Source organism: Nomia melanderi, chromosome 2, assembly GCF_051020985.1.
Source record: "Nomia melanderi isolate GNS246 chromosome 2, iyNomMela1, whole genome shotgun sequence".
Lineage (NCBI taxonomy): Eukaryota > Metazoa > Arthropoda > Insecta > Hymenoptera > Halictidae > Nomia > Nomia melanderi.
The window spans coordinates 19,933,275-20,420,274 of record NC_135000.1 but is presented as its reverse complement, the minus strand read 5'-3'; the positions used below and the strand labels follow the sequence as shown (position 1 = coordinate 20,420,274).

The 487,000-nt window shown below is 40.7% G+C and overlaps 1 protein-coding gene and 1 long non-coding RNA gene across 3 annotated transcripts; one reads left to right on the top strand and one right to left on the bottom strand.

Annotated features, from left to right (window-relative positions):
- The first annotated feature begins 15,560 nt into the window (after positions 1-15,560).
- On the top strand, positions 15,561-16,641 carry LOC143174247 (uncharacterized). Its single transcript, XR_012998045.1, has 3 exons — positions 15,561-15,795; positions 16,020-16,133; positions 16,207-16,641. It is a non-coding gene; the product is annotated as an uncharacterized LOC143174247 (long non-coding RNA).
- A 916-nt stretch (positions 16,642-17,557) lies between these two features.
- Positions 17,558-480,850, bottom strand: tei (irregular chiasm C-roughest protein teiresias). Of its 2 annotated transcripts, XM_076364369.1 has the most exons (12): positions 480,613-480,850; positions 477,540-478,107; positions 419,657-419,683; positions 348,515-348,556; positions 235,269-235,605; positions 234,327-234,562; positions 195,811-196,152; positions 131,055-131,177; positions 115,904-116,047; positions 111,362-111,634; positions 28,046-28,224; positions 17,558-20,284 (listed from the first exon to the last, which is right to left on the bottom strand). In XM_076364369.1, exons 2-12 carry the CDS (start codon positions 477,631-477,633, stop codon positions 20,051-20,053), a joined length of 2,031 nt encoding a protein of 676 aa, XP_076220484.1. In that variant the 5' UTR covers positions 477,634-478,107; positions 480,613-480,850; the 3' UTR covers positions 17,558-20,050. The 2 variants fall into 2 exon arrangements, with proteins under 2 accessions (XP_076220484.1, XP_031837431.1); XM_031981571.2 differs by lacking the exon at positions 419,657-419,683.
- Between the last annotated feature and the right edge of the window lie 6,150 nt (positions 480,851-487,000).

Below are 487,000 nucleotides of genomic sequence, written 5' to 3'. Positions count from 1 at the left end.
CATGGAACGCGCCGCGTCCTTTCCACCTCTCAGCCGGGGACTCACCTTCGCCGCGAGCAGCCGGTCTGAGTTAACCTGCGCCTGACAGGTAGGTACAACACGAAATATTCCTGCAGCTGCTTATCCGGGTCAAGTTCGTTTCTAGACGCCTGCCTGGAGGATCGAAACGCCGTGTTCCCCACGGACGCGGAACTGATAACGGGTTCTTTTCGGTCGATTCACCGTGTCGCCGCTCTTCTCATCTGCACCCGTATTTTCCCCTCTTTTCCTTTTTTATGGTTCAGCCTCCAAGCAGGTTCGTGTCTTGACGTCCCCGGCGATGAAAGTGAATATTGATTTCCTTTGGCCGAAGTGCGAGCTGGCTGCGAAGGACGTGGAAATCGAAAGCGATGCTCGATTTTTGTATTGTTTGTTTCGCTTTGCGTGGTTCGGTGTGTTCGTACGCGTTAGATGTAGGAAACTGGAGCACGTGTATCGATGTGTTGTCGCTGTATATAATGGGCATTTGAAATTTCAAATTTGTAGGTTTGCTGTTCTAAGAATTTCGTTCATTCAAGTATTTTAAATGATTTTTTGGTTCTTGTAGTTGATAGAAAATAATCTGCTGCTTATATACGAAATTTCTTCCGTTACACGGCAATTTAAAAAAAGTTCCAATTACTTTCAGAATCGTAGAAAGAAGAACGTTATTTCTGTCACACTTTCAATCTCGTATCTCGAGTAACGAGCTGAGACCGAAGTCCGAAGTTTGCGCAAGGTTTTCCCGTCGTTCGGTGTTAAATAATGGAGGGACGGTTAAATATTTGAACGGCTATAATTTTAGCTTGACATTGGTCGCTCACCCATACATGTTGTGAGGTCGAAGGCCCTGTCTCCGCACTAGGTGTCACTGACACCGCGAGGTCGACCAACCGAAATTTCAGACGGTGCACTTGAGATAGGCGGCCTTGGCGGCCCACGGATAACCGGCACCTCTAATCATTGACCTACCCACGGAAATTTCTGTTCGAAATTCTTTTTAAACCGTGACTAATTCATTGCTTCTGTAATCACAGATGTCTTTCGAATATCTTTCAACTGGAAGAGACAATCGAACAGGAAACTATTTCTTTCTATTAACGCGGAAGGAAAATTAATTTTTAGTAAATTTCTTGCAGCGTTCGGATAATTTTGTATTGAATAAATTTTTTCTTCTTCAATTGTAATCTATATTTGGTCATGTATTTTTAATCGTTACAAGTTTTATCAATTCTAAGATTCATGTGAATAAATAATTTTTCTTTTGATTCAAACGTTTATTATATGATTGAACTGTTTCTGTAGAGGAAAGGAAGATTTAAAATAGCGATAAAAGAAAGCGTTCAAGTTCGACGAAAAATTGCTCGAAAGCTTTACGTTTCATTTGACACGAGCGCGAAATGAAATTTTCATCGGACAGGTAACACGACCGAAAGTAATTAAGAATTTCTCGTCCGGAAATTCCGATGATTTCTCTTGAATTTATCGACACAAAGCATCAAAATCGAGCCGAGGCTGCGGTTCCACGAAATTTCCACCTTATCACTGACATTTCACGTGTGGGCAGGTCGCCGGAAATTTCTCTTTCCGATAGGTTGTTTGATTCTATTACGGAACAGAGGGAATCTTGGCCGAAGAGGCCGCCTCTAACCGAAACCACGGAAAAACGGCGGACTTGTGGCGAGAATTGAATCGGGAAAGTCGGAAAAGTTCGGCTGTTCAATAGAAAGTATCGATGACGGGTATAGAGTGTCGTGAATCGGGTTACATCGGTGAACCGAGCGACGAGTAAAACTTGTGCGACTCGCGACAAGGTGGCCGTTCCAATCACAGGCCGATTCATGCCGAAGAAAATCGAGTTTCATCATTGACGCCTGCTGAGTCGTTCAGTAATGTTAGATTTCGTTTATCGTTTATATAAATTCAACAACCAAGAAACTGGTAAATAAAATTATAACTTTGCTCATATACAAACATAATTCCGGGTCTGGGTTAGGCGAGAATAATTTCATTTAAATTGCCAAATGTCTACATTTTCAATCATTCTACTAACAATTCTTCTTATACATACTTTTTTCCATAAAAATATTTCTTTTTGTTAGGTATCAACGATATTTATAACAGTCCTTATAAAAGAAACTAGGCCATCTTTCCGCTTACATTATAACACATATTTCTCGACTATTCAACTTGCATACAAATCTGCAGTACGTCCATTACATACCATTTATATTTCTACAAATATGAATACGCACGCTTCGATTTATCACGAAACGAGGCCTCCGCGAAAAAAGTCGGCGCTCTACATTTTTGACTTACTTTTTCACGTAGACCCGACCGTTCCTCGTTTGTGCCGGTGGTTCGGCTATCTCGCGCAAAAGAAACAAACGAACGACGCGGCTTCGATTCCCTGGCAGCAACGAAAGAAGCGGAGAGTAATTTTAGCTGGAAAAGGGCTCGTATCGGCGCCCGGCTAATCGACACTCGGAAACTATGGATCCTCTATAATCGCGTTACTACGCGTATCCATTTCATTCCGTTGCCGTGGCCCCCGTACGTAAACGTAAAACGTATTATCGTCTAATTATAAGTTTCCATTAACTTCGGAGGAAGGCGGCGACGTTAACGGAGTTCGGCGGTAGCGGCAGCGGCGCACCGCGGCTCGTGTTCTGACGAAATAACAAGGCACGACGCAGCGATACCATTATCAATAGAATCCATTTAATGTGTAATTTCATTGTCGCCGGTTGCTGGCTTCTCCGCCAGTCAGCCGCGTTCTATTTCATACGGGCGCGGGAATACGATTCCATTAAGTTCTGTTTCATATCAAAGCGTTCGCTCCGCTCGCCCCTCTCGGCGAATTGATCCAAGCCGTAAACGAATGATACGTCGAGTTCCCGGACAGATTATCGATACCGCGACTCGATCCCGAACGCGGAGGAACGGCGAACAACAGCCGCTTTATCATGTAAACGTGGCGTTTAATATTGACGAAAGTTTCATTCGATAATGATAAGGATAATTTATAGGGAAATGTTACGGAGGATTCGACGTAACGTCTTGGTCTTGTGAATCCTCGTTTCCGCTCGTTTATCTCGAATCGATCTCGAAATGTGTCGATTTTTTGTGGTTTTATATCGCGGGGAATGAGAGGAAAAAGTTTGAAGTTAAAATGACTTTTATAGTTGCAGTTCTGGGAAATAAGTGTTTCAATAACTTTTACGAGGACAAATGGTTCTGGTATGGAAAGAAAGTAATTGTGCTTTCTTTAGTGCGTAAATAGAATTGCGTTAATGGAATAGTGCAGGAAACTGCACGACATTACTCGTAAAATATACTGTGTAAAGTTGTGTAGATACAATATTCTACAAATGCAGAACTATTTTATTTTGTCTTAACTTATTATGATATATTTCTTAGCCATGATCGATTCAACTACTTCATCGTGAATAATCTATTAAGAAAAGAATAAATTGTGATGCTTATTCTATGTCTACTCCAAATGATAACGGTCGATGATAAGAAATTAATATTTGATTTAGATTTAAAAACAATAGATAACATTTTGATTTTTCGAATTTGGTTTAAAATTGTTCGTGGCGAGTCTGACAGGATATGTAGGTCAAGCGGTTAATAAACCTGTTCCCTATCTCCAACAGAAAAATGACACATTAGATTTAAATGAAGTCGCAACGGATTCAAAAATTTTCCGACAGATTGGAAAATAAATCAGTCACCGCAAGTTTCATTATAACGAATGACGAAAATGCAGTCGATAATGCTTTAAAAATTTACACCGTTCCGACAGCCATTTACGCGTCTCTCGCGACACTAGAGCATGTATCCGTTTCTCATCAGTGAGAAAAATGACAAACGATTCGAACGTTACTGTACAACGTAAGCCCTGTGTGTACGCTCGTCGAGAGATCGAGTTTCACGCGTTGTTGGTTACAATTTATTCATTGATTTCGGGCGACTGGCTCGCGGAAAACGCGGCGCAAGAATTTTTTAACGAGAGAACAGAGGGAACAGAGACCGAGTGCTTTTCGATAGTCCGCGCGCGGATACGAGCTTCCGCCTGTGACCCGGACTACGGCAATCACGTGCTCGTGATTAACCAGATATGCACGTATATTTCGCTTGGACGCCAGTTTATCTTGCCAACAATGTGGCGGCCAATAAAAAATCGGATTTACCGGGAACAGCACTTATCAGCTTGTAAATTAAAATCGCCGCCATCTTCCCTTCCCCTGATCCCGTTAGATAATTCCGGGAGAACGCATCGTAACGCCTTTATCAAGATGTGCAAACGATTTAATCGAGCCCTCAAATAAAATAATTTCACTTTTATTAATTATTAGTTAAATTTATAGTTTCGTTAACAATTATTTAGCACATTTGTGTATAAGAAGCTAATTTAAGAAGCTGGACTCCATTTTATTAATCTCTTCATTGAACAATTTTTATGTATTCCTTTCGTAATGCCTTTTGTATAACGATCTCATTGTATCACTAAAAGAGGACCAGGTAAAAGTTAACACGAATATATAGTTGTTCAGATTATTTATCAGGACAAGTACTAGTTCCATTCTCGTCTAGGATTGCACCTCTATCGTTCTTTGGGTTCGAGGTAAACGCTTTTTCCTCGGTTCCAAGGCTGCGGTTCACCGTGAATGAAGAGGGGAAAAAAAAGAAGATTTTCCTCCAGGCCTGGGAAACTCGTGTAACGGCTAATTTAATTTACCCTTCTGACGACTCGACTTTTATCCGAGTAATTATTCGCTGTAACTCGCCCGGTGAAAGCTCTCCCAAGGATCCTCCGGTGCATCGGACGATCGGAACTTTTTCGCGAATCTATCTTTCCCCAAGAAACCGAAGTTACGAATAATTTGTTTGCTTGAAACCGGACAATGTACAAATCCTGAAAGTCCTCGCGGTGAGTGTCGCGGGATGCAGTTTATTTCCCTGAGGGGGAAGAGAGAAAGTTTGGCACCGCGATGAAATTCGTTCGGAAAAATGTTCTGTCATGTAACAACATCTCTGAAAAGTTAAATCGTTATGTCATATTGAAACGGTGGACACGGATTTTTGTGCTGTGCGTATGCGTGTGTTTGTGTGTCACACAAATATTTACACTTATTCGCGGTTTTTAATAGTTTTATTAATGAAAAATTGATTTTTTCTGTGGAGCGTTTTATTCTTGATGATAAAGTCAGTTTTGTAAATATACGAGGTTATCGTTTGTTTGTCATCTGATTTATTGATCAATATTTCTTAGTAAACGCGGTAGTTGAACTTCAACGTTTGATCATTAGACTGTGGAATTTTATATGTTTATAATAGCGAAAAATGTTGAAATATTGATAAAATACTAACTTTAATTAAATTCAATAAAATTTTATTTTATTTTTCATCGATTGAAATTATTTACCAAGAAAATAATACTTTATTTTATATTGGTTTTTCATTTTTGAAACGTGTTTTTTCATGAATAATTTAGTGTATAAAATTTATTGTACGATAATAAATGTTAAATTTATAGCTGAAGCGTGTAAATACGGTTTCATTTAGAATTCGTTTCAACAAACGAATTTGTCTTGTAAATTTCTGAAACTCCTCTAACTACCAGGATCGTAAATACATTATGTAATGCGTTCTCAAAACTATGCAAATTTTATACAAGTTGGGTCAGGTTGGTTGGTGCAACCGGATAGGAGGTTATTTTACATGCAACAATAAGTTGGAGATATAAAATATTATTATCTTGTACGACGCTCCATTCCCGAGGTAATTCTATTCAAAAATTCCTTTTGATTACGTATATTATTACTATAATTTTAATCGTCCACTATAGCTGTTTACGATTTAAAGTTTCTCTCCTTTTACCATGAATTTTTGTTATAACTTTCAATGAAACTGTAATTTAGGAAAATATAAAACATTTTTAGTTCATTTAATGTACATGAATATTTCAATATTTGAAATGAATATTTTATAAATTACGTTGTTCCATTTATACTTTTTCATACGTACACGTTTTAAAAACGAAATTATTATCACTGTTATATTTCATCAGTAGAGATTGAAACATAGAATATCCAGCTCGATAAAAAAGACATCTCGAATTAGTAAAATTACAAATACATGTAACAGTGTCGCCTCACTGGTCAGGTCTGTGGAACGTATAACGAATTTGGAAGTAGCTAGTGGCTGATTTCAATCTCCATTTAGGAACCTTAAATTTATTCATTACAATTAAAATAAAAGATTAGTGGGCGGTATTCTTCGCAATTTAAATGGAAATGAGATAAAATTTCTTTTTAACTTAAATAAAAGCGAACGAAATTTATACGTCGTGACTGGAATGACGGTTAAGTAAATTGCGTCCCTTGGTACTGAGCGCTGTTCCAATAGTCCGCAAAATTGAATTATAAATAAGGAGAACTTGTACAAGAACGAATTTAAATATAATTTGATACATTTTATCGAAGAGCGCAATACATTATCGAGTAGCAAAAACACGTTAATGAATGAATACAGTAGATTTACAAAAAAAAAAATGTATTATACCTGGAAAAGATTCTATGTCACATAATGTTTTTAATCCAAGCTTATAATGAAACATATTGTCTCGCAAAAATCACAAAAAATATTATGGAAGAGTCACAGAACGAATGACAAAGACACGTTAATACATTAAAAAAAAGTTAATTTCAAAGATTAAAATTATTTGATATTCAACAAAAGTAATCAGTTAAAAGAAACAAAAGGTCGACGAATAAAATTCGAATAAAAACAAGTTCGCTGGCATTAAAGTAAACAAATCTCCCGTTGAACAACAACAGTCCATGATAACTTGTTTCACGGGAAGAATCACCGGGAACATCCAGCCCCCATTATTTGTTGTTAATCCGTGATTGAAACTGACCGTGCACGACGCGGTAGCATCACCGTGAACAACAAATAAAATTTCATCGGGACGATAATCTACACGTTGCTGCGGGCTTCAATTTCGACTTTTCCCGGCTGTCAATGTCGCGAAACGTCCAATCGACGAAACTATAACTTAATTCCGCCATATTTACGTTTCCCACGGAATAATAAATACAATGTTTTACCTGGTTCGCTATCATATTTTTTTCCCTTTCGCTGCTTATCCGACACGATATCGCCGGTTTCGAAATTGTAACGGGCTAGTGTGCAATCGCGTGAGCACGTGACGGATCAAGTGCACATTTTCACGGTCCCGGTTTCATCATTGGTTCGCGTGGCGTCGATAATGATAATGCCGATCGCCTTTTCCAGGGCAGGAGGACTAGGTCGTCGCAGAACCGGGTTGCCATACCCGTGATCCGCTAGCGACGCTGCACCAATGTCACGTTATCATTCGTATGCAATGATTTGATGCAATGAGTCAGAACGAGCCGCGGGTGTCGCGTGAAACGTTTTATGCACGTGTGTGAGCGGCTCGTTTGATGAGCGACGCGACGCAGATAACGTCGACGTTACGGAACGATCGGGCTTTGTTGTTATTTTATGAATATGGATTAGTTGGGAATAAAAATTTAAATTATCGTGGATATTGTACAGTTTTATAAATACCAATGTTTTTGAGTTAACTCCGATATATCGTTTGCGCATAAAAATTCAAATTATCGGGGGAATTGTGTAATCTTGAAAATACCAATGTTCTTGAATTAATTCGCACGTGACTAGTAACTGTTTGCTTTATTAGGAGTTAGAAGTTTGATTTTTATTGGGGAGAATATAATAATTCGTAATAATGGACTATACGTATACCTGCATTCAGTATTTAAAGTTATTGTATTTTCTCGCATTACGCGTCGAATGCATATTAAATCGTAACTTATATAGCTATTCATTCGTTAGAAACGAATTCTTATTATTCGTGATGTTAGTAATTCGATGGAATAAACTGATGCACAAAAATACTGTGTATTACTCGAACTATCCGAATATTAACTTCGGTTCCGTTAAATTCGCCTTTATACGCGCGCATTAATGTAAACTGCCGGCAGTCGATCGGTCACCGGTCCAGAAATCAGGGAAATTATTTTACAACCGACCGTTGTCAGTCCCAATCGACCTAAATGCAGCGTTCACTGAATCACTCGCACCGCGAAATAGTCTCACAATTCAGCTGAGTCGCAACGCGTCAGCTCCAGGTCACCGTGTATATTGACTAGCAAGGTCCGCAGCCACTATTATCCGTAAATACACGAGCAGCCGGACAAAATTGGTGGAAACGATCGTAATGGAAGGTGCGCGCGTCAACCGAGCGAATGGACCGACCGGAAAGGGAGTGAGACGGCGAGAATGGAAATGGAGGAACAGAGGGGTGACGAGCGAGAGAGGGAAGGAGATGAGTAGAAGAACAGAGGGTGCAGAAGGAAAACGCAAAAGATTGAAATAGGATGTAGAGGAAGAGAGAAAGGAAGAGAGAAAGAGAGAGGAGCAGAGAGAAACAGAGAGAAATAGAGAGAAATAGAGAAAAATGGAGAAAAATGGAGAGTAATAGTGAGAAAGAGAGAAAAAGAGAGGAAAGGAAAGAAAAAGAGAGAAGTAGAAATAGAGAGCGTCGCCGGTCCATCCTCGCTGCATTTAGCTATCGCACTGTTCGTTTAATTTCGATTCGATTTGCCGGCGTGGAGAAAGTAAACGTAACGACGGAAGAAGAAAAAAAAGAGTCCCGACGCGGGGACACGTCCACATAGGTGAATGACGCCCCGTTCCCGTTTCGGTGCTTTATTCGCTCGCGATAAATGTTATAGGGCCTCCGATGACGGTAACTGAACCATGAATGTATTGCTGCACTCACACGGAGCCGGCGATCGTTTATCGCGCGATCGATTGACGCGGTTTGAAAAGGTTTGACGTGAGATCACAATTTACCGAACTCGATACTCGATGGTTTTCGGGACTGGTGTATAATGGACACGGGAGAAATTGGAAATCGCGCGTCTTGGAAAGCATTTAAATTCGAAAATCGAGCTTGAGGGTTCTGAGTGGTCTGAGTAGTTCGAGGGTGGTAAGTGAAATTTTAATGAACGAATACAGAAGATAGGAAGAAACGAAGTGGATTACTTTAAGGTTTTGAACTTTCAAACAGTAATTTAATGCAAAATGAGATTAGAGTCGACAATGCTTAAACACTGTCATACAGTGCTTTCCATCGTTCGATTCTATTTTCACACAATCAAACGTATTCATATTTCTCTACGCTTCACTTTCCACATCAACCCCTTTTTCCCTATGACTTCTCTTAACTCTGATCGACACAAGTACATTGTCATCAATGACTTATTAAAAAAAGAACTACTCTAGGCACACTCCACATCTATGAACTCCGAACTATAATCATTGATAACAGAAGAATAATATTTAACTCGAACGCAAAAGAACTTACTAATAACTATCCTCGTTAAACTCTATTTAAAACCTTCGCTACGAGTCCGGCGCGTTATCATAAGCCAAGAGGTTAATGATAATACCAATTAATATTAAAAATCTCGAATATTCCAATTCTAATTTCAACCGTAGTTCTTCAACTATCGAGATATTCCGATAGGAAGTCCCATGCGCAAGCGAACTCGCTCTGGAGGCGTTCGAAGGCGGACGCCTTATAACAGGAAACTTCTGCTTGGCTTCTCTTCTCCGAGCCGGCATCGATAACGTTCCTCCGGATCTGAGAAGAATCAATCGCCCCGCGGAAGATCCAATCCGACCTTCCCGAAGGTATCGCCCCGATCGATTCCGAGAGCCGCCTATAATTCCGCTCTATAAGCCTTCATATATGTCGGAAGATAAGGGGCGAAGCTTTTCCGTTCGATCGACTTGACGCTCACGAATTTATGAGAGGGACAACTATCGCTATGCGTCTTCTCTCTGCATGTGTATGTGTGCGTGCGTGTGTGTATAGTATGTGTGTGCACGCGCATCACGGGAAGAATAAAATGTCGGACGGGGAGGGAAGAGGTCAACGGTGATACTCGAAACCGTATTTCAGATAAAGGAAACGTACACCATCGAAGGGATCTAGACGAATGCCGTGCGGAACGTTTACCGACGTCCCTTGGTTTATTTATTTATTTGTCTCTTCGTTAAAGATGTCTACGAAGCGTTTGCCCCATTTTATATAACTTTTCGGCGTCACGTGGCACCGGTCCGAGGCGACGACGGCGTCAGCGGCGTCGGCAGCGTCGGCTCCGACACTTGGACGCTTCGACGGCCGAACAATGAACCCCCGCACAAAGAGACTTCTCGTTCTCGAATTGACGGAATAGCACGATTCGATGGAGAGACCAGCTAGCGTGAATGAATTCCTTTCGTGTTCCGTGCCAGCGAGAGTGTTCCCCGCGACCACCTCTCCCCGCCTCGATATCCGTTTCTTCGACCGTCGCGAACCTTACACCCGGCGTCGTTACGCGACGGGATTCTTCTTCGCCTTATGGAATTCGACGAGGGTATCCGGCGGACTTTCGATTATTGTTTCTTGTCCTTTGCCTCTCGGTTTCGCTGTCGTGCAGCGTTTCAGTGTAGGGGATGATTCGTAAGCGGTTAGAGCCATGTTGCTTGTGAATGATTTATTTGAAGTGTTTATTTATTTTCGTTTTCGCGACAATCTATTTGTGTTCGTTTAGAATTTAAATCTCTGAGGAGAGCAGATACAGGATTTAGAATAATAAAAAGTTCGAAACTCAATCAATATCAGCAAATTCTGAAAAAATATTAGTTACTACTTGGAGGAATAAAACGATTGATGTTAAGATAAGAATCTGTAATATGCAATAAAATTCGAGGAAGTTCCGTAAGTTCCCTATTCTACTTGCAAAACTATGAACCGTTTAATGGATTTAGGGTTTAATTAACTTCCTCGCAGAATTGGTTCATGGAAACTTCTCCCAGTATAAACATTCTCGTTCTGTTCCACGATAACAGTCCCATAATCCCTTCAGTTGCATAGAAAATATCGAGGTGCAAGATACGAGCTGCATTCACGCCAGATCTAATATACAGGGTACTCAAATGAACATTTACATCCAAGCTTTCTGAAGTCGCCGCGTCGTTCCCGGAATTCTATAAGTGTCCAAGCCGAGTGTTCATGTAGCGCGAACTGCCCGTTTCGTGCCAGTTACGATTACAAACGTTTCATTAGTTTCCTCGCAGGGAACGTTGGGTATCAGCTCCTCTAATCAAGGGAAATCTCTATTCTTCGCGTACCGGCGACCATCGAGGGCAGTTTCCGGTCTACGCGTTGCCACCGGTCTCCTTCTGCGGCGAAGGAAAGAACGACGCCGTGAAAATGGCGTCGGTTTAAGAGAGACGGGAGAAAAAGAGAGAAAAAGGGAGGAGAAAGGGGGACGCGGCGGAGTAAAATCGCGCTTTAAATGTTAATTCGTCCATTTTCCTGGCTCGCGTCGGCGAAATCCGCGGAGGACCGCCGCGCGCTAAGATTGTCCCTTGAAAATAGACTCCGTTCCGACGACGGAGGGCACGGGGTCGGGCTATGTCGCTCCCCGGGTATCAAATTATACCTGGCGACGTTGGTACGGTAAGTTGCGAGCGTTAAAACGTGGAAACTTTACCAATTTACTCGGACGGTACAAGGGAAATGATTTCTCTCCGGGACAACGTGGAACACCGGTGCCGCCACGTTTATGTGGGCTGCTCCGAGAAGTATTGATGCGATCGCCATGATTGTTCTGCGAGATTCTTCAGCTAGTGTATGGGTCTGTAATGGTTTATGTATAATTCTTCTTTCTATTCTAGTTTTTTTTTTTATGTTAGGCGATTGTGATAATTGGATTTCTCGTTTTGTAGAATTGACTGCAGTTGTGATAATGTATTAAGGAAAATCGTTATTTGCGACATATTCATCAAACTTCGATGTTTTAATCAATTGGAATTTTATAATTACACTATATTCTAGAAAATTTTCAAAATTTTCATCTCTAAAGTTATGTTTTCATGATTGATCGAATAGAACATTTATGAGTTTTCATTATTCAGTTTGCAACTCTCTCAGCACGCTGTTTCCTCCCCCATTCCTTGCAGACTTAATTCGGCGACATTACGTCGATGCTTGATTCGTTGGATGGTATCAAATGTATGTTCACGTGGGATTAAAATCTTCCGTGGAAAATTATACTCGGGATTTTCGGTGTTGAGTCAGCGCATTTTCTTGCTTGGTCCAGCTTTAATCTCCCCGACTACACAGCAAGTCGATCCTCCTAATACATAATGGATCCCTAAGGCCTAAGGGCGAAGGTTCGTCCAATCGGATTAATGGTGTCGGCAGCACTTTTCCCAGCTAAATAATGCTGCCGGGACTCGATACATGGCCTTTCCTTTTTTCTCGTAACCCTGGGTTTTCCTTCGAATGCATTCCTCCTTCTTTACACATACGTATACAGGGTGGACCAAAAGAAACCGTTACATCTCTCCAAATGGATGTTTATTTCATTTATTTCCTAATTAAATGAGGGAAAGAAGCACAGGGCATTGGTGTGTGATGAATTGTTCTATCATTCATCTTCATATAGCAGAATTACAAAATATATCAGAAAATCATTTACACAAATTTCAGGCCTTACAGTTTTTAAAATTACATTACTAGAAGATAGCAAACAATAATGAAAAAAGATGCTTCAAGCAAAAATTATTCATTTCGAAACAAAATATTGATAAGACATTTCATTTTAGGGAGAAGCTTTTTCTCAGAAGTCGTACAAAAAAAATTACTGCACGTTATATCATTAGAGATGTTACCATTTATTATAATGGAAGAAAAAGGAAAATAAAATCGTCATCTGCTGTCATTTCTACTAATACTTCATCTGAATAGCTACCAACACGTTATTCAGACCACCCTGTAGGTACACGCAGAGGTGTACATGGAGAAGGCGAACGATCCTTGGACACGTACACCAAGCTCCAATATCTTGGATTGCGCGTGATCGGCTATCTCGCGACGACAGCTTTCAAGATACACGTATTCGGTGGATCTTCTATTTGTACATTGAGTTATCGCGCTCTCTCCGTGTCGCTATCATATTTCCCGTTGCCCGCGCGCTGCTGCTCTTCTTTTCGCTACTTCTTCGACTCACCCCGCTCTCAGAGATAGAATCTTATAATTTATTTCCTATTTCCTGGCATAACTCTCCGAGTCGTCAACAGGAAAGTTTGTTCCGCGGGTCTAGCGGCATGCATCATTGTGAGTCGTTGAATTGTAAACGATTCCGAGTAGCTCGATACTATCGACGAAAACTCGCCTCGACTCTTAGGGAACACTTATACTTGCGACGAGAGAATCTGATTTGGCGTGCGAGAGGCAACTTGTTTGTAGTTCCCTTGGCTCGTGTCGTGATGGTTTTCAACGGCGGTTAACTGGTTTTTAATGGTAATTACACGTACATAAATGGAACGCTTATTTTTCGGGTTCCACCGGATGCTTAGATAGCGACACAATCGCAGAATTATTATTCCTTTAAAAAGAAATTCTATACTTTCGCACGATATTCTTTTATTCGAAGAATGGAAATCTTAAAAATGAAATTTTCTGCTTAAATAATTTATATTGTACCATGCAACTTATTTCGACCAATAATTAGATAAGCCTAGTATCCACGAAGCTGCTTAAAAGTAATACCAGCAAGAACGTTAATTAAGCATCCAAAGGATTAAGACGAAGAACAGAAATTGCAACGTAACGTTACCTTATCTCAAGTTGATCCACGCATCACGAACAAATAGATGTAAAGGTCCGAGACACAGAATAAGATTCAAATCAATCTTTAGGACAAAGGAGCATCTCGTGTCTCGTTGTTCCTTATCTCGTTCGCGACTTCAGTTACCCGCTTTCAGCATCGTCGATCTATTATTACCGCAGGAAAGATGGTGGAGGGCATAGTTGGCAACGAATGAAGGAGGACCCCGGGGACGTCACATCGTGTCCGAGAACAAGTAACTACCTCTTTTCGTAACAATATTACTAACATTTATCTTGAGCCACCCTCCGGTTTGCGCTTTCGCTGAAAATCAAGTTCATCTTACGGCAGACAATTAACAACGGGACCGGGGGATCTTGAGCGTACCCTATTTCACGGGGATAGCGAGGATTGAAGGGTGGGGGCGAGATGGCGGAAGCCGAATAACGCCTACGCGGAGCCAGTAAATTACTCTTAACTTCTCCGAGGGTAAAAATTACGGAGTTGTACGGCCAGAAACCGAGGAGGGCTTAAAATGGTCCCGTTTTCCCCTTCCAGCCCCCACGAGGAACCATAATTCTCGCGCTATCTACGGAGGAACCGGTTTGCCCGGCTGGGCTTGGGGCTCGCGGGAATCGCTCGTCATTTATTTATTTTTCTGGCGGCACTCGAGCGTTGGTATCCGCGGATGATGAATTCGATGATGCTCCTACTTCTCGCCTTTTGAAATCCACTAGCTTTCGTGAGAAATTTTTGTTGGTGATTTTGAAGCTGCCACTTTTGGAGAGGTCGGTATAGACCACGAGAGTAATTTCAGCTAGATGACGATGGAGGATTTGTCTGAATGTCAGGGTACGATTGTGTGGTTCGTGGAATGGTTTCTGCAAGGATCTTTTGGCCTGAAAAGTAAATTTTAGGGTAATCTTATTTTGTTTTCTATTTAGTGGAACTACGTGTTTTAATACAATTTTATAAACTTAAAATATTTCGAAAATGCATTGTTAGTCGTATATCATTCATCGTTGTCTCTCGCAACAGAAAGGAAGATTATTCGCGTGCAAACAATTTGAAATCTTGCGAATGAAATAAAACCGCTTCGAAAGCACGCTCTCAACTATACAAAAATTAAAATAGCGAGAATGAAATATAAATCTCTGTGATCCTCTAAACCAAAAGACTTCATTAAAACCTCTATCTACCTTTAGCGCCAAACAAATTCGATGCGATAGCTGGTCGAGTATCCGGTTTTCATAAAATGTTTATACAGCGAGCGAATAATTCTTTGAAAGCCGAGATCGCGGGACACGGGGCTGTTCGGGGTATTTCGAGTGGCCTGGCCACGTCGGACTGTTATTATTAAAGAGGAAATATCCGCCACTCGTCTCGCCCAAAGATCGACGAATTAATTTCACCCGGAAGAAGAGGAGCTCCGCGCTTCGTGAATAAATAAACCCGAGCCACCCTGGTTCGACATCTGCCGAGTTTATTACTCGAGGGAGGGTTTACGCGGAAGTGGATCGGTGCTCGCCAGTTTCCTTTTTCGCTACGCCAAGTTCAAGTGTTTCTTTCCACTGGGTCCTCAACCTTCTGCCTCCCCTTTCCCTCTGAATTCTCGCGAGTATGAAAATGGCGAAAGACTGTTTCGTGGCCGTTTTATGAGACAAAAGCCGCCACCCTCTTCTCCGTGAAGGAAGTAGGCGGTCGCGAACTTCCGGCGCAGCGGCCGACTTCTCCCATCCACCTCCCGGGAAACCTTGTTGCGTTTAAGCAAAGAAATACACAGGTTGCGTAACGGCCAGGTTTTCACAGCCACTTCGCGTGACTCTATTAGCATGTCTGCCACAGTCTAGCGGGTCTCTTTATTTATATTATTCGCGTCGCGGTGCGTTTCTGCTCTTTCACTCTCTCCCTCTCGTTACGGTGAAAGTTCCTTTTCGCATGGCAATCGTCGTTGCCTTTTATATTCGGGGTGCCTGGTAAACTGCTGCCTGTTTCTCATTTCATTGGATTGATCTATGGATTTGTATGGATTCTTACGTAAATAACAAAGGTGCGTTCGCTGTTTGATCAGTTTTATATAATTGTTACTATTTGTGACTATTGCGTCAGTTATATTATTTCTGGAAATTTTTTTGTGAGAAAGAGGTTATATAAAAATGATTATTTCATTGCACATGTTTTATGATTAAATTTTATCGATTTAGTGCATCCAATGATTTTGCCGTCTGAGAGTAAGCGAATAGAAAACTTTCTAATGTTTCATTATCATTGCAGTTGACTTCATCAGGGACTAAAGACGCACTGATACAGATAATTTGTTCTTATTGATGTGTCTCACCGAAGGGACTTTAAGAAGATTTAAAAAGTTTCTGGAAGATATTAGACTCGGTAAGAAATGTTTACAAGCCACTTCAACATTTTGTCAACATTCGATGTCTTTCTTATCGTCCCCGTGGCGTAGGGATCGTTAAGCCAACAACGTTCTCCAAGATGTCGCCGGTATGACAAATTCCGTGGGACACGAAACTGCGAGATGAGTGGGCTGCAGTGTTCCCAGTCTGTGATTCGATGGAGCTCTATAAGAAAGACGTTAGGGTACGGAAGTAATGGGAAACAACGTGGTTCCCTAGAGTTCGAGTTCGAGGCATCGGCAAGAACGATTAGGGAGGAAATGACTGTGAAACCGAGCACGTTGGCGGAAAGGAACCGCGTGATTTCTTTGTGAGAGCAATTTGTCTGGTTTTCGTTCCCTTTTCGCCTGGTCACGGCGAAGCAAGGGCAGTAAGATTGATTTTCCTCTCATTTCGAGGACTCAATCCACGTGACTTGAAAAAGTGTACCCTTCCTGCTCTGTATTTAAGAATCTTAAGTGGTTTCCATTGCGAACAGAATTTTTCGTTGCGTTTCTTCAATCGAAGTCTAATTACATTATCAATTCAGTAATCATAAACAGTAATTACAAATTTAACTATTTTGTAATTGGCGGTTAAACGAATTATACGAATTAATTCCTTCGTTTAACATTTTTTATTACCTCATGTTTCCTGATTACTGGGATTTAATAGCTCCACTATGACCGTTTCAAAACAGGAGAATTAAATATGTTTTAAAAAGTGATTTACGTGAAAGTTCTTAAAGCATTCTTGCCTCAAACTTTCCATCTAAAACTTCGTTGCAAAAAGGAAGTTGCAGGTTACACGGAAACTGTCGAGGATCTGGATAACAGGAAACGGAATGCACTAAATACACACACGAGTATTGTAAATATCATTTATTGGACTTTTAGGCGTCATGGGGTACAACGATTACATCACGTTGCTTATTTGTTAACACCTAAGCAATTCGACAGTAAAATCAAACAGAAACGAAAACCGACGGAAACTAACGGTACATTTGATCGATCGTATACACTAAAGGAAACCTCGAAAGGATCACCAGGTAATCATTCCTCTCGCGTCTAGAAATTGAACGGCGATTACAATTTTCGTTGCGAATTACAGGCGAACCATACGAACGAAGCCTACGCATCGTAGCCGGCACGCTTCATCACTCCACTTTTAGTTTTTCTTCCGCTTATACGAAAAAATTAGGAACCACTGCGTTTCGCAAACCCATTTACGCAACGATATCACTCGAAGGAACTGGAACGATCGAAACGAGATTCTATACGATTACTCAATGAATCACGGAGGACAACGATCTTATTCTTTTTTCACATCGTTTCTTCTCTCTCTCTCTCTCTCGCTCTCTCTCTCTCTCTCTCGCTCTCTCTCTCTCTCTCTCTCTCTCTCTCTCTCTCTCTCTCTCTCTTCTCTCTCTCTCTCTCTCTCTCTCTCTCTCTCTCTCTCTCTCTCTCTCTCTCTCTCTCTCTCTCTCTCTCTCTCTCTCGCTCTCTCACACACACTGTCCCTCTTTCTCACTCGTTTCTATTCTCTCAATCACTCACTCATTCTCCCTCTCTCCCTTTCTCTCCTTCTCTCTTCCTTTTTTCTCATCATTTCTCCCTATTACAAGTACAACGACCGTAACGTTAATTCTTCATCGCTTCTTGTTCTGTTAGGACGTTCGTAAAAGGAGGATGGGGATGATGATGATGGTTACAGAGCACAATCTCGTCAGTGAAATCTCGTCACGTGACATGACGACAGTGAAACTAACACGATGATTAATACACGACATTCAGATTGGTAGTGGGTTGGGGCTGGGGAGGAGGAAGGGGTGGGAAAGGCAAACGAGAACTTATGGCTAAATAAAACTTTATAAAAATATATCAACGAATAATAAATATATCTCTAACAGCGTCACTGTATAATTCGTCATACATAGCCGTCGGTGTGTTCGATAGCCTATGCATTTACAATCACTATATACACGCTATTTAGTTTACTACTTACCTAAAATAATATACAACAATGTACTTTTTTTTATTTTTTTTTAATCTTCCTATTTCATTCCCGCAATACTTAGGTTTCTCTCTTCCTTCCTTCGCTCGCTCGCTCGCTCGTTTCGTTTCGTTCACTTCGGTGTCCTCGACCGCGCGCACGTTTCGTTCTTTCCTCGTTCGATTGTATCGCGCGCATATCTCTACTGAGCGTTTCGAAATTCATGGTCCGGAATTTAGATTTTACTGGCACCGATGGAAAGATGGTTTCGGAAAGCTTTCGGTCAACGTTGCTTTTTCCTTTGCATTTCATCGATAAACCATCTTAAAGGTCCAAAAAGATTTAAGAATTTTGATATTGTTGCTGGTTCGTATGTAGATGTAAATCTTTACAAAAGACTACTTTCTCTACTTTACTTATGAGCTCCATATTATGAGAAGATAAAAATTTCATTGAAGCTAATCAATCACTTTATTCCGTTGAATTTCAGAATATCAAAAATTCTAAGAAAATAAAACGTTCCCAATATTCATTCGAACACCCTTTAATTCTTTCCAGAATATAATCTTAAAAACTAATAGCTTACAAAATTATCCAAAAATCGTTGAAACCAATTTCAAACCTCAATTCTCAACTTCTTTAAGAATTCATCGATCAACCAGCTTCGAACCGATACCCACAAATTTCAAAATACCCGGTACGCATTCGCGTTACGCGTCCACCGCGACCAAAAGCGATTCATGTTCGATCGAACATTCTTCGTTCAGCCTGGCCGACGTTACCGACTGAGAAAATTGGTCTCCTGTTCAATCACCGTCTCGACAAACATTTTTCCCTTCGTTTCCCGTTTTATTCTCGATGTACGTGTCCTCTGTGCACGCGTGTGCGCCTGTACGCGTGTATTCCCCTCACCGTCGTCTTACAAATAAACTATACAAATATTTACACGCGCCCTCCCCACGCGTGATGCGTAACCTCGTGATTTCCGGCGCGATCGGGACGAGAGCCCCGGAAATGGCTGGTGTCGAAGGGCCACGAACTTAGTTTACAAACTTTCCCTACGCACCGATGCATCTTCCGTGAACATAATGGCCGCGGCGTTTCCCAAAGCCAGGGGAAATACGTCCGCTATTCAAACCGCTCGAACAATAAACGCGTTTCGTTTCCTTCTTCCTCACGTGTTTCTCGCCCGTCTCTCTTCCTTCTACCCTATTCTCCATTTTTCTTCGGTCTTCGTCGCAGGAACAAAGGCATCGCGATAAAAGTAACACGAAAAAAGTAACTCGAAAAGAAAGGGAAAGAAACCCATTACACGTTACCGATTCGTTACGATCGCTCTGCGCATATCTTAATCTATTTTCTAGAAAATTCTAATAGTATCAAAAAAAAGGAAGGATCCCGGGGACAGGATCCGCGATTAAGGAACGACGAGGCCGGATTATCTTTGTCGTCGGAAGTTTCAATCGTCGACCGCAACGTTGGTAGAAGGAATTCCTTTTTCTTGGAACGCTTTCAACCATTATCTTTCTTCGTGATTTTACGAAAAGGAACAGTGAAACGAGTAAAATACAGAATCGTATGCAAACGAGGATTCATTGTTTTCGTCGATTTTATGTTCGAAAGTATGAGAATAATATTCGATTCCTCCGTTCGATTCGTTTTCTTCGATCTCGTGTATTCTCTACGTCTCTCGCTTGATTTTTATATATTATTTACAATCATCGAAGTCACGGGAAATACTGACGGAAACATTCTCCTTCCTCCCCGTGGCGACTCGCGGGGAAGTAAGGATCGTTCGATTCTGTTTCGGTTCGTTTCTAAGAAATATCTTTTTTTTTTCTCTCGTCGTTTTCTTCTCCTCCTTCTCCTCCTCCTCCTCCTGTTTCGGCTGCTTTTTCTGTTTCGTTTAGAATCGGGGACTCCTCAGCGACGGTGCTCCTGCAGAACGGCCAGCGCCAGACAAAGCGACAGGCAGGCGAGGCTTGCTGACCGGAAGTGAGCGTGACTGTACCCGGAGGCCCGTGTCACGTTCAACAAAACGGAAGCGTCCGCGATCCCTTCCGACGAGCGGACCAGCAGCAACCATTCGCCGGCGTGCGACCATTGGATCGTGTCGAAGCTGAGCACTGTCCGGTAACAAGACTCCGTGCCGCCGTCCTGAAAGGTAAACAGGCACGTGTGAGCGCGATTAATGAGGACGTCTCCTAGTGTACAATGTCAATGAGCAATTTCTTTGTCGTAATTTCCTGATCTTTGTATCGTCGGAGATGTACAATATTTTGGAAAGGACTTTATGTAATTCGTGGAATTGTTAAGGTTATATGGATTTAGACTGTTTGGAATTGAGGGAAATTGGGACATTGATTAATGTTATTGGTAATATTATTAATTCAATGTATTATTTCTAATAATACTGAAATATTGAGATATTACTAATATTGACAAGGGAAGTTATTGGAATTAAAGTATGTTGTATTGAAATACAATTTGGTGGAGTAGATTAGTTTCTAGAGTTATGGGAAAGATTTTCTATTGTTGTACCTATTGTATTTTGTGAACTGGTATGTACAGTATTCCTATAATTTAGGTCGGTCTGTTGTGTTTATCAATAATTACCTTCTTATTATTTTATTTTAGTGGACTCTAGGATGTATATTTGTAATTTGGAAACTTTCTTGAAGGAAATTTACTGTAAATGTTAATTGTTGGTTTTAAGGGGTGAGTGCTATTTAAGAGATAAGTATCATTTAAATGCAAGAGTAGCGGAAAAGCAACATCAAGTTCTTCTGGTTCATTCGAGCATAGTTTTAGTTAGAGTTGAAATTTAATGCTTCGGAAACTCGAATTCCGATCCCGATTCAGCTCGAATTCCCAGCGGAATGTTTTTATCGTGTAATGCTCATTAACCCTCTACTCGATAACGTCGATTCAAACCGTCTTTCTTATCTACTCCGATTCCGCTTTCGTTCCTGCGTTTAAACTTTCGCGTGAAACTTCTGCGGGGAAACTGAAAACTTCCTGCGTCACCTTATGTCCTCGCTTCAATTGTCCGTATCATATCTGATTTCCATTGCTTTTTCCGACCGGACTTTTACTACTTTTTCTTTCGGTGAAGTTTATTCCTTATCGTATTTTTCTCTTAGAACTGTACTCAAGAATGAAAACTGTTCCACTTATTATCACCTGTGTTTAAAATATTAAATGAAGACTATAGACGTTTATACATTTACAGGGGAAATAAATTTTTTCTTTTATTTTGATTTTTATAAAGTAATCAATGAAAGAGGCATTTTGTACAAAGATTGTATAAGATCTTACTAAAAGATAGGCAAACAGCGTAGATCAGCCGTTGATCAGACCAAAAATATAAATCAGTTACTAGTTTTACAAGTAGTATGGATCAGTCATTACAGGCCAATAAAATATTTAGTGAACAATATAAAAGTAGTTCAGTAGAACAACTCCATGTTGGATTAGATAAATGAACAAAACAATATACTTATAAATTAGCTAACGACTAAAATATCCTACTAGATCACCATATTCTTAACTACATCAAAACTATTCCTTAACCCTTAATTCCTCTAACACTGGGTCTCTTTGTTTCGTAATTATTGGTACCTTAAAAGCATTGAATACCTGAAATGATTTCGAAAATAAATAGTTTCACTTGAATACTATAATTAATGTATGAAGAAATTGAAAATAATCTTTTGTTACATTTTTTATATGAATTACATATCAATGACATTAAATGCTTGGTAGTTCTAATGATAATACAATCGAAAATATAATTTCATTTCCATGTGTTAGGACAACAAGGGGACAATTTTACGATACGGGAAAATATTCATAGATACGTTCATAACCGTTAGCTTTCCGTCCGGTACTTTAGCAGGCCGGCCTGCAGCCAATATGCGGCACACGAGGGTTCACCTTAGAGATGAACTATTGTCTATTTTTTCACTTTTAGCCCAGGTATCGTAAAGTCGTGTTACAGATGGTCCATTAAAATTTCAGAAAAAAGTGTCCTCAAGGATCTTGACCTAATGGAATTTCCCCAACGTTGCCAAACATTCACCCAGCGTAGCGACCAACTCCTTTACCTCCGCTCCAGGGAAATACCGCGCTATGGGCGTACTGGAAGGGGATGATACAGGAGTGGTTATCATACTTAGGAAGGGATAGAAAAACCGCCCCTGGGCCCACCTTCGTACATTGAGAGGGAGGGAGTGGACCCAGGAGGATTATAAAAACCCTTCAGAGAATTAGTCAGGGTTTCAGAATCAGAACAGAAACAGCATCAGTACAGTTAGAACACAGTTTAGAAAAACCAGAATCAGAATCAGTTGAGAATTAGAAACAAAAACACGATCAATCAAGAACACGTTCAGTTAGCAACCACGTTCATTCAGGAACAAATTAGAAACACTTCAGAAAACCTCCATGCAGGGAGGTACATCATTCAGTCAATCAGTCATTAGAACTCTTAGTCCCAACATTGGGTGGTCCTTCGAGAAAAATTCAGCCTCCACATATCTCAAACGCGACTATTCAAACAAATCTACCTGAACCCGAGTTTAAAATTCAAATATTCCAAGACGTACTCAAACAAGAAGTCTAATAATTCGCATGTCCCGTCAAAGCGGCACCGAAGACAATTATCAAGACTAAAAACCTTTCGACAAAGAAACTCTGTATTCCATTTCCGGAGCTGTTCACCTAGATTCCGGCCAGCAAATAGCGCATTCTTTTCGTATTATTGAGGACCGGTCGCGTGACGCCGGTGTCTCTGGTTCAAAGAGCCTCAAACATTCATTTCAGCCATGCTATACTGTCTGCGCGGCCGCTCGCGAATCGGTACACCGTTCAGCAACGGTTAAACTTCGGGGAACGTCAGCTCGAAACGCAATAACGCGGTCCCACGTGACTCGGCCGTTTCAAGAGGGTCTAAGGATGCACGCCGAAGGTCCTCTTAATTCTGAGAAAACGCGGGAATCGTCGTAACGACGACGACGTCCGGGAATGAGGCTGAGTCGGAAGAAATCGGGTCAGGGAAGAAGTAGAATCGTCGCTGGCACCCGCTGGAAGCGCAATTTAACTTGGAGAGAGGGAACATCGGAGTACGGCACACCAATGTCTACTTTGTTCCTCGACGAATCCGCGATTCCCGGCGACTACGATTTCTGGTGCTCGACACGGGAATCATACATCCAACGAGATGATTGTGATCGCTGATCGAGAGAGGAGATTGGCTGACTTGCTCATTATGAATTCTTGATTTTTGGGGATAAGATTTTGGAACTATTTTTGTAGAGATGTTTGGCACTTGCTGTGGGAGCTGTATTGTGTGTTGATCAAAAGGTGGTAAGTTTAGAATTATTACAATTGTGATGAGGATTTTTGGAAATGTGTCTTTATATATCTGAATCACAAATTTCTAAGCTTAGTTGCTGTTTGCGCTGAATTGTTTAGACTGAGAACATTTCTTTGCGAATTGACAATAGTGAAACAAATCAAATATATTCGCGAAGAATGTTTTCGGACAAATAATTAACTCTTTGCAATCGAAAGTTTTTTACTAGAGTTATTCAATATCTTCCGATGAGGCATAAATGACATTTTTTGAAACTAATGAGACAACATACATAGATTAAAAAACAAAGCTATTTTATTTCAATATTCCACATATTAGTGCATTGTACAAAGTTTAATAATATATATAATTATACATAATTTTGCTATGTCAAATCAAATGGTGATTGCCAGTCACCTCTCGAATTTAAAAGGTTAAAGTGTCAATGAAAATCAAATTAGACTTGCGTTTGTCTATCCAACTTGTCATCAATGCACAGTTACATCAATCACTTCAATCGTCGATGCTCGCCATTAGAGTACCCCGGAAAAGTGCAACGAAGGTCCATCGCGCAGAACAAAAGTTAATTACCATTAGTAGCGAGCGCCGCAAGAAGACAGTGTAATACGCGGAAATCGGATTCATGCGTACGGATACCCTCCAGCTTATTTAATTTCTGCTTCGAAGCGTCCCCCTGTGCGGCAGTACTTTTCGACGGCAGTCCGAGAGATGGCCGCACAAAAGACGGATTAACAGATTCTGTCTCTACTTTTCCTCCCTCTCCCTTCTTTTTTCATCTCGTCCCTCGTTTTGTTGCTGTGTCGAGGAATCAGGAACAACGACGAAGCACGCGCGCGCGTACAAGCGGGCGAATCCCGGGAACTCGAGGACAGGAAAGAGTCCGACGCAGCTTTAGAGGGATTTGCTAATGCATCTGTGCCGCCGCGCGTTTGTTTTTATTAACTTTTAATCCCTTTTGTCCGCGCGCGGGAACGTTCTTAATTCGTTCAACCGTCGCCCGGCCGATTGTCCTGGCTCGCGCGATTTTTTCTCGAGGAAATTACGGATCTCCGACGGACCGGTCGGGAAGCGTTGAATTATTCTCGGCGGGCGCAGCGGCTTGTTGTTCCGCGGCGATACGCGAGGACCAGCTCGCGTTATTCCCGATTTTATGGTCGTGGGAGTCGCAATCTGGGTCAGACGCGTACGGCCGGTTTTGTGGAGAATCGATGGGGGGTATCTTGTTTAATGAAGATGAGTTATGGTTGTTTTGATTCCGTCGATATCGCGGTGTTCAGCCAAATAAACGTAGAACTGGTTTCAAATGTGAAAGGTTATTGTGTTTTTTATTGTGGCGGAGCATGTGGAATTTTGAACTCCGTGCACTCGAGAGGTGACAGTCGCTATTTGATCTGATACCACAGAACTGTGAAGTTTGATTTTTCTATAAATAAATACTTTCGTTCCGTGATTTATGTGTGAATTATTCGTAAGCTAGTTTTGATAGACATCGTTTATATTTTATTAGAAAATGTTGAGTGTTGATAATGAAAATCTTTCCAGTAGAGGGTTAAATTTTAGAATCTAATGTTTCGGAAATGTGCGAAGCCAGCAGGTTATCGAAAATCATATGTTTGTCATTTGTGAATTAAATGAATCCTTCGGTAACTAAAACCGAAGCTAGATTTTTCAGTAATTTGAAACTGCATGCAAAAGCTGCAGTGGAAAGTAGACCAGAAACTTTCAGTGGTAGCATGGTTCGTTAAGCTAGTGGTATTGAAATGTGCTTGGTCAGGCAAGAAGAGCATTACTGTGTTTAATCAAACAAAAAAGAAGGAGCAGTGCAGCAGTGTAGTCACTGCACTTGCTCAAATAAGATAAAAGGGGCTGTGTTTAATCAGACAAGTGAAACAAGTCTGTAGTTGGTCAGACAGGTAATATAATAGGAACATTTTCATCGTTTCCCGTCTCACGTCGGCGAAGGCTCACTGTGAACAGTCAGCGCTCTTAAATTGCAACGCATATATTCGCAGATTAACACAAAATTCATTCGCGACACCAACGTGACGGAAAAAGGTTCTAACGCAATCCAAACTCTCGCTTCAACTCAATTACTTCAAAGCACAATACACATAAATCCAAACCCGTTACGAATACAAATCCTCAAACCCGCTGTTCAAAAGCAACACCGAATTCAATCGCAGTTCCCCATTTAATCACTCCTACCTCTGAATTCAATACAAACAAGGGAACAAACGGTGTAATCATAATTAAGAACCGGCGTCGGAAGTTCATTAATTTTTCGCCGGGAAGTTCGACGGAAATAGTTAGCGCAGCCAGTATCGACAGTATGGCATTCAAAACAGAATCTGGGTCAAAATAACTACGCTCGCCGCAACACGTGCACCGATCTGCGGCGTGCACCGCCCCCCATCCCCGGGCTCCCCGCCGAGCCACGCCGAGGAGCTGCAATTCCACGAATTAATTACCCGCTACTGCAGTCCCGGATAACAAGGGATATAGAGAACGAGCGGGATAAATCACGTACTAACTACTATCAGTCGTGGTACCGACGAACGCCTCGGAAATTTCAGTCCGGATAGCGGAGAGGAACTTTCCGATGAAATTTCCCGCGGATCGACGCGTGCGCGCGCGCTCACGCCGGCGAGAGAACAAAAGTGCCGCGCCGTGCCGCGTCGCGCCAGGACGATGTCTTGATGTATTTGCACACGGCCAACAATGAGGTCGTTTGGGAGGAGAGCAAGCACAACTCCGTGACGCGGGGCTTTTCCAACGGAAGATTGTTTGTCCGCGAAGTGCACCGTCGCGAAAGAACTTGCCGACGTTCGACGATGAAGGGACAAAAGAGGCGCCGCTTCGGTACCGTCTAGCTACCGCTCCGGATTGTTTGGCCGCTGCTGCCTGCGTCCGCAGCCCGGCGATTGCTGGTTCGTCGACAAGTTATCCGTCGCTTGGCGAAGTAATTACGCGGGTGGTGTAGGGCTAAATGTGGATACGTCGGTTCTTGATGGTAAGAGTGGTAAGAATGGAAGGTTCGAGTAGATTTTCATGGAATTTCTGGGGTGAGAAATATGTCTCTTCGGGGGTTTTAGACATTTTCGAGGCTGGGTGAACGGTTTGGCTTCAACTGAGTTTGGTTGTACAATTATTTTCATTGTTTACTATTGTTTTAATTTGATTACTATGTTTATATGATATTATTTTATTTTCATTTGAAGTAAAATTCTGCGAATGTATTAGAAGAAAGTGTATTCGTTTAAAAGGTACAGTAAAAAATAATTCTTTGTCGTTGGTTTTTCTGATTTAATATTAATTGATATTATAATAGTAATTAGACTGCGAATGTTGATCTAAATTCGTATTTTTAGGGATTAATAGAAGCTAGACTAAGGGAAAAATTGACTGTGGCAGATTAATATGAGAATATTAATAATTGTTGGTGAAATGAATATGTTCTTGTGCTTTAGAAATTTATAATACGAGTTATGAAGCGAACGTCAAATGAAAGTCAAATTCTGTAGCCACGCAAGTGCAACAGCACTCCTCTAAACTGTCAAGCAGTAAACCATGCTGTTTAGTCAGAGGAATAAGGAGCACGTGTTACGTATGGTAGGGCATATAATGTAGGTAGTTATCTGGCCAGACAAGCCCAGGAATTGGACTCTTGTCTCTGTGTGCAAGTAGAACAAGGTTGTTGCTTGCCGAAGCAAGTAGAATGTGCGCTTCTGTTTGATTTCGTAAGTAGAATAAAGCTAGTATTTGGTTAGACCACCGAAATATCTCTCTTATTTGGTTGGAAAGCAGAAAATTGAGGTTTGCCTGTACAGACAAAATGGAATTAGTTCTCGCTTCATCGCACACGTGAAAACGGGGTACTGGTCTGGATTAGACGAGCGAAATAAACGTTTTTCACTGGTACCACAAGTGAAATGGATTTCGAAGAAATTACATGGTATAATGTCACACGAAAGAGTAATGAAACGTTATCTCAATTCCTAGAAAAATTTAGAACAACGGAAAGTAAAAACCAGCTCATCGTTTCTTTTTCCTGATTGAGCTACGACTTTTGAATAATAAATACATCTGTCCAGTAGAAATATTATTAAAACAATTGAGATAGATAAAAATATAATTAGGAAGAGAATAAACATCCTTAAAGATAAAAATAAATAGAATTTACTATTCATACTATGATATAATTTAATGCAATAATTTCGAAATAATTACCAAAACAAAAAGTCATTTGAAGATGAAGGTTAATATTAACAAATTATCCATAGGGGATATCCCTCTCGTAACAACACCTTTCCTTCTGGTTCCATTACTTTCTTTTTTTCCATCTTGTATTCATTATACCCAATTATAAAAAAATTATAAGAAATAAAGAATCATCGCTACTAAATTTCTACTGTTATTGTTTCAAACGTCTTTTATGTTTTACAAGAGTTTTAACTTGAAAATATTATTACGCGCTTGTGAGAACTGGACAGCTGGCAGTGTGTTACATTTGTCATTCTAGATTAACAGAATAATTGACTCACCTCGACAGCGAGTGCTTGGACTCCATCTTTGGTTGGCGCTCCGGGTACGTACATGTTTTCCTCGGATATCCACAAAACTTTGGTGAATCTCGGCTCCGCGCAAAACTCGACGGCGATGCTCAAAGGTTCACCCTCTTTCGCTGTCACAGTTTGGTTCTGTGGATTAACTATAGGCCGGCCTAAAACAAAAATTCACAAATAACCTGGTTAACCCTTGTCTGGCCAGTGTGCAGAGCTTTCTTTGTTGTTCAGGGGACCGTCGTTGTTGGTTCCGTCGCTGGTAATCCAGCTTTCTGGGTTCTCTGGAGCTTGCACAGAGCTTTACGTCTTGCGAACGCGTAAATATATCACTGTGTACCTACACGACACACTCTGTCGTAATTCCCATTAAATCGCGGTGTAATTGAATCGTCTAGCGCTGCTTGTAAATATTTGAACGATTTAGGACGCTCGAAATATAAAGTTTCGCAGTTGGAGTGTAACAGCGTTTCACGGAGTGAAATTAGAAATTGTTCGATGCAGTCATGAAATGTAGTAATATGATCTAAATAGTTTGGAAACTATGAATATTCCTTGGTTTGCATTCATTTTGCAATGAACGTACTGTAATAAATGTATCATATGTCTCTTTGCTGAGAAATGTTGATGACAAGTTTATTTACTTGACAAACTTACTTTGTAATTGTACTGCTACATAATTCTTTGCATGTGTGGAATTAACTTTATTAAAGTTCTTGTTAGTACTTCTTTGCTTGTGCGTTTTGCAGTTTGTTCACATGTCCCCTTTTCTTATAACATGCGTAGCTCCGTTTTCACCATTTAATTTATTTCATAAAAATTCAACGGTGGAAGCTGAGATCGTAGAGTAAGAGAGTGTTATCAGTTCAGCGAGGAGAGGAAAAAAAGAGTAAAATCTCTGTCGTTCGAATAATTATCAGCGGTACTGTAGTTTTCAAGTGATTATTGAGTTTGCGCCGGGAACGAAACTTAGTTAAGCTGAATAAATGAAAGTGAAATTAACTGAAACGTTAATTTGATATTTAACACCTCGCTCCTCGCGACGTAATTACTGTATGAGCAACAGTGTTATTCTACGATAAATGGATGGCCCTTTACGCCAGCGGCACGTGATTTTCAGAATGTGCTACATAAAGTAGGGAAGATGAAAATAAAGTAGTTGCGTTGAATGAAAAAAAAGTGGTTGCAATAAAACCGGGGAAAGAGTGTGCGGGTTATTTAAAAAGTTCCTTTAACAAATTAAAGATAAGCTGTTAAGCTTTCCCACTTTCTCCGCTTTTCCTAATTTCCATGCTATTAAAAATGTACCGCTGAAGCGACTCTACTTATCCTCCAATTTCTGAAGTTACAACGAGTAGAAGAGAATATATTTTACATCAAGCAGTACGAACTTTTATATATAAATATATAACCGTCTTTAAGCTAAAAATACTATAGGTTACAATTTATTCATAATCATGTCCACTTAATCCAATAAAAACATTTCACAATTATTGATTACACAAAACACCAAATGAAAATCCATTCCCATAATCACCTACAATTTCTCAAGAAATACCCCACTATTAGCTATTCCAGTGAACCCTACAACAAATACTTTCACATCAACATTAAAGTACCTCAATACATCTCCAGATAATCCGGTACACGTTAACACGTCCATTCGTTAACCACTATTCGACCAATACCCGCGGGACATCGCACAACTGCGGAAATTTATTTATTCCCCGATCCGATACATTTTTCTCCTTCGTTTTACCTCCCGAAAGAACCAACAACGAAACAAAAGTAAAAGCCAAAAGAAGTATTTATGGTTTACTTTTTCCGCGATCGTATGAAAACACATCGACGCGCCGGCTTTTTCGCGTGTCGTGCCGCGGTAAACGCGACGCTTTTGATTTACTCGTTCCAAGGGACGAGGGACGGCACGGGGGCGGAAGGGGCGGGGATGAATTCCGCAATCCCTCGGCAAACACGGCCGACACTCGATGATCGAAACAAGTCTCGACCGGTTGACAATGCGGCCGACTGGTTGCAGCCTACGGGCGACGTCCCGTCGACCCGCATACCTGTGTAAATTGCAGTCACGGGGCTCCTCGATTTCAAAGCCTCAAGGCGATCGTGATTTCCGGAACAGCTTCCAACCTGTCTCGTCAAAATATCCTCTCGACGCGGCGATGGCGACAGCACCGTCGTAACGTTCCGCGGGATAGAAAATAGACGCGCTGCGAGTCTACCGATCGATGGGGCATAGTTCTGAAACGATAACGGCCTAGACCGGTCGACTCCGTGTTTCAACGTTATCGCTGCGCTGACACATTCCCAGAAACGATTCCCTTGTTCCTATCATTTGATTCGCTAATACTGGTTTCGTGGATCGATGCTCGCTTTCGATTTTGCACTGATTAACGTTGGGACCACCGAGCAGTCGAATCCTTCGATTCTTCTGTAGGGATTAGGACAGTGTGTTTATTGAGATTCTTATTGGGGTGTATTTTAATTTTTATATCACCGGATTAAGGTGTTCGGTAATTTCTCTCGGAAGTGGAGGAGGAATATGTTTAATAGCGATGAGTATTTGAGAGGATTGTGGAAGTTTGAGAAATTGTTTGAGTATGTTTGCTTTGATTTGTTGAGTTGTTTTTGTTGTGTTTGGCGTGGAGAATAGTTGGGTGTTTTTAAAATGAATTTGCAGTCGTTCTGTGACATAATGGTATATTCTTTAGTGTTAGAAATGTTTGAGGTTAATTCGATGACTTCGTTTCATCTTGGATGCAAATGTCGAAAGCGGAAATCGCAGGAAAATATTTAGAATGACTTATTAATCAATGGAGTTGATTACACGAGAAGAGTTTAAAGAGTTAACTTTTGAAATCATTCTCGGCATGAATGTTTTCACGGCAATTGTAGATTAAGAACGTTGAATCTGGTTGCCTTGAGAAGTGTGATAGTTATAGTGTCAATTGTGCTGTTCTTTGTGACAGGGGAATTACTTTCCGAAGAGCATGCATAATTAAGGGGAAATTTATTTTATCATTTGGAAATATTTGTGTATGGGAAAATTGCATTACATATTTATGAGAAATTATACTGTAATTTTTGAGTGAAGATGAGCCTTGAGATATTGTATGTTAATTGCTGAATATCTTCCGCGTACAAGATGTAAATCGCGCTGATCGTTTTATCGGAGCTTCATCACTTTACGGGCTAGGCGAGAGTAATATTCAGTTAGGAGCCTTTTGATAGATTGAATAATGGTTCGGTTGAGTTATGAGAGTTAATGGATTGTGGCGCTTCCTTCAGGATAATCGGTAATAAAATTTCATTCTGACGTCGAATTCATCTGCGATGGAATCTTAAATTACCCACGATTGATCTTCGGCTACGGGAAATGCCGAGAAAAAGAATATGCTTCGCTAATACCCTGTGAAGTGCAGATAATTTTTACAGTTGACACTTTTTTAATAAAATATTTGCTTACATTTCCAATACAATTGTTAGTTATTGATAATCTTGTAAATTGGATATTCAAGCATAAGACTATTCGGTGGGTAATTAAAGGTTTAAGATTAATAATTTTTTAATTAATCATATGACATCAGTCATTGGATAAATATATGTAGCATCGTAGGTTTAAGACGGTGGGACAGCGAGTGTTCTAAGGGTCATAAAAGAGAAAGGGACTCATGGAGACCAGGTCCAAGGGTTGGTGGGTTTTTTCCGAAGGATGCGTAAGCGAGGATGATGAGTGCGTGGTGGTGAGAGTGGGGTGTGTTTGAGAATTTGTTGGAAGTGTGTGTAAGAAGAATGCTTGTGGGGGAGAGAATGGTTTTTAAGTGCGAATGGTGAGAGATTTTGAGAGAGTTGCGTTGACCTGAGAAGAGAAAAGACCTGTACACTGCGAGCTATATCGTTTCTATTTATTTGTATTTTATTCAATTATCTATTCCTGTGTTTTTTCAAAATAAAACATATTTAAAATACCATTAATACCATATATATAACATAGGTTAACATTGTACAGATAAATGGTCCAGTTTAACCATAGAGTGTATGGTGGTATATGCCAATCACTCGACAGACAAGTAATATAGGACAGCAATTGTAGTTCAATTAGTAACATTGATCAGTTATGGGTCAAACAATAGTAGTATTAAACCTCAAGTAGTAAGAGATTATTCGATATATGGGTACGTAGTACAAGTCAATCATTGTACAGGAAAGTAGTATACATTGGCAATTAGGGGAACAAGTGATACAGGTCAATAATTAGATTTAGTGTAGTAGCATAGATTAAACATCACCACAGAACATAAACATCATTATTGAAGAATTTCAGTATAGCTCAACAATTTCTCCTACAAATAGTATAAGGTTAATTCTGCAAAAAAATCAAGTGGCACGTCATCAGTTGCCGATAACTGCTCAGAAATCAACAACCCACAGAAGACGTAGAAAGCATGAAACCGTTCCACAGAAGATTGATCAAATTCCAGCCTTCTAGCCTCTTGAATTCAAAAACTTCACAAATATTCTACAAATATTACTTAAATACACTAATTCCTTAAAACTCTACCCAATAAGTCGAACCTCTATAACATTATCCCCAGACTAAACAAAGCTTTACTAAAAAAAAAATTGTAATAACTCCAAATACCTTATGGAATTGTATCTTAACTCTTTGCGCTCGTGTATCAAGAGTGACTCGACATCAATTTTCTTCACAGGTGTGCTTCTTTCTTAAGATATTTTTAAAATAGATTATATTATTATGCTATTCTCAATATTATTAATAAGAAGAATCGTTTACACTTCTCTCTGCAAACCGTCTACTTTTTAAATGTATTTCAAATCAAATTTCGCAATAATACACAGTTACCGAGGAAAGAATGCAAAAGAAATTCTAAGTGTAAAGGGTTAACACGTTCACGGCAGCAAAAGGCTCGATCAAACCCGCACCGTCCCAACGCGCACGAGGGAACATGCCACTTTTCCGTCGCACAACCTTCTCCAGTCCGCGAAGTCTCGCGATTATCAAGATTCTTATCGGTGCCACGATTGGACGAGTCATCGCCGTGACGAACTGCTCGATGTCGCATCGGTATCGTTGCTCCTGCACTTTAGCTAATTGAAGCGTGGATGCCGGCCGGTTAGCCGCGACGATTCCCATCTCTTTTTCGCTAGCTTGCCCCGCTCGCCCTTCTTCCGCCCCCCCCCCGACCGACGCTCGAGGCCGCTCCTTTTAGCCGTTCTCATCTGCATGGATTTCCTGCTTCGTAAAGCAAGCTTTCTGACCCTGGTTGGCCCATCTGCAACGGTGAATAGAAGCGGAACAGTACACTCGGCCGTGGCTGCTCATGAATATTCCTACGACTGAAATTACTGGAATACCTTCGCCGTGCCTCTTGTTTCTGCGGCAAGGGGTGAAAGCACAGACTGTCTCCCCGTCCCCTCCCCCGCCGCCCCTTTCCTCGCCCGTCAAACCCGTGTCCCACCTGTGCCGTTCTCCGACCCGCCGTGCGTTTCGATACAGGGGGAAAAAAGCCTCGATGCTACACGACCGACCACGTGATGCGGAATTTTTTCCTCTGCCTCCCTCCGTCACTCGCGCTCCTATGTTTTTTTTTTCGCGGAGTTCATTGGACTCCGCGAACGTTCATTCAACGTTGGAAATGCTCCTCGTTTTGGGGAGATTTATTAAGGACGCTGTCGAAGGGTTCGTTTTTTAGGGAATTCCTGGGGATTGGAAAGATTGTAATGGTTTTACGTTGAACCTCGGTGCTCTGGATTTCGTTTGTAGTTTATTGTTTTTCATTTTCTTATTTTATTTCGAAGGGAATATTTGAAATTTCGCTCGGGGGACAATTTGTTGATAGGACGAAATGTGATTTTGTTTACTGATTGCATCGGAAGTAGAAAAAATGTGATTCTGGAAATGTTGAACGTGACTGGGTATAGTGGTGTTCGCGGATAGAATTTTGTATACGAAATGTTGTTGACAATGCGGGGAAATGTACGCTTGCATCGATTTACCTGCATTTTTATGAAATTCAGAAGTATTCAGGAAGAAGCATAACGGCAAATTATAAAAGATTAAATAACGGTTTTACGAAATGAAGAAAATGGACAGAACACAGCGGAGTTTAAATTGTACGGGGATTGAAAAATAAATTATGAATTTCTTGCGTTGCGGAACGGGCATTGGAGTTGATGCTGGTATTATATTACTGGGAAGTTTCAACAGATCGCGTCTATTGGCGTTCCGTAGCAAGCGAGCGATGTTAAGAATGCACTCTTTTCGAGTGCTTAATGTGTTATCTGAGAGCTGCATTTTGATCAAGACACAGGAAGTCCAATTACATTCGCTCCTTTGATGTTGACGAGGCGAGGGAAGTGTGGGCGTTTGAAAATTTGGAGTGCGCTTGATACTTCGCTGGTGCTTGCACTGTCATCGCTGTTTATACTTAATAAAAATTTCAAGAAACACAGAAACTGTATTACATATTCTTTTCTGCCCATTTCTCTTCATACAATTACTATAGAATCAGTGTTAATGAAAGTCATAATTTATTTAATAAACCAGAACCTGCAAAACTGAGATTTTTGTAATTCTTCTTTTACGTTTCTCCAAATTTAGACAAAAAACATTGTCAATATATTGAATGAAGATATTACACAATGTACTACAACTACCAGAACAAAAAAGTTAATATTCCGTATTTTTAGCGGACACGTGAATAAATATATCATTCATTATTCTGAAACAAAGATCCTCGACATTACGCTAAAAGAAATTAAGTACTAACGAAAGGATGAAGAAAATTTCGCGAAATACTTTTCCCGACTATTCAGAATTTGAAATTCAACCAACGCGTTCAAGCCAGACATCAATCGTATTTTTAAATACAATTTTTATGCAAAGCCAATTCTTCTCCGCCGGCTATGCAAAACAGCTCCCCCTCGAAGCCTGTTGACAAAGTCGCGCGGACCAGGATTAATCTCGAAATCTCGGGTAAATTATTTGTCCTCCCTTTGAGACGTCCCACGGTCGGGTCGCCGGGACATAGATGAGGGTATAAAAGGAACCCGAAGTAACCATCGCTCGTTCCCTTGAATTTTTTAGTCCGACACACTGCATGCGACGCACACGTCGGTTTGCATTATGCAGATCACCGTTAAGCATGTGAAGAAATTCCAGATCTTCCCCGTCTGCATTACAATTTAAAATTCTGGCCGGCCATGAATAAATGAACCGGAACATGTAAACCGCGATCAGGCGTGAAAACTGTTGATCCAGAGACTCACCGACTCGCTCGGTCCCCGGTGAATCAGTATTTTAATTTTTCCGCGGGATTTGCTGAATCGCATTTTCTTCCGTACGTGTTTGATTTTATACGAAGTATTTCGTTGATTTTACTTGGACAAGAAAAACGTGCATGTGGGAAGAAATTTCTTCGCAGTCCGAATAAAGGTTTCACCGGAACGTTTCGATTCGATATGAACGATAATCTCGGTGCTCGTTTATTATTTAGTATTTCCACCGATGAGTGAAAATACAACTGCGTCGATTTCCGAGAGGCAAGCTGGTAAGTTTGTTAAAATAAGTAAATAGCTTGCCCGAATAATAACAAATTTCCAAGTTACAACAATCTTTCAATCACAAAACCGGAATTCCATTAAAAACCAACAATCCCAAATCCTTCAACTCTCCAAACACCCAAGAATATCCTCTCAACAAACTCCCAACTCCTCAAAAAACAAAAACGTCGCAAAAAGAAAATTCCATTAACAAGAAAACCCCGCGAGCCATAAAATCCTGATACCAACGAAATCTCATAAAATCGCGGAGTTCATTGAACAATTCAAGAAACAATTTCCTCCGCAAAAATCCACTTCGGAGAAGGTTTAAACCGACGCCGTCCCATAACGTACCCACCACTTTCTGTTCGTCCGATGGATTCTAATCCACATGCAAAACTACATGAAATACGAGAGAAAAAAAGGAGAAGCACCGGGGAGTGCGATTAGGCGACATCGTTTTTGTCCGTGAAAATTGCAATTTTCCCTCGCGGTTGCGTGGCTCGCTAATTATCTGCTTATTAACGCGCGTTGCGGGGACGTGAGTGTTCAACCGGCGGGCAGGAAAAATTCCTCGGTGGCGGCCGAGGGGCGGGAGTACATTGTCAGAATTTGCCCGAAGAAAAACGGATACGTCCGGTCGAATTTCTGCGTCCGGGACGACGTCGGCGCGCGGAACGAGGGCCGCGTTCCTGAAAAGTGCCTCTTAGCAAGTTAAATGAGCCGTGGGCAATGGCTGCGACGGCTACAGTGATTCATTCCCGGTGCCGGCGCGGAAAAAGTTTCGACAAGAACGACCGTCACGGTTACGGATCTCCGACCGTAATCCGTGCCCGACGACCGCTGGGGACGACTCGACCCGCGCCTCTCTCTCTCGAAGTTCGAGAGGTCGATCCGCGGCGTCTTCCCGCGGAAACATCGACGAGACGATTTTTACGGGTCGCCGATCGCGGTCGGTACGATGCACACACGCACGGTGATCTCTTGCGCTGGAAAGACGTGCACGTCGAGATGTTTTCGTTCCAAAATTGCCAGTGACATCTTCTGCACCGTGATAGTCTTATGGGATTACATGTACTGGACTGTTTTGAAATATATCACTGGATACGAAATTATCAATGAATGAAATTAGTGTAGATATTTTAGTGAAGTGGGTGAAGAAATTCTACGCGCCCAGACTTTGACAAATTTTTTAACTATTTAATAGCGTAAGACATTAAGCTTGTTTCTGAGAGGCTGGATACTAAATGTGTTTTGATATATGGATGATTGTAATAGTGAATAATGAATGTATTTATTTATGTGGCAGATTGAGGGGACTATTAGGGGAAATTGTAAAATTGTTCCCTTTTTATTGGACACAATGATGTGATTTTATGAGTTCGTGTATTGTAGAATGTTTTGAAGTTTGAACGATAGTTTGGACTCTTTCCTTTTGGACTTGAATGGATCATTGCGACGCATCGGAATTCGGGGGCAAAAGGAGTTCCTGTAATATATAATTATAGATTTGAAAGAAAACGTTGATAGTAAATATTCGATAAATTTGTATCGCAGAAAACGTTTAACTTTTACGAGTTCGTTAGGCATAACTGATTCTTTGTGACTGAAAATTCCCTGATTGGTATAAAAAATGCGTGAATAGAACACGAAGTAATCTGTGAAATTCTCAATAATAGTAACGCGAACAAAGCGAACGTGAATATTTAAACGTCATTTACATGGAGGCCACAGTTCTTTTATTTCTTTAGATAGGACGCAAATTGGTCTGGTTCCAATGCAGAGCTATAAATGGCTACTGGGGTAGGTATTCATTCGACGTTGAAAAAGCAGGCATTAATGTGCTTTAATAGATGCAAATAAATTCAAAGCTTTCAGAAAGTACCTAGGTTTTAACAGGTATTTACTTTATCAAACGCATGTCCCGATAAAAATACTCTGTTTTCGAAAATGGGTATCCAATTGTCGGAAACAATTTGAATGTCGCGAACACGAGGCAACTAAAAATATTCGACAAAATTTGTTAGGAATGTCTCATGCTTCAGGGAATATAATCGTAAATTTTCTTTATTGACATATCCCTGTAGACATTGTAGTACCTAAAAATATTACATTAATAAATATTCACTATGCTTCTGCAGCGAATAGAATATTCGAGATATAAACATTTTGTGAAACATTTTCCTGCCACATAGACGGTACTTAAATTGTTATTTCGATTTCATGTTGTACACGTAACATCCGTCGTATTCCCAAGGTATAGATCAATATTGACCCATATTTCTAAACTCAGTGCTAATGTTATCGAGAGAAATAAAAATGTTCAACTTTCCGTAAAATAAATATCGAAATTAAAAAAATTCTTTGCGTTATCCATTAATATCGCAAATATGAGTTTAATATCAATATTTTCCGCAGGCAACGCGTTTAATATTTTGCGAAACTAATATTCATCGAATTGTCGTAGTTTCAGAGCAGAAATTCGATAAAAGCGTTCGCCGGCCGGAGTGCAAAAGATATTTTTATCGATGTGCACACGACACCGGCTTTTCGAGGTTAATTTAACGGCCCGTTTTTCGTTGTCCCCCGTCGCGGTGTTACGCGGCGCAGTATCGATCGAAGAATCGCCCGTTTAATTACGCGGTATTAATTGCACAACCGATTCCGCCGAATCACGATTAAGTCCCTTGTTCCCTTTTCATACGATTACCAGTAATTTTGCAAATTGCATTGCATTTTTACCGTCGCGCCCACCGCCAGCGCTGGCGTTAAATATTCGTTTGATTAATCGCGACCGCTGCTGTAACGCAATTTTTAAATTACCTCTGTACCACCTACCGAAAGCATTACCGCTAATTAAACTGTTTTTGCGCTCAGTTCGCGCATAGCACGCTTATCTCATTTCCGTTGGTGCCGGGACAAAAGGGAAGAAAGAAGTGGAACAAGTTTACCAAAACATCTAAATTGATCTATTGTGCACTTACACTGCTTGTCTGCACAACGACTGATTCATACTACCTTTGGGTATAACGATTGATCTACACTTGGCTCATTAAAGGCTAACATACTATTTATAATTGGATTGGCTAATTAAATGATTAACATTATTATATATCAGCCACTTAGCTGGAGATCTATATGTAGGTATCTTAGATTTAATTAACAAAAGAACATTATAGGAACTTTTCAAAACACTTGATTTATTTTTTTTGTCTAGTCAGTGGCTAGGTTGTACTGCTTATTAGTGCACTCTTGTAAAAACTGTGTTATCTACGATTGACGTACACTCTACAAATATTACGACTGAAAATATTTCTTACAGCTTTAGTAAGATTAGAATTACAATCCTTACAATATATTTCAATTGCATTCTCTACTGCAGATTTAAGCTGAAACGCACGTTTACGTTTATTTCGCTACAGCAAATGACATTTTAACGTGATTAAGTTATTCCAAGAAGGAAAGGAAAAGAAAAATAGGGCGGGTTTACCATATTCAGATTGATCGATGATTTCAAGTACGAAACGCGTCGTATTTACTTGTCCCAGTTGACCAATCGAAAAAGAAGTTTCGGTATCCGACGTGGACATCGGCGCGTTCCACTTTCGGAAACGCTGGAGCCCGATTCAAAAGCAATCTGTGCGTGAAATTGCCGGCGAGAGAGCAACCGACGCGGATTGATGCTAGAACGAACCGACAGACGATGAAACGAATTACTTCTACGCCGGGCCGAGCACGCGTAACAGCTTGCTAATTAATCGATTAATTTCGAATCTCTGAGAACCGAGTAGTACCGAGCGTCTGGTTCGTGTCCGGTCATCTGGTATCATGATAAATGGTGTCTTCATCTTTGATGAGGACCTCCGAAATTTCCTTCGAATCAATGGAACACTTGACCTGATTCTGAGATGTACAGGGCATTCCGTGATACGTGGCAGATATTGGTACCGTACACTCCGAAATTCGATAACTTAGAGATGTAGAATGAAGTGCTTTATACAGTGTACCGAATTAAATAAATCATAACTTTGAAATGGATAAAGGACGGCTGAAGTACAACGGGATTTAAAAAGGCTAAAGAGTTTTAGAATTTTAAAATTTTCCAAAATTCTGCAGTACGGAAAGTCAAGTGGTTCCGACTTTCTCGGCTTATAAAGTTAAGAAGCGTAAAGAGTCGAAAAAAAACTGATGCTCTAGAAAATCAAGAAGTTCGATGAATTAAAAATGAGGAGGTCAAGAAGCCAAAAAGTACAATAAGTTAACGAATGAAGAGAGCAATGAACCAAGAGCTTAGAAAATGAAAAGACCAAGACACAAAGAAGTTCAAAGAGTTCAACAGACGAACGGTTCAAAAAGCCAAGAAGTCTACGGAGTTGAACAAAGAATCCATAAAGTCTGAACAGTTCAATAAGTTACGAATACAGAAGTCGAAAAGAAAAATCGAAAAGAAAGACAAAACCAAGCAAAGGGAAGTCCAAGCAGCGCAAGGACTACAGAGCCGAAAGTTATTGAAGTATCAAGAAGTCGCAGAACTTAGATAATCTGTTAGGGAATACGTAATGTTGCTAGCGGGACCGTATCGACATCGGGTTCCATTGCATCGAAAGAAAAGTATAAAACGGAGGCCGGGTGTTCCGTATTGCATCGGAATCTGCAAGTAAAGCCGCAAGGGCGAAGCAAGTTTGGGATTGTTCCGCAGGGAAGAACGATATATCCGGGAAAGTTCTGACATTATCCGCGCGAGGATTCACTTGGTTACATGTACTTCAACGCGATAAGAATCAACGCCCATTCAAACGGCACGATAATGTTCGCGGGACGACGCGCCATTGTTTCAAGGCGCGAGAGTCTAGACCGCGGTTATCTGTGCATTGTTCTCGATATTCATTAAAATACAGGGAGCACACACCTTGCGCACCGAAATTCAACCGGCGCGCGGCGCGCGAAACGATTCTGTGTCTGTCAGGTTATATGCTCGCGTGGACCACTCAGCCGACCCCTTTTTTCGCCCTTTGCTAGGGGCAATCTAATTATACACCTTTTCGCGGAATAAATGTTCGCGTCAAAACGAAATATTACAATTCACGGGGAGCGCGGCCTCTTTGAAACGGGCTTCATCGCGGGAAATGAACTTTCGCGGGAAGTGGAGCAACTAGATCAAATCTCGACACACTTTCCCGGGAATCCGATAATTTTGACTCTATTTCAGGGGACATTGAATCGCGTTACTCTGTCGTATTTTCAACAAAAATGTTATTAGACCTTAACCGTTGTATCCCTTTGATAAATTTAAGTAAGATTAACGGTAAATATAAATTTCGTTTGAATCGAATGATCTTCGTTGACGCTGAATAAATGAATAATTGCGTACGCGGCTCTTTGGTGTTCATAGAAAAATTAATAATTCTATTGCGGCGGCGGTGTGGTATCGTAATTTCCGTCTACTGAATTTCATGATGCACCAGGAGTGTCCGGTTTGCGGTGAAGCGAGCGACCGCTGATGCTTTGGCCGCCCTCTCGGGTAAACACAAGGGCACAGAAACGAGCAAGAAGACAAATTGGGGACTAGGTGGCCCCTCGAGCTTTCAATTTGTCCTAAGTTAACACGGACGCTAGCGGTCGCCTGTATCGTTGACCCGGTCCTCCGAATTTTCGTTTTCTTTCTACCACCGAACTAGAACAATATGAACGAGCCGGGGGCATAACGGACTTTCGTCCGCGGAATACAATTTACTGCGGAGAGGAGACTTAATCTGTGGCTTTGCTGGAGATACGAGTTCGTTTGTGTTTACTGTTCCTTCATTTATAATCTCATTTATTTTATTCCTCGTGTCAGTTGGTGAATCCCACTACGATTAATAGTCGATTATTGTTTTCTACTTTAATAATGATTGATTAATACCACTTACTTTTTTAGTAACTAATGTATACTACTCATTCAATCAATGATTGACATATACTACTTTTTTGCCAGCAGGTGACTTGTATTACATTCCCTTTTAACAAGTGATTTAAATTCTTTAGTTCAGTGAATAATTTATAGTAACTGACAACTAATTTGTGGTACTTGTCTGATCAACAACTAGACTGTACTACCAGTGTAATTAATAATTAAATACTACATGTTGCACTTGCAAATAAAATACATTATTAATATAAATGTGATGGATATAATGCTTATGTTTCTAATAATTATACTACATGTTAGTCGAATGTTTGTCTCATTCTTTCAGGTTTCTCAATGGTCGACCTATACTACATGTACCAATTATAGGTCCTGTAAATCTTGCGATTAATCGATTGTGCAAATATTCCACCCGAAAACATACGTTCCACACCAAACAGAATTCTTCTGTAATACCTTCAAACAGGACCCACCTCCGGCCAGACCTGTTACACGAAAAACCTCTCCGACTCCGTATTCAAGCTCAGACAGATGTTTCAGTTTATAGCGGCGCCGCACAGTCATTTCACGAAGTTCACGGTGAACTTCAGAACCATAGAAGTTCAGCGAGCTGGATATCTTACAGTAATTAAATTTGCAGCCCGCGTCGCGGCAGTTGAATTCTTTTCCTAAAAATGGCAGTCCTTTGTCGTTATTAATTACTCGTGCTCGCCGAGTTCAAGAGAAAATTTCTTTCCCCTGTATTTTATTCCCGGCCATCATTTCCTTCTTCTTTCGTCCGGCTTTTGATTGCGACCTCCTCGCTCCGCCGTCATCGTAGTTCCGTCTCGAACAATTTTTTCCCCGCTTCACTCGTCCCGCGACAAGAGAGAATCATAGTTAACGAAGTTTCCGCGTTGTTCCCCGGTGTTTTTCTTTTTATCCCTTCTCTTCATTTTTTTTTTTTACGCGAACCTCGTCACGAATCATGTTTCCAGCGGGAGAGCGAGAAGTGCGTGGGCGGCATCCGCGAGCGGCGCGGAATGTTTTTTTCCTCTCCGTTGCACCGCTATCAATTCCACTTCCGGCCGCTTCTTGAGAGTTGTTACCTCGTACATTTACAAAAGGTCGCCGTTCCTCTCTTCCGTGTCGTTGGTTACTTTCCGACTTCCCTTTCGTTCGCCTCTTTTTTCTCATCGAGCGCTCGCGCGCTGGCGAGCGGTGATTAATCGAAGCCTCGCAATTTAGACGAGCTCCCTGCGATGGCGTTTCACCTGGTGCGACGAGGAAAGTATACTCGGCGATCTCGTTTTTCGTGGGCATTCGTCGATTTGCATCGAACAGGTCACTTTTTTGCTGCGCGAGGGTGTGTATTGTTTTGGTATAGATTTAGCTATTAATTTTCTTAATGGGGTAATGAGTAAATTGATTTTTGTTAAGCCTGTGAGATGTAAGAAGGTTTAGCGAGCGATCGTTGTGAAAAATCTTGATTTGTCTATCCTTGCTTTATTAAGAATATTGCTCTGATTGTATGAGTACTTTGATGGGATCTGGCAACGTGTTAAAATGCACATTCTTCAAAGTGGTTGTATGATCATTTTATAAATATCATCATAAATATAAACAGTACTCGAATGGTTAATTTTCGTGTGACTATATTGACGAGTAGTGTATTACTCCTAAAAATGTATATGGGAAGAGGCGTGCAATCAGTATTACCATTATATATTATTATTATTTTCTACATTAATATTATTATTTAATATTATGATCTCCGTAATTGTTTCTCCATATTAATTACTCAAATAGAAAGATCAAAAAATAAGATCTGACGATAATGGAATTTTCATTCTGTCATATGATGCAAACGTGTTAGACTTGCAATCCTCTCAGGTACCCTTGTTCCATGAACATATCTTTCGTCCCAGGAGTTCTGAATTTTACCTGGAATTGTTCGGTGCTCGAAACTCGGGAGCGACGTTCTAATAATTTCATTCACCGGTAAGAAGGTTGCATAGATGTCTATCTGCGCGGCGCGGGATTTATTGCGCGCGCGCCGGCGCAACGGTCGGGCCGGGCTAGATACTAGACGTAATTTCCATGCACGGCTGGTACCGCGTTATGAATGAGATTCTAATTTTAGCGCACATTTAATACATATATATATACCAGGCGTGTCTCGCATTCGGATCGCGTCGCCGGGGACGCGACGTCGTCTCTGATTTTATTTTCGATCGGGCTGGTTCTTACGTGTCCCACACAATCGGGGCCGCCTGTCCTCTAATTAACGCCGCCGTTAAACCGTGCTCCTCATGCATACGGAAGCGTGTGAAATGAAAGGTGGGAATCGAGGAGATATGAAAATATTTTTCTCATACTTGTCGCTGTGTTCGTTAAATTGGCTGTTCTAAATAAGATGATGGGATTGAACGTGTGAAATATAATTCTGTTTATCCAGTACGATCACATTTTATTCGTATGCAAATGCATCGGCAGAGGTAGATGTAATTTAGCGGAAAACATTTTAAATTTCTTGGGAAATTGGATGCTAAAGCAGCTCAGGTTAAACAATATTAATATTAAATAAAACGTTGACAAACAGAATATTTCTATTTCACTCACCTAACGAGTTAAACAAGACACTTTAATCTTCAATTTCAAATGTATAATCAACGCTCCCTCTGGTGTCAAAACAAAATGAAATCACAGTGTAATAAATATTATGCGAATTTCATCCAGTACGAAGCGAACGACAAAAATTCTGCCGTGCATATCGCTCAAAAACGGCGCGCGCGGTCCACACTCTCCGATTCATGACGAAACAGTCAACCGACAATGCCGGCCGATGATTAAAAAGGAAAGGAGGGAGGGAAAGGGAAAGGAAGGCGGAAAAATGGGGGAGCGGTTGGAAGGAATTCTGGCCGCTTTGTGGAGCGGCCGATTAATTCGGGAATCGCGTTGCTGTCTGCATACCTATCAGGACCAGCAGCGCCGGTCCCTTTGCTCATCCGGCTCTCACAATGCGAAGAAAGATGAAAGGATAGGCGTCGCAGAGAAGACACGGAATGCCCGCAGTGCCTCTGGAAGAAGCCTTAACCGCATTTCCTGTCCCATTTTCGGTAGTGGCCCACATCGTCGAAAGCTACAAAAGCCGATTCCACGGAAATAAACCGCCAGAAGGCTGACTAAGCCGGCAGAAAGAAAGGTGAGGGAGACACGGACTGGCGAAAAAGGGAGAGAACGAGGGACCGAAAGAGAGAGAGAGGGAGACAGTAGGAGGAGGGAACTTTTTAACTTTACCACCGCCACGAAAATCTGACCTCCTTTTTCTCTGCCGCCTCCCTTCTGTTCCAACGCGCGGGAACCCTACCAGAAATCAATCGATGAGGGAAGCCGAGCACTTCGCGATCCCACGGACGCATTAATCGCAACGGAGACCGAACAAAGAGGAAGGGTATCGGAGGGAGGGGTTTTTATTACGAACAAAGGATTAAGATTGCTGGATACACGAAGCGATTAATATCAAGGAATTTTCTTCGCGGATTGCAGAAAATTGAAAGATTACAGGTTCGTTTAAGCTTTTCATACGAGAAGAGCGGACTTTTGGTTTTATTTGGACTTTTGGTGTTGTCTTATTGGTTTATCGTGGATGGCTGCGCGAAGAGAATTTTCTGCACCGAAGAGGGTTTCTTTTTTAGAAGTAGAGGTTGGAAGGGTTTTCTTCTGTCATATTTAAATGGTGTGTAATTGGAGGGTGATATTTATGCAAATGGAGGATTTTAATGATTAATGAATGCAAATGAAAGTTAAGAAGAATTTTATTCGTTGCTGTGGGTGTTTTGTCGTGTTTCCGATAATTGAACTGCGGGATTTTGTGCATTTATGGAAAACAGGAATGTGGGAAGTAAAATTAAGTATAAAGTGTAATCGAATTCGATGTTTTTCGATGATAACATTCAAATTACCTTGTTTCATCGCTGATACAGTTTCTGTATGATTAATTGCTTGCTCATTTAAAACTGTATTTTTCAAGGCAAATATAAAATGAAATTTTTCATTTGAGAAACACATTTAAAAATTTCTACAGAATACCCGCGTTTATCTGACAACGGCTAAACGAATATGAGTGGTGCAACCGACAGAAAGTCATTTTGCATGAAAAAATAATTAAAAAAATGCACGGTAAACTATTTTAGTTAAAATCTTGTTTCCGAAAAAATCCCGCTTGAAAATTCCCTGAGCGTACCAAGCTTTGGTTAATTTCATACACAACCCGGTTGAACTTGATTCTTTACAAAAATGGTTTACAAATAACCAAATTTTATTTCGTACTTTTTTCATATTTTGAATTAAACTCCATTTACCTTGGACACGGGACAAAAAGGATAAGCAGTACGAAGAGAATAAATCTCGCATCGAATATACACAACAATTACACGGGAACATATTTTCTGGATTCTGCTTGGCCGCGGTGCTTCGTTCAAGAACATAAATAATCTACCGTGAATTCCGGAGGCTCGCGAGTGGGCGGGGCGATTTTTGAAATATACACGTCCGCGTGGATGCCTATTCTTACTGGTCTCCACTGGGTACCACCCTTTTCCCCTTCCCACGAACCAATTCGGGTTAGAATATAAGGTGACAAAAAAACTATCCATAACTTTTACAGTAGACATTACTCATCGAATGTAGTAAAACCGTTCTAATGAGTATAGGTTGAAACATTAATATTTCCAATGTTATAAACTATATTACATTGTATTATATTATGCTATAATATACTGTACTACATTATATTATATTTTATTACATTGTATTACATTATTTTTAAGTATATCATACTTATAAAAGCTACCAAATTACAAGAAACCTTTCGTTCCAGTTGCAATTAATTTTCTCACCTAGAGCTATCACATTCTACGTAAATACCTTATCATTTCTCCTCTTCTGGTTCTAATACACTAATTATAGTAGTCATATTGTGACAATCGCAAGAAAAACATAATCCATCGTTCCTATACAATTTTTAAAACAAGTAAATCGGCCTCTTCGATAGAATGAAATATTTGCTCGTAGCTTGAAAAATATGATTTTTTCGATCCATGTTTATTAGAGTCCCTTCCTAGTAGTATATTAATACTTTCTACCACACAGGTCATGAATACATTTTTTATTACCCCGTATATCGGTCCGAGAAAGCTGGCGAACTGCGTCATAGATCTCGCGGCTACCTAGAAACCTGTGTGCCGCATATGTATGTATCTCTCTCATTGGCCGGCCGAGCTGACCGAGCACATCGATGATATAAAAGTCCGATTGAACGATACCGGGCAACGAACCGTGGTCCGGTGCTGACTTATTTGATCTAAACTGCGCGATAAATCCCGGGGCGCTCGTTAATTCATCGGTAATTCACGCGGCATAAAAATTCCATGGGACTGCGGCTCCCCTTTCTTTCCTTTCTACCCTCTTGTCCTCTTGACCCTTCTCCTACGACCGCCGTCATTCGCCTTTCTTCTCGCAGCGATATCCCGGCCGGAAATTCCCGCGTCCTCCTCGCCTCGGTTTTCCCTGCGACGCTCGGATTTATATCGGTTCATTAATTCGCCGGTGTGACGGTAACGGAGTAACGGGGAATTAGCTCTGAACGCTTTGCTCGGACGTCAGAAGTCAATTTTCTGTTCGACTTTTGCCGGGAGCTAGACGCTGTTGAAGATATTTCTATGTTTCCATGTAGTTTTGGACTCTAATGAGTTCGCTTTGGTGGTAGTTGAATTAGTGGATGTGAAATAGGGATGAATGGATCTGGACATTATTTTGCGAATAATGAATTTTGTGTAGTATATTAATATCACGTAACTTGTTCTCTTCGTTAGATTGATCGTCCATATTATATAGAAAAATATAAGTTTTGGTGTATGTCACACTGAATTTTATATTAGAAATACAAAGGAAAGTCAGAACTATTTTTTAAACTTCATCGAACAGGAATTATTTTGTATATTAAGTATAAGAAAAGTAGATTCCGCGTTTCAAATCAGCATTAAAATGTTGTATTACGAAGTACAATTAGTAGAGTTACTTCATATTTCCATTTACTGAGACAATAATGTTAGGTTACAACCAATTTTACAAGTAGATTCAAACATCAGCAGACAGTCACGAGAAACAAACAGTACCGAAGCGCATTCCCGTTTCGATTCAGATTAAACTTTCATAAAACTTCCTATTCTCGGGAACAAAGCTCCATGCAGCTTTAACAACTTCCATTCATAGTTCCCGATGCATTTTCCCATGCATAATCGTCATGTTTCCGCCTCTATTTCCACTTATGCTCCGTAACATTCAACAGGAAACGTTGCACGACTCTCGCTTTCATTAAAAACGAAAGGAAGCCAATGGAACGGTTGAATTATTCCTAAAACGGATCAGATATCCAATCGGTCATCATCGGCGATCATTGATTTATCCGCGCTCAAATATCGGCGTTATAATAGCGGGCATTAATTATCGAGCAGGGCGAATTCCAAATAATTAAGTGACCGTGTGTAAACGAGACGCGACTATTTATGCGCGATTGGGTTCATAATTAAATTTTTGCAACGTTAAACGCATTAATTAGCCGCCGGTGTCCGACACGAATCCGCTCGCCCGGATAAACTTTTCGATTCAAATATGCTCGCGGAATTTTCGATTATGTTCGTGCCGAGTGTTATTGATCGTTCCGATGTGATCGTTTTGCGAAGATTTCGAGGACGGACAAAGGGAAAAGAAAGAGGCCCTGCGGGGCGATATGTTTTTCTGAGTGGTGGCGGCGCGTTCAACTTTCCCCGCGAACTTTTCGGCGAAATGGAAGGGATACAGGTGGGACAAGCTGAGACGAATTATTCGAACACCGCAAATATTACTTCTGGGACTCGTTTTGCCTCCGGGCTGCCACGTTTATCACGGGGACTTTAATTTGATGTTGTACGCGTGGAGGGACGGGGAGACAAACAGACTGTTTGTAGCATTGTTTGTCTGACTAAGAATCATCGTTATTATTTACGTACTTATTTCAGCAGATACATATATTCGATTTTAAAACTAGATTTAATGTATTCTTGTCCTTCCGATAAGAAGCAATTATTGTTTTACGTAACTAGCTTCGGGAAGTAATTATTCTGCTTCTGTGATTTAGAGTAATTAATCTATAGAATGAACTATATCTACGAGATGTTACAAGTAAATAGAACAACCTACAGGCTTGAAACAGTAAAATGTTGAGAACAGTTATAGAATAGTTTATAGATATATATTTTGACATTTGTTCCGCTGAATTTTATAGAATAAATACAGTTACGGATTGCACACAATATCGGTAATATAACTATAATGAACGGATTTTTCACATTTCCGTGATAACATGATTCCGACGCACCTTGTGCATACTACTCGGTTGTCATTCTCTGAATCACAATAAACCCGGAATTGATCTAGCCGGTCCGTCGTGTGGCATCAATTCTACCAGCGAGAGGGTAGCAAACACGGGGATGAGGGTTGCCCGACGAATGCAGATCGGGCCGACGTTAAAATCCAGTTCCAATCGAAACCGGGTATGCCGAGGACGCGACGCACCGCGGGATTTCTCATAAAAATTCGCGTAACATCGTTGCTCGCTGCCTCCCGCGGGGCTGTAATCGTATTTCGATGATGATAATTCAACGGTCGCAACAGCCATATAAAACGTGAAATAATTTTCAATGCGAGCTGGTCGTTCGACGCCGCCAATTGTTCTAAAAAGCGAGGAGATCGTGCGTTTGCGCGATATCGAATGTTTTTCGTTGATTAATTCTTTGAACTTCACCGAAATTACGTAAAAACTGCGCGTTCGTCTATATAAATCGAGAAAATTGTAGCTTCAAAACTAGAGCATTGCAATGCGTATTCGCGTAATTGCCCGAATTAAAATTGACTCAAACTATTACTAAATAATATTTAAAAAGTTCAATATCCGTCAAATCGACGGGTTCCGTAAATCTAGTGTTAAAATATGGAATTGTGTTTATATCAATTTATATTGCAGAAAGTACTTTAAGAAGTTAAGATTTCTTACATGCTCATTTTACTGAAAGCTAAATTGATATTCTTAATTCATGATGTTGAAACATATGAATGTTTAACTGAATTTTGTATTACAGTGTTATGATATGAGTCGTCTAAAATTGTCTACTCGTTATATTAGACAAGTAACGTTGAGAAATTTCATCAGTCTGCTTAAAGGTTAATTGCGCTCATATAGGCGTTGATAGTCGAAAAATGACTCGGTTAGCGGGTTAGTGTTTCAAGGGCTAATGTTTCGCTCGGATCTCTTTGACAGCTCGTATTCTCCCGCGTGAAGCGGTAGCTTCCGGCGTGTAAAAACCGGCAACTTGTCGACGAAGTTTCCGGTTGATCTGATGGCACGGATGTTAATTAAACAGCTGCCGTTGAGTGAATTAAACCGGGCCAAGTTTAGCACCGTGCCATCTGTTATCGTCTGATAATTAATATGATCCTTCGTGATCGTTCGCATAATTTTCCTTCCAATTTTAATTTGACTAATAAATGAACTCCGTTTCATTAATCAAAGGCTTGCTTGACACGATTCCCTGCTTAATTGTTCGAGACATAATAGATCGCTGAATGCAATAACGGTTTTTAATATTTTAAGCTTGAATGGAAATGTACAACGAGACAGGAACGATCTTCTCATTGGAAGTTAGTATTTCTAGTAACTCTTAACTTTAATTATTCGAATTTGCTTTCCTTACATAATAACAAAATGTTCTGTTTCTCTAAATCTATAGTGTGTATTTTGGGAAGCAACATTCAAGTAACATTTTTCTATGTTAATCATTAGTCATCCACGTTTGGATCAGAGATACGGTTCTACTGACCTATACTGTAAGAATTTCGGTTATGTAATCATGCTTGCCGAAACAATGATGGTTTTCATTCTAATAGTGTATTTCACAATGGTTAGCATTTTACACATCCGTCGAGGGACGATTAGCGTTCTACTATCTTATCCTAATTGTTCTATCACAGCTCCCCCAATCTACTTGTCACTGGCATGGCAGCCCCTTATTCTACTAATACGGCGACTGACACCCCCTCCTTATTCTATTAGTCTAACAAGTGACAGCTCTTTGGCGTACTGATTTGATCACCGACAGTCCCCTACTCTAGAGAACTGACCAGTGGCAATACTTCTTATTCTACCATGATATTTTCATTAGTATCTCTTCACAATTTTTCTATTCTATAAACAACAAATAAGCATCAACAGAAAAACTTTTATTCATAGAATATCAACGCAATAATTCGATTTACATAGAACTTATAAAATTATCCATTGGACTCAAGAATAGAACGGTTTACAAAAATACGTGGAAAATATTATGTGTATCCTACAGATTTAATTTCAAATCAAATGCACAACCTTTTAATAATGTCCAAACATGACGAATACAACAAGCCCAAACAATCCATTCATTCTCAATCTTTTCCCAATAAGAACCATTTCAATAGAAATTCCCATCCACTCAGCAAAGAGTGAACAGTTACGCGTGAGGTGAGCGACACGACAGGGACTCTTCACGCAACTCGATTCATTACCGATGATCCTTAGTCGGACGGGCTTTCTTGCGGCTCGCAGTTAAACACACGGCCATGGTCAAAGGCGTGATCTGTAATTGGAGCGTTTTCCGTCCCGTCGACCATGGTGCCACCGGCCAACGGCTAGTTTGAGGTTGCTCCCTGTGATCCTCCATCCCCTTTCCTCCCCATACAAATATCGATCGTCGCGTGCCCCGCGCTCGGACGTTGCTTACGATGCCCTCGGACCCTTCGGCGTACTTGACATTACGAGTTCAATAGTCCGTGATCCGGGTTACTCTCTCGGATAATGCGCGCAGCGGCCGGGACGAGTCGCCGGCGTTAACGTTCGGTTTAACCAGTGTTTCCCAACCTTTTCGGACCCCCACCTCGACGCCCCAGAAATTTCGATGACCCTTCCCTGACACAATAATAAACCGAAATCAGATTTCTCTTAACCCTTTGTCATACGATTTTCTTTTCGACTAAGCGCGGGTAATTTCACTATCAATGAAAATGGAGAAATATTCAATATTTCATTTAGTGTAAGTAATATGAATTTCGAAGGTGAAATATTGAAAATAATAGAACAGTTTTCCTCCTCGATTTATGTGGAATGAGGAATATTAACCTTTTGAACTCTGTAGGTTCCAATATTGCACCAGGAATAATATTAGATATTTTAAGGAATCTTAAAGAAACTACCCTACAATTATTAAATTTTTCACACATCGAAATTTTGCGCTAAGAAGGAAACTTTTTCATTTTCGCTAGGGATATTATAAAAATTAGTTGCAGTTGCTGATAGATTACAAAACCATCTGGAGTGCTAAGGATTAAGTTTTGTTGAATCAATTTGGAAATCTTTACCAGTTTTACTCAACATTGCAGGATAAGGGGTTAATTGTTGTTTAATAGTTTGAAGTATTCTTGGTTTCCACTTTGAAATTTGAATCAGTAATTCAATTCAATTATATTTTAACGTGGCACTTGAGCAATTATTTAAGAACATTTGGGATGCATGAAAATTGTAATTATATATGTTAACATTATGATATTATGAATAGTTATAGTATAAACTGAAAAATATTTGACTATTGGAATAAAATCGGAAGTCGATTATATCTTGATATCAGATACGTTATATCAATAATTTATTGCTAATGACGCGGATTTCTAATAAAAGCAACGGATGTCAATGTTTCCTCGAGTGCCTTAAAAATATTCGGACTACCCTATCGTGCGTCCCACTTTGAGAAACACTGGGTCAAACAGATCCAACGGTCGGGCCCGATATTCGAAACCGGATATCGCCGGCGGGGAGACGTGGATAATGAGAAACTTCCGAGGCTGAAGAACAACGGAATAATTAGCGAACAAGAGCGGTGTAATTGTCAGAGGGAAAAAGTGGAGGGCCGCCCTCGTCGACGTCCGTTTGATTATTTGTTTCGGGTGTTCCGCCCTACGCCACTTTGTTACGGATAATCGGATTAATTTGTTGCCTCGACCCTCCGGTCACCATCCCCTCTGGAAAAAACATTCTCGCCTGATTTTCAGCTTGACTATGATCGATAATGTTTCATCGACTTTGTCGTCGGCGTGGATATTCGTTTCAGGAAGATTCGAGGGGATAGTGTTTCACAGTTTATGGTTCAAGGTATTCTCCACTTGTTACTTATTACACAATTATCGAATCCTGTTGCATTCCTAAAATGTTATTATAGTAGAAATGCAATAATATTGTTCTGTATAAACGTAGATACTAGTGGAACTAGAATTCTATACTGATCTAGAAATCACAAGGTCAGACATTAATTTCAACGAATCTTACAAGAAGCTCAACCTATTCCAGAATTTTCAGAACAAAACCATCCAACTAATTTCCAACAAACACTTCCATCAAATGGCAAGAACACTTTCATTTCCACTTAAATGATACAAAAGCTAAAGATATTACGCGTTGGAAGAACTTCGTGCTTAAATCAAAATTTAAACACAAAGAACATTTTTGCCAAATAATTTTGTCTTGACACTAACGCCGTAACATAACTCGTCGCCAATACAAGTTTCATTCATTGAACTAGTGAAATATTGAATGAAATCAAACCTTCATTGCTACCAAGAAAACCGCACGACCGTTTTCCAGTAGCTAATACATTCCGACATTAAAAGTAGTTCCTATTACTCGGCCATTCAGACTTTATGGGTCACAGTGCGCGGACAAAATCACTATTCCCGAGCGATACGATCCCGTGGAATAACTTGAGTCGATAGTTGCGCATGGAATCGAATAGATTTCCCGATGGCCGCGTGTTCAGTATCGAAATAATGCCCCCCCTCGGCGAACCGAACCGTCCTCGGATTACCTAAATAACCGGAGTTACTGCTTAATAATCCGCGCGCTGATTGCTTAACGCGCGCATTCAAGTAGTCTGTACACGCTGTTCGAATGCCTGGTTCCGCTTAATCTCCGACCGGTAGGATGATGGCGGAGCGGAGATGAGCGTGTTCGGGGTGTCAAACGCACGACGCCGTTCACCCTCCTCTCTTCACCCTCCCCGCCACCGTTTTGCACCTCCCCCGTCGCCCCTCGCGCACCAGCCGAAACACTTATGTCACGAGTTCGCGACCTGCATTTGACCATTTGCGAAATTACACGAGTCGACGGTGACGGCCGGTCGCGCTGGCACGCGCGCGCAATCGATACCGCGACAATACGCGGCTCGGGTCTCGTTTGTTTCCGCGTTAACTTCCGTAGTGGAGGATGCTGCTCTGTGCGTTGACTTGCGTGCGGAATGCTTCAGTTGGAATGCTCTCCCGAGGATGCACAGCGCAGCTGTGGTACTATATGAAAGCGATGAGAACGGAGCGAGGAGATGTTAGGTGTATTGGAAAGTATTGTCTTGTTTTGTTGGTTTCGAATAGAAAGAGAATAATGTATTGATGATAGATTTATATTTACTGGACAATGTAATTTCCGTTATCGGTAATGATCTTTCCTTAATTGGTTTGCCGAGAGAATTATAAACTAAGGATTTAGAATGATGAGATTCGTACGTAATTTGGAGAATTTATCTGTGTTATTAAAGTGTATGCATTTAATTTATACAGTAGTATCAAACATGTCAAAGCTAGATCCGTGATGTGCGTTTATCAACAAACCGTGGTTATCGCGAGTAACGCAGAATCATGCATGCACACACCAATTGAACAGAATAATCAAAAATACATTTGTAGATTGATAACGTCAATGTTGTCAAAGTCGCGACAGCGCAGTTCCGTCGACGAACCGCAACGGCGAAACAAGCGCGATTGCGCCGCTCTGCCGGCGGACGGCAAAGTGTTAATAAATATGCTTGCAAATTGAGGGTGACCGATTAAGCGTAGACCATATCTGTTTGCTTGCATCGCGATGCACTTCTGAAATTGCTCACCCCGAATAATGTGAAAATAGGTATGTCAGTTATACACTAACATATCTCTATTAACATGTTGAATAGAATATATAGAGTATTTCGAATATTTTTTGCAGAATGTTGTTATATATTCCATGAATAAAAATTAAAAGAACGCGTGTCTTTTAATGGAAAATCTCTATCGATGAACAAATAACATAGTCCGCTATACATATATTTCATGCTGTAATAACTAATGCATACATCCCAATGCATCGAATGCGAATCTGCGAAACGTTTCCCTCCGTTACAGCTTTAAGAGATTTAAACTAGAGGAAAACACAAATTCTTAACTCTAAAAATCATTCAGGGTGTAGTCCCAAAAACTCTGCAAACTTTTCTTACAGAAGATAATTCTACGGACTATTTCACATAAAATAATACACGTATCGATCAAATTCTAAACATTTAAATTATTCGACATTTTTCAGTCCATTTCAAGAAGCAAAGACCTAAGGACAAGATTTGATTACACTTCGAGATAGCACAAACCCTATTCCCTTCGAAAACTATCAAGGAAAGTTACAACGCTGATCCAAATCAGAATCGATGGGTTTTGTTTGCCTAGTTCAGAAGGGTCCTCGCCACCCTTGCTTCAGAAGGGTCGGTGAAATCCTGTTTGTTTAGCAGGGATTTAATCCCAACCCATATGTCTAACGGACTGGCGATCCTCGCTGTACTCGACCGGTCTGTACACGTGTGTATTCCTACTGTGTGTCCAGATACTGTGGCTATTCTACTTGTCTGACCGAGTACTGTTGCAATATCACGTGTCTGATTAGTTGCCCGTATAGGGTTGGTGTTCGCTACAATTGCAGGGTCAGTAACAGTATCACACTACTCATCCACTTCGATGCAATCCGAGAGCTTAGGTAGCCGGACCCGCTAACAGACATATTCTACCTCCAGGGCATCACGTGATTCTACTTGCAGGTTCGGTGACGACTGGTACTTCGTTCAAACACACTCGTTGCTGACTTTACGGGCTGCTTGCGAACCTGGTGCTGAAGGTTTTTTAGCTACCACGTTCAGTGGTACACACTTTGCACGTGTTGCTAGCCTATATACTTCACAGAATAATAACTTAACTATAAATAATAATGACTTATGGCAAATGCACATCGTTGCGATGAACAAGAAGCAATTTCTAGTCAACTTAACACTTTTGAATAGTAATATTTATTTTTTAGTAACGAAGGCAAATGATATTGAAAATAATTATTAACGATTTAGCATTACAGTAGTTATATTATGCTACGATCAGGCTACTTATGTTAATAAATATTTTTAAGGGACACATGGTCACGGATGCTGGTATGCGTTACAAAGCAGCGAGAATTTAAAGGGACAATATCAAAATATATAAAAATTGCCAAAAACTTGAATGTAACTTAATATTTTATTTAAAAAATGAATACAGTTCGTAAGTAAAATATAACCGAAATTTCTGTGGCACGGAACGTGTTAAATCCAGCAGTGTTATTTTATTGTTTCTAAAAATAATAACTTAAAAATATATTGAATATATCTCAAAGTTATGTTATGAAATAATAATGTTATTTTGTATATTTTATGTATTACTTGTTTTATTAGTCTAAATGTTTCTATTTTATTAATGGTATTTTGAATGTACTGATAAATTGAGGAATGAAGTGTGGTTAAATAAAAATTGTCTGCGACCAATCGGTTCACTCGGCACTTTACTATTAAACCTTATGTGATCAGTCACATTGTCAGTGAATGAGTTAATAAATATCACTTCTACTCTACTCGTTGAGCGAGAAACGGTAGGAATTTTGATGGTCCGTTCGGCAACAATCCTTGCGCGCTTACTTGCATAGGGACGCTGGTAACTTTAATTGTCTAATCTGTTCTGGTACCATTCTACTTCGACTCACCACGGAAGTTCGTAAGTTCATTTGTCTCTACTTGTGGCAATTCAGGAAGTTGCGGCTACGCTCGTCCGACCAATAACAAACCTATTCTACTAATTCCTCACAGACTGCCTGTAATTCTTACTATTTATGGAACACAATTCCCATTCGTGCTATAGGGATACCAGTCTCATTCGAGAGATTCACGAAATCGACAGAATTAACAGAAATTTCATATAAATTACTGATTTACATTTAATCCTACAATATTGTGTCGTATACGTCATACAATACTTGAAAATGAAGTTTCTAATACACTGTCCTACAAGAATGATAAACTATTGCAAACCAAGTAACAGCTGGAAAACTGCAATAAAACATTAAAAAGAAACGAACACAGGGAAGTTTATTTTCGACACAAAAACTTACGAGCCAATCAAACGATTTACCGAGAAAATTGTCAAAAATTCAAAAAACGGAATTAACGCTCTCAATAATCAACAATGAAACAATGGGTTGACATCGATACGTATACAAAGGTAACAAGAAAAATCTGCAAAAGTATAATTAAAAAATATAACTACTAATAAATCGTCTTTTTAATGAACACTAAAAAAGCCACTACACATTATATATTTCATATAAACGTTCAACTTGTATACGTTCCGTTCAATTTCGCACATTCAAATTTTCCTTGAACGCAGAAAAATCCACAGTCCGCCGACTATCGTTCCGATTAATGTCACCGTCAGCGCAACAGATTATCAGTGCCGTCGCATTATCCTCGACCGCTTGTCTCGTTATTTTCTCGGCTACGTTGCAACATTAATGTGCCGTGCGTCGTGCAGCTGGCGTTGATTAGAAAGGTTGCCGACGCCTCCGCAACGCTGCCGTCGGTGCAGTTATTGGCCCCCAGGCAGCAGTTAGACACCCCATTGATTTCACGGGGACGCGGCGCTGCACCGCTGGTCGCTATATTACACTCCGGTCATTGAGATTACTAGGAGGTTCGGGAGCCAATGAAAAATTGGCGAGCATCAATTATTCCCGGCGATTCGGCGCTCGGAACCGGCCCGATTCCGTTAGTTTCCCTGTGATGTGACCCCATTGAAAACTGGATCCGATACAGCCTCTTGCATGCGTGCGCGCGCCGTGATTTACGGACCATTGGGATTATTGCTGAGCGTGGCTTACGCGTTTGGTCTGGTCGCGAGGAAAGCGCGAAGTTTATATAGACCGGAACAATGTGAATGGTAAAATGGGATTCGAGATTAGCTGGGATTGTAGAAAGTGAGACGAAGAAATCCTTTCTGCGTCATGTAGGTCATGTCTGTTCAGTTAGATTTTGATAAAAGTAGGTTTTCGTGTTTCTCGTCTGATTATTGTTAGCTGCCTTTATTTATAAGATTAGGATCTAAGGAATGATAACTGGTACGCATGATCATCGTTTAGTAGTTCTACCTGTGTGACTCTGAATATGTTAAATTATGTTTTCGCAATGTTTGATGGTCTTCTCTATTTCTGTTTGTAATATTCTATATTAGTACATAGAATTGATATGTTTTCAAAGTAGTGTTGCAATAATCTAAAAACTATCCCACAATCTTGACAGACTCGAAACTATTATTCAAATAATAGAAAACCACTCTTCTCGATGATACTTTTGACAATAATATTTATTTGAAAATATATGGATGAACATGGGCAAGTGAACAGAAAAACACGGGTGTACTATTGTTATAGAGATGCGCCTATACAGATTTAGATGTAGATGTGGATATGCATATATACATGTATATGTACACACATATGAATGTACAAAATATCATTATTCTGCCTTATCAGCCTTGACTGGCCACACGGTGTCAATCTCGTTTGACAGAAGATGTCGAGCATTCCAACAAGTAGAAATAACGTTTAAATAAAGTAATGTTCAGATTTGATTTTCGTCAAAGGGAAAGTTTATAAGAAAAAACGCAATTTTTTCGAATAAATAATAAGGGGACGCGGCGCATTTTAAAATATCCCCGACTGGTCCGTATAAAATATTAATAAAACATTAATCAGGATCTCAAATACTCTTTCCCTCTTCTCGAGACGCGTTTGCAGTAACTCCTCCGCTTATGAGTATTTAACTTCCGTGTTCTTTGAAGCTTCCATCGATTGAAGTTACGTCGTTTCCAGGAGCGGGCAAGTTTTTAAGCAGGAATTCTTGAAACTTGGATTACAAAGGGTTACGCTCACGGCCGGAGCGAAGAGTGCTCTCCCCTGCCTCTAAAGAACATTCCATGGCCGAAGTTCATCATCGTGGAAAGTGTATCGCAATGACAGACTTCAGACGCGAAGTCGAGGCCCGGCCGAGCTACTTGGCCATGCGACAGGTTTACGTAAACTGACGCCGGCGACTTCGCCTCCGGCGAAAGTTTGCTAGGCTTTCGCGACGTTAGCGTAACCCTTCTGTTACTGACACTTTGATAGGACCTTATTCGTCGATTACGTCCTCGATCGTGTCACTTACCTGAGACGTTTCGTAACGTTGCTCAAGTATGTCTCATTTCGTTCGAGTTGAACAGTTTTCTATTTCAGCTTACAGGAATTTTAGTAAACTATTAAGTAAGTAATGTATTATACACTTTGTTCATTACATATTTCGTTCAACTAGAATCACTTTTCTTCCAGCGTTTACTTATAATTTTTATTTACCCCCATTTTCCTACTACTTTTCTACTCAATCATATTTTTATCTTGATAACATTATGCGTCAATTTAATATTCCTATTCCACTTACATTTCCATTTTCTCAAGATCCGAAATTCCACATTCAACAAGTATATATGGTCAATATAAACAATTATATATATATATTGTTACCAACATATTCCCCTTTCCCAACACCGTGTCAAAACATCTCAATATCTCAACAAACCAAGCATCCCTCGAGTTCTCACATCTTCGAAACCAAGCAGCAAACGGGTCCGTGAATTTCCAAAATCATTCACCCGAAAATCGACGAGACTGAAATTTGTCCCGTCAAAACGATACTAAACCTCCGAATGCACCCGTGGAATGTGGTAACGCTCAAATGCACCTGCCCGTCGTCGAGCCGAGAAATCCCGCGAATAAACAAGGATTAGCATAATCTAGAGCGCTGAAGGAATTCGATAGCAGCCTGGCCTAGCCTACCGTGGCGCTGCGTCTTGAATGGAGGAGCTCGGAGCGCCGCTGTCGCATTTGATGAATACACAATGCGGCCTCGCGATAAAAAAGGGGTATAGATTCGAGTCATTGTTAACGGTGACTCGGAGCCGTTCCAGCCTCACCGGCGTTCATCGAAACGTTACTGTACCTGGAGAGTCCTTATATTGAAATATCCTCGCGGGCAGCGAGGCACAGATTTATCGTTCCCTCGCCTTTTCTACCTCCTCCCGGGCTGAATTCGCGACGCGGCCAGACGAACGGAGATTTTCATTCGACGATACCCGAGCCGCTAATAACTGCAAGGCTCGCGTTGCCTCATTGTCGCGTCATTGTGCGCGACGAATTGTCCGAGCTTGCCGCGGCCCGTCCTCCGCGTTCCCCTCGCCAGACCGGCTCAACCGCCCGCGGAAAATTTGATCAACGACCGGACAAACCAGCGACCGCTTTTTGTTTTAGTTTTCCAGCCGGCCCATGGTCCGTTGCGCGCACACGGGAATTTGAAATTCGATGAACCTCGCGCTGCGCGCGTCGATGCGCCCGAAATTTTCGATGCTTGTTGGGGTTTATGATGGGAAATGAACTTGGGGGATATTGACGGGGACAACGGTCGTTGGGGGCTTTGGGTTAACGCCCACCGCTGAGTACGCGCTCGAATCACTATAAGACCCCGTTTAACGCTGTTTCAGTGTAACCTGCTCTATATTTTTCGTTGATTTAGCGCGGATTTTTAAACTGTTGCACTCGCGCGACACGTGTTACGAAATATACTTTTTTATTCGCTGCCTTGTTTTGTGGATGCTAGTTCAATTGGTATTCTTTGTAGTTGTATTTGTGGGAGTTATTTATTTAGTCTTTAGTGTTCCATGATCTTTTACAGTGATCGCTAAGTCTGTATAAAAACTTATGTCACACAAATTCGGTGACTTTCGAAGACATGTATTCCAGTAAAAATCCTTGCACTAAAACTCAGTCTCATATTTTTAAATCATGTGTTGGGTAATGTAAAACACTCAATAATTTTTAATATATTTAAATTAATATACGCTCGTATTATGCAACCATGAATAATGGATGTATTTAAATATTCCCGTTAACATCGTTCATCCTATACACGTTACGAGACATGTCAATAAAATAGTCAATAAATGCAGCAAGGAAGAATGCTCTTGCATCTTCTCTCAATCATCGACTATCGACGACTGTATAACAACGAAAAGAAGTCTTTACGAACGTGGACGGCGCACTCCTTGAAGCATAGTCTGTTGACAACATCGAAGTAACCGTAGGAAGTATATCAGGAAATGGAAGGCGTTTGACAAAAATGAATCGTTTCCCGTGAAAAAGTGAAAAAGGAACGATACGTTTAGCCGGTGTAAATGTCTTGTTTGATAGATAGTCGTTCCCCGGGCGGAAACTAAAGTAAGTTCTTTTGATACTGTTCGACGCGGACATTATTCAACAAGTTCGCCAAGGGGGCCGTGGTACGCGGAGGCGACAATAAATCTCGACGCATTGCGTTAATTCTGATTCATGGAATGAATAACGGTGAAGCGAACGTCATTTGCGTCGGAACACTTTAATCATCGGTAAATAGCATTAACGCGTCAACTGCCACGAGAATTTTGAGCGTTTTGTATAATATTACTCGTTCCTCCGTAACGAACTATTATTTAGTTACTAGTATTATCGAATATTTGCATTCGTCATCAGTTGCCTTTATGTAACCACCTTCAATCATTTTAGAAGTTCTGGTCATCGGTGACCACCGTGACGGTCAACGCGTTAAATGTGTTAAATCCTCGAATCGTATGACGCGTACTCGCGTCGTCTCGCTGAATTTTAATTCTTAACGATACCAGACTATCCGTCGTTGTTGTTTTAATAATATTCGTATTTACCTACGACGATCGACTGCTATTTTTCAATTATTAGATTACGCGTTCTTGCTGTATTTTTAACCAGCAGAGAATAATACTGTAATGTTTTCTCGGGAGCATGAAGCAGGGCTGTAACATTTTGTAACGGTCGTATGGTAAACCCAGCATGAGAAATGTGCGCGTATATAGTCTGAACGGTGTTGAGCATGAAACAGTACCAGCAGGCGTATATGTAACGCTGCATAGTAGAATAACGAAACTCAAAAATCCCGTGGAAAGTATGTAAATATTTTCCATTTTCTCAATCCTTAATTGTGCTTTTGATTCGCATTGATTTTAAACGAAGTTTTCTATCGCGGAAGAGAACGTTTCTAACGCATTAACAATGGTTTTGCTTTCGCGAAACAAGTACAAATCGCAACGATTAACCTAAATAATAAATAAAATTGCATCGAATTTGATTAATGACCCAACATCAGTAATGAATATTCATTAACGCCGCATTGTTTTCCGATTAAGATTCCCGCGAAGATTCGTGTTTCAAGCGTTAAATCGCATTTTACTGGGGCGCAAGGAACATTTTCCGCTGCATGTAATAAATTAAAATGAACAGGGGAAAAAACTCAGCGTAACGAGTCTTGAATTTGTCTGATGAAATACGAGTGCGGTCCCGCGAACGGTGGAATTAAGTAAGTTGGACGAAACACGGTGTGCGCGGCCCTCGAATACAAATGGCGGCCGTGGGAGCGCGATGCCGGCTCAGAAAATGAAACGTCACAGTCTTCCAGGGACAATTTCTCCACGTCCAAACCGGTCGACATGTTCGACAGTAATCTCGGCGAGCTTTGCGCGGTTGTTCCTCTCTTCCCCACCACGCCCGTAGCTTCTGCGGGTACACGTTATGATGTAACCAATCACGAGCAAATCCTATTTCTCGCCTGGAAAACTTGTCTCGGTCGGGTCACGTTCATTCCGCCTCGATCAATTCCAAATCGACACATCGAGGGAGGATAAAACACATTCGTGTCCCTCCCCTTCGAAAGTAATTAATCGCTAGACGACGTATATTGCGGTTTTTACATAAGTCAATGAAGGTTAGATTTTTCTAAGGATACTGAGGAAAAGAGGATTAGAAAGTAGGAAATTTTGGTGCTGGGAGAAAGAAGAAAGTAAAGGTCCTGTGACATAAATTACGGAAATAAAATGTTTATAGTTAAGATACAGTGAAACTTAGGATGTTCAATTTAAAGTATTAATATATTAACAATGTTATATATAATTACTGTAGTATCTAGAATTTTTAGCGTAGGTTAAGGTATTTTTAAGAAGAGTGAATGTAAGAATGAGTGTGAGTGAAAGACAGGCTGTAAAACGGTCGAGGGAAAGTGGCCTGCCAACGTCACGGACCCAGGACTGCTGGGCCAGCTTTCCAGGGGTGCATCCGAGTGTTTATGATGAGTTGCGAGTGAGCAGAAAGCTTGTTGGGCAGAGAATGATTTTTGGGAGAGAATGGCTGTAAGAGAGTTGCAGGAGCAGAGTCGTGTGTTGGCCTCCGTGGCATTGAGTCGTACTTTTTACGTGTTGTCCGTGTTGTTTTCATATTTTATTAAATACATGTATTTATTCCTAGTTCTCGATTACTCAAGATCCACCTTTTCATTGTCTATAATATAGTAACACTATATTACTGGTATTTATATTGTTAATTTTATATTAATACCGTCATAACAGAAAGTATAATAATAAAGGGGAAATTAATTTTGGTTCAACTTTAGTTTTGCCAAATATATCTTAAATTTGTAATTAGCACGAATGTTTGCGGTTTACTAATTACGTCGCATTTACGTGTTGCGAAACGCCGTATTAATATATTTTGTAATAATGTGCTTGTAGCATACGTATGTTTTCAAAGTATTACAAAATAATATTTCACTAGAATTTAATGCATTTCATTTTGGATTTAGCGGAATCGTTAAGAGAGGGAATAAACTGTTAATTCGTTTCCGGGTTTACCTCGTTTCCACCGAATTTTATGCGATTCTCCATAATGAAATCCATAACACGAAAGCCTGGTTTCGTCTCGGAATCCATTCGGCGCGGCCGACATTTTTCTTCCCCATTTCGACGGCCGTTTCGCCGCGTTGTAAATTGATCTTGCGACACGCTCGTTCGTTTCGGTGGATTTGTGCCCGGTTAGCGGGCAGTGGCTCTCCGTGCCTCCATCTGGTTTCCGTTTCCTGTCGGGAGCCCAGTTCCGTTCCACGACGCCCGGCCGCGCATACGGGTAAACAATGCTTCGTCCAACGTCGCGAATAATATCGACAGCCACGTACGAACGTGGTGTTAATAGAACGAGGAGATCGATCGGTAACCAAGTTTCCCTGTTTGAATACCAGAGGAACGATCGTGTGCTTAAAGTAGAAATCCTTTGAAAAAGAATGCTCACATTCCACGTTTGACACTAGGTCCAGGGAACGCGTCGCTTTGACGCATATTGAATTTTATAGATGTCATTTGGTAAAAGTGTAAGTCAATTCTGCTTGATCCATATTTTTGACCCCCTAATTTCCAAGATCTAAACGAACATCGATCCTTCTAGGAACAATGAAACAAACTGTACCATAGTTAGCTGTAAATCTAGCATTAAGTATAGTCAGCAGATTCTAATTTTTTCATTACTTGAAATTGTATTATATTACTGAATTCTTTTATTGATAAAAGAAATATAGATAAGTATTTCAATTGTATGATATAAAACAAATTGCTAGATTTGTGAGGTTCGTAAACTTTGAAAATATTCTAAAACAGATTCTAGAACAGAAACTTGTCTGACAGATAAAGTCAATTTTAATTCAATCCTAGTCTATAAACTCAAACACCAGAACACCCTCATTAAACTTCAAACAATCCTCCATCGTTCTGAATTGCAGCTGATCTCGTTTCCCACGAACACACAGAATCCATCAGCCACGCGCAGCTAATAAATTCTCAAAGATTCCGAATCCAAACCTCCGGAAATTTCCCGCGCACCTTACCCAATTTCCACGAAACAAACAACAATCACTTCCAAATTCAAACAGGCCTAACCGTCCTCTTAAAATAACACCGGATTACCCTCTCGCAGCGCTCGAACGCTCGACGTCCCCGCGCGAGCGTCCGCAAACAACCACGCCCCCGCCCCCGGAGAACTGATAAAACTCGAACGAATCTCTCGAATCCCTCCATCACCATTTTCTTTTCGAACGAGAAAGGCAAGAAAAAAGGAAGAACAGGAGAAAAAAGGAATCACTTTTCATTACCGAAAACTTCGGAGCGTATAAAAGGGATCGGCCAACTCAACAGAAATAGATGGATATCGGAGCGCGGACCGACATTGGTGATCGCGCTTATCCGCGCCGCCACCGCCGAAAATGAAATTCAACCGGGCCCGGCAATCTTCGGTTATTACCGTGTTACCCTCTCAAACAAAGTAACAACTCACCCATCGTTTCCTCCGCTTTCCTCGCGGCGCGGCGGCCCGGCTGGCTCCCGCACGAATCAGAAGTTGCCGCGCTCGTAAATTCATCGTTCTGCGATCGAGTTATCGTGGCCCGAGTCGAGAGGATGCCGTCCGAAACCCGTCGATCCGTACCAATCACCGTTCTCCGCCCCCGTCTTAAACCTAGCCATCATTCCTTCCTTTCTTCCTTTCTTCCTTCCTTCCTTCCTTCCTTCCTTCCTTCCTTCCTTTCTTGCTTCCTTCCTTCCACAATTTTCATAGCTCGCGTTCGGCCCGCTCGACCCGTCGAATATACGACGCCATATTTTAGCACTGCCGGGACTCGTTTTGCATTTCGTATGCATGCGCTGCGTGATGGCAGGAGAAGGGGATGGATGCAACGGGGTAAGGAGAGACGGTTGACGGAAGACGAGCCCGACGGGGCCACGGAGATCGTGGAAACGCGAGGAGGATGCAAGGAAGCCCAGTGTACCGGCCACCGTCGTTTTCGCGCTGCATTCAAATTGTATTTCAACCCGGCGAAATAAGTTTCTTCCCGATATTCGGGTTTCCCGGTGTTCGCTTCGCTACTTCGTGTGAGATCCGAGACCGCCCGGAAATCTTCTATATGGTTTTGTTACCGGGTGGGGAGGGATACGTCGTTACTGGGAAATTGATTGGGGCGTTAGGATGCGCCGCGTATTCGTTTTTCGATGAAACGCTGCATGGACTTTTGGGGATCGAAATGCTGGCCTGATCCTCGAGGTTTCGTTTGTTGGGATTCGGTGGCTTATTTGAGAACGAGGTTTTGTGAAGTATTGATCTTCTTATTGATAGAACGATTCCTTTTTAACTCTTTGCTGTATGATTTATTTTTCAAAGGTGATCGGTACAACACCTTTGTCAGTAATAATTTATTGAAAACAGAGGAAAATTCTTAGTATATTCTATATTTATGTTTGCTCTACAATATAATAATTAATAACAGACGAATAATATTTCATCTGAATTCAAAGGACTTGAGTAATATCCTTGTTGAATTCTATTTAAAATATTCACCACGAGTGTTACACGTGATTGTAAGGCAAGGGGCTAATTTTAGTTCTTGTAATTTGTTCTGGCGAATTGTATACTTTGTACAAAGATCCATAGTTTAGTAATATACGTGAGCGTTTTATAATAAGAAATCGTTTTTACCGAAGGAATATCAATAATTTCCAGTTATATCTACAATGAATCTATTAATTTTAGTTGTTCATATTTCTGATGGTATCAAGTAGGTATTTAATAAAACTTGTAACATTTTACGTAAACGTCATTAAGAAAACCTAATTATCTAAAAAATCGGCTTCCAGTTAATCAACTTGATCACGCGGTTCCTTAAATCGTTGATTTGCTACGCGAGATCTTTCTGTTTCGCGACTGGTTGCTGGCAAAGAAGATGCTAGTCATCGGTCACGATTATTGTTCATCGGCCGTGAACGCTCGATAGTGGGTGGATCGGGGACGTAAAAAGCGTCGCGTCGCGCGACACGACGTCGATGTGACAAAGGAACAGCCGCGCAAGAAACGGCCCACGTGAATCCGAGAAACGATCGTTCCCGTTTTTGCCGGGGCTGGTTTCTTTCGCTGTTGGTGATTCGCGAGCAGCAACTCCTCGGATCACGATAATCGCGAAACCCCGGCAAGAAACTAATGACTGCGACGGCTCGTCGCGGGAGCTTGAATAATAGTGGCTGTAACGCTTCGCTTCGGTTCGTCCTGTTTCTTCGACGGGGTTCTTCGCGAGTGGATTTTCTTCTGGCAGACATCAGGGGTGTCGTTGCGAAGGGAGTCACTTTACGCATTCGTGTGTTAAAGCGTCCTTTTTTATTGGGACAATCGTTTGGAGATCGGAATTATCGTTTTAATGCAGATGTTATTTTTAATACAACTTACAGTAAATTTTAATTCTATTTGAGGTTTAACTGTATGTCAGTCTTTTCTTTAAATTCGTAGACGATTGGAATTACTTTGAATTTCTGCTTAAATTGTATAGAGGTTGAGTGCATAAGTACGAACCTGTAATGAATTTGTAATACCTTATGCGAGGAGTAATATTTTCCTCATGTTTAATATAAATTTGATTGTCATAGATTATGGCGATAAATTAAAGATTTAAGGAAAATTTATACTGTTCTCGACGGATAGATACTACTGACACAGACATTATATTCAGCTTAAGTTTCAATTAATTCGTTCACGAAGCTGCAAATACAAATTCATAAAATTAGTAGATACTTCAATATTTATATCTATCAGTAATAAATTAATCGCGACACGATAACAGTATTACTTCTCCGTTGACATTCATCGAAACAATAAAACTGAGAAGCAAAAGCATTAATCACTGTCGGAAGATTCAATTCCGTGTCACGTTAAGCCGGACAAAAGGAAATACCTTGGGAACGAAGAATATTAACGACGACGGCTAGCATTCGCTACAATCGATAATTACCTCCGATAATTAACTATCCCATTAAATCTTCGAGGCTGTCTTGAAGGATCCCCAAACCAATCTCACGGTTCGCGGGTCAGGAGGGCGTGTTAAGCGACGCGGAAGGCATCCGGTGGCACGATTTATGCATTAAAGCTGGCGAAATCGCGAATCGACGTCGATTATTTTCGAATATATTACAAGAACGCAACGGCGTGAATATTTAACCGTAATTTCGTCGCCGGTAGACGGGTCGGCCGCATTTTCTGTGAGATATGTGAATTATCCGCGGGATATTGAATCGATCGAATATCTCCAAAGGTACCGTATCTCATTTTCTCGGCGGCCGCACGTTTAAATTCGATCCGGTCGCCGAGAAAATGTCGATATCTTTCCCTCTTTATCGCTACCCCCTTCTCTCTTTCTTTCTCTCTTATCCCTTTCATCGCCATTTTCAGTGAAAATTATAGTATTGCTCGTAATTATTCGGATGACAGACATTTTACAGTTTTTCTCGCTTCTGTAAGGGCTGGGATGAATATTTCCAAGTATCATTAACATAAACGGTTCTTGATTAAAAGAGTTAATAATGTTATTTTACTGTACGAGGACTGCACATATTAAATGGTTAAATACGCATAAAAACGGTGTAATTTCAGTTGAGAATTTTAATTCTAGTAAATTTTTATTCAGGTAACAAAGGAGTTAAATTGACTTAGGTGTATCGTTGTATTTTTTACCGAAGTTCAACAACAAATTTTGATTTGAAACTTCGGTGATTTCAATTATTATTAATTTGATTTCAATAAATCTAAGTAAATTGAATTGTATGTTGATTATTTTGCTTGACAACTCGCTGTTGTCTATCATTTTGGTTACTCATCACATTTATTCGTGTATCTCCGGAGTATTCTATTTTCGATGCTTTCAAATTCGTTCGAGTAATTACGCACGGTATTATACGTTCGACGGATAGATCGGTTGAGTAGTTTCGTCGTGGAGGCAGTGAATTACGGCGGCGCGTTTCTTAGTTGCCGCCCGTTGATGGAAGAGAAAATTAATAAGCCCGAGACATCGTGTGAAAATTACCGTGCGGCTTAGCGTCGAGACGCGACGTTCTAATGAAGAACTTCGCTGTACATGCATACGTGAATAAAAACTGTCCCGAAGGCGGCGCCAATGTCGGAAGGACGTAATTGTGCGTGAAGAATGTGATATCCATAGATATTGGATAAAGTTACGTGGATCTTCGATGCTTGCTAAATTTCTTGTAAAAATATCAGGATTTTTTAATTAAAATATCGCTTCTCAATTTACGGATATTTAGAACTATCATTTGAAGTTATTTTATGTCGAAGTAATGCGTTAATGTTATAATATATTATATATATATTATTGTAATCTATTAAAGAATACTATATGAAATAATATAATTTCATTGTAACATTATTATAAACAGACTAATATGTTACAAAACACAATATAAATATTTCACGCAACATATCACAACCTAATTCTACTCCCAAACGAACAATAGTCACCAAAAACGTCAGCAATAATTTCACTTTCAAATAAAGAATAATTATCATCGATATCACCAATAACCCTACTTTTAAACAACAATTACCACCGATATCGTCAATACGTTTACTTCCAAAATTGAAAATCTAACAGACATTTGCTTCACATTGATACATCTAAGCAGTAAGGTTACGTTACAACCGAATAAAATAACACAAAGAGAAAGTTGAAATCGAAAAGAGCGAGGAGAACATTAACCCAGTCGGGATGACGTATCTCACGGCGGTACAGATGGGCATCTGTCTCAGCCGCGGAACTAGAAGGTACGACAGGGGCAGGGGGGCAGAGTGATATCTCGCGCGCGGCACTCACGCAATCAGACTTTCTGATTTAAAGTTCGCCAGCGTGGACTCTGTTTCGCGTGTCCCGGCGGCGATAACGCTGTCGTTCCGAAGTTCCGCGTCTGGGTATCGCCCGTTGTATTTCGATGCCGGCTGTAAGCCATGCCAGGTATTATTAAAACTTACTGACCCCGCGCCGGTGGCAGTTTTCTGCCGCGGAAACACGGGGAATCCAGTTTGCGGGCGGCTCGAAGCAGAACCACGTGACGGGGCGTCAAGGGATGGACTCCAAGAGGATTCACTGTTAGATCGAATTTGTTCGGCGCGCTGGGAGAGGAAATTAACATCAACATTCGTTGGCCGCTGAAGTTATATTAGCTCGTTTGCCGCGCGGTTGTTTGGTCCACTGACGACGCTTCTTTTGAATGTGAAGAGAACTTTCGACAATTTCGACAGGGGGATGCGTTAGAATGTTGGGAAGGTTTAGGTAATACGTGAAACGTTGTTTAGAATTGTATGTACAACCTGATAGCTGTAGGAGAGTATTTTATTGCAAATTGGGAACAAAATATCTTTGTATTTGAAGATGATCCTTTGTTCTAAGGTTTATCGGAGAATTTTTAGGTGAAAATAATGGATTTAGAATAATGCTTATTTGTTGGATATCTGCATTTGAAATGTAAACTACGAATGAATAAACGTTATCTTAAAATTTCACTCTTGAGGGGAATATTTTACCTTCTAATATTTTTGATTAGTGTTTGAAGAATTCTTTTTTTTTAATTTGTTGGGTGCGAATAAGGGAATTTTATTTTAGACGCAAAGACCACAAGCTACCCATGTTTACGACCACCGATAAAGGTATTTTATTCAACTGATCGATGGGAGATCTCTTTCACTTGTTTGCCGAGAATTAGACTTGTGCCCCTGTCTAACCAAAGACAAACTTATTTCACTTACGCGGTCAATTGCAGGTAATTCTACTTGTAGACTAAAACCGATATCCATTTGAGCTGTCTCGCAGCAGATACCTCGAGTTTTCTCGTCCGACCCTGGACACTCCAATTCTACTTACAAGAATTCCACTTGTACAATTCGCTCAACCAAAAATAACATTCTACTAACTGAACTCGAAATAACACTTGATAAAGATAATCATTTCCCAAGATATTTAATTACACAAAACAAAACTCTAGATAAAATGCAAAAATCAAATATCAAAAGTGCTGCTCGTCCTCTACTATATCACACAATTTTCAACATCACATTTACACTCAAATCATTATTTTTTATTTTCATATTTCTACACCACTTTATGCTGAATGTACATAAAAAACTTTTACCTTTATATCGTCATATTTCTCTCACTTAACACTAAAAATACTAGACACTTCAAAATAACCCATTCCAAATTTCTTCATTTTGCAATTATTAAAGAGATAACGGATATTTCTCTGAGAAATTACAGAAAAAATTGATTTATCAATACGTGAACTGAATTGTAAATCGATTGAAGTTCCAACAGATGTACTCTTCGAGTTTCTAAAAAGAAATTTCGGAAAGTCAATTTAACTGCTCTGTAGTTTCAGTGTTAATGTACTCAAAAATCATTCCTCCTTATGTTTCACATTTCCACATTACCTTGAATTCACTGAAATCCTCGCGAAGATGTTAAAACATCCTAGCAATGCGACGTACTCGCTTTTATCCAATTAGAAAATTCATTCCGCGATCGAGTCATCGAAAAACCGCGGTCTTCGTTCTAACAATGCCTCCTCTACGGAAACAACGATGGACCTAGTGCGACGCGTTCCCCGGTACGAAAGTAGAAAACCGCAACGGTGACATTTATATCTATTTCCGTTGAACAGTTTTCATCGGCCGTGCGGCCCGTAGTAATTAAATGGTCTGAAAAAGCCGTTACTTCTGCCCCGACAGGATATGATTACTTAACAAACGCCCGCTAACGAGAATCAACCAACCCGGCCGCAGCGCGGTGGGGGTTTATTTTTCCGCGGCGCGGGCATCGCTCATTTCCCACCCACAATGAAATTATACACGCGGCGTTAAAAACGTAACGCCGTATTAAAGCAGCATTTTCTATACGCCGCCGCACCGCGCTGCGCTGCGCGTGTGCCAAGCCCGAAAGAACCGGAGGAATGTTCGCGCTCTTTTTGCATTATTCAAACGGCCCTGTATAATTCAAGACCAGCGCGGCCTCGCTACGCGCAGTGAAAATTTTAAAACTTCGATCTCCTCCGTCGACACATCACGCGATGGAAAGTCGGGACTCGTCGTTTGGTATGACGATTTTTTGATATCCAATTGGTCGACGACGGATTTTATGCGTTTGCAGTGGATAAACGCGTGGTACATGAAGTAGAGCAGTGAGTGAGATTGTTAAAATTTACAGTTTTCACTTTATTTTCAATTGATTAAAATTCTCTGGAGAAGGAATTAGATTTTAGTTATGAACAACAGCTGCTGTATGTGAAATTTTATCTCAGTGGCAGTTTAATGTTACTAAAAGAAATGATGGGTGGTGATAACAATGTTTCTGCCGTTCATTTACACGAATCGTTGAAGATAATATTGCAAACTAAATAAATTCTATCGCGAACTTCGCAAATCTAACAAAGATAACATTAACGTTTTCTTCATTAATGATATCCTTCAAAGATCGTCCGTTGTTCCTCAAATTACTTCCGGAAATTCTGATTTCGAATAGAGATCCATCATTCAGCGATCGAACTCCGAAAAAAGTCCTCAATTCTCCAACGAACCGTTCACGGCAACCTCGGGAGCAGTGAACGGGGAAGTCTATTCAGACGGAGTCGATCGAAAGTGTGCCGAAAGCTGGAAAAAAGAAGCTCTTGGAAATCGGGACGAATTATTTCCGTGCGCGAGCACGGCAAAAACGCGGGTAACTTCGGGCTGTTCCGTCGAAAAACGTCGGTTCGCGTGGCCCCGATGCATCCCGGGCGCCGAAAGAAACGGCGGCGGTTGCCGGAAGATTGCTAGCAGCCGCCTCTGTCCCTCCTCGCCTCGTGCATCGAGAGAAATTCAAAGAAACTTCGTTTCCACGACGAAGAAACAAGGCGGCGCGCGAAAAACAGACGGGTAGCCCCGTGGCCCGTCGTATCCCGGCGGGACCACTTCTGTATCCTCCTTGCCGGATAAGCAAACGTCCGCCCGCCGGCGAAATAAATAGGTTGCGAACGTGTGGTACCTTACATATGAAAAAGGGCGAGCGAGCGAGCGAGCGAGCCAGCCGTGTATTCCCATTTGGATGGGAAGTCTGCGCACGGTGCGCGCGGCCGCGTGCCGACACGCGAGTGAGGATGGTTCATAATTAAACGGGATCTTCTTTTGCCTCTCCTCGGGGTTACGGTTCCCCGTGACTTAATATACAAGAAAATTCTCGTGGACAATGTTGGGAGAAGCTTGGCTACGTGACTGGGACGCGACAGCGTGGCGCATCGCCAATGCGCTTGGCGCTTTTGATTAAACGCGGTTGTAATGAGTATGATAGTGTGGGCCGTTTATACTGTAATTGTAATGTCGTTGTATTTATTGAGCAGCATGACTATATGGAATGTAAGATAGTGTTCGGATTTAAGAATATTCTATTTTTGATTCATTAACATTTTTATGAAGAAATTAGTTTGCAGTTAATGGTTGTTATTTTTCATTCAATGATATTTTGAGTGTTTCAGTATGTTGTTTAGTGACATTTTTCAAGGATATTATTTAATTTATGAATTATTCGTAATAACATATGTGTTTCCACTTTTTAGGTAATATTCTAAGTGTATAGATAAGCCGGAGACTGCAGGAGGGTTAATGGAAACTGCTGGAAAGGTTGGAAAGTGAAGCAAGAAGGAGTAACAAGAAGAAGGAAAATGATGTTTCGATTTTCTGGTTATAGGGGAGATTATTCTACTCCTTGGTATGAGGAGGAGGTTATTCATCTTATCGTGTAATGCATTCTCATATTATATGTGCTGTGAACGTAGCATCATTATTCAACGTGTCTGATTAGATACGGATCTGTTCTACTTGTCTGATGATAGCAGATCTTATTTTACCACCTGTGTAATAGCGAAACTTAGATTAGAATCAGAATTGACGGAAAAGTTGGTGTTTCATGGAGCAAGTAAGAGGTGGAGTACTATTGTTTCATACAATGTAATGTCTCTGCCGCAAGTTCATGTGGGAGTGATCTTGTCTTAAAAATACGACACAGGAATAACAAAAATGTTTATTTCTGCTCGATTCGGTAGAACAACATATTTTCCACTATTTCTTTGTTTAATGGTTACTTACTTCACTTACTAATTCTTTAAGATAATCATTATTTTAAATACAACAATGTCGATGACACATTGTTTCTAAAGTCTTATTCATTCCACTTGATTCACCAACGCCTCTGCTATACTACTTCCTTAATTACAAAGAATCCAGCTCTATTTATCCCACCACTCCTATTTGTTTCTAAAAACTTTATGTCTCATTATCCGATACAAACAATCCAAATCCAGTTTTCTCGCCAGAAACAATTGCTAACTCTCAATTAACTTTCGCAAAGTCCTAGTCGACTGAAATACTTCACACACTGTCAAGCAACGCAACCGTCTACATCAGTGAGCAACAGTATCAAAACCGTAGTAATTAATTAACAGTCACGAGGTTAGCAAACTACCTGTAACTGCACAATATGAAGATCTCTCGATTCACTTTTCAGCTGTCTTCGAATGTAACCATAGCGCTGCGGCGTGTTATTCCGCCCGTTAGAATTCGTCTTAACGGCAGTTCGGTAAGTTTCGCTCCGTTGACGTCCCCTCACCGGTTCGCGCGGACTGCGCAGCTCGTTTGGCAGGGGACGAAAAGGAAAGAGGTTGCAAGAAACCGGGGCTGCGATGGAATTTAGGAAGAGCCCCTGTTTAATTAGTCCTCGCCGTTCTTGCGAACGCATCTTTTTCAATGCGGGTCTTCACAGGAAGCCGCCAGCCAGAAGAAACGCGCCGACCAGACTCAGACGCGCGACTTTCGGCGAACAATACGCGTTACTTTTGTTCGAATGACTGCGAACCGGGGCCGATGGACACTGGCCACGTTTTCCGATGTTATTATTGTTCTTACTCGCGGGCGCGATTTCTTCGAGTGCTCTTCTAGGAGACAATGCGCGGTTTTAGTTTATTACGGGTACCAATAAAGACTTTCGTTCTTAAAAGGTCGTATCGGTTTGAAATGTGTAAGGTCGTAGCATGTAACTGGATGCAGATAATATTAATTTTATAATATTTAATAATATTTAAGATACTCTTTATTATAACAGCCAAAAATCACTGTCCTATTATTTAACTTCGAGAAACATGTTTCTTGATGTGTATATTTATAATTGTAATCATTCAAACACAGTTGTAGAAACAATTATCAAGTATATATAACTGTGGAATACTCTGGATGAATATTTTCTCATTTCCTTCAATGATCACGTAATTCAACTCAGTTCATTGAACCAAGAATTATTTCAATTTTTCACGTGGAAAAGTTCGCAAAGCCATTTCAGACTGAAGAAGTCATCCAGTGGCATTCGCATCGAGAATCATAGCTACACGCGGACAGACACGAGGAAGTTAGTACAGACTTAATGAAGTCACGACTCGACTCGACTCGACTCGGGAATGTGAATCGGCCGAGCCACGCAAAAAACTTCAATATCGTAACAATGGCATGCGCCGATCGATAAGTGTACATCGATGGCGGAGAGAGGACTAGGAAGTCGCGAGTCTCGTCGGATTTCCCTGTACCGGTGGTAACGGTTGTTTGTCGCTCACACTGAAAAACTACCTCCGGAAGCAGAAAGTCACGAATTTCGCTTCCGCTACCGCCGACATTTGTCCGTCCATGAATCGTCCCGGCTTTTGTTCCATTGACAATGAAAAGCAGAACTGATTGGACGCTGGCAATCGCTTCGTGATCAATACACGTCACTCTTTTGACTATAATGGATACCAAATATCAGTGAATGGGTTCTCCGTCTCTGCCAATAATTCCTTCCCGCGACTATCATATTTCCTGCGCAACGTTCGAATCTTGTAACACTTGCAGTTTTACGGAGTTATTGTGCTTTGCGATAGTGTTATTGCAATTCATTAATAACTGATAGCATTTTATAATACCGTAAAGTTATACTTTCGTAGAACGTTCCAATTCGTTCACGGTTGAAATCTTACGCTTTCGAAAGTTATTATAATTTCTACTAGCCCATTGCAATTTGGGAATGTAGACGTTTCAGGATCATAAGTGTTACAATAAATTAATGCGTGATAGCATCTCACACTATCGCAGGGTAACACTTTGCTGAAACGATTTCTTCGATCAAGAAACTTCTTTTCTACTTATCTGGTCACGTACGGTTCCTACTTTGTTCGTCTGACCACGTACGAGTTCTATTCTACATGGTATGTATGTATGTGTGATCTGTAATCTGCTTGCTTAATCAGCCACGATACTGGGTTTTCTATTAAAATTGTTTAATTGAGGATTGTTATATACTTGTAGCAAATGGTATTGAATCGAGTTGAATGAAATAAAAATTTAAACGATAGTGGACGAAGATTTAACATTTTAGTTTATGTAACAGGAATATATAATATTCAGTATAATAGATATCTTTGTATATATTCGTCATTTAATAGTTACCTATAATACATTTCGTATTCTAATTATATAAAAATTATATTGAGCTCTATGGATAAGAATTCATATTTATTTTCCTTATCTGAACCAACAAAGTAGAGTAACTCCATATGCAGTCAGACAACAAGAATATTAATAGGTTTTGGTCAGGCAAGGGTAGCGAGGGTAAAACTTGGCTAGGCATATGAAACTAAAACGATATCTGTTCCCATAAATTAGACAAAAGTGATTGTTCCTGCGTCAGATAAGTGAAGCAGGATTCGTTTATGCTTAACGGAGAACTATGTACATGAAACATATATGATCCAACTAGGAAGCCAAGATCCATTACAATCATAATACTGAAATAATATTATTTCAGCACAAAAACTAGATTTCATTCTCTTCACTTTTCCGAACTTCTGTACCTGTCTGATCAGTGGCGTCATTTTTCCACTTGCCTCTCTATATAGGGTGTCTCATACAAATCCAATAATAAGTTACAGAACCAAACGAAAATATATAAAAAGAATTTCTCCTCAGTGCATCAAACTTTCAAAAATGTTAATGTCATATTTCTTCAAATGAATCCATGTAAATTTCAAATTATAAATTAAAACTCATCCTTTACTTGTCACCTCATGAAAAAATACTGTATTATGCATATCCAAAAATTATTAGATTCACACATATTCAAATATTGAAACGTTGCGAAAGGTCCCCAAGGCAAACGTTCACTTAACTTTTAAATATCGCTGTCAAATAAATTCTACAAGAACAGGTTCCCAAACAAAAAACAAAATTCCTTGCAGTAAACCTACGAAATTAGTTCATAACTCTCCCCGTTGTTCGGGCGCTAGACTTTCTAATCTTAAATCTGAGCAACACGGTGGCCCGTTAGACGCGGACAAGGGGCAATTAACTTCAACAATCTCGTGGCGGACGGGTAGGGTCGGAAGAAGGTGGTGCGAGCAACCGCGAAGGTGTATTTAGAGGAAACGGACAATTGGGAGCGGTTGAGGGTGTGACGGAGCCGCGTCACGTTCCCTCGTTTTGAAACAATGACGTTTCAGGCGGCCGCGGGAAAAGTATCAAGTATCGTTACTATGTGACGTCCGCGGATGTATTTATCTGGCGAGCTTGCGGAAAGCCCTTAAGGGTTGCCTTTATTGCCGGCCGTTCTACCGCTTTATTCGTTGTACGTGCCGCTAACCTTTGGTCCTCATAGGACCTCCGAGCATTTCTTTAAGTCTCCTTCAACGCCGCTCGAACAGCCAATAAAAGAATAGTGGATACTCTGTCCCACGATCAACGTGTTCGTGGTGGAATTATCTTGGAACGTGGCGCAATTATTACACTCTTCCGGTTACAAACTTTTAATTCTTTGTCTTATAATGACGAGTGTTGACGATTTTTAACTCAATTCAACAGTGGCGCTATCGTACCCGTTACTAAACCTACAACACGGGTCAAAATGACCTATTCCTGATTTCGTCTTTTTGTAATTATTAAAAAGATAACGGATGTTTCTCTGAGAAATTATAGAAAAAATTGATTTATCAATACGCGAACTGAATTGTAAATCAATTGAAGTTCCAATAGATGCACTCTTTGAGTTTGTACAAAGAAATTTTGAAAAGTCAATTTAACTGCTCTGTAGTTTCAGTGTTAATGTACTCAAGAATCATTCTTCCTTATATTTCACATTTCCACATTACCTTGAATTCACTGAAATCCTCGCGAAGATGTTAAAACATCCTAGCAATGCGACGTACTCGCTTTTATCCAATTAGAAAATTCATTCCGCGATCGAGTCTTCGAAAAACCGCGGTCTTCGTTCTAACAATGCCTCCTCTACGGAAACGATGGACCTAGTGCGACGCGTTCCCCGGTACGAAAGTAGAAAACCGCAACGGTGACATTTATATTTATTTTCGTTGAACCGTTAAAAAGATAAAGGATGCTTCTCTGAGAAATTATTAAAGAAATGGATCTAGCAATACGGAAACTGAATTATAGATGAAATAAAGTCTCGATAGATGCGCTCTTAAAGTTGCTATAGAGGAATCTCGAAAAGTCAATTTAATTGTTCGTTGGGTTTAGTATTAAAATGAATTCGAGTTTTCTTGCTTCGCAATTGTATCGGTATCTTGAAAGTGTTGAATATTCGAAATGAATTAAAATAATTAATTTGACTTGAATACTGTAATGAACACATGTTATTCGTTGCATATCAGTTGGAATGAAAGATAGTTTCGCTATTATCGAAGGTTAATTTTCAAAATAAATGTGCAGTTATAATAGACGGAAATATGTTTTTGTATTTTTGTAAACTATTAATAGCAAAGTGAAGCTGGTAGGCATTAAATATTTTAATTGGTCGAAATAATATTTATCCTGAATGCAGAGGGTATTTTATAATGCTATTAAGAATGCCTTTTTATGAGGGCATTGTATGATTTTAAAATGTCGCGATGAAAGCTTCATCGTTCAATTTCAGGAACAATGAGCGATTCAGGAATTATTGCCGGGGTGGATATTTTGTATGATAAAACTTCCGTAATCACGCTTCGGGTGTATTGTTTGGAATATTGGTAATGTATGCGTGATATATTCAATGCAACGATTATAAAATTAATTTGCAATTAGTCGGGTATTTTATATCCGAAAAATATCCGTGAAATAATCCATAATTTAAATGCGATAGCTTCGAGTTTACATCGGCCGAGGGGAAAAAGTTCATTTTCAAATTGCCGTGGTTGTTTTCCCACCGCAAAATGAAAAGAATTTCGCTTTATCATACACGGCGGACGGAAATTCGATATGGGTTGACCAATCACGGTGATCCACTTTTTTACGCGCGTAAACCAACGGTATCAAAGCCATGGAGTCCATTAAATCGGATAACAGCATCCGAATCGGAGTGGTGTAAGGTGTAGTACACGATTTCGAGTAACTGGAGCACGATATAATTTTCGAGAGACCAAATTCTGTATATTTTCATCATAAATAATAATACAAGACTGCGAAGGTAAATATACATTTGCTGGGAAATATAGTAAAATCAGTAGAATAATATATGTTCGTGCACGCTGTGCAGGCAGTAATAGTGGACGTGGCGTAACACTTTCACACACCGAATTAACCTTTTGTAAAATAGATGTGATGAAAAAAGGCTTCTTTTCTCGTTCGAAAGTGGACTGTATTTTGTTTAACATTGAGTGAAAGGAATGTGTATATGTTTACAAAGTTAAAGTGTGTGTGTTGTCCAGTGAGTACAGCGTGATTGTTATGAACTTGTGATGTATGTCTGTCATGTCTCTCAATGTCTCTCTATATATATATATAAAAATACTGAGATAGGGCGGTGTCCTTAGTGACAAATCAGAAGGCTAAAACGCTCGGGGTGTTGCTAGTTATAGTTTTTTAACCTACGCCCACATTACTAGCAGTGGAGGTAGGGGGTACGTTGTCCTTCTGACCTGCAAAGGTACCGGTGGCTGATATGTTCTTTTTATGATATGTGTCTTAACCAAATAAACCGTGCCGGAACAATATACAAATAGTGTAATCATACGCTATTAAAAACAATATTATCCTATTTATCACATATAATCTTTAAATACATTAATTATATTTAACTGCGCTTTCTGAGAACGTTTCAGTTTCTTCTCTTTACAAGAAACACCAAAATTTTTGTTAAACGACCGTCTTCACCCGAGGAAAAACTGAAAAGAACGTTTCTCGTGTTCGGAAGTTATAAAATACTAAAAACATGTTACATCTATCACTCAGAATATTTTAAAAAAGTTTTTTCCCAGTACCATAAAAAATATTATTTCCTAGACACGCTATCACAAATAGATAATCATATTCCCAAATATGTAGCTTATCCATCCTAATATTTTATACTATATTAAACTCCGATTCGCACTTTAAAAATATCATATACATACCCCATTGTATAAAATTAACCAAAAAGTCATGTTTCCTTCAATGTACTTATACAACAACAACTAAAAGATAAATGAAAATTCTCGAACAACATGGACAACGTACAGTTCAACAAAGTTCAATTAACCCCTTGAAAGTTGATTTTATAGTGATATTATTTTACAAATCTGCCATATCGTAAACAAATTGCTTTTCTTATTTTCCCAAGTAAATTCAATAGAACTTGCAACACTACAATTTCTATTACAATAACCGTGTCTATAAAATTGCAAAAAAACTAAGTATCGTAAACAGAAACACCTGAGTCGAAATAAATCATGAGGCAAAGAGTTAAGTGTCTCAAAAATTCCTGAAAAGGCGATACTTTTCGGCCAACCTAATACAACTCCATAACTGCCCATCCAGAAAAAAGGACCCCACAGCGAGCATGAACACAATCAAACGCAGAAACGAGCACATACAGAGCCGGCAATCGAGAAACGAACATTTCCGCCGGGTCCTCGAGTATCTCCGTTTCCCATGGAGGTCTTTCAATTTCGCCGACACCATAGTTGGGTCCCGAGGCCTCCGAGATTACCGTTATCTGAACGACGCCGTTGAAACTCAACACCCGCGCAATATATCTAACTGGCCAGCAGCTCACCTTTGACCCTGTAACCGTATATAACCAGTAAGACCCCGCACACACAAACGTCCCCCCAGACGCGGCACACTGTCGAACGACCTCACACGCGCGTGTACGTGCACGCACACGGGGAGGGCTCTTTTATACTAGATTCAGGGGTTAACCGTCTCGCCCCCGGCCCTCTTACCTGCCTCGCATGGAAAATAGCTGGTTCTTTGTCCCTGCGTTCTCGCGTCAGTTATGTATGCGTACAGGATGCTTCATAAAGTACCATATATTTTGGGGAGCGACGGATGGGGGCGATGTGTGCGTGTAATCACTGGACGATGGACTTGTAAGCGGAATCAAAATTTGTTGATGTTATAAATGAATAACTAAGTGGAAACTAATTTGCTGCGTTAGGAATTTTAGCAAGTTGAAAATGGAGTACCGTTTCTAAATTTTTACTTGAATTGTATTATTCTAAGTTCTATACCATCAGGTTTGTAAACTCATATAATGTTCAGTTTAATTGTCAATATACTGGAATAATATCATTTCGTTCATCGGTATAAGAATTAGTGATTGTCTGATCAGTGGCGATACCTTTCTACTTACTGGGATGTACATGGTATACCACGTGAAACACCTTGAATGTTTCGTTTGCTTGGAGAAGTAAATATATGTGAAAAAATATTCGTTCTTTTAATTTCAATTTTATCGATATATATTTCAGACTAAAATCCTATTACTTCGAATGCATTATTTATCTGTTACTTCCGAACAAAATATGGTGTTATTTATATTTAAAAATATTTATTACTTTTTGATGTTAAACTCGAACATATTTTAATGTTAATGTGCCAGAATGGTGGGCTGTGGGGTGCATGCACAACGGGGTTCTTTTATCCTAGACTCAGGGGTTAACCGTCCCGTCCCGGCCCTCTTACCTGCCTCGCATGGAAAATAGTTGGTTCTTTGTCCTTACGTTCTCGCGTCAGTTATATGTGTATGAGTACAGGATGTTTCATAAAATGCCACGTATTTTGGGGAGCTAAAGGTGGGGATGGTGGGTCGGACCGAGGGTTGGACGGAGGAGGGAGAGAAGGGTCGAGGAATTCCTTGGAAAAATAAAGCGCTATCGTCGAGACGCGTGGAACTTGGCTCAGCCTGGAGCTGGTTTCCCCTTGGATAGGATTAGACGGGTAAAATGAGGAATTTTGCATGCTGCTGAAATTGTGTTCCTTTGTCTCGTAATATACGGGAAGATCGTGGCGATTTACGGTTCCACTGATATATCGTGCCCGTTGTATGTTTTGACAATTTAGGGGCGCATTTAAATAAAAATCGTGTAAAATGATTCATTCTATAGTCTGTGAATTGCGTGGAGATTGATTTTGTAATTTGACGTATGAAGTTGGAAGAGTATTGGAGAGTTTGAATAGCGTGAATTAATCGTTGGCATGATAGATAACTATTGAGGATTATTGAATTATTGAGTGGGGATTTGAAATAAATTGCTGATGGATATGTTTGGGAGATAACGAATTCCATTATGCGGGTTTGCAAGAACAATCTGTTTGAGTTTGAATAATGCGAGAATGGAAAATTTTCGGTATTTCCAAAGAATTAGAAGACATTGGATTATTTTATGATTTGTGGATTTTTCACTTTTTTCAGTTGAAATTTATAGTTTTCTTCTTGGAATGGGACATTCGATTGATGTTGATTATATACATGTTATGATAACATTTTAAGGGATTAAAGTCGTTTCCAAGAATCCAGTATTATTCAGTTATTTTTGTTTATGCATTGTTATTCTTTTGTTTTACTCTATATATCTGTTTCCACAGATAGCTTCGTCTAATAAATATTAACCGCAACTAATTTATAATAGTAAAGGAATTTCGAAACTCTACCGGTCATTTTTTTCCACAATTTTTCCCATAAACTCGGTTTCATATGAACGTTTATTAGAGTTGTGGGGTCTCATGATCAGTTACAGTTCCGAAAGTTCGGGATACTCTGGAAGCGGCAATAAAATAATTGAAGCCGCGAGTTTGCCCGGAAAATTTCATATCTGCGCTACCCGCCATCAACATTGGAATTTCGATTGAACGGAACTTATTACGCTTTGTCTATTTTTCGGTACGAATGTGCTGAAGCGATAATCATTCGTTTTGTGTCGGACGCCTGAGCTCTTCGATAACATATTACGAACACAAATGTAGTTGTTGTTTCTACGGTGTGTCGATAACAGTCCACGCCTATTCTTTTAAAACTAACAAAACGCAATTTATTCACAACAGACTTTCAGAATACTTTTATTTTGTGCATGAAAGACTAATTTACAAATGTTACTGATTTCAAGGAACTTAACTTTGTAGACAGAAAGATTGATTAACGTATAAATCTATCTGACCTCTTGTCTTCTAGCATCCTGTGTAACTTGCGATAGAAATATCAAACATAACATAACAAATTTATGTATTTATTATAAGTAACCACACTCACTTAAATACAAGTACCATTCTTCCATTACTAATCGTTAATCTGCAGACTAAACGCAAATACAACACAAGCACAGGAACATTTTCAACAAAACTATCAACAAAATGATGGCGAACATGAGTCGCGTAAAAAATCGCAGTGCAACGAGTTGATCCTGTGACTTATAATACCATATCATACTCACGGCGAATATTTCAAGCAGAATATAACGAACATAATTCAATACTTCAGAGCCCAAACTAAACATTACTTTCCTAACATTAATTATTACGCTTGCCAGCAAACACAGCTACAAAACAACCCGAGAGTTCTTCTCCTTTCACTAAATTACTAACAGCAAAGTAAGTGTATCGGCCATATTAGAGAAATAAATCATAAGGGCAACGGGTTAATCAATCGTGCAGCATCGTGTGTTTCCCAAGTCAGCGACGACGACGATAATTTCAGAGTGGTTCGACGCGAGAATGAATTGTCGCCGGTCGCCGGATAATTCCGCAAATCGCGGTAACGAGCAGCAACACCCGTGGACGGCGAAGTGGCGCTCGGAACTGCGGGAAATTCGAGCGGAAGAGCATAAACTCGCAATCAACGGGACCGGAGAACCCGAAGACGTTCTCGTATGCAGGTCGAAGTTCGGACGGTTAAACCGGGCGGTGCGCCGTTCACGACGACAGACTCGATGAGACCCGTGCCCACCCCGTGTTCGACTTGCCGAGTAAGCAAACATTTGCATCGCGACATACACGGATCAACCCCCTTGCACGAGCGTGCGCGCGCGCGAGTTTACTTTCCAGATTCGCGTGTATATGCGCGCAGACAGCTTACCCCGGGGAAATCGGATTATAAGCGGATGCACGGTCCGGCGAGCCGATTGCCGCACCCTCGCGCTCGCGCGCGCGCCACCGTGTTTCCAACCCTCCTCCCGAACTCCTCTTCGTTTTCGACCTCCCCAGGAGCAGACGGAAGTTCCGTGTCTATCAATTAAGACCGATCCGCCGATTGGTCGGACACCCGGCCCCGCGGCTTGGTCAATTTTCCGCAATTATTTCTCGACGCTCGCCCCCCTCATCCATATTTATCTGCTTATTTGTTTGACGCCGGATACCGGTGGACGAGGCAAATGTAATTTCTACGGCGACATCGATCCCGATGACGTGTGCGCCCACCTCTTCGATGTCTGATTCGATTATTCGGCGTTTGAACTTTTCTCCTTGGTTTCTTTTCGTTTTGCTCTGTTCGGTTTGCAGAGGGAGTTATTATGCGTTAGAAGAGTTTGAATTGTATTTATTTGTCGGATTATTTGGTTGACTGAGGTATTTTCGTTTTACGTGGTTTTCGTGAATGACATTTCGATGAGCTGCACAGTACTTTTCCTGTATCGATGTTTCATTCGATTACTTGCCTTTTGAGTGTTTTTTCGGAAGTTTTAGTGGTTGTTGTTTTGTTGAAATTGACTCTTTTTTGCGGTGGAAGTTGTTCTGTATTGGAATAGTTGGGAGAATCACTTTCTTGATCGGGGTACTTTGATTTGATGCATTTGTTGAGAGATTCCGGGAGCTCTTGTATGTTTTATCCTATTTTTGAGCAGTGGATGAAATAATTTTTCGCGGTGCTGCGTTCACGGAAGAATTATTTTTCCGGTAATTGCTAAAATCCATTTATGTCTACAGAATATGTTGGTATTTATGAGATTTATGGCGAACGTATTTTCCAAAAGAAATATTTGATTCGTTTTACAATATAATATTGCACGTCGATACAATTTTATTTTAAAAGACTCACCTTGCATGAATAATCAACGACAGCATTGGTTACGTAGTTGAAAAAAAATGTGGACAACTGAAGAAATATGCGACAAAGTACTGTAATTTACCTTTGTAATAAATATAACGCACGGCAATGTTTCAGCTCTTCTTTTAAATTTTATGACGAATAATGTTTTATGTTTAGATTACGCATTGCGTTGGCTTTGCGTTGACACAGCATTTTTATTCTTTGAAATATTGGAGTATAAAATTTTAGTCCGTCATCGGAATGTATTACTGGGACACTAAATAAACAAAATGAATAAATTACTTTAATTTAACGAACAGATTAAAAAGTCAGAATTTCTTGCTCTCCTCTTAAAAAATGAGTAATTTCAAAACTGCCTAATAAAAGTTTTTACTAAATAATTATCTTTTTAAAATTAAAATTATCGAAGGAGTCTAAGAAGTACAAAATACAGAAAGTCAGTAAAAGAGAACATTAAAAAGCGTGTAACTCATTTAGCTGTTATATCTGTCCACGGATGATATACACTGATTATTTTCAACAAAAAAAAAAGAGAACAGAATATTTTGCATTGTATTATACATAGAAAGGAAGCGTCTCGATTTTAATCGTCCGATCAATTACAAACAGACGGTACGTGCTAAAAGCGGTTGTTAAACAGAAAATGAAAGCCGTCGAGCAGAAATGTTAAAGCGTCTATCAATATCTGGTTTAATCAGCGCGTCGAAACTCATCCGTAAACGAGACCAATGCGCACACACGTCGGTCAGAACATAATGTAAACATTTAAATCGCTAATATTTCGCGTTCGTTCTCCACAAAATATTCCGGGACACGCGCCAACGTCGATTTGTACCGCATAATACAACAAACGATGGTTGCAATACCGATGGCAAACGAAAAACTCAATCCTAGCTACGTAAAAGGATTTACGCCACCCTAAATTGTTTAACAAGCACGCATTTCGCCAGATGAAAATTCGCACACGTCCAATTTAATATTCATAATCATTTAGTCACGAATCCGAATCAATTTGTGTATTAACACCATTGCTCAGCTTCGACTGTATATAATTCTCAAAATTATAAATAACGCGAGAACGTTTAAAATTCTGAAGATTCTAACAAACTAAGAAGATCTCCGTAAAGTGCTTAATAAAATTCCAAACTTACCTGGTCGAGTCTCAATTATACTCGAAAGTACCGTACAAATTTCTCAAAGCAGCCACGAACTCCTCGCGCCAAACTTCCACGCATTAATCGTCCATTTTAAAATAATTCCAAACTTTTCTTTCAAATTTTCTTCTTCCCGGCGCTATTCAAATATTCGAACTCTCCGATGAGTTTCTAGCCGACTCAAAATTACACATCGTACCCATTTCCGCGGGTAATCCCTCCAGAAACGTTGATCGCGAACGAGCAGCGTGATCCGTGCACGCGTCGCGACCGGTTAAAACGTTCGAAAAGTGGAAAGTAGGCGGGCACGACCGCGCCGCGTCGGTTCTTCATTTCGCTGGAGACTAAACGGGAATCAGAACGAAATTAATTAACCCGCCGAAATTCAATTAACGGCAGTCGCCGGCGGTAAACCTCGGCCAGCTGAATCCGCTGGAAACGATCGCGGCAGGGAAGAAAAGTAGCCGGCCGGCCAACGGAAGAACGTTGCGGGAAAAATGGTGGGGGAATGTTCAGGGGAAATGGAGGAGAGAACGGAACGGGTCTCGATTTCAATTATATTTTTCGCCGATTAAATTAGACCGGCGATCGGAGATAACGCGGCGCCGCGCCGCGTTCAACGACGATCTATTAGCGCTTTCGTTAACTGAAAATCGACGGAGAACCACCGCGGCCCAATGGGATTGTTTGTTCCCCGGGAAAATGAAGAAACAGTAAACCGGCGGTCGAACGCGGGCAACCGGAAACGCGATTACGGTGCCGGAGATCAGAGGAATTGATCCGTTCAGTTTCGATTCTCTGTTGGTCCCGGTATGAGCGTAAAGATCAATCGCCGCGGAATGAAATCGTGAATCGCTTCCGGTGAGCGGGTTGCGACGGAATTGGATGAAAGTGTTAACACTGCGGTGCTCGGTGTTTAATGCCTCGTCGGGGTATCAGGTTTGGCCGGCCCGAATAAACTTCAATACGTGTTCCGTGGTAGAACAGGGGAAGTGTGGAAGTCACTTGTTTTGAGAGGTAATAGGAATTTTCGATGTAATGTAACTGTTTTTAAGTAAATCCGTGAACCTAATAAGTTTGTGTTTTATTATTACATTATACGTGTAGATAGTTAGTGATCGATGAAAGAAGTTTTCAAGATTTCTAATCTTTCTGTGGTATATCTGCTTGAAAAAGATTCCTTCAAAATTTCTTCGATTATTCCTTGTCTTTGGAAGAGGTATTATTATGAAAGTGAGGTATTAGCAATTGAAAGCTGCTGAAACTTGTCATAATTACTTCTCTGAATTAGTGAACTATATATTCATTTTCGTAGCGCTTTGCGTATTCATGTTAACCAAAGCTAATAATTAGAATCTTCATCAAGCGCTGTCGCCATACCAAGTCCTAAGGGATTAAATAAAACAACCGAAAGGCCATAATCATTTTGTCCAGTGTCAACAAATCTCTCGACGCGAGTGCGCACGCGACGATAAATAAACGTCGCGGCCACACGATGCAACGTTTCGCGAGTGGACGGACGCGACGGGGGCTCGCAGTATTGGCCATTAGTAACCTGTCCACCGTGACCAATCTACGATCGCCGGTCACGTGTACGCGCGAACAGGTCCGTGTGCGAAGCAGTGCAACCGTAAGCGGCGGTGTACAGCGTGTTATCGATCAATTTCGAGTTAACACATTCAGCGCCACGTCTTGCAGCGGTGACCGGCATTGAGTTTTCCAGTTACATCACATCTTCCGGTTACGAGTGTAACTACTGTACTAGCGTAAGAGGAAAATCTTGGAAAATATCCTTGGCGATGGAAACGTAGACTGTATTCAGGCTTGTGTTACAAATATACAGAATATTCCCATTTTTAAACCATCGCTGATTTTTACAGATTACTTAATAACAACTCGAACATATTTACTTACAAAATATATAACACTTCATTTTATATGATACGATATATTTCTGAAAATAATTTCCTTTCAATGAAAACTGATTCTATTACTCATTACAATACACTAAACTTCGTCAAGTTTCAAGAACTTTAACTTCTTAAAGTAACAAGTGCCAGTACAAATCTGTATAAACAAAAATCTGTACATCAGCATAAACAACAGCTGATTATAATAATACAAGATACAATAACAAATCTAAACGTATCTTTAACACACAAGTTATCTACAACCACATTTTACCTGCAAACTTAAATTTCCTCAAGTCAACAGCATTCGAAAATGACCGAATTCTTTCACACGCGCGATAACTGGAATTGAACTACACGTTCTAAACACTGAAAATACCATTTGCAAGGTGTTAACAACGCGTTGTCCATGAAAATTGGTCTTAGAGGCGAAAGACGCCGCGCGTCACCCCTCAAAACGGAAGCCGAAGAATCCCAGCGGCATTGTTGCGCCGGAGGAAAAAGATTTCTGTCGTTCGCCTGGTGAGCACCGATCAAATATTGACTGCCGTAATGACGTTCCTCCTCCCGTCGACCATTTCTTCCCATCCGCCCCTCGTGCCGGGATCGTTCCGTTTCATTAATCCTGACGCGACGCGCGCCGGAAAAATTCTTCTTGGCGCGCACACACGTCGGAGAACCGGCAGCCTCGGTTTAGCTGCTGCAACGCACGCGTATCTAAGTATCTATCGGTCGTTCGAACTTTGCTCCAGAAGACCGAGTGTATACAGCAATTACAGTTCCCCCTTCCCGACCACGATCGGCTTGAACGAGCTCGCGATGTTTAACCAGCCAACGGCGGTCGTATATCGTTACCGGGTAGAGGGTGGTTCCAAGATGAAGAAGAATAAACGTCGGGGCGGAACGGTCGATACCGATGTTTGCGATCTATTCCCGACGATGCGCATTCGATCCCGTAAAATACGGGCGACGGTATTTTTTCGAGGAATGATACGGAATAAGATGGAATCGGAGGTTTTACTGTGAGAGATGCGAACGACGAGAGGAAGCTTTAGGGGATGCATCTGTCGCGCTACTGTCGACGGGATTTGATGTTTTTAAATGTTTGCGGGCATTCGTTGTTGGATACTTTTTTGCGAGGACGAGACGAGGAGAAGTTAAGATTTTTAACAGTGGAACTACCGAGGAATTAATAACGTTGGTATGTAATCTTCGTAGATTGTAATAATATATTTTGTTCGACTTTTTTGGACATTTATTATAGTACGCGAGTAACACTTTTTTAAAAAATCATTTCGGATGTTTAATACTTTCGAAATATGAATAATTGTAAAATAAGGAATCTAATCATTTTTATGGGTATGGTAGTTTTAGTGTTAAAGATTGTTGGAAAATTTGGAAATGAAATATTTGTAGTTGATTGGTAACGATGTTTTGTCTTTGGATAATTAAATTTAAAATGTAGTTATGTAATGTGTTCGTTTATGAGTTAATGTTTCTACTTATCGTAGATAGTTTAATACATTCATGGCGGAAGAGTGTTTAAATTGGATTTGTAAAAGATAGAGATTTCGTGTAAAAATGTTTGATCTTATCTTTTTGGTTTCTTTCGATTTCTTTTTTATTCCTCTGTAATACGAAATGATATTTTCTGTTGGCTGTATTTATAAAAAACTACTTATGAAATAAATATCTTCCATTTTATAAAATCAGATAGAAGAATACTGTTTGTCTAGATTCTCATCTAAACCTCTTGATACAGACACTGCTTAAACGCCGAGAGCCATCGTAAAATAAAAACTCGTATCTTCTCTGAAACGCTTCGTTATGACGGGCGTAGAGCGGGAATATTCATAAACTTCAATGTAAGTATTTATTACATTGTCAATCCATGTAGTCTGCAGTGTAACGATGATTTACCACCTGTTACGTCCTATTCATCGCAGTACGATGTTTAAAATCCTACTCATTCAGAATACGAAATTTCACGAGATGTTTTACTACCATGTACCTCATCACGTACATTCGGTTGAAACAGATGAATACTTTTTATACAATGTGGATTTTACAGAAAGGATCTACGTAAATTTTAAAACTTAACAAATTGATGCAACAATACCACGTACATGGTTTTCGTATTCGCGTTCGAATTTGTGAATATTGTTCGAGTATCTGTACAGTACTGTATTGTTTGAATTTTCGTGTTTTCATGAGTTTCAAACTTTTTTACGGGCTTGCTGAACTGTATTTCCTACAATTTTGGTTGTGTTAAATCTATTTTATATGCTGTTTGCTTAATATTCATTTCATGCCTTATATTCCTATAAAAGGAATTAAAACACTCGCTAATTACAAATCCAAATGACATCTAATCGATTTGATGTAACATTTGCTAGATTTTTTTTATAACGCAAGAAAATATTTTCGATAATAGGATTGCAATTTTTCGGAGAATAATTTTCATAAGAAATCTAATATAAGAAACAATAGGAAAATAACGCACTGATTTTGTTAGACTTTGAACTGAGTGAGCTAGCGAACTAACCACAAGGTACCGAGAGATTCTGGTTCTCTAGAATCACTTTCTAATAGCATGTATTCTAAGATTCCCAGTGCGACTTAAGTTCTGATCCTCAGGAGGAAGAGTGAAACTTCCTCCGAACTGTGAATTGATTAAACGCATAGATACGCCTGCTACATCCCTAATCCATTAATGGTCCCTAGAATCATCCCATAGAGCAACTTATATTGCCATAAATTGACGGAAACTGTGTAATGCACTAACTAATAGGCATTTAAAATGGAAACCAGTAAAACGACAAAAATGTCATTAATAAATAATATCAATGTAAACAACAAAAAATATTCGATTCGAAGACCATAGATACTTTATTCTTAAAACTTCCGTATCACTAAAACCAATAAACAGGCAAATTCATATACCATAATTGACCTTTCAATGACCTCCAACAGAATTATTACATTATAATTTAACACACATACGCAATACTGTGTTTGATTATTCATTTCTATACCACTAATAAGTGTACCAACATATCAATATTATTGACATTACAATTACCGAGTAAAGCGTCATTAATAAAATATAGCTCCACAGATTTACCATACAATGATTTTACTTAAAGTCAATTAATACTGAAGAAATTTCATCAATTCTACATTACAATGTTCCAAATAAATGTTCAACCCTTAAAATCTCAGAAAACGTAACCTTAAAAAAATCTGTTCCACCGCAATAATTCTTTTGTTCGAAACAAATGTTCTCTCCATAGAAATATACTTATTTATTGCAAACAGTGTAAATATTTCAGAGTCTATTTCTACGAGGCTCACCCGGTACACAGTGAGACCGCACAACCGGAGTGATTAACCGCCATTGGTCGTGGCGTCGGCGAGCCGCGTATTGTCATTGCGACACGAGGATAGATCCAGACTGGTCTTCAGCTTTTTTCCGTCGTCTATCGCGACACTGACAGAGACTCGTAGTCGTTCATCATCGAATCGCGCGGCCCGGTGATACGCGGCCGCGTATACGTGTCAGCCCCGCAGAGAAAGAAAACTTCGATCGGCGACCACTCAATCTTGTTTTTTTCCGCGGTTCCGTTGGCTGGCATCGAGTGCTGTTTTTCGTCGGCTAATCGAAACTTCCAAGGAGTAAGAATGATCGGTCATATTCGACAGACCGAACGACAACAGATGTCTCTATATTCGCGAAAAACACGTTCGACGATTGCTCGCCCGCCTTCTTTTATGCTTGCCTCCGAAAAATCGCTTACCAAGATAGACTTGAAAAAAGGGGATCGAACAACGCGCCCTGGAAAGGTAAAAAGATGGGGAGACGGCGGGAAGGTTGGAGACAAAGAAATAAAACAATAGGGGGCGTTGTTTGTGAGCGACCATGAATGTTATGTATTTCTTGCGGTGGATATAACTTCTTCTTGGATGTCTACGTGAATGTCTTTTTCGCAGGAATGAATCGACTCGTTGATAACGTTGTTTCAACGGTGGGGTTGGTAGCAGTTATTCTGCATGGAAAAAGGGAAATTTAGAATAATAGTATGATTAGCTTCTTTTTCAAAGAGATGAATAATCAAAATTCAACATTACGATATCCCTAATAGATTTTTCTTTCATTGAAAATTAAAACAAAGATTATACTTGGAACTAGAATATATAAAGAATGAACTACAAATAGAAACTAGAAACAATTAGAGCAATGAGAGACAAGTATTGTATTCTTCGCTTCTAAAGCTTCGAAAACCTCTCAACATGTTTAATGCAACGATATGATTGAAGTTTGCGATTAGGGTAACCAAGATTTGAAGTGAGTGAGTTGAAACGAAGTCCAATTAAACAGAAAAGTAACATATAATTCGTAACTGGCATCGAATAATCCATTTACCTTCAATTTACCGTCACTTTTTGTTTCGTAATAACAGGTCACGAATGTTTCACGAAGAAAAATAAAATTTCCTAGTTCGAGGCTCGCGTTGAACGTTAGTCCACGGTTTTCTCGGTCGGCGGGTTTGGTAACTTTCAGAAACGTGTACCCGGTGTCCGGGGCAAGTCATCGTTCCGTGTCGATCGCACGGTAAATTGCGTTTCGGACGAAAGCGCCATTAATCTCGACGCGCGACACCGATTCCCGTGGGCAGGAGCGGCGCGCTGCGTTTCCCGTGTTTCACCCGCGCGGGCTTTCCGCAGCGACGCCTTTGTTTTCGCCCGGCCCCCGCTCGTTTCCGTAATTTGAAGAAACGTGACGCTTCCACCGTGTCGTCGCTCCAGGCGAAACGCTCCCCGCACCGACCATCCCTTTCCCGCGTCCCGCCGAGCGGAAGGTGCGATAGGTGTCGCGGAAATTATCGCAATTCTTCATTTGCGCGGGTCACGCCCGCGTGAATCACTTTTTCAGCGTTATTTCGCTTTGTAGGTCGTAGCCTTTCGCGCTGTGAGCCATGTAAACTCTGCCTCTATCTTCGTTAATAGAATATTCGCTGATGAAGCCTAGATTTAGAATAACTTTGAACGAAATTTTGGGTCTGATGTCTTGGGACAGTTTGGTGGTGAAGATTTGGAGCAGAATCTAATGAACATAAATATTACTCAATTCTTGTGAATTCGAATATTTTTCCGTTATCAATTATTACATTTTAGAGCAAAGGTGGATATAGAATATGCATAGAATTTCTCTCTTTTTTCAATAAATGATTAATAACAAAGTTGTTGTATCGATCACAGTTGAGAAATCATAGGGCAAGTTAAATAAATTCAATCTCAATTTAGATCTAAGTTTGTAACTTCGAATTTACTTTAACTTCCGTTCTTTAGCCGAAGCGTCGTGAATTATCATTTTCAATAACAACAATTTTCCTGTACCTTCAATTAAAATATTCCATCTTCGACGAAATATTCTATCATTACTATATTTTCGCATACAACTCAAATCACTGCATACGATCAACGCGCGAAATCTCCAAAGCGCAACGCTCTATCGATCTCCAAGGCGACACTAATTAATCCGACCAGAAGGAACAAGGGAAAACATTCCGCGGAACGTTCCAACGGGCGCTGTGAAATCGCACGAAAGAACAAACCGGGCCGTTTTTAACAAGCGTTGTAATAATAAATTGCGATCACTCGAGCGGGAGGGAAAACACAGGCGGAAAATTGAAGACAAATATATTTTTAACGTGGCTGGCAACATCCGTTACAGCATCGCCGCGGAACGAGCCCGTACACGAGCGAAAATCGCCCGTCCCAATACCACTTTTTTTTTCACCCTCCGAGAATCGTACCCTGGTGAGCAATAAAGGACTTCGCCGTCATCACCCCCCTCCGACCGGTGGCAGGAGGGAGTGGAAAAAACGCGTTACAATGATCGAGCCGCAAAATATCGGTAGCCGTTACCGACGAGCCCGATATTGGGCAGAGGTTGCGCGCCAGCGCGGCGCAACGACAGGTTCAACGGCGCTACTTATCGAATCCTTCGAAAATACGCATCGGAGGGCGGGTCTAATCATCGAGGAGCGAGGGTTCCTAGCGTCGAGGCTTTCGGAGTCAATGACTCTCCCTCCGCCGCATTCGCCGCCCCTGACACTGGATACCTGTCAGCCAGGATTACCTTTTTTGTCATTCCCGTCACGCGTGCACCCGTCTCTCTTTCAAGCCACCCCTTCCGTGCCTCTATCTCTTCACCCCGCCAGCAGACCTTCCTCCACGGAGAGATATTCACCGAAAGAAAGGGAAAGACTCCTCGCGGAACTCCTGACGTTCGATTGATTGTCTGTCAGCGAGTTCGCGGCACCTCCGAACAGCGGGGACTTTGGAAATTGAGTTTTGAAGGGAATTGCCGGGTGAGCGCCGGAGCGTTAAGCTGTTTCGCTTCTTCGAGGCGGGGCTTCGGGTTTTTTGAAAGTGGGTTTTAAAGGGAATTGTGTATCGATGCGTTGAATTGTTTGGTGGTTTTCAGTTGGAAGTTTGGAGATCGTTGAAGTTGAGCTTTGAGGAAAGTAACAATTGTGCAATGAAAGGTAACGGTGATTCATATTTTGCAATAGAAGGTTTATATCTTTTAACAATTGAATGATCAATTGGAAACTTGTATTATTCGTCGAAATTGAGTATTAAATCGATTGTTTCTAAAACTACACGCGGAAGATAAAAAATATATCGTAGCATACGCGTTTCATCCGAAACAGTGAGATTTTGTTCGATCAGCAACGCGTTAAAGATAAAAACCATTACAGACAAAAACGACAGCGGTACCGTTAACATCTCATTAGCATGTTCGCAACATTCTCGAAAACATGGGCGCAACACCCGGCTCTGCCACTTTGTACAAGTTTAACGGGGGATCTCCGGCCGGAAGCAGATTTCAATTTCGCATTAGCCCCACGGGAACTACGTTTGCACGATATCGTATCGCGTGACGTCTACGGGAACGCGATACGCTCGACGGTTGACAGATGTAGTGGGCATTAACTGTCTTTTGCTCCTGTTGCAACCCCCGACCCCCTTCCCCTCGCCCAACCCTTTCCACTTAGCTCCTTTTCGTTCCGCTAGTTGGCCGGGAACGGAAAGTTTCTTTTCAGGCCCGCTTCACGTGGACGGATGGCTGATCAATTTCCCTCCGATCGCGTCCCCGTTAAAGCTGTTCCGGCTGCGACCAAGTTTCGATTTCTGTCATAATGGCTGCGAGAAAAAGGGACCGGGGTGGGGATCGCGAGCCGAAAGCCGTCGACGAGATAAGATATCCGTTTCCTTGTACGGTTCCGGAGAAGTTTCAGAATGTTTGCTGCATTACTGGCACTGTTGCTTTTACGCAAAGCCACCTTTTGTGTTGGATTTACTGTCGCCGGGGTCTCGGACGATTCCCATGATTTTGTTCGTGAAATTGTTTTCCATGATAGAATTTTATAGTTGCCTGCGAAATCGTATACGCTGGAATTATTTAATTGTTGGTTGTACAGTGGAAAATATTCTTTGCACTTGAAGGATTCCCGGTGAGATTCAGTAATTTTAAATTACTTTTAAGTATTGATTAGTTATTGTTTTGCTCTTCTCAGCAGTTTTTGTGAACAATACTTTTTAGATCGTTTTATTTTAATAGACATGCGTATAGCTGTATAAATTAATAGTTTCGTTGCGTCGAATTCTATGTAGACTAATTTAATTATTATATCATTAGTAAAGATGTGTCTTAAAGATGTAGAAGTGCAGAAAAAATGTATGAATAAATAATCAGATACCTATACGTCTACCATGAAATCTATACGAACTTGGATGAAAATCACAAAATTTCGATCTTTCTGAATTTCCACGAGAAAATATATAATCGTGTAAAACTGCCGCTGGCCGATGGAAATATAATAAACAAATTTGACAGGTAAACAGAACGTAATTTAAATTTTGCCAAGTTCGACGATAATTCCGATTTTTGCAGAAAATCAACGTATCCGGAAAGATTTGCGAGACGCGCAGGCGTGAAGAACATGTTTGGGCCCGGCGCGTTCCCAGCGGAAAACTGCGTTTCGAGTTCGTCACGCGAGAAACGAATTAATTTTTTTTTTTCTCGTCGATGGAGCATGCAACGACACCCATTAACGGGGCGTACCGCGCAGAAACGGCTGTATTGGCAGCCGTTTCAGTTCGGTAATGATCACGCCGGCAATTTAATAGCCGTGTAATTAACATGCGGAGCGCATCCGGAATGCGTTCCCCCATTAATGAACGGAATCGAGGAAGATTAAACAAAATTCGGTCGAATTATCGCGTATTTCGGTGCATCGCACGAAAATCCTTTTCCATGGATCCCGGGGTTTGGCCGGGATTGGCCGAGTTCCATGGAAGTTCCCGAAGAATTTCTTTATTCCCTAAAATAATGAAAATTACGCCGTCGCTCGGAAGTATGGGACCGCGTGGCGTGAATTACGAGGGCGGGTAATATTAGCTTGCGACGATAAAATTGCGAGCGTAGATCGAAAAAATGATTCGCACCGATAAATTTCGAAATTTTCACGAGAAACGTGTGAATTATTATAAAATGTAAAATTTGAGTTGATAGTAACCCTAACAATCATTATCATAATGTATTCTTTAAAACCGAATATTCTCTTAATTTGCGTATAGAGTACGTTGCAGTTTCAGTTATCCTCTAATTACAATAATAATTATATTTGAAAATGCACCATTTTTATCTAACAATTGTATATTAATATCTAATTTAAAATTCAATTCTGATTATACAAATTAATGACGACAAATTATACTATCAATAATATGGTAATTTTCGAGCGAATATGTTGCAGCGCATTGGTGATTGACAAAGCAAACGAATACTATAAAATGTCACAATAATTTGGGTAATTCTAAACTTTCGATTATTATAATCACAACAATAACATTACTTTTTACGTTTTTATTAAAAAATAGAAAAATAGATTATTCCTTATTTTATTTAAAAAAAATAAAATAAGTAATTGTCGGAAATAGGTGCAGGTATCGATTTTCACACTATCGACGACCGTTCGCAAATTTGTTTGGTTTCGATGGCGTCCACCTTTTTTGCAAAGACGACGAAGACAGTAAAGCTCACGACGGAATATCATAAAAGCGCTATTAGCGAATCTGACGCGATCTGCTATGCAGATTAATCGTATTCTCTGGCCCGCCTTGCATCGTGGCTGAAGAATATCGCCAAGGGATATTAGGTATGCATGCCGCGACCCGGCGACCATAAATCAATTTGTATCCCGGCCGTAATGTGTTCATAATTCATGCTTAGCCTAACGCTGCTATACGTAAGCGGTGAAAAATTAATGCGTCGAAAATAGCCACCGCAATTCCGCCTTATTATCGCGGAAGCCCTTCAATGGGCTGCTCCCCTCGAGTTCGAGTGCCTTTGCTTCCGTTGTATGTGACACACCCTATTCCATTTCATACACCAAGTGTCCTTTAACGCTAGGATCGGAAGAATGATGATTTTGTATAATAAATATCATCAAAAACGAGAGATATTATTTTTTCGTATAAAGTTATTTTATTTGGTTACGTTTCTTGTACGCGACACGTCCAATGTTTTTTCTTATACAGGGTGTCTCTTAGCATTACAGTTAGAAGGAGAGTAATTTTGTATAAAAAATATAATCGGATGAAAGAGATAATATTTTTCTATGTATTAGAAAGTTATATTTTCGAGATAATATATTTTGATTCTTTATGTATGAAGTATGCTTGGTCTAGAATATCCGGAAAGTAGAAACGATATGTTATGAGTAGACATATTAATAGATTTGTGGCTTTGTTCGTGGAAGAAATGTTAAATGAAGAAATTTTATTTCGTTCTGTCTGCTTATTTCTTTGTGTAGAATAAATGTTTCATTGATACCTCCTGTTATAGAACTCTACAAAGTTATTGGAAGAAACGTCCGATTGTAGGAATTATTAAAGAAGTTTTCGTTATTGTAGATAGTCACTTTTGATCACGGCATTGTCCTCGCGTAATTGTTGCTTTCGTGTTCTTTCCGGGAAACTGTGGCATAATTAAAAACACATCAAGGAAACCAGTTATTCCGTATCTACGTTGCAGCGCACAATGCTGGCGGAAGTGTATAAAAATAATTGTATAGAACTCATCTGAAAGGTTTTATAACACAAGGAATTACTGAAAGAAACATGTTCCTCTCGGATTAAGTTGGGCGGAACACAGTTTGAGTATCCCTTGCAAGTGGTGCAATGGTTCCATTCAAATGGTGCAATGCATTTTTCCTTAATACTTCAGAATATTCGAGTGAATAATAGCATTATAATTCTGACCGTAAATCATGAATAAATAATACAAGGTTGGAAGATCCTCTTCAGGAAAATTACTTTCAAACAAAGCATCAAATAGTAACTAAGTATCAAGATTAATTAAAATACTATTGCAGTAAGACAGAAAGTTTAATCGAGTTTAAATCAGCCTTTGAGATTAAATCAAACTTCGCAAAGACGAAAGATAATAATGATCTACGCTTTAAACATTTAGACCCACTTCCCTTCTCAAGAGAAATTTAAATACTTCAACAAAATCGTTTCTGACCGAATAATTCCATACATTTACCACAACTAATCAATTCCTCCTAAACTCGCATAAAAATTGTCCACCAAAATAGACGACGCATCGTTTCATAGAAATTAATTTAACTAATTCTAACCGAAATCTCCAAGAACCCTTTAAGAAGCGCGATCAAACTTTCCAGACAACCCGCTAAAACTCAATTCCATGAAAAGAATTCTCCAACCGTCAAACTGTCTAACTATTCAAAACAGGGGTTCTAGGCCAGAGGACACTTTATCCGACGGTCCAGCAGTATAGCGTTAACAGTCGAAATTCCGGAGTACCGCAGAGTCTCATTTGATTTTCATCCGGCAAACCGGTTCACATGGATCACCGTCATCCGGATGTTAATCTTCTCCCAGCATGCGATTGGTTTTATCACCAGTCGCTGACCAACTCGAGCAAGCTGTTCGTCGCGATAGCGGTACGTAAGATGGCCCCGCGGAGCTTCCGTGTTATGAGAGCACACAGCGGAAAGAGCTGTAATGCCGGCTTGCGCGCGCGCGAGTTTACTCTGTTGTTCCGATTCCTGCGGAACTTGGCACCGTCGAAATTAACAGCGAATCGTGACGGACATCTGTTCGTTCGTCCGTCTCTTGGTAACGTATAATCCAGCGGACGTCGACGTGACCGTGCGCCACGGCCCGGCTATGAATAAAATGTACAATTCCGGGCTGTTTGCCTTCGACTAATTTGAACACCCCTTCTCGCTGTTTGACCAATGGTCCGGTTTCCTTGCTATTGCGTTCCGGCCCGAAACGACACGCAATTTCCTTATTTTGATAACCCAGTTTCGCGTGTCGAACAATCGAGCGCGGTCGCGCACGCGTTCACCGTGATACGTATTTTATATCTCTGACGAGGAATGATTTGACGTGAAAAAATTTCGTTGGGAACGCGGCACCTATTTTTCGCGTCGCGCGTTGAACGTTTATTGGGCACGAATGCACTCTTTTTAGAGTGTTTCATTGTGAGAGGCTATCGTAATTAGGTTAACGTTTTGTTCGTATGGTTTAGTATTCTACGATAGTTTGATAAAGATTGATTTCGTTATCATTGGCACGAAAGTTTAGTTACACTCTCTTTTGATATTCTTCTGTTCGATTATTATTCTCTTTTATTTGCGAACAACAAAGCTACCATTTTTCATTTCGGAAACCTTTCACTTACGAATGAAAACTAACAAGAACAATACTAATGGTAGCGATGATATAAGTATCGTTCAAACAGCGTCACAATAAACAGCGCTCCCAAAAAACAAAAGAAATTAACCAACAATGAATCGCGACACCGAAGCAGAACAATAGAAACACTAGTAACAGGCCGCTCATCGACAACATTCCTCCAAAGACCAGTCCGATCGAGAAATTCTAGTGCACAATGCGTCCAGCGTTTCGCCCTATTTAGGGCCGGCAACCGATGTTCACCGGCATCCGGCGAATAATGCGACGGTAAATATGAGAACGGTTCGTTAGAGCAGTTATTTAGCGTGGATTAACCGGAAAGCGCGGCGAACAGAACGCGGAAGGAGGAAAAACAACCGGGAAAAGGGACGCCGGTATTTGTAGTAGGGACAAACAATAAAATACATATATCGACAGTCTTCGGTTGCATGGAACAGTGGGTCGCGGCGCGGGGGAGGTGGTGGCGGAGCGAAACGAACGAAAAAAAACAACAGACGCGCACACGCGCCCGCCTATACGATGAAACGCAACAACAAGCGATTCCCCAGGCAGCGGAGCGTTCGCTCGTGTTTTTCGGAGTCAGTCTCGTTAGAAGGCCATTTTTATCGACAACGGGGGATTTTTACAGTCGCGGTCGCGCGAGCCAACATTTCGAGCGTGGCGCTGCTCTCGTTTTAACGTAGCGGCTCCCAAAGGGCTGGGTAGCCCGAGCGCCGCCGCGTCATTGCCGGAATTACATTTTGTTACGTGCTCCGCCCGCCCCTCAGCACCATTTTTCCCGCCTCCATCCCGTAAACGTAATACGTGTCGCTATCTACTTTCACGCACCGATGTTATCTTCCCTGCAACTTTCATCCCCCTGTACCCTCCCCCCTTGCCGGCTGTGCTACGAGACGTGCACCATCGCGCGAGAAGGGAACCCTGTCTGAATAGAGTACGTTCTTTGTTTAGTGAATATTTCGCGAATTTTTCGCGATGCGATCGCGTTTGCATGCTGGAATGTTAAGGGTGGAGACGAAGTTCGGAGAATTTATCGGAGGTTGTAGCTTCGTGAAGATTTGGTGGTTCCGTGTTACTTTGAGGTAATTTGTTTATTACTGAGAATTTTGTGAGATGTTTTGGATATTCGGGAGGATTTTTGTGTTTAACGATGTTTTTTGGGTGACTGAATTTGATAAAAGGTTGTTGATTGTTTGAATATTCAGTGAAATGGTTTTGGGACTTATATACATGTTCAGGATGGTTTGTTTTGAAAGATTTTCGACAGATATATTAGATTGCTGATAGTTTCGTGGTTTGATTGATGAAGTGAGAGTCCGGTGGTTCGGGAATTCGAAGTTCGAGAAACGGAAGTTTGTTTGACTTCGAAAGCACCTCCACGGAAGTGTAATGAAACTTTAAATGATACACAGACTCCGGATTTTTAACTACTTAAAGACTTCGAACATCCTGTAAGGATTGGAAAATAAACTTTAACGAAATTCTAGTTTTTTGATTATTTCCTTTATTTTATCAGTATCACGATTCTCGTCTCGTTCAGCCAGAAATAACGGAGGTATTTGAAAATATTTATTGAAGTGCCTCATATTGTAGAATAAAATAAGAATACCAAAATTCTCAAGAATAAATAGAAAGTTATCGAAATGCCGAATATTCGTCTGAAATTCTGCCTAGAAAAATTCACATCATCAGTGATTGACGACGCGGAAAAGTGTTAATATAGAATTGTTGGCGTTTCGTGGTTTCGCGTAGTGCCTCCGCGTCGATCAGAGGAAATTTTCTTGATCCGCCGTGTGCATTCGACATTGCTGTGAACGCAATCGTTCACACGAGTACGTCGACGGAAACTTGGCGCAACAATCGATGAGGAGCTCGAGATTGCTGCAAGGGAAAATTGTTGAGAGGCTTCGCGACGGTTTCCACGAGGTATGTGGCGCGCGTGTACCTGAAAGCGGAATTCCGTTGGCAACCGCCGGAATCGCGACACTTCGAGGCCGTCACCTTTGCGCGTTCAATTATAACGCCCGTAAGATACGTCTTTGCCGTCGACTGTGCGCCACTGCGGTCATTATTGCGGTTCAAAAGCAATGGAACACGCAATACTTGCTTTAAATATTCATCACAACATATGTAATTCAATTCGATATAATCTGAATTTCTTACATTAAAATTAATAGAAAAAAAAAGAAAAATTGAAACTTACAGTTTACTGGAAGCTCATTTAAACAAACTTAAATATTCAAAAATTAAAATGTATTTGAAAAATGTAACCCTTCGTAATATCAAGATTATGGTTATTACACTATAATAATAGTTCAAAATTATTTACCAAAACTTCACATAACCAAGCTACAAAAACCAAACAAAAATACTTCAAAATACACCCAAAAGTTACCTTCACTATTAAGCAAGCAACGATACTCAGACCCTCTTCCAAAAACCTCATAGCTCTGCTTTCGATACGAAATCTCCAAAACAAATCAAAGTCTTCTCGGTTCACTATTCCGAATATTCGCAACACTGTCTGGGGACATCACCGAAACGCTCCGGAATGCCCGATCTACGCACCTGCACGAACGACATCGTTAAACAGTTCATTTAATGACACAAAATCCTTCTACTCTTTGACGTACAAATGGGTGGCGTGGTAGCTAACAGGCAAACGTGGAAGAGAAACTTTCTCCGAAATTCGAGAGCAAACCCCAACCCTGTCCTCGAATTTCCATCGGTACGTATCGGTGCGCGGCGGGGTCGGCAAATAAAACAAGGGGACGGGCGGCGCGGCTTGGAGCGAGCAGAACACGATTCATCTTCCCTTAATCGCATCGCGGTAACGAATCGGGCCACAAAGGGAGAGGCGGGTTAATTTCCGCGCGCGTTTCGTCTGGAGGGGCCGGAAACCTTCAGCAACGTTGCACGCCCAGCCCCCGGCCCGCGACTGAAACTTCGAACTCGTTGAAAAATTTACAACACGCCGTGAGCTATTGGCGTCGGCTGACGAAGGAGAGGGCCCCTGCCTTTTCGGTGTCCTATCCTCTTTTCTTCCTGCGCTTTGATCCCGTAATCAGCCCTTTATTCGCGTCTGGATACGTCTCCCTTGTAAATGAGATGGATGATTCCGAGCGGGCGCAAGCGCCGCCTCTTATTAAGCATGCAAATATGAAATCGCGGGTATTGTTCTTCTCGCGATCCCGAGACACAGCCTTACCGGGGCGGCGAGGGCATCCACGCCAGAGTTAACCCTCTTGCGGTTATCCGCGCCACCTCGAGCCACCACTGTGAACGAAAATTCGAGCCGGGAAGTTGTTGTTCCCATGACACCCTACCGATACTCGAAATTCACGGCGGACTTTTACGGAAATAAGCGACAGAAGTTTCCGCATCGATGCACGGTGGTTTAAGTTGTTGGTTAGGAGAGAGATCGTGGGATCATTTTCTTTGTTTTTAATGATTATGATAGCGTTTTCTAGTTGGGTTTTCGATTGAATGTAACTGAAGTTGAATGGGTAGTATTATTATTAAGATTATTATCAGTATTATTATTTTAGTGGTTTTACGATAGGATTGTATTTAGGAAGTTGCGTCATAGTAATATCGTCGTGTTTGTGGATTAGTATCACTTCCCTTATTGTTGATTAATGTAGTACTACATGCATTGATTACATTTTTTCATTTTTAATTTGTGGACCTTTTTCTTACTCATTACATGCTCTTGACCACTGTGCACCCGTGCAAGCAAGCCCGAGCTTCCAAAGATTATCGGAGAGAGGAATGATGTTAAAGAGTAACGGTTTTAGATTGGAGTCTGAGTGGCTTGCGTTCGGGTAACTTGAGTTTAGATCTGCAGAGATAACGACCCGATGTGTTCAGTGATGATACCGGGGGAGAAATTAATCCTCTTCGGCCCTGTGTCGAGTCACAGTTGACGTTCCATCTTATTGCAATTAGTTTCAATGATTTATGGTTTACTTAGTTGTAATCTTGAGAGTAGATTATATAGAATTATAATTTTGTGACCTTTAAAGTTACAAATAAACTCGTGGAATTAAATCATGATAACGAATGGAAGATTATTAGAAAAATCAGATTTAAAGGGATCAGATGGTTAATATTAAAATTACTTATAATATTAGGTTGTCCCAAAAGTTTCTTTCGTTTCATCAATATCAATGCAGAATATTTTATGTTCCATGTTTAATTTTACCTTATTGAATGATGCACAACCCATTCTGATCCATTAATTTTCATTCATTTGTCCGGAATATAATTTCATCTTCCCAACATTTTTTTCAAAATAACAATAGATAAATATTACTAACAAAACGCAAAAGAAACTTATCGAACGATCTAATCGAACGACGCGTCGTTAGTCGATCAAGCACAATAGCTGCTGGTCGAACAAGGCTTGAAGAAGGAGATTATTGACGGACATCGTGTGAAAATCGAAGCACGACCTCGATACAACCGTGTTTGCGTTTCGGCGGGACCACGGGGCCCGAGGATCCAGGTGAAGCAAGATAATCCCCGGTGAAAGCCACTTACGGAGTAGTGTATGGTACTTTAACTTGTTATTATACAAGTTCCCGTGCCGGCGCTTAAATAAGCCAGCGGTCCGTTGAAAAGGGGACGAAAAACGGGGCACGCCTTAGCTCGGCGCAGCGTGAAGATTTAACGAACGCTTAACGAGCTGTTGGTAACTAAAGAAATAACCTCGGCTGTCGAGCTAAGCAATCTAGTTATCATCTCTTCCTACCCCTGTAGGGAATAATAATTACAATGGGAAGCCCGTGGCAGGGAGAACTTCGCCACCGTACCATCCTGCACTCCTGCTTTGTTTTTTCAAAGTTGGCTTGTTTGTATTGTTTAACGGGTGGAAGTCGATTTCGTCTTAAACATCGGCGGGGAAAAACGAGGGAGACTGTCGCTCGGGGTTGACTCTTCGAATCGAGACGAAAAGTTTGTTGTTCCGTAAAAGTGTTGAATATCATGGTCCCTCGAAATTTTAACGGTTGCATGTAGAATTTAGCGTGATTGAATAAGCATTGAAGTGTTATTGAAATATTGTTGCTACAGCTAGTATTTAGAATATATTCTGTAAGATTCTGTTCCTGTGTATTCGTCAACAAATAAATAATTATTATTTGAAACCAAAATATATAAAGAGATGTTTCCAAAACAGTTTGTTGCAGGACTAAGTAGATAAAGGATGTTAAAATACTTTTTCAACAATGTAACAGTTGTTTGAGAAGAAAGAGATAGTTTTCAATGCGTTAACAGGTTAAAGCTTATTGTCGTTGTCTTAATAAGTTCAATATAGATTTTCCGTGAAATTCAAGTAACAACAAGTCGACTATTTCTAATTACTCGTTGCGGAAACGTTCAACCACAATTTTTCTTGCGTTCTTATACTTTTTTCTGTTCCAGACAAGGAAAAAGCTTTAATTCTGGAACTTCTACCGGGGCAGGTAATGATAAACGACCGCAACTGCGTGAAACCGTAAAGTGTATTTCATGCGTCGAGCAGTTCTGTTGCGGAAATTATCGCGAATGTGTCGCGAACACTGCGACCCTCCCTATCCTAAGAACCGCAAGTATAATGTAGTTTTATTACAGTTACAATTTCGGTTGTTACAACATCCCCAAGTGTTCCACGTTTGCCTAAATTCTCTCTCCGTTTACTGCAAACTTCGTAGCAATATACAATATATTTTATACTAAGTATTAAATAGTACTGTGTTCTATAACAGTATTATATTTCATTGCACAACAAATATACTTTATATATCTACTTCAACGGTAAATGAATAATACAAAGTAAAACGTTTAAATATACTATACTATTCAACAATGTATCATGATTACTGATAACACAGAAAATATACCTCAGCAAGTATAATAAATAAAAATGAAAGAAGTATAGGAACCAGGAAAACATAGAGAATATAGAAAATAAAAAGGAAACATAATTTTTTTATATTTTCGTATTTGGAGCTTTTCGACGGTTAGGGGGTAGCAGTTTCCCGCGCGACGAGTTCATTGTTAAAGTGGATTTCGTGCATCACGGAACACCGTGTACGAACGTGTCTCGCTCAGTTAAGAAAACGGTCTTGCACCGTTCCGTATTGTTCGATGACGAAGCGGCGGTACGCGAACGTTCGAAATTTCCGTGCGTCGCCAATGATTTCGAAAAAGAAGCACGTTTGCCACATTCGTGACGGCGAGCGCGGGAGGAAAAGGTTGCTTGCGTTTTCCACCGAACGAATAACCCGGAAAAAGTCGAGGACCGTGAGGTTTCGCGAAATATGTCAAACAGGGACGAGAAATATTGACTTCAATATTTATAGAGGCGAATCTTGGGATCCAAGTGCACGCTATCGGAGGCATATTCCTTCCCTCGATCTGCACACCGGGAAAGGGAAATCTTGTTACCTCCTGTCGCATGCCGGCTCCGTACCGTGAGCGAATTTTTTTTCTTCATCCAGATTCACATATTCTCACGTATTTCGTGACGTTAATTAACGCATTAAAAAAACATTCTCACGTATTTCGTGACATTAATTAATTGCACATAAAACCGTTTCGCAATCGAGAGCAGTTAACAGACACAAAAGGCATTTCGATTTTATTTTGCAACGTTACGTTGTAATAAATTTAATTAAACAGTTTTGACAGGGACAGTGTAAATTAACACAGGTTATTTGACGTTTTCAGGTTTTAATTAAATACCTTTTACCGCTGTGTCGGAATCATTTATTTTTGTGTTTGCAACAATAATTTGGAGCGTTATAATTAAATCCAGTACAGTATTTGTTGGAAGTGTTTCAAATGATTGGGTAATCACTGGATTTTCGATATTAAACGAATTTATGTAGAAGCTTTAAAGTTTCCTTTTCGCTATTCAAAATAAAATAAATATTCAAGACTAATCAAACTAAGGGAACAGAATCAAGTATGCAGAAGTACAGAAGCGTAACAAAATAAAATTAAAGTAATCATACATTGCACAATGAAATTGTAGGAGAGAAACAGAACAGAAATCCTTCAATAAACCAAAATCCAGAAGTGTCGACATAAAATCAAAGGTACACAATAAAAATTGCGTATAAAAAGAAAATCAGAACGGCTTCAATAATTTCCCCCGCACATACCCCGGCGTCTATAGTGTGCAATCTGTATAAAGTAATCCACTAGATCCAGACAGCCAATAAACATTTAATAGCAACACGGTGTCGGCGGAAAGGACTGCCTCGCGAAGAAAATTCTTTTACGACGTGTTCCAGTCGTCGAGTGCATCGATGCAGCTTGACCTCTTCGCTACAAAAACATCTTTCGGAAAATTTCTCGTTTCCGAAAGTGGTTGGCAATTTATTTTCTGGATGCACAGCCCGAACGATGGCGGAACTTGTCGAATGAAAACGACGAGCGCTGGATTACCGCGTCGAGTGAATATCCTGCGAGAGGAGACAAGAAAGTTCCCGGCGAGCGTTTAACTTCTGCGCTCTTCTTCCGTGTCGCTCGTAAAGTAGCAGCCGAGGAGTCGATCGTTCGCCGCCCTGACAGATTACGAGGGTCTCTGCCAACTGCGAACCTCGACAGTCCGTCCGATATTAGAATCTGATTCGAAACCGAAACGACCGCTAATGGAATTGACTATTATAAGTTTGTGTGCCGAGGCTCACGCTTCGAGCTGCGAGCTCAGGAGGCTAAGCGAGAGGGCTGGAATCGCCTCAACGCAGCGGCGCAAACCGGGAACTCCGGGTAATGGATATCTTCCTTTGTTCAAACATCCAGCCGACGATGTTTCTCATTGTTTGCCCTTGCGCCGGTTAATTGGGGCAATCTTTTGGATGGCGTGTTACAGTTTCGGTAATGGGGAAATCTCGTTCTGCAACCGGCCCGATAGAGGATCGCTCTCGCTAATAATTAGGCTGCCGATAGAGCAGAGCTTGGAGCGGAAACTTTTCGCTTGAATGGGCATTTAATGTTCGCCTTTATCTGCGGAGAACGTTTGGTAAAATAGAATAGCATTCATCGAACAGTTCTTGAGAATTGTTTTTAAACAATAGCTTTTGGTTTGAGAAGAATATAATGAATTAGGAGATTACTTAACGTTCTTGGTTGAAATTTAATTATGAATGGATTGATGATGTTCGTGGAAGTTTATGGTTTTATGAATCGTTATGTGGAAATCAAGACAGGAGAGAAATTTAGTTTATGAATTAAAAGATTGTTTAAGGTACAAATGGAGTGTATCATTAATGTTTTTGTTAAAACTTTGTAGACGATTACTATTAGCGTCGTATCCTTGAATTTTATTTCTTTGGAATGCGAATCAATGTTGAAAACAATCGATTTCCATGAGCTTATTCGATAAGGGTGGAAATCGGGTTTCACATTTTCTATAGTTGTTAGTGCCGTCTTTATACGAGCTATATTTCCCCCTTGGTCCCCCCGCATTGCTTACACGCCGATGATAAATGCAGATTCTTCTTCTTGCCACAATCGCTGGCCTCTTCTCGTCCATGGGCCTCGAATCCCAGCTATCCGAGCCGGAGGCAATCGCTGAAGCAATCTCGGCTTCTTATTGATTGCAGCTCAAGCAACTCGTGCGTGTAAGGGGCTGAAGCCAGTCGAACGCTATCCTCGGGATTTTAAAATGGTTCCCTCGAATTGAACAAGGGGACGCCACGGAAATTATTCCGTCGGGGATTGTTTTGATTCTTGCGAATTTTTGCTTCTCCACGTTCGTGTTGTCTGTCCCATATGAATCACGCGTGGTACGAGATCATTTCCTGTCAGCAATGTCGCTATTCCCACAAACCTTCAATTTGAGAAGGTAATATGGTTGATGCTGCTAATAATTACTCACGCAAGCTAGACACTTCGGAAAATATATAATTTCAAGTGTCAGGTTTCAAAATTCAAATTTCAAATTTCAAACTTCGAGGTTTCGAATTTCAGAGGCCAAACATCAAAGTTTTAAATTTCAGGTTTTAAACTACGAGGTTTAAAATTTCCAAGTAAACATTTCAAATTTCAAATCCAATTTGTCTAGACTCGATTACAAATCTAACGAAAGCAGAATACAGCAATGAAAACGATGACCCTTAGATCAGTTTGATGGTAAGGGCCGGGGGTGATTCGAAGATGATAGGCCAAAGACGAAAATGCCTAGGATTCACGGTCCTAATGGTACACAATAAATTCAACCGAACCTTCAACTTTTCAAATATTTCGGGATATTGGCAGAGATAGTTGGGGGAGGATGGAGGACACACGAGGGTTCTCGTCACAGTGGGACGATTTCGTTTGATCTTGGAAAAACACGCAGCCGAATGTGTGTGTGTGTGGAACACACAGGCGCGCGCGGGGAAATGTCTCCACCGGCGTAAAGGGTGGCGGAAAACAAGTTCATGACGCGGAATGGGAATTGATGTCTCGTAAAGCTAGCTAAGCATATAGCGTTCTCCATATGATACAGCTTGTTAATGCGTTTAGATGCTTCGCTGTGTGGGTAAATCTCTGCGCAGATAAATTCGACCTGGCTGTGTATATAGACTGTCTCAGTATCGCATATCATTACCGCCTCTTAATGGTTCTGGCAACAACTATAATTAGGGGTAATAACTTGGACGTAACTGAGGCACCATGCAAGCCAGTAGACGTCGAGTGTATTTACGCCTTGAACGTCGCTCTTGTGTTACCCTGAATAGAAAGACTCGGAGGCACCGTGTAATCGGAAAAGTTTGATGGAATCTGGCTTGATGAATCTACTATGCGTATCACGGCGGGTTTGTTTTTCAGTAATTCAGCTGAAGAAAATTGAGTGTTCGTTGAATTCAAGTTTAGCGGGGCTAGAATTGTGAATTAGTTAGAAATATGTTACCGTCGATCTATGTTTCTGAGTAACTGAGAGGTAGAAAACGGAGCGTTTGATAAATGAAGTCCTCGTGGAGTTGAAAGTTTGAATTAATCGAATGTACACTCTCGTAGACTATGTTTTCGAGTAATTCAGATTTAGAACATTAAGTGTTTCAGTAATTCAAACCTCGAAGAGCTAGAGCGTTGAAGCAGTTAGGAATGTACAATCATGGAACTATGTTCTTGAGTAACTCAGCTTCGGGGCGTTGAATGTTCGAGTAATCCGATCCGCGAAGATCTAAAATTATAAATTACTCGGGAATATATTATGATGGAACTAGGTTTTTGGGCGACCCGAGTAAATTGATTTTTTGAGCAACACGAGCATCCCGGAGGTAAATCTTCGAGCCAGACGGGAACGTATTACCGCGGAGCTAAGTTTTTCATTAACTCAGGTGAGGGAAATTATGTTCTTGATTAATTCAGGCGTTGCGAGGTAGCTAGATCTTTGAATTGGGTCATCTCCGAGGAATTTATCTTGCGAATAATCCAAAGTAAGACGATTTACTTAGGCGCTGAATAAATCAGCGAAAGTGAAGAATCAGGTCTTTGTATCGGCTTTAAGAGTCTTAAGAATAATTTAAAGACGTTCCATCTGCGTCGCGAAGCATTCAACTGGGGCATCGGCGTCGAATAGACAATTCGAAGGTGAAAAGAAATCGCGGGAGTCAAGAGTGGCACTGCATCAGTCAAAGCGCTCAAAGGATCCAATGGAACTTTGTTATTGACCGGGCTTTATCTGTCAGGAAATTATTCCCGAGCTACCTCGGTTATCAAAGAACCAATGACCTGCCGCCGCGGTAAAGGAGAAACAATGCAGGAGAGAAAATTCGATCGCTCATCTTGCGGGGAGCCAGGAAGGAAGACGCTTAACTTCAAAGATCAAAGTGGATTCCACGTGACAGTGAACTGTGATTCTTTTCACCGTAAGTTGACTACGGAAGTTAATACATTGACGGCGTCCCGTGAACCGAAATTCGGCAAAACGAAGATTCCAATAAAGTTCAACGTCTGACAGTCTGACATCAAGATGTCTGGTACAAGAAATAAATTCCGATATCATCTTATCTACCGCAAATCACTGCTCGAAGTTCTATAAACGTTCAACGAGTATTCGTAATATAATCACAAACATAATTACCGAGGTGTTGCGTTGAATAAGTAATATCCCCAGCAATAACTAACATTATAATTAATCGATTTCCTTCCCATTCTCATCGTTAATGCTTCCCACCGCTTCAACGAATTTTTAAACAACTCTTCGCCGTAAAATGAACCCGTGACTCCATTTGCGCGAAACACGAAAACACGTTTCATTATTCAACGCAGCTTCTGCGATTTCCTTCAAACATGCAACGCGACAAGGCAACACGCGCATCGCGCGGCCGCAAACGTTTTCGGTGCGGATATGCGTATACGTAGCCAGATATTGGTCCGACGATTAATTGACCACGGGTCGCGAATAATGTAATAAACATTAAACACGCGTCGATTTCGCGCTGATAAATATTGAATCGGACGAGCGGACGAAAACCGATGTAATCGAGGTTAATGGACGTGTGTCGCCGCGGCGAATTAGGCTCCACCGGGCGAGCCGATATTGAGGAATCACGGGGACGTGCAGCGCGTTTGGATAAAATCGGCGCGAGTTTCGAGGTACTTACCGGTGACCTTGATTTGATAGGGCAACTGCGCCCGCCACGTGTCCTGCATTTTCCGATCAGGTGCGACGCATCGATACTCCCCTGAGTCTTGATAAACGACCCGACTCAGAGCCAGTGGCCCGGGACCACCAACTGGATCCATTCCAGGCCCGTGTCCCCAGCAACCGCCGTCGCACTCCAAAGTCACCGCGCCGCCGATCTGTACTTCCATCTTCCGGGAATCGGTCGCCTCGCCGTTCAATGCTTCCGCTTCCGTTTCCATGTCCGGGTCGTCTGCGTATTATTAATTCAAATGTAGTATGTCCAACTTAACAGTAAACCGTGGGCGGAGGCGTCAAGATGACGGCACTTCGTCACGGGGAGAAAAACTATCATACTTTAGTCACTAGATAATAAGTTATATTTAAGTATATTCATTTATCTCTTTTTGGTTTATTTATCCTTAATTTTTATAATTATTTCCTGTTATACTTTATTGCCTTATTTACTTTTTTCTTTTTTATTATTATTACTGTTGTTGCAATCAATTCATGTTAAGAATTAGCCACTCTCGCCGCGAAGGTGTATCAGTGTATCCACCCCCGGCAGAACTTTAGGTCGGGGGAAGATTTATTAAAAAATAAAAGCCTTTTTATCGGTCCTACTTAACAATAAACCTACCGGGACCGGTCAGATGTCCGATTAAAAAATTTTCATTTAAAATTTTGTATTTTCTTTCGTTCATTTAATACGTTAAGTGTTATGAATCTTTTACGAGTTGAACGTAATACTTATTCTTTTGTAGCTAAGGTAAATAGAAACTATTATTCATTATTTGGAATTACAATCCATAAAATAACAACAGACACATGCATGAACATTGCAATATTTTGAAGGCGTTAAGAAGGGGTGGTTTGCTATATGTGTCAACGAAAACATTAATAAAATGATGTTTTCAAAAGGAATTGTCATTGTGGTATCTACGGCTGTAAATTACTAACGATTACCCAATGCATATTAAACCAAAGTGTACACTTCACCATTCACGAAATAATTCTTTATCTTTATGAATTGGGCACGTAAATTGTATTTTCCTTAAATTCAAAAGCATCCCCAAAAGAAATAACAGAGTAACTAAACAGAAAAAGAATAAACAAACGCCATAGTACTAAAAAAACTAAAAGCACGCAACCTAAAGAACCTATTAGCATTAATAAAATACTCATCCCAAATATCTCAATTCTTCTTCTTCGCACAAATTCCCCAAAATACCTTCCCGCTATCACCGATTCCAACTCGCCAGACAAGCGATAAACCACCAGCGACAGTAAAGAGAATTAAAAATTTCAATTCCTCTGCACCCGGGAATACCAGCGATCACGGTTTTCAAGCACGCAGCGTACATCCTTATCCGTGGGTATCTTAAAGCGATCCTCGTACCCGACAGCGTTGTCATCGATATCAACGAGTGGGCTGGGGCGGGCGTTCCCGCATCAGGAATCAGACGCACGTACGGGGGATAAAGTTAAGGGCGTAAGGTGGCGTCGGCGCCGCATGTGCCGACTAGGGTCTCCCGGAAAATCTTTCCCCGCGCGCGTGTCCCCGTCCGTTCGTTCCCGCTCCAATTCCACCTACGGAATTATACGTCCGCGATCGTTTGCTCTCCCACTAACGCTATGTCCACAATTACAAAGGGAAAGGGTGGGGATCAGGGGACCTCGGTCGATGTCGAGCGGAGGGTATCTCTTCGCCGGAGAATTAGAGTCGGATAGGAACGGTGGAATTTGTTTCGCAGGACAGAAGAGGACAGAACGAGGAGAAGAAAGGGGGTGGTTTTCAGAGGAGCGCGGAGGAGGTTGAAAAAGTAGGAAACGCGGTAGGGGAAGAGGGTCGGAGAAAGAGCAGTCCTTTGAGTTAGCAAGCTGATCCTCCGGCTCATCCTATAACAAAACAAAGGGATCAAAGTGGTGGATGCGACGATAGGAGGCTTTTACACCCCCTACCACGGACCACCACCCCCGCCCCTCAGTCCGGTCCGCCGGCAGAGCCCGACTATACCTCGTTTGTCTTGTAGTTTGTTCGGAATTTTAACGGCAAACACAGTCCCGTCGCTATAACAAACACGAGCGGGTTCGGCGCGAGGGAACTTCTACTTTTTTCTTTGTTACACCTCCGCGTGCATGGCTCCTCCGCGTTTTAATGGCGATTCTCGTTACGAACGAATTTGATCTATCGATCGGATTTAACGGTGATTCACGCTTTTGTCCTTCGACACGTTGCGGTGCGTTTTGTTGGTTATGGTATTGGCTGTTGCAGTGGTTTCCTGTTTGTTTGCGGAGGTTCGGAGAAAGGGGACTTTTTGTATATCGTGGTAAATACACGTTTGTTGGAAGTAGACGGTTTCTGATATCAATATGAGTATTAATATTCTGTATGAATGTGAATATTTTTCAAGAAACGGCTTCCAGTAGCTTTGAAAGATTTGACACTAGAATTATAATAATTTTCAATATGAACTACTACTGAAATCACAATGTTAATTACTTCCGAATCGGTTTTCACAACCGATATTTTCATTTGTTCAGTACAATGAATAACATACAAAATTGAAAGCAAACTCCTCCAACTTCTATAAGCAACATCACATTAATCAATTCAAATATTATTAGTCTTAACCCTCTGTAGGCTCGTGTGACTTTGCAGTCACATACCAATATATCGGCATCTTGTTGATTCATCTCATTTTGCAAAGTTAAACTTTTATACGCTCAGGCGTGAAAGTTGTACATCGCTGTAATTTTAAAGTTACAAAGTATATTCGTTTTAATATAATTATTAAAACTATTGAATACATTGTCAGTTTGTATTTACAGATTAACATTTCTTAATTTTATACTACATCCATTTTCATATAGTCACGAAAGCAAATTCGGCCTATAGAGGGTTAACATCAAAGCTACATTTTAGTCCCACAGAACAAACACACTCTCACCGACAGCATCAAAGGAAACCCAAACGACTCCGTATCAGCCGATACACCCCTCTAGACCCCCCAACTCAATAAAAATCGAATTCACCGGTTAAGACTGAAATCGTTAAAAATCAATTTCCGACTGGTCCCCCCCGCGAAGAGTCTCCATTCTCGTGCGGGTGTTCTATCTGAACGCGCGGGGTCCAACTTCTCGGCTCCCTCTGGACAATGACCCGAAATTGCCGCGCCGTTTAAAACCCGACTCGACGTTATCCGTGGATAAGTAATCCCAGACGCCGCGGGGAGATTCGAACAGGACGCGGTAGCGTTGTAATCGATAATTCCTACGGAGGATGGTTGGTTTATAGGTGCTCTCGAGCCATCTAAATTGCGTAGAGATTAGGTGCTCGGAAACCCGTATCCCGGGATCGGGTCGGTCGAGGGCGCAAACGGAAACCGGGACGAGCAGGAGCGAGGACGAAGAGAGGAATGGGGTCGAGAGGCCGAGCAGTGGATGGGGGGTTCTCGGTGGAGAGATGGGGGACCGACCGTTCTACCCGTTGGTTATAATGGCAAGATGGAAGGGCCGAGCGGGGAACGGGGGGCGACCGTAGGAAATTTGCAAATTTTCACGACAGGGCACGGATAATTTCCGGCTGGCTCGGTGGCTTCCGCTCTTGACAAATGACTGTGGTTTCCGGTTATCGGCTGCGACGACGACCCCCTTCGCATTCCGAATTAGCAGGAATGTCTGGCCCGCTATCTGCTCGGTACTCTTTCGAATGGGGGTAGGCGATCGGATGCTGTTTTTGAGACGATACTGGGGCGAATCAAGGTTTGATCTGGGTTTCATGATTTTCCGGGTGATACGCTGTTGGAGTCGGAGTTGTACTTTTGATTTGAGTGATTGAAGTTGGAGCTATAATTTTGAGGGATGAGGCAAGGTTTATGGAAAGTAGAATCGTGGATGGTATTGTAAGAGAATCATGCGATATGAAGGTGAATTATTATAAGTGACATTAAGTAAAGTGTACACTTTGGAAAATACATGGTGACATAAGGATATAACATCTGATCAAAGTAAACAGTATAATGAGGATTGTGATGAAGTAGTTGATGTAATATACACTAGAAACATGCTTCTTTATTTTCAACCACTTTGTTGCTACGTAATTCTGAATTTAATGATTCTCAATCTCATTAAGAAGCGCTACTATTCTTAGGAATATTAATAAAAACACTGCCGCTAAATACAAATTCCGGCTTTCGAAATGCATAAAGCGAAGTTCAGACCCTATAAAATACCCAATCGCAGTCAACTGCCAATTAACATCCGCATGAAAAAGAAATATGAATATCGAACGACGAGTGGGCGCATTGCTCCGAACGACGATACGAAACAGTTGTTCGCCAATTTGACAAGGTAACGAGCCGCGCACTGCTACAATTCCGCGCGCATTAACCCGCCTGTATTGGTAATCTTATGCAAGCCTCTCGAACAATGCGTCCCGGCAGTATTGCGCGGCTGGCAGCGATGAAAGGGTTAAAACGAGGCCGCGGCAGCGACGATCGGTCTATCGATCTATACTCACAGCGCACGTTGAGAAAATAACCGACGCTGGTGAATAAGCCGAGTACGTGCTTGGTGTAACATTTGTACCAGCCGCTCTCGGCCCGGCTGATTTTTGTGAAGTTCAGCCATTCGTCGTCGCTCTGCTCGACGGGTGGTCCATTGTCTGAAACACAAACGGCGCAAGCCGGTTCAATATACACGGTGTTATAAAACAAGATGCCGATATTCGAAGGGCTTATGGCACTCGCCGGGACAATAGCGCATCGGAATGGAAAGACGCATTAAACATTTACTACGAAGACCTATGCTACACTTATAGTATATATAATCAACCCTTTCCACTCGAGACGCGACTCTCAGTCGTCAGTTGGTTTGATGCAACAAAACCTTATACTTTGATATTTAGTATTAAACTTCGTGACGTATCGATACATGAAATATCGTGAAGAATAGATTCGATTCCCTGATTCATGTATAACTTTCTTTTACGTCAGTTTAAAACGATAGTAAATATTTATAGCAATTATTGTTCACTTTATTTTATTGTCTCTAGAACAACTGATTCATTCACATGAATCTTGAAAAAAGATGCGCACATGTCTTCCTATAATTGCATCAATTAAAATTGACATAAGACTATACCAAATGACGTTTACGAAAGTGAATATCGGTCGAATTGACAGGTTTTGTAAACCTACCGTCAATGCAATGTAAAGAGGAATATTGCTGACATTAGATACACAATAAAAATTCATTTTAGTAACTTCGTTAAGTACATATTTCGTACTTTTATCAGTGAAAGGGAATTATGAACGCTTCAAGTATCAAACTCTGTTTCCGAATCACCCTGTACATGCGCGAATTAACTCGGTGGAAACATCGTACACTGGAAACCGTCGTCCGGTCGAGCTACGCGCCGTTTCACGGTCTTGCAGCGCGCGGGGGTTCCCGCGGGTTCGCGCTGCTACCGATTAAGCGGCTGGAATTACGCGGTCGACACTGGCGGGACGCCAGAACGCCGCGGAGCACCGAGATCGCGGGCCCCGTTATTGTCCTTTAAAAAATTCCCCGCCGCCCCGTGCGTTGCTCGCACAAATTACGCGCCGTCGACTCGGAATACCAAGCAGACATCAGCTTGTTGTAATAATGTATCGTTACAGGGTGTCACGGTATCTTGCGGAATTTTCGGTTGTGGTATCGTTAACCCATCCGCTGTCAGGGCCAAATTATAAAATTTCATTCGTATTGGCAAATTCATAACGATTTATATCAGAACACATTTTGGCATTGGCAATGCACAGTACATTGAAAAGAGTTAAATTATGTACTTAATGTACACAGTACATTAAAAGGGTTAAAGAGTTTTTGGTATACTGTAGACGAAGTGGGATCTTGTTTTCCCTTGGGGAAGAAAGTTTTCAAGTTCATAAAAATTGGACTTGTTTTTATTTACTTACTTTTTTTATGCCTTGAGAATAGGTGCTAATGATCGTCGTTGGAGTTGTTTGGAATAAATGTGTAAGAGGTCTGAATAAATTCTTTCTTTATTGTTTTTACATTTGTTTGAATGTTTCATCTGTATTTACTTGAATAATTTGATCGAATATATTCTCTTTGCATATACAGATAATTAACGTCCGTTTGCTCGAATAATTTAACTAATTTTACTGAATATTCGACTCCCATTCAATGGGAGTTTCTTCAATGCGGAGTAAACACCACTAAATGATTTAATGTACAAAACGGAATCATAGTCGTGGCAAAAGCAAGGCAGTAAATTCCTTGGTTAACGGTATTCCGGTAATCCTAGCCTGAGATTCTATTCGGCTTAATCAAATTAGCGCACGCGATCCACCCATCTGCTCTGCGAAAGGTTCACCCCCGCTCCTCTCCTTGTTTCTCTTTCTTTTTCTTTCGAACAGTGGAGAAATCAAAGAAATAAGCAAAAGTAAAAGAAAAAACGAGTCGGCGAGAAAAGGGATACCCAGTTGAGTTAGTCGAACAGGAGGAAGGGAGAAGGAAGCTTTCGCGAAAGGGGTGGCTAGGGGAGAGCAGGAAAGATCGCGTTCCACCGAAGTCGCCCGCGAAACTTTTATCTGGCTATAGACTTTTTCTCGCTGTTTGTTTTTCGCTCGCCTTCCAATACGATTTGACGAGAAGTAGGATTCGGTACAGCTGTCAGATTTACTGGTTTGAAGCTGCTTGGTGTTATTGAATATGAAAAGGGGATCGTAAAGTATACGAACTTCAATCCAGCGAGGATTAAAGCAGTAAACAGTAGCGGTAACTTGATGTGAAATATTGCCACGTCTTCGTTAATAAGTGCACATATTATTATATTGCTTTGTTTAATCTTCATAGTCTCTTTAACTGTATTTTCTTACATTCACTTTAAATTACTCCAAATGTATGAAAAATGTATAAAAATGTAGCTACTGTAGGATTTCAGTATAGCAAAACTTGGGAAACATTTATTTTATAGATGAAAAATATGTTATTACTATTTCCACATTTTCATTACACTAAAACGAGATATAATAACTCATTCTTGAAGACTACTTTCAGTTGATTCGACAGTTATTACTGCAACCAGTAATATCATCAATAAATTAAAACCTAAAACATCAATTACACAATTATATCGATTAATACTATTCGCACAGGCAGAACTGACACCATCATCAACTCAATTTCATCAATTACCGTCACACCTCTCAAATATACAACGAGAAACTACACTCCCCACGCATTATTTTAATAAATCCGGTTTCAAGATGATCCAGGCCTTCCTCCCGATGCGATTTGACAACAAGCAGGATTCAGCTGTCGGATTTACTAACGCGAAGCCGCTGCCGCGCTCCTGAATGTGGAGTAACGTCGACAAGGCCGGCGGGAAGAAAGCGAGACGAAGAGGAAGATGAGACTGAACAAGGCGGATGAAACGTCCGCCGCCGTGTGTATCCCTCATCCTCCACCCTGTCGGAGTTTTGCGGCGAAACTTTTATGCGTCCCCGGTAATACAGTCCCTGGAGTGCAAGGGCGAAGGGTGGCCCGTGGGGATATTCTGCTGAAGAGAAAACTCGCCGTTAGGCAGCGAGACGCTGCCAAAGCACGGCCGCCTGTGTTAACGATATCTATACGAACGACGTACCAGCGAGATAACCCGGCATTTTGCGTGAAATAGAAGCGGCCTGTGACTTGTTCTCGGTACCACAGCATTTCCGGTAAGGTCATGCTGGATTCCGCCAATTTGGCAGGGAAACAAACGAACCCGGATAAAGCCGCACTTGCAGGGTGGAGAGAAAAAGTAGAAGCCAAAGGTGAGTGAAAATACGAAAATATTGCGACTGGAATTTCTGTTTAGATCAGGAAATGATTCCGAAATTTCTGAATTGCTGAAAATATGCGACGGATCAATCGGAGCTTCCATCATCTTCGATGCTTAAACTCGAGTTTGAATGGCGCGGTTCTTTTGTAACTGGGCTACTTGCACGTAGACTGCAGGTTTTGGATTTTATTTTATGCACCGGAAGTTGGAGAAAATTCGAGTTATTTCAAAAATTCATCAGTTTCCTTCCGTCCTAGTTTGGCACCGGTTATTCTTGATATTCTGATGGGATTTTCTATGAGTTCTCGTGATATTATGGATCCGAGCTACTTGCATGTTGAAGTACGGACTTCGAGCTTTAACTTTCTATACCGGATGTTGGAAATGGTGTTGATAGAATATGTTTAGATAGAAGTATGCGAGAACCAAGAAATACTGTGTCGATTTTGGACGAGTTTTTCTTGAGATCGTGTGACGTCTCCAAAAATATCAGTATTCTCGGGTAAGTCGAAATTCTCGAGAATTTCAGGATTCTCGAGAATATCGGGTTGCTGGAAATTTCGAAGATCCCACTTGCCATTTGAAGGTTCATTTAACGAATGCAACTTTGGCTTGAAATTTTCAACTTGAAATTCGGGCGCTCCGATATTTTGAAAATCGCAATTATCTCGAAATATTCGAGAGCCAGGGTGCATTTGGGAATCTCGAAACTTTTGGGTAACCGAGTTGAATCAACTCGATTATTGGATTTTCAGTATTTTCTGGTTGTCGCACACCTTTAATAGAGAGGTGTACTAACACGCTCGAGGCAACGATGAGCCTGCGTGAGCTGTTCTCGGATGAAACAGCGTAGAACAATTGCGCGAAACCCCGCGGTTTCTAATTTTCGATGCAACCGGTTAGGTTAGGTAACGTTACACGGCGAGGCGTTTTACATGTAATATGCGATTCGTCGGCGTTGGTGCGATTACGTGTCGGATTTAGGTCGTCTTCAGTTTCCTTTCCTTCTATCACCGAGGTGAAGGTTTCGAACTCAATTCCTGACTGACGTGGATATTATTCATTCCTCTCTAGTCGAGGTGCAGTACTATCTTCACGTTGTCAATATTCAATGGTTGGGATGAACGTAAGCTAGCAATGAAAATAGTGATAGATGAAAATAGTTTGAACTTCGATCATCGTTTGCAAGTATTTACAAAATATTATAACTGATCTTTTCATTTCCAGAATCGACTGTTTCTATAAATATCTACGTTTTTCAAAAATTAAAAACAGGTCAGATTTGCTAAACAATATTAGTTGCATATATATAATATTATATAATCTATAGAAATACTAGACTTCAATGTGTCACTGTCTGTCACTAAAATTAACCCCTTGCACTATGATTTCTTTTTCAACTACAATCGATACGATTACTTTGTCATCAATAATTTATTGGAAAAAGTTCAAAGTTTAGGCATATTCTATGCCTATGTTTCCTCTTAAGTATAATAATTGATTATAGAAGAATAATATTTATTTTGAATTCGCATGAAACGAGTATTATTTATGTTTGTTAAATCATATTGAAAGTATTCACCACAAGCCTGACACGTTGTTATAGGGTAAGGGATTAACATCTTAACAATCACTAATTTCTGATCGCATACACTTTAACAGCTCCCGACTCTCTGTCCAATAATCTTTGGTGCCGTAAGTCAAAGAATTAGGTAACTAGTAGAATTAGACAATTCACCCCGCGTATCTGGAATCTCGTCGTATCAAAAGCCACCCTAATCCCCTGCAATCCCATCCCCGTTCCAATGATCAACCGATGATAACAGGAGGAATGAATTTATCCAGCCAATTTCTTCCTCGTCGCATTACGAGCATCGAGATTGTCCAGGAAATTGTCCAGCGAATCTCGTTCGCGGTAAAAAAAGCGACGGTGCCTCGTTAATGACGAACGGCAACATCCGATAAATCGAGTCCCGGAGACAGCGGGGTCGCGTTCTGCCAGTTATCCTATTAAATATTCAATTATTTCTGTCTTCCACTCCTGACGTCTGGGATTCCGCGACGCGAGCGTCGTAGCACGAACGATGAGGGTAGCTTAATCCCTATTCATAGACTCAATCGAGTGATTTCGAATAAATTCTTCCGGCGTTCCGCGAAATCTGCTGCAATTAAAATACTTTAATATCCTTTGGAGCACGTACCCGCCCCGGGCGACGCTTCCTTTCCGACCACACCCCACCCTCTTCTCTCCAAAGCTCGGATCGCCGCGTTTTTGGTGCCGCGTTTCAACTTCCTCGAATCTTAAACTCGATCCAATCCCTACCGGAGGTCGAATGAAACCGCTAACTTTTATAAATAACAGTTCTTTATCGAACTGTTAATTTTTAGATTATTTCTTTTGTGTGCTAAGTTATTTTAGTTATTATTTTATATTGGATTAATTAAAATTCTACAGGATTATATACCTTTGAATGGGTACAAACGGAATATTCTGATTTTAATGTAATAAACCTTTAGACAATGGTTCAAGGTTTCAACTTTAGATTTATCTATACTATAATATTTTTAGAAAATTTATTTATTAGGAATCTAATTTTTTCAGAGCTGAATATATGTTCTTGCTGAACTAGAATTTCTTTCTATTTCTAAAGAAGTAATAGTTTTTTATTTATAATGACAAAGGATGAGATAGAAGTTTCAATTTATACATTGTAATTTATAATTTCTTGAAATGGAAAAAATAATGAATATAAAATTACAGATATTTTATAATTAATAAAACATTTTCACAATTTGATTCAGTCTCTGATCCTAATTCTTCTGCCGATACCAATATCTTTCTTTAGAACCGAGTACTCTTATTAAACGTCGCAATCCGGATGCCTCGAGGTATCTGCCGAGCACGTTCGCTTTCCTTCAAAGAGCCCTTTATCACCGGGCCAACTCGGAGATATTTTGACCATTCGTCTTCGAGCGATATATCATACGTCCCCGAGTAAATGCAGTTTTCCCTCCCACTTCTGCGAGTGTGTAATATTACTAGAAGTTTGGGAATCTTTTCGATAGTTCGCGACTGGTCATGGTTTCTTTTTGTTTTTCGTTTCTCCTTACTGCATTATTGATATAAATAAGGATACATTTCTGGAAGTGGATAAACGTGATAAGTTGAGAATAATTCAGATGTCTCTATGGAGTACGTGTAACGCATAAAATCGTTAACCAATAAACAACTACAATACCAAATTACACATACTTATAATACAAATAAACAAACACAAAAACAATTGAGATCATTAAATCTATTGAATTACCAAAAAATTCACATGTCACTTCGCATCGAACACCATGAATTTTACATTATTCCACGCAATATACAAATCACAAAGTTTTTCTGTCGACGCTGCAACTTTTCACCCTTGTTCCCCATCAATTTTTTCGATATTCGATCAACGTAAAATTCCAGTGATATGATACGGAAAGTAGCAACGCCGACAAAAAGTCGTTCACCTACATCGTACGTTAGTTTGAAGGGTTTCACAGGCAGGAGTTCATCAAACGAAAGAAAAATCGTCTGTAACCCGCTGTCGTTCATCGGCGATACGATCAATATGTAATGATCGCTATAAAGTGCGTCGGCCGAGGGGCAAGGGGATATTTTAAATGAAAGGAAGGGATAAATTTATCACGGGCCCGTCGAACGATTTATCACGACGATACATTTGAGCTACGGACGTTCCGGAGAACGTACGAGGGCGTCAGCTGCGGGAAACCGCTCTAGGGGAAGTAGACCCCCATCCGATCATTGTTCATACGAAGCTAGCATATAATGCGACGCCACCCGGAGTCAAATATATATCTATTATATGCAGAGTGCGATCCCATTTCAGTTTTTCTCGCGCCCCAACGACGAATTCCGTCCGCGGACTTTGTATATCTGCGTCCCCCCCGGTGGGGGGGGTGGAAAATGTGACAACGACGTCTGTTCCTCGTACCGTTCGGCAAATAAGATGATCTTATCAGTCATGATTTTACTGTATTGCAGAAAAAAGTCAAGTGAAATATTTTATTGAATTATAAGTATGGTAAATAGAAATTTTAATAACTGAACTAAATGGAGTGTATAATAAAAATTCTAAATTTTCGTTATTTTAGAAATCTAGATGAGTGGATAAATAAAGATTGTTCATTTTTTATTAAAAAAATTGTTTGTTTTTGGTTAATTTCTTTAAATGACTTCGAAATGTTAAGTGAAATAGTCGATTGAATGATAAAGAAAATTTATTTAATAAATAGAAATTTAGATAATTGAACTAAATGGAATACAAAGCAAAAGCATTGTAAATTATTAGTGAAATATATATTCCCTTCTGTTTCACAAATATGGAAATATAAATACATAGGAGAAGGTAGTGTACTGATTATCAAAAAATTATTTGCAGTTAGCTTGTCAGTTCCGTTAGATAAATTGCCCGACAAGTGTATATTGACGATCGTGGAAGGATCAACGAACGATGTCTTCCACGAATGATTTTTTCCCAGTATCAAGTATTTTTCTGTTCAGTGTTTCCATTTGGCAATAATCCCCCGCGTCGGATGCACGGTAATAACAGGTCGTTCATCATATTTCTTATCACTCTCACCTAGCTGATCGCGGCGGAAAGTGACGGGTGCAGCTGCTCTCAGCATTTCGTGTAACTCAATAACGAGACTAACGAGGCTTGTACGATTAACTGGGAGCCCGATAAATTTCATCGCTTTCACTTCGGGAAATGGAATTCTTCCGGCAGGAATTCGCGGTACTTTCAATTTTGATTATCGAGCACGACGTGAACTTTCTGCTCCCATTACGAATACTTCCGACACCGTTCCCGCGAAGAAAGATCGGATTATACTCGGATCATCTTCGCTTTCGTCTAGCTAGGCAGTAAATAATACGATCATTCAACAGTTCTATTACCGCGTCATATAATACGGGTAATATAATTTTTTATCGGAGCTTGAAAAAGAATTTTTGTGATAAATATGTTGAGTGGAGTGCATTTTCTTTTAGAATATGTAAGATTCGAGAGTGTTAAGAAATTAACTGCCATAAGAAACTCTGATGTTCAATCTTAATATTTAGATATTTAATCTTAGAATAAAGTTATAATGAAATTATCTTATACATTGTAAATAACAAATATCTCAGAATTGTATTGTATTTTGTACTGAATAATTACGAAAATTTTATTGCAATAAATAGTCACTATGAATTAGTTATTGATTAAGTTTTTGTTAATATTTGAGAACAAAGTTTATTTATGAAAGATAAAACGGATTTAATATTGTTATCGTATTCTATTTTCGACGCGAAACAACTTTATATTACATTTATGAGCTCAAGAAATAACTGAGCTCATACAGTTCAACTAACCACACTTTGTATCCGCAGGCTTTAATTTCAACTTTATTAACTTCGAAAGAGCGCGGTTTGAAATATCTAACATCGGAGAAATGCAGCACAGCTATTGTTCTAGACTACGGATAAGAAAACTATTAAATATTAAGAAATAATTTGGAACATCGGTTGACCACTTTCGTTATTAATAAGATAAAACATTATTTTACTCGCATAATGAAACGATACTCTACTGATCTTTACAAAATGCAATTAAAAGACATACTCTCACATTTGACAGCACAATTTGTTTCTCCGTTCTACCATTAACAAGGAATTACTAACTTTTCGTAAAGTTTAATGAAATCTTCTCAAGCAGTTTATCAAAACACCCATAAACTATACACGCCGGAATACACTTGGAAATTTCCTTATAAATTACGTCTGTTAGTAATAATAAAACACCAACCTAGTTTTAATGAAACCACAAATATTTTACTTTAAGGTTGCTTATGTAAGACAACAATAAAAAAGACTCTTAAATTATTAAATAACAAAACGTTTTTCTTCGAAAACTCTCCCAAAAGTGTTCTCAAACCCTCTTCCAAAAAAAGGCAGATCTACGCCAACTACTTGTCGTTCGAACATAAGATACCGAACACCTTCCTCGCGAAGCGAACTTCGAAAGTTCGAGCTACTTCTTTCCCAAACACCCTGTACATCACTTTTATTATGTCCGCTGTATGGAAGCTTGCAGCGGGATCAAGAACCGGCTCTATCGTAACTTTAATGGATACTTTCAGCTGGTAAGAGACACGGTCGAACACCGACGGATTCGAAAAAACCGTGGCCCCGTAAAAAGTTCGCCAGGGCAGCCGATGCGTTTAACGAATGTAATGGCCTCGCTCCGCTTAAACCGCGCCCGGTCTAATCAAGAAAGTGGTCCCCGAGGGTTTCCGCGAGCCTGAAAATCCTCGCCTCGTTCCCCCCCTCCTTTTCCCACCCACCCACACGCCATCTTTCTCCACCGAAAAGCACGAATTACTCTGATTGACGAAGAATAAAGGAAATTATACCACCTCGAACTTTTATTAGCCACTGTGTACCTGCCGCTGCAACAGAACTGATAAATCCTTGCTCGTTGATTGTAGATCGCGGCGGAAGGTGTAGCAGTACTTCGATCCCGAGGTAAGAGTTCGGTAACTGTTACTGCCAGTTCGGTTCGAGAAGCGGAACGGTATCGAGTTTTCTGGCCGGTAGAAGAATTCAACTATCCGAACGCTGCGCACCGACCGGTTCGGCGTCTGGTAAGTGCTGGAAAATTGTTGGGAAACAACTTCGAGGATGAACGTCGAATGGGTTTTTGGGAAATGAACGGATATTAGCTTTCGAGGTTGGTTATCGATGTTTGCAGTTAATTTGGGAATGATTCTGTGGGATTCGGGGAATGTTGGAAGTGGATGTATCTTGAATATAGATTTTTTTTAGTTCTGTAGGTGTTTTTGTATTTTTTAATTTTTCACGAGAGATACTGCGTTTGTTTTGAATGTGAAAAAGTTGTTTCATTTATCGTGATTGAAATTGCGATAGATTTCCTTGGTACCATTGAATGTATGTATTAATATTTTTGTAGCATAAAAGGATTTTTTTGAAGTTTAATCTACTTTCGGTTGTGTCAAGCTTCACGAGAACACCTGTTTTTTCCTGAAATAATACTATGTGGTTCCAGAATGAATGACTTGATTTTTGAAGAAAATGTTTTGTTTAAAGCAGAAAAGTTTTCTAAAGTGAAACTCTTCGTCTGTATTATCTTCTTGGTTATTTCCTTTAGAATATAGAAATATTGAAATCATATATTATTTGAAATTGATAATACTCCAAATAAAACGAACCTTGCCGCATTTCTAAATTCCTTCGCCGAAAACATAGAATCGAAATGTTATTTCAAATAGCTCACTTCTCAGTTCACTAGAGTACTTACAATTATAAATAACAGTCTTTTGTATCTTACATGAAGTTTTCACAAGTAGTAGAAATGATACATCGCGAACAGGCATGTTAAAATCGTATCCATTTTAATAATTGATTGCAACCAACAAAATATCAAATTTAATTATCTCAGCAATAAAACATCACACTAAAATATTTCATACTTCTAATTTATTTTTACGTACACACTCACCAAATTAATTAAAATAACTTAACAAACATCCTGTACAAGATTACACCACAAAAGTATATCTAGTAAATATTTCTCTATAATATTTTTGTATCATTTCATCGATTCACAATGCAACGTTCCAACTTTCTCTCTAATTTCCTCTTTCCCTGTCTTCCTTCGTGTATGCATGTTTCCCTGCCTCTCTTTTCGACTATTTTTCGCGTTTCCCGGCAACTCGTTACATCGGAAAGGAAATCGAAAACCCGTCAGCGGCGTTCGTATCGAGCGTCTCGTTCGCTATCGAGGCCCGGGCGTTTCAGAATCGAGCAATCAAGTTGCAAATCACGCGGTCCGGCCGAATCGTTATCGTCGGCGCCGTTCGTAGCGCGAATCAAGCCCTAACACGTTACACGGGACGCGCGCATCACACTCAGGAGAGAATGAATCTGCCGTGGCCGGGACCTCGAGCACCGTTACACGCCGACTTGGCCGCCGAAAAGTACGTCCATTAAAACAAACGTTAATTCCCCGGACAGGACGCGTAACAGCTCGCCGTGCGGCCATTACGTGAAGCTACATGTACACTCCGCGCTATAAATGCTGGCGCTATTATCGAGAGAACAGAAACGCTCAGGAATTGTCTAGAAATTATTTAAGGTTTTTAGACGAAGTTTAAATAACGTTCAAGCTGAATGTCTGCTTTATGAGGAGTTGAAAGTGAGCTGTCATATGGAAGTGGAAACTTTTGTGTTGGTTTGACGATGAGATGTATAAGAATGTATAAGAATCAGTTACGTATCAGGTAGCTGGAAGGAATAATTGGAGTTAGATTGGATTAATTGAATTGAAGTTTTCACGTTACTTAGAAAAAGAGTTATAAAAATTGTTGTTCCTTATTGAGGATTTTCTGGTGGTATGAGAGAAGTATGAATTTTGTGAAGATATTAGTTGCGTTTGGAATTCTTGGAAATTGGTTTTTATGTATTGGAAGAGTAATGCTGTTAAAAGAGCTGTAACTCTTAACAATATAGAAGCTCTTATACTGACTAAATGAAATATATAATTCGAGATATATTAATAATTATTTTGAATGTTATATATGAAGATTTATTGGAAAAATGTTTAAAATTTCCTTCTACAAAAACACAGAAAAAAGCTTTACAGTGAATTTCGTTTTATCTTTCCTCCTTTTCAAGAAATATTGAATTACAAGGTTCACTAAGGAACATGTAATTCATTTTTAGTACTTGTTTGCACCTGCTGTCGTGGGCGTTCTAATACTTATGGTGGACAATGTACTCGCATGAACATTTCGTACGGTCTGCACAGACATAGGGGTCGCGGGACACATAACGCTGAATCTGGGTTAATGTCGCTCCCCGGACAAGGTTACACCAACGCGAACCGGAAATCCTCTGGATGGTCGATTACGTTTTATCGACTATTGAGCCTTTGTTGAATCCGGAACTGTCTTGTATCTAGAGCAATATGTATTGTCTGCATGACAGTTTAGAATAGCCGCGAGAGTAATCATGTTGAAATAGCAGCCTAATTTCGATTTACGATCATCTAATCAGATCGTAAAGTGAATCGAAACTACTATTTGGAATTGCACATTTCACAGCTAATTATCAATTTTAATACTTACTAATAACAATCCCTTAACTAATATGAATCAAAGAATATCTGTTTACACATATTAAATAAAATTCAAAGTTTTCACCATGCATTCATTTCATTCGTTTCAGATGTTTCTACACGTTTATCACGAAAAAATCATTTAATTGGCACGTAATTAAATTCTAAACTTTCAATTATTATTTTTTCAGAGATTATCAAACAACTTCCACTAAGTGAAGTGCTGGAAAATTATAATACCCTTCGACAGAGTTTATCGAACGTAGGGCAGTGTTTGATAATTTAAAACATGAATTCTCTCAAGTTATAGATCATTCCACAAAGTACAATCACAAGATCCTAGGTACAGTAATAACAAGATGTTGCAGTTAATTCCGCGAGTGGCAATATTTTGGTGTTCGTTAGAGATGTGCCTCGAGCGAGGAACCCGTTGCTCAGGATTGCATTCGAATTCAAGGATCCACGAGGAGACTCAAAGGCGCGGAAAGATGGAAAAAGGGAGGGAGTAAAATTATAGGGAAGCTTTAAATATTTATCAAGCCGCCGGCCAGACTACTGTCGCCGAGTTTGACAAAGAACAAGAGACCGCTAATGAATCCAGTCGGCCAGCAATAATTTCTTTGTTCCTGTCCTCTCCTTCGAATGGCATTTAAGAGACGGTCACTCGAACTTTACCATTTACAGTATTCATTAAATCCTTCACCAGAAATTTCCCGAATCAATCTGCTTTGTGCCCGATCGTCGTACAAGTTATTCGTTCAATCCTTTGCAGAGCGAAACGTTCGCGATATTAGAACTCGATTTATCACCAATTAATTCCACTAATATCATGATTCATCCTATTACTAATATATTCACAAAATTTAAGAAATGATTAATCAATATTTTAACATTGCATTTTTATTATCCTCCTGACTGTCCTCGTCAATAATACACTAGATAAGAAATACTAATATTATCAGATAAATATTACATAAGTCACGTTATAAGTATATAACACACAGAAAATATATTTTATTATTTACCTAACATCTTTTCAGTGATAAATAACAATTTTCAATATTTTTTAGTTCAAAATTATAAAGAAAACCTCTAGCAATTAAGAGGCAAAAATTTGAGAAATATTCAGACTCCACTATAAAATAACATAATCATGAATTTATTAACAAATACACCGTAGAACAGTGAAATAAAATGTCAAGACTGTTTCGTAGCGCTAAAAGGATTTAATCTGTGATTCAAGGGCGTGGATATAAAGAGGAAATAAAATATTTTTAAATCCCTGGAACCCTGTTTTCCATTATTTTCTTTTATCGCAAAGTTAATTCTTTAACGAGGAAACGCATCGTTGCACAGACCACTTCAACGTCGCGATATCGATTACACCGTGGCGTGTGGGCGGAGAGGGGGAAAAACGTGAATTCGAGGCAACGACGTTTGTGTGCAAGGAGATTTTCAATTATCGGGGGATAAGTCGGCGAAACGCAACGAAAGCAAAATCTCGACGAAGTTTCATTGATTCCGATAGGGGGAAAAAATGTTGGCGGAGGGAAGAAGGGCGCAGAATTTTAATCTTGACGAAGCATTTGGAACCCCGGATTAGCGAGAAGGGTACTCTCCGTCTGTTCGACAGCGTAAGATAATATCTGCCGCGCGTTCTTATCTTCGACGTGGGGCAGAGTCGATTATTTATTGTTCCGAGCGGGCCAGTGGCGTTGGCGCTCCTCTATCTATTACCGGCGCGAAGTAATATGATTACGCGGATTTATCGTTTTGTTTGCTGACGACTGGAAGTTATGGGGGGAGTAATAGACCGGAAATTAATATTAAGATAGCCGGAATCAAAGGGAGGAAGAAAATTAAGAAGGAAGGTCTGGCTCGAGTGTAAACGCCCTCGAGTTTCTTATTTTTTTATTTTTGCGTTGGAAATTGGAATGTAGTTTTCATCGGGTGTTCGGTGTTATTTGGAAGACGATAAACGTTATTAGATCTTAGAGGAAAGTGGAAATTGAGTGACGGTGATTTTTTTTTATCTTAATAGAAATGAACTTTAATTCGTAGGGTTAAATAAATTTTATGTTTGCCTTTTAATATTTATAAGGTATTTAGAAGCGAATAAAATTAGTAATATATCTATTTCCTTTGGAATACGTCACGTGACATCTACGTTTCTAATATACTGAATATTAAACATAATATTGAAAAATGATCGTTCTCGTTTCATTATTACCAAAAAAATGTACGGTATTTATGATATGAAATGTTATAATATTTGTTTCTCTGTGTAATACACAACGATACGCGTTGCCAAGCGCAGCGACGATCGCCATCAAATTTCCTTCATAAATGACAAACAAAACTATAGATTAAATATTGTCAAAAATTTTAGAGTGTCTTCCGCAGCGTGGAAAATCGTCAAATGTATCTGAACGCAGAATTTCCGATGGCATTTTAAGAACGTATTTGGTACGAGCGGTATCGAGTGAAATATCGGTTGCGTATGAAATATTTTACGATTTTCTGTGTTTCAAATGGGACCACGGGCTCTTTTTTTCCCTCTCGCGTTCCGTGCGGAGCGACGCGCCACGCCGCGCCGCGCCGCGAAATATTTTTCACGATTCAGATGGGAACGAAACATCGAATCAGGCGTCATTGTTGTCACTTACCACGCTGCCAGATCGGCGTGCTGGCCGGATTGCTGTCTATCTCGCATTTCAGGCTGACGGACATCCCCTCGACGATCGGAATTCCAAAACCAGGTAAACGCGTTATCACGAACGACGGAGTATCTGAAACAGGTATTAAGCAATTACTGTCAACGCCAACGGTATCGATGACTGTGTCGATTGCATCGGGGCCGGCCGATGATAAGAACATTAGCTATGTATTCCATTTCCGGAAAAATGGAAAACCGAACAGCTCTCGGTGCGTCAAAAATATACTTTCCTTGCTGCAAATCCATCGTACCAGACTGACGCGAATAAAATAGATTCAAACAATAATATTTGAATTATTCCTTCCTGTGAATTAATTGGTACCTTGCACCTTTCGTTGAAAATTTTATTTAGTCACAAGTAGAATGGAAGATTAATCAAATTTCTATAAGAGATTGCATTTTCTAAGTATTTATGAGATACGAGCGATATTGACATTTTAAAGTTACACCATCTTCATACAGTTAGTACACATTCCAATCGTTTCACATTAATGTCTTCGAAATATCACTATAACCTTTAATCGCTATTAAAAGGTCCATAATAATTACATTCAACGATCTAGAAACTTTGGCATTTACCTTCATATTTCCTTCAATAAAAAAATCTACAAAAATCTCTTCAACAAACGATCTCGCATAGAATAATAACCCTGTCGCAATTATATTTCCTCGCAAAACCCAATAGAAAAACTAATACCGACTGCAATGCGCACGATAAATATTCTTTTCAAAAGAAGACAATAAAAAAGATTAGTCTATTCATGCGTTACAATAATAAAGAATTCCCCTGGTTCCCGTAATGGCATGGAATCATGTGTCACAGTAAAGTCACTTCGAAGTGGTGGAGCCGTTTACTTGCGGACACGAATGGCGGAAGAGTCGTTCTCGCCTGAAAGGTTTCAGTCACTATCCAGTCACGCTGCGAGGAAACGCGCGAGTACGTTCGAAAAATTGCACGGGCGGGGCTCTTGCCTTTCCTCGCGCAAATCCGTACACGTTGCGGACTGTGATAACACGGCGGCGGGGGGAGGAACAAAACGGGAAACTCGGTAGCATGAGCGACGAGTTCCGAGAGAGTTGCGAATTCGCTGACAGAGGAACGAGGTGCGTAATTGGATAGATAACAAGACGTTTCGGTAGCCGCGCGCGGGATCGGTTAATATTATTTTATATGGGAACTTGATAACGGAACAAGATACCCGCGGAATAGACGGGCTCTCTGCTGCAACGAGGGGAAAAGAGGAGGGGGGCAAAAAAAAGACGGGACAGATCGCGTTATAAGAAATATTCTTTGTAATAATCTCGAAATTCAATCAAACAACGCGAACGCGATAATTGGAGACGTGTAAAGCGCGCAGGGGAAAAAAGGAACATCGACAAGATTTAATTAAAATTCGATGTTATTTTTACTTCGATAAATCGTGTAATAGATGGGATATATTTTTCTTTGATTCCGATGAAATAATTCCTATGAGAATTGTACCTCGTATTTTATTTCACTATATTTGATCACACGGATATTATGCGCTACGGGATGTTGTTCTTTTTTCTATCGAACCGGTACGATATCCGTGTGTGAGAAAGGGTATTTATCGAATTTATTATGGAATCGGTACGCTTTGCACCGCGGAACTAAATGAAAGAAGTCCGCATAAATTTCCTTTTTTCCGTTTGTTTTCTTTTCGCGTGGACTTTATGCGTATTTCATCGACGGCGCGCGCGAGGCGCCAAAAAATACGGATTACCCGGAATTTCAATATTCATACACCGTTGTCATATTGTTTGTCAAAGTGTGTATAGTAGTTCTGGGCCGCGTTGTAAGGCCGAGGCTTACAGCCTTAACGCAAATTGCATAATAATGTAGCATCGCGGAATTCTGTTGTTAGGCAGCCCCGAACATAAGCCGGGGGAAGAGGATTTGAAATGTGTTCCCTATAGAAACAAGTTTTAGTACAAACCGAAGTGTCCGAAGCACTCGAGCCGGGCTTTGGAATAACCTTTACATCCGCGTCGATTCGCCGTTTCGGACACGGCGGTGTCAGTCGTTCTAACTTACGAATGACATGTGAAGAAATTCAATCAGCTTCGTGGCTGTTAGATTGAAAAATAAAGTTTAAGAATTACATCTGACCCTCGATTTACGCGGACTTTTTCCGCGCGAGCCTCTTTTTTACGTGGTAAATTGGAACACTATTTACGCGATAGTTTTTACGCGCGATCCGAATTTAATAACAGCGAATAAAATATATTTTTGTTTTATAAAATGTCATTACTATTATTTCTTTCGTATGTGAAATAAATATGTATTTCTAAAACTTACACCGGCTTTTCTCTTCAATATTTTGTTTTCTCTTGTACCGTCAGGCTGCATTTACGCGATTTTCGTATAAAACGAACCCACGTGGAACGGATTTTCGCATAAATCGAGAGTCAGGTGTATCCGTGACAACACCAGTACTGATAGTCGTTGGGTATAGAATCTTACTATGTAACTAATTATAAAATAAATCAAAGAAAACAATGTCACATGAATAAAAGCATTAATAATATTTCTTTTTTCATTCCTTTTGCAATGCAGTTTCAGTTCCAGTGTCACAAAATATTCTAGATTTTTCTCTGGAATTAACGATATACACAATGGTTGTACTCTGTTTCCTTTTATTTCGAAAACATTCTGAATAAATAACATTTTCAGTCGTTAGAGAAAATAATGATTATTGCAGGAATTGTACCAAAATTGTATTATCGCACATGTCAGCGAAATGGAAAAGAGAGAAAAGCTGTGAAGTTCTCTTTCATCCTCGATACACCAAAACAATTGTGCCGCACGATATCTTTTATTTACAAAACCCACAGTAATGCCGAAACCAGAAAGCAGAAAACGAACAAAACGTGATACGAATAATCGGCCCGACGAGTACGGCCAAGTTAAAAATTTCTCCGTTTACATACCGGGCGGAGTTGGCGTAACCGTTTCCAGACGCGTAATCGTCATCCGCATTGTTAACCGTTACTTCTCAGCCAAACTCGTTTACCCAACCCCCAATTACCCATTCGCCGGAACAACAATGGTGTTCAACGGTTTTAAACTGCTTCGTGTTAGAAGAAATAAAAAAACGAAACAAAGAACACGGTATTTATTCAATTTAAACGTAGAAGATAAAAGATATGCGTTCTTTTATTTCATTTTAATACTTCACCTACTGGCGGTTATTGAATGGTCTTCAAAATTAATAATTAACAGTCTTCTACTTCTTAATAGAACTTTTAACAGCGACGTTAATTGTAACGATGAATTAACAAGTATTCTTTAGGTAACACGATGCAACGATTTTCAAAGTTATTATAACTAAAGAAAAATTCTTAGGTAAATTAAAGATAGGAGGGAAAGAAGGTGGAAACAATGAGTAATTCAAAGAAAACCAAAAACAGAAAAGGAAAGGTAAAAACAAGTAAAAATTCAAACCAACCAAAATAAAGAACAATTAAAAAGTGAGCAACAGGAAAGGTTAAAAATAAATAATTCAACGAAGATGAGAGCTAAACAAGAAGAAAGAAAGGAACGTGAAAATGAGGAATGACCCCAAGAAAACAATGGAAAGGCCGATAGAAAGATGAAAACAACGATCAATTCGCTATGATTCTGTAATAATCGAGAGACGGGGTGTTAGTGTGCTGGAAACGGGGACGGCGAGAGCCACGGACATCAAACCTACTAATCGGGCAAACGGAACTACGGCTCTGACGGACGACGAGCCATCCCTTCCTCGTCGTGTACCCAACGCAACGGCGCGCTCCTTCCGCGTCATTAACGACCGACCTCGACAGAATCCGCCTCGTATCCAGAGATCGGTTCGAGTTGTACACGTGTACCCGCGTAACAGGGATTCCGACGGCGAGATACGCGCGCGACGGGTAGCACCGATAGCTGCTGGAACCGGAGCAAACGAGCTTCGGCCGCACAGTCCCGAGGCCGCGAGTAATTAACGAACGCTCGAGGACAGTGAAGATTTTACGATCGTCGGGCACTCGTTAAAAACTCCCTCCCTCTGTCCCTCTTCCTCCGCAGCCCCTGTTCCGGTGACGACGCACGCAACGGGACACAGGGGTTGGCGCCTTCCTGCGTGAAATCAAAGCTGCTGGCGCCGGACGAACGTTTCGTTGACTAGCACGCCGCCGTTCGATTTGTTAACCCTTTCGACGCGACTTTTCACGAGCGAATTTTATTTTTCGGGAAATGGAAGGCGATTCGAAAGAGAGCTCGGAAGTTTGAAGATGGATATTGCTCGTGAAATGGAGGACGGATTTAATAAATCCTACGATATTAATACTTTCAAAGGTATTCCGGATTTTTTGGGTTTCACGGGATGAAAGCATTGATTGGTGGGTTACTGTGGCTTGTGGAAATCTCAGTTTTAATGGTTACTGTCGATATTTGTTTAATATTATAAATGCTGATACATATCTTTAATTTTAATTATCTTTGAAAATGTCGATCTTCGATATATATTATAGTCATTATTATTATTATTATTGTTATTATTATTATTATTATTGTTATTAGTAGTAGTAATAGTAACAGTAGCAGTAACAGCATTATTATGCTTTCCCAGTTTTCACAGCCTTCGCCGACAAATATTCTTTTACACGGCACTTTGTGGGTCAAAGTACGCAAAGACAATAGCACAGTAACACCTCAACCTTTGCCACGAGCTCATAAAGAAGTCTAATAAACACTGACAAATCTCTCTCTCATAACCACCACGGGTTTTATCTCAAGAATGTCGAACCTCGCTGTGTATTACACTCCGCGGATCAAGATGGCGGGAAGACGAGTCGCCACGGGGTGCCGGGGTCACGGAATAAATTGGAGGTTGGAAAAAGAGAGACCGAAATCAAGGAAGAGAAATGGCAACGAATCGGGCCAAGAGAGAGGACGAGTCACTGGTCGAGGGGAAAGAAAGAGGACGAGATGCAGAATAAGAAAAAGAAGGAAAGAAGCGTATAGGTGGAGGGAAGAGAGCGAAGAAGAAGGGGGAAAAAAAGGAGCGAGAGGCTTTTCCTCGCTTCGACTACCGGATGGCTCCAAGTTATTCACTCGGCTATAATAGTGCGGCGCTGAGACAATGCGAGCTTAATGAAAGCCACCCTCCGTCCTGTTCTCGTCCTTTCCTTCCCTTGGCCGCCCGTGTCCCCCCTCTCCCACCGTCCTGACGTGTCTCTCCGCACGTCTCCATGGCTGTTACTCGATGCCAACGCTAACGCCGCCGCTACCAACGTGGCTGCAGCCCCGGCGCACCGGCGCACCGGCGTAAACACCAAACAAAGCAAACAATGAGACACAGAAGTGTCCCACAGACCTCGATCGCTTAATGAGAACTTTAAAGCGCCTCCACAAACTACCATTCTGTCTGTTTCAGACGGGACCGACGCGCATGGACATCCACAAAGATGGCCGGGCATGTGTGCACCAGCGTATCCCTGTGCAGATGAGTGGAACACGTATACGAGGCGGCGAAAGGTTCATCTGATTGCTCCGGGGTAGTTTGGAACTTTTTTTTTTGGATGAACGATGGGATAAACGTTGATGATGGATGGATTGTTTGAATAAATGTGATTGATTGTTGGGTGAATAAAGAGGAAGTGATGATAGAGTCGCAATGCGCGGTGTATGTACGCGTTGAGAAATGCGGAAGGTGAAGCAGTGTATATTCATGATTGGAATTTATCTTTTTTTCTGTTCTTTTTTGTGATTAATAGGGTGGATCGTTATTTTTTGTCACGTGGTGAGTGTTGGTAGTCTTTAGAGAATGCTTTTTGTTTTTGAGATTGTGGTTAATGTGAGGATTTGGGAATGGGAGTAAATGAAACTTAATGTATAACGTGAATGATTACGTTGAAAGAGTTTTGGTATTGTTCAGTGGAGGTTTTATTTTATTTGTAACTTAAAGCAAGCATCAAGAGAGAAAACGAATATTTTGTGATTTCTCGTGTATATAAATTAATTTTTTACAGTCAGAGTTGACAAGAACATTCATAATTTAGCGCTTTCATCGTCGCTGAAATGATCGCTGAAGAAGAAAATCAAGAAAATTGTGCAATGCGCTTTAAACGGGTGGATTTTTCCAGTGAAAGAATCAAACTATGACGATTAACGACCTAAAACAAAGTGATCTCTGTTTTATAAAGAGTTATAACAATATTCAACGTCAACAACGTCTTTCATATATAAAGCGATATCATGTGAAAGTAATGCAAAGTGAACGAGATTAAAAACATCGAAAAGAGAATGGACTACGCGCATATAAGTGGAGGTAAAAGGAAAAGAATTAATTGGAATACAAGCGAAATGGATAAAACAAGGCAAAGTAAATTAAATAAACTGAAACGAACATGGAAACATTGCAGCTTGAAAAGTTCTGTTAAGCTTAACGTTTAATTTAATATTTCAGAGAGCCGGTACCTATAAGATGAGAATCAATTTAGAATTTTAACAAAGACAATTATGAAGGGAACTTCCGTGCAAACTTTCAGTTCTACAAACTATTTTACAAAACAAGTATTAAGGGGATTGTTAATTATAAAATAAAGTAGAATCTTAATTTATCCTCATTAAAACTTGCATCCCAAAATATCTATAAGAGCCTCAGCCTAATTACAATATTTCAAACAAAAACGAATACCGTTCAACCGTACCTTTCCATCGAGTAGTCTGATAATTAATGAAGCACAGAGAATTACATATAACTGACTCGACGAAAATTGAACGTTGAAAATTAAATATAATATATAATTTCGCAAAATATGAAAATACGATCCCAACAAATAATAATTAGTTCAGACAAAGCTGGCAGAAAATGTACAAAGACGTGTAATATCCACTTAGAGATTCATCTGCCCTTACGGTTCTGAATATATTTTTATTTCCAAATTATATTTATATAAATAGAAGTCCCATACAATTAAAATAAAACAAAATAATTTTATGTGAATGTAAAATGATCATAACGTGTGTTAATTAAAGCAAAGAAAAATAATTTTGAAATGATTGAAGATGCATTAATGTTGCAGTTAACTATCGATGAATGACATGGCATTTAAAAAAAGGTGTTGCGTAGATTACGGATTTCAGACTTACCGCACGACTGAGCAAGATTAATAGGAGCTTTATGAAGCTTACTTGACACTTGGTAATTAGGTAGAAACAAGAGAATGCTTAGCTGTGTAGGGAGGCTATCGTGTCGTGCCATGGGTAATACCTTGGAGGATAACTATGAAGTTAGTCCAAGAAACTGCATGAACTTTCGATTACAATTTACTACTTGCTCGAAGTCACTCGTGTTTCCAGGACGTATCCTAGTTCGAGGACTTCTAGTTTTATCGGTTTTCCGTTGCGTTCATGCATCATGTATTTCCAATACTTTCTACGGGAACCCGAACATCGCCAGACAATCCTTTAAATTAAATGAATCCTTCAAATTACGATAGGTTCTACCTAATTAAACAATATCATATATAAAGTATCAGCATATAATAAAACATATATTTATGTCTCCACATTGAAGAATTTCGACAGTCGACCATCATCTAAAAATAATACTACAATTTCGAAGTCAACGATAAAGTATGAACTTTAAATTTTTATAATATTTTCAGGAAATAAAACGCAGCCTTCAGATTTGCCTCTCTCACTTTTTCGTATCGACAGGTTAAATTTATAGCAAACATAGAAAACCAGAGCGTATCGACTGAAAGATAACGTAGCGTACGCTTTCAGGCATTAGATCGTAGAATAAATGTAAATTAAAAATTTATACTAAAAACATATATACTGCGAGTAACTGTGAATAGTAAACTGCCATAAATCAAGTGAACACTCCCGCAATTTAACATAAGTGTCTACAATAATCGATACCGATAATTCCCTAACGTCATCAAACCGACCGTTCCCATTCATCAGTCGATTCCGGGCTCCAGCCGCTGAAGAATAGTTCAAACATTTCAACCGGAATGTACCCAATCGAACGAACACAATATTTGCTCGGTGTCATTACTGTTTTAATCAGCCATAAACTCAGCGAAGCCTGGTCGTATCTAGATATCCCGGTGCACCTTCTCATAAACGTACCAGCCGCGCTGATACCGCGGCCATAAACTTCCTTCGAAACAGGTTGACCCCGACGCATGCTCCGTTGATCCGCATAAATCCTTACATTTTCATACGAGCGCCGCGCCCGGGACGTGACGCCAGACGGAATGAGTCGTTCATGATAAATGTCGTCGACTGCTGCGTTTCGCGCGAACAAACCGGGTCCGAGTAACAATCGCGCGATGCTTTGTCCGTCGTACCTACACGGCTTAGGCTTGATTCACACCGACGGACAACTATACGGTTAGATCACGATTTGTCACGAAGCATTTTACTGGGCAATTTATATTTGATGTTTAAAAGCAATCAGATTTTGTCAATATACTTTTTTAGTATACCAGTTTAGTATATCAGAGAGGAACAGCGTTTTAATAATATTATTCTCGGTGAATATTTTATGATAATTTTGTAATAATAATTTTACAATAATTGCTGTTTTGGTAATTTATAAAACTTATTTTAGAATATATCGATGATTTTGGTTACAAAAAATATAGTAATTTATCGCGTAAAGGGAAATATGGATGGAAATTTGGGTATAAAATTAAAAATTGGCTTTCTTTGATGTATTCGTTCCTTTGATCATACTATAAACTATTTCTCATCCAAAATTAACGCGATTTTTATTAAATTATATTTAGAAAATATCATTCCTTCCTCGAGTAAAAAAAAAGGATAGAAATGAAAAATATATTGACAGAATTTGTATGTTTTTAATCGTTGAATGTGAATTTTTCGATAAAATGCTTGATAGTGATCAGTCGCGTGTTCTGACCGTACTGTTCACCGTCAGTGTGAATCAAGCTTCATCCTCCCGCGGTCAACTACTGATCCAATAAACTGAAGCTTAAAGTTGGTTATGGGTAACCGTCGCGTGCCGTAAACGTAATCCGTGTCCTCGTGAAAACACCACGGCGTTTCGGGTGCCCCGATTCAATAAAAACTTTCGCCTTTTGTTGCGTTTTACAGGCACAATTACTTGATTCTGTTATGCGCACTAATTTCGCTGTTTTCTCGGGTTAATAAGGTCGTGGTTGGAACACAATATGTCTCCCAGACTGTTTTTAGTCGGTTAGTATCGCGCGGGGTGCTGCGTTGAGAGAGAAAATATTTCTTGACCCTAGCACCTAAATATCTTGCGTTTATTTTATACTCAAATATATAGAAGTTTCATTTCCTTCGTTTATAACAATTAAATTTCCGAATTTATTTATTTTTCTTTTTATTGCACTCGTCCTTTAATTATTTTAATAATTTGATAAATTATGCTAGTGAATTGAAGGGTGATGAGGATTAATTATTTGTTCTTAATTTCTTAGAAGTCTGATACAAATTCGAAACATTCTTAAATTATATACGATTGAATGAAGTAAAGAGTCTAAATTTAGGAGTTTGATTCTTTAATTGCATGTCAAAACTCTGGATCTTCAACGAGATAATTATTAAGGCAGATGAATGTTTAATGGGCGGAAAATGTAATGAAAATTATTTCAAGCATGAATACTTGAGAGTTAAGAATTAATCTGTGGTCGAACAAAGTGCATCACTGGAATCTTGCTAATGTTAGTAAGACTGAGCTCGAATTGAAGCAATTATCGAATTAGGTTAGCACTCTCGAATGTGATAGTATCAAAGCAATCACTGTTAAAAGTTATATTTAGAGTATTCGCAGGTCTTATCTGAAAGCAGAGAAGAAACTTACGGAAATCTTGATAATCTTCCGAAAAGGATTCAAGAAAACGATAATTGTGGTGGCAGATATGTAGATTCCCAGCTTTATTTCTGTTAACCATGTTAGTAATCAATTTAAAGGTAATGTTATTCGTTTATAATCTTTAATTAAAAAGTTTTATTGTTCCTGGCTGTAATTAATATATACAAGTAATGAAAAAATGATAAATGTATTATTTCATATTTTGAATTAATTTCGTTGAACATTTATGCAATAGGAAAACATTGAAACGTGTGTAATAATAATTATAAATCCTTAAACGATAATCGTTTCGCAATGGCACTGCTGCACTATCAACGAAGCAATAGCCGCTGACAAATGTTGGGTTTTGTAACACCATTACAGCAGAGGAACGCGAAAACGGGAAACGTGTGTCCCTGGAAAACTCTCCCGAGCACATGTTCCTTCTGAGAATAACACCAGTCACGTATATTCCATACGACTCTTTGATGATCCAATGGCTCGATAATTTGTTCCACTTTAATGCTATAGTTTCTCAATCGAAGTAAAACTTTCTTTCACTGATGTTGGTACAATTGAGTAAAATATTAGTTACATCGAAGTCCTCATAATTAAGCAAGGTAAATAAAAAAAGTATTTTAATTAATATAAATAAAAAATTATCTATGCAGGCATTATGATAATACAACTTCCTCAAGAATAATTTTCATTAAAATATTACAGCATTTTTCTCAAAACAGTAAGAACAACAATTTACGTTTGCATTCACAACACAACATATGTTGCTTTAAATTTCACAATGAACAATTCCCTACATTAAAAAATTCACATTAAAATCTAACTACCCCTAAACCCTCTTCCTTTCAACGTATCAATTCTCCTAAAAAAAGCTCCAAAATTTCAATTGCATCAACTACATATTCACAAGTACATCAGATACGAGGCTCAAACGTTGAGCATCGTTGCGGACAGTTTACTGTTTCCAATCGCACAGTGAACCTACATTTCTCGATGTCAAAAGTCCTTGTTTCTCGGCTCCAAAACCTCGTGAACCGTCGCGCGCGTGATTCGTTTCGACCCTGGCTTTGCCTACTCTTTTTCGTCTGTCTGCAAAAAAAGTCACCGAAAAAGGAGAAAAAGAACACACGCACACAGAGAGAGACACAGAAAGAGAGAGAGGGAGAGAGAGAGAAGGGAAAAAATATTTCAAGCCATAGGAATTCCCTTTGACCGCGAAACGGTCGACGGGAATAGCTATCTCGGGATACAAATTACAGGCGTCTGCAAAGCCGCGCGGTCGAATTCGTAGGTTCGTTTCTGGTGCGCGTTCTGTCTCTCGCGGAGTTTGCCAGTCTCTTTTTATTTCTACCATCGCCGGTATGTATAGGTTTGCTTAACGGCCCGTACAAGGTTTACGGCCGGTCTCAGCTTGATCGGGAGGAAGAATTTCCTTTGAGGAGACTCGGCTTCTACTCCGCCTCGGACCGCCCTCTTTGCTTCGCGCGGCCGCGCAAAAATCTGCGCCCTCTGCACGGCTTCCGTCTTACGTTAATTCATGACGGTCGCGAGGGGAATTACACGCGGAGAAATAGACCGGGAATTTCCGCGTCGAACGAGTCCCAGACGTACGATTTATCGGGCACCGAGCAAACGAGGGACCGACGCGACCGAATACCTGAGCTAACGACGAGCTAGCGTGGCTGTATGTGCGTGTTTGCGTCTGACCGTATGAGGGTGTTTGTGTTTGATTGGGTCGTGGTTCTTTTAGATTGAAGAAGAGTTAGTACTATTTTTTTAATCTTTCCGCGTGACGGCTATTTCAGATTTTATGAAAAACTGGAAAATTTTGCATATTTACTTTAACAGGTGGTCCCAGGATTTCTTGGATGACCGTGTTCGATGGAATTATTTGATTGATTATAATTTATTAGGAAAAGAACGACACGTTTATTCTAAAGCGTTTCGTTTGATGATAGGAAAATCAGTTTTACTTTGAATTTATAAGGATCATATGACGTTTATATTTGATAAGTTCTATTTAAAATTTTCGCTCTTTCGATGGAATACTGTGAAGGTTGAACTTATTGTAGATGGACGCGAAGCTTCTTACTCATCTATATACAACGCAAAATGTAATTTTACAGATGGGTAGTCGGATATAGAGTATTATAAATTTATATGTTATTGTGGAACGGTATTCACGTGGGTTATTATTATTGCAAGCGACTCATTACAAAGAGTATTATAGAATCTGTAATACCATTCGGACAGAATATTCCATCCTGATTGACGTTCGAAGCCTCGATAAAGGGGAATACGCCCTATATCGCAAGGGATGAGAGCTTTCATAGGAAATCAATTGTTAGGAGTACAAGTCAACGACTTACGAGGCATCTAATTGTAAGTGCCGTTGTTCGACTATGTATAGTCCCGTACTACTAATTTTAGTGCACATTAAACGGGAGCTATAAGCGTCTGTCTGAGTCGCCTGTTCTAACTGCAATTGATATTATCGAGTAATTTGAACGTTCATGTCAGACCGTATACGGTGCTCAACTACTTAGTACCCGCGTCATCAGTGAATGATCCTTCACATTTGATATTCAATACGTTATGTTGTCTGCGATACGTGCGCGAAATCGTATGTCAGTTATTATGTTGTAGAGACAAAGACGATGGAACTACTGAAACATGGCTCATGTCTGACTCCATATCGTCTAGTTATATTCAGAGTTTTGTCAGTATCAAGATTATTCCATTGTCATTAGACTCCGTTTTTTTTAAAAATCTAAAAATAAAAACTAACGTCTCATATTTGACAATGACATATTCCGTACTGATAGTACTTATCCATATTTTCTAAGAATCATTCTTCATAGCGAAATGATATATTCACACTTCCACAAAAAAGTACACAACAACAGTGATGGAATATAAATCGTCGAGTCTGATCACGTACAGTCTAATACCACTTCTACCATATTGCAACAGAGGCGCTCCTTTATCACACATTTCCAAAATGCCAAATTAATTCAATTATATTCACCTAGCCTATAAACCTAATAATTAACGAGTAACAATTCCATCCGTCAATGAGTAAAATCACTGTCACCGCAAATAACTTCTCTAGCAACACTCACGGAATCTGCACACCTAGGAGACACGGTGCGCCGACGACAAAGGTAAGAAATCACAACGCAACAAACTAAACATCCCTGCCGGTGCAAACAAGGAACAGGTGTAATGAACAATTCAATTAACACGTCCGCGAAACGAGAAAGATACACCGGAAGATTCTCGGGGATGCAGCGAGCTATCCTCAGCCGCGGAGATCAGGCAGCCTCCGCCATAATAAGCGTGTATACATTCCCGTAGGCGAAGCGCATCTGCATTCGCCGCGGAGATTTTGTGGGGGCCGTAACAATTTTCATTAAACGACCTCAACAGCCAAGTTATACAGCTGAATGTGGCGTTCATCAGTCTGCAACCGTGTTATCGGGGGCCCGGGCTGCAACTGGGCTAAACGGGGAGCCGCGATATTATGGCGGCTTCGACTAGAATGGAGGAAGCGGCGTGCTATTTCATAAATTTCCAAGTTACTTTCGGTTTCGGGGGTTACGGCGCAGTCGGCTCCCAGCGCCGGCTGTTGCGAGCTCAACCCCCCTTCGGCCACCCGACTCGTAACTTGCCGCGGAGTTGCGCTTGTAACTATGTTATTCAAACGCGGCGCGGGAGGCGCGTTCCGATTAAAATGATTTTGCTCTGGCGCGCTGTTTTGTAACGTCAAGTTCCGCGCACTATCGCGAGGAAAGGTACGGTTTCATTAGGGGATATTGTTCGTCCTGTGTTGGATACGTGGAACAGAGGATTTTTATTCGTTTTCGAGTGTGCGATGTTTGTTTTTTTTTATTTTTATAGGGTATTTGGGCTGAACAGAGGAATTTGGGCTTTGACGAGGGTAATTCTGGGCTGACCTCGATGTTGTGTTGTTTAACACGTTGAAGCTTTTAAATGAAAAAATCGCTTCTGAGTATTAGATATAATAGGAAAGATTTTGTTTGTTTAATACGATCTGATGAAATTCATTACGAAGGATATGGAGAAATTTCGGAATGTTTTGTGATGTGTATAGTAATGTGTTAAAATTTATATTGTTGTTCGGTTTTATATTTCGTGTATTACAACGTCACAGGTTTAGCCAATTTTGATGTAATATAAGCAGCTACTCATGCTGAAAGAATAAAGATTTAGTATATGTAAGGAATTGATGCAACACGTGTGTGTTTACAATACCAAGGTAGAATAATTATGTAAATGCACGCACATGTAGCTAAACGCATGTTCTCGCAACGTAGTATTAAAGAATGGATGGTTATGTTATATTAATGAAATACATAAACGTTTTCGTAAAACCAAGATATGGTAGTGTTCATTAGAATCGAAGAATGTACAGCTTTTGTGAAAAAAACAGTAGTTACGTAACTAGTTATAGTTTAGTAATATAGTTTCGATTTTATGCGCCCACTGCGCATGTACACACAAGTCATTAACACGAATACATTCGGAATGTTCGGAGGAAATTTATCCCATACTTTTAACTTAATGAAAATATCAACGAAGAAAATGTATTATAATTACCAAATCGAACGTAAAACAGAAAATTGACCAAATTATTCGGTATTTACAACCGAAAAAAGTCACTTTCATGAATTATTTTATAAAAATCAGAATAAGGCAGAAATTCAGATAAACAACTGAAAAATTCTTCACGATAAAAACAGCATGGAAACATCATTAATCCTATTTAATATAAATATTTCCTAACATTCTATAAATTCAAAAAAGCATCACAATAATATAACTCATCGATATAGCCACAGTAATAATCTCGAGCCACGTTGGCACCATTTCGTGAATCCGTTTTAGAAAGATAAAAGTAATTAACCGACGCGACGCGGCCGAGAATAAACAAAAGGTGGTATTCTGAAAGAGGCCGGCAAAAAGTACAATCCTCCGCGATCCGAGGGCCGAGTCGCCCTATATAATTCATCGGGATGAGCAGGAGGAAAGGAAAAAGTAGCGGCGTTAGACAAAAAGCTCGGCAGCCGAGCCCGAGGATATAAGACTATCGAGAAACGATTAATCCCAGAAGTGGGACCGAATGAAAAGCGATATCACCCCCGCGGGACCCCTAATTCAGCCTAATTGCACGCTTATGCGAATCCTTGAAATATTTATGAAGCTTTATGAGAATTTTTCATGCCGGCGCACCGCTCCCTTTGAAGAGTAACCGGAAGTTTCCGAGCGACGCGATCGATTACGGCGGTATCAAAGGTATCCACGGCGCCGGTGGAAGCGGAAAGGATCGCCGAAGTCGTTACGGAAACAGCACCGTGGCTCATCCAGGGTAGGAATTAAAGAACCGAAAGAGAATTGAATGAGATACGGGATGCCCGGGCCTCGCGAAATCGAAACAAAATGTTCTGAACCGCCAGACAGGCCGCTATTCTTTTGTGCTTCGACATGATACTGATGTTGCGTCAACGGTGCGAGCGCTGTGAAGGGAGCAAGCTGGAATGTAGCGCGACAAAGTAATATGGGGAACTAGCAGCTATATAGAACGGAATGAAATATTGGAGTGAAAAATCTGGGAAAAGGTACGTAGTGGCCATTCGATATTATTTTCGAATGAAACATTTAGTAGACGGTAGAGTGGCATTTAATATGAATTACAATGAAATATCTGAGCAAGGATAAAGTGACGTTTAATATTATTTTCGACTGAAACAGCTAGTAAAAGATACACAATTTACATACTTAACCTTTTGAATATCAAGGAGTAATATATCACTGCTTCGTGCACTTGCGAAAAGTTTCCCTTTGATTTTATTATTAATAAAGGAAGTTTAACATGTTGTTAGTATTATGTAAAACTTTAATGAACTTCAGATCAAAATTGACCGAAATATAAATTGTTGTTCATAATCTGTGTTTAAAATTGTCTGGCATTTCTCCAATATGTATTCAAATTTCCCTTGGCACTCACAGTATTAACATCACCTGTTCCTACGAAATCAGCACTCTAATATCTACAAGCAACAGTATACAATGATATCATACAATTCACATTCACACTCCTTCTCCAATTAAGAAAATTAACACAACCGGAGATCCACAGAACTTCAAACTCTCCCAGTCAATATAACGAAAACAGAAATCCCTGAATCGTACTCCTTCTTCCTCGCGAGACTAATTATCGCAGACACTCGCCCCCGGCGTCCAACCTTTATCCCCCCAGCAGACACGAGCCAATGCCAATCAGTGCCGGCAGAAGTGAAAACGAAGGAACATTTTTCCGTGCCATTGAAACCTCACTCCCCCGTCCGCGGAGTGGAATGATTTAAAAAAGTGGACGGTCAAAGCGTCACAGGTCTTTCATGCCTCCCATAACGAAACAAGACGAGCTCGCCCGGAGCGAGGACACGTCGTTTCAATTTCCGAATGGACCAGAAGAAAGAGGGACGAGGGGGCAGCGTCGAAGTGGACGGTACAGAAAGAAAGTCGTCAGCGCGTTGCTTTAACGAAGTGTCGTCCGCGTCGGGGACGGACGTTCATTTCGCGCGCGCGTGCCCGCGCTCATGTGCTGGCTCTTCAGTCGGAAGGTTGCTCCGAGAGCGCGGAAAAACGAGGAATCGGACGACGGTTCGACACTGGTCGACTGAAAACAGGAAAGCGCGGATATTAACGGAGAGATACGGTGAAACGCGCGGCCGAAGGAAACGATCCGCGGCATTATACATACATCAAACCTTCGCCCGCGGCCATACTAGACGGAAGAAACTCTCCACGGCTGGCCTGGATAAATAACCGATCGCTACCTGGGAAAAAATTAATCGAAACTCCGGGCAGAAACACACTCTTCCCGCCTGCAATCAACTGCGACCTTTTTCCACCCTCTTTTCAAACGACGACGCTTCCGAGGATTGTACGCGGCGTTGCGGCATCGAGACACGCCGGGAGCAGCCAGCTGCATATGAAAATGCGACCGAACGCTCGAGTCGAAGTTTGATTTCTATCTTTCGAAAAGGAATTTATGATGTAGGAAATTATGTGCTTGTTCTGATTTTGGCAGTTCCTTTGGGGATTTTCGAGGTGGGAGTGTTTGGTTTCGATGGAGCTTGCGGGGAGTTTTGTAGGGTTAACCTTTTATGGCTCACGTTTTCTTAATTTACAACTCCGACTTGCTAAGGTTGTTGTGCGTATGTGAATTGTTTAGTTGACAATGAAAATGATGAGCGAAAGTTCATAGACAGTATCGGTTAAATGTTGAATTATTGTTTATCATATGAATTTGTAGGTTATTTGGAACTGTTCAGTGTATTGTAGTAAATATTTCATTTGCCTGGAGTATTTGGAGTGGAAATGGTTAAGTGTGCGATTAGTGGATCAACGCAGGTTAATCGTTTAAATGGTCTTGTTATAGGAAGACGTTTTTAATAATATCGAGCTTCAATGTTTTTTAAGAGAAAGAGGTTTGAGGTTCTTTGGAAAGTATTTTCGGAAATTGTGGAAAGTAAATTGATTTGTTCTAATTGAATATTTGGGCTTTCAGGCATCAATGGGATATGTGTACATCAGTGATAACATTTTATTTATAAGCAAATGCATTTTTGATGCCCAGTCCGCCGCTATCCGAATATTAATAAATGCTCTCTGAATATACGGCGGGATGTATACGTCAAAACCGTAATGAAACTTTTAGACAGATAAAGAGGGGAAATTATAACCATTAAAAAAGATTTATTTTTCAACGTAATCCCTGTTTACTTCAGAACATTTTTTTCCATCGTTGCGCCGATGCGTTAATACCGCAAGAATAAAAGGATTTACGCTGACGTCCACGCCACGGTGACGTACGCGTTTGAGCTCATCTTTTAAATTTGAAGACAGTAAATCGAGAAGTTTAGTTTCCACTCAAAAAAGCAACAAAATAAATGGACCAACAATCATAACAAGCTATTGTTGCTGTGGTATTTGGGATTTTCAGTAAGCGAAACAATTTCAAAATTTATTATATCCACTGTCACGGGATTATTCACAATATTTCAAACGAACGTTTAAATACAAATTTATAAAGTCTGATAAATCTATATTGATAAAAAAAGGCCATAAGATATATGTCAACCCTTTATCAACTGAACTGAACTGTGCATTCAAGATAATGGTTACATGCGAAAAAAATCAAATTGCGTCCAGATATGTAACAATATCAATTAAAATTGATACGCATCGCTGCATCAATGTAAAAAATGTCACGGTACACAAGTAGGTAACATAAAAAATTCGTTTTTTATTCATTCCTAGTATCTTCAACTGTCTAAACATTTAATCCCGATGTCGACGCAGCGATTTCCCGCAAACGAAGAGACGTTAAATCCGCGCGTTTGAAACCGTTTCAACGTGAAACAGATTTAAGCGATCGCGTATAAAGCGAGGGAAAAGTATTCGCGCGACAGGAGACAAGTCGCAGCGGCGAGTCTAAAGCGCATAATGTTGCTGACGGAGACCGCGGAGCGAATGTTTCAGTTCCGAGCAGCGGTTTCAAATTGTTAAAAAATTTTTAGCTGTCGTTCAATGCGCGCGTGTGCTCTACATATCATTGTTGGGCAGGAGTTATTCGAAATAACGAACAATGAATGACGAACAAATTGAATCTGATTGTTATTTGCGGTTAACGAATCATTGATATATTCGTCAATCATAGGTAGGAGAAAAATTAAATCGTTTAGCCATTTCAAATAATTTTTGTCCGACGCCGCAAATAATGACATAAGAATTGCAAATGGCATTGCCTTGTTATCAAGCGAATTTGTAAATGCGGATAAAAATTAACGAATAGTGAATAACGAATAAAGGTTCATTACACTATTGACGGGTAAGAGAAATAACGAATAAATTAACGAGCAAATAACCGAGCGACGAATAATTTGAATAGCAAACAACCAAATGACGAATAATTAAAACAACAAATAACTAAATAACAAATAACTAAATAACCTAGATAACAAATCACCGAATAAAGAATAACTCGAATAACCGGATTCATTATTTATCCGTTATCTCTACCCAAATAAAGTTTTATTGGAGCAATACCCTACATTGCTAGATACTCGGCATCGTTTACGCTGACATTGTAGGAACCGTGGTATGCGCAGTGTTTCCGGTGTTTACCTCTGTTCGTCCGGTCAAATAAACTAAGCCACGATCAAGGAAACGCTCGTCCGTCTTCAACTGACCGATCGTGGTGGACCGGTAAACAACATGCAGATTAAACTTGTTTCACATTTGCTTGGAGAATATTGCTAGTTGAACGCGCGTTACTTGAATTATTCATACGCGGGCTGTATATAAATGTTCCGTTTGCCAGAATCTCTACCTGCATTATGTATTTCTGAAAATGTAACGACGCCGTAATAGGTATTGGCCGGCGCCGCGTGTTTACAACATCGAAATCTTTTTACTTCGTAATTCTCGCGTTCAAGCGGATCCATAATTCGTCTCTGCGATATTAAATGTTACGCGACTGATCCGTTTGCTTGAAATTTTCAGATCTCGTGGGGCGCACGAGGAATTAAGCGGGTTTCGTTAAATCGCAGAACCGCCTTCATTAATCCTTATTGATTCGTGTCAATGATAGATTCTGTACCGTTACTTCCAATTATCCCGTAAATTTCGAGGTAATTAGTGTAATGATAATATAATGACAGGGATAAGATAAAAGACTAAATTGTCCTTTATTGAATTATTTTCCGTAAATTTAATTTTGAATAATTGAACAGGCTTCAATCCCTTTGGTAGAATTTAACTGTTAAGTTACCACGTGTCAGCAAAATTACAAATTTTAGTGTAACTAATTCCGATAATAATATGTGGTAATAGTAATAACAAATACATTAAAAATAATAAAACAATAAGAATAAATCCTTTCGATTATATTTTAAGTCCGTGCCACATCGTTTCACAGAGATCGTAAATTTTAATGCAACTGTTTTGCAATAATAATATTTTCCTTCGTTTAAAAAGTTTTCATAACATTTTATGCAATTCTCGTTTCTCGTAAACAGTTCTTCCGATAATCCACCACGTACAAGTCCTTTCGATAGTATTTAAACTCGAAACTACGTTGTTCCGAAGAAATCGCAAATTTTAATGAAACCACGTTGCGGCGGAGGTTCCTCTCGCCCACTAACAGTGGATAAAGTCGGTATACGCGTGTACACGTTTACTTCTATTTGCGCAATACTTCGCCCCGCGGGAGAGCCTATAAACGGGCAGACGTAAAGTCGTCTACGTGGGTTCAGCCGCGGGAAAATAGTCGTTGCCGGTTAAATCGGTCCGCAGCTCGTCGGTAGACCGCGTTCTTGTAAACAAGCGACGTTCTGAAACGGCAGTTGGAGGCACGAAACGGTCACTGGGAAAGTAACCGCGCGTCGTAACTCCTGCCCGCAATTTCGATCCCCGGCTGAATGACGATTTATATCGAGCGTAACTACGACGAAGACTCCCGGGAAATTGGATGTTACTCGGACGTCTCGGCTGACGTTTTGTTTATCACGGTGCAACTCGCCCTTTAAGTCTCGGGATCTTGCCCTGAGTCTTTGTACACTTCGGAAAGGAAAGTTTATACGTGCAGTAGGTCAAGGGGAAAGGATCATTTCGACAGTTGCACATTGAAATTGTCAGAGAATGGTTATTAGATTGTAGATGTTTATGGAACTTCAAATTTCTGTTAAATGTACTTGGAAAAATTGAACTGTATGGTAGAAACCAGTTTCTCCAAAGAAATATTATAAGAAGCACTGCGCACATTAAAGTATTAAATATTTTATATATTCCTTTGTATTGCGTGCATTACGCGAAACTTTGCACGTTTAAATTTCCCATAAACGCATAAAGATCCTTCTTTTGGTTGGAATTCTATTTTTTAGGTACTGTTAGTAAATGAAGACGGTCGTTGTTGGTACGTAGAATGTGCTTGAATGCATTCATGCAAGTAACATGGCCAGACACATGGTCAAATGTGTATTTAGTCGGATGAATAATAAGCAACTAGATATAGTCATGCAAGTAGAACTGGTTTAACTGTAGTCAGACAGGTAATACAGATTCAAACGTAGTCGGGCGAGCAGAATGAATGCAAACGTGGTACAAAAGCTAATAACATTCAAACTACTATCCGACAAATAATACGAATCACTAATAGAAAAATAATCCGAGCTACTGACATAGATAACAGTCAGTTGACGCTAAATAAATTCAGCCGACTATCTACTCCAAACAAGTCAAACAAGTAGTTTGATTTCTCGGTCTCGAAAGTAAAATTAATTCCACAAAATATTACCCGAACGCCACATACCGCACAATACATATTTACCACGAAAACCGAAACGAGAACATCGATCACTGTCGAATAAAACAGAAAAAAGTCCGATGGCAACAAAGGAAAAAAAAAAAATGATGCCCCGGTATTCGGAGAAATCGACGGAAGACATGTCTCTCGGAGGCATCCATCCTCGATCGAGAATAATGCTCGGGGCAACGAATTTATTGTGGAAACGCCGGGTGAACGATCGCGTCGCTCGTATCAACGTGCCTTCATTGAAATCCACGTACTCGCTACGGCTGCCGAGTTTCTCCAACCAGCCGTACGGCAGGTAAACACCGCGACGGAATCATACGCGTGCGAAGTAGACGGGGCCCGTCTTCGTGGAGTGTACATCCGGATGCGTGGGCGGCTGGTGAGCGAGGGGGCGCATGTATATGGTAATGCGTCGGGATGTAGACCATTGCAGTGTTAACGATTCCGCATTCGGTATTAATCTGAATTTCAAATTTCTGCGCTACGGCACCTCCGCGCGCGGAATCGCTGACGAGGGAGAGAACCGTGGGCGGCCGGGGTGTTTTTTTGTCACCGGAACCGGCGAAAATGTTCGAATCTTTCCGCGCACAATCGGGACCGTGCGGGCGCCTTTAATTCCCTTCGTTGTTGGCATTAATAGAGACCGTGTTTCTTATCATTGCTGGTTGCATATTTGTGACAACAGAGGACTGGGCAAAGTGTAATAAACGGGTGCTCTTTGTTAACCCTTTGTAAGCCCGTGTAACTTTGAAGTCACACATCAGTATATTGTCATCTTATTGATTTATTTCATTTTGCACTCGAAGCGGTGAATAAAGTTAAGTAATCAGTTAATTTAAACTTTTACACGCTCAGGCGTGAATGTTTAACGTCATTGTAACTTGAAAGTTACAAAATATATTCGTTCGATGAAATTACTGAAACTATTGAATACATTGTTAATTCGATTATATAATATCATTCGATTTTGTTATAATCATGAGCAAAAATTCGGCCCATAGAGGGTTAACCTGTTAACTGTGGAATTCAGTTTGAAAAATCTCTCGTTTTGCACGCGGTGGAACGTAAGAATGACGTGTGCACTCGTCAAACGCAGGACGAATGCGCGTAGGATATATTTTGATGAAAAACGGATGTGGAATGGAGAAGAATTACAGGTTTACCTGAACAAGTTTAAATTCAACGTTGGAAGAAATAGTATTATTTCAAGGTTTAAGACGACGTGTATACTCGTCAAACGCAGTTAACTGGTTAAAGTGTTTCGGTTTGCGTGGCATGTGTTGTTGTGAGCATGTAAATGATTTAAATTGCTTTCCAGTGAAAGGGAGATTGTGTTCACGTGGAAAGATGTGGATAAGGTATTATTTGATGTGATATTTGGGGATTAGGTATTATTCGATGTAATATTCGTCCGACACGTGGCTGAGCTGTGCTACTTGTTTCAGGAGTGATCTAGTTCTTGTCTGGGGAGTAAGCTTATACCACTTAATACTTAAGTTATACTAGTGTAAGAAGTTGTAAGCTCATACTACTTATCACAGAAGTTAGTTATTTACATTACTTGCTTTAACAGTTGGAATATATTGCTGGACTAATTGGTGACTGAACTATGCTACTGATGACATCAGTGACGAGTTTGCATTGCTTATGTGATAGTCAATTTTGTGTAATTATTCTTTAGTGTTTTTATGACTTCAATTCTGTTTATATAATTCAATTAAAACGAATTTCATTAATTGTACGAATAAACTTGCTTCGTGAATCAGATAAGGGGTATTGGATAAATAAACAGATGAAGTCCAATAACCGATATTGTGCAAAAGAGTTGAATACCTCCCGAAGAATAATATTTTCACTTCTATGAATATATCACTTGTAAGCTTTAGTTGTAAATAATAGAAATTCGTAATACGCTTGTTAATTTCGCGAATCACTGGAGCTCTGATGCAGTAATTATTTGAAAACGGGATCATACGAGGTAAATATTTATATTACAACAATCCCTCCGGCTACAGACTTCGCATCAGTATCATACGGTGCGTCGAAACATTGAAATTTCAATTAAAACCATATGTCTGTATCCCTTCAAATCTTTTAACGGTCGATGTTAATAATATCAATTTGCACGCGAAATCCACAGGAATTATACACAATAACAATCTAACAAGAGTATTTCAATAAAACGCGTGTTTATATTCGAAGTCAATTAATGAATTCACCGTTAATAAAAGCCTTAATATATTCTTTTCAACGTTCGATACATTCACAGAGCAACGCCAATAGAATCTCTATACATACCTGCCAAAACCGAACAAATTAATATAATAGTATCTGATGTAAATTTCTAATATTTCATCGAATACACCGCACGCAAGAAAGCAACAAAAGTGCACGCGGGAATCTGAATGTTATCCTTGCGGAATTTCATAAGAAATAAATGAAATTCTCCTGTTGTTAACCAGAAATGTAACGGTGCATCGAAATCGAATCAACGTTCATATGAAAATAATCGAAATTGCTCGGATTCTCGCCGGCTTATCGACGCGAATTCGAACGGTCCAAACATTTCTCCGTTCCCGTTCGAAAGCGATCGGCACGGTTCGGTTGGCGGAATAAACTCTCGCATAAGTATAAATAATTCGCTCGGTTTACTAGTCGGATACGGCGTCCCTAGAATTCCATCGGACCTTATTCGGACCGAATGGAGGCTCCTAATGGTTTTCTAGACGTCCCGTGGAATTATGCGGCTCTAATCTTCCCGGGCGACCGTGGAAATCCTCTAAGCAGGATTCATGAGCCTTTGTAGCGGGGATCTGGGCGTCGGGACCCTTCCGAAAATAAACCCATCAACGAAAATCGACCTACAGGATCGCCGTAACTTACGGACAATCGAACTGATTTCACTTTTTGCACCTTTTGGATTGCACGCTGCTGCACGAATGTAAAATTTATGACAGATTTCTGTATGACATCGGAAAATAAGCTTGATTATTTTGATGATCTTGATTTTCGTATGGTATCAGTAGGTATTTAATCATTTATGAACAAAGACTGTTTAAAGTATTGAATGATAGGAACCTTATCATTGGAAGCTTTGAAATAAAAGGATTTAATTTATATAAATTAATTTATTAATATGGATTTATAAAGAATTCTTGAAATATTGGAAAAGAAGAAAAGTCTTTAGTGATCGTTTGTTGTTTAAGAAATTAGGTACGAGTGAGAAGTGTCGTTAGAGTTACTAGCATGATTATATTGAAATCTACATACGACTTTGAAAATTAGAGTAATGGTTTAGAAACTACAATATCACTTTGAAAATTATATTACCTTAGGGGTTGCAATACAAAATACCAGCTAACTGTAGTACAACATTGAAATTCACCTAGCTGTAGTACTAGTTTCTAGCATTACTTGTTTTTATGGAAGTCTAGTGATGAGTATAGTGTGACATTTGTCCTCAAAGGGTTAATCAATGAACTTAATCGTCAACGTCACGGTGAATAAAATACGAAAACCCACGTCTTCAGTAGTTAAAGTATACAAAACAAAAGGCGAAGATTCACGTAGTCTTGGCCCAGAAAGTGTTAAGAGATCGGAAGTGGATAATCCTATCGCGGGATCCACTCGATTCTCGAACTAGACTTCAAGAAAGAGAATATACTTTGCGATACGAGAATGTCCCGCGTAGGGAATGCGCGAGTTCCTTTCCGAAGATCACAGAGATCCTCCTTCAGGCGTACGAGCTTAGAATACTGATACTAAACTTCGTCCGTTAGCCGTCAAATGACTTTTTGCATATCTGAAGCAACGTACGTGAGAAAAATAAAAATTGCCGACTCTACGGAGTTGCGTACTGTACGACGTCGTTCGGCGAATCGGAAACGGTCTTCAATAAGTTGGGACTGAATGGATGTGGAAGTGGCAGTGAATAATTAATGGTGTTGTTGTAGATAGTACTTATCGAATAAAAAACAATTCTAATGAACATATGTCGGGTAGTATTTAAAAAAGGTAGGAGTAACTTTTTATTTTAGATACAAAGAAATCATTTTATTAACAATATTGCTTCAAATGAAACAGTAAATTTCACTGTTTCTGATACTCCATCGAATCAATTCATTCTTACTCAATAATTACTGATCTAAATCTCGTACTTATTCACATTGCAAGTATATTATTAAGACGTTGAATGCCGACCCCAAACCGAATCGGATTACTATAGTTTACTCAGTTAAACTATGATTATTTGAAGAGATTTTTATATTATAAATAATGTTGCCTAACGCGGTGACATTCGGCTAAATGAACATGTAATAATAATAATGCAATTCAATCAAATGATTTGATATTACATCTTTTCGATTTGGCTATTTTGTTCTATGAAATCGTGTCGCATTCAACGTGTTAAACATCACGAAATCCTTATTCTGAACCTCACAAAACAAAGATACAATTACATAAACATACCTAGTCTACTCGAAACCCTTAAAACACTAATTTCTCCAGTGTTAACACCTTTTATCTGAATTGAACAAAACTTGTCAACCGTTAAAATTACGAATCCTTTCTCTCATAGCCACGTGGAAAATACAGGACGCACGGTCAGATAAGTGGTACATGAACCTTTCAGCCGGACGAGTAGAATTGGTCCGTCTGTGATCGGCCAGGCGGAACAGATACTACTGCCGACATCATACATGCTATTCCTCGTATCCCTCGATCAATCGCTTTCGCGTTACTTCCATGCCTCGATGAAAGTTTGCAGCCGGTAAATGGGCGGGCGGAGGGGAAGAGGTGGAGGGGGCGGAGGTTGGCGGGGCGGGCAGAGGGTCGAGCGTCTTGAACTTCGAATCAAAATGAAATTCCGAGGGAGAGTATACAAGGAATACGGAACGAGCCGGAAAGATACGCCGCCTCCTAAAAGTCGGCTAACGCGCGAGCACAAGGTAGGTCTGAGGAAAATATCACAAAGAAGGGGCGGAGGGTAGGGGGGCAGCGATGGAAAATCGCATAGCGTCGGCAATCGAGCGAAAAATTGGGTTGTATAAACATCTTGGGTCGTGGTATTCTACTTTCCTTCGATCCCCCTTCGTTGTTTCTCTCTGCTCGATGCTTTCGCCGTTTTATCTGTCACTTTCACTGGGAGATTTGGAGGCTTGATTTAGTTACGACTCTTCGCATATATTTCTTTCATACTGATATTAGTAAACCTTCCGTAATTGCTTGTTTCATCTAATGAGACTTGTGAAGATTTTAAAAGTAATTTAATTTTTAGTATTATGATATTTTTCTTGCTCCTGTATAAATTTCTGTATTTTCGGTCTATGTTGTCTGAAATATGAGTAAACAATTTTTGGTATAATAATTTAGTGTTTAGGTGGACAAATTTTAATCTGTATCAATATGCAACATGTAGGAGAAATATAAGTTTACAGCGAAAGAATTTGTTTCACTGCTAGTAAGTTATTGACGATAAAATAATTTCGGTGAATGCAATTGCCAGACAATTGTGAGGCAAAATCACTCGTCTCACATGTATGATTGGTATATCAGGTTAATGGCAGTGAAGCGTTGCAAAATGAAGCAGACGCGCGCCAATTTAAATGGTTAAATTATTGTTTTAACGAGAATAATTTCCGAAAATTGTGCACACGATTTATTGCGCTAACTTTCGTGCAATATCCGGCTACTTGACGGATCGATCGTATCGATGGAGGTAATATCGAATGCAAAACGCTTCGGGATGTAACTAGTTAGTGGAGCGAGGAAACCGTGCGTGCCTCGAGACCCTTTGATGAATATAGGGTGACCTTCGAGTAGGAAAGTTCAGCTGATAATATAAACTGTTATTGTCATTTTTCAGTACAAACTTCATGTTCAATAATTTTTTTAAATAAGTATGTGAATCAATTTGTTATATTTTTATAAAATATAACAGAAACTCAAAAAAAGCAATGTACACAAGAGCCAAATTGAGGATTTCAATAATATAAATACGATAATTTAATTGATATGAAAATTAAATCAGATAAATGAGATTAGGTGCTATATTCAGTTAAACAAATGAAATATAAATCCCTCTGGTACAGGTAAGAGGAATATGACTAGCTGCACCCCAAACAAATGTAATAGACACACGCCATAGTTGCACCGTGGTGTGCGCCAGTTGCTAATCAGACGGACAATATAGGTTAATCGGTGGCCAGTAGTATAGGTCAATCGCTGATCAGACGAATAGTATAAACCGGTCATTGATCAACCAAGTAATATAGGCACGTCACTGAGCGGACGCTATAGCGTACGTCTGTGAATCATCAGAAATGTAAATGCATGATCATTGATTAGGTAGTTAGTTCATAGTTAGCAATTGACAATTCGAAGCGAATATTACTGATTTGATCATTTTCGAGGTATAAATTATTGTATTGTTTTAAGTTTCACAATAGCTTCAAATTTTCTAGACAAGTCGAAATCATCCAGTTCGATCTTCATCTACAATTATTGAAAAAATAAATTATCCTCCTCAAAAACTTTCTAAAAATATCCACATTCCACGTAAGAAACATACCAAACATACCAAAAATAAATCAATAAAAATCTCGACCAATGTACTCTTACAATTTATAAAAGAAAACACACAATCCATTCAATTCAACTGTTACGTAATTGTACCATTAATAACATAATCACATTAAAATACATTTTTCATTTACGACACAAACTTATGGAAACCAAACACTTCATTACAGATCTTATAACCTTTCTCTCTACGCCATCTTATTGTCAGTGTACACCTCAAACTTTTCTCCCCATAATAACCACCTTCCTCAGACTCAATGCACGCATCCTGACGAGGGAGCATACCTAGGGTGCGAAAAGAAACCTACCGACGGAACTCTCGTTTCTCGAACAGTGTAGCTGGAAGTCAACCAGCGAGGTTCGATGGGAATCATTATTATCCCGTCTACCTTACCGTCGACTGTACGCGTGCTTTCAATTTCACCCCGGCGAATAACAATTTCCTGGCTTATTTACACCGAACCCGTCATCTTTGACGCGTTATTATCGGAATTCGATAACTAATATCTTCTCTCCGTGAATGGTAGAAAGCGACTGCGTCTCGTTGAGGTAATGATTAAAAAAAAGAGAGAGGCAGCGGGGTGGGGGGAGAGAGAGAGAGAGTGAGACAAGAAAGGTGGAGGGAACAGAGGTGGTCTAACGAAGTGGTTGCATAAAAGCCTGGCGAGAGGGTTGGAGATCTGAGCTAAAGCATATGAAACATTCCCGGTTGCGTTTTATCGGCGCACCCAAGCTGCCCCCGGGCATCGTCTTTTAATAATCATTCGTATGCTCCCATCTAGCGTAACGCGGCACGGTATATACTCATTATATGTTAAATTTTCTCTTTCCCTCTATCCTCTATCTTATTTAAATATTATCGCCGTCTTTGTGATTTCCAATGTGTACCATTTAAAATGTTAAAGGGGACGGACGCAACGGTTCACTTTCGATAATTTGGTACGATTTCAGTTTATCTGTAAAGTATCCGATTTCAGGGGGTTTAGTAATTTTGATGTTATTCGAGCTTGATTATAATTGTGTTTTAGAAAAGAGATTTGTGTGGTTAATTATTGCAGTTGGTGAGTTGTTAATTTGTTTCTAGATACGAGGATTTTAATTATTTGTACAGGTAAGTTGACTGCATAGATTGCGTTTTTGAAGCAATATTGAATCCCGATGGAACGTTAATCTCTAAAATTCAAGAACTAATTATGAAATTAATAATCAATTATTAAAGTGAAAAGAAACTTTCTATAGACGTCTATTAAATTTAATACAAAACTTTGTGCAAATAAATTTCGGAACGCAGACTGTTCATAGTAATAATAATTTATAATCATATTTCGTCTTCAATGTATTCAATTAAACTAATTTTCATTCCATTACATCAGTACTACACAATTACGAAATAATTGCTCCGACGGTAATTAGAGTACGCAAAGCGTACAACGTCTGGCAGTATTCGAAACAGGTATAAAGTATCACATTTCAAATTAAAAATCCTATGCCACTAGTTCGGTCAACTTCAAATAACTTCGTCATTTAAACTTCGAACGCAGGGGACAGGTTGTTCAAATTTGAAATTTCCCCTCTAACGGGAACGAACTTTTTATCGGAGAAGTGCGAACACTGTTAAGGATCCTTGGAAGTCGAGCCGCCGGTTATCCTTTTTCTTTGGCAATCAGACAGAAGATCCCGACGGTCGGCGGGGTAAACAAGCGCGTCCAAAGTTTCTAGCCGGAGCCCCTGCAGGACGTGAGTCGTTCGATAGTGATCCTTAGTCATCGCGTCGGTATGCCGTCGCTCAAGAATTCTTTGAGCCGAGGATAAGAGGGGGTCGAAGGTGAAAGAGAACGACGGCTGAAGGTTAAGAGGGATGATGCAATTAACTAAATGAAAGTTAAACGGCGGAGGGAAAAATGGGGACACGAGTATCTCATCAACACTTAATCCCTCGTATATAGCTCGACTGAGTGGCGCACGTTAATTCAGAGAGAACTACCCCCTAAAATTTGATGCCTCGCCTTCGACCCTTGTCCGACCGCCGCATACGAAATTCGAGATTGCCGGTTCCATCGGCTTTTCCAACCAAGTAATTCCGTTTTGTTTGTGTAAGGCTGGCTCACGTGGAGGGATGTGGTTGCACGGAAGATAAATTTTGTTACGGGGATGATTTAAACAGCGGCGTGCTGCAAGAATTATTTGAAATGCGTGCCTGAATGATGATCGATGGAAATTATCCGCGTAATTAAGCTCTTTGTTGGATTAAACGTGTATGCGACCATTGTTACTGGAATGAATTCCTTCGCTATTTTATCACTCTCATATTGTTCGAATTTTATCTTTTCCGTTGAAGGTTCTTTCGAGATTATGATATAACATACAATATTAAATATTCTAAATATAATTAGAACCTACAACCATAAAAACTGGATACGAAATAATTGAATTAGTAATAATATTCGAACTATATATAAACATAAAAACAACTTTGATGACTTTCAAACGATTTAAATGACATTCGAAGCATCATCAGTAGCTTCTGGAACCTTATCTCAGTAATTCCTTTTGCTCTTTTTTCTCGTACTTACTTTAACTTCGCTAATTTTTTCTCTCGTGCAGTAGCTTAACTGGAAGCTCGCAAAAAATTGAAGTGTTCAGGTTAAGCGAGTCCAATCGGTAACAAACTCCCACCGCTAATGTAATTAAATATCGTTCTCCAATCGCTGGCTCGACCTGAGTAGCCTTGGTCCCCTTAATTCATTGCGAATGATCCACTCGTCTGACCAAGGATTAAATTTTCCATTATCCCGGATATCGACCCAGAATCGTGTACTCTTTCCGCTGTGTCTAGTCCGGCACAATTTCTATTGCGCTTATTTGTCTCCGAATAGATACCTGCCTGGTGTTTGCCCGGCCACGGCCGGACTCCATTGTGCCCGGTATAAGCAACTTACGTTTCGCAGACTATTTGCCGGACGGTTTATTGTTGCCTTGTATATTTTCAGCCGTTTGCATATTCCGTGAACGTGTTCAGGTAGCGGCAACCGGAATCTCATTTCGCCGGACGAAAGTAAGGATCTCCGTTTCCGCGCGATAGCGTCTGGTCACGGCAACGGGAATAACGTTTAACCGTTTCACCTTCGCAAGACGCGAGTCTATCGGTTTATTCAGTTGAATTGTGTTTGTCATTTTTTGTTCATTTATTTTTATCATTCGTTTCGTTCTAATTAGAAGTAGAGAAATTAACACGATCGCGCTTGTTATATTTAATGTCCGAAGTGACAGCCAATCTATTCATAGAATCGAATTAAGTTAACTGATTTTTTTAGTTTTACTTATTTGTCGTTATTTTTGCTATCCCTTGCTTTGAAATGGAAAAATTGAGCGATCGCGCTGGTTCCGTTTAGTATCTAAAAGTGACAGCCAATTGCCCTGTAGAATCGAATTAGCTGATTCATATTTCTTATCTATTTATTCTGACTTCTTTTATTCATTGCGTTGAAATAGAAACATTACGTGACTTTTCTGTTTTGTAATTAAGAGTACTAGCCTACTGTTCCTACAGTTGGATGCAATTCATTTAGTTCTATTTGTTTTATTAATTTCTATGCTTCTTTATATCTTGTTTATAAATGGGAAACAGTGTGGTCGAACCACTAAGTATTTCTTGATTCAGAATTAGCAAAACGTATTAAGATTTCCAGCAATTGTATTAGTAGAAACGAAAGAATAGGTACAGCTCGGTCGAGCTTTCGCAAATATCCGCGGCACTCAAACGTTTAAGGAATCGAGCGTGCGCGTATGCGGCGGAATTGAAAAAACAGCGAGTAACACGTGTGAGGTCAGTCGAAAGGGAAAATAGAGGAGTTCGAGGGGAAAAAAGAGAGCGGGAAGCGTGTAATTCCGTGTGAGAAGGCGCGGGAGGGAGAAGCTTGCGGCGTTGTTTGTTGCCTTATTGCCCACGCTTAACAGCCGGCAACAAAAACATTGTACGTCGACTAACGTTGCGTCGTATTACCACAGTTTGTCCTACGGTTTTCTTCCCTGCTTTCAGGTTTGTCGCGCGTTACGGTTTGTCCCTTTCAACCATTGGCGTAGTACTTGTTTATAAAGTCTACAAAGAAACACATTCTACGCGTATCTCTAAAGAAAGTGTTTAATTAGATCGTGGAACGTGGAGTATATAGTTATGTATACCTTTCTAGGATATGAAAACAGTTGCTTCTTGTTTATTAGCTGGTTCTTTGCCAAGAACAGAAATGTTGAATGATGAGCGTACATTCAAAATCGTAGGAGGGTCACTTTATTTAACCCATTAAGTCCCAGTGATCTATTAATAGATCACTCACTCTAAATTGTTATAGACAATTTATTCGTTAATAAATAATGTATCTAATGATTAGGATAAATATGAGTTAGTATTTAGAATGAATAAATTGAATCAGACCTTATTTCCAGATAAAATTTATACTTCATTTAAAGCTTTGAAAACTTACAAAATGGTTTATGATTGTACTGCCGCGAGAAATTATTTATAAAATTTGAAATAACAAAGTTAAAAGTTTTGCAACTTGGAATTACAAAATAAATGTTTTCAGAATACATATTTCACTATTTTTCCAAGACAGTATGGACACTCATTACTCGAAATTAAGAATTTCATCTAAAAATTAAAAAAAAAATTTCATGGGACTGAATGGGTTAAGAATAGATTTTTATACTGTCGCATAAGAAGGTGTGCGAATGAAATTATTGAAATTAATCATTATAGGAAATTGGTAAAGGAAGTTGATATGGTTGAGACAACTGGTTCTTACACGTTTTCCAACAATATAATTGATAAATAATGTGATTATAATACATGATTACGAATAATACAGTATTATTTAATTATGCACACATAAGTCATCAGTTGTCCACACCCAACAGCAACCTATCCAACTTATCCAACAGTTAGAATGTTTCAACCGCTACTCGATACCCGGAGGAACGAAGCCTTTCATCTTTTATTCAAAACGTCTGATCAAAGTACAAAGTTGGCTATCTGTATTATGAAATGTGAGACGAGTCTTGTTTGCTATCAAGCACCGGGCACGGTTCGAGCCTTTTGTGCCGGGGCCGAGTGATTTCCTTGGAAACTCGCTGTAGCCGTGGAGTAGCTACTTAAAGCATTATACACTTAATTAAATCAAAAAGGAAGCTGAAAACTGTTTTCCAAAGCCAAGCTTCCGCGATCCGCGAACTTCCCTCTCAATTTCAAGATATCGAAGCCCGCAGCGATGCTCGCTGAGATAATCGCGAGACCGTACTCGATCGATCCTGCGGAAGAAATTCACTTCCAAAAGCCGCGAAATTTTCGGTGATTACTTAGAACCTGCGTCACCCTCGCGTCTTCGTCTTCAATCACTTGGCGTGAACGATGACCTTGAAATGAATTCTCAAGGTTATCATTATGAGCAATTTTTACATCACTACTATATGAGTATATTGTTAGTTTCAGAGATATAAATAAAAATATCTTCGAGGTCATATACTGTACTTTTTAGGTTATATTGGATTAGATTTAGGATAATTGGCTTAGTTACATTTTCAATAAATCTGACACATTAACTTTAATAATATATACAAACTTAAACCTAATGTCAGTTTATCTGAAATACAACCCCTACTGTAAGAAGTGTATCATTGAACACACAGCGTGAAAACTTTTGTTACAGCAATGTAATGCCACACTGCGATAATACGTAACATGTTCATCGATATAATAAATTATATTGAGAATGAATAAATATCTATTTATATCCTATAATCAAAAGTCATACAAAAACATATTCGCGATAACATATGTCAAGATCATCGAAGTATAATGGAACGATAAAGCCGTTTGTAAAAAATAATTCCTAAATTTCCAAATCGGTCTCAATATTTCACGTGCGATGATCGCGGAACACGGCGCGGCTTGTTTGTAATTTTTAATACGTTTTGCGGTAGGAAAAAGCTCGCGTTTCACGCTCGAATTCCCGGTGAAACTCGATCCGCCGGTTCTGGGAACACAGTCAGCGCAAAAATTATCGCGCGTTTCCGGGTCGGTTGGGAGTGATGTTTTTCACGGACAGCGGCGGTCGCGGTTTAACGCATTCCCAGCTTGGCAGCGGTTCGCGGTCGACTTGTCTTTCGACGCGCCATAAAAATCTTGGTGAATCGGAAGGACGAAGGGCGAAGGGGGACGGGAAGACGGTGGAATGAAAGGGGGAAGAGGCATGAGAGGAGGGAGACGTCGGCGAAGCCCGACAGAAATGAGTTCCTTTGAGTCTTGATTAGAGATCTGTGGTTACGCCATAAATAGAACGATTCCTCTGACTACTCGCTTTGGGGGAGCCTCTTCGTATTAGTTTGAATAGGGCGATATACGGAGCAAATGTGAATGGAGAAGATTTATTTGAAGAATTTTTGAAATGTAACGAAGAGATTGTAGGAATGGGAAGGGCGAACCAGAAATGAAGGGAAGTCGTTATAGGGAGAGAGCGTAGAATTTTTATTCCATGGAAATTGATGGGATGATTGCGAACATTCCTGTATTTGTTGAAACTTTATGAAAAGCAGCGATACGAAGATTTGGATAACCTGTGATACGATTCACGTATACGTCCATGTACTACGAACTCAGGAAATAAAACTGCATGTAAATTCTTTTTGTATGTATTAATGATGCAATCATTGCTTTTTTGAGTTATTAGAGATATAAACGAGAAATTTATATTTTCTGCATTTTTCCGTATAATTTGGTGAGCTTTGTATTGCTGTTTTATCTTTTGTATTCTTCTCTGAGATGATACCTTACGATGAATTATTTTCTATGAAATTTATGTTCACATTTCCTCGTAATAAAAATCGTATTCGAAATTCACGATGGAATAGAATATTGAAATTTGTTTACGATTACGCGAAAAAAATGCATACGCTATTTGTTGATACCGGAAAAGTGTGTTTAAACTTTATAAATCTTCTTATTTATATACTGTGATCACTTACAGGGTACATTAGATCAATTGAGAAAAATATGATTTCTTAAACGGAGTGGAATTATTTATAGAAAACGGCGACGCTTCATTGAATCGTAAACGTATCCCGAGACGAATATCGGCACGCTTAGCCGGGTTAATGCAGCCAGCTGCCACTTTGGATTCTCCTTTCCCGAACAAGTTAACTTCCGACTTGAAACGTCTTCGTGATCCTCACTTTGACAATCAGCAAAGAGGATATCGCAGGCGGCATCTACGGATTAAATGAAAGGGAAGATTGGCCATGGGATCCGACGGATGAAATGAATTTTCAATGGAAGCCGAGATCGAAGATCCTAAGCGAGAATAAGAATGAGAAACAGAGAGGGAAAAGGGGACTGAGCGAGAGAAAGAGGTGTGGGGAAGAGGATACCCGGCCAGTCGAAGGAAAGGGATATGCTAAAGTAATCTTGTTCCATCTAGTTCTTTTTTCTTCCGTTCAGTCTGCTCGCGCGTACCAACGAAGCCATCTTCCTCGATGGAATTAACAGAATTAACAGAGTTCCGTGTCGCGTCAACTTCGTGATTGTCGTGTGACGCTCACCGTCTCGTGGCCAGACGATCGACGTATTCTGAATTCAGTAACTGGTCTATGCAACGTCTACAGTGTGTCTATGATTGGTATTCATGAACTGTTTTTAAGTATTCTATATTCAAATGAATATTTAATTATTTAATTATTCAATTTACTTAAGATTAAATTGTACGCGGTGTATATATCTCAATTTAAGCAAATGTTTCGTTATATTAATCATTTCAGAGATGTGAAGAACAAGCTGTATCTTTTAAATAGAGTTATGCGCCTTTTGTTAGTTCATTTAGTGGTTTCTGCGCTTGGATTTTAATAATTCATTCAATTTCTATAATATGCTCTACTTTTGATAGCAAATAATTTCTTTAATTTGATAGATTTCTTAATGATCATTTCGAAATGAAACGAATACTTGATTCGAAGCAGAAACCTTCCTACAATAAAATGCCTACATGTTAAACTATGCTTAACTTCTTCATTATCACTTCACTTTCCATCGACATAGAACTCACACGTAAAACATCGCATCGAACTCTATATTACACTAAAATCCCGTCAAACTCCACTTACGTCCAACCCTCGCAAATAGCAATTCCATCAATTCACAGAATTCACGATTCATCCCCCAACCAATCATCCAGCTACACGCTCCCATCGAGCCACGCAGGTTCAAGAAACCCCGAGCTCAATCACCGTAATGTCCGTCCGTTTATGAATGGTCGTCCCCGTAAGAGCTGCTTATGAATGCAAACCCCGGACGTCCCGGTTCGCGTTCCCTGCTATTTTCCCGTATTACTTACACTTTTCTATGAAGCACGACGGAAAAAGGAAGCAAGCTGGAGAGTCGGAGTAAGCGAGAGTCTCGTTGAATCGGCAATCGCTGGCATCCGCCGTTGCGAACGCGCGTCGTGCCGGCCGGAGACGGCGGGGACAAAAGAGACGCGGAGAATAAAAGCGTCCGGGCAAGGATAAAAAGGCAAAGGGGGTAAAGGGTAAAGGGCGGGGTAGGAGAGATCGGCCCGACTGACGACGTAACGGGTATTGGCCTCTTTTGGCGCGGAGACAACTCCCGCTAATCTCCCTTTATCCGAGGGTAACGTAACTTCGCGTTCCATTCGGGAATATCTTACGAGTGCGGAGCGTCGCGGCAACAGTCCAAGACTTCTTGTTTTTCCGCCCCCTCTCCTCGGCTCGCCGACGACGGCCGAGGGAAAAGGGGGACGCGACTTTTAAGCGGGAAGGGACCGTCGGCCAAGTTGAAAATCGAGCCGTGATTCCGTGCAGAAGGACCGATATTGAGAACAAATAGGTCGTCGCGTTTCTTTCAGATTTAACCCTTTCGATACCAGTGTTGCCGTCGGATCGTTTTCAACTGATTGGTATGATGGAATTTATGTGGAACCAGTTCGTGGCGTACAGGTTTGTTACGCTTTAGGGATTTGAATTGAGATTTCGGCCGTTGTTCCTGTTGTACGTTGGAAATTAATTTCTGTGGCGAAGCTTTTGTGCGAGGACGTTTTTGTTAGGATCTATGGAACGAAGGAAAGTTGAAAGAGTAATATTTCTGTGCGTTATTGCCGAACCTGTTAACTGTGGAGTTTAGTTCGAAAATTCTCTCGTTTTGCAATGAAATCAAAAAATGAAGTGTGTACTCGTCAGACGCAGTACTAATGTGGCTACGATATACTTTAATGAAAACCCAAAGAAGAACAAGGAAGATTGTTTACCTGGATAGATATAGAATCTATCGCTGAAAAAATTGGTATCATTTCAAGGTTGAAGACGACACGTGTACTCGTTGAACGCAGTGAAGTGGTTAAAACATGATTGTTTTATTAAATAAAGAGCATGGATCTTGTGGAATTTCTATATGTGACTGATCGAAGTATTAATAACGCTTTGTTTAATATTTAAAACAACAAATCTTCACTTTGCTAATTAATTTAACTGATTGTTAATTGAACTAATTTAACATTACATTTGGCGAGCAACTTAGTCGCAGTAATGAAAGGATTGAAGATTGATGATACGTGAAAAGAGCTCGCCATCGATTCGACCAACTTTTTACGTTTCCCTTCTCGAATAGGGGCGTACGAGCAAAGAGAAAGGGACGGAAGGTTCGAAAATTCCCGTGGACCCTGACCGTATCGCGGCGGATCGTAAAATCGCTGGATACCGAGACCAGCGGCGGCGAAACTCTTGTCCCCGCATTGAGCCCGGCGTACGCGAGTCCGGGACACCTTGAAATATAGGTCGTATCGGGAATCTCTCGTCGACTTTGTAACGAGTGTAACGAAGGCCAACGGGAAATGGGGCATGCATACCGTGGTTCTCTTTCCAATTTTACGAGACGGGAGCAGGGGTCGGGCTCCACTATTTCCGTGCCGACCGACCACCGCCGCGGATCCTCAGTAAATACCGCCATTCGTAAGGTGTCTGCCTACAGTTGACGGGAAACTTTCAATCGCGACAGCGGCGTCTTTATGTTATTCGGATGAAATATTGAAATTCGGGCGTTCTTGTAGAATATTTGATTAGAAAAGACTGACGTTGAATGCCACTGTTTCGTGTGAAACGAACTGTGATTGATATTTATTTTTCTTACAATTAGAAGGCAATATAAAAAGATTCTACAAGGTGATCCGCTGACTTAAATAACCTGTATGATACAAGCAAAAATAAGTTTGCGCATGGGTAGTAATATGTAGTTTCCAGAGCAGAATTTATATTTTTGTCCTTTATTCTTACATCTTTCTTTTAGAAAAGATAAGGGTCTAATTTTTGTGGTTGGTTAGAAATTGCTTATCTTTGTGATTACATGGTTAGACGATAGGGTCTCCGTTTCATGCAATAAGTGGATGGAGTTATCGAAGCTTGTCTGATCTATAATTTACCGGCTTCACCCGATGGTGTGTAATAACTGTGCAATTTTACAACGGTCCTATTATGCACGGCGTTTATGCACTCCTCTTTTATCTGGGTTGTGGTTGCCTCATTTTCTATAATAACAGAGGATGCATTTTCTACCTGATCAATGGTTAGTTATGTTCGTTGAAAGTGTCGAATTAGAGATGTTAGTTATGCTACGTTGAATGTTAAGTTTTAAATAACACTTCGTGCTCCGGGAAGCGTGCATGTTTTGTTCGATGAATATTTTAATGTAAGAATCTTGTATGTCTGGCTGTAGATAATGCTTATGCTACTTCGAGAGGAAATTGAGAATTGTTGCTTGAGCGAATAACTTTAGCAAAGGATTGCTTATATAGGTGCTTAGTGTCATAGGTAATTCTATATAAATTAGAACAGTGAAAATATTTCGTTTTTCAATTGGACAATCCTTCGCGATGAAAATAAAATAACAATACCATTAATTTCTAGGAATATAATTGATTATTCGTATTTTAGGAATTTTTGCCAGTTACAAATGAACTGACTATAAATAGTGCTTGATCCACTGTCCATCCTGGACATGGTTCTCTTATCTGTTCGTCTGACTAAACATCGTCTTGAATCGTGGAATCTGTATTCTTCGACTACAAGACAGACCCCATTCTGCATTACTGTAGAGTAATTGTGCGCTTTCTATCCATCCGTCTGCAGACAGTATTGTACTTTGCTCGATAATACGTGCCTTCTACTTCGCTACACCTGGTTTCGACGTAGCTCAATTATAGAGGTGTGATGTTCTAACTACGAACTTCTTGCAAGTATAATATTCATCTTCAGATTACATATATAGACATTTATCGCCTTGGGAAATATTTTGAGTAGCTACCAACGTATCTGAACTTTCACTATTCTATAGTAATTGTAAATATTTAAGTATGAAATAATTTGCATAGCGATTGAAGACAGTATTTTCTTGCTTAAAGAATCCGGACTTATCCTTATTTACTCATATATGTATATGTATATAAAATGCATTGCGAGGTAAGCGTCGAAAAGAGCTGTAGATTTAATAATTGTAATTATAAAATTTTTCGTTTCTTTTTGCCAGTAGTAAACAATTTGAATTCCGTAGAATTCGCACCGCAAATTAGCTAAAACTAATGTCCTCGGTGGAATGAATACATTGACGTTGAAGAGTTCCCGACCAAATCGTTTTTAGATTTTTTCTTCTACAATAAGGACTTTAAGAACTTTTTATTATTATGACATATAAAGGACATATTGCACGAGGGAATACTGTAAACAAATCAACACTATTTATTCTTTATACATATTTCTTAGAAATAAATAACTCAGCAAGTTCAAAGTTCAAGTTCTTTGTCGACCAAAGTGTTTAAAAAAGAAAGTAACGCCTGTTTTCTGTTATAATAATAATTTAATGTATATAGTATTTAACATATTACACTTAGTATTTTATAGCTATACACTTTGCATTAATGACAGCGGAAAATCGGCGTGGCATGGACTCAGTTCCAAAAACGATATGGTCGGGAACTTTTGAACACCACTTTACGTTTTAATATTACATTTTTCAAATGTATTGGAAACGAACTCTCTAATTTACCTAGTAGCTCCAAGTACCACTTTCAGCGACGTGACAAATTCGCAGCTAACATCTGGAGCAATAGGCTAAAGCCAGGAGTTCAACGTTGATCGGTTTGCTAGGCTTCGATTGGTCATTCACGGAAGATACTAATTATTAGACCTAATCCCCTCGGGGGCTGCAGCTGCGGCTACAGAACAGAACGAGCGATCCCGTGGCGCCCGAATTCGCAGATCCAGGCAAAGTTCTATAGGTGTCTGAATGAGTAACGGTTGATATCGGAAAAATGTAACTGGCCTGAACTTGATAGTGGTATCTGTAAGTATTTCCGATGACGTATCTTGAATGTATTGTCTATCGAAATTGATATAGACCAATAATCTTCTGAATACGTAAAATTTCTTTTATTTAAATTCTTCAAAATAATCTATTATTTATAATTTAATAATTATTTAAACATAATTAATATATAGTTACTGTAATACGTAAACAGCAATTGTCATTTTTGCATATCCACTAACTCCCTAATTTCCACATTTACTCATTATATTAACAGATATAAGTAATCATAAAATAGGCAAATAAAACTAAGCATAAAATGGAACCTACAATTCCTTCAAACCTGTTTAAGATATTTTATAACAACTCAAATCCAAATCGTCTACTACCCGAAGATTGAATAAACCCTCGAAAAATCGGGATCCAATCAAACTCACACAATCCAAGAGCCAGGAACTAATTCCAAGCCGCGCGTCACGTATCAATCACCCAGGAGACGCAATCTGAACGCGATAAACAGTCTGAAGGAACCCTCCGCGCGTCGAATTGCGATATTCGAGGATTTCGTTTGCTGGAAGTCGTCGCGTTGCCATCAATAGCTGCCGTGAAGGGTGTCGAACGGGGGGTTGCCTAAATGGAGCGTAGAAGGAAGGTTGTCTCCTTAGTTTGTTCACGTCAGAGCACCGTGGATGGATATTCGGGGCCGGTTCTCGATGCGAAGCCTGTAAATCAATTACAAGTAGCGCCCGGCTTGCGGCCGGGCGTACTTCGAGGGACGGCACGTACCAAGACCCGTACAGTCAAGTTTCGTGGGGACGATGACGTGATCGGGAAACTCATGCACGAGGCCCAGTGCTCCGTTTGCGATTGCGGGACGTCAGTGTTAACTGCAAAACGGAGGGACAAGCAGAGGATAGAGCTAGAGGAGAGAGAGACAGATGTTAAACGCAAGAGATACGGAAGAAAGAAGGAAACAGAGAAGGGACGGAGATGTTAACACTAAAACTACCGAACAATTATAATGGCATATTTCTAATTATTTATCAAACTTAGAACAATACGTTTCTTGAGATTCGAAGGATCTCCTAGTCTCCTGCCTGTTGAAATACGAAAATTTGATTTGAATTCTTTCGCAAAAACCTCTTCATGATTTGAATACTTGCAAAATGAAAATTCTAAAGTAGATCTGTTTGACCCGTCCGGTAGTTTTAGTGTTAATCAAGAGAAAAGGGGAAGTAAGAGATAAATATAAAGAGAAAGGAGGGAACCAAGTAAGAAGAATAGAGTAGAGGAGGGAAATTGGAGTAGAGAGAAGAAAGAGAAGAGGAAGAAAAGGAAGAAGTAACAATCGACAGAAATATAGAGAAAAGGAAAAGAAACGCCAAACAAGAGGAAGGTAAAAGTACGGTAAATAGACATCGAGCAAGAGAAACAGACAAGGAAGAAGCGGAAAAAGAGAGGATAGTAAAATAGGTTAAATAAGAAAGAGAAGGAAGAGAGGAGAAATAAAGATGTTAAATGAGAGAGAATTGAAGGAAGAAAGGAAAGAATCAGAAAGATGTCAAACAATAGAGAGAGAGAGGGGGGGAGAGAAACTAGTATTTCTTTAGGGTGAGAGGGGGTTGGTACGAGTTGGCGTCGTCGATAATAGAAAGCTCGCCGCAGCGGAGAGCTTCCGGTGTTCCTGATCGATGCTGCACGCCTCCGCCGCGGCTGAGTTCCTTCCGGTGGGTCACGTTTATGGGGACTCGTCACGCGGACGGATGAAAGCGGATCGTTAACGACAGTAACGAGGCTCGTTTCGTAATCCAAGGACGAGCGTCTGCGGCTTCGACAGTTCGTAACCGAAATCCGCCGTCCCCGGAGACAATTAGTTAAATTACTGGCTGGTGAAAATCATTGACGTCCTTGCGGCCGATTAGCCTCGTTAGATCCTTCGTGCCGGCGAGGCGCAAACTCGTCGCCGCACACCGCGGAGACTTGATTTCGAGGGTCGAAGTCGCCGCGGCAAGATTGGGGAAGGGGCTGCGAGATTCGCCTTCACTTGGAGTCGTATGCGTCCCCGAGAAATTTCTTTGTCATGCGTCCCTTCGTCGAAGAATCGCCGTTTTCTCGATGAAGGGGGCTAGAACTTGATAGAGTACTTACGTATTGTACCTTTGTTTTCTGAAAGTTGCACTGGTCAGTCATCTGGGGTAGGTATCCATTAGTATTTATTTCATATTGCGACACAGTATTAATTTTCTATTTTCATTATTATCTTTATTGTTGTTATTATTATTAATATTTTATTTATTAAAAACAAGGGTTGTTCGTATAATACGTAAGCACTCTTAATGCTGAATGGTCAGGCACCTTGTATATACCCATTCCTGTCAGTCAAGTAACTGGCTCCAAAATGAAGGAACATAAGTTGAATGATCAAGTTTTCTTAGTGGAAAAAGACACAAAAGGGAAGGCTAAAATTGAAAAAGTGATTAATTCGAGAATATTGGAACTGATGTGAAGTAAGTGAAAGAGAAAAACGCAGAGCTTTATATCGGATTTTAAAATTGGTTATTTAATAGATTCGTACGCTTATTGTTAAATAAAAGGATTGCTCGGATATTAAGTTTGTCAGTTTTTTGGTATGGAATTTTTAGAGTTAATTCGTTGGAGGTTTGTCTGTTGCCACTAATTTAACGACGGTTGTGTTTTTGTATGAAATTTCGTTCTTTTTTTATATTCTCAGGTAATTAATTTAGTTCTGTGGTTTATAATAATGAATGAACATATTTTCAAGATTTGATGTAAGAATCTGTACATAACGTTTCAAAATTATTGTGATTTATGAAGTCAACAGAATACATAGGATTTAATTAATTTCATTTTACTTATTTCTGAAATTGAAGTAATTTTTCTCTAAGATCTAATTACAAGGAAACTTCTATCATGGATGGAAATATCCGTTCGTTATATGATGGTTACAAATGAAACAGTTTCAATAAACACACCAGTGATTTAATTCAGAATGCCACGGGTTAAATGGGTCCGTAAGAGAATCGCAGAAACGGATACGGTTCCGTGATTAATGGTGAAGCAAAAAGTTATTTTAAGCGGATTTAATAGAAGTTATGGAAACGGAGTATATGTGAAGTACTTGCGTTTAAATCAGTTTAACCTTTATGGAATAATATTTCTCATTTTCTTTGACACGTTCTGTACCGAAATTTATTTTAAATATGCATCCCTGATTATTATGTTTTGTTCGGAGTCTGTGTTCCCGTCGGAGTTGGGTCAGATGATCAGAATTAATTTTATTCCTTTGAAGACTAATTAAAATTAATGGTTTTCGGAAATGAATCGCTTAATACGTTTTACATAAAAAACCATAAATTTTATTCGCCAGTATATTAAACATAACACGATTCCATTTGAAAAAAATTGTCCACTTTGAAGTCTTTAAGTAAAGTACTTGATGACTAATTTCTCTACCGTCATAAGTATTTTATAGTATAATACAATTCCGTTTTGGGAAATTTATTTCGGATGTTAATAAAAAAGTACGTGAAAAATACGTCAGAATTTCTAAAAATATTGAAGGTATAATTAATGCTGCCCTTGAGACCTAATGCGCTGCTTAACACTTCGTCAGACCGAATCAGATCAGTAGAATGTAACAACGTTTAATGGGGCAGTAGAATGGACCAGCGTGGGATCAAACTCAGAGGATAAATGTGTCTAAAATGAGGCTAGTAGAACAGCCTCGTCTAAAGATTGCTACGATGATGCAGAATGAGGACTTGATTAAAATGGATTGTCTAGTCACAGAACTGAAATGAATGGTTCTGTCAAACGAGTCGATAGATTTCCTCTCATGAACGAATAAAGTGAATCGATCTGAAATCAACCATCTCACGAAGAAGGTACGTAAGTTCTTTGATAAGGAAGTAAAATGAGGAAACATGAAGTTGAACCACTTTATGAAGATGGTTTTGTTACATGTTTCTTTTGTAAGTTTCTTTTTCATCGTACTGTGAACGGTGAAACAGGAAATAATATATAGTAAACTGAAAGCACAAGTAAACGAAGAATCACTCGAAAGGAACTTTTTCCGCAATTTATATTTATTTCGATTTTGTCCACAAGTAGTACAGTACTTCACTTCTATAATACAGTAAACATTCAATTCCTTTAAGTAGAATGGTCTTTTTATAGACAGACACGACACAGAAGCAAATCTATCACAATAGATCATGTTTAAACGAAATGTCGACCAAATAAAGTTTACGTATAAACTTTATTTAATCAAGCAAATGTATAAACAACCATCAATTAGACGTTCCTGCAGAAAAATTGCACTAGCACACTAACTCAGTACACAACAAGACGTACATAATACCACACGGTTTTGTCTAAAAATAATATTCCTCGGAAATTATCAACTTCTATTATCTCGAGAAACCTATATTTGCGCTCTCTCATTCTCTTATATTTACCATCTTTCCCTTTATTCTGTCTACACAAAGAACCATGCTCAATTAACTATCTCATTTTCTGTGGAACAATCTTTTCCAAGTATCCCTTGTACCCCTTTTATACCAGAAACCATAGTTAACAGTCTCATTTCCCCCGAAATTATTTTACTCAAGTTGATCCAAGACATTGCTCAACCGGTTTATATTTCGAACAGCGAGTAGTTAAACACATGTGAACACCTCATCATATGGATTACACAGCAGCACGGAGTCCACTCAAACACACAATAAAACCTAACTGAACCTCGACCCAAATGTCTCCATCCAAAACGTCAACTCGCAACAACTTAAAAAACCTAGAGTTTCCTCACTCTCTCACTCACGTACCCCCTCTATAGCAGAAACCATAGTCAACAGTCTCATTTCCCTCGAATCCATTTTGCTCAAGTTGAGCCAGGACATTATTCAACCTGCTTATATTCCGAACAGTGGCCAACTATATAACCGATCATATTAATACGTATAAACGCGTACGAACGCAGGCGGCCGAACGAAAACAGTCGTTCGAGGCGAATGTGTGCGCGCTAGCCTCGGATCGCGAGAGCACCTGTTATTCCCGCTCTATTATTCCCAAGCTCATTGTTAACCGGTGCCCGGGTCAGATCTCGAAGGAAAATAGCGTTTCGCGTACCGAGTTATAATCCGGACTCCGCGTCTCCTCGTGAACGGTCTATACCGTCGATCAAACGGCTCGCAAAGAGTATTATGCAGGAACTTCCGCGTGGCAGGGCCAGTGCTGCGGCGAAGCAACGCTTCCGAACGCTTCACAGGTGGCATTGCTGACGGAATTAATTGCCAACCTACCGAAAGACGCGGTCCGATAATCGTATTGAAAGTACGGCTCCCCGATGGAATCGTAAATTCGACGGAATGCACGTTGTTACTGTAATTAGCGACGAGATACCGCTGTGAAACGAAGACACCGGGGACGGTACTGTGCAACAATTAAAGCTTTTTAGCGGACCGGCGAAACGGAAATCGATAGACGGCATTCCCGATGAAGTTTGGTAATCCTTGCAAGTATTCGAGTAAGCTGAACTGTTTGCGGTGATCGTTAGATCTTGGACGGTGTTTGGACGTTCGTGTCCTGTAAAAGTGTTCGAAAGGTAATTCATGATGTGGAGGATTTAATGGTGTTGCGGTAATATTCAATTCAGGCTTGGGTTATAATGATTAGTGCTGTAAGTGAAAGTCTGTGTAATTGTATTAATTTTAAGGCTGTGCAAAGTAGGAATTTGCATATATGTTTGTAGTCTAGTCACCGTTATTTCTATGTTGAATGTATCGAATATTTTCATTATAGTAACTAATATCATTTTAGTAGGTAGTGTCTAACATGAAATGTTAAAAATGGTATAAATAAATATCAATTTGTTATTCTTGAACACTTAAACTTTTCACTATGCTGAGTTTGAATTACGCATTTGATACGATCATACGATTAATAATCAATATTTAAATACTATCTATACCATAAAGTTCTTTGAAAAGAGAAAGAGATGTAATATTCCCACACTTCATTGGGGAACTAATTTTCAAGAATATCCCCGATGAAAAGTTTCCAGTACTTATCCTTGTATTTCAGGAGGGACTCTTCGATGGCGCTCGTCACTGTCACGTTTCATCTCCTTAAGCTTCGCTCTTTCTCCCGTGCACCCGTGTGCTTCACTCACCCTCACCTTATCGGCAGTTCCTTCCCGGCGTGGTTTCCCTGCCGCGCGAACCGACCCATTCACGTTCTACTTAGGAGTGCTCTCAATCAATCATACTCAAATCTAACGTTCCCTAGTACGCGATTAACACCCACACTACTTGTCTTCGTACATGTGGATTTGTATTACTTGTCTTTTCAAAAATGAATTTGTACTACTCGTTTGCTTAGCTGGAAGCCTGACCTTTCAATCCACTTAAATATCGAGCTATACTACTTGGATAAAGGTTAAACTATACCACTTGTATATATTGACGTTCAGCCTTACTACTTAAATCATTTTTTCGGTTGAATATATGCATATTATTACTGATTGATCATCTACTGTTTTTACTGTTTAATGAAGCGTTGAGTTACACTACTTACCTTCTAATGTGTACATAGTAGATCACAGTAGTTTTAATATTTGACACTTCAGCAGGTCTACCAACTTCGTAGAGTATCCACTTAGTAGGGAGATTTTCTTGTTTGCCATTATGTTTTATAGTCTCCATTTTGTTAATCTCCTAGCACCTCAATTCAATGTTTATAACCTGACAATCTATTAGAAATATTAATTCATAGTTTTAGAATAAAAGACGTGTTACATATATTCAAATAACAGATTAATTAATGTGGTGAAAGGTTCATGTTCGAACGAATGAGTTATAATATGATCTACTTAGAAATACATTCAATTGATAATGACAAAAGTTTAATATTACATTATTTGAGGAAAAATTTCCACCTGACATCGGCAAGTCTTTCCATGCATCGCAGGTTCACTCGCTCGCATAGAACACGATATACGGGCTCGAATTGTTCCAATCGAGTTCGAATTACCAAGTACAGTTATCCTTTCATCTGACGGAAAACTGTGCGTTTTGCAAAATTATTGAATCCGACGGCTTGATGGCCATTGTTGTTATTAATTGAGTATTATAATGATAAATTTTACAATCCATTAATCCATCAACAAATTTCAGTTTTCGTGACTAAAACGTGGAAAAGGATAAGAAAAAATTGATAATTTCACATTGTTTTATCTTAACACATCGTCGACTGCGTAATTTTCATAAAACTGTAGTAACCTTTTTAACTTAAACCTCTCATAACAGATAAGAGACGTTCTGAACAATGAATAATGATGCAACAACCATAATTATTCATTTTTTGTTCCTTAATTGTAATGAAAGTAAGAGAAAACTGCAAAGAAAATAAAACAGTCGAAAGACAACACATTGTCAAAGTAAATGGGAGTAAATCCCTTCTCTCTAAAATTATGGAGACAGCCACTGCTACGTTAAATGGAAATATAGAGCAGACGAAACGATAATGGAAAAATATGTCGGATTATTTACAATGATATATTATTTAAAGTGCAGATAGATGCGTCTAGAAAGGCGCACAATGTGCGCGTGATCCATTCCGAGTCTCTGCAATAGTACGTCTTCCTGTTTGACCACAACTCTATCCATTCTGTCTGTCTAACTAGGTACAGTATCATTCTACTTGATCGAGTGGATGTCGCTCTGTACCTGCCTAGTAACGCGGGACTATAATAAATCCAATTTGTCATTCGGAATCCTACATTATACACTGTATTCATAGAAAACAGTGTCATAATATCAAGAATACAAAAAAAAACGAGGCATTGATGCAATTATCAACAATTCTGTTGAAATTTTCTTTTCGACTCTTATAAGAATTATTAACAATTAGTTACAAAAACATTTGAAACATCAACATAATGTATCTACATTATAATTAATTAAAAATTCAATCATTTGCATTTCATATAAATAATTATTTTTCATAAAATTTAAGAATTTTTTAAATTACGTTTCACTAACGAACTCAAGTAAGTTAAAAATGGAACAGTTCAAAATTTGTTCAATAAGAATACTTCTTAAAAATTGAATTTCAAATGGACGAAACGTTAAAAATAATTCATTCGTTCGATAATCGTGTTTATGAGAAAGAATGTGTTCAACTTTGTTTAACGAACAGGTAGATTTCCGCGAACGAGACTGGCAATATAGTACATAGCGAAACGAAATTGCTATTCTTATAGAGGTCCCCGTATTTCGGTGAGCGTCGAAACGAGGAAATTAATAATCGAGCGACGGCAGCTCGGCCCGGGAAAAACGGGTTCGAATTTTCACGTAAGTAACGAGTCGCGGACTCGTTCCCGTGCTGCAGCCGAGTTTCTCGTCGGCCGCATACTTCGCGATCCGCCGGAGGAAAAAGAGCCCAGCGAAGTTCCGAATTGCCTCCGAAACTAAATTTACCGCGGCGCGAAACGGAAGGGGGCTACCTGTGTTCCCTAAGACCGAAGAAACCTATCATGAATTTCCGCGTTTCCCGGTTCTTTAGGCGGAGGAACGCGAAAGAAAGGGGAAAAAAGTAAGCTGAAGTCTAATTCAGCCGGTCTGCCATAATTTCACGGAATCGTGATATATACGGGACACCGGAATGCTTTTTCTTCTCGTAAATATTGTCGATGATAGAGGACCGCGGTTTTTTTAGAGAAAAGAAGGCGCATAGAGAGGTTCAAAGTAAAATGGTAGCTGCGTACTTTGAAATTTTTATAGTAACATATTCTGTTAATTCTAAATTAATGTAACTATGAAGATTGTAGTTCATTGAACTCAATATACTACTAAACTTAAAAGCTATATTATAAACTTCAACCTATATTCTCAAGTCTACTTTATCACCCTTGTCTCCACGTTTCTTCATTTTTAAGACCTACACTAATTTTCTTCATTCATGCTAAACATGAACCTGTACTATTGATTTAGTACTGCTTCATAACGACATCTCAATTGACGAACAAACACATACCACTGATCTCCTTACGGTAAACTTACAATGCTTACTTATGTAAATTACAACACTCCAAATTACTTCCATCATACAAAGGAATAATCAACTTACATATCTCAACTATACACCCTTCAACTCCAACTCATCCCGCAATGCACCCGCATTTCATTTGGTCTTCCTTAACTTCCGAATAATCAAGACTTTCTCGCGTAAACACTCTGAATTCGCTATTTTATTACTCATCAGTGGTACCACGCCAGGCTCCATTCATCAAATCCAACGAAAAGCATCGACTTTCAACGAGTCGCCTGAAACTTTCCAACCCGCAGCTTATTTACGCGGAGTCCAAGGTACCGGATCTGAATGGCGATATAAAGTCTAAGGGACGCAGGCGGATGAAAGACACAGACGGCGGCTACAGTGTCGATTAGTTTCTCATCGTTGTCTCGCTTATGAAGCGACCTGTACAAGGCCGCGGGTTCGTGTGCGTGGGGCGTCGGGAGTGGCTGAAAAGCCGTTTCAAAAGAAGAGACGCGGTAGGCGTGCGCGGCGCGCGGGGGAGCAGGGAGCGGGGAGAAAAAGCGTGTGCAACGGGGTTCAATTTCGACCCTTTGGAAGAAGAGATATCGACGTCATTCATAGCCAGGCTTTTCGCGCCCTCTCACCGTAAGGGGAACGTAATTATAGGTATCCCTTTCATCCAGGCCCCGGAGTAGATAGATCCAAGCCGGCCAACTAATCCAGCTAATCCTTCTTCCAGGCGTTCGGCTCCGCGCGCATCGGCCGCGGATTCGATCCCATCATCATCGGTTGACGCTCGTCATTCCGCGGTTGGTTTTATTAACACTTTGCTCTGACCGGTCACGAGTTCAACCTTTGTGACGAACTGATTGCACCTTAACCCCTTGGCGTACTATTTACTTTGAATATAATATTAAGCTCGTGTAACATTTTACTAGCGACAATTTGAAAGAGATGCAACGGAATTTTCTATTCTACTTCAAGCGGAGATTTCATTTGAAGATAATACATTGACAATAGCAAAACAGTTATTTGATCCGTGGGCAATGAACAACATTGATTCTTGTTAAGTTGGTTTAGGAATCTTCATCGCGAGTCTCACTCGTCATTGTACGACAAGGGGTTAATGTTAAATTCTGTTTAACAGTAAAACTACCAAGCAGTTCAATTGACTTTTCGAAATTTTTCTATAGAAGCTCCACGAGTGCATCGATTGAGACTTTAATTACTCTAGAGAAATTTCTAAGACTGATTTTACTAAAATTTGTAATTTCTGAGAGAGACAACTGTTTTCCTTTTAATAATTTAAAAGGAAGAGATCAGGAATGGGTGATTTTGATCCGTCTGATAGTTTTAGTGTTAAAATCTTCGTTACAGATTTGACACGTTATTATAACGAGGGGGTAGGATGTTGATTCGATCATATTTTAGATTGTATATCGCTTAGTCAATTTGTTATTAATGATTCAATTTTTAATCATTCTTAATGTTTGATTTCTTAGTTCTTTAATAATTCTATCGATTAATTGTTGGTATCAAACTATTTTCAGTTTAACTAGTTTGTCTTTCCTCGATCCTAGCTCATGACGAATTAAGTTACGTTCGCACTTTATTAATTTCTAACTGAAAACAATATACAGGCTGTTCGACTGAAAGATTTGTATTTTAATGTTATAATCTGCATGTGCACGTTTTTATATTGACAAGTGAAGTGCAGGTATATTAGCAGTGAACCCAGCTCGAAGTATTAAAATTCGATGGAATGCATAATTCGAAATCATGATAGCGTCGGTTATATTCGTGTTTCGGTAGTTTGATGGACGTTGAAAACATTTTTGATCGATTATTGCAGTGATCAGATATCGCTGCCTTCACGGATGAATTAATCTGTCCTGCGACCACGGTGTTTAACATTTTCCACTACTTTGACCTTTTGTTGTCCGGTGCTGTTATGGCCGGCATAAAGTTGTATAATTGATTGACGGCGTATCAGTGACGTACATAATGGCGTCATTAAATTTTTAGAGACGCTTTGGCGATACGGGAGCGATTCGATGCGATGGAAATTGCTACGCAGAAAGGTTGCCTGTGATGTGCTGAATGAAAGATTAGTCGGTTGCTTTGTGGTTTTTATTGCGAGATTTTGAAGCAGAATCGTTGAGAGTCTATTGTATTATCCTGACACAGTATTTTAATAGATCAATTAAATATCTACATCGAATTATTCGAGTTTCTCTATGACAAAAATAAAGTATAAATTCCATAAACTATAATTATCAATCAAAGGAGTATTTTATACTTTATAATACAACTTATAAAAGCACATTTACTGAGTCCTCAAGTTATTAATATTTCCTCGTATGTATATTTTCCGTATTTATAAAATGAACAATAAAAGGATCTCTCGTTTTATAGCATTTAATAAATCCAGCATCAAAGGTTCATTAATGCAAATCATTTCTCATACCTCGGAAACACTCGGAATGCTATGAGCGGATGAATTAAATTTATTCAACATTAGACAGCGAAACGTATTCAAGCAGCGATCTAATGAATCAATACCGTTGTGAAATGGACCCGCAATGTTAATCGAAAACAATACACTGATAGTCTTTAATTAACAATTTATTATCAGGAATTCCCGAATCGGCTGCAATTGGTCTCGTTAACAGCAATTGAACGAAAGTATTCTATATTTGCCGCGGAAGAAGAATCGGGCCGTATTATCGACAATTTGGAAAAACAATGCGAACAACGGTAAACAACAGGTCGTGGCTCGCGGGGACAGTAATCAGAATTTCTAATTATCAAACACGATCCTTTGTCGTGGCAGGGCCACGGGGGCCGTTGTGTTTGAAATCAATCATGCAGCCAGGCACGAGCGCACCTGCGGGCACGCACACACGCGGCACTTACCTGTTCGGAGGGGACGCCGGCTAAATAACCACGAAACAGGGTCACCGAAATCAACAACCTGTTGATATTTGGCGTATTTAAGAAGAGCGGGCTGCTCGCGCTCCGATAGGCCCCGTTATTTTTCTCGTTGAATTATCAAGCGCGTCGAATCGTCGGCCCCCACCACGTGCCCGCTAGAATGCCTCCGACACAAATCCTTCTCGTCGGATCTGATAACGTCGAGTGCTCGCGTCCTGGGAAAGCCCTCGCAAGCGGAATATTCAATTAAACGCCGTCATATGGGAATTAATTGGCTGGATAATATTCACGCGCGTTTGGCTCGCTTCCTTGGTGTTTAAATGTGTTAGTTGAAAATTTGTGGAATTATGGAATTGTTGTTAGGGAATCATTCGTGCACCCTGGTTTGTAGGTAACGTCGTGGAGATTGATTTTATAAGATGGTTGATGATGGCGTTAATTGTATGTTTATAAATTTGGTACATGTGTAATTAAATTTATTGTGAATTCGGATTGGATATTATTGTTCTTTACATTGATTTTAACGAACTTTGTATTGGGTAGAGAAAGTGTAACATTTCGAATATTACAATAATCGATGGAAATATTTTAGAAGTGATTGAAGAGAAATTTGGTTTTACTTAAAGTTTGCCGGGGTCGGGATATTTATGATTGTTGTAATACAATGTTCTGTGTATGGAGTTCTAAGTTTAATTTCTGGCTTCACTTGCGTGGATACACACGCAATATGATCATGCTCAATTACAATTCCTCTGTTTTGGAACTAGGATGATTGTGCCAGTTCATGGGTGGCTTCGTATAAACGACGTTGTATCCCATTCTCAAATGTGAGTTATAGTATTAATTTTCAAGATAATCTAATCTAGGATATCATGATCACCATTAATATCCGGCCAGGAATGAATAACCCGCAACATCGATGCTATATAGATTGCCTCAATTGTTATGACTATCGAGTGCAATAGAATACTCCTATAACATCATCTGGCATCCTGAATGCATCGATAGTATCGCGTCTGGACAAATTATAAATGCATGGTTTAAAAGTCATGCTTATAGCACTATTCTATTAATCGATCACCCGGAAACAGGAAAACGTGAGCAACAAGAGAGAGAAATGAGGTACCATTATAGAGGCAGAATATTATACTTTAAGTACAAACATGAAAAGAGGAATAAATTAGTCGAGAAAATTACCAATATTTCCTAATATTCTTTCATAATCTTTTAAATAGCGTCAATCCTACTAATCTTTAATATCAGAACGTTTCAACTTCAATATTCATAAAATACTGTTTTGTCGTTTGCAATATATGCATAAATAATCCTCCGTGCTCTCGTTCAAAATTTAAATCTCGAATGTTTGTCAAAGCTACCATTTCTGCGAATTAAAAGGTAACTTTCGTGTTATCCTCGAAACGCTTTCACCGCAAGAACCATTCATACTTTGCTCATCTCAGCACGAAGAAAAAAATTATAATATCCCCGTAATAGACGGTCAAGATTAAAAAAATCTCCCGTAACAAATGGGTACGCGTGTAGTCACGGTGTGTCTGTTCTTCGTTTCCCTAATGAGAACGAAGTTCACCCCCCTGTTCACGAAATAAAGTATCGCCTCGCGAGTCTCCAGAATGGAATAGTCTAGTGGCCGGGCCGGGAGTCATTACTTTGCCATGATAATGTCGGTACTAATTTCATGGCGGCGGAACGGAGTCGTCCGTCTCGCGGAAGATCTTTTAGCGGGAATGAAACGCACGCGTGTGGCCGGGATCAGGCGTCCTGATGAGAAAACCATGCCGCGCATTTGACGTTTTATAAGAGCACATTTTTAACGGAGCTGCGACATTTGATAAAAGTGGTAATAAAAGCGAAGGGAGGAAACGCATACGTTTGTTTTAAATGCAAGCGTTTAAGTAGTGTTGTACAAACGAGTCCTAATGCTGAAGAAAGTTGTAGCCGCTATTCAAGTATTAAATGCTCCACCTCTCAAAGTTCAAGTCTTGAGCTACAAGGCTGAATTTTTCAATGCTCGAGTCTTTACGATCGAAGACTCGAGGCTCGATTCTATGAGGATGAAGACCTGAAGGTTAAGGTTTTTTAAGGATCAGATCGGGCTTAAGTCCTCTTCGAAGAGTTAGCCGAAATGTTAAGTCTTCAAGTTTTAAGATTAAAATCTAAGTTTTCAAGTTCTATGAAGCTTGAATCTTCGAATCTTCAAAGCTTAACCTTAAAGACTGAGTCTTCGAAGCTTTGAAGACTCAAGTTTGAAGCTTTGGAAGGTTAAGTCTTTGAAGCTTCAACGTTCAACCTTAAAGACTGCATCTTCAAAAGCTAAGGACTCAACTTTGAAGCTTTTCAAGGTTGAGTCTTTTATTCAGCATCTTAAACGTTGAGTCATAAAAGCTTTGAAGACTACAGCTTTACAAAACTTTATGCCTTCAACACTCAGCTTTCAAATTTAATCCTCAAAGACCCGCGAACTCGAGGTTTGTACAACTTCACGTCTATGCTAAAGCACAGAGCTATGTTCACTTAATGAATGATACAAGCGTTGCGAATCTATGCTTTCTTCCCTTCTATCGCAGCTCCGCTATATAGCCTAACCCGGAAGTTGCGACGAGCCCTGTGTATCGCAATTTGCATTTCATATTATGCCGGGCGGCCGGATTTTCGAAACTCGGCCGATGCTATCGATGGAAACGCCGCGATAATATCGCTAAAGTTTTCCGAACTCCGGGTAAATACCAGCCGTTTACGCTCTTTAATATATATATACCGTCCGGAGACCGTCCGACGGCGGTTTCCCCGACGCGCAAACACGATTCCCCTGAACGCTTGCCTTCGTTTCTTCGCGGAAGAAACAACGGTCACCCCGATAAATTCAATTCCGGAAGACCAATGAATCGCGCGGGTCGTATTAATAAAATATATCCGACTTTTCGCTGCGGTTCCATCGTCGTGCGGGTTTCCTTACGCTGGCCCGACTTGGTCTCATGTTGTGCTCTATTTCCTACGGTAGATATTTCTTGAAAGCGGCCAATCGGTTCTGTGCCACTTGCGCCGACAAACAGACGAATATAACTGTGCCGCTCTGAATAAATAGAGTATAGGGCTAATGGTGAATCAACTGGTCCTCCATGTACTTTGTCTAATTCGAGATGGTACTGCTTGTTTGATTAGTAATAACCTCCCACTGTTTGTTCCCTAAGTTACGTTTCTCTATTACTTGTACGAATTACGTTGGTGTCGTATTATTTGCCCGATTAGTGCCTGCCTTGTACTACTTGTCTGATTAATGTCGACTTCGTATTACTTGTGTGATTGAGTTCGAAGCTATTCTACTTACGAAACAGTTCACTGTCTCCAGTTTATTGTAACATGAACCATGCTACTGTTTCGACTGCGGAAATTTGTATTTCGGTGATCTAATCTTTGACCTATTTCACTATTCCCTTATCTATATCCGCTCAATTCGATTTGAATTTCATTTCATTTAACATTACAATTACGACTTCGAATAACTTTCAATGAACTTATTCCACAATTCTTATTTATATTCTATCCATATCTCTATCCTAACGATGTTTCCATTTATTTCCATATACATCGGTATCCTCAATTTCTCGATCACAGCTTCAAACGATCTAAAAGCCAGTGACAAAGGGGGTTCGGTAATAAAATCGATCATAAATCAGGTGACGCAGCTTCCAGTTTACCCAGACCACGAACTTCACCTACATTCCCGCTCACGCGATCCCATTACGCGTTTAAAACGAAAGAATCCGCGGGATAAACCAGCTTTCTCTGATCCTCGTTACCGTCGAACCCGTTCCACTGTTTTAATAACCGGCGAGGATAACCCTCGGCCATTGGAATTTACTCGAACGGAGCCACCGAGCGTCCCCGCGACGCACAAAGGGTGTTCTTAGAGTGGCAATTAGTATGCCGACGTTACAGCCGACATAGATAACTAAGAACGTTATTATCTGCCGTCCAAAAGGAATAACTCGATATCAATTTTCACAAAGCCACGAAGGGGCCCGTGGCGGCAGGCGCTCACCGTTACAATACTTCCATTCATTCCTTTGAGAAATCACTCCTAAACGAGCCGGGAAACAAAAGCGGAACAATAAAACACCGAGCTCTCCTTTCCTTTGCGGCTGTCCCTTTGTTATAAATCGCGCCGGTTTCACTTAACACGAAATTTCACTTAGGTATAATCTTCCCTTAGAGAAACACTCTTTTTCCCTTTCCTTTCGGACTTTTTTTTTGCCCTTCCTCTTTCCTGCTTTCTTTCTTTTTTTTTCGTTTAATTCAATCGTAATGTTCTTTTTAATTCAATCAACGGAAGGGGGGAGGGGGAGGGACAACGGAACGGAGGAAATTTAGTCCTTTTATTCGAACCGGCTGATATCCTAATTGGATGGGATGGTATCCGGTTGGAATAGAAAAGAGTAAGTAGCCGCGGATTAGCATTTTAAGTAGCTTCCCTACTTTCCCTTTGATACCGAGGGGAATTATTTTCTACCACCCGCGCGAACACGGTTTTCCCTCGACAGAGCTATTGGATAATTGAAATTGATTTTCTAGCGGGTTTTTGAGAAATTTGGTATTGAGGTAGGTTTTTCGGTAAATCGTGGGATTCGACGTTTTCCGAGTTACATTCGCTGCGCACTTGGCTCGAGGCGGTCGATTCGAGGGGAAAAATGTTCCTAACTTCGAGTGTCTCGTTTAATTAAAATAATTACCACCGGCTCGGCGCGTGTTCCTCGGCAAGTTTTTAGGTCACTTACAGCTCTCGACTTCGGGACCATTGATTCCGCGAACTTTCTCGATGAGTTAATCGAAGTTCGGAATTTTAGGAAAATGTGTTTGGGAATGATTTGACGGAAGCCAGAGTGAAACTTGATTGTTTGGTTATACAAATGTTTACTGTGTTCTTGATATGATTAGCTGTGATGATTAGTTCCATTTCGTGCAAGAGATTTCATGTAATTCTTTTGATTTATTTATTGATTATTTTCAGTAATTGAGAATTTCTCTGAGCACATTTATTAAAGTAGCCCGCAGATAAATCCCACGAAATAAGAGTATACAATGTATTCTACGAAATAAAGATTTGAAATTCAAGATTTACTGTAGCCATTGGCTGGGAATACTTAAACATTTATGGCACACAAGGATTCCTGCAATTCAGTGTAGTAAAACTTTAACCTATTCCGGTGGTGTATCTCGTTTCGTTTAAATACTAACCTGGTAATATAAAATTAGTACTCTAATAAACTCAATTATAAATAAAATAACAAGAAGAAAATGTTTATAATTGAAGAAATATTTTTGATAAAATAAATAAAAACGTAGTTACTACTGGGTTTATAAAACGCATCAATTTGATGTATATCGAATTTGATAAATATTATTTTATATAACTTTCTCTAATTTTCAAGATCTAAATGAATGAACATAAATCTTTCTAGAAGCAATAGAATAATCTACACAATAAATGCCTGCAAACCTGTTAACACGTTGAATTCCGTATGACTTTAAGGTGCAGAATATGCGAAATGAAAAAAGAACAATATTAAATTATTTAATTGAATTACATTGTTATTAGCGGAGATTTATTTCACTGAATATCACCGCATTAGGTAGCGTTATTTACAACATAATAATGTTTTCAAATATTCATCGTTTAATTGAGGGAATGACACTATTGCATTTGGGCGGGGGTCACCAGAGACCTCTACGGTCTCCAACATGTTACACCTTTGCACTTCGAGAGTTTTCTACCAAAAATACCCAACACACTTTCTAATGAAATATCGTCAACATTTCTTGAAATTAGTTTCACGAGAAATCGTACATAAGGCAAAGGAAGAGGTAGTTTTATTTTAATATTTCACATATCAATGCATCGCACGAAACTTAACATTAAATATTATACTCCATAATTTTTCTGCACTAAACCGAGTGGCGACTGAGAGGCGCGTATGGAGCGCAAAGGGTTAATATCGAAAACAGCAATTTTCAAAAATCTATGATCCTTATCTTACATCTATCCACAGCGAAAGAGGAAACATAAACAGTACGACCAGAGAGCCAGCCAAACAAATTCCATGAAATTCGTTTTCTTAACAAATATCAAGATTCCCGGTCGATGCCCGACCGTGTTTCCTTCGACAAATTGTTTCCGAGCAATTGGGGGCGAAAAATTCGGTATCGAGGAGGTATTTTTCGCCGGGATACTCGCGCCGGCAAGGATGATGCGGGTGCGGCGCGCAGCGAAGCCGAAGCCCTGGAAGATGCATATTTTCTAGACGAACGGCTCGCACACCTTCGGTGATTCCAGAAAGAGATGCGGGTGTTTCTCGGCCGATTTCCCCCGATAGCAAAAATTCTACGGGTGGGCCGATCCTCGTGTCCCATCCCTTCTCCCTTCAACTCGCCCTCAGATCGGTCTCACTCGTCGTGAATTTATTCGGGTAGTATCTACCTGTGTTCCCGGATGTCGCGAGAAACGGAAACGCGGGAAACGCTCACCGATCCCGGGACAGGTAGGGAAATTTTCCAGCGGTACGGATGCCAAAAACATTTTAGAAGACATTTGACGCCTTTACGACGCGGCTCGGACGCGTCAGCGGACCCACTTTCTAGATTGCGCACCTCGCAACCCATGTCCCATCACGTGATGTATTCGTGCCTTTTAATATTGCTTCCCTTTTCTATTCTCCGATCCCTTTTTTCTTTGTATGCTCGCCCCTGTTGGTCCTTTTGGAAACTTTGTGTTGGAGCTTTGATATTTCATTTGGTGCAATGAATCTGGTTTTTCTTCTTTAAAGTGTTGAAAGTGGGGTGGGGGTAGCGGAACATGAAATGTGTGTGTAGAATTGATGCTTTGTTCTGTTTTGATGATCATATACATGGATACCTCTTCTTTAAGAGTTTTGTGGGTATTTTCGTATTGTTCTGTTTTTAATTTGCGTGCGCTTAAATTTTGCCAGTGCAATTGAAAACTTGGGATTTACTAAACCTTCGGTAACTAGAAGATTTTCAATAGTAATGATAAAATGCAAGTAACATAGATTTGTATGAATTCACATTTATGAAAATTAGAAAGCTAATCGTCATATTGTATATCGTTATTGAAGAAATTCTGTGTCTATCGCATTCTAATTCACGTGCAACGCGATTTTTCCAATTACCAGTGGAACGCGAATGCACGAATGCACTTCGATAAACAGACGCAACAAATCGTTTCACTGTAGGTCAATTATCTTCGAGTTGTTCGAGTCCTCATTATTCCTCCACTTCAATTTGCTTCTTTCCGTACTGTCACGACTTCTAGGGACTGACAGTATTGATAAGCGTCATTGTTTTCTGCCGCTGCCTTCCTGTAATGCAGCCCTTGTAATGATTCGATGGAAAAATGCTCCCGAGACGGGAGCACGTTCTTATTTCCCTGGCGAGACGAGGACCCGAGCAATTCAAGAAGTCTCCATTGCCCGTATTTGAAAAGTTCTCAGATGTTTCTTAAAGATCGGCGAACTGTAGAACGGTCTGATTGAAGTTTCCCAACCGATCCTTCAGCGGATACAAGGGAATCCTGTTCGACTGTCGTTCGTAACAGATCCCCGTGAAAACTTTCGGTCGGTTCATTTCGCCGGCTGTAACTCTCGGCTAGGAACTTTTGGATTCGCTGATAATTGTCATCCCGTAGTACGTTCGGTGTCTCTCCATGGATTTATGCAAGTCACGCGAACAGACAGGTTCTTGCTAAACATTGCAGATTTAGTAGATCATTATGAACGAATTGGAAAACGTTTTCTGTGTCTCGATTCACTGTTTATTAAGAAATTTTCTATGTGCTTGAAACACTTTTAATAAAGAAATAATGAAACTTGTTTACCTGCTAAAAAGTATTTGTTGAATTTTTGTGGCACTATAAATACATAATGATTTGGAATATGGTTATAATAAAGATTTCGAATTACGTGTTTACCTTGTCATATTTTATAGTTCAAAGAACGGTGTCGAATGTCAGAGCAAAATTAATGTGTTAAAATTATATAACTATTCTAAAATTCAGTATCATTCACACTTAGTCAAATATACTCGAATGTATAATTCTCCAAAAATTTCGATCGTAGTAAATCAAATTTCCAAATATACACAAGGAAAACCTTTCACAAACAAAAACGTAATCACTTCCCATTATTTTCTCTCAAATTCGTCTCCCAACGAAAAATTCCCAGTGACATACAAAAATAACAACTCTCTTTTCCAATTTCACAGAAACAAAAATAATCCTAATTACAGAACTAACATTTCCTTCCAAAAAATTAATCAAGTATCCAAACGACATCCAAAAAGAAAGAAACGTACACTTTTCATCTCCACCTTGTAAATGGAACCGCAATTCCGTTCATCCCCACGGTAACCCATGTGCGCAGTATCCAACGTGCGACCAATAAAAAAAATACTCCTCGGAGGAACTCCGTCGACCCCGAAATAACACTTTCCAAGAGGACATTATTTTTTTGCTCGCACAAGAGTTTCGGAAACGCTCGGGGAACACGTTCCGCGGCAAATAGCGTACGCGGCCGCGTGAAATTTCTCGCAGTTGGTCTCGATACAGCTCTTTTTCGTGTTGGTTGCCGCGCCGTGCGAGCTTCCGGTAACTGACCGTAGTTTCCGGACTGCGAGCGAATCAAGAAACGGTCGAGGCAACGTTTCGCGGTACAATGGACGATTCCTGGCGTGGAAAGACTTCGCGTGGATTTGGCGAAACTGGCGAGCCGATTATCCGCAATCATACGCTTTGTCGGGAAAGGGATGGCGTTGCGGGTTTTCGGTGCCGCGGACGCAGAAGAATGGCCGGAAATGAAGGAGCTTCGATCCTCGAAGACACCGCCGGTCGCCGGCTTATGGAGCCGTAAAGCGATGAAAGGTCGTAAGAAATTTGAAACGTCGTAAAACTTTATCGCGGACACCTGCCAGTGAATTAAATTCTCGCATTCAATACGTTCGTTGAACGTCCGGCTCCGTACTCTGTATTAAATCGCTTCGGTTCTCGACTTCGATGAACCATCCCTTGGTTTTTAATTCAGAACGGTGGGACATATAGAGGGATTTGATTCTATAAGGATATATTTTCTAATGACGTTATGTTCGTATGAATACTGTGTGCTTGGAATTTTATTAACGCCAACTTTACTGGACGCGTCAGTCTGACGTATATTGAGCTTTGTAAACATTATTTGAAAAATGTTTACATCGATTTTGATTGATGCACTAACAGAAATGTGTATTTTAATTATCTATCTTTAAATTACTGATTTCCAGAATCTAAATGAATAAATACACATTTCTCTAACACCAATATAATAAATTGTACAGTAAATGTCCGTAAATCTAGTGTTAATGAGATATATGGAATAGAAATATTATTATAATTTAGATATTTGTGTATAGTTTATTTAGGAATGTTATAGCATTTAGTAACGAAATCTGTATTCATAGGTTATTCGATAGAAATTGTTTCATAAAATATATGTAAACTTTCTATTTTCCAATGTCCATCAAATTCAAGTCTGAATTCGTCCAATTCACATTGCAGTCAATTAACACCTTTCGTGAATTCTCTAATTAGCGAGGAAACAGCTGGCAATTGAAAAAACTGAGGATATTAATTTCTAACATAGTGGGAAGGTATGCTGCCTCTAGAATTCCTTGTGAACTAAAGGCGCGTTGTAAAGCTGGAACATCCTCCGAAAGGATCGTCAGTGATTTCCAGGTCGAGTTAGACCGGTCGACGAGCGCACTCGATACCTCGAAACAAGAACGCGGTACGTTCCTTTCCCCGGCTGACGTAAGAAGTCGGTCGGGGGAAAATAAACCGCGCGCATTAAAGCTCGCGAGACGTTGCCGCGCGCGGTTAATGTTGTTCCCTTCTTGCGTAGCTTCGTTATCTCCCTGGTTCCTCCCGTCGGGAGTCGGTCGGAACCTTTCCCGCCCCGTGGGATGGGGTAGATTTTACGAGACGTAGGAAACTAGTTTCACCCCACGGTTGTTTCAGTGGCTTCGATTTGATCAGGACAATAGCCGGGAAGAAGTCACGGAGCCCGTAACGTCTGAACTTCAGCGACGTAAGAATGGAATCAGGTTAAACCTTATAGAGCATTTTGAACCTGAAACGTCGCGGAGATTTCTTTGCAATTCGTACTTATGCACGAAAAATGATGCTGGATAGAAAAACGATTCTGAGCGTGCTAAATTTTTTCTCGGATGTAGGAAAGATTCTTTTTAACGTGAAAATGTAGAGTATTGCTGGTAATAATTTAGGAGGCAGAATTTTTGAATTTTATCCTTAAACGATTATAACAATTTTGTCTTTAAGAAATAGAAATTGTATTTTTTAGAAGAAAAGTGGAATTGTAATACTGTTAGTAAAGATAAAAAAATTAGAATATATTTGCAAGCGATATATGGGAGATTAATAAATTCTACTGTAATGGGTATTAGCAAAGAATTTTTGAATTACCGAGTACCATTATATTGTAATCTACCTTGAAATGTCGCCATGCATAATAATTTCATTCTTTTGTTAACTAGAATGAATCATCATAATAATTACCCAAAACGTACCGTGTATTGTATAACCGTGTATTGTGAAACAAGAATGTTTGGACTTTATTGAAGCAGTTAATTTTCGATGAGTGAGAAGTTGTCTGTTTTAATGTAATACTCAGTTACCAGTGATTCTAGTTCCAATATGGCGGAAATCCTAGCGGTCATTCATCCGTTCTTTTAGATCACGAGCAAGCGCTAGGAGGGAAAAACGGTCCGCAGAATTATAACACTTTCCAGGTGTCCGACTTGAATTAAGCCCATTTTTAAAAGGCGACCGCCCACCGTCGGCTTTTTCGCCGCGGTCTCTATCCCGCACCGGTATCGCGATTTCTTCTAGCTAATATTTCAGCAGGAATTGTGCTGGCTGCGAAGTCTACGGAAATTAGATCTCGGCCGTGGCCGGCGCAATTTCGAGCTGCGACATCAACCAAATAATACGCTCGTATGTCTCCGTGACTCGTTGTCCGCGAGCTTGGTACTTCTTAATGCGATCTCAGCACGGACAAACGGAAATCATCGCTGAGTACTGCGATGGAAACTTGAAAACATAAGGTAAAAGCTTGGCTTGGCTTTTTAGAATTTTGAAATATTTGCAGACGTCAGAAGTTTTTGTAAGTGAAAGTATGTCACTCCATGGCAGTGATTTTGATAGATTTTTAACGTTCTCTTGTCAGTATTGCTCAATTACCAGAATACTATGATTTTAATCATATTTCTTCGCGGATATATAGCTATCAATATGTAGGTATCAGTTAAGTTAATGTGTCCTTTATAAATAATAATAGATCCGTGAAAAAAGGTTTTTAATTTTAAACTGATTCCAGTAACAAACGAGCTAGGGTTTGATGATTAAATGATTAGAATGATATCACTGGCTAATATATACATTCTTATCGATTTAAATAACTCTCTTCAGCTAATTTGTTGCCTGCGTGAGCAACTTCTTAATAATTCTACGTTAATCAATGCTGTTCTTTTACAATATAAAAGTTAGAGGACCATCGGTGTAATCGCAGCGCTAACTGCAACGTTTCGTTTTAAACTGCCGTCATATAGTTCTAGAGTTATCGTCACTTCCTCGTCGGGGTCTCATCATCATAGTCTCCTCTGAAACTATCGTATAATACGGGACGTTTCACCGTAAGCTGTCTTGTCAGCTGCCTGTCTTGTCTGGTCTTTGACCTCTCCCCCTTTTCCCCAACGAATTTCGAACTCTCACGACCAAAGAGTCACACCTAGCCAGCTGGGGAACTTGCACTTCCGTGTTCGGGACACTAGATTACAGAGATTTGTGTTTTCTCGAAAGGTATTGTAACGTCATTAACAGTTACAATGTATTCTCCTTTATTTTTGGAATACAACATATAAGAAATATAAATAGAAATAAAGTTTTTAAATTAGTGATTGTCAACACAGACATAACTGTCAAAGTAGATATCACAGATTTTTCTGAATCCGAACTTCCTCTAATTTGCATATGAACTGATCGTGAACGATTCTTAATACTAAATTTACTAGACTACCGAAAGTTTATATTACAATACATATCCTAATTCTCTATTCTCGAAGCTCTAATTTCCAAGAGCTACAGAAGTGAATACCTATCTCCCTAGGTACAATACACTAAGCTATACAATAAGGTGTACATAAATCTAGTTTCAATCAATATCTCCAACCCATTTGCATAATTATCGTATACCTACAGTCTCAGACAAAATTGCCAATAAATATTCATTCAACATCAGCACAATATATTATTCCTATCATTACTATTATTATTTACTACACGATTATAATCTCATCTATGTATTCCCACATATTAATCATCCAAACGTAACGAAACATGATACAAATAGGTTGAATCATTGAAAAACAGATGGATTTGGTTACTCACATTGGACGTCGAGAAGGATGCTGGCGTTTATGGGCACAGCCAGCCTGGCGTGGCGCGCGACGCAAACGATGGTGGCGTTGTGGTGACCCCTCAAGACCTTAAGGTGAGCCCCACTGTGCCTGCCAGACGTCGAGGGCAACACGGTCAGATTGTCCGGCGGTTGCTTCGGACCATCCAAAGTGGCCTGAGACAGAGTCATTCCCCATTCTAAATCGGGCGGCGGGTTGCCACCCTCGGCGGCGCACTCCAGCGTCAACTCGGAACCCTCTTTCACCGGCACAAACTGGTTTCCTGGATCCAACCGACGACCATCTATCAGCAGATACGTCCCCCGAGGCGCCTCTGTAACAAATCCAAGCATCCGGTGAGTCCTTCGATTCGCAACCCCGTAACGATGAAAAATCCTGCTGGTTGTACCGGGTGTACCAAAATACAGTGGAGCATTGATCATCCGAACTAATTAGGATCAAGATAATTCGGATACTCTAACAGTGAGATCATTAATTTTGAAGCGGTTGTGCGTTGGTAGAGATACTTGGAAATGCAATATTACGTTTCAACAGTTAAAATATACTTTTCTTTTTAATAGAACTGAATACTTTTTTCTATGAATCGATGCTTTCAAGTAGTCTTTGTATAGCTATGTTAATGTGAGATATTTGGAAAGTGAATTGGTCGAGATATGTTTTTTAAGTGTATACTATATTCTTTCTACCAGTTTCTATTATCATATAAAGTTCTCTTTTAGCACAGAAAGATCTACGTTTAAACGATTATTCTGTTCCTTGTGTAAGTGGTTATAAAACCTCATACTTTCCTTTGAGATATCGAAAGATTCGAAAGAAATAGTGAAATATAGATACTGCTTTAATCAGGTACACAAGGTAAGTATCGTTACATGTAAAGTAGAATGGGAACTCTTTTAAACTCACGAATAAAGTACAGAGATCTCTAGACGAATAAATATGGTAAGTACTATACAGAACTGACAGATAGAAGAGGAATGGTTAATAGAAAGTTGATCCCAAATGGACAAGTAGAATATGTACATTCAAAGCCAGAACATTTCCTTTCTGTCATATCTATAATTTAAGAATATCAATCCGACCGTAGTTCACCATATTACAGTTATGCTCAGGAAACTGAGGTCTTAGACAGTCGTGTAACATACGTCCAAATTCTTAACAGTAAGATACAACCGTTGCCACTATTGTAAGTTGAAAATGATTTCAACCGAACAATTAAAAACTAAAAAAACTTAATTTAGATAAATATTATATGACACACTTGTATTCAAACAAATATCAGAGATTATCTGAAATTACTATTTCAGACAAATTGTAAATTGCACTAAATACTATCAATAATGATAACACATTCCCTACATAATAATAGTACTTAAAAGTATTACAGCAGTTTTAATTAAAAGAAGCTCAAGTACACAAAAAAAATATTAGTAACAACGAAAACAACTAAATTCTTCCTAGAAGTGTGTACACTTTCATAAACAGTGTATCATGAAATATAGTTAATATTCTGCCACTATAAAATCCAGTTACCCAGGCCACGTGTTTCAGAAAATAGGATCGCCGTAAATCACTTGTAGAGAAAGGTTTCATCTAGTGGAACAATTCCGTTACGAAAATAAATTGCATCGAAACGCTAGTACCCACCGTGAACATGGCGAAACCAATACGGAAATTCAAATTTAAATAGTCCTCGGATTACAATGCCTGCGTACCGATTCCACTTCCAAGAAAGTAACTCATGTAAAATAGTGATTACGGTTCCAAGTCTTTGAGAAGCTATCAGAAAAACAGGACCGAGTAAGTTATCCGGACAGGAGAGAGAATGGAAGCAATAAGAATCAACTTTTCCATTCAAATTGATCGTGCTTATGCAATCGAAGTGTGTGCCAAGCATTCGAACGGGATGTTTCTCGTCCCCAGGTCTTCGTTCGCGATAAGATCCAGCCACGTTCATTAAATTCCGACGTAGCCGTCCGATCTTGCCAAAACAGCTGCAGGAGACGTCCCCGAAACGGATTATGGAAACGAAAACGCGTGCAGATTTTCCAAGAGTGGATCGAGACCGCAATCTCCGCCACGTGCTCCGATTCCAGGTAATAAAACGGCCACGTTCGGAATCAGTCGGTACTAATTACACTATTTCGGTCGCGGCTCCTTTAATTACCGCTGCACGATTTAATCGTTTGACGAGTTCATGAATTTGGGAGGTACGAATACTAGGAATTGAATTGTAAAAGTCGTGATTGAAGAAGAAGTGTTTAGAAGGTTTGAGAATCTTGCATTTATTTTGAAACGTGGTTTTTAAGTGGCATTATTGGTTTTTAAGTGGTAATAGATTTGTCTATAATTTAGTGGATTAACTAATTAAAATGATGAAAATGATTAAAATTATTAAAATTTAAATTATTGAAGCTATTAAATACGATTAAAACTTCAATCTTTAATAAAAACTATCGAATACACTTAAAACTCAAAACTTCATATTTGAATTATTGGAAAACTTCGAAAAACGACAGAATTTCGATATTTTGAACTTAAATCTGCTCCATTTTACTGAGTTGTATTTTCTTTTCGGTTAAAAGTGACAAAAATTCTAGTCAATAATGCTGGAATTATTATTTTGAAAGTATGTACACCTAATATTGTTATGTCAATGTAAGATAATTGTGAAAGTATTTATTAAGCATAGATGAAATTATGATTACGCTAATATCTTTGCGCTGTACGATGAGTGTGGGTCCTAATAAAATGTAGTATTCGAGAATAACTTAATTGAAACGTATATATTAAACGGCTTTAAGTATTCATTGAGCGGTTCTAGAGTAATAAGAATTCTGGAAAGAATTTCATACATCAGCGTCAGTTCAACCGTGACGTTATCATGAATTTTAAATTAGTAACCAACTTAGCTACCTATTTATATAACCTGGAAAGTGTGTAGCATATTTCTGTTATACAAAAGCAGTTAATCTATTTATTTCATGAAAGAACATTTTTGTTCACTCGGTCATTTAAGCATATAAAAATAGAATTGTCTGCTCGTTGACAAGCTTATTCCACCGTTCGTGTTAACCCCGACTTCAATTCCGCGTTATCGGATATTGACGACCTCAATTTCGCAATTCCTGATCGAAATTCAACTCAATACCATTCACCTCGCTAATTACGGCATTTATTATACTTACCTCTGTTCCGCAATTTCTGATTGAAACTGAAACTACACCACTCAACCGGCTAATTACGGTCTTTACGCCCCGTGTGTTACTTGCGTCAACAGTTTATTTGGAAACATTTAATATATTGGGTGCGCAGCAAAAATCAAACATAATATTTACCTTTTGCAATGTTTGCTTTTATATGAGAATTATTTTATATTCCATTCCAATGACTTCAACATATTTCTGTAAAAACCATCGCTCTCCTAGTTTCAGCTCTGATTCATCGTACAAATATAGTAACCTCTCACCTATTTTAAATTGTTACAAAAAATTTGTTACGAGGACTATTTAATTGTTACAAAACCTATACTATATAATACACCAACCATATGACGTACCAAATCCCAAATTAAAATGAATTATAAATCAAGCAAATTGACATCATCATTAACGAAACACACTTAAAATCCACTTTTATAATCCCAATGAACCGCGTTTAATTCGCAGACGACCCGCATTTTGATTCTCACTTATCCAATGATTACATAGAGTTTACAGGCCACTTGTTCAGCCATAAACGATCAATGCGCCACTTAGCTGACTCCGAATGCTCCTCCTTCTGCTTGCCTAATCACACGTGGATACAAGACTTGGATGACTCATTTCAATCGTAATAATTTCTCCCGGACCACGCGCATTCAGCGCACCTGAACCGTGCGCAGCTTCGAGTTCCGCTAATGAATACGTGCACAGTTGACCGTGCCGGGTCCGAGCAAAGATGAAGGGACGAGACAACCACAGTTTGTACGCTGTGGATCGTATCGCCGGACGTAAAAGCGCACGAAGAATTTGTGAAAAATCCGGACGCGCTTTGCATACGCTTTTCGCCTCAATTTTCAGTCTAAAAATCACGGAGCCGCTCCCTCCGTTGGAAAGGTTCCAGATCCGTGTAATGCGATCGCGAATCGCGGAAAGGAAAGGATTCTGTGGGAAAGAAGGTTCTCGTAACGGTGGTTATATAATATATTCCGTCGCGAGCATACGCTTTTCTTTGAAGGACGAACAAACGCGCCAATTCGAACGGGACCCGCGATACATCCTTCTCATTCCTTTATTTACTCGAGCGCTAACAAGAACACTCGGTGCACGTCGAAGGGCGGAGGGAAATGCATTGTGAATTGGTTCAGACAACAAACACGTTTAATAAAATACAAATTTGTAGTGCGTGCTGTATTGCGCGAGGAAATTCAGGAATAGATTGTTTGCGGTTTTAGGAAGGTAGTTGGATCGTTATGAACTTTTTCTCAGCGTTTTTGTTCACTGCATTGATAGAAGTAAATGATAGTGTAGTATTGTAGTTTTTTGTCGATTAGATATAGTCAGTTGTCTGAGCTGTTTTTGTTCTATATTATTGGTTGGCGTAAAAGATATAATAATAGAATAGAATATTATTGCTTGTCTAGCTTATAACAGAATTTTAAAATATCGGTCTCAAGTATATACAGTTAATAAATATTTTCTCACAATAAAATATGAATTTAGAATTTGGATTTTATTGTACGAAAGGACGCAATACATCTAAACTTCATGAAATTACATACGATTAATGAATACTCTTACAAAAATTCCTTTCTTTCAATATTCTATCATTCAAACTGTTCATACGTTCCCAATAACACCCAACAAACACAATTCTCAAATCACCAAAACAACTACGAACAACCCGAAAAATTCAACAGTTTCATTCCAACCTGAATACGCATCAAAAACTCCACAAAGAAAGAAAGATACACTCAAAATACTTTCCAAAAACCTAAGCGTCTTGTTCACACCGTATCGGTTAGAAGCAACTGCAGAATCCGGGTCGCCGATGCAGGAAAAATGGTAGCGTCAAAATAACAGGCCGATCGAAAGAAAAATTCCCAGTTCGCAAATGCCCCGGCAAAGATGACGAGTCCGAAGAGTTGCCTTTTTTTGCTCGTTAAGTTCAACCGTCCGAACGCGAAGAAAAGGAAAAAAAGGGGGAACGTTAAAAAAGAAAGGGGAAAGGAGGGGGGGAGAAAAAAGGTCGTGTGACCCGTGGAAGTTCAAACGAACGCATATATCGGGGATTTTAACGTAATAAAGTGGAAATAAAGTGGGTTAACTGATCCACCACGGGGTAATCCGTGTCGGACCGGCATCGCCTCGTCGATCTAGGTCACTGAATTAATACTATGTTATCTATACCGGCGACGATGCATCGGTATCGCGTGTTGGGAACACGCATAGACGGACGCTGTCGAAAGGGATTTAATCGCAGCAACGAATCGAATTATACGCCGCATCCTGCGCCGCTCGTCCCGTCAGACGTATTGTTCGGTTTGATTTTTATTCCAGGCCAGAGGAATTCACTCGTCCTGCTCGACCCGTAAACTCTACCGTGCTCGCGCTTATAAAATACTACTTCGGCCGAGATTGCCGGACAATTATACGGCCTCGACTCCCGTGTCGATAAAAGTTCTTTGATTGCCATTCTATTCCCAAGGATTTTAATTCCTGCGAAATAGCAATCCTCCCCGAACTCGTGGCTGAAATCGGGTTTAACAATTCCGCTGCACTTTTCCTATCGCAGACTATTACGCTTTACTCGGCCGAGGAATTATGCAGTTGTGAATAATAAACGCTTATGGAACGCATTGATTTGACGCATATGGAATTCTCTAAATGGTATTTGGTGACTGTTTGTGTTGATTTTTACTGATAGAGTTAGAAAAATATAATTGTCTGTTTTAAACCTGTCATTTCTAAGATGTAAGGGGATGAATATTAATTTTGCGAAGAACAATAGAACGAACTGTGTAATGAATGTTAGTAAATCTATTGTTAAGGGTGATATAATTGCGATCATGTGTTGAAGTTGTTCATGTTGAATTAATACAGGATGTCTTAGTGATGTTTTTTATCTTGTTATTTCCTTATTAAAGAAACTTTGAGATTGGAATTCATTTATAAAAGTTGATGCTACAATAAAATTTTGAGTAACAATTGAACATGTCTGTTCTTAATTAAAGGTAGTGTTTTAGTATAAGTTTGGCAGTCTTATAAGCAACGTCTGTTCACTTTTTGTCTCTTCCAGTGATCTCTATTCGAGGTTTTTCAGTCTGCACATTCTCCGATTCTCCTGCATTATTTAGAACAATCCCTATTTTACCCTCCTTTGCACTTTACCATCTCTAGTCCTCTTGTCTTGCCACAAACGATTCCTATTCTACTTCTATTGACAGAGAGGTGCTTTTATTCCACTTGCCTCTTTCTAAGGCGTCTAGTTTGCACCATTCTTCCTATTCACGGATGCTACCATTAGTATGCGTAAAAATGTCTTTATCTTCTGTGTCCAAAGGGAATCCGAGAAAATGCAGCATAAATTTTTTCCTTACGTATAACCATCTATGAGTGTACAACTTGTAAAATCAATTTACGTATATTTCAAATGAAAAATATTTTACCAGGGTAAAGTATTTCCTACTCTCAATAATTAGCATATTGCAGATACTACTAAACTTATCTTACGTTTATGTCACTAAAGGATTTAAAAAGGCAAAATAAAACACAATATACAATTTGATTTGCCGGTATTCTTACTCGAATAAATTGAAATCCTTAATAGAGAAAATTTAAATTAACTTCGCTGAAATCTCTATAATTTATTAAAAGAAAATTTCATTGTATACTCATAAAGATCTGTGGCCTATTTATAACAAACGACATGTCCGACCGAACTTCCTATTCCGCCGGGGGTACGTCAGATCCACTTATTCCAAGATTAATCACTCAAACCGCGTTCGTTTCAATAATTACATTCACGGCGAGTAGCGAGAGCGACGGTGTTAAAAGTTTTTCGATTACGTTAATGTTTCATGGATTTTAATTCCGTGGGAACGACTTTCGCGAAACTGGTCGGCGATGTTTTAAAGAATCCCGTTGTCGGTCTCTTTTTGTTCCACTCGACCTCGGCACCAGGCGATGGGAAAACCAGAGGATCATGAAAAGAGACGAGCAAAGAGATTATTACCGCCGTCTGCTAGTTACATATATCCGACTCGTATGTAGAGGAACCGTTCCCGTGAAATTCCGTACCAATAATAGGTGCAAGGGCGACCGTTTTAGCCAAGAAGAAAGCGCGCCAGCAGCGTTAATACAGAAACATAACGCTAAAAACAATTTCGAACCGTGCCGCGCCGCGTTTCGCACATATGGCGCCACGTCTGCCCGAAGGAGGAATTCCTGGGTATCTATGGTTCGTAAAATTTCACAATACCGTTGGGCTCGTCCTCCTTAGACGATCGATTCCGCTGCGAATATCACGCAGAACTTTCACGCTGAACGATTCAGAAAAAGACGGGAAAACGGATAAAAAGGTGAGGATTTATGGGACGAGATATCGATTTTTATATCGTATGCAAATGTTTTCTTTATGTCGCTAAATTAATATCAATAAGTTAATATCGTTGTAATATTTAATTTTCATTTCTTTAATGATTATACTTTTTTATATCAATGATATAATTTAATTCCTTGTGTAGATAAATATTACAGTTCGTTTTATTCCTACTTCTATCTATTTTTAGGTTTATAGTTGACAGTGTATATTCAAATTGAAATCACGAGAACTGTGTATCAATTGCAGATAGAAATAGTTATCATTTTATACGAATAAAAATTTGTCAAGTCACCGTTGAAAATTCGGCTTATCTAGTTAACAAGTTCGATAAACCGAAAAAGTAATTGAATATCAATCACTTTAAGGTTTACATTTTTTTATATTTTCCACATTACCACAAGTTCTAAAAATGCATCTGTCTAATCTACATGTTTCTAATGTTTTAACTTTACAGTAAAAGGAAAACGACGATTATCGACACTTTCCTTCGCGAAGCAAAAGTTCCCAGTAAACAGAACGTTCTTCGCTCGTTATTAAACGTAAGTAGTCCTCTCAGCGGAGTATCCGAGCATCGCCAATAAATTTTTCCGCCATAATTCTGAGCTGTTCACGGCAATTACTCAGCGCCGCTCTCGTTACCGGTGCGCTCGTAATATCCCTTGTATTAAACTAATGCCGTTCCGCTTATTGTGCAGCCTGTGTCGTTCAGTTTTCACTGCCGGCCGTCGCCGTTACCGAAAGATTCATTGTCATTCATTAAGAAGACGTAACACGCTGGCGCGGACCAGCAACTGCTCCGTTTTTACCGTCGAACTTGCGACGAGCGTCGTTAAGGAAAACTTACCGTTACTTTGTTACGACTACGAAAATCGGACGCAATTCCGTTTTCTGAACATCGCCGCCACTACAGTCTAACATTACTCGAAACTCCGTCTATTTGGACGCTGACAATCGATCCGATTAACTATTACGGGTTTTACCATTAGACAAGTCGAACGAGTCAAAATCACCAATTACATAATCTTTATTTCTAATAAACATATAATAATTAAGATTATCTTAAGGAGAATCATTTCAATAGTTAATATTCAAATCATAATAATTAATCATAATTTTAACTAGAATTATTTTCATTATTTCAAAATTAAAGTAAAGTTATATTATAACTCATTTTAAACTGAAATAAAATTATTTAATTACAGTAATAAAATTATATTGATTTTATAATTGAAATTGTAAAGAAGCTTTCGCGGGAAATTGTATAATGGATTCGTCTGTTTGTGCAGATGTGACAATAAGAATGGCTTTGAGTCTCGTGTAGATTCCTTATTTTTATGAGATACTATAAATAAGTTATTCTAACTGTGTGTGCGCTAGATTGTTCTAGAACAGAACGAGGTGGTCAAAGATGGTCAGAGGTAATTAAAATGATGCCATAACAGTTAGCCAGACCGAAAAATAACGAAGTATTCACTGAGAACTACTAACAAAGACGTGGAAACGTTAAATATTCACAGAGAGCCGCGGCCAATTACGCGAGTGGTGTGAAAAGAGAGGCACTGCCGAAAGTTATTTGCTCATTGGAAAACGTTAACGTTTTAACGAGCCATTTTCTTCGGAGCATGTTTTTACCGTGGACAAGATACTTTTGTTTAATTTTTTGAATAATTATGCGGTCAATTGTTGAATTCACGACGCGTGCAATCCGAGAAATGCACAATTCATTTGGAAAGACGAATAGAAAACATGAAATAAATTTTGCTCGCATTTTGTTTCCGATAATTGAGTTGTGAATTCTGACAGGCCACACGTGGCGCTTAATGGAACATGGTTAACGCGTTTGTTTATTATTTATTGTTTGAACTTCGTATCGCGTGCATGAATACACGTGTTACATCAATTCGCAATATCAATTTATTCAGGAATAAAACGTCACATGGAAGAGTAATATTCTACATTTTTTATTCATTTTTTTAGCGTAGATTCGTCCGTTTTATTGTATCGCTGGTAACACAGTTTGTCAAGTACAGAGTCGCAGGGAAGATTAACGCGTACAATCGACGATTTAATTCGAGCGTATGTATAATTCGCCAAGTTCTATTTCACCGCATTTCAAGCAGTGTGTAAATTCGGCGTGCATACGTGCGAAGGGGATGCGCCGCTGCATGCAAATGTAGAACTGAAGTGTAGAATCCAATTTGTTCGCGGAATGCTTCGTTTTCAAGTAAATACCGTTTGAAACTATGTCCAGTTTCTGCTTTTCTGAACACTACTAACCACTGTGGCCAGTCCACCGCTGGCTTTTGTACTTCAGGACTAATGTGCTTTTCGTACTTTACCAATAGTCCGCGGATTTTTTAAATTAATTACACGTTTGGACTTCTGTAAATGGTATAGGAAAACTTTATTCAGTAATAGTTTGCAATTAAGGTTGAAAATATAAATATTTAACCATTCAAACCTAACAAATATTTATCTTTCTCAGAATACAACAGAACAAATAAAATGGTAACATTTTATCAACCATAATTCCAACAAACAGACTCACAAAAATTTCTGTATCTTATAAAAAATTGTCTAATCTTCCAACACATAATTTATAGTCTACACTTTAAGCACAATCACATGTGTAGCTTGCTAAATTTTATCACTATATCCATTAATACAGAAATGAAACTTTTTTTGCATTTTCCATTTATTTCTCACACACGAAGATTCATATTTTATCAAAATGTATCATCAGTTCAAACATCCAGTACAGCAGTCCATAAGAAGGTGACGTTTTTCGCGAAGAACGCGATCGAAAGAAAAACAAAATGGTGTACCATTTCGTCAGGCTATTCGCCAATTCAGCAGAAAAGAAGAGAATCGTCAGACCCAACCATTCGATCGCGAAGGTTGACAGAAATCGGCGATTGCTATCGTAACGGACATCTCAATCGGATGAGGAATTTCGTAGGCTTCATTGGGCGGCGACGTCTCCCCCAATAATCATCCTCGGCCGCCCGGGGCGGGCAATAAACAGAGACAAGATTTAGAGACCTATCCGGGAGATGGCCCGTGGGAGAGTTCGCAAGTCCCCACGCATAGCCGCGTTCGATCGGCCTCCGTCGTCTTGCTGTATCTGGTGCGGAAAGATTAGCTGACTCCCACCGTTTTCCCCTTGCCCGAAAGAAACGGGGCCCACGGTTATTCCGCACAGTGTCTTAACTTCATCAGATTGTGGGTTCTACTCCTCATATCACTTTTGCAGAGTGAATCTTCAAGGAAACTTGGCTTGTCAGGAATTAATATAAGTTATTTCTATGCAGGAGACTATTATTGTGTATCTATACTTATGATTTATAATTTCTTGTGCACTTCCGCTGGATAGAACTGTATTGTAACGTAGTAGACCAAAAGAAGTATTCTATAGTTGATTAGCACTTGATAATAGGAAAGTATTATTTAATTTTCATTCGAATGAATATAACAACTTTTGCATTTACTAAATTCCGTTTAGAATTTTTGTCACGTGTCTGACATGATATTATAAAACAAGGGGACCACTTTGACTTTTCGGCCGTAAAAAATGAGAGCGTTTGCTGCGAGTTTTAGATATTTCAAGGTATGTGAAATTTTACTATTGGTTGACTTAAAAATAAAGGTTTGGAGAGATTTGGGTAGGCTACGACTTCATGTATTGTATTAATATTCTTCCAGTGGAAGTTCTAGAATCTCTGTATTATGGAATACTGTGGAATATTCCGGAAGTCGCATCTAAAATATACATAGGTACCTATGTATCACTAACACGGTGGCTTATCCACCTTCCGTTTCTTTCGTGCCTTTCGATCGTTCGAAGCATCCAGCCTTTTCCTCCCGATTTTCGACGTCGAAATCGTTTCTATTAACATACGTTACCGGCCCGGACCTTGGCAACTACAAAATTCGTCGGCTTTCAAAGCCGAAATTGATTTTCCCGAAGCGCCCCACGAGGAAATATGAATACCAGCGGTGGCCCATTTTCTTTGATCGCCGGCTCCTTCCGACGGATACGCGGCGGACGTGACAGGATCGACGGATAAATTGAACGGATAACGGTTGCTTGCTGAGAATCACTATATTTGCTGTGGCGTTGAAGAAGTTAGTGTTAAGTAGAGTGAACTATCGATACAATGTATTAACGTGGACAAATATTTCACCACATTTATTAATATAATACTATTCGATATATCAATTTAACTGATTCCCCTGTTATATTTATAACTTTTAATTAAATCCTCTTTAATCTCCAAATTATTTTATAAACAGACAAAGCTTTCATTTAAAGAAATAATTAAATTAAAGAAGTATAATAGACTTTTATATATTTCATTCATTTTCCAAAATTAACAGAAACAAAACCTTTTTAACTGTAAGATATATACCTGTTTCATTATCTATAGACAATGAAGAATATATTATGCATCAAAGAATGTTTGTTTATCTGAATTTTTTTAAATAAAAGGAGTGTATGAAAATTGATTTTATTTATGGGATGAGCCAATGTTTTCTTATAAAATAATTATTCTGTTATTGAATAGTATTGATCGATACAAGTCATCGAACAGTGACAGATCGATGGAGAAACGACAAGCAGTCCGAGCAGCGAACAAAAGACGCGAAGTGCGCGCCACGGCGAAAGGTATGAATTAAACGCAGAACGTTGACGGAGTCTGCAGCGCGGTGTGAAATGTTTACGTGCATTCGCGCGAGAACACGTCGGAGTCTGTTTGCATGCGAATGCACGATGTTTGGCTGTACCGTTCGCCGCCGAAAAGAATACCTCGTTGCGTTTCACAGTGCGCAACAAAGGAGCAACAGGTGCGCACACGGAAAGAGTAGTTGCTCGGAAGAAAAACTAGTCGAGGGCGATCATTTTTTTCGCTTTCCGACACGGCGCGCGTAGATTCCAACGATACTGAATTGCAACAATACGCGTACCTTTGTATTATGAACATGCTATTTGTTTTGTAAAGTCTAAAATGAAAAAGAACAAGTTTAAAAATCGATGCTTTTGTATCGACTATGATGACCAGTAATTCATGTAGAAAATATTTCCTTTTCGTTCTTTCTTTACATCTGATTATCTTCGATCCGATACTAGGTATTTTCGAAACTCCATCGTGAAAATGGATTTTCATTTAATAAATTATTTTTTAACAGAAAGTTCCCTCAAAACACGTTGTTACCATTAAATAGTACAAAAATTGATTTTTAAAAGACATTGTCTACTACTAAAAATTATGAAAACCGATCTCCTATCACCAAATTATTTATCCAAAAGTTTGTCAAGATAATACTGTATTACTCAAAAATCATTGGAACTTCAGAACTATTCCTAAAGGTTCAACTTGAAATTAACAATTCTCGATCCGTAGCAACGCATGAAACGCACAAACACAATTATTATCTCGCAACGATTCGAAGTGTAACGCGTAGTTTGTCTTCATTCGATTTTACAGGGGAACGGAATCCCTAATGTTTGGTAATGGTCAGCGGTGTAACCGCGCGCTACACCCGAAACTACTTCGCGGACATATTCTGTTTACAGGTTGCCTGACTGCATTTCGAGCCACGCTACTTACCGGTCAAATACTGACCTGCTCTACTTTCTGGGCGTCCGAGCGTGCGCAGCCAACCTATTTTACTTTTCCTGGCGCCCCGGCCGCGTATGTGCATCGCCATTCTACTTGCCGCGTGTTTGTCCACGTACGTGCAATCTACTTTCCCGTATGTGTATATTTCGATCTATTCTACAGGCGCGGCGTGTGCCGTCCTATTCTATTGTACGCGCATTTGATTACACGCCGGGCATGAAACCGTAATTAAACCCGTGTCCCGCGTACTTTCAGTGTTTGCTACCGTTTGTAATTTACCGGTAAATGAACAATAATTTTGTTCGGCCACGATGAACCAACGACGGCCACCTGAGGGCTGGAATGTTTCCCGAGCACAGCGCTGGACAATGAATGGAAAAGAATTCACGCAACGCTTTTTGTGTTGGCATTTTGCATTCAAGTTTCAGGTTGGAAAGGACTGCAGCAGACGATTTTATCTTTGATAAATGCATGGTAGTGGTTCAAGTATTTTTGTGCGAATTGTTGTTGTTGAGAGAAATCATTTTAGATAATGTTATGAATGTCAAGGACTTCGAAAAATAATGTTTAATCGCGTTCATTTTGGAAAGTTAATTATTCTATCACTTCTTCCGCAGGAGATCTTGAACACACTCGATTGATATGTAATGGGCATTGGTTTCAAAATGAAACAGTGTTTCCATTAAAGGAAACGAAGCTTTAATAATTTGGGTTCGTCAAACATACAACATTAATTGAGTATGAACAGTATAATATCAAATTATTTAATTGAATCGTGTTATTATTATTCCACGTCTCCGTTGATGAATGTCACCGCGTTAGAAAGAATTATTTATAATAAAAGAACATTTTCAAATAATTGGGGTCGTGTTAAAGAAACGTTTTAAAAAGGACGGAAATGAATTAGTCAATCAGAGGAATCGAGGTACTAAAAGAAACGCCACGCAAACCGTGCAAATCTATCTCATAACTCCAGCGCAAACAGCAACAATCACGTGACACCGACTCCGCCGTAATGCTATTAAAAACACAATATATCGTAACCCCTACCTCACGGCCGTCCCCGTTTCGCCGGAAGAAAAATCCGCGTCATTAAACACATCCCCCCCCCCCCCCCGTACGCGAAATAGTAAACAAGCTCGAAAGAAGTCTCCCGCGGCTGTTCCTCACGGCGAAACTATCGACGGTAACGAGTTGCCTACCGCAAGAAGCTTCTAGGCTACATGTTCCAGCGTCGATATTTTATCATGAACACCGCAAATTACACGGGGCCCGGGAACGGGCGCTGCTCGACGTCTATCCGGACAGTTTGAAATTTTTCAAGGGGCCGCGGTAGAAGGAAGATTTCTTTTAAAATGCAAATGCGCCGCGCGTTCCCTCCGCGAAAGAAATGTTACTTCTTATAAAGCAGAGATTGTCGGACGGGGATCGGTGTGGGGGATAACTCGGTCGCGAGCGATAAAAATCCAGCTCACGGACGGGTTCCCGGCGGGTTGTCGGGACTCCGGTCTCCAGGTTCGTTTAAACTAAGCATTAAATTATCCCCCGCGTGCAAATTAACGCGGCCGGGGGAAACGGATTCGAACTTTTCCATGGGAGACGTTAAATCTTCCGCTCGGCCGCGCGGAACCTGCCCCGCGAGGAAGGATTGCTCGAAAAACGATAAATCCTTTGATCCTCGTTTTGAAATTAACCACTACGATTTCTTTCTGAACTGCGATCGATCTAACTGCTTCGTTATTAACCTTTGACAGTCGACGATATCCTGTTAACACATGTTATCTCATTCTGTTAATTCTGTCTGAAACTTCTAACATTTCTTTTTATAACAAACTGTATTATATAGACTTAAAGTACTGAAAGAACAAATCCATATGTCTTGTTAGTTGGATAATTAAATTATTCATTTGCGGTTTTCGATTGTAGATATAGAAACTCTAAGTCGCCATCACGGCGTTCGACCGGGAAACGTTAATAATTCATTGAGAACAAGAAGAAATTCCAATCTTATGTCAACGTGTGCTCTAAGGTGTAATCATTGGTAACAGAGGAATAATATGTAATCTGCATTCAAACAATAATATTTATGTTTGTTCAATTCTATTTGAAATCCACCACGCGTCTGACACGATATTGTAAAGGAGTTCATCCTTTACCCACCGTTCGCTTCCCTCTTTCTTTTTCTTTGCGCCGAGTTTCCAGCGAGGCGAAACCCGTCTCCGCTTTCGAGTCACCGGAAAACAGCGCGACGCGGCTCGTTTAATCAGCGCATCGCGCTGAAACGCGGTCTCGCGGATTGTTCGGTTTGTTCGCGCCGTGACCGAAACCGCACGGCCTACGCGGGGAGGTGTCGCAGACCGGAAGGTGGCGTCGCGAGATGTAAATTACGGCGCACGCGTCGATGCACAATCCGCGAAATGACTTATTCACCCGCCGACGCCGCGTCGCTGCCTCGGATCCGCGCGCGGAAGGCGAGTTCCGCGGAAATGCACAGTTACGTTGGTTGGCGTGGCTGACTTGTGTCCCTTCAGATGCAGATGATAATTCGCTGGGATACGGTCGTGTCGACGAATTCGGGTTGGATGGGATGGTTTGCGAAGCGAGCAGGAGAGAGAAGGGAAATGGGACGCGGAAGACGGCGAAGATACGTCGCGGGAGTTTTGGACTAGATTTCTGGGTTTATGTTGTACCAAAATTTTCAGCAGTGCGAAGGATACGCTCTGTAGAAGAGGAAAAATATTTTCGTGGAGGAGTTACTCGGCTAATCGCTGCAGTGAACGATGAAATTGTTGATGGTCAAAGTTTGTGTACAGTTACACTCGCTTGGTTTCATCTGTTAGTAAGTTGGTAAGCTATCTTCGACGATAACCAACATTCGAAAGTGCCAGCACGTTCCTCTATAGAAGAATTCTACTTCTCACTCGATCAACGAATTTATAAGTTAATTAGATACAAATTCACAGTAATCAACGTAGATCTAAATAGCTGTAAATTAGATTACCCGTGCACAATGAATATTTCTAAAACACTTTAAAGAATTATGTCCCTGCCAAACGATATCATCATCATTGTCCTATCTCAAACGACTAAAACTCCAACGTTTCCAAAAAAAAACTTGCCATACAAACTGAAACATTCACACAGAGCAGCAAGCGTAATGCCTTATTCACCTGTCGTTGCTTATGGGGTTGGCGTGAAGGGGAATAACCGTGTAGAAAATGCACGGCTCCCCTATCGCTGGTTGCGCGGAAGACTCTGTATTTCCTATAGGAAATCTCGGATTCTCGTGGGGTTGTGGCGGGGATAAAGGGCACAAGGACGGGGCAAAACACGGCGAAATTTCAGCCTGCAGCTACCGACAGCGAAGCACGACAAGCAAACAGGCAGCCAGGTAAGGCAGCCAGACACGGGCGATGGATGAGATGCTAACGAGACGCGAAACGATCGACTATTCTCGCCGGGGAGAGAGAGCCGGCAAGTCGGGCGTGAAATGGTTTTCCTTTACCACTCGGCTCTCTGGGTTTCCCCCTCCCTCTCTTTCTCTCTAGCGCACTTTACCGTCTCTTTCTTTCTCTGTCTCTTTATCTGTGTGCCACTGATGGTCCGAGTTTATCCCAGCGCCAAATACGTGAGCCGCGTACCATCGCGCCTCAGCTACCAGCTCGTCCACCAACCGGGATCTACGAGGAATTATTATTTTTCCTTTGGATCGCGTTTTCGAAATACGAGGCCGGGATTCGAAGGATTACACCCATTCCACGGGATACCACTTTTTCTTATTGGGACGTCAGAGTAAGTTAATGGTTTCCATTCTGCAGTGGGAAACGTTGATTTCTTCCTTCTCAGTTTTAAGGGACGAGGAAATTGTTTTATTTCCTCGCGATGGGGGAGTTTCTTTCAGCGTCTCAGTGGGTAGTGTTAATTTGTTTCGTTTGTAATGTTGTATTTTATTTTTGCGGTGGTATTTTGATGTTAACTTGGGGATTTTCGAATTGGTTGGTTGTTTTATGGAATTAGTACAGAAATACGTGTTTTAAACGTATGTTTGAATAGCTTTACGCACTTGACACTTCTCTGTAAACATTTGTACTCGTGATTTATTAACTTTTTACCGTGCTCTCCTGGTAAATTCAGCATTTCATGGAACGTCCACCGCGCGCTGTTCACTCGAATGTAATTCCAACTTTCAATAAGATAATCCCAACTGTTGAAATATTCGATTCTATTGGCAAGTATTAATGGGACCCCGTAGACAGCGGAGGTGGAAAACACAGGGAGTAAATAATGACGAGACACAACTTTCAGTACAAAGGGTGCCCGTTTATTCATTCATGATTGTTAATCATAGATATTGACTTTAAACGAATGGACATCAAACGTGAAAGATGGATACGTGTACCTCAATCTCCTCTTAAAATTTAAATATCTCGAAAGATACTTAACAAGAGTCTATCATAAATTGCTCGTAATAACAACAGACTTCGCGTAGTTCTTTCAAATGATTAAAAACACTTTTGTCATTGTATTCCTTTCTCATTATTTATAATATACCGTTAAAACACATTTATTCCAACGTTTATCAAAAACGCGCTGCAACATCTCGAAACCTCATACCCACAAGCTACCATAATTGCAACGAAGGAATAAATCAAGGGAAAGAACCTCCGAGTTCAAACGATTAAAAGAATCAAACCCATTCAATCCGCCATCGCCTTGGCAATAATCAAAACCAAGCGGTAGAGCCGTATGAAACGCATTTCACTCTCAACAATAATACGGAACAGTTCCGAGCGTTTGAACAATTCCTGAGCAGGGTTCAGCGTCTCCGTGTCAAACAGAGGTTTCCGCAATTGGATTAATCAGACTCCGTCAATAACGCGGAGCTCTCTCGTTGCGCCCGCATACGCGCGCGGCGCGGCGCAGCGTCGCAATAATTCCGTTTCATCCGGCTCGAAACATCCGCCGGCAAAGAAAAGAAGCGTAGACAAAGAGACCCGGTAGCTCATCGCGACGGTATCAAACAACGGGGATTCGCACCCCCTTACAAAAGGCACCGTTATTGCGCGAGTACCCTGGGGTGGAGTACAGATGAAGTTTCCCTCCCAGGGGAGGCCCGGGACCGGCTGCATTCAACGTTCTTCTACTAAACTTTGATCAGCGATGCTTTGCGCGCGGCTAATCCGCTAATCTCCCGCGTACACGCAATAAAACGGGCACGCCGAAGCGCACGCGAATAAGAAGAGGCCGCCCGGGGGTGGGAAAGGGAGTCGACGGTGACGGGCACGAACGATTGAATCCCGACAATGGACGGCGCCGGTGATGCTCGTTGGGAATGGTAATTTAGAGTGCCATTCGTCAAAACGCGAAGTCGATGGGTTTATTTTGCTCAGACTAGCGTTTACGATTTATCGTTCGGAATTATTTATTGCAGCCGGATCTTCGGGGATCGTCATGCTTCTGCCTAGATGCATCTTGTTTTACGTTTCGTGGTTAGGGCTGTGAGGATTATTTTATTGGCGATCGATCTTTCGGTGAGAAAGAAATTTTGTGTTCTGAGTCAGAGAATTTGTAGATAACAATTTGCGGATTGGAACTATGAATTATTCGTATTTGTTTAATCGAGCGTGGTGTTTCCATTAGAAACGAGTGGAATGATATTGGTAAAAATATTAGCTTAATGGATCGGTGTAGTATTGATGAGGATAATTATTTGTGAATAATAAGATTTCTTCTCGTTTTTTTTAATTGACGAATAAATTTAAGGAGTTTGGATTTGATATATTTGTTAGATTTGTTAAAAATACCCCAATTAAGCATCGTTGTTTGGCAGACAAAATAGGGAAGGCTTTTTATACGATTTTATAAAATGCCTAGGAGTATGTCCGAAACACTCAGTACATCGATGTTAAAAATCCACACGTGATCAGAATCAAATACTGAGAATACCAGCGTGCATATTTCGGTTATTCAATTTTAAATTACACGGTATGAATTCTCGATCGCTGTACTGGCATTCATATTTGGGAAATTCACGTCGGTACGTAACATGATAATCGCGTTGCATAGGTTGAGCAGCTCGATTATATGAAAGTGAGAGGGAGTACTATAGACGTGGCGCAGTTTTACAAATGTAACCCGATCAATGCTACATCACGGCGGAACAATCCAATCGGTGCAGCGATAAATCACATAACAATGACGAACGACGAATCAACTGACCAGGAAATTGGACGCGCGTAAATAATATCGTCCAATAATGGGAAAGTATCATCTAAACTACAGGATATTAATTTTCCCATGGCCATCGGAGGTGTGATTCAACCCTTATATCGTGTACACCGTAAATTTCCGATTTCTTTATCGAATCCTTTCCTTCAAATCCCTATCTAACATAATACAAAAATCACTACTACTCCTGTATAACGAGATTAACAAATTGTTTTAAACAACTTTAATAGTAAATATTACAAATGGAAAAACATATCATTGCTTTATACTTCAACCAATTAACTAAGAACAAAAGCAATATCGCATATTTAATTTCTGTTCATCTTGAATTATCCTATGTGTAACGCAACGGAGACATTTTTAAGATCAAATTATATTTTCATTGTTTCAAAATAAAATACAATGCATATTATTTTTTGTTATATCATAGAACGCATTTTAATTAATTCTAATTGTTAATATTATATCTAGATATTAAAATATAATTTTTAATTTTTAATTTCAAATGAGAAATATTTTCGAATTTCTGCGACGCAACAACGAACGATGGTTCCGCGATGGGAGAACTTTTGCGCGAAAGAAGACACTGGTCCGGAGGATTATGATATAAATCACCGGTGTCCTTCATCCTGTCCTTTCGCGTTCTGATTCGCCGGCAGGGCCTGCCGCCGTTCTCGATTGTCAATTTCTCTTGGCTCGTGCTTCATCAATAAGATCGTTTCCGAAAAGATTTGCCAACGTTGAGGGATAGATCGAGACCCGGTGATAAATATAGAGCCGTTCGAGAGGCGCGTTATAAAGCGTTGAAAAATTGACATCGGCCTTTGGTGGCGACGACTATTCTGCGAATCGAACCAGATCTTACTCATTCGTGATTCCGTTTCTTCTCTGTTACTCGGCAACAGGTGTTAAATCATGTTAGAAAAAAACCAAAATTTTCTGCGTTCATGAAAATTGCCACCGTACATGTGGATCTTTAGGCAGCTATACATTCTTGTGCGTTAATCTGCCAAAGTTGAATTTATAGAGAAGTTTATATATTTTATTAAAAATTCTATTGTTGCTTTAAGTAGAATAGCAACCGAGTTAAAATTTGTAAATGAGATATTAAGAGAAGTACGATAATGGTATTGTTATTACATTTTTAACTAAATATGTGAATCATCTGTGTTATGATAACATTATTACTAGCGATAATGTAAGTAAATATGCAAGTAATTAGCGTTACCAGTTGTTCTTTTTAATGATATTAAAACAAAATTCCATAAAATGTGGTGGAATTTTACCCACGTCAAGCTTTAAAAGTTAACCTACGAACATGAATTATGTGGAACGCGTGTTTGATAAAATTTCGCGACTCTGTAATAATACACATATTATTAATAAATTCGTAATTATCCTGTTGAAGATAGTAATATTTCTTTTGGTTAAAAACGGTAGTCAATTTTCGCGCTTAATGTACCTAAAATATTAACGAAATAAATACTATTTTTTTTGTAAATTGTATAACAAATTCAAATAACGAATAAAATTAAGAAGATTCATAGCTATTCATATCTTACAGAATATAACTTTTCGTATGTTCTGAAAGCACGTACGATAAATGTAACAATTCGGTAAAATTTGAGCATTTTTCAGCCTCCATTCTAACCGTACGCGATATTTGGAATCTTACCCTGATTCTTGTTAAGGGAGTACAAACCGTTCTAAGGGATGATTGTACCTTAGGGGATCGAAAAATCGAATTTTGTACATTTTCCTACAGTCTAAAATTCGTATCATAAATATACCAACCCCTGAAATTTGAATTTCCCTCGTTCTCCAGTCCTTCTTTCGATCGCCTATTGTCCGGTGTCTAACGCGGATTCTTGTTAGGGGAATATAAACTGTCTTAAGGGATGCTCGTATTTCGGGGGATTGAAAAATGGAGTGTTTTGCATTTTTCGATAGCCTACAGTAGGTAGACAGCCATAAATGAACCGAGCCCCTTAAACTTCAACGTTCTGGGGCTTTGATAAAGAACAACAACGAAATTTCCCTTCCTATTACAGGCAATCTAAATGTAAAAATTAGATTGCTTAATACAATTACACTTTTCCGAAAATATTAACCTAACTAGCTGAAATTTTATACAATTTTCTGTTATAAATTCCAATAGCAAATTGGTATTAATAGATACAATTTCATACTATTAATAGAGAAAATTCATTGCAACCGAACAGAGCGTGGCAATTGATTAATACAAAGGCATAGATCAAATAATATTAAAGCAAAACTGATATCGAATTATAACAGTCCATTGTCTAATATTTAGAGGGTATTACACGCCTAATTCCTATAATTTCGAATATATAGTACAATTCTGGAAATCAAAAATTACAAATAAATAGTACGAACAATTACGAACGAACTATAATTAAATATTCACTAGAAACAAATGAAAACCAAATTGTAACATCCTTTTGGTATAACAACCCCACGAAGCGTCGCGTCGCCGATTTCTTTCCCGTCAAGCGCACGCGACATCGTCCGTCGACCCGTTCCCCGTTGCTCCCTGAAATCTCGCATGAGGTCGACGAAGAAGGCGTTTCCCACTCCGGTTAATTAATTTTCAATTTTTCCGTTCGGTTGACAATGTTTAATTAGATCCACCGTCGAATGGAAAGTTTCCGCTCGATCACGGTCGCCGGCCAAAGGGCGGGATTCAAGTTTTCTCCGGGCAAAATGAAATCCAATTACCCGGGCCCCGTAAATAAAGTGCACACGATCGGTCCGGGGGCACCGTTCATAACTTTTAATCAGAACTTTACTCAACAGGAGGGCTATTTTTCCCCCTTTTCCATCCAGCCCCCAAACCCCTGAGAACTGCTAAGTTTCGCCAGGTAAGAGCGTGCGGTTTTGATGAAGCACGGCTAATGAATTTAATAAAATTACTCGTTCGAGAGCACAAACGATGGTGAGGCGAACCAACGTTGGAGATAGGGGCAGGGGTAGATATGGGGGACACGAATTTACCGGAGCATAGCATGGAACTCAAAAGATGGCTGTCGATTGTTATTGGGCCTTGTTCATTGGAATAATCTTCTTGGAGAGACATATAAAAACGAAAACACAAGCATTTCTCGGATTTATCGGAGTTACGTCAATCCATTACTAAGAGTTTCATTAAGAGATCAATTGATTTCAATACTAATTAGAAAATTAGACGAAGGTCTGTTCGCCAATACAGTTACACGTAAGCAAACAGAACTATTAAAAAAACTCCTTCAATTCAAAAAATCATCTTCTGACACTACCATTGGCAGACGACTTGATAGCTAGGCTAAGAAATGTAGGTCTAATTAGTCAGTTCTCGTCTTATTTACGGAGCCATAATTGTCGCCCGAAAATTGTGATTATAATTGTGAGGTGACTGAAATAACTGAGAACTGTGAAAACCGTAACTGAAGTTGTATCCTCTGATTTCACTCGTGGCACTCATGTTTGGTCCGATATTGTGATCACGAGTGAAACTTCTTAAAGTACCGCAAGGGGTTCATTTGGTATTCGTCAATACCATCACATGTAACCAATCAAAACTATAAATAAAATACTCAACGAAAAACCTCGTTTGCCTTTGTTCGGCTAGACATCAAGTCCTCTACCAATAGTACCCGGTGGACCAAGCGAAGACCACGAAGAATGGATAACGGTGGCCGTGGAAAGGGCGAAAACTCCTGAATGCTATTGCCGTTTACCAAGCCACGGCTGTTTTCCTCGGTACACCCTCGATCATCCGTCGAGCGTGTGAGCGAAATACGAAAGCAACGTCGCGCACGTAACAGCCAGCTCTCGCCTCGTTTCGATTCCGGCGAGCCGCTCGAGAAATCGCGACGCTACCCTACCAGTTATTACGTAGGCAGGTCTCGGCCACCACCTTCCGCGTATCCCATTTCGCCGCGAATGCTGCAGCCGGGATTCCATTCGGACGTTTATTTTTCCGACGGGCCAGCTGTTTCATATCCACCCGCATATGATTCGTGTTAACAAAGTTTGATTTCCGTAGCGGACAGTTTTACGTTTGGCGTTACGATGGGATTGAATGGCAATGGATATTACTTTGGATTTCTCGGTAAAACTAGAAGCATGCAACAAGGGAAATGTAGCGAGATTGAGTTACGACTTTTGTTCGAGAATATAACCGATACCGATTTTAAGAGGACACACGCTTTAGAATAGGGGATCTTTGCGGTTCTGGGATAGCGGATCGAAGCCACCTGCGTTTACAACTTCGTTACAATGTCTAAATATAGGTTATATAGAGGGGTTAATTAGAAAGTTGCCTGAAAGTGGTTATTATTCGTAAACAAAATGCTATATTTATAACTAACCCGTGTGAGTGTGTTGTGGCTTGGTTTATCATACAAGTTATATAAGTTAAATGGGACATATTAAAAAATACAGAGGATGTAGGTTGCTAAAACTGTAAAACAACACGATTTCATATTTCAGAAAGTTAAAATTACGAAATTCCGTTTTCGTCGTAACACTGATACGTTTCAAGTATCCAGGAACGAAGGATACTTCGAGAAAGAGAGCAATTCGATTATCGAAACAGCGAGTTCCATGATTAGACCAGTCAAAGGTCCAGGTGCGCCGTTCTTATTCTATTTTGCAACGCCGCTACGCTTTCTTCGCACGCCAAGAGACCAAACAAATTCTTCTTTACAGTCCAATTGGTGCACGAGGTAGCGATCGTACGAGGCAGAATCGCATCGAATAAGATCGCGCCCTTGATCCAGGCTGAGAACACCTTACGGTTATCCGTTTTATGACTTTCGACGGGGGAGCAACCATTACATACCGCATTCCCTATTCACCCTAGTCCCTGTTCAGTCTACGAGGGACCCTCGAGGAGATCCCGCGTCGGCCTATCAGTCTTCGCCGTCCGCCGAGCAGCGGCGAAACGAAGAGCAGAAACGAAAAAAGACGGTGGAAAAAACGGACCGAAACGAAGGATGGAGGAAAAGTGGATACCGGACGCTTCTTTCATCGCGAAAGAAAGCTCCGCTGATATCCGCCGCGGAGGAGCGGAAATTGGTGTGCTTCATTATACGGAATCGCCTGTATAAAACGTACATCATCGCCGCGCCCGGTCATCAGCGTTGCACGAGCTTGTCTTTTCGCAGTGGCTCGCCAGATATTCGACCAGCTTCTTTGAAATTGAACGCGGAACCGCTGATGCTCCATTATGAACAGGTCTCGCGGTGATAGAAATAAATTCGAATTAAGATAACTACTGGGAAGCGAATGCTGTCGAACGAAATTCTGAGGAAAGTGTGGAGAACACTCCTTCCGCGTAGCTATCACGAACACTGAAGAGAAATCAGGGAAAAATGACTTTTAAGGTGTTTCTTTTCTTTCGCTGTGGGTTTTGTGCTGATATTGATATGATGGTTGGTTTTTTTTATGTATTCGTTATATTATTGAAAGTGTAGGAAACTCTTTTCTTGTGTTCTTCTCGAATTCGAAAGTATTATTGAAGTAATGGATATGTTGGGGAATAGAAAATGTTTGAACGAATGTGTGATAATAGTGGGGAGTAAATGGAAAGGGTCGTGAGAGACTCGACGAGACTGGGTTGTTCGTTGAAAAAATGATGATCAATATTATTCATTGTAAAATTGAACGATTGAAACTGGAATACAAAGAAATTGAGAGAATCGTGATTTTATAGGAAGAGAAGTCTGTACGATTTTTAAGTAATATGGAATTGACAGTATTCGGTTAAATTGAAAGCTCCGGAAATAATTTTGTTAGTTTGTGTAATGGACGAAATAAACGTTGGGAACATGAAAACACGCTGGACGTTCGAACGAATAAACATGCTTTTACATGTTTATTTTAAAAACACGGACCCTGTCCTGTTTACACAAGAAACGAGTAAACAAAAGGTCCTGGAATAAACTGAACATAAATTCTCTATTAAATGATTATAATTATAGAATATTTGATTTCAATAGACATCAACGGCAAATTCATCGTACCGTGTAGTGAAAATTAATACATTATGCTTATTTTATCAGTCCATTTAATCGATGTAATTAGTATCGAATTGAAAAGGTTAATGTGCACCGAAATATGTTAATTCCTCCGCTTGAAGGTATCGAAATGAATAAATCAATGTACACGGTGTGCAAGTAACTTGAAACGCTCCAGGAATTGATGCGCTAATGTTTATTTTCCTGGAAATGTTAGGAACGGCGAGGATCCAGGATTCCGTCATAAAGAGCGTGTAAATTGATGAAACGACATTAGAAATGAATTACCTCAACGAACGGTTGGAATGAAAAATATCTCATCTAAATAGAGAACGCGTTGCGAATAGTGGAAAATGAATCTATGTGCGCGAGACCCGCGCAGCGCGACTCGGATTATAATCTGCGAGCAATGCCGCGCCGGCTCGCTTCTCGTCATTAAATCGTGCAGAGCAGCAGAGATTGTTTCGCCTCTGTTTGCACGGCAACTGAACAAGCAATGAAACGACTGACTGGAGATAGTCAACTAATTATGGCGTTCCTCACGGGCCAGAAAACAGAACAATAGTTCGTATATCAGCGTTCTGATCACGCGCCGGGGCTGCATTAAAGGATATGCGACGCGAGAGCAGTTAATTAACTAACGCGCAATATCAGTAGCCAAGATTAGAGCCAATTGACTATCTTACCAACATCGAGGCAATAAAGGAGCTTAATAAACCGCGATCCCCTTTCTACCTCGATTTCTTCGCGTAACTGTGCCAAGTGATCGCGGGTCGGTTTATTATTAACATTATCTTCAGCCCTTTATGTCGCTTCACTAAACAATCGGCTTTATATTACATTGACACTTTTATAGTACATCTTAAGATTAATGTACAAGAAGTTTTAAAGTTTATGGATAGTAACTGGAATATATAAAAAACGTACAAAAAGGTATAACCATCTTCAGTGGGAATATTTCAACCCAAATATAACTCGGGAAGTCTTTCATCATTTTCGAGTTGAGTTGATAAAGTCTTCAATTGGTCACTTAGCGGATTCTAGAGATTGATTTTGGTCTAGACCAAGTTCAAACTATGAAATCTATATACTATAAATAAGAAAGTGAAGATCGTGTAGCCTAGATGGCCAGTAGGGTCATGGAAACTTAGGAACTTAGCCTGGCACTAATAGGATCTTAAGCTGAAGATCTCATCGTGTCAAAGCATCCACTTAGTTATCCAGCGAACTGAAGTCACTAGTTTTGGTCCAGACCAGGTTTAAACTATGAAATTTAGGTGTCATCGAGGAAGAGATGAAGATCGAGCAGACTGAACGATCTCTATGGCCACAGGGACCTCTCAGTATACTAGTAGCCTTTTAGTCTCAGATTAAAAATTCTTATCACACTCGATATCAATTTTAGAAAAGTTTTTATAGTTATACAATGTTATACAATGCGGTTAATCTCTAAGTGGTTACCTTGACCAACATTCTGATAAACAAAGTTCTATGTACATAACAGGAAAAGTACTCCTAATTTGAGAACAAGGCCAAGCAGACTTTCAGTTGAAATTAACTTTCCCCATTATTCTGGTGTGCTGATAGTCGTTTCTCAACTTAGTTAAAATATTTCTCCAGTCATACAAACGTGCCCAACTTATTCCCACATATATATGTATTCTCTCATTTTTCTCCTCTTTTGGAAAAGTTTTCATTGCATACATTACCAGGTCAGATCTCAAAACTGTTTTCGAAATGCAGTTTGCTTACCCCCGTTAAATATGTATTCTACATTTGCAAATAAATTTTTTATCCGATGCAGCATTTTGATATTTTTCGTGGCTTTTCAGAACATAGGTTAAGATAAATATTGGAATAAGTTTCAGAGGTAGAACTTATGCATTTGTAATAGTCAGAACTTTTCCTTGCAAAATAAAAGAATGCTCAATAACTTTTAACGAAGTCTATACTGCATTTAAAGTATAATAGAGTCCCCAATATCTTATAAAATTTATATTTGCGTAAGTATTGTCGCTATTGTCGTGTAGGTCTTCTTTTCCCTTGTGGATTAAAATAAAATTTTAATTGAATGGATTGTAAATAATATACTAATATTGCAGCAATACTAAAAGTTTGGATGCACAAGGATATCTAATAATAATAAACATTTTTATTAGACTGTACTAAAACAAGTGAAATGAATAGATACAAAAATACGTCAAACTAGAATTAAAAAAGAATTTATTCCGGGGGTTAGATGGCAAAATGCGGTACGTCCAATTTTTGAAAAAATAGGGGTGTGTACTTTCCATGTACGTATGTATACAGGTACCTAGAAGTTAGCGAAGCAAAATATCTCTGTACCATGTAGTACAGAAGAAGAGCTCGGTGGTAATTCACGTATTTTTAAAAATACCGTGACATTTCACACCCGAAAAAAGCTCAGAAACTTCCGCCCCGTAAAATTAGGACAACCAGAGAAAGAACAAAGCAAAAATACATGCCGCCGAAGAGAAAAAGTAAATGTCACTGAATTCTTTTGATTTCGAGTTAAACATTCAAAAAAATACATTGCGCTGTATTGAGTGATAATCCTTTGTTGAAAGATAATTGAACAGAACTTTGTAAAAAAATCAAGCCTGAACGGGTTAAAGTAAATGTGGATATAAATAAACATATATTTTAGTAAAACATTAAGCACGTAGAATACCAACCAAGACGAATTACTATAATCCACTCAATTAAACAATGACTAGTCATAAATATTTCTACACTATTAGCAATGGTACCCAATTCTGTCACATTCACCAAGATAAAGTGCAATACTACCAACATAATTCAATAAAACAGTTCAACACATCAATGACAAAATAATTCCAGCGAGCGTTACAAAAGAAATCACAGTGCGAGTGGTTAACATTCTACGGACGCTCGTCGAACCCATTTCACCGACGTTACCGGAAGTGCACTTTCTTCGGCGACCTGTATCGTTGTTCGTCGCTAAATGCACGGGCAACGATAACGTCGTCGTGCGGAGGAGAGTTGTCGGTTCGAATGACAGCCCTTCAAGTGTACCCGTCGACCGGAAGCTCGAGGTTATTGACTCGCCACTCGAGTTTCTCGGTGGTGTTCGGCAACCTGTCTAGCCCGTGCTAGCTCGCACTCGCTCGCTCGCGTATCCCCTCAAGACAGAGGCGCGGGATCGGCGAAACGAATAAAAGAGGCAACTTGAAAGAACGCGGACCGGAACGGTAACAGGTAGCAATAGACGACTTTTCAAAAGAGGAAATCTCTTCTCTCCGCCGAGCGTCGAGTATACACTGACGAATGCCACCGTTCCCACCGCGTTCCCCTCGGGGCCGCCTCATCGCGATAATTAACTTTGTGCTAATGATCGACTAGACGCCGAGGTGCGTTTCCTATCGTTCGGAACTTTTCCCCGGGATCGATAAGATTTCACTTGAAGGAAGCGCCTTTCACAGTGGGTACTCATTTGTGACGGGATTCTATTGTCGTTTGCGAGGAGATATTGTTGTACAACGGAATTGTGGGGTAGTTCGTCACGCGGATCTGCGTGTGATATTTTGTAATTTTGTATTCGAGTCTTTTTTCATTTTTTAGGTATTTATATACTACAAGTGTTTTCTATATTCGTTTCGTTGTGTTCCAATTTAACCTGTTAACTGTGGAATGTAGTTTGAACAATCTCTCGTTTTGCGGGGAATAAAACCAAAAGTGAAGTGTACTCGTTGTGGGAGTAGAGTGCGAAGTGACTGACTTGTTCAACGATAACTCTTATTTATTAATCAACACTTACAAGATACGCGTAAAGATTTTCGTCTGACCTAGCGCCAGAACGAATGGACGTGAAGTGAAGTCTAGCTATCACGGCGGCTTCCATGAAACGTCGCTTCATCCCCACATCTTTGTCCGCAGACAAAGATATGGGGTACATGGAAATTCCCATGATTCCGTTCGGAAAGGAAGGTTTTCCCCCACGTGCGGAGCTAGGTGGTTTATTTGTTTCATCGTCCGTTTTAGGGCTCGACAATTTAACGCACCCGCAGGGATCTACAACGAAAGAAAACCTTTCCTCTGTCCTGTTATGCAGCCACACTCGTTAAACGCAGGGCGAATGCACCTAGAGTACATCTTAATGAAAAACCAAAGCTAAACAAAAAAGAATTACATGTTTATATGAAAAAATAAATAATTACAGTCTTAATTATTCTTACTACTGTTACTCTTATTACTGCTTTCATTACGTTTAGAATAAGATGCACGACAGCAATTTAAATAAATCGGTAAGACACCAGGTATATTTATGAATTGTTACACAAGCCAGCTTAGTGGATTAAAAACCACGAGAAGAACCCGTACACTCGACCCTCCCACGCTATAAACACGATATGATACACAACCAGGCTAAAAAATAGGTGTCGCACTGTCAATAATCGTTTCCAGTAACATACACGTGTCACACGAGCGTCCGGCGAGCAAGAGTAATCGCGTGCTTGATAAACGAGACGCCACGCGCGCCGAGTCGAATTCAATGTCGAGAGGGGAAGGCCGGCTTATTGACGGTGCGAAATTAAACGGAAAATGATTACCCGTGGGCAGTGGCCCGCGGCTATGGGCCGCGTTTTAAACGGGCAGCAGTGGAAAACCCGAAACGCTGGCGGACGCCACCTCTGCAAATCACCTGCGAAATCAAGTTATAGCGAGAACAGAGAAGCACGGCCAAACGGGATACGTAATGCTGCACTGTAACCGAATTCGGGATCAAACTCGATCGCCAAATAGGCCTTCTCTTTTTTTCATTCCCATACTAGCGCGTATAAGGCTATCATTACAATGGACGCGTATCCGGACGGACTGACGAATAAATATTTGAAGGCTACTGCATATGTGTACATTGTCAAGAAGGGTGATTCTAGGTGAGGTGGCCCTACTTGATTTAGATGATCTAAATATCTTTATTGTTTTTAAATAACAATAATGAAAGAAGGTTTCTATTTTTGTACAGTGAACATTGGATAGTTATAACACAAATTAGGATGCAACTGTTGCAATAATGGAAACGTTTCGATTCTAAGAAAGGAAGGTGTTGAGCATGGAAAAGGGCAACGCGAGTGAAGGAAACAAAAAGACTGAAAGTGGAAGCTATCTTTTTCGTTAAGCAAAGGGAGGAAAGAACCATAGTATATATTTAATTATTTTGTCATATCGAGTAGGTCTGAGTGCGTATTAAGTGTAACCGCAACTTAAGTCGTGCAAAAAGAATCCGCTCGCTAATAACAAGAATCGCGCGTAGATACACACACCATCGATCGTGTCGCTAACTCGTTAAAGCACGTGTTCAAGCCTGCCGACACGGGACACCGTTCGCGGAATCTAATCGACGCCGAAAACGTGCGCGGTCCAGATACCAGCGTTTCGTTGTGGGGGTGTCCGCGAGTCTAGTGACACTTGTGATCATCTGTAGAATCGAATTTCAACGTCGGTCAACTTGTCGAAAGGCTGTCACCTCGAATTTGGTTTTGAACGGCTTTCTGTTGTGGAAATAAAAATTTTTACGAATTTTTTACAATATATGTAACTGTCGAATTACTTTTAAATAGTTATGAAGACTGTCAATCCTACAATTTTTATAGAACAGTACATTGAAATGTTGGTTTCCACAATATTCAAGAATCGTTTAAAAGAAGCTAGTCTTTCGACAAAGTCACCATAAATTCTTCTTTTTATTATTTCGTTCGCCGAACTGTTGGTTGTGTAATTCTGCCCCGAGTTTAGCTTTATGCAGTTGGAAAGTGTTGACCTGCTCTGTTGACTCGCGTGATAAGCAGCAGATGCTTATGTAAATTCACGCTTTTGTTAACTGCGTTCGCGGAAATGGCGAGGAAAGGAACATTTAGCTTCTTTGTTGGGAAGTTGTTCAATTGCAGATGAATTTGGAATTTCTGTTCAAGTTTCGTATGTCCATTTATAGTGTCCAATTGTATTGCAAGAACGGAAATGAATATGACACAAACTTTCAATTGCTATGAGATTCAATATTGAGTTGGACAAGAGACGTTGCACATTGGTATAACTGATATTTGCTCGAAGAATAAGGAGGAACAAAGGAAAACAGTAAAAAATCCCTGTGAGAGTGACGAAAAGTAGAAAACGATGCATCAAAGTTCAACAAGTGAATATTGGAAATCTGTGAAGTGAAGAAAGACAGCGATTGTGATCGATCGATCGATGCTATCGGTGCTAGAGAATGTTCCATTAATTACGCGGAAACCTTCAGCTAATCAATGGGTAGTTAGTGGCCAATGGTTGGCTCGCATCAATAATCACTGGGCGACGTGGTAGTATAGTACTGTGCTTTGATGCGCTAATTTACACCAGCTGCATTAATGCGCCTGTCCCACTGGTCCGGAACGACGATTGTCTAAGTGCGTGTACGATCCCAGACCAGGTATGCCAAAGACGCCGCGAACAAGACGATATATTAAGGTTAACCGCCGTGTATATTCAAACCACCCATTAGACATAGGCATACGTGGATTCACCATTCGCAGAAAATGCGGAATTGCAGAAATTCTGGCGGGAATTGCATATCAAGTCTCTTATGAACTGTAGATATTAATAGAAATTTTAAAAAATGGAATTGACAAATAATTTCATTGTCATGTTCAAATCAATGAGTTTCAGTAATTAATTTAAAATATGTTCCCCAGATGTGTCTATACTTCGTAAGAAAATACATAAAGGATTGTCTCACGAAACAATAGGTACAACTGAATATAACATATTAATTAAATACTTAGCATCACAAAGTACCTTTATTCAACTATAGATCAACATACTCCTCTAATAATTTACTTGAGAACACCTAGGAAGCGCTAAGAGATTGTACTTACATAAAACACAGTTACAATATTACCAACAAATCCAGTAAAAATTGATAAAATACCTAACTGCGACAACAAAATACAACACCCACTCTGTCTGCATACAGGAGCGCGAAGGATGAATCATTCCACAGGCAACACTCGTAAGAAAAACGACCACGAATCCCCACCAAACGAAAAGACAACGTATACTCAGTCGCAAAGATTTACTCACTGGCGTCGCAACAATGAGAGTTGTTCGAGGTCCCGCCTACCTGAGTGCATTATACTTCAGCCCGTTATAAATACACCGTGTAAACGTCTCGGTGACACTGGCTGGCGTTCCGGTAGTTCCGCGGCTTCCGCTTTTGACTGGTGACAACAGTGGAAACAATAAACGAGCCCGGCCCTAGCCGAGGCAAACTTTTCCTTTTGTCCCGTGGCGTACGAGGTAGCCCCTTGCAAAAAGAAGTTCTCGCTCGGTTTACGACTAAACAATACTTTTATCTTTCGGAATACGTCGTCCGGAGATGGGGCAGACGCGACCGCGCTGCATGGCAAGAAGAGGAGAGGCGAGGCGAGGCGCGACCGCCTAATTAAATTCGCCTCGGAGAAGGGAAGGCTAAATAGCTGCTCGCGCCGCCACGCGACGCAATAAACTTGTAAACGGCGAAACAATGAACACATCCGCGGCGGCTTCGAATTGTTAAGTTCATTAATGAGCTACGCCGACGTGTATCTTTAATTAATTCGGTCCAGGGGCTCGTGAATTGTTATCCCAACGGCGAGCCAAGAATATCTAACAATTCTTCCGTTCAACCCGAACCGCATAATTGCGAGATTCTATCCATTTTTTTTCTCACTTCGGGCTCTCGGTTTTTCTTACGCTTGGAACTTTTATTAACTGTGTTAATTATTAGTGGTTACTGAGAAAGCTGTGGGCGAGGAGCCGCGTGGTTCGTAGTCTAGAAATATGGGTTTGGGATTCATTTACGCGACTATTATTTGAGGAGACGGGTTCTTGTGATATTATAAAATATCATTTTCATATTATGAAATAGAATTTTACTTAATTTTTTTAAGAAGACTTTTTAATAGAACCGTGGAATATTTATGTGAACCGAAGATATTTTAGAGGATTTTTAAATTGAAGGTTAATCAAATGTTTTCTTCGACTGGGAACGTAATTACAGAAACTTTTACGAAGCAGTTTGTATCTTGATATGTTTGCTATTAATTTGTTTGAATTATATTATTCGTAGTTACAAGAAACTTGAACTGTTGCTGGTTGATAATTAATGTGAGTCGCAAAAGATAGTAATAATTGTGATGTGTTACAATAATTTCAACATTTAATATCCACTCTATACACATCGGCTGCTCGCGAAGAGCAAACGTTAGAGAACCGAGAAATGAAACCTAAAGGAAATATAGAATTTTTCCAGAAAAGCGTGGACTCACCATTAATGTCGTACAACGTTCAGCACTCACGTCTGACGACATTCATAGTGCAGTATGCCGGATATTCACGAAAAAGGTTCACGTGTAACGAAGTAACTAGAGTTGTAAAAAGAATACGGGAAATAACCCGGTTCTTAATGTAACGAATAATCAGCGTCCTCACTGGGATAAAACATTCTGCAAAGAATGGGATAATAATGTAACTCAAATTGTACTTTCTCGTTACAAGTGCGCCTTCTGTTGTAAGTTAAAATTAACATGAATCACCGTATTTATTCAGAGAATAAACATTTAGCAAAACATCTGAGCAAAAATGATAAAAAAACTTTGAAGTAGATTTACTGTCATTAAAACTGCTCTAATTCAATTAATTAATTTCACTAAATTCCCATGTGCACAAAACTACAGTCTATCTATAGAATATATTCCTTAAATTCAATCAAACGATCAATTAATCTTCACATAACCGGTAATTACAAATAAAATACGCAAACTACTTATATCAATGAATTCCCTCTGAAACCCTTTCCATCGCAATTGAATTCAAAAGACTCTCTCACGCCGTGGAATCCATAAAACCGTCCTCAAAACTCTATCCTCTCGTAACAACCAAAATTCAGACAAAAGCCCGCAAGGAATCCAGCAGCAATTGTAAAAAGGGGGCGAGCAACATCTGAAACGCAACCCAATAACCATCATCCGTCGGATCGACGTTTTATTTCCAGCAATCCCGTGCGCTCGCGCGGATTTCCACAAAAGGAGCTCACCGTCTCTAGACGAGTGGCACGAGACAGACGAAGAAGAGCGGGAGGGAGTAGACGGTGCCTCGAGTCGACAGTGGTGGGAGTACCGAAAACTTATAAAGAACGATTCCGTGGATGTCTACATGAATCAGGCCATTATCATGCAAACCTTAGGAAAATCGAACGCCATCGAGAGACAATATTGCGCGGTGGGTGGAGCAACGGCTGGGAAGGGAATGGATAGATAGATGGATGGGACGAAGGAACGGTATCGGTGGATGAGAGGAGAGAAGGAAAACGGAATGCCACGAATTTCGTTCGCGTGGTTCTGACGATGGAGTTTCCAGCGGCGCGGCGGCGGCGGCGGCCGGCGAGCAATGGTATCGTAGCCCGGGTCTGGCCTGATAAAGGAGAAAGCCCCCGATATTGGTCAGACAGTGGAATGCCCTCTATTCGCGTCGGACAACAAGATTTCTCTCTGTACCGCTATACGAGTCTCGTCAGCCTTATGAACCGCTGGCCCACGGTTAGGGAGAAGAAGGGAATGGCTCGATAGGTCCGAGAGTTCGGACGCGAGGGTTGGAAAGGGAGAGGAGAGGTAGGTCGACGGAGAATAGGGGCGGCGAGCGAGCGGCGAGGGAAGTTAAAAGGAAAGTCAAGGGGATCGAAAGATTGCGATTGGAACAAGTACTGTTAAGCGTCAATAGTCTGCCCGTTGTCACGATCAGACGTTCCCCGCAACACGAGAGCCACACGCGTAGCCCACCCCCATGCCCACGCTGTCCCGGTCCGAGGAACAAGCCAGTAAATTGAATTTTGGAGGGGGGTGAAGAGGATCGAGCGAGACGGTGGCGAGCAGGTGCACGTAACACCCGGCTGGGAAAAAAGAGAAGAGGTGCGGGGTGAAGGTACCGGCTACGGACGGGCATCGTTCGTTTCCGCAATTCAGCCACTTAATCGCCGCGGAGAATGTGGGAACAAGATGGAGCTGGGTTGGAAATATTCTTCGAGTATGTGTGGACTTTGTAAGTGATGTTGAAGATTTGAATTGCAATGCCCAGTTTATTTGTTGAAGGAACACTTTGCGTTCGAACTTCTGTTGGAAATATTCTCCTGTTTTCTGGTGAATGTGGACGACTTTCTTTGAAATTGACTAATGAAAAAATATACGTAAATTAAGGAAGATATTTTATTTGAATATTTTATGTGTTGGTGTTTCATGCAAGGAATAATGTTATATGTAAAAGTTTAGGATTTTTCTGTACCGAGTCAAGCGGCGAATCACATCTCGAGTGGGGAGGGTTAATATGAAATGTGATGGTTTGAAAGAATAGAGCCAATGATAAACTTTCTATAATTAAGAATTATTTGTTCTTCAAACTGAAAATAATTTGATTTAAATTGAAGACGATTGAAGTTTCTATTTTTCAAAAGAGAAAGTTATAACTGACTGCTATTCGAGCGTGACAAATGTTTTCCTATATTTGAATGAAAATGTTGAAATGGTTGTTGAGTTTTCAAAAATAAATTTTCAAATCGCGGGAGTCTTCCCACCGCTCAGTCCAACGCTTTCTGTCCATTTGTCGGATAAATTACGGAGAATTTGGCCGAGCTGCCGCATAAAATGCGCATTATTCTTTACTTTTTCTTGCCCGCGAATAACCCGCTGGGAACCCCGAGGGCGCTAAGCAAATCTATCCCCATCAGACGCAGAACGACGTTTCCACCCCTTCGTTCTCTACGACGCTTCTCCTTTGTGTCGCGCGAAATTCTGTGAAACTCCCGAGTGTCGGTGAGACAATGATTACGATTCCCACAATTGCAAATTTTACTCAACTAAAAATATTTTTATGTTACACTCACGATGGTCATTTTAAAATGACTTCATACAAACTTCTTTCAACTGGAATGCTAAGACAAGGAAACTGAGAATTTATCGAATTCCTAAGTAGAATTCAATACCGCGTCGGAAAGAGTATCCACGGAAAGCAGCCGATTCTTACTTTCAAATGGCGATACTATTTTTCGTGCAATCCCGAGTTAAGAATGATTCCCGTCGGATTATCTTATTTGAAAGGCAAAATCTTATAGAGTAGTTTGATATAAAGACTTTTCAACTGACTGCCGTCGAGTGCGGGTCGCAGTCATCGGTGTACGAATCCATTATTCAACGACCGATACTTAAACCCCGTTTCATTACCAAATGGAAGACGATATTGAAATTATAAAATAAGATGCAATTACGATGAGTGAACTTCGTTTAAACGACCATATAACACAACCGACATTCTCAATCATCATTACTCACTCCAAAGAAAAAAATCGAATACACAGAAAACCCTACAAAAACAAATAAACCCTGAAGTTCCAATTAGAAGTGAAATACTCCATTCTATTTAAGAACAATCAGCGATAAATGGTAATAAAATCCCCGAATCACAGACTCGACTGAAACGTCGCGTATGTGGTACACGAAAAATTAGTCGCAGCTACATGAAAGATCACCGTCAGCCCTGGGTCCCGCGTAATGCAAGGATTTTATGCATATTAATCCGCGTCACTTGGCCCGGGACGACAGCATCGCGCCGCATGAATATGCATCCGGCGTAAATATTGTTTTTTCTGTTCCCCCCTTTTTTCCTCTCCTTTCTCGCCGCTTTTCCATTTTTCCCTCTCGCTCTTTTTTCCCCGCCGTTGACATACGCGTCAGCCGGCACCGCGCGGTTTTCTGGCCGCGCGCGGTTGTCTCCGCGACGAAAACGTACGTACACGCCGGAACAATGGCGCCGCATAGCGAAACAATCGGGACGCGGCCGCGTGACGCACTTCAACCCTCTTTGCCGGCTCGCTCGAATCACGTTCCAAATGAACCCACGCCACACCGCGACGTTTCCCTACCGCGGACCACTTTTGTTTTTAATATCCCGCCGTCCCGCGTAGGACAGGCCCGACCTTTTATTTTCATTCGAGTGCTAGACGTCCCCGACTGTCCGCGGCCCGGCTGCTCTTTTCAGCGACCCCGCCACGAACCTTTTATTTATCATCCCTTCCCTGCATGCCCGTGGTTCATCTGCACGCCGCGTACGTTACGTGATATTTAATTCCGACCGGTGCCGGTGTCTCTCCTCAAATTTCGCGCGGAACGCACCGATGCCGCGCGAATGGATGCTGATAGAGTCCTCTCTGATAGCCATGTGGTTCCGAACTGTGGATGATTTAGGGGTGGAGGGAGTTTGATAACCAGGAAATTCTGATTTTTTGTCAGAGAGAATACTGAACTATATTTTTATCTTTTTCTGTTGATTTGGAGACGGTGTTTTAATGTTGAAATTTGGGTTCCCTGTTTCTTTGTATCTTGAAGATTATTGGATATTGTTTAGAAATGTTTTGACTGTTTTATAGTATATTTATAGATATTTGTCATGGAAGCAAGGCACGTGTTTAACACCTTCCGTACCGCGTGGAACGTATACGACCCACATTGAATTTTCCGTTCAGACCGAAAATGAATTCTCATTGAGAAACGAAGAACTTCTTAAAAATTTATTGTAGAGTGAAATATAGGCATCGTAATATCATGTATACTGTAATTTATACATGAGTTATCGTTAAGTTAGTTCCACAAAACATCGCCTATTTCTCATTAGAAAAGTTTCGATTGTTTCTCGATTGTAAAAAGTTAAAATTCACATAATGAATATTTTAAATAACGTCGTCTAATCAATATGTTCTCTAATACATGTGATTTTATAACGTTTAAAACAGTTCCGATTATAGTATCATTAGAAAGTTCTATTTATACGCGAGACGTATATGTAATTAGAAATTTCTATGTACCTATATAACATTGATATCTACTAAGTCTGATTGCACATTTACCAACATAAGTGTCCGGTGTAAACAATAGTGTACGCCAATTAAAGGGACCGACTGATGTTAGCGCGATAATAATGGAACAATGACTCACCAAGAACAACGAGCTTCACAGGTCTGCCAGCGAGAATCTTCCCCTGGTCGTCCTCCAATGTACAGCCCCATATACCATCGTCTTCTAATCTAACGTTGTCTATATGCAACGAAGCCGTGGTGGAATCGCCAATATATCTGTGTCCTGTTCCACTCATCTCCGTCTTCGTGTTGATTGTAATCATATCCACTGGACGTCCCTCGTGCAGCCATGTTGCCGGCCGTATTTTGTAGCTCCTAGCAACGGAACGTATTAATTAGCGTATTAATTTGAAGGGACGACGCCATCAATAACATCCAACTATCATCGCAAAGGTATCAGCTCTATTGAATATTAATAACATCGATATTGCAACCAAGGCCTATTCAAGTATAAAAAAAAGTCATTTATTTATAAATTCTGTAAACAGAAATTGTAGATGCTTTCTTGAAACACGAAGAGAATTTAAACAAAATACTGTATACAGTTCTGGTTATATTAATAACAAACTTTGTTCAATTGAATCGAATAATAGTATATAATAAACAATTAACGACCTCGTCATTATCACTAAAACAATTCAGCTATTCCAATCAACCTTCCATTCCATTTTTATTTCACATACGACTCAATCTCATAGTTCTCTACAAAATTGATTACCATATTGCCAATACCCAGTGCTCAACAAAATACTCTCCTCGAGCAGGTAAGAAATTTAATGTCAAGGGGCACGAAATAAACTCCGCGCTCGCACACATCTCCCGTTTTCATCCACTCGGCTCCATTTTCAATGGGACCGTGCACTCCTCGAATGAAAGAAAATGGGAAAGCGAAGGGTGGAGTATTTCCCGCGCGATGAAACGGACGTCTCGCCGGCGTGGGACGGAAGAAGCGGAGTCGTAATGAATCTTCTCAGCATCCGTTCATGTACGTTCTATTTGTCAATAAAGAACCCTAAATTACCTGGCCTCGGGCAGCAGCAGCCTCGAGTGATTTCCTTCTAGCTCGCACGGCAGTATGACCTGTTTGTGAGGTTCCACCTCCATCTTGAAGGGTGGCTTTGACGGCGCGGCAGCTGTATCTAAGGAGACTGGAACATTGGTTGTAGCGGAGGAGCTGGTAGACCATAAGTCCTCTTCGGGGGCTAAAAGGGCCGCGGGCTGCGCCACGTCGTCGGACAGAGAAATCAACGTCGAGCTGGACGGCGTTGTGCTCGTGGTGCTTGTCGTGGTTCTTCTAGCACGTCGGCCACCCTCCTGTCTGCCTCGGAGGGTGAACACGCCGGCCTCGTTCACCGATCCTGCAACAAAACGAGACGTTTGTCACTTCGGGGCCTCCATTCAACGCCGGACGCTCGATAGAGACGTTATTTTACTTTACAGCGGGTACACACGACTTTCGGCAAAGGTTCTGCACGCAGTATGAAACTCTTTTCGAAATGAAATCCGAGTTGAATGGCTGCGCTGAACGATATTGAGTTTAACAGGTTTCAATTACGGTTTAACGAATGTCTGATGTTATTATTACTTTTAAGTTAGATTAGAAAACAAGTTTTGTATGCAGTATGGACACCTTTTGAAGTGAAATGGGAATCGAACGGTTATGTTCAATGACATTGAATTTGATAGAGTCTACTTGTGACTTAGTGAATGTTTGATGTTATAATGATTTTAAATTTAAATTAGGAAAGAAGAGTATTTTGTTGAGAGTTTAAAAATTTCTGGTAAATTGTAGAGAAATGACAAATTGAATGTCATCAAACATGTATTAATTTAGTTTAGGTATACAGAAAGTAGTACATTTCTTACGTAACGGCAGAATGATTTATCGAAGAAAATTGGAAAAAATTGTAAAGGGTACGATGTTTTCTGTAAGCAGCGTCCCTTCTCGGGCAAATAGTATTTCCAACGCCTGGTCGATTTTCCCGAAAACTGTCTATCAGGTTCGGTCGACCGACGCTGTACGAGGAAAACTAATTATGACTTCGATGGACCGCAAATGGCTATAACTACCTAGCGAAACTACGGCACCTTGTCGACCCGTCTCTGCCCATCCTCTTATCACGACCTCCATAAACTGAACAAGAAGATAATGTTTACTGTTCAACAAATGACCCCGATACAGAAACTTCACAATACCGAGACGTTCGCTTCCGAGACCGCTATCTTCTTCCCAACAAATATCTGCAAGCTTTGATATTTGTCTTAAATCTCTAATTCTATTCGACGGAATTATTTATTTAATAGGATTAATATCATATATTATAGAAGCTTAGACCTTCCGGGTTATCAAAGCTCGCTGGTTATCGATAGGTTGTAACGCTTGTAATTAGTCACGAATAGTTAGCAATATGAATATTAATTACATTGTTTGAATAGATGCATATTCAATTGATTGATAATTAATGTCTATTCCAATAGAAACCCTAATTACTATGACCCTATTACCACTGTAATACGTGCAGAAAAGTTTATTTATTCTCGTACACAATGTCAAATATTAAGCAATATATACAAACCATTTAAAATTACTAACCTAAGAATGTATCACAATCGTTACATAAGCAGTTGAAATTTTCATAGTGTTGTGTTCTTGGAATAACTTGAACACCAGAAAACTGTTCAATACCTGTTTATTCGAACAAGCTAATGCTACAGGAGCATTGAATATTCGTTCAGCTGGCTCGGTAGATACAAAGCTTGTGCGCCATATTGCAAAAATCAGTTTCGCCAACCTCGCCTAGCAAAATTAGCGGTAACCAGCACGCGCGCAATTCAATTTAATAGAAATACATAACACATAGTTATTATAACAAAAATATTTAAAACATTTTAATTCCTCAGTCTCATCCAGACAAACAAGATACACTATAGATCACCCAAGTTTTTTCAAAAACACAATAAAACAAGACAAAAGAATATAAAATTCGGCCGGTAAAAATTTCAAATCTTCATCCCAGAGCATCAGGTTAATTCAACAAATAACATAATCATATCAATCATCTAACACTTGTACAAACGACAACATTTCATCCGGTACAAATCAAATTGTTCAACCAACAAAGTCAGACCAACAATCCAAAGATATACGAGCAAACAATTCTCCAAAAACACTTTCATCGTCGACATCCAAGTTCCACAGCAACCCTTATCGTGATAATTCAACAGCCCTTCGATATATCGGTAATCGTTAACGAAGGTGCATCGACCTCGCGAGCAGCCAGTGCTCCCGTTCTCTGAAAGAGGTATCGCAAGGTTAATTCGATCCCGTGTAGACCGATGGCCCCAAAAAGGACGCTGCGGCGGCGGCGGCAAACAACTGGCGGCGCGCGAGCCAGAAGAGTTACGCGGCGCAAACTTGTAACACGATATCGCGATATCGTTCAACGTCAACCCCGAGGGCCTCGTGTTCATCAACGTTCGCCATGGCGCGGCGTCGGCCGCTGCACAACCGACTGGTTATACATCCATCGAGTGGATGTTGTTCGACGTTGATGCATGCATTATTCAGCTCGGTGTATCCATTCATTATTCATGTCATGATCAATGGATGTCAACAGACCGCGATCTGTATCCGAGCACGTCGCCATGGCGGAAAGTGAAAGCGACGCGGCGCTGTCGTTCGGTCGCAGGAACGACTCGACGCGAGGTTCGCGAGAACGAAAGTTCTGGGGCGGCGGGCGAAGGGTTAAAGGGGAGACGCCGCCGATGGACGATCAGACTTTCCGAAATTCGTGGGATCGCGCTCGATTTCCTCGCAATAACGATTAACTGGCAATGTAGTGAATCTAGTTTCTACGGCGGATCGATGCGTTAACAAACGGACGCGTTAATTGGGAAATCCTGGTGCGTCCGTGGAAATGTATGGCTGGGGACATTATTGGGGTTGAACTGTTCGTTAGATTGTACGCGGTGCCCGCTGGATAAGCAAGTTTCGATATCGACGATACGTCCGAATTGAATACCGTCGACCGGAAAATTGAGTGCGATCATTTGTTACGGTTTCTTCTAATGATGAAACACGTGGGATGAGGTATGATTTTTGTGGAAATTTGGTGAATATAGTTTTTATGGGAATATTTGGATTGGTGCTCTTTGTATGGGAGAAGTTTTGGGAATGGAGTTTATGGAAACGTTTGACATGCGTTCTTTTGATAATTGTTATTGTTTGCGTGGAAGAGGTGAACATTATTGAAATTCGGGGTGGGAAACGTGTATGGTTGAGTACCTTAGAGAATTAAAGATTAAATATTGTTGTTTGTGACAAAATTGCATTGTTTTTGAATGGTAATTTACCTCAGGAAGTAATGCTGGTTTACCTTCCTGTATGTATATTTGTGAATGAAGTATATACGCAATCGCAGATGGCTTATAATTATATTAATAAGCTTAATGACAATATTAATATGATACAATGAAATGGACACATTCATAAATTTATTCGGATTAGTGTATATTCTTATTTTTCGAAAGTGTCAATTGGTTATTCATTAGGTACCTCTATCGCAGAGGTAGAGTTTCAATAATACAACGCGCAGATTACGGAATTGTGTCTAATGGACGTGGTATAATATGATACTTAAAATTGATAAGGAAGAACCAGACGCATGGATCGTCAAAGTGATTGGATTTGTTCGGAAACTTTTCATCATTATGCGCTGAATTCAATTGAATAATAAAATCGAATTAATTTACTCAAAGCGAATGTGTTATCCGTCATTCACCCTTAATACAATAATTCTATTTGTATATCTTCTTACACAACATTAAAACTTCACTGTATTAAAATTGAAATCCGTCCAACTAAATGTAATAATTCAGCATATTCAATAATCAACGTACACAAAAACTGAATAAAATGCGATTATGCAATTCCAGTACGACAGCAAAATATTTTAAATACCCATCCTGGTACAAATTGACTCGAACGATGCACAAGGGTTAAAATGAACGATCACCTGTCCAAATATTCCCGAAACCAGTGTAAATCTCGAAACATTTGCGCACTCAATTCAGACATTACGCAGAACACTCGGACGAGCAGCTGCCCTTTAATAATAATATTAAATCCAGTTCAACGAGTTCAATTACACGGCGATAAATTTATTCGAAAATGCAGATGCTCTTGCGAATTCACGCGCGAAGAGGCAAATTCGATAAAACCGATCGACGGGAATTTCATTGCCCTTCCCCGTGCAAAACGAATCACATTAAAAATCAGATAAATCCTTGAACAACTTTCACCCCGGTGTTCGACCTATCGATAAATGAACAAACCCCACGATCCGCTGTTACTTAAATCAATCGTCTCGATTTTTTCGTTCGCGGTCGGCGACGTTCCCGGTACGATAAATCTTTCCCTTAATCGCCGTGCCGATCATAGACGGTCCTACAACACGCGATACAAGGAGTCCCGGCGGAAGTCCGCGGAGAAAAAGAGGAAGATTAACGTCGCCGTAACGTTCCGCCTTTGAAACAACCCCCGTAACGTTTTCGAACGAGCCGGGAACCGTTCATTTAAACGGGCCGGCCCGTTTAAATACGCCAACTCTGCGCACACCGTCGGAATGGCGCTACAAATTCAAGTGGATATATTCGCCGGCGGCGGGTGCTGGTCGTCCTCCTTCACCGGTTTTCTTTACGGCGCCATTAAACCTTGAAATAAGTAGCGATTAATACCGCGACGGGACGGGATCCCGCAGGGTTGGAAAGGGTCGGCGATGCCGGAAGAAGAGTAAGTTCGACGGGAGACCTAGTATCACACGCGTTTCGGAAGACAAAGTTTCCCTCGGTGCGGCTGGCGGCTGGGGGGTGGCTCGTGAAACGTTCGACAAATCCAGTATTCCGCAGGATTAAAGACGAACTCGAGTTTCCGCGATTCCTCCTCGCAAATTACCGGAATTCCCCGGGCGAACTCGCATATTTCACGTTTGATGCGTCCCGAACAAAGGAAATCGCGAACGAAAGGGGTTTCGGTTCGCCGATCCGGCGCGCGCGGCGCTCCGCCAAGCGACGACGGGATGAGAAATCTGCGTTGGGGGTGGAATAGGAGTATAGAGAGCGAGAAGGAGGGAGACTCGCGAATCGTGTCCTCGAAGGTGTCAACCGAGGCACTGGAGTTTCGCGAGGGAGAGGAAAAGGAGTTTATCCAGTGACACGAGGTGACAAATCCTCTTAACCGCTTTACAACCCTCCCCCTCAAGGCATTGTCGCGACTCGCATGCATATATGCAAACGTGCCCGCATAAAGACGTCACGGCTCGTCTCAACAGTTCGTCTTTCGTTCCATCTTCCATGATTCTCTTCGTTTTTTCTCTCTTTTCCTTTTATCTACCTGCTTTCTTGCTTTCTCTGCTGTTTCCTACTTTGTCTTTCGTTTTCTGTTACGAGTTTAAGACCTTTACACGGATCACGGCGAGCCATAAGAAAGCTCGTCGACAACTACTGGCTCTGAAAACCTTGCAGATGTCAGGGAACGGCAAATTTTTAGCGTTAAAATAAAATTAATTGTGAGTGATTCTAATGATATAGGTTTTAGGGGATACTGTTAATTTTTACTATCGCTCGAAAATTTGATTAATCGAAATCTTAAAATCTTAATAGATATACTTTCATAGTTTCTATAAAATAAATTACCAATACGACTGCTCAACAATCCCGATATTAGCCCACGAGATATGCAATACTGGGGATTTCTTAAATTTTGTAATGAAAAATTCACGAGTTCAGCCCAAACCGTTGTCATTGGTGGCATAAAATCGCGGCTTATCGCGACGTGTCGCGGTTAACAAAGAAACACGCGACACGATGCGTCACCGGGAACTGGTTATCTTCAGGTCTTTATAATTTTACGGCGCGAAACAGTTACAGCTCATTGTAAGCCGCTTGCCCCGTTTCCAACGCAAACAACGGTCTTTTCTTAAGAATTTTACGGGGCCGTAAATGTCCCTTCTCTCAGGGCTGCGAGCCTCGAGGTCGCTCGCTTCGAAATAGGTTACCGTAACTGGGTTGCTGGACGCTTGATTAATGAAAGATACGGGGAAAACAACGTTTATCGTCGAAAGACCTACGACCGCAGAATTTCGCTCTGACAGCCTCCAAGGTTCGCAATTTATCTCGAATGATTTTTACAAGTTTGAATTAAACGGAGTCCTGATTCGGAATTTATTGCTTAATTATCTTGTATAGAATGTTGTTACTCGCCGGGGTTTGTTGTGAGTCAAAATTCGGTTGTTCCGTTGCTCCAGATGGCGAGATTCACGATTATTGGTTTCAGCGATGCGAAATTTAATGGCCTTGCTAGTTTGTAAATGTTTATTGGTATTGATTGCGCAGATTCCAAAGTCTTGAATACTGGCTCCGAACAACGTTCAACAGTGGTGGTGTCCGTATCAAGCAATTGGTTTCTAACAGCCAGAAGTTCGCCGCAACTTGTGACCGATAACTTATTGCTACTGGTGTTTGGAATGCTTAAGATGGTGTAATAGTTCAGGAACTTCCAAAATTTGATCTTCCTTTATACAATTTCGTCTAGCAATATTGAAAAAACGTTTTACAGCTAGAGTAATGTTAATATTCAAAGAATTAATACAATTACAAAATTCCTTAACATCTTGAAGTGTTGTCAAATATGACATTGGCGCTAAAGCCTACAATCACTTCTCTCAAATCTGTATTAATGCAAAAGTTCCCAAACTATGTATAAATCCGAAGAACCACTCGCTTCATTGCCCAGTATCAACCAAATTACAATTTCCACATTACAATTCTCCTTACAACCTCTCCTCTGCGTGCAATTCTTCCAAGACGCTTGAAACTTCCAATCAACCGGTCCTCCAGAAGTCCGAAACCGTTGCCGAAGAATCGCGAACCATGAAAATAAACGTCGAAGGAGGAGAGAAAAAAGAGGGAAGAGGGAACAAAGGAAACATTGCGACGTCAGCTTTGTGTATATAAAGCGGTAAAGATCATAGAACGTGTCTTTGGAGCACGTCTGCGGGAGAAATAAGAAATATAAACTCTAGTGAAAGGAAGGAAAAGGGTGGCGAGTGAGGGAAGGAGGAAGGGAGGGCAGGAAGAAAGAATTCAGCGGTATGGATATGTATTGTCGGGGGAATTTATCTTTCGTGAAATTCGCGGCACGAACGTCTTTGATGGCAACCGGAGTGATTCTCGGCCAGCCTGCACACCTCCTCCTATCTCAGCAATCCCTCGGCTCTCTTCGTTTCGATCCTCTAATCTCTCTTCACCCTTTACCCCCGTCCACGATGTCATCCTGTACTAAGCCCTCTGTAATACCCTCTGCCTCGGAAACAGTTACGGGCCGGTATTCGTTCCGGTCCCTGCCCGGTAATTCCGATCGCCGGGCGGCGACCCTTTCGTTAATTCAACCCGACGTTATATACAGAGCTGCGGCGTCGTTCGCGGCAAGAAAGAACGAACGCGATCTACTAGGAAATATTCCGGTTAAGTTTCGATGCCGTTCGCGCGGCAGTCCTCTTACGCACGTACACGCGAGGAATTTAATCCTAAAACATGCTAGCCGTTCCGATAATCAACGCTGAGACGGAGAGACTATAAAGTCCTAGGATGGGCCCCGGTATTTACAAGCTATAGAACTCTATAGTTTGACATGGCTGCTTGATCATACGAGAATAATTCGCGTGACCAAATGTGTGCGAGAGAGAATGACAGAGAAAGAGGGAGAAAGAATGCCTGTGAAAATGCTATTCCAAAAAGAACTACGATAGTTTTGAAGGAGAAAGATTCGTGAGGTATTATAAGTTTGCGTACATTTTTTCCCTCCATCCCATTTAATCCTTTATGGACACTTAGAATATAAATTGAAATGTATTGTACAATTTTGCAACGAAAATTTCCACGAAGACTGCGTAAAATATAAATTTTGAATATTTTTTACGATATTTACATGTATCTTTGGAAACATGATTTGTACGAGGTAACATAAAACTGAATGACAGGTAGTATTCTTTTCATTGAAGCTTTCTTGTAAGAAATGGAATTCGAAAGACTGAGTAATGTATGTTTTGATGGAGTTTTCAATAACATGGAAAATGTTTAACGGATTTCTGTTTCTTTCATGGGCTAATAGTAAATTCAATTCTATTGGAAAAGAGACGTCGCGTGAATATTGTTTTTATTTGCTTTTGCACGTGGATTTGCTTAAAATTCCGTTATCAATCTTGCACTGATTGCTCCGTGCTAATGCAGGTATAGATGTATCCAGAGTATGGACAATCGGCAGGAATTAAATCGACTAAAGACACATTCGAACGTTTCGAGCACCCATTGATGACGCAACATTTTATTAAGCGTTCGTTAAAATTTTTTATTTTATCGGTGTTTGTATATCCGTGCAGGGCGCAAGCGTGTAAAATCCTGGAAACGAACGGCGGTATAAAAGCCGTCACCAGGTTTATAGGGCGACGTAACGGTTCTATTTTTCGATTCGAGTAACAAATAACGAATCGCGCGAGAATGTGCAAGGAAGAGTAACGTGAGATCTCCACCACGCGATGGATTACACGGTACATTCCGTTCCCGTGAATCGTATCCGATCGAAGAGGAGATTGATCTAGCAGGATGAATACTTCAGATTCCTCTCGTATGAGATACCGACGTTGTTCGAAGGAAAATAAAAGGTTCAGGATATGTTTCATTGAAGCGCTCGACCCAATAAATCAATCATAATACGTGCAATGGCAAGAAGAGGATCGCTTCAACGTACTTTAAATGTTTCCGGATCGCATTCACGGAAATACTTGAACAAAGTTTTGTATTCGTTACTGTAAATGAAAGGGTCGAAGATAATAACTGATTTCAATAATAAAAAGTTACACGTCGCAGTAACGAAAGGATAATAAAAGGTGTAGCCATCAGTGATTCTAAAAATAATAACGAATAAAACGAACGGCGAAGCGACAGTAACGATCCTGTCTGGGAATGCAGATCCATTTCGGAATCACTCAGCAATAGAGGTTTTATTGCGTCCCGGTAAAACGCATCGCATCAAACCGGCCTCATTCCGCAAATACGCGCGGAATCAGGTGCAGGTAACTAGAAATCGTTAGTATCGAACGAACGATAATGGTTACGATCGGCAACCGTAAACATCGTCCCGGCATACAGGGTCCACTTGTTTTTAAGCGCTGTCGATACGTTATGAACTACCCTCTATTCTTGCCTTTTCCCCTGAACTCTAGCTCGAGTCTAAGACATTTACTTTTTATTTCGCGAAGCACAATTAGTTTCTCGATACTGCCTTTAACTGCTTCATATTTTATGCCCGTTGTACCACGACAACGTTATTAACGTTCACGATGTGTCCCGCAGGAATTGGGGTCGCGACAAGGGCAAAATATTGCGGCTGAGGACACTTTCGTTAAAAAAACACTCGATAATGCTATAAGGGTGGGAATTGATACTTGTGGGATCGATTTTGCCCTTGGGGTTGTTTCGGTTGGACTATCAAAATAGATAACAAATCGATTACTCTAAGAGGACTCTAAATATGGTATTAGGTCCGACGGTAGTATAAATACAATAAAAAGGAAAAATGGAAAGACAATAAAACTAATAAAAAGACGAATTCAAGCATCTATATTACAGCTGACATTCAGACAACCTCTGGAGAAGGTATTCTTATAAGATCGTAAAAAGTGTACAGGGTGAGGCATGGGAAAAGAACATTTAAATGTCTTTGTTGGGATTGGAAATAAAAGAAAATCTATGATAAAATTACAAGCTATTGGGGTAAATATGAATTTTCTGTTCAACGTTATTTTCGAGACAATTCCATCGATGATTTTAATCAAAGTATTTTTTCCCTTAGAGTTTTTCCATCACCACGAGGATAACGTAAATATTCCAGATTCAAAACTGAAACAATCCCACAGAATCACGAGACAATTTCAAACACAGAAACTCGCGATGTCAAAAAACGAAAACAAAAAATTTCAATAAACTCGCTCTTCGACTAAAACGCACAAAAAACCATGCCTGTTGTTCACGCGAGCCGGGAAATCAATTTCGTGTTCCTCCAGTATCGAAGGAAAAGAAAAATATCTCGCGGATATCATTGAAATAGTTATAACTTTTCTACCCCAAAAAAAGAGAAGACTGTTTACAGCTCCCTGAAAATTTTTAGGTGAGACTCGTGTGGAATGCTGAATACTCGCAGTCGAAACATTCCGTGTGGACGGAACATTTTTCTACTTAACTTACCGTCTAAAGATCGATAAACCATGTTAATTCATACAAGGAGTACTTAAGTTGTGATTATAATTCCACAGTTTCGGCAAATTGAATAATGCTAAGAAAGGTGTATATTCATTTCATACGCTTAGGGTAATTCCGGGCGCGATGGCCCGATCTCATTTAGATTATCAAACGTTTATGTTTCTAATTATTCTTAGTTGAATACTGAATCTTGCGCACAGACCTATTTAACTATTCTTCTTATACATGTTTACTGTCATAAATATTTTCCTTCGTTAGATATCACATTACACTTATGATGTAAGAATTCTTTTAAAAAAATTAGGCCATCTCTCCTCGATTTACCCTATAATTCTCAACACGCCATGTGCGAGATCAAGAAGATCGAAAAACGCATATATGCGTGCATCGTCCACAGCGAAGACTTCCGCCAGACATGTACTATGAATCACAAGGGTATTCGTACCAGGAGGTACTGCTTGATGATTTCAATCGTCCTCGTGCCTAACCGTCTCAAAAGGATTATAAAATGCAAAGAAGGCCAAGCCAAACATCAGTCATTAAGACTTTAATTGAATGTTTAGTATAACTGTTATAGGTGCGAATACTCTTGTGAGGCTAATTTTATTTGGCTTTGCGTAAAATTATACTTTTGTTATATTAACGTGTTGTTTTGCAATGAAGTTTACATAAGTTTGAAAACTTCGTAATATTTATATTTGTTTGTTAATGCCGTTCAAAGTCGGCAGTTCAGGAAGTGCGAATACTCTTGTGACTCACTGTGTATACGCATCCATAGTACTCAGAGAGTTAATCCGCTTAATACTCGGGAGGATCGGTTCCAAATGACAGTTCCTAACCGGAAGATTCTTACCGAGTCAATGACGCTCGAATCTTTCTTTGATATTATACATGATGGGGTAGGGGGTCAGCGAAGCCCTTCAACGGGCGTAGTTCCATTAGCGTTGCCCGTGCAGCCGGACGGATTGCCCGGGATTCTAATCTGACCGCAGGGCATGCCTTCTAATATAGATAGGCTTGATTAATTCCGCGGCAACGCAGTAATGCGTGTGATCCGCGCGGCGGTCGTGATCCGGACGATTACGTGGTGTATAACGTTGTCACGCCACGCCGACCTGAGTCCGACCTGAACCCGGTCCTCGCGTCTGCTAAACGCGGAAAGGAATATGGTGCCGCCTAGCCGCCGGCTGCCAGGATATGCAAATGAAATCGACGGATTCTATTGGCTAGAGATGGCCATCAGACTCCCTAGCATTAGAAAAAGGTTAGGAACATGCTGTATGCCACTGATTCTTAGTCTTAGCACTAGAATTACCGCGGCCCTGAAAATGGTAAGTTCCAGTTGTCTTATTTCGCAATTATTGATATCTTAATTGAGAAATAAATAGTTTCGCTTGAATATTATAATAAATATATGAAGAAACCGAAAAGAATTCACTGTTACAATTTTTAGAAGGATTGTATATTAATTGTATTAAACGTTCGGTAGTTCTAGTGTTAGGAGACGTATTGTTACATCACTTGATGGCTAAGAGTTCAACTATGAATTCTGCTAATCGATCAGTGTTCATTTTTTCTCAGTCAGTCTGCAGTTGATTTTGTTCCCTGTATCTTGACATTTTCGATTAATAATTTGCTATTCGTCAACATGGTTACACTTGACTAATGAGAACTATAAACTGTAAACTACGAAGGCATCCTGGTTCTATGTCATTCCGCTAGATATCAAGTAATCTTCCAACTGTACGTTGAAGCACGTTGCGACGCCTGCATTGCTGCAGGGGATGGGTCTGAGTCTTTTTCAGTGTTTGTGGTACATATTCATATGTTCATATCATATGAGAAGTGAAGAACTTTCAACATGTTCAAGAAATTTCAACGTATAGAGGGTCTTTAGAAAGCAGCTTAACTTGTATAGAAAATTTTTCCTTTCTCGCTAAGATTTTCAATTTTATGACTAACAACCTGTGATGTTGGTTAACCGATGTTTTTTTTGACACATCATTGTTACGTTATTGACGCTAATATACAGGACACCAAATGCTACGTTCATAATGCCTCAACGATGGCAGCGACCGTATTATCCGCTAACCACTTAAAAAATGGGAACGAAAACGATGGATCTCTCGCGATTACCCTCTTGACCGTCATCAAGTGCTGCTTATGCGGTGCTGCGCGAGCAGACGCTGATCGAAGGCTCGACGCAGCGGTAAACAGGCTCGATGACTACTGGCGATGGATCAGCTCGGCACTCTATGGCAAACCTTTTGTTCGTATGATTGATGGATCTGTGGACACTGTTCGGCGGGGACGATTGATTCTGCCAATTGCTGTTCGAAGTCTTTGTGGTAATTATCTATTAGTGGAAGTGGGGATTATTGGGAGTCAAGTGTACGTCATGGAAAATATTTATTGCATTGCATTCAAATGTATGAAGTTAAATTAATGGTTCTAGAAACGTCGTTAATCAGATAAAACGTTTTGACTTTGGCACGTTAAAATTGATATGTGGTGAAGTTTCAATGAAAAATTGTGTGGTAACGTTTTTTGGTAGATATTAATAGTGATAGAGATAAAAGTGACAAGAACTTTCAAATGCAATTCAGCAAGAAGTTGTTATGCTATGATCATTAAAATAAATTACAACGAATTAATGTATACTAATGTAAAATGTATAAGAGATAAATTAAATTTACGATAGGAAAGTGATGTCGCATGCACAAAAAAGAGTAATCTCTGTCAACCTCTCCTTTTTTCCTGCCAATAGAAACAAACATAATAAAAGATTTCAAATTAAAGCGATTTTCAAACAAAGAGTCCAACCGAGCGCAGAAGCCAATTAAGTTGTAAATGGAATACCTCCAGTTCGAATTTCGCGTATCAATAAATTTTTTCCTGCTCAGTTTCCGTTTCATATTGTTTTACTTTACATTTTTGAATGCGAATGAAGTTTATATTCCAAACGGAACAATATATATCTACACGGAACGCCGACCGAACATCTTCCACTCGGCTTGTATTCTATACAATATTCTCCATTCATCCATTATACTACAATACAGCAAAAAATTCCTCAGCTTTGAACTCCCTCCATTAAAGTAAGTCCATCGCCAAAAACCGTGTTCCTTAATTAAACCTTTTGCGGACAAGAAATTTCCATAGTATTCAATATTCAATTATACATAGAACTCTTAAATATTACACAAAAAGGAACCTACGTGCTCTCGTTATTTGAACAACTAAATGATTCGCGTACAACGTTGTAAGTCAAATATAAAAGTTCTATGTCAAAGCGACGTTATTAGTTCTCAAAGGGGTTAGAATGAAGAAATATCTCTCGTTAACCAGCTTCGAGCTAACCGACCTCTGTAATATTCAAAAGGAACATTAACTAGTCTGTGGCGTGGAGTGCGCAGTCTTTTGTCTCGCGCAAACCGCAGTCAAAGGTACAGCTCGGAGAGGTTTCATTCATATTTAAAAAATGTTTGACAATTTTCACGGAGCTTTCCTGTTCTCTGGTCAAGTTACACTGGCGATCCGGGTAGCTGGCCGCGTGCCACGATCACGTGGCCGCAGAAAAATCTCTGTCCAAACACGCCAGACCCGTTCGGGCACACAGGCAAGCGCGGCCCGACCGACCGACCGACCAACCGACCGTTCGAGATATTGAGTGATTGATACACTTTTCGGCCGGGTTTACAGCGCTAGCAAGTTTTCTGACGCTACGCCAAGAGCCGACAAACCCCGGTCCGAGGGTCCGATGCCAAGCCGGAAATCACCGCCCGCCGTGTCCCTATAGGGATGGAAGAAGTTTGGCCGCCACGGCAGCCGGCTCGCTTCTATCTCTAATTGTTATCGTCCTGTATCGACCGTTTTGCATAACCGGCGCAATCCCGGCCGGGATCGCGACCGATGGGAATGGGATCCTCCTTGCAGAGAGGGAACATCTGCGACCTATGCACGTTGCGCTGGCTCCGACGCGCACATACACACGTATCGAATAAAGAATAGGCAATTTTTTTTCTTATTGGCACAGTTTTAAGTATTCCGATAGGGAACCGAGTTCTTTCCGCTGTTCGAAGTTTCTACGGTGAACGGTATCGGCTGGGAGATATTAAGCTGTCTCGCATGAGAATGTTTCCTTTTTTCTTTCATTTCGATGAGCTACGCCATTGTCGTGAAAGTTTGGATCGCTTATTCGATCGTGAGCTGGAAGTTTCCAATAGAAACGTATGGAACATTTGATCTTTTATAGATTTTGGAAGAATTAGTTGAAGAGATTTAATTACGTGGGGGACAGATGAATTATAATAATATGTAATTACAGTTATAGTTTATATTAACGATAATCACAATTTCAAACACTATCTATAATTTAAACAGTTTCGTCCACCTTATTACTTTTCTACAATATTTTTTATAATCTAAGCTACTCCAATTAAATAATATTCACGCCACCAGTCATAATTGTCAAAGGAAGAATTATTCGCGAGGAATCGTTCACCGATGACAGTGCCAATTTAATGATTCCGGTACTACCTTTATATTTATCAAAGGAAGAATAATTCGCGAAGAAGTGATCGCCAATAACTGCGCCAAGAAGTCAACATTCCCAGTTAAACAACCCAATTCCTCCTGAACAGGAACAAAGGAACTACCTGTCACCGTGTACCCGGCACACGGTACAAAAAGTCCAATTCAAATGCAACGGAGTCTCCCGGCGTTCTCCATTCTATACGAGCGACTAATAGATTTACCTCCGGGTAGCATCCCGCGGGGGTATCGAGCAACGAGATCCTCCCGTCCGTCCGGCCATTTCCACCGCGGCGTTTTAGTACGACCAGTTTCATTTATTTACAGAAGGTCTCAGACGCCCCCGTTTAGTCACGGACTTCCGATACTAGTGAAAGATTAATTAAAGCTCAGCCACCGCATAATGGGAGCATTGCTTTCCACTTAAGATCGCGGTCGCGTACCGGCTGCAGGTCCGTTACCTCGGCCAAGAATTTCGCCACCTGCTTGCTTAATAACAAACACCCCTCGCTATTTTAATTGAACATGAAATATTGAGTACCGGTTTACTAAAAATCACTGGGTACATTGTGTTCTAATAAGTAATTTGGAAACCTAAAGTTTAATGGAATGTTTCTGAACTAACAGTATAACCACGGAGTTTCCTTAGTATTTTATAAGTAAGTTTGAAAACAAGTTTTACGTGATTAAGTCAAATTTCATGAAATTATATAATTATATGATTCAATTTTATCAACAATGTTTTGTTACAATGTTTGTTTGTGAATAATATTGGATTGATGTGAAAGCAGTATGTAAATGTATTATTGCATTATTGTTTTGTTTAATCAAGAATATAATCGACTGTAGTAGAAACATTTTTCTGCATTGAAAAAAAAAATGGAAAGAATATTTGGCCTACCTGGTAACGAAGTGGAGAGTGAATTTGGGAACAAAGGAATGGATATAAGGGTGGTTCGTATGTTTCGGGTATTCTTCGTGGCTTTCATCTCAATTGTAACTGAGTTAACTCATTATAAGAAAGAGTCTCTGGAATAGACAAGACTATGGCAGTTAAGGAAGAATATCGCAGAAGCGGGAAACTGTATTTTCGTCCTTTGCAGCGCAAAGCATCTACTCTCTAAATTAGTTTTCCACTTGGACCCTTTTTAGACATTTTTGAAAGAGGAGAGGAGTCCATTTACTAATTCTGGTTCATTACTCGGTGTACCAAACATGTCGCCGAGCGCTCATTATTCGAAACCGTGTTTCTGCTTTGTACGTAAACATCAGAGCAAAAAATAGCGCACCTTCTACAAAATACAGAATATTCGCGCAATTACTAGTCAGCGTTTTCCTTGTAAATGGTGAACATGCAAAAATATAATGTGTATATATTCGTTATGTCCGAAATATTTTTATAGAAATTAAAAACGATCTTCAATAATTGTAAAATGTAATATTATATTTAATCGTTTATATCACATGAACATTATTAAACGATAATATTGCATCTTTATTATCACCATGTAGAATTACTATTTATTAAACGAAAACACTCTAACCAATACCCGTATAAATACCATCTATAAGTAGAAATCCATTTAAATGTCCATTAGCTTTCACCGCACAAATAAATAAACAGTCATGAAAAGGAAAATTAATGGATCCTTACTATCCAAACGCTCCATTCATGCGAACCGTCTTGTTCCTCGAATAGTTTCAAATAAATGGGGTCTTACTGTTGCACCGAACATGTTCCTGAACACCAAATCCCTAAGCTCGATCCTAATTAACCAGTCCAGCAATGGACTTTAGTAGCGTCTACTTACAACCCTACTAAATCTATCGTCTCATTATATCGTCACCTCCAAGCACCAGGAAAACTTGGGAAAAAACGTACAATAGTACAATCAAGAGAATAAATCTACCCCCTGTAACGAGGAAGATTCGCAATAAAAGAAAGAGAGTGCCTGCCACAAAATCTGAGAAACAACCTTGCCAACTCCTCGGTCCCGGCGTCCTAGATAAACCATTTAATTCCTGATTAAAATCGCTCGTAATTCAAAGCGGTGGTCGTTAGAAAGTTACGGGGGTGGTTTCTTTCATCAAGAGACCCGAGAGACGTCTTCGTTAACAGCAATTTGCCGAGGTCGGGCCGATCTCCGCTGTACGGAAAAGTCAGCAGAGATTGACGTCGCCGATCGTTATTCTCTCTTTCAGCTAGGCCTAGCAGGTCGGCCTACGGCTCGATCCACTAAATCACCGGTACCACGACCGACTGACGTTATTAATGAGGCACTAATAGCAGCCGTGCAAGAGCCATGTTTCGTATTCCCGCTCGACCCACTCATCGTTCGCCACTTAGCGATAATTGTTATCGTGGCGAGGTACCCCAGTCCAGGGTACAAATCGGTCGGCTATGAAAATCGATCATCGGTTCCCCTTCGCTACCCCAGCCACGACTTTCTCATCCGGTCCGATCTTCGGCCTATCGACGGTTCTATGGATATTTCTGAGTTAACTTTGTTGGGTTTTGCGAAGGATAGTTTTATTAAAATGATTAAAATTATTATCGTAACTATTAAGATTATTATTAATTATTATTAAATTCAATGAAATGATTGTTAATCTATTAGTGTTTTAGTTTTATAATATTATATTTTACTGAGTGCAACACGTTGAGCAGAAGAAGATCAAAGAGACAAAACATTGTGTAATTAGTACGATACAGGAAAAATTGATTAATTGATCGAAAATAAGTTTTTTTCTTTTTCTCATATAAAAGTACATACATTTTAGCGTAATATAAGAAAAGAAGGTTTTCTTTTTAAGAGAAATAGGTTAATTTTAAAAAATGTCTTCTAAATGCATATTCTCCAAGGTATTCTGAAAGATGGTTCCGATATAATATTGCGCAAAAACTGGAATAGCCGTTTCCATACAGCACGACGTAATAAAGTTGGATGGTCCAGATATAACATAAATGTTTCCTCTTTCAGACAACCTATTCTTATAACACGGTTTCAATGCTACACGAAATTAACTGTGTTGTAGGAAGGGTGATTGCATTTGTTTCGTATACCGGTACAATTTTAGTGGATCCCAGATGTCGTATCTCCTAAATAAGTCATAAAGGTGGCACATTAACACGTCGACTATCGATTCATGCACTTTAGTGATACAGACAGTATCACTTTTAGTGACACAGAAACTAAGTAATCAAGATTTTTGAAACACATTTTCAGAATGTAAAACTTACATTAAGTTTTGTGATATTGTTGTACATTTATTCAATATAATGAATATAATACAACAAAAAAGAAGTCTAACAACATGTAACATCGAATAATATAAACCAACTTCTAAAATTATTATTTTAAACTATTGCATACATAAAATTACTTAAATATTTCTTTCAGAAGCCTTCACATCCAAATGTAGAAGCAATACAAAATTTGCAATAGACATTCAGGACATATAACTTATGCAAAATATGTTCGAAAATGTATTTCTGTAGTCAAATAATTCCAATAAACGGAAACAAGCGTTAACCTTCCGCGTTAATATTTTTTACACGATGATAACAATCAATCTGTTAAACGATACACTCAGAGTCGAATATTATTCAACAGCTCCTACGAACGAATTGACAAGCGCGAAAGACAGACCTCCCCCGATTCCCGCGACCCTTTAACGCACCGTGACACAGGGATACGATTTTCGGACTTGCGCAGGGGTAAATCAGAGCAGTTGCGGTCACGCCATTTGCGGCCGTGGATAAAATTAGTGCCATTTGCTGTCAGCCGGCCGACGTGACGGAACGATGCCAGTTGCGGTTTTACGGGGAAATTTATATTCGGCCGCGATTAAATAAATAGAGGGCCGGCCGATGGAACTTTTGGCTTTCCGCGAGTTCGTTCGCGGTCTCCGTTCAACAATAGGCGCGAAGACGGGAAGGAAGTACGGTAATAGGCGGGTGGAGGCTCCAGGGGGAGATTTGCATAGTTTATTGAAAGAACCGGAGCAAAGTTAAAATGCGAGGATTATTTGTGGTAATGGATTTCGGTGATAATGGACGTGGCAGGTTGAAATTGGAGATTGAGACTGTGAATATTTTGACCCCACGCATTATGATTTATTCCATGGTTAACCGTGCTGCTGGCCTCAGATTGTCTGTACATTTGAAGTTTTACTTAAAAAATGGAAATACGTAGACTGATAATAATTCCTTTGCGATATTTTCCAATTCGAAAATATTTGAGTGACATCAGAAGTCTATAACTAGAAGAAAATTAAATAAACAAAATGGTCTTAAGAGATTTATATTTAATAAAAGTAGAAGTTCTATTTATGTAGTATTTCTTTTTTAATTTATGTACTTAAATTGCACTTGTACCCGTAGGAATATTTTAGTATCTGTGAAATGAATATCTGTAGTTGATGTGTAGTGAAATGTCTGGGAGGCGCGAGAGTCCTCAGACCAATTGAAGACAGCTGTGCTGAGTCACGTGACTTGCGAAGAGAAAGCCAATACTTCCGACTAGGAAGAATCTTATTTCTCCCAGTCTCAATCTTGTCAGAATCTGACAGTGCATATACTGTATGAAAGAAGAAAAATTGGAAAGTAATACCAGATATTGTTTGGTATTTTTAATATTGTACCATATTTCTTTTACCTATTTTTTTTTATTTAACGTTATATTTATGAAAGTTTATATGAAAATTAAGAGAAGACGTCAAATAATCGATCATTTCTTTTCGATGAAAGTATTAGAACTCTGTGGTTCAAATCGGAGATGAACAATTTCAATGGCAAATGCACTAATGTAACACGGTATTTCGTAATTAAATCATTGAAGACAGGTAACCCATAAGAGAATATTAAAAGCAAAAATTTAAATTAAGTGCGTAATCTTTCCCAGTTTAATGTCGGAACGAACCTGGAGGAAAGTGGAAACGAAATTATGAAAAATTCATCCCGACCGCTAGTTCCCCGTGATTGCATGTATGAATTAAAATTTTGATTAATTTTTAATATTACCGGAATTCCAAATTTTACATATCACATGGGCGAATTAACCATTTCATGTCATTCAAACCAATTTCAGTCTGGACGAATATTTCATATTCATCCAACGGTTTTGTTATATATTGTGGAAATTGTTGTACTTGTTTGACAGGTATGATTTTCTTCTGAATTTAATATGGAATAACTAATGTGAGAGATTACTTCAAGAAGCAGCCATTGTATACAGTTATTTTCATTTATTTTAATAAATTCCCGTTGTCATTTTTAAAACTATAAATTCACAACCCACTGTTAACACCAAAAAACTGTTACTAACAACAAAAATCCAATTAAAGTTCCCAATCGAGACCTAATCAACTCTAAACTAATAAAAAACCAATACTCCGCTGAATTCTCAAATTCAATAACACAAACTTAAATACAAAATTCAACCTCCCAAAATACACAGAGTAGCCCGAGACGCATCTGTTCCAAATTTTCTGTTTGTAAAAACTAAGACCACTTGAACACTAATAATAAAAACACCCCAAATCCAAGATCCACCAGGGAATAAAGAAAATCCCTCGAACCCCTAATATATAAGAAGCCCGATCGTCAAATCTCTCCAAGAACCATCCCCTGAAAGTTATCAAACCGTAAGAGCTCGGGCGGTTGTTCAGCGACGCATCGCGTGTCGAATTAAAATGGAAAGGAATCGGGACCCCGAAAATTCCCGTTCACCCCGCTCGTTCCGTGGAGAGAGCACTCGTTTGACAAATAACTGTCGAAAGGAACTTGGCGTTCTTCCATATCGTTCTAACGATTCGGCTGCGGGGGTGGTTCTCGCCCGACTTCGTCTCGTTATTTCTTGGCGCTTCAGTTTTCCAACGGGGTCTCGGACCAGGGGAAGAAAGAGGGTGGTGGGATTCGAGCCGTCTGGGCTCCTATCCTCTTGCCGTTGGCTTGTTATTCCGATTGGTAACGAGGCAGAATTTCCTGCGGACTGCCTACGGCCGGAACGGCCGTGTCAGACCGAATGAAATCGGCGTCGCGGCGCGGGGCTCGAAATCAAGTTTCCAGCGGACGGGGCCGACAAAGGCAACTTGGAAACATTCGCGGATTGACGTTTAACATCGGGACACGGCTGCGTTCGCGGCGCCTCGCGACATCCTGTAGCATCCTACCCCCGCGCTGGTCTCATTTCCGCGACACGTCGATCCGTCAACGTTCCGCTGATCGCTAAATAATCGTCCGCGAACTTCCGAATCGTTCCAACTAACCGACACAACGAACCGTCGAACTTCCAGCCGTGATATTCTATAGCGATTCTATTAGTTGTCGCTTAGTACGACGCCGCCACCCGCGGAGTCTCTTGGGCACTTTCGCACGCTTGGGATCCTAGGCGTCTGCTAACGTCTGGAGCGTGGTACAGGTGAAAAATGGGATGGTGAGATGTTTTTTTGTTTTATGCTGTTGATAGGTGCATTGTTGGGATGGGAAAGGTTGGTGCGGAGCTTGGATGGATTTTAAGAGATTCGGAGCTGGTGTATTTGGAAGTTGTATTATTGATTGGGAAATTTAGAACGTGTATCTTTGGATTGTTATTTTGTTGAGTTTGTTATCATTTTCTGGCGTAGCAATGAAATAGTTTATTGCGGATAGAATTGAGAGCTAGAGTTATAATGTATTTTGTGAAAATATAGTATGACGTGGTTATGAAAATTAGAATCCTGAAAGTAAGTCACTGGAAGTAGAATGGCAAGAATTTTGGTCTAATGTGGATTCGTATCTAAATTGTTCTGCGCAATGATAAGCTACATATACGCTTTTTCTCCTAGAACAAAGTAATTGATGCTACTATGTTCTGTTTTTCTTCTATTTTGATAAACAAGAGGTAAGGGATTCTGATATAATCGCAGATAAAACTTTGACAACACCGAAATCCAAAACAGAATTCATTTTATTGATACATGTCGATGTATCAGCTGGCTGTTCTTCTCTCGCGAACACGATCCGTATCGACGAACTTCATCGCTACCGGTGCAGCTCTCCTCCCGCGATAGAGAGTCGTTCGTCGAGGCAATTCCCATCGCGGCGCTAAATGTGTAAGCGATAAAAGTATCTCTGCCAGCAGAAACGCGTCGTTTTATGTACTTTCCGCGTTTCCTTTAAGGCCCCGCCGGATGCCCGTAAATTCGTCTGTACTTCTTCCTGGTGCAAAATTTTGCCGCATGGGAGGCGTTGCATTTTACGGACGACTTTCCTTTCATCGTCCACTCTCGTAATTTACGAGTAATCGCGGCTGACGCGCCGCTTACCGTCAACACTTCAACGATTTAAATTTTAAAAGACAACTCTTTAACGTTCAACGTAGATACTTGTCAGCGTCACAAAAAATCGTATGTCACAAAAATCATTATACATATACGGTATGTTCTACTCTACAATTTCACGATTTATTATCTTCTGATCGAAAACTCTCAAAGCTTTAATAATATATAAGAATACAATTTTAAAACAGTTGTACACACTACCCCTAAAGCGTAGTAAGCTATGTCATACAACGAAAACGCTATTTTTCCAGAAGCCACTACCAAAGTTAAGTCCACATAATGATTATTCAAAAGTGGCACTTACGCCGATCGATAGCCGCCGCGGAACCCGTTAAAACGTTTAAACAATTTTTCCGACAACCTTTTAACTAGAAACCTTGATACACAGCTCTTCAAACAGCCATTAAACTTGCGTTGCCCCAATATTTGCGGCATCCCCTCGTCGAGCGACGCCCGCCTGGCCGCCTAGGGAAACCAGTTACAACGTTCGTAAAATTTTTTTCCGAAAATCCCCGCGGCAGAGGGAATAATTTATAAAGACGCGGCGGACGCGGACCGATCGAATTTTTGAACGAAAAGGAAGCATCCAGAGACCAGAAGCTTTTTCTGGCCTGGCAGCGCAACGGTCGGTAGGATCGGGGCCGCCGGCAAAAATATCGCGGAGCGTTTATCAACGCGTCGGTTTCACGAGGATTCGCGGTAATTGATTATAAAAAGAGAGCGTTGGACGGCGAGGGGAGGCGGCGGGGCGGGGCGTCGACGATAACCGTTTCCGGCCGCTCTTTAAATCGAGATTTTATGGCAGTTACACGCCTGATTTTGGGAGATAAAATTCCAGCGCACGTTTCGACGCTTGTCCGGCCACCGGAATCGCAGTAAATCGTGCCGGACATTTTTAAGCCCTTGACACGTCCATTACGCGATTATTCCTAGCGCTATCGCCGTCGGCGATATCCACCGTCGGATTTTATGAATGTAACATGGCCCGCGGCCGCTCGCGGCAGAGCAGACCCGATAGTTCCGGAAAAAAAGGAACAACTATGGAATATCGATGATAATCTTTGCCCAAGGCCGCGGCGACGGTATTGAGTCCGATAATCGGTACCGAGTCTAATGGCTGCGATCGGTTTCGTTGAATGCGTTCGTGCTTGTAAAAATTTGATGATTCTCGATGGTTGTTAAGTGCTTCGTAATGAGTGGAAGTGACGGAGGATAGTCACTTGGCGATGTTAATTTTAGTAGATTGAGGATCTTCATGTAAATTCAAATTTTTGGAAATGTAATTGGGAGAATAGAATTATGGGAGGAAATGGATTTTTTAAACAAATGTTGTGGAACGCACTACACTTTAAATGTTTCATGTATCTTTTTGTGTTGGTTGAATTCTGTGTAATATGCACTTTCGGGTTTTCCATAAATGCACAAAAATTTCTAGTGTATTTCTCTAGTGTACGAGCCGTGTTTCATTTGGAATTCGATAGTAGCATATTTTTATATGTACAGGTAATTTACGATAGATAAACGTAACTAATTCCAAATTTGCCTTGTCTAATTGAAATCTGTATAAAATGTTGATTTAAATTTTACATTCTGAAAGCGTTTCATTGACGAAAGGCGAGGAAACGACGTTCACGAATCAACGATTCACCGAGCGATTCCCCGTCATCAGTCATAAAGCCGGCGATAGTTTAAAGTAAATTTGAAAATTCTCAGTCGAGCCAACGATCAAACATGACGGGACTTCCCTTAATCTTCCAATAAAAATGTTTACCCAGGCGGATCATTTAAATTCGAGTGACACGCCGTCGGGCACGACCTCGTCCCGAAGATTCCCGTATAAAACGGCGCACCCTATGAACCGTAGAATTGAAACAAACGCGGAGGATACCCATAAAGACGGAAGTCGTTGCGGCATGGCGTGTTCAACATTGTCCGAAGTTGTGAAACGTGTTAAGAGATCGATAATAAAATAGGAGAGATAAAGTTTTACGGACCGACAAATCTAAACGATCAGCGCTCGACCAACGGAAGCGACATAGGTGTATTCCTTTTATGCGGTTTCCTGGGAGCAACAATATTTTGTAAAGTTTACGAGGAACTCGCGGAAAGTTGGTCCTCGGTGATATCAGAGGTGGAATGTTTTTAAAAGAAAGAACAGGGCGAGTGAGAGTCGGGAGAGGGTACGAAGGGGTGTGGAAGCGGAGAAATTAGTAGCAGGATCGGTAAGCAAAGATTGGACCAGAAGGTGGAGTCGAGTGAAAGACGGTCGAGTAATTCGCCGTGAACTTCCCTCGTGGATATTATCGGTGAAAAGCTTTTACAATTAACTCGGCTCCGGCTGTAGCACCATGTAAAAATAAAACACGGGGATAAAGATGTAACAAGGTGAAATGTAATTGACGAGTGGCTGGAAAACTTTCTACCCGGGGCTACTGTTCCCTTCATTCTCCCGTGATGATGGATTAAAAGCGAAAAATCATTACGTCGTGCTCGGCAACGCCTCAAAAGCTCGACACGATGTTATTCATCACGGTAAATCAATGTCCCGTGTCGCCACGACAAAAATAATTCTAACGTTCCTTGCTCCATAGAACCGGCCGTATTGGTTTTGCGGAGTTTAATTTTCTAAAATAGCTCCATCGGCGCGCGTCAAACGACACGAATGAGCGTGCGTTCTAGTACCTTTCAGATGCCGCTTTATCGAGAAAATTAAACTACGTTGTTGATTAAAAATCGATTTATTGTTCGGTGCACACAGTAAGGAGACTTTAAAAAAAAAACGACGTTGGGCTTTAATTCAATTAACCGTTAAGTACCAGTTAAATTTCGTAACCTTCTATAATTCAAAACGCATGTTCTTCATAATTCACTGAACACTCAACAGTTTCAGTATTAAGAAATCAATATTTCTGCCCAACTGCAGACACCGTAACTACATCCAGTAGTTCAAGTTTCGACGCAATCCTTTAACCTGTTAACTGTGGAATTTAGTTCGAAAACTCTCTCGTTTTGCGCGCAATAAAATCAAAAAATGAAGCATGTACTTGTCAAACGCAGGAGAAATGCACCTAAGGTACATTTTAATGGGAAACCAAAGCGAAATGAAGAATTACATATTCATTTGGAAAAATAAAGAATTCATTGTTGAAAGAATTAGTATCATTTCAAACTTTAAAATGACGTGTATATTCCTCAAACGCAATTAACAGGTTAAACCAGACCTCTTTACAATGACATACAATCATCCCCTTCCCCTTCATCCGTCAAACTTATTACCATTATGATAAAACCATTAAGAAATTTATACGAGGAATAAAATGCTACATAAAAACTTCAATTACCAATAACCTACTAATAAAAGAGAGGAATTCCTATTCCGTGAAACGATAACTCCCAATTTGATTAGTTCGCGACGAACTTCCCGAAATTTTTCGAATCGCACCGGTGCAATAATGGACGAAAGTTTCCGTGCGGTTTTGTCGGGATGGGGAAGTGTGAGAGGTAGAGACGCCGCGGGTGGCTCGTCGCAATCGATTCCGACCAAGTAGAAAACCACGGGAGTCTGATAGGAATATTATGCCATTTAGCGTCACCTTTCGTTCGACTTTGACACGCGATCGCGATCGCGATCAACGACGCGACCCGACGCTGGCGTACACGGTCCGTGAGCGTGCTCCGAAACTCGCGAACAACTTAATTCGCGAACGCCACACGATACGCATTCCATTCCCGTTGGGAAACTTTGTTTTTGGGGTAATTGAAGAGTGCCAGTAGCGAAACCTCGCCGCTGCGCTGCGATGCGGCCCCGTTCCGATCCAATTTCCCTTTTTCGGCAATTCCGCGCCGAAGTTCCAGTGCAACCGAGATCATTCGGCTTGAAAGACGGCTGAACATTTAATAATACCGTACACCCGCCGTGTCTTGAATCGCGTCGGAAATAATTCTGCAACGCCGACAGCTAGCATTCAATGAGCGATAATTGGATTACGTGAATCTACTTTTGTAGGGGAAGTTTGACTGAAAACCGGCTCCCGGGAAAATTTGTTTGGACAATTCTGGAGAAACTGGCGGCGTGATGAATACAGAAATAATGTAGTGAGTGTTTCTTTTGTTCGCGCTCTGCGTGTTTGCGTTGAGAATAAATATGTAAATTTATTACTTTGGAATTGTGACGTAAGCACTGAGGTGCATTGTATTAGTTGCGGAGCTTTTATTTGCCAGTTATTAAATATATGTAATTTACATACATTTATCTTTACTTTGTTCCATTACGAAACGTTGATAAAAGGAATTAACAGTAAAATACTTAATTATTGTTTACAAAAATACAAGACACACTGGTAGTGTAGGAAAACAAAGATAAAAGCGAACGAAAGAAAGAAAATTAATACCAAAAAATAGAGCTGCGCGTATTTTATTTCTTTTTCTCCTACATCAACAAACACCGCGAAAAATATACGATCGCCGCACTTTGCCTGCGATACTTTCGCGAGTCACTTAGACAGCGGCGAATTTTTGTAAACAACGACGGCCACTGCGGGCGCTCGTACGTTAAGAGGAAAATGTCCCTTTTGATCTTATAAAATTCACTGGCAACTCGGCGCGGCAATTCCTGCAATCCGCAGAATGTATGCTGGGACGTTCTACAAAGCAAACCAAACACAAGAGCCGGGGGGAGAAGTGAACAAAGAGGAGCGCGCGAAACTAATGAAACTATCGCGTATGTATACGAGCCGGGGCCGCTGTTACCTCGCTCGAAAGACAAAGTGGGACTAATGAATCCCGGTATGCGTTAAAACGAAGTGGCGACCGGGTGTCGCCGTGGCGCGAGATAAAACTGAGCAATTTCTCGCGGTTCCCTCTCTGTTCATCAACTCCCGGTGACACCCGGCCCGTCGAGAGTCGGTTGGACAACAATTTTCTTGGGGGCGACGCGACGCGGGATTTAACCGTGACGGGAGCCTTGATGGGGTCCTCGAAGGTCGAACCTCTATCTAGGTTACCGTCATCCCCCAACTTCCCTCCCCCCACCCAGATTTATGACGTGTCCTGGTTATTATGATTGCCATGCGCTGGAAAGGCTGTAGTGTTTCTTCATTATTGTATCGTAAATTCCGATCGTTCCGCGAGCTGCTGACAATGCCCATCAATCTTAATTCCGGGATACTCGTTCGGATCGTAAAGTCGCTAATTTGAGAGCAGATACTCCGATCGGCGTTTGATAAATATTTAGAAGCTTCACGCTGATGCTCGCACCACATTAGCATTGATAATATGGAACAAAAGTAATAGGACACGGGACAAGTACATAATAATAAAGTTCCTTTTGTTTTGGAAACTGATGTTTTCATTTGAATTGGGAAAATGTAGATTTGTAATTTTTCTGTTTGGTGAAGTTATCGATGTGCTCGGCCGACTTCGATTTTCATGATTTTCTAATATGTTGTTGGGGACATGATTTTGAACGACTTTTCCCTTTGTATGTTGTCAACGGAAAGCTTTCTTTTCCGAGATAATCGCGAAAAACTTTTGTTATTCCATTCGGCTCCCGAATTTCTTTTCTTTTTCAATTATTGAAGAAGATTCGTTGATTTCTTTTATTACGATATGAATAATTTTATTCTATCTTCCATCAAGTGTGAAAGGTAGGAATTTCCAATTTTTTGGTGAAGAATTCTTTCTAGAATACGATAAATGTTATTTACTCTTCGAATTCTTTCCACTCGCGACTCTTCATTAGTTCCCCCGCAGGTGCATAGATAAAATTCAAAAACGTTTTACATCCATTATTCAGAAACCAGGGAGAGGCGACAGGAGGCGCTCCAGCTTCCACTCTGTTTCTCTTTTTCCGCTTTCTTTCCCGCCTTTTTTTTTAAAATAAAGTTATCGGCTTCGAACGCAACGAATCGCATAACGTCGAGTGAATTATGGGCTCCGCGCTGGGGTCGCGTGAAAGGGGGTGCGTTGACAAAGCGATTTGCCTCTTGTTACCTTCGTCACGTAGAGAACCAAGGCGCTCACTAAATTGTCGGAAGGTTGAGGAAAAGTCGAGAGATAAAAGCGTACGCCCCCACGAGGGCGAAGGAAACCCTCGATTTTCTAACTTGTACAATATTTCCTCCTCGCCTTTTAATCAGAAGAAAATCAGAGACCCAATGTGTTTTATAAATATTGTTCACATTTCCTATTACATTTTCCATCACTAAAACCACCGAGCGTTTAATTTGATGTACATGAAATTCTTATAAAAATTATACTATAGATTTCTTCATATATTTATTATAGTATTCAACTGAAACTATTTTTAAAGCTGAAACCTATCATTTTAACGGGTGCGGTAGTTCTAGTGTTACCTTTTCCCTTCCCCGCTACTCAATAAATAATAAATAATATAGTATAAGGAAAAATAAATAAAATCTACCTCCAGCACCACTCACGATTTTTTCATAAATCACAATTCTTCACGAGTAAACTGTTCCATAAAAACTAAACGAGAGCAGCAAATTGACAGAGCTCACAAGTATCCAGCACTTTATTAGAAAAATTAATCAAACGACCATCGTAGGACGAGCGAACGAGCTCAGCCATTCGACGAGCAATAAACATTACGACCCTCCATAGCCCTGGAAATTGTAACTTGGCGTGGAGACGCGGCGTCGCGTCGCGTTGCGTCTGTCCGACGAAAATCATCAGCCGTACAACCGTTCCGAAGAGGAGAAACAAAAGCCTCGCGAGCGGAGAGTCCTCTCCCGTGGCAATAACAGCGGAACGCTCGGTAGCCCACGGCCGGGCGGTCCGGTGTGTATCGGAAAACGCTAAATATCCGCGCCGCGTTCCCAGTCGCTCCGTTTTGCGTCATTCATTTCGCTTCATAGTGTATCGGCGTCGCATCGAAACGAAATGCGACGCGGCGCTCAACGAACATATCTACACGCGGATTACGCGCGCTCGTAAGTATCTAACCGAGCCGATCATCGTGCCGTGAAATCGTATCAAGAGCGATTCTCCTCGATAAATCGGCGCGCTTTAATCCCAGCCGGTAAATAGGAATCTCGGGTTCATAAGGACGATCTCGCTGCCCGCGATTCGTTCAATCGGCTGAAAAATGTGGCTAAATGGGAAAGCGAATTTTTACGAGACTCGTCCAGCGAAATTTAAATATCCGACGGACGCGGACGGTGCCCGTGGCGATCGGAAATGTATTTATTAAACAAATTCGTGGCGTGCTCGACGCTGGGAAAATCTAAATATGTAAACCGGCCGACGACTAACGCGCGATGCGCGTTTATCGCATCTGAAATCGGAATCGGTCGGGGATGACTTCGACGGTTGGGGGTGGGAAAATTGATGCGAGGGTGTGCTTTGGAATTGTAGTTGCTTTGAAAAGTTTGGGAAAGGAAGGCTTTTTAAATATATTGTAGACTGTGCTAAATTATGATATTTATACTGAACTATAGATAACATTTCAGAGAGCAGTGTAACTATCTCTTTGATAATCGGTTTATTTTTGTTACCCCTCCGTTCGTTCGTTATTATTATTAAATATAAAAGGTGATGCAAATTACTGAAATGACTCCTGTATGTAAATATAAACCTTATTTTTACATCGAATTTGAATTCAATCGACTCAGGGAACTATAATAGAGAATACTTCAGATTATTGATAAGATTAATATTAAAAGGGATTATATATAAAATATACTTTCATTCCGTGTTTATTATTCTTCATTCTTTTTATAAATAAATGCATATCTGCCGTTGTTCTACTTACAACATAACGAATACCAATCTTAATTTAAGGAAAGAACAACATTTTGCGCAAACCCAAACACCGTGGACGTTCATTCGTTTGCGCGCAGCATTGAAATACTGAACGTTCCCGGGTGCTTCGTTCCTCTGTTCGAATTCAAGCGTTGAAAACATTCGATCACCGGCAGACGAGTGTTTTTTTTTCCTCGACCCTCCGCGTTCTCCTCTTTTTGTGACGTCACCGGAGAGAAACGATGCTCCGCGTGAAAAATATAAATGTAACCGGTTACGTAGGGCGCGGGCGCGACTCTTCCCCGGCCATTTTGAGCGCTGACAAAGAGGCGATAGTAAATCCTGAATATAATGTAACAAGCCAACCGGAGCGTAGGTGCTCGAACAGTGTCGCGTATAACGACCGTGCCCCATGGGAGGAAACGCTTCCTGAAGACAGTAAAGAATTATCACGATGCGAGGTACACAAAGCGGGGCGGAACCCTCGATCGTTAGAGATTGACAACAACGCTTCTCGGGATCTCGCGGCGGACCGGGGAAAGAATGAACATTTTCGTTGCTCCGCACAATCGACGGGAAGTGGGTTTGTAATTTGAGAATCATTAAGACAGATTTTGCATTTGAATAGCGAGCGTAGTTCTCCAATTATTATAGAGGTCAGCCTCGTTAAGTACACCGACTTTGGACTTCTTAATCAGATTCTCGTGCAAGTACATTTTAAAGTATCTAACAGGAATAAACGGACTCGTTATCTGAACAGGAAGTTTCTAATTGTGAACCAAAGATAAGAAAGATGATACTAACTTTTTGTTCGTCGCGAAATCTTAGTTTCAATGACTAACGTTTGAGGAATTAATAATATAAAAATGTTGAGGCTCTATATTGTTCTTCGTTTTCTGTCGCTTTGTGAATATGATTATGAATTGGATCAAAAATTCTATTTTGGAATATTTTATAATTAAACACACCATCGAGAAGGAATTATAATTTATAAACGCCTTAGATTACTTAAAAGCAGAAGTCCATTTTATCAAATGTTCAGTGGTCAACAATGTAATAGAAATTTCTGAAACCGAAGTTTAAAATTGACAATTATTAATACCAACGATCGTTAACACCAAATCAACGTAACGTAAGCGAGTCAAGTTTCTACTTAACGTCTCTCGAGGGACAACTATTTCGCGTTGAAAAATAAAAGTTGAAGTCAAGAAGGATCCTCCATTACACTTGCAAAAAACGTCTCGCGACGGCCCATTCCGCGTATCTTCGCTTTGCATACCCGTCGAGCTTAAACGTTCTCCGGAAGTTCCGCGGCGTCTTCGTCACCTCATTTTCATTCGTTCGCAGAAACAGTGTCGCGCAAATAGGTGGTGACTCGAGCACTCGGCTGCTCGCTGGCGTCCCAGATAATTGCCGCGGTAGCCGAGTCGCAAACAAATTACAGGTGAGCCGACCTCAAAAGGAAACCCTCTTAATATTACGCGCGGGAAAATGTTGGCAACTGGGAATCACGTTGCCTGACAGTGTCTCGTCAAAATAACGTGGGACGAAGAACGATCGAAACCAAATGTAACACAAAGTCCCCTCTTCGTGACATAACCGAACGAAAATTAATCTTTGACACCCAAATAAAAATGTAGTAGGCGCTTCTATATAATTAAATCCAGCAATACACTAATTAGGATTCGCGTTCATCAGAGTTGCAAAATTTAAAAACAAACTGATATACTTCTATGTGCAACGAGTTTTATGGCATAGGAAATGGCAACTGAATATTTTCACGATATCAGTAACACGAAAAATTTATGCTGTAATAAATACAAATTTTCCGTAATTACTTGCACCGCTGTATTACGCTATCTTTACTTCATTTACGTTGATTACAGAACCGTTATTACGTTGTCACGAAGCTTGTAAAGTCATTTATCAACGTGAAAGCGTAATGTATGATGTACGATACAAAACATCCCATTTAAAGGTGCCACGATTAAAAAGATATGTAGCTTAAAATTCTAAAGTAAATTACATCAAAATACCCTAAACGAGAACTCCAACGTGGTTCACTAATAATACTCTCGAAATCTGAAACTAACCAAATCGCAATCTACCTGCACGAGCTACCCCGAAAGTCCAAAATCTCCGTTTCAAAGCGCTCGGATTCCCAAGGTCTCCGAATGAAAGCCGTGGCTCCGTCACAGAACACAGAACGTGGAACAGAGATTCAACTAGTTGGCCTCAAATATTTTTCCACGGGCTCGGCTCACCGCGGCGTTCCGGTTGCGGTCGACTGCGTCTGACCGAGGGACGCGTCCGCTTGAAAGCTGCCGAAGTTTGCCGGCGAACTTGGCAGACCATCGCGCGGCTGTCCGTCGCCTTTGAACCGTGAAAATCGCGCGAACAATAGAACCGTGGACGAGGCGAACGGAAACGATGGAAGCCGTGGCTGGAGAAAGGGAGTTGGCGAGGGCGGCCGTGTGACGGAGAAACAAATGCCGCGCACTCTCCTGTACCCGCGCTGGAAAAGATAGGAAGGGAACCGAACGACCCGGAAGCAGCCCGACCGAAGAGATACGGTCGTAGCCGAAAACGAAACACGCGAGGTCCGTGCGGAACTTTCGACTTCCCGGCCGCGATACACTCTTTCCGCGGAGTTTAACCGAACGAATTCGTAAATCCGCGCCGGCTGCGCGGACGTATGTCACTGTCGATCCGGCCGACCCACTTCTCGCCGCGTATATTTACGACGCCGGACGACCGAAACTTGTAAGCGGCTCCCGAGATTACCGAGCTGAACGATTTTTCCACGCTGCCGCTGTTCCTTTGTCGCCTGAGAACTATCGATCGGATGATCGTAGTTTGAAGTTCCGTCGCAAGGAAGTGACGCTTTTATGGTCGACGAACACTACACGGTATTTCCGTCTTACTGGACGTGTCCCCGGTGATTCCCGCGTTTGTCGGAGATTTTCGAAGTTATTCGCTGGGGGGGTTCTCGGTATCGGGTGTATTTTCACTTATCGGAGATTAGGGTTTGATGCGCTAGTTTGCAAACGTTTTCCTCTAGGGGAATCCTCGGTTTGGGACGGCAGCCATGGTTGAATGGATGTTCTTTGATATTGAAGATCTATGTTTAGGTTTGAAGACGAGGGAAATTAAAATTGTGATGAATATTAAGTATGTTTCCATTTCTCTAAGAAAAGTCTTCGTGAAAATATTACCAATGTATATTGAACAGTTAAAGAATCTATCAACTATATCGCTAAAGCGTTTTTTCAAGAAAAATCAGTGCACGTCTGTTAATTATTGAAATTATTTACATCATGTATTAGGCGGTAGTGTAAATTGTATGAAATGGCTGTATCTCGAAATTAGAAAGACATCAGAGAAGATTGGGTCTCCAGCTAGACATCTATACTAAGAATTCAGTTGGTAGCTACACGCATCTTTGACACAGTGGGTAAACGACGATAAATCGCAAATTTCGGTTGTGTATGTTCTCGTACAGACAGCCGTTTCGAAGATCGATTTCAGGAAGCACACGGGATCGCGGATTCTTCCACGGTGGATGAGCATTAGTTCTTGTCTGCCAGCGTTTGCCCCCGCCTATCCGGTCTAGTTACTTTTGTTTCAGCCGCGGTCGTGGCCGGAGGAAGTTGAAAGGTGATTCCCCGCCACGGTTCCGAGACGCGCGTAATCTTATTTGCACTTTTCTGCGGCTTCCCGTCTGAATTTTCCTTCCTTCCTCCCGCCTGTAACCGTCCAGCCAAGAATTTCAGCGGTAATGCGCCGCCACCCGATTTTATTGCGAGATACACGCGCCGCCGGATTAGCAGCCGAAAATTCGCGCGCCACTTAGACTGCCACTTCCGCTCCCTCGTTCGCGTCGCGTGTTTACGTCAGCGAAACAGCTTCTATTCTTTCGTTTTTTTGCTACAGCAAAGTCGACCGTGAAACGGCTGAACGCGAATTGCCGCGTTTGGTACCGCCGCGTCGAGTGGAACAGCGGAGTATTTTCCTCGATAAACCGAGCGTGCAATTTTTCACAAATTATTTTCACTTCCGGGAGTTCTGTTTATTCGATGCCATTGCAGTTTAAAACAAATTGAATTTCCTTTCAGCTCAAAGGAGAAACTTCTAATGGATCGAGGAGGATATCTTGACATAATTTACTTGAGAATACTTGAGAAACTTGATAGTACTTCCACTACATTTTACGGGCAAAAAGCAGGAACTTAAAATAAAAATCACTGCGGTAAATTTGAACGTTTTACAAAGAGGTAGCAGAAATTGTACTTCAACGTAAAAGTCGTTACATTGTAATGTTTTATTAGTGGAAGCAAAGATTCCACCTGAGTGCAGAAGTAGTTGCAAAATTTAAGTTCAAGGATGGTCATATTTCACGCGTTACGTGCGGCAACACAAAATTCATCCCCGAGGAGGAGTTCACGAAACGATCCTGAAAACTCGCGTTTTTCCCCAGCCACGTGAGACGAACCCTAGTGGATGATTAGCGATCCAATTACGTAATGTAACGGTCCGCGGCTCAGCTTTCCCACGGCTGATTAAAAATGCAGTCCGCGCAGTGTCCCGGTCTCTTTGAAATTCCGCGAGAACGGCGCGACGTGCAGGGATCGAAGTTCAACTTAATTATTTTCGCATTAGCTGTAAGTAACCGCGGCGTCCGCGCCGCACAAAGGGAACCGGCCCGGTGTCGTCGAACGTTAATTTCTGCACACGCTTTTAGCGACCGTCGGATTAAGGGGCTGCATACACCTGTACGCGTTTAAAGGGTTCGATTTTCTAAAAATCATTGCATCTGAAAGTGCATATCTTCCAGAAATACCAATTTCACTGAAATTCCCCGAACGTCCACTTGTTAACTATCTCTATATTTTATACCAATCAAGAAAGGGGACATTTTTCGCGAAAAAGTCGTACCACAAATTCAAATAACAATAATTAAAAATTTGTTAACCTATCCCCTCCATCCAAGTTTTGAAAACTTACATCTTCCCAATAGATATTAAACATACTGGCGGTGACATCAGATACAATGAAATTTCAATGAAAAAAATTTTATTCCATAAATAACCGTACCTTCAACAACATCCACTTCAGAATTAAAAAAGAATTGTATATTACTCTTCCTAAAAAGAATATTCTAAATGTATCCCTTCGCCTCTCCGAGTGCATACAACCCCAAAGTCCACTCCCGTAAAGGACAGTCGAATCGCGTCCGATATTTTCCCGCGAAACGATCGGTGTACGTAGCGGGGGTGGCAAGAGGATCGGCTTGAGTATTGTATAATTCACTTTCAAGTGATAAAGCGGGCCCGGAGGCGGCAGAAGTTTCGCGGCAGGCAGGCTTTGGAATTTAGGCGGTTAACTTTTACGAGCTGAAATAATTGCGTTCTCCACCTCGGACGCAAACCTCCCCTCACTCTTTATAACACGGCGGGTGCGGGAAGGGTATCGAACGATAAAGACCGAGTCCCAGCACGAGTGACTCCCCTAAGAACACAGAATTCGGAGAACGAAGAAGGTGTACGGGTATCTTTACAGGATGAGAGACAAAGGAGATAGGGTAGAGCAAAGTGATGGCAACCGAAGAATGAAGAGGGGCGGCGGCGACGGTTATCAGGATAAAGGTAGGCGGTGGTGGGCGGCTGGTAGACAGACGCGCGTGGGAGCACGGCGAAATTTAATAATAATTTCTCAAAATGAGAATTACCCGCTTTCAAGCGTCGCGCGGCCTCGAAGCCGGCTCCCCCCCAGGCTTTTCCCTCGCGTCTACCCTCCGCACCGCGAAGGCTGCGGGTCCGGCCAGCATTTTATTTAATATTAGCCCGGTTACCGGGTTAAATTGTCGGGCGGAGACCCAGCCCCGAATTTGCATCTTAATCGGACCCTATTACGGTAACGTCGTTGCTACGTTCAGACCGGGACTTCCAGCTACCCGTCTACTGCCGTTGCCGCGTCGCGTCGCCCAACCACTCGACGAAACACGCCGCGCCGGCCCGCGACCGTACAAAGCCAAAAGCGGTTTCGGACGCGCCTGCCGTTTCGTCGCGCCGTTGATCGCCTCGCGCCGGATAATCGAACCGATTCACTCACGTGAATACGCCCACCTGATTGACTCCCATTGTTGCCGATCATTCATCGCTTCCGTCACGAATTGCGTCCACCACTCCGAAACTTTGCTTTCGCTGCCTCCCTCTCTCTCTCTCTCTATATATATATATATATCTCTTTCTCTTACTCCCCCCTGTCGCGCGCGTTCCGCGTTCTATACCCTCGTCGATTCTCTATACTGTCATACTCGACAGTCAGGATTCATTTCTGGCTATCGCTTGCATGCGCTTTTCCTTCATTCGTCAAGACTTCCACTGCTGGCTCTCTTTTTTCGTAGTTCGCTTTCGTATTCTGTTTTTCTTTTTTTTTTATTTTCGAATACGTCGATATTCCGTGCCTTTTCGACCGTCCCAGGATGTTTGAGTCGGCTGGGGATCGATACCAGTGATTCGGGGATTCGTGGATGGGTTCGGAAAGCCTCTCGCGCGTGATTTTTTGGCGGATTCGGTGGAAGGAAGCTGGGCTATCACGTACCATTGAAAATTTGATTCACCAGGTGTGGGACTTCGTACACGGAGTCAGCGGGGTCTCGGGGTTTTGATGATTTGGAGGTTTAAGCGGTTTTTGGTGTGTAAACTGTTGTCGCGCTCAGAGAATAAATGAAACTATTTTGATAGTATGTTATACTTATTGTATGTTAGGATGATTGTGAAGGCTTTGTGAGTTTTGTTTCAGGTACAATTAACATAGTTAAGTGTAATTATTTTTAATCGAAAGTCCAATCGAATTTTATTAGAGCGCATTTATATTTAAAGTATGTACAACTAACAGAGGTTAATCATATTATTAAATAAAACAACGTCGAAATCTTCACGTTTCCATTTCTTTGCTCAGAATTTCTCCTGTTTGATTCTACGTTAATTAAAAGAGAAGTCTTCTCAACTACCGAGGAAAATAAAAATCTCATCAAGTGTCATTAAAGATTGTGCAATGCCAACACGAAAATGTTGAATGCCATAAACGCATAAATATCTCAATCCAATTTCGAGTGAACCGAAATCAAGACTGTTAGTGCAAGCATTCAGAATAATCACGCGCTTGGTAATATTCATCGTCATATGCATATCCGAACGGCCAGGCCCGTATAATTCAGACATTTTGCAACGATGTTATTGCCGGTCCTTTCTTCGCTGGTATCTAATTACGTCGCCAACGGTTCCGCACGGACGCCCTTTGTTAAAGAACGAACTCCCGACGCCGAATCATCCCCCTTTAAATCCGGTAAGCGACGGCACGGCGAAAATTAAAGGTGCGACCGTGTGGAATTCGCTGTAATATAAGTGAATAAGTACATTTATGAATGCACGAAAGACGGCAAATTAATGGGCCCATCATTTGGCCAACAGTAACGGAGATCAACGTAAGGGGGTTACTCTTAAATCACCGACATAGATTTCATTTTCTGCAATTTCTGCTCAATTTTAATTCAAGATAATAATCTTTATCCACAATAGTATTTATTAACACGAAGTTCTTAAAAATGGTGTATATTATCAACAATGTATAACTATTTTAGAATCTAGGTTATGTTTAAATAGTGTTTAACCCTCGTGTTAACAACCAAAATGTTTGTTCAAATTCTGGTATTATTACATTTCTCCGTAAATTTCTTTATTTTCAAATCGTGATTCGGTGTGAAAGTGCTCAAGACCTAGATACCGAAGCAGTTTTCTCAAATTTTGATGGGTAACATAAGAGGTTAGAGTTATAGGTCCTCCAATAGCAAATGTTGGTTAAGAGTGTTGTCCAGCGACACTGAACACACTGAAACTTGTATCAATGATTTTAACATAAAGTTATCGCCATAACGATGGCCATACGAGCGAAATCCCGAGCAAAATGATATAGTCCCGTTTCTTTGATATAACCGGTTACTCGGCGCCGGCGACGAGCGGAATCCTAAAAAGAATCGAGGTCGCACGACGGGATTGGAGCATCAGGACGGTCGCGTTTGATTTCTACGGGCATTTGCAAGCCGAATGCGTGGGTTATTCCACGAGGATTATCCGTGAATCGTTCGATTAAGTCTTTTACGGAGTATGCATATGGGACAGCGATGATATCGCTGGATTTACGTCATGAAAGTACATACTTACGTTAAAGTATCTTCAGTTTGGAAATTCATTGCTCATTCGATTTAAAACGAAACGGGCTTGCTTGTAGCGATAAAGATCCCTGTCGTAAAATTTTTATCGTACGTTGATGCTATTTGGCTTTTCGTTATGTCTATGTCTATTGAATGTTCACTAACAGAGGTTACAAATATAAATGGTTTAAATTAATATCTTACCTACGGGATACAACAATAGAAACTAATCTTATACATATTGAATGTGTATTTGTACTAAAATTATAGTTTCTTCCACCATTAAAACTAGGCTAGAATTTTATGTATAAGAACTAGTTTCTATAAATTTCATTTATCAGAAACAGGATTGATTAGAAGTTTACTTACTTTACGATGGATTCATCACTATAATAATAAAGACTATTTTAAGCTTTAGTAAAATACATTTTATATAAACAAGAAAAACCCAAGATTAAATCGCAAATGAGACCCGCATAATCAAAGAATTCTATTCCAATTTATCCTAATTAAAATATTAATGTCCTCCAACCAAAAACATGAACCACGAAAAGCGCCCGTTATCTTTTCCCATATTTCCAATATTAACTCTGCATACATTAACATATTGCCGTACATTAAAAACCAAACATTTCCCAACCAAACAGTGCCCAAATGTTACGTGCAAATATACTTCGAATGTTCAGTTTCCATTAGCGATCCCGTCTGTTCGGTAAATAACTTTTCCAGCGTAAACAACGAAGACCTCCCAAAAACCGGTGTAAAAGGAGAACCGCCCACGCCTCGACCAACCCCGGCAGACACCGGTGCCGCTGCAAAACAGAAACTCGATTCCCCGAACTTCCTCTTAAATCAATAATTTTTAATTGGCAGAGCTCCGAAAAGATAAGTACACGATCGAAGTTCCGAGTTAATTACCGGGCGAAAGATTTGAAACCCGCGGGACCAAAAGACGCTAAAAGGAACGTCCTCCGCCGGTTGTTCCGGCGGTAAGTCCTCCAGGGAAGTTGGAAATAATATTAACGGGCCGTGTTCCCGCGGAACTTCCCGGCCCTTTCCTTGCGGGACATTAACGAATTTATCCGTTCGTGGAGCGTTCGACAGAATCCTCTGTATTCCCCTGTAACAGGTTGCCTCCCACCATTCGCAACTTGCTCGCGCAATTCCGGCGGGTTGGCATCGGAGGAGGGCCACTCGACAATCTTCCGGAGCCCCTCGCCTCCGCAAGTATTCGTATCGGGGAATTCTCTTGCGGAAAGCTCCCCGTTGGCCGGCACTGTTCAGTGATTCAGGTATTCGTGCTTACAGACGGCAGGGGATACGAAATTCTGCGCCGGCTTCATTCTTTCGACGCGTCCCGCGAAAGCTCGCGGGCCCGTGAAATCGCGAAAGGAATTCCTCTTTGTCACCCTCCTTTAATGCTTTGACTGCCACGTCATTCGAATTCGGATGATACAATTTTTTCTATGGATTTAGCCCCTTGATCTTCGAATTTCCTCGGTGAACAGACATTCGGAGATTTTAAGTTATCTATTATCAGGCTGTCTTGTTAGACTTTAGATCATATTAGTATTGACACCACTTGCTTGTGAACAAGCAATTGTTGCTATTCAATTCCTAGTTATAAAGGCTTTTTGATTATATACAGATACCGAACTACGGCCTCAAATTTAGAGAAATTAGGAAGATATAGAGGGTGAAATATTAATTCTTTGGTGATTCGACGGATGAATCCATTTTTGCTGGATGTATGAGATGTAAAGAAAAATGTTAATCTTTTCTTTCTGGTTTATTGAAAAAATTTACTTTCGACTGGATGTGAGTTATGATGAATGATCTGGCGGTCAACGGGTTTATTGATCGTCGATGTCATTCGTGTTCTGGTATTAACGAAAGCAATCGCAAGATTTATTTAATCGAGCTTACAGAAACGTTCCGCGCCAGGTTGCGAAAGCTTTGTTTCGTTCGTACTGTGCTTCCTGCGAAACAGTTTTTCTTTGCTGCTTTCAGCGTTAGCCGTCGCTGACGGTCCACTGCAAACATTCTCCGGGAGCCATTCTTTCACGCCTCTTTCTGCCTTTTTTGTCGAGACACTGGTGTCTTTGTACTGAACGGAAGGTAGACTCATGTAAATGGAAATCGATGTTATCCTCTTGAAAACGTGTCAAAAGGGGTGAGGATATGTAGGTGAGCACCTGGACTGTTTGTAATAGATTTAAAAACATTAGTAAGAGTGTTTAGGAGTGCAAAGGATTTATCGTATCAAATGCGTCCAAGCCTTGTTTGAGTTTTCAAAATTTGTTACTTACTTCCATCCTTTTTATTGCAATTTTGTAATGTATTGTTTCGCCCCAGAACAATATTTTGCAAGAAACAGAGCACAAATATACATAATACAACTCCTTTCTGTATAATAAAGGAATTCCTGAAACGTACTAGTTCTATTAAGTAGAACCTCCCCGAGCATGATATAACCTCAATTCCTTTGTTATTTGAGAAATTTACGAGAGCCAGAGAATCGTGGAAAGATTTGTCACAGCCACTACAAAATTTGTAGGTAGCTTCCGGTTACTGGTACTTTAGAAAGACGTAGGTCGCCCCTGTAATGAAACAGCGGACCACCTAGCTCATATGACATTTTCCAGGCTTGATGAAAGTCCTGGAAAAATCATCTCTGCTTTAGTGTAGTGATGGCATTGCACTGTTCTCTGCACAAGAGAAACCCATTTACTTCATAATGAAAACGAGCCAGTACTCGCCTAGTTTTTCAAAATTCTCGGTTAACGTTCTGTTCAGAAGCTACTTTGATTATAATCATTTTCATTATCACTTGAAAGTACACGTCATTACATTTACATTTCCACGAAGTGCTTGAAAATATAAAACACAGGTCGGCGGTACAATTCTTCTAGTTCGAAATGCAGTGTTTCCACTCGCAACAGTACACGAATTAAAAAAAAAAAAACATTGAAACCACCGCGTGACAGAATTTGTCGCAACCAAATATCCTTTGATCTCTATCCTTGCCAAAGGATATCGCGATTGTCACGATAAAAATGTGTCCGCGTGCAGCGGTTGTCCCCAGTTACATAGCTGGTGGCGAATAAATCATTCAAGTGCCGGTCTGCAGTGGACAATCACGAGAGCCTATACATTTCCCGCGGATCCGACAGAATTCAGCCCCTATCTTATGTCCGCTAATAACGAAGCACCGGTTACGATACATATACATTCACCCTGCACGGGCCTCGCAGGTTCCGCAACACACATACACACACACAGGTATAGGTGCCGACATAACGGCCGCGTGCGGTAACGAACAATGTCTCCAAGGGCCACGTCGTCTCATTAATCAGGGCAATCTCCCAGCACAATATTGAAAATTCCATTGTACAGCCGCGAGGGGGTCGGGCGTTCTCGGCCGACGACGCGACGAGATTTCAAGTATTTGCAAAAGGAGCAACCGGATATCCCTCGTCTCCGGTCTTCCCTGCCATTGTAGAACACGTAATCGCATATGTATAGAGCGGTCTTGTAATCGTGGCGCGTTGGGAAGGCGAGTGATTCTCCGTGCGAAGTCGGAAATATCATGTGCGAGGAAATATGATGTTCTATTTTAAAAGTTAGGACAGTTTGTGTCTGAAGTTTGACTTACGATTTTATTTATAACTAATTTCTACTTTTCATTTTATGAATTATATTAGAGACTAATAAAATATTCGAAACTGATAAAAGAAAAGTTTGTAAAGTTTTATTATGTAGAGGAATTTCAATCAATCTTCGATTAGAACAAATGTACGCAATGTACAGTAATGGAAGTTAATGTAATATTTGAAAATTAGGGCAACGGGGTGTGTAGCATTAAATTTGACGAATCACAAATTCACGGATATTGGGACGGATTCTATGAATAATTACGAGTAATTTGTTTCTACGTTTCCAATTAAATTGTTCATTAGTAATTAGCATTCTCTGAATGCTAAAGTACTTGACTGTACTTTGTCACTGAAACATCTTGTGCACAAGCACCGATGTCCGCGTTCCGTTTCCTTCATTCTACCCTTTTCCCGGCGTCCTTTACGCGCCACCTTTCGCATCTGAGTAAGTACGCGGAGCCGAGGTGTCTGCCTCTGTTGTTACTTTTTGCTCACTCGTAATGGCCCACTTCGAACCGACTTAATTGCTCTTAATTTCTATCGAAAATGTAGAACGCTAAAGCGCGTAGAGACGCAACCGCGCACGTCTGACAGACGCTGAACGTTTAACTTAAAGATCGATTAGAGTCTGGCACGGTCCGTCGTTTCCTTCTTGGATACCGGAGAGCTCGGGATCTTGTACCGCGATTTATCAATGACACGGATGAGAGGATGACGATTAATTGCGCTTTAATGTGGCTCGAGTAAGGTGGAATTAATGGGGGCTGTATTGAGGTGATTCGTTTTAGGGAATCATTTTGAGGAATTCGAGAATGGTTGTACGGGGAACAGCGAATACCTTTCAAAGCTTAATTTACAAGTGTCGGATATAAATCTTAGATATTTCTACGTAGTTCTGGAGGGAAGATTATTATACACCATTTAATAATACTCCTATAATAGAATGAATTATTCAATGGTTGCAATTGTAACAAATTACGAAATCCTCGATACTTCTTTTAATAACCTATGAACATTTCTCATGGCCTTCTATTTAATATAATTACTAAAAACAAATTGAAAGTGAATTGAACAAGTAAGCAATTCTTCAAACAAATAAAAAATGTTCACTTGATTATAAACAAGGAAACGTGTAATACAACAATACACTTGTACACATTTCACACAAGATTCTTTAAAAACGTTTCAAATTCAGATATCCGTTACTTGAAACATTTCCAAAACATAGATCACTTAAATTTTCAACCAGACCAATTAAAAATCAATTAGACAATAAAATTCGCAAATACCGATTTTCTAAGCATAAAAGGCGTATCACCGTCGAAGGAAATTTTCCACCGAACCCTGTTTGTAGAACATGTAAGGACGTAGCGCAGCATCGAAGTTCATCTGCGCTCCGACAAAATGCTACAATTGTTCCAGTACTGCTCGAATAATCAGAGCCCGACCGGTGGTGTTCATATTCCAAGCGAAGGAGCGACTGTATTAATCACGGAACGGCGCGAGCGAAACGAAAAACATTTCGTTTCTCTTTGACTGGCTCGCGCGGCACGACGGGAACGAGTAGGTGTATAGTACCATCCTCCATAATTCCGCGATCCCACGCTCGCACAAACATATATAGATTCTCACATATATGTACATTCAGCTCGCGGTAATATTTCCGCCGCGCGGATACATTAAACGCGTGTTATGCAAATTTTTCAACCCATTAGACGTCCGCTCCTCTGTCGCCATCGCCGCGCTTCCATTTTGGATCTGTGCATTAGTTACCCCGGCCGAATGGCGCTCATCGCGGGCACGTCCGATAACGCCGCCATTACGTTCCCATAATATTTCGTCACGTCCCAAGCCCGCTTTCGCATCCCGATGATTACCGGCTCTGACTGCGGTATTATTTCCCGCGTTTCGGGAAAACGGGACCGCCTTTACACGCGCCCCGAAACTGGATTACAAGTCGGGATAATGCTAATTAGGGGTTAACTGCTATTTTCCATTTTGTGGTGCGACTGTTACGTTCTCGATAGTTGGTATTCGACACATCGAACCTTATGTAAGTTACATTTGAGTATATTTGTTATTTTTATTATATATTTATTAGTTTCAAAAGGAATAAGAAATAATAATGTGGCCTTGCGGTTAGTCTTCTTCATTTAAGTTGATGTTGCACATGTTAATGGATTTTTCATAAAATAAGGTAGAAATTGTGGCTGCAAGATAATATGTATAATATAATTACTTTGGAAACATTCTCATCTGTGTAAACTTAGTTATTAAGCAGCGTTAAACAGATATTAAGGATAATATTAACCCTCGCTTTGTAATATTGGAGCAGACTCATGATGAAGATTTCGAATTAAACTGAACCTGTTAACCGTATGATTTCTCGAATACACACGCTCACATAGGATTAATTGATGATTAATCAAATTGATATGGCCAACATTTCACAGCGGCGTATGCCAATATAACACGGTTTAGATATATTAATACAGATATTCCGAGACAATAGTATACAAGAGCTATTTGGTCAAATAAATAAAAAACGACCGGATTGATGAAATGTGAATTTGAACACGAATAACGGATTTAACCTGCCCCGGCTAACGGGTTAATAAATATGAATATTATTTTTCCTCTTTCGGTCGAAATAAATTATGCTTCTGTTATGAATATTCCATTTTCAGAGTAACCCTTCACGAACAATTAACGGATTTTCGTTTCTTCTTTCATACATTGTAACTTCCTATCTATTTTATTGCATTCTGTCGAGTGAGTTAAATGTATTTGTACTTCACAAATTCTCTCGTATTAAAGGTCTCCGATGAAAACACATTATTCTACACCGTTAATTTTTCACACATCATGTATAATAAACCAGTTATACTCTTACATGCAAACACGCACATGAGATTCACAAATCAAAACACAGTACTTTCTTTCAACTGCCATCTCTCACGCAATTATTCCCATGTTTCTGTTTCAACGCGCCAAAAACCTCCGCCAAATGTGCTCGCGGCAGACGAAGGAAATAATTATCATCCGCCCTTCGTAGCGTTCTCTTTTTCGCCATCGGTCTTTCCGCCTTTGAAGCACGACAAACCGCCGGCAGCCGGCCGCAGGATCGTTCTCTTGAAACAATTGAACCTCTCTTAATTTATCACCCGGCCAGAATGCAACGAATTTCATGGGAAATAAATTATTGTAGGTGGCCGGCGCCGGGTCGGGCCGGGAATTCGGGAAGGCAAGTAATTCACGAACGAATTTGTTCTGGCTCCACTCCGCCCTCGGCAGGAGAGGGTAGGTGCTCGAAGAAAGTAACGTGACTCACGTTAAGTCAGAGATTTATGTCGTTACCGTATCCTTTCGCCCTTGCTCTCTCTCTCTCTCTCTTTTTCTCTCTTTCTCTCTTCCATGCCGCGTGTTTAGAGCGTCCAGTTCCGCGTCCTCCCCCGAGTGACGCGGAATGTCGCATTAGAACTGTCGTCGCTGTCCTCGACTTTCGTCAAGCGTTCACATGAGGAAAAGACTTCGAAATAGTGGATGGACCGTACTTCATTGAACGAAGTTCAATATACAGGCCAACGGAGAGTTGCACTGATATTTATTGCTTCCATCAAAACTTTAAAGACCACTTTCGTAATTTTTTCTTTAAATATGTTCCTGTTGAGTGCTACCTTCGTTTCAACTCACATTCTCATTTAGAATTTCTCCATTTCTTTATTACCAATCAGGTAACAAAGAAAATCAAAATGAATAAATAAAAGTAGAATAAATACATAAACTTAATTTGCCTCCACGAACCGATAAGTACTTTCAAACCGTTGCCCTATAATCAGGTGTCAGACTCGTGTTGAAAATTTTTAATTGAATTCGACAAATCTGAATGTCATTTACTTATTTTTGACATAAATCAAATACTACTCGCGTATTATCAATCTTCAAAATTTGTAGTAAACGTGAAGATAGAATAAGTACAATATTCTTTTCTCTGTCTACTAAATTATTAACGATAAATTTTTTTTTGAAGCTCAGTTGAGAAGTAAATCATAGAGCAAGGAATTAAGCAGTGAAACGAACATTAATCACAAGGCACTCAAACGGTTAACCAGTTAGCTGTATTTCGACGAGTATATTAGTTATAACACAAAACCTTGTCATTTCTTCATGACGGGTAAGGGAATGACGGGTTGACTGATTAGGGAATATTAATTTTCGAAATAACCAACTTTATAGATATACGTTATTTGAATGAAAATCTCAGAAAAAATTATTTTCAGTAATGAATACGTGCATATACCAGAATAAAGTACATACTTTTTAAAGAGATCGCAACAGCTAACTGGTTAAAGGACCTCATCCTAACACTTTGCCGACCGCACATTTATCGCATCGCCATTAGGATGGCACTAGCGAGTGTCACACAGGTTCTACTGTATTTTCAAGGATATTTTATAACTTTGTAATAGGTCTACACTTTCGAGATTCGAAGGCAGCAAAAGACAATTTCAAACTAACAGTAGAAGCATCCAGTTAAAAGATTTTAACAAAAGAAGCTTTAAAAATAGCATCAATATGTATTCCTATACAAACATTGGAATGATAAAATAGCATCACCGCTAGCGAAAAGTCACGCATACGTGACAGCGACCGATAACAGTTGGTGAGAAGAAGTCACTTGACAGCGCCGGTAAAGTGTTAAAGAAGTAGGGATTACAGGTTTTGAAAATCTGAGAAGCTGCAATAATGTATGATAATGGATAGTTCCGTAGTCTTTGTCTTAAGCCCTATCTTCTTAGGTCCAGTAGCTCGTTACTTCTACAGATTCTCAAGTTTTCAGGCAAAATGGAGTTTCCTGAATACATAAATTTCAAGTGTGCACAGTTTTAAAAGGCGTGCAATGTAATCTCTGTCAAGGTAGAAAGAAAAGTGGATTTTCTGAATGTCTAACATTGATGGAGCCGATCTTGGTCAGTGCCTGAACATTTTTAAGTGGGCGCAGGGGGATGCCTAACACGACAAAACGGGAAACGCCGCTCCCGCGGGCGGCCAGATTACGGTGATGATCGAGCGGATAAGCGTTACGATATTGCGATTCCTGGGGCCATCGATCGGCCGCTAATCCAGTTCCGATAACGTCCGTCTCGGAGCCCCCGATGGGTCACCGAGAGATTATCGTGTAAACGGCAGAATTTTATTCCAACGACTGGAACGGGTATTCCCGGACCACCGGGACAGCGTTACCAACTTGCAAATTCGGAATATTCATTCGGATATAGATTTTAATGTGCCGATTTATTTTAATTGGAACGGCGGAGAAATTTTTGCACTGGAAACATTTGATTGACGCTTATGGAACAGGACAGTCTGATAGATTTCGAATTCCAGATTACGGGATGAACAGCCTTTTTGTAGTATTTTATGGTAACTTCGATTCATGTTCGAATCGTGGGTGTAATATGTGTTTTAATTGATTCCTTTTTTGATTGTTTAATTTTAAAATCACTAACTGGTGTTTTTTGAAACTTTTTCGTACGTACTTTCTCAAGATTTTGTGTTCGTAACTTTGATCTCTTTAATTTTGTGCTCTTTATGAAATATTTTTTATTATACAATATTCTTTCGACAGTTGCCTTTGTTACAAATAAAAACGCATGCAATGGAAAAGTGTCAAGGCGCAATAATCGCCGCGGTAACTCTCGGAGAAGCGAAAAGTCGAGGAGTTCAATAATTCCGTACAATAACCCTTTCAATTTTTGGTTCCATGGAGCGAGTATTCAGCTTAACACCTTTTTGATCCCTAAGTCTTCTTTAAAGCGGGAAAATGCATAAAGGAATGCCTAAGCCTAAACTCGACTGGCTCTTTTATAAGAAGGCGGACAATGCAGCCGGCATTTTTTCCACTTGTACTGTGAAGAGAACTGGTTCAAGGAGGAAAGTCAGACTGAGCTAAACTGTGTCATGGAAAAGTTGCCGGGACATTTTACGCTCTGTCCTTTGAGAAAGGACAGAATATTTTTCGTCTCGCTTTAACCACGACTGATCGTTTCTTTAAAAAAGGAAAACAGTCTATTATCATTGGAAAAGTTTCATCATTCTACCAAAAAAGAGAAACAGTTATTTCATATTTGCTTTGCGAACAGTTACATTTATTAACGATTAAATTAATATTTCACGAACAGTTACATTTATCAGCAATACATTCTTCAAATGCACACTTAATACATACGAGAAGCACGTATATACCTTCCAAATTAATTTCCTCGAATCCCTCGTTAATTTTCAAAACACTAAACAACAATCAAAATCTTTTATAATTTCCGTATCCTCGCGCCCATTCATTTTTAAGAACCGTGCCGCAAATCTCTACTCCCTCCTCTTGAAACACCTGAAAACGCCACCTAACCTCGAGAATCTGCTTCCGAAATCCTCGAGTGGCGGCGGTGCAGAGCTTCCTCCGTTCAGCCAATCCGGGTTTCAAGTTTCCAGTTACCTCTCCCGGATCCCTCGGCGTGTAACTATTACCGAAAGACCATCACCCACGTTTAATTTATATAATCCCTTTCACTGTATAATGAATTCCGCGCAGGAAAATCCTGACACCCGGGCCCCAGCAGGCTCATAATAAACTTCAATATCCCATTTATGACTGTTTACAAGTTCGAGAGAGCATTCCGTCGCGGCCCGGCTGAAAAGCAGTCGGGCACACGGAATCGCGCCGTGATGCATCCAACGCATAAACCTTAACGGTATTACAAGGTTTTCATTTGCGCGACATCTCATGCACCGCCCGGCAGCGCGATATTACATATTATCAAAGTTACGAGTAATTTCTTCTCGCGTCACCGGTCCCACCCCTCCCCCGGCCCCATGCCCGTTCGCGCTTTATTGAAAGGATAAAATCCTTATATCGCAGCGACGCGTCGTGATTGCCCGGCGCCGTTTCATTTTTCCAATAAACCTTTTACGGTCACGAGTCCCGGGTCTCTTTCTTTCGTTCCTGGGCTGCCCGGCTCTTGTTGCATTGCTCGACTCGCTTCCGCGCATTATGAACGATAGAACAAATAGGAGCTACGGGGACACGGGATGGGTCGACAGATCGTATCAATGGAGACGGATCGGGAATGACAAAACGGAACGCCCGTGCTGTATTGGACCATGCGATTTATGGCGTTCCCCTATCTTAATACGTTTATTTTCGAAGCTGCACCTATGGAAACCCGAGGAAATTAAAGTTATTCGCTGGATACGATGGGGAGTGAATGAAAGTTTATCGCGGTGATTATTCTGTTAGCGTTTCCGCGGCTGTTGGATATTAATCGAGTTTCGTTGATTGAGTATATTGTCGAGGAAATCTATTTTTGAGATTGGTGGTCGATGTATTAATGAATGGATCCTTAATGTTGATTTATGGATAGGGAACCTTGACTGGTATGTTATCGTAACTAATTTTTATTTCATATAGATATTTTACATTGCACGTTTCACGCGTTTTACATAAGAAAATTAAGTCGTTTATAGGAAATTTTGAAGGTTGAATATTTACTCCGTATTTAAAACATTAAATATCTCATGAAGTATTCAATTTCCTACTTTTTCTTAACAATTATGCGCGTGGATTATTTATAAGGATCGCTTTACATGAAAATAATATTCGATTCCATTTGAAAAACAAAATGAATCCACCTATTATTGTACTAAAAAATGAAATCGTAGGTAGGTCAGTTTTCTTGTATCATTCAACTCCCAACGAGACAACAATCGCAGCGTAATGTGAACGGTCGCCACGAAATATCGAATTTTCTACGTATATATACAACATATGTACCAATGTTCTTTAACCGCAACGCAAGACCGATTTTTACGCCGCGAGGGATCGAAAAATTCCGGAAACGGTTTACCATCGACTTATTCAGCACGCCGCGTGAATTCCGGAAGCAAGTTTCCAACGCTACTGTAATTGAATGAGATAAGCACGAGCAGCCGTGTACGATATCGTAACTGCGCCAATACGGGTGCGAACGCCTCCGCGTATTCGGCCGTGCGGCTAGGTGCACAGCGCGTTTCGACATCCGCGGGAAGTAATCGATAGCCCTACACGGTGCGTGACGATTCAATTACGAACTGACGACGCAGACTTGCCGGAATTAACTGTGGATAAAGCCGAATCGAATTGTCACGATCGAAGCGTCACGAACAGGTAGGCGCCATGGCCGAGCACGGAGCCGCGTACACCGTCAGAACGATGTAGTCAGCGGCGACGGCCGATCGACAAGATAAATGTACTATTTACAGTGGTGGATTCAGAATTTTGTGAAAGAAAAGAATGAGATAATTTTATGAAGTTTTTATTTGTTTTATTACTTATCGGTCGAAATAGTAGACCATTTTAAAAGTATCACAGGCATCAAAGAATTTTTAATGTTACTACAGTCCTCAGTATATATGTACATTTATGATGGAAACGTAGTATTTCTAGTAGAAAGATAAAAGTATGTTGTTTGGTAACACATTTGTTATATTATTTTGAAATTTGAAAGTATTTTTGATCAAATGAGAATACGTGTATATCGAAGACGATTGATAGATATCATAGTGAGAAGAAAATGATTAGACTAAAGGAGATCTTAAGAACACAGCAGAGTTGAACGATGCGAGGATTATATTTTTTATTAGTTACTTTATTATGAGCTATGTCGTTTCTGAAGAACGTGCCAGGAATTTCTTTTATACTTGAATTTAGTAAAAGCGGAAGGGGAAGGAGCAAATTTCCATTTGGTTTAAGCACATCTTGAGACGTTATTCGTTTTTATTTTACACTACTCGAATTACAATTTGTTGTTTCCGAAGTTTTTTGAAAATTCGTGATCTCAACGGCGGTGGATCTGCGTCTGTAAATCTTTGAGCATTCCTCAAAGATTGAGAAAATGGTCGAAACACGGGCCAAAAGAAAGGCAAATTGAACGTTCGCCGCGCGGCCAGATTTATCGAGTATAACTCACTGCATGTATCCGAGGCAGAACGCGTTTATACCACCTCTACCCTGCATAAGTACGTATACCAGGATTTATTACGCGGCGAATCCGATCGTTTTCGAAATTATACGAGCGCGAATCGCGTCGAAATACGTTTCCAATCGGGAAATATATTTTTATTCCGGAGATAGGTCACTCTGTTTCGTTTCGTCGCTGACACAGTTCCGCTACGATTCTTCCGGGTGTTATATGGCCGTACGCAGGATATAATTTAACCCTGCTACGGTTTGCCGACCCTTTTTCACTCGGCAACGCTCACGTCTATTAAATCTTGCATGCCAATTCTTGTCGATTTATGTTTATTCCTAAAGAGGTCGATGAATTTGTGAAAATGTACAATTATTGTTATTTCTATATAACAATAATAGTTATATATACATTTTTTTATATTATATATATGCTTCTGGAAAAAATGATATTAAATTAAATTCCATTATTTTAAATTGTAAATATTATTTGCTATTAATTTTTAAGAATATATTGTAATAAATAGTTAGTGTAATAATAGTTAATTAGTACATTATTAATTATACTGTAATAGAACTATTGACCGAAATAAACACTTGCATTGAGATAATCTGCATAATTGAACTCACGATTAATATGAAAATATCAAAATACAGGGCTATCTGCATTAGATGTAACAACATCAATGTATTTACATAATAATTTGGAATAATAAGCCAACATTATATTAAAATATACGCCAGTATTATGGAAAGCAATTACGCGTATTTCAAACAAACATATCCAAGCTATATTTTACAAAAGCTGATTTTCCACATCAGTATCACCGTAGAACCGCTACCGTTATAATAAACAATCCATCGTATTCGCGAATACGATTTTCATCCATTAAATAGTTGGTTCCGCGGAACTTCGCGGAAGTTAACGAGCACGCTCGAACCGCAACGCCAGATATTACCTGCGCTTGGCAGGTATACGGTTTCACGTCATGCGATTGTTCGAAAAGCATGGAGGGAATGCCGTATTAACTATTTTCTTAATAAAGTTGGATTGTTTCGAACGATAGTTCGTAACGAAGGTTACGATGTTGAAGGCAGTCACTCTTCGTGATTGAGCTGTTGTAAAGTTATGTAGAAGTCATGCTAACACTTACCGGGGAAAACCGAGCAATTTAGGAATTTTTCACAATAACATTTACAACTCAAAATATCTGTATTCTGTGCGATAATGTAATAAAATTTCTAAAACAAACGTACGTTCTAAAAGTGTCGAATATTACCTCAAGAAATAAGAATTCTCCATTGACAACAATATTTTTCTTCGCAATATTCGACACTCTAGAATGAAATGACTTTATCCCTCAAATACACCACGTTCTACGCATAAAAATAACATTTTACTTCATAAAGATAATGATTTATACCGCTACCAAACTATTCGCATAAAATCGATACGCTCCGTATTCCACGAGTATACTGTACCCACGCGAAACATCAGGTTTTTGCTTCTTCTCTTAACTGTCGAACACAGATATTCTAATACCCAGTGAATTTTTACAAAAAAGAGTGACTCGGACGGTGTTCCTCGACGAGAAAGAGCAGAATACGTTTCGATGTCGGGATTTCGACGTCAAAATGAACGCTGTATCGCGCACGAGGATTCTGCGTCAGAGTTTCGTGTGCAGGATGCGTCGAGTCACGAGTGTCCGCGCGTGATCCGGGAATACCGGATGTTCGACATCGAGGGTCGGACGTCGTTGACCCGTCGACCGCGGGGAATCGGAAAAGAGCGAGGCGAACGAGGCGGAGAATACCTTAGCGCAGGGGTGTCGAACTTCCACCCCTCAATCTATCGTCCGTCTACGAATTGATGTCTAGTGAGATGTTACAGGATCAGAAGAGGTTACTGGCGATGTGTTTTGTTTGTAGTTTTAATTGATTACGCGTAGGGGGAGTCGCAGAGATAGGGCAGATTTTTTTTAAAGAATTATTACATTATAGATGTCATTGATACCTAAGAGAAATAAAATATATTTATGAAAGTAAATGTTTATACATAAGAAGAATAGTTAAATAAGCATCCGTGCAAGATTAAGTATAGCATTGAAAACAATTGAAAATATTTTATATATATGTTTGAGAATCTAAATGAATTTGGACCAACTCGCCCGGAGTTAATCGTATCGAAAACGAGGTGAGAAAAGATGAAAACTTGAAATTAATCTGAAAATATAAAATTGCATGGAATCCACATAATACAGCCAAATATATAAAGTAACCGAAGGGTAGTGCCTCTAACATTCTTTAGAAAAAAGCATTTTCTATTTTAATTCCATTTTTCCAATTACATTAATCAAATGGTGAATTTGCATATAGACCCACAATCTAATTACAAACATATTAATTATTCGTTATTGGCAAGTGTCAATCAGATTCGATTTCCTTGTCACTCTTTATTCGTTACTTCAAATAAGTTTTACCTAACACTGACTGAAAATACGTATGAAGGGGGGAAAGAACCAGCAATTGGACATCCCTGGCTTAGCGCACGTCTTCCGGCTGGATCCGCTCCGATCGGGGCATCGAGCCACAGATTCTCCGTCCCATAATTTCCAATGCATCCCCTAACCTACTTATTAAATTCGCGTAGCGGCCGCATTCCTGGCACCCGTAACTTCTTCTCGGCTGACTTTTATACGCGGCCGACCGGAATTTCGCGTGTACTTTTAAATTAGAAAGGCCATCCTGTCCTCGAATGGGATTTCCCCGCGACGGGCCCGCGGGCAAATAACGCAACAAACAGAAATAAGGGGACACGGTTCGTATTAATTGAAAGCGCGGCACGTTCGAGACAATTACGGCAACGGTTTCCCGGTTGAACCGGCTCTGTCTTTTTAGACGGCTAAATTTTAATAAACTCGGACACCGTTCAACCGTTATACCTTCAACTAACTATGAGTTACGAAACGCATTTCTTCTCTTCGGTTTCTTTAACTTTCTCTATCTTCACACTTTTATAACTTCGTTTTATTTAAAAATGTTTTCCCTTTTGTTAAAAGAATGTAACAATGCCGATTTAATTACGGGTATTTAAAGGAAGGAATTTTCTTTAATTAATTCTACGGAAACGGTCGACGATGGAAATTTTTACTTTGATAATATTAATTTTGTTAGATTAAAGTTAATATACATATCAGTGTGAAATTAATTTTTTCTTTTGATCTCAGATTTTTCGAGAAGAATTGTGTTATGTTAATTAATATTTTGTACACTTCTCAACTGTTTAAACTTCAAACTCCACTGTTTATTGGGGAGTTTCGTATGCTCACGGGCGGACCACGTTGTCGGCGTCACTCGAGTAATTCATTAATATTGTATTAGTCACTCGATTCGGTGGAATTAAAATATTCCTCCTGTTATTATAACAAGGGGACTACGGATCCGTGTATGCATAATATCATTAGCTTAATTCCATAATATCGTTAACAGTACGAAAAATCACATCTCGCGCAATCAAAATGTTTGCGATGATAGTACAACAATATACCCGCACAACCTTGTTTGCATAATATTATTCGATTATTTGATCCCGAGACGCGGCGCGCGTTATGGCGACGCGTTTAACGCCGCCGGACAGACAGAACTCCTTTGACGAGAGAGTAAAAATTGATTCGCTCGAAAATTAACTGGAATAAGGGTATTAGCAGCTCCTGCTGATAAACATAAATGTTGACCGGTGTACAAATAGCGCGAACGAGTAATCGAACTCGATACACGTGTAAATACTTTGTGGTATAACTGCAGCTCGCTCGATGGCTATTTATCCTAGTTTATGTTAGCCATACTATGTACGGGAATAAACAATCCGCTATACCATTCGATCCGCCAATATTTGGTGGTACATGGACCAAATAATGCAGTCGCCATTGGCCGAGGATATAATGTTTCCACTACGAAAATACATTTCGTTCCTTGCGCGCGGCACATTGTCTTCGGTTATAATCGACATCGTGACTGTTGAAATGAGAACGTCGAGACTGAACAGAGAATCGAAGAAGCAAAGTAAACAATTATTATTTTCCAGTGAATGTTTACGATGCCATTGTTTATCGAGTTTTATTTTTACAATCCTAGAATATTACTGTCCATGATCTAACGAATTATTACGTGTTCACAATATTCAGTAAATGTATCTCTGTTTATCGCATCAGTTTATGGATTATTATAGCTGTTGTGTCCGTTCGCGAGGGCGGCAATTCGGCGATCTCTCGAGTCGAGGAAAAACGTCTTGGGCCTCTTTCTAAAACAGCAGGCCTTTTCTCTTTTCCTCTTTCACAAAATGCCTAAATCAACTGTTTTTCTTTGAGTCATAACATCGCCATTGTTAGATTAAGATTCCAATGCAAGGTAGTCGATATCAAATGATAACGGTCATAAATATGTAAATTCATACTTTTATAGGTTAATGAAAATCGAATAAATGTTTGTCGGATCCATTACAAATTTAATCGTCCACTTTATTCAATACTAATTGTCATAGGTTGAATTTAGTAAACAGTTAAAGTGCCATTACTTTCGAGTGAGCAGGTTGGAACCATACTAGTATAAAATTATGCTGGTTTTCCATCAACTGCAGTGATTCGAATCGAATCGAAATCATTCAGTTTCACTCCTTGCCTTATAGTAACGTGTCTGATGCGTAGTGAATATTTTAAATAGAATTTAACGAACATAGATATTACTCTTTTCCATTCAATTTAAATATTACAATTTTGTTATCAATAATTATGCTTTAGAGCAAACATAGCCTTTTTTGTCTTTTTTCAATAGATTATTAATGACAAAGTAGTCGTATCGATCACAGCTGAAAAATAAATCATAGGGCAAGGGGTTAACATATCTTCTATCGTATTTCTGTGCAAATCGAAACCTTTAGAGATCTCTGTCGAAATTCCATTCATAACTTCCCGATTCTTTCGATTTCAATTCAATTCCCAACGAATGCGTCAAAACGATTGATCGCGAAACACTATCTTCCATGAAGCTTGTAATCATAAAGCTCTATGAAGCCTCAGGCTGCAAACGTTCCCGTTGTTCTGTCGCGACGCCGTTTCGCAGGCAAATATGCTGTCAAATAAAATTCAAATATTCAATAAGCCACTAGCCGATCGCGCTGTGCAACTACATAAAAGGCGTCGCTGGTCCTACCGACGTTTTCGACGCCTTGTGTTCCCCAGGAACGCGACAGAACGGGTCGGCAGTGTGCGATATGCACCTTCACGGAAGAATTTCCATTGTCGTTGAAACGCGCGCTATCGAACATCTCCAGGCCCACAAATTTTACCTTCTGCTCGCCTCTCTGCGCGTGAATAAAGGGACAACGTGTCACGCGAGAAAAGAAAAACGCGAAGGTTTCTAGTTAAAGAATGGGATCTCGAATCGTTGAATCGATAACTGATTTAATATTCCGCCGGTGATATATCTGCAGCGATGAAAATTCGGATCTAGAGAGTATTTTATATTCTGGAATAAATGGATCGAACCGAACATCGTTCAAAGGACAACGATAGAAATTGAACAGTTTCACGTCTGATCGAAAATTTCTTGTGTCACCGAGTTTTGAAGAATTAAACGTGTGTGATTATTTACCCTGGAGATGATGGGAAAGTAATAAAAAATAAAGGAAGAACTTCGGGTGACGTCGTCGGTAAAAGTTTTCTGATTAATGACTGAATCTGCTTATTTCCTGAAACATAATTCTATCGATGCATCACCCGAAGAAGACAAGGACAATTAACAAGTTTTCCAATGGAAAGTTTTCAAAGCTTACGCTAGTTTTTTATAACTCACGTGGCGTGTCCAGGGTAAAGAATTATGCGTTTCGGATTGCTCGAATTCTTTAGAATCACATTGTGTAAAAAATGTCCATTAGCAGCCAGGTTTAAAACTGGAAAATTTCTCTCAATTTCTTTTGTTTTCTATTTAAGTATTTTGACTTGCACAAGCCTAATTAAGAAGTAGTTGTGACGATAAAGTGTCCAACGGTGGATTTAACAGATGACGAATACATTTGATCCTTTACATAAAAGTGAATGTTAAGATTCATCCGTTTGGAATGTAACACACGAACAGGAACACGCTGACGCGTCCAGTGAAGCCCTTTTCCATTTGACGCGCGTTGCTTTAATTAAATTCCCGTCGATCTCGCGCGTTTCTCATGCGGCCAAGTCGGAATTCTCATTCTTCGTGCGCGTGAGAAAAAAAGGGTGGGAATAGAACGAACGGTCGAAAGAGACGAGAAGGAAAAGCCACGAGGAGCGGAGAACGACGTCTCTGACTCGTCGAAGACGTGGATTCTGCTGAATACAGATAAGAAAAAGAATAAATTGAATTATAATTCAGCCCCTCGAATAATAAGCTCTGCGCTGCTTGAGAATGTAACCGAACGCTTCCTCCTTAGAAATTCTAATAATTCATAATGTTGTAGAAATTATTCCCAGTACTGGAGTTTCAAATATTACTACGGAGGAAGTGGATAAATGTAATAGTAATATATCCATACCTAAAGATGAATTATTAAAAAGTCATTAAAGTTCAGAGTTTCAACAAAAGTGTTATAAGGTTGGTAAAATTAACGAGGTACGAACGATAAATTAAGTGTTAATGAATTAATTGCAACAGTGATTAAAATATGAAAATTTTAAGTACGATACAGGCAACTTGCGAAAGGTTTCGCGTTAAACTTGCGCGGACAAGGTATTTATTTCCTTTGCTAATTTAAATTTTTATTGAAAGTCGATTTGACGCAATCATGAAGGACTTAATGAAATATAATACATAGATGTGTAACGTTAATGTTGTATGAGCATAAATATTCACTGGAATTATACAAGGAATGTACTACCGAAGTCTATCAGAATTTCTATTGGATTTTAAATTTAATACACAAATAAAAATGTTGTGTCTGTTCTTCTAAACCGTCACATTCATACGCAGATGTTCATAAATAACCACCATCTAGTTGTGGCATTTTTATAAGGCTTCAAACAATCCATGTTTACACAAACATGTTATAAAATATGGTCGGCTGCAGCATTCTCGAGCACCGCACATAAATTAGTCCTTAATCTGTGCGAATAATCTGTATACCAACGAAAGTTATGGATCACGTTTCAGGCACACGTATTGCGCTATTTTTTTATCATTGTTGCGTTATGGGTGATAAAATTGCAAATGCGGGCTGATCGATCGTTTTTAAGTGGCAGCAGCCGTATTATAAAACAGCAGTGCACTACACTGCAGACACACGAGCATATATGTTGCAACTTTACTGCAACAGACGATATGGAATATGATTGAATATATTTTTTCTAATAACGAAACCATAAGGGACACAGCTAAAACTCATAAAGGAATAATCTCATTTTAACGAATTCTCGACAGCATTGAAATTTATATTCAACATGAACAACTATAAGAAAACAAAGTTCTTATCTTACAGTCTTATAACTACTAGCTTGAAACTACACGGAAAAAGTTGTACAAATCTTCAATGAAGCATTCATCAATTGAAAGATTAAAATGATTTACACTCCAAAATTACTGTCACCAGTTATTTTAATTTATCAATAACTCCACAAATTCATTCATCCGCGTCACTGACGCTCAAACGCATAATATCATCTTCAATGAAATCAGCATTCAATAACCAAACATCACTAAACACGATTACTGAAACGTAACAAAATTACAAAATTACTCATACTATTATTCCCCGGAGCCAATACTAGAGTCGCCGTCAAATTCAATGCGCCTGATCATCTAGCAAACCACTGGGCCCCTCTCCACTACTCCTCTTTGCTATTTTCATCGGCAACAATCATCGGACCGTCAACGAACTAACTCGAAGCCAGCCATGGTGGAACGGCTGCTCGTCGACGTCGGCGATGCGCTCGAATATCGCAATATCCGGCCATATCTGATGGAAGTTTCTATTTTCCGAAAGTCGCGTCCCCGTCAAAGTTTGGCCCGACCTACCGCGTACAGCGAACAAGAGGACCAGGAGAAATAGGGGAGTTTATAGGTCAACGGTGTAATAGACCGTGCAGGGGGACGTGGGACGGGGAAAAGGAGAAGAATCAGATCGAGGCGTGACTGTAAATTAGAATGCCCGTGTCATAAAGCAGGGGGCAGGGAACAGAGGGTAGAAGGAGACGGGGTGGTTGGCGATGGCACTCGAAGGGTTGATACTGAATGCCGGGAGCCAAACTGAATGCTTGGTCGGTCGCTTGGCTCTCTCCGAAGGCACAGATTGTTAGTGGACATTCAGAACTTCCCACTCGTGACTATTGCTTCCCCTCCCCCCTCGAAGTTTTCCCGATGTTTTCAAGTCAACGTCACCATCGGAATCACCTCGAACCGCTTCCATCTCTTCCTGCATTCCCTTCCCATTCGAGTGGTGTCGCATATTCGATCGCGCGCGTTGGAGTTTCTAACCTTTGCGGCTGCACGGGAACGAAGAGGTCGACCTTAGTGACTTTATTTTAGACTAGTTCGATTAATGATAGGAAATTGTTGTTTTTTTTTGGATGATCTGAGATGCTTGTTTTGGGAGAATTTGAGTAATTGAACTGTATTTAGGTATACGTTAAATTACAGTAATTAAATGATTGATATATTAAGCTCTTTTTAACTAGCAATACATGTTTGACGACACAACGTTTCATTTTCTAATAAAATTCTTGTAATAGGTAACGCAAAACGTAAATACTACGTTCAGAATTGTCAAACGAGAGTCACGCAGATCGTCATAAGTATCTATCCTAATCAAACTTTCCATTTGCATTTGAGACGCTAATATTCTAAGCAATGGTTCACCTCATTATCCCTGGTTCCCAACTGCCTGGCGGCGGTGGCGCTAAAATCCCGTCTTTCCTCCGTCGCGAAATAAAATTAACCGCGATTCCGCCGGTGGCCCGTGAGAAAATGTGTAATGAAGCGGTTCAGTGAAAATCGGAGCTCGCAGTGAAATCGTCGTGCATCCCCCGGCCGGAAGGCACGTTCGAGGAAGAGTTAATTCCAGTGTCAATAAAGCAGAATCATCCAATTACAGACGGTGCTCCGTAGCATCGTCCGGAGCCGGCGTGGTCGATTTCTAAATCAGAAAGCGGAGATACAACGCGGCCCCGGGGGAGGAAAGGAGGCGGAACGGCAGGAAAAAGACTGAGGGATTCGGGGGGAAGGGAGGCCAAGGAGCTAATGCTGAAATTAAAGCCAATGAACCGATTTGCAGGGGGAACGAAAACAGTCGCGTTGTTCCGTCCTTGAAGAATCTTCAACGATTTTATAATTGTACGCTGGGTTTAATAAGTTACACGGCTGATTCGACGAAACAACCCTCGCATAAAATGTCAATTTTTTTTATTTATTTATTTATTCTACGTTGATTGAATTTGTTTCTGTTTATTCGCTAAGTTTATCGATAAGACAAAGGGTAATAAGAAAAAAGAGAGGGTCGGCTGAGATGCAAAGTGGAGATCGATCGTTTGTAAATCGTTCGGTTGTGTTGCGTATACTTTCATCGTGTCAACTTGTAGTGTTTTATTTTTTATATAAGGAAATGAGATGTTTTATAACTAACTGATAATAGTTGATAATTATTCTGCATAAAATACAATTTTTTGTTACTTTGTCACGTAGTGAACAATGAATTTAAACATTAAAGAGGAATAGTATTCAATTCCACGTTAATTAAAGCAAAATACTAATTTTCATTTATGATTTTAATTACACAATGTATTTATTTCTACGATCAATGTAGAATTCCGTTTTTTGTTGAAGAATGGTTGACAATAGAGTGACTCTTGCAAGTGTAATCAGGAAAAAGCCGTAAGGTAAAGAGTTAATACTAGAAGCATTGATTGGTTACACTAAATCGTTTCTGGTAACGAGATTCTGTTAACGAGCCACTAAATTTCTCAGAGATCCCAGACTCTTAGCTCTGATGAACCATTAGAAAGACGCTCGAACCTTCTAATTGGAAAAGTAGAATTCCGTTTTAAAGAAATTATCAATTGGAGCAATTTTATTGGTAACTGTTACTTAATTCTGCCTTAAACTGTTGAAGAAACCCTCGAGTACTGCAAAGTGTTCAAACCGCTTTGTATGTATTGCGATCAGGGAAGTCTTACTATGTATCTACTTGTAGAGCTTAAAAGTTTTAGTAGATTGTGTTCATGAGAAAAGTACTCTTGAACTTGGAACATTAATAAATGTAACGTAACTTACACATATAGATACAGTAAACAGTGCATAGTTTAAAGGTATTTTAAAATTCACATTGCATTAAAATAACATTAATTCCATTATCAATTGCATCTCGTTCTTTACTAAATCAGAAATTGTACTCAGATAAACTTTAACGAAGTAATCATACTTCGTTAAAGTTTATCTGAGTACAATTTCTGATATATATATATATTATTATAATATGTACTATAATTCAATTCTTATTCGAATCTCCATTCTAAGCATAAACACAATAAACATCAATCCTTAACCATGCAATACACATTACCCTATCGCGCTCGCGTTTATACGCGAATACCGACGCCCGAAACGTCGCGAGAACAAAAGAAAACCAAGCCTAGCCGTCCCGATATTCAACCGTCCTACGTAATGCTGCACAGAAAGGAAGGGGGTTGAAGGCTGTCCCGGAAATAGCGCAAGCAAAGCGTAATTGATTGCAACGAAAGCCGGGAAACGCCGGGACCAATTAAACGGGTGGCTTCGGCCAGCGAAACAGCCGTGAACGTGCACGCTTGGCGAGTCAAAGATCGCCGCCAATCAATCCCAATTAACTTTCCCGGAAGAGATTCCGACTGGAGGGACCTTTAAAGATTCCTGACGAAGTCGGCCGGATCCGAATGAAGTTCATTACTAAGTCATCTCATTATTGCGGATTTCATCGATCGGCGATGGCGATTGACGGGCGACACGCAGGGGATGGAAAATTCTTTCGAGCGGTTCCACGGCGTGCGCTGGCTTCAGGTGAACGGAAAAGAAAGAGGGCGACCGATGGTGGTGGGAGAAGGGGGGCAAGGCTGGCCAAGAGAGAAAATGCCTCAGCACGTTATGCAAATCTTAGGAAAAGGTAGTAAAACGGAGATGTAAAGGCTGGCTGGTCCCTTATTCTTACGCCCGGTAACTCCCATAAATTCGCCCCCTGTCTTCTATCAACGAGATCCCTGTGCCACCGCCCCCTCGACCGTCGCGTTCCTTCGTATCTGTTTTACGCGAACCATTGTCAGACAGGTTGCCGTATAGTTCTGGACCTTTCCCCTGTTTTTCTCCTATTTTCTCGTTCCCCGGCCCGTCCTTGTACCGTCCTTCATGAATGTAGCTTCAGAAATTATTTCAATACGTGTCTCTGGAGAAACAAATATGCGATGAATTCATTAGGACCGAGTACTCTTCGTTCACAGATTTGGAGAGTATTATGATGTTTGGTTGGTGATTAACATTTTTATTGGGGAGTGAGTGATATTTGGGTGACAGATTTTTCCTGTGGATACTGAAATATATGACGAACTAAATTTTTCGGATTTCTTTATTGGGAAGTTTTTGTTTTATTAAATGAATTGTTTTGGATTTGTGAGATCTTCGTATGGAAGAATGTTGTGTAATGATTTATTTTATAATAACTGTGTGATTTATATGTTATTGAATGTATTGCGAGAGTATATTGGAAAAAAATGTTCGAGTAAATGAGGTAAAAGACGATAAATAGTTAAAGGATGTATGTAGGTTATTATTAAAGTACGAGGTAACCTATTTCCCTCGGTTAACAGGTTAAAGTAATATGAAGTGTTCCTGGTGTAAAGGACTGTTTCGTTGGAAATATTTTTCTGTTATGGTAATGAAACGGTAGTTAATTGCAATTAGTAGGTTCGTTACCATTATGTGTTTCAGTAACAGCTTTTGCAGTGACAATTTCTTGTTAAATACAACGTATCCGCTGTATGAAATGTTTACAAAATGTAATAAAGAATAATCGTTGTTAACACGAATGTCATTTCGTGCATTATGACTTTTAATACAAATTTGCATAAAAGTAATGGAAATCTTTTTATGAAAAATCCAAGACCGTAGTCGTCACGAACTACAAATAATGTTAAAAATACGATCTCACGAAGTAAAAATTAAAAAACTGTTACTGAAATTAATTATTCAAATATTTTTATAAAAGAATGACACACGCGCATTATACGAACTAACATTTACAAGAGCACAGAAATCGTTAACTTTCCCTTTGAATATTTTTATTATACAGGTTCTAAAATTTACCGTAGACTCGATATCAAGTTTCAGATTCTAAATATTGTGATATTATATAACAAGTGAATCGAATATAGCTTTAGCTGCAGAATATTGTGCTGATCATGCAGCAAGACAGTCGCTATATACGTGTAAGCTAAACGGCAGATTCCTTATCCGACTGTTGTCAATTCGAATCCCAAGTTCAGCTTTCAACATTTTTCTACCTCGAATTTTCAATCTCAGAGTCACGTCTGTTTTCATTGATATCTCTTATAACAGATCCAGTGACTTATGGCAGTGAGGAATAAAAATCGGGTTATTATATATGGCTTATGAGAATATAATTTTTGTATTAGTTGAAAAATTACTTATTTTCTATGTACTTCTAATATTTTGGCATATAATTATTGTTACATTAAAAGTTTTCTACATCTATATTTTCTTTAAATCACTAGATGTACAAATAATGGAAAACAATTTTTCATGATTTGTTACAATCCATAAGTGATAAGTAGTCCTTGTACACACTAAAGTGAATTTTAAACTTTCCAAAGCAGGTTTATACCTTATTAAATCCTATTGGGAGGTTTTATTGTTTCTGTATAACTGGACCATTATATTTCCTGAATGAATTTAACAGTCCCCAATGGTTAAATTTCTATCAGGACTGCAACAGTACCTCTGTCACACCCTATTTAACATGTTCTGTACACTATTACCAGGTTACTGTGCTCGAAACAGTAAATTGTTTAATGTAACTTCAAACTATGTTATATTAACGTTTTAACTTTTAACTGACATTATTAGTCGAAGTAACTTTCGACAGATGCAACACATTCTCGCCGTGTTCGTGCCGGTCTGCACACCTGAATTCCCTTGAAACAGGGAATGGAAAAAAAGAAACGTTCTCGGTCGATATACTGAATAAGGATGATACTAACCTCATTTCACATGCAATCAAACTCGGAAAAGAACAGAATATTCATGAAATAATTCATTTTAAAAAATCTAGAACAAATGAATTACCGAATCTATAAATATATATTAATATTAACATTTCACATAATAAGCATTCATTTCAAATTAATTTAAGAAGTATCCATTTGTATGCTTCACCGTTCAGCAAATGCTATTATCTATTTTTCAGATGAATTTGAAAATAATACCGGTACACACTTTAAAATAACAGATAACCTAAAAATCCCGCGGCATGATCGCTCGGGTCAACTGAATCCATTGTGTTCAGGGTGTTTCGTCGCCCTTTACTTTGCGCCAATCGCTCGCCGTATGGCAGTCATAAATTCGGTCAACTGATCAAAGTCCTATCAGAACAGAAAACCGAGCGACGAGTTCTGCAGGCACACGATCGAAGTGATTACCCTTTGTTGCAGGGATGAATAACATCCCCTCTAGTTTCGCCTCTCGTTCCGCTTCTTTCATTCGATTCGGTCGCCACCGTTGCTATTCTCGACGTGCAAGCACGCGCTGGTCGCTTATTAGATGCGAAACATTAAAAGGGTGGGAGAAGAGGGGTGGTTTCAGTCCTCCTCTATCTCTCTCTTCCTATTTCTCTCTCTCTCTCTCTCTCTCTCTCTCTTTCGTTCTCTCCCTCCGTTTCTCTCAGTTGTTTCGATGTCAACTTTGAAACGCGCCTCGAAACAAAGCGGAGACCGTGACACGGTCGACGGAGCGTGTAAAAGTTGCAAAGTTTAGCTTCACCGACACCCTCGGTTGAACGATATTCGCGTTTTATTCTATGGAGCAATTATACGAGCTTCAGCTTTGTCGCCTGCAACGTTCGACGTTTCTTTTTCCATTTATTTTTACCTTTTCCCTCTTTGTTTCTTCCCCCGTTCAGTTTCTCTTCCCATTTTCACTTTAGAAATACGTTCGTTGGCCGCGCGACGATCCTCGACGGCGGTGGACATATAAAATGGGCTCGATATCGGCGAACAACGATCCAACCCGCGAAAGTATTGCGACGCCCAATTGTCGTGTTACTCGAATAACCAACGAAATCCGTTAATCCTCACGCTAATTAATTCATACTTCGCTGACAGTTTAAGCTTTTAATAATTTATCCGATGGGCACCGATTCACGACGACAATGCGAGTTTGGTAACCTGCGCGCAATTACGGACCGGTATGTACCACTCCGTAGGATTTTTATCGAGATTCCTTCTCGCGCAAACATTTAAATAACCTAATTGATGAAACTGACGCGAGCGAGCGCGTTGCGGTATGATAATGCGAACGTCAAATTATGTGATGGGGGATAAAGTAATTGGAAAGGTGTGATCCTGAAATTTCAAAATGTCAGCTGGAAATTCAAGAAGAAACGAAATGTTCAAACCAAGCAGCCTTTCCAATATCCACTGTAGAAAAATTAAATGTTAGCATCAAGAGAGACTCTTTTAAAGACATAACATTTTTATTATATTAATTAAATTCGCGTCATATAGCGTTTCTTGAAACGCAAATTTTCAATGAATCAATATCTACTTCAATATCTAAACTTTCAATATTAATTGCACATCTAAGAAATTATCTTCCGATCATCTGAAACTCTACAACGTCTAATTACTTACTTCCTAACTCAAAGAAAATTTCCGTTACAAAGTACCTATATTATAAAATACCAAAGGCAGATACCTCCTCAGCTTAGAAAACTCTCCAGACATAAATATTCAAGTATTCCTCGACGCTTTTCAAAGGATCTCTGCGCTCGCAAAAATCATTTCGGCCGCGACTATTTAATCGCCTCTTCGCCAGCCTGGGGGATCGGAATGTCGACTAAAAAGCTTCGCAAAGCCTCTTACGTGCCACTTACCCAATTACCGCGTTCATCCTAGGCTGCTGATTGCTATCTAAATCCGTGAGAGCCCTCAAAGCGACTTTTGGATACGGGAGCCAACAACGGGGAACGCGAAATCATTGTAAATTTCGAGCGGCGGGCTTTGACGAAGGGACACTACTTTCGTGGAGGGCCGCGCAGAACAGACCCTGCCAATGTGTCCGGACGTCGATGCAATTAGGAAACAGCCCCGCGTTGGCGAGCAGCCACCCGCTAGATAATTGGTTTCCTCTTACCTCGTTGTCTCGATTGCCGCTCAAGCGACGTCCGCGAACTGCTAATTGGCGTCGCGTGTATTCCTCGTTGTCGCCTATCTTTCCCTGTTCGTCGTCCCAGCTTTCCTCCTTATCGTCTTTTTTCCTCTCCTTCTATTGTCCCCTTTTTCTTCCTTCCGCCGCGCCGCGGGCGGCAAAGCACGCGCACTCGATTAACAGGGGCGAGATCGGCGCGTCGGGCTTCGCGGAAAACTACACGGGCCTTTGATCGATTAACTTACTAACGGTGATTGAAGCTTCTTCGGTGAAATTGTAACTTCCGCGCGATGAAAAATGGGATAACTCTTTCAAGAAGAAGAAGCTCGAACAATGAAATTTAGTTTTTTGCCGGTGCTTGATTCATGGGGTTGCTGCTGCAGTTGATTGGAAATGGGTTTGGAAAATTGATTGTTTTTATACGGATTGTTGGAACTGAGGAAGCTGTGGAATGGACAATGTTTGGAATAGGGGATAAGTGATGTTGGTTTTCCTGAGGATCTGTGGCTATTAATTTATATATGACAGAAACATCCCCTTTGAAAATTACATTGTTATTGCACAACATTATGATATTTAAAAAGAGTTTAGTTTCAAGTATCTTCATATTAGATGTGATCACTTAACATCGTTAAAATTTGTATGTTGAGTTAACGTCAAAAATATTCTTAAAGAAAATTTAACGAAAGTGATTTCAGCTTCGATTTTATTTGAATAAAGTTTATGCAATATTCATACCAGTGTTCTAAATAAATATGTCAAAGAAAGTTGATATATTGCAACATACTAATTTGAATTAAACATAATATCGTGACATTTCGCATGAATAAAAATATTCGTGCACTATCAGATTTCTTACTAAACACCCCTTAAAATAAGATTACCTTTTAAAATATCCACTACACATCGTATACATCATACAATAGTAACCAAGATTACACTGTGGTGATAACGATTTAAATATTTCTTCCGTGCAAAAAAACACTTTCGGAAAGCGTTATCGGGAAGGCTATGAAAATAATTACAAAACATAAATGGCGTGTTTATAATCGTTTACACGAATCGCGCGTGCAATAATTCTTGCTTAAAGCAGACGTTTTTTTATTCCCGGCAACAGTGTAAGAAAATAGAAACGGTTGTGCAAACTTCGAGAATTATTTCCGTCTAGCGTACCCGTCTCTTAAATGCTCACCACGCGCACACGAGATAATAAATTGCTCTAATTCGTAACTTTTTTTTCACGGCGGAGAGAATATTCTAGGACATTTCGTCGAGGGAATAAAATTCCACTCGCAAAACTCCGCATTGTTGCGTGGCAGTCGGTGTATAATTGAACCCATTGAACCCGTGTTAAGTGCGCCCGAAAACGGTTACTTTCCAAAATTTTGCTTTTTGAAAACAAACCTGCCCTCTCGAACAGTGCGCACTCGATTTTCCATGGCGACCCAGATTTCGCGTCGAGCGGCCGACTAGTTTTCGGATGCATTACGATTTTAAATATTCGTGGTAAATATTCCCCTTGTGTCTACCAACCTCCCCTCATTTTCATCTCCATTAAACGTTAAAAACTGAAGACAACTACGAAATCGGAATACTCGCGGCGGACATGAAAATGTTATTCCGCGCGATCCCGAAAGATCCATTCTCCGTCAAACAACAAATGGACGATTGGTCAAGTTTCGCATTTGAATATCGATGTCACGATCCGAATCTGGCTAACGAAAAAATACAGCAAAAAATGGAGGGAAGGAAAACTGGCGCTGTTGCAAATACGCTGCTGAAATGTCGGCAGGATCTGTAGCATCCGGGCAGCAAAATATTTCATTCGAATTTGTCGTTTTTAGAATATCGCTGTGCTTCTTCGCGGCAATGAATGAATCTTGAAGCTAACCTTAATCTAACTTTTAACCTAAGATAAATGATGAACTCTAGGAAACAATTTTTCACAGCACTTAGTCAGTGATAATGTATATAAACGAGACTAATGCTATAGATATATATATTGTTGTTTCAGATCGTAAAATATAACATTATATTTAGAAATTTAACCCATTCGAGTCTAGTGTTTCCTTGACGCACCGAGAAGCCAAGACTCGAAATCATTATTTTCTCCAATACTTTTCACTGTTTCTAATCCCTTCTGAAGTCTTAGCTTGAAACCAATACAAGCTTCAATTTCTCCGTACCTTCAATTATTACTACTAAATAGTAATATATACCAATTATTCACTAGTAACCCCTTGCAGACATGTGTCAGCATATAACGATCTGTAGTTATCTATCGTTGAGAGCAAGCTTGTATCGATCAGTTACTAACACTCCTAGTCACTTCATTCATATAAAAGTTTGTCCATACGCTCGTAATTTCAATATAAATTAATAACAATATAAAACTCGCAGTTTCGCAGTTAATAGACATTTATATTAATTGCACACAGGGTGATCGATCGGTGTTTTTCGCCAAGTACTACATTAATGTGTAATTCATCTCGAATGGATTAATCGGCTGTTACGGTCAAATGCATGTCACCGAGTGTGGGAATACAAAATCTATAGGGATTCCAAGTTGCGGAGAAAAAGTAAGAAGTTGTCCAGGCCGAGCGGCGCGCGAGACGGGCTGTGATAAAGGAATTTATGTCCACGCGAGATTTACGTCCCCTTATGCTCGTACAAGATACGCGGCAGAGAGGATGCTCGGCTGGTGAGCCGCCAGCGGCGCCGCGGCGCGGCACAGCGTCCCGCGATACCCGTTGCACGCGTATTTCGCGGCCGCCCAGAGAGATAGGAGGGAAAATACGGGAATGGAGGTGGGAAAATGGCTCGAGAAGCGGAAAAAATGAGTAGAAAAAGATGGACGAGAAAATAGCCTGGCCGAGGGATGGGGTGGGGGGAAGTTGAAAAAATTACGGTAATGAGAGGAAGAGAGGGGGTGAAAGATTGGGGCCGACGATGGGGATGAAGCGGTTGAAGGAGCTGAAGAGGGTGAGGGTCGTGGAACGACGGAGGGAGATTAGAAGAAGAAGAAGGGGTTGTAGAAATTGCAGGCAAATGATGAGAATTTTAAGGTAGAAGAGAAGGACTGTGTTATTAGAGAGGAAGATTATCGATTAGTACTTCGTTACAACGTAGCGAATATTGGCACGTTAGTGTGTTACTTAATATTCTATAACGTCGTACGCTACTTATCTGAAGTTTCGTCAGTTTTGTTTCATGCTTTCATCGAGAAGATTTCATACGAAGATAGTTGTAAATATAGATGCAAAGGTATCTGACAAAATATAGCAGCCTCTGTTAATATCAACAATTAACAACTTGACGTGGTTTAACCAGAGATACAGCTTCCACATGCATACATTACAATTCCTAATTGTCAATACGTTTTCAAACTTATATCACATTGAAAATTTCTGTCGGACAACCTGCCACCACAAATTCCACATAAAACAAAATCACAGAACGGAAACATACAAACAGACCATGCTGTAAACAATAAAGGACTTCTGTTAATATTCGTGGTTACCGTAATGGTGGTCGAGCTTTGTAGGCGTTTGCACGTGGTGTGCCGACTAATAAAACGTGTACGGTTCGAAGGACCACCCGATATGATCGGGAACAAAACTTAGAAATGAGTAGGAGGTGAAGTGGACTTTGACTCTAGTGCTATGTGCTTGATCGAAATTGCTACTTGATACTTTGTAATCCGTACTTCCTACTCCGTACTCTGTGCTATGTACTATTTGAGTTGATACTTGTCTAACTTGTTTCTAACTTGTGTTTCTAACTATGTGTATCCAACTGTCTGGGCCTCCCGGAGTCGTCTTCGAGGACATCTCCGCAATGTCGTCTTCGCGGGGGTGAAGACGTTCTGGTTGGCCCTTTTAGATCTAGATGGTTGTGGAAAGGAGACACAGTCCCCTCCCTACTTGGGTCTTTCTAGTCGCTAATGTTAATAACTAATTCGTCCCGTTTGCAATCGTCGACCGTGGCAGGTAAAAAGCAAGCAACGCTTTGGCCTTAATAACACATGCTAACAGACGGGCTAGAGAGTTAAAAACGCTGGTGACTGGACGCCAGATGTGAACAATAGACAAGGAAAATCTACAGTAAGAATCGCGGGCCTTATGGGTTCAGGGATTTATGGCTGCCACGGTCCCTTCTCGTAATACCGTAAGGACGATTGCAAGTTGCGAACGGGACGAAGGCTCTTATTGTTACGAAAAACTACCAAATGCACAATAAATCTTAGAAAAGATAAAAAGTGTATACAAAACTAAAACTACGATGGTTTAAGGGGTCGAACGAAACGGTAAGGCTATAAGTGGCCTTAACAGCTTCAAAGGAACACTAAAAGGTTGAAATGAGTTTCAATGGAACCGACAAAAAGTCGATTGAAAGGAACAGACAATAACTTTTGGCAGACGCTTCGCCGACCGTGGAAGAGAAATCACAAAGGGAGACGTATACCTAATAGAATCGGTGGGGGATTTCACGACACATTTGCGTGAATCTATTTTATGCTCGGAGCGGAGACAATCTCGACGTACGGATTCCTTTTTAAAACCCGCCCTCCGCGATTCACCTGCCGCGCCGCGTCGATTCGCCCGAAGCCCTTCTCCAACATATCCCCAGTCTGTAGCCCTTTTCGAGGAGCTGCAGAAAACGCGCGAACCCTTAACCGAGTTTACTTCCATCCGGGACCACTTGCACACGACCCTGCCCCTATCCTCGCCATTGCTCGCTCGCACGCGCGCGCGCACACCTCCCACTTCACACACGCCATTCTCACTCGATTTTCCTTGAGCACCGTTGGCCCCGTGATGGCACTCCACGTCTTCCCACCCTCGACGTGAATCGAATTGAATTTGTAGAACCGCACGCATAAGCGGTGTTTATTTTCGGAAAAGAGATCAAAGGAGGGACCGGGAGTGATTCTCGTGCCGGCGTCGAATGTACCGCGACGCCGGCAGCTGTTAGCTAGCACCGCAAGATTTCCATTAATGGAATCGAAGCGGGATCCGGCGAATGCGGGGAAAATTTGTTGCATTTTTATCCGTGCGATTTTCTTTCGTAAACGCGTTGCCTGGGATTTGTTTGTCAACCACATACAGGAGTTGTACGGATTCTCGATTTTGATGACGAATTTGGGAAATGGAATTATGGAGAATGATTATTTTCTTGGGGATATTATGAACACTGTGGTTTCGATATTTTGTGTGTTTATTCGTATCGTGTGCATTCTATTAGTTAGTTCTACAAATGTTATAAAATATTAAAGAGCGATTACTTTAGAGATAACATTCAAACAACAAAAAATTTATCACGCTATGTGAATCTGTAAATCAAAACAATCTAACTTAGATATTCCGTCTTATCCTTGAAGCACAATTTTACTGAACTTTCAAGATACAGATGTACATAAACATTACGTCAAAACACACATAAGCGGTTCCGTGGATAGAAAACAGGAACGAGCGATACGCCGATGAAACGCTCGCGTAACGCCACTATTCACCGGTCGCTATAATCTCGTTGCCGGTCCCAAAAGCGGCACGACAATGCGGAGATAATACTCTATTTTAATAAAGTCCTCGCATTATAAACCAGATCTTTATTCCAGGCATTACAATGCTCCCAATCCCCTGAACAATAGCGGCGTCATTATTAAATTCAAGGAGCCGGTGATCACGAGTGCGTGGCTCCCACGGGAAAACCAATATTAACATCGCGCAAGGACACTTCGCGAGCTTCCCGCGGCTTTTTCACATTAACGCGGTGTAATCGAGAAGGTTTCATCTTTCTTTCCGACTTCCCATCCTCCCGGGGCCCACGAAGCCCTAACATGCAGAGGAAACCTAAATCTGGAAGACAGGGTTAAACCCCTCTCGACAGGTCCTACCAGTAAACCTTTATGGCTGGTACTACGGGGACCGGTGCCCGGCGACAGAGTAGCCAGATAGGGGAAGTTAAGGGGAATAAAGTTACCCTCTCCCTGGCGTTGCCGGATTAGTCATGTGACATTGCGACTTGCCGGTAGCCGGTAAGTCGCTTGCTTTGCGTGGGCCACGTCACGTGACCGATCGGAAGTGGTAGAGGGGGTTCTTAGAGGATGCTCTCTGACGGGAAAACAAGTCGTAGAAGGGCTAGAACTTTCGTCGTGGGAGTAGTTGAATTTTTCCAGAGTCTCAATGGATAAACCGTGTCAGAAACAGTTTAAGGACTGACCGGTTAAACCGGTACGCTCGGTAGAATGATAGAAAGGACGCATGGCGCCGTCAGTAGTCTAAGGCTCCTATATATGTTGAAACTTGCGGTGAAGCAGGCATCGCCACAAATGATAGGTTTGAGCCTTTTTCACTTTTTGTTCGAGTACAATATGCATCATAAGAGCTTGAAAGACTTGAACCCATCACTTATAGCAAAACCGACATCGTCGTAAGTTTCACCATGTCTTGGAGTCCTTCTTGGAACTTGTCGTCTTCTGGAGTACGCTAGTAAACGTCGTTTTTTTAAATGAGATCAACCAATTAGGCCCCTTCCTAATCTCATGCCCATGGGGACCATTTCCGTTGGATCTTCATGATAGGTACAGGCACGTTAAACATAACTCCCGCTCTCCGTGTTGCGTTACTCACGATCGAGGGCGAGCAGCTTTCCTCGCGGGAGCTGGGAAGCCCTTAGACTGCTCAAAGCGCGCGGAAAAGTCTTTGGTAAGCAACTGCGAGGCATAAAGGAATGAAGGGAAAGACTCGATTGCGAATGGCGGTTGCGTGATAAAAGAGTGGCCTGCTCGCTAAACGCGGGCAAAGTTACCGGAACACGGCCGGCGACAAAGAAGGGCGGGGTGGAAAGCTCGGCAGAGTTGCGAGCGGAAGTTCAAGAAAGACGTGGGACGGCAGAGGAAAAGGAAAGAAGGAAGGAAACACGAAAGAACGCGAAAAGTTCTGCCTACTACGCGTTACCCTATTTATAAAATGATCATGGGTAAATAATGTTTCATTGGATCTGTGAGATTTTAGGAGCATAAATGGACCGAAAATTTGGTAATGGGAAATGAATGAATGTTTGTCAACTGGTGTTGTTGTTTGGCTCACTGTGTAACGGAAACACGCGATAAAGAAGCTGTCGCCAGTGAGCGTCATCAATATTGAATGCTAAATAATTTTCATGTATTCTGTCCAAGTTATCAGAGTTTACACTGAGCGAAAAGTACAATATCAAATTATGTAATTGAGTTGCGTTGTCCTCTGCGCGTTTATCTTGCTAAATATCACCGCATAGTGCTACATCATAATATTGACAAATAATATTGAATATTTAATAATAATTATATTACCGTACCAATGGTAATTCTGCAAATAATTACATTCCTTTGAACTTAGATCAAAATAATCGCGTTTGGTCGGCAGTTACCGACTTTCTATCATCACTAAATTCAACGTGTTGAGCAATAGAAAGCTATTAATATTGGAAGTTTTATCGATCCCTTTGCACTCAAAAGGTCCTTCCCAGAAACATTCTACATTTTCCAATGAGACATAGACGATATTTCTTAAAACTATCTAAAAACACACATAAACCAAGAAACAAAGCTATTTCACTTCAGTATCTCATATATGGATGCATTGGGCAAACCTTAATGTTACACATAAGACTTTACAATTTTGCTATGTCTAGTGAAGTGACGATTAAGAACCACATCTCGAGTGCAAACGGTTAGAATCTCTGTTTGGTCTACTGTGCAGTGGAAGAGTACGGCGTGCAAAGGGTAGCGTGGACGATCAGGCGAAAAGAAAGCTCTCGCGGGTGAGCTTCATTAAGCAGACGCCAGGGGGTTGCATTATAGGCGGATACGTAGACAGTGTCGGGGCGTGGAGGACCGAACGTTGCGCCGAGCCGTGGTAAATAAACGTTGTTGGCCTGAGTACGCTATGAACGGAGAAAGATGGAACTGCTGGTGGGTGGGAAAAGGATTAAAGGAGGGAAAGAGAGAGTGCAACAGGAGAAACAGGCAAGCAAGGAGACCATGAGTGGGCTGGGAGGTATGGGGTGGAAAGGGGCCTGCATAAACTGTCCCCTTTGTGCGGGAAATTGCGTTTTAATTCCCGCATTCAGGGTTCCCTGGTAGCAGCCGGCAGTGCTCGTATACACGCCATACACGACTTTCATGCATTTTACATGGTCAGCACCTGCCGGCGCATTGCGCCGCGCCTGTGTAAAGATCTGCAGGCCGAGCACGATGGTCAGGCTCGAAAGAGGGCCCGCTCATCAACGGTTAGGAAGTTCTCTTAGAGTTTTAGTGCACCGATTCCTTAGTCATTTACCAATTGGGCTGATAGCGAGCATTAGGAGAAACTGCGATCCACGGCGAAAGGAGGTGCTATGAAGCTCTATCTTCACGTAATTAACGCTTTCCGCATGAAGGTCTTTTGAAGTGTTAAATACCTTTTCTGCGAGAAAGTACATTGGGAGTTAAGCTGTTAAGTGAAAGAGAAGGAAACTACGCAGTAATGTTTTGTTGTTTAAATCTTTCAAATAGAAAACCTGATAACGCCAATGTGGCGACAGCAGTCGTTTAAGGGTTGGGAGTATTTGGTTAGCAATTGTTTGCATTGTTCTTCCGTTAGGAATTAATTGAGTAAGTTATGTAATGTAGCGATCAAATGTTTTAACACTAAAATTTGGAAAACATTCAAGAAGTAGTATTAGGTATTTCTATATCTAACTATTTTCTTTGTTTATGCATGAAAAATTTGGTTGAAACGAGATAGAAATGGTAGTTATTTTCAGTGAAATCTTACACTTCTGTTATATGCATTTGCAGATACTAAACGGATCAAATCGACGACGTGTAAAAATATACGTCCGTAGGCATGTAACGATATACTGGGGTAGTAAACTTAATGGAGCCATGAACTAAAGCTCCTGCTGGCAGGTTTGGCCTAACAAAGGGGCTTCCAGTGGAGAGCCGTTTACAGCACTTCAAAAAGTGAGAGCTGTAAGGACAAGGAAACGAATTTAAATGCAGAGAATGTTATACTCGTCAGCACTACGGTGGATGTTGGTTTCCTCTTGTTGCTTTGAAATTTCCATTAATTTGATACGCTCGCTGCACTAAACCATTCAGTCGCTACATACACAAAACAATAAAATAAATTCTCTGCGATACGAAATTACAACCTTCTGAAGTCATAAAGTACAAATTATGCGAAGGATGAATGAAGCCGTAGAACCCTAACCAACGATGAGAGAGAAGCAACTACAGTTAAGCAAGCAGAAAAATACGAGGACGATGGGGGAGCGGAAAGCTTGAGAGCATCTTTTCGCTAGCAATGATCGAGGGTACAACTCTTCTGCCGTAACGTTGATTTATGCAAGTCTGTACCAATCTCTCCGTGGAATTCTTCGAAATAGGGGATTTGATGGTCGCGCGGGGGATAGCAAAAACTTATCGAACCGTTCGAACTAAATAGGTCCCTCGGTGGACCGGCTCGTTTATTAGTAATCGTGCAAATCTTTCGAAAACGCTTTTCGAGGGTCAACTGTCCGTCGCGTGAAGGGCATAGGGATAACGCAGGCTCACGGACCTAAACAGAAAGACAGAACTGAACAAACCGTAGATAAGGGTTGCCGGTGATTGCCCCATAAAATATGTATGCCACGAGCGTCGCCCTTTTTCTTTTCCTCCTACGCCCTTTGCGCCCTCTCCTGCCAACCCTCCGTCCTCGTTTTCTTGCTTTTTATACGCAGCACGGACGTCTTCGATCCCTCGAGCAACAAGCCGTCGGTGTCGAAAGCATCGCGGATTCATGCGAGGCTGCAGACCACGCGAGGTCTCGCTTTTGTGTACTGGGTGTCTCGTTCATTGTACAATGAAAGCTTTTTCGACGGAGTTTATGGGATGTGATGGGTGCAACGTCGAAATTACGTATTTATAACGTGATTGGTAAAAAATGTCAAGTCAGTACTATTAACTTGTTTATCTATTTAAGTGACAATATTATATATTGTTTAAAGTTGCTAGCCTTTCTTAAAGACATATATTTTTTAATAAACCCAAATGTAACCAAAATTTGTAAAATTTCTGTATTCATTGAAGTCAATGTACGAAATATTTCATAACTGATTACTTAACTTTCGGCTGATTAATATAATCTACTTCTCTCATATACAAAAATCCAATAAAAAAGCTTCTGTTACAAATTATTCATATATATTGTTACGTACAAAATCTCCTTAGCCCTGATTTTACCAGAGACTCTGGTTTGGATAAATATTATATAAGTAGTCTCGCACATTTCCCCACCGTCTACAATTCATAGTTAATGGAACACCCTGTATACAAGTCCACCCACATCTTGCTTCAACCCCGTGCACACAACTGTTTGTTTCTGTCTGTCGAACTTCGAACCTTCTGTCCGGGTCGCCCCCCTCGTCCCACCTCCCCACTTTATCCTCAAGTTTTCTCGTTCTTTGTCATCGTATATCGCACCCTCGACGCTCTTTGCCAGAAGAGCTCTAAAGGGAAAAGAGCCGCACCGGTGGCGGCCAATATTCCTCGCCGATGAAAACAGAAGCTCAATGGACGCGTGGCAATCTCTCGCCTCCCTTTGCAGATGCAAATTCGTATATGTGTCTCCAATCCCGTCTACGGCGACGATAGCTGTCGTCGGCCGGTGAAAACATATTTCGTCGGCGGAACCGCGTGATTCGCTTTCCGCTTCGAAAAGAACGTACTGTTTCTTGAATGAAAAATGTAGCGTTTTGGCTCGAATTTAATTACCAAATTAAACCTCACTGATTATTGCGGTTTTTTTTTTACAAATTTCTACTGTGTTTTTATTATTATTTCCATTTTTATTTTGTTTGATCAATTTTAACATCCATAACGGTGTTTTCGATTAAAGCTCTAAATGAGTTCGATATGATACGAATGGTTTGTGAACATTTATTTGATATGGTAATATGGAATTACAATTAAACCTGTATTCTAGTGACATGAATTCTACTCTTATTTAATTTTTTTACAATTTATAAAATATTCACTGATTTTTGTTTATTAACGCTTCGTTCATTTCGGTTAATTCTTAAAACTTTAAGAGACAGGTTTGAAATAATCCGCATCATATTTCTCGAGTATTATACTGAATCATAAACATCGATATAGCCATTCTTTACGTTTCAGAAAATTGTAAAAGGATGGACGAAAGATAAACTAGAAGAGAGTTCGTCTTAAGATCCCAGAGTTGATGGGGTTCATCCCTTACACTGCAGATTTTTATGCAAATTTACACTTTTATAGTCAAAAGCTGCGAAGCTGGGGTAAAGTAGAATTTTATTTCCCGCATTAATAAGTCCGGTTAGTTAGAAATAATATTAAAAAGAATTAAATTCTGCAGAAAGCTTCTATACCGTTCTTCCTTAAAAATCTTTATGACTTATACAAGAATAAAAATTCGTAGTCCAGCTGTTAAGATAATTAATCATCGAGGGAAAAATTCGACTGCGCTGAGAACAGCTGGAAATGAAAAATATTTTGTAACACAACTATCTCTAAAAATTAATACTTATGATCTTATGAATATGAAATCCAAGGTAACAGTTTCTTAACAACTCTATGAATTTTTAAAAAGAGGAACACATTGACGCGTATCAGTCACGGTGTCCAGATGAAGTGCATTTGCTAACATCCAGAACGACAAACTTAACAACACGAATTCGTTAATATCTGCACCTCTTAATAAGCCAATTATACAGAATTCATTTTGAACGCGCAACTGCATTAAATCAAAATTAAAACGATCCGTTGCTCGTAACAGTCGTAGCGTCACATCTTCTCGCGGAATGTGTCATCGTAGTCGAGTTCATCTGCAAATTATTGCCCGGCAACATATCTCAAACATGTATAAAATATTCCACGTTAATGTTTCACTCGATGGTTTAATTACTGCTCGTATAAATATCAATATTCATGCGATATCGGCCTGTTTTTTAACAAGTTGTGCGTCGATTAATATAACGAGAACGGAACAAATAAATACTGATTGTCTGTGCAATTATCTGACGCGCTTCGTTCTTAAATAATGCAACGATTGAATATATAAATCGCATAACGATGTAACGTACCATATTATAAACTTGATGCGTACCCATTTATGACATATATTCCACAAAAATCAAACGCGTACAGATTCAATACTCTAAAATGCAATACCATTTACTTGTTGAGAAAAAAATACGATGAGAATCTTCAACGTAAAATATCTGAATTTCTATAAAATTCCTATAAAATATCTGAAAACCCAGAATATTCTAAGCCAAAACAAAATCATTAGAAGATAATCTCCGGTGAATTTATTAACCTATTACCTGTGGAACTTACAAGTTTGAAAAATCTCTCATTTTGCGCGCAATAAAATCAAAAAATGATGTGCGTACTCGTCAAACGCAGGACGAATGCACCTAGGGTATATTTTAATGAATATCCAAAGAAAAACAAGGAAGAATTACATGTTTATGTGAAAAAATAAATAATTAATCGTTGAAAGAATCAGTATCGTTTCAAGCTTTAAGATAACGTGTATACTCGTCAGACGCAGTTATCTGGATAAAGAAGGGAAACATCGAAGAACATTATTACTCTGCTTTATCAGCTTCCGCGAAACGAGACCACCAGAAACGAACCGGACCTCGGATCAACAGCGTATGTGTTAAGTACACGAAGTTAAAACGTAACGTTATATACCCGTGCATGCTCGAAACTACACCACTAAACTATAGTACACCTAGCCAAACTCCGGCAAGTCCAACTGCTTTACGAAACTCAAGGCGTGTAATGCCCATAACGCGAATATGTGCTCCGAATCCCAGAAAATATCGGTCAGATTTCCCGGAAGAGGCTGCAAAGAGCGGAACTATAAACGACCGGTCAGCTCGAGACCGCCGCGATCCGATCGAATAAGTCTCCGCGGTGGGAAACGCCGTCGAAAGCAGAGGGAAAGCGAGATATTACACGGCCGGTCGAAGAACGTGCGGATAGAAGAAAAGAGAAACGATGCATAAACTCGTTTCGGGGCTGGAAACTCGGCCGAGATTTTAATACACGCCGTTCAGGAAATATTTTTTCGGGAGCGACGTGCATTCAATGCCGGCCCGCGAATTTATCGAGGAAATTTTCTCGAGCGGTATATGAGCATCTAAAATTTAAATGCATGCGAATTTGTCGGTTCCCCGAAAAATCCATGCGAAATATCGACGGGGGAATGGGACGGATAGTGAGGAAAAAAAGAAAACGCCGAGGGAGGACGTCGAGGGAGGCGGATACCTACATACACACATCGGCTGTACATTATAAATTCAAGTTTGCATACTGAGTTCCACGGTATTCCACGGCACGGGGGAATGCCCGTTATACGAAACGAAAATAGTACGTAAACTGTACGAAATAGAGTACACTTCCGAATTGGCGCGCGATGCTCGAACACGACCGTTTGTTTGCCGTAGCCCTCGCGCGCGTCTCGTCAAATCCGCGACGCGTTTTATCAGACCGGTGCCTAACGTTCTTGAATTGAAACAATGGCTATGTGCCGATTCCCGTTGTTTTTGGTCCTTCTTTATTGAGAATGATGTTTTCTATAATGTCTCTTTATGTTAGTTTGTAGTGTGAAAAACTGATGCCTATGTTTTTAACCTCCAGATTGTTCATCGTTGTGTACGACCTCTTCTGATTTTTCGATTCATTTGTTGTTGTCATTTTTGAATTAAGGAACATTTTATGAAGATGAGAACGACAATGCTTATAGGATGATCTAATATTTGATATATTTATCATTTGTCAGGCGAAGGTACCGGATAATTTGATTAACTGGTGAAAGTTGGATATTGTTTATTGACATATTAAATATGGAAAATAGTATATCTGCCAATTTTAATAAAAATGATTGTTAAAAAGTATTCTTCCAAATAGAATAGAATAGAAAATTTCTTTATTTGAATATTCTGAATGCTACTGAGGTTATAGAAATATCCTAAATACCAGAATTATACAATTTTCGCTATAAGCCAAAAGCAATCATGCGTATACACAGTAATTACGTAAAATACGCACTTCACTTATCAAACTACATTTGATCGCAACGATTTTCCATTTAACCGAGAACACGATCTTGTCCATCCCGTTGCTCGATCTGGCGAGAATGCAGATAGCTCAGGAGAATGTGTTTGGCATAGCACGGTATGAATGTCAGGGATTCCGCAGGAGCGATGGATCTTCGTGATCCACTTGGCTGTTGCGTGACACCACTCGTATTCTAATTGCCGTGCCGCGATGACAAAAACGTACTACACGCTCGCGCGGAAAAAAAGGAACGTATAGTACCTGTTACTTCGAACTCGTTCCGTTCGAAATTTAAAATTAACGACCGCTCATATTTTCACTTTGCGCTCCTCCGTCTTTTTTTATCCTTCTTCTCCGCCGTTTTTTCTCTTGTTTTTTTTCAAATTATCGGACTACGTTCGCGGATAACGATCTCCTCCGGCCGGAATAAATAGCGGTACTTATTTCTCGGCGAGTGCTATAAATCCGGCTGGAGGAGACGCGGCGTGTTTGCGTTTGGTTGTTGCATGCTAAGACAATGGCTTTCTCCGGGTAAGGTAGCTCTCTCAATGAGGGGAAGTACTTTTGTCTTCGGTTCAAGCATTTCTTGCTGCTCCGCGAGATTTGCCTCGTAAATTTGTGTCCTCGGTGACCGGTTACTTGAGGACCGGTTTTGTTTAAACGCGGAAGCACAGTGGAAGATCCTGTACTCGAATTTAATAGAGAGACTAAAGTTTCCGAATAAAGGAATTTTCGGCTGACGGAACAATCACTTTTCTGATAATTAATTTCCTTTGTTTCATCGGAGACAATGGGGAGCGTCGGTTTTGCTTAATTATTTATGGATACGGTATCGTCTTGGCCGCTGAACAATAAATATTTCAATTGAGTTACTCTTGCTCTAGAAATTGCGTCAATACTGTTTTGTCGAATTATTTATCGGCAGGGAATGTTCTATTGTATGTTAAATGCTGTTCGACACCTGATTACCTGAGCGATCTATTTATATATGTAGAAATAAATATTGTGGTTCGAAAAATGATTTCTGTGTCAAATGTCGTTTCAAAATTCCAGTGACATTACTGATGATGATGGATTTACTTGGATATTAAAAGGGGAAGTATTGATTAAGCACCCGCGTATTTCAGAATCATCATAAATATTGTATTAGACACTGTACTATCTTTTCAAATCGAGTACCATTTATACGTATTTCTGCTTGCCACTCAGTGCAGTGTATTTTCACGTTGAATAATCGGAAACGTCGGTGTGTCGGTACGCTGAAGATGTTTTATATTCATTTCCTTTTTTTCCCTTTACCTAATGGACACATTTTCTTCGAGATATTCATCATGATGCCCGCGGTATTACGAGTTCGACACGTCCAATGTCATCACGCTGGTGCGGAGAATGAACGTGAGTCGGCGCGCAGTTCATCTGGATTATATTTGACGTTCCTTCGGGATATCATGCTATTTTTATCGATTATAAGCCAGCCGCTACACGTTTTTTCTTTTATCTGTCATTACCGATAAAACATCGCGCACGATTTTCACTGTGCCTCGCAATTTTTTAACAACTATTGACTGGTCAGCATTTCATTTAAATGTTCTATTTGTATTATATTTATCAGCTTCCATTAAGGATATTTCGTGAAATTAATTTTGAGGATAAATTATTACTACTCAGACTATATGTTTTAAACGTATACACATTTATACGTATTTGATGGAAATGAGCGTTTACCCTTAATAAACATTAAATTAAAATTATCCGTTTACTATACATATAAACAACGTTTTAACTCTTGGTAAAATATTGGAATATGAAATTTGAATATTCAGTACAATATTTTGTGTTAATGCATTCACATACAGGGAATGTAATCGGATAAAGGGTACGAAATTACACTTGAATCAAATTAATAGTCTATCAGATTTTAACCTTTTACCCTGACCAAGAGAATAATTATACAGAAAACTCAAATTATCGGCTTTTCTTCTATTATCCCCGTTTAATTGCATATGAACATTCGAAAAAAATTCTGGCAGCCCTTTTCGCACCCATATGTTTCAAAAAATGTTTACTTAAGCCAATACTATAACACGCATACTATGATACCAAATCATTAATAATTACTTCTAATACCATTTGCTTTTGTTTTAAACGAACATATATTACCATACGAACCGTTCAAAATTCTCGTGACAGTCAACGTGTCAACCTCTTCCCGCATAATGACGACTGAGATCCGTGATAAAGATTTCTAAATGAATTTACCATAAATCAATGGTATTCATTACGCACGAATCAAAGTAAATAACTATTTTGCTATTACCTACTGATAATCTTCGAAGTAAATTAGCTCTCACAATGAAATGAAACATTTCCTCGCGTTTCTTCCAAATTGTTGATAACAAAAAATTGCACAGGCTTAGTAGCAAAAGGAAGTAATCCGGCAAGGGGTTAACGAATTCTCTGGCTGTATCAAACAGTTTTTAAAAACACAGACGTGAGATTCGCCAAGTATACTTTCAACAGTATAAATAAGTACCTGCATTCGTCACGCGCGTAAAAAAAGCGTATCGAAGCTCAATACGTGGCCCCCTTCTCTGGCGACAGGATAAACGAATCGATCGCGAAAGTATCGGGATACGTGACACAAAGGAAAATCTTCACCGTGCTCGCGACACGCGGCATCGGCGACCGTTTCTTCGTTTCCTGTAAACCAGTCAACCCGGCAGTATCTTAGCCGACTTCTTCGCGGCGCTACGTGAACTTTATAACTCGCAGGAAACCCGTGATGGCCCATGGGTTACCGTCTCGTCGTGGCGGTAACAGTTCCGTCGCCGAACATTCCGCCACGTATTTCTTCCACGTATTTTTCCGTGCGCCATGCGGCTCGTTCGTCACGGGAACTAACCGTCGCCGGGCGCGTGACGACTCCATTACAGCCCGAAATACGACGCCGTCGAGGAAGACCCGAGTCGAAGGCGATTTTCGCTTGAACCTCTCAACCTTTCACCTGCCGACTGTAGATTTAATCAATGTTTGAACATATATAATTAATTCTGTAGTAAATAGCGAGATTCGTGGTAGATGTATTATATATTTGGTACAGTTTAGTGAAAATTGATATTGTCTGTTATTTATTGATCGAAATAGGACGATTTACGTATTTGCTGAGTATTTAAAATAGTCTTTTGAACATCAATGATGGTCCTTTAAGACGAGTGAGACTTTGAAGATTTTTAGATATATTTAGTAAAAATCGATATTATTTGTTGTACTTTAGTTACCGCTTCACTGCAGATGAGTATTTAATAATTGATGATTGAAGGTTCATGAAGGTTCTTTGAAGATTTGAATCTATTGATGAATAGGAATGAAAAATTATTTTGCTGTTTCTTAATAAGTTTGTTTGGTTACAGTAATAATTATAATTTATAAAAATATAATTTTCTTTGATTGTAAATGCATCTTATGAAGTCTTAAATTTATGTTATTAGTCATTGTATGTCTATGTTCGCAACATCTGTATAAGTTTTAACAATGTTCACCTTTGAATATAATTTGTAATAATTTACCGCTGACTTCCCTTTCAGCGAACTTCTTCCTCTCGAGAACAACATTTCAATGTTGCACTTACAAACATTATTCTAGCATTAAAGCTTGAAGGCATATAAACTTGTAACTACGTCCCACAATCTTGTTTCTGCGGTTTCGCGTAAATGTTATACGAAAAACTTAAATTCTACGCAATTTTTATGCATTTATTGCATTAAAGATCAACAAAATGTCTTCTATATATAATAGAAATGAATCATTTATTTCATTTTACTGGGTTATTTACTGAAATAAAAGCAAAGGAATAAGTTAGCCAATATTTACTATAGTAAATAAATTAATTTTTCAGTTCTTTCGCATCTAACTGTTTCCGTGAAACGAGTTTTCCGTTTGCCAAGGATTAAGAGAAAAATATCTTTCGATTCGACTCGCAACAAATCGGTTTAACAAACGTCGGTAATTGTAAACGAAAGAAACGGTATTTCTTCCTGCAAACTTTACCGACTTCCAGCGTGAGCGGAACCACGGCAAAAATAACCTGTGCGCGGTAAGCAAGATCCAACTTCTCCAAAAACGTTTAAGCTGAGCTTAATCGCTTAATCCGTAGACATAGATCTCTTTGTGCGCGCACAATAGGTCAGGGTTGATTCGAACAGACTGTAACTACTTTCTATGCTGCCTCGAATGGATATTCTCGCAAAGCAGGCCACCATTTTGGTTCGTTTCGACGGAAATGTATCAGATTCACAATTGAAACACTGTTCGAAACACATGTAATTGGAACTTGTAACGCAAACATTTGTATAAAACAATGACGTTCCCCACAATCGATTCACTTATTCTCACTTAACAACATCTGTAAAATCATTGATCGCTAAAAATATTTGTATAAATTTATACTTAAACAATACACAAAACCTTTAACATTAGAAACTTGAGGTTTTAAGAAATTATGTTTTTTCGAAACCGAAGTGGAAAATCTACAAGTATCTTATCAAATGTTACATCATGCAAAAATAATTCAAATTAATTTTAACAAAAACATGAATCATCACTTTCCTCTGTGTAGCGAAACAACTGTTCCAAAACCTCTTCAAAAGATGACCATAAACTGATCTCAAGGAACATTGTACTGTATTAAACAACGTTCCCTTGAAAACCTTCCGCCATGAACGAAATAAAATCAAGATTTGACAGAACACGATACTACATCGAAGCATCTTTCGCGGAAACAGAACGAGAAGCAACGATGCTTGTCGGGAATCCTCTTTACTACGTGGAAGAAGTTCCCGATATGAGAGGCGGCCGTAAAACGTCTAAATATTAAACGCGCGATGTACGCGCGAACAATTACGTTCGCGCCGGTGTTATCTGCCGCCAATAACATCCAACTTTAATAGCGCCACCCCCGGAACGACTTACAGCATCCCTCGCCGCGGCGCAACGCGACAACGCTTCTGCCGGCGTGTACGTGGGGGCCACTTACACGAGCATGTCGACCGTAGGAGTTATCTTGTGACGTAATTATAACTTGTAGTTTCTAGTACTTTAGTTCACGAAGGTTAGTCTAAGGAGAGGTACATGGCGCTGCTCGGCGAGGACTGCGGGGTTCGGAGGACGGAACAGCCGAGGCCCGAACTTTGAGAGATCGTCATTTGCCTGCCTCCGCTGCACACGGAACAGAGATAGTGGACGGCGAGAGGGATAAACAGATACGAGAAGTTGTCGGACAGAGACGGCGAATATTGTAATGTAGTACAAGAGAGATTGAGAAATAGGAATGGAGTAATGGAAAGTGGGAGGGCGGGGAGGGACGGAAATGCCGAGTTGATGGAAGGGAGTAAGCAAAAGGAATTCGAACGAGGGAGAAGAGAAGAGTTAGAAGGACAGAGTTAGAGCGGTAAGTGGAAAGGGCAGAAGAGATCCGACTGTGCTTAGAAGCACAGCAACTTCCTCTTTACCAGTGACGACTTCATGGCTACGAACTCCGCTGAGAAAGCGGCAGTCGGTCGCTTCTGTTGTCGGTTGGCAACTCTCTGCCTATGCGCTCGTAAACCGTCTGCACGCGCAACGGAGACTCCCAAGACTCGGAACTTGTTGGAACATATTTTGTGATAACCGCACCGTGAACCGATTCTGTCGATGCGGATTCGAGGAACCCGCTAAGACGTTTAGCCTGCTCTTTGATGCCGTCTTCTTTTGCTGCTTCCTCTCGCCGGAGATCGGTGATCTTTGACACGTTTGTTGAGACGTTGTGTAAGGATGCGACTGTTTGCGTGGGATTCAAAATGAATTTTTCTGGTGTATTTTGTGGATTGAAGTTGGGATTTGTGAAACGAGGGAAGGTGGAAGGAGAATTTGCTGGAATGAATGGTTTTCGATATTCGGGTTTATTAAATGCGTGCTTTGATTTTTTGGAGATACGTTTTGTAAGTATTGGAAGTTGACGCGTTAAGTTCAATGTATATAGTAATGACAGAAATTTGTTTTATATAGGGGTTTATATTTTATAAGGAAACTTTTTTGCTATTTGAAATTATGTAGTTTGGACAATTATTGTTAGAATTTTATTAAAATATCGGTGCCAGAAATATTTCCATCAAATTTTATGTGAACCAGAGAAATAGAATACTCTGAAAGTGATTTCTTTCTTCTTAAACGATTATTCTTTTTTTTATCGTACATTATTTTATTAATACTAAATGTACCGGTACTTTGTATATACCTGTTTCTGCTGTAATCAGTCAATTAACTGATTATAGAATAAAGATAAATATGTTAAACAATCAATTTTTTCTGGTGGAAACAGAGACAAAAGAAAGATAAAAATCGATAATTAATCGAGCAATATAGGAATTGATATAAAATAACATGAACCACAGAAAACGCAGAATTAGAAATCGAATATTAAAACTGATCATTTGACCAGTTGTGATGCGCGTAGTATTAAAGTAATGATCAAGTTCGATACGTAGAATTCGTTAAGAATGTAGTGTACGAAATGTTTCATTCGCCCCCCCGTGCAACGTTTTGAAAAGTATCAGGAAACGTAATACAAGATGAAAAGGGTGCAGTTATTTTGGGGTAGCACGATTGTTCTTTGAACGCCCATTGAACCACGAAACCCTCGGACACAGAACTACGCTTCCACTCGACTCGACACATCGAGCATTGTTGACCGCTGGAAAACGGACAACCAGCACTTTTTACGGTGCTCCTTTTTGCTTTGAAACACCCCCCAGGATATGCGGCCAAGGCACAATTAGCGATTGTCCGCGTTTTCAGCAATTAAGGCCGAAACGCCGTTGAAAAACCGACAGGGTTGACTGTCACTACTAATTTCGCTCTTACCCTCTGCTCTTCAAACGACAGTTTCACGGCTTTTACTTTGTAAGACACTTTACGAAACGCGTTAACCAGCGAGCTACAAATGTGTGAGTTCTGGATGCTGCGCAGTGTCTACTTAAAACCTGGATGGCATGATTTAGACTTGGTGAAGAATAAAAGTTGTCTGATTTTACTGATTGTCTAATTGGAGACTCGGTCCAATCAAGTCCAATGACTTTGATCATAATGTCTTATCATTGCTAACTTAGCAGCCCTAGAAAAAATACATACATTCTACCATTAAATGACAGGATATAACTACAGACTAAACAGTGACATATAAATATTATTAATACGTTTTGTTATTTAATTAACACGTTTTATTATTTCTTTAACATTTCTGTTTCTGAAAATCATGATTTTACCACGATTTTTAAAATACAAATATTTTGAATGTAAACTGTTATAATTTCATTGGAACAAAATGGTAGACGTTTGCTGGCAGTTTTAATTTGAGTTTATAAATTTAAAAAATGTTAAAAAGGTGTTTAGAAATTGTGATGGACGCATCCAATAATATTTATGCGAAAAATAGAATTCTATTGAATATTTCACAAAAGCTGGAATCAAATAGGAACACGTTTATTATGTTAAGGGTTCTGCCAAGCTCCGAACAAAAAGGAAAACTCATTAAACTTTATCCGGCGCAGAATTGAAGGGTTCACATGATGAAGGTGTTACGTTACAAATATAAAGTTCCGAGTAAATTGAGTTTAAAATTATTCCGCAACATACGTAACTTGCGTAACGTACACTTCTCATCGTCTCTGTGTTTCTTTATCCTGTGATAAGGGTGAAACGAAGTTACTACAATAACTCAGTTTCTCCACGAATGTTACACAACACTATCAACCTCCGAACTATCCAGTTTAAAGTAATTAAACATGACACAAACATACAAAATTAACACGATAGTGAACATATATATAATAATTGTAATTCTTCAGTTTCACCAAATTGAATAATACCAAAAAACGCGTGTATTAGTCACGTATACTTATAATTATCACCGCGACACGTGTGAGATTAAAAAGATCGAAAAACGCGTATATAGGCAACAGCACTCGAAGGATTGATAGAAGCAAAAATATGAAACAGGACAAAAGTTGACTGGGTCAGTATCGATTGAAAGCTGTCAAGCATTTAGAAAATGACTCATCCAATGGGAAATTCGTTGCGCACGAGTAGCAGAGGCTCGCGCAACTATTCCATTCAATCTGAAATCCCGGTTTCTGGTAACGCGAACACGGTATCGTCTTACGTGGCAAAATAGCTGTGTATTCGTAATTTCGCAACACAATATCCGGGCCCGCGCGCGTGCTCGCGATTGACAAATTTTCAAGATGGTTGCGGCGACACGGTTTCTATTAATTTTACGCGATCGTTTATAATGAGACGCCGTCCGCGAACTTTGCGGAACAGCTGATTAATTTAACCCGGGCTTATGAGATTGCACCCGGAGCGAGGTTTATTCATGCAGATCCTGGGAATATTCTGAAACAACAACAGGACCAACTCTCCCCGCAATGGAAACACTCGCGCGCGAAGATCGCAGATCGTCGTGGATCTCTGCGTTGTATCGAGACCAGTATGAGATTTATCGTCCTGGCAGGAAGACTGGATGGTAAAAAAGGGAAAAAGTTTTCTCGTTTTCGTGAGCTTACTTCTGTGTGTTAATTTTGTCTCATGTCTGCGGGATATTTTGATGAATTTGTTAAATAGCGGTTAAGTAATTACTGAACTATTTGTAAAGTAGTTTATTAATAGTGGAATAATAAAGGAACTGCTCTGATCGATTAGTTGATATTCGGGATAGCGTAATTACAAGTATTACAGGTCTTAGTTCCATTTTTAGAGCAACCAGAAAGAAATATTGGAGGTAAAAAATGAATAATTCAATGAATATTGTTTTTGTGTGAGTATATACTCTTGTTAAATGTAAGTATATACATAGTGCACTTAACAATTGAATTATTAGGAATGTATATCTTTGTGTACATAGAATTGCCTCTTTTTTTTCGTATATTTGAAATTTATTTCGTACGTTGCAAGTGTAATATATATTGACAGAATTTTGTGCTTAACTTTGGTTCCGAATGAATAATTTTAAAAATTTTCCATCCATTTCGAATCGTATGAGAATCAGTTTATCGTTCTTCCCGAACATTATTCAAAATTATACGTCATGAAATAATGCGATCCGTATGAAATTGATATCAAAGCACAGTGAACAGTATAATGCAGAAATTTTTTTTCGAAAATATTTGATGAAACCCGTCGTCATTAACAATCGGCGATAATTTCAATGAACAGGAATGAATAAAATTATAGGAATTCAATCAAGGAAAGTCGAAGGGATTAATAAATAATGCTGATCGGATATGGGACCGGGAATTCTAACAGCGCGAGGCAGTTTCAATTTTAATACCCGCCCCGATCATTTGTGACGTTCGTCAACGTGTGTTTGAATATTATAACGCAATTATTGTGAAATTATACAATGCCAGCGTAATAATCTTCGAAGGGGGATAATGCGAGAGCGTTTGTAATTGTCACGCCGACCATTTGACGGTTGTCCCTACCGTGCGGAGTAATTTTGCAACGGACGGGGCATCAATCTCGTTAATAAATAATTACAATTACCGAGTCGTATAATACGGAATATTAATCACGTGTCCCCGTTGTTTACCGGTAGTTCGTTGAAACGATCGCTCGAAACGTTTAGTATTAAAACACCGCGAAGGAAAAGGCCGGCGGGTTGGGTGCACGGAATAATCGCGCCCTCCGCTTTTTAATTAATAATACCGCGAACGATTAATTAGAGGGAAGTGGCGGAAAAAAGTTTCCAGCGTGAGCGGCGCTGACCTTTCTAAACGCGGATGTTACGTTCAGTAGTTGTGCTACAATTTTCGCGTAATTACCAAAGTAATTTCGAGACAGCTCTCCGGCTGAAGTTATCGCGTTCGAGTCTGGAAAGGGGAATAAAGATTTCGTAAATGTACCAATGAAAGGAACGGGCACAGCGATTCTTGTCGACGACGTTAATGAATCTATTTAAAAAAAAAAAGAAGGAACGAAAGAAGGAAAGAAAGAAGAGAAACAGGTTCGAGTAATTTTAATTAATTTCCATCCTCGCAGATTAGTTCGTAAAGTGTGTTAATGAGTTAATCCGCCGCATGTTTAATAAGGCGGGAACACAGTTTTAAATTCGAAACACCCTCTTGACATCACGCTTGGCTTAAATAGCGTCGCCTCTGCGAAGGTTGCATGGATTTTTTATTTCGTCGGGAACGAGTTCTGAATTGAGCAAAGAGTAGGTAGTGTGCCCATTAGTACCGGCGTATAGGAAAGGTAATTTTGCCTCGGGAAAAGCGCAACTTAGGACAGATTTCGGAATGATTAAACTCGTTGATGCGTTCCTTAAAAAATTTCAGTACAGTCACTCATGCGCTGTTACCGTTTAGTTCAAATGAGATAGATCAATCGACACGCATTGAATAGAACTTACAGAAACATATTTTTATACATTTACGCAATATTTTAATACATTTCATCCATTATAATTTACACCCTTTTTAATACTCTCTACAGCTATATTATTAAAAAATCAGCCTCAAGTCTACACATCAAGATACTCTAACACGATAACATCAATTTCAACCACACAACTATTCTTACGCAACCCATGTGCCTCAATTACTAATTCTTGTCACCAAAGCAACACTAAATTTATTAACATCTTGAATATTAATTACAAACCACAGTAAATACTTGAAAAATAAGTGTTCAAACTTTCAATCTAATAACAATCACCCGGAAGACGTAAAACAATTAAGAATTGACCACGCAACGAACAAGGCACACGTAAAGGCTGTTACGCGGCCTGTCCTAAACCTACCCCTTGGAAATTTAATTACACCTTGGCCAACAGGAAACTTCTCGTCACGAGCGTAAATTCCCGCGCAAGAAACTTCGCCGATGACAGGAGACAGGCTTCGACCCGACGCACGCGTTATCGCGACTCGTCTGTCGACCCATAAAAATTCCATCAGCGGCAGGAATAAGTTTCCTCAAACCGCGATCGTTTAGCGAGGCGTCCGAGGGTTCGGCGGAATCCTCGGAAATTAGAAAAATTCAGCGGTAGCTCGCTGGATTTGTGGCGAGAGAGCCCCGGCTCCATCCGTGCCGGAGTGGCGATCGCTCGGCTGAATTTCAAATTAACGTTCTCATTTGTTCCGTTCGCGGAGCAGCGCGTTAGGCGGCGTCGCGACGCGTCGCCTGTGTCAGCCCCGAAGCGTGTTGAGCCGCGATGAAATTCAGGGCTGCCAGAGGGTCATTACGGTAATAATTCCCGGTCGGTGTCCCGCGCTCCCTTCACTGTCACCGAAAGGATTTCCAACGCGTTCCCAATGGCCGCCTTCATAATGCTTGGCTAATAATTGATTGCTCGTCTCATTCCTGGGTAGTATTAAATGTACACAGGAATCGTTGGTGTTGTATTATTAATTATTGTATTAGTTAGATTTAAGTATTTAAATGCCCTTGAGGTTTCTTCGTATAGTATATGATTGAATGGTATTGATATTGATAGTGAGAAATGATGTGGTAGGTTGTTATACTTATACAGGAGAATAATTACTGCAATTGTGATATTTAGATATTTATATTCGCTTAATATATGTGCCTAGGATTCTCTTTCAATTACTATGGAATGATATAGAATGTTGTGTATTTTTTAATATTGTATGGAATTATGATTTTCTCGTTTGTTTGGATTTGTAGGAAATTGTTTGGCATACGACGATTAAATTCGTGCAGAATCAATCTGAAAGCAATGAACGAAATTTTTTTCAAAAGTATAGAGTCCGATGCATCGATTTTAATCGGCGATAATTTCGATGAACAGGGATTAACGGAATTATGGAAATTCAATCAAGGAGATTCTGAGAGATTAATAAATAATATTCGTCGGATATAACCGAGAATTCTAGCAATACTGTAATTTGAATTATAATACCTGCCCGATCAAATTATAGCATATACCCAATTTACAGGTTTATGTAGCTATCGCTGATTTCTCTGGTACGCTGGCGATTCTAGTTTTCCGAAAAAATGAATATTTCATTCAAAGGGCCAGTAGATTATGATGGGCAAAGTTCCTTTGATATGGTATTTTCTAACATTAAGCTCGCCCAGAATTATAATTATTCATAGACCTCAATTAAGAGTGTAATCAATCGACCGGTGTGGTGTAGTTTATAATTGAACCGGTGTGTGGGAACTCATGGAAGTCACGGTACTTTGATCTTGCGTTTGAACTTGTACATTCAGGCAAAACTTGTAGCGTGGCCTCAGTTAATAGAGAACCCCGTTTACGATGGGTTTTAAGTGCGCGCGTACACGATGGTTGGCCGAAGTTTCGGAACGCACTTGGAGGTTACGAAGAACTTTAAGATGAAGTTACGCTGACTGTTTGAAAGATGTTTCGTTTAGAAAAGAACAGTGACATGTTTGGATGAATATTAACAAACTACCTAAAAGTACTGTGACAGTAAAATATAATTGCATTAAAAAGACTGAAAACTTTGAAAACGTACAATAAAGAAAATATAAGCAGAATATTAAAATTTGCAATTTTTTTTAAAGATGTTCGTAGAATAAACTAAAGACATTATTTTCTTTATATAACAGTTTTCTATTTCATTTTCGTTTTAATCAATTATTCTATAGAGATATAATAGTACTAATTTGAAGAGAATAATTCAAGATTGCATGAACGAACGTGTAATACAAATAATCCTTTCGTGACAGAAATAAACGACATGAATCAGTCGTTGCAGTTCCAATAGTTAATTTATTTTATCTTGACTTCTATGTGGCTTGAACTCGCAATTTTCCTCGTGGCTTCCAAAACTGAAATTTGGGCTAACTCCCATGCTGTTCGTTAGACGATATTGTCCTCTTCTTCAGAACCTTAAAGCACCCTCGAAATGTTCATCGAAAAGTCCTCGACCCTCTAACCCATATGCGCCGTTTGCCGAGTGGAGTTAGGGAGTTCGCATCAAAAGAAGATTATGAACCAGTTGCGCGTTCTGAATTTTACAAAACTGCTAACAAGGTTTCAATATAATCTCCAAAAACGAAAGAAACGACAATATATGCCACTTTTAACATTTTAACAAGAGAAAGAACTCGATTCCACTGCTACAGTTTAAAATTACCTTTCTAATTCCAACTATTACAAAACAAGCATACCCAACCATTAACAAACATTATCCGTTTCCAATTCCCAAAGTTGAATTTGCATTTTTATAATGGTATACTAAAATCTCATTCAAATCCTCTCGTCACAATATCGGCACAACAATATCTCTACATTCAGTTAAACAAATACGAATATTATTCAGTTCGTATTAATCGGAGGAAAATATTGTTCCCTGGTTATGAATATTTATATTCCATTGAAAATTTATTCTTCCAATGAATACGTGATTCCCAATCCGAAAACTACACCAAAAGGGACATCTATTCACCCAACTCTTTCAGTGACAGAATACTAAAAACTTAGTTCAAAACGATTTTAAACCAACTGGAAGATAAAACCCGAAATCAATTGTAAAATATATTCCATCACGAGCTTAAGTGTTAAACTCGAGTAATTGTAATTTAAGGAACTGATTCCAATCTCGGGAACTACATTTCGTATTTCCCCAGAGATCAGCGAGGAGAAACCAGACTAGCTAAAAATGTTCCCAAACGCATGGGATACTGGGGGCTAACCTAAAAGACACGCCTGCCTCTAAGAAGTAAGGATTACAGAGGCACGCAAGCTCTGGGGTGGCCGAAGCCTTTGTCTGGAATTGCTTGAAAACCGGCAATGAGAGCGCCCCCTATCCAGACCAATTACCTTCTTTTCTTTCGTCTTCCTCCCCCTTCTATCCTTCTTCTCCCTCTTTTCCCCCGAGGTGTCGTGGCACTCATCCCGCGGAAGAAATTTCGTTCGCGTTCAATTTTAGCCGCGGGATAAGGGATAAATGCCAAAGTCCTCTCTTTCATTCTTACCCCTTCACCCCGCTGCCCCCTTCAACGTCAGCTTCCCCCGCGATTTTTCTACTTACCACTACTCCCATCATTTTCTTAGCCTCTCCAACTCGCAGCTCGCCTTTTCTTTGTTAAGGACACGCCTCACATTTTTGCTTTGTCTTTAAGCACCGCCCGGAATTACAATAAAAGGAGCGACCAGCCCTCCTCTGCTTTCCGCTAACCGTTACGAAAAAGAAACTCTCCATTAACACGTTCCCTTCTTCCTACTGTTTGATATGGCGGTTCTAAGGGAAGCATAATTGTGAAATACTTCTTCTTCCACTGTGCTGCCTTTTATGCGCGGAACTTTCTCGTTGGAACAGTAATTTTCCGTCGTTTAAAGACCATTTTGGAGTTGATTTTGTTATCGGCTTGGCTGAGATTACGGTGCAATGGAATTAAGGGTGATTCTACACGGAAAATTGTGTAAAATATAATATTTTGTTTGAAACTCGGTTACTTGAAAATTCAGATGGAAGGTATAATAATATTTTCTCACTTGCGCGATTTTTAAACTATACTTATGTGACTGTAGATTAAATTTTTATTCCAGAGGAATGTTAATGTTCTTCTTTTCAGTAGTGGAATATTTTCAGTATTGCAAATACTGAGGTACGTATAAAATTTCACAACCATTTTTCGAGACAAGATTTTTTTGTTAAAATTCGCCTGGTTTCCCGAGCACAGCGAGTCGTAACAAATGTCAATTCGTATAAAATTAGCGGACCGTGGAAAACGTTTACACGAATAGATTATTGTGCACGGTATGAAAATTGAAGCGATACGTTTATTCAGTTTGGTGGGCAAAGTTGAAAAATCATATTTTGATTCGCATGTAATTTCGAGCGGCGGCGGATTTCCAGCAGCCGATTCCACGCCAACCAATTTCAATTTCACTCTCGTTATCGATCAGCCGGCCGAAGTGAGAGCACCTACTGGTGGGCTGTACATCACGCGGAATTAAAAGTTCCCGTTTCGTTACTGGAATGCGTAACAACTCTGGACGAACTCTGGCCAACGTTCTCGCCCTGTCATTCGTTATTTTTGATACTGTCCGCTCCTTCACTTTTATTTTCAACCAAGTATTTCATCGAATTTCTCTCACTTAAATTCATTGTGCGTCGATCAACTCTTATGAAGACGTAAATATAATCAAAATACTGACATCGAATACTAAACAACCTATCGAAGTTGATTTTCCTCAAAATTGTAACCTTCAAAAATAAATTATACATATAAATTTGCGTACTATGGCAGATTCATTTCAAACACTTATCGTGTACATTTATTTTAGGTTATAGTACATTAAGAGTCATACGATTATTCGTTACAATATTCTCTTTCCATCTCTTCCTTCCATTCATTATTACTAACTATAAACAACAGCTTACCATATCAACAAAAACTTTTGCAGAGCAATTCACAAATTCCAAGTTGTGACAAAAATGTATTCTTCGTATTGAACATTTCAGTATTATAATGATAAGAAAAGAACTATTTTAAAAAATCATTCGCTTCATTATGTTTCTTACTTATCAGCTACACATTAACTCATTTTCCAAACCCGTCACTGAAACTCACCCCACAGTCTCATTTGCTACAAATACACGTTGCTTCAACTTACAAATCTATCGGGCAGTAGTTTCTCGGACAATGAAAGAAAGGGTATCGCGAGCAGACGATAGCCGCACCCCCGCCCTTTCTTCCGCGGTGCACAAATAATCAGACGGTCGAAAGTTCGCGACACGAAGCGGCGCGGGGAACACGTAAAGCGTTGACCTAATTTACCTCCGCAGCCAATTAGCCCGGCGCTCCGCGCTGTCCCCCATACTCAAGACGGCCTTACGTATTCCGGCCATTTCAAATTGCAACACGCAGCGCAGTAATTCCTTCCGTGTTCCGCGTGGGGCAAAAGGGAACAGAAGTTCACGTGCTCTGTTATTACGGGGGCGCGGAGCAATGGCCGCGGTGCTTAAAGTTGGACGTTTCGGTAATTCGACGCTGCTCGTACACGGGCCGGCCATGTAACCGGCGACCGGGCCGCGTGCTACAAGCGACAATTAGAATCTGTTTGCATAATCAAGATAATAATGGAAATTCCGAACGCCGCGCGGGGAATCATTTCGACCCGGAAAATACAGGAAACGAACGCGATCCGTTATTACCGCGCGACGCTTCGCTGCGTCTCGCTGCACCGACTGCGTCCAGCGAGGGATGTTTCAGAATAAAGATGAAATATCAGGTTCGCATGATTTATTGACAGTGACGAATTATTAAAATGATTTAGATGTTCTTTTATGAAGAGTTGATTGGATTCTAACGTGATATGGTATTGCTATAGCTATTGTTTTATTTGTATTGTTATATTTAAATATTATTATTTTGCAATACGGAAGGAATAGTCTTCGTTGATTTCTTTCTGTGAATTTTTATATTGAAATATTTGCCGCAGGGATTATTTACTTTCTGAAAAATCAATGAATAAACATTTACAGTGGCTCCCTTGTTGATCGCAAACGTTTTAGAAAATATCTACGGATTCGAGAAACGTTTGAATTAAACTAAGAGAATGCGTCTTCATTTCGTTCACGTAAGATTCGTTTATGGAATGTCCCTATTTCTGATAAAGACTGATGAACAATGAGCCTTGAATAATTGAAAATATTTATGATAAAAATCGTTGTTAAACGTTCAATTATACGAGATTCTTTAGTACTGATACAAAATATTTCTTTTTCGTCGTCGCACAGAAAAACCGCTGTGCATTACTCTCCTTCCTTTTTCTTTCTGATCCGGTTGATTGTGCGGCGGCACGAGAAACCACGGCGGAGCAAATCGACGTCAACTTAAATTGCTTAATACGTTTACCCGGAACACCAGCTTTGAATCTGATAAGTTCACATTATACGCCTCGCGACGTATTACCGTCGAGCTTATTCCCTGTGATAGGTTCAGCTCCGAGTAAAATCGTCGGTTTTATAGGGACGTTATCGTTACCCGGGGCGTGGGAGAAAAGAAAAATACTTGAACCAACGGGTTCGCGCCGATGCAACTGTATGATTTACGAGCGACGTCAGTCTAAATCCTTTCATATTCTCGCCGGGAACAATAACTTTGTGCTTGGTAACTTTGCGGTATTTTAGATTGAAGCTCCGCTCTGGTAAAGCGGAAAGCTCTCGTTGCCTTTAATCCTCCTTCACGGTAACGATTTACCCGTGAAAGTATTCCCGGGAACCGCAAACGATTCATTTGTGTAATTGTATGATATGATATTGCGCTGCGTGCATCCGGAGATATAGTTTAAAATACTTATAAACGCTACTCAAAAATATAATCTGCAAGTATAGGTGAAATTTTATTTGATTCTTGCACCTGATGGAATAGATAATATAAAAATAAGAATTGAACATAATAAAAATATTTTTAATGAAGAAAGTTACAAACTTCTGTTTGCACTTCGATGGCAGTTTATAGGTAAAAGAATATTTATGTAAGAAGTTCTTATAGAAAATTTTCCGAAAGACAATAACCGATAGAAACTAATATTTTCTAATAGAGTAACACTTATTTTAATATGTTCTACGTAAAATACATTATAATATAACCGATGTTCCAATTTCTTTCTCATTAAATGCATCGTTTCGATGAATTAGTGATTTTATAAGTGTCAATACGTTAATGCAGGTTTAAAATTTGTCACAGCTTGAATATCTATTAATATCTTAGGATGAACATATAAAATCACCTATTTACGAGCTGCAAAAGGACGCATTATCCGTTCAAGCATCGACTAAGAGTATCGTTAGAATTTCCAACATCGCTAAATGGACTTTCTATTTGTACCAGGGAACAATAGCCCGGAGCGTTCGTTCCGTGTCGGAGGTACGGCGCCGCGGAAGATTGGCCGGTCCGAATTGAAATGGAAAAATTCGCCGGCTTAAAAGCTCCGTGGAATCATTTTTCTAGCGCACAGTGCACGGGTAATGAAATAATAGCCATAGATAACGCTTTGCTGACGCGATTATAAGACAAAGTAGCAGTTTCGAGTGCGGTTCAACTGTACGATCCGAAAAGCCGGTCATTTTTCATCCAGTCCTTTCGAATTTCGCGTTCTAAATTTCTCAAAATTGCTAATAAGCGTCCAATCTAATTTCCAAAAAGAAAGAGACGATATTATATTTCATTTCAGCATTTCGACGTGAACAGAGCCTGGATAGATATAGTTCACTATATACATGCTACAGTTGATATAACAGCGCGAGATAAAGTTTCGTTGATGCAATTACAAGGGAAAATGGCAGTTTCGAGAGCAGTGCAACCGCTGAAATAGAAAAATCGGTCTGTTTTCATCTAAACCCCTCAAATTTCGCGTTTCGAATTTTACAAAATTGCTAATTTTTTTTAAAGAAAAAAGGAAACAATATTATTTTCTATCTCGACATTTGGAGTAAATTTTTCCCTCAAATGAAAACCCAATCGCTTTTCGTCCAAACTCTTCAAATTTCGCGTTTCGAATTTCACAAGATTGCTCCTTGCCGTACCAAAAATCAATACTATATTTCATTTTCTCATTTTCAAAAATAAGTACACCAAACTACTCCATACATACCACAATCCTAATAACAGCATGAAACAACGCTTTACCCTCGCGATAACAAGATCAAACGACAGTTTCGAGGGCAACGCGTAGAAATAGAAAAGCCGGTCACTTTTCGTCCGAGTTCTGCCCCATCCGATTTCATTCCAGCCCCTGGGCATGCCTATTCCTCTCGAAGCCCTCTCCTCTATCCGCGGCCCGAATCCCGGCAGCACGATTCATCACCCATAACAGTTCCACGGGATGGAAAAGAAAGAGAGGCAACGCGGTTCGCGAAAGGCGAATTGCCGTAACGCCTGGCCGGAAAGTTGAAAATAATAAATTGTCTCCATTAGTAGCGAACCCCGCCTGACTGTCCGTCGAGCCGTATAACCGACTGCGAGTTACGTTCTCAACGAGAGGACCGAAAGAGAGAGAGAGAGAGAGAGAGAAGGAGAGAAAGCAGTTTGCCACCCTCCACCAGCTCCAGCACTAAAACTGCGAATTCCGCGGCTGTCATCGGTGATAATTTTTGTCTGTGTCGGCTGTTTAAACTATCTGACCGGAACACCCGTATCTATACCCGAATACAAAGCATAACTTGCGGCGAAATAATTCCGTGGAAAACCGGCGCGGCGAGATGGGGGCAACGCGTTTTAGCGCGGACGGGAAATATAGTGGATTATGGCCCGAGTGGGTTCTACCCTTCGGGAAATACGCTCGGAATGAACGCGGGGAATACGAGATCTTGGGAATGTGCCGATGACGTACGCTGATTTTGATGGAAGTTTGGGAAAGAGTTTTTACAGAAATGCTTGAGAACTTTTCTTAAGCCGGGATTCTTGTAATTTCGAGTTTCCACCGTGGGCTATTGAGTAATGTGACTAGTTGAAGTTACTTGACGTTATTGTTATTGATATTGTTACTTAGAACGGTGGAACGGTTTCATGTTTCATCGGTGGGAATGATAAAGACGTGTTAAATGTTAATTGTTCAAATAAATATTATTAGTAATTTAAGAGATACTTAGTTCTATCTGTGGGAAGTGACAATTATTGAAAAGAGTGATGAATATAAAAGGAATTGTTCTGAATGAGCAGATGAACATGAGACAGTATTATGACAAGCCATAGCAGAGTCACGATTCGTATATAATAAACACAGTAACAATACATATCATTATGATTGTACTATTCACTCTCATAAAGTTAGGGAGACGAGATAATTTTCCCAAAAGAACACTCGGAAGCTGCGACACGGCGAATCGTACGGTGCAGCATCATAAAGGCTTCAAGTTTCTGATTGCACAACTGAAATGTCTATTGAAACTGATCGAGATGATGGAACAAACGGGACATGAATATGATTATACGTCTTGCAGGAAAGTTCTGAAGTATGATCTGCCTCGTTTAGTCTTTCGTGTACACTGCGAGGAACGTTAGCCGAAAAGAGAGGAGCTTTTGATCTTCAGCTTGAAACTCGGCTATTAAACAGAAATAGTGGAGAATAGCAGCGCGCCCTAGGGCCGTGTGACGAACCTGCTTCTAGACAGAGCGTATTCTATAGCGTATTGTGTAGATGGACGTGTTTAGAAGCATACGAAACACGGGAAAGCTGTTTTCAAACAAACAGTACACAGTGTTTTTCACCTTTTCATCTACAGAGTATTTATTTTTGCGCAATGAATTTTTATATGCTAACAAATTTTAAATTCTTTTCGAACTTATTACTGTGTAAAGCTAAATGTATCTCTAAAGAAAAAAATGTACGTCTGAATAATTCAATTAAAGGAATTTTATTATAATGGGTTTCCTTTGTTGAACGTAATTACTAGGATAAGGTACGTATATTTTTATTATTATCATAACTTCACCCCGTCAGAATGGAATTTAATTTAACTCAATTAAAAATACTTTAGTAGAATGCTTGAATAAAGTGAATGCTTAATTCTTGGAATAAGGAGGTCAAAGTGTCTTGAAACTAAATTAAATCGACGAATGAGATCTTCTATAGGTCACCGAGAGAAAATATTCTGTGTTAAATATCAACCTTCTATCTTGACAGAGGAGAGTAGTTATAAAGAAAACTCTTATTTTCGGGGTTTCTTTTATTCCCTCCATTTAATCGCATACAAAAATTCTAAGAAGAATTTGGAAACTTACAAGTAACGAGACACATATTAAAAAATTCCTTTTGCTTCTTTCGTTGTAAATCCTGCTTACAAAAAATTAAGAATTTTATAAATTCCGAAAGAGTGCAAATTCTATTTCCTGTTTTAAATTCGACAGTGCAGCAGCTTGAGTTTTTAATTCATCTCAAAGCAGTAAAAGTAATATACAACTGTAGATAGTAATATTCAATCCTGCTTGTAATACATTAAAAATTATAAGAGTTCCAGAAGAGTACAGATTCTATCTTCTACTTTAAATTCAAGATGTCGTATACTTTAAACTCTTCAATTTTGTTAAAACAAAAATGGTAATATACATCAACAGTACATTATAATATTCCTTACATCGTATACCAAGTCTGAATAGATTAATATTCAAGCATTTCATTGATCAGTGTACAATGCGAACCAGAAATCATAAAATTGAAAAGTTTTTATAGAAAATACCGTAAATACCAAAACTAACAAATCGTCTTTTTCTATTCTAATTCTATGAGATATACAATTACAATTCTCCTTTTGTCATCATCAGTGACAACAATTATCCCTAATACTGATAACATTGAAAGATAATCATCACTATATAATGTTCAAAATAATGTGAAGTAACTCTCTTTCTCCCGAAAAATTTAACGTCGCCACTTCCAACCTGCTTCGCAAATACTCTCCAATTACCAAACGACGTGGAAATAAAATCGGGGCCGGCAGAAATCGGGAATATAAGGGCCGAGGATAGTCGCAGTGCGTCGGGTACGAAAGAATCTGATGAAATACGGTAAGGAGGTCGGGCGGAACTCGCGAACTCGCTTCTTGCCGGGCCGCGTTTTACGTTGATTCGCTCGAGCGGCAAGTATTGTCGGTACCAGATGCAGAGAAGCGACATTCTGTCGAGTTTCTGCAATTCGATTTGAATCTCGTACTACCGAAGTTTCCCAGAGTTCACGGAAGTTGAGATAATTACTGTGTGCAGAGTTCCGCGAGCGAGCGGGGGCATGGGAGTTTTTTAAAGGATCGTCGAGCGGTGACGAAATTCCTTCTTCGACTGTTGACGCGGATATACCAAAAAGAAAAAATCATGAGAGAGAAAGAAAGAAAGAATAAAAGAGAAAGAAGAAGAAGAAAGGGTAAAACTGATGTCGATTAATCTTGAGGGCTCGATTCGCGCCGAGAAAAATGTCTAATTGTCCCTCCGGTAATTGGAGAGGCGGCCTAGCCGGCCGGATGCAAAATGTAATTAATATTCTTCGGTTTCCGATGGCCGGGCTATCGTCGATGGCCGCTGCTAATGCAGCGCTCTCGCGCCATTTAATACCTCCAACAGTGGTTGTACAGGCCAGGTCCCCCGTAAGGGCAGAACTCAATTAACAAAGTGGCTCGTCATCTTCCCCCGGCCTCGAAACTAAATCCGTTTAATACACTTATCTTTGTTGCCGCAGCAACAGAAAGCACTTGAAATCCGTTTAATATACTTATCTTTGTTTCTGCAGCTACGACGGGGAAAGCGTTTCGCGTCTCGCGTTTATTAACTTACGTTTTCGCGAAGGCAAAAGCAAAAGGGCGCCGCGCCGCGCGGCAGTGGCCGCGCAAAGCACTATGTGTTCCACGTGTAATCTCATTAGCGCTGAAATTAAGTGCGAACGTCTTTTCATATGTTTCCTCCGCGAGTCTTTTTTCCCCACTTTTCTAGCTCCTCTCCCTTTTCGCGCATTTTTTCCTTTCCTCTCGCTCGCTTTTCCCGCGAGTGTCGGACACATACTTCCGCCAGCCGTATTTCATTGTCTCGCCGACAACAACGCGCCGTTCCGTTTTTGGCGCGAACCGTACGGTCGCCGGACGAACGCGGAATCGGGCGATTTAATTGCTTGTTTAATAATGTAAGGCTGTCCAACTGTCGTTTGTTTCAGAAAACTGTCGAAATTCATTATTAACGAAATAGATATAATAGTACTATTATTTAATGGATGGGAAAACGACGAAACAAGGGGAAAATATTGTTGAGGAACCATTAAGTTTAATATTAAATTATTAAATGGTAATACTGTATATATATAAGCCATTTCGTATTTCTTTTTTCATTTTTGTCATAAAATCTCAATAAACTACAATTCAATTTTTAATCTCTCAATAAAAAGCATGTTCGTAATTCGTATTAAAAAACACGGATCAATGAAACATCCGTTCAGTGTTTCCAATATTGAGACACATGTAAATAATATGAATCTTGAAGTTTTGTTGTTAGACTGAAATCTTCACTGATCGCTCGCTGGAGGCAATTTAACGAATTGCGAAAATTTTATTTGGCGGTATCAAACGCGCTTTAGTCACGGGACTCCCGTCCGCGAAAGAACCGACGAATAATTACACGTCACGATCGAAACGCAGGGCCAGTCCGGTGTCCGCGTTAATTCCATGACGAGAGAATCTAATTTGTTCGCGTCAATTTACCGCGCTCGAGCGTGCCACCGCGTCGTGTTTACATTAATTCACGTAAAATGGCGTCCGCCTCTGCAATTCGCTGGCCCCGGAACCGGTCGTCGTTGACGCGGCAACGCGACGGTCACCGTCGAAGATGCACAGCCGTTCCACGCCAGCTTTATTCCATGTAGAGTCGCGGATTCGTGTGCGCCGCGGAAAGCCGCGATGCACACTCGACGCGGAGACGCGCGAAGAGGGCTCTCGATGGATCGAAGAACTTCTTTGTGCATTGGAGAGGGTTCTTTTTCACGGTTTGCCGCGCAAGCGCGAACGCAATCGCTGGAGATGTATGGTTTCTACTTTAACGTGTCCTCTATCGTGTTGAACACATATGAATGGCAGTGGTTTTCTCGTTTGCTGTGCATCCCTTGCGTTTCCCATTTCTTTCTTTTTATAGATATCGTTAGTTCAGATATATTCCTTGTGATTGTAATTATAAAAAGATGGGAAAGGGTGTCCATTAAAATCAACAATTTATTTTTGTCACGGGACACTTCTTGTTATTAGAGTGAGAGTTGAATTATTTCATCCGGATTTAGAACATCAGTTGTTGGATGTTATATTTAGAAACTGGGGCCTCACAAAAAGGCAGGGAGATATAGATAGAAACAAAGAGTACAGAAGTAGAAGTTGCGAATAATTAGAAATCATTAATTAAACTCTGTCGTCCAACGTGTTTAGTTTGCAGTCTTAGGGTTTCATTTTGCTAAAGCAAGCATACAAATTAATTAGGTTGCGTTTGAAATTCGCGGGCAATTACCGACTCACCGGTTCGCTCGAATAGACGCTGACCTGATAGCATAATGTAATTTCGTACTCATTTGTTCGTTGATCAGATTGCGCGGACGTTAAAGAAGGCTGTTTCCATAGAGCGTTCAATGGAAAGCTAGTCATTCGATAGGTAATAGAATTCTGCGTTCCAATCAATGCATATGTACGAGTACGTACGTGGAGGGATTTTTGCAAAAAACATTAAACTCCGTTTCAATTGAATTTCATTTCGATACATTTTTCGCGATATGTACATCACTTCAGCATAAATAAATACAAAGTAGAAAATGTAACAAAAAGAGTTACGTATTCGTTTGTAGCTTACAAATATTTGCATCACGATTTTAAAAAAACGTATCGCAAACATTAAAACTATAAAATACAAAATAATATTTCTTCAAAGTTACAATCAATTTTTCATTTCGGTTAAAGAGAAGAACGTAACAACGACAGTAGTCTATATTTCTTGCAAGACTCGTTATACCAGCTTTTCCCAAAAAACCATCCAACGCTACCAAATGAATATTACCAACGGACCATGTGTTTAAAGTTCCACAATCGAACAATCCAAATACGCTGCGGGGAATCCGAAACTGCCGCTGGAACAAGAATTGCTGGCAAACATTGTACGTCGGTCCAAAAAAGCGCAACCTATGATGCTTCACAAGCTGCAAGCAGATATTTCCAATAAAGCCTATGGAAAGAGTCTGCATGCACGTTCCAGCCCAGTATTAAAAAAAAAAGAAAACCCCAAAAATATGAAAAAGGGAAACAACGATTCGACAGATGCCCAAGCGGGGTCGGGGGGCGGGGGTAGACGCGAAATGGCAAAAATTCAAATTATCACTCTCGCTTTCCTTGCCGGGTGCTCGGGACCAATTTGCGTGTGGGCTATGGTAGCGTTCACGGCCGACTGATCAAAGAGAATGCCGGAAACTTCACCCAGTCGAAAACTTGGACACCAGATAAAATTGAAGATTAAAACCGTAATGACGAATGCACGTGTCAGTGGAGGCGGGCGTGAAACCTGCTGGGCCAGCGAACGAGACCGGAAAAGAGAGGCGGAATCGGAAACTTTAAGGCTTGATTCACAGTAGCGGTCAAAGCTACTGTCAGGTCACGATCAGTTACAATCTAGGACTTTACCAAGACATTTGTAACAATCAAAAGAAATCCTGTCGCAGTCACTTTTATTCTCGTTCATTCGATCGAAAAAAGGAACCGATCTTAAGAGTTACAGAAGCATCATGAAGGGATTGAGATCGTGAAGATGTTAAATATTCGAAGTCATTTCGAAAATTGATAATTTCAGTTAAATAATGTCAAAATTCTCCTATGAAAACTCCAAGAGTGCTTCGTTGAGGTTTCAATTGATTCGTAATTCAGTTTCTCTGTTACTAAATCCATTCCTTCAGTAATTTCTTATAGAAACACTCGTTGTCATACCAATAATTCTAAAAGACGAATTCTGGAAAGATTCAGAAACTTAACTGGATCGCGACTCTGCCACTGTGAACCAACCCTTAATTTCCACCCAGCGGTCCTCGAAAAGTACGAGTCACCCCCTCGGTCAGCACCCCCGTTGCACGCGAGCGTCCCGCGCGGGACGGTTAAATTCGTTTCATTTCGTTTCGTTTATTCCTCGTCGATTTTCCCGCGGCCGTTTCGCCGCGTCGGCGTTAAAGGCTGGCGTATTACATGAGTCGGCGCCGGGACGCCGAGTCGATCGGACGTTTTACGCGGACGCAATTTGTGTTCGATTCCATCTATCGAAACTGCAACGGTCTGGTTGCCGTTTTGCATCTACCTCGTACATTATAAACAAACATCGCGTGTATTCGATAATACCGTCACTCCAAATTAACCTCTTGAAAGATACTGGTACATATGATTCGATTTTATTTTAACATTAACATCCATCGAATGAATACCAGCTTTCCTTCGTATGTTTTTCGTAGTTGCCTCCGTCCGTCTTCCTACTGTTCAATCCATGTCAGTTCAAATAAAATAAACAGCAGTCAAATGACAACTAAAATCATCTGATACTTACTATTGGGAGATCACTTGATGGCGAGGCTGAGGAAAGTCAGCTTCCAACATTCTCATCTCATTTTCCATACTAATTTGCTATTGATCAATACGATCACGCGTAACGACTCGAAACCATAAATAAAATTCCTAACGAGAAATCGCTCTTGCCCCTGTACCATCTCGCTAGACATCAAGTAATCTCTCAATTGTACATATCATACAGACCACCCTTGTTTTTCAGAAACAAAATATTAATAATGTGTTATAATATTAAACAAATACTAAGCTAAACCTAACCTAGACCAGTGGCCATCGTCACCTTCACTGAGAAAACAAAGGTAGTTCGTATAATACATAAGCACCAATCAACTTTGTTCCCAACAAGAATTCAGCCCAAAAGAGGTTAATGGATCGCCGAATGCTTTAATAAACATGGGCCAGTGGCTGTTCGGCGAGCCGATATCCGGCGGAATTAATTAAACGGAACGCATTGTCCCTGGGAAGCATTTGTCGGGAATATCTATAAGGTAGTTTGGTGGCTGGTTACGAAAATTGTCTTGGACCTCAGCGCTGAAACAAGTCGGGGGAGCCGGTTCATCAAGAGGAGTCTGATTAAACGGCGCACGGCTAAGCAATAGAGGATCCGGGGAGTGGGAAGGGGGTAGAACCGCGAAGTAACTAGCTGGCTTCTTCGGGGAGAACGAATGGACCGATGTCGGGCGGTCGGGTGCCGATGGAAAGAGATTGGAAAGAGAATCGGACAGACGGGTGACCGTTGGTTTTCGCAGTTCCCGGTCAGCCATGGCCGAAACGGAACCTATCGGCAACACCTCGCCAGCGTTTTCCGTTCGGCGGCCATCGCATCGCTGCCACCGTCGTCGCCGCTGCCGCCGCGCGGTAGTTACCAAACCGTGGAAAGGAGGACGGCGCAGAAGAGAGGATAAAACGAGCCAGGGACCGACGAACTAATCAGACTCGACCAATCCGAGTCGTTTCCCCCGAGGAGGATGCTTCCTCTCGGCGGACAGGATAATTTAAACTTTCGCCACACGGTGCACCGGCCCGGCGCGACGGTGCCGTACTGTGTTTCCCCGTATCACGATCGGCCCCGGTAAACAGAATTAGATACGAGCTTCAAATTCAAACGTTAGCCACCTGCCGCCTGGTCGCTTTCTGCCATTCCGCCGGCGCCGGCAAGCGTTTCTATTGCCGCGGGTTTATTAATCCACAACTGTTCTTACCGATCGACCGGGAAAAGGATTCCGGAGCATCCGACTGTGTAGTAGATGTTTGTACTTTCCTTTTTTGTCGCCGCAGGATGAATTGCGTTGGATTATTGGTTGATCTCTGAGGAGTGTTTTTAGGTGATTGGTGTGTCAATGTTTTGTGAATTGAATTGGGAGGGAACTGATGCTTGATGAATGAGGGAAGGGTGTCATATGTAATTTAAATTTGTAACTTGATCTTGGTTAACAGGATCAATCGTCTGAGGTTGAAGTTTGAGATACTTTCGTCGGTTGTAGTAATGTCGAAGATTTCTGAGGGAGGTAATATTTTTTAAGGGAGGAAAGTATTATGATATATAAAGGACTGTTTTTTAATTCATTAAATTCGCGTTTGAAACCATTGAACTAAATAGTTATTATCGCGATTTACGTAGTGGCATTTTGCGAACAAGCCTTCGGATTACACGGTCGTAACGATTTATCGATTACAACACCATTTGCATGTTTTTTCCCCGGTGCTCATCTATTGTTGTAGAGTTTGAAAACGTCGTTTGCATAAAATTTTGAGCACCAAGTGCCTATGCATTCTAAAAACCCGTTTTCTGTAAATCACTTGACCGAGGAAAGTTTAAATAGCGAGGTGAAAACGGTGTCAAAGGGACAAGCGTGCTCGTTTATTCTGATTTCCCGATGTTCACTCTCATACGAGTTCGACTTTCGTAATGACGATCGTTACGTAGTGTCGAGCGCAAAATTAATTTCAGTATTCAAGAGAAAGCATATATTTGTCATGTATAAACGTACGTATTATTATTATATGCATAGCAATACGTCCTGAGACCATCAGAACATCGAATCGGAAATAGAAACAAATGTTAAAAAATCAAAATATCCGATCATTCTAACCTGATGAGGCTTTCTAGTTAAATTTTTACATCGGAGTCCTTCAAGATAAAATTTACAAATTGTATAAAACAACTTCCCATCCTCTATATTTCTGTCAGTTAATAACGACACGCATATACCTGGGTGTTTCCGAAGGTACACATGAATCCTTGAAGGCACCAAATAACCTTTAAAAGGGCAAGCAAGTTCCTCAGGGCATCTGACAATCCCCAAAGCAACGCACCAGCACCTGAAAGGACTCTATGTGCCCAAAAGTACAGATGAGCTCTCCAGAACACGTAACTGCTACCAAGGAGACACGCGCTCTTGGAAGCACCTGGCCACCTGTGAAGACAGATGCAAGCTTCTGAAGGCATCCCACAATATCCACAGCGTACGTTACCTCCTGACTGCAGATACAGTAAAACCTCAATATTCGCAACTAAATACTCATTGAATTATAAGCACACAAAGCGAAAATCGAATTACAGGTTTTGCGTATTATTTAAACAACAAAAAGGAACGAAAGTTATTTGAAACAGTTCATTATCCTGTGCAAATCCGTACACAATTTCAATTGCACACTTTACAGTCTCACGAGCACGTAATCACATAAATAAATCACAAAATATGTGAACGCACAAACACGATGACATTTATTTACCCGAACAATTTATTCAAGACTTATCGAGCTCGATTCAGCACCGAAAGAGCTTCCGTTCGTCACGCATAAATTAATCGCGCAAACCCGATACCTGTACATAGTAGCAACCTCTATTCCGCGCAACTATGGAGGTTCTATCGTAGCACCTAATGACGGTTAGGAAACTCCATTGAACTCTGTGGACCGGACGAATTTCCGGAACACCGGAGGACCCTGAGATCGTCCGGGTCCAACAGTCCGGTATTAATTTGATTTTCATTGACACTGCTAAATCCCCCGCAACGAACGGCCTCGATCGAACCGTTTCGTCTCCGTCTTCCATCCCTGGCCGGCTACCATCGGTTTCGTTCCACGGTTTCCCCGCTGAAAGGTATTCGGCGTGCAATTAGATTGATCCTCTTTAAACCAACCCGGGGATCCCTCGAAGTCCACGGCCGCGTACGTACAGTCCGTGGGAACGGAACCAAAAATTCCACCGATGACGTCGGGACCGAAGCAATTTAACTTTCCCGTGTGTCGGCGCGGCCCGAAAGCGAGTCTCGGCTGACGTTGCCCGAACCTTTTGATGGAAACGTCCGTGCCCTGGCTCGACTGGTCGGTCGGCACCGTTGGAAAAAGATGCTTTCGCCGTGGTTTCTCCATCGCGAACGCCCGCTAACGGAATACATTACTCCCTGATACGGGAGCAACCGTGTCTAGGAAGCTCCCTGAGCGTTGCGGATCGAACTGAGACATCGATTCCCAATGTAGCCATTCGTGTACGATAATGGAAAAATTGCATTTGCGGATTTCGTGTTTTCGGTGATGGTGATAGGTTCTTGGGGTGTGAAGGTATCGAAACATATTGAGGTTTTGTTATTCGATGATTGCGGCGATGGTGATAGGTTCTTGGGATGTGAAGATATTGGGAAATAATGTTTAGCTTCTGCTTTTCGTGCATTGCGAAGAATTATATTTGAACAATGCGAATGTGGCTAGTTTATTTATAGAATTCCGGATAAAAGTAAATTCTTTTGGTTGATTTTAGATTCTTGAATGTATATTTTCCGACTCACTGCAATGAAGTATTGATAATAAATAGCTCAGTGAAATTAAATATGTAATATATTGAAAATTTATGTAGCTGACTCTGTAACAGAGATACTTACTTCTATTTGCAAAAACTTGTCTATATTGTAGTATCTAGAATTTTTAGCGTAGGTTAAGGTATTTTTAGGAAAAGTGAATGTAAGAATGAGTGTGAGTGAAGGACAGGCTGTAAAACGGTCGGGGGAAAGTGGCCTGCACAACGTCACGGACCCAAGATTGCAGGGTCAGCTTTCCAGGGGTGCATCCGAGTGTTTAAGAATGCTTGTGGGGGAGAGAATGGTTTTTAAGTGCGGATGGTGAGAGATTTTGAGAGAGTTGCGTTGACTAGAGAAGAGAAAAGACCTGTACACTACGAGCTATATCGTTTCTATTTATTTGTATTTTATTCAATTATCTATTCCTGTGTCTTTTTAAAAATAAAACGTATTTAAAAAACCATTAATACCACAATATTAGAAAACAGGGTCCATTCATTCCGATAAAAATACATTTATACCTTCGTATTCACTATGACATCAAATGGAAATTTCATGTCTGCAATGTACAGTCCACATTGAAATCTGCTGGTACTACTGTACAGATTTTATAAATTAAACAATAAACAAATTCTAGAATGTTAACTAATTTTTCTAATCTATAGAAATATATTGCATGTATAAGATGCAGAATATATTTCTAATCTATATGCCATTCTATTTTGTATCTGTAGAGGACATTTATACTGGTTCACTGAATACGGGAAACCCAGAATTTCCCTCAGAAAATGATATTACCTTTCCCGTCAATTTATCATGTACACAATTAGTACGATAAACATACAGCTTCTACTGTTCCGTTGTTCGAAAGGACATGGTTAATATTTACATACATATAACCGGCCGATGAAGTTCAATCCGGTGCACAATACAGAAATAAAAATCAATACAACTGCGCCGGTAACGAAGCACTCCGAAAAAACGTAATACACAAATTTCATTACACGGGACGCAGAAATTTGATTTTACTCGACGACTGGCGGTAAACTCGCGTAAACGGTTCGATTGTTTCCAGCCAAAAAATCGATTTCACGTGTTAACTTCGTTTCACTTATATTTCGCGCATAGGGAAACGATAGTCATGCTGTTCAGAGTATTTTTAAACGAGCAATCTTCAATTTATTTTTCAATCGATGGAATTGCTGAATAAGACTCTTGATATCCACAAAATGGAAATATGAATAAAATTGTGTACCTATAAACCGATTGAATTCTTATTTTAATATTTAAATTGAAATACACCATAAACAATAACGTACAATAACTTTGAAAATTTAATTATTAGATGTATTAGTAACCGATTCTCTATTTTAGTTCTTTTCTCGCTGAACGAACAATCAAAAATTAAAAATATTTGCCACAGTTTTCGTTTGCATTTAGATCATGTGCATTTCGATTACTTCAAAAATAAATGCTGAATTTACGGAAACTTGTTACGTGACAATTACTGAACCTGATAACGTCTACTTGTGTTTAAATTGTCCTTGCCGCTCATGCATGGTTATTTAACTTTTCAGGTAATGAGACGCATAATGCGCACCAGTCTCTCTTGTCCGTTTCCACGTCACGTGTTGTACACGCGCGCTCGTTTAAAGTATCGGTGAAAACGAGTCAACGATTTATGAGGCTGACGGTCGCGCTTTAACATCTTTATTTCACTGGCATTCCCGGCGAAATTTATTGGCGGTCCATTCATTTTTCCGTGTCTCCCGCAGCTACAAAATGTCCTCGTTAATCGAGAGGCTTACGTCAATTACGCTAATGAGTGTCGCGGCCCGGCACCAACGGGCCACGATAATATACGCATAATTAACGTTTAAGGGCCTGCGCATACGAGTGTTTACGAACATATACCACATATACAAAACAAATTTCGCCTTACACAACGTACATAATTAAAAAAGGAATACATATGTTTATTATCCTTGTCGCGATGCATTGCCGTTTTGTCAATCGCGACGGGATCGCGTCTCTAGTTTGCATAGGCCCTAATTCTGTTATTTCGGGCGCGACCGATTCTTTCGGGGTACACTAGTTTCGACTGTCGAACTAACTTTCAATTTTCATTCACTTCCAACGGAAATCTACATACTAAACTTCGAAACACAGTTACTATTGAATATTCAGCTATACTATTTGTTTACAACCCTGTTCCTCATTTCTTTCACGAATGTTCAAGTTTTTACAACATTTCAATGTATTCCACTCTTCGATTCCCAGTTCATATCAATCGAGGTGAAATTCAATTCATTCGTATCGAGACATTTGATACTCCGAGTATCAAATTCCAATCAAATATTCGCGTGCCGACAGCCAAGCATTAAATCTTCGGTGAAAAGATTTATTTTAGGACATACAGTTTCTTCATTCCTTCCATTCTAAATATTAATTGCAATATAATATAATAATTATTAATATCACATCAATTAATACAATATATTTAATATCTTGCGAAAATGTATCTCGTTAACACTAGGTTTACGAAACGCGTCAATTCAACGCCTACTGTAGACGTGTAGGTTAATATTGATGTAAACTTCATGGATCTGCGTGCATATGTATGGGTGTAGCGTGCGTGTATGCATTGTTTTAAATAAACGCGAAAAAAAGAAACGATATTGAAAAAAAACGAAGTTTGTGTTGACAACGAAAAAATATAGAAATTCACATCGTTTAAATAAACGTCTATACTACTGAATTTTATAAATCTTCTTTGGCAAATATTTACGTCGATTTTGATTGATACGATTCCCTGAATATGTTTCATAATAATATTTTTTTCAACATCTAATTTCCAAGATTTAAACATACGAACATCAATTTTTCTAGGAACAATAGAATAAATTGTACAAAAAATGTATGTAACCCTGGCGTTAATATGTTTCCATAATTTCAGGGCAGACGTTTTTAGTAGAAGATGAATATACAAGAATCATTTGCATCGCGAATCTGTTCAGCGCGTCCAAAATAAAAGGAAAATGAACTTACCACTTTTCGGGGTGTCGGTGGGACCGGAGCGTTGCCGCAAACCTGAAACAGGGAATCCGATATTTCATTCCATGAATGATAAAATGGGGGAAAAAATGATTATCTTGGGCGGACAAGGTACAAAGACGCAATCAAAACTTTCAGATTCGGCGGACCGGAGTTCCGTGACTCCTAAAGGACCTTCTCTGATCCTACCCCTTCTCAACCCCTTTCGGCCGATCTCAGTATACCGCCGCCCTTAATGCAATGGTGAAATTAAATCCCAGAAATATTCGGAAATTACCGCAAAACTTGTTCGAGCACTCCGGGAAGGTGTACTCGATCGATCCCCGACGCAAGCTGATGCGCCCTAGGATTTTAACGAATCTCATTTTTTTAATAATTAGTAGGGGTCGCGGAACGAATCGTTTTCGTCGACAATTTCGCTGGAGCGGATACACCATCGAACGGAGGAAGAAGTAAGGCGAAAAATAGGTCGATGAGAAAGTTTTAAAACATGCTGAAGATTGCTGCTAATTGGATTTGTGACAATACTGTGAAATTGATGTGTTTCTCGCTGAAATTTTTATTTCGTTCTATTATAATATAATATTTATTTTTACCGTTAAATAGTGTAAAATTTATTTTTTAAGTCAGGCATTTTTAATGTTTATTTTCATAATTTTCTACATGATCTTTCTCAATGATTTCTCGCAACGATTTGTGGTTTTATAAAGATTCTTTCGGTTAGTTTTTAACTGATATTTTTTCAAATTGATAGAATTGATGACTGAAAAGTATTTGAAACTGGACCGTGATTTGGCCGCCGAAGCTTCCGATATAATTTATCTCTCCTGTCGCTAATAGCAGGCAGATCAATTTCACAGACTCAGAAGTTTCAGAGGAATTATACAGCAAATTAGTCTTAACAGGTTTGGGTATCGGGATTAACTCTCGCCAGTGCCAGGCAACTTCCGAAGCAATCAAATTTCAGCAAGTCTTTGGCCACCTTAAATCAATCAGTTAGTGAGCAATCGGGTTCAATTTACGAGGAACGCAGGACCACAATCAGATTATGTTAGGAATTCCAGAAAATACAAGTATCCGTATCTCGTTTTATTGTTATCATTTTGTTGCTGTCTCGAAATATATAACAGTTATAATTTAAATTACATCATGCCGAATATTCTTCACTGAGAACTGAATTCAGTTTTAAAATATCTTTTTTTGGCTAGTTGATGTATTTATTAATGTAAAGCTGCAATACGCTATTCGGAAAATTGATTAATAAATTACATTTAAATACTGCGTTCCGCGCCAGACAAGTTACATTTAATCCTGTATCCATTAGGATTAATATAAAAGTAATTACTACGTTGCATTTGTAACTGATACGATTCCTAAAACTCAACATCATTAATGTGCAACAAAATGTAATGAGACTCTTTCTCAAACCTTGATGAAACCTTTTACAGGGAAATCGAGTTATTATTCAATTTGAATTTCTGTAAATTAATTTCAAAGATTCATATTTACAGAAACATTTGAATAGTGAATTAATTGATTTTGAAAATGAACTTCACATGTACAATATTAACTACACAGTATTATGTTACAATTAAACTAACGAAATTTCGTACGAATTTCCACGTTCCCACGAACGAAGCAAAATCAAAATTAAACGAAATTCTCTTTCATATGACCAAAACAAAGGAAAACAATATTAAATTCCATAAATACTTATTCCTTAATTCACTATAGACTTCTTACACAATTAACCCTTCAAAAATTCTCAAACTAATCGCCCCCAATCACAGACAAATATTTCCTGTAACTCTTAAAGTTTACAGATCCAAAAATCCTCAAGAGAGACCAAAACAGTTAACCCATAAAAATAATTCCACCGAAAGTCCCTACGACCCGAGCAATTCCAGTTTAAACGAGCATAATCAGTCCGGTTATCAAGAACCGCCGACCACAGTACTCCGCGGCTATACCCGTTGAACGTTGCAACGAATTTCCCAATTACACTGGTGATTCGGTAGACCTCCAGACGGCACGTATCACGCAATATAACCGGGCGATCAGGAATGAAAAGAGGAGAGAGAAGGTGAAATCCGCGCAGCAGACTCAGCAGAAGGGAATCGTAAAAAAATCGCGTTTGTCGGCGGCGGGGTGGGGGTCGGTGCTGTTCCAGCTGACTTTTCTCACTCGAGTCCACGGTGTTTCTCGTTCGTCGAACATAAACGGTAAAGTTAACGTACTTACGGCCCTATCGGGCCGAGATCCCCATCGTGCGCGCCAGTTTTATATCTCCAACCCCCCGCCTTACTGCTGCACCCTTCGTCTTCGCCGTAGACCACCCTTTAGCCACCCCGCTCACGCGCCGCTCGTCGCCGGCTGTATAAGCTGCCCGTAACTTTCGCATTCAAACTTTATCCACGTGGTACTTTTTGAGCGCAACGTCAACTTTACACCCCCGCATGCCAGTCGACCGGGCTCGGTGAATTACAAATCGGACGTGGCGCGGCGCGCACGGGGATAAAAGGCGGGCTCGCGGACTGGGACGGGTTGAAAGGGGGCGGCAAGAGTCGGGGCGGACGAAACCAAACGAAAGAAAAGCGGAGAGAACTGGAAGAGGGAGAACCGGGAAGAAAGGAGGAAGGAAGCGAAAAAAAGGGGTTGCTGTAGGGGGACGAAGGGATGAGGGCGAGGGTATATCAATCTCGTTCCCCCGTCCCGCGACGTCGGGACGCGCCCAGTTCGAAAACTTTCGCTTGCCGGCTCGCGTCCGGTTCACTGAGTTTTTCGAAGTAGCGTAGAAAGCAAATCCTGGTCCAGGAACGCGCGCGTTTTCAGCGTGAAGAGTGCAACGGTAACACGGTTCGCACGGCGAGCAACGAAAAATCGGGGGAACCGCTTTTGCGCCTGCCGGTTTGTTTAACGGAGAGCGGTGGATGGTCCTTTCGCGACTGTAGGGTTGGAAGCTTTACTAGATTGACGGAACGCGTCAATTTGATGTACATTGAATTTTGTAGACATTATTTTGTAAATATTTGCGATGATTTCAATTGATACATATTCTCATTGCCTACTTTTAAACCTTCCATTTCCAAGATCTAAATGGACCAACATCAATTTTTCTAGGGCCAGTAGAATAAACTGTACAATAAATGCCCCTGGACCTAGTGCTAACTGAGCTTGTTTTAGGAGTTGATTGAATATTTTTTAAGCGTTGCAGTTGCTTAGGGATAATGAAATTATTTTATGAGGCTCGGATAATTATCTTTGCAACTTTACTGTTACCGTATACATGGCTGCTTAATGGCCGATACCTTATCGCTGACCGTGTGTATTGTTAATTTTATTACGTGTAGAAGGGGCAAGTTTCGCGTGACTCTACACGTGGACATTGTTTCAGCAGCGTAAGAAAGCTTGCTCGGGTAACGAGTTAGGGAAATTGAATTTTTTCGGCTGAATTCAGTATTCTGATACGGAATGGAATTTGAAATATTAATGTAGCCGCAGATGCTTTTGCTATCAAGTATGCACGCGCTTTATAAAATCAGATGATAGTGATCAAAAGTTTAAACACTTCCATTTCGAAATACTAACCAACAAAACAATCGTTAAACTCGTAACAACGTAACACTCTGAAAACCCCTGAAAACTTCAAGGGTCAAGTTCAATCCTGTAACTCACCGAAAGCCTGTTCGAAGTATAACACAACGCAATTCCGAAATTCCATTAAAAAAAGTTCATTAAAAGCGGGATGCTAGTGTCGGTTATCCTCTCCCATGCGAGTTTTCCGAAATGGTATGGAAAGCAGATCCCGATTCAGGCGGCGCGCGCTCGTCCGCAACCTCTCCGTTTTGCGCGGCGAGCCTCGAAAAATCCGGGCGAAACACCCTTCCGCCCGGCAGTTTGTTTAACGAAGCGGCTCGATGACGTGGATATTCTTTTTGCGCGGCCGGATAGGAGAAACTTTAGTCGCTCTTAATTCTGTTTACAGTAGCAACGAGTGCTCGTCAAAAGTTTCGCGAGCGGGATAGATTAACGAGCGCGCGGCCATAAATTCTCGAAGCCCGGGCGAATGGGGCCTCGACTAGATACCTAAGTGTTGCTTAGGCCGTTATCCGGATTGCCGAGTGGATCGGCGCTCCCGGAAAATTGCGTTCCTGGCATTAGTCATGGTATCGGTTTGTTAAGTCTCGATGCTTCGACGAGATCGCTCGACGCGTCCTCGATACGGATTCGTCGAGACGCGGATTGCCAGTTCCGCACGAAATTGCCTCTTGCTCAAAGCAAACGAACGAAGGTAACAACGATCGCTCGATCGCTTGCCCCGTTTTTATAGCGATTATGCGAGCATCCGAGGCATCATGCCGAAGGATTTTTCTGAATATTAAGCACGGCGAATATTGCGCGGGTTTAATCATCCCTTGCTGCTTATTATTCTCTTTCGGGCGGCGGGGAAGTAGATTTTCTCGTGAACGATCTCTATTTATGGAAATTGTTATTTCTTTTCTGTTTATTGTTTCGTAACGTTTTATGTCGTGGTTTAACACCTTATTGGATTTGATATTTTCTGAACTACTGTAGCATTTAATTGTATTATTCAATATCATGATTCAATAAATATTATTTTTCATAAGAACGCGAACATTCTCTTTTTGTCCAATTCCTGATTTCAAGACAATTTTTACAAGAAAATCTATAATCTTTACAGAACATAGTAATCTTCCGAGAGCTTTAGAATCGATTCGACTTTATCTAGAATACTCTAGAGAATTCCAAAATAGTGCACCCTCATATCCATGCATTCAAATAAAAATATCCAACAAGAAATTTCTTCTTCTCCAATTCTTTCGAGTTCAATTTAAATATTATATTTCTCTCGTCACACCAACCCTTTGCACTATAGTTACTTCCCACTATCTTCAGTCTACCCTGATTTAATTTTCCTCTCTTCAGTACCTCACGTTGCATATGAATTACATAATGTCAATGCACATAAAACGCATAATGTCAAAGTACAAACGTTTATTAGAAAAATAATATTATAAATAATGTCGCTTCAGTGGTGACCTGATAATGTTAACCTAACCTCAAAGGTGACCTAACAGTGCAGAGTGTTGATTAAGAATTCGCAACAAGGACGCAGTAAAATTATTATTTCAATAAAACAGTATCTTCAAGCGAAGCATCCGAAAGACCGTCTATCGACGACGAAGGGAATGAGTGTTCCGGGCCCATAAAAGTCGCCAGGCACGGCACGATTCGGTAACAGAACTGCCGGGAAAAACGGTCGAACCCTCGCCATCGAGGGCATACATGACGACAGTCGATGGTTGCTACTTCTATGGGTAAGTGCAGCTCGCTGGCGGGTTCTTAGATCGGAGTGACAATATGTATCGCGGGTATGTATGGGTTGGCTGTAAGTTCAACAGGGGAAGGGGGGAGGCGGGGGGTGCGGGAGGGGACCGGGAAGCGAGAAAGATAAGAGGAACGTGGGTAGACTAGCTACTCCACGGTTGCCGATAAGAGATCACACCTAACTTAACCTCGTCTTCGTCGTAGGACGAACGACCGGGCGGAACCCTCGTCCCCGATAGGGGATGGGGTTTGAACTGGTTTCTCGGCTCCTGATACCTGCCACCGATAGCCTTCTCCTCTTTTTTTTAAATAATAACTCTCCGGAAGACACGATTGATGGGTTGGAGGAGTTAGTGATTGACTTTAATTGATTCTTTAGCGTTTTAGGGGGGAAATTGTGTGAACATGGTAGATTAGAGGCGTGAGATTTATTTTTGTTGGAAGGAATGAAATCTAGGGTGAGATTTAGGTTATGGTAATATCTCGTGGAAATTTGTTTTATTCTGTAGTATAATTTTTTATTTAGAGTGAAGTTTTCTTCGAAATTTTAGAAATATTCTTACATTAATTGTAAGGTATTTTCGGTAATAGTGATTACGATTTTGAAAGGAGAAGTCTCTTTGAGTAATCCAAGAAAATAATTTCGTTTAAAATTTTTACTTGCAAACTAATTATGAAGGTTCCTTTTAATAAGTACCAACAATTCGAAAGTCTATTAATAAGCATCTCATTTCAATGTATGTACTTCAAACAAAAAGAAAGAACGTAAAATACCGCAAAAAATATTTGAAACTGTCTCGCGTTGCATCCAATACAAACAACCAATATTAGAAACATATAAAATTCGCGCGACGCATGCCCGTTCGCCAGAAAATACAATTATATTCAATTTCTCCCCGGCAAAGTGTCCCAAAAACGCGAATCGCGGATCGAGTGCGGCCGAGCGATAGCGCGATGATCGAACCGCTGATGCCGATCCAACGTGGCGAACAGAAAAAAGAAAATGGGGGGAAAAATAAACGACCTAATTCGCCGTCGAATTGGAACAATAGACGGGCCCGTTCAAACGGTCTCACTATTTAGGTATATTTCGGTGTAATTTTGGGTTAATCCGTTTCACGACAAATTTGCTTAACAGTCCGCTGTGTTCCGCGATCGGCCGCGAATTCGCGTCGTTGTACGGCCGGGGCTGGAAGGGGAAGGGGGTGAGGTGGAGCCGTTTCCGATCGAATGTAATTTACCGAGTGAACGAATTCTGCCCGCTAAACGCGGAAACCCTGACTGAATCGCGAAAACTCGGACCCCGGTTTTCATCGTAATATATTTAAATCGCGCAAAAAAGTACAAGTCCGTTTCGAAAAACGTTGTTAACACGGCTTAACGAGAAGGGATACGGGAAAACTGAATGGTAGAGGTGGGGAGAAGGAAGTTGGTAGAGTGGGGGGTAAAAAAGAATGAAACGATTGCTGCAAGCTGTTGGCACTGGCTCCACACAAGCTGCACCGCGCATATATAGATTATCTAAATGGATCGTTCCTATGCGCACTGTTCCGTTCCCCTTTTTACTCTCCCGTTGCTCGATGCTTTTAATGACGGCGTTACGAGTGGCTTTCAGAATCGCATGCTTTTAGAACAGTCGAAACGACGAATTTATTTACCACTTTATTGGATAATTAGCGGTGAGTGGTGTTATTATGCCGCTGGCACGATAATTCAGGGAATGATGATAACGCGTAACGTTGAATGAACAAGCGTTCCGATCCTCGACCCTTCGTCGGGGAGCAGTAATTTTTATTGGACACATTGGAAAATATGTTTCGACTTTGTCCAAAGAATCTGTTGTTAGTATTGCTCGGAAAATGTTTTCAGGGAACAAATAACTGGAATTATTTTGTAAACAATCGAGCAACAACGGACGAGGGGAGCATTTGTTTGGCGTATGCCGTACGAGCCTCGAACGAAACATTTCTGTGAACGGTCGCTGTTTATCCCATATTTTAATTAACGGAGTAATTACGATTCTAATGAAAGATTCGAGTGAAGTTTTATGTAAACAGTTCGAGTGAAATGTGTGTTTCATTAAAAACTCATCCGTCGACGGAGGTTATCCATTATTCTTGCTCTTTATACTCCGCGCCGTGAACACGCCCGCGCTCGTATAAAGTTACACGAAATTTGAACGTAACGACCGTTGAAAAACATGGATAGGTGAAATGAGAATAGAAAAATGAAGTTTCTTGGGATTGAACGTTGATTCCGAATATTCGATCACCGCGTTAAGAGTGTTATCAAATTATTTATTTATTTATCAAACTATTTATATATTTCGTTAACACTAAAATAACTGGACAGTGAAATTGATTTCTTCAAATTTTTCTATAAAAACTCCAAGAGTGTATCTATTCAGAATGATGTGAAAAGCATCTGTCACCTTTTTAATAATTACAGAAAGAAAAAATTGGGAATGGGTCATCTTGACTGGTCTGATGGTTCTAGTGCTAACATTTTATGTTGAGAGTATAAGTTTAATTTCTGTTACGTATAGTTGAGAGTATTTGTATTTGTAATAAAAAATCCCGATAATATATTCAGTATTAAATAAACGAGTTGATTGTAGTCCGTGCAAATTGAAACGAGCAAAATGGCCCGTGTGCAATGTGTTCAGAATTAATATTTCGTCCTGGGGCGTTTGACTTCAGGAACAATGTACAAAAACGGCGCAAGAGAACTTCAAGAATTATTTACCTTGGAACAACGGAATTTCCGCACCTGAATGACTTGAAACTCAGTTTCATACGGCGCGCGCCTGCTGACCCATTTTTCGCAGTCGTAAAATCAACCGCGTTCCGGCCGCGCGTAATAATATTGTATCGGCAGCGGCCTGTCGAAGACTTTCACCGCAAAAAGCGCTGGGAAACAGATATGTCGACTGTAAAACGAAACCCTGAGAAAAGGACAAAAACGGCAGTCGGCGAATAGAAAACCGTATCCTTCAAAGGAATCTCAAACGACACTGGTAAGAGTCTTCGTGGGTCCTATGTGGATCTGACGAGAGCTTACAGGGTTTTGTCTAGGATCTCTGGACAGAAATCAAGTGAAATCTGTAAGGGGTTATTTTGATAAAAAATCAATACCCTTTTCTTCTTCTCATTTTTCTGAAGTTTAATCTTTAAGAAGCTCTTTTTCAATTTTTGAGAATTGGAGGACAAGGATTTTAGAAAACACTGTTATCAAAATTGCATCAGTTCCTCCTGTTTAAAATTATTCACAAATTACGAACGAGGCATGTGCAATTGTATATTTTCCGGCGAAAAAGCATTCAGATCTTACAATTCTCCTTCGAAATTAAAAAAAAAATGATTTATTTGAATATATCTAACTAGCATGTCATAAAAAATAAATGTCTAAACACTAGTTTCAATTATAACACATATATCTACAAATCACCAATCCATTAACGCGTCGCTTTTCATCGTCAAACCACTTAAAAAAGCAGGCCAGAATCATCCCCGCGCGAACAACCTGAACGAGCTCGCCATTCCACAGGCTTCTGGGTGTTTTTTACCCAATCGCCTCAATGATAGAACTGAGAAAGCAAGCGTATTTTACGTAGCCGTATGGGAAAGTAACGACCGTACCCGGCGGTGTGTTCACCAATTTCGCGTACGTTCCGCACGGCCCGGCGGTCGTGAGCGTACGGCCGCGCGTAACGGAGCAGGAGCAGCGCGTAGCCCCGTGTATCGGCGAAAATAGGAAAATTCATTCGAGATTCCAGTGACGTGTCGCATCGTGTGGGATGTTTCCGTGCGTGACGATGCCCCCGGGCAAATCGACTTGGCCAAAACCGACGCGATATCTGTTGGCGGGGATAACAAGAGAAAGAGAGAATAAAGAAAAATAATGAAAAGGCAAAGAGAAGAGAAAAAGAGGGAAAGATAACTGGAACAACAAAGAGAAGAAGCAAGAAAGAAGCAAAGATGGAAAGTTGAAAAGGTAAAGAAAAGTGGGAAAGAGTGAAAGAAAGAAATGAACGAAGGAAGCGAAAAAAATAACAGGAAGAATGGAACAGCGAAACAGAAAAATTGAGAAAAAAGAAAAGGGAACAGGGAAAAGAGGAGGAAACAAAACAGAAACAGAGGAAAGAAAAGAAAAGGGAAGATGAAACAGAGGAAAAAAAGAATGTGAAGAAGAAAGAAAAAGGAAAGCGCAGAGAAAGAAAGAAAGAAAAAGAAGGAGAGGCAAAAATAGGATGCAACGTTGCACGGCGGCTAACTGCCCCGCGAAATAGAACCGAATGAGCAGCCCGCGGTGGATAAAGGAAAGGACCACGAGTCGAGGATCAGAAGAAGAGAGAAAGGTCGGGAGTAGGGGTTCAATTGGTTTAGGAGAAGAGAGAACGAGCGACGAGGGGAAAAAGCTGCACGCGAAGATGCGACGCGGGAACGAACGAGCAGCCGTTCAAGCTAACCGTGCGGCAGCGATACGAGCGTTTCGCTGGAAACTCCTTATCGCCCCGTGCTTTGCCTCGTCCACGCTCCATCGAGGCTCACGACGGTAATCTCATCATAGACGGAAAATACTCGGGTTGTAAATTGACCAAGCTTCGTTGCCCTGATCGATCTGCGTGGGCGTTACGTGCACGTCGACGCTCGAGAGTATTTGATCGTTCCCGGTGTTCGGGATAGACGAATAAAAGGAAGATTGTTGGTTTCTCTTTTTTACTTAAGTGTGTTGGTAAATTATTTTATGTTCTGGTATAAATGTTTCATATTAGTAAACATGAAAGACATTGTAAACATTGATATTCAATGAATATTCATAATATTTATTCAGGATGTTCACTTGGAAACTTACACAAATTTATGCTGTTATAAATATCATACAGAAACCGTGAAACAGCGATAAACTCTCAGTTGACAGATGTTTCTTTCTGTTTCTTCTAAAACAAACATCTTTTGAAAGAATTTTCTTAACAATCTAATGTTTCATTCATTTAACTAATTAACGTATTTTCCCTTTAACCTTCGTAGTTCCTTTTACAAACAATTTTTTCCGTTGTTCATCTAAAAGCGTCACTACTATTTTTAATACATAAGTACATACATATTCTTCCTTCCACGGAGTAGTCTCAATTGTGAGATTAAACAGACCTGACCTCACAGCAATGAATATTCAGTGCTCTTTTCACGAGGGTATTCCGGGACACGGTATTTCCAAACCATCTCACGCGAAACTAAATCGTTAAACTAAATTTTAATCAGCTGATGCAGCCGCGCTTCGTCCCGCGAATCGCGTGCCGGTAGGTTTGAATGAAACGGTAGTCTAAGGAAAAATTAATCACCATCGGACCGGTTTTTCACTGGACGGATAGAATTAGAACATGAATGCGTGATGAGCCATCGATCTGATCGGACGAAGGTGAATTACCATCGGGAACACTGTTGATTGTGATCCTCGAATCTGAGCTCCGATGAATAATAACCTTTCATTAGTGTCTCCCTTATTGGGAGCAATTAAGCGACGTCTGTCCACTTGATTTCAGACTTATTTGCCCGGCGATTGTATTACTTTCTTCGTCCGAAGTTCATCTATTCGTAAGGATTCCCGCTATAGGAATCCAAGGGAAGGGTTTTTTTAAAAAATTCGCGCGCCTATAGTTGAAACGTAATTAATTGATCGCTCACGGACACTGAAGAATTATCCTCGTCTATTGTCCCGCTGTTACTCTTTAGAAAAACTTTTCTAAAGCCGGAATACTTGAGAGACATTATTCAGCTGCCAGTTCCTATCCGACAATAGAGGAATGAATTAGACTTTAATACTTTCTTAAACCCGAGTCCGTGATAATTAGACTGCGAAAGTTTATGCGGATTTACACTTTTAAAAGCGTGTTTAAAGAAATGACACTTGAAGGATGCTTCACCCATTTCGCCAGTATCATTAGTAATTTCAAATAGAATAGACCTCCATTGAATTCGATTAAATCTAACATTTTATATTTTTCCGAAAATACGCGCACACTGTTAACGATTCTAACGCTTCCTATCACTAGTCTTGAATCATACAATTTTCTCCAATCAGTAACAGCAACGTTCACAAAACACCACTGTTAACCCTCGACAAACCAGAGCAATTACATACTTCCCATTTTCAAATGAGCACGCCAGCAAAAAACAAGAACGACCCACGCGGGATTTCTACGATCCCCGGACGATCAGTTTTCCGCCGCAACGTATCCGCGAGTCTGTCGGAAAACGCTGGTCCGCCGCCAATAAAAAGTCAGGTAAACAACAACGGTGAGCAAGCCGCGGCGTCGGGTGCCGGCGGAAGCGTGGAGGGCGGCGAAAAAGCGGGGGAGGGAAAAGTTGAAAAGTTTTGAGCCGTGTTAGCAATAACTGCATTACGCGATCGGCTGGAAAAACACTCGGAAGTCTTGGTGGAAAGCTGGCTCGTTGCGTGGCTACAACCTTCTTCCCTTTTTCCCTCTTCTCCGCCCGGTTTTTTCCTCTCGCTCCTTTCATCCCCCGCGGCGGCGGTTGGTTACGATTCCGCGGCGGGTCTACTTTACGGGGCAAATGTCAAATCGTTACTCGAAACTTTGCCACTGCAACAGGATTACCTTCAACCACCCGCCTCCTCCTCCGTCCACCCGAGCACCATCGCGAGCACCCCCGACCACCCCCTTTACTCCGCGAGCGGCCAAGTCGAAAGCTATGCTAGACGAGCGGAATATAAATGAGCGAAACCCGAAGACGAACTGGATCGATCGCGTGCACGTGATAAGGCGGGGCAAGGACGCAACGAGACAGCTTCCTTCGGGGGTTCCTCAAGCCCCAGAACACGTGCAGAACATTTCAAGCGGCGATTTTGATATCGGGGCGGGGGGATCTTCCGCAAAATTCGATGCCGTCGCTGACGCCCCGCCGCCCGCTGAGAAATATGCGGCCCAGTTCCACGATCCTGACATTATCGGGGACATCGCGGGATTTTTCTTAACGCTGATCCATCCGCTTTTGACTGTCAATCTTTAATGCGGCCGACTTCGAAACCTGGATTTTTTATAATTCTTATAATTGTTTGGATATTTGTTAACTTTGAATTTTGAATTGTAATTATTTTAAAGACGTTTTATTTAGTACTTGGATACTCTTATGAATTACATATTTTATGAATTTTCTAGCATTTTGTGATTAACTTTGTGAAATGATAAGTTCTATGAGATCAAGTTTTGAAAAGTGATTGCATTTCAGTTATGGTTCTTTGAGATTTGGAAATTTGACGTTCTTCTTTATTAGAGTATAAAGCGGTATTTCGAGGGGTTCATAAACGTATTACAAAGAAAAACGAGTGGATTAAAGCGTACACAGCAATTATCGAAAAGGCAGTATAAGATTTTAACAAATCTTTTCCCGATAATGGTATCATCGTCGAATCGATTAATTAACCGCGCAAAAAGCGAGGAGGCTGCGAGATGGCTAATGGATCGGGAGGAGCAGTTCATAATTTAGAGAATCGACGAAAATAGAGCAATAAAAGCGGTGGAGGCACTATATGGCTAGCGCACGATCGACCGGAGATTAATATCACGCATCGTTTATATCGTATTTTCCCGGGGAATAAGTGGAACATTCGGCTCGTGTCCGTTTCATTTGACCTATCTCCCGCGGAAGACGGCTTCCTCGTCTTCCATTTCCCCCTGCGTCCGTGCGGCCCAACCCTAAACCCGCGAACAAAGCATCGCCGCAATATCGTACGTGATTTAAGAAAAGTTTTCTCCGAAATTGTTTGTGTTATAACCTTTTGGAGTGGTTCCAGCGGAAGAGCGGTGCCTAAGATAAGAATTTAGTTCGCGGTTCCCCGGACCGCTGTCACGGACCAATATCTGGAGCGAAGAAAGAACTGGACGACGGAAAAAGCGCAGGAAAGACAAAGGATAATACGAGAGCGTCCGATAATAAAGAAAACAAAAGACGCGATCGAACGAAATCAGACTGCACGTAAACTGCGCTACTTTCCCCGGGGCCCGATAAATGAATCGAAATCGCCGGCGGTACTCGAAATTCTGGGAACAAACGATAACTTTGATCTCGACCTCGTGTCGCGTTGTTAACGTTCACCGGCGATCGGAGGGCGGCCACCCCCGCAAGCGAGACTGATCAGTTACGCGTGAAGCTATATTTTACCGGTATACATTTTTCGAGTGAATCATTCCTCCCGAGGGTTCGAACATTTTTTACCATGCTTATGATTTGTGGGGATCCTTTAGTGGCACGTTTCTAAAAAAAATATTGAAATTTTTGAAAATGCAGTTAATAATACTTTTATAAGCATTTTCACAAAGTTGAACGAACTAATGTAGGTTATTAACTTGTGATTAACGTTTCGAAAGTAGTGCTGATACGATATATAAGGGAATGAAGAAGAAATTATTGAAATTACAATCAGTGAAAAGACGATTACAAAATTTTCATTATTACATTTTTAGTTGAATTATAGTGTCGAATATAAAAGAATCCATTTTATCTCATCTATTTTAGCTCATCGATAATGGAATCGGGTCACGTTACCATTTTAATTTTTATAGCGACACCCGTCGCCGATGTTAAGAGTGACTGCGATGCACCGTGAAAAGTCTGGACACGTTAATTAATGATTCGGATCTCATTTATCATTATAGCCGTTGAAGCGAGGAACTATCCGCAGCGTAGCGCAGCCATACTTTTCCTCCACTTCGCAAGCCGATACACCCGCTAGATCGCCGTAGCCTTTCTTACCGCGGCATCTTTTCCACCCTCTCGTCTTTCTTTAATTAAATAACTTCAAGACAGTATCCGTTACTTCATCTACCTCTGGCCGACTGTTCTTGGTCGACTGCAGTCTACTTTTCAGGTCTGAACACGGGATGCCCATTAAGGCGAATTCGCGAAATTCGATATTTCCAATATCCGATTGCTTATACCCCTAAACCGCCGTTTCCTTCGGTTCTTCGAAATTTCGCGAGAAACACAGTTCTCTCCGGTTACTCGAACGGGGAAAAGAACGATCGGAGAGACGTGTCTATCAAGTTTCGAGTTTCTGCTTTCTAGAGTGCGAGGGAAATCGCCTGAGCCTGATTAATCGGATTCTAGAAATATTCGGGAAGAAGCTTCTGAATTTCTAGGAAAACACAATTAAAATAATTAAGAAAATATTCGTAGGATTATTAACTAAGAACCAGTTACAAATACACGTTGGTAACCATTGCCTTCAACATTCAAATTTTCGCGTTGTCAATCCTTCGCTGACTAAAATTCTAATATTTCACATTCCCTTGTTTATATCGAGGAAAGAATATACCAAAGAAGCTATACCAAAAGAAGTTTCAATTTAAACAGTCATTACAAATTTAATATTATCACTCGTCGCATCTTAATTACAATCAGCTCATCTATAAGTGCAGCCGTAGGTACCAAACTTCACTCCTGAAAATAGAAAAAGAATATTATCGTTAGAAATATATTAACTCGATGAAACCGACGTCGAATACATGGAATAAGACGCAATCATGACCGAGTTCTTTTCAATCTTTCCCCGTCGACGTCGAATTACCGGTTGCCACCGAGTTGATCGAGCACGATTTCATAGACGCTCGAGCGCGGTATTCCCGGGCGGAACAATATTCCGCGCTGTTTTGATACATCGCTCGACACGCGTCCCACTCCCAGCATCGCAAACAAGACATCCAGCGGTGGTCCCGGGGATTCCGCAGTTTTTCAAGGCTTGTTATTTATTGCGACCGCGACGGTTGTTTCCTCATCCCACTTTCCCCTCTCTCACCCCATCGTTCGATCTTCTTCGTTGTTGCCGGTTTCGGACGTCGTCGATGTCCCCGATATTCCGGATAGGAGATTCGGAATCACGATGAAACGTGACGGATGAGAGGAAGGAAGGAAGAAACGAAGGGAGAATCGAGACGAAGGGGAAGCCCATTGTCGGTATATCGCCGGAGCTGTCTTGTCAGCCCATCCATTATTCAAGCCGCGCGACTTACAAGTGCGCCACGCCACGCCACGCCATGCCACGCACGGATCCTCATTAATTCTTCTTATATGTTTGTTTAATACACCCGACTCCGGCGATGTCCGCGATTCGTTCGATCGTCTTGATACACGGTAAAAACAGGAAGATAAAGGAGGACACGAGGAAATCGACGTGCTGGTTCGGCCAATTAATTCCTGTGAAACTCTTTTCGATGAAAGACTTTCGAAGCTCAAAGTGAACGCTTTACACGAGTTCCCCGTTGACCTAGTTCTTCTAATAAGCACTCCTAATAAACCGTTTACGGGTTGGAGGTGTTCGATGTAAAAAGTAGAAAGTAGCATGTTAATTAGAAAATTGTAATACAATTTCATCGAAATTGATTTTTTAAGAGATCGGTTTGTTAACTAAAGTTCTAATTTTACATTTGACTCCACATTATTAATATTTTATAGAAAATATAATTTAATCGAACTTTGTTAGTTATTTCCCCGGCAATTGCTATATACTTCATATTTTCATATCAGCATATGCAATTTCTTTAGAATAATTACCAAATATTCATATTTAAACGAAACGTATCAATTTCTCCATTCCAATCATCTCTTACCTTACAAAGTAAGTTTTACATAAACCATTCATTCCCTGCGTTCAAAGGAGCGCAGCGAAAACTGAATGAAACATTTCCAAGAATTCTTCCTTCGCGATAACCGAAACGTTTTGAGCTTTAAGAAGCAAATATCGATGAGGGTGCGCGTCGGACGTAAAAATTCACCGTGAAATTTCCGATCCGACGTTGGCAGGCGATCGGGATCCTGGAATTCGTTCCGTCGGACCGCATACTTTCGCGCCGCAAGATATCCTTGCGGCGGTGAAATTTTCAAAATGACGGGACGTGCCGCGGTCGCGGCGCGTATGTATGCGCGCCGGCACGAAAACCGCTTTCCGCGCGCACCGCCGCCGGGAGGAACGGCCGGGACCCGTCCGTCCTGAATCAATGATTCGCGGCCCGCGATATATGCATCGGACATCGAGTTGCATAACCACAATCGAAATTTCGAGCCGTCCGCACCGGTGCGGAGGACCGCGGATCCCGTGAATTTCCGCGCGACCGGCATTCGAAACGAGAATCGCGAGGATATCATATTTTAGTTACAGGCAGCCCGCCGCGCTGATTCAGCCAAGGTCTCGCGCGGTTCGAAGCGATAGCGAACGGATCGCGTATCCGCGATATTATACGAGCTGTGTCGGAATACACGGTATAACTAGGGGACGAGTCGATGGCTCAGAATAAAACAGCGAAGTTTAGTGGTAAGAAGATTGATTTTTAGGGAAAATTCAATTCTACACGTTTGCTACAGTATTTGCCGGATGCAACTATTTCATATTCATTGTGGAATATTTTTGTATCCTTTGTTTATTTTGCAGCTTTAAGTTCCAAATTGGATTTGTGCAATTTGTATGTTTTCGAAGATTTATTGAAGTTTTTGGATCATGATCGCATTTTTGGATATTCGGTATAACCGAAGGGGGATAGGTGAGAATATTGTTGATTTTTTAAAAATATTGAATTAAGTATAGTTGATGCTGTATTTGTTTGGACAATGGTTTTTAGAAACGTAGTAGATTTGTTGGATGCAACAATTTGTACATGCTTCGTGAAATATACTTTTATTCTTTTTTTATACCTTATGAAGTTCCAAATTTCATTTTCACAGTTTGCGCAATTTCAGAAACCAATAATTACACTTCTTAGATCAAGATCGTGCTTTCGAATACTTCACAAAGATTCTTGTCTTTTTTTTAAATAAAATCAAGCGCCAGGAATTTTAGAGCATACCGCAGTCGAAGCGTTAATGCCTATATAATTTCATCATTCAGTAGCTACACGATTCAAATATTTTTTGGCACAGTCCATTTTTCGCAAATCCTGCGTGAACACTATAAATTCAGAAGAACTTTAATGGACAAATGTCGTTTATAAACGTATCATTATTATTTACCTTAATGTGACCATTATTCATTTCTCTCACACGCAAACATTATTCGCAGCAACAATCGACTAACCCATCACAACGAATAATTAAATTCCAATTTCCTCGGGAACAATGCTTATTGCGTACTTACAAATACCGTTATTCGTTTCCATTTTATTTACACGTGTAGAATCACGTTCGTTGCGCTGCAGCTGACACACACACACACACGCACGCACACACATCCGGTCAACGGAATTCGAAACTCAACCGAGACCAATGACGTAATAAGAGTAAAAAAACCGAGTGCAGCGTCGCTCGGTCAGATAAATTACCGTGCGCAGCTGGTGCATTTGCTTCGTTAATGCCCGGTCCGTTGCAATTAATAAATGATAACGGTTTCTTATCCGCGATGAGACTATATCATCCATTGTGCTCCCCTTTTCCATCCATCGTCTTAATTACGGGGCTGTCGTGCGCGTCTTACCTGGCTCACTTCATCGCCTCGCTAGCTACATAGCTAGCTAGCTCGCGCGCGCGCGATCCCGTACGCCGAGTAGATCGAGCAGATTAAGTCCTCAACGGGTAACACGTAGGCGTTAGCACGTCGTGAATTAGCGAGCTTTTAAAGCAGCGCTCTGCGAGTATAAATAAAGGCCACGCCTGCAAAAACGCGGGGACAAGCGTAGAAACGTTCTCGCGATTAATCTAAGCTTTTACTCGCACCGACATGCATTTTCAATTTGGACGGGGAAGAAGCGATCAATGTCGTCTGCGTTTCACGGATTTTATTCAGGGCTTTTTATTCACGGCTGGTTTTGCCGTGTAAATTGTTTACTCTGGTTATTGTGATACTGTTCGATTAAAACTTTCATCGTGGATCTTTGAGCTTGAAACTTCGAGGAGAGATCGGTGTTTTGATTGTTAAGGAATATCATGGTAGTTATTTGAGCACTAAGTAATAATTTAGTTTTTTTTTTAATTATATGTTTTGTATGTAGGTGGAGTTAGGTGTTAGAGAGTTTGGGTTGTAGAATATCAATGTGTTAATCGTTCAAAGTATCTACATAGGTTAAACAAGCGACTATTCAAGGTGTCTCAGAAAGTGACTTATCGTTCTCTGGATCAAGTTGAATGGTGTTACAGTAGTTTTTTCATAAAGCTTTTCCATCGGCAGATTGTTGACTTTGACTTGTAAAAAAATGGCAAAAGAAGGGACTGACTCTTCTGAATATTGAATTATCGGCGATCGATATGCAAATATCGCCTGACGCGGTATGGATTTTCAATTGACCGCGCACCCCGGGAACAGTCAAAGGATCAAACTTCGCCAGTGTGGTTCGCGGTTTAAACCAGAAAAAATTAATATACGAGTTTTTTCGAACATACCGCAGGGACACAATGTACGAGTGGCAATAAAGTAGAATGTTATATGAATACGTTATTTTTGTTACAAAGTTACGTTACGTTTAATTATCAGCGAAACAATTCGGTATTCTATAAAAACGTTGCGGCGGAAAACGCCGCAGGACAATAGTAATATACAAATCATTGGACCCTCTACTTTTGTAATTCAAATTTGAATAGAATTACATTAACGCTTTCAACATTTTTGTTATAAAACCTATAAAAACGAAGAATATACATAGATATTCAGCACAATTTTGGAAAAATGAGAATTCTAATATATATTTCATATGGAACAACCTACTATATCTGCAACATAGTTGTAAAACTACGTTATATGTGAAAAGAAAATGACTCAGTGTTTACACAAGACTCTTCTTTAAAAAGGCAGAAATAGTAGTTCGCAATTTCGTTACCTGAAAATGAAAAAAAAATAGTCAATCCCATTATATAAGAAAGAAGAAACAGTAATCGATAATTTCATTATTTAAAAAATAAAAAACAGTAGTTGACAATTTCGTTATTTGATAGTGAAGAAACAGTAATTGACAGTTTCATTACTTGGCACTTTATAAGACTTAAATGATTGTTCGAGTCTTCCTTTTTATCCAGTGCACTCCTTGGAACATCGGAACGCTGGCTCGTCACGTTTTTCTGCTGCCTTCCGGTTCTAAATAATCGTTAGAAAGAGGTTGAATCGCGTTACTTATGTTTTTCCCGGCCGCGTGGGGTTTCTTATCTGTTCGCGCGTTGCCGATTCCCAGTGGACGATATATCAAGTGCAAAAAGTTCGTGACAAGCTGAAAGGGGAATCGCATTTCCACCGACAATAGCGCGCCGAATGCGATTCATTTCTCCATCAATATGATTGGATCGTTGATCCTGATGGATGATCAACATCCGTCACACTACTTGGCCGGCTACTCCTTGATTCTCTGCGGTCCGGCCCGGCGAGGAAATGTAAATTTGTCAACGATACGACACCGACAGATTCGCGGTACCAGCATTCCTCGTGTTACACACGTGAGCGACGAAAATATGGGGCCAGCAGAATTGTTGCCGTTCTATGTAACAGCCGGTGTATTCTTTCTCGAATATACATGTCAGCCGAATTGATAAAAAAAATTAAATTTTTGATAAAAAATATTCATCGCAAAATATATGAAATATGCAGTATAAAATAATCTTTCTTGTAATAGTAAATATTTTATGATTAATTCGAATAGTCGTAGTAATAAATGAATATAAAAATTAAGAGTTTGTTTACACTTCTAGATTACATACTTGTTTGACTGTTAGAGTGTAATGAGGATATTCAAACGAATAAATAAACAATAATAAATTTAATGATAATTGGTACAGAGGTGTACGTTCTCAAAATCGCAATGTTTAATAAATCATAGGATAGAATCCTTTAATAGTTACGACATCTATTTATACCGTGAATTTCGCGCACTCGTGTTAAATACACTTCAACGAACCCAGTGAAGTTAAAGCTCCAATAAACTTCAACTTCGATTTTATCTCCCGTACCTGTCAAAATCCTTAATAAAGAATGTTTCCCCTTAATTCCTACTTTAATTAATTATAACTCCTGGCCCGTACACCGGTATTGTTATTTAAGCGACACGTGAATCGCGAAAATTAACGCCTGCCCCGTTATCGCACTCCGTACTGTATTACAAAGAGTAATAATCACACTACGCGAACTGAACGTTTAACTTTAAAGCCGATAAAAGCCCTCGACAGAAGAAATAAATCTTTATTTTATAGCGTATAAATTCCGCATTCAACGGAAAAGGGATTTAACAGCCGTTAACAGGAAGACATTTCGGTAATCGAGTTCAAACGCCCTAGAAAATGAAAAAAAAAGAGAAACAAAATCAGAAATTACTTCTCGTTGTTCGTTCCGTTAATACTAGAACTACCGAACGTTTAATGTAACTAATATGTCACCCTTATAAATATTATAACAATACATTTGTTCGATTTCTTCGTATATTCATCATAGTATGTAAGTGAAACGATTTATTTTCAAAATCGTTTCCCATATTTAACCCATTAAGTCCCAGTGATCTATTAATAGATCACTAATTCTAAATTGTTATAGACAATTTATTTGTTAATAAATAATGTATCTAATGATTAGGGTAAATATGAGTTAGTATTTAGAACGAATAAATTGAATCAGACGTTATTTCCATATAAAATTTATACTTCATTTAAAGTTTTGAAAATTTACAAAACGGTCTATGATTGCACTGCCGTAAGAAATTATTTGTAAAATTTGAAATAACAAAGTTAAAATTGTTGCAACTTGAAATTACAAAATAAATGTTTCCAAAATTAATGTTTCACTATTTTTCCAAGATAGTATGGGCACTCATTACTCGAAATACAAAATTTCACCTAAAAATTAGAAAAAAAATTTCATGGGACTTAATGGGTTAACACTTTGACTAAGACAAACTAACAAACTCGACTAAGACAAATTAGTTTGACGGTTGTCATAGTTTTGGTGTTAACGAAAAGACATTCCCGTAATCTAGTTGAAACGTCCTAGAAAATGAAAAAAAGAGGGACGAAATAAAAAATTACGTTTCCTTGTTCGTGTTGTTAACGGCCGGGAAATTCGATTTAATTGAATCTTCATTCGATTCGGGATTACGGCTGGTCGCGAAAAAGCGACACGGCTCACGTGGCACCGATGTAACAGGGCCGATTACCGCGTCCAATTGTCGTCGCGCTTTTTAATATTAATTCGGCCGCGCGATCTGCAAATTTATTCCCACGGGGCTTTGATCGCCGAGCGCAAATAGCCGGAGCAGCGCGCGGCCTATATCCGCGCCGCGCGTACACCTGCGGTCCACGTTGCGTGTCCGCAGAGGCTGGACGCGCGTTGCAACATTAGTTTTCGCTATGTTTGCCGTTTGATAAATTCCGGCCGGGAGAGCCGACGCATTCACGGCGCGTCCCCGTTCCATCGCACGATCGCGGCCCGTCAATATTCCCCAATCCCGGGCCCTTTCATCCCTTCCGATCAATTGTTATTACGTGAAACATGTCAACCATATTGCAATCCCGTGACAAGATGAACCCGTTGTCCGCGGGAAAAATATTTCCTTGCGTTCATCGATGGTCCACTGAAGTTCGCGCGTGCCCGTGTTTTTGTATATACGTTTGTTCCGCGGTGAATGGAACAGCAGATACCGATCGAAATCATCGGTTTCGGGCTTGTCGATTTTCTCGCTGGTAGTTGGATTTTGAAAGTGTTTAAAAATCCACTTCGTAACTTTTCAATATTCGAGCTTCTCTGATGAACTATGAATTATACTGATCGTAGCATTGAAGGCGGGTGGTGTTTCGAATATTGAGAATGTTTAGAAACGGAATTCGTAACTTCTTCACATTTGTGCTTCTGCAATGAACTACGAATTGTGCTGATTGTAATATTGGAAAATTCTGGAGTTCAACTGAAACATTTCATTCATTTCGATCAAGTGCTAATAGCCATAGACAAAGTTATTATTAAATTAATTTTCACACTTTAGACACACTTGTTTGGGTAACATTCAATACTCCATACTTCAAGACCAAAGCCAAGCTCCAATCTAACTTCCAAAAATCATTGATCCAAGAAACCATCATCCGGCCCACATGACCACAGTTCACGAGAAGATTTAATTCCTCGCCAAGACGGTCAGTCTAATAATCATCCCTCTCGCCCCTGAGTCGCTTTCCTCGCAGGAGCACGGCGCGAGCAAGGGTCAAGAATCGTGTTCCCGCATAATCGTCTCGAGTGACTCGTCGCGGGAAATTTCTTAATTAACGCTAAGTAATTGGCAGCCGCATCGATCGGTCATTCCCGGAGCCACGGGTTAACGAGTTCACCTTCTTCCGCCCCCGTTCACCATCGCCCACACCACCGTCATATCTTCGCTGCGCCGAGATAAAGGACCGCGCTTATCGTGTTTCCATATGCATGTCTCGCGCGCGGACGCGGCGCTTAAAACTTTAAATATGTTGACTCTAAGTTGGTCGCGGCGCCCGTTACTTCGGCCCCTTGTATGCTGGCGTAAGCTCACCTCGAAGAGCAAATATCAACGTGCCGCGGTCGTGGCCGGGGGTTGAAGAGGGCGTGGACGTGCGAGCAGGGAATAACGGGATCGGACGGCACGTTACTTCGTTACAAGTTACGTCATAGCTTGCGTAACACGGCTAATCGCTTTCAGGTTTACGCGCTTATTACGCGGGGAAGGGGCGGGAGGGGTTGGCGGAGGCTGGTCCAGCCGGCGAAGGGGTGAATCGATGCAAAGCTCGGACCACGCGGCCCGATAAATCAGCTCACTAAATTGAAGCGGCTGTTACGTAAAATATCCGCGACAGGGTTACGGCGGTGAACGGGGCACCGTAATCCGTAGCACGGGGTTTTATCGTCGAAGGAATCGATACCAAGCTGCTGTAAAATTCGCCGCCGATCAAACAGGACGATTTTCAACACGGTGTCTTCCGGCGGGACCGGAAACACCTTTTGACAGTACGCCGGATGTAACGCGAAGCACGGTCGTAACGCTGGCTGTCGGTTCTCTGAAGGGGTGGAAAGGAGGATACGAGGAAAACAATTTATGTAAACGGTCGGGGCGGGTGATATTCCGGCAAAATTATGGCTCGCTCTGTATTTATTCGGTTATTGGTGGCTATTGGTGGTTGTGAGAAATATAGTATTAGCTCGTGCTGAAAGTTTTATGGGAATGGTATCTAGGGAGGGGGTGAAATTGATTCACTCGGGATTATTGAATTTTATGTGTTGCATTCGGTGTTATTTATCGTTATTTTTTGGTGGATTGTAAGGGTTGGAAGATTTTGGTGTTTTGTGAAGGAGTTTTGGAAAAGTGGGGGTCGAGTGGAATTTTATTTTATTGGTTGGGTATTGTTTGAGGACAGAAATGTTGGGGAGATTGTATTAGGTTTTCTTGAGATATGCATTTTAGTGTTTGCATGAATTATTAACGTATAACGATCTACAGTTTAGTATGAACGTTTAATGTCGAACGAAAGTCATATAATATTTTCAAAAGTAAGACTTATTTACATATACTTTTCATTTCTTTTAGTCTTTCTAAGGCCTGATACTCTAAAATTCGCAAATGCGACGAGTATCGTTTACCAAATCAATTTTTGGCAATTGGTTCAACGTACAAATGGTCGCATAGAGTACCGAATTGACCAACGAATATTGAATAACTGTGTTCCAACTGGGAATTTTCGGATGTTTGCGTGCGTATACTTGCATGATATTTGTCAAAGGAGAGATTGCAAATGAACGTGTTGCATATGAGAGTTGTTTACCGACTGTATGGATGCTTGTGAATTCGGCACGAGAATTAACTTACAACATATTTTCGAATCTGGACTTATATACGATCATTTGACGACTTCTTACGAATGAGTATTAAGTTTACATTTGTAAAAGTTCTATCTGAATGTTTCTAAATTATTATTGAATCGGTGTCTCTAAATTGCTAGTATCATAAAGGAACATGTTATACTTTGTAAGTTGAAATTTCTTGAATATAAAAATGTAATTAATTATTTTATAATGAAACATAAAGTATATCTATATATTGAACATTTTCAAAAATATCTTTCACTTCCAGACATTAGAATACAAATAACAGGAAATCTTCTCCATTTTCTATTTTGAAGTAATAGATCTATCTTTAAAGTTGTTATCGAAGAGTTCAATTTAACTTCTATAAATGACCAACCAAAGAGAAGTATTTCGTCACAATTATTCTCCGACACGTCGCTGAGATTATGTACCATCTGTAACGCTCTCGCCCTGAAAACTGATTCATTTAATTTTCTCATTAACTCGTGTTCATCGTTCGAGCGCAATCTCCATCGATCAGTTTCAATTACCGTGCCCGGCGCTCCGCGTTCTTCTTTCGGATGAACAACGCGAGGCGTACCAGCTTCCGTGCGGTTACACGAAGAACGGAATGCTCGGCGGTTGGCTTTCACGCGAATAAAAACTTGGTCGAAATTAAGGAAAATTGAAAACGTACCGTGGAAACGAAACGAGGCACGTATTCGTGTCTACGTAACAGTTGCGAACACAGATTCCTTTAAATCAAATATTAAGGGAAAGGAAAGAGAGAAGGAGCGGCGAGAAAGGGAGGGGGAGTGATTCAATCCAATGTTTTTCACGGTTAGAAACTGTTCGGTGAAAAGCTCGTCAGCATGAAAGGAATACGGTGTAAACCGAGCAAGAAATACCAGTGGAAGTTTTTCATTGTTCATTGTGAAAGTTTTACGGGCATAGTGAAAGCCGCAAGCGTGCGCGCCACTTTTTCCACCGTTATTATTAAGCAACAAAGGGAAATACGCGTGCGCCGGGGTAGGATGTGTTACGATTCACTAGTGCCGTGTCCCGATTTTTACGTCATTACACGTCCAAGAGACTTGCCAGTTCGAACGCTTCAAGAACTGATTTCATTTTGTGTTTTTCCACTCTTCAAATTATGCAAAAATATAGCAATACATAAGTCAGAAAATTGTAAATATTATGAAGCTTTAAATCTATTTTTAATATCTATAGTTCTGCAGCAATTGCCTGAGTTTTCTTACCCTTATAAAGAGGTTAGATTTATTTCAGAGCAATCTTAAGAATTCTGTTACAATTGAATTAATTTAGTATTTCAATATTTTCGCAATACATAATCATCTTCGTAAAAAGCAAATTCTAAAGAATCCATTGAAAAGCTCACCTACGCCAGTAGACCTATAGAAAAACACCGCAAATAACAGGGAACTACAAAAAAGTGAACCCTCTCGTTGCACAGTAATTAAAGAATAGTACACATCGCCAGAAATTCTTCAATGGAACACAAAAGGGAGGAAAAGAAGAAGAACATTGCTCCAGGAATAGTAACTAAAAAATCAATCCAGCGAAAATTAGTCGATCACCAAAGTACGCGAATGTGAACGGAACACGAAAGCGGCGAATGCAACAGGCTTACGTAGGTACCTAGAGAGTGGGGCGCAGACTGCAAGGGTTGAGAGGGCGCGATTAGCGAGCGCGATGCGAAACGTCGAAGGTGTAATGCTCGCCCTGCACGAGGAGGGTGATCGTTACAGTTCGTAGAGGGGGCGAAGGGCACCGGGGTTCGCTCGATTACAGCGGGACATCCTCTTTCGCTAGATCCGCGGGCTTATTCGCGATAATGGCGCGTCGTAACGATATTTCACGGGGATCCCTATATCAAACGGTGCGCGCAGCTACGATCGAGATAGATAACGAGCGGCGGCTTTGTCCGGGGAATGTCTGTCACGGTGGAACGCGCTGCGATTTTGAGAAACGCGCGAACTGGCGGCCGGGAATCACGTAGGAACGTTACACGACGGTAAGCGTGTGTTGCGACGCGTTTACAGCCGCCAGAACTTTGATTGCCCGACGATAATTTGAATGTAGAGGTTGGTTTAATTATGAATTGTCGTTTGTTATCATTAATTGTTGCTGATTGTAATTAATATTGAAGAAATTAGATTATACTATCTATTAACCAGTTAATTGTGTTCGACGAATATGCATGTATAAAATCAAAATGATACTAATTCTTTCAACGATCAATTATTTATTCTGTCAGATAAACATGTAATTCTTCTTCGTTTTGCTTTAGATTCTCGTTAGAATATATTGTAGGTGTATTTGCTCTGCGTTAGATTAGTACATACTTTATTATTTGATTTCATAGCGAACATTATCTGATATTTTTGGAATTAAATTCCACAGTTAACAGGTTAACTTTCTGGTCGATCAATCGAGACTTATTAAATTACTTATTCTATCAAAGTAAATTTACTACACAGAAACTGAAAAGTTAAGATTTCTTACAGAGATTGCTGTTTTAATTTGCTTCTATCTCATAGATCTAACAGATAGAATATAATTCGAACAGAATTTGAGTCACACGAGGATGAAAGTGTTAATGACTGTAGGAAGTGGCTTACAATCAAATCGAAAGTTGCATTTTATTCATTACCGTATTATTAATATCCATAGCTTGTTACATGGATATCCACTGAAGTCACTACTGTGAAAGGTTTGAACTACATGAACATTTCCTTAAACGCTCGTTCAGTTAGTGTAAACGCGTCATGGCGTGGATCTCCTGGGACTGATAAACGATTTCTCCGCGGAACTTGAATCGGTGATCGCGGACAATACTCCACGCCGAGTTTATCTAGTCGCGACGCGGAACGCTCGTCGAACGCGATTCCGCGGCACAGCCGGTGCGCCAGTTAACCCAGTTCCATTAAATTCCGCGCCGCGACTGTCATGCCTGCCCTAATCAACCGCGGCGACGCGACGCGACGGGACGGGTCGGGACGTCACGGGCGACGACGTTACAAGCGATAGCTGCGTTACGCTCCGGCATTCCCGAATGAAAACCGAGGACCGGGACCAGCCAGTCTTCCGCCACTTCCGAGCACGAGTTAATTCGGACGCATTAACGCGAGTAATTATGGTGTTGTCGAGCGGAATACCGACGTCCGGGCAAAAATTTCGTTGCCGGGGGCTGAATTAATCGGCGACCTCGAGAAATACGGGGCGGGCGACTGTAAACTGTACTGCATAAATGAGTCGTTCGTTTTTTACCCTTTATCTGCGTGTGTGTACGCGTGGGTGTGTGTGTTTCTGTGTTTAGCGTTGATTGGCAGAGTGGAAATTTTGGAGGTCTATATTTTATTTGAACTGATCTGGAGAGGGTACTTCGGGACTGGGGTGAAATAAAGAGGAAAAGAGTTGTGAGGAATGGATGAATGGGGATCTTTGAAACGATTTCTTGACACCGAACGTATCGTGACCGGTCAAATGACCGATTTTAAAATTTAATTTAAAATTCTGCGTTTTCCTTCGTTCATTTAACTATAGATCAATTCCTATATTGTCCGATTAATCAGTTTTTCATTTTTTGGCTTTTCTTTTGTTTCCGCGTTTACTAAAAAAATGTGTCGTCTAACTTGTTTACCTTTATTTTCTGACCAGATATTTGACTGATTACGGTAGGACTAGGTATATGCAAAATGGCGGTATGTTTAGTGTTAAGATGTTTGAAAACAGTGTATAATATACTTGTATTTGAATATTCACTATTTGATGTTTCTAGCATGTGAATGGTTTGTTCTAGGATGCTGTGTGATTTGAAAAACGTCTTTTAGGAACTATTTGAACAAACGAATTTTAAGTATAAGGAATTAATGAAGTTAATGAGAATTTCTTTTGATTTGCATATGGAATGTTGATTTAATAATAATAGAAATACTATGCAACTGTGAATGTTGAAGGATTTAATAAATGGTGGTAAAAGTTAGAAAAGCAATTGTTTGAGAAGATTTATACAAGAATTAATAATAAATACACTGTACAAAAATAGGTATCGAATCGAGGAAGAATCTTATTTCATTAACCCTTTGGTGATGAATATAAAAGTAGCCGCGTACCGATTCAAATTTCCGAGCCTCGAATTAATCTTCTTTCATTCTCTTGTTCTCGGCGTGATCCTATTTGAGTTTCTTTTACTTTCGGATTAACCCAAACGAAATCTCCCAATCCTGGATTTATTTACTTCAATCATTTGGACGTGGAATTATTCTTTTATCCTATATCAGCCAGATTAAGGTCATTCAATCTAGAATTAATTACAATCAATTATTTCAATCTTGAATTGCTTCGTATTGGTCGACCTTATACTTGTTCCCTAATTAAAGTCACTCAAATCGTCCTCTTATTTCAACGAACGCGAAGTTTAATTATCAACTTTCTATTATCTTATTATTTTTACAAATAAATTCCTCTTTATTCTCCAAATATTTCACTATTTTCCCTTATTCTCCGCCCTTACGTGTATACAATAAAAATCTCCAGCAAAAAATGTTCACTCGGTATTCACTTATTAAACTCAAAATAAATTATTTCTTCCACGTATCAAGTGTATGTTTCAACATTACAAGCAAAGTATAAGCATCGCAGTCCCTAACTCGTTAAACGCGCTCCCCCTATCTCATTTTTTAACGATGAATTGCAGTTTCGCTTCTCCTCGAATGGCCTGTCGCCGCTAATCCCGTTTCCCCGTGGCAGACTCTTGCCCCGACAGCACTCAAAAATCGTCGGTGAACCGTGAACGGGCAACAAATTTCACAATACACGAAGAACGTGTTGTCCCCTGGTTGGAGAGGCGCAATAGTGGCGGCGCTTGTTGTTGCGAAAATGGCTTAAGCCGGCGTTAATTAAGGGAGGCTTTAGCCCGTACTGACTATAATCACCCGCGGCTGGCGTCGCCATGGTGACTGCAGAATGCGTAGGAAATGGTGGCGGGATGAGAAAACGAATGAACACACCGGAAAGGGAGCGGCGCGACTGTTTTTATACAATCTTCGCGAAACTGTCGGTCATCTGTTAGTTGTTTCCGTGTCTCTTCTTCTCTATCACTCACTCTTTGCTAATCATCACGAAACAATACCCAAAAAAATTTTAAAACATATTTAATTATTCCTTCAACAGTCAACTTCGCTTCCCTTGATGAAAAAGTTCTGTGAACTAAAAGAAGGAATAAAAGGAAATTACTTGTGGTGTTTAATGATATTTTTATGATTTGAAAAGGAAAAGTAGGAATGTTTGTCTTTTACCTTTCTTAAGTTTGAATTTGTAATGTGTGGTTATCGTAAATGATTGTATAATTTTTAATGATCGTGGAAATAAAAGCAGGATGGATGATATATGTTGAATATTAGTATCAAAAATTTAAACCAGACCTATCACGTCGTTCTAATGACACACTCGAAATGCAGATACCGTGTTTCATGAGTGGTCTTATAGAGTTGGAAGGAACTCTTCGAACGACGTCGACCAAGGAACTACTAGGCAACAGGGATAAATGAGGTCCCTGGAGAGATTATTGCCCGCATTGTTCTAACGTTATGTACTTGATGAGACCCGTATATCTCAGGAAATTATCGGCAACTTGGTTTAGCGAGTTTAAAGAACAGAGTCATTTTGAACTTTCTGCGGTATTGCTGCGAACTCTTGACATTATGCGAACTTCTCTTCGATATTTACATAAACTTCATAGCCAATAATGAAAAAACTCAATGTACGCGAAAAGTTAGCGTCCAGCAACGAACAAACTGAATACTTTTTACATACAGTTAATATCAAACGATGAAGAAACTCAATATCTGTATAAAATGAGTATCCAGCAAGATTGAAATAAACATCTCTCAAAATATTTAAAGCATCATACACTTAATATGGTTAATATATTCGACACAAATGAAACTTACAAAATATCAACAACTTATTAAAAAAATATCTAAAATGTATAACAAAATACTTTTGTTAAATATAACATTATAAAATACAATCTAACAACTGAACACTAAAATTCTCGACTACTGTAAACAACAAGCAGCTCGCCTTAAAAATATCATTACTACCGCATTAGTTCCAATAATTTCAAATTACATTAAATTTGAGGAACCTTTGTACTCCGTAAACCATCGAAAAGGTTTGTAGTCTGGTGGCAAAACTAAAAGCGAAATCGAATTGTACATCGCGAACGTGATAACAAAACGCGATGTAATAGTGCAGAAGCTACAACCACGATAAACAATTGTAATCCGGCATGGAAATTCGGCTACAGGTTGGGGAGGAGTTGTTTACGAACAAATCCTATTATAGAGGTTGCACATTGTAAGACGAATTTCACGATGAAATGCAAATCGGCTGAACTCGCGGTGTCGGCGTGTATCGGAGCATCGGATCGCCGCGTTGGGGCATGCGCTCGTAAAATAAGACCTTATAGCACGCCTACGCATACGTGTAACCGGATTATCGCGGGGACAGAGACTCGGAAAGCGATTTCACGCAGGTAAACGCGAGTAATTAGTCGAAACAGCCCGAGGTTCGAAGTTACGATTATGTCCAGTGGATTGGTAACCAGCAGGGAGCCATTTATCCCGGACAAATCGAAGTCCCACTAGGTAAATAGATTAAAGCCTGAAGACACGTCTCGTGTTACGGTTGCCAGATGCGATCCCTCACGTTCCTATCTGGGTAATTGATACCGTTAATTAGATTATTTTACGGAATAAGTTTTAATACGTTGTAATAGGATTATTTATCGGATTGTTCTCTCATTGACGTTACGCTTTGCTGATACTCTGGGTAATTAAGAAAATGAGAATATTTTTAAACGAGAATTTTCAATTAAAAGATACAATATAATTACAGGAAGAAGTGGGTCGTGTATCAATATTGATTCAATATTTCGATAACCGTGGTTAAAAGCATTTGATTCTAATAAAAGAACATTGATTATTTATTAGAAACAATGTTTCCTATTTATTTATAAGTAGACGAAGTTATACAATTTAATATTTTCCCAATATCTGGTAGATATTTCTCCAGCGATCAGTGAAGCGAAAGGTAACCCTCAATCAGTGAACTCTGTAATTTCTGATAAGAGAGCTAGAGACTTCTAGTGTCTCACCATGTCTGATCTTGCGGAAAGTCTCTAGATAAGTTAGAGAAAACTTTGATAACCTATTAAAACGTTAGTATCCAGACAGAATATTGTGCCTGTATAGGATAAGAATTAATTATAATTACCATTTATCATTAGATTCTTAATGTTATGCATACAAATCGATATCTATTCAACCACTGTTCTATACCAGTCAAAAACACGTAACGGATTTCTCACAAAACCACTTTATCTTTTCAATGATTGTATCAAAAAGGATCCAAAATGGAATACTTCCATCTCCACGTAACCAAAAATTGATCCACCCAAAATATCATCGAAAAATCAGATATTCAAATCTGCGCAAACAGTCGCGTTTCCCATATATAATACATATCCCTGAACGCGGTAGTCACTGTGAACAGGTCTTCGGTCATCAATCATTAATTAAAAACGGTCAGCATCGGGCGACGCGTAGAATTCTCAGATAACCTAAATCAACAGATCCTCTTCATGGAAAGAGGCCGGACCCTACCGCCTTAACACCGAACCGTATCTCGGATTCAACCGACGAGCTCCCGTTGATGCAACAGATTAAGAGGAACAGAGACCGGGAACGAGAGGCAGAGCAAGCCTCGAGGAACACGAAAAACCGGTCATTGATCAGGTCGAAATAATTAAGCGTCGGTTGACGTTATCGGCCAGGCCGGCGGAATAGAGAGGATCGGAATGGAGGACGGTTACACGTAGGGAAGCCGATTAATGCAAATGTCTAACCTATTGTGGTGTATGGCATAGGCCGAACCTAACCGGGGAGAATGATCGGTGCGACGGGGTGAGGGTTTAAGCGAGACGACTAGATGAGAGAAAGACCTGGGAGGGAGTGAACGGTACAAGATAGACAGTGAACGAGAGACCCACGGAGATAGACCCTGGACGAGGGACACAGAGCACGAGTCAGGGGTGTGAGAGCGGCGGGGGTGGTTCGAGAGGTCTATTCTGAATTACCCTGGACCAAACTGGACCTGCTCCACGACGGCTCGACCGCAACGCTTCAATTTAGAATGCTAATCAGCCAACCCATCCTCCGATCCTCCTCCCTCTGCATCTGCTCCACTGTATCACTCTCTCCTTCTCTGTCCTACCTTCCTCTTCATTACTGTCTCTCTCTCCTTCTCTCTCTATCTGTCTATCTATCTCTACTTCTATCTTCCTTTTTTACCAGCATACTATATGTCTCTTTATTACTCTCTCTATCTCTATTTCTATTTGCCTCTTTCTCACCACCACTTCCTCTATGTCTATTTCCATCTTCCTCTTTCCCAACACCGCTCTATCTTTCTCTTTCTTGTTATTACCCTCCTATCTCCATCCCTATCTTCCTCTTCCACTTTACCAGTCTCTTTCATCCTCTACCGCTATCTTCCTTGTTCTCTTTATTGCTCTTTCTATCTCTCTCTTTCTCTTCGGTGCTCACCCCCTGTCTCTACCTTTCTCTATCTCTTTTCCTTCGTCGTCCTCGTCGCCTATCACCCTCTATCAGTCAACCCTCTACATCCCGCCCCTGCGGTACCGACAGTTTAATGTCTATACGTGTATCCGTCCCTTAATCTGCCGGCTCGGTTTTCGAAGTCGGGGACGAACTACCTTTAATCGAAAGCCAGCAGCAGTATGTCAATGTCTGCCGTTCGAGACCGAGTCTCATAGTCGAGAAATTCCGCGTGGTGATGTTCTTCCATGTTACGTGCAGGTTAGGTGGGCGTCGAGGGTGCGCGGCAGCAGGATGAGGAGACCGAACAGGAGAACAGGGAAACGGAGACGCAGAGAAATCCTTGCGTCGTTCTGGGAGGCGGCGCGCGCGTTTCCTTTGATCCTGACGACGGCAGGACGAGAGTACCATCGAGCAGCCGTCTCGAGGACCATTCGGTAACGGCCGAGTTCCTCCGACACCGATCCCACGTAACACAGGGAGCATGTTTGGGAATGACAGCGATGCACTTCCGCCGAGTCCGAAAATATGCTTTCTACTGCAGATCTTGCATAAATGCTTGTTTCCCGGATCATAAATTGGATCAGCGGCCGAGCGGTATGGAATCGCTTGAAATAAATTTCAGTTTCATCCGATGCGTGCCAATATTGCGGACGTTACTTTACGATTTCTGGATCCCCAATTCGAAAGAGACAATGGATAGTGAACGAAGCGCAATATATTCGCACGGTTATTTACAGCATGGGACTTAATATTCCACTGGCTTATTTTGATCTGTTAATGAAATTACTCTTATCTCGCTTTGTCTAAAATTTCACGCTCTGAAGGTGCTCGATGACCTTCGATATTCCTGGTAATTTACAAAAGACATCAACAGCTCGTTATACCTAAAATTGATCTATATCAACATTCATTTCAACATTTAGGACCACTACAATTTCCACTTCGTTTGACTTTACTATATCAAAGAAAATCTGCTGGAAATTAAATAAAACAAATCAAAATCATAATACAAAGGTACTTAGCCTAGTAATCTCGTAGAACGAATCCCTAAAACCGCCATTACAACTCGAGAACAAACCATATGTCCTCACGAGGATCGAATGCTCGCGAATATCTCGCTGAAGTCGCGGGTTGCTTACTTAGCTTGCGAGATCGTGGGGCGGCTGGAATATTACCGGCGAATTCGTATTAGGATAATTGAAATGTAATGTTTGATAGTTCGCAGGAAACTCGTCCAACTCGCGAGACGGCGCAGCTAGGCGCCTAGCCTGCCGCGGAAGACCCAAACACAGAAATCCCCACGATTAATTCTGTCTCCTTAATAGGAGAAGGCGTCCCCTCCTTTTCCAGCTCGTGGCTGTGCCGCGGCGACCGAGGCCGCTTGTTCTCCGTGCGACCGGAGCCGAGCGATCTCCATACTTAAAGTGTCTCTGTTTGAGGAGCGACGAACGGAAGACGGAATTTCAATTAGACATTTATCTCCGGCGGGTAGACCGGTTGAATCGCGTAACTCGCGACGAACAGGACGTTTCGGAGTCACCGTCTGAATCATTTATCGATTCGCCGATCGGAAACACTTGCCTGCATGGCGGAGCGACGCGACGCGACTCGCGGCGCCGGTGCCAACAACGACGTCACCTTCGACCCCCTCCCGCGCGCCGCCGGTTTCCGCTGCCTGTAATTGGCGAACTTGTTAATTATCTGATAACGACGATTCTGCTCCCGCGATCACTCGAAAGATTTCAGGAACTGCAAATAAACGACGACAACAACAACAATAACTGTAACAACAACAGGAATTGGAGAGCTGGGGCAGGAGGAGAGAGGCACGACAATGCGAATAATTAATTCGACGACAAGCGACCTGCGCGCGCGCGTAGAGATCTCCTTCTCCCGGTCTAATTTGCATTTAGCAGACACGTCGCCGTCGTATCAACATTTTGATTGACAAAGTCTGCGCGCGAAAGAATACGGTTAATTAAGGGGCGGCGCGCGGCCGAGTTGTATGGAGCTGGAGACCCGCGCGTGAGAACCGTGATTAAAGTCAGACACGGTTCGATTCGACCTGGATAGAACGCGAATAACGAAGTAATTTACGATTTTGTTCGAGCGTTTACGGCGAGACCGGGCTTACCGTGACCACGAAAACCCAGCGTGCAACGGGCCGTCGCGATAATATGCACAACGAACGTTCGAATTGTCGCGTGACTCGCAATACCGTGAAACGGGAAACCGTCGGAAGGGAGACTGGCGGTCACCGCAGTTTCATAAAAATTCTTCGAATAATTGCTGTGCATTGTCGGAAACGTTCGGGTTATTGAGGTTTCTAGAAAATCCCAATGGGGGTGGGCGAGTTATCGATGCGCGTGGATTTTATTTGTAATTGGGCACTTCGGCTGGAACACCAGTCGCGATTGCTGTTAAACGATTCCGTAGTCGTGTTTATCCGATAGTTGATTCTCGAATGTATAGATTATTACGATTTGTACGAAGCGTCGCCGGCTGGTATTGGATTTGTTAACGATACGAAATTTGGACGCTTTGACCTAATTGGCCAATTGTTGGGTTGTAACGTTCGATTAGTGTATGTGGAAATGATAATCGTTCCGATGAATTTTAGTTACTGTATTACATTTTAGGGAATTATAAAGATTTGGTGTGTAAAGTATGTTGTAAAGGAGAATGATTGTGTGAAGTTGTGAATAAGGGTGTGACGTTTTATGATGAGTACATGTTTCACACTTCGTTGTTCTGTTAATCTTTTGGTAAATATCTCCACTTAAAGAATTTCTGTTTAAAATTACTAAAAATTCTTCTGTGATAACTGACTTTGTTTTTATGAGATTTACATTATTGATGCATCGCATATATTTGTTAATAAACTGTCTCGACGTAAAACTCGTTTTTTAATTTATAAACACTGTTGATTGCACAGTGTTTCGTGTTTGTCATTATAATTGAAGTACCTACCATCAATCGATGAAATTTCAGCATGAGGAGGAAACCAAATACGACTTCAATGCAACGGTTTCGAATTTTGTTACTCGATTTCTCGATATGCGAAATACAGAGATGTTTCAAATCATGTATGATTGAAAAGAGTTCCAATAAAGAATATATTTTCGAATATACATAGCATCTATAGAATAATATACCGATTTTTTGTCCAACACGTCTTTCAACGTTTATATATCAAAAACTGTCAATATATTTTTTATAAACAAATAGATCTCTTTCACCCTCCAAGAAATGCCAACAAAAATTCGGCTAACTCGCGCGTAATACAGCGTTCATAGAGAAACTCTGAAAAATCACCTGTCAGGTCTAATGGCAAATAAACCTCGTAAACAGGACGAGTACAAAACAACCCGCAGATAGCAGTAATTACCCTAGATAGCTAGTTAATCGAACCAACCTGGCATGAAATATCGCCCCGTGACGCGAATTCTGGAAAAACAAAGGCGATAATTTTCCAAACTCCCTTACTCCACACTATCATGGAACAGGTTAATCTAGATACCATGTGCAACGCCATTTGATCATCAGCTGCTAAAATTCCACCGTTAATTAAACAAAATTAGATTTTTCACAGTCATTTTAAATTATCCATAATACACAACCTTATTACACTGTCAAAAATACTCAATACAAATACCTTCCTACAATCAATAGCAAAGAGAACTAATAAAATACTTTCACAATTAAAACTTTTAAAATTAATTAGTACTCACTGAACATGTTCCAAACTAAACCCACCCCTCAACAAAAAGAAACTAAACCAATAAACGTTCCAAAACAACCTACAATTAAACCCCAAAACAAATCAAGCATAAAATAACCAAGACACCAGAAGCATATCACCTAAATCCACCCACCGACGTCCGGCCATCAAATTCAATCTCGCGGGAGATCCACTTACAGGGACGCGCGGATATTTCGATAATCATCGATGACTACCTTCTCGTCCGCGGTTCGCCGTTCACCGCATCAGAGCCGCACACCGACGCGACGATCGTTCTCTTCGACAAAACCGAGGCCTGCCCCGAAAGGTTATCCCTGGCGTCGAATCGTCGCGCAATTAAAATTTAATCGCGCGACCCGGTTCAGCCGCCGCTGACCGGCCGGCTTATACGCGCTTGTTGCGCCGCCGGGCCGTGCAATTTGCAGGATCGACAGGTGGCGATGACTATTTCAAACCTGGCCAGCTTCGGCCGACGCGCCGCGCGACGCCGCGGTGCCGGTGATTGCGAACATGGTCACGTTCTTGCTCGCAGCTATATATCAATCCCGAAAGACGTGCTAATCACGAGCCTGTCCTCGTTCGCGACAACCGCGCGCGATCCCGTTGCTCTTCCTGCTTCCAATTTTCATTCAAATGCGCCAGCTGCGCACACACGCCCCCGCGCCGAATAAAGCTTAATATTTTGACGTTACGCGGGCGCCCGGTGAAACGCGGCGGGAATCTGTCCGCGGGGCCGCGTAAGCTGACAGGTAATACATATTCCGTTCGCGCTGATTAAATCGAAAGGATCGTACCGATTCGAACTTTCCCAGACCGCGCCCGGTTTAGATCGAATTTTTTAATCCCCGAACCCGTCCGTCGACCGATTTTCTGCCCCAATGTTCGCCGCTTGAAGACAGCCCTCGGCCTGTCAGCCGTCGAACGATCGGAATACATCAAAGTCGGCCCGAGCGAGTTAACCCGGCTTCGATACGGACCTGCAGTCACGATGAAGATAGTCAAATTGCCGATCGGGAAACTTTCACGGTAATGGAGTCGGCGAAAGTTTCGCGCTCACGGGTTTTTCGGCGCGGATTCTGTTCGGCGCGCTGGAACTTGGGCCAGCGTGGATGGATGTACAGAATGTTCTAATGGCGAATATATTTGGTAAACGAGTTTTGTGGCTGACGCTGAAATTGGGATATTCTTGTTGGAGTTCTTTGGACAATCGAATATCTTGGAAAAGTTGTTTTGTGAAATAAATAATTATTTTAATGCTTTACGGAAATGTGTCAATAGATTTCACAAGATCGAAACAATATTGAATCAAGGTGGTATTATTATTATTGAACGATTCAAAATTGAATTTCTTCTTCTGATCACTCAAGATATCTTATTGCCACACGATGGCAGTCGGAATCATTAAAAAGTTCATCAAAAACATCCATCACAATTAACTTTCAAGAAGCAGTTAAACGACCGTCTTCACACGAAACATTAACACTGCGAACCGCCATATTCAGACCAAAACCGAGTGAGCGCCAAAGACATCACGGCACCCATCTCCGAACATGAATATTTCATCGAACCGTTCAATCTTCCTTTGCTGCGCTCTCAAAACAATACGCACGACACCAAAAACAAACAGAATACCGACACGAAAGGAAGCAAAACGAGAAACAACGGCAGCGTCGGCGCGCGAAGAAGCGAAAAAGAAGAAAAGCCCGTACGACGCGTCGAGTCGCGTCGCGTCGCCGCGACAACCGGGGAGAACAAAACTCATTGTCAGCGCGCGAGAAGTAGCATCTCGCAGCGCATGAATCACGAGAGTACGTATTCAAAGCCGGCGCGGCTAGAATGACCAGTCGAAATTCAGAAATTCAAGAGCAGCCGGGTATCGGGACCCGTCGTCTCCCATCCTCGTGCGCGCGAGCGTGGCCGAGCGCGGGCGTACACTGATGCTGTTCCTCTGTATGCCCGGTGGTTCCCACTTCCGTTGGTACGGACACATTTGATATACGGTTCGGTGTATGCATCGCGCGACGGTCGCGGAGGCATATATAGATTACCGAAGGTGCGAGAGAGGCACAATGGAGTGTAATCAACGCCGAGTACGCGGCGCGGCGCGAGCGGAGGCGGCTCTCGCTGCCCGCGTTAATATTAAATCGCGGCTCCTGTGGTTGTCTCGAGTGCTTATCTGGGATCTTCCGCCGCCTCTTCGTCATACAGTTGCCGACATCGGTGCCTGGCGATCCCCACCCCCGAGCTGCCACCCCGTGCGCCCACCCTATCGTGTACCATACTACTCGCACGCTCCCAACACCTCGGCTCTCGCCGCGAGAAATCTTCGATATTGCACGTTTGGGACGTACCGAGACCCGGAACCCGTTGCCGAACGATTTCCCCGTCGATTCCCTTCGCGACGCCCCTGTCCTTCATACTCCAACCCCTATTCCCAACCCTACAGCTTCAACCCACACAATGATGACGTTACAGCGTCTACCTTCGATCTTCAGCCACGACATCGCGATAGCGTCTGGGTACTTGCTCGTGCTCGCAGATTATCTGCAGCTTTGCTAGGGGATAATCGCGGCGGCCATATTGAGCTCCACGGAGCGTTTAACGAAGTCCACGCGGATAATGATTCTCTGTCGTTCGGACGGTAGACTAGCTTCTTTGTTCCCCGGCGGAGGGTTTCTGATTAACAAGCCTGATTTATGGAGATACTTTGCTGTAGACGAGCCCTGGTATCAGGGCTTCGTCGCTGATTACCGGAGGCTTCCTCGAGCGATATGGATTTATTAGCGATTGGGAGTTGCCGAGAGGTAATATTTGTATTACCTTCGTTCGCACGACCGTGTTCTCGCGGCGATGTTTATTCGGAGTGTTTACGTTTATCGCGGACGCGCGCCGACAGTAGTTATAAGAAAATGTGGCGAGCGTTGCGGTTCGTTTGAAATTTATTTAAAGAGCCGAGCTATTTCAGCTGGTTTATTGGGTAAACTTGTAAACCGCGGGGGAATAAATTTTAATAAGTGTATAACCCCGTGGTGAGACGATAAAGTCTTCGAGAAAACTCAACGATGAAAATAATTTTTTTCTGCGCGGAGGAATGTTAGCGGGCGGGGGGGAGGAGTGTTTAAGAGAGAATTCGCTTTCCGAGGGACGAGCATCACGTGATGGCTCACGTTTCGAGATAATTTAAGTTCGCAGCGTACGTTTAAAATTCCCTCTCTCAATTTCTGCGCGCCGGAGTACGCAACAAATGAGTGCATGTATTTTTCAATTTAATGGTCGTAGTCTTCCCTCTTGTCGATTCCTTTTGTTTCATTGGGTACCGTCTATATAAACGGAAATAAGGAAAAATCGTAGTTGTGTTCGGGAGCTGATAAATTAGGGATTATATAAAAATCGACTTCCTCTAATTAACGTTCAAGTAGTTTGCATTCGAACGGAAGATTTGTTTGAATTTAATTGAAATGTTTCTTCGTTTGAATCTCGTATTTTCCAGTAATACCCATTACATGTTAGACACGCATTTCCAATATACAACCGAACAAAGTTTGAATTACACGGTTCATTTTAATTTCCCGAATTTTTAGAATTAAAGGCAACATCGTTTCAAACCGAGAACATAAATCTCGAGAAAATAAGATCTACACTCGTAAAACGTATTTCACCCCGAAGAATTTCGCAAAACTTTCTCGAACTAATTTCCACTGGTTCCACATTTTTCACATAACTCGTGCCCTCCTCCCCCAGAAGAATCCCCCCAACCGCTTTTCACCCGAGAGTCGTTCAAGCCGCGTTTACTTTCGACGCATCGGCGTATCGCGGAGATTGGGCTCGTTCGGGACGCGTATTAATTGCGCCGGGGCTGAATAATGGGCCGATTCGTAATTAAATTTTGTAACTTGGTACGTGCCGCCGATAGCAGCCGATATCACGGGCTAGACTCTGTTGTATTGTTGAAACTTTAACGATATTTGTCGCGCGACATTGGCGCAAACGCGGCGCCCATAATTAGAAATCGATAGGCGTTAACGTGATATTACGTAAAGTGGTGAACGATGAATGCTCGCAGTTTAAGTCTGCGAGCCGTTCGGTGTCATGTAAACGGTGACATGTAGGCCAGCCAAGAGCTGGTTCTTTCTCCTTTTTTTCTATCTCTCTATTTCCATGACCACCCCTCTGTCTTCCTCTTTCACTTTATACCTTCCTCTTCGTCTCGTTATAACTTTCTCTATATCTCTGTCCCCCTCCATCTCACTATCACTGTATCCTACTTTCTATCTCTATGTGTCTCTGTCTCCCTCTTTCCATTTCCTATCTCTCTATTCTTCTTCCTTCCTCTCCGTCTTACTATCTCTATTTTCCTCTTTACCTCTATATCTCTCTATCCTTCTTCCTATCCCTGCACCGTTCTATTTTCCTCTCTATCTCTCTACCTTTTGGTCTCTTTCTCCATCTCTTCCTACCTCTCTCTATCCCTCTATATACATTTCTGTCTCCTTTTTTTCTTTATTTCTCCCCGTTTCTTTGTTCCTATCTCCCTTTCTCTCCACCTCTCTGCCTCTCGCTTTCTCTCTATCCCACTTTCTCTCTGTTCATCGGTATCTCTGTCTTGTTCTCACTGTATTTCGCCCTACACCCTCTTCATCCTCCTACAACCGTGTAACGCAGCTGACGACGCGGCGACAGCGCGAGAGACTCGAATGAATTTTCGCAACATGAATATAGTGGCTTAACCTAGATGTTGCGGGAATAGTCGTGTTTCGGCTCTCAAAAGGATGGACCTGAGGGTGTATGGACTTCGCCAGTGGGCTTGATTAATGGACCGAGTTACTTCGCCAAGTTACTCAACTATTTCCCCTATTTATTCGCTCATACGGGGCCCTGTAAGGCAAATAAAACAGGGGATTGGTTTGCGGCGTGGGAATTTAATGGAGCCTGATCCTTTAACGCAATGTAAATACCTTTTCTTCGTCCCGTGGAAAATGGTACATCTGCAGAGAGTTAAATGCTGCACAGATATTTCATTTGCTTTGTGAAATGTTCTGTGTGTAGTAGTCCCTGTGTCGTGTGTTTGTTACGTTAATACAGTAAAGTAACAATATAAATGAATTGTACGATAATAATTTACAAACAAGCCGTTTTGTCAATAAAGTAAATCACTTTCTTCCGAAACGCCAATTAATTACTTAAATCGTTTGAAGTAATCAAAGGATTTTTAACACACAAAAAATTCATATTAACTCGTGTCAAGTATTTTACATTAGTTATTGTCTTATCTTATCACTTTAAATCACACGTGAATCCCCTTAATCCTAGAGTCTGCAAGAAAAATTCTGCATCGTACACATTTATCCGCCTCTGTTCTCCTACCAATAAATGCCACCGATTCCTCTCGAGAAATTATGAGGTTCAATACATAACGGAGAGCAGGAAATGCTTTTACGATTACACGTTTCACGTATTGACAATACACTACACTCGAAACTTCTATTCTTTACCCAAAGACTGAACGATGCCATCTGTAAAGGGAAAAATAAACGCACTAGGTGCCGGGACATTGACGAATGAACAGCTTCTGCAAATTCAACGATACTAAGTAATCGAAAAACGATACAGCGTCCCCTTTTATGCGCACGATCCTCCAATCCCTCGGAAACGGAAGAAAGAAACCTCCTACCCCGCTATGCTGCGGGTTAATTCTCTCTCGGCTGCGCTCGTTGTCCCAGTAAAATTTACGAACGCTCACGACCGGACACATTTCACAAATTTCAAGCACTCAAAAACTCGTTACGTCCGGAGCCGCTTGAACTTCCATACGCAAGCGGAGCCCTTCTTCCCTTCGCGGACTTTCCTCTCACGCTGAAGAACGTAATACGCGCTTTTATGCCGTATACCCGGCCCACGTTCTTTATGATGTCTTAAAAGGCGACGATTACAAAATCGAAATCGTAAAATTTTTACGGCGAAACCGTGGCGCGAGTCGCAACGCAACGCGGCGTCGCCGCTTTAAAATTTCGAGCGGCGAGCTAGCGGGGAATAACCGAAAGAGGTTTATCGCGGGATACGATGAAATTTTCGTATAATGTTTCGCCTCATCCGACTTCTTCCTGCGAATGTCCCCTTTTCTGACACTATGGAACTTGATCCAGTGGAACCTCAATTATCTGAACATTGGTGACCAAAGATACTTACTGTGTATTCGTCACAGTGATTGAAAGTTTCAGTTTTTTTCATTCGATATCTTCTTGGCATCGTTTCGTTTGATTATTTTGTCAATTCTGAGGCGTTCTCATTTTTGTGAAGGATTCTTTCAAATTTGAAAGTAATATAGGAAAATTAATGTCAGGTTAGGTGCTTCTGATTTTTCAATAATAGTTCAAATTTGTAGGTAAATTGAGGACTGTAGATTATCTCTGCAAAATGAAAAGTGGAAGAATTGAAGACAGTGTTGTATGTACAGAAGAAATGAACCGTTTTACGATAAAAATCTCGAAACATACAAAGTAGAGTTAATCACAATTAGTCAACATATTACTGTCAGTTACTTTAAACTCTATAACAATGTGTCAAAAAATCGTAGACGTATTAGTTAATCATTTGAAATAAACAATTAAACTCCAACTAAAGACAATTTTTCATGTAGAGTCACTTATAATGCGAAGTGTTCGATTATTTGATCATCTTGAACAAAAGTATTTCAGTTAATCGAAGTTCTACTGTAATTGTCTTGTGGAAAGCGTGTCCGCTCTCGTCAACGCTCGCTGCCAAATCGAGCGTTCTCGACGGCATTATCGGTATTCGTTGGGGAAGGATCGTTGCGCTGAGCACTCGACTTATAGCGGATACCGTCAGTTTTCGTTATCAGCGAAAGATAACTAGCGCCGTTAAAAGGAGGAAGACGATTCATTCCGGAAGGAAGGGAAATTTAATTTCTCTTGATACGTCTCACCGTTTGTCTTCAACCCTCGGAGTATCTCAACTTAGAATCTATTCATTTCGTTATAAATCGTTACTTGTGAATTTAACAATTAAGATAACGCTCATTTGAAATAAGCATCTGAACATTACAAATAATCATCGAATAATTCACGCATCCTGAACCAACTAAGACTAAACTTTCAATTAACTTAAATCATCACCAATAACATTAGAAAATTACTATAGGAAGAAATATTTGATAATAGCGACGGACATTACAACAAAGGTGTTTCCCAAGGTTACACTTTACAAAATCCCAATGATAAGAATATTTCTTCATATTCATATTCATATGATTGTCTCAAATAGAAATACAATAGAAAACTGATATTCGATGCATTAAGAAGCAATGCGACACAGAAACCAAGATGAAAACAACGAAAGCTCGTTATTTACATTTCCGGCGGAATCTCGCGAACGGAACAGTTCAAATTTTCCTCGATCCGCACCCCCGCCCCCAGCATTGATTCCTCCGGGTCCCGGCAGAGCGTAGCTACAGAATATAGCGTGTTACTCGTCGCTTCGACCGCGCACGGAATTGAAAGTCGTCGAGATTCCTTTCCCGTTCTTCCCACATATACACAAGATAGCTTTCGCTATCCAGAAGTAATATCAAAGTTCAAAGCAAGGTGACAGAATTGCTAGGCGAGCGCGTGGCCTTGCCGCCACCCGATACCATCCGAACGTGATATTGCAGTTGGTATAGCGACGAGTACACGCGCGCGTCCACCAACTGTATTTTAATTAACCCAACCACGGTTTTTTTTCTTATCGCACCTATTCGCTGTTAACACGTTGACCGCCACGGTGGTCACCGATAACCGGAGCGTGCAAATTACTTGAAAACAATTACAAGATGAAAATTGATGTATCACAATATTTAGTTACGTAGATAGCTAAATAATAGTGTAATTTAAGAGTCATGATACCAGATCGTTGTTAATTAATTTTAATACCATTTGCGTGTGTTGTGATAGGACAAGTAATGTTATACGACACGCTGTAAATTCTCGTGGCGGTCAAAGTGTTAACCATTCTGGGCATGTGACAATACGGTTGAATCTTGATTATTCGATTTGATTGCTGGAATTATTAATGAGGTCACAGTGTAAATATGAATTTCAAAAAAGAATAAAAAGAAATAAAGATAATAGGCGATAAATGATTTCTTGTCAATATTTATATTAATTGAAATAAACAAATTACGCTTTTAGAATCCACAGAATTTTAAAAACATTTTCTTCCGACATTTAACGTCAATTGAGCAACTAACAATTCAAGTGAATGAAAGCTGTAGAATAAATTCTTCGAAGCATATTTGCAAAATTCAATCGTGTGTATCCTAAGGAATAATTCAGGAATCCAAATTATATTGAATGACAAATTAAACCGCAAGAAACAATGACTCAATTAATCGAGGTCCTACCGTGTTAAGCTGCGCTCACTTCGAAACGATACTCGATGAGAGCGCCAATAAGAGTAACCCATAGAAATATGTTTCGTTGCTGACTATATAAACATTTACGGTGAAACATCGAGGAAATCCATCATCGATCCACGCGTCGATACACATTGCGCTTTACTCTATTCCCTTCGCAACGGACGCACAAGAATTAATTAGTATGGTATTCATTACACCTGCTGCATAAAACAACTGAAACGATCCGATTATCGTAACCCCACTGTAAACGCAAAGAAAGCTATCTTGAATAGCTTTTGTCGGTGTAACACAATAATCGATGCTCTGGTCGCTAGTAAATATCCAAGCTGCGATGCAAACGCAGCCTTACAATCGCACGCGCGCACATAGGTATATACGAACCGTCCGTCGCGTCGCTTCGAAAACCATTCCCGCTGATTAAAATTCCGTGGCGCTTTTCAAAAAGCGCATTATAATTGCGGTTTAATTGCGACGCGCGAGCGCCGCCGTGCACGGAACAAAAACCTGAAATCGGCGGGTATGTTTCATTCAAGCTCTCCATTCAAGACATTGTTTAAAGGGCAAATATACGGCGGGAACAAAGGATTACCGTTTCAATGGAGGCGACCGTGTTCCGGTGTAACCGGCAGCCGTGGGGGGGAGCAAAAAAAAAAAAGAAGCGTGTCGCGTTTCCAACGTTAACACGTAACTCCCGTTCCGCGCGTAAATTCTCCAGGAATATAATCCTTCGGTCGGTCCACCGCGGGACTCTCGAATTTCGTTTTCGAGAGGTTCGACGTTCCTCGAGAGCGTTTCGGTGTTCTCGTCACGACGCGAGTATCCCGCCTTATCGCTATAAATCCGTGCGGCAAATGGCCGGGGAGCGGTTCGAATAGGGATTTCTTTCATATGGTTTTCCCGCCGAACGGTTTTACAAAGCGTACAGCAAACGCGACCGCATTCGAATGTGTTTAGACGGCGGCCATTTTCCGACGGATCCGCCCGGGGAACGGGAGATCTATTAATGGCCCGCAGTAGACGACGATGTTTGTTCAGCCGTTAGGGAAATGAAAACCGTGAAACGGAAACCCTTCGATGCACAGGCGTTTTCTTACATTTTTTTTTTTTTACTTTTTGGTAATGGATTTCACATATGCTTCGAAATTTTAGGTTGGGACTGTTTTTCGGGGTTTGGGGGAAATGGGAGGTCCTTTGGTAGTTTGAAAGCTTCGTATGCTCGTTGCTTGTGGTTTGTAGTAAGTTCAGTTTGAATAATAAATGGAATGATAAAATTTTTGTCAGTATTGTACTCTATAACGCTCGCTTCTTGGCTTTATAATTTTAAGAACAATTGAAAATTGTATTGAATGTTCTTATTAGAGATGTTTAAGACTTATAGTAAGTGTGATTATTCGCGATAAGGCGACTCTGTGAACCTAATCAGCAGAAAAATCATGATACAAATGTTCAAATGAAATACTGGTTATGTGCACGTAATTTCGCGAAGCGTTTTTAATTTTTTCGAATAATCGATACGGCGGTATAGAAAGAAACTTCCGATAATTGTAATAAAGGTGTTAAGATTAGCGAGCAACCCGGACTAATTTGTTTCGCGGTGGATCCAACAACTTGGACGAAAGTTTCTCGTAACGGGTAACTCCCTTACGCGTAACCGCTCGCAAATGCGCAAAGCAGCTGCGCCGCCTAGGCAAAAGTTTCGTCGACGCCGCGAAACAAACTGACGTGCTGACTGAACATTAGAAACTCAGCCAAGCAATCAACATTTCCGGGATACTCTTACAACTACTACGATTAATGCACGCATTCAGGGAATTCCGTATACAGATGTAGCCGCGAACGTAATCGCGTTAATTCGCGCGGCAAATGTAACTCATCCCGGGAGAGTGCATCTGCACGCATGGCATTCAATTACGCGGACCGGGACCGCGCGCTGCGCCTATCAACCCTGCGTAACCATGTACACGTCGGAAAAATTAAAGTGATTCAATAGTGGTTCCCTGTTTCTCGCTATTAGATTGATGAGAACGTAATGTCAGTTTTTTGATAGATCTGTAATGGAACCGTTTTTAATTATAGTTAATTAGAAAATGAGAAGTTTATAATGTAATAATACCACATTCACTAATGTAGCCATGTAATTAGCATTATGGTATCCTATTAATCTATTTTGTGTACTATTTCTATTACAGACCGCACTGTTTGTCAGCAAACATTATATTTCAAATGCATATTGTAACCACTGCTGGACAAATTTGGAGCATGTTAAGAATAAATGCTTCTTCAGAAAAATAACAGAAGGTTAACAAAGGTAAATATTTAATTGAAAGTGTTACTCCTTTACAGTATTAGCTTGGTACTTGCTTTTACTATACGTCATTATAATTATAACGTACATATTATTTAGAAATTAAATGCAATAACAAAAATTCAAATAGTTACAGTTGCACAATATTTTCAAACAATATTGTTATAGTGTTTTTTTTTTTTAAATATAGTATTGAAAAGGATCTGCAGGTATGAAATTTTCCTGTGCGTGTGTAGAAAAGGCTTGTGAATAATTCGGTGAATGGAATGTTTATTCCGGTTTCATTTTAGTTATTGCTGGAAGCTCTGGTGCAGCTTATAAAAGCAAAAAATCCCAATGAAATTCGTCCCACCTTGCCCATTGTGAGAGAAACCCTTTTACAGTAAATATCCCTGAAAGGCAGGACCACCCTGCTAAAGAACTTTTGGGTGTAATTCTCACGAAGATTTTCGGAAGCGGATGACCACGATTCATGGAACTGTGGTCCCACCATAAACCAGGATTAGTGACATATGGATACCATAGACGAACAACGAACCGACCGATGCACGCACTGCTGCCGGTGACAGCGAGAAGTGCGGACGAAATTATTGGATAGGAAACGCCCAGGATATTATAAACCGTCGAAATTTAGGGTGATATTTCACGAAACTTCAGTCATCACTTATCTTTTGGAATATGCAATATTCAATACTCCATGGAAATAAACTGTATTTAATGAAGAGCTTTTATCAATCACGAAGAAAAATATGAAAGTGTTCATAAATGGAGATTCTAAAAAATATAATTTCTCTCATATAACAAGAATATTTATGTTCATTAAATTCAGCGAGCAATCTCTACTATAAAGCAAGGTGACGTATATTTCCTTTGATACATGATTCATAAATATGAATATTATAAAATGGTAATAACTCACGCGATAAAGCAACGAACAGAAAGCCCTATGAAAATTTAATCCTTCTAAGATATCACAAGAAAAGCTAACCTTTATTACATTAATTACCCCTCTGACCGATACAAACAAACCACGAAACATGCCTAAAATCGGAAATCCCCATGTTTTATATTAACGAGTACCTACTTTCCACTTCATTCCAATCACAAAACTCATAAACAATACCATGTTTATAAGCGGGCATTAAATCAAACGCGTCTTCGGGTTTCATTCCGCTGGCTCAAGTCCACTTGGTCTCATTTTTCCCGTTCTCGAGAGCTCGGCAACATTCAAAAGAAGAAGCCATTTAACCTTTGGTAACTTCTGAAAGCTTTTCAGTTCTCCGTGCCTACCCCCCCCCCCGTACAACCCCACCTCCAATTTCATTAGACAGGTCGCATTAAATTCGAAATCCAAAAGGCAGCCCGACCCAGAGAAACTCTGGGCGGGGCTTCCTTCTGAGTAAACTTCCATGTGGCTTTGTAAGCGTGCCAATGAAGAAAGGGAATAAAAAACGAAAACGGGGGGTAAAAAGAAAGAAGCAGAGGAACAGAGGCACGTCTCTCTGCGATAGAGGTAGCACCAGCCGTAAGTGGGTACACGTGCGGCGTCGCAGTTTTCCTTGGACAGGATAAGAAGTCCGGCTCGAAACGAGAGAAACGACTCAGAACTTTATCAAAGAAGTACGTGATCCTTGCACTTAACGACCATTCCGACCCCCCGCGCCGCGCGTCGTGCACGAACGGAAACGCGCGGTGTTCCAGCGGCCGGTGAGAGAGCCGGGATAGGGTTTACGTGGACAGGGATTTCTCAAATTGGTTTTGTTAGAATCCGGATCACCTTCTTCCCTTCGACAGGCCGGACGCGGGGACCTGTGCCCTCTTTGCCTGGCGAGGGGAGGACAAACTGTAAAATACATGCTATCTGCAGCCAATGGCGGGATTTTCCGTTCAACGGGAAAACACTCTCGAGGGACGGGCGAAAATCTTGCCCTGGGCGGCTGTCCTCGGACCACTTAACACTTGTTGAGTTTTAAATTCGAAATCGTCGCACGAGCGGTGAGGTTGGCTCTTGATACAGACTGGTCGATCTAAGGAGGAGGTATATGGTCGGATAAGTGAATCCCGAAGCTGCCGTGATCTTCGGTTTACTTACGTGTTGGAAATCTAATATCATTGAAAAAAGTATATTCTTTCTGTGATGTTAACGTTGTCACAAAGACAACCGAAAATATAAAAGTGTTAATATAATAGGATTATTAAGTTTTTCAACCAAATTCTCCCGAATTCATTATCAGAATCTTCGTTTAAACCATTATTGTGAATTGTACAAAACGAAATCAACAACAGCAGTTCCAATATTCACAATCCACAACGCACAGAGCACAAAACCGACGAAACCAACCAGCCTCGAAAAACCTGAACGGCAATTCAGAAGTAAGGTCAAAAATACTGGGAATAAAGACAAGTGCACCGCAACCGGTGAAATTAGCTCATTACCGCAGCACGAAACGATAGTCAACGAGCAAGAAGAGAAGAACGACTCGTTAACGGCGTTATAAAAAGTATTCGAACTGGGAGAAAAATTCGCGCGGTCTTTCCCGCGAGTCTTCGTAGCTTCCCTGAAAAACAGTAAACATCCCACCAATTCGAGTCGCATAAAACGCGCGCGGCTGTCACGCTCGGGTGAGCGACGCGCCGCGTTGGTACGATCATCGAAATTTCCTCTCCGGCGCGGCAACAATGACAAAGAGAGACAACACGGCCGGCGAAATCTCGGAAAACCGACGCGGCGACCGCGCGTGTACCGAAAACGGGCAGGGTGTAACAAGAAGTACAACGAATGTCGCTCGACGCTAATAACTCCGGTGCAGCGCGCAGCCCGCAAAAAGGCCGCTTTCGAGGCCGCGGGATATTTTGGCTCGCGACTGCGACCAACCCTGAAATTACTGCCGGCGCTGATCGTTCCTCGTATCACGGCCGCGCTAGATACCGAGCTAGATTATAAACACGAGCAGCCGCACAGACACAGGGTGCAAGGGAGGAAACAGATAGAAACGCCGCGGAAACTTCAGCGACCGTGAGCGGGAGCCGGTCCAAAGGCGAACCATGTAACCGGGAACAATGGAACGTATGTACTCCGCATGTATACCGAAAAAAAACACACGGAGAACGTGGAAGGAAAAAGAAGAGAACGGGAGTGGATACGGCGTGGGGAAATTCAATAAAAAGACAACGGTTAAAAATAATGTACCGTGAGGAAGCGGCAATAAAAAGGGCCAATTCTATTTTACGACGTCCAGATCTTGTCCCCGTGTACGCAGTGTCGGGGAAGTGCTCCATAAAACTTTCCCATTAGTACAATAACCGATAGAACTTCGTAGTTGAGTATAGTGGCTGATGGGGCTCGTCACGCCGAAAATCGGAATATTCTGGAACGAGGGGGTTCTTTGCGTCTGCCGTTTGTTTTAGTGAGAAAGAACCGAAGAAACCTTAGATTGAAAGTAAGTTCGCACTTGTATTTGATGTTTATAATAATTTTATTACTGTGAGTTTATTATGGATATTGTAATAGTTCTGCTTTGACGATGTTAGAAATGTCTTGCGAATGTATCAAGCTGGAGGATTAGAGAAACAGAATTTAAATGTTAATAATTCAGAAATTCTTCGAAGGAAATACAATACAAGTAACGATAATATTATTTTCAATATTGAGTAATACAAATTTCTAGTATTCTAAAAGAATTTCTTAAACTGAAAAGTCACTGCAATCCCTCTCGTTAATCTTGTAAAGCACTTTATCTCCCCCATTCGCAAAAAGGTGAATTAACAGGAAATGAGGGGATTAAGATTACGAGACATCCCCCTTAACACCCAGATATTACGGTTCCAGCTATAATGCGGCAATCGCGATTGAATTTTACGCGTCTTGTTCCTTCGTGGATCCGGGGAACGGAAGTAACGCGACAAGACGCTCGGTATCCGTGGAAATCTGATTATAAATGGGAGCAAGTTTTCGCGGAATCGTCGTCTGACAACGTTTATAGCGGCGGGCCCTTGTTACCGGAAGATGACTGGGACTAGACTCGCCGCCGCTTCCAAAAAGTACGCGGAAAGTGCGGACGGTCTGGTACGGAGGGTGTACGGGAGTCGGTAAGTGGAGGCACTCCTGCGCTAACCTGGCATGCGGCCAGCGCTTCCTCGCCGCGGCTTCGGCTCTGCCTGCGAGAACAAGCCCGTTCGATCGTAGTTAGAGGAGAAACTACCCCCGTCGAATCGTCCTCGTGCTTTGATTGATCGTGATTTCATTTCTTTTCCCAATGGTCGGATTCGGCGTTTCACTCTGCGTGCACGCCACGCAGACTGCGACGTGTATATACCTGGGATTAAAAATTAAATTTGAAACTTACGAATTTCATTCACTTTATCGCAGAACATCGTAATTCAATCTTTTGTGAAATTAATTCCTCCGAATCCAATTGCTTTCCAGTTTTTGCACATTTTGTACGAACTACAAATTACACGAGATATCCAACTAAACCCCTTTGAGAGATTTTTTAGAGTTTGATGATTCTATTATTGCTTCTGATAAGTTTTATTATAACGTGTAATATATTCTGATATAACTATTGCGTATACCGATTATATTGTACCAAAATAGAAATGTATTTCCTATATGAAAAGTTTTAGTGCATAGTTTCGAGAAGAATTTATATAGTCTATGAAGACGGACATTTTCTTAATGACGTGGTCTAAGAAATTCCTCTCATAACCCGAAACCAATATCATTGACAAACTCTGGAATTAATCATTATATCTTGGAATCCCATTCCAGGGCCGTCGGAGAGGGAATATTACTTCTCTCTCCGGGAACATTCTAATCTAGCTCGTGGCAATTCCCAAAATCGCGAATGCCTCTCTCCCGCTCCCAGATAACTTTCCGCATATATTTACAGACGCCGTCTGTTAAACTACACAGACCTCTCGAACCCTCTCAACTAGCTTTGATATAGCTCACGACAATTGGTGTCGCAAGTTACACAAGCCACGGGCGGTGTTTCCCCGAACTGGCTGGTTACCGGCCGCGTATCCGGTATCTTCCCTACCCGGGAATGGGGATCCTCTTTTCGCTGCAGTCCCACTTTCTTAATCCCGATTACCGGACTGCGCTACAGATAACGTACGGGCAAAGTAAAACAAAACTTTCGCGTGGAATCGTCGGCGCAATCGCGAAAACGTGGAAACGGATCGTTGGCCGTCGGGCAGAGCGGAAACCGTGTCGTCCACTTTGCGGTATCGTCGCTGACTATCTCGATGCCGGGATAATCCTTTGCTTACGATATGCTAATCCTTGTCCGTAATTGATTAGATTCGCTTTGCTGTAACATTCTCGCCTGTTTATCGCAGCCAAGGTTAGAAACGTTTATACTTATGAATTATTCATTTATTCAAATGAAAGTATTCAAAAAACAATTTTCTTTAAATTTAACCTTTTGCACTCAATAGCCGCCTCTCAGTCGCTACTCGATTAGGTACAGCAAAATTATGAAGTATAATATTTAATACTAAGTTTCGTATGATGCGTTAATATGTGAAATATTAGAACACGACAGCCTCGCTCTTTAGTTCATGTATGATTTCTCATTAAGTTAGTTTTAAAAAATATTGACTATGTTTCATCAAAAAGTGTGTTGAGTATTTTAGGTAGAAAACCTTAGGAGTGCAAAGGGTTAAGTTTGTGATATAATTATATATCAAATCTTAAATAATAACCCTAGTGTAATATAAATTTCAACCTCATTTCATTGCATTAAAATATCCATCATATATAGAATAAAAATATATAATCCCAAGATTGTTACAAAAATTCGTTAAAAAAAACTTTCTCGCGGGGTAGAGCAAAACAAATATAAATTAACCGCAGAATATATTAATACAAGATAAAAGTTTGAAAAATCCCTTGTTATCCAAACATACCTCGAAATTCTCTCCAACCAGATTGGCCAGAATACAAGGATCATCGCGTGGGTGTCGATTACCGCGCTAGGCCGTAACACAACGATCATGGCCAATGTACCCGGTTCCGTTTCGTTTCGGTACGGGGCCCGGGAAATTGCACCCAAGACAAATCCAATCTCTGTGATACGCGCAGCGTCGCTGATCAACGTTATTTCGCAGTGTCCCCCGGTCGCTGCGCAGGGATTTCGCCTGGGTCCCTGACGGCGTGGCAGGTGCCCCCTTATCTCGAGAGAGCGTGGGTCTAGCGCGCACGATATTCCCCGGAGAAATTGTCGCAGCCTTATTCCCGAGTGTCTTATACCTTTCGACTATCATCCGATCGCAGCCTTCCAATTCTGTACGTAGACGAATCTCGTTGTCTACTTCCACCACGCGGCCTCCCCGTTTGCTCCGCCACTAACACCGCCCACGCCCGACCAACGGGGAGAAGCGGGAGTACTCCGATCCCTGGGACGCAGCTTACAGAACCCGATTTTCGTCGCGAAAACGGATTTCCCTCGCGAGCAAGCGGAGATTTCGAGAGCCCGCTGTTCCGATGTTAGCCGCTTTCCCGCGGAGCACCTTAAGGGGCGCAACGCTAACGACTTCTTTGGGCCCAGGCGCGCGGCGTCGTTACAGACGATGCTTTCCGCGGGGGAACAAACGAGGCGATGGCACCTGGTTAAGTGAAAGAAATTCCGCGCGTTCGCGAACATCGTTCGCTTATTTCCGGGAATTAAGCAATGAATTTATGGATTTAATAACTGGCTAACTGGCTGGGCTAGTGTTTACTGTGTTGAACCTTGAAGGATCGGGTTGCCGCTTGCTCTGAATGTAACTGGGAATGTGAATTGGGAATGAATGTTGCACTCGCGGGTGAGGAGGAAAGATGTGTTTGAAACTGTTTTTTTTAAAGTATTAGCAATGTGTATTGTGTGGCACTTTAGGTAAATCGCGAATGAATGTAAAATATGAACTTGTGTCATGAATAACTTGTCTGGAGTGATTTTAGTTTAAGATGATTTACTGCGAATGGAAATTTCTTTGGTAGTGTTCGATAGTTTTTGAGTATATTAAAGAACTTTCAATCATTTCCTTTCTTACTACCTCCTTTATATACCAGTTAAATCAAACTGCTTACGAAATAAAGGTAAAAGGCCATTAGTCGCAATGGCACAGTTTTATAGGATTAAAAGTACGTTTTCATTAACCTGAAAATTGAATCGTTTTTCAGCTTCCCGTGCAAGCATAAATTTTTACTGGCTCGCTTACAGAAATTGCAATCGAAAACAAATTGATTACCCTACCAAGAATTCCGCCGTAATTCGAACAAGATAAAAGTCTCGTTCAACTTTCTTAAACGTTCTTCTATACGGAGTTTTTTTCAAACTGCTATTAACGCGTGAGGTCCGCAGTCGACTGATAATACACGTTCACAAGTATCTGAAACGTCTGAGTCGCTTTATACAAGAAATTAAGATTAAGGTGATACTAAAAATTAATTCCTGTTTAAACTCCTCGGGTCCCAACTTATATTAACTTCCGCCGTAAAAGATTAATGTCCAATTATTCAACGAGAAAATCGAAACAATCGAGTCTGAACGATTCCAACCCCTCGTTCGAAGTGCATCCGGTCACTTTCCTCCATTAAATTGATGACGGAGGTGCACGGTATATACGCATAAGACTCGCAAACACGCGTCGTGTCTACTATTGGAAGAGCATCGTAGCTGCAAACAAAACCAGGATGCATCTCGTAGTTGCCCTGGATCGCTCGCGCGCGCGCGCGCGCGTGAACAAGCACTCGTAGAGAGGCAACACGTTGCAACGGCGCGCTGAAAACGCTGAAAAATCCGTGGAAAAAGAGGAGCCACCGCGGAAAATTGGGAACGCGTAGATCAATTTCGGGATACAGAACGCGCGCGCAGGTGTATACATCGCCCCGGCTCCAGCCGGTAATGATCCTCTCGCGAGAGGAACGGTTCCCGTATCCGCCAGTTACGTTTCGCTTCCTCTATCGGCCGTTAATTTCAACCGAGACGGCAGATAAAAAGTATAGACCGAACGACAGAATGAACGTTTCACGTGGGCTTGGTCAGAAGTCTTTTCGGAAATTTTCTGCCTTACTTTCTTTTTACGTCACACTCTTCGTATTGTATTTTTAATTGACACCAGGACTACCAAGCAATTGAGATGACTGTTTTGAATTTTTTTTATAGAAATTTTGCGAATGCATTTATTGAGACTTTGATTTGTTTGTGTTTTAGTTTGCGTATTACTTAATCAATTTATTTAATAATTTCATTGGTATAGTTTTGTAATAATCGTAAATGAAGGGGGCTGAAATGTGTTGTTTTGATATATCTGGTAATGTTTTAGAGTTAAAATGATTCAAGGTGGTAGACATTGGATTATTGATCAATGAAAAGCAAATGTGTTAATAATTCTTTATACTCGAAAGTTTGTTACTAGAAATATTCAACATTCTTTGACATTGACTAACCAGAGGACATGCATAAATTAAGAAACGAAGCTATTTTGTTTCAATATTTTACATATCGTTGCATTATACGAAGCTTAATCTTATAAATAAGACTTTGTATCTTAGCTATATGAAATAAAATAGTGACTAAACGTCACCTCACCACTGAAAAGAGTTAAACATTAAGACCGCTATTTATAGATGAATTATTCCAGGTTAACTTTGAATTCGATCGGTCCGTGACCGAGACCGATTTAATGAGACGAACGAAGAAAGACGAAAGCAACATGCAACTCCCGAGGCGAGGCTAAAATGAAAAACATTCCCTGCGGCAGCCGCCATTCCGTGTGATAGACCGAAAAATATTTTCACCGGCCCGTGTAAATCGCGACGGTTAGCTCTCCTTCTCCATTTTATTAGCCGGACGTTCCGTAAATAATGGAAACGAGCCGGTCATATACAATTGTGTATGTTATCTGGAACTGCGCGCGCAGTCGCGAATATATTCTAGAAATGGGAGGGATCGAGAAAGAGGGAAAAAGAGGAAAGAACGTGAACACTCTAAATTGATCAAATGGCCCGTGTAATATCTCCGCCATTACATCGCGCCATATTACAATATTTTTTCCCTCGATCAATGCGAACGATTACGATCTGAAACAGACCGAATGAGAAAAAATGAACCAATGTACCGGGTATTCGACCACAGGTGGACATCCTATTCAGAGGTGAATTAATATGCCACGATCAACTGGAAATTAACATTGCCAGAACCGCTCTTTCAGTTTCATTTTCCAATTACCGACAATTAAATATCAACAAAAACAATGTAAATTAAATACGGAAGAAACTGGATAAAGATAATCTAGACCAAAGGATTTAGATGCTTTAACAGAGATTGAAGTGCTACAGTTAAAGTCTTTCCGAGATAAAGCCTCCAGCGAACCCGCTAATGAGAGGGAAGAAGTGTTAATGATCTAGGGCTGGTCTCGACTACGAAACCCAAGTGTCCAGTAATGAAAAGTGGAAAAGCTGAGACTGGATGATCACTAGGACCAAAGGGTCCCAGTAGCTTAGCATCGATAGAGTCCTAAGATCTAGGTTTTCCCGGGATAAAGCTTCCAGTGAATCAGTCAATGAGAAGGGAAGGATATTAGGGGTGTAAAGCGCTAACTAGACTATGTAATCTAGATCGAGGGTAATGAAAGAGAATTATTAACCCGAAAATGTAGTGAAATTCTCCGTTGCACTGTTAAACCTTTCGTTATATTTCACCACGTAGACTCATCCCGCAAAGTAACAATCATGTATATCCAATCTTCCTAAATAATCGAGTCTATCTCGTCTACCTCAATTTCCCATTACAAAGGCACCACACCTACCCGATCAACTGGAGCATTAACCAAAGCCAGCTGTGACGTTAGTAAATCATCACAATATCCTTTCCAAACACACATTTCACGTTGAAAAAGCATCAACGGCGATAGCTTCGCGACGTCGCTTTAGAAACTTCCCAAATCTCTTCTCGAAAGCGTCGCGTCGCGTCGCGTCGCGTCGCGTCGGTTCAAACACGTTCCAGCTTCTCGCGAACCCGACGTCTCGGCATCTCGAAAACGACGCGATCCGTAACGGTAGGATGCTACGGCAGCGAGAAGAGAGAAAAAAAATGAAAGGTTGGGGCAAAAACGTCGGCAGCAGGCCGAGAGCCTAAGTGATTGCCGGAAGTGACATCGGCGGACGGGTAAACGCTTTATCGCGGAGCTAACGAGGCAGCCCGCGCGACTTTACCGCGCTCGGTTTCGCGCACTGCCTCAATGGAAACGGGATCGGGGTAGGTACCTGGCGCCCGCCCTCCCCAAATAAATCCTCTTTTTACGACAGAGATTTATGAAAGCCATTCCCCACCGCGTTCCCTTTCTCGTCCCTGTCTTTTCTCGCCTCCGGCCTACTCCATCTTTCTCTCCTTGCCCCTGAAATAAGAGGGAAGGAATTGCGCCCTCGCGTCGTCGATGTCGTAGCCGCCGTGGTGGTCCTGCTAGGCGTAAGGATGGGCTCAGGGACGAACACTGGAAACTCAACCGAGGCTGAGTATACCGGATTCCGAGCAGTTTCAGGGAAAATGAGGTAATTAGGATGCAGACGAGGAACGACGTTCCCCCACCACCTTTTCTCTGTCCCACTCTCGCTGGGCACGTAACTGTGTGTGAGCGTGTGCATGCGTACCCTTCTCACCCCAGCATCACTCTCTTTATCTAGTGTCGTCTAACTTCCTTCTAGCGTCCTCTCCGTTCCCCTTTACCTGTTCGTAGTCTTTATCCGTCGTCGTCTTCCCGCCACCCTCGCCGCCTCGTAGCATGCCAAGAGCACGGGGACCGCGCTAAATCAAAACTCCCTACTAAGAAGTCTTTAAGCAGCTCGCGTGTATGCAAATTACGCGGCTGCGGCGGCAATGGAAGAAGCTGAAGAATCGAGTCCGCGGAACGAGCTTGCTGAGATGAACTTTAGGGAGGTTTTAGAAGATTTGGAGTTGGTTAGATGATGAGGGGTAATTGGCGATGATCTGGTCTATGTGCATGACAGGGAATTGCGTTGGGAATTGAGTAGTTAGTTCGGAATGGGAATGATTCGATTGGAAAGATCATAATTAACGGTATTTGAAGGATATTGCAGGAATTGATAAAAGGTAATTAAGTTAAATTGACTGTGAATAATGCGCTTCTTTGGCAAAATGAAACGTATATTTATAAGAGAACGAGAAAACACTTGTTTATCTTTTATTCGTTACTATGAACTAGCTATCTACGTAACAGACATATCCATCATTGTCGTGAAGTTAACACATTTCTACTTCGCTCCACTTTCTACAAACCATTCCATGCAACTGTGTACTTGCACGAACATTTCCAAGCCACTGACAAAATCTGGATACTAAGTTTACAAAAATCATTATTCAACGAGGCGATTGGCGTCATTAATTCCATACGGAATTTACCGCGAGTTCCACGCAACAATTAATATTCACACATGTTGTTCGACCAACCCCTCCCAATTGCAGAAATATCGTTTCCCCGAAGATACATCTGCAGAAAAATCTGATACTCGGATCGAAAACTCGCACATCCCGCGCGTTCCTTCTTTCTAACAAACATTTTCTGGAATCCAATCCCGGGTACCTGGTACAAAACCGGACGGCAAACTACACAGGATACCTGTTATCCGCGCTAGCCAAACACGTAGTGACCTAGCACGAAATAAGGGCGAGAGGAGGGAGGGACGGACGGAACGAGGAAACTCGGTTCGATCTCCCTGGGGGTGTGAACGGGGACGAGGAACGGCCACTGGCGAGAAAAATAAGAAAGAAAGGAGGCGAAGAACAAAGAACCAAGGAGAAAAAGAAAGAAGCGAAGAGCGAGAGGCATAGAAAAAGAAAAAGAGAAAAGGAGAAAGAGGGAAAGGGTTGAAAGAGAATGAAGAAAAAAAGATCGAATGAAGGGGACTCTCCTAATTCGCGTGGCTTCTAACCGCTTTCTTTCTAGCTAGGTGGTCGACGATGCTTATGCCACTCGAGTGTGCTTCAAGCACCGGAAGGGTGCTTTTGTTGGGAACGCGGCCAGAGGTGGTTCCGTTGTCGCAGCATACCCAATGCAAATGCCGGGGCGGAAAGGTCACCAGTCAGGCCACCGTTTCAAAGAGTGAGAGAAAGAGGGGAATGGAACGCGTTAGGGCCATCAGAGGAAAAGGAGCGAGAGAGATAGACAGTAATCGTGGAACAAGCACGGAGCAATTGATTCGCGAATCGAAATTACGCGGGTGTGACCTGGTCGGGAAAGTACAGGTCGAACGATGGATATTATCGTGCATCCTCCGGCGCGGATGACGGCAGAGAAGTGCAACGGCTTCATTAACAGCAATTTATCACTGGATCGGGCTGGCCAGCGGGGGCCAGGCGGCATACGCCACCATTAACCCCCTAAGGTCGTTAGGTTGCGGTTTGACATGAGAACATGCCCATAACACTGTTCGGTTATACGTACCTAACGTTGTACCACCTATCTGGCCGATGGTAAAGCACAGATCCATTGGCCTGTGCCTCTAGAACGCGTAGACCAGCCCAGGACCGGTGGGTGCGGGGAAACAGCAAACGCGTCGGGGGACACGGGGCTGAATGAAGATGGAGAGACCAGAAAGCGGACAGGATGAGTAAACGAACGTTGAAGCGAGATGGCTAGAGGGCGGGAGGGAGTGCTCGCTGCTACGTCACAAGCTAACCATTAGCGGTCGTACAGGCTCGTGTTTAGACACCCCGTTATTGAATTGGTTACCTACGCCCCTGTCCTGGATATCGCGCCTGATGTTACACGCTCTGTCGTTAACGTTAAAATCGACAAAGCTACTGAACCCTCCGACAGGGATTTTCGGTGTTATTAGTCTCAAAGCGACCGAGCTCGGGTTAATTGAAGGCGGTCGAAGTTGTCGCCCCAGCCTGCACCAGCCTGTTTTCGTGCCTGACGCGAACCGGATACTCGCGATCGATCGATTTATCGGTCCCGTCGATCGCACAGTGACATTTTGGAAAAATGTCGGGGCTGTCCTGTCCGCGTCCTCGTGACCTGAAAATGCGGATTTCGAAATGTACCAGTGAGACTCGATTATTTTTACTTCTCGTAATTTAGTGGATCGTTAAAAATTTTTTGATACCGATAGCTGGTTCGCCCCGTCCAATTTTTAAAAAATAAAAATAAAAAATATGAGAAATATTACTAACTGAACAGGTATGAACAATCACTACAGTTAAGGGTTTAAAGTATATTTTTTGGAATATCTCGAGAACTAGTAAGTGTTGAGGATAAATAACTTTGAAATAGGTATGCAATCACATAAAAAATGAACGAAAAGTAATGTGTATCCAATATAGCAATAACTTAAGTTCATTGGTTTTCTTCTTGTAGCTAAAGCTTAATGAATTTTCAAGTGAACTCGTAAATTATCGTAATTTCTCATATAACAGTAATTAAATTCACTAGTCGAGAAGAAGGGTATCTGCACAGAAATAATGATAATAATGATAGTAACAATTGAAATGAAGTGACATCGAGCCATAAAGATTCAACAGAACTTCAAACATCCTTAGAATAAGCTAACGAGCCTTTAGACGAGCATTATAAATCTCATTGGACCGCGTACAATCGGGCTCGAGTTAATTGAACGTGTTCGAAATTGTTACCAGTCTCTATTTCACTTTAACTTCGAGCGACTGTCTGCGATTCATTTGATTAGAAACTACTAAATAATCTATATCCACTAATTTATGGGTTATCCATGGGTACTAAGCTCTATATTGCTCAGATATTCGGTACACGAACCTACTTAACACGCACTCTGTGTTGGAACATGAAATTCGTAACAAGCTTAAGTTTATTATCATACAAGCGGGCTTGAATGGAACCTCTCAGGTATTTAAGAGTATTATCGATAAGTACTACCGACTAGAGGGATGCTCGGGTATTCTACGGCGGTATTCACGATATTGCTTGGAAGCTCGCATAATAGCTGGAATTCTATGCGCGAACTGTGGATATACTTCGAATTCTAAATGAAGAACACGTCAGGCAAGAGATTATGCATGGGATAAGCTAGCACGTGCGGCACAACAGCATATAGGATGAACTATCGTGTTCCAACAAATAAAAAATGTGTAATCAAATTCCTGGAATACAACTTGTTCCTCGTGAAAAAGGATATTAAGCATTCGTCGCGTGTATTTAATTTCAAATGTAGGGTTTCCCAGGTTTTAATGTTCAAACTCTTTCAGTATATTCTATGCCACTAAATAAGAAAAAAATTCTATGCAAACATAGGTTTTATACAGCTTTATTAACAAGTTATAACAAAAATACGGAATGCAAGTAATATAGGAATAGTAATCCACTAGCTGTTACTGCGAGCATTAGCACGAATAAATCAACAATATTTACATTAGACATTCTGAAATGGAGTATTAATTAACTCTGGAAGCGACAATGTCAAGAAGTAAATACATTGACCTATTCGAGCCAATGCTCGCAGTAAGAAGTCGATTACTATTCCTATATTACTTGTATTCCGTATTTTTGTTATAACTTTTTAATCAACCCCTGTGCAATCTATGTTTGCATACATTTCTTTCTTATTTTGAGAAAGCTGAGACACATTATTCCCTCTATAATTGGTTATCGTGTCTGACCAGTACGTATTCTTTCCACTTAACATGAATGCAGACAGTGGTACATCAAGTTAGATCAACATTCGTGTTCTCTGCGTAATAACTGTACTCGCACTTTTTATATGGAACTAAGTAAAATTCATGTATTAACTACAAAATTAATTCACAGAATTCTGTCGTGAAGAATACTAGAAAATATACTATTAAAACTCGTAAATTAATAATAATACTACATACCTAATAGTCATAATCACGAGCATAAGTACACAAAGATTACAACAAAACTGCACACAAGCATGTATTTAAATGTCTCATAAATGTTCCTATTCAAATTCCTTGAAAAGCATTTGTCAATGAATACAAAATTTCAATAAAATTTCACCTTACATTTCCTAATTGCCGCATGCACTTCGCGGTAAACCTGATTCCATGCGCAGTAGAGTTTAAATATATCCAGGAACACTTTAGAAACTAATAAAAGAACGCCAGTGAAGCAAAGAGTATTTATAAATGCCCGCTGTGTAAAAATTAGCACGCGAGGTGAAACAGGTGCGGTCGACATCGTAGCACCTATCTCCGATCGCAGCAACAGGCTGACCAGACCGTACAAACAACGCGACGTTACAAATCGTTACGAGAGGTCCACGCGAACCGCTCGTCGAAACGTGGGCGTAGGGTTTCACCCAGAACGCGTTTCTATCTGCCGTTTCCCATATCGATGGGGTCGTTTTAATTAAAACGCTCTATCCGCATCCGTCTGTATAAGATTTAATCAGCCATAGACCGGAATCGAGCACGTGTGTAATTTAAGTTCCACCGTATCAGCGCGACCGGGGCCGCCTTTGCTATTCGATTAATCCGCGTGAAAGCAAGGATTTCGGGCTTACATAAGCGGGACGACTCAAAATGAACAAGTCGCGCTCAAAGGCAAACGATCCGCTCATTCCCCATGCGTTGGAAGAATACGTTACCAGCCTGCGCTCCTCTCCGCCGATCCTCCTCATCCTTTTTCATCCTAACCGTACGCGCGTGCGTGCCTCTATAAACCCACAGGATCGATTTTCTTATTGACAACAGTAAGATACTTTGACAATACTTTCGACACTTTAAACGTGGTTCACTTAACGACATTATGAGACATTAAAAATGAAAATTTGAAATTTAGAACAGAGGAAACTGTGAACTGATCGAACTTATTGAACTTATTCACTGCGAAAGTGGATACTTTGACAATGTTTTTAATACTTTAATCTTTATTCACTTAACGGCGTTATGGGACTATTAAAGAGGAAAGTTTGGATCTAAAAATAGAGGAAATTATAAACTTACCGAACTATTGACTACGAAAGTAAATACTTGGACGATATTTTTATCACTTTAATTTTCTCGCTTAACGACATTATGGTAATACTAATAATAATTTCAAACTTAAAAGAAACATAAAGCATAACGGATACAAACGTTTCATTTGGAAAAGAGAATCTGACGAAAGTTCGAATAATAAAATCAAATTGAATCAACTGATACAGTATCGCGATCGCTCATTAAACAGGCTCATTAAAAAACATTAATAAAGAAACGAACGAAAGGGGAGAGAAAAAAAGGGGACGAAAACACAAAAAATCGAAGAGAGGGAGGAGGATACGGTATCGGCAGTTTGAATAACTTAAACCCGGAGAGCGAGAAAGCGACAGCTTCCATTCCTTCAATTATGAAATAATTAACTAAGGATACTTTGAAAGCAAATTGCTTTATGTACTTGAAAGCCGTAGACCGGTATTTCCCCCTTTCAACCACTTCTCACTCTAACTTTCGTGGTAACTGCTAGCCCTACAACTTCTATCTACGGTCCCGCGCCCATGCACGAGTTGAAGCACCCTTCTTCTCTGCGCCCCCGGCTCCAACCGCGTCCCCTACTCCTCCATCGCCACCCTCTTTCCTCTCTTCCACTGTCAATCTCTCTCTATTTCTCTTTCTCTTTCTCCCTCTCCCTTTTCTCGAGCCCTTACGCGCGCAGATTATTAATTTCGTTAATTTCCCCTCGGTTTCCAGAATTCATCTGTTCATTAGATCGCAGCGCGGCTCTTTACTTACAGCCAGGCCGGAACATTTTAAAACTGCGTAATAAGTGGCCGCAAGAACGAAAAGGAAACCCGTTACACGGTATCCAAGTGACTCAGCCCCGACGGCTTCGCACGCAGCTTTTGATGTTTCCCGTTTAATTGGCTTTTCATTCGCGCGGCTGGCGGACTTCGGTTCGGTAATAAATTTCCACGGATTTTCCGGTGCCCGCGGCAAACAATGCACGCGTGCGCCTATTGTGCAACTTCGCGCCCTTTTTATTTTCGCCGCGGGTTAATTTCAATAGGGGCGATCTCGCCGGTTTTGTTTCGCTGAAACACTCGAATTATTCCTCACCAATGGACTGCTTTGAATATCTAATAATACTACTTGTAATTCGATGGTTCACCGGGACGGTTAAACGACTTGGGCTTTAATTACGGGGTATGGTAATGTAGTGAACGGAAATTCTGTGGAAAGTTGTTCTGTTTCTAGAAATAAATGAATTGAAGAATTAAACGGCGGCTGGTGCCTTTATTTTATGCAGTTTTCGAGTTACAGATTTTGGACGGAATTGTTTGTGTACTTGAGTCGTGTCCATTATTTATACTTGAATGCATAATATGTGCGGTTTTTTCTGGAGACGTTTGTAATATATGTTTTTTTGCTTTCGGTATTTTACAATCATTTATTTTCACTGAAATGTTCGTTATATCTTAAAGAGAAATGGACATTTTTATGTTGATGTTGGGTACTTTAAGTTAGATCTTTTATGTATAATTTATATGTGTCTTATAAAAATTGTAATATATATCCTTTACCAGTAAAAGGATATTAAGAAACATTAAGCATTCGAGTACAACTAATGAACATCTAAACTATGCAAAATTTCAGGCAAATGAAAGCGTACCAAACTTGAAGGTTTCCTTGTTAGGGACAATTAATGGTTCCAGGAGCAACTGAGTTCTCTTGTTGACTTGTAGGTGTCTTTAGGGGGAAGCAGACCCTCCCAGGGGTAGAAGCGAGTGGACTTCAACAAACGAAAGCGGACTATAACGAAGCTGAGCTAACTATAATGAACTGAAACAAAACAGAGCCGACTGAACATTTAAGTAAGACACCACGAATAAATGCTATGTCAACAAATTTCTGTTCCTGCAGTAATTACTGTTATTTCAATGAGATAGAATACCATGAATTTTTCATTTCACATCTCAAAACTACATATAGCTTTCACAGTTTCACCAAAAAATTCTAATTTGCAACATAATTGAACAGTCACGAAATATGTAATAAAATATACATTCCTCTTACGCTGTCAATTCGAATGAATGAACATAAATAGTTTAAATCCATAAACTTAACAGTCCGTGCAAAAGTAGGCTCCCCGTGAAATCAACTTAATCATTAATCTCAGAGAAAAACCATCAGAAGATCTATCAATTCGGGTATCAAACACATTCTCAAAGTTACTAATCAAAGTATCCTTCTACCAACTCACACAGAAACACAACAACCCCACCAGCATTGCGAAACGATGTAATCTTTAAAAAACACTCTGCAGGATTAAGAACGATATATATCACTGCCATGTATCCACGATGTGCATAAGAATATCCGCGGAGCTTAGGTAATTCTTTAAGTGACGCCTCATGTATAATTCATAAGGCGATCCATTTCACGCGTCGCTCGCGCGCAAAAGAACAGACGAAAATCGATCGACGGGGTCGGGACACCCCGAAGACCGATCCGATGAATTCCAGGCGTACTGGGTGATCGAGTTTAATTAATGCTTCCGGATGTCGGTCGATTCGCAAGTTCGGGAACAGCCGATCCGGCCCGTAGCGTCCACGATTCCCGATAGTTTATCTGAATGTTATTCCCCGAGATCGGCGAACCAGCTCCGTAGAGAGCGGGATTTCCCCGTATTAAAAAAAAAGAGAAAATAGGAAGAAAGAAAAAAGGAAGAATGTCAACGAGACGAGCGCCCTGGAAAAAGTGACGGAACGAAGTGAATATTGGCTATCTCCCGAGCTCGACGTCATTAAAACTTTTAGATTGCATAAGAATGGCTTCTCGTTCCCTAACGCTTCTCAGAAAACGTCATGTCGAGCAAGGAATTCTTACCCGGCCGAGCAGTAATTACGAGGCTCAATGATAAATTAAATGGGATGAGGGGGATGAAGGGCGGAACAACGGAGGTGAGGTGACGTAGTTACCTTTCTATCGCCATTTCGCCGGACACTGCTACACATTACCCGTTTCGACGCTTGTGCAAGTGGATTACCGGTATTATGGAGCAATATAAGTCGACTCTTCTCCGAATAATACGAAAACTTTCTGCCGTCGAGGGATTTTATTGTAGACAGTGTCGAGAATGCTATCCGTCGATTTAAAATGATCTTTCGGGTAAGACGGTGTTGAGTCACCTTCGCTGGCGACGGTCCTCGGCGAAGTATTCGCGGAGGACATTAGGTTTGAATGACTGGGAAACTTCGATGGGTTTGAATAACTTGAGGGAAAATAGTTTGGGCGAGACGGTAATAAATTTGACGTAATGAGATTCGTATAGGAAACATTTATAGAAATTGTTGGGGTCGGTACGCGATTACGGTGTTCTAAAAGATGCACGCTATAGGTATGTATAGTAGTCGGACATTCATATTAATTTTATGAAGTTGGTCCAGTCAGGTTTATGGGGCTAATAAATTCTGCTATTCGGTAGTCGGCCGTTTGCACGTGATGGCCGCGGACAAAACTAGCATACTTTACGCTCAGTCGAATAAAATTCATCCAATCGGGCAAGACGCAAAGATGGAGCAGCGGGCCGTGCTATTGTTATCGGTTTTTCTACTATGCTGATTCCTATTACTTATGTATTTCTGTCGTACGTATAAATCGTTCGGGTGAGTGAAGACGATATAAAAATGGCGACGCTTTTCGAGCAGAGTTAGCTCGACTTATTCGGTAACGTAAGTTTCGGTACAAGCATGAACACGTTTTACGTCCAAGGATTTAATTACGATTTATTGCAAATGTCTGTAGCTATGACGAGCCAGAAGCAACTTCAGGAAATTTAAATTCAGCGCTATTATATTTCACTGCATCGTGAAGCTAATAATAAAAAAAAAATGTTAACTATGCTATGATCCAATATTTCAACGATGAAACGGTGCACGTTCGAATTGTATTAAAAATGGTTATCGTGAGATGACTCTGTATGCAGTTGCTATTTATTGGAGTGTAACGCAAAAATTGCAATACAATGAAATAAAAGTTTCAATCATTGTTAATAAACGACTCGTATCATATTTAGTTTCTTCCTTTTCTGTACTGATCCTCTGCACTGACCAGTTTAAATATTTCAAAAACATTGATGCTACATTATATTTATATTTCAGGAAACTCCGATAACAAAAGTAACGATTGAAACAAATTTAAATTATGCAGACGTGATCATCCAGCCAGCAGAGATATAATAAAATCAAGCTTACACCGCACAATACAAAATCGTGGTGAACTTTTCGGTCTCCGATCAACGCTCACGCCCTCGGAAATCGTCGTGGCTGAATCAGCCAGTGGAAAGGTATCGGGGACTCGTAAACATGCAAATTAATCGTTAAGAACTTTCGAATGTTATCTAGCCGGCGAGAGGGGAGCGCGGTATTAGCATTCTCTTTTGACGACGCCCGAAGTAATACAGGGGTTGCGTGTCTCAATCCAAACACAAAGGAGCGCTTCAATAGGGGTCGCGCGATAGAGGTGCAAAAGGGGTTGCGCGTGTACTGGGTCACCCTTTGCGCGCGAGATATTACACCGGCGTACTTTGTTTACGAAATGCGTTCTTTCGGAAACAAGACGAAAAGAGCGAAGGGTGGGAGAGCGAGACGTCGAAAGGAAAACAAAAAAAGAAAGGGGTAAAGAAAAATAACAGAAAGGGAACACGCTCGTGACCTAACCCACAGCCGACGCGTTAGCATTTTCGACGGCTGGGCGCGTCGTTACCCGTGCATCGCGTGACATTCTCTCCCTCCAACCTGTTAAATGGCGGCCGGGTTGTACGCTGAATGGCGTAGCCTGTCGTATTGACACAGTTCTGCCGAGGAATGAACTGATTTTGCAGGTACCACGGAAACGACAAACGTCTACGGCAGTGATTTAATTTGAAAAACGCGACTGTGCATGCGCCGCGATCGAAAATGGAAATTCGAACCCTCGAGGGTGTGTAATTTCACCCATCTCGGATTATCATCGAATTAACACCCGCCGACGACGCCAGGAACGAAAACGGGAAAACCGGGGATTTATGCCGCGAGCGGATACCCCGACAGCGATTGAATTTCGTTATGTTTGTCCCCTTTGTGTCAAACGGTCGGGCGCGATACTCGTGTGATGGATGGATTTTTCTACTCCGCGCTCTACTTTTTGTTTCGCCTATTTTTCGTTTTTTTTCGTTCGTTCTTTTTAATTATTGTTATTAATTACGGAGCGCAAGGAACTCTTTGACGCAAAGGAATTACAGCGAAGGGATGCGAGTTCGCAGTGGAACGCGGGAAATGTTCGGGGGAAAAAATTAATTACACGAAGCGCATCCTTCAAAGGTTTTAAATAGGAAATAGGCGAAATGGTAACATTATCACGGTACTTCGGTAATTACGCTCTCTTAATTCTAATTATTTTGAACCGTCAGTAGAATAATTCTACATTCGGCGCGGCGTGTTTCGTGCATCTGCAAAGGACCCGGTTGTCGAAAGCTCGTCGTAACACGAATTTTAAAGGAGTACAATGAAATTTTTGGTTCGCCGGAATTATGAAAAATTACCTAATTTAATTGAATATAAAGTAAAACCAAAACAATGGTATGCAATCTGAAAGCATTCTTTTCAAACTAAAAGTAGTACAGCAGTTAAGCTGCTTCGCAATGCTAAAGAAGCAAAGAGTCCCAGCAGCAATTACAAAAGAGTCGTGCAGATCGCAATTCCAGAGGAGAGAAATCCAACCTTGAAAAATTGCAACGAGCGTCCGCGTATAAGAGACTCCTTATCGTTAAACAAAATCCCTCGAACCCGCTTCCGTCTCCAAACTATCTGTCGGTGAAATAAATCGTTAATCAGTAGCACGCAAACGATCCGGGACTCGGTTGTGGCGGCCGACGATTCACCGAAACCGAGAAAGGGAAGAATAGAGAAAAGGAAAGGAAAAGCAGAAAAGGAGAGCAGGAAAATGTCGAAAGGTATAGTCAATAAGACCGAGGGGCGAAAGAAGCGAAGCTTTTAACGAGCGCCGCTACGTTTTGTCTCCTCTCGAGATCTCTCTTCCTCTCTGTTCCGCTTTCTGCCTCTCCCTCGCCGGCTCTCTGTATTCGGTTTCTTTCCGCGGCGAGATTGCCGGGTAGAAGCACGAAGAAAAACAAAATTACACGGGCGAATTCCGGCATAAATAGTATTTGCTAACGAGTTGCCCTGTTGCGAGCCGCATCCCCTAGCCGCAGAGGGATGGCCCGAGAAATTAAGAGGGACCACTTTGGTTTCGGTCCTCCGAGGTTTAAGGCGAGTTTATGCTCCAATTACCTCGTTTGCAGTATTAATTCGCGCCTGTATACCCGGCCGCGTCGACTGCCCTCCGCCGAACGAAGACACCCGACCACGAGAACCGACGTGGAACAAGAGGCAGCGACGGTTTGAATAAGGAAACGGAGAGTAAGACAATAAGGAGGACGGAAATCGGGGTGAATCGAAGGAGAAGAACCTTTGCAAATGTGTCTCGGGGAACTACAAGCCGCGCGGGGATTACGGATCGGACCGGAATAGAGGGCGTCGGAGCTGGAGGATCGCGGCCGCGCAAAGGATCACAAGTTAGGAAGTCGTAACCGGCACGGGATTAAGCTTGTCTCGGGCAATAACTTCGAGTGAATACGAGATATATCCGGGTTACGTGTAGATCAGGCTTTGGTTACGTGTAGGGACTGTTACATTTGATCTGCTATTTTATTCTGAAAAACTTGTTTTTACGCGGACATAGGAAAGGTTTCGCTATGTGTTAGTCAGAAGGAATTGTCCGTAGGAAAAGTAAATGTTAATCGATTTGAATAAAACTGTTGTTTCGCTTGTCCTGGTAATCTGGGAATTACTCTTTTTGTAAACGTTAAATGTGCGATTTGCTGCCTTGCCTCTAAAAGTATTCATTGAAGTATTGATTAGTTAGTTATTGATAGATTACGCTTGATTGACTTCGAATTTTTACATTTACATTAAATTTCTTTGTTATTGGACTTAGGTACCGTGAAGTAACAAGAATTCTTCTCATCGTCCAGAAATTGTAATAATAATGGTTATACTATAAAGATATGCTATTTTATGGATTTTACGTGTTTGATAGATTAAGTTACATCCGTAATAATAAAGTAGAATACATTCTATAATGTTTACCTGATCAATAGGAATTCAATGAGAAATTTCCAAAACCAATGTATACTACTGCATCACTTTTCTCTACTTTTTGGTTTGTAGAGTTAACTGATTTAGCAAACGAATGGCTCGTATAACCCGCCTGCACGTAGATCTTTAGTTAAGCGCGGGGAGATATTCCGTTGTGTTACATTCCATTTCTTGAGACAAGCAATTTTGCGAATCGTAGAACAGACCCACGCCAGACGTTTGAACCCCTTAATGAGATTTAGATATTATATGGGGAAAGGAGAGAACGGTTCTTTGAACGTGTAACAACGTGAGAAGTTGGTCTTAATTTAATGGAGCCTCGGGCAGACACCGTGTGACTGGATGTAATAGCCGGCGCGAATTTTGTTGATTGCCCTGTAAAAACTTTGGAAAGGCAGAAAACTTTTATAGAAAATTCAAAAATCAGTGAAGTTCAGAAATCTAGAGTGTTATATTTTTGAAAATCATTGTAGTTAGTTTTCAGATTAGAAGTGATTAAAAATTTTAAAACCGTAAGGTTACTGAAGATCGCTTAAGGTCATTTTGTGGCTTGAGGTAATATTTGCTAAATAGAACGCTTTCTACCATGGCTCTTAAGAACACGCTCTTTCATTTTAAGTAAAAAGCTTCCACGGACTATTATTTTTGTCTTTTTGCAGCTAAAATCTTAAGCGAAAAATCCGTTTAACGAAATAATACACACAGCGGTGTGCGTCGCTGTTTTTGAAAAACCCCAGACGACTGAGGGCCAAGAACATGGAGCAACGGAAATCTGGAACATCTATTACTTACAATAATTGCTGTCATCTGGTCCGCAATCTGAAATAACCAGAATGATGTCGGGCTACATTTTCCACTTAACAATTATAAACTAATTACATTTACAATACACAACAATTCAAACTATACAAGGTCAAAAGTATTTTCTTACAGTAACATCTTCTTTGAAATTGAAAACTTCAAAACTTCAAAAGAAAAGTATTTCTATTTTCAATAAACGCAAGATGGCCACATAGATTCAAGTAAAAGCGAAAGGATTAAAATATTTCCCTACGATAATGTTTTCTTTAAAACTGGAACTTTGAATGTTTCAAAAGAAAAGTATTTCTATTCTCACAAAATACAAGATGGCCACGTAAATACAAGTACAAACGAAACAATTCACAATCGACCTTACCGTCCGTAAAACACTAATAATCGAAAACGAGACGCAGAAACTTAGCATACGATCGATTCATTTTTCCTCGGAGTTGGATTAGTTACTGGGTTCGCTCATGCGTGACTGGAGCGTGTGTGCTTTCCCCTTCGGACTTCTTTCTGCGGTGAATCAAACTATCCCCGGGGATAGGTACTTGTGATTCTATGCCAAGCACATTTCAGAGAAGTTCCGCGGAGGGCGAACCGAACTATGGTGCCGCGTATTCTCGGCATTCACAGTTTAATCAGAAACCAACTCAGCTGCGCCATGGAAAGCAAGTTCAGTTACCGAGGAACGGTACCCACCAGCGAAGATAGACCGCGCGTATCGATCTGCATTCGGGAAACTTATCAAGACGAACTACCTCGGGAGGGCAGCTTTTCCGCGTGATATTTCACGGTTACACGTGAACGCTTCCTTACGTACTATAACACGTCAGATTTTTACATTTACTGAAATTGAGTACCGACACCTTATTTCCTGCGACACGTGTAAATGTAAATCTTAAACTGTTCTCGCGGTTAATTGAAATGAAAACGTTTGTTGAGGGATGATTTTGGAAACCAATGAATTTATGATTTATTGGAGTTTGTATTAACAAATTAATGTAATGTAAATTATGTGTCAAAGAAATGTAATCAAACCTAACAAGAGTGAACGAGAAATTAATACAATGGATATTTAGATTACCAAAGATATACCATATTGTACACTGAATTATCAAAACTGTTCCTTCTAAGTCGTTAATAATTGAAACAAAAACTAAATACTATCATGAACAAAGGAAGAAAAAGAACACAATCAATCTTCATCTTCTTGAAAATAAAATTTCAAATAAAACAATTTAATCGCATAAAAATTCATGGTTGAACTGAAAATCAAACATTCCACAAACTACTCCACGATATTCATACTCAAAGTATTCGCCGACATTATTGCCCGGAACGGGCCAACAGGTACGCCCGCTGTCCATCGATCGGAGAAACCTCCCCAAGAAAAAACGACGAAAATTCCGGATCACGATGGGCGCACGAAACGTTTCGGATTCCCCGGGGTGCTAAACTGGACTCGGGCATAAAGGTTCGTAGGTTTCCTGGAGAACGTTAGATCAGAGGAGTGGATATAATCGCTGGTAAATGGTCCGTAAGTAACAGTCGAGGAAAACGTTTGAACGACCCTCATCCCCTCAGCGGCGTTCCGCGGCCACCTTAGGATTGCCGACAGATAGATACATGCGCCGCCGTTAGCCGCCGTCCCAGGCACTCGAGCGACGCTGTATCTTGATTATATTCCATTTAGGGTGCCGCGGACTCGCCAACTCGCGCGGCATTTCCACGCCGAGATATCCTCGTTTGTCACGGGGCTAACCGTGAACCGCGAATTTCTTGCTGGAAATACAGCCGGCCGGGAGCGACAAGTTGCTGGGACGTCGTTACCGGAGCGTCTTCGAGTAACGACGCTGAGAAACGTGTTCGCAGACAGCGCGTCGTCAACTGAAACACCGATTAACACGTTTGCTGCCGCGTCGTGTGTGGGTGATACCAATTTCTTTTTTATTTTCCATACATACAAGGCTAGGATTCTTTTTAATCCCTTACTCTGCAATATCGTGGCAGTCTTGTGGCGAAGATTTCAAATGCAACGGGAAAAATAGAAATTTTATTTAATTTCTTCGTGTACGTGGTAAATATTATTCTCCTATAATCGATTATAATCTTCCAGATCAAACGTTGAGTACGCATTTTTTTCTTTTTACGAGAAATTGTGAATTATGAAATTGTTCAGTTGCAAGAAATCATAGTGCAAGAAGTTAAAGACGATTTCCGGGAGAAAAGATTCGAAATCGTCACTTTTGATGATCTTCATTGTGGGTTAATATTTTTGGAGTATTAGCTTGAAATTTGAAATTTGCGAGATATTCAATTTTATGAATATTCTTTGGTAAAAGTTTATTTTGATTTTGATTGATGTAACCTTACGAATATGTATTGTCATTCTCTATTGTAATTTCCAAGATCTATACTAGTGAACACCTATTTTTCTACGAATAGTAAATTGAAGTATTTATTTTGTACATTTTTATAGCGATCCACTGAAAGAATCACATTCTACCAGGATTTCTGAAGTGCATAAAAGTTGGGATAGTAGTCACTGTGGGAAATTATAATTTTTTATCGTATGTTCTGTAAAATATATATCTTTGATTTTGTAAGGCTTTAACGGGTATTGATTTGGTAGTCAATGTGTTAAACGCGTTCGGCGAAGATTACAATAATTGTTATTATATAGATGGCAATGATTTCATGTAGCTTATAATTTGAGTGTTAATTACGCGTACTTCATTCGTTGGACTACAATTACTATAATGATACGGTAATGTTATTTTTGAAGGAACAGTCTTGTAATCAATGGCAGAATTAAACGAAACTGTCACAACCATCTCGTTCAAATTACGAATCCGGTGCAAACGTGCTTAAAATGAATAATGGCAATTACGATTTTGTTGCGCGAAAGGGGATTGCCCGAGTAGAGAAGCGATAGAATTAGATTCGATGAATGCGTTAAGAGTAATGCATTTTGCATGACCTTAATGAATTTAACCTCGGTTTAGACATGCGGGAAAACTTGAAATATTATGGCAGAATAACAAATCGAGAATTTTTCATTTAATTTAATTGATGAGATATCCTTGAGTTTGAAATAAAGTTCATTGATTGGTTAATTGTATTGGTGAGATTGAAATAAATTATTACATTTTATGTCTTATCTAATATCATACAACATTCGTTTGAAATATTCCTTCATATAATAAATAACAAACAAAATAACAACAGGTTTAATAAATCGTAAAAAATTTAAGATAGTAGAGCTAAACGTTTCATCGAATAATTTCAAAATTTGAGTTTAAACTATCTAAATATTTAAATATTTTGGAATACTCCTCATTTTTCCTATCATATCATCACATTCCATTTCAAAGAAACTTCGCATTTTTTTATTGAAACAACAAAGGAGGATTAATAAAATTGTGCAAGCATTCCAATATAATACCCCCGATTTCACAAACATTCTCGTAATACGAAAAACGTTCGCAGTCGACGGTTCCCAGCAATTTTAAGTAAAATCTCAATCCTGGGGCATTCGCGGTGGTCGTCCTGCAGCATTTGCACGAAAGAGATTCGTTCCGGATCTCAGATTGGAAACGTCCTGCCATAACGGAAAACACTATCACGATCTCTAGCGCGCGCACTTACGAAACGTTTAAAGCTCGATGCGTTTCCCTACGTATTTTTCTCTTATCCCGTTCTGTTAAGGCTACTCCACACTGATAGGCTTCCTCTGTAGACTGCGTCTAATTGATCAGAGTTGTATGTGTTTTCTCGCATATATTTTCTGCGCTACATATAGTCTATTCAATGAAAAGAGGTAATAAGCATAAACAAAACATGCACGAATCAAATTAAAACTGGGTTATAACTAAGTCAAAGTTAAATCAGAACTAAGTTAAAGGTAAGTCAGAGCTAAGTCAAAACTGGGTTATAACTAATTCAGAGTTAAGTCAGAGTTAAATCAGCACTGAATTGAAACTAAGTTAACTATTGCATGATCTCGTTTAAATTACAATGTGCTATTCTAGAATAAATCAATACCATAAATAAAGCACACTGAACAGATCCTTCGTATTCTTAAACCATCCTATATTGCAACCCTATTAAATGACCTTCGAGAAGTCGACCTAGAAAATTCCTCTAAATAATATATTCATCGCTTGAATTCTAATTTAAAATGATCTACATGTTTTCTAGCACGTTCATTTCAACATTTATCGCCAGATATCGTCTCTCGTTTCTTATTCCATCGGAAGAAACCACAATTCAAAAATTTGTCACCACACTCTTCTAAATCTCGTGTTTTGTCTCTCGCTGTCTGCTTATTGTCACGCATATCGCGGACAATTGACTCTTAATCTGGATTATCCTTCACGTTTTAAACCACCAGTCATCTTCACTGGAAGTACCGGCTGTGCTCGATTTACTTGAAATATTCGTTTCCTGTTAACGGGCCAAGGACATAATGTGTTCGCTGGACATAAAACCTTTGGGAAATCAAGGAGGATATCGCACGCGCGCGACTGCTCGCGTGCACTCGAAGCCCGGCCGGACTGTTCCTTAGTTTTCGGGATTACAGAACTGGTTAAAGCGCGATGTATCGTCGGAACCGCCTGATTACGCGGGCATTCCCCAAAACGTATTCGCGGGTTTGTTTTACAAGTTCCACCATGACGGTGTATATCGCATAACAGAGTCGTAAATAGAGATTCCTGATTCCGAACGGTAACTTCTGACAAGGGAAGCGGAACTTTCTTCGTCGAGCTAAAATAAATTAAGCCGGGCGTCCCAGTTCGCCGCTACGTTGCCGACCAGTTGCTTCTCTTATCTTATTAAAAGGAACAAGCAAACGTTTCAGCCCGGAGTATTTTTAATTTTTTTTACCCGCTATTACTGGTTGGTCGTTCGATCATGGAAGTTTTAGATTACGGCCCTTGATAGGGGATCGACGAGCTTGTACCGAGGGATAATTATTTTCGGGATCGTTTGTTTTGTACAGGGAGTTTGGCAAGCTATTGAAATACACAATTAAGAAGATAGTAGAAACCAAATAGATGAAAGCGCTATTACTCAACGTAAATTGCTAAAAAGTCTATAACAGTGAACGCGAAGGCAAGTTCAACGAATCTAAACTTAGTCACCAATATACAACAAATCACTGCATTCGAATTATATTAATAGAATGAGTACGAACGTAACTGTTGCATAAACCGACCACGAGACTCACGAATTCAAGTATACGACACTCAACTTTACCACCTAGTAAGAATAAAAGTTCAACGAAGCAAACGTTCATGCCTCCAGGTATAATCCAGCGCAATCTGAAATTCATTTGCAACACAAATTCTTTCGCGTCCCAGAAAACGGGGGCCGTACGCGAATACGACTTCGCGGAAACCGGCGGATTAGCGTGGCCGTTTCACGCGGCGCACGAAATTGGGGGCGACGGAATTACACGGCCGGTGTGATGTAAGATCACCGCCGAGTCAATATTAGACCCCTAAGCCCTGGTCATTATTGTAAAAGTAACGCGAACGGGTGAATGGGGGGGTGCGCTGGAAGCCGGCTGTACCAGCTGCGCGACCCGACCCGATGAAATTTAATCACATCTTGCCGACGGTTACGATATAGTATCCATAAATCTTGAAATCGACGGTTCTCTTCGAACCGAGAATGTCTCTGAAAGGTATTTCCCAGGGCCGCGGCTTTCCCAACATTAAAACTCCTTATCCCTACTCGCGACTTATCCACGCTCGTGAGCAACACCGCTCTGAGACGTCGATTTCCTGAACAGCTCTCGCACCCGACCCGACTCGGCTCGACCTAACCCTCTCGCACTCTCGCCTTCCCTTCGCCATCGACCAATCGACCCTCCACCTCTTCCTCTCGCTTCCGCACCCCGCCCGCTTTACATTCCGCTCGGCTAGATTTATTTGTCGATACATATTGCCCCCCGCAACGAGTGACACTAATCTCTGACCCCACGGCGATTCATTCGAGGCACGGCCCGAGCCCGGGCAATTGATGCGCAAGATGGGAGAGGACGATGGTCTCCAGCTGTCCCCTGGAAATGACGATTCATTCCCGACCTTCGATTTTTCACGTCCCACTGTAGGTGCGCTGACACGATCGTGATCCCAGCTGAACCGTGCGCCTTCGATATGAAAAGTTACCTGGCGTGTATCGGGCGGTGGACAACCGGCAAGCTCCGACCGGAATTGGATTTCACGTTGCGTTACGTAATACTGTCGGAGCGGATGTGTGTATATTTTTTATCGTTAAAATAAATCTTTGCTCGAGTTGTGTGTGTGTGTGTCGGGGGTTTTCGTGTGAAATTTGTGTGAATTCTGTGGAAATGAAGTCCGTTCGATGCCGCTTGCGAAAAGTTGAACAGATACTTCAATGAAGTATTTGAATTATCGACAGGTCGAAATGGTTAACTCCACTTTTCGAATGTTTTCAAATCTTACCAAAATGCCTAATTCATTCAATAATGCAATTCATAAGTAAAACATCCCTATATAAACACCATATTACACAAGGATTGCTTTTATTTCAAAATAACAATAAAAACCATCTATCTTCATAAATCTAATTTTAAAATCCTTATTATCCACTCGACATTACGGAACAAGTTAATTGATGCGCCTCGGAATCACATAGGAAACTCAACTCGTTCGTCCGACGTCAACTGAATTGATTGTCGAGCAATGGTATCAGCAAGATAATCTTCGCTGTTGTGCATCAGTTACGGGCGGCGTATCATCCGGAAACCGGTTGTCGCAAGTGCACAGACGTAATGCGGGAGAAGAGCGTAGATCAACGCTTAACGAAACAAGCCGACATCCAGTGGAGAGTACTGGACGGAATTAACATATGGGTAAACACAGGTAATACAAGTCGGACCGGCGGAATATGGCTCGGGGCTGGTAGACGTAACCGGCATCGCTATCTCCAGCCGGCATCTCGATAGCACGCCTCTCAGCGTTCCGAGATCTGACCCCATAACCTAGCCCAGAACGATGGGGAACCGGCCGCCGTGCCGCGCGTTACCTTTACCATTCCGCCGCGATCCATTCCGATGATCAGAAGCCGGGATCTATGCGCGAACAAATAGGGAACGACGCCGATTCATGATAACCGAATTCGAACACGGTAGGAACCGCATGATCCGAGGAAAGATGGCGCGAGACAGCCGTATGTTTATCTTAAATCGGACTGTTTATCCCGCTGCTACGGTCCCTTATCGCGTAATGTTAATCAACGGAGTAATTAATAGTAACTGGTTAACTTCGTTAAGGCTAATTTTGGCTGAGGATCATTGTGAACTTATCGGTTTTCGTTAAGTGATTGGACTACGTGGAAATTCGAAGGGTTAGTTTTGATCTACTTGAAGCTGGAATTGTCTATTATTGAAAATTTGCGTTGAGAATAATAATTAGAAGAGAATGATTTGAAGAATGTATATATCGTAATTATACATTATAACTGGTACTATAATTTTACATATTACTTGCTTTTAGATAGACATTTATATATACAACAGATAGATAATGATCAGATAAGAAGAGAACTCAAAACAAACGCACGCTAAAGGATCAGTATTCCAAAAATCATGCTCATTCGATAATCTTAAAAGCAACAAACATCGTTTGAATATTTAAATGAACCACTCCAAGCGGCCGCAAGAAAAAATAAGCGAACCTGGCATAATACGACGCGGACGTCGCTCGACGGTTGTCCCGCGCAGAAAGGTTCTTAATTCAAAATTAATGGCAACAAAGTTCCCCGGCGCAAGGGCTATTACTCCTATCTATAAATAGCGTGCGCGGGACTCGGAGGCGAACTCGCGGAAACTTGGAATCGACAGAAAATTTTACTTCACGTGTCCATGGCGGAACAATGGCCTGCGCATAGAGGAAACGATAAAAATAGACGGAGCTGGCTATAGTGAACTCGATAGTTCCTCTATGTCCCTCCCCTAGACCCGTTCCTCTATCTCTCTCGGTTCGTGCACACGATCGCAATGGTAACTTCGGTCATTACATCGGCAATGTCGTGCACCGAAGTGCAGGTTATTCCGCGTTGCAAGTGGCCACCGCAATCGCCGGAGACACGAGCGGAAACAGCCAGAAAGGAGAAGAGTTTTGCTAGCAACCCTCAGTATCTGCGTAGTTTATACTTGCGGTGTACGCGGTGATGGCGACGGCGGCGCGCACGCCAGATAGCCGGCAGTATGTGTAAGGAATAGTCGTCTCCTTCGTGTTTCGAATACACCGCGGGGATCGCGCCAGGAATCTAAAAAACTTAATATCCACCGTCACGCCGCCAGCGTGCGCGGACTTAAAAGCAGATTTGTTTTCGCATTTTCAGCCGGTTGTACCACCCCTCTGCGTCCGCCACCCTTTTTTCTGCAGGCAGTCTCGTATGCGACCAGACCAACGTTGTACTCGCTACCTTCTCGAATCGGTAGCGTATACGTGACGCGACGACCGACGCGGATTTCACCCCCCCCCCCCCCTGTGGAATTCGAAGGGCGTGTTAACCGTCGACGAATCTTCTGAAATTGTATTTTTTTGTTACGTCGTGTGATACGTTGTTAGATAAGTGTAGGGCTGGTCATAGTTTTATTTGACTTTTAAGAGATGCTGTAAGTAGAAAGTCGACTTGTTACTGCGGAGTAGGGTGTGGGTAAGATTTATGATTCTGGTAGTAAATTTGTTGTGTCGAGTTGATTTCTGGTGAATTTTTATAGCTTAATAATTATTGGGAAGAGAGTACTTTTATGTTAGCAGTGAGGTAAAGGAAATTGTTAGTCTCTTTGTAGGAGATGCCGCAAGTAGAAATTCTACCCATTACTCCGACGGGTAAGAGTAGTTAGAAGAATTTACAGTTATGACGGTAAATTTGTTTTATCTAGTTGATTTTTACTGAACTTGTGAGCTTGATAAAATTGTCAGTATTTTCAATAACTGACAAGGAATAGTTTGAGTCTGGTGTTTCTACGAATCGGAAGCTTTCAGCGCGCTTTCTATGTTATGACAGAAAAATCTCGTTTCTAGATTGAAACAGAAAGACCAATGAATTGCACAACCATAACACTGGACATTTGATTCCCTTACGTTCGTATGTAAATGCATTACATATGTTCTATACGATAACGAAATATTACTCTTCGATGTCGTGGCAGACACTTAAATTTTAATTTCGTACGAATTAACGGACACGATACATTTCCAACAAAGTACATACTTTTGAAACGTAACGTCCGAGGCGACAAGCTTACGCGGAATATGAAATAAAGGCACTGCGAACTCTATCAGTCTAGGTATTCCGGCTGAAGAGAAATGTTTTAATTTATCGAGATACACGGAAAGTTTTCCGCGGAAGTTTTATAAAATTACAAGGAGCGCGCTTTCTTCGAGGCGCGTCGAAACTAAAATATAGTTGGAAAAAGAGTGTCAAGCTTTAGTGACTTTGTTTGCGTGAATGCTTAGCTTCTAGCTGTGTAAAATGCTAACGAGTAAATGCTTAACCACGCCGAAGCACGGGCCGCGGCGCGAAGTTAATGAAGAAAATTCAAGGCGACGTAATTCAATTATTCGCAATCACGGGCCGCGGCGCATAGTACGTTTGTCGCGTCAATTATAAGAAAATTAATTTTGCAGTGACTGGCAAATGACTTTTTACCGGCGTGACGCAACGTCCTCGTCGTCAAAGTTTCGTGACGGAGTTCGATCCACGCAAAACACGTAATTATTACTACAACGTGACGTCGTTTACTCGGAACAAAATGAACTCGCTTTTTACCCGAACGTTCTATTAACAATTTACCTGTTGCCTGGAACCTAATTAATGTTTGGTTTCTTCTTTCGTTTTTCCCTTTATGCTTGTTCATTTTTTATATGTAATCAATTAACAATTTGTTAATGTATGAATATGTAATATATAATAATATGATAAATGTAATGTATTCTAAATATAATACAAAATAATATAATAAACATAATATGTTATAATATAAATATAATGTAAAATGAGACAGTAAACGTAACAATTGATGAGTATATCAGAAGCAGTACTGCTTCTCTGCTTCTATTCACCAAAAGTGTTAGCAATACCAAAATACAATTGCATTCTCCGTATTGATAGAAATTTTGCACACTATGTCAATTAAAAATCCAGTTACTCGCAGTCAGCGCGGCACGAAAGTAACAAACGAAACGTACCTGGGTATTTCAAAAACACTCGCGTTCCAGCCTGTCATCGCGCAACACGGACGTTTTTGAAGAAAAAGGAAAAGAAAAACGTACTCCGTCCACTCTCATCACGGACGCATGCGCCCCAACGGCAAACAAGGCAAAAGAATTGACTGTCGGACTTTACGTTTCCAGTCAGCGGGGATAAGTGTATCCTTTTTCCAGCGGCGAACGGATCCAGCTTACTCGTGGCGAATAAACGCGCCGCTGGACAAGCCTTGGCACAGTATACTGGGTGGTCCTTTTTTTTAACTCGCTAATCTATTCAAAAGAGACAGAAGCTATAACGAAGATGAAGTTCCAAACGCGAGCATCAACCCGCTTCAAACGGAGTAAACGTTTTAAAAAGCGAGTATTAACCAGAGTACTAGAGATTTCAAGCTTTAACAACGAACGAGGATCGTATGAGAAAACAATGAAGTAATATGCTCTCACAGCCAGTTTTAACGAAATGAATTTCGTTTTGGTGTTCGATTTTTCTAAAAATTTAAACTCTGTTAAAACAACTGCATCTGTTACTATTTCATTGAATTAAATAAAAAATTGCACTACTACTAATTCCCTCAATGAAACAAACCTCCAACAAAGCCAACGCGGTTCAATTAAACAATTGAACAGTACATTCCTCATTTCACGTATTTCTCCTTAAAGTCATTCAGCATTCAACGTCTCAATTCACGTGCAATCTCTCTCTCATCAGTCGCGAAAGATAACAATACTTTATCAGAAACCGATGAATATTTATAGCCGAAAGACCATTCGAGCGCGAAGGGTTAAGGGATCCAGTGAATAAGAAGACACCCTATATTCTCTTCTTCCCGACGTCTCTTTAACCGTTCGAGGGCTGAGAGATCCAGCCGGAATGAACAGCGGGAGAAAAGACTGTGGATGGGAAAGGGAAGGACAAACGAGGAAAAAGGGAGAGACCAACCATCTAGCGAGCGGTTGAATTTAGAAATCCGCGCGCGAGCCCCTTTTTCCAAGGGAAAGGCCACTTCCTGCGTCGGTGCGGTCGTATTTTATCCGTGCCGCGGCGCCCGTGGTCTCCGTTGGTTTATAATAGCCGTCGCAACGCGAAGATCGCGACACAAAAGCCGGACGGAAGACGGAAAAATTCGGCCGCGGAGAGCTGAACTGGTTCCGGCCCCGTTCGCACGACAAACGACGCGACGCGACGCCCGAGGATTGGCCACGCACAATGCAATGACCCAGACCAATGCGAAATCGACCGGCCTTGGACAAATTCTCGCTGATCCCTCACTTTTTCTTCCAGCCCAGATCCTTCCTTCCCTGTATCCTTCACGGAATTAACCAGAGATTTGTTGGGGTACGCTAGAACGAAGAGGTTCCGTTCCAGGACATTAACGTACGCTCTGGAATTAGATAACGTATGCCGCTGGATTTCCTCTGGTAGATAGAGGATTCGCTATTATTGCGGCTGACGTTAGGGGATACAATTTGTAATTGTGGCTTTCTGTGGCTTGATCCTGGGGGTGAGTTTAAAATTCATGTGTTTTTTCGTTGTCTTCGAGGGGGCTAGGTTGTTCGTAGATCAAACAGGAATTTTGTGAAGAACATTGTTGAATTATGGAATTTAAGCTAGACATGTGTAATATTTTATATGTAAATAGCGGGCGAAAGATGTTTTACGTAGCAAATTTCATTTCGGTTGATCCCTATGTTAGAAAATAAAATGTTTATTCAAATTTTAGTATTGCAGTGCTTCTGCAGCATAATATTAACGTAAATGTATTTCAGAAGTGAAGATCCATTGCCAAATTTCTACAAGGACACAATAAATCGTGTAGAAACGAGTACCTATTAAGCATCCAATCGCTAACGCAAGGGTCGAAGTTATTTAAAGTCACTTATGCGTGAAAGGGAGGTTTAACCCTTAATTATGCACTCAGCTTGCAGCTAAGAATCGCTAAGCACACCTCAAACACGTTCAGCCACCGTGGTTGTTAACACTTCGTTTTCAAATAGGTCACTTCGCGTGTAACGGTTCAATTGACCACTGCCGAGTATCTTACGAGGTAAATCTGAAAACTTGGGGAACTGCGGGTAGTTTGACCCTTCGACGAGTGACCCATATATTTCGTTGCCGGACCTATGAATTATTCGACGAGCGTCACTCGATTCCGTTTGTTTATTCATCGAGGTCCTGCCGACGACCGTTTGCTAATTCCAAGTTTTCCTATCCGCCGTTCATGCGTGTCGGCCCCGCAAAAATGTCGGATTAACAGTGACCGTACTGACACTTTGTATATACGTATTCCTATCGTAACCAGTCGAATAGTTGGCTACAAAAGGAAGGTAATCAAGTTAGATGATACGTTCTTCTTAATGGAAACAGAAATGAAAGGAAAAACAAAAACTGAGAAACTGATTCACCAGCCAACATAGAATATCGATATAAAATTGAATGAATAAATGATCGCCTGACTGGTTCGCAGTACGATTAGTGTTAACCTTTTACCTACGGCGGGACTATCCTCGAAACTATAGTTCTGTACGGCAAGGTTTGACCCGGTCTGTGTATCATAAATGTGGCACTGCGATTTGAAACTGAAAGAATTTTCCACCGTGCAATTACGTTAGATTGGACTATAATGTCCACAGCTATCAATGACAGAGAAATAATTGAGCCGCTATAGTGGCGTACCGTTCAAAAAGACGATATACACGAAAGCTATTATAGTGGCGTATAGTAGCTAAAAAGTTAAATCTCCTCCTGGTAACGGCGAAATCAATTATACGGTTTCTTCCTTGCGACGGAACAAGCGAATTTAATCTAAAGTTTTGAGCAGCCGCTCAAACCAGATCACTGATGATCGATCTGAGAAAGGTAGTGGCAGTTTCGCTGTAATAAATTAGACGACCAACGTGAAAGTTCATCGATACAGCGCGCAGGATATGGCGTTCGGGGGATTGAAACTGTGTCACTGATAAATATCCGACCGGTCAAACGGACGGATTCCAAAAAAAGGCTCGGATGAATTATTTTCATTTGCGTCAGGCTTAATGGATGCCCGCGACGCGACACGGCGCGGTGCTTCAATCCGGGTGTGTCCTTTTTTTGTTTCTTTCTGCTCGTCGTCGAAAGACAGAATCACGAGCAAGCGATTGGCTGGCACTCCGGCACGAGAGCACGCATGAATCGTCGATCGATTTAAAGCGCTGTCATAGTCGGAAAATGTTCAAGCGTAAAACGAAAGAGGAAATTACCGTTTCCAGCTCCATGCGCGTTTCAAGCTTGCATGCGCGACACATCGGGTTCCAGCCGACCGAGTAAGGAATCGACATTTTGTTTTTACATCGCGGAATCGACACAGGCAACCCTTCATTAACGATCGTCGCCGCGATCCGCTGCCCCAGATTTTGAATAATGGGGATTGGCGTTTGTTTATTTAACGGTACGAAATTATCCGAATAAAATCGGCTGTTAATATAGATTGGACGGAATCGCAGCCGTTTCATCGTTATAATTCCCTGGCGATAATCTGGCAGTTGTTGTGGTAATTAACGGCAGCTTCCTTTGTTTTCGTTGCACGTTGTTTTCTTTTCGAAGCGTGGAAGTAGCCATAATTAAAGAATTTACATATATAGAGGCATGATGTTTTAATGAGAAACCTTGAACTAGATTTGCGAATTCGGTCGACGGAATGCTATCAACGGTAGAACAGAGAAACAAAGAGTATTTAACCAGCTGTTCTAAAGTTGACAAAAGATTGCGGAAAAGTTAAGGATTAATATTTACCAAAGACTGAGTCTTCTAAAACTCTTAAATAGAATAGTACTATATTCTAATTTCTAACATTTAGAGTTGCTTAAGGAAATTATTTCGTTTCGACTGGATTTTCTTGAATTGTATCTCATTTTGAAAATGAAGGAGTTGTACTTCCTTGCTTTTCAAAAAGGAATCACACAATTTCAATGATAGAAAAAATTGCAACATTGCATTTTGATCTATACAGTGAATAAATACATACTCAGGTCAACGCTGATCCAACCGAGAGAGAAACTGTTGACGGTACTCTAGCGACGATAAACAATTCAACTGTTTGCTTTTGCTAATTAAACTTTCTAACACTCCATCAGGATCTCGACACAGGGCGACTATAGGGGGAGGAAAGTTTCAGGTAGTTTCAGGTTACGATTTTTCGTTGGACCGATGTCTCACCGTTGTAACAGATAAAGCGACCAATTGTCCCCAACTTGTTTGTCCTCGCTTTTTGATTGCTTCAATTGTGGTATCGTTCGTTCGACGATAAAAACTATAAAAAAAGATCCTTCTGTACAGACGATTCTTTTATATTTTCGTTTACTACTGCAGACCGACGAAATAAAATACACTGTTCGCAGTTCACGGAGAATTACATATTTTGCAGATTATTGCGCCACCGCGGACCTCATGAAATATTATGCTTTTTGCGCGTGTTTTATTAAACGCTGTTATCATATTATCGTAAATGTTCTCGGGCTTCAACTGTACAGCGCAATGTACAATATTTCAATGGAATTTCGTAGTAAAATATTCAATCGATTTTCAGCTGCAGCAGTTTCCGAAAACTGAAATTTAAAATCGCGAAAATTATTGTAAACCGATAATATGCTAACGCCGGCAGAAGGTTTGGCAAAAGGAACATAAGTATGACAAGCTATATTATATTATCACTTTTTAAAGTATTCAATAAAGTTTATAAACACAGCATGAATCTTACCATGAAATCATTACTTACTTTTCTCAATAATACTATTCATAAATATAATTAAGTACTAAATAAAAATTTTGAATGTTTACCTTCAACACTCGGTACATGTAAATATTATATTTAAAAGAAGCTTAATAATTTCTCTTTAAATAATGATCTCAACAGAAATCGTTACTATAAACCATCTATTTTCTTTCATTCCAATTGCCATTATTTCTAAACATTTCTTAAAAAATCCTTTCCTGCGAATTATTACTTCTGAGAAAACTGCCAAATAACCCTTGCTAAATACGAATAAAAACATAGTAAAATATAAATAAATAAGAAGGCTCGTAAAATTGTTTAACCGTTTAAACAAGTACATACACATTCACAAACACGATGTACACGTACTAAAATAGTTCCTCCGACATCCTTAAACATTTATTACATTCCGAAGAGAATAATCTTTCTACCCTACAAACATTTCCCTATATCAGAAAAAGATACCACAAATACACAATAAACTTCGGGCAGTTATAAATGCGTAAAGTCGATGCGAACATCTTGAACCGAGGCCCAATCATTCTCCATACATTTATGAGATTCCATAACGTTGAGGATGCACGCAAGCTAACGTAGCATAGAAAATATAACCGTTCCCCCTTCGCGTAATGCTCCTTTCCACTTTGCTACGGAATTTAGAAAGGACGCGAGCGAGCGGGCGCGCGCGCGCGCAACCCGATGGAAACTTGGCTACAGATTTCGTCAAAGAGGACATGCCGGGAGTAACAGCCGTTCCGTGTCGGGATGGAACTGCCGCCGCCCCGCTATCCGTTACCACTGTTATTCCTCCAAAAGAGTTTCAACGTATCTCTTCTTCGAGCCGGGCGGCGAAAAAATTTTCCCGTGACGCGCGCCGTGCATTACACCCTCGACAGATTTTCTCAGTTAACCCTTCAGCGCCACGGACCGCCGACGTCGTAAAACACGAACCTGGGGAACAGCTTGAATCGAGTTTAATATACTTTCCTTGACTTTTGCTAAGTAAACCGCGGCTGGCTTCGACGTAGAATATTCCTCGTTGCTTAAGTTTTACCGGCGTATGGAGCATTTCGTTATTAGCTGCATGACCGGCGACGGTGATTCTTCTAAGAATGATAAATTAAATGTCCAGAATGATGTATTTGTAAATTGGTGTTCATGAAATTTGACTTTGAAGACTGAAGTATTAAATAAGAACGATACGCAACGGGTGAAGTGCGGATTGATTGCATTTTCGACATTCAGAAATGAGCAGAATGTAATAAGATAAGTAATTTTACTGAAATTTCAAATTATTTTTGTATCGACGTTCTCATTTATAGCACCTACGATAAAAGCAATAACTGACAAATTTCAGCTTGTGTAAATCGATTCGTGGATATTTGCGCTCGTAAAAATTTACAGTCCAGTAATGAAGAGGCAAATTATCGTGTTCGATATGAGGAGTGTCCAACAAATATTCGAATCGAAATTTCTCGATGATGTAATAACACGCGAAAACAATTTCCATTTGTTGCCTCGCGAAAAATCAGCCCCTGCTTGATTCTGTGTATCAATTTTATTGGTAATAATAAATAAACACTTTGTCGGGGGAGAGTTGAATGTGTATCATGTAGTAGAACTGAATATAATACTGAATAACGAAAATAAACTGAATAACGAATTTCAACATCAGCAGTTAAGTGTGGACTTTGTCAAACTTTACTTCAGTTCCTTCGTGAAAACGATGTAAGACGATAATTGTAACTTTACGTGTAAATTGTAAAAAAAAGTTAAAAAAATATTAGCTCGTCAAAATTTATTGGCAGTACGTGCACTTTAAATATATTAGTAAAACTGAACAGAACCAGTGTTTGCAGGTAACATTTGTATGGGTAAATTTCAGCAAATATTTTTGGTACACACCATATATTTCGCAAACAAGCGCGGCTACCCGCGAAATATTTCTTGCGCGGAGCAGCGTGAAACGGCGAACAAAATGTATCCGGTTCGCACGCGAACATCGCGAGGTACCGAGAATTAAAAGCCGCAATTACATCGCACGTACAGACGATACACGCTTAATGAGAAATTTTTCAAACATCCTGCATTCAACGCAGCGTAATCCTTTATTATCAAGTTTAATTCTACTCGGCGAACGAGGCTGCCCCAATTAGGAAGCCGAAATCCTCAAAAGAAGGATCCAAAAAGAGCAGAAAAGACGAATTCCGCTGCAATATCCGCTGTTATCCTTTACAATCTAAATAGAAACCACTCGCGGAAACCGCTAAGCCGCCATCAAATTAGCAAACTTATCTCCGCGAAAAATTCCATTAAAAATCGATACAACTGAAATCGCTGGATGCTCGTATCGTTCAATATTTATACTATCGTTAAAGCTCAAATACCAGAGAATATTACATTTCCCGGAAAATCCCCAGATTTATCAATAACTCGAGGTAAAAGTTACAATTACAGCGATTTATATCTATCTGGGTTAAGTTTGGCTTAGGTAGCAGTAAACATTCAAATGTCGACTTGTGCTATTGAAACGTCATATTTAGTGAAAAGGCTTTCTACGCTTATTCAACAGAATTCGTTTATCAGAGTATCAATTTGCAAAATAAAGATTATTATACGTACAGTGTGAATCACAGATATTGAAGGATCTAACGCCAAAAGGGTAAAATCACATAAAATACACGTGCAATCAGCGAGAATGTTACAGGTAGAAAATATTTGTACAAGTTTTGGAATGTACAGAATGTTTGTGAAAATGTTGAAGAATAGAGAATCTTCAAGAAAACGTTGAAAAATAAATAAAATAATCCTTTAAAATTCCTCTGCACTGAGGTGCATCATAGGCAGTAAAGTGTACAACACCGATGGTGTTAAAGCGGTTGGATACTAATGCCACCAGCGAAAACTGAGGGAATTAACCATCCTCAGGTCCAAGCGCCGATACAATATTCCAGCGTAACACCTAAGCCCGATCGAACGCGACCTCAACAAATTCAAATATCCTCTTCCTAATATTAGACAGGCCTGGGTGTAGACCGGGCTCCTCGGGTCCCGGGGAAGAGGATCGGGACTGTTAGTCGTGTCCGGATACTCTGACATTGACGTACAGTTACCTCGATACCGAGTCGAACCTGCGCAAGGCCACGGAGCCGTTCAACCTCTGCCCGAGGGGAGGGAGAGAGGCAAGGAAAGCTATAACATCGACTGAGATTGGCTTTGGCGTGTTGGTACGTCGCTTCTCATTTGAATTTAGATTCGTCTCTCTCTTGCTTCCTCCGCCATCTCTTCCACCCTCCTGGATGACGGTCTTCAACTCGATACCCTGCGATCCTCTTCATCTACTTTCCTCACCGTGGCGCAGTCATCGACACTCCGTGTGTCTACCAGTATCAAAGACACTTTGTTCTACATGGCGATGAAGTAAGAGGGTTTAGAAGCTTAGAGGTAGAAGGACGGAGGAAACGTTGATAAATAAGTGTTGGAAAAATAAGAGCTTCGAATATGTAAATTGTAGGTGATAAGAATATATAGGGGTATTATCCTTTTCATACTTTGTACACATAGTTATATTAAAAGTACTAAATAATAGTAATGGTATATCACGCTTTATATTAAATACTTAACAATATCTAGTGGTAGTACCTTTGATAAAATATGGATTATACAACTTTTATAATCCAAATTTTTCGATACCAAATTCCAACAGATACCCAACCCGACCTGACCTGAGGAATTTGGTAAATACATTGATACGACGTTCAGCACGTTTCCTCCGCACCTTAATTTGTGTTAGGTAAATGAACACCCCGACTTCCATATCGTTAGAACGTTAACTTGACTCTTCTTGATCCAGCTAGATTTAGAACGAGCAGAATGCGTGGCCGGTTCTCGCTCGGAAGCCAGCAGTTCCATCGCGCCAGCTGAAGAACGGAGTCCCTGTCCGCTGCGGAGGATTTTAAATTCGTCCTTCCTTCGACAGCGAGTTGGATCCTCATGGGAGAAGACGTACTCGACCAAAGTGAATTGGATATTGAAGTGGAAACCGGCGAGGCACGACGCGGCCCCGTGGAGGGAAGCCTGATGCCCGCGCGACGCGCAACACGACCAACAGACTGCTAAATGCGGGACACCTGGACATTCATGATGACGCAAATGACTAGACCGAGTCCCGCAGCTGCAGGATTATATACAATACTAGACCTCTAGCATCAGTCTGGTAGCAATGCGCAAACTAGAAAATCATTACTACGTAGATACGTATTTTCTGTTAGAAGTGTCTCACGGGTGAAGAGGCAACTCGGATGAGCGAGCTTGAACAGAGACAAGTGGATCGGACCGAGTAGAAGTAAATTGAAGAAGATTGAAGCAATCTTCAGTTACCTGGAACCAATATACTCTCGATCATACTGCAGCTGACCAAACCGATTCGAAGCGGTTCAGAGTGAAATTAACTGTACCGGGTACAACTTTAATGATATAAGCTAAGTCTAGCAGTTGAATCATCGTGTATAATGCCAAAGTTCCGACGCCAACTGACAAATTGCGAGAGTATTACATCCGGAGACCGTTTCTAAAGAGGTTACTAAGTTTGGAAGAACAGCACAGGTGCGAATTAAAGTACATTGAAGCAATCAACAGCGAATCAGAGCGAATCGATGCAATCCCGATCTACAGCTGCCTTCAACAATCCAAAGTAGGTCAAACGGAAACCAATCGCGTCAATTCCACCCCAGACGAAACGTAACAAATTAATACCTAATCGAACAAATCAAAGCACCGGAATTCAAAGACTCCCTCGCACATCTCAATTCCGCAACCAAACAAACTCTCCGACCGTCTGCCCAATCGATACCAAAGACGACACACGCCCGAGACAAATAAGACCGATACGCTCGTACAGTTTCTTCCCCGAATAACCAGCGATTTATACGTCGGACGGAATACGGGGATCGCGGAGACGAAGCAGCGCGATCGGACGGGCCCGTGATCCCGGGGACACGACGAAAAATGTCTGCGATTTTACAAATCTGTCCTCCCGCTATCGAAACAGGCAACGGTGCTGCGTGGCGCGGCGCGCTCGCGAGCGGGAGAGAAATATTGGCGTATAGAAGGGAGGGAACAAGAAAACCGAACGTAGCGAAGAATAGCGGAAGGGATTGCGAGAAGAGAGGGTAAGTTGGTTGGTTCGACGATTGGAAAGGTCGGGGCATCTACGTCGCTGAGTCGGAGGGGGGTTGGTCGGAGGAGTTCGAACTGCAGAGAATAAACTTGGCGGTGGCACTGCTGGCTGCCCGACGAAGGGGTGGCGAGTTCGACGGGAAGATCGGCGAGGGCTCGACAACAGAAGGTGCGGGTCGGCGCAGGGATTCGCGCGGCTCGGTGCGGGATCGACTGTGGAGGAGGCTGGGCAAGGGGGTGAAAGGGGGCGAAGCAGGGAAGGGGACGCCGGTGAGTTATCGCAGCAACTATCTGCTCAACCGGCTGGATTTATTTCTATAGGTACAATCTGCTGCGCAAAATAAAGTATTTTGAAAATAAGAAGGAAGACGAGGTGATAGAGCCCCGAGATATCGCCGGCCATTTGTTCCGCGACGGACGTGCGTCTAAGCGAGCAGCCAGCTCGTCTACGGGAAAATTCTCTCTTGCATGTCGAGTATTCGCGGCGAGACGGGTCTGGCTCTGATACGCGTCTATATCTGATACGGGTTCGGTAGATTTTTCTTGTGGACGTGGGTGCGAGGAATTTCGTTTTAAATGGAGGGATGCTGGGTGAAGGGTTGTTTGCAGATTTATTAGGAAAATAAGGAGTAAACGAGGAAATGGTGATAGGGTTTTGGTTGATAAAAGGTACGGATTGATGAGCAGTGTTCACTAGTAATTAATATCGATAGCTTTTTTTAAATTTTGAATGGTGTCTGTTTATGTAACGTTTCTCTTGTTAGCTATATTTGTAATCTGTAATTACATATTTCGTGAGTATTGAAACAACTGTTTGGAACGTTGTAAAGTATTTCTTTGTGTTAATGTAAATATTGGAAACATTCACGTGATGTTATACGCATGACCCAGGCTAATGATTTGAAAAAACGATCATGAAGTGTGCTCTTTTAAATCATTTAATGAACGTTAAACACTGAGTAAACATTAGCACGGTGAAGTTGCTTCATTTTCATTATTTATAAGGGGCATATTTTTAATGAGATGTCAGCTCATTAAAATTGTTATTTGAAACGTGCATTTGCTTCATTTAAAATAGTTTTAGTAGAGTTTCTCAAAAAACACAAGACTTTTTCCATGTAACCTAACACAGGTGGATTTTTAACATTAGAATTCGACTCAGTGAAAGAGTATCCAGATGACTACATAGATAGAAACGTAAATGCAAAATATTTAATTACGGAAATATTCGAGATACTTTTACGAATCTGGAAAAATTAAATTGCACATATTTTAATTTCTAAAAATTTTATTATTTATTATTACGTTCGAAGTATGATGTTTAATTACTGTTTCGCGATGATGAAAATAAAAATGTGGAGCGCAGAGGGATCGGAACGTCGTATAATTTTTGCATAATTGACACAGAAACGATTCATCACCGATAGCTGGAAATGATCAAAAGCTTGATGGAAGCGTTTAATATTCGAAACGGGATGCGTCGCACTGAAAATCACTTGAGATCGGAACAATGGTTCGTTACGAATACCGGCGGTGCGTCGGGTTCACGTCGCGGATCTTTTCTTCGTTGACCCGTGAAATTACACCGTGCACTAACAACGTCCTAATAAGATTAATCGGACAATCGCGGTTTCTAATTAACGTTCGATCCAGCGATATATGTGAATGGGGGCCGGCCAGCGTTAAAATTCACAGCCGAGCGCGGCCGCTGTAAAATATGTTGAAATTAGATACACGTGTATAATAATGGGTACCTGTGCACGCACGAAATAAATTGGCCAGATAATTCAAACAATCACGCAATTAATAGTGAACGCGCCCCGGCAAAAGAAGGTATTACCGGCCAAATTATTCCGGCATCAAAATTCATTTCAAAATGTTTTCACGGCACATTGAGTTCCGCATAATGATTATTCATCTGTGGACCGCCGAGGGCGAAATCACGCGTTAACCGGTCGAAATTCTAACAAACAATGAGAATAAATCTGCTACCGATAATAGGGTAGTCAATATCAATTTAATTTCCATCGGAATCCAATGTTGCAGAGAACATAGTTTTTCTCGCACTGTTCACAGATGAAATCACTTTTAATTGCAAATGGCAACGAAACGATGCTTTATAAAATTAAGTTTTTAAAAACAAGTGATACAAATTTATCTAAACATATTCTATTTTACTCAAGACTACATTCTCTTCAATCGTACCACGTCCTCATTCGGTTCCTACAATATTAAATTACTGATAAAATATATATAACATCGTCGGCGCTACTCCCGCAAAATACCAACTTGCACAAACTGACATTCAGCAAGTTACACAAGAAATTCTGAATTTACAGTCCGAAAATCACCGACGGAAGAAAGGTCCGAGCCAACGTTCTCCCGAGTATCCTTCCTAATTTATGGGATTGCTGGGAGCCAATAGGAGAGAGCGCACACGTTCCAATCAGCAATCTTCTAGCAAACGTTAATTAGATTTCGTTCGATCGTGTATTTCCCTGTCACGTTGTTAGCTCAAAGCGCACCGCGCTGGGCCCGGGATTACGTTCAAATTCACTGACATACGAATAATTATGGCGGCGAGGGGGCGGTCAGGCAGTATCGATAAATCTCTAGCGGCCGTAACAACGTGGAAAAATTGCGTGTACGTGCGCACCCTTATCGCGAAAATACGAAAATTTCGAATGCATGAGCCTCAGTTTTGCCGATGGGACGCGACGCGACGCGGCGGACAGATGTCCGGGCGGAGCTTATTATTCCTCGCCGGGCTGCCGTTCGAACAAACCCGCGCTGGGACCTACCTCGAATCCGTGGAATTCATGAATTTTCAGTAACGCTTTGATCAAGTGAATTAACACTTCGAGTGACCGATCGAACCCGGAAGATCTTCGTAGAGACAATTTGGTTATTCGCCCTGGTGAAACAGCGAGTCTCTGATTTGAAACAAACTTCCCGAATTCCCGGACCTCTGTATACAATAGAAATGTATTTCCTCTGGAACGAGAGTAATCATTAGCAAATATTTTTAAGGATTATGCTTCAAGTTAAAATAAGACAGAAATTATAATTCATACAATCGGCAATCGTTGAAATTATTAATGATCCTGAATCTTTATGATGGCGCTTTTAAAGCAAATTAATACTATTACTGGATTTTAATCATCGATAATTGGTAAGCAAAGTGCAAAGAGTAATTGTGTTATTGTTAATTTTCGGTTTATTTTCATTATGATATCTACTGTGTGTAATTTTATGTTGTTATATATGTATATTAGAGATACCCATAAGTCGTTAATCTGGTTTAGATAGCTGAGCCAATTAAAGCTAACTTAAATGTATATATTAATGAGGATAGATTTTCTATGATATTTTGCAAAGCTTGAATGTGAATTTATATTTTTTAGCTGAAAAGTATTAGAACATATATGGCATTGCATGTTGTTTTATATCATAAAAAAACCTATCCTTAGTAATAAATATATTTAAGTCAACTTTAATTAACTCAGCTATCTAAAAAAGATTGATGACCTATGGGTACCCCTAATATTTATTGTATTCTTCTGTAAGTACAAATTTTCCGTTTTTAATTGATAGATTTATCACTTGAATTTCGTGTCTATTAGAATTCGGTAGTTCCGTTCCTACTTGTTTCACGAGGAACGTGTTTGTCCGCGCAATCGGCCCGCCGCCATTCGGGAATCGAAGAGCACAATTATTATGTAAGCGAGACGCGATGTTTGGGAGACACGGGAGCCTCGATTTGCATCGAACCGCGGTAACTCTCAGCCGAGAGAGCACCGACTACCGGCCGTTCCGCCCGAACGAAATTGCATTACCCGTTCGCCAGTGCTCGGAATATTTTCCGCGGCGCCTTAAGTCTCGACAACCTACTTATCAATTTCGGACCCGGAGCAATTTGCTCGTGACCGCCTTTCAATAGATTCGTAAGATTCACGGCACTGCGAATCTGCATTACGGACACTATTACATGAGGGCTTTAAAATGTTCCCATACGCTGCAGATTGTGAGAATGTGAAAATTATTCATATGTCTTAATTGGAGTGTTACTGTACCGGCTAGATCTAAGACGAATTCATGATGATTTAAAATATTCTAGTTCAATTACTTCGCGCAAGAAATCTTGATATAATAATAAAGTGACTTGAAAGACTATAGACGCAAAATTTTATTTTTACATCTGATTCTTAGATCTCTTTAACCATGAAACTTTCAGAATTGCCTTAAATTTAACACTTCTAAGATCATACTTTTCAATGTTCAAATAGAAAATACAAATTTTTAATTACGAACCTCCTTTTTCAAAAACTGAATTTTTCTATCGCACAAGCCATACAAATTGCAATCTCAAGAATACGAAAAAACACGCACGTTCTCCATTAAATGGTATCACCAGTAATCGCGAAGGTATAACACACGACAAAATCCCTATCCCCGAATACCACCTGCAACCGCACCAGCAATAAATGGAGCCCTGCCTCCTCGCCAAGATCAATACAATAACAGAGAGCGGATTAATGTACTTCCGAAACAATAATACTGCAAACAGCTCGCACGGGTGGCGTGAGCTTATCGATAATTCGCCGACACGTTCCGAAAATACAATCGTCGCGGCGAAGACGACGACGAGCACGGACGTTCGTCGGTGTGACACGTGTTAAAATTTCCCGGGACACGTCTAAAAATATAAGCGGAGGAAGAAAAGGAAGTTCTACGACAAATGCAATTACCGCGAAAGAAGAGTAAAGGCGTTTCAACGAGCGGCCGGAGGGAGTGACGATGGACTTTTAGAACACATAATACGAACGACCATCGCGACGGAGGAGCGCCGATAAAAGAACGATGAACAGTAAAAGAAAAAACAAGCGATGGACAATGATATAGAAACATTCCATGGGGGGTGAAAGTTCAACGGTTGACACACGTTCGACGCCCGAGATGAAATTCTACGAGTACCGTTATTCGCCGCCGCGGGACAGATTTATTCGGCAGTCATGGAAATTCCCAGTGACCGACCAATCGCGGCTCTCCCGAGATACAGATCGTGATTCCTCCTTTCCATGGTTACCGCGCGAAGGAGAAAATACTGTCAGTTGCGAGCTAAAATGGCATCGCGATGAACGCGTTTCCAAAGGTTTCGAATGTAGATAAAGCGCCAACAAAATGGCCGCTGCGGACTCCAGATGGCTAGCAAGATAATCCAGCCGGAGCCGTCGCGTGCACAAATTAAATAAACGACGGTATGTAATTGCATCGAATTAACACCAGTCGCGTCTCAGGAACGAACGCACGCGTCTTACGACGTTTAATGGAACTGTATGGACTTAATTGCACGCGTAATTTAGACGTCACTGCGGAACTTTGTTGCGAAGTTGCGTGGGAGAAACGTGGACGCCGGCGCGTGACGATTTGGACGCTGTTTATCGTCTTCGTGTGCATTTTCGGGAACCATGTGAAATATGTAAAAGAGCAGTATATAATATGAATTTTTAACAATTTTTCAGTATAGAACTATTAATTGTATTAACAAATGATGTTGGAAACACAAGATAGATTCGAATCAATTCGCAAAGTATTGTGAAAAAATACAGTGAATAAGTGACATTATTAGCAACAACACAAATCAGGTAACAACATAAGTCACCGCGTAAATACGAACACATTACAATTATAATGAGAAAATAAGAGTACACAAGAGTCCTTATTTCTTTAAATAATATAATCGAAAGATATTTTCCCAGGTTAACTCACCGGCAGACAGAAAGCGCGAGTAGCGTAAAGAACGAAGAACTCAAATGGAATAAAAATTTCGTGTAACGTTAATAAAAATGGAAACCAGAAGGCACCAAGAAAACTACGTGTCTCCATAAAGAAATTCGATTCTAGACATCGCGAAGTCTTCTTGTTTCGATACTCGGCGTGCTTATTTTCCGCAACGAAAATCCACCCCTGCCGCCGGCCACAGCACGGGTCGGGCTCAAACTTTCCACGTTGGTCTTAGAATAATGGAAACGTGAGGCGACTCTGAAGAAGACAAGACACGCCCAGCCAACTAGCGACCGGCTGGATATCACTGGTACTCAATTTCTGCGAGTTTTAATCCGCCGCCGGGATTTCACGGATATTTATGCGCCGCGGTAAACGAGTGGCCGGCCGCGCGTTTCAACAGTAAATTGCGCCGGTCGTTTTCTTTTCCCGGTGCCGAAAGTCGCGAAAATTGCCAAGTTAAAATTTTTAATTTCACAGCGGGAACTTCTGATAAACCAACAGGAGAGATAGAGTTTGAAGTGAAAGAGGTGAGAAGAACGAAAAGAGAAATAATATAGCGGCTCTTTTATCTTTGGCCCGAAAACAACGGTATCGTCGTTCCGATGACGGCCGGCGACAAACTAATTTCTTAAGGCGATGCACTTGGACGATTAACTGAGGATAGAGATGGATAACGGGGAGAGAGAACAGGTCGAAGAAAGTTAGCGAAGACGATCCATCAATGACCTCATGACGCTTCAAAATGGCGAACCCCGCGCGGATACACGAAACAACAGCCGTCCCTCACGACGCCATTGGATCAGTCGGTAATTGATCGGACGCCGATGGAGTAAACACTCGGCCGTTGATTGATGAACTAATCAACCCTCGAGATTTTCGGCGTATCCCTTCGCGATACAAATCGAATCTTCTTGTCCATTTTCGGCCGGATATGGGCGAACTTTCTTATCTATTAACTTATTGTCTTTCGACTTCTTTCACAACTATTACATTTAACCCTTGACAGATCAATGCCGCAATATAGGCGGCATTGTACTTTTACTTGCTGGATCCAATTTCGCGTATATGGCAGCGAAAATTATTTTATTTTGTATAACTTGGAGCTGACGGTAAGTAACCTTGAAATACTTTTAGTCCGTTAAGGGTTAGTCCTCTAATGGTTGTATTTTTGGTGAACAGTGTCATTCGGAACTTCTAATCAAGTACTTCCAATCAAATATATTAATCTTGTTCCCATTTGATTATGAACTTATTATTGACGTTGTAGGAGCTAACAATGCGCCGGAAGAGAAACTTTCGGCGTACGAAAGTTCAGAGAGATTTGTCATGCGCAATGTAAGACGCTGTCTTTGAGTAAGTGTCCTTAACATTTTTAGACATTTGGCGTCATCAATTTTGGGTCATCGAAAGAATTGCCTCCCGAGGTGCACGAATGAGGCGAAAGTCGGAGTCCGGTTATGTGAACTCAAGACTGTACGCCGCACTTAGACTGGGTCCACAAAACAGCCTGCTGCATCGTCACCAATAATTTAGGAAAAGCGTTTTTTAACAAGTATACCTGCCCCGAAGAAACGTGCTGAGAGCGCATAAAGTAGACGGGTAGTTGTAAAATTACCTGATTGGTGGAAATCTCTTTTCGAGACTATCACCAGTCGGCGCAAAGCCAATCGAGCTCCTCCTTAGGAAGGAGAAATTTCTTTATAAGGTGTAGACCGTGGCAGCCGCGGGGAATTCAGATAAAGTACTGACAGAGTTCGGATTGATACAAGTTAATCGTCCACTACTCATATCGTTATGACTTGTACATAACACACTATAAATAAAAGACTCTGAGAAAGGAATACATAGATGGTAATCGACTACCATAATTCATCTACAGCGTCTTTTGAGGTCTGAGTTCAGGACTCTTGCCACCTGCTGTCTTAACTGTCAGAGCAAGGCTGAAGAAATAACAGTTTTTAATAGCAAGTAATAAAAGCTTTTCGTTTTATAGAAAAATTAACCTTACTGAAGAATTTAAAGAAAATAAAAAAGCTTCATATCGCTTTTCGTGAAATCTTAATGTCTAAAGCTATTTCATTCTTGATAATGAAATAGAAACAAAATGATTTCTATGTTGATTGTAATTCTATGTTTACTACACAGATTAGACGTTCATGAAAGGACAGTGTTCAATTTTTACTTGAAAAAATAACACATTTGTTAAATTTAGTTTTAAAATTTTAGTACGTATCTTACTCGGTATTACAAGGGGTTAAGACTCTCGGTCATCTTGTTTCCCGTTATTGTTTTTATGCGATGAAATATAAAATTGCTTTCGAAGGTTTGAATGGAGAGCACGGATTATAATCGGGAATATTGTAATTGAAATATTTTTTTTCATTAGAGAGATAATTTAACATTTTGGAATATGTAGTAAATATTAAATTCCGAATATTGTTTACGCGCTACGCGATGGACTGAATGCGAGAATATGAATCGTATTTGAACGAAAGTGTTGTTTGTTATGTTTCATCAAATAAAGTGCACGAACGGACATTGAGCTACTGTATTCATCGATTACCTTTTACTGAAATAAAATCATGGAAATTTTTGGAATTTTTCATACGGAAAGTAATAAAAATATTCTAATATTTTTAAAAGGACAGGCTCCCATATCTACGTTATTGTCGTGTATTCTCTGCAATACATTTTTTATACTGCTGCAGGTTTCAATAAATATATCGCAATTCAATTGTTATCCGTCAATTTGTAAATTAATATTTTAGCGTTCCTGAAATTGAAATACAAAATTTTGGAAACTTCAGTAACTCGAACAATATTTCTACATCGGCAACACGTTTCTTCGAAATTCTTTTATAATCTACTTTTCATCGTAGAACTTAATATCTTAGAGAAATTAAACGTAATATAAAACATTACATTCGCATTTCGTAGCCGAACAATAAATGTAATTTTCTTCACTAGTTAAACGAGGATAAGGCAGCGAGTAATCCGAGGATTATTGCGTTTTCATTACGAACAAAATTTCCATTGAATTTTCGACGTTTACCATGCCGTTACGATGCGAGTGCATTATAGGCAATTTGAATTAATTCCTGCTGAGACGGAAACGAGTGCAATTAACTACCACTACCGGGGAAGAGACACGAGACAGAACTCTTGCGCGTTATTAGTATGCTCGAGAAGACTGCCGCTCCTTATTACCGCGCCTCGTAATTCTTCTGCGAATGCAACGCTGGAAACGCTTTAATATCGCTGAATCAAATTTCGTGTAACCTAATGCACTATAATTTCACCGATAAAAACGAACTGCTCGTTTGCCAGACGAAAACGCCGGCGGAAAAGGATGGTGCACGATAAAAACAACTTCACCTTCACCCTTTCCACTTAAAAGTTTCGTCAGGAACATTCAACATTCTCTGACGACATATAAACAAAATTGTTTTAAATTTATAGAGAAGTCACATCTAAATTGAAGAACAAAACTATATCATTTCCATATTTCACGTATTGATACATTACACAATGTATAATATTACCGAAACCTTTGATTTACAACATCGTATTATATTCGTAACGAAAATTTCAAATAGAACTTAACAAATGTAAATATCACTGAATGCTTTCAAGTTCAAATTGAAGATTACATTTTTTACCCATTATAATGCTTTAAACGTAGGCATAGAACGAGCGTAGAATTTTTTTCTTTTGTAACGAATTGTAAACAGTAAAGTAGTTCTGTCGAGTGCAGTTATGACAGAAATTATAGTGCAAGTGGATAAACATCAAACTTTATAATTTCGCATTTTATTGCATCAAGTAAGTGTTGCTTCTCGAGCGCAAAGGGTCAACTGTATCTCGAGGTGAGGTGCGCGACCGATTTTTATTTACGGTCCGGAAACTTTATTAATTTGCGCGCAGGACGGCCGAGCGTGTAAGACCTATAAACAAATTAAAGCCGGCCCCCTCGATGCGCGTTTTCATATCGCGCCGGTAGCGAAAGATCGGAATCGAGTGTGTTATTCGAAGTAACGAGAAAATAAATTAATATCGAAATCGGGGATAATATCCAATTGATATTAAAGTAACATTACTGTTTAATCAATATCGCCGATATCAAATTCATGATACTCATTGTATGCACGCGCCGGTAATTACACGGTGTACAATGTAAAACGAGGTACGGAACACGATGATTATAACAGCGACTGTTTCCGCGATCGGCACGCCTGGCTCCAACCAGTCGATGGGCAAGATTAAAAAAAAATAAATCGACCTCGAAGCTGAATTTGATCGCGTTGTCTAGCGACATTGAGTCGAACACGCGTTGAAGATTTTACATTGAATATGACCGAATGAATTTAATGAATACGGATTTCATTTGCTTCGCAATAATCAAAGGGGAATGCTATTTTAAAAGGAAGCTATTTGAAAATGTTATCAGTGTAGTTAGAAATACAATAAACTTTGTGAATCTAATCAGGATAAAAATTATATAGCAATAACGATTTAACTTTGAGATTATTTAACACATTGACCGCCACAAGAATCTAGAACGTTTCCTATAACATTATTTATCGTATCATAACGAACACAAATGATATTAGAATTAACTTGATCTCATAGACAATCGGTGGCACTCTCGCGCATTTGTGGACATTCCTGGACTTTATTGGATTTTCTTTAACAGTGTTGGACAATGTTGAACAATGTTTACCAGTGTTAATTAGTGTTGAACAATGCTGAATAATGGTGACCGGTGCTTAACTAGGTTAAAGCATACTTCTGTTTCTTCGGAGTTAAGAGCGGATTCTGGCAACGATCGATGAGTCTCATGCTTTTTTTTACTCCGGTTACCGATCATGTCATAGGGCCGTTACGTAGGGAGTTTTCCTGCCTTACTCTTCCTTCTTCTGGAAACTGCATACTGCTCCAGGGGAGAACTTTCATACATACAAAATCCTAACTTCCTCGCGGGGGTTCACCGACGAAAAAATCCAGCCGCGCAGACACGTACCCCCACCATCATTTTTAGTCCATTTCTTTGGTATATAAAGTCCACCGACTTGCTCATCAGGGTTCATTTCGAATCACACAAGACGAGAGATACATAGTGGTTTCGGGTTCCTAATCCTTTTCGAACATAGTCTAACAGTACGTATAATTACTGCTGAAACCATCTCCCACATTTCTCAGCGCGTCAAAACCGAGAGAACGCGACGCACATTAACAATTGTACTACAGAACTTTCATGCAGAATCATTTAATGATTTCCTTTATTTTTGAATTCAACCTTATTTAGTAATCACATCCATTAATTTTTAAGAGTTACGAGGCAAAATCATTCCTACTCCCAGTCGTAGCATCCAGTGGCGAAGGAGACACTGGTCCATCTACGACTTCTTTACGTCCAATCGAAGCACTCAGTGGCACTGACCCATCTTAAATTTTTTACATCGTCAATCGTCGGCTCGTAACAGGGCAAAAGGTCCGCAATCACCTATCACTGGTAGTAACATTTTAATAGTTTTTGATTTTGCGTACACAGTGATCTCGGATATTTTTTGCACACCCGAAAGTAGCATTTCTTGTTTATGTATTTCTTAAATAGGTGAGGGTTTCCTTGTACGTCGCCTTTAACGTTGTAGCAGCTAGGAAAGCGCCGGGAAAGATACCTTCGGTGTACGAGAGTTCAGCGAGGTTTATGTTATGCGCGATGTAAGACGCTGTTTTTGAGGAAGTGTCCTCAATATTTTTAGACATTTGGCGGACACATAGGTCCACATAGCTTTTCACCAACAGTTTCAACAGCGCAAGCGGACGCCATAAATTTTGGATCATTGAAAGGGTTGCAGTTCCCGGTACACGAATGACACGTGCGCCTGGACTTTGCCAACCATTGAAAGTCGAAGTCCTTGGATAGAAACTTGCCTCTACCAAAGTGCTGTCTGGGGGTTTTCATTTCAATTAAACGGCAAGGGGTTAAATTCGAAAGTATAAGTGGGTTCCTTGCAGCAACCTCCTCGTGGCGGACCTGGAAACTAGTACCATCGCCGATAGAGTAATTCCTATCAAAGATGGCGTTAGGTCAATGGCTGCGAAATTGCGTAAAATATGCCGAGTAGTTATTCTTTAGCTTCATTCACATCTTTCGGCTGTTTCCATTGTCTCCGGTTCACTTGACCATGCTTGCAAGTGCATCGGGCTGTGTGACGCCAATCAGTTCTGCCATTCGTACCTCGATGTTCTGACTCGAAAGATCATGACAGTCGCACTGTGGGGCGGATGGTGCTCGCGTCAACGACTCACGGCTGCTCTTCCTGGGATCCTACTTCTCGGTAATTCGCTCCTAGTCCTAAGGTTAGATCGCAGGACCGGGCGTTGGAAATTAAACGGGAGCCTATGAAGAGCACGTGGCCGTCCGCTGTTCCGTAGATGAAGACATCATAACTCCGGACTGTGGTCTGTCTGGTCTGATCACGATTTGCTCGGCGTCACCCTCCTTTTGCTCTTGTTGAATTAGAGCAAAGGATCAAGGATTTCTTCCTTGCTTTACTCCCTATACTGCGCTAATTGTATAATATAAGTTATGCGTTGCGACTAAACTAAGTCAGAAATAAGCATGCGAAAGAAGACGCCGATCATCTGCCGTTGGATACTCCATCATTTCAGATTCAAGAAAGAAGACAGCCGCCATGGGATTATTATTAAGTGCGATACCGACAAATGCGTTCAAAATAAGATGTAGAATTAGAAACGGAGGTCGATGGAATTGAATGTCCATCCACCTCCCAGAGTCTCATTCACAGGAACTTCCACGTGGTAGACCTGGAAACTAGCAGCATCGCCGATAGAGTAGTTCGTGTCGGCGATGGTGCTAGGCCAATGGCTGCGAAATTATGTAAAATATACCGAGTAATTATTCTTTAGCTTCATTCTCTGATTTCGCCTGTGTTTCCATTGTCTCCGTTTCACTTGACCATGCTTGCAAGTGCATCGGGTCGTGTGTTACCAGCCAGTTCTGCTATTCGCATACCTCGATGTACCGACTCGGAAGATCGTGACGACCGCACCGTGGGGCAGTGGTGTTCCCGCCATCGTACCCACGCCTGCTTTTCATGGATTCCTACTTCTTGGTAATCCCCCCACCTCCCGAGCTCCTGCGGCAAGTCCTCGGGGCAGGGCGTTGAGAAGTCAACGGGAGCCTGGCACTAGCATGTGGCCGTCCTCTGATCCGTAGATGAAGACATCGTAACTCGGGACTGTGGTCTAACTGGTTTGATCGCGGTTTGCTTCGCGTCATCCTCATTTTACTCTTGTTTAATCAAAGACTTCTTCTCTGACTTCTCTCATTGTCGAATCAAGAACTTTCTTGATTCGCCACCTTTGCTTCTTGGCCCGATAATTGCTCAACATACTGCGGCCCATGTATAGTTTTATAAGGTTAAACTAAGTTAAAATTACGATTGTCCCTCGATTCGTCCCATGCTCGAATCAAGGACTTCTTCCTTGATTCACTCCCTTCGCTGCGATGATTGTATAATTTAAGGTATTCGTTAAGGCTATACTAAGTTAGAATTAAGCGTACGAAAGAAGACGTCGATTGTCTGCCGTGGGATATTTCGTCATTTCAAGCTCTAGGAAGAAAACAACTGCCGTGAGAGTATTACTAGGGGCGATAGTAATAAGTGCGATACCAAGTACGTTAGAAATAAGATTTATAGTTAGAAAGGAAGGTCGGCGGAATTCAATTTCCAACCACCTCACTGGGTTTCCAATCGCAGCAACCTCCTTGTAGTGAGAATTGGGCAACTACCATTATCCTCATTACAATATTGTCTGTAAAAGGATTGTGGTACGCTAATTGGCTGCGATAATTTTGTAATTTAAATGTGAAATATGCCCTAATTGGCAGGAACGAATATTTACTTACCTCCAAGGACTCTTCCTTTACAAATCAGAATATAGGTAATTAAATATTTTGATACATCAGTTTTCTTTTTGTAATTGTTTTTAAATAATTTGAATGCTCCCGTTATCGGTGACCACCGCAGCGGTCAACGTGTTAATTGAGGTTCTAAGTTTATCGGTACTTTTATATGGGGTTACCCTTCATTAAAATTAGTCTAGGTACAAATATCGAAAACTCAATAATCAAGAGCACGATTCACTTACAAATCGTCGTCTACCCTGCTGAGTAATTTTTCATTATTCCGTAATTACTCCTCCGATTGGCCGCTTCAACTGTCCACCGACGGAAAACACGCCAGACGAGGACACGAAAGGCGAAAACCGTCGGTGAAAATAGCTGGAAACGAAAATCCGTAATTACGACAAATCACTTGGCCGGCCAGAGAATTCTCCATTTCCGTCGGGACAATATTGCCCGATGTGTTGCATCCGCGAAACAAGGAGCCCGCGTTTGTTTGCACGCTCCGGCTACGAATTACCGGGACAATTCCCGAATCGGGCGGAACAAAAATCGCGGCGGAAAAATAGCCCGTGCGACTCTAAGCCGCGCGAGACAGGGAAGTTTACAACCGCGAATAATTAATATTCCCGTGGATACAAACTGTGTATCGTTCCGTACGAAAAAGTTGTTATGCGCGTGCGCACGAATAAAATTCGAACGTTCGTTCGTATTTACGAATAGTCACGGGGAGGAAAATTCGTGCGGCCGAGCGGCGCAGCACTTATCTCGAATTGAAATTAATATTCATCGGCGTATCGTGCTCCCCGAGTGAAATATAATATTTAAACGCGCCGCGACCCGAATTATCGCCGGCACGGCCGAATAAACCGTTCGACCGTTAAATTACCATCTTCACTCCGCCCGATACGAATTTTATTTCGGCGAACAACGATTCGAACGACGCCGCGCATGCCGACCGCCATTTAAATAACAATTCCGGCGTATTCGGGCCGCGTTTAAGATATGCGCGACGAGCGTCAGTGCTCGCAGTCGGGCATTTATTTCTGGAGCATACATTAAAATTGCATTAACAGCGGAAACGGCGTTACGGAGTTCCCCATAATTCATACGACACGCGTGCAACAAGGCTACGCGAAACGATTCGTTTCTTTCTTTCGTCTCTCGGCGCACAGTGGTGTCTTTTGACGAGAAGCTGGCGGAAATTCAATTTTCAAAGTATGCTGTAGTGTTTTTCTGACGCGATAGATTGCGATAGATAGTGTGCATCTAATATGAATAATAATTTGCATAAATTTACACCATTTTGAGATATTCAAATTTAAACTGCTAATGACGTGTATGCACAGTCTGCCCCATCAAATCATATTAACGATACCTCTGGATTAGTAAAGTTAATTATATTCGTAAATATTTGAATATGAGCTAAGAAAATTTACCTAAATCATTGATACAACTTTTCTTAACAGTATTTTCGAAATTATAATTTCAATAATACTTTAAATTTAAAAATAAAAAATCATTGCAAAAACGTTTTGAAATTAACATCATACTATTAAATTCGATGATTTAATTGCATCATTTTTGTTAAAAGTTGGAAAACAATGAATTTTTACAAAAATTTACTTACAAATTGTACTTATAACAGCGATGTTAGATCCACCATTCTGTATTTTGCATGTCTCATAAAATATTCAGATTTAGCAACTCCAAAAATGAAAATATAAGTACTAATTTTTATGCAAATCACGAAATTATGAATTTTGACTAGCTTTTCGTTCAAATGCACCATTGTGCGGCACGTCGCGTTTCGCACAAGAGAACTGCCCTCCCCCAGTCGCGCTGATTAATTTCTTGGTGCCCGTTTCTGTCTTAACGACACACGCCCCAATCCGAAATTGCTATCTACTCCCCGCGCTCGCAGCACCATCGTTTACGCGTTCGAGTGATTGCACGGGAAAACGATCAGACTTCAATTTACGTACTCCATAAAAAATAATGAATTCTCCATCGCATGGTATGTAGGACACGAGCGGACGAGAACGAACATTGTTCTCGTTAACTAAAAATTAATTGAGAGAATAAATGGAAATGCAATAGGTTGACACATATTTTGGGGAACCGTGATTAATTTTTCCGCCTGCGTTATGGGAACTGTAACGGAACGATAGTCAACGATTGGAATTGAGCGGTTTATTGTTCGGCGATATAGTTACGATAGTATCCAACATATTGATGATAATGTAATTGAATAGGATAATATCATTGCTGTTTTTATGTGCTGTAAGTTTCTATACGCACAATTATTATATCATCAATAATAATATTAATAATAATTGTCATTATTATTATTGCTACTATTATTACTCATAACAAGAACAAAAATATGTTACTTATCAAATGAAAACGGAACCAAAGGTACAGGTCTTTAATCTTCACTTTCTATTATCACAAAAGCCATCCCTTCAACTTCCTCTTACCTATTAAATCCTTTGCACAATAGACACATCTACATGTACACAGCTAAAATAACCCTCACTTTAAGTTTCAACTGCATTAAAAAGAAAAAAGAATAAACAATTTTCTTCGACAATAGTATCCGCAACGCCTCCACGCTGAAGAAACAAATGAATACCGCTGTCCAACGATCGTTTGGCGATTATGAAAATCACGTCATTAACGAATTCTCGACGACCGAAAGTCCTCCAACCAGTAAGTGTATAATACCCGCACCGGGTAATTTGAATTTGTGATGAATCAGGCTATCCATCTTTAAAGATAATAATTTTCTTGGGCGCGCGTAGGATTAAGATTCAATTCATACTAACGCCTCGTAATGATACACATTTGTTCCAATTCATCTCCATTAGAAACTGTCGGGCTTCGACGCGCGACCACGGCGCGAGCGACCACTACGGTGACGGGTCTCGCGTCCTCTGATTTGTTTTCGCTTAACGACGAATAGAAAGACGCCTGACAATGAAAGTCTCGCGAGCCCCGCGTTAAATTTAAAGGCACCCTCGAGCCGCGATACGATCGCCGTATAAACGAACCGTGTAATTGCAAACGTGTCCCCGTGACGTGAAACCGGATGAAACAGAGGCGGTTCCCGCGGACGCGCGAGATGCCTGACGAGCATCAGTTAAAAACTGCTACTCGCGGCCTGGCCGGAATCAGATTAGCGGTAGCGGTTAGGGGACAGGCATTTTATAAATGCAAATTACTCGACACCGTAACGCCGACAACATCGCGAACAACGCGCAGAGACGACGAGGGGGTTGGGACAAATTCGAGTGAGGGGTAGCGGATGTTGCTGGCATCATTCTTTTTTAGGGGGTGATTTGAAGAAAGAGCCGAATGGAAAATTGTTTTTGTTAATAAAGCTTTCCTTTGGTTCCAAATGAAATAAGAATTGAATTCGACTACTTCCGAACTGTATCGCCTCTAAAATATTCGATTATTAAAATACAATAAGTAAAAGATTTTATAATTTCTTTTTAAATAAAATTTCAATTACTAACGTCTAGGTATCAATTTTTTCGATTAACCGTGAAGATTTATTTTCATAAAAATTAGTACATACTTATAACAAAATTACTATTCCCAATTGTCAAGGAACAAGATTCGACAACATGTTCCATCCCTCGTTATCAACGAACAAAGAACCCATCGATTTTCCAGGGTGCACCCCCGTCCATACCGTGCGGCGGTGTTAACGCGAACGTACCCGGAAATTTCCATAAACTTTTCAACGAGGCTAACGCAATTATTTCGAGCAGGATCTGGTCTCGTTCAAGAAGCCCCCGCTCGCAAAAGGAACTCGAATCAAACGATCCATCCGGATTCGGAACTTCCCGAACGCTTAAACTTTCATTATTTCCTGGCTGGCGGCGGCGGCGATGGTCGCGGGGCGAAGGGGAAAAGGTGAAACGGGATAGAGAACGACAACGTTTTCTGACCGGCGCCGAAACGAACGGAGAAAGAGAATAAACCGATCGGTAAGTCTGCAATTACAATTAGGATAAATACCTTTAACTGCCGATGCTAACCCTATCGTCCCGGGCTCTGTCCCTTTCGCAGAGGCCGCGGCGAAACGAACAAATCGACCGTTCCCCCGCAATCCAATAAATTCCTTTCCCCGACGCGACTATCCACTCGCGCGAACCGGTAATTCGGGACAAAATTGTTCCACGCCGGGCGGCCCCCCTTTGCGACGACAACGCCGAATTTATGGGCCGATCGCGCCGTAATTAAAGAATCCGGCAATGCCGCCACGCGCGTTTCGTCCGCCATAATGAAAACATCTCGCCCGCCCGAGCGGAATTATTTTCCACCAGCGCGTCGGGTCCGACGAATTTTATTTCACCCCCCTCCCGAACGGAGTTTCGAAGCGTGCGCTTGTTCCACAGGAACTTTTAAACAGAATTTTTAGCGATAGGAAAATGTGTTCATTTTATTAACTCTATTACGCGTCGTCCATTTGCTGCAGCGATGGCGTGTAAATGCATTTTTTGGGGAAAATTGTGGGCACGGATTATTCAGGTAATTCGGCGTGAACTTTTTACGTGCAAACAATTTGGAGTTTGCTGGTCGAAGCATTCGTGTGTTTGGATCAATTATAAATTCGTTGAGAAAACGGGAGACTGTGCCGCTTTATCTGGCGATTTGCAAATGAATGCTTAATCGTAACTTCTGCACGCTCGGGTTTTATTGTTTGCATTCGTTTTTAGTGTATAATGATTATGAAAATATGATGATAGTTCTATAATAAGATTACATATATTTATATTCATAGGAACACGAACAAACAAGTAGAATTCTTCAATCGATTAAAAATTGAAAATCTTTAAACGCGAAAACTCCACAACTTCATATATCCTACATTTACTATCTCGAATCGATCTTCCCAATTCGCCTGCACAGAAACAGCAATCGTTCGAAATTCGTCCCATTAAAACTCCTCACGATAGGAAAATTCGTGTCCATCGATCAAGTTGAGCCCGTCTGCCCGTTCCCGGTCTCCGTCACGTGTATCGGCAGAGAAAAATTAAACGTACCATCGAAGGCAATGGAGAAGATTGTCATATCGGCTGGGTGGCGGAGAGGGAACGGACGGGCGAGCGAGAAATAAAAAAAAAACCGGGGAACTGTGTCAGAGCAAATTGCATCGCGGCGCTGCTACGCCATTCGGCAACACGTGACGGTGACACGGGCTTTCCAATTAATCAAAAATAAACGGTGTCAACGGTCGGAGCCGAGCGTCGGGTAAAACCCGTCGGCCGGGTACAAATGTTATTTATCGTCAAGTATGCGACATAACGTGTGTTATTCGAACGATCACCGGAACGTCATCGAATCCCGCATTATGCGCGAGAATTTCGCTGCCGGTTTAGCCCCGGCGCGGCGTCGGTTTCCATCGTTTGTACAACTCTCAAGGAAAATACCCGGCGCGCGCGAACCAGCGTCGAGTGAAAGTTATACTGCACGGGTGCGCGATCCGCCCGTAAAATGGATTCTCCCCGCGGTGAAATTCACGATCAACTGTGGAACAAACCGTCCACGCCGAGCGCAACAACGGGTTAACGCGATAACGAGTATGTCCGGTGAATAACGCGAGCGAGCGAGCGAGCCGCGGGATTAAAAACGATCTTCCACTCGTAAATGAATACACGGTGCCACGTAAACGAAATACAAAATTGAACTGCTAACGTGCGATTGAGTCGCGTCAATCATCCCGGAATTGATGCCGGCTGATTGCATTTACCCGGAGTTACTATGCTTTTTCGAACCTGTTCCCGCTGGTTTGCTCCTTGGGTCTCACCCTGCAAAGCGACGCGCAGTGGTCGGTTAATCTCAAAACTGGGACAAATATCAACATTACTTAGTTTTGGTTATCAATAAAACATAGTTTTGTTTTGGCGAATTATAAAGCAAAATGTGAATAGTAACAACGGGGAATTCACATGGTCTTTGTTCTATTAAGTAGAATGCTTGTGATCATATAAATGTGTAACTTCTTAATTTTTACTTTCTTTGACTACAAAAGAATTTGTAATGTGGATCTAATGTAAGTAAATATATCTGTGAAAACCAACAAAAATTAGCCCACTGATTTTTCAAAAGAATTCCCAAGTTATGCTTAAAAACTGTCCTTTCAAATGAAAATACTCCCTTCGTTATGACTTTCTGCATTTTCTTTCGTCCATTTAACTTTATACCAGTTCTTATATTGTCTGATTAATAAATTTTTCAATTTTTGTCGTTTCTTTTATTTGTTTTCAGTAAGAACAATTTACTGTTTAATTTGTTTATCTTTATTTTGTAACCAATTATTTAACCAGTGACGGTAGGAATAGACGTATATAAAGTGTCGGTAGGTTTAGTGTTAATTATCAGTCCTTTTAGCGGCTTGGAGGCTTGGAAATACGCGATAAATATTGAGAGACGATCTTATAGATGAAAATAAAACAAGAATCGGGGGGACGATGTTACGCTTCATTTGCAAATTATCGGTGACGAGGGATCATTCTCGGGATATTGGCTAATTGGGTTTTGATTTTTGACGATCTTCGTCTTATTTTGTTTGAGAGAATCTCTGCTTAATATTTTAATTATAAGCGATTGAATATTGGTGTATATTAAACTTTCAGATGTATACCAAAGTCGTGGGATATATTGGATTTTAAAATAACCTGAAATTGAATTATTTCTTAGTTCTGGGGAATTATAAATGAATTAAACTTCTAATTCAGTTATCAAGAAAATAATTCATTCGCGTTAGAGGTATATTTCGGAAACCTTTAGTACTATTTTTAATTGAAGACACTTTTTATTTCGCGCTGTTAGATATTAATTTCGGGAATTTATTATTCCCAGCGTCTTAATTACTTTTCATTCAGCTGTTCATAATGCATGCCCGTTGCCTGGAAGAACTTAAAAATTTAATGGCATCTCCGTTCAACATTTTACAGATCCAATTACAGCCTGGTCGATTCGATTATTAAGATATCTCGTGAAATGGAGTCGTTCACTAATTATATGAATTTCATCTCCGGCTCCATTTCCACTTTAGGAAAGTCACTGCACACGTAGCTACGAAATTAACCTCGTTAATGCAATTTAGTCTTTAATACATCATTGTCTACCCGGTCACGTGTATGTGAAATGCATATGTATTGTACACAGAAGAAAATTAACCCGTTAATAAAGTATAATAAGGTGCAATCTACGGCTACTACCACCACAATCAAAGTCAATAGCTTTCCCTCAACCCAATTGTAGTCCTTTAATTTCTAAACCGTATATACAAAACACACATGACAGGTCAAGCTTCAATTCCAGTTCTTTCGAAAACCATAGTAGTGCCATCGATTTTAATCTGACCATATTTCTCGCCTCACATTATTTTGTATAAAATTATCACCCTCGAAATTCGTGCGTTAAACACGAATTCAATATTATTACCAAAACAAATGTGTTACATGTGCCAACATTCACATCGCAATTTACACTTATCGATATTCAACCCTCTGTGATTTCATATAATACAACGTGTACGAACATCGATTTTCCATCATTTTATATTTATTTACATCCACACGAATATTACCTAATTTAATGTCGATCTGTCAATACAACCCTCGAAATCAATTGAAATCTACAAATACTCAATATCCATAAGTAATCCACAAAAATCAAATTTCTATTCCTCCACGATTGAATACGAGTAAATCTGCAAAATCGATTTCGAGCTATAATACTTAAAATCAAAATCTGCAAATGGATAACTCAATTATTCAAATAAACGATAGGATACACAGCTTCCTTCTCGTCTAACATTTAAAACTCCAATACACAATTCACATTTTACAAGCATCAGAAACTCTCTTTCAGAAAGCATTAAAATATCACAAAACAAATCCGAGTGCGAAGTCCCTCCAAGAAAATCGCAAGACAATGGGTTAACATTCGTCCACGTCGTTATCCGGCATCGATAAAAGTCCCACCTGTTCGTGGCTCGTAGTAAAACCGTTGCCAGCGAGCGACAACAGGCAGCTCCAGCCTTTTGTACTCAATTATTTTTAATGTCTCATTGTATTCTCCCTTGCATCGCCATTAAGCTTAATAGCCCGCACTGCTCAAGGCGCGTCGCTCCTTTCTATTTCTTTTCCCTTCCCGTCCGAGGCTCATAATTAAAGTCAATCGTATTACCGGAAACAGTCCATTAGACGCGTTCCCGGCCCCCGAACGTCCCCCGTCAATCGACGACCCGACGCTGCCCCCCCTCAACGTCTCGTTCCTCGCCGCAAACGCGAAATTATAGCGATGTCCGTGGACACGTGCGCGAGACGCGAAACTCCTTACAGGATTCCCTGCCTCCGTCGCGTTATTCGCGTCGCGTTCTTGCGCTAAATACGGAACGTAAATCAGGTTTTACGTCTACACGTATTTTTGTCCCTCGTGCAATAACCTCGCGGCGCCGGCGCGCGCCGCGGGAGCCGAATCGGCTTTGAATATACGAATCCGGAATGGAACATCGAGCATAACGCGCGGCAACGCGAGTATTATCGTCGTACACCTAGCCGTGCGAGGCTAGATAAAAGAGAGAAAAAGGGAATGTCGTAAACGCGTGTAAAAAGAATACATTGTGAATTGCTGTACAACATGGAGGATGCGTTTATAAGAAACCGCATTGCACCAGACATGCGTTATAAGATTAATTTATTGTTGAATGCACAAGCGAATTTGCAGTTTAGAGATTTTCCCCAATTTTCGACTATTTCGATATGATTTCCCTTTGGCGCCTTCAGTTTATAACTAATCGAAAAGACGAATGTTCGTGTAAAATGGCACCAATCAAATAACGTAATTTGAAAAAACTATCAAATCCTACATTGACCAAAAGAAATTCTTTTCCATTGAATTTTAAACACGAATTTTGTTATTTTCACAAACCTTCACACCTTTCTATCATTTCTGTGAATAAACGAAACCTTGGAAAATATATCGAAATGTTATATACATTACGAGTACTAGTCGCAATTCAATAACGTACACGTAAACAACCAGATAAAATGTTCGAGTCATGCGCACTTTATGTGACGGTTCTTCGTATCACGAAAAAATAGAAATACCCGGACGCGGCCTCGAACGCATCGGAAAAGAGTGTTTGACTTGGCCGAAACAAATCGGCTCGGAAGCGTTTCAACCACGCCGCGCTAAATCGCTCCGACACGAAACGACGCGACGCGGCAGCGCGTGCTGTTGCGAGATTCGATTTCGCCGGACCATTCCCGGCGAAATATTCTAGAATGGTACATTTTACAAATGGACCCGGCGACCCGTTCGGTTCGCGGCGGTGACGTCGAAATGTACGAATTTCCGTTCGTCCGTTTGGAAAGAGAGGGCAGTGGTATGAGGAAGATGATGGGCCGCAGGAAGGAGGCTGGCGAAGGGTGGACGAAGGGAGCGGGAGCGCGGAAAAGCACATCCCTGGCCATTTTCTCCTGTATCAATAGCTTATCCATAACGATTCAGCGTGTCCGTTCGAGCGTGAACGCAACGATAATACGATGGACCGTTTCTGTTGGGTCGCCTTCTCCCGGCGCGGTGTCCTTCGCCCGGCGTTCGGTCTCTTTTGTCTCTTCATCGATTCATGCACGTGCTGACCGGCGTCATTACCGGAAGATAATGCCCCTATGTTCGGGCGCAGCGGCAGGATCGATGTGCGCGTTGTTTCACGTGAAACGGGGAACGAGGATTGGTTCTCTTCGTAGGTTCGTGGACGCCGTAGAAGAATGTCTGGCCGGTGAGGAAAGCGATCGTTGCGTTTCCAGCGATTGATGTACTTTATTCGCCATCTTGGCGCACGATGGACGTGTGCGAATACCAAACGCAGTGGTTCTTGATTCTTCGGGGACGACTAGAATTCTAGACCGCTAGACTCTGCTTTTATTAGACTTCACCTTTAGCACTCGAAAGTTTTTCGGTGGAAACATTCAAGGTATTCTGATGAATTGACATTCTTTGGAACCGCTGAGGTCATATATGTGAATTAATAAACGAAACTATTTTATTTCAATATTTCACATATTGATGTATCATATAAAGCTTAATGTTATATCAGAGATTATGATTTTGCTATATCGGTTCAATTCGTAGCTGACACCTCTCGAGTGCAAAGATTGATAATTGGATTATATTTCGCTCACCTCTGGTACCGTTCCCAGCACTTAATCATACATTTATCCTATCTTCTAAAGTTGAAAATAGCTACGAAAAATTACTTTTATTTTCATTTTATATTATCTTTATCGTTAAATGCACATGTAGCATGAGTGACTTTAGCATCCCACAGACGTCCCCTACAACCAAAAGTGTTCTTTGACTCCGATAATGTAAGGAACCACTGATCCAACGATACAAAGCGATAGAGGAACCTGGTTATCGTCCGAACGGATGCGAATCGACGTATCCGGCGCACCATTCGCGGACCGCTGCGTCTTCATGAAAGATGATAGATAAAGGGATCTCGAGCCCGGACACAGCTGCCGCTCGCGGAATACCCGCACGGACGGAACCAGGTAGCTGGAATCCACGGCGATTCACGGATCCAGGAGCTCGTCCATCGAAATTCTCAGATACGACGGGGCGAAGGGTGCAGGGATCAAAAGTGAGCTGTTTTATTAACGCATAGCTTCCCTCGCTTCACGGATCTTATCGAGCGTTCTGCGAAAATTACCGTTAACGGACGCTTTGTGCGGCCGCGTTCCACGAACGATTCCGATGATTGCCGCGAACGCTGTGGATCGGTCTTCCGACGAGATATTTATTGGCTCGCGGCGCGCGCGCGGCCATCGATGTATGAAATAATAGGTACCGGGAGATCGTTTTACGATAGTCCAGAATTTGTAATTTAGTCGGGCGTTATGAACGATGGTCAAACGTTTCGATAGGGCGAACGCGTTCGCTGTTAGTATCTTTCGTTGCTGTTAGGCTGCTTCTACGAGATTGTTTTAAATGATAAAAACCATTACGTGTGAAAATATAAGATGTTTCATCTACGTTCGGACAGCTAAATATTTTTAATAACTATTTATAATATGAAAAACGTTTCCAACATTGTTTGAACAGCATCAAACCGGGACAACCATTTTGTGGTTGTTTTCTTCAAAGCTTATTAAGTCAGGCGTACTGTTTTCATTTAGAAGCATACGGTTTCAAAATCATAATGCATGGTATTCATAGGATCAATAAGACATCTGTTCAATATTTCATAAAGAAGAAACATTGCATTGAATAAAACAGTTGACATCCAGTGTGGTCATCACGAAACACGAACGTCAATCCTCCTTGATTGTAACACATTGAACAAGTGATACGAGAATTATAAGCAATTAGAAGAAACTTCTTTTCTAATTAATTTTTAGAGTGATTCACGATTAAACGAGACTGAACAGTTACATCATGGGCTATAAAGAATATGTTGCATTGTTTGTGATTCGAAAAGAGGGTTAATGATTTTCCTGAAATTCTTGAAACATGTATGCGTCATTCCTAGATAAAAGATGTTAATTTCCCACGCCGATGAGGTTCTCGTTTAATTCACCATTCACCTGCAACATACATTTCTGGACCGTTGTTTACAATTCCCACGAGGTTTCGCCGGATTCGTGTATTTTCCCTGTCTGTCGAAGATCTGAAATCCGGGCCGGATATGTGTCAACGAAAAGACGAAGATAAAACGATCGTTACATCAATCACCGTGTCTCGAATTGAACTGGGCTCGAGGGTTTTGAATGTCAGCAAAAATGACGAGTCGAACGCTGTCGCTCTCGTCGGGGGTAGTCGGGGTGACAGAGAAGCGTGTTCGATCAATTTCATTCGTTTGAAAGTATACTCGTTACGGTGAAATTGTGTCTTATACAGCAGAAAGTTTAGGTGCGATTAAATTTTGTGGTCCTGCTATATACAGCGTTCGAAGTTCTTACGAATGTATCTTATGAAAATATTCTTATAATTGTCCGTTATATCGATGTTTCAATTACAGTCATTTTCATTTTAATAATCTCAGTGTTGGTAAAATTCCTCTGGGAAATGTATTTACCGATAATATACAAACTGATTGAAAACTTCCTTTATAGGAGATCAATACGGTATTAAGAATTTAGATTGCGAGAAGCCAAACTCATCTATTCCGTGGAATGAAACCCAAAGGCAATCATGCTACACATTGATTTCGAATTGCTGTTTAAATTTTAATTACAGATATAACAAATGATATGAAACGTACGTAGATTTCATATTCCGAAATGAAAAATATTTGAAAATGAACTTGTTAATCAGTTGATCTTTGAAAAATATGGAAAAATATAAATCAGGACTTAATGGATATCAAAACAGTATCCAGAATGTTACTCCTACTTAATTTTTTTTTTAATTACAGTGCAAACTAATATTTTGATCCACTTTTACTTTCAGATTTCGAAAGAATATCTGCAGTAATTACTAAAGAATTATAACGCTTCGATCATGGTGCAATAAGAACATGCGGACGGCCATTTTATTATATATATCGTGAAATTGGACGAATTCCGATGTCACAGATGCTGGGAGCAATATTGGGTACTATACCCGATTTTATTCAAGCTTTGGGGCAAAATTATATATTCGAGGCCACATATAAAGCTACTAGCGTTTGCACTCTTCCTTTTTCATCTCAAAAATCGAACATATTCTATCAATTAATAAAAAAATTTCTTATCAGTTTAAACCTATAACCGTAATTTGCAGACCATCAACTTCGATATCAATCTTAAATCGTTATCATTATTACTAGGTACTATTTATATTCAACCTGTTAATACTCCCAAGAGACGTAATCAGTTCCCACCAAACCCTTATTCCTCCACATCACATAGAGAAACATGATTCCACATAAAGATACCTAACCATCACTAAAAATCATCCGTTCGCGACGCGTCCCCCGTCACATGGCGACAGATGCTAACACGGGTAGCCTAAACCAATTAAAACCGTAAGAAGAAAACGAAGAGTGTCGGACAAGGGAGAGAGTAGGCGAGCGCTAGTCGAGCGAAGGAACGTTAAAGGGAGGCCGGGAAATCAAAAGGGAGCATTAAAAGTTGTCGATGCTTTAGCGGCGCGCGGCGGTCGTTGCCAGAAAGGACTCCTTTGGGAGTACATAGGACGGGAATCACGGTGGCGTCGGCGGCATGGGGGCGGCGCGGGCGATCGCCCCGGGGAATGGGAAGCCCATTCCGCTCATCTGCCGAGTCATAAAGCAGATAGTACAGTTCTATATCCTCGAAAATACATAAATCTTGGCCGAGCGTAATGTACGAGAAATGAGTTCTCGCGTAAAATAAATGATCGGATCAGCCGTCGTTTCCAATGAAGACGTTCGCGTAACTGCTAGCCAGGGCGCCCCTGTCGAACCGCCGACGACTCGATACGCGATCGGTCGGCAAGAGAGGAGCGTCGTTAATAATACGACAGCTCAACTGATCCCGTAACGAGCACGAGAATTAGGATTTGCGACTTGGGGACTGTTCGTTGCACCCTGGGATCCTTTATATCGCGTTTTAAACCGATCCCCGGAATAGAGAATGGGTCTACGAAGAGGAGGAAGAAAGCACTCCGGGCAGAAACAATTTTTCCGCGATCGACGCGGAGACGAGCCACGTGAATCCGTTGATTCTTCGGAGCGTTTCGGAAAATAAGAGCTGCCCGAACGGCGACACGTATGATTCCGCGCCGATCATCAGCTTAGTCTAGCTCGTTCTATTTCCCGAGCCGGCGTGGCACACGTTAAATTGGCAAATCCCCGATAATACGCATTTTATCAACTCGTCTCTTCGGAATGCCTACCGTACACTCTCCCCCTATTCCTCGTTCGGTCTCTGTCTGTGCTGCGCGTTGTTTCCCCATCGTTCTTTCTACATCTTTCTCCATCTTTCTCCGGGAGACTCTCTCTCCCTCGAGGTAAATTCCCCCGGCTGTCTAAAGGCACTTTTCCCTCGGCGTTTGCAAGATACACTGCTTTTATCGGCACGGCAAGCAGTCTGGGAATGCTAGCGTTGCCAACGTTGACGGCGGGACGATGGGGCGGAAAGATGCTTGGCAGGGAGCGACGAATTCGGTTGGCGACATCCGTGTAGACGGAGCTTGTTTCTCGATGACTGCAGCTTAACGCGTTCCAATCTTTAATACGCATTGATCCCACGGGGATTTTTTCGTGGAACCTTTTAATCCGCATGGGCACAGTTTTCTTTGTGACGAGTGCGTTTCACCCCTTACCTTGTATGATTTGTTTATCAATTATAATCGGTGTAAGTAGTCTGTCATTGATGATTTATTGGGAAAGGAAAAAATTCTAGGCGTATTCTATGTGTATGTTTGCTCTAAGGTATGTATAATAATTTATAGTTGAAAGATAATATTTAATTTGGACCGAAAAATCTTTATAATCTGAAATTCTGTTCAAAATCTTCACTATGGATTTAAGAGAATGTTACAAATGTTATTTATTAAGAAACTTGTGCTAAATGAAAAATGAGTAGATGTTTTGCATATATTTGTGAATATATTGTAAAATCTGTTCCAATGTGTTTTTGTATTTTTGTATTTCGTGTTTGCGAACAAATGAAATTCATATTTTATTCATTATTTAAATAGCTATTCACTCGCAGCGGACTTTTTGAGAAAAGCCGTCGTTAAAGAGATTATTAGCCCGATACAACACCTAAATGTAGTATTACAATTCTTTTCGTAACGGCATTCTGTATTGTTTCTCTAAAAATAACGTGGCGATAACTATCCCATAAAAACCTAACAGGTTCCGCTGCGCTAGTTTACTCGTCTCATTAATAAATAAGTGAACAAATGAATGAAGAAGGAACAGCTAATTGGACATAGTTTCATTATAATTTGAAATAAAATACTTATTTACTTCGCGAGTTTATTTCAAATATTAATTAGTCATATTCAGTTTTGTGGGTGTTTATCCAGAAAGAATAGATTACATCAGATCGTGGGCTTCGCCGTTCGAGAATATTAATTATTTTGTATTCGACAGGATTTCTCTATGCAGTAACACTCTTGCCGATATATTCACGAAAAATACACGGACAGAGATGCAGCACTGAAAACAACCTAAAACAAATGCGGGAAATTGGGTAATCGAAGCACTGACTTGCAGCTTATTGACTCGAATGGATATTAATTACACCGAACCAATGACACGCGTGACCTTCTTTTTCCAATTCACCTACATTGCATCCAACGAACTCGCATCGTGTGCATCACACTCTATAAACGTTGCACACGCTTTAATTATTATTATCGATATGTTATAAAGTGTACATATAAAAGAAATACCGCCAGTACCAGAAGAAAAATTAATCTGATACAGTTGTGACCATTCCACGATTCTATCATGTCTAATTTAATGAGAGAGTAATTTTTAATTATTACTTCTACAATAACAGCTTAGTGAAACCTGAACTTCTTTTTGTACAAAAAAAAGAGATGTGCAGTTATAAATTGAGAAAAAGCGAAAATGCAATGAAAATAGAAGAAAGTGAAATGTTCATTTCCATGCAGCCATTTACTCTTCCCAATCAACTGGTAGCGACGAGATGGTTAAATATACTGTTGATGTCGGATTCGCAAATGTAAACACTTTAAGCCCGAAGCTGTTTAAATATTACACTAGAATTCGACCAGAAACTATTTGCGCGTTCAAGATCCTCAAGCATCATCCCCCTCCTTACCCATATTGTATATCTCATTAAACTACGTATTCACATTCCCACGTACTTGTAGCAAATACGATTTATACCACATCAAACTGGGAATTCTAACAATGCTAAACTAAGCTTTTGTGTTATTTTAATTATTTCTTAATTGCAAATTTAATTTAACAGATCCTTTAATAAATCAAGCCATTCGTCATAAATAAAATTCCTATCCTGCTTTTCCTGAAACGTTTTGTGCAAACGAGAATTACCATAAATTTTCAAGTTTAACCATTCGTTAAAACTCGTCACACATAAATTCGAATTAATACATTGTATATTTTCCATTTCAAGTGTGGTATCGCTTGAGCATGCCTAACGATTTCAATCACTTCGTTGGTTTACTTCATACCTTCATGCATTTACTTCCCTTCACGCAATCAAAGTCAAAGCAACTAGGTCAATCCCCGCTTTATTGCACCACAGCAATCCTCATTTTGTTACACTGATCTAAACATTACTCTTTTATATATTTGCAACTAATTCATCCACAAATTCACATGTCATGTCAACAATATGAATAAAATCGAAACTAAATTACAAACTTAGTTACTTTTCAAAGAACAACAAATTATTACCAGTAACCTTAATTACTTGCACCACTCAAGTCTTGTAAATAAAAGAAACCAATATTAAACCATAAAATATTCTAATTCTAACCAATCAGTAATATTCCACAAAAAAGAAGCCTTTTTCATATCACCAAACTTTAGATCACCACTTATAAATAAAAGAAACCAATATATATAATAAACCAATTATAAATATAAAATACTCTGGTTCTTGCTCCGACTTCCAAATCCAAAGCACACAATGAATTTTCCTTAGCCCAAATCAATAGCATTCACCAAAGCTAAAACATTTTCGTATCTCCAAAATGTTCCATCATAAAGAGGTATAATTCCGACTCACCGGAACACAAACTGAACACATCGCGAACAAGGAATCGTCTTCGAACTATTCTCTGGAGTTTCAGCTATGCGTGCAGTCGTACACGACATTTCTTCGTATTATTTAAATCTCATTAAACTCGAATGCGGGCGGCCCCGTATACATCTTTAGCAGTGTCACGGGCTGCGCGCGAGCGCTTGCTCGCTGGTGCAATCAGCGAAACGTACGAGACGATACGGTTGACGCAACATAATGCCCGACACCCCTCTCCGGGTATAATGCACTCGATGCGACGCGGCACGGCACGGGATTTTCGGAATAAATCGCCAAAACAAATAAAATCACCGATGCCTGGCGAGGGGGTGCCGCGGCGGAGAAACACCGACGAAGGGTAGGAAGAGAGGGAGCAAGGGGGTAATGCTCATAATTCCATGAGAGCGCTTGGATTCGGTATCGATTCGAGCACAGCCCCATGGTTTTGCAAAACAAACGCACCTATACGGCCTATTCGCAGCCGGAGCACCCCGTAATCTCTAATGCGTAATATCGGCATTCACGGTGGAACGAGCAACGCCAATAAAACTGAAACAAGCCAGACCGCGCGCCGCAGCGGCGAAGTCTGCTGGTCAATAATATCGCCGATTCAAGCTGTCGGGGACCGTCGTCGGGCATGTTCGTCTCGCACAGAATGTATCTGCGTGCTTGAAAAGTTGAATGATCCGCGTGGTGATCGATATGCTTGCGAGTGTGGAATATCTTTTTCAAAAACGGTTTGGAGATGTACTTTTGAAAGTAGTTGCGGTAGAGTGAGTCTAGGAGAGATGGGTCAATTGATTTGGGAGAACTATTACATTATAAATATCATTAATAGTTAATAGAGAACAATATATTTATGAAAATATGTACATTCGGTGTATCGCTAAAAATAATTGAACACATAGTCATTTGGAATTTTTGTTTATTCAAAGTGATTGAGTTGAAATTGTTATGATGAGGTGTATATACAAATTGTTGAATATTACATGCATGTGGCTAATAATTTTTGTAAGAATTAAAGAAAAATGAAATACATAGAGGGTGTATTCAATTCTTTGTACAGTCAATGTGCTGAGAACAGTGTGACGATGAGCATGTACGAGATCACAAAGATATTCCAATTACGAGTGTGGGCGGAAGTCGTTCTGGAACTTTTATATGGTTAGGGTCTTCGGAGAACCTCGAGTCCCTTTGATTATGCTATTCATCTTCACTATTTTGACAGCATCTTTATGACTCTGATTAAGTTATCTTTCATCGAAGCCAATCGGGCTTCTAAATATTCCAGGAATGCGTATGCTGACAATTCTTAAGTCTCATTCTTCGATATTCTACAAACATAAACAAAGATTAAAGAGCTGAATATAAAAGTAGATATGTTACATAACTTTCCAATGAATATTCGAAGAATCAATCGTTCAATAACGTTCACTCAGTATTCTATTACTTGTTAACCCAGAAAATCGTATTTCTTGGATCTCAGAAAGTAATACCACAAGAATGAGCGAAGATCTGTACGAGACGCGACGACAACCATCAATGGGTTAATCCTCCAGTATACCGTCGCGTCGTCGCAAATAAAACGTTTGCCCGCGGCCCGTCAGCCAGCCCGGTCACGGTTCGACCCGATAAATCGAGAGGACAAAAGCTTCGAGTTTATTAGATCCATAATATTTTACAGGAAATTGTTTCTACGTGAAGCCATTTTTCACGGGCGGACCGATATGATGTATTATCGGCGCGCGAGACCCGATACCCGTTATCGTTATTGTTTTTTCGCGGACTCTCCGTTTTTCCGCGGTGCCTCAGCGAACCTGTTACCCGCCCAGATCCGATTCGTTTGCAAATCTCTCTGTCGCTCTCTTTCCGCGGCGAAAAGGAAACACGACTCCGCCGTGACGACGAAAGAAAGATAAATCAAGAACGTCGTGACGATCCGCGTTTCCCGTGGAGATTATACGGAATCGTGGAACGGTTAACACTGAAACTACCTAAAAGTCTGACAGTAATTTTCTTATACAAATTCTAAGAGCAGATTTTTTAAAATTTCGATCAATTATTTTTTAATACACGCTTTCCTAAATGAATTTGGTTAATTTCTCAAAGAATCATTTCTACGACTTCAATAATTGCGAAAGAAGAAATTTCTGTATTATTTTCCTCCTCGTCAAGTAACAATGCTACTATAGCTATTTTTATAATCGTGAATTTCGATACTATTAGACAATGTTTCATTATAAACGTAATTAATTAGAAACATAGTTCATGAGAATCGAACGCGTGCAGAACTGAACGTTCCTGTTAATTAAATGAGCAATAGTCATGAACATATCCATTGTTCAATATAAGCGTTCCACTGCTAAGTGGACAACTTTCAAACCGAAAGAAACACAGATCTCAGGTGCGTTCAGGTAACAACCTACTAAGGTACGAGCTCGGCAAGTTTTATTGGAGCATCTGTTGTGCGGGAACAGCTGATGATCGAAACTAAGCCGACAAGTCGGACGGTCGTGGACACTGGAGAATGCTTCAGAAAACCATTCAACGTTCGCCAGGATATTCCTGCGGGGTGGAGAGAAACGGAGAAACAGTCGGAGCGAGGGAGTAAAGTGGAAAGTAAAAAGAATCAAGGAGGACAAACAAGATCCTGGCCAGCAAATAGGAATCGTTATTACGCTTCCGAAGAAGGACAAAGAAATTCAGCGAGGAAAAGTTGCCGGGACAAGATATATACGCGTTTTGCTCAGCAACGAATGCAAAGGACTAATGTGACAAGAAACTGTCCAGGAGAATTTTTCAGGCAGCAAGGAGCGGTCCCTACGTTCGGTAATAATAATACGGGACACAGTCGAGGAATTACACGAAGCGCGGTCGTTCCTTTCCGCGGAAATGGCTGCCCGACATCGTTTAACCGAGTCTCTTCTTAAAAGCGTCGCGAGCCGAACACGAAACGAGGGGCGGAACAAAATGTACCTGGCCGGAAAAGCGCGAACGCGCACGAAAATTAGACACTCTGTGTCATGCTGAATGTTCGCGAGCGGAAGAAGGCAATATCAATGACGACAGGAGATTTAATTGTCAGACGTTGCTTTGCTACCACTTCTGTGAAGCCTTGCTGCGAAACTCTTTGGAAAAAGAGTTTGCGAAGAAACGTAGATTTTTCTTCTTTTCCTTCTTTCTTTTTTCCTTCTTTCTTTCTTTCTTTCTTTCTTTCTTTCTGTCTTTCTTTCTTTCTTTCTTTCTGTCTTACTTTCTTTCTGTCTTTCTTTCTTTCTCTCGTTATCATCCCAGTGAAATTAATAAAATACTTCACTCCGACGTGAATGCATGGGAATTACATTACTTTCTAAATATCGCCCGCAACTTCATTACGCGTGTCCGCTGAACGACAAGTCCCGCACGTCGACAATGCACTCGCGAGGCTGAGTAACTTAACGCGGTTACGTTCATCTCTTTTTTGTAACGAGGCCGTCCGGCCCGGCAAACAGGGAAACTCTCCCAACGCGGAAAAAAAGGAACCGGAAAATAAATCATAAAGGAGAAACACGCCGGCCGACCGTCAAAGGCTTATTTCCTCCAAAAAGATGAGATTAAGCCGGAGACCCGTAAAGACTCGTCGCAGCGGAGAACTGAGAGGGTCGTCCACTTTGAATGCGCGCGCGCCAGTTCCTCGACTCGACTGCAAAATGCTCGGCGAACGTTACCCGAAAAATAGATGTTAAAGCCAACGACCATTTTCTATTCCGGTTTGCCGGAATCGAACGATCCGTCCCGTTGCGTATGTAAGACAGAATTAATTATCTTCCTAGACGGTTACAATGGAAGCTACCGCATATCGCATTGAATGCCGGTGAATGCTGAATCACGCCAAAGAATTGCGACGGTGAATTGCAAGGTTCGTGGATGCAAACATCGCGTGATAAATTTTCATTTAATTCTTGGCTAGTTTTTCTTGACGACAATTACCGGAACATCGACCGAATTCTTTGACATAACAACTTTTTCGTAAGTTTCAAGCTCAAATTCGGCGTTTGACTAATAATTGTAGCCACGTGAGTCCGATGGAACTCTCTTGTGAAATAGTACACGCATACAAACTTTGAAAGTTTTATATATAAACATTTTCCTATATTAACCAACTTGTCTACAATAAAATTAATCAAAATAACAAGTATCAATCTCATATACTCTAGAACACATTTCACACAGAACTCGACAAAATCTCATACAATCTACATATCCCCCAAAAAAATCAAAAGTAACAACAAATAGAATCCACAAAATTACAAATGTCGATTCCCGATTTCATCTACTTCATCTCACGTTCCTTCGGTCCGAACATTCTCCCCAACGCCCGGCGCAATCGGGCGACATTTCGCGAAGACGGAGCACCCGTGGAAATAATTATAATGCTATCCTGGCCGCGTTGTACTCCGGCTGTCCGACGACGAAATGAACGAGGACAAGCGCGACGAGCGAACATTACCGTCTACAAGAAAAGAGCGGACGAAAAGACGAGGGAAAAAAAGGAACGCGAGAAGGAAGGCCGGAGGAAAGATAGAAAGGAAGTCCTCCTTAATAAAAGAAAAGAAAAAAAGATAGGGTGGGGTGGGTAGAGAATGAGGAAGGAAAAACAAGGGAATATCAGCCATCTCACACCCATCGTGACAACGTCCGTGTCCCATTCTGGCTTCAACGTCCTTTGAGCCAAACCACCGCACCGTTCACGCCCTCTTTGCCACCCTCGCTCACCCTCTCTCACCACCAGCAACGACTAGTCCGCGCCGGCAGCACATGCTGGATACGACGAGCCAACGGGGGGTGGGCAAGGGGTTTATATTCCGTTGTATCGTTCCTGCCTTTTCACGATGCGTCGCGTATATCCCGGCTAAACAGGCCATTTCATCACGTTTCGTTTCCTTGTGCCTCGTTACGCTCGTCTCTTTCCCGCGCTATCTTATTCCACCGCGGTGCGGACCACCCCGTCTTCGTCCGTTCGTGGCGCGCGCCACTGTGCATACACTTTCTTCGCTGGCCTATTTTCCGAAGTTCAAACTGCTCGACGCGACGCACGCCTCCAGCTCGACGATCCGCGTTAATCTCCGTCCGAGAGATTCTAGCGAAATGCACGGCGAGTGGAAATAGGGGTGGTTTCACTCGAAAGGTCGAAATCTGGTAAGCTAGAAAATTTCGAGTTTTAAGGATTTTAAATTTTTGAGATTTTGTGTTGTGATTTAATGATGTTTTTGAAGATTGATATTTTTGAAGATTGGATTAAGGGGACGAGTGGGATTGTTGAAGAATCATTGGAGATGTTAGTTTCCTAAATGAGAATTGGAATTAGATATTTTTTCTGTGTTGTGTTTTTTTTGTATATTTTGTTTGAGGTAATGGAAATTTATACAGCAATGTTGATTTCGGTTCTTAGAACGTGATATTTCTTTTAGTAATTGAAATTAGAACTTCAAGTTTCAATAGTTTATGAAGTTTATTGCAAGCGCTATTGTAATAAAGACTTTGGTATTAGTAAAGTACAAAGTACGGTCGACTTTGAGTGACAAATGAACTAATTGATTCTGACACTTTATTCAGTTTTTATGTATTCATATAATTGTACTTGTTAGTAAGGTAATGGTCGAAAGTTCAAAGTAAATTGTCGATATTTAGTAACTTTCATAGGTAGTGAATTTTATCGAATTTGTGAGTGTGTATCAATTTACTTTCACAAGATAAAATAGATTATCAATTGATTATATTAACACGCATTAAACTATAAAGCAGTCGCGAGCGCAATGATAGTCATAAGGTTTAAAATTACAATAGGTATACCAAATATTATTTCCGTATTATAGTTGATAACTTTTGCAATGATTATTAAATTTTACGACACTTTAAAAAGGGAACAAAAATCTAATTTTTATAATTTATTTATATTTATATAATATTTTCTTTGCCTTTTACATCTTTCTACATATTATCGAAACACGAACATTTGCAGTTATTTGATCGTTCAAAAATACCTTTCCAAGTATTAAATGAAAACGCTTTGTACTCAACTGTTCAAGAGATACGTATCCTTTACATTCTGTTAAACACAAAACAAATCTTTATAAAACGTTGTTCTACATATACATAAGTATTAAAAACACTGCAGTGAAGAGTACTGAAAACGCTTCTCGCATTTTGACGCTCAAAGGCTGAGGACACAATGCACACTTAACCGCGATACAAGAAATGCGGCAAGTTTTTACCGCGATGGAACGCGCCGGGATCGACAAAAGGAATCAACCGGTATTCTGGAAGCAATTAAACACATTCTGGCGAACGGTCGAGGGGGAAAGTCACTCGGTTAGACAAGTACGACGGAATTTCCGCCATTTCCACAGGCGCTAAGCGCCGGCAATTATCATGCGACTGCGTCTCGTCCCGCTATGATCCCGCGAAATTCCGTCCGGATAATCGACTGTTCCGATTGGAAAGGAATTTAAATTTCGACAAGGTAGCTTGCTAAGAAAATAGTGTGTCTCACGTGTTTCCGGTGTCGCGGGATAATATTTAGACTGAAAGCAAGACAGCTGTACGCACAGTTTTTATAACAATAAGCGATGTTGTCAGTAAAAATACGCAAGAAGATGGAACAAGCCGGCCCACAGTGGAACAATAGCCAACTCTGTCGCGGAAGATCTATTACAAATGTATTCTTGCTACGAAAACATTCGTCTATATCGATTCTTAAATGACAGAATTGCTTCTTTATGGTGTTGATAGAAAACTCTTCAATAACCTCTGATTTTAATGTGAAACGTATTATAGTCCTCCTCTAACGTCAATACGAAGATTATTATATAAATTGAACCAAGAATCTATACGTAATCACTCATCAACCACTCGATTTAAAATAACGTTCTCAAACGTAGATTTTATACTTTATAATATAGAGCACAAACATGCATCGTTTAATTCACCGCGTATCGTTCTCAAGTTAGTACATCATCAAACAACCAAACGTAACTCACACGATACTCAATTAAATCCCTACTTAACACAATCAAACAAATACTAACAGGTTCCCCAAATCAAATTCATATTCTCCCCGCCTATTCGATCCGCAGAACATTGCAATCCCCATATTTTCGATGCAGAGCGCTTCCGATTCCTAATCCCCGTAATCGCTTCAAGCAGCCTATCGCCACTATCAATATTAATTATCATTTCGCACGGTGTACTCACGTGTCGCCAGTGATGTCTCGCAGTGCAGGACGACCAAGAGTAATCCAGCCACGAGGAGCGTAGCCAGATAGCACGTACCCGAGCTGCAGCCCATCACGGCATCACTACTTGATTTGCTACAATTTTACACAGTAATCCTCGGCCGTGTGTCACCGGCCCGGTCACGATCACAGTCGTCTCCCCTTCCCGATCGCGAAACTATTCTCCCTTTATCTTCCTTCCGCACTGTCACTCGGCGATACTTGGGCCGGCTGCGATCCGCGGCGGTGGGTCCACTCGAAATGCCGACCACGTCGTCCGGTATCCAGCATCAGGCGGTAGGCGTCGCACGGGGTTGTCCCGGGGTTTCGGTCGCGTCACATGGCTTCGTCAACTTTTCACGTGCATCGTAACTCCTCCCGCGGTCCCTTGTATCCCGCCGCCGTTGGGATCGATTCCAACTTCCGCGCGACTCGTCGCTGGCCCGCCGGATCCCCTATTCATCGAAGATTCATCATCGCCGCGCTCGCCCTCGAACCTGGCCGATTCACCCTCGCCATCGGCTCCGCGCGTTCATTGCACCGCCATTCTGTAAATCCCGGTAAGATACTTTACACCGATTCACGATCCGGCAGCTCCTCGTTAAAGGGTCGTCAAACTTCAGCCACCCGCCCGCCCGCTGCCTGACCCACGATCGCCTCTAAAACCCTTCCCCTTTCCCGGTGATTAGAATCCCATACGAGCCGGTCCCGCCCAATGGAAAAGCGGATCTGATCGGACTCGGTTTTCTTTGTGCGCGCGAGCCTCCTTGCCAGCTTCCCGATGCAATTCCGCTGAATACGTGCTGCCTCCAGCCAATTATCGGGGTTTCGGGGACGACGTTGGGTCTTCGCCGAACCGAGCGGACTCGTCCTATCTCATCGCTGAACAGCGTGTAGTTGACGGGATTTAAATACGAGCGGTATCGCTGCTGGACCGCTGGATACCTAGATTCGCGAGTAACTGAGGGTCTAGCGCTGAATTTTGTGAGGACATTTTTGGATGAAGCCTGTGGGTACTGTGAAATCATGGTATTTTGGCATTCGTGTGCATTTGTGAAGCTTGTCAATGGAAAGATGTTTATTCTCGTGGTTGACATGACGGGAATCGAAAAGATCCCGGGTTAATGAAAATGAAGTTCATCAACGTTGAGCTAAAATTCGAGAAGATTAACTCGCTGGAAAAAGGGACGTAGAAACTACGAAGCTGTGTAATTTCAAGATTCCATTATGCGTCTTTAGGAAGACTTATAACTGGAGAAGCGTTTGTTCTCTTAATTTACAAAAAGGAAAATGGAAAGATCGCGGCGAAGATCGACGTATTGTCGCTGCACGTAGCCGGAAATAATATTCAATCGCGGCGAGCCTAATGGACCGTGAGTCGTTTAACGTTTGCCTTCGGCAGGAGGAGGGATGATTTACGCGTAATTGAAGTGGGAAACGGTATCGGCCTCTCGTCGTCATTTTCCAGTGGAATCCCCACGGTTCGTCGCCGGCCGAACAACCATCACGAACAAATCACGTATTTAGGGCACGGCATAAATCATCCGCGTGTTTCGCGGAAACGTATGGCCTTTTAAATTGATCGTGACCGAGGATCTCGGGCGGACCGGGCTGCTCCGGTTGTTACACACAGTTTCGGCACGTCCCAAGGACGGCTGTTAATTAAAAATGCCCCGGCGAGTCGTCGGCGAGTGTCAATGGCACCCGACGAAATGAAAGTTCGTCCGTGAATCCGGGGTAAAATACGAGGCAACGACGCGGGACTTCGTTACATGCTCGCCTTTTCGCGGTGTAACGAGCAGCAACGCGAATTGTGTTCGCGGGACGGAACGGAGTTCATAAATCGCCACGATTAGTCGGTCGGGACGCGAAAGAATGATTGCAACAGCGTGGTTCGACGCGCGAGAGAAAAACGTTCGCGCGGACTGTCGCGAGATATGCGCCAACAACAATGCGCGCGAATGGTTAAAGGAAAAGTAGATCGGGATGCGCGTTCGCGGAAGCCATATATCTTCGTATCGGTTTATTCCCACCTCTAATCAGCGGGTCGGCGAGCCGGCTACGGAAAATCCCTTGTGCATATGCATCGAGCGACCGCTTTGTCTTGAACGGTCTCTCCCCGTTGGTGTGCGCGTCGCGTGCAGCAGGTACGTGTGCACCCGGTGCACCGTTTCTACGCTCAGATTGTTCGGTTTCTGCGGGAGAACGGGTCCATTAACTCCCGTTTAAAAAAAGCTGCCGCCCGGGAAACCGTCGTTCCCCGTGTCAACGACAGACGTTCGTTTTGCAACTTCGCGGCCGGTGGTTGATTCAGAGAGAAACACGGTGAAAATGCGGCGCGTTCTCCTTTTCCCTCGCTCCTCCCGCCAGCTAACGACTCACCAGTCCCGCGTTGTCAGTCGATCGAGACGACGCTGAAACGCAATCAGACCGCAAGAACAACGAGCATGAAACCAAGGAGACACGTGGCGCGACGTCGGAGATATTGAATGTGAAACGGGTCCGCTCGGTGACGAAGGAACGCGACGATTAGGCTCCGTTTAAACGCCAGAAACCTGTCCGCGAGAGTAGCTTCGCGGCCAGCCTACTCGCGTGCTCCGAATAAAAGCGCGAACCGCGAAAGGGCCCCAGCGAGACGTTGACGGGTTCGAGTTCTCTCGAATATCATCGCGGCCACGCACTCTCGTGTACACGCCCACACAAACACACACGTGCTCGCCGGGTTGTTGATCGACGAGCTCGCGTTGTCACCGGCTAGCGCGAGGAATCCCCGAAAAACGGCGAGAGGATAATAAGTGGTAGACGAAGGGCGAGCTTCGTCGGCTGAAAAAGATGTTCGCGCGAGCGGCTTCAGCTGCCCGTTTTCTCACTCTTTTGCAGCCGTCCTTCTTCCCAGACGTCACATTCGCGACCCTTCTCGCCCTTCTGATTCCTTTCAGAAGCATCGTGCCACTCGTCCTCGTTTCCCATCCCCTATATCCCGAACCTCGCGATAGTGTCCCTAACTTGATCCCCGAGCGAAACGTACACGAAAAACACGTCCGGCGACGTACCAGTGACAACCGCCTCCGCGATGACAGCGATCTACTGTGGATCGCCGCTCGATCCGACAGCGAGATCCAGTCGACGCACAGCAACGGGTTCGCTGACGCGGGCACAAATCGAAGGGAAAACAAAAAACGGTCGCGACGACGAACGGAACGCACGGTCGACAAGAGAGCAGAGCGCAAAGGGTGCACGGCGACGCGGTACGCGAAACGAACAAGCCTCGAGTGTACTCTCGGCTCTGGCTCTGCTTTCGGAACTGAGTCGAGAGAGAGAGCATCGTCGGAGTTTCGAGGGATTCAGAGCTGCCACCCCTACCCCCCGCCAGCAGCGGAGCCGACCCCCGTCTCTCGGCAACCCGCGTGCTCCAGCGCTCGGCGGTTTTCCCCTGAGCCGCCACCCCCACCCGCAACGGCCAGGATCGTCCCCCACCTATCGAAAGGCATCGCCACCCCAGACCGGTCGTCGGCTGCGCGCGGGCGCGCGCCACCACGCGCGCACCTCGGGATCCAGTCGAATCCAGGCACGCGCGTCACCGACGACTACTCTCCGCGGATCTACCCGCGGACCACATGCGGGCTTAAAAATACGCCTCGTTACTCCGACGACGCTGTTTTACACGCGACGTTTCTTCCCTTCTTATCCGAGCATCTAGACCCGCGACCCTCTGCCACCTCCGTTTTAGACACCCAGTGTTGGGCGTTATTGGAATCAAACTTTAGTTGAATAACTGCAAGGAATGAATAATTAACGCACTACACGCGGTCCCTTGGGAGCTGCAGTAGCAAAGAGAAAGGAGACTTTATAAATCGCATGATATTAATCAATTTGTTCGTGGCCTTTATAATCAATTTCATTAAAGCATTGTGGACAACAAGAGATTTTTCTGTAATATCTGTTGCTTATGGACAAACGCAATTTTTGAATTTACGTGCTGTTTAAATGGAAAGTAAAGCAGAAAAATCTCGGCGTTTGACGTGTTAATTGTTATTCAGTTTAAGGTATTTTAATTGACAAAATATCGGACACTAATACGTTCATAGCTTATTGCCTAGCGACGAAACCATTACTGGCGGTGTTTGGCTCCAGAACTCGTCGTGTTATGGCGAAGTTGACTGGATTCCTTCATACTTTAGTTCACCGCGACGGTGAAGACTTTCAAGCTCATCTTTAACCGTGGTTACATGATTTGTCGAGGGTGTATTGTTCTTCATATTTCCCCCTGTTCGTCCATTTGATACTTTTCGTGAGGTATTGAGTGTAAGAATTACTGTCTGGGGAGTCGATGGAGGCTTGATTAGATCATTGTCATGGAATTTTTTTGCCGATTAGGCTGGGGGAAATGAATTATGTACTCATTGTCGTTAACTTGTGAAAGCAAATTGTTTTGAATAACGTGAATTTAAAATCGAAATAATTATGTACTAAACTGTTAATTTAATGCCAAATATTATATCGTATAATATAATATCAATAGAATATACTTTAAACTGTTTAAAGAAATAATGAAGCTACGAAAAATGACAAAGGTGTATTAAACTTTCAGTGAATTATACTTTTAAATGAATTTTCTAAAACTATTTTAGTTGTAAGTTGATGCGTTTCTGTTTTTAAATTCCGGTACAATTTCACGGAAAGAGTATAAATGACGCCATTTTGTGAACACAGTATGGGGGTTAGGGGCGTATTATAATACATGTCTTGTGGGACAAGTATAGTGATTTCATCTAACGCTGTAGGGTGCCAAACGGTAGGAGCTTTTGAGTGTCAAATTTCAAAGGTTCTGGAACGAACCGGAACTGATCCTTTTGGGCCCTAAAGATTGGATTTGGACGCCCTCGGTCAGTAGATGATTCGAACAGCAAATACTATTGTAGTGGTAACCCGGAGTCCACTATATAAATAGGGATACCCATTGGCAACAAAATCCTTCTCGATAGCATAAAATATATTTAGTGGCTTGTAGCTAACAAGAATATCGTTTTACAAACCACGTGATGCTTCAAAGGAGCAAACATTTACATACATCTAAGAACTTGCTCCATGGATTTACCATGCACCATAAACATTTATGAACCAATTGCCTGTATGTGTTCACTTCTATCAATGAACCAAAAAAATTACTCATCAAAAAGGTTCTAGCCGGAAAAACCTTAAAGACTGTAATCTAACACGAGAAGTTACACCGTTTGTTTCTCAAATATCAATGCGGCGAGCGCATTATATCGAAAATACAGTCTCAAGGACATCGGAGGACTTAACTCCAATCACGTCTGAAGAAAAATTCCATCTTGCCCGTGGGGAACTATTTCCTATTTTACCGTATCTACGGGATGCCATAAACAAGCCTTTCCTAAGAATGAAAGCCATGAAAGGAACCGAATGCGCAGCCAAGAGAAGTCTGTTCGATAAAAAGTTTGCTTAAAGTGTACGTCTCGCCTATTCTTCCGTGATTCCAACATTCACAATCGTTCTGAAAGGGACGATACGCAGCGATACAAAACCACTGTCGATGCTTCAAAGATACGGCGGAAACTTTAAGACTGAACGGATTTTCAAGCATTCCGCGACCATTGGTACCTCTTGCTCGTTGTAAAATACGAAACTGACTGTTTCTACTTACCTCACCGCGGTTGCAGCTAAGATACTCGAATGGTGGGTGAGTTGTATCTATGAAAATGTTGCTTATTGATCATAAAGTCTCCTTATTGTAAACAATACACAGTATTACAGTTTTTGGTAAACATGGAATTCAGAATTAACGAGAAAATGTAAGTAGCTGGAGGTATAAAACTTTTAGATGGAAAAGAATCACACGATAACTACTTTCCAGCCAAATTCAGAAATTTAGAATCTTCCAGTTATTTTCTGTTATTTAGTCTACATTTGAATGTAGACTTATTTATAAACCTTTTCACTTAAATATACACATTTTTTATCTTGAAAATTAATATTTATAAAGTGGCTACTGTGATAATTATCAAGAGAATCATAATACAACTTAATTTTTCCAACAGTTTTCAAAAAAAGTAATCTACCGTATCACTGAACGCATTAAAAGTTACGATACCATTCAAGTAGTTACAACCATCACCTGATCTCGACGACGGTGCACACACGCATGGCCGCGCACGGTATGCTTAACCATCCATCGAATATCCCCGTGGTTAAAGCAGGGTCTGCTAAGAAGCTTCACTAACGAGCCCACTAGCAAGCCCAGGACGAAACGCTCCCGTTCCCATCCTTCTCCCCTTCTTTCTCCTCGATTTCCACATTTCCAACCCAACCGGCAAAGCGTAAACCAGCCGCCGCGTGAATCTCGTGGTTATTAATCACGCGAAACGGAAACCGCGTGCGAACAGCGTCGTGCAAATCGAGGACCGGCGTATATCCTTAAAAATTGGATTCCCAGTGTGACGGAGATAGAAAGAGATAGAAAGAGATAGAAAGAGAAAGAAAGAGAGGGAGCAAGAAAGGTAGGAAATACGAAAGAAGGAGAGAGATGGAAGGGAAGACATTTTCCACGGACCTAATATAGGGGTTCGATGTCGGAACGGTCCATCTTGAATTCAATAATCGGCCGATGGCCAGATACGACCGGAATCGATTGAGTTAATCTTTACACAGGTAGCCGGCGCGGGCTTGATTTACGGTGGCCGGCGAAGGGCGGCCGACGGTTCCTCGGACCAGGCTAAATTCTGCGAAGGTGCGCGATAAAGTTCGATGGTTCGCCCTTTTGTCAAAACAATGTGTGCCGGTGTCGCGCGTGTGCCTAGGGGGATGGGCGGCTGGGACCGACGATAAAGTTCACCGATATTAACATCTTCGTCGGTGCTGTAATTTTCACCCACGGTCTGATATAGTGGAACGTTTCGTTGCGGCGGTGCCCGTATTACGGCTAATATTTCTCTTTCGTACAGAACGAAAATTGAGTACTTTATAAGGAGGCGGGACATTAATAACTCGTACAGCCGGCTGGTATTTTCAGGACAGCTTAAAAGCTCTCGCCGCATCGATGATGTATTATATGCTTACAAAAGAACTGACACTTACCGCCGCGTGCCCAGCCCCCTTTGCCGCTACGTGTTTGTCCTTCTATTTTCCACCCCCTTTTGTTCCATCCCCCCGCGACGCGAACGTGAACGTGTTAATCAATCATGAAGTTGCAGCCATAAAATGTTGTGATATCGTGCAAATTGTGCTGGACTTGTAACGTAGGTGTTAACGCTGCTTAGGAAGAGACGGATAAGTATTTCATTCAGCAAACAAAGCTTGTACTACGGGATATTCTGCTCGGAAAACCGATTCTTATATAATTGAGAAACGTAGAAATGTATATTTTAAACAACTTTTACAACAAATTGTCGAAAGTAGAGAGAGTTATAGTTTGCGAAGTATGAGATTATTGGATTCAAAATGAAGTAAAAATAATACCATTTTCTATTCAAGAGATTTGTTGACGTCTTGATCTAGCAAGCAAACAAATAACCCAGTTTTTCGAATAAAAGAATGTGGGTGAGCGAAAGCCGGCCAAGTCGTAGGTTTTGAAAACAGTTTCACGCGGACCGCGTGTGCATTTATTGAACAACCATTGCGCCCACTCGAAACTCGAATAAACGACGGATCCTAGCCCGATAAATTCAATGAATTCCGACACGATCCTCGACAATGTAGAACGCGGTACGTTTCCGCGCTGTCAGGGAACAATGGGCGATGATTGCAAAAACGGCGTTGAATACACAAGAGGCGTAAAAACCGATGTAATGACGATTCGTTATCATACCGCGCGCTGCTGCTGCCGGATTCGCGCTCTCATAAGGAATTTACGCGTCACCGAGCCGGCTGAATCGCTACTTTACCAACAATGATATCATCAATCGATGGTGAATAAAATCATCATACCAAGCGCTAATCAACTCCCGGTTTTTCCCGTGTATTATCCAGGCATTGCCTGTCCCCGTCAGACCGTTCCCTGCTTTCGATTACCAGTCTCCCATCCCCTCTGCCATCCCAGCCGCAACGGCTTCTGAGAATAATCAGTCTCAGTCGCATTAATCGCAATTTTCGTCTGATTACACGTATTCCCCGTCACTTGTTCCCGTTAATGAGGAAATGCAATTAGAATGCAATCATAGAACAACGCGCGCCGCATTCGTTGCCGTTCGACGATTTATTGGATTGTTACGCGTTAAATGGGACGACTACCCTGAATCGGGATCGAAATATCTTCCCGACGCAGCGACTTTTCATAATTCGATCGTACTGCATATGAATATGGACAGTTGTCACTTTGCTTCTGACATTTTCTCTTCAATTATTTCGTAATTCTATAAATGACTTTTATATTACTATACTATTACCGAGCTTCTTTAATGGTTTCCACAGCTTCAGGAATATGGTAACTTAAAATAATTCGACGTCAGTGATTAACAATATTTCTTACCTATCGTTCGATTAACATTCCATCCGCGCCACCTCTATGCACATCAAATATCTCATTTTCCTCAATTTTTCATTACCTCTATTCCAATTTTCATTGGCAATCAACCATAAAAACAGCGGATGACACTAATATCCACCAAGTTCGATCACCCATTTCCATTTTCCGTCGTGTCCATATCCCGACAGCAAGACCCCTCCCTAAAATAAATCAACTTAAATGAAGTGGAATTGCTCATCGTTGAAGGGCTATACAATTACCCTGCTCAGCAGAAAGGAGTAAACAACGCCACAATCGATCTTCGGTAAGAACAAACAGGATCGCGGAATCTCAACCTCAGTCTAGTCCCTGGGAGTAAGGCCATTGTCCAGGATGAAATTGATGCGGCGAGGATTATGTAATCACCGGATACTTTTTTTCAGCAGAAAACGAGCTACGCGAGAAAGCTACTCGCCTCGCGGCCCGTGATTAGGACAAAATAAATAAAAGGAGCGAGACCGTCGGCCGGCCGCTGGCGACTTGGGGAAGCGGACAGAAGTAGCGGCGGAGAGATAGAAGCTTTCCGAACTCTTAATTCGTCTGCGGCCAGCCCCTTTCTCGACAACCCCTCTCGATTCTCTGCACATCATCATCGAGGTGGGGTCGTAGCCGTACGGCCTGGTCCCACGTCTACGGTAACCATGGAAACAGACGCGTAACCGTCGTCGATGTCGACGTCCTAGTCCTCGTACTCTCGCAATCCACGGCGAACGGTGCAAAGCGTGAAAGTCGCGTGCACACGTGCACACGTGTATCGGCACGCGTGTTTCTTACGGACAAGAGAGTCACTCCAAAGAAGACACGTCCGCAAACGACATTTGCGCGTGGTCGAAGACACGAGTACCCGAGGACATCGAGCGAAACAAAACGAGCGAGGAGCCGAGAACTAGGATCGTCCTTCGGATACGTGCGCACCG

Coding starts and splice junctions, on each gene's coding strand:
- tei (XM_076364369.1), bottom strand. CDS start 477,633: ATGGGCTGCAGCTCGGGTACGTGCTATCTGGCTACGCTCCTCGTGGCT. Junction 419,684..477,539: donor CGAGACATCACTGGCGACAC/GTGAGTACACCG, acceptor TGGTTATTTCAG/ATTGCGGACCAGATGACAGC. Junction 235,606..348,514: donor CACCGACACCCCGAAAAGTG/GTAAGTTCATTT, acceptor GTTTTGTTGCAG/GATCGGTGAACGAGGCCGGC.